The 576,716-nt window shown below is 45.0% G+C and overlaps 1 protein-coding gene and 1 non-coding gene across 3 annotated transcripts; both read left to right on the top strand.

Annotated features, from left to right (window-relative positions):
- Positions 1-101,187: 101,187 nt before the first annotated feature.
- pcdh17 (protocadherin 17) lies at positions 101,188-357,389 on the top strand. 2 transcript variants are annotated; one of them, XM_041199813.1, is made up of 4 exons: positions 101,188-104,655; positions 133,547-133,605; positions 133,724-133,896; positions 354,610-357,389. In XM_041199813.1, the coding sequence occupies exons 1-4, from the start codon at positions 102,184-102,186 to the stop codon at positions 355,299-355,301; spliced, it is 3,396 nt and encodes a 1,131-aa protein (XP_041055747.1). In that variant the 5' UTR covers positions 101,188-102,183; the 3' UTR covers positions 355,302-357,389. The 2 variants fall into 2 exon arrangements, with proteins under 2 accessions (XP_041055747.1, XP_041055748.1); XM_041199814.1 differs by lacking the exon at positions 354,610-357,389 and adding an exon at positions 347,155-347,214.
- On the top strand, positions 336,477-336,581 carry LOC121284545. Its single transcript, XR_005944511.1, has one exon. It is a non-coding gene; the product is annotated as a U6 spliceosomal RNA (small nuclear RNA).
- Positions 357,390-576,716: the final 219,327 nt, after the last annotated feature.

The following is a 576,716-nucleotide window of genomic DNA, read 5'->3' as shown; positions in this document are numbered from 1 at the left end:
CAGAACTTGAGTGTGCTGAAAAAAGAGACATTTTTTGTTGAAGCTTTTCATCTTGCACTCATCAGGACAATTTGTAAGAAAACACCAATATCAGGGGAAACAACATATTTATACTGCATGAGAAGAGAGTGCTGATTGGTTGGCAGGTGGACTCTTATTGATAGAGGCATTGCCATGGAGAATGCACCAGTTGATGGTGACTGACAATTAACTGCCAAGCATTGTTTGAAATTTTAAACCAGGCAGCTTGACTCTGATTGGTCAAGACATTGCCCTGGGAAGTGAACCAGCGAATGGCTGTCACTTACTTTGTTAAGTTGAAACAGGCACAATGTATACACATGTTCTTCCTATTTGCAAAGAACAGCGCCCTGTGTATTAATATGTGTAGCTTCTAGTTCATGTAAATGTGCCACACTGCAAGAACTATTGACAATCTTAAATTGGTTATCAGCATAGTTCTTCTCATATTGAGGATTACTTAGCAAATATGTTGAGTCCAACTGCAGAATCACAACTAATATTGGACACTGCGTTTTGAGATTTACAAGCACAGGCTGGTTGGGTATGTTCCGTACCTTGCCCATTGCAAACAGCAGAAGGGGCATATTGTTTGATACAATCCATCAGTCTTTGGGACATCTGGCCTACATATCTAGCATCACACTGGCACTGAAATTCATACACAACATGACTCTTTTGTGTGATAGGCAGAAAGTCTTTTTGGCTTAACGGCAGCATCCATTTAGTGACAAATACCATTCATGCTGCTCCTGCATAGTAGCAATGTGAAACAGCTAGCTTCACCTGTTGCTCAAAATTTTGAGATATTTTGCACTTCCAGGGTAATCTGAGGTAGGCTGGGCACTTTTCAGGGTGCAAAATTTTGCCCTTGGACCCGTTCATGAGTTTGCACAATATACAGCACAAAATGATCTGATCAGTGCAGCCATTAGCCTGCAGGATGTCTTTGATGTGCCCTATTTCAGCATCAAGCTTGCACGGTCAGCTAATGGCTCGGGCCATATTTACGAGTTGCCGATAAGGCCAATCTTATAGCACGTGGAACTGTAAGAGTCCCAACATGTATATTGACCAGTGAAGGTAGGCTTGCAGTAGACCATGGTAGAGAATCCCCTAGCAGATTTCTCAACTAGTACATCAAGGAAGGGCAGCTCATTTGACGGCTCCATTTCAAAGGTGAATTTGAGCGCAGGATAGACCCATTAAGACACGCAAGGAAATTATTACCTGCAGCTGTAGATTTAAATATAGCAACCTTTTCATCCACACATCGGAAATATGCAAGGAGCAGGAGGTTGGGTGTCATTCCATTCCTTAGAAGATGCGTTTCCCATGGAACCCAACTAAGACATTTGCAAGAGCTGGGCCTAGAGAGGATCCCATGGCAACACCATCCATTTGGGCATACATGGTGTCATTAAAGCTGAACTCAACAGCATGAGTTGCTGAGTTCATAAGATCAATGAATACTGATTAATGCAATGGTGGCGTGTCCAGATTGCCATGATGTATGTAGTGCTGCAGCGCAAATCTCTATGGCTTCCTTAAGTGGAGCATTGGTGAAAAGGCTAGCAATGTCAAATTAACAATACTGTGTCCCTGTGCTCTCGATATGCAAATCCTGCATGGTCTTTGCAAATTTGAAGGAATCCTTCACCGGGTGTCCTGATGACTGCTAGACAAAAAGCTTTGACAAATAATGTCTCTTTTTTCAGCAATATTAAAACTTTGCTTGGTTGAATTTCTATATTAAGTAGTAATATTACATTTGCTAGACTAATTTTACTTCTGATTTGTTAGAATTAGTGAAGTGAATCCGAATTAAGTTAGGATTTCCTTACGGTTCAAATTGTCATCAGTTTCAAGGCCTCCATTAATTGCGAACAAAGGGAGTTGCAGAGATACTAAAATCATAGATAAGAGTTTACAAGACAGTGAGCCTGGACATGTACACACCAGCCCCATGATTGGGTCGGATGGGGGTATCGAGAATCAAAATTTTGATCAGCTCAAAATTTTCTGTGAGCTTAGTGTTTTTGCCCTTAATCATAGATTCCAAAAAATCCCCACAGCACACATAAGGCTAATAGGTCTATAATTATCTGGGGCAAAGGTTTCTGCCTGTTGGGCAGGTGGAGCTGGCGTGGGTGCAGGCGGGTACGGACCTGATCGCCACCCATGATCGGGTCCGTGCCGTCATTGAATTATGGCCAGTGGAAGGGCTTCCCAGAGCGCTGCTGGTGAGCAGGCCGGGCAGGGGGACACCATGCCCCTCATTTTTCGGATGATTGCCTTGCTGCCCTCCTCGAGGAGGTGGCAGCACGGCGAAAGGTCCTGGCTCCCCAGAACGGGAGGAAGAGGCCCCCCCACACGACCAGATGTGCCTGGGAGGAGGTGGCAGAGGTGGTGAGCTCCTGCGACGTGGTGTGGCGCACCTGGATCCAGTGTCACAAGCGCTTCAATGACCTGTTGCACTCAGGAAGGGTGAGGAGCATGGACCATGTTGGCATTGCTCACTTAACCCAGCAGGTAGGCTTTCCCCCCCTGGTGACCCCCCTCAGGTCTGAGTGTAGTGACTGCATTGTATCATTGACGGCATGTGTCCTTCGCTGGGTGGGCCAGCAGATATTGCCCATGCCAAGGTCACCCTGAGGGGGTGGTGAAGAGATGGGTTCTGTCCCCGTAGCATCTGACCCACGTTACTGTTTTGCAGGAGTTGCACCTAGGCGCAGTGCTGGAACTACAGGACATGTCAAAGTCAGGGTGATGACATGCTGGGAGGAGAGATTCAAGGTGGCGTGGCACTGATCGATCTGCTATGGTGTGGTGCTTAATCTGATGTAGGCAGCATTTGGCCAAGGGGGAGGGTGGGTGTGGACAGGCCTAGCATATTTGTGTGTATGTTCGGCAGCAGTGGAGTGAGGAGACACTGCAGCCCTGCAATGTCCCACTCTGGTTGTAGTGGGCCATCCGCGAAGAGAATCCAGGTACAAATAGCTCTAATCAAGGCTCTTCTCTCCTTTTCAGCAGAAGAATGCACATAATGCCGCCAAGCGGGTGAGGACTGGTGGCAGCACGGCACAGTTGACGATTCTCAGCTACTTCAAGCAGAAGGCCCTAGGTTTGGAGAGGCGCCATGTGCCCACGTCTACCAGTGTCATTGAGGTTGGGATGCCACGGGCAGGTATGTCTGTCCAGCAGTGAGGTCACCATTATTCTCCAAATAGCTGTGGCAGTACTAAATGTTCAGTGATTGAAGTTTGCAAGATGGCTTAACCATTGCATATGGAAGGATGAGCGCATAATGATCCGGGGGACGGGGATACACATTGACATTGTCTCCATGTTAACTGATCCAATGTCCTTGTTCTTCCTTTCAGCATCAGCAGAGTAGGGCCGGGAGGAGGAGCAGCAGCGGCCCTTCTCACACCTGAGGGCCCTGAAGTCTCACCAGCGTCACACCATCTCTGCCAGGCAGACACCAGCACAGATACTTGCACCTCGGTGGGAATTAGAACATTGGTTAGTGTCCTGGGGCACAGTGGTGAGGGCACTTCACAGTTACTGGAGGAGCTGGCAGTGACAGAGAGCGCCCATGGTGCCAGCAGTCGGAGGATGGCAGGGGACCAGGCACATGCTCAGTCAGTGCCTGATGATGTGCCTCTGGAATCGTCCGCGACGCAGCAGGCGCAGAAAATGAGGCCGGGTGTGCGGGAACATCTGGCCGAGATACATGAGGCTATGCTTGGCTTGGTCTCCATGGTGGAGGAGTCTACGGGGACTATAGTGAAGCAATGAATCTCATGGCTGAGTGCCATGCATCCTCCATGGAGAGAGTGGTGACTCTCGTGGAGAGGCTCCTCCAGGAGACCCATCTGGGCTTCCTGGGGATGCGCTCAGACCAGCAAGTCCTCACATCAGCATTGACCTCAGCTGGTCAGTGCCAGTGTGGGAGGTGGTCTGGGCACTAGGTTTCCCGGCTCAGTGCCCATCCATCCATGGTGAGCAGGGAGGTCCGAAGCGACCTCATGTTGGTGCAGCAGCTGCCTGTTGTCTCTGTGGGCTCCTCTCAGGGCACTCTGGATGAGGGCAGCAGCTCCTCTACTACTCTGCCTGTAACCATTACATCCAGTGAGGCTGCAACAACTGGGAGATGCCAGCTGTGGAACTGGCAGCTCCCTCCCAGGCGGTGCCAGCACAGGCTCCACGGGCCAGAGGACGACCGCCAAGGTCATCGAGGCCAACAGGACAGCGGAGTGAGCAGGCTGTCTCAGATGCCATTCCCAGCAAGGGGGCAGCACCAAGACGTAGCACCCTGGTTTATTACTGGTGCTTTTGTGTTGGCCCGCAATGAGGTCTTTATGAGTTGGTGTGATTTTTAACACATTTGTCCTTTTGTTTCACTAAGTTCCTTTGGTTGTAATATTAAATTCAGACACGTCCCCATGGCTGAGGGTGACTCTTTTCTTCTGCAGGTGGATGGCTTCCAACAATGTTATGAGTGTTTTGTGGGACATTCAGCTTTATTAACAAGGACCTTAGTTACTGTTCCTAACCTGGCAGATTTTGCACTTGGGTATTGAGTTTGGAGCCTATAGCCCAGGCTTGTCTTGGAGGTCCATATGTGGTGTGGTAGCTGAAGGTTCATTGGATTAAAGCCTCCTGGGTGTCCCTGCCTCCCTGCAGTATGCCCGGATCAGCTTCTATCCCCTCAGAATTTCCCTGTACATGCTCATCCTCGGACTCACTGCTGAACTTATCATGTGCAGCCACAGCCACTGCATCAATGTCTTCATCTTCCACAGCGTTGCCCTTTTTCCAGTGCAAGACTGTGGAGAGCGCAGCATGCTACCACTATCACCAACACATGGGGCAGTATTTTGCCCTTAATGGGCGGGTGGACACCACCAACTTGGCGGTGGGCAGGCAGCTGATCGCCACCACCGAAAGGGGCCCTGCCGCCATTTTAAGTGGGCGGGCCAATTAAGGCCCACCCAGTGGGCTGCCCAACAGGAAGTGCTATGCGCTTCCGGTGTGAGGGGAAGGGATTCCCCAAATGCCAGAGTGTATTCTTTCCCGCATGCGCACAAAAGAGCGCACATCTCCCTGAGGCTAAGTGCTGCCTCAGGGAGATCGCTGAAAGTTTTTGAAAGTTTAAAAATAGAAAAATAAAATAATTATTAATATGTCCCCTTGTTGTGACAATGTCACACGAGATGGGACATGTTAATAAATATCACAGAAATTTTATGAAACTTTTTTAAAACTGACATGAAACCTCATCCTGCCAGTGGAAGCGGTTTTATGTTTTTTCAGAAGCCCGCCGAGGCTCCTGGCCTGCCCGCCTACCTTAAGGTTGGATGGACAGGGCTTTTAATTGATTTAATTACCCTGTCAGTGGCCTTAATTGGCCATTGACAGGTCGGGGGGGTGGAAAATTGATCACGCTGTCCCCACCACCTTCCTGAAAGCTTAAATGGTTCCCCCCGACGTCATCCTGCATCATTTTTACATCAGCGAGCGGGCCATAATCCAAGCTCACCAACGGAAAAATTCTGCTTATGATCTGGGGGGTACTGGAGTGTGCCCCCTGAGCGGTCCAGGCACCGGAAGCGCATCTTAAGAAGACCAATGGCTGTCTCCAACACTACCCTTGTGGAGGTGTGGTTCCTATTGTACTGGTGCTCGGCCTCTGTTCTTGGATGGCGGAGAGGCGTCATGAGCCACCTCCTGAGGGGATAGCCCTTGTCACCCAGCAGCCAACCATCCAGCCGGGCTGGAGCACTAAAGACCCTCGGCACCTGGGAGTGTCTGAGGATGTAGGCGTCGTTGGAGCTGCCTGGGTACCTTGCACAGACTTGTAGAATCACCATCCTGTGATCACACATTATCTGCACATTCATGGAGTGGAAGCCCTTCCTGTTGACGAAGGCACCGGGCTCACCTGCTGGCACCTTGATGGCCACATGTGTACAGTCTATAGCACCCTGGACGTAGGGGAAGCCAGCAACGGCCGCGAAGCCTCTGACTTGCTGTGTCTGGCTTGCCTGGTCACAGCGGAAGTGGATGAAGGTCAATGCCCATCTGACCAGCGTGTCTGTAACCTGCTTGACACAAGTGTGGACAGCTGATTGGTAGACACCGCAAAGTTCACTCACCGACCCCTGGAAGGAGTCAGAGGCATAGAAGTTGAGGGCAGCTGTGACCTTCAGAGCCGCTGGCATGGGGTGTCCACCCACACAGTTAGCGGAGATCTCAGGCCCAATCATCTGACAGATATAGTTGATTGTCTCCCTTGACAGATGGAGCCTCCTTCGGCACTGTACCTCAGACATATTGAGGTAGCTGCTTTGCTGCCTGTATACCCTGGCAGCAGGATAGTGGCATCTTCTATGGTCCCTTCTGCCTTGGACTACCTCTTGGCCATACGTTCCTTGTGCCTGTGCCTGTCCTCCCAAAAGTGGCACCCCTGGAGGCTGAATATGCACTCCTGATCTCCTCCCCCTTCTAGCCCTCCCTCCCTCCTCAGAGGAGGTGCCTCCAGTGGAGAGTTCAGCTCCCATTCCCAAGCTAAGGGAAGGATTCCAAAAGCCCGCAGGCCCAAAAAATATTCCTCACTGCAGAGTGCCGACCTGAAGGTTGTGAGTCCAGACCATACAGCTGGAATGCATATTGAAGTATTGCAGATCACCCAGGCAAGCATCAGTAACTTTGAAACCTCAATATTTGAAGAGCACACTTGCGACTCCACTGAGCCCTCTTATCCCGCCCGTGTATGTGGCTTGTACAGATGTGTCCTACCTGCCTGCCCATTGCGCCTGTGCGCTGACTAGAAGATTGCAAGGGCGCTGAAAACTCGCCGTTGATTGGTGCCTCAAGGGGCTTAAGTTGCCGGTTAATTAATGGCAGGCGCGCAGCGGAGATCAACACATGCCCGCCCAGCGAAATATCACGATGGCTCACGGTAACGTCAGGACACTCGCCCGATGTCACCACGCATCATTTTACATGTGGGCCAGCGGGTCCCACCCCCGCATGCCAACAGGAAAATTTTGCCCCTAATTTCTCTCTGTCACCTTTCTTTAGTAATGGAATTACAATTTTCCAATCTAAATGGATGATTGTAAAATCAAGAGGGCTTTGTAAGATTCTGGCTATAGCATCTGTAATTTGCTACCCTTTAAATCCTGAGGTGAAAATCATCAGGTGCTGGTGATTTGGCAGGTTTCAGTGCCATTATTTATTCTAATACTCTTTTCTTGCTTATATTAACTTTAATATGTTCCAGTTCTTACCTCACCATTAATTTCCCTAGAATGTCAGGTGCATTTTCCTCTTCCTCCACTGTGAAGATTGACACAAAAGGCCAGATTTTTGTGAGCAAGTGGGAAGTGTGAGTCGGTACAGGTCCTGACCCTGCAAGTCTGTCTCTATTAAGGAGGCCACTGGCAGCTATAGTTTCACTCGGGAGGTAGAGGAAGGATGGAGTCAAGCCCACTGCTTCTGGAGGCAGGCCTGAGATGGGCCTTCTAGCCTGCCAGCTTTGCCATCTGCCCCCCTCCTTTTTGCTGGGATATCACCTCAGTTGTAATCATCTCTCAGGCTTTCAAGCCTTCAACCCTCAACTGCCAAACACACCCTCCTCCCCACCCAGCCCCAATGCCACCTCTTATATCATGCATGACCCCTCCATGCCCCATATCTCTCCTGATATCTCCCATGCCTTTTTCAGGCTCTGCATAACTCCGATCTCCCAAGGCTCCCTTCATCTCCCCCTCATATCCCCCATGCATCCTCCATGCCCACTCTCCCAATATTCATTATGTACAGAACCAATGAGTCATTGGCAAACCTGGCAAGTCTTTGAAATGATCTGGAACCTGCTGCAATAAACAAAGAGGCATCATTGATGTCCCATCAAAAGCAGCTTCATGCTGCCCATTAATTCTGATGAATATTTCTGCAGTGCCAAACAAAAGTAGGTGTGATAATACCAGTCGGAGTTTTGCAGTGTCTTTTACACCACCTCAGTGGTCCATGGACATAAAGGTTTGAGAACCACTGCTGTAGCAGCTCACCTTTTTAATTGAGCTCCAACCTCCTGGTGTTCCCTCAGGAGAACTTCCTCCCTTTTGTTTTCTAAGCAACAACAACCTGATCTTCCCTTGCCAAATTCCTTTCCAACTGCACTGACCCTAGGTAGGCAACACGTACTTTGGGATTCTTGATTGTGACAGCAGAGGATGCCGCCTATCACACTAACTATTGAATCCCTTATAACTAGTAAATTTCTAATCTGCTCCTCCCCACTTTGGATAGCCACCTGCTCCATGGATGGCGTTTTTACAAACACAGTATTGAGGTTTGATGCAAATTTCTGCATTCTGGCAAAAAGAAGCCTGGAGGAAAGTGAACTTATTGTGCGCAAATTCAAAAGGGTTTTCTATGGTTCTGTTGAACATGCAAAGAATAAACAAAGGCCGGAATTTTCCAAACCCTCCCCACCCGCCCCTGTGGCAGGATCGCTGCAGTGGGGCTGGCGAGCCGCTGAAATCTCCATTCACATCGGCGGGACCAGAATATCCCCCCGACGTGAGGAGCTGGAAAATCCCGGCCAAGGGCTTTATCGGGTGAGATCTTTTATATTGTGGCTGAAAGAGTAGCGTGGGTTTAACCCATTTTGAGAAAAATCCATGGACTGAAATTTGTTCCTGTCAACCAAAAAAAAATTCAGGATTTGCTAGGAAAATGACATCCTTAAATACCAGAAGTGAGTCACTTGACCTAATCAAATATTTTGTTTTTTTTCTCATTGCTGTTAGTGGAACCTTACTGTGCATAAATTGGCTCCTGCATTTCCTACATTCACAGATGCAGCAGTTGGTGCAACAACACAGGGGCATTAAGTTACTGGAAGACATAATATTTGTTACAAAAACTACAATCCACCTTCTTTCACATCTTCCAGTACAAAATTAATTTAATATCTCCAGCCTCAATCGCACTGGCCAGGACTTTCCTATTGTATAATGGTGAAACTGTCACTGTTATTCCACTGAAACTGACAGCAATTTCATGAGTTCAGGCATGTACAGAACAGCATAGAAATCCAGAAGCTGCTGTCTGTAAGTCTATGCTGCTCCACAGGGTGCTGAGTAAAAGTTTCTGCAGACAACTGACTCCATTGAAAACATGAATTGATGAGAACTTCAACTCCAGCACTGTTAGTCTCACTGTAAAAACACTAGAAAAAGTTACAGTTTGTTGAATGAGGTGTATAAACAATCCCTTTTGAGTTAAAGTCATTATTGGCATTTGGAACTCAGCCATGCATTCATAACAAGATTCTGTTGCACAACTGAATAAATAAACCCTACAGAGCTCAATACAATGGAGTCTGTGACATTACTTGACCAGATGTCCAGCCATATTTTTTTTTTGTTGCAAAGGCTAACCAAGTGGAATTTCAAGCAAAGAAGTATGGCATGCATCTGTGCATGTGCCTGCTTATATGTGCAGTTGTCTCTGTGTGTTTGCATGTTCCTGCACATGTATGTGTCTGTGTGTGTGTGTGTGCATATGTTTGTCAGTGTTAATTTTTGAGACAGGGGTTAGAAATAACTATTGTTGATATTAGAGAGGTGGATATTTAATGTTTCCATATGACATACCTTTTCCATTACTTTAGCAGAAGTGTTAACCAGCTTAAAACAAATAGGTTAATGCCTGCATTAAAATTGTAGATAGAGTGACATCATGTAAAGATGTTGAATGTGTGGGCTGGATTTTATGCTCCTCTGCCAGCGGGTTTGTAGACGGGGTGTCACGTAAAATCCAGCAGGTGGACTTCCCGCCCCAACTCTGCCCGAAAATTTACAGGCGGCGGGTGGGCATTGAGTCACTTAAGCAGCTCATCCCAGTGCTGCTGGTATTTAACCCACAGCAGGGGAGCCATGTGGGAAGTCTGACAGATTTAACTGTGCACGCTGGTGTCGGCAAGGTGATGGCTGGGGGTGGGGGACATGGGGGGGAATGGAGGGAGGTGGGGAGAGGACCTGCTTTGCAGCTCCCCTGGCTCCATTGGAGGCACCAACCCATAAAGTCCCTTTACCCTTTCCCCTGGCCTCTTGAACTTGGCTAATCCCCATTCCTCTCACCACCTTCGCTGAGACCTCCGACAGGCCAGCAGCTCTCTAAGGTGGACTTCCTCCTGAGATAGGGGCAGAAGTCTTGCCTCAAAGCAATTAATGTTGCTCCCAGCATTAAGTTGCTGTAGTGCAGCCATCAGGATCATAACTGCGACACCCTGTAAAATGCAACCCATTAATGCAAATACAAACACAAAGATTTAGATTTTCTTCCTGCATTGATGGTAGAAAATCCATCTATTAGTCTTTCAAAGAGAACATCAAGCATCAACTGAATTGAGTATCCAAGAAACTGATAATGGCAAATGATAGGCATTACAATGCAAAACTGCTTTCTATGATCGACATATATTTTTCTCATAGTATAAGGAGCATTGATGTATCGTCTATACACGCAATTTATTAAGGGGAGGTGGTGGCATAGTGGTAATGTTGGCGAAGTATTCCAGAGTCCCATGAGGACATGGATTCCAATCCAACCATGGCAGCTGGTGAAGTTTAAATTCAATTAATAAATCTGACATTTAAAAAAAAACTAGTCTCAGTAATCGTGACCATGAAACCATTGTCAACTGCTGTAAAAACCCATCTGGTTCACTAATGTCCTTTAGAGAAGGAAATCTGCCATCCTTTCTTGGCCTGGCCTACATGTGACTCCAGGTCCACAGCAATGTGGTTGACTCTTAAGTGCTGTCCGAAATAGTATAACAAGCCACTCAGTTGTATCAAGTCACCACAGAACGCTAAAAAAAGGAGTGATGATGAATGGACCACCCAACATTTACCTAGGCACCAGAAACAGCAAACTCAGCTCTGTTGATCCTGCAAAGTCCTCCTTACTAATGTCTGGCACCTTGTGCCAAAACTGGGAGAGCTGTCTCACAGACTATTCAAGCAACAGCCTGACATCACTATGGTCACGGCCGGAATTTTAAGGCCCTGTCATGGCGGGGACGTGACCATAAAATGTGGTGAGCCATTCTAAACCCCATTGACTTCAACAAGACCATAAAATCCCGCTGTTGTAAAATTCCGCACACCAAATCATACCTGACAGACAATGCCCCAGACACTACCAGGGCCTGGATTTTCAGGAACACATCGCCGCTGACTCCAGCAGCCCAATGCTATTTTACACTCTAATGAGTGTTGATTGGCATAAGACAGGACTTCTGCCCTCACTCGGAAGTCCCGCCATCACTGAATCCCTCACTACCACAGCTTGGGTGTTACCATTGACCAGAAACTGAACTGCACCATCCAGGAAAAAGCAACCCCCTTGATTGGCACCCTCTCTAGCACCACTAACATTCACTCCCTCCACCACCGACACACAATGGCAGCAGTGTGTAACATCTACAAGATGAACTGCAGCAACTCACCAAGGCACCTTTGACAGCACCTTCCAAACCCATGACTCTACCACCTAGAAGGATAGGGCCACAGATGCAATGGAACACCACAAACTGCATGTTCCCATCCAAGCCACACCCCATCCTGACTTGGAATATATCGCCATTCCTTCACTGTCTCTGGGTCAAAACCCTGGAACTCCCTCCCTAACAGCACTGTGGGTGTACGTACTCCGCATGGACTGTAGCGGATCAAGAAGGCAGCTCACCACCACCTTCTCAAAGGCAAGTTAGGGTGGGCAATAAAAACTCTGGCCTAGAAGTGACGCCCACGTCACATGAAAGATTAACAAAAAATTAAATATGCTGTTTGAGTGGGATTGATTGCAAGGAGCTGCCAGAGCACTCTGTGTTGTATTAATGCAATCTCTACCTCCTCCACAAATTCATTTTAGAACAGATTACCAGCCGATCATTATTCTCTATGCAAGCTTGTATATATTTAAGGGCTAATTTTGTTTATGATATTATGATATTCTATTTTCATTCTTAAGGATAATATTTTAATAAAGTATTAATCTGGTGCAATCTTAACATAGTTACTCAGATTTCTCCCAAATTAAAAGTGCTGACAGAAGTGAACTGAGACTTACCTTACTTTGCAACCTGTCATCTACGCAACAAACTCGATTCAAATCCATAAAAACATAGGGTGAAATTTTAAGGTCCTCCACGGGAGTGAGCTGGGAGGTAGAGGATGAGGGTGTAAAACCAAGTACCATGAAGGTGAAGCTGTTCCTGTCACCTATCCACCCCTGCTGGTTGTTTACCAGCAGTGAGGGAGGTGGCAGGCGGCCTGCCCACCCTTGGGCCAATTGAGGCCCTTAAATGACCAATTAGTGGCCATGTGAGGGCCTCTTCCCACTGCCTCTGGTGGGGGTGCCCTCACCACATGGCGAGGCTGCCAGGTGAACCTTGATGGCCTGGCTGAGGGTTGGGGTGGTGTAGCTTTGCCTCCTGTTCAGGCACACTGTGCCCAACAGAGGCCCCACTCTCACGGTACAGTACTTCTCACCCTCACATGCTCCCCCAAGTCTCCCAGACCTGGTCACCCAGCCCCCTTATTGGGGACTGTCGCACTGTCCCTGACAAAATCTTTGACTTACCTCCTTATCCTGCTCCATGGCTCTTTGGCATTGGGGACATAGTGACCTCTGCTCTTGGTGGTACTGCTGGGTCACAAGCTGGTAGCCATTGATTGGCTGCACTGTCAGAGGCAGGACTTCCTCCCAGATGAGGCTGTGAGTCCCACTGCTGGCCAATTAATGGCCAAAAAATTCTAAGGGCTTTGCGACCATGCTGAGGCAGGCTTGTCCCTGACTTTTCAGCCAGGGGACGGGACCACTACCTCTGTGGCTCAGTGGGAGAACTCACACCTCTGAGTCAGATAGTTATAGGCTCAGGGTCCCGCTCCAGAGGCTTGAGCATAAAAATCCAGGCTGATATTTCAGTGCCGTACAGAGGGAGCCCCACACTTTTGGAAGTGCCATATTTTGGTTTGGGTATTAAACTGAAGTCCCATCTGCCCTCTCAGGATTGCGTGAAAGATCTTGGCATTGTTTGAAGAGGAGCAGCAGTGGTTCTGTTGGTGTCCAGGTCCAACATTTATATTGGGGTGCCAATATCTAAAACAGATACCGGATTATTTATTTTCTTTATGTTTGTAGGAGGTTGCCTGGCGCAAAATAGCTGCTGCATTTCCCACATTATCAAAATGACTGAACTGCAAAAGTGCTTCACTGGCTATAAAGTGTTTTGGGTGTCATGAAAGGCGCTATACAAATGTAAGTTTATTCTTCTTTCTTTTGCTGCTTAAAATACAAATAAGAACAGGTGTAAATACCCAGTCATAAACTGAGACCTCAATACCCAAACCTTGTCCCAAATGGGATTGTGTGGCAGGAGTGCACTCTCCAAATATTCACCAGAAATCTATCTCCACCAAGTGGCACCAGTGAGCAGATATTCAAGACTTCCACAAGCCCTGTATTTCACTATTCCTTTCCCTGCCATATGTTGAGGGTTTTGCTCTGTCATTCGACATCAAATGGTTTATGGATGCAGTTGAATTTCCAGTGTTTTTTTTTTATGTGGATATAGAAAGTGAATCACTTTGCAATTTACAACAAATCTTTTGTGGCTAATAAAAGAAATTGCTTATTTGACTTTCATATTTCCCACTGGTATAACTTTTCCCGCTATTTTTTCACAATTAAATTTTTCACTTTACTGCCTGGCAAAATAAATCACAATGGCAGCAAGTGAAGTCACCTAGCTTATCCTGGAAGCTTGTACCATGAACATTATGCTACACTATTGGAGCATTTTTAAAATATAAAAATGAGTAAGCAGTGATTTTAAAATATGCATGACGTTAAATAAGAATGCCCACCAATATTAACAATAAATTTTGTTTAAATATTCACATAAGTAAGGTACACAATTTCTGTTTGTGCATCTGTGGTACATTTGGGTGTATATTCTTTACTGCTTTGCTCCCAGTACATTAAGAACATAAGAAATAGGAGCAGGAGTAGGCCATTCAGCCCCTCAAGCCTGCCCCGCCATTCTCTTCTTGTTATTTTCATCCATATTTCCACCCATCAATGTCCTGTATCTATCTCTCCATAATAACTGCAGTGTTCATTTGTTTCTTCCCTTGAAAATGTAACAACTTAAGCAGTTGGAAAGAAGAGCCACCAGTGAGTGAACTGAACATACAAAATAGGAGTACAAGTGCCAATATTTCAGGATGAGCTCTTTTTGTACAACTTGTTGTAAGTGAGTCAAATTAAATTCAGGAGCCCAGAAGGAATCATGGATATTCATTAACTTTACAACTTCCAAATTTCCTTTTCAGATGAAGAAGCACGAGGCAGCATCATATTGAAATAATGTAGTCATGTCACAGTGCCTCCTGCGGTTTTGCCATATGTGGAATAGATTGGAAAAGGGAATACTGCATGCACCAAATTAATCGCCATCACCAGATTAATTGCTATCACCGGCTTCTGAGACTCTCGAGCTCATAAATGGTATCCAGGCCTCAGGATATACTTGAATCCAATTCAAATATGTCATTTGTAACTTACTGGGAATATATTGTAAACTGAAGCCAAACATTCCATGAAAGGTGAAAAGAAAGGTACTTATTTAATTTAGTGTTTGCTCCTGCCCATTTTGGTATCTTGTTGGGCTGCTGCCTATCTAAACTGATGGATTGTTATTTAACCTGGAACATCAAAGCGCCACTGTAAAATATTGACTGGGAATATTCACTACATACAAATAGGTCATGGTGCCCCAAATTTTGGAGGGAACCAGCACCACTGTTTCACCCAACTGCACATGCTTTAAATGCTTAATTTTAAGAAGCCTACAATCCAAAGGAGGGTCAGATTCACACCTGTCAGTAACAAGTGTTACTTCTGTGCTTATCATGACAGCACGATATGAACTAGATATCTGGAACATTGTGCTGGTTCCAGCTGCTACATTGAACATTCAGATGCCTGCTGATCAGAAAAGCTGCAGGAGTGCGACTTACAAATGAAGCAGTTTAATGTGGAGTATGCTACTCATATGATGCTGAAGCTACACCAACAGCAGTGTGTATTCAGCAATCAATTAGCAATGCGACCATAACATCAATATTTGAGGGGAGAGGAACTCACAGGCACAATAGAATCATTTTTAAAGGGGAATCACTGGATGCAGACTGAAAGATAAGTTGAGGAAGCAGAGAGTTGCAAATAAGATAAAACTGGTTGGTGGGAGTGGGGTGGTGGGGGTTGCTGTGGGGTGGATGGTGGGGTTGGATGTCTTTGAAACAAGTAAGAAGGCTTATAGAGCATGCCAGTTCTCCCAAGGCAAATTCTCCAAGTAAAATAGTAATAACAACGGGAAAGAAACTAAGGGGTGGACTTTTCCATAAATGAGACTAAGTGCTGTGGTGGGCAGTTTCAGCAGAGCCCACCCGCTGTCTGGAATGGCAGGAGCTCACACCCGATTCTGCATTTGGAGCCTCATTGATTATGCAAAGGTGCCTATCCATCCGAATCATCTGGTGGGTTGGGGGTTGATTCGTGCGGCTGTCGACAGCTGGTGGGTTCGCAAGTCTGGGTGCCATTTTTAAACACCAGTCCAACAGACAATCTCACTCTCTCCAGCCCAGCAAAGATGTCTGGCAGCCAGAAGAGGAAGGCCGAGAGCCTGAAGGAGAAGGCAGCATCCTGTTTCACCCACCAGGCCCTCCAGGCATTGATCAGAGGGGTACAGGCACAAAGGCCTGTGCTCTATCCCAGGGATGGCTACAGGAAGCATAGCAACCTCACCTTTCAGGCTTGGGAAACCATCACGGAGAAGGCCAGCACAGCTGACAACCACGCCAAAAATGTCACCCAGTGCAGGAAGAGGATGAATGATCTCATCCTCTCCACCAGGGTAAGTCAGCCTTCAGCTCCCTCCAGTATCAAACTCTTATCATGGCATCATGCAGTCAAACAGCTACTCTCTTCAGGGATCTCACACAACCACTAGCGGGGGACACATATCAACAGTCGTTCTCTCACTGAGACTTTCACATTATCACCATCCCATCTATCATGCTGTTCACGCTCCATCTCCTTCTGGGCCAGGCTCACCACACACAGGGAACATGTATCTCACCCAAACTCTGCTCCATCCTTTCTCATCACATGCCTTTCTTTCTTCTTCAAATAGGCCAAGCTGGTGCACCTGTTGAGAGGTTGCAGCCCGGGGGAGGGGGCGCCGACATCATCGTCCTCACTGAGTTTGAGGAGGCTGCAGCTGAGCTGGCAGGGGACGACACGAATTGCTCCTGTGGGGAAGGGGAGATCAGCCTCTCCCACTAACCCAGTGCGGATCACAGCTCCAAGTCACATGCAGTCTTATCTAGCTCATGCTCATTAACAGAATATCTATTTCTTATTGTCTAGGCACCGGCACGTCGAGGCCCCAAAGCCAGTCCAGCACCACAAGCTCGAGCCCCCAGGCCTCATCTGAGGTGGAAGCTCTGGGAGAAGCATCGCAGCACTGACTCGCACCCTCCACCAGCTCAGAGACATACACACGTCGGTGAGACACAGCTGTAGATTAAGCTCGGGCTCACTTTCTGGGGAACACCTCACTGACATGTCCCTGCATGAAGTCTGAGGCAGGGTCATCCCAGGTGGGCTGTCGGAGACCAGCCACCTGCTCAGTCTGAGTCAGGTGATGAGCCCCTGGAACCTACAGGAGTCAGGGCGGGGCCCTCGGGCACCCACAGGGAGGATAAGTGTCAGCTGGACACCCTGGGACCCTCCTCTCTGGACTCAGGACACTCCAAGGGTGTGCAACCACTCATAGCCCCCTCTGCCTATGACCCCATTCACTCCAGCTGCTCAGGCCACTGAGGGTGATTCTGCCCCTGAGCAGGTGAGTCTTATCAGGCCAGGGCTCTCCAGGCCATGAGCCACCAGAGGATGCCGGCCAAAGTTACTGCAGACACCAGGACATAGCAGTCAACAGGCTGCCTCCACCTCTGTTGCAGATGTCAGGGCAGCACCCAGGTGTAGTGATAGAGTTATGAAAAATTGATATAACTTTTGGGTGACAGATGTGCTGGACATGTAAATAAATTGCACTTTTGTTAATAAATTTGATGGTTATGTGAATGTTCATGTCAACTGAAGGCATTGCCATGTTGTACTTTGGAGTTCTCTTATTTTGAGGTTTAGCCTTCCTCCCACTTAGTGATAGTGCCTCACTGTGAGATTAACATTCCTGTGATGTCAACTTCAGTTAAACTAGTAACCGCACCCCTTGTGTGATGTCAGGGAGATGTGTTTAAATCTTTATTGGAAGTGTGTAATGTAAGCGTTTCTAATTCTTCTTCCTCAAAGAAAACCATTGAGCAAGGGCAGCTCATTGGCATTGATAATCTAGCGGTGTAGTAATTGTAGTTTTGATGAACGATGGACTGTAGCTTTAAGAATAATCCTGGTTGTAAGATCACATGATCTGTGTAAACCTATTAGTTAGCAGTGCAGGGAACCTCTAGGGGAAGAGTTCTTCTTTAGTTATAGAGTTAGATGCACATACGTAGCTGCTGTCTTGTAAATAAAGTTCAATGTTTCCACCAAGAAAGATTGCCTGGAAAATCAACTCTATAACAAACTGGTGACAAGGATAAATCAGATCTGGTGCTGTCCCTTGCCCAGCGATTGCTAATATCTAAAAAAGTTAAAAAGAAAGGAAGGTATACTCATCTGAGTTGCCACACTTTGGCAGAATAGATCCCTTTGAACCAGCCACAGATAATTGGTCTCAATATATAGAACATTTTGCGTTCTACTTTCAAACCAACAAAATCACGGGGGAAGAAAAGAGGAGAGTGATTTTCCAGAGTATTTGCGGGAGGAAGACCTACATTTTAACTCAAAGCTCGATAACCCCCAGTGGCCCAGATTCAAAGACCTTCGGTGAATTAGTAGACCTCGTTAAGTGATATTTTAAACCCAAGTCACAGGTTCAATTCACGGAATAGAGCCCCGGGGGAGACCATTGCTACCTATGTGATGAAATTAAAACAACTAACAGAATATTGTGATTTTGGTGAAACCCTGAATGACATGTTCAGGGACTGTTTGGTCTTTGGTGTATAAGAGGATGCTATTCAGCGAAGATTGCTGGCTGAAGTGGATCTTGGTTTTATAAAAGCATTAGGAATGGTGCTTGTGATGGAAAGCGCTGTAAGGGATTCACCATTTTCCTATTTGGGTGGCAATGGTCAGCTGAAAGTGATGCGTAAAGCCGGGACTCCATCGCAAAGCGGGAAACTGCTCCCGCTAACCAAAAATTTAGAGGAAACAGCTTAGCAGTAAATTCGAAAAATAATTTTTATCATACTCCTAATGATTGGCAATTTAAAAAGGTGGAGTGTTGCTTTAGTCACAAAAGTGGTCACATTGAAATATTGCAAAATGTGATTAAAACAGGCTTCCAGGCAACAAATGAAGTCCAATGAAGTATACAGTGTGGAAGAGCCGGAAACAATGAATTCTGACATTTATTCCTTATTCAGCATGAAAGTTGGGAAGACAGAGCCAATTATTGTCACATTACAAGTGATTGGTAAACCCTTAAAAATGGGAGTAGACACTTCTACCACTGTAGTAGGAGAACACACTTTCAGATATTTAAGTAAAGGTGCTCAACAATTAAATTTGGAACAAACCTCTGCCAAGTTGAGGACACACACAGGCTAAGAAATCCACATAAAAGGTATCGCCAGAGTTCCTGCTTATTTTAAACACCAAACAGCACAATTATCAGTGCTGGTATTAGAAGGTAGAGGACCAAGCCTTCTAGGTCATAATTGGTTGAGGGAAATTAGCCTTGATTGGCCAGTGAGATTTCAAAAGGAAGCTGGAATAGTTTTTGAGTTGGAAAAGGGAACAAGGCAAGGTGCTTCAGAAAGAGCCGGGAGAGTCCAAGGGCTGCAATGGGATGAAAAAGGAATGTGCAAGCATTCAGCAACCTGAAGAAGTGAAGACTGTCTTAAACAACAACATTGAAGATCAGCAGAAGAAACTCAAGGAGACTCTGCTGAATTATAGGTTTCAAGATGAAGCGAATGAGTTTCAAATAGAAAAGGAAAACCTGTTGAAAGACACACTACAAGGATCCCTCAGATCAAAGTTTGTGCCTCTGAAAACTTACGAAGCGAAATAGGAAGAATTTAACGTCACTCTGAATAAACTGAAGAACCACTTGGCAGAGAAGACACAGCAATGTTCAAGTTTCCAGGAGGAAGCCAATGGATATAAGAAGGAGACAGGGGAGCTGAAGAATCAGCTAAATGAAGCTAAAGATACCTTTAAAGCAAAAGTTGTAGAATTTTCCAAGATGCGGGTAGATAATGGGCAGAACTTTCCCAAATTTTCACTAAGTGTTGTAGTGGGCAGGCGGGCAAAGTGGCATTCCACCCATGATGGCAATGGTGGGTTTTCACGCTGTATCGTCCCGGGTCCGCCACATTACTTATACATTCCCAGGAAACATGGCTCTCATTCACCCACCTGCCATCACCCTGCCATTGCATCATGCTGGCTGCCATGTTTAAAAAGCAAGCGCCAGCACACCGCTCATCACCACTGACTCACCAATGTTGCACAGGAGACATGGACACTTCTTCCATCTCTATGCAACTAGTACAGAAGAGAGAGAGGTCGCAGACTGATAGCAGAATGTCGGAAATCAAGGTCCTCATGGACTTTGAAAACAGAGCCATCCAGCTGGCTGGCACAATCTGTACCGGTCCTGTGCTCCCAGTGAGGTCAGCGGTGCTCAAACAAGTGAGGATCCAGCAGTGCAGCATTCATCAGACATAAGTGATGCACCATCTTTCACAGGCCACTGCCATGCACTAATTATCTCTCCTTGCTTTCGCAGGCAAATCTGCCAAATAGCCGATAGAGTCCATGACCCAGGGCCTCCAATCAAGCCCCAAAGAAACCTTCAAAGGGGAATCTGAAGGCACTTTCCCTGAAGTCACATCACAGTGCTCACCCACACCCTCCATCAACACAGGGACACACACCTCGTTGGACCAAGCTTTAGAATAGCCCCAGAATCACAATCTGGTAAGCACATCACACTGCCTGATCCACAGCAGGCGGGGCAGGGACTTCCCAGCTGCCCAGCACTCAGAGGACTGCTGGAGGCCAGTATGGTGCTGAGTCCGAGTCAGATGATGAGCCTCTGGACTCGGTCATGTCACAGTTGCTGGAGCTGCAAAGGCAAACTCAGGAACATCAGGAAGGGATGTCCGCTTCACTCCTCAGATTGCAAGGCACGATGGAGGATCCGTCCATCTTCAGGCTGAGATGGTAGTGCCGGCATACCAACACACCGAGGTCAACACTGGTAGGATGGTGGCTGCCATGGAGACCTTGGTCCAGGACTTCGCCCCTGCACTGCTGCGCGGGCTCAACTCCATCGCAGATGCCATAGTTGGCCTCCAGCAGTGTGTATGCGAGAGGGGTGCGGGGAAGCTCAATCTCTCTCCAGCTACCTCTGCTACTCAAGGAGTCAGCCTGGGGCCCTCAGGCCCCCATAGGGAGGAGGATTAGCAGGTGCACATTCTGGGCCCATCCATCCAGGTGACTCCAAGAGTGTCCAGCCCATTCAACTCTCCTCTTCCTCTGACCTTCGCAGCTCCAGCTTCACAGGCCAAGGAGGGTGCCACTGCCACACAGCAGGACCCCGAACGCAGGCTGGGGCTTTCTAAATAACGCCCACCAAAGTCATCACAGACAGGGAATTGCAGTCAGCAGGCTGCCTCTGCCTTGGATATGGATGTTCGAGGAGCAACAAGGTGTAAGGGCAGGGTTAGGAAAGTTAAGGAGAATTACTTGCACAGCCTGGGCACGGGTGTTAATCACCTGTATATACTGTTCATTGTTGTCAATAAACTCCCAAGAATGTTTCCCTGCCTCTGGCTCCTTGTTCTGATGAGCAGTGTTCTTGTCACTCAAATGTGAAACCTTTCTGCACAAGGTAAAAGCAGGTGTCTCAGTGCAGGGTCTCTTCCCTGTGCTCTGTACAGCCTTCAGACCAAAGTGATGGTCCAGCCTCACACTCCCTGGAAACATTACTGATGCCTGCACCCCGGCAGTGCTGGTCATTGCTGCCAGAATGTAGTGAGCTAACGCGACAGAGTTCCCTCATTCTCTCGATGTGCTCTCAGCACCTGTAAGAAGGGGCTGGCCCCATATCTACCAGTATTTGTGACCACCGATTATATGCTTCAGCTCCTTAAGGGCTCAGGTGCTAAAGGCGGACAAAGCATCAGATGCTCCTAAAGTTTCATGGCTGTGTCTATGATATGACCCTGATCACAGAGCGCAAGCGAGATGCCCTCAGCCAGACAGGAGTCAGACATTCTTAGGGGCTATGTGAAGATTTATGGAGTGTCCTCATTGCATGTCATCATCATCCTCCTATAATCAAGAGATTATTAGGGTCACCACTGCCCCTCCATGACAGGAGCATTCTCACAGAGGGTATTCATGCTGCCATCAGCGAGACTGGAGTCAAACGTTCACAAATGCAATGTGAAGATCTTTGGGGTCACCTCACTGCATGTCGTCATCATCCCCCACAAATCTAGCAGCTATGAAGGCCTCCTGAGTGCGCCTGCCTTGTCTAGCCAGTGCAAGGGCCTCATCCCTATCGTCATCACCACTGAGGACCTCCTCAACCTCATCCCCATCAGCATCCTTCTCAACCGGGGAGATGTGTAGCTCCGCCATCTCCTCCTCAGCCAACACCTCACCCTGTTGCAGCACTAGGTTGTATAGGGTGCAGCAGATGATGACAATGTATGACCCTTCTTTACAGACTTTATTGCAGGGCTTCACCAGACCAGTCCAGGCACTAGAACATCATTTTCAACATCCCGCTGGTCTGCTCCACTAAGTTGTGAGCTGCAGCACGAGCATCATTATAGCATCGCTCTGCTGCAGTCACAGGCCGCCACACGGTTGTCATCAGCCACATCCTCTGCGGGTAATCCTTGTCCCTGAGGAGCCATCCCTGCAGCTGCTGTGGACCCTGGTGGACTCCAGGGATCTGTGGCCAGCTCAGGATGTAGGCATCACGCACACTCCCTGGAAAGAGTGTGCACACCTGCAGAATGTGTTTCTGGTGGTCGCACACCAGCTGCACATTCAGTGAGTGAAATCCCTTGCAGTTGATGAAGTCCATTGTGTGTAGTGATGGGGATCTGAGCGCCACATGGGTGCAGCCAATTGCACCCCACAGCTGTGGGAATCCCAAGATCCAGGAGAATCCAATGGCCTTTGCTGTCCCGGTCCCGGCCGAAATGCACAAAGTTGTGTGCCATGGGGAAGGTGGCATCCGTGATGCATTTGTGAGTGGATGATTGTGAAGTCCCACAGAGGTTACCTGTGGAGCCATGAAAGGGGCCACTGGCATAGAAATTGAGCGCCGCAGTCACTTTCACAGCCACTGGCAACAGATGTCCTCTATGTCCCCTTGGCGCCAAGCCCTGCAGTAATTGGCAGATGTGGGCACCAGGTCCCTAGACATGTGCAGTCGTTGGCGGCTCTGGTTCTTGGTCAACTGCAGGAATGACTGGTGGCGTCTATAGACCCTGGGTTGTACCAACCAGCCATAGCTCGCTGTCGCTCCTGGGCAGTGTGTGCGGGAGACCCAGCAGCCCCTTCTGCCTGAGGTTGCTGCTCCTGCCTTTGCCCAGCCAGGAGCCTCAGTCGCTCTCTCTTCCGTCTTCTTCGCTCTCTTTCGGCCATCAATCATGCAGCTAGATCACCAGTCTCCATGCTCCTGATGTGGCCCTCCTGCGGCATGAAAGAGAGAGAGACACGGTTATTATGGCCATACTTAGCACCTTTCGAAGCCCTGTGTGACCACCCCCTCCGCTTCCCGAAGAGTGCTGGCCACCCCTCGGATGGCCAGGGATGAGTGCGCTGCATGGCTGCCCTGTCAACCTGCGACATGGGGGAGACAGTTCCTAACCAGGATGCTGAGACTGCAAGGGGCTGTGAACACTGCCAGCAGTGACTGCTACATAGCCAGCATTAGCGAGGAGATTGTACAATGTGTGCAGTCCAACTGCTCCGCAGTCCAATAAAGCGGTCGCAGACTCGCAGTCTGTGCCAGGCTGGGGGTGGGGGGGGGTGGGGGGGGGGGGGGGGGGGGAGCGGTAAGTTCTGGAATGCTTGGTGGCATTTTGGTGCCTCTGCATTGCTTGCGTGGGTGGGCAGGTGAGAAGCCTGACCCCAATCATATCACTGCGGCTGCGCCTGAACTGTCTCAGTTGCAGAGGAATGGCCAGTTTACACACACGCATGGCCATTCCCTTGCTTATCCTGCCCCCCACCTCGATTTCTTGTGTGCGGGATACAACGTCAGAGCAGTACTTGCCCCCCCCCCCACAACAACAGTCATCTCCAAGGCAGGGTGGCACTTCACCCCAGCCCCCCAGAGCCCTTGAAGGCATGGCAACAGATGACCCTGGCAAGCTCTGCAGAATGATGTTGTTCACTCACCTCCAATTCCCCAAAATGAAGGCTGCCAAGTGCATGTTGCTTGCGTGCCATTGGGAAACACGTTGACGTGCTTTCCTGCCGACATGGGCGGATAATCCGGCAGGGGTTCAAGACCCTGGTGGGATGGCCTTTTAATGATATGCTGATGTATTACAATGAGCTCCCCGACAACCATTGGCGGGAAATGCAGCTCGCTGTCAACGGGCTGAGCAGACGCTCGCGACCTGCCTTCCGGCCATTGTGAAACAGATCGCGGTATATTGTCCATGCACGCCATCAATCAGGTCCATCACCAGCGGGCAGGGAAAACTCCATCCAATGAAATCATGGGTAGCTCAACTACTGAACTAAGACAAGTTGAGATTTCACCTGAGAGAAGTCTGGCCGACAGTGAAGTCAAGAAGAAGGCTGAGACTAAACTCTGTGATAGAAAGAGGAAGACAAAAAGGAAGAAGGTTCCGAAAAGACAATAAAATGTCGGAATGATAAAGTGAACAGGCAAATCATTGGAAACTATACTTGCTTGTTTCCTAATTCACCACAGAACAACCCCCACCTCCATCCTCCACCCCCCTCCGCCAACCCCATACTACAACAGGCGTAACACCTGCAGAATTACTGATGTGGTGCCGTCTTTTAACAAGGCTAAGTCTGATACTTACCAATTTGGAGGCGAGGGTGGAGAAAAGTCAAGGGAACCAAAAAGGTACTCATGATTTGCATAGTCATGAGTGACAAATCACAGTTGGAGGAGCAGTAGATGTAGAGGACCAAAGTGGTTACCTGGTGAAGTAAGCTCTGTGACCGGACCATTGCCATACCACATCGAAGTGGAGGACCAGATCACCCGTAACCATGTGGATCATTTAAGGAGAAGGGAGATACCCCAAACAAAATGATGTTCCACCTGTAACCATAGCTGAACCTGTGGTTCCTGTTGAAGTTGCTCAACTAAGGACAGACATGCCCAATATCTCTGTCAGAGTGGAATACACTGAACTGCCTGTGCCTAATGAGGTACCTGATGTTAATGTAGTTCCAGAGAATGTCGATCCTGTCAAAGAATCCAAAGTCATGGAGCTGCGACATTCCACACGGATCTGGAAAACACCTGAAAGACTGAACTTGTAATTTCATGACCCGTGTAAATATTGTAATGTCATGAGATAAATATCCTTCTTAGTACAAATTGTACAGAAAAGATAAAGGGGAGGAATATAATAATTATATTTTTGATAAACAAAGGACTGTAGCTAGTTATAAGATCACATGATCTGTGTAAACCAATGAGTTAACAGTGTTGGTAACCTCTGGGGGAGAGTTCTTCTTTAGTTAGAGTTAGATGCACACATGGAGCTGCTGCTGCTGTCTTTTAAATAAAGTTCAATGTTTCCACTAAGAGAGTTGCTTGGAAAATCAACTCTATAACAAGCAGCATTTGTGTCTCCTCAGTGCTAATGGCAGAAAAAAAGACACGCACGAGAGATGGAGATCCCTAGGCAAGTCCACATTTCAGTTGCAGCAGTGTTTGCATCAGTAGATCAAGGCAAAGGCTTCAAGAACTCTCTTGCATTGTTCTTGTTCCCAAGTGGACTCTCAGTTCCCAGAGTGAGCTCACTCACAGTGCCCCATAGACCAAAGCAAAGATCATGGCCTGGTGATTCATGGGGCAAGTGTGAATGCAGGACTCATTCTCGCTGCAAGTGGGTAGACATCCCCTGAGTTGAAAGAAAATGGCATTGAGGTTGAGGAGAAATGTAGCCAAATTCCCTCACTTGACTTTACTCTTCCTGGAACCTTTCAGCAATTAACATATCACGGGCAAGTCCCCCATGTCTTCCTTCCCCCATGGTGTGATTGCACTCGTATTGACCCTCAGTAGCCTCCTGAGGTTCTTGGGCCTCCAGATCTTCATTCTCCGATGAGCTCTCATGCTCCTCCAGGTCATCCTCTGGCAGAGGTTCACCTCTTTGCATGGCCAGATTGTGAAGAGCACAACACACTGCGATGATGCAGGAAACCCTGTAGGGGGTGTATTGGATTGAGCCACCTGAGCAGTCCAAGCATCCGAAATGCATCTTCAGAAGCCCTTTGTTCTACTCTATAATGGAACATGTGGAGCTGTGAGCAGTATTGTAACTCTCCTTGGAAAAACTCTGAGTAAGATGCACCAATGTCATCAGCCAGTGTTTCAGTGGGTACCCTTTATCCCCAAGAAATCACCCCTGCAGACATAATAGCCCCTCATAAATCTCAGGCACCTGAGAGTGACTCAGGATGTAGGAGTGATGGCAACTCCCAGGGTACTGCGCACAAATGTGTAGCATGTGCTTCTGATGATCACACACCAGTTGTACATTGATGGAATGATAGCCCTTGCAGTTTATAAACATTAGGGCTGCTGCCATGGAGCCCACATAGCCACTTGGTTGCAGTCCATTGCACCCGACACTCTGGGGAAGCCTGAGATGGTGGCGAAGCTGGTGAATCTCTCAGCCTGGCTATCTTCGTCCAGAGCAAACCTGACATAATGTTGGGCCTTCCTGTAATGGCATCTGGGACATTCTTTATGCATCGACGTGTTGCAGACTGAGAGATGCCGCACAGGTCACCTATTGATCCTTGGAAAGCATCAGAGGCCAAGAAATTTAGTGCTGCAGCCTCCTTCAAAGCCAGTGTCAGGGGATACCCTCCAACTCCAAATGGCTTCAGGTCTTCACAAAGAGTGTGACATATGTGATGTACCAGAGCTCGGGATAAGCGCAGATGTGCACAGCATTGCCTCTCACTCATTTGTAAATAAGAGACTCTTCCATAATAAACTCAAGCCTGCAGAGTTGCATCCACTTTCTGGGTCTCTCCTTCGGTTCATGCTCTGGCTCCGCTTGACCATCTCCCTGCTGTGGAGCTCTGAGCAGAGTCGCCTCTCCCTCTTTCACCTCCTCCATTGCATTAGGACTCTGATAAAGGCAACATTGATCCTTGTATCCATTTCTGCTTTTGCCTTCTCTCTGAAGGGAAACACTGAAGACATTAGTGATTCAAGGGGCAAGAAAGTGAAGCTTAGAAGACGACACGTTTGGAAACTGTAAGGGTCCATAGTTTTTCCTGCCCTACTTGCATGGTGGCTGATTCCACCTTGTCCCTGAGACACTAGCACACACATCAAGGTGACCAAGATGGTGTTGCAGATATGTAACATCATGAACCCTGCTTGGCATGTTAACATTTATGTGAGATGAGTAACCCAACCTATCGATGTTCTCCAATCTCTGATGTGGCATATTAATGACCAATCAGCTGCTCATCGTCAATGAGTGGATGCCCTTTGGCCCATTAAGAGTGTCAATTCTGGTGAACACATAACAGGCCTTCATTGATAGAATGCCATAAATGATACAGTTATGCCTCCTTCACTATTGTCTGCATTCCCAAATTCTAAATTCCTATTTGTTATTCTTGAGATGCAGCAACTGTTGTGTAAAGCCACTGAATTCTGAGTAGCCCTTTAACAGTGCTAATGAAGCCATTGGCTTTCAGTGGCTTTCATCGCAAGGAGGTCTTCCTCCTTTCTTTCTAAGCAGATTCCTGTTCAATCCTGCAGCAACAAGAGGTTAGTGGGCAGCCCCAGAGAGGCACCCATAGTGTTCGCCCTTCCCTCTCACTGCTTTCCACAGCCTTCCCTCCCCATTGCCCCCATATTGTTCACCCCTCCCTCCCACTGTCATCCCACAGCCTTCCCTCCCCGTTGCCCTTATTGTGTTCGTCAACGCGCCTCACAACCCATCCCCTGTTGAAGTGCTGGTTTCTGAAAGTGGAGGCCTGCATGAGTACCACAGCACAGTGGTGTTCCTTGGGACAATGAAAGCAAAGAGAAAAAACAGTCCAACCCTACAGCCCCAACAGAATGGTGTTCATTGGAACAAGACCGGTGCAGAGCTTTGGCAGGTATGTTCCACTCACCTCGAAGTTACCAACGAACTGAGGTCCGACTTATGCAGGCCACCCCTTCTCAAACGGGTTTGAGGCTAACGTAATTTCCTGCTGGTGTGACGCAAGATTGGAAAGTGTGGCAAGATTCCAGCAAACAGCTGGTTTCATGAGCATTCATGACATCCTAATGAACGCAAACGGTGTTTACACCACTATTCGGCGGGGTAACCGACCCGCCATGGACAGCACCGTTGGGAGAATTGCGTCTTGTTTTTACGGCAGTGGATTTGCGACTTCTTGCCCGCCGCTGGATTCCCTGCTCCATGTCCGCCACGGAACCCACCATGCGCAGGCTGGGAGTATTTCAACCTAAGAAAGAGGTTCAAATAAAATAGCAGAATAGATATCCCAGTATAATAATGGGTTCATAGACTGAATAGAATATTGGCTCAGTAGCAGCACTTCTTACTGTTGGTGTGGGTTCAAGACCAACTTCAGAAACCTGAGCACATAATCTAGATTATGACTGAGGCATTACTGCAATGTTATAGGTGCCATCTTTCGGATGAGATGGGCCCCATCTGCCCACTCAGTTTGCCTTAAAAGATTCCATGTCATTATTGGGAGGAGAGCAGGTAAGTTATTCCAGTTAGCCCTCAAGCAATGCCTAAAAAGCAGGTGCTATGATCATTTACTTTGTGGGACCTTGCTGTGCACAAATTAGCTGCCATATTTCCCCACTCTAAAACATTAACTACACTTCAAAAATATTTCATTGGCTGCAAGGTGCTTTATGATATCCTGAGGTCATGATAGGCACTATAGATATGCAAGTCTTTCCTTCATTTCTTTAGGTGTAGCCTATGAAGATGTAATTGTTTCCATTAGAAGCTAAGGGCATGGAGGATAAAAATCTTGAACAAGAAGCTTATGGAAATGAACTGAGAGCAAGCATAATTGGCATAACCTAGACATGATTGAAATCAGATCATGGCCAGAAAAATAAAGTTATTAGAATTTAAATTGCTGGCTTTAAAATGTTTGGAAGGGAAAGGGACATATGGTATAAGGCTGAGTAGATTTATTCCACAGGATGGATTTAATAGTCACTGAAATAATAGCCACATATGACAAGAGATCTGTGAGAAATAATTTTGGTTGACATTTGTGGCAACAGAGGGAAGATGTTTGGAACCAACCAGTGGAAAAATCAGGAGAGAGCTCTATTCCTGGGATGGACTCCACCTGAAATGAAATGGCAAAGGTCTTAGCAGAAAGAATAAATAAGGTTGTTGATAAGATTTTAAACTTATAGCACAAGCAGAGAGATCTGAAGATAATAGGAATAGGAGATGGGAGTAAAGATCAGACTAAGGTAAGGAGTAAAGGTGACATAAATAGTCGGAGAATAGATCAAGTTACAGAATATAAGTATAAAATAACTTAAAAATAAAGTGAGGAACAATTAATAAAAACAAATTAGATTGCCTGCACAACAATATACAAAGCATTTGAAACCAAACGGGAGACCTGAAGGCAATAATTCATAGCGAGGAATCAGATGTAAACAGGATAAGTGAAAAACTGCTACAACTAGAAGAGGACTGGTAGTTAAAATTTGCAGGACGTAAAGTATTTAAAAAGGATAAGAAAAGATGAAAGGCATAGGATAGCTGTATTAATTGAAGATAACATAATGATAATAGTAAACAGACATAACTAAGATTAAGCTGTCAACAGAACCCTCATGAATTGAGATAAAAGACCATGCTAATTGACCATGCTAATAGGGATATTCTACAGACAGCCTAATAGAGGACAGGAAGTGGAAGAAGAAATGTGTAGGCAAATCTATTGGATGAGTAAAAAACATAGAATAATAATCATTAGCGATTTCAACTATTCCCAAATAAGTTGACAAGCGGCAATGAAAAGAGAAAAAGGGAACGGAGATTTGTACTCAGTACGTAAGATGAGAGGAACTTATTATGGATATGGTGGTGGGAAGCAAGCCAGAGCACAGAAGGAATCACAGAATCACAGGATTGTTACGGTGTAGAAGGAGGCCATTTGACCCATCTTATCTGAACCGGCTGTCTGAGCATTTTAACTCAGTGCCAATCTCCTGCCTTTTCCCTGAAACCCTGCACATTGTTTCTATTTAGTAATCATCCATTGCCCTCTTGAATGCCTCAGCTGAACCTGCCTCCACCACACTTCCAGGCAGTGATTTCCAAACCCTAACTACTAGCTGTGTGAAAAAGTTTTTTCTCAACTCACATTTGCTTCTCTTGCAAAACATTTTAAAACTATGCCCTCTGGTTCTCAATCCATTTACAAGTGGGAACAGTTTCTCCCTACCTACCTTGTCCAGTCCCCTCAGAAGTTTTGAAAACTTCTATCAAGTCTCCTCTTAGCCTTCTCCTCTCTAAGGAAAACAGTCCCAACTTCTCCAATCTTTCCTCATAACTGAAGTGTCTCATTCTCGTAAGCCTCTTCTGCACTCTCTCCAATGCATCCATCCTGTAGTGTGGTGCCCAGAACTGTACACAATATTCCAGCTGAGGTCTAACCACGGCCTCATATAAGTTCATCAAAACACCCCTGCTCTTGTACTCTATGCCCCTATTAATGAAGCCTAGAATACTGTGTGCTTTAGAAACAGCTCTCTCTAACTGTTCTGCCACCTTAAGTGACCAATGTATATACACATCCAGGCCTCTCTGCTCCTGCATACCCTTTAGAGTAGTATCCTTTATTTTATACTGTCTCTCCATGTCCTTTGTACCAAAGTGTATCACCTCACACTTCTCTGCATTGAACTTCATCTGCCACCTATCTGCCCACTCCACCAATGTGTCAATGTCCTTCTGAAGCTCTACACTGTCCTCCTCACAGCTTATAATTCTCCCAAGTTTTGTGCCATCCACAAACTTTGAAATTATGGGATGTACAGGAAAATCTCACAGATAATGAGAGTGAAATGGCAGAAATGTTGAAGTTAATTTGCCTGTCTTCACCAAAGAGACTAACAAGGTAGGGATGAATTAGGAAAATATCTCACAAAAGATATTAAAGCACTTAAGATAGAAATGGCAGGTGATAAAATAGACAAACCTAGAGAGAATCATACCCCTGGTCAAGATGGTTTATATTATTGAGAAAGCAACAGATGAAAATAGAATAAAATTAGGGGCAGAAGTTTTCCCGTTGGGGGCGGGCCTCACACGTCCACGCATAAAATGATACGCGGTGACCTAGAGTGAGTGTCCAGATGTCACTGCGCGCCATCGCGATATTTCATTGGGCGGGCACACAATGATGTCCAATGTGCTCCAGCCATTAATTAACAGGTCACTTAAAGCCCTTGACTCAGCAATCAACACTGATTTTTCGGCGCCCGTGCAATCTTAGGGTCGGCGCATGGGAGCAACCGGCAGGCGGGTAGAATGCATTTTTATTAACCTCAACCACGAGTGGGATAAGAAGGCTAACTGGGGCTGTGAGTGTGCACAGTCAAGTATTTATTTTTCAAAGTTATTGAAACTTGCCTGTGTGATCTGCAATACTTCAAAATGCATTCAAGCTGCTTTGTCTGGACTCTTAACTTTCAGGTTAGGACTCTGCAGTGAGGGATCTTTTCTGGGCCTGCAGGTTTCAATAAGCTTCCCCTTAGCCTGGGAATGGGAGCTGAAATGTCCACAGGAGGCACCTTCTCTGAGGAGGAAGGGAGGGCTAGAAGGGGGAGGAGGTCAGAGTGCACATTCAGCCTCCAGGGGAGCCACCTTTGTGAGGACAGGCGCAAGCATAAGGGGTGCAGGGCCAAGGCGGAAGGGGCCATAGAAGATGCCACTATCCTGTTGCCAGGGTATACAAGCAGCAAAGCAGCTACCTCAATATGTCTGAGGTGCAGTGCTGAAGGAGGCTCCATCTGTCAAGGGAGACAGTCAACTATATCTGTCAGATGATTGGGCCTGAGATCCCCACTAACTGTGTGGGTGGACACCCCATGCCAGTCACTCTGAAGGTCACAGCTGCCCTCAAACTCTATGCCTCTGGCTCTTTCCAGGAGTCGGTGGGTGGTCTTTGCGGTGTCTCCCAATCAGCTGTCCACACTTGTGTCAAGCAGGTTACAGATGTTCTGTTCAGTCATGTATTGACTTTCATCCACTTCCACTGTGACCAGACAAGCCAGACACAGTGAGCCAGAGGCTTTGCGGCCATTGCTGGCTTTACCTGTGTCCAGGGTGCAATAGACTGTACACATGTGGCCATCAAGGCGCCAGCAGGTGAGCCCAGTGCTTTCGTCAACAGGAAGGGTTTCCACTCCATGGACGTGCAGATAGTGTGGGACCACAGGATGCTGATTCTACAAGTCTGTGCAAGGTACCCAGACAGCTCCTACAGTGCTCCAGCCCCGCTGGATGGATGGCTGCTGGGTGACAAGAGCTATCCCCTCAGAAAATGGCTCTTGATGCCTCTCTGCCATCCAAGAACAGAAGCTGAGCAGCGGTACAATAGGAGCCACGCCTCCACAAGGGCTGTGGTGGAGAGAGCCATCGGTCTTCTCAAGATGGGCTTCCGATGCCTGCACCGCTCAGGAGGCAAACTCCAGTACCCCGAGATCGTGTGTCACTGAGAGTGGTTGCATGCTGCGCTCTCCACAATCTTGCGCTGGAAAGAGGGGATGCAGCGGGTGATGAAGATGCTGACGCAGCGGCTGCAGCTGCACACAATGAGCCCAGCAGTGAGTCCGAGGATGACCACACACAGGGAAATGCTGAGGGGGTAGATGCTGACCCAGGCATACTCCAGAGAGGCAGGGACACCTGGGAGGCTTTAATCCAGTGAACCTTCATCTAGCACACCACAAATGGACCTCCAGGACAAGCCTGGGCTGTAGGCTCCATACTCGATACCTAAGTGCAAAATCTGCCAGGTTTGGAACAGTAACTAGGGGCCTTGTTAATAAAGCTGAATTTCCCACAAAGCACTCAACATTTTTGGAAACTTTATACATGCAGAAGAGGCACCTTCAGCCTTGGTCACATGTCTGAATTTAATATCACAAGCAAAGACACTTAAGCCAACAAAATGACAATGGTGTTCCAATTTAATTCAAATCATAAAGACCTCATCTTGGGCCAACACAAAAGCACTAATGATAAACACGTGGTGTGCCTAAGGTGCCTTATGTTTACATTTTCGGGTGCTACGTCTTGGTGCTGACCCATCACTCAGAGTGGCATCTGAGACAGCCTGCTGACCTGTTGGCCTCAATGACCTTGGCAATTGTTCTCTGGCCTGTGGAGCCTGTGCTGGCCCTGCTTGGGAGGGAGCTGCCAGTTCCACAGCTGGTGTCTCCCCAGTTATCGCAGCCTCATCGGATGCTATGGTCACTGGGAGAGGGCTAGAGGAGCTGGCGCCCTCACCCTGAGAGGTGCCCGCAGAGATGACAGGCAGCTGCTGCGCCGACGTGAGGTCGCTTCAGATCTCCCTACTCACCGCGGATGGATGGGCACCGAGCTGAGAAACTTGCTACACTGGATCCAAATGGGCCGCACCATGTCGCGGGAGCTCACCACCTCCGCCACCTCCTCCCAGGCAGGTTTCATCATGTCGGGGGCCTCCTCCTCCCATCCTGGGGAACCAGCACCTCCCACCGTGCTGCCACCTCCTCAAGGAGGGCAGCAAGGCAATCATCCGAAAAACGCCCCAGCCTGGCCTGCCCTGATGACCTACCCTCCGGACTTGTATGAACATCATTGCCCCTCTGCACAGCCCTTCACCCAGCCATTGAGAGCAGCAGTTCTGAGGTTGCCAGGCCTTCCTCCATGCAGGCCATTGGGTTGACATTGGACCCGGTGGGCTAAGCGCACCTGCCACTGCCTGCTCACTCCCGCTGTGCATGGGAGTTGTGAAGTAAGCTGGGCAGGCCTTAATTGGCGGCGGGGACCCGATCGCCGGCGGTGATCAGATCCGCGCCTGCCCGTTCCCACTCCGCCTCCCCCCCCCACCCCCGCCAACCAGAAAATTCAGCCCCATAAGGCTGGTGGACAGCCAATGTTATTTGCATATTCAAAGAGAGAGATAGAACACAAATCCAGGAAAATATAGATTAGTTAGCTTAAAATTTGTGGTAGGAAAGATTTTGGAATTTTTACTCAAAAATATAACAGAATATCATCTGGGAACTGGAAATATAATAAAGAATAGTCAGCATGGTTTTCAAAAGAGAAGGTTGGCCAAACTTAATGAATACTGTCAAGAAACAATGGAAAAAAGTAGTTAAGGGTAATAATGGTGGATGTAATTTACATGGACCTGAATTTTTCCTTCGTCAGCCGCACCTGATTGGTGGGCCCAGAAGTGGACGGGAAATGGGCCTCCGGCCGTGATCAGCCCCCAACCACGATTTCACACTGGCTGGCCAGTATGAAACGTATGCTGAAATGCTCAGCGTTGCTGGGGCAGGGGCAGGAAGCAGGCAGTGCTGACCTAACTGAGAGTGTGGTTAGATTTTCTAGTGAGTTCCCTGAAAGCAGACAGTTGCCCCAGGGAGCTGCAGGCCTCTACAAAATAAAGGAAACGACAAAAACATGGAAAAAATATGTCCATGCAGCACAATCAAGCACCTGAAAGCATACCTCATCAAAAAAACAGTTCCCAGATACCCCTTTTTATTTCATTTCCCCACCGAGATTTCATCCCGCCTTGAGCAAAAATGTGAATGCCGCCTGGGAGAATGGCCCATCTGCCAACAGTAAATGTGGACGGGCTGCATAAAATCACTTTTCATTGCACTGTTAATGAGCTTAATTGCCCGCTTAATTGTCAGTGGGTGTTCTCCTGACTGCCGTGCCTGCCTGCCGAGCGAAATATCGCGTGAGTGCATGATGACGTCGGGATGTTCACCCTTCTTCACCTCACGCTATTTCACATCTGGTCAGGTTGGGCACACACCTGCCCATGCAACGTAAAATTCTGGTCCATGGACTTTCAAAAGACCTTTGAAAAAGTACTGCTTGGTAGACTCATGAACAAGGTCAGAGCATATGGAATCAGGTGTCAAGCAGCAGAATGGATATCAAACTGGACAGAACAAAACAAAAACAGAGAATAAGGGTTAAAGGTATTTACTCAGACTGGCAGTCGGTGGGGAGTAGTGTTCCACATGGATTGGCGCTGTTCACAAGTTACAGAAATGATTTTGATTCATGAATCAGAAATCCAATACAAAAATTTACAGATGACACCAAATTGGTATTTGGTTAATAGTGAGGAAGATTGTGACAAAATACAGGACAACATTAACATTCTTGTAGAATGGGTGTGTAATAGCAAATGGATTTAAATACAGATAAACGTGAAATAATGCATTTTGGTACAAAGAATAATGATGCCACCTACTCCTTGGAAAATAAGTGTCGACATGCAGTGAAGGTGTAAAAGGGTCTAGAGGTCTAAATCTAGATCAAAAAGGATAATTATAAGCAATGCAGATTAGGAAAGCCATATGAATGCAAAGTAGTGAAGTTGGTTTCTAGAGGAATAGCATTCAAAAGCAGAAAAGTTATGTCAAACCTATGTAGAACCCTGATTAGGCCGCACTTCCATTTCTGTGTACAGTTCCGCTCTCCACATTGCAAAAGAAATCTAGGAGCACTCATGAAATTATGGAGCATAGGCACCAACGTAGACGTGCTGCACTGAATGGTTGCTTTATGTGCTGCAAATTCTATGTAAAAGGAGCCTACAGAAAGAAAATACTTCGAACAGCTGATGGCATTTTAATTTTAGGGAGTGGTTTTTAAACATTGTAAAATAAAATTGGCAACTATTTGGTTTATTGCCATATGAAGGAAATATATTTAAAACTAGTGCAGTATTACTCTTAACACAAGATGTAAAAGGAGAGGTGTATTTTTATAAACAGTTCACAGTGCCTCAGAATCTGTATATGGGCAAATATTCAAGTGATCATAATTTTATTAAATTTCATCTTCCAAATCAGCTGAAGTGAAAAGATTTTACTGATGCATTGGAGACATTAGGAAAGATTAATCAGAAATTGAAGTCACTAGGGAGTATGACAGAACACAAAAATGAATTTAGGGAAAGGTTTTGCGCACTACAATCAGCATATGATATAATGATGCGCTGCAATTTAACAGTATACATTCAAGTGAGTAAAGGGGACATCAAAAATTCATGGGGAAATGGAGTATTTTGGAATGGATAGAGGAAAAGAAGAATGCTGAAATCATTGAATCAGACTGCATGAAAATACTGTCATGCTTGTGCTGGCTTCTTTGAAAAAGCTATCCAATTAACCCCATTCTCTTGGTTTTTCCCCCATAGCCCTGCAAATGTTTCCTTTTCAAATATATGTCTGATTCCCTTTTGAAACAAACTATTGGGCCTGTTTTCACCCTTTCAGGGAAAATATTCGGGATCCCAACAACTTGTTTAATTTCTCCTCATCTCCCATCTGATTCTTTTGCCAATTATCTTAATTTTGTGTTCTCTGGCTACCAGCCCTCCATCAGTGGAAACAGTTTCTCTCTGTTTACTCTAGCACAGCCCCTCAGTATTTTGAACAACTCTACTGAATCTCCCCTTAGTTCTTTGTTCTAAAGCGAACAACAGCAGAATACAGAAAAATCCAGGGTCCAACATCCCTTCATCACAAAAAATGGAAAAAAGTAATGATTTCATTGGTGTGTTTTTTTATTTTCTGAATCAAGAAACTGTATTGTTATGGTTTTGTTAAATGTTGGACTGTACCTTTAAGAATAGTCCTGTGATGTAAGACCATATGATCTGTGTAAACCAACGTGTTAGCAGTGTAGTCTACCTCCACAGTCAGTGTAGAGATAGAGATGGAGTTGAAAGCACACATATAGTTGCTGCTGGCTGTATTGTAAATAAACCTAATGTTTCTATTTAGGAAGTTGACTGCAAAACTTTATTACAAATTGGCGACTCAGCCAAATTACAACAGAAACCATTATCAAAATTGCAGAATGTCATAACTCTGAAACTTGTGATTTCTCATGATGCAATTTAATGAATGCTAATGAAGGAATAAAAGCCAACCATGATGCTGCAATAATGATATTTCAATCTTCTGAAGCAAATAATCTGACAATGAACATGAGAACGCAATAAATAAGAGCAGGACTATACGGCCCATCAAGCCTCCTCCATCACTCAATACGATCGTGGCTGATCTTGGGCTTCGAGTCCACTGTCCCGCCCACTCCCCATATCCCATGATTCCCTGAGAGACCAAAAGTCTGAACATCCTAGCCTTAAATATACTCAATGATGGAGCAACCACAACCCTATGGGGTAGAGAATTTCAAAGATTCACAACCCTTTGAGTGAAGTAATTTCTCCTCATCTCTGTCATAAATGATTGGCCCCTTATCCTGAGACTGTGCCCCCGTGTTTTAACTTTCCCAACCAGTGGTAACAATCCCTCAACATCTGTCCTGTCAAACCCTTTCAGAATTTTGTACATTTCAATGAGATCGCCATCATCATTCTAAACTCCAGAGAAAATAGGCTCAGTTTACTCAGCCTCTCATCACTGGACAACCCCCTCATCCCAGGAACCTATTTAGTGAACCTTTGCTGTACCGCCTCTAATGCCAATATGTCTTTCCTTAATTATGGAGAACAAAACTGCACAGGGTACTCCAACATTTTGTACAATTGTGAGTATAAATGTGAACAAGTCATTCGATTAGCTGTGGAATGATACAATATTTGGTGAAAATGACTGGGCTGCAACTGTGAAAAAAACAATTTAACAATAATGATGCTAATGCAGCATCAGTGTGAAGCAAGCACATTTTTAATGAAATGTTAGCCAGTACATACAAAGTAATATATTAGAAAGTGAAGACAGCATATTTATGCAAATTACACTGTGTCTGCCATAATAAGAAGAAAAAATCACTACAGGGAAATAGGCCAAACATCTTGGCAAAAAAAAATCTGCTAGGAGCTGTTCCTTCTCAGCCTCTGAAACCTCACCAGATGTACAACGAAAATCCCCTACAGGCAAGTTGCTTCTATCGCACACTCGTTGAAGTTACACTAGCCCTTCAGGAGAATCTCTGATGGAATTTCTCAGCCCCTAGTCTCAGTCCCTATGCGTTCAAAAATAACACATAAAAAGAATGCAGAGCAGGCAGTTTCTGGCAGAGGTCCATAGATTAGGGGACTTACTTCAGAAACTATGGCTGGAAAGAATGTTTAGAAAATGTTGTGCTGTGGAGATTACAGAGGAGAAAAAACTAAGAGTACATACCACATTAATCATGGTGGGTGTTACTAATAAAGTTAGAACATTCTTTATGAATGATCTTACGGCTACTGGAAAGGCCTAACAATCCAACTTTCTTTCAGCTGTGGCTCAGTGGTAGCATTTTGGTTTCTTAGTTAGAAGATCATGGGTTCAAACCCCACTCCAATGTCTTCAGCACATAGTTCAGCCTGACACTTCACTGCAGTACTGAGACAGTGCTGCACTGTTGAAGGTGCCATCTTTTGGATGAGGTGTTAAACCAATCTGCCATGTCAAGTGAACGTAAAACATCCCATGGCACTATATGAAGAACAGAAGAGTTCTCCTGGTGTCTTTATCCCTTTATCCCTTAACTAAAACAGATGACCTATAATTAGTTATTTCATTGCTGTGTCCAAATTGGCTGCTGAATTTCCTATTTTATAACAGTAAATACACTTCAAAGTATTGACTGTAAAGGAATTTGGAAGGTCTTGAGGCCATGAAAGGCATTAAGTAATTTTAAGTCTTCCTTTACTGTTCAAGTCTAAGATTCAATCATGACTGGCTTCAACTCACTTGAAGGACAGTGCTCTATGAGAGAAACTCCAAATCCTCATAAATAACCATTGTTCTATCCCAAAGAGATTAGTAGGCAGTGTCAAAAGATGAAGTCCACCTGTGGCATAGGGAATTGCACAAGCACAGCTGGCCAACAGTTCTGTCAGTGGTAATTCTGAAGCAAATACTGGTCTTGAGTAGATGACAATAAATACCACCTCTGAAAACACTGAACCCGCAGTGACTGCAGCAACAAAATCTTCTGTAATAGATTTTTAAGGCAGATTTAAAAGGCAGTGTGGTCATAGATACATATTTGGAGTCATCCACTGGTGCTGCTCCCTTAAAAAGAACAATTTCAGTAAGACACAGCCAGGGAGAACTTTGTGACACACTGAGGGCAGAAATAGCAGCAAAACACATCAAACATGTACATTACTAGCATTGAAAATGAATTCGCTTTTATTACATCTTCCAGTCTATCATTCAGCAGAAAATGAAATGTCAATTGTTTACAAGGCAAACAAATAAAAGTGGTAGATTCCTTGTCTGTTCTCTGTGGGTGCCTTGAAGGTCATTAAGGTTGAGGGCAGTGGTGATCTTCAATACACAATAGTGCATTCCCAAATGGCTGACTGCCCCTACAGAGCTTGGGAAGCCAAATAGCACAATTCTATCGCAGTCTCCCTGGTGAGCCTGAGTCTTTTTTATCATACATAGCTAACCAACCTTGTTTTGTTACACAGTAGTACTAATTGATACAGGTCTTGTGTCTCCTGTGACCTCTGCACTTTCTAATTACTCTTTCCTCTGCCACTCCGATGTATCTACCACTGACATCCTTGTCCATTGTCTTAGACAGCAAACTTCTTTATACCATTATTTTCTATGGTGATATTTTGAAATCTGCCCTTCACTCAAACATTCATCTGGAGTAAAATAAGAACAAAAGGAAGCTATATTTATAGAGCACCATGCAGAACCTCAGGATGTTCCAAACCACTTTACAGCCAATGAAGTACTTCTGAAGTATGGTCGCTATTCTAATATTGGAAATGCATCAGCCAATTTTCACATAGAAATTTTCCATAGATAGCAATGAAAGAAATTACCAGATTTTTGTTTTTTAGATGTCGGCTTAGGGTAAAATATTGGCTAGCACACTAAGAAGAAACCCACCATCACAATTCCACCCCACCCCCCAACCAACTCCCGCCCCATTACCACCACTACTTTTCATCAAAATAGTGCTATGGGACCTTGAACATCCATCTTAGATCGCAGATGGGGTATTGGTTTAATGTCCCAACGAAAAGGCAGCCATTCCAACAGTACACTCTGAGTACCACATTGAAGAATCTGTCTGATGTTTTTAAGTCGCCAGAGTGGAGCTTGAACCCACGGCCTGTTGAGCCAAGTTTGGTGCCATATTCACTTGAATCCACAGCTCTAGAATGCATTGTGAATTATTTATTACTGAATCAAATGACCTTTAACAAGTATGTTGTTTTCTCATTTTTACTTTGTCTATGTAGTCCTTATTGGAGGGATATAAATTTCATAGCAATGGCAACATGGCATATCATCCAATAGCACATCAAGCAACAATGACGCATTAAAAAAAATCATAACTATCTCTTTGTTAGAATTGGCAACACTAGAATATGTAAATCTTACAGATCCTTGAAAATACATTTGGGAAACCAAAAGAAAACTGGCGAACAAAAATATCTTTTGAAGTAGTGATGCCAAGAAGGCATCATATCCTCTCTCAGTTACAGTTATAATAAACAGTTATGAAAAATATCTATAAGGTAGTCCAGAGTTAAATGACAAGCATGTAGCTGAGATTCTTAGACTGTTTTCCCATGAGTATTTATAAGCAGATAATTGTAAAAATATTCAGAAACCTGAAGCTGCATTTTACTCGAAGCCCAGTAGGGTATGCAGTTCAAGTATACAAGGAAATGTAATTAGGAAAAGCTAAAAGTACTTGTCCAATATGTCAGGGAAGCATGGATCTGAAAATATTAAAGCAACTGAAGGAAGATGCAGTGGGAAATTTTGGAAAGGACCTTATGTAGTTCATTAAAAATAGGGGCAGTTCCAATAAGCTACAAGATAGTTCATGTAATGCTGCTATTCAAGAAAGGCCAGAAGCATGTGTTTTATGGACTGAAGGCCAGTGAGCTTGACTTCGATCCTATGCAAAACATTATAGGGGAAACAATTCAAGGGCCATTTATCTAAATTGAACATGATCAATGACAGGCAGCGTGGATTTAGAAAGGGGAGGTCATGCAATATGACTCACGCTTTACAAACTCATTATGTTGTTTTTCACAGATGTCACAGCCACAGCAGACATGCAGGTACAATTGTCAAGATATATCTGGATTCTCTAAAAGCATTTGGTAACGTCCTCTCAAGAGCTGTTTAGAGAAAGTGATGCTTCTACACCAAAGAAGGGGATTTGGAAATTGTGTAAAAAGCTAGTTTATGATAATAGAGTGCTTATACATGATACATTTATATACTTTGAAGGGAAATGCCATTGTCTTTGAGTCCCCACTTCAAACTCATTAACTTGCCATCAAATCCATTCCGCTTCCTTGTTCACTGTCCGAGACTGTTCACAACATTGGCAATCTATTTATCCCTGAACTGAGCTTCTGACATCATAATCTCTCCATCATCAGTCTCTGCCCTGTCTCAGCTCATTTGCTGCTGAAATTCTCATCCAAGCCTTTGTTACCTGCAGATACAACCTTTCCAATGTTTTCCTTCCTGGCTTCTTACCTTGCACTCTCCATAAACTTGAGTACGTCCAAACCTCTGTTGTTTGTATCTTAACGTGCATCAAGTTCCACTCACTCATCACCATTGTGATTTGCACCTCATCCAGTAAATGTATCAAATATAAAATTCTTATCCTTATTTTCAAATCCATCCAAGGCCTTGCCCCTCCCTATCTCTGTAATCTCCTCCAGTCTCACAACACCCTGAGATATCCATGCTCCTCTAATTCTGGTCTCTTCCATATCCCCCATTTTAATGCTCCACCATTGGTGGCTATACTTTCAATGACCTATGCCGAAGCATTAGAACTCCCTCCCTAAACACTCTGCCACTCAATGTCTCTCTGTCGTCCTTTAAGGCACTCCTTAAAGCCTACCTTTTCGACCAAGCTTTTGGTTACTTGCCCCAATATTTCCTTATGTGACTCTGTTGAATTTTTGTCAGAAAACGTTCCTGTGAAGCACCTTGGGATGTTTTATTATGTTACAGGTAGTATACAAATAAAGTTGTTGTTATTATCTTAAATTCAAATATTCAATAGATTTCTGAAGAGCTGTGGCTTAATGCAGTGTCTTTCTTTCTCCCTTGTGGTTGTCTTATTATAAATACAATACACATTTGATGATGGTACTTTAGAAAGCAATACAAAAATGCAACAACTCAAAAAAAATCAAGTGGAAAGCTGAATATGATATATTTAAACTTGTGAAGGGAGACTGGATGATACAATGTATTATAGACTGGTCTTTCAGTTGTAAGACATGGAATCAACCCAGTCCAAAATGCTGGCTTAAGGGCCCTTTGCAAACTTAGTTTGGACTGTTCTAATCAATTTCCTAATGGGCATACACTGTAAAACTGACCCTCCTGCTTCTCCATTCTGTGCTGAGCATTTCTTAAAACAATCAATTTCTTCCACTGCTTTACATCCAGCAGATCTGGCCTGGAGTTTTTCTCCAATGAATACCCTTTCCAGGTGGACAAGTTGACATTCTGAGTCACAACCCCTGTCTGATGAACCATGATGTAATGGCACAGGGAGAGGATTGCCACTAACCCCCTGTCAGACACAAGTGCCCAGCAATACCAACTCAGTGTTCAAACGCAGGAGTTCCACCTCCAACCGCTGGGACTATTCAGGCCTGAATTTTATGCTCCGTGAATAGGAGCATTTCCCGCTATGCGGAGTATATTATATGGTGGGATGACATCAGGCGCCATTCCCAACATCATTACGCTGGTTCTGAATAATACCATGTGCGCTGGGGTCAAAAGGTCGAGAGCCCGGCCACATTACGCAAATGTACATTTAAATGCCTATTGAGGCAATTAACAAGCACTCAGAGGGCAATAATACAGGCAGAAGGCAATAAAACACCTTCAAGGTCAGAATCACGTGTGGCGTGAAATTGGTTTCTTTAAGAGCAGGTTTTTAAACTGCAGCTGAAAGCAGAGTCTCAGCCCTGCAGTTCAGAAAGCTCTGGCGGCAGGGAGGGCTCAGTTGACTGGGCCTTGCAGAATTTCAGATTTTCTATATATGTAGAAGGACTCACCTCTCATTGCGTGCGGCCTTCTTAAATCTCCTTTCTCTCCATCAGCTAGGAGCGAGTGGTGTAAACTCTCCTACAAAGATGAGGACTGTGGTCTCTCTAGGAGGCACAATCTCCAGTGAGGAGGAGAAGAGGATTAGGAGGAAAAGGAGGAGGAGAAGGGTCAGAGGAGTTAGCGATTGTAGGGAAGCCCTGGAACCAGTGAGTCCTCAGGATGGGACAGACTAGTGCCAGGTCCTAACGGTGAGGCAGAGCCTGGAGAGCTTCCACCCAGGCGCCGAAGTCTTTACGCTGCACCAAGGATGTACAAGCAGCGCCCCAGCTACCTCAAAATGACTGAAACTCAGTGCCAAAGAAGACTCAGGCTCTCAAGGGGAACTGTCACATCCTTTTGTAAGATGTTGGCTGGAGAGATTGTGTCAAACTGCCTTGTGGGCCACCCGATGCCTGGTGCCCTGAAGATTACAGTGGCTCTCCACTTTTTTGCTACAGGCTCCTTCCAGGCAGCAACCAGGGTCCTGGCACAGATAACCCAGTCAGCTGCACTTCACTGCATCAAGGTGTTCACTGATACAATGTTCCGAAGGACCGATAATCACATTGCTTTCATCACTGATGTGCAAAGCCAGATGGAGAGGGCCCAAGGATTTGCAGCAATTGCTGGTTTCCCCAGGGTGCAGGGAGCCATGGATTGCACCCATGTAGCCATCAAGACCGCCCTGTGCATTCATAAACAGAAAGGGTTTCCACTCAATCAATGTTCAGCTGATCTGCGACCACAAACGGCGGGTCATGCAGATGTGTGCCAGATATTCAGGCAGCAGCCGTGATGTTTATATACTCAGGAATTTGCAAGTGCCAGCTCTTTTCATCAGCCCTGATGCATTGGGGGGTTGGCTTTTGGAAAGTAAGAGTTATCTGAAGAGATGCCTGATGACGCCTGTGAGGGTCCCAAGATCAAAGGGAAAGCAAGGTTTTAATGAGAGTCACACCAGCATCAGGGCCATAATCAAGCAGACAATCAGCCTTCTAAAAATGTGTTTCAGATGTCTGGACTGATCAGGAGATGCACTGCAGTACTCCCCCTCATGGGTCTCCCTGCTGTGTCCTCCACAACATAACTGTATGAAGAGGAGAAACTTTGGAGGATGATGAGAGGCCAGAGGGCTCCAGTCATCTGAGGACGATGACGTGGATGAGGCAAGGGAAAATGGCAATGCCGCAGTGAATGTTCCTGGCCGCATGTGGGCAGGTGGCCATGACACTAGGGATGCCTTAATACAGCAGTGGTTTGTGTAGAGCCTTGCAATACAACAACATCACATATGTGACGAAATAGATATCTCCATTTCGTAATTACAATGAGCAACTCCTGAAGCCCCCACAAGCCACACTTTTTCACTGACCCACAGGAGTATAGATGTACTTCAGCCCTCCCTCAAATTTGGAAATCCTATCTTCACCCACAGACATTTGTCAAACATCTCACAGCTATGAAAAATAACACAAGGGTGAGGAAATGTGACTTTGGAGGTTAATGAAAAGGATTTACAAACAATGCACATTGTCAATGATAGTTCTCATCTGTGTGCCCCTCTTCGTGAATACTGTGAATATGGACAAAAATGTTGATGCATGTTCCGGTGCAGTGCTCCCCTCTCTCTTGCGGCTGCACTGGAGAGAAGCGCCTGAGCTGCCACCTCCCTTGCTCTGGATGACTTAAGCAGGCATCCTCTGTGTGGCTTAGGCCTTGAGGTGCCGGCCACTTCAGGAGATTCTTGCATAGATGCGTGCGAGTCTTCAGTCACCATGGCAAAGGTCAATACCTGTGCCAATGGCTGATGAATGGAGAAAATGCTGGCCCCCTCACAAGTGCCATGAAAATAACTCACGGATAGAGGTAGCAGCTGCTCATCCCTCGCCACTAGGGCTGGTTGGTCCTCCCTGCCAACTGGTGAGTTTCCAGGAGCTGGGTGGTCGACCAAGCTCCCAGATCACCTTTCACCCTGGGCCTGAGCCTTTGAGCTCAGAGCCAGGGTAATGGTGTGGAGGTCAGAGCACACCCAACAATTGCATCTACAATGTGCTTGGTTTGCCTCTCCAGGGCAGTCGCCTTATAGACAACTCCAGAGGCTCATCATCCAACTTGGATTCAGACTCAGGATCACTCCGGACACTCCTCCAACTGCCTGGTGCCTGCTCCACAACACTTTCCGGCAGTCACACTTGCGATTGTGAAGTGCCGCACCAGTGCATACATCACCTCTGTCCGACGTGCTGCACCCTGCTGAAGTGCCAGTATCTGCTATGTTGCTGGGTGCCTAGAAAGGGTGTGACTGTACACCCTCCAAGGGCTCATCCTCAGAGGAGGATGGAGGTTGGTGAATGGTCTCCAATGGAGGCAGCACTGAAGAGGCTTCTCCTGCAATGAACATAATTCACTTTGGGGATCATCGGTTAACATATTACTAAACATGTGAGGTCTAATTGGTGACTCACCTACGTCTTCTCAAGGCCAGACATGCGGAAACAAAGAGTCAATGAACAAAGATGTGAACCCTATCATGATAACGGTTGCCCAGGATCTTGTGAGTGCAGCAGGCAGCAAAGAAGGCAAATGGTATGTTGGCCTTCATAGCCAGAGGATTTGAGTACAGGAACAGGGATGTCTTGCTGCAACTGTACAGGGCCTTGGTGAGACCATACCTGGAATATTGTGTGCAGTTTTAATCTCCTTATCTGAAGAAAGATGTACTTGCTATAGAGGGAGTGCAGCGAAGGTTTACCCAACTGATTCCTGGGATGGCAGGACTGACCTATGAGGAGAGATTGAGTTGATTAGAATTACATTTGCTGGAGTTCAGAAGAATGAGGGGGGATCTCATAGAAACCTACAAAATTCTAACAGGACTAGACAGGGTAGATGCAGGAAGGATGTTCTCGATGGTGGGGGAGTCCAGAGCCAGGGGTCACAGTCTGAGGATATGGAGTAGACCATTTAAGACTGAGATGAGGAGAAATTTCAGTGGTGAGCCTGTGGAATTCGTTACTACAGAAAGTAGTTGAGACCAAAACTTTGCAAATGCTTTCAAGAAGGAGTTAGATATAGCTCTTGGGGCGAGAGGGATCAAAGGGTATGGGGAGAAAGCGGGAGCATGCTATTGAGTTGGATGATCATTCATGATCATAATGAATGGCAGAGCAGGCTCGAAGGGCTGAATGGCCTACTCCTGCTCCTAGTTTCTATGTTTCAATCCCAGCACCAAACACTGTGCATTTATTCATTCCACCTTTAAACCACACTGACCATTTTACCTTATCATCCAGTATGATACTTTTACCATCTCACCAGAACCAGCCCTCCCTCCAATCTTGCCACAGTCTACACTCCTTGAACTCTCATTATCTATGAGGGGTAGCACTTGTTCCTCAAATGGGGTGAGGATCTCTACTTTGCAATTCTGCTCACGGGCGTTCGTCTGTTCGCTTCTCCTGTAAAAATTTGACATGGTGGTGGCATCAGCAATCACAACTGGTCACATGTCATGTCTCAGCACCATTATCACATGAGCACATGGCCGGCTGAAGCCTACGATCAGGTCTCAGAATGTTATCACGCAAACCACCACCATCCAAAATAATTTTTTGCATTAAACACAGAGAATGCTGGTAGAAATCAGTAGGTCTGGCATCATTGTGGAGAGAAAAGCAGAGTTAACCTTCCAGGCATGTGTGACTCTTCTTCAGAGCTCTGAAGGGGTCATCTGCACTGGAAACATGTCTCTGTTTCCCTTTCCACAGATGGTGCCAGACCTGCTGACTTGTACCGGCACTCTCTCCTTTTCTTTCAGATTTCCAGCTTCCATATTTTTATGCTTCATACTTATTAACTGGTTGGAATGATCCATGGCATGGTTCAGGACAGCTGTGCATCTGTGCAAAGATGCAGCTGCAGATGATCTGATAACCCTGGTATACCTGCTGCATTTGATTTTTACGCCTGACCCACATTGGGCATATCTTGTTCATACTGGTGCCATACTCACCCTTGCCAACATCACAAGGTTATTGTATCTTTTCTGGCACTGAGTCCAGCTCCTCCTGACCACGTCAACACTCGAGGCATCCACGGCCATCTCCTCCCTTGCAGCACACGTCACACGTCTGCCCGTGGACCTTCCTCTTACCACTGCTCAGAATGAGATGCTCACTTTTAGTCTCCACTGCATGGAAGAGTGCACCGAGCACCTTCTCTGTGAACCTGGGGCAGCCTTGCTCCTTCTCTCCCCTTGCTCTGATGGTGCAGACATCTACGCATGGAAAGATAAAATAATTGTACAAACCCTCAATTTGTACAGCTGGTAGACTTTCTGAATTATTAAAATATGGGTTATTGTGTGATTGCAGATGGCTGGCAGACATAAGCAATAATTAGCATTTACTTGCCTTGATACACTGCAAAGCACTATAATCCTCACTGGTCACCAGTTTGTTTCTCTCCAGGGTTATTATAGGGCTCACCGGAAAGTGAACGCTGAAAGGGGGCCCTTTAAAGGGCTAGCTGTGACTTGGTTCCAGGTCACAGCAGTGAGCTTCCAAGCCTAACTCCCACCTTCCTGAATGTATTGGGTGGGATGGATGTATGTCACCAGCCCTTTCTGCTAACTGGCGGCACTTTCAGGTGCAGGACATGCCATTGGCACACCATCGTAAAATTCAGCCCCTAAAATGGAACTTGAACCCATAACTTTCCAACTCAGAATTGAGAATGCTTCAACTGAGCCCCCATTCACTCCACTTTGGCACTAATTGTACTAAATTAACAACTTCAGTTAGAGAAGCGAGCGGTTACATGGTGTGGTAATGGATAAATATAGGAATAAATAATTTATGTAGTGCATTTCACAACTTCGGGATGTCTAAAACGCTTTACAATTAATGAAATATGTTTGAAGTGCATTCACTGCCCAGAATTTTTCAGTCCCACCGTGATGGGGCCCACCATGGGGGATGTGGCTAGCCAGCCAAAAGTTCATTGACCTTTTTTGACTGCGGCGGGCAGGGCCAGAAAATCCCGGTCACTGTTGTAAATCAGGGAAATGCAGCAGCTATTTTGCACACAGCAAGGTCCCACAAAGAGCAGAGAGATAATAACCAACCAATCTGCTTTGGTCCAAAAGCAAAAAACTGCAAATGTTGGAAACCTGAGGTAAAAACAGAAGGTGCTGGAAATACTCAGTGCCAGACACTCTGTTTCAGTGATGTTTGTTGAGAGATAAACATCAACCATGGTGCATGGAGATCTCCCAAATCTTCTTTGAATTAGTGGCAGGGCCCTCTCCCTAGGAAGACCTCTCCCTAGGTTTAATGTCTCATCCAAAAGATGGGGCCTACTACAGTGCAGAGCTACGTTACCAGCATAGGTTAAGTGTTCAAACCTCAGGAGTGGGTCTCAAACCCATGGTGTTCTGATTCAGGAGCATGAGCCACTGCCAATGAACCAAGGCTGGCACATGACATTGATGTAATAAGGGGACAATTATGTAAAGTCAGACTGAAGCATGTTGTTAATTCAAAATAATGGAAGCTTTGTTTGTTTGATACTGACAAAGGGCTTCAAAATTTCCACGTCCCAGCTCTTACAACCATCACTTTGATATGTATAAAATTCAGGCAAAAAAAATATATTTAACAGAAGTCAGTACGATATTTCTAATGTATCTCAAGTCTATTGAACCCTGGCAAAGAACAGTGAAATGAAACCTGATGTTGCTGTCACAGAACATTAAAACCCTTCTGTCATTACACATCAAGGACATGGTCCACTCAGAACAAACCACCTAAAAATGGAACATAACTTCACAAACAAAAGCATGTCTGTTACATAATGTAAATATTGATCTGAATTGGGTTCTGCTTGTCAATTACACTTGATCAATCATTCACTTGTCATCTGGTATTGTTATAAAAATGTGATTATTATTGGTCTAGTAGGCTTTGTTGTGTACTGTACAAATGAATAAATGAGTAGTGAGACGCGCCACGGGTAAACTACCAAGAAATGCAATGGGACTAGTCAGATGGATTGCAGTAGCCTTTTCAAGCTTCGATCTTCCTATGTACCTGGAATCATATAATCATACAGCAGAAAAAGAGGTCATTCAGTCCATCATGCTTATAGCAGCTCTTTAAAGAGCTATCCAATTAGTCCCACTCCTCTACTCTTTCACCAGAGCTCTTTTTTTTCTCTTTTTCAACTATGTATCCAGTTCTCTTTTGTCATATAGGGAGGTTTAAAATGTATCTGAGTTCATAAGACATTTACAACCCAGTCCTAAATCCTCTATTAAATTACAGCTTTCCACCTCATGTGCACTACTGTATTTTATTTGCCACAGAACTCTGTAGCTTAGCTGGTTTAGGATTTGGAGAATGCAAGTTATCAAATACTTGATCAGAAATCTCTTACAGAATGTAACTGACACATGAAACAAGCTGGTATCAGCTAGACGAAAAGGTAAAAGCACAGCTTCACTAAAAATTCATTAAAAAAGAAATGTGAAATATTTTTGACTCATGTCTAGGCCTATAAAAAAAGCTTACATTTATATAGCACTTTCCACGAACAGCAGAAATCTCAAAGCACAGCCAATGTATTAATTTTGAAGTGTAGTCACTGTAATACTGTAAAAAATACAACAGTCAATTTGCACACAGCAAACTTGCACAACCACCAATTTGAGAAGGACCAGATAATCTAATTTTTGTGATGTGGATTGAGGGTTAAGTATTGGTCAGGACTGTAGGGATAACTCCCCAGTTCTATTCTGAATAGTGCCATGGGATCTTTTACACCCACCCAAGCAAGCAGATAGGTACTAAATTTAACATCTAATCCAAAACATTGCACCTCCAACAGTGCAGCACTCCCTGAGAACAGCACTGGAGTGTCAGCATAGATTTTTGTGCTTAAGTCCTGAGGTGAGACTTGAACCTTATGACACAGAGGCAAGAGTGCTACCAATTGATACTGACAGATAAGAACAACCAGATTTATAGATGTTTGTATTTGAAGTGGAACTTTAACAGGGACAGTCCATTTCATTAGTCAGAGAAGTGTGGATCATAATGGAGACAGCTACATTGTTAAAATAGGCTTGTCCTTGCTCCTGATTTCTTGCAAGTGATTACTTGAAATTACATCCACATTAACTGCCACCTCAATATTTCAGAATCTAAATGTTCAAAATGACTTGCACTTGATAACAATTGGCTGCCATAAATTCAATATTTTGGCAAGATGTCTTTTGCAGCCAATTTTTCAAATTGTTTGTTAGTAAACAGTTGCAGTGATGTTCTTAATAAGATATTATCACAAGGGGTTTTAGTGACTAATTTCATAAGGAAGGCAGAACCTTATTCATTTAGAGGCACATGTGCAAAGAACACAAAACCCTGAACTAATAATTACAAGGACAACAGTCACATTGTGAAATCTACAACTATTCCACTTGAAGAACAATTTAATTTCACAACTCTGCCTGTTTGGATTGTAGGCATCTGTTGTGTGCTGTAAGTATCTCCAACTATCAAGGTGTCAAATGCCAGGGTAGAAAATCCAGATTTGCACATTTAAACTTCACAAAGCCATAAATGTGTTTAACTTCCCTGTGAATATTTAGCAGAAATGTAGAACTTTCTATATAGGTTATATAGCATAAATATATTAGTCATAATATTGACTGGTACATAACGTACTAAAACAATTAATATTCAGGTGCATATATTTTTTTAACAAATCTGTGCAACCTCTGTGTTCTTAATTCATTTAAAATTTACAAATTAAATGTATAGAAGCATCTTGGTTCAGTAGTTCACTTGCCTAAGTGATGAAAGTGGTGAGTATAAGTCCCATAGCTGTCTATCATTGGCACACATTTGTTTCAGTTGAGGAGTTGGGAAAAAGTCGCTTCTGGGCTGACAAAGGACTGGAATGCAAGGTCCATGTCACTTGTATGAAGCTTGACACAAACAAGAAAACAGACTCTAGATCAAACACAAGGGATTAGTTCCTGAGTGGATTTAACTGTAGTTACATTGAACATAGTGCAGCAACAGAGATGTTTTGATTTAGGGTTAGAAATACTGTGAAACATGAAGAATCCTAGTAACTAAAGTTGTCAAATACTCAAGCTGCTGAGCTGAAATCTCAGGCTTTCTGGACTCTTACATGGATCAGACAAAACTCACTCAATCATTTAATGGCTCCAATGCAGGCTTACCAATCCTTCCCAAATTGAATTCTTGGACAATAGCAAACCCCTCCACCTTGACAGACATCTCATGCTTACCTCTCCCTCTTGTATTCTGCAGCAACCAGTAAACCTCCTCTGTACATATCTTTTGCTTCTATAGTTGTCCCATTAAGATCCTCTTTTGCCTTGCACCATCATCCCTTTTAACACTGAGTCATTTCTGCTCTCTAGCCTTTCACAGATGTCTCATATCCCCCATTCCCTGGCTCTGTATTTCCTGAAAAGTTGTTTGCCTCTAAATCTTCTAGTTCTGATGGAAGGTCATCAACCTGAAACCTTAATTCTGTTTCTCTCTCAAAAGATGCTCCCTGTACATGCTGAGTGTGTTTTCAATGTTTTCATTTTTTATTTCAGATGTCTAGCATCCACAGTATTTTGCTTTTGTCTGACTGGTGCACCCTGCTGGATAATTGACAAACAGCTTCAAGAAAATCCTGCTGGAACTCTGACATTGCTGGTATGGGAGAATATTCTCGTTGAGAAAGTGGCATCATCAGAGAGAAAAATAGTTGATTAAATAAAAACCGTAACACTACTTTCCTGAATCTTCTTGAAGTGTAAACTTAATATTTTGCTGAAAAGCAAATGTCTGTCATGTAATGCTTCACAAATGTACTTTCCTTCATTCAAAGTCCTTCGATTTGAATAATCTAATCATAACATTTTTAAAAACTAAGGGCGGAACCATTCTAGATTGATTCTATATGTGGTAGTGGACGTGAAAAAGGATGTTTTACCCTCTGGCCGCAATGGCGGCTTTTCACGCCATGTTGTCCCATTCCCACCTCATTAATTATCCAACCACAGGCAGCACGGCATCTTGCTGGTGGGCAGCCTCTGATTTGTCGACTATGCCATTACCTCGTCGTTTCCTCAAGCAGGGTGCAATACTCAAACTACAGCTACACACACACTTCTCAATGTTCGCAACCTAAGAGGTCACCAGTGAAGACATTGCCCCAAAGACAAGAGTAGTGCACCTCCCCACCTGCCCCACCGATTCAGCGGTGCCTCCCTGGGACACCTTCTGAACACCATGGAGGCCCGCCGCAATGTCCTCTACCCCGAATCTGGCCCAGGAGGCCTATCATCTCACCACTGTAGCTTGGGAGATGATGACAGGGATGGTCATTAGCGCCAGGCTTCACAGGCAGCACCACATCGCTTTTAAGGGGGCTCACAGGCAGGTCTCTACCTACCAGACTAGCGATAAAGGAGGGGATGGCTTTTCAATGGCTTCAGGGCTAGGGCTTGCTTGGGGAAGGGGGGAAGTGACCTCAGGCATGGGAAGAGGCTGCAGGGCAAGGGCTGTGCTTGTGAAGGGGGATATCCCAGGGTGTGTGTGGGGGCACATGTTAATCTGTGCAAGTGGCCTCAAGATGGTGAGGGCTGAGGAGGCAGTCTCCAGAGGAGATAAGGGGCCAGTTGGAGATGTGAGAGTGAGTGATGCCATACACAGGTCAGACATCCAGTGCAGAAAACAAATGAATGATTTCATCTGTACCACCAGGGTAAGGCAGCCATCTTATCATTCTAAACTCTCACATTCACAAGGCCACCACACATTCACTAGCTTTTCACTCACTGCCAGCTCAAGGGACATCATCACTCACTCTCACATCTCCAACTGGCCCCTTATCTCCTCTGGAGACTGCCTCCTCAGCCCTCACCATCTTGAGGCCACTTGCACAGATTAACATGTGCCCCCACACACACCCTGGGATATCCCCCTTCACAAGCACAGCCCTTGCCCTGCAGCCTCTTCCCATGCCTGAGGTCACTTCCCCCTTCCCCAAGCAAGCCCTAGCCCTGAAGCCATTGAAAAGCCATCCCCTCCTTTATCGCTAGTCTGGTAGGTAGAGACCTGCCTGTGAGCCCCCTTAAAAGCGATGTGGTGCTGCCTGTGAAGCCTGGCGCTAATGACCACGAGTACTGCCTGAAGAAAGGTAGGCAAACAAACCTCGAAGTACACATCGCTTATGTGTAGTTGTGAAGGCACATCGACACACCTGGATGATCCAGCATTGTGGAATGATTGTGGCGAGCAGGGCTTATAATGATATGCAGAAGCATGAAAATGACATTCTCAACATCCGGCCGCAGGAAACACAGCCCATCTTTGAGGGGCGGAGCGATCGCAAACTGGTTTCACGATGTCAGGAAACCGATTTTGGCCTTCCTGCCATACTGTCCGCTCACACCCGCCATGACGCCTGATGCCAATGAGACCGGAAAATCCCAGCCCAACCTACAATTTTTCTGAGTTCTTTACTTTGCCTAATTTGAGTTATTGGATCATTTAAAATTTTCAGTGCAAGGAATTACTTTAAATTATCAGGGGTATCCTGTATTGATTTTGCTATGGCTATCTGATTTGCATCCACATTTATGTTACTGCCATGCAATTGACAAGTAGGTTCATAGATAAAAGACAACATTATGTCAATCTCAATGTTCCTGTGTTTATTAGAATTTTAATGTTCTTTTCCCTCCTTAACTTTTATGTCTGTTGCCAAGTTTTTCAGAATCACACATACCTCAGGCCTTTATTGGAATTTCAAGGATCATATCTCTTTTCTAAAATGGTCATTGACTCCAATCAAAATGGCTGCCAGTAGCCAAAATGCTCCAAATTTTCAAGATCCACTATATCTAAAGCTACAAGATTATAGGCTGAGCAGAAACCCTGTATTCTGCCAGATCTTTTCTGTCTCTTTGGTTGCTGTGCTAAGCTTACAACACATAGCAACCAGTTTCTCCTCTCTGTCTGCATAATTTTCAGTGAACTAACCGTTGACATGATTTCTGGCTAAGCTACACAGCACAAGAAAGCATTGAGATGCTGATCAGACTACTATAAAACTAAGCAGAAGAGAAATTACGGAGAGAAAAAAATCAGTTTGAAGAACAGAGGAAGGGCTTGGAAAAGTAAAGGGAAAAGAAGGAAGTCACTAGAAGAGAAGGAAACAGAAAGAAAGAAAGCAAGAAAAAAGGAAAGAAAGACTTGCATTAATAATGTGCCCTGGGATGTCTTAAATTGGTTACTTTTAAAGTATAGTCACTGCTGTAATGTAGGAAAATGCAGCAATCAGATTATGCAATATCCCACAAACAGCAATACAATAGATGATCAGATTATCTGTTAAGGAGTTGGTTGAGAGATAAATGTTAGTCAGATCACGCAACTCTTCTTTCAATGCTGTTGTCTGATCCTTTATGCCCACCTGAGATAGCAGACAGGACCCGAGTTTAATATCTCATCCAAATAACAGCACCTCAGCCATACAGCATCCTTAATACCAGTGTCAGCCTAGAATATGTGCTCCTGTCTCTAAAAAGGCTTGCACCTATGACCTTCTAAATCTCAGCATGGGACTACCACTACTGAGCCAAGGCTGAATGAAGGACTAGACAAACATTCTAGAGAAAATCTGCAGCAAAAACATTAAAAATATCAAAAATATAATTGCAAGTCTTCCATACAGATAAGCATTAATACATATAGACTACTTATTACTGTATTTAGCTATCTTCCTTATTTACGCTTCCTCTTCCATGATCTTCCTTTGTCTCTAGACCAAAATTGATTGATGCTTAATGCTTTTTCCCAAGGTAGAGCTTTTCAGACCTGGAACTAACTTGTGCAGATCTTGACTTTGCACAACAGACAAAAACAGGTGATAGTGAGTCAGTAACCTATTTTACATCTACTTGAACTCAACAGAAATAAAAACAGGGAGAGATGTAAAATGGTCGACCAACTTGCTATCATCCATTTTACAATATCGGACAAAGTTATTAACATTAAAATAAGCAAAATGAGAGCAATGAAGATAATAATGGGCAGAATTTTCCACATCACTGCACGCCATTGCGATATTTTGTTGGGCGGGCCCGCAATGATGTCTGATACATGCCCGCCATTAATTAATGGGCCACTTAAGGCCTTTGATTCACCAATTGATGCTGATTTTTCAGTGCCCATGCAACCTTCAGGTCGGCGCACGGGCAACAGGCAGACAGGTAGGATACATTTGTATAAACCTCATCCACGGGCGGGATAAGAGGGCTCACTGGGGTTGTGAGTGTGCACAGTCAAGTATTTATTTTTCAAAGTTATTGAAACTTGCCTGTGTGATCTGCAATACTTCAAAACACATTCAAGCTGCTTCGGCTGGACTCACAACCTTCATGTCAGCACCCTGCACTGAGGAATCTTTTCTGGGCCTGCAGGTTTCAGGAAGCCTTCCCTTGGCCTGTGTATGGGAGCTGAACTATTCACTGGAGGCACCTCCTCTGAGAAGGAAGGGAGGGCTAGAAGGGGGAGGAGACCAGGAGAGCACATTCAGCCTCCAGGGGGGCCACCTTTGGGAAGACAGGCGCAGGCACAAAGGATGCAGGGCCAAGAGGTAATCCAAGGTGGAAGGGGCCGCTGATGATGCCACTATCCTGCTGCCAGGGTATACAGGCAGCGAAGCAGCTACCTCAATATGTCTGAGGTGCAGTGCCGAAGGAGGCTCCAACTGTCAAGGGACACAGCCAACTATATCTGTCAGATGATTGGGCCTGAGATCTCCGCTAACTGTGTGGGTGGACAGCCCATGCCAGTGGCTCTGAAGGTTACAGCTGCCCTCAACCTCTATGCCTCTGGCTCCTTCCAGGGCTCGGCGGGTGATCTTTGCAGTGTCTACCAATTAGCTGTTCACACTTGTGTCAAGTAGGCTATAGGCGGTCTGTTCAACCATGCATTGACTTTCATCCACTACTGTTGGGACCAGGCAAGTCAGACAGAGCGAGTTAGAGGCTTCCCTGCAATTGCAGCCTTCCCCCGCATCCAGAGTGCAATAGTCTGCACACATGTGAGTCCAAGGATGAGCATGCACAGGGAAATGCTGAGGGGGTGGACACTGACCCAGGCATACTCCAGGAGGCAGGGACTCGTGGGAGGCTCTACTCCAATGAGCCTTCAGCTAGCAAACCACAGATGGACCTCCAGGACAAGCCTGGGCTGCAGGCTCCATACTCGACACCTAAGTACAAAATCTACCGGGTTAGGAACAGTCATTAAGGACCTTGTTAATAAAGTAAGTCCAGCAAAGCTCTCATTGCATTTTTGGAAACCATCCACATGCAGAAGAAAGGAAGCACCCTCAGCCATGGTTACATATCTGAATTTAATATGTCAAGCAAACAAATTTTTGAAAAAAAAAGACAGTGGTTTTACAAATCAGAACAAATCATAAGGACCTCATCTCAAGCCAACACAAAAGCACCAGCAAAAAACCCATGGTGTGCCTAAGGTACCTTATGTTTTCACTTCCATGTGCTGCGTCTTGGTGCTGCCCCCTCACTGGCACTGGCATCTGAGCCAGCTTGCTGACTCTGCTGTCCTGTTGGCCTCGATGACCTTGGCGGCCGTCCTCTGGCCCGTTGAGCCTGTGCTGGCCCCGCCTGGGAGGGAGCTGCCAGTTCCACAGCTGGCAGCGGGCAGCGGGGCAGCTGGGGGGTAAACTGGCTTGTTATGTTAAATGACAAATGCCAACATGGTTCTCACCCTGCCAGAGCGCAACAAGTCGTTGAAACGCTTGTGACACTGGATCCAGGTACGCTGCACCACTTCGCAGGAGCTCATCACCTCCGCCACCTCCTCCCAGGCACATTTCGTCATGTGTGGGGGCCTCCTCTTCCTGTCCTGGGGAACCAGCAGCCCCCTCCTTGCTGCCACAGCCCCAGCCCCCTCCTTGCTCCCCTTGAGGGGAGTGGCAAGGCAGTCATCCAAAAAATGAAGTACACACTGGACCCCCACCCTACATTCTGGCCTGGCCAGCCCCGATGGCCTACCCTCCAGACTTGTGTGAACTTCATTGCCCCTCTGCACAACCTTTCATCCAGCCATTGAGAGCAGACTTTCTGAGGCTGCCAGGGCCGCCGGGTCGCCATTGGACCCAGTGACCTGAGCGGGCCCATTGCCACCTGCCCACTCGTGCTTTCACGGGAGTCATGATGTACGCTGGACGGGTCTTAATTAGCCCGCCCGCGTAAAATGGCACAGCGGACCTGATCACAAGCGGCAATCGGGTTTGCGCCCACCCACGCCCGCTCCAGCTCTGCCCCCATACCCCCTCCCCCCTGCCCCCCACCCCACCGCCGCCCCCCCCCTCCCCCGCCAACCAGAAAATTCAGCCCAATGCCATTAAAGAGTGGCAAATCCCCATACCAGCTGATTTCCATCCCGGGGTTTAAGGAAAGTGTGTGAGAAGAATGCAGATGACTTAACTATAAAGTTTTTTCAATTTAGGAACCATTCCTTTAGATTGGAAAATTGCACACCATTCTGCTATTTAAGAAAGATGAGTGAGGGAAACCAAGGCATTATAGACCCTTTAGCTAACATCTGTCACCAAAACAGAAAATGCTGGAAAAACTCAGCAGTTCTGGCAGCATCTGTGGAGAAACAGTTAATATTTCGAGTCCATATGACTCTTCTGAAGATTTCCAGCATCCACATTATTTTGCTTCCAGCTAATGTCTGTTGTCAGGAAATTACTGAAGTCTATACTTAAGGATAGAGTGACTAAACATCTTAATTTGTTTCTGGTGATCAAAGAGCCTGTATGGATTTGTGAAGGATAGTTCATGCCTGACAAACCTGATCGAAGTTTTAGGAGAGGTGACTAAGGCAGCGGACTGGCGAATCCCTATGGATGATGTTTATACAGACTTGCAAAAAGCCTTTCAAATAGTCCTTCATCAGAGACTGTTAACTACAATTGAAGCCCAGTAAATTGAAGACAATTTATTGACTTGGTCAGGATATTGGCTGGGCGGCGAGAGTCCGAGAGTAGGAATATGGGCTCAAATTGGCAGGATGTGACTCGTGGGACCGTAACTTCCGAGCTCCAGGGCTGTGTAACTGGAGGGGTACCCCAAAGATGCACTGGGGAATCCCCACCCTCCCTGAAGTTCCCAGGTAAGGGTTGCATGGCAATCGCCTGAGAAGTTTAAACTTACCTTGAGCAAATGTGCTGCACTGGGAACCATCCAAAAATGCAATTTAAATCACAAATTTCAGAGGGTTCCAACTGTGTTACATCAATAGTTGCCCAGAAAAAATTAGAAGGATTAAAGGGCTAAAAACACCTATGGGTAACTAGACCCAGACTGACTACCCCCGCCGCACCGCACACAACCGCCCCCCCCGCCACATGGGACTATGGGACACCCCCCAAAATCCTGGAACTCCATTCCTAACAGCACTGTGGGTGTACCTACACCACATGGACTGCAGCAGTTCAAGAAAGCAGCTCACTGCCATCTTCTCCAGGGCAACTAGGAATGGGCAATAAATGCTGGCCCAGCCAGCAAAGTTCACATTCCGTGAATGAATAAGAAAAACATCCCCGAACCCCACTGGACTCCCCCAGCCCTTGGGGGCACCCACCCCCATGAAGACTCCGTACCTCCATGGGATCCCCTCACACGGTATTCCCCCGCCCCATAGAACTCCCATCCCAACGGAACAACCCTCCCCCCGATCCAGGATTCCATCCTCCCATCAGGACATTCCCCTGAAGGCCCGGCGCCTGATTTTCATCCCACCCCCACCGAGGCCTGACCTGACACCCCTCCACCTCTCCCCAAGACCCAACCTGACGCCTCCTAGCAATACAGACCCACTCTTCTAGGCCAGACTCAACTAGACCCTAACCCCTCTACCCCCACAAAGCCCAAGCTGACCACACCCGCCCAAGGCTCAACCTGACCTGACCCCTCTGACAAAGCTCAAACCCACTCAACTCATCCTCGACCAACGTACATTCTGACCTGACACACCCTCCCAAGGCTCGACCCAATACCCCCTCCCCCAAGGCCCAACCTGCACCCCCGGCCCGAACTTTCCGACCCAACCTAAACCAATAACTCCCAAGGCCCAACCCAATCTGACCACCCCCAAGGCCCGACCCAGCTCCCCCCCCCGCCCACCCAGACCACCCCAACCCAACATGACCCGACCACCCTGCAACCCAAACACCCTACCTTATCCAAACCCCACCGACCCAACCCAAACCCCCTCCAAATCCTACCCATTTACCTTTTACCTTGTCAAGGGTAAGAATTTTTGGGTCGGTGAGCAGGGTCGGGGCCTGTTCGCTGACACGTAAAATGATGCGTGGTGAAGTCGGGCGTGCGTCCCGATGTCACCACTTGTCATTCAGACTTTCCGTTCTGTGGGTGCGTGCCCGGCGAACCATCAAGGGCCTATTAAAGACCATTTAAATATCAATTAAAGTTATTAACTGAGCTGCGTCCAATCTTAAGGTTGGCGGCAGGCGAAGAGCCCAGGCGGCCTTCGCATTTATCATGGAACCTCATCCACGTGCGGGATGAGGATTCATGACAGGTTTATAAATTAAATAAAGTTTTTCATTAATGTTCCTTGACATGTCCCAACTCATGTGACACTGTCACATGAGGGGACATGTCTTAAAATATTTTCTTTTCTGTATTTAAACTTTTAAACCTTAAACTAATCTCCCTGAGGCCCCTCTGTGCCTCAAGGAGATTTCTGCGTTCTTTTGCACACATGTGCAAAACAGCGCAGGCCCCGACTCAGGGATCCCCCCCTCCCCCACCCACACAGGGAGTGCTCAGCGCTTCCAGGCACATGTCACACTGCTCCACGTAAAATGGCAGCACGAACCCAATCAGGGGTGCCAATTGGGTTCGTGCCCAATCCTGCCCACCACCCCCCCAAAATTGTCCCAAGATCTTGAAAGGGCCTTGAAACTTGCTTGGTTTATGGCAACTGGTGTTGTAAAAAAGGCAGCGGGGTTTACTTATCTTCGACTCTACAGCCATTCGACACTAGGCCCTGGGGAAGCTGCACTACCCAGATCTCACCCGGCATGAATCAGGAGGTTGGGTCAGATAGGATTGCCTAGATTCCAGGTAAGAGCTTTTGAGTGGAGTGGCAATCCACCTCAATTGCCACTCCATCGGAATTTATGGCCCATGTGTCCCACATGGACCTGTGTTGGTGCCTTAAATATTCACCACATTTATTAACAACTTAGATGATGAAATAGAGCGCCACATATTTAAGTTTGACAATGACACAAAGATAGACAACATTATATGCAGTTTTAATTAAAGCACAAAATTACAAAGAGATATTAATAGATGGAGAGAATGGACCAAATGGTGGCAAATGGTTTTCAATGTCAGCAAATGTGGGCACATTGAACCTAATAGAGTCTGGAACAGGGTGGGCCATCTGCAAAGAGAGTCCAGGTACAAGCAGCACTAATCAATGCTCTTCTCTCCTTTTCAGGAGAAGAATGTATATAATGTCGCCGAGCGGGTGAGGACTGGCAGCAGCCTGGCACAGTTAGCAATTCTCAGCCTTCAAGCAGGAGGCCCTAGATTTGGAGAGGCACCATACACCCAGGTCCAGCAGTGTCATTGAAGCTGGGATGCCACGGGCAGGTATGTCTGTCCAGCAGTGAGGTCATTATTGTTCTCCTATCAGCCATGGCAGTGCTAAATGTTCAGTGATTGAAGTTTGCAACATGGCTTGACCATTGCTTATGGAAGGATGAGCGCATAATGATCCAGGGGACAGGGATGCACATTGACATTGTCTCCATGTTAACTGATCCAATGTCCTTGTCCTTCCTTTCAACATCAGTGGAGCAGCGGGGCCCCGTCTCACACCTGAGGGCCCTGTAGTCTCACCAGCGTCACACCAGCTCTGCCAGGCAGGCACCAGCGCAGATGCTAGCGCCTCGATGGGAATTAAAATATTGGCTAATGTCCCGGGGCACAGCAGTGAGGGAACATCACTGGAGGAGCTGGCAGAGACCAGAGAGTGCCCATGGCACCAGCAGTCGGAGGACTGCAGGGGACCAGGCACATGCTCAGTCAATGCCTGATGATGTGCCTCTGGAGTCGTCCTCAAAGCAGTAAGCACAGGAAATGCGGCCGGATGTGCGGGAGCATCTGGGAGAGATACATAAGGCAATGCTTGGCTTGGTCTGTGGCTACGCAAACCATCGCCAAAGCAATCAGCCTCATGTCCGAGCACCATGCATCCTCCATGGAGAGAGTGGCGATTCTCGTGGAGAGGCTTCCTGGGGATGTGCTCGGACCAGCAAGCCCTCACATCGGCATTGAAATCAACTGGTCAGTGCCAGTGTGGGCGATAGTTTGGGCATCAACTTTCCCAGCTCAGTGCCCATCCATCCACGGTGAGCAGGGAGGTCTGAACGACCTCACATTGGCGCAGCAGCTGTCTATCGCCTCTGCGGTCTCCTCTCAGGGCACTCCAGATGAGGGCGGCAGCTCCTCCACCCCTCTGCCAATGACAGTTGCATCCGGTGAGGATGTGATGACTGGGGTGATGCCAGCTGTGGAACTGGCCGCTCCCTCCCAGGCGGCGCCAGCACAGGCTCCATGGGCCAGAGAATGATCGCCAAGGTTATCAAGGCCAACAGGACAGCAGAGTCAGCAGGCTGTCTCAGATGCCACTCCCAGCAAGAGGGCAGCACCAGGACGTAGCACTCGAAAATGTAAACATAAGGCGCCTTAGGCACACCACGGGTTTATCACTGGTGTTTTTGTGTTGGCCCACAATAAGGTCTTCATGAGTTGGTGTGATTTTTAACACCTTTGTCATTTTGTTTCATTAAGTTTCTTCAGTTGTAATATTAAATTCAGACATGTCACCATGACTGAGGGTGCCCCTCTTGTTTTGCAGGTGGGTGGTTTCTAATAAAGTAATGAGTGTTTTGTGGGACATTCAGCTTTATTAACAAGGACCCTTAACTAATGTTCCTAAGCAGGCAGATTGTGCACTTAGGTCTTGAATATGGAGCCTACAGCCCAGGCTTGTCCTGGAAGCCCATCTGTGGTGTGCTAGCTGAAGGTTCATTGGATTAAAAACCTCCCAGCTGTCCCTGCCTCCCTGCAGTATGCCCAGGTCTACCCCCCTCAGCATTTCCCTGTGCGCTGCTCACCCTCGGCTCACTGCTGGACTCATCGTGTGCAGCCGCATCCACTGCGTCAACGTCTTCATCGTCCACTGCATCCCCCCTTGCCAGCGCAAGATTGTGGAGAGCGCAGCATGCAACCACTATCACCAACACACAATCTGTGGGGTACTGGAGCATGCCCCTGAGTGATCCAGGCATCGGAAGCACATCTTGAGAAGACCAATCGGTCTCTCCACTACAGCCCTTGTAGAGGTGTGGCTCCTATTGTACCGCTGCTCAGCTTCTGCTCTTGGATGGTGGAGGGGCATCATGAGCCACCTTCTAAGGGGATAGCCCTTGCCACCCAGCAGCCAACCATCCAGCCGAGCTGGAGCACTGAAGAGCCCCGGCACCTGAGATTGTCTGAGGATGTAGGCGTCGTGGGAGCTGCCTGGGTACCATGCACAGACTTGTAGTATCAGCATCCTGTGATCACACACTATCTGCACGTTCACGGAGTGGAAGCCCTTCCTGTGTACAAAGGCACCAGGCTCACCTGCTGGCGTCTTGATGGCCACATGTGTGCAGTCTATAACACCCTGGATGCGGGGGCAATGGCTGCGAAGCCTCTGGCTCGCTGTGTCTGGCTTGCCTGGTCCCAACGGTAGAGGATGAAGGTCAATGCATGCCTGAACAGAGCGTCTGTAACCTACTTGACACAAGTGTGGACAGCTGATTGGGAGACACCACAAAGATCACCCACCGACCTGTGGAAAGAGCCAGGGGCAAGGAAGTTGAGGGCAGCTGTGATCTTCAGAGCCACTGGCATGGGGTGCCCACCCACACAGTTCGCGGAGATCTCAGGCCCAATCATCTGACAGATATAGTTAACTCTCTCCCTTGAGAGATGGAGCCTCCTTCGGCACTGCACCTCAGACGTACTGAGGTAGCTGCTTCGCCGCCTGTATACCCTGGCAGCAGGATAGTGGCATCTTCTGCAGCCCCTTCCACCTTGCATTACCCCTTGGCCCTGCACTCCTTGTGCCTGCACCTGTCCTCCCAAAGGTGGTTCCCCTGAAGGCTGAATGTGCACTCCTGGCTTCCTCCCCCTTCCAGCCCCCCCTTCCTTCTCAGAGGAGGTGCCTCCAGTGGAGAGTTCAGCTCCCATTCCCAGGCTAAGGGAAGGCTTCCTGAAATCTGCAGGCCCAAAAACGATTCCTCACTGCAGAGTGCCGAACTGTAGGTTGTGAGTCCAGACCAAGCAACTTGAATGTGTTTTGAAGTATTGCAGATCACACAAGCAAGTATCAGTAACTTTGAAACATCAATATTTGACAGAGCACACTCGCGACCCCACTGAGCCCTCTTATCCGGTCCATGGATGAGGTTTTTACAAATGTATTCTACCCACCATGTGCCGAAAAATCACCGTCAATTAGTGCCTCAAGAGCCTTAAGTGGCCCATTAATTAATGGTGGGCGTGCATTGGAGATCATTGCGCAGCCGCCCAACGAAATATCATGATGGCGCACAGTGACATTGGGACACTTGCCCGACGTCACCGCACATCATTTTATGCACGTGCATGCAGGTCCCACCCCCGTAAGCCAACGGGAAAATTCTGCCCATGATCAGCCATAGCTGAATCAAGGGGATACATAGCCTGAAATAAAAACAGAAAACACTCAGCAGATCTGGAAACATTTATGAAAGATAAACAAGGGTTAATGTCTTAGGTCAATCATCTTTCATCAGATGGGCTATGATGAATGGTAACAACCTAAAGCTTGGGGCCAGATTTTCATCAAGGAGGTGGGTATCTAGAGTCAGGAATTTGGCCAAGTTGTGTTCATAGTTAGACCTTCCAGACCTCACTCCTCACTGCTCACCTCCACTCTCCCCCCATTGTGCCTCTATGCCCATAATGCTCCATCTATAGCCTCTACCTCCTATGCCCCGCCGTATCCCAACATCTCGCCCATATCCTCTTATATCTACCTGATCCCTCCATACCCCCTAGCTCCCATGCCCCCTCATGCCCCATCATATCTCCCATGCCCCCTCTATGCCCACTTACCCAGTATCCACTAGGTATAGAACTCATGAGCCATATAATAACACAGGCAGTCTTTCAAATGCTCATGAAATTTAAAAAAAACAGAGTCACCATTCACTTTGGAAAAAATCCCCCTTTTATCTTCTCATAAAACTCAAACACAGCCAGTGGAAGTCCCATTGAAGAAACCTTTAATCCTGTCCAAATAAACATATCGATATTGAAAAACTAATTCAAAAATCAAGTTATTACAAGCTTTTAAAACTATCAATCAAACAATTTTTGCAGTCCCCGACAGGAAATGAGTTGAATAGTCATCCTTGGAGCTCAGCCAAGGATACATAATGAGGCCATCTGGCAAAACAGACATCTGTCCATCTGTTCAGCCTGTTTCTGTTGATGCAGTTGCCAGATGGCCTCATTATAAATGCTTGGTTGAACTTCAAGAATGAAAATGGGCTCTCACAGTTGTTAGGACCTTTATCAGTACTTTGGGAGATCAAGTATACATTTTAACAAATTGTTGTACATAGGACCATTGTTAGATGATAAGAGATCAATTCCACAATTCTGGAATTCATATGATACAATGATAACTGAGTTGTTGATTAATCATAGCTTTCAATCTCTGGCAATTAATCAACAAGAGAGATAGACATGAGGGGAAGAGAACCCTAGTGGTAGAGAGTTTTGGAAGCAATAGGTCTAAAGTCATCTATTGCTCCCAAGAAAGTTATTTTGACCATGGCATGTCTCAAATTACTCATATGTTGTATCCCAAAATATTATTTCCTGAAGGAAATCTGATTTGCATTTGAATGATTCAATACTAACTGCTTCCACCATCTCCCCTAGAGAATGTGTTCCATTGATCAACCACTCACGTACTGAAATATTAATGTGGGCAATTTTAACCTAGACCATATATCAGGAAATTGACAGGATCAAGTGCATCGCTGGTTTTCCACCCTGCCCAATTTTACTCTCTATTGAAGTCAATAGAGAACAATATTAAGAGGGGTGTAAAACTGGTGTTCCACCCAAACCTGGGGAATTCATACCCAGGTAGTGAGATTAAAATTATCTGGATTGTTTCTGCAGACTCGTTTTGAATTTTGCTCCGTCAAGTGCAAGCTGTACCCTCTCGTTCCATTGTTCTGAAAGGCTGAAAGACCTTATCATGATATGCGTTATCTAATCTCTGTAGAATCCTAAAAGCAGAAATCTACTTGTCTCTCAACCTTCCCTTTTCTGGCAAGAACAAGCCCAATTTTCATAATCTCTCCTCTTAATCCAATTCCTCCACCTACTCAATAATTCTGGTTTCTCTTTTCTGTATCCCTTCAACAGCTGCAAAATTCTTATTTCTTACCTTTATTATACAAAATGTAATCAGAATGCTTCTGCCAAGTTTAAGATCAACTGGGGATAAGAAAGGGGCAGGCAAAGGGTGGGGATGTTAGCTTGAATTGCTATGTTTTCATTGTTAGTCATTGAAAGTTAGCTGAATACCTTAATAACTAATATTCCTACATCATACAACACAGAAGCAAAAGTTCAAAGCAATTTTAATAATCAGGAAATTGTGGACAGCATGCATTAAAATTGGAAAAATATACTGTTGGCTCTTCATCAGCAGCAGAGACTTGTAAAATGATGCCTTAAATGTTAAGAGGATCTAACCTTCTTATGCTCTCACAAGCACGCCTGAGGATACACAGACATTCTATATACAGAATTGATCAGATTACATTTGGAGTATTGTCTACAAGACATAGTACATACAAAAAGACACTGTTGGAAAGTGTTCAAATGTGCAACAAGGAATAGTACATTTTCAAATCAATGAGCAATAGAAGAGGCTGATCAATCCAAATCTGTTTTTATTGAGGGAAAAAAAACTTTGGCAAACATAATCCAAATTTTTAAAAGCATGAAAGGAATGGGTGGGATGTAAAGAGTTGAATTTTATAGTGAAACAGGAAATAAGAAAGAGCCAAATTCTAAACTAAGAAATGAGGGAACCAAACTTCAGTTTTTGAATAATAAATACTTCACTTTCAGTTTGAGGAATAAACTGTCACCTTGCTCAGTAATTGTGGACTTGAGTGAACACAAATAAACTGAACAGCTCCTTAGTTCAAAGCTGTTGTGTTCTGGGATGAAAAAGGTAAACTGGCTAAATATAGGGAATCAATTGACAAAACTGTTGGATAACTGAATAGTCTTTTCTTACCCTTACCAAATTAGGTTGATAAAATGGTTACCTCTTTATCATTTCTGCAACAAGTGTAAAGCAATCCTTTTAATTTAGGTTAATGATACAGAAATAATTAGTATAAAGCGCATATGTACACACTCACACGACTATTTTAAACCATTTAAACAATGGTGTCTCAGTATAGCACTTACCTCCAGTCAATTAATGAAATTACACCCATAATCTGGCATCTTAATCATGTAAAACTACTTCTTCCTGTCTTTTGATATCAAGTCATACGGCAAAATAATGCTGTCTTAATGACATTGATAAGGAAAAAGCTGGTTTCAGTTAAATGAAGGAGAAAGAATACCCATGATTAAATGGGGCTATATAATACAGACCAAATATTGTCTGGTTTTCAAGGATATAACTAGGCTTTCCAATTTCTGCTATTTTATCTCAGGGGAGGGGTGTTTAATTTAAAATAGTTTTTAATTAGTCCTACTAAATTTCCATCTTTTTCTATGTTTGTTTTGTTTTAAAAAGTCAAAAATTGGTATAAAAGCTCAGTCTTTTCAACCGTATGGTACTCCACAAGTGTAGGGGTTAGTGTAAGTCAAAAAATTGCTTTGTATCAACAAAAAACTTGGGAGTGCAAATTGGATATGAAGCAATTAGCTGACTCCAAAGTGAAGCAAATAAGCATCCTCCTTCCAAGGAGCTTCAATCCAATTGATTCCAATCTCAATTTAATCCCTGAAGTCGAACCCAGGTCAAATGAACACTATGGGCAGAGTTTTGCTGTCAGTGAGCAGGGGCGGGGCCCGCTCGCCGACACGTAAAATGGCGTGGGATGACATCGGGCAGAACCCCTGACATCATCCCACCCCATTTAAATTTTCAGGTAGGCAGGGGCGCAGCAAAATCAGTTGCGGGCCTGCCAACCTGTCAATGGCCAATTGAGGCCATTGACAGGATCATTTAAACAATTAAAGGATCTGCCTGTCTAACCTTAAAGTTGGCGGGCAGGCCAGGAGCCCCGGCAGGGAATAGAAAAAACATGAAACCTCATCCAGCAGCAGTAATTTATGAACATGTCCCATCTCATGTGACATTGTCACATGAGGGGGACATGTGAAGGATTTTTTTTATTTCTATTTTTAATCTTTTTAAAAGTGTAAGCGACCTCCCTGAGACAGCATTTAGCCTCAGGGAGATGTGCACTCTTTCAGGCGCATGCACGAAAGAGCACACTCTCGCTTTTGGAGAATCCCCCCCGCCTGCACAGGAAGCGCATAGCGCTTCCTACTGGACGTCACGCTGGGCGGGCCTTAATTGGCCCGCCCACGTAAAATGGCGGAAGGCCCGCTTCTCCAGCGGGGATCGGCTCCCCATTCACCAGAGATTGGATTGGGCCCGCCTGCCCAACAGGCAGAAAATTCTGTCCTATATGTTCAGTATTGATGCAAAGTGAAAGCAGTTTGCTTTGCTCTACAACTGCAGTATAAATGTACTCTTAAGCACTACTACAGGACAGTTCAGGAATTATGCTCTGAATTTGCCTTGCCCACACAGTTTGTGGCATGCAGCCTGGAATATCCCAGCCAACCTTCCCTCCAATGCAGTTTGCCCTCATAGATCCCAGAGAATCTTAACACCTGTCTAAATATAGTGATTCAAAACTCTGAGTCAGATCTCACTCAGTAGGTTATTTATTTTTGATTTGTTTATCAATTAGTCTTACAGTAACATATTTTGCTTGTAGAAAGTGTCCAAGTTAATCAGAGAATTTAATGAAGAACTTGGGTGTCCTAGTTAGATTCAACTACTTGAGAGCATAATGGTTCCAGGTGCCTGTCTGTCTGCTAATTGTATCAATATCATAATATCTCATTCTTTTTCAAAAAAGAAGCAAAGCATTAAAGTATTCAGTTGATTTCCTTTAAACAGCTCTTTTAGAGTCCTTTGGTAATTATTCATTTATAAAGTTCAGTCCTTCAGCTTCAGTGGAGGTTTAATCTGTCTTCCTCTATTTGTCCCTTTTGATGACCTTCCCTCAGAAATGTGTTGGTTCTGCACTGAGTTTTCTTGACTTCAGGACTTGATTTTCAGACTTCTGTGTTTCTGATTCTGTTTTCATTACATGACCTCCTGCCTCCAATCATTCCGCCCCCCTCCCCCCAACATATCCACCTTTGCTCACGTGACATGTCTTGCTTCATTGTGGTCTGCTTTCCTGTGCCAACTGTAAAGCGAACAGATTTTTTGTTACGTGATTGGATAATTCTTGATTGCCAATTAGATTTTTAACCACCTCTAATATATTTATAATCAATAAACAAGTGTTCAAAGAAAATTAGAATAAACAAACATTTGATGATGTTCCAATGCGTTTTCTCCAGAGTTAGTTGCAGCATTGTCCAGGTCATTAATCTTTAATTACTAGAGACTACAGAACAATCCAGGAGAGTTGCCAACTCAATTTGGGATAGGATTTACAAATTTCACCACAGAGTCCAGGCTTTGGTTTCAAAAGTCATGCCAGTCCAGGTTATCAAGCATCCTTCAATTTAAGTGTATTTCCTTAATCATTTTTGTCCTAATGTTTTGTGGGACAATAAACTGTCCTTTAATCTAGGTCTCACCTTGAGCAAAAATTTCATTGTAGCAATGTTAATCCTAGAAAAGAAAGAATGGCAATTATATAGCGCCATTCACAACATAGAGATGTCCCAGAGCACATCCAGTCAAGTGTAGTCACTGTTACAATGTAGGAAGCTCTGCAGCCAAGTCCAGCAAGTTGTCACAAACGGCAACCTGATTATGACCAGATAATGGGCCTGAACTTCTGCAGAGTTGGAAATAACTTTCCTCTCCTTCTCAAATAGCACAATGGGATCTTTATCTTCTAAGAGAACATACCGTGCTTTAAGACGCCCTCAGGCTTGCTCAGTAAAGCGCTGAAGTGCCAGCCTAGATTATGAGCTGAATCTTACGGGTGGGATGTAAAATCATACGAGAAGACCTCGGGTGAGCATTCCGATGTCATCGCACATTTGTGCGATATTTCGTTCAGCGGGCACGTGCAAAAGTCAGAAGCGTGCCCACCAGCAATTAAGAGGGTACTTAAGCCCATTAACGGCGCATTTGTCTCTGATTTTTCCTGGCCCATCCAACCTTACGGTTGGCGGATGGGCGAATCGGCCTTTGCGTTTTTCATCAAACCTCATCCAAGAGCAGGATGAAATTCCCATTATGAAATAAAATAAAAATAAATTTCTGTGGACAGCATTTTTATCAGCTGTATTTTCAGGTGATTGATTGTGAGGCATGGATTTTTTTTGCAGCTTTTTAAACCTTTATTTTAGCATTTTCAGGTCTGCAGCTCCCTGAGGCAGCTTTATCGCAGCGCTCACCCGCGCCCAGGGAAACATCATCGCCCACCCTCTTCCCACACCCAGCCCGGCAGCGCTGAGCTTTTCAGAGCGTTTCACGCTGGCTGGTTGTTAATTGGCCAGCCAGTGTGAAATGGCGGTCAGGGCCGATCGCGGTCGGGGGCCCATTTCTCTACTGCATCCAGACCCACTGATCGCGTGCGCTCACCAACTGTAAAATTCCGGCCTATGTGTTCAAATCCTGGACTCACAACTTCTGATTCAGAGGCAAGAGTGATACCAACTGAACCACAGCTGACACCACTTCAATGTCCCAGTGCATTTTTGCACAATTGCCATTCAAACTGTAAGCTTCAACTTTTGAAGGGCTTGCTTTTTCTGACTTTTCTACTAGACTTCAGTTAGACGTTGTTCTGAGTTAGAAAGAGACTGCTGTCAGTTGATGTTTTCAATTTCTTCAATGAATTCAGCTTCAACTCAAAACTATTTACAATCACTGCCATTAGCTTTAAATATCTAAGCAAGTAAATCTTATTCAAAATTTCAGCAATATACATATCCTTCCCTTCCATTTTAAGAGTGTCTTGCAAATATAACAACATTCTTTGTAGTTAATTTGTTACAATTAGGAAGCAGTAGGCCATTTCAGCCTCTCAAGCCTGTTCCGCCATTCAATTAGGTCAATGCTGATCTGTATTTCAAGCCTATTAACCCACCTTGATTCCTCATTTCTTAAAACCCTTGCCTAACAAAAATCTATCAATCTAATTTTTACGATGTCCTGAGGTAATGAAAAGCCTTATATAAATGCAAGTTCTTTCTTTTCTGCTTCTTTATCCTCTCCCACTACTTTGAAGACCACTGCAAAGTAATCAGTTTAACAAGTCTGTCACTTCAATATTCTAAATTACAATGTCATCTGCATCTATCTTCAAGGGACCTAAACCAGTTAATGGGCCTGAACTTCTGCGGAGTGGGAAAGAACTTTCCTCTTCTTCTCAAATAGCGCAATGGGATTTTTATCTTCTAAGAGAACATACCGTGCTTTAAGACGCCCTCGGGCTTGCTCAGTAAAGTGTTGAAGTGCCAGCCTAGATTATGGGCTGAATTTTATGTCCCGTGGGTGGGATGTAAAATCAAGCATGGGTGAGCATTCCGATGTCATCGTACATTCATGCGATATTTTGCTCGGCGGGCACGTGCAAAAGTCGGAAGCGTGCCCACCAGCAATTAAAAGGGCACTTAAGCTACCTTCTTTCTCGCAATATATTTGTAAAAACTTTTAGTGTTGCTGTTGATACCCTTCACAATTTTTCTTTCTCATATTCCCTTTCTGCACTAATTATTATTTATTTGTAATAATTTGTTGATCTTCATATCTCATCAAATACATGGGATTTCCACTATACTTTACATCTATTTTTATACTATCTCTCACCTTTTATTGGCCAAGATTGTTTAATTGCTCAAGTAGAACTCTTGCACTTTACGGATTTATAAGATGTTCTAATGTATAGGAGAAGTATGGAGCAGTCAAATGAAATCCTTTTCCTTGATTTACTAGTTGAGAAATCTGCCAGTCTTTACCACAGTCTACTGCAAGCCTACCTTCACTGGTCAATATATGTATTTGGATTCTTACAGTTCCACACGCTTTAAAGATTGACCTTACCAGCAACCTTGTAAATAGGCCCAAGCCATTTGCTTACCATGGAAGCTTTATGCAGAAATAGAGTGCATCAAAGGCATTCTGCAGGACAATGGCTACCCTGATCAGATCATTTTACTCTGTATATCACACAAACTTATGAACTGGCCTAAAGCTGTCACTTTTGGCCCTGAAAAGTGCCCAGTTTACAACAGATTACCCTGGAAGGGCAAGGATTCTGAAAACTTTGAGCAACAGGTAAAGCTAGTTGTTTCGCGCTGTTACTAAGCAATAGCAACACGAGTGAAATTCACCACTAACAGGATGCTGCCATCAAGCCTATCAAACAAATGAGTAAAGTGGTACATGAATTTCAATGCCAGTGTGATGCGAGCTATATATAAGCTGTACATCCCAAAGACTGGCGGATCGTATCAAACAGCATGTCCCAGCCACTATTCGCAACTGGCAAGGAACAGACCGTACCCAACCAGCCCGTGCTTGCAAAACTCAAAACAGTGTGATTCCATAATTGGACATTTGCTAAATATATTAATGACAGACTTAAATGTGGGATGCATGATTGAGAAATTTGCAGATGATACAAAATTTGGCCGTGTAGTTGATACTGAAGAGTATAGCTGTCGATTCCAGAATGATGTCAATGGTTTGGTTGAGTAGGTGGAAAAGTGGCAAATGGAATTCAATCTGGAAAAATGTGAGGTAATGCTTTTAGGGAGGGAAAACAAAGCAAGGAAACAAACACTCAATAAATGGGAAACTATTGAGAGGGGTTGAGAAAGTGAGGTCTTGGAGTCTTGAGGTCCTTGAAGGTGGCAGGACAGGTGGACAAGGTGGTCAAGAAAGCATATGGAATGCTTTCCTTTATTGGGTGAGGTATTGAATACAAAAGCAGTGACGTAAGATGGAACTGTATGAAACGCTGGTTAGGCAACTGCTGGAATTTTTTGTACAGTTCTGGTCACCACATTACAGGAAGGACATAGTTGCTCTGGAGACAGTGCAGAGGATATTTGCAAGAATGTTGCCAGGGCTTGAAACCTGCAGCTATGAGGAGAGATTGGATAGGCTAGGGTTGTTTTCCATAGAACAAAGAAAGCTAAGGCTAATTAAAGTGTACAAGAGTATGAGGGGCCTAGACAGAAAGATCTGTTTCTCCTAGCTGAGGGGTCAATTACCAGGGGGCTATGACTTAAGGTGACTGGTAGAAGGGTTAGACGGGCAATGAGGAAAAGTTTTTTCACCCAGAGGGTGGTGGGGGTCTGGAATTCACTGCCTAAGTTGGTGTTTGAGACTGAAATGTTCAACTCATTTAAAAGGTACCTAGATCTACATCTGAAGTGCTGTAGCTGCAAAGCTACGGACCAGGTGCTCGAAAATGGGATTAAAATGTGCGGCTAGTTTCTTGGCGGTTGCAGGCATGATGGGCGGAATTTTCTGTGCCCACTAGCGTTGGACGTGCTTGGTGGCATGAGTGGACAATATGGCGAGAAGTCCAAAAATCAGTTTCACGACGTCATGAAACCAGTTTGCGATCATCCGCTCAGCCCGTCGATGGCAGGCCACATTTCCCACCATCAGATGTCGGAAACCTCATTGTAATATATCTGCATATCATTACAAGCCTAGCCTGCCAGACTCATCTCCCCAGCTTAATTGTCCGAACACATTGGCGTGATTGCACATCGACATGTTTCACAACAGTGTATAAATGGTGTGCACTTGGTGGGCTGCTCTTTGAGGGGAACTCAGAGGTGACTGCACAGTAAAGTTGCAGAGTGCTTGCGAAGGATGCCTGTTGGACTTCAAGGGTGAGGTGCGTTGCGGGGGTGGGGGGGGGCAAAGGCTGCCCTGTGGTTGAGGCAACTTTGGGGAGGAAGTGGGGGCAAAGACTGCCCTGCTGTTTAAGGTAGATCACAAGCATGTGCAGGGAGAGGAGGGGATGGGCAAGGGAAGTGGCCACACATTAGGGAAATCTTATATAAAGTAACCTTTCCTCTGCAGCTGAGACAATTCAGGCATAGCCACATCAAAATGATTGGAGTTGGGCTTCTAGCCCCCTTAAGCAATGCAGAGGCAGCAAAGTGCCACCAAGTGCTCCAGATCTTTTCACCCCTCGGGCACACACTGCAAACTAATGAGCATTCTGGTGGACTGCAGAACAGTTGGATGACTGAGCACGTTGTACAATCTCCTTATTGAAGCTGGTCATGGAGCAGTCACTGGCGGACGTGCTCACAACCCCTTGCAATGTCATTATCTCAGTTTGGACCAGTCTTCCCCATGGCTCAAGCTAACAGTGCAGCCTTGCAGTGTGTGTTAGGAGAATACCTGTGCCTGAGCTGAGAGCACAGCATGCAGTCCGATGAGCAAAGCTGCTGCCAATTATCAGGTGGGGTGGGGCAGAGGAAGGTGGGGTTTCAAGTAGCCATGCAGCGGACTAATCTCTGGTCATCCAAGTGGTGGAGCACTCTTTGGGATGCATTAAGGGGCCTTCAGACTTAATCAAGAGAGATTCTTAGTACGCGCAAGCTGACCCAAATGTCTCTCTTTCTTTCATCCTGCAGGAGAAGTATATAAGGAGCATGGAGCCTGGTGAACTAGCTATATGCCTTGTGATATAAAAAGAGCAAAGGTGATGAAGTAGAGAACGACTGAGGTGCCTGCCTGCACACAGGGAGGAGCAGTATTCTCTGGAAGAATGGACAGCTGAGGCTCCCGCACACACCGCTGAAGAGCTACAGCGAGCCGTTGCTGGTCTGCATTTAGCTAGACCCAGGGTCTATAGATGCTTTCTTTCATTCCTGCAGATGGCCGAAAACCAGTGTTGCTGAAAGCTGCGCATGTCCAGGGAGCAGTCTCAGTCACATCTGTCAGTTACTGCAGGATTTGGTGTCACATGGACATGGAGGGCATCCACAGCTAGTGGCCATGAAAGTGACGATCAGTGCTCAATTTCTATGCCAGTGGCTCCTTTTAGGGCTCCACCTTTGCAGGATATCACAAGTCCCCACACGTAAATGTATCCATGAGGCCATGGATGCCATCTTCGTAAAGGCACACAACTTTGTGCATTTTGCCTGGGATCAGGAGAGCGAGGAGGCAAGAGCAATTGGATTCGCCCAAATCTCTGGTCTTGCACAGGTTCAGGGTTCCATCGATGGTGCTCACATAGTGCTCAGATCTCTGTCACAACACATGGTCAACAATGCTGACTGCAAGGGATTCCATTCGCTGAATATGTAGCTGGTGTGCAACCACCACAAATGCATCCTGCAGGTCTGCGCACAGTTTCCAGGGAGTGTGCACAACTCCTACATTCTCAGTCGGTCACAGATCCCGGATATCTTCCAGGGTCCACAGAAGCTGCAGGGATGGCTCCTCGGGGACAAGGGCTATCCATGGGGAACACGTCTGATGACTTCAGACTGCAGCAGAATGAAGGTGTAACAAGGCTCATGCTGTACCTAGCAACTTGGTGGAGCAAACCATTGGGTTGCTGAAAATGAGGTTCTGGTGCCTGGACCGTTTTGTAGAGCCCTGCAATATAGTCCACAGAGGGTGTAACACAGCCTCATTGCCTGCTCCCCCCTTTACAACCTGGCACTGCAATGAACAGAGGAGCTGGCTGAGGAGGAGATGCAGGAGCTGGGGGTCATCGACGGAGATGAAGGTGAGGAGGTCCTTGAAAGTGAAGATGACGGCGATGAGGCCCTTGCACTAGCCAGATGAGGCAGGCACACTCGGGAGGCCCTCATAGCTGCTAGCTTTGTGGAGGATGATGACGACATGAAGTGAGGAGGTATCATAGACTTTCACATCAGTAATGTGTCCAGGGTGTGTGAGACCGGACCATCATTTTGGTCTGAAGGCTGCACAGAGCACAGGGAAGAGGCCCTGGACTGAGGCACCTGCCTTTATCTTGTGCAGAAAAGTTTGACTTCAGCCTGGCTAATGGCAATGCACATACCCTCTGTGAGAATGCTCCTGTCATAGAGACACAGTGGAGGCCCTAACAGTCGCTCAATTGCAGGAGGATGATGATGACACGCAGTGAAGACACTCCATAGATCTTCACATCGGCTCTGAGAATGTCTGACTCCTGTCTGGCCGAGGGCAACTCATGGCAATCTGTGATCAGGGTCATATCATAGAAACGCAGACTTGAAACTTTAAAAGCATCTGATCCTTTGTCCACCTTCAGAACCTGAACCCTCTAGGAACACAGCATCACTGGTCACAGATGCTGAAGAGATGGGGGCCAGCACTACTTTAAAGGTGCTGAGAGCACACAGAGAGAATGACAAAACTCTGTGATACCTGCCCACGGCATTCTGGCAGCAATGGACAAGCACCGTTAAGCTGCAGGCATCAGTAATGTATCCAGGGAGTGTGAGGCCGGACCATCACTTTGGTCTGAAGGCTGCACAGAACACAGGGAAGAGGCCCTGAACTGAGGCCCCTACCTTTATCTTGTGCAGAAAGGTTTCACATCTGAGTGACAAGAACACTGTTCATCAGAACAAGGAGCTACAAGGCAGGGTGACATTCTTGGGAGTTTATTGACAATTGTGAACATTATGTACAAGTGATTAACACACATGCCCAGACTATACGACTGCATCTTCTAAACCTTCCTAACGCTGCCGCTATGTCTTGGTGCTCCCTGGGCATCCACAATGGAGGCCGAAGCAGCCTGCTGACTGCTATGCCCTGTCTGTGATATCCTTGACGGGTGTCTTTTGGAGGGCTGAGACCTGGAAGGCCCAAGTCTTCTTTTGGGGCCCTGCTGTGTGGCAGTGGCACCCTCCTCAAGCTGTGGAACTGAAGCTGTTGGGGTCACAGGAAGAGGCGATTCGGATGGGCTGGACATACCTAGAGTCAACTGGATGGATGGCCATCTGCTGATCCTCCACCCTCTGGGTGCCCAAGGGCCCCTGGCTGACTCCTTGAAGAGCAATGTCGCTGGAATGAAAACGAGCTGCCCCACACCCCTCTTGCATATACACTGTTGGAGGCCAACTATGGTGTTAGTGATGGAGTTCGGCCTGTGCAGCAGTGCAGGAGTGATATACTGGACCAAGGTCTCCCTGGTGGCTGCCATCCTACCAGTGTTGACCTCGGTGTGTTGGCTTGCTGGCACTATCACCTCGGCCTGAAGGTGGACGGACTCCTCCATCGTGCCATGCAACCTAAGGAGTGCAGCGCACATCCCTTCCTGATGTTCCCAAACTTGCTTTTGTAGCTCCAGCAACTGTGACATGACCAAGTCCAGAGGCTCGTCATCTGACTTGGACTCAGCAAATGTCCTGCCTCTTGTAGTCCTCCGAGTGTCGAACACCTGGGAAATCCCTGCCGCCGCCTGTGGATTAAAAAGTGTGATGTGCTCACCAGATCATGATCCCTAGGCTATTCTAAAGCTTGGTCCCACCAAGGTGTGTGTCTCTGCACTGGTGGGGAGTGTGGGTGAGCGCTGTGACAGTACTTCAAGGAGGGTGCATTCTGATTCCTCTTCAGAGGTTTCTTTGGGGCTTGATTGGAGGCCCTGGAACTTGGGCTCTGTTGGCTGTTTCCCATTTGTGCCTGTGAAAGCAAGGAGGGATACTTAATGCATGGCAGTGGCCTGTGAAACAGGGCATATCACTCACAGCATGGTTGTCTGATGGATGTTGCACTGCTGGATCCTCACTTGGTAGAGCAGCACCGACCTCACCATCAGCAGATCCTCACTAGCCATCTGGATGGCTCCATTTTCAAAATCTGTGAGGATCTTGATTTCAGGCATTCCTCCTCCAGCAAGTGACCTCTTCCTCTTGTTGTGTGCTGACTTGTCCTGCTTAAATAGAGATGGAGAGAGTGTAAGCAGGCACCTGCCAAGCCAGATGATAAGTGTGCTTGGCATGTGTGGGTGGTGAGTGGTGCCATGGGTGGGATCAGAACAATGAAGGTATATGTGAGAGAGTGAATGGTGATGTCCCTTGAACTAGCAGTTATTGAGGGCCCTGGGTTTGTGTGATGGGTTTGTGTGTGTGAGTGGAGAGTGATGAGAAGAGTGTATCCTGGCGGAATGAAGGAGATCATTCATCCTGTAGCAGCACTGGGTGGCTCTCCTCTTTTGAAGGGCGTTGACACTGACCACTTTTGCCACCACCTCCCAAGCCAGATTAGTGATGTTGCTGCTCATCCTGCGGCCAGAGTGGGGGTAGAGGATATCATGGTGAGCCTCCACTACGTCCAAAAGGTGCTAGAGGGACGCGTCGTTGAACCTGGGGTCTGCACTCATTTTGACTTTCAGAGCCCTGCTTTCTTTGCAGCAGCCTTGGCCTGGAAGTATTGAGAAGTATGCGCATGGCTGCATTTTAAACATGGTGCCCGGCGTGATGAATATGCAAGATGATGGCATAGCGGGTGAATGAAAGACCACCTGCCATGGAAATGGCATGTTTCCCAGGAATGCGTACTTAATGCGGCAGGTTTGGGATGACACAGTGTGAAAAGCTGCCATTGTGGCTGGTGGATAGTGTAAATGTGGGACGATTCTGCCCGTTGGGCAGGTTTTTCCGTGCCCGCTGGCGTCAGGCATACTCGGCGGCATGAGCAGACAATATGGCAAGAAGGCCAGAAATCGGATTCCCAACATTGTGAAACCAGTTTGCAATTGTCCACTCAGTCCCTCGATGGTGGGCCATGTTTCCCACCATCGGATGTCAGGGACCTCATTGTAATACGTCTGCATATCATTATAAAGCTAGCCTACCAGACTCATCTCCCCATGCTGGATTGTCTGTCCAATCACGCCAACGTTTGCAGCACCTGGGGAGCTGCACTTTAGTCAGGATTTTGAGGTTTGTTTGCCCACCTTGCTTCAGGCAACACTCACAGTCATCAGTGCCAGGCTTCGCAGACAGCACCACATCACTTTTAAGGGGGCTCACAGGCAGTTCTCTACCTACCAGACCAGCTGCAAGGTGGGGGTGGCTTTGTACAGCTGCAGGGCTAGGGCTTACTTGGGGAAGGGGGAGAAGTGGTCTCAGGCAAGGGAAGATGCTGAGCTGTACTGGGGAATAAGGGTATCTCAGGGTTTGTGTGGGGGCACAAGTTAATGTTTGCACGTGGCCTCAAGATGGTGAGGGCTGAGGAGGCAGCCTCCAGTGCAGATGAGGCCAGATGGAGATGTAAGAGTGTGTGTGAAAGACTGAGTGGTGATGTCCCTTGAGCTGGCAGTGAGTGAGATGCTAGCGAATGTATGATGAGCTTGAGTGTGTGAGTTTAGAGTAATAAGGTGGTTGCCTTACCCTGTTGGCACGGATGAGATCATTCCTCCTCTGTCTGCATTGGATGGTCGACCTTTTCTGTGCAGCACTGGCACTGATCACCACTGCCATCACCTACTATGCCGAAGTGTTAATGTTGCTGCTCCTCCTGCAGTAGAGGACATCACAGCGGGCCTCCACAGCATCCAAAAGACGCTTGAGGGATGCATCGCTAAACCTGGGGGCTGCAGACTTATTGCCTTTCGGGGCCATGTCCAGTGTGTAGCAGTCCTGGGCTGGAAGCACTGAGAGGTGTGTGCATGGCTGTACTTTAAATGTGGGGCCCAGCATGATAAAGCAGTGAGGTGACAGCATGGTAGGTGAACTGGAGCCCGCCCATCATCAAAACAGCATTCTTTCTGGGAATCCTTAATTAATGAGGTGGGTTTGGGACATTATGGCATGAAAAGCCATCATTGTGGCCGGCGGCTAAAACGTCATTTTACCCACCCACTACCACACTTAGTGCAAACCTGGGATGATTTTCTTCACCATAACTTTTCTATGATTCTAATCCTCAGTGTGCTAAGAATTATGCTGACAACCAATTTAAGATTGCCAGTCGGGTTCGCAGTGTTGTGCATGTGCATGTACTGGAAGCTACATATACTAATACACAGGGCCCTGTCCTTCACAGACAGAAAGAACATGTACATACGTTGAGCTTGTTTCAGCTGAACAAAATAAGTGACAGCCATTCAGTGACTCATTTTTCAGCATAATGCCTTGACCAGTCAGGGTCAAGCTATCTGGTTTAAATTTCAAACCATGCTTGACATTTAACTGTCAGTCTCCATCACTGGTGCATCCTCCATGGCAACGCCTCTACCAATCAGAGTCTACTTTCCAACCAATCAGCACTCTTTTCACATACAGTATAAATTGTTGTTTCCCCCTTGTATTGGTATTCTTGCAAAGTATCCTGATGAGTACAAGATGAAAAGCTTTGACATGTCTCTTTTTTCAGCAACACTTAGGAGAATTTTCTTAACAACTCTCTCCAAGAGCTTATGATCAGCCTCCATCATAACATATAGCTCAGCTGCTCGAATGCAACAGAAAACACTTCTTTCTCAGTGTGTGCATTTCTGTTGCAGTGTAGATTCTCAAAGTTGAAATGACCTGATTATCTTGCATCACATTCTAATATACTATCCAAATCTGTATGTAAGAACTGGATGTTCCGTGCTTAGGTTTTTGACTTCAGTCATATCTTGGTCCTGGGTTTCTGACTATTATACATATATACTATGTATATATATATATATATGTATATGTATATCAGTAGTTGGTAGCACACTTGCCTCTGAATCAGAAAGTCATGGGTTTAAGCCCCATTTCAGAGAATTGAGCACAAAATAGAAGCTGACTCCCCAGTACAGTACAGAGGGAGTATTGCCTTTTTGGGTGTTCTGTCTTTTGAATGAAACATCCAACATCTTCCAGTTTTGATGAAAGGTCATTGACTTGAATTGTACCTGAAATGTCAACTGCTTCTCTCTCTATAAATGCTGCCTGATCTGCTGAGTGTTTACATCATTTTTTGTTATTTCACAATTTTTGGACATTGGTGATGCATCAGTTGTCTTGTTTTTAACAATTTTGATATGAATGAATTGGTTTTCCAGTTATCACAACTTTCAGCAAATTCACTTTCAGATGCAGGCAATTTTTCTTACAATTTAAAACAGAAAACTGTGTCCACTTCTACTATGTCTGTCTGCAATTGAAACAGCCAAAAAGTGGGACTAATTGGATAGCTCTTTCAAAGAGGTGGCACAGGCACAATGAGCTGAATGGCCTCCCTCTAGTCTACATAATTCTATGATTCTAAGGACCATTATACAATTATAATTTAGCTTCATGTTTCTGAAGTTCGAGATCACCTGGATTTCCTATTGCATTGTGTACTGTTTAAGTGGGAGTAAAATACACACAGCTGCATTATTTGTTGAAATTTGGTATCTACATATTGTTGACGCTCATTGTGGCAAAAAAAATGTAAATTGTTTTATTCCACATCATTATCTGCTTCAATTCTGTATAAATTTCTATGATTTTGTTCATGTCCCCATACAAAGTCCAATTCTTTCCCTGTCCCTTTCTTTTACAATTCAAGTAAAATTAGTTCTAAACCATCTTCTTTTAGCCCTGTCTGAAGGCTGAATATTCATAAACTCAACTAGTTCATTAAAGTGTTTTAGGGAAGAAAACTTGCCACCCCTACTCAAATTGGGTTATATGTGACTCTTGCCCCACGCCAATGAGGTCGATTCTTAACTACCCTTGAAATGAACCAGCAAGCTACTCAGTTGTATAAAACTTAGGGAAACTAGGGATGGGAAATAATTGGCCAGTCACATTGACACCCTGAGTGTGAATTATAGAAAAAATACTCTTAGGATATGTCGTCTCATAAAATTGCTATTTAAATCACTTCCACCTAACTTGGGCTTCTTTTTGCAGGATTTCATCTCAGCTAGTTTATTCCTGACATTCCATTTTTGCTTAATTGTATGGACAGTTTATTCACTGCTGAACTGCTTCATCTGAAACTGTGTAATACATACTTCAGTTCAATAACCTTACGAGTATATGCAAGGTTCTTCAACAGTGATATAGTGATCAATCAGTTCCCCCACTGTTCATTTCTTCAGCTGAAAACATAATTCTCATGCATAATATGATTTCTTGTCTGGCAAAACCTCTCAAATTTCTCAATAACTTTCCATAATTGACTTCATCAGTTACTACATCTCATGTTAACAATCAAACCGATTCTTTGATATGTAGGGTGAGGAAAATTGTGACCTTTTCCCTGCAATATCTGCAACTGACTCAATATCTCCAACTGACACCTTTGCCTTGATTTCTCCCTATTCTACTTTAATTTCTAGTTAAAGGTTGAGATTGTTAAGCTATTCATTCAACAGTTTTAGACACTTCTGACAGCATGTAATAATTTTCCATTCGTTGAGCAGGCATGGCGGGCGGGCCCGGGAACAGCCAGGAAATGGTCCCACACTCGGGCCCCGACCAGCTAGCGTGAAAGGTGCGTCGAGAACCTCAGCGCTGCTGCGGTGGGGATGAGAGGAGAGTGAGTGCTAAAATCCTCAGTCACATGAACAGGAACATATTAATAATCATGTTTAAAATTTTTTTCTTTAATTATCGTTAGGAACCTCATCCCGCCCGCAGGTGAGGTTTCCTAAAAAATCCAAAGGCCGTCTGGCCGATTCGCCCAACTGCCAACGCAAGGTTAGATGGGCAGGGAAAAATACTGCTTAATTAATTGATTAATGGGTTTAAAAGTCCTCTTAATTGTCTGCAACCGCATTGCCGACTCTCACGCGTGCCCACCAACCGCGAGTGCGTGATAATGTCGGGACACTCGCCCGACGTCATTGCACATTATTTTGTGCCTGATTGGGTCGAGTGCACGCCCGCCCGATGAACGTAAAATTCTGCCCTATGTCTCTGATTCTATACTATTAGCATGACTGCTGTCGTCCTGTTTAACTGTGTTCACGTCAAGTCATGGACAAGACAAAATACTTTGCAGTTCAACATTGATGAGATCAAAGCCATTCTGTTCGGCCTTCACCAAAAACCCATGCCTACTTATATTCCAGCTAATATTGTGTGCCTTTACAGCCACACTCAACTCTGAACTTAGTTTCAAGCCCACATCAAGTCTATCACAAAGACTGCCCACTTTTAAATCTGAAGTATAACCTATTTTCATCTCTTACACATTGCGACTGAAACCCTCATCCATGGCATTTTTACCCTCCTCATCATCCTTCACAACCTCCATGGTACAAAAATTCCATCTCATCCTGAGTTGTGACACTGCAATCCATACCATACAAGATCCTGTTCATTGGCACCGCATCCCTCCATGACTAATTCCTACCTCTGTAACCTGACATGCTATAAATACGTTTCTGTTCACTCAGCTCCAAAGAATGGATTCTCTGCTGCTTTTTGTGTCTTCCTCTCTAATGGTGACAAATATCCAGTTCATGGTTCATGTTAATATTTTATGAGGTAATGTTTAGTTCTGGGAAGATTATACTTTAACTGTCGAAAAGAGGATAAATGCAACTAAAGAGGCCTGGAGTGTATTACGCTTAAAAGGTTGGGGCGATATTGACTTAAGGGTTAATAGTGAGAAAGGTAAGATCCTAAAACAGCAGGTGAGGTTACTTGGAGACAAAGTGCGGTGAAGGGCGGGTTTTTTGGCATTTTTCCTGCTGGGCAGCATGGCGGGAATTTGCGCCAATTTCACGCTCGGAAGCTCATTAATTATGCACCTGCGAGTAACTCTCCGAATCACATGGTGGGGCAAGAACTGATTCGTCCACCCTGCCATCACCTAATGGGGTCAAAGGTCCAGGTGCTATACTAATATGCTACCCGAAGATACACATTACTCTCAGCAGGCCATCTATGTGTAAGAAACTATGTGCAGCACCGGGATGTCCTATATCCAAGGGATGGCTCCAGGAGGCCCACCAGCCTATCCTCGCCAGCCTGGGAGGTAGTTGTGAGGGAGGTCAGCTCATTGGGCACTTGCCCGAGAATTGCCATTCGGTGCAGGCGGAGGATGAATGATCTCATCCATTCCGCCAGAAGTAAGTCAACCTTCAGCTCACTCCAATAATCACATCATGTACTCAAAGAGTTGCATTGCTCAGGGGGAGACATCAGCACTGATTGTCCCACCAGCATCTCATCAAGAATGCATACAATCTCCATCGTCAGCCCTTAATGGGGAGGGCTCAGCACACACAGCAGGCATACATACTTCCCAAACTCTCCTCCAACTCTTCTCATCGCATTCCACTCCATTTCTCTTCATGAAGGCCAAGCTCGCCCACAACCACAGGGTGATAGCCTAGACGGAAGGAGGGATGACAGACATCCAAGAGCTGTCCCATTTTGAGGAGGATGTCACCAAGCTGGCAGGTGAAGACAAAAATCGCTCCTGTGGGGAAGGTGAGATCAGCCTCTCCCAGCAAGCCAATACGGATGAGTCCTCCCTGAGTTGATCACGCCCTGATAATCACAGTGAATGACATGCAATGTTGTATTCTGCCTGCTTATGAACGAAATCTATCCTCTCTCTCCTACAGGCACCAGTAGGACCAGACTGAGCTCTAGATCAACCATAAGCTCCAGCCCCCAGTCTGCCTCAGAGGAGGATGCGGAGGATGCAGTGACATCACTGCTTTCATCTGCACCCTCCACCAGCACAGAGACATGCATTCTGGTGATTAATAGATCTAGATTGGGCTTGGGCTCATCTTCTGGGGATCACCTCACTGACACGTCTCTGCAGCAGTTGGAGGCAATGACTGCCCAGGACTCTCACAGGACTGCTGGAGATCAGGCACCTGCTGAGTTTGAGACAGATGGTGAAAGCGGCCATCTCCAACATGCTAGAGATGCAATGAAAGGTGGTGGAATATCAGGTAGAGTTGTGAGAGTCAGTCAACAGACTAGAGTGAAGGATGGAGAAGTCTGTCCACATTCTGTCTAATGTTGTGGCTCCGACATGCAAGTATATGAGGTCTCCATGAGAAGGATAGAAGTTGCCTTGGAGACCTTGGTCCAGCAGATCCTGCCGGGTTTGTGCTCGGACTTGCACTCCATCACTTTAGGCATTGGTGGGATCAATCAGTGACTGGGTGAGAGGGGGGTGGGGCACTTTGACCTCCCTCCAGGAGCCCCTTCTCCCCAGTGAGTCAGGCAGGGGCCCTCAGGCACTTATAGGGAAGATGATCAGCAGCTGGAGATCGAGGGGCCATCCACCCATGGGACTACCGAGCGTGTCCAGCTGATCCAAATCCCTTCTGCCTGTGCCCCCATCACCTCCAACTGTATAGGCCAAGGAGGTGCATCTGCCTGACAGCAGGAGACCCAAAGCAGGCCAGGGCCCTTCAGGTCTTGGCCCTCTAGAGGGCGCCTGCCAAAATCATCAAAGACAACAGGACATAGCAGTCAGCAGGCTGCCTCCACTTCTACTGTGGATGTCAGGGATGCACCAAGATGTAATGTTAGGGTTAGAAAAATTAAGAAACATTGACATCACTTCTGGGTCATGGGTGTTCAATCACTGTATATATCATGCATCTTTATAAATACATTTGCTCTTCATGGGAATTATCTCATAATTTGAAAGCATTGTGCATATTCATCTGTTCATCCTCTTATTGCGAGGGTGAGCCATGTTCCCACTTGGTGATCACCTCCCCTTGTGAGCCTCACTTTTCTGGAAGTGTTTGCAAAATGCGTTATTGACTCTACTTACAAGACAACATGGAGATAAGCATGCCCAATAGCCTTGGAGGAAAGTCAGGGTGGCCCTTAGCTCTAATTGTTTCTCAAAATAAGAAGGCTGTCTTCACTGGTAGTACCAAAGTACAAGACTTGCAGGCATGATGGTCTCTCCAACCTTGCGCACATCTCAGTGTCCACTAAAAGTTTCTCATTAAGGTGGCAATGACAGCATCTTTGACGCAGTGTTTATGTTGTTGCGCTGACTTCCACTTCCCAGAGCACATGGGTACAGGGTTCGCTGCTGACCTTTCCAAAGATTAGGGCCTGGTGAATCATGAGGGTTGAAGGTGCAAGCCCAAATGCTGAACCTGCTGTCAATGTTTCTGGTTGTAAAGGCCTTTCAGTTCACTGGCATGGCACTAAGGGACAGAAGGAATGTGGCCATGTTCTGTTGCTAGCACCTTACTCCTCCTGGAAGCTTGTGGTTATCAGTGTGGCATGGGCAAGTCTTCTACATTGTGCTTCTTCGATGGCATCTTCACGTGGAATCTGACCCTCATGTCCCTCTTCAGGTTTCTTCCCTTCCTGCTCTTCATTGTCTGAGGAGCTCTCAGCCTCCTACATGTCTCCCTTTGGCAAGGGATTCCCCCTTTGGAGTGCCAAGTTGTGAAGGGTGTAACAGACCACAACTAGGCAGGATACCCTCTGTGCAGAGCCCCACCTAACTGGCCCAAACATCAGAAGTGCATCTTCTGGATGCCAATGGTCTGCTTGATGATGGATCATGTTGAGCTACGTGCTGCATTGTATCTCTCCATCGACACACTCTGAGGATGACACATAGATGTCATGAGCCATTGTTTGAGCTGATACCCCTTATCCTGAAGTAGCCAGCCCTGTAATTGCTGAGGCCCTTCACATATTTGAGGCACCTGGGAGTAATTCAAGATATATCAGTCATGGCAACTCCCAGGGTACCTGGCACAAACGTGCAAGATGTGCTTCTGATAATCGCACACCAGTTGAATATTCAGGGAGTGGAAGCCTTTCCTGCCAGTTAACATCAGGGGCTGTTACCATGGAGCTCTCAAAGCCACATGTGTGCAGCTGATTGCACCCTGTACTCTAGGGAAGTCTGAGAAAGCTGCAAACTCCAGAAATTTAGCAGCCTGGCTAGCTTCATTGAGTGTGAACTTCACATAATGATGAGCCTTACTGTAGAAGACATCTGCCACCTCCTTGATACATTTATGTGTTGAGGACTGTGAGATGCCATATAGGTCCCCTGTGGATCCCTGGAATGATCCACAGATAAAAAAAATTGAGATGGCGGTGAGCTTCAGGAACACTGGCAGGGGTGTCCCCCCAGTCCATGGAGCATTAGATCCTCCCACAGAAAGTAGCAGATATGATCCTCTACATCTCTTGACAAGCACAGATATGCATGGCATTGTCTTCTGCTCATCTCCAGATAGGAAAGTCTTCTTCTGTAGATCCTTTGTCATGTGAGTTGCTTCTGTGGGTGGGTCTAACCTCCTCATCTTCTGGGTCTTGCTGGGGCTCCCCTGGAACATGGACCTCAGGTTGGGTCTCCTTTCAAGGTGGCACTGGGCCCTTCTTCTCCTCCTCAATCAGATCACTGCCATCAAGAAGGCAACATTGAGCACAGGCTCCGTTATTCAATCCCCCTTCTCTCTGTGAACTGATAGGTGCAATAGATTACTAAATGCTTAGCAAATAATGTAGATCTCCCACTCACAAACAGAAAGCCACTGTCAAGCTCTATAGCTGTCTCTGTGCTACTAGCTTTTTGCTGATACAACCTTGTAGCTGAGGCGCAAACTCACAGATCTAGGTGACCAAGATGCCAATACTGAAACTTGACATCTCAATCCCACAGAGGCTGGAAGAGGTTTGGATGCATTCAGAAACAGTGCCACCTTACCAAAGGCACCCCTGTAATCTCTGATCTGGTACACTGATTAAGCTCAACTTGCACTTCAGCAATGACTGGATGCCCTTTGGTCCATTATCCATGCCAATTGGAGAAAGCACATTAGAGGCTTTCATTGATGACCTGGCAATTATGCAGCAGCTGTGCTTCCTTAACAGTTGCCCTGCATTTTCCATTCTCACATACCTCTCTGTTAATGCTCAAATGAAGCAATTGTATTGTGAGGTTAATGACACCTGCAGTCTCTCGTTAAAACACACCAAAAAACAATGGCTCAATTGCACCTTCTCAAAGAAATCTTCCTCTTTTCTCTCAGCTCTGACACTATTTCAATGCTGTGACTCTAAGCAGTTTGAAAGTGCCCCCTGAAAGGGCCCCTTAGGCCAGCCGTGGGCTCCACCCACACTGCTTCAGACCTCTCCATGCAGATTTTTTTTCAGTTTCGATTTTAAACTGTGAATAATGCTATGGTTTCAAGATGGTGGTGCTGCATTTTTATTTTGAGACCAGCTTCTCATCCACCCCCTTGTGTGTCTGCGTTCTAGTCTTCCATGTCAGGCTTCATCTTCCCCAACCTCGGTCTCCCCTCTGCCTGCCATCATACCCCCCCACAGCGCCACTAAACCCCACTGTCCTCCAGGTCACTACCATTTTTCCCCCCACCAACCCCTCAATTCCCCATTGTCCCCCATGTCTCTGTCATCCTGCCGCCACAATCCCACCATCCCCCATTGACCATCATGACGCTGTCTTCTTTCTCCCCCCTGCCCTCACCCCCAATCACAATTCTGGTCTCTGTTTCCCCGTGCAGCCCTGCCTGAGACCCACAGCGCACACTGCGTGCTTTCCTCCCAGAGTATGGAGGCACCCACCATGAGCAGAGCAACCCTACACCCCCACCAGCGTGGTGTCATATTGCCATTGCTGAGAAACTGGAGCAGCGCTGTTGTAGGTAGGCTTTGAATGTTGTACTCACCTCAAAGTTGAGGGCAGACAGTTGAACACCATTTATATCAATCATGATTTAGACTGGTCTAATTTCCTGCTGGCATGGTACAAAATAGGGAGGGAGAATGTGATTCCAGCAAGTAGCATTTTCATTCACGACATGGTAATGAATGCAAATGGCATTGCCAACATTGATCAGTGGGAAACCCGACTCACCATCAGCCCGCCATGGAAGTGGGGAAAAAATTCCAAACTGATTTCCCAACAGCAGAAAGCCAATTTCTGGCCTCTCTCTGAATTTTCTGCTCCCACCCGTCATGAAACCCACCCCTGGCAGGACTGGAAAATTCCACCTGTATTATCTACCCAGCTTGAAAACAAGTGCAGTCCAGAGAGATGTTTTATTTTGAGAGTGCGAGTTAGATTAGTTTAAAAGCATTCAGGAAGCCCCAAAAACCTATGTTGTCATGGAGATGGAAGGAGTTTAAGAAGGTTCTCTGGTTTCAATTTATCTGTCTGTATGCTGGGAGAGGGGGTTGGTTGCTGTTTGGATCTTGTGCAGTTTGCAGCTCACAGAGAAGTTCTGGGAGTTGTTTAGTGCATTTAAGGTTCGGGAAAAGTCCTGGGGAGCTGTAAAGGTGGCATAAGGTCGCTGGTTCCATGCTGGAGACAGTTAGGGCTCAGAGAAGCCCTTGGATTCATTCATCGCTCGATGCAGCTGGGAGACTGGGTTTTAAAGAAACCTGGGGCAGCGCCAGATTAGTGAAGCTAGGAGTCTGCAAAATAGTTGCAATTGTGCTGGTAATTAGAGGCATGAATGCAGCTTTCTGAATCCCATGGAACTCAGCCTCAAGAGATTGAAGAAGAGATTGAACCATCAGGAGGTGAGGCAGACCAAGTCATTTCAAGGGAGTTCAGAGGTTAGATCTTCAAAAGTGAACAATTGAAATCCCTCATGAGGAAGACAGAGTCTTAATGAGATTTTGTGGCTCACAGTCACTGATGTATGGGTGTGTTTTCGAGAAATCCCATGGGATTTGTCTTGGTTGCACCTTCCATTTAATGTGCAGTGTGGTGCTTGGCCACAGTTCGCCTGTTAATTCATATTTACCTTGTTAATTCTGAATAAAAAATGTGTAAATTGTTTTACTTTTCTGACTTTGTATAATAAAGCTTATTTTGTTTGTTAAAACTGTGGAATCTTGTGGCTTTATTCTCCTAGAGTGTAACTGTGATTTCAAACTTTGTCTACTTTAAACAATAAGGTATTGGTCCCTAACTGGATCATAGCATAATAAAGGTATATAGAATACCTTCCTTTCTTTCTTTTTTGGTTTTTCCCATGTCACATGAGTTGTCACAATGTTGGCTGATCAGATTCATATCAAACTTAATGTTTTTTTGGATGTGCTGGGTGATTTTACAGCCAGATGCCCTTCCTGCCACAAGCCCTCCCTATTTATCCGGACTGGACACCATCACCTGTGGTTGGGTTAAAGCTTTATAACATACAAAACCTACTATATGTTGTGCTGCAGAGCAGGGACCAGAAATCAGGAAAAGAAAAAAACTCTCCACTGTCTGGAGTCATAACTAGAATAAAACAAGGTGATTGTAGTCATTCGAGGTCAAGCATTTCAGCCCCAAGACATAATTGCGGGAGTTCCTCAGTATAACGTCCTAGGCCCAACCATCTTCAGCTGCTTCCCTCCATCATAAGGTCAGAAGTGGGGATGTTTACTGATGATTGAAGTGTTCAGTTCCTCAAATAATGGTGCAGTCCGTGCCTACATGCAGCAAGATCTGGACAACATTCACCCTTGGGTTGAGAAATGGCAAATAATATTCACATCAAACAAGCGCCCGGCAATGACCATCTCCAACAAGAGAGAATCTAATTACATCCCCTTGACATTCAAGGCATTACCATCGCTGAATTCCTCAGCATCAATATCCTGGGGTCAATACAGATGAGAAACTTAACTGGACCAGCCACATAAATGTCACAAATGCAGGTCCAAGGCTGGATATGCTGTCATAAGTGATTCACCTCCTTTCCACCATCTACAAGATGCAAGTTAGGTGTGTGATAGAATACTCTTCACTTGCCCAGATGAGTGAAGCTCCAACAATACTCAGGAACCTCAACACTATCCACACAAAGCTGTCCTCCTGACTGGTAACCTATCCACCACCCGAAACATTCATTCCCTCCACCAATGACACAATGTGGCTACAGTGTTTGCCATTTATAAGGTGCAATACAACAGTTCTCCAAGGAATTTTCAGCAGTACCTTCCAAACCTGCAATTTCCACCACTTAAAAGAACAAGTGCAGAAGGCATAAGGATACAATCACCACCTTCAACTTCTCCTCCAAATCACACACCATCCTGACTTAAGTATATTTTGCTGTTCCTTCATCATCACTAGGTCAAATTGCTGGAACGCCCTACTTAGCAGCATTGTGGGAGTACACTTACCATACCGAATGCAAGCAATTTAAGAATGCAGCTCACCACCACCTTCTTGGGCAATTGAGGGTGCACAATGAACGTTGGCCTTGTCAGCAATGCCCACATCCAGTGACTGAATAAATTTAAAAACAGGTTTGAATTAATTTAGTTTTTTTTACAAAGTATGTAACTGACCTCTTTACATTCAGATTTCTTAGGACACAATCACATCCTTGGTAGGTGTCTCTCTACTAATTACACCAATATCAGACTGTGTACCACAAAAAAAATCACTTCCCAATCTGACACAGTAGGATTCTCCCAGATATATCAATTATTTTGAATTCTGTGCCTTTCTTGAGAAAGATAACACTAGGTTAGGACAATTGTTTCACAGGGGTTAGATCATCCCATACACCAGTTTTTAAATAAACTTTACTAGACTTGGGCAGCAGATACTGTGATCTGTAGGACCTAGCTATCAGTCAGACTCTCTTGGCTTGGGTTGACTCCCTGAAACTGTCTACTTCCTATATCTACTTCCTTTGTATCTTTATCCTTTGTATTAAGTTTATCAACAGATCAGCAGACAAGCAAAAAAAATCACAAGTCTGGAGAAGGATTAAGCTGCCAGACAACAGAAGAGGAAATGAAGAGGAATGTGGAAGTAGGTATTTACAATTAGCAAAATTAGGAGTGAGTGCCAGTTCAAGATAACACAGCGAACGTTTTTCATCCATTGAATTCCATTCCTTGTTGGGAAATGACTATTGGAGAAGCTATAGCCAAAATGGCTCTGATGGATGTGATACACTGCTGTGCATGTTCTTGTCATTCCTCGACATTCAAGCATTTTGGATGGCAGTGCAGGAGGCAGCAAAGAACGTGGCAGTCCTCACGATTCCTACGGATCCAGACTTCCTATTAAATTTTGCTGATCCTCCATTGCTGATGCACTCCTGTTTAAAATTAGAGTATTACGAAATGATGGGACTGCTGAGTGGCCCCAAGTGTTCTTACAGCAACAGTTTTAGTTGCATGTATTAATTGCAGTAGAAAGTACCCTAAATACAATGGGTATGTTTACTTGATACTTACTATCATTCTGTAACCAAGAAAGTTAAGTACGCAAAGATTGGAAAAAAACTTGCATATTTTACTTTTCATTTTACCATTTTACCAACAAACATATACAAATGTTAAAGCAAATTTGCATTTTTCAGCAAATATGAGTATTGAGATCATAAACCTAATGATGACATCTAATACTATTTTTTTATTAACTGATCATAAATACAATTAGCCATATCTGGATTTACAAGTAGCCACATGTGGCCAGTGTGCACTGCTGTGTCAGGCAGTAACTTTATCCAAGGTCAAGCATGTACAGAAAGAAAGCTTGCACATTACAATAAAAAACATTTGCATTTATATAACAGTTTTCACAACCTCAGGACCTCCCAAAGCATTTTACAGCCCATGAAGTACCTTTGAATTATTGCCACTATTATAATGTAGGAAACACAGCAGCCACTATGGGCATAACAAGGTGCCACAAACAACACGAGATACAGACCAGAAAATCTCTTTTAGTAATGTAACTGAAATTATAAATATTGGCCGAAAAACCATGGAGGGCACCCTTGTTCTTCCTTGAATACTGCCATGAGGTGTTTTATTTTACCTGAAATGGGGTCTCAGTTTAACACCACACAAAATGGCAGCATTCAAGTGTCATCCTAGATTTTGTGCTCATGTCTCTGGAGTGGGGCTTGAATCCCCAGCCTTATGGAACAGAACAACAGCTGATGCTGCAAAGATCACCATGGGCTGATTCCATGACCAAGTGCTCCCTGCTTACTGTCCACTCTATTATATTTGACCCCAAGTAGAGCTTCTGATCACATATCCATGACATCACTAAAACTGCTTATTTCTACCTCTGTAACTTCCATTGAAATTCACCCTTCAAATCCACCCTTGCTTCAGTTTATCTGTTGCTGAAATCCTAGTCCATGTCTTTGTTACCTGTAGTGCTGACTAGTCCATTGCTGTCTCCTACATTCTACCCTACACAAACATTAGGTCATCCAAAACTCTGCTGTTTATGTCCTTTCTCACACCAAGTCCCATTCACTCATCACCCCTTTGCTTGCTGACCTTTACTGGTTCCTGATTAAGAAATACCTTGATTTTTAAAATGCTTATCCTTGTTTTCAAATCCCTTCATGGCCTCACCCCTATCTCTGTAAGCTCCTTCAGCCCCACAATCTTCCAAGATATTTAAGGATGTAAATGCATTGGAGGCGATTTAGAGGTGGTTTATTAGACTGATACCTGGAATAACTGGGTTGTCTTATGAGAATAGGTTGGACAGGCTGGGCTTGTTTCCACTGGAGTTTAGAAGAGCAAGGGATGACTTGATTGAAGAATATAAAATCTTGAAAGGCCTTGACAAGGTGGTTGTGGAAAAGATGTTCCTCTTGTGGCTGAGTCCAGAACTAGGAGACACTGTTTTAAAATTAAGGATCATCTTATAGGACAGAGGTGAAGAGAAATTGTTTCTCTCAGAGGGCTGTGTGACTTTGGAACTCTCTGCCTCAGAAGGCAGTGGAGGTAGAGTGACTGGATATTTTTAATGCAGAGGTGGATGGATTAGAGTCATTGAGTTTTACAGAACAGAAAGAGGCCCTTCGGCCCATGGTGTGTGTGTCGATCATCAAGCCCCTGTTTATTCTAATCCCATTTTCTAGTGCTAGGCCCATAGCCTTGTATGCCATGGTGTTTCAAGTGTGCATCTAAATACTTCTCAAATATTGTGAGGGCTCCCGCCTTTACCATCCTTTCAGGCAGCGAATTCCAGATACTCCCCACCCTCTGGGTGAAATGATTTTTTCCTCAAATCCCCTCTAAACTTCCTGCTCCTTACCTTAAATCTATGCCTCCTGGTTATTGACCCCTCCGCTAAAGGGAAAAGTTTCTTCCCATCTATCTTAACTATGCCCTTCATAATTTTGTACACCTCAATCAGGTCCCCCCCACAGCCTTCTCTGCTCTAAGGAAAACAACCCTAGCCTATCTAGCCTCTCCTTATTGCTGAAATGCTCCAGCCTAGGCAATGTCCTGGTGAATCTCCTCTGCACCCTCTCCAGTGCAATCACATCCTTCCGATAGTGTGGTGACCAGAACTGCACACAGTACTCCAGATATGGCCTAACTAATGTTTCATACAGCTCCATCATAACGTCCCTGTTCTTGTATTCAATACTTTGGCTAATAAAGGCCAGTATCCCATATGCCTTCTTAAGCACTTTATCTACCTGTCCTGCTGCCTTCAAGGATCTATAGGCATACACACCAAGGTCCCTCTGATCTTCTGTACTTCCTAGGGTACTACTATTCATTGTGTACTCCCTTGCCTTGTTAGTCCTCCATTTTCCACTGTTCTGCCCATCTGACCAACTCATCTATATTGTCCTATGGTCTAAGGCTTTCCTCCTCGCTATTTACCACACCACCAATTTTTGTTTCATCTGTGAACTTACTGATCATACTTCCTACATTCATTTCTAGGTCATTAATGCACACTACAAACAGCAAAGAACCCAGCACCAAACCCTGTGGTACGCCTCTGGACACAGGCTTCCAGTCACAAAAATAAACCTCAACCATTACCCTCTGCATCCTGCCACTAAGCCAATTTTGGATCCAATTTGCCAAATTGTCCTGGATCCCATGGGCTCTTACCTTCTTGACCAGTCTCCCATGTGAGACCTTGTCAAAACCCTTACTGAAATCCAGGTAAACGACATCAACTGTACTACCCTCATCTATACGCCTGGTCACCTCCTCGAAAATTCAATCAAATTTGTTAGATATGATCTCCTCGTGACAAAGCCATGCTAAATATCCTTGATTAATCCTTGCCTCTCCAAGTGGAGATTAATTCTGTTCCTTAGAATTTTTTCCAAAAGTTTCCCTACTGCTGATGTTGGACTCACTGGCCTATAGTTCCCTGGTTTATCCCTACTACCATTCTTTAATAATGGCACCACATTAGCTGTCCTCTGTCTAATCCTCTGGCACCTCTCCTGTGGCCAGAGAGGATCTGAAAATTAATGTCAGGGTCCTGCAATCTCCTTCCTTCCCTCCCATAGCAGCCTGGGCGTGGTGATTTATCCACCTTTAAGCTCGCTAAAACCGCTAATACCTCCTCCCTCTCAATGTTAATTTGTTCAAGTATATCACATTCCCCATCTCTGATTTCCTACTTACATCGTCCTTCTCTATAGTGAACAGAGATGCAAAGTACTCATTTTAAACCTCACCTATGTCTTCTACCTCCACACACAGCTTGCTACTTTGGTCCCTAATGTGTCCTACTCTTTCCCTGGTTATCCTCCTACCTCTAATATACTTATAAAACACTTTTCAATTTTCCCTTATTTTACCCGCCAGTCTTTTCATGCCCCTCCCCCCCCTTCGTTCTCCTAATTTCTTTTTTAAGTAACCCCCTTTACATACTCCGCTAGGGCTTCTGCTGTTTTGAGCTCTCGGTATCTACCATAAGCTTCCCTTTTTTCCCTTATCCAATCCTGTACATTCCTCAACATCCAAGGTTCTCTGGACTTGTTGGTCCCACTCTTCACCTTTACGGGAACATGTCAGTCCTGCACTGTCACTATTTCCTTTTTGAATGACTCCCACTGCCCTGATGTAGATTTTCCTATAAGTAGCTGCTCCCAGTCCACTTTGGCTGGGTCCTGTCTTATCATATTAAAATCAGTCTTCTCCCAATTCAGAACCTTTATTTCCAGTCCATCTTTGTCCTTTTCCATAACTACGTTAAATCTTACTGAGTTATGGTCACTATCAATGAAATGCTCCCCCACTGACACTTCTACCATTTGCCTGGCTTCATTCCCTAAAACTAGGTCCAGCACCTCTTTTGTAGGACTTTCCATGTGCTGGCTTACAAGGCTCTCTTGGATACATTTTAAGAATTTTGCCCCCTCTAAACCTTTCACACTTTGTCTAGCCCAGTTAATATTGGGGAAGTTGAAATCCCCTACTGTTATTACCCTATTATTTTTACACTTCTCTGAGATTTGCCTACATACCTGCCCTTCTATCTTTCCCTGACTGTTTGGTCTAAAGTATGCTCCCAGCAATAGGATTGCCCCCTTTTTGTTTTTAAATTCTACCCATATGATCTCATTTGAGGATGTCACCCCTTCCTTATTGCAGTAATTGACTTCTTGATCAATATTGAGACAACACCTCTTCTTTGACACCCTCGCTGCCCACCACCCCCCCCCCCCCCAAGCCCCCACACCCCCCCCCCCACCCCCCACCATCCCCCACCGTCTTGCCAGGAAACTCTACACCCTGGAATATTGAGCTGCCATTCCTGCCCTTTCCTCAACCATGTCTCTATGATAGCAATGATATCATATCCACGTGTTAATCAACACCCTCAACTCATCTGCCTTACTCGCAAGATTCCTTGCAGTAAAATAACTGCCACCCAGCTCCCTTATGCCATGACTATGTACGCTCTGCCTTCCAGGCTGACTTGAGTTTTCTTCTATACTTGGCTGTACATCATCCCCTACTATACCTCCACTCCATATCCCATTCCTCCTGCCAAATTAGCTTAAGCCCCCATGAACAACAGTAGCAATCCGCACCCCCCCCACCCCCCCCCCCCCCAACCCCTCCAAAGATGTTGGTCTCATTCCGGTTCAGGTGCAACCCATCAGACTTGTACAGGTCTCACCTTCCCCAGAAACAGACCCAGTGATCTAGATTCTTGTTAGACAAAAGAATTGAAGGTTATCAGGGGTAGGTGGGAATGTGGAATTCGAAACACAAGCAGATCAGCCATGATCTTATTGAATGGTAGAGCAGGCTCGAGGGGCCGAATGGCATACTTCTCCTATTTCATATATCTGCGCTCATCTAATTCTGGCCTCTTGGGTATCCCCAATTTTGATTGCTACACTATTTATGGCTCTGCTTTCAGCTGCCTAAACCCTAAGCTCTGGAATTTTCCCCCTAAATCTTTTTGCCTATCTTTTTTTTCCTTCTTTAAGATGCTCCTTTAAACCTGCCTCTTTGACTACCTACTTTAATATTGTCTTACATGGCTCAGTGTCAAATTTTGCTCTGTAATGCTCCTGTAAAGCATTTTGGGACATTTTATTACAGTTAAGGTGTGGTATAAATACAAGTTGTTGTTACTGGGATTCAGCATCAAGATTTAGCTGCAGCACATGACTTTCCATCCATGCACATTAGCAAGGCATCCTCGAAGTTTTTTTATGCTAGATCAGCATTTACTGCTATCCCTAATTACCCTTGTTCAGGGGGCATTTCAGAGTCCATAAGGGCAGATTTCCTTCCCTAAAGGGCATTAGTTGGCAGCGATTAGTGAGACAGGTGGGTTTTTACAAAATGGTTCCATTTTTTATTGAAATTGCCATGGTCGGATTTCAAAACAAAAATAGAATTACCTGGAAAAACTCAGCAGGTCTGGCAGCATCGGCGGAGAAGAAAAGAGTTGACATTTTGAGTCCTCATGACCCTTCAACAGAACTGATCTTTCTTTACAAGGAGAGGGAAATATAAGCTGGTTTAAGGTGGGGGGGTGGGGGGGGGGGGGGGGGGGGGGAGAGAAGTGGAGGGCGGCGGGGGGTGTTAGGATAGGAGCAGATCATCAAAAGATGTCACAGACAAAAGAACAAAAGAACGCAGAGGTGTTAAAGTTGGTGATATTATCTAAATGAATGTGCTAATTAAGAATGGATGGTAGGGCACTCAAGGTACAGCTCCAGTGGGGGTGGGGGGAACATAAAAGATTTAAAAATAATGGAAATAGGTGGGAAAAGAAAAATCTATATAAATTATTGGGGAAAAAAAGAAGAAAAAAAAACAAAAGGAAGGGGGAAGAAACAGAAAGGGGGTGGGGATGGAGGAGGGAGCTCAAGACCTAAAGTTATTGAATTCAATATTCAGTCCGGAAGGCTGTAAAGTCCCTAGTCGGAAGATGAGGTGCTGTTCCTCCAGTTTGCATTGGGCTTCACTGGAACAATGCAGCTGGCCAAGGACAGACATGTGGGCAAGAGAGCAGGGTGGAGTGTTAAAATGGCAAGCGACAGGGAGGTTTGGGTCATTCTTGCGGACAGACCGCAGGTGTTCTGCAAAGCGGTCGCCCAGTTTACGTTTGGTGTCTCCAATGTAGAGGAGACCACATTGGGAGCAATGAATGCAGTAGACTAAGTTGGGGGAAATGCAAGTGAAATGCTGCTTCACTTGAAAGGAGTGTTTGGGCCCTTGGACGGTGAGGAGAGAGGAAGTGAAGGGGCAGGTGTTACATCTTTTGTGTGGTTGCATGGGGAGGTGCCATAGGTGGGGGTTGAGGAGTAGGGGGTGATGGAGGAGTGGACCAGGGTGTCCTGGAGGGAATGATCCCTGTGGAATCCCGACGGGGGGGGGGGTGGGGGGGGGTGGTGGGAGTGGGGGGAAGATATGTTTGGTGGTGGTATCATGCTGGAGTTGATGGAAATGGCGGAGGATGATCCTTTGAATGTGGAGGCGGGTGGGGTGATAAGTGAGGACAAGGGGGACCCTATCATGTTTCTGGGAGGGAGGAGAATAGGTGAGGGCGGATGCGCGGGAGATGGGCTGGACACAGTTGAGGGCCCTGTCAATGACCGTGGGTGGAAAACCTTGGTTAAGGAAGAAGGAAGACATGTCAGAGGAACTGTTTTTGAAGGTAGCATCATCGGAACAAATGCGACGGAGGCGAAGGAACTGAATGGGATGGAGTCCTTACAGGAAGCAGGGTGTGAGGAGTTGTAGTTGAGGTAGCTGTAGGAGTCAGTAGGCTTGTAATGGATAGTGGTGGACAGTCTATCACCAGAGATTGAGACAGAGGTCAAGGAAGGGAAGGGAAGTGTCAGAGATGGACCACGTGAAAATGATGGAGGGGTGGAGATTCCACAACTCTTTCTCTGGTACATCGATGATTACTTCGGTGCTGCTTCATGCTCTCGTCGGGACTTGGAAAAATTTATTAATTAGTGTTTGCCATGGTGGGATTTCAACCTACATCCCCAAAGCATTACCCTGGGTCTCTGGAGTACTAGCAGCGACAATACCACTATGCCACCACCTCCTCCTTGCTGGGAGTGTATGGAGGGAATGCTCACAAGTTAATAATCTTAAAAGTAAAGTACTATGCCATCCTCACTTAAGTACTTATCTAGCTTCCCTATAAAGCCAGTCATAATTCATTTCAACCACTCTGTGAAGCAAGTTCCACATCTTCACTATGCTCTGATTACATGTTTGCTGATTTTTTCTGTTGGGATTTATTTGTGACTACCTTATATTTATGGACTTGTAATTATGGACTCTCCAACAAGTGGAAACATCCCCTCCATGTCTACCCTGTTGAAACCCTTCATAATTTTCATGGCCTGGAACAGGTCACCTCTCAGTCCTATTCCTGTGGCGTAGAACTCCACCCTGTTCTTTCCTGTTAGCTGTACCCTCTCAGTTCTGGTATCACCCTTGCAGATCTGGTATTAATTTTATAAATCTAAAATTAATTGATTATGTGGTTCAAAATTGTGGGCCTGTTAAAGTACAAAGAGTAAAAACAAACAACTTTGCGACATTGCAAGCTTTTATTTTCAGAAGCATAAAACGTTAGAAAAAGATGAGTGAAATCCCTTGGACACAAACTCCTCGAAGGATTGTGCAGGAAGACTTTAAACAGATGGATTTATGCAGAATTCCTGCTGAGGGTGTTCACTCACATTTAATCTTGTTTTATTTTATTGTTGTGTTATCGAGGTTTTCAAAATAAACGCTGTTTTCAGAATTCCGGGTAACGGTGTGTTGAGTTCTGAGTTAAATTGGGGAATTTGAACTCTTAGCATAACATGCTGGCTGGGTTTAGCTAGTTTGTAAACAATCAAGTCACACTCATAGTCCATCAAGATGTATCAGAAACATTACCTCAACATTTTATCTGTCTCTCTCTGTCATCTGCTATTTTCTTACACCAATACGTAAGCTAGTGTTTCCTTGTAATATGAAATAAAAACCAATATTTCAGCAGTTCGAATTACATGGTACAATAGTCCTTCTGCTCAGAATATTGTGTGATTTAATCATAGCAGATACGCCGCTCTCCGCTGTACCTGTCAGTAGCGAAGCATAAACTGTTACAAGTGGAATAAAGCCGCTGTCTCGATGTAAGCTTGTCATTGGAGCCGCTCCACTCGCTGCTGCCTTGTAGAAGGTTTGTCAGTAAACAATTTCATATTCAGCCTTTCCCAAAAAGTTAAATCTTTCAAATACTGCACGGCGTTACCTCATATAAAGGAAGTCCTACGGTTCTTTTCAAGTTAACTTGCGCTAGCATTAGTGCCACTCAATTGTCTGTAAAATCGCATTATATACACGCCCCGCATTTCGGCCTTCCATCGTTTTACTGAATAGACTGCAATTAAACATTTTCACCGACATCTGAATGGATAAAGATTTACAAAACCCGCAACTTTTAATTCAGTTGCAACATCGAAAAGCAGAATACCGGAATACGAAATACTGGCGGCTGTTAGCACACTATTTTTGTTTCATTTTGATATGCTTTGTATTTTACCATTTCGTCTGGAGGGAAATTTAAGATGATATTTGTTACCGACTATTCTTCCAATAAAACTCGTGATTGCATATTCTTTTTGAATTTGTGATCTCGTTGTGAAGATCCAGCAAAGCTGCGCACTCATTGCTCAGCTTCTCGAATGCACGGAGTAAACCCTTTCATTGCAACAAATGAACTTCGTGTGCTTGGGTTAAAGCTAGCTATAATTCAGTTATTTACACTCAGCTCCCCGTTATTTACACTAACGCCAGCTAAGTGGCAATTTCCCATACAGAGTGACATGGGATGCAAACTTCTGTCTTTGATCACGATGTTGAAATCTGTCTTAAAACTGCTAAACTCACATTCCCTCTAAACTGTGCACTGACTGCTAAAAGTACGTAAAGGACCGATGACAGATGAGACATTTACTTTCGCCATTGCTATCACTCTCCAGTCTGCAGTCACACGTTCTCTCCCCTACCTGTTTGCGCCATCGCTTTCCATCAGTATATTCATTTTTAAAGTGAACAAACTGTGGCAGTTTTCTGACGATCTTTTCTGGGGGGGAATTACAATATTTCTTCGTAACCTGTATCTAGTTCCCCCACACCCCAGTCGTCAGCACTGACGTACCTTAAACGCTGTTGTGACTTAACATTCATTTGTTATAACCAGTTGTGCTGCCGCTTCCGAACGGCTGCGCTGCCATCCTTCAAAGAACTTTTTTGCCATGAATATTTTGGTTTAAAAAAAATTAACTCAAATAAAGCTTCTAAGGGCACTTCTTTTTTGGACCCCACTCACGCAACTGGAGGCAGATTCATTCATAAAGAATTGCGGGTGTAATTGCAGGAGCACGTTCCCGCGGTCCGAGAGCGAGCACTCGGGGTCGCGTTTTGCAACGCTCGCTCCCTGGCGGAGACCTCCCCCCACCCCCCCACCCCACTTCTCGGCTCCTACTCCCCACCGCCAACCCCTCGCCTCCGACGCCAGATTTGCCCGCTCCATTGGCCGAACCCGGTGTGCTTGGATTGGGCGGTGCCAGAGGACGCGGGCACTCCATTGGCCGGAGAGGCTTTGGGTTTTGTGCAGCCCTTATATGTTTTAACGAAGCTTGCAGGAGGGGGAGGCAGAGACCTGGAGCGTGTTGGCGAGAGGTTCATGTCCAAAAAGCACACCGAACCGAGGGAGTGCAAGCAACAGAACGAGCAAAGAGCCAGAGAGAAAAAAAAAAACACATACACACACCAAAAACAGAGGGAGAGAGAGCACATCTCTGAATGTTAACCACGTCCTGCTCTTCTGCAGCACAGGCTGGACCTAAGACTGTCGCTCATCACAAGTGGAGAGAATCAACAGGGAAAGTAACGTGTGTGTCACCGAGAGCTTGGGGCTGCCGCAGATAGCGAGAGAGGAAGAGAGAGAGAGGCACAGATGTGATTGTTTTTGCCTTCACTAAGTGTCACTGAAGGTTTGTGTTGCTTCTGATCGTTTGATGGGAGACTTTCACGGGAATCCTCGCGGTGCCAATGAAAGCTTTTAAAATTAAAACTGCTGCTCTTCGACTGCAGGGAGGAAAAGCAAAATAAGAGTTTTTTTTTCTCTCTCTCCCTTGCGGTCTTGTTCGAGTCACAGAGAAGCAGCTGCCGCCGCTTATTTTTAGTGAAGATAGGCGCGCACACACACAGATAGATATTCATCCAGTCGGTGTGTGTGTGTGTGTGCAGCATGCAAAATTCTCGGCAGCTGCATTTCGTGAAATCGGAAGGAACACATCGCAAGCCTTGAAACTGGAACATCGCCTGCGTCGCATTTTGCAAACGCTTGGATTTCATTTGGAGGAAAAACAGGAAGGCAGATTTCGCATGTAGTGCCGCGAGCCGTGCAAACATCTTTTGGGTGGTTAAGGGGAAAAGGGGAGAAAAGTGTTCGGTACGATTGCTAGTTTTCCCCCATTAAGGATTTATAATGCAAGATGGTGACGAGAGACTTCTGTCGTCAAACTCAATCACGATTTGAAATGATTACTGTAAGGTGTATCGATGCTCACTCACTGCTGTAGGCTCGTCTGTTTTCCGAGCTGTAAATCAACAGGTTTAACACCAAAAAAAAGGGGGAAGAAAATAGCAAGTTTTGGTAATGTACCTGCATATTGTGATTTTTCTCTTACTCTGGACTGGAGCTCTGACCTTGAAGAATTTGAAATACACCATCCTGGAAGAACAGGGACCCGGGACCGTAATCGGGAACATTGCAAAAGATGCTCGCTTGGCGACCAGTCTCGAGCAGAGGAAGCCTAACTTTCGGGTTTTGGAAAATTCCGCCCCACATTTGTTGGATGTCGACCGGGAAAGCGGTTTACTTTACACCAAGCAACGCATCGACCGGGAGACTGTGTGCAAAAGGGCTGCCAAGTGTGTCGTCTCGCTGGAAGTGTTCGCCAACGACAAGGAGCTCTGCATGATCAAAGTGGAGATCCTGGACATCAATGATAATGCGCCAAGTTTTTCCACCGAGCAGATCGAGGTCGAGATCCCCGAGAACGCGGCACCGGGGACGCGCATTCCCCTGACGAGCGCGCACGACCCCGACACCGGCCAATTCGGCCTCCAGACCTACGAGCTGAACAGCCCGAACCGGCTATTCGGCCTGGAGGTGAAGTCCCGGGGAGACGGCACCAAGTTCCCTGAGCTGATCATCCAGAGGCCGCTGGACAGGGAGGAGCAGCCTCGCCATGTGCTGCTGGTGACGGCGCTGGACGGCGGCGACCCCCCCAAGTCCAGCTCGGTGCAGGTGAAGCTGGAGGTGGTGGACACGAACGACAACAGCCCGTCCTTCGAGGAGCCCAGCCTGACGGTGGAGATCAGCGAGAACACGCCGGTCGGCACCTTCCTGATCGACGTGAACGCCACGGACCCAGACGAAGGCACGAACGGAGAGGTGGTTTACTCCTTCAGCCCGTATGTGACCGAGCGGATCCGCCAGCTTTTCGCCATTGATCCGCACTCCGGGGTGATCAAACTCCGCGGGAAGATTGACTACGAGGAGAGCAGCATTTACGACATCGATGTGCAGGCGAAGGATTTGGGTCCGAACTCCATCCCGGCTCACTGTAAAGTGTCGGTGCGGGTCATCGACGTTAACGACAACGCTCCCGCCGTTAACTTTGTGTCGGTTCACCAGGGCTCCATCAGCGAGGCGGCTCCCCCCGGCACCGTCATCGCCCTGGTCAAAGTTACCGACCGGGATTTCGGCCGCAATGGTCAGCTGCAGTGCCGGGTACTTGGTAACGTGCCCTTCAAACTGGAGGAAAACTACGACAACTTCTACACGGTGCTGACCGAGCGGCCCCTGGACCGGGAGCTGACCGATGAGTATAACCTGACCATCGTGGCCCGCGACAACGGCTCGCCCCCCCTCAACGCCACCCGCTCGTTCACGGTGAAGGTGGCGGATGAGAACGACAACCCTCCCCGCTTCACCAAGCCGGTGTACGTGCTGCAAGTGCACGAGAACAACATCCCGGGGGAGTACCTGGGCTCGGTGCTGGCCCACGACCCTGACCTGGGGCAGAACGGCACCGTCTCCTACTCCATCTTGCCGTCCCGGGTGGGCGATGTCTCCATCTACACCTACGTGTCGGTCAACCCGTCCAACGGCGCCATCTACGCCCTCCGCTCCTTCAACTATGAGCAGACCAAATCCTTCGAGTTCAAAGTGTTGGCCAAAGACTCGGGGACCCCCCACCTGGAGAGTAACTCCACGGTCAGGGTCACCGTGCTGGATGTGAACGACAATGCGCCGGTCATCGTGCTGCCGGTGCTGCAGAACGACACGGCCGAGATCCACGTGCCCCGGAACGCCGGCCTGGGCTACATCGTGGCCACGGTGCGGGCCGTGGACAGCGACTACGGCGACAGCGGCCGCCTCTCCTACGAGATCGCCGAGGGCAACGAGCAGCACCTCTTCGACATGGACCCGAGCAGCGGCGAGATCCGCACGGCGCAGCCTTTCTGGGAGGAGGTGTCCCCCAGCGCCGAGCTGGTGGTCAGGGTGTCTGACCACGGCAAGCCGTCCCTGTCGGCCGTGGCCCGCCTGGTCATCGTGGCCTACCTGGGGGTGGCCCCCAAGGACGAGCACCGGGTCAACCAGGAGCAGCGGCACTGGGACATGTCGCTGCCCCTCATCGTCACCCTGAGCTCCATCTCGGTCATCCTGCTGACCTCCATGGTCACCATCGCCGTCAAATGCAGGAGAGAGAACAAGGAGATCAGGACGTACAACTGCAGGATCGCCGAGTACTCGCACCCCCACCTGGGCAAGAGCAGCAAGAAGAAGAAGATCAACAAGAACGACATCATGTTGGTCCAGAGTGAAGTGGAGGAGAGAGATGTCATGAACGTGGTGAGCAGTCCCTCCCTGGCCTCTTCTCCCGTTTATTTCGATTACCAGACGCGCCTGCCGCTCAGCTCCCCCAGGTCAGAAGTCATGTACCTGAAGCCCACCTCCAACAACCTGACCGTCCCCCAGGGCCATGTGGTCTGTCACACTTTCTCCGGACAGGGTTCAAATCCGACCGACGTAACGTCAACAAGAATGTCACTGATTCAGGTAAAACACACACACACACATACACAAATGCACCATCGTGTCATTAATGATTTCATTGGGTGGGACCTGTTGCTTTCAGAAAGTTATTGACAAATTGTGCCATGCGTCTTTAAGAGTTGGGTAATGTGCTCTGTGCACTTAATATCTATGATAAGTCAATATTTCTATAATATAACGTGTTCCCTCGCGTGAAGTGTATTGACTCCGTTATTGATCTGCATAGAGATTTATGACTAAAGTCGTATTGTACAGGGCATAAATGGGATCCTTGACTATTGGACCAGGGATCATAAGCCCCTCAGAAAAGCACCAGTGTAATGCTTAGCCAAAATACGTCATTATTTTGCCCTGTAAAACCACTTTTTATTATATCCTTGTTTTCTAAATGCAACCGGTTATGCCTGATTTACTGTTACTAAAAAAGCACTTCCACAAGCCAGTTTGAAACTGAACAGACTTTGGATTTATTGTCTGGCTTTGAATCACATTGATTTTCAGAGGAAATGTATCTGTAGATGTAACAGTTTTATAGATCGACAGAAGACGTCATGGTTTCATTGATAGAGTGCAAGGTAGCAATGCATAATAATGATAGATGCACATATTGTAAAAGTTCTTGCTAAAATTCTGTCAGATTCTTAAGAGACAGTTAATTTTATCTGCATCCAAAGAGGTGATATTTGCTTCTACTAAAATAAAAGGCTTTATTTGCATCAGACAAATTTACCTTTAAGAATGCTTAAACCATAGTTACTGGTGAGGAAATGTTTTCAATTATCATAAAATAGTATTCACAATTGGCAGGGGAAAAATGAAAACAATTTTAAATATGGGGAAAATACTTAAATAAATGATTTGACATTTTTGACATTTTACTGCATTTTGATTAATTTAGCTTTATTCATTTAGAAATATTAATCCAATAGAAAAAAACTTTGATTCTAAAAGATGTCTAGTGGGTAGAAGGAAATGTTTGAGGCAATTTTAACTGAAAGCACTACAAATAAATGAGCGAATTTAATTCATGTTGCTATATTTATCATGGCATATTTTTGCTGCAATAAGCACATGCACATACATTAAGTATTTCCATTAGTGATTTATTACTGTATCTGGTTCATATGGGGAAGGGAAATTTCAAAGGCTATGTGTAGTACATAACATTTGAAAGCACTGCCTTTTTAAAAATTACCTCTTGGGGCATGGACATTACTAGCAAGGGGATGTTTATTGCCCATGCCTATTTGGCTTGGTAGGGTGGTAGTATTTACTAATAACTGGCTGTTATGCCACTTCAAAGGGCAGTTAAGAGTCAGTCTCGTTGGTGTAGGACTGGAGTCACAAACCAGCAGCGGATAAACACGGCTGCTTTCCTTCTTTAAACAGTTGTGTTTTTACATCATTCCAGCAGCTTTGTTGTCACTTTTTACTGATATCCATGGTTAAATTTATAATTTCAAATAGTTTGCATTTGTAAACTGACAAAAGAAATGTGACTGCAAATAGTTTTTTTTAGTGTAAAGGTGAAAGATACTGGCATGTAAATAGCATGGTTGTTTGGAGGCAAATGCCTGTTTGGAAGTACTAACTGATTATGTCTGATCCTACTTTAATCACTGAAATATTCTCATTTGGTGCGATATGAATTATTATGAGTGAGAATAAGCCATTAAGATTACTGTTTTAATAGATTAATAGATCAATTTTCCAATATAATCTCAAAATGTCTTGTTTATTGTTGCACAGTAAGCCTCTGTTGCTTTTCTCTGAATGGATAAAATGGTCATGAAATGCCCCTTTACTACCACATGCCAACAAGTTGTTTCAAGCACTCTGCAATATTTAGAAGATAAGAGTTGCCAGTAGCATAAATCATTATTGCATGAATAAATTCACATTCACATTAATAGCTTTTGGATTCACTTGTGGGACACTTGATACATTGAAAATATACTTTCACCTACCCTTGTGATTGAATTGGACTGTTTTAAAAAGTTCAACTCTCCCAATGATAATTTAGTTTGTTATATCTGGCTTGAAGCATAAGACTTTTTCAGTAATGACACGAGGAATGAAAATTGCGTAGCAAGCCATTATTTTTAGCCACATATTACATTTATATAGTGCCTCCCACAAACTCAGGATGCTTCAAAGCACTTTAGAGCCAATTAAGTACTTTTTCAAATATAGTTCCTTTTATAATGTAGGGAAAGCAGCAGCCAATTTGTACGGAACCAAAGTCCCACAAGCAGCAGTGAGACAATGACTAGGTAATATAGTGAAGAATCAGCTATTTAAAGAAGTTAGTAAATTCAGTGAACAGTTTTACAAATAATCATTACTCCAAAACCACATATCCATGCAAATAGATGATGAATATTGCCACAAGCATTTGAGTTTACAATTAATTACTGAGGTTACAGACAGTTAGTAAATATGGCAGATTGTGGGACTGTTGCAGTGCCAGTAGCTGGTTGTTGCAATTTAAAATGATGAAAAGTGACTTCCACCCACATTAATGAAATTTCTATTTTTTCATTATTTCTTCATAAGCCCATGGTCATACAAAGTGCAATTCTGCCAAATCAACATCATGTTTCTACAGTATATTCAATATACCCACGGGTAACTGGAATAGTACTCTTGTCAGGATTCATTGGAATATTTTCAATATCAGTTTGGGTATAGAGACAGCAGAATGAACATCATGGTATCTTATTGTAACTTCTACAAGATCTTTTGAGCATGCAGACATATTTTCTGTTATAGACAAATTCAGTGCAACACGGCACCAGATAAGAAAAGCACGGGCACATGATCTCCTTCAGCCAAAAAACAAGCTCAGGTTAAAACTGTTAATTTCCTCTTGTGGGAAGCGTGTAATTGAAAAAACTGAATACATATGGACAAGAGAACACCTGGAGTATAGTAAAATCATGTGTATCAAGAATAGATAAATAAGGAATCAGATAAATCCAGCACAGCAGTCATTTGCTAAGCCTTTCATATTATACTTTATAATATAGGTGAGATACAAAAAGTTATTTCATATTTACATTTTCAAATAAAACTTCAGTGCTTAAAACCTGAAAAATACTGTTGTCAGCAAAGCAGCATTTATTTGTGGTGTATTTACTGTGTTTGGTAGAAAACTGACATGTGACAATATAATTTGTGTCTCTTTACCTTGTTCAATGTGCAGACATTGAAATCATGTGATCTGAATATGGAATGCTAACCCTCTCTCCTTTCCCAAGCCAAGGTGAATGTATTATGCATAACATAACATTGCCCATCTGTGCCATGGTGATCTTTGACACATCACAAACATCAATATTATAATTAATCAAAAGCATTCAATAGATTTCAACTAATCTTTACATAGGATTCCATAACTAGGTGTAGAATTCAGTTATATTGCCATGTATGCATTAACATAAAGTATTTCCTTTGTGCAGAGAACAAAAGTCGTCAGGTTAACTCAGGAATCTAATCCACAGTGCAGTAGAGCGAAGCAGTGTGAAACACCCTCCCCACTGTCGGTGTGAAACTCTCTCCCCACTGTCAATCATTTCCACTCAAGTCACTGAACCCCCAAAGTCAGTGGAGACCTCCTCAGTCAGTGACCTCCCCCCAGTCAGTTTGAGGCCCCATCAAGTCAAGTTAGGTTGAGACACTGACTGTTAGTTAGTTTCAGACCCTCACAGTCAATTTGAGACCTCCCATCAATCGGAGACCTTTGAGTCTGCATGTGAACCCGCCCCCAAAGTTATTGTGAGGCCTGTCCAGAGTATGAGACCCTGTCATCAGTGTGAGGCCCCACAGTGAGTGTGAAACTCCCCTTTCATTGTGAGTCCCCCATCAGAGAGAGGTTGGTGTACACCCCGCCCTCTAATCAATGAGAGGCCCGCCAGTCACAGTGGGCCCATGAGCCATTGTGAAACATACTCAGTGTTAGATCCCTGTAAGTGAGTGACTCCCTAGTAAAAGTAAGACCTGGCCCTACACACCCCCATCCCCCTCCCTTAGTGTGAGACTCCCCAGTCAAGGTGGAATCTCCATATCATTATGAGACCTCCCAATAGTGAGAGACCCTGCCCTCCCAGTCAATGTGATGTGTTCCAGCCCTCACTCACTAGGAAGCCTCCACAGCCCCAGGCATGCGAAACATTCCCCTCAAGTTGCCACCCCCTCCAGGGTTGTGATATCACCCTCATTCCAAAACAGCGTGAAACCCTCTCTACAATCAATGAGACGCCACCCCTGCCCCGCCCTTCTCCCTGCTCTAGGCAGTTAGAACCCACCCCAGGCAGTATGATCGCCCTCCCAGGTGTGGTGTGATCTTTTAAGCAGTGGCAATACCCAGCAGTATGACCAGCACCAGCACCCTCACCATCTCTCCCCCCCCCACCCCCCCCACAAACTCCCTGGCAGGGGAAAACCCACTAAGCTCCCCAACAGCATGCAATTGATTAATCTCCCAAGTCAGTGTGAGATCCCATTCCTGCAAGGTCAGTATGAGCCCCCATGCAGAGATTCCAACACACACCCCCTCCCCGATGAAGCAAGATTCCATGGCCGACCCGAGGCTCTTAGCTGTATGTCTATTGTTAACACCATGAGAGTTTGAATACAGCTGTATGTTAACTGGTTGCATTTAAACATATACCAAGTGAGCAGAACTCTACAGGTATGGTTAAAAGATTGAGGGGATGATTTGATTGAGGCATTTAAAATGTTAAAATGATTTGATTGGATAACAACAGAGAAAGTATTTCCTGTAATGTGTGAATCAAGACGATACACAATCTTAAAATTGGATTCTGTCATTTAGGAAGGAAATCAGGAGGAACATTTTCATGCAGGGTGGTAGAAATCAGGAACTCTCACCCCCAGGAGGCTGTGGATGCTGGATCAATTGGAGCTTTCAAGACTGAGATTGATAGGTTTTTATTAGATAAGGGTATCAAAGGATGTGGAGCAAAAGTAGGTATATGGAGTTAGGTACGGATCAGCCATGATCTAACTGAATTGCGGAGCAGACTTGAGAGGCTGAATAGTCTATTCCTGTTCATGTTCAAAGTTCTATTCTAGCAGGCACAGTACACTTTGCAGCCAGGTATAATCTACAGTATAACTAGAACTTGCAGGCTAAACTTCACATGCTACACTTAATGAAGTCAGACCCCTAATTTAATATTTTCTAGCCCTGGATGTTGTCTAGTACCTTTTCGGCCCATTGTTGCTTGGCTTATTTTCAGTGCTCTAAGCTGGAGTCTCTGGAATTCCCTCCCTAAACCTCTCTGGCCTCTCACCTCCTTTGAGGCATTTCTTAAAACCTACCTCTGTTGTCTGAATGTCTGTTTGTTTGACTTGGTGCCAATTTTTGTTCAATTATGTTTTTTGTGAAGTGTCTTGGGACTTTATTTAACTACCTTATTGGTGCTATATAAATACACGTTCTTATTGTCACATTTCAACTTGCTGATTTTATCTAATTGAAAACTATGATATCCTTTCACGAACCGGTGTACTAAGAGGTGCAGTTGCTCACATTTGTTTGGGCACACTGACCTAACAGTTCCTTGATTTCAGTTAACATTTAAATTGTTTTTGTTTTAGTAGCAAGTGTTGATGGTATTAATATGTGGATTAGTTGGTAGGGTTACACAAAATATCTTAGTAGCTCATACAATTTGGTGCTATCAAGGAATAACCTGCTCACTGATGCTTAGTTTGGGTTCAACCGGGGTCACTTGGCAATAGATCTCACTACAGTCTTGGTCCAAACATGGATAAAAGAGCTGAACTGGTGAGATGAGGGTGACTGCTCTTGACATCAAGGCAGCATTTGACTGAGCGTGGTACCAAAGAGTCCCCTCACAACTGAAGTCAATGGGAATCAGGGGAAAACCTTCCACTGGTTGGAATCATAACTAGTGCAAAGGAAAATGGTTGTTGTTGTAAGCCAATCATCTCAGCCCAGGATATTGCTGCATGCATTCCTCAGGGTAGTGTCCTAGGCACAAACATCTTCAGCTGCATCATCAATGACTGTCCCTTCATCATAAGATCAGAAGTGGGGATATTTGCTGATGATTGCACAGTGTTCAGTGCCATTCACAACGCCTCAGATACTGAAGCATTCCATCTCCATATGGAGCAAGACTTGGACAACATTCAGGCTTGGGATGATAAATGTCAAGGGACATTTGCTTCAGACAAATTTCAGACCAACTCCAATAACATAGAATCTAACCATCTTCCCACGACATTCAACAGCATTGAATCCCGCAATATCAACATCCTGGGGTTATCATTGACCAGAAACTTAACTGGACTAGCCATATCAATACTGTGGCTACAAGAGCAGGTCAGAGGTTGGGAATTCTGCAGTGAATAACTCACTGCCTGACTTCCCAAGTCTGACCACCATCTACAATGCACAAGGCTAGAGTGTAATGGAATACTCTCCACTTGCTTGGATGACTGCAGTTCCAACAACACTCAAGAAGCTCGAGACCCTCCAGGATAAAGTAGCCCATTGGACTGGCAACCCATCCACCACCTTAAACATTGGCCAGGATGTGGAAGTCTCGCCCCTGAACCTGGCCCCCAGCATTTTCATCAGGTGGATTGGGGTGGGGGGGAGAATACCTGTTTGGAGAGCTGTAAGGACCCCTTTGGTAAGTGCAGAAAAGTTGCTGCAGAAGCCACAGAAGTGGCAAAAAAAATCATTTGTAAGTGTCCCAATAGGAGTGGGGCAACTGCACTTGACAGGGCAAAATTTTTTGCCCCTGCTGACTCAGACCCCAGGTTACAGGAACAAGAGAGTGACAGTGAAGAAACAACGGAGGATCTAGGACCTTCACACATTGGCACGAGAGAGGAAAATGAGTGTGACCCCGCCAGAAGTCAGGAGAGCACCAGGACACGAGTTAGCGGCTGTGCTGCATGCAACAGGAAGGAGGAGAAGGAGAAGGACAACAGCCAGGTTTTACCCTCTGGGAAGGCTGTACCGAACTCGGAGCTCATACCTCAATATGACAAAAAAGCAATGTCAAAGGTGGTTGAGGTTAAGCCGAGAACTTATCACTAACATATAAATACTGTGGCTACAAGAGCAGGTCAAAGGCTAGGAACTCTGCGGCGAGTAACTCACCTCCTGACCCCCCCCAAAGCCTGTCCATGATCTACAAGGCACAAGTCAGGAGTGTAATGGAATAACCCCACTTGCCTGGATGAGTGCAGCTCCAACAACATACAAGCAGTTTGACACTATCCAGGACAAAGCAGCTTGGCACCCCATCCACAAACATTCACTCCCTCCACCACTGACACACAATGGCAGCAGTCTGTACCATCTACAAGATGCACTGCAGGAACTCACCAAGCCTCCTTAGGCAGGACCTTCCAAACCCATGACCGCTGCCATCTAGAAGGACAAGGGCAGCAGATAGATGGGAACACCACCGCCTGGAAGTTCACCTCCAAGTCACTCACCATCCTGACTTGGAAATATATCGCTGCAGCTTTACTGTCGCTGGGTCAAAATCCTGGAACACCCTCCCTAACAGCAATGTAGGTGTATCTACACAAAATGGACTGCAGTGATTCAAGAAGGCAGCTCACCACCATCTTCTCCAGGGCAATTAGGGCTGGACAATAAACGCTGGCCCAGCCAGCGAGGCCCGCATCCCGTAAATGAATAAAACAAAAATGTGGTATGGTGTAGCAATATCTTGAACCTCAGCCTGCCAACCCCCATGCCTTGCCAGTGACTGTAAAGGTTACTGTGGCTCTCAATTTTTATGCACCAGACTCTTTCTAGGGCTCAGCAGGAGACCTGTCAGGAATCAGTCTGCCGCACATAGCTGCATCAAAGCACTAACTGATGCTCTGTTTGCTCATGTGAGTAAGTATATTAATTTCCCCATTGATCTGGTGCCTCAGAAACAGAGAGCCATGGCTTTTGTACAATTAGCAGGCTCGCCTCAGTGTATATGGCAATCATTTGCACCTATGTCACCATAAAGGCTCCAACTTAGCAACTGGCCACCTTTGTCAACCGAAAGTCCTTTCACTCCTTCAATGTCCAGGCAGTTTGTGACCACAGCAACTCCATCAGATTGATCTCATCTTTTTCATCTACCTGGGCAGGTTCGTAGTTGCCTTCCGGGGGTGACAAAGGTTAGAATTGCCTAATGACCCACTCTAGGCGGCCCGAATGTAAATATAACTGCAGCCATGTGGTCACACAGAGTACAATAAAGCAAGCTATTGGCATTCTCAATTGCGCTTCCAGTGTCTTGGCCGCTCAGGTAGAACTCTGCAGTATCCCCCTGTAAGAGTATCCAGAATTGCAGTAGCATGCTGTATGTTGCACAACATTGCGCAGAGGAAGGGCTACAACCTGAAGACGAAGATGCCATTGCCAGAGCCCCAGCATCTGAGGAGGAGGATGCTGATGAGGAGGAGGGATCCTCTGTCTTGTCAGGAACATGATATGGAGGAGGATGAGGGGCGGGGGGGGGGGGGGGGGGTGGGGGGGGGGGGGGGTGGGGGTGGGTGGGTGGGAGGTGGTGGGGCGGGTGGGGGGAGGTGTGTGGCAGTGGCAGAGCAGTTGAGAGGCATGGCCATATAGTCAGGGCTGATTCTGTGCAGGTGGAGCTCATCATCAAATGTGCCCTAGTAAAAAAAACAGATTTCCTTGATTTGTTCATTTAGTTTATTTGTTTTGTAACAAAGTGTTACAAAACAGATTCACATCGGGTGAAATCGCCCCAGATTTGCATTAGGTGTGGGAGCGAGCAGGTAAAACGATGTTTAACCTGCCAATTGCAATGGCGGTTTCTCACGACGTATTATCTCAAACTCGCCGTAATAATTATACATTCCAGGGAAACACGCCATTTCCATGGCGGGTGGGCTCTCATTTGACCGTCACACCATCACCTCGCCACTTCATTACACCGGGCGCCATATTTAAAGTGCAGCCGCACGCACACCTCTCAGTGCTTCCAGCTCACGACTGCTGCACGGAAGACATGGCCCCAAAAGGCAAGAAGACTGCAGCCCCAGGTTCAATGGCATGACCCTCGAGTGCCTTTTGGATGCAGAGGAAGAGCGCTGTGATGTCCTCTACCCTTGCTCTGGCTGCAGGATTGGCAGCAACATCACTATTCCGGCTTGGGAGGCAGTGGCAGTGGTGGTCAGTGCCAACGCTCTGTAAAAGAGGACAGTCAACCAGTGCCGCAAGAGGATGAATGATTTCCTCTTATCCGCCAGGGTAAGTCGCTCTTTTCATCACTCTCAACTCACACAATCATAAACCCATCACACAACCACAGGGCCCTCACTCACGGCCAGTTCAAGCGACCACCATTCACTCTCATACACACAGTCATTTTTCTCAGTCTGTCCAGGGACCACTCACCACCCACACATGTCAGGCATACTTATCAACTGGCCTGGCAGGCATCCTGCTTACAACCTCTTCATCTCTATTCATGCAGGACAAGCTGGTACACAACAATAAGGAGAGGTCGCAGACCGGTGGAGGAATGTCTGAAATCAAGGTCCTCATGGACTTTGAACACAGAGCCATCCAGCTGGCCGGTGAGCATCTGGACCGTTCCTGCACTGATGGTGAGGTCAGCGTTGCTCTACCAAGTGAGGATCCAGCAGTGCAACATCCATCAGACAGCCATGCCGTGAGTGATGTGCCCTGTTTCACAGGCCACTGCCATGCATTGATTATCTCTTCCCCGTCAGGAGTAGCGGCTATCGTCAGCTGCTGCTCAGGAATCCACCCCCCCGTCCTTTTCACTGGCTGGTGGAGAGGAGGGCTGTGGCTGCTGGGGTGACCAGGATTGGGGAAGTGCTGGGTGACAGAGGAATGGGCTGGATGATTCTCCAGCAGTTGGCACAACGTGTGTCAGTGGACACCTGGCTCATGGCCAATGCCACCCAAGACCTTAGGAGGTTGTGTTCGGCCTCGATGCCTTTCTAGGTCTTCAGGTGCGCGGTGGTCTTCTATCCGAGCACACTCTAGGTTGAGCACCTCCTTCTCCAACTCTTCGACCCTGTATTTCCGCCTCTTTGTTGACCCCCTCGTAAATTCCTGAGAGGAGACGTAGATGTGAGCCTTGCCCATGTCCCACCATAGCCTCAAGAAGGGGAAGCCTCTCCGCTTCCTTCTCCAGCCGGCCCAGAAATGACAGAATGAGTCCAGGAACCGCTCGTCCTCTAGCAGCAGGTTGTTAAAGTGTCAGTACGCACACCCCGTCCGAGCGCAGAATGGAATGAGCTCCGCCCACACCAGGCGGTGGTCCATGCATGGCACCTGCTGCACTGAAGCCAACGGAACACAGGACACATACGCCCTCGAAACGTAAAGGTGGTTGAGTCCAGGTGACATGAGCGTAAAAACACTGGAGTCAGGATGGAGATGTCGCCAGACATCCAACAAGTCGAAGGATCTGACCAGGTCCCTCAATTTACTCACACCTAGAGTGCGGTGCTGGGCACTGTGACAGTCCCGGGCCTCGAGGGTACAGTTGAAATCCCCCCCACCGAGGACGATGCACTCGCTCACGTGGATGGAGCTGAGATGAGCAGACACTTCCTCAAAGAAGCTCGCTTGCTGCTGCGCGCCCAGGGGTGCGTACACATTCACAAAGTGAAGCGCTGCACCCTCCTAGGTGCACAGTAAGGTGCAGCAACTGGCCTGGCACCGGCTCCTTGACCCCCAAGATCTCCGGCTGAAAATGTGGGGCCAACAAGATAGCCACCCCACCAGAATTGGAGGCCAGGTGACTTATGTAGACCCCCCTCGCCACTCCAGGAGCCACGTAGCTTTGTCTCCCGGAATGGTATGGGTTTCCTGGAGGAAGCACAGCGCATACTTCCCATCCCTGAGGACTGAGAAGCTCTGAAACCTGCGCTGTGTGTCCCTGCTGCCGTGGATGTTGAGGCTGGCTAGGGTAGTCTTCATTGTAAGAAGCATGTGCTACCATCACCATGCCTAGTGTAAGAAGGAGAGAACTATTTTAATCCTTTCTCTCCTTCAGGAGCCCAGTGAGAAACGTATGGACCCTCCTCTTAGCATTCCGGTCCAGCCCAGGGGCTTTTAGGGCCTCGCAGACAGGCCAGAACACAAGAGGAAAAAAAATCCATCGGTCCAGGGCCGACTGGACCCTGGCTCGGCGACTGCGATTACTCGCTAATAAATTCTGGAGCTCCCATTAAGGGATGAGGGGAGAATCGATGGGGGCCACCAGGGGATCCACTGCCTCACCCGACAATGACTTTAAGTCGTTCCCAGTGCTCACCACTGAAATCACATCCTCCTCCAGGTTATTGCCTCCAGCTTCCAACCCCTCCCCCGTATTGAGTACAAGGGCTGGTTTGCAGCTGCCAGTTGGCTCCACCTCCACCTCCACGATCCCATCCCCAGGATCAAGACCAGAGGGGCCCTCTCTGGGCTGCGCTCAGGACTCTGGGTCAGAGGGTGGCAGCGACTCAGAGACCTGCTCCGTCTCAGGCACCGGGTCGGCAGGTGAATCTGGAAAAAGTTCCAGGCCCAAAACAGTAGCGCCCGGTGCCAAAGGCTGAGAGGGAGTGGGGAGGCCCTCCTCATCACCGCCACCCAATGACCCAGCAACTGGAGAATCACCGTGGTCCCTGGCGGGCTGGACGACATCTCGGGGGGTATAGGGCTGGTCAGGGTGGGACCTCGTCTCAAGGGCGATACCTTCACTGACCCCCGAGGGGCCCAGCTCAGGGGACCGCAGCAAAGGATCAAGGAATTGGGCTCCTCCCAGAGGGCAGAGCAAGGACTTAAGGGGCGGGAACGCCACCGCCTCTTCATCGGGGGAGGAAACGCAATATACCTCACGAGTCGTGAGATCCTCCTCCTCCGAGAGGTGACGCCTCTTCTGGGGTAGGCTGGGGGCAGAGGAGATCTCCATTTGCGAGGCCTCCTCCACCTCATCCATCTGCTCCAGATGCTCCACCCTCTGGATCTTTGGCAGGTTTACGCTTTCCAGTAAGACCACCGGCTTGGGGTCGTGCGCCCCACCGCCACCTGACCTGGGAACCCGCGCGGGGATGACGCCAGGCCCAGCGCATGGCACTGAGACAAACACGGGCCCGGGAGGCTGCGCGTCCACAATGCCGGAGCCAGATGATTTTTATCCCTCTGACCAGGTGTTTTCAGGGATTTGGAGTTCAGGATGGGTTTGGGGGGTCTTCGGGGTCTGGGTGGTGAGTCTTCCTCCACGCCTTCTTCTGGTGTGGGGTCTCTCCCCCTGCCTCGCTGGCAGCCAAGATGGCAGTGGTTGTCGGCAGCACCTCACCTTGCGGGGAGGAAGATGGAATGGTAACAGGGGGAGGAGCGGTGGTGCCAGCCGCAGCTGCCTGGTTGGTGCTGGCAGCTTTGGAGGCGAGGAAGTTCTTCCTCACATGCCTCACCCCCTTTCAGGCATGGCACCACACGCCATCCACCAACCAAAAGATGTGGTAGGCGGCCCTCTCAAGGGTAATATCAAAGCCCCCCCTCTGTGCACTCTTCCCGTGCCAGGGAAACAAAAACCTGGAGCCGGAAGGAGTCCACATGATGAAGGCTCAAGTCCTTTAGGCTGAGCGGGATTGGCAACACTCCCGACCTCACTTTTTACCAGATGACACAGATGGGGAAGGAGGTGCTCATCGGGGACGAAGGCCGGGACATTAAGTAGTATGAGCCTCTAGGCTATGGCCTCCAGAGGGTCCATCACCAGGAACGTCCCGCCCACTGTGAGCCCCTTTTCAAGGGCAAGGTGCACCGCTCACTCAGCCTTTAAAAAGAACACGGCCTTCCCGCACATATTTGAGGCCGCGACTATGGGTGAGGGGCCGACAGCCCCAGCCAGAGCCTTCATGCAGGCCTCAATGGTCATTGTGGGGTGGGTGTAGCACTTCACCTCAAGCTGACAGATCAGCAAGTTAAATAGTGACAGGGCCGCGGGAGATGCAGGGGCTGAAGAGGCCAATACCCCCGCATACATGGCCCGGGCAGCCTCGCCAACGGCAAAGATGGTGCTGCCATCGGGGGGGGTGCTACACCCACCCGAATAAAGGCAAAATACACAGAACAGATAGAGCGAGCGGGGAGTGGGAGGAGGACGGGGAGACAGAGGGTAAAAAGGCAAGCAGTTCCAATGTTCTGCTGCAGGGCACTGCCCAGGCACAGTTCAGGAACGATGGTAGATGTCCTTGGATTCAGCTGGTCCTGGGGAGCACCAGCTAGCCCAGGCGAGGCAAGGGAGGGCAGAGTAAGGTGCAGGTTTTCTTTTCCCCTTTTAAAGTTCAGTCAGTCACTGCCCTCTCTTCTGAAGAGGTCTTCCATCCCTCCCCCTGCAGGTAATTAATCAGTTGCAGTTCTTTTTTTCTCCCCCAGGCACCCACTTCTGGCACAGCAAAAGTCCTCCCCCTCCGGCTGAAGTTGTGTCTTCTCCCCTCCAGCTCTCCCCAGACCCCCACTCCCAGGCTCTTCAGGCCTTGCATCTCCTCAACCAGCTCCTCTCTCCATTGCAGTGCCAGGTTGTAAAGGACCCAGCACGCGATAATGATGCATGACACACACTGTGGACTATATTCTGGGCTGCACCAGACCAGTCGAGGCACTGGGGCCTCATTTCCAACATCCCAATGGTTTGCTCCACCCAAGTTGCGAGCTGCAGCATGAGCCTCGTTATACATTCTCTCAGCCACATCTTCTGCGGGTGGCCCTTGTCCCTGGGGAGCCAGTCCTGCAGCCTCTGTGGACCCTGAAAGACATCCGGGATCTGTGACCAACTAAGAATGCAGACACCCTGGAAAAAGACAAGCAGTTCCAATGTTCTGCAGGATGCGTTTGTGGTGGTCACACACCAGCTGCACATCCAGCGAGCGGAAGCCCTTGCAGTTAACACAGTTGACCACATATTGCGATGGAGATCTGAGCGCTATGTGAGTCCAGTCAATGGCACCCTGCACCTGTGGGAAACACGAGATACGGCTGAATCCAATTGCTCTTGCATGCTGGCTGTCCTGGTCTGGGTGAAATGCATAAAGTTGTTGCCCTGGTGAAGATGGTGCCCATTACCTCATGGGTGCATTTGTGGGTGGAGGCTTGTGATATCCCAGAGTTCACCTGTGGAGCTCTAAAAGGAGCCACTGGCATAAAAGTTGAGCTTTGTGGTCACTTTCATGGCCACTGGCAGTGTTGCCCTCCCTGTCCCTGTGGCGCTAAAGCCTGCAGTAGCTGGCAGATGTGACCAATCAGTTCCCTTGACATGCAGACATGTCGGTGACACTGGTTCTCGGTCATCTGAAGGAATGAAAGGCAGCATCTGTAGACCCTGTGTGTATCTTGGTGCCGACCGATGACAGCTCACTGTGGCTTTTCAGCACTGTGTGGGAGCCCCAGCTGCCCCTTCTTCCTGAGGGTGCTGCTCCTCCCTCTGTGCAGCCAGGCACCTCCATTGCTCTTTTCACCATCTTCTATGCTCTCTGTACGCCACGAGGCATACAGCTAGTTTATCAGGCTCCATGATCATAATGTACTCCTCCTGCAGGATGAAAGAGAGAGACACGTGCATTAGCTTGGGTGTATTAAGAACCTGTCCTGGTTAAGTGTGAAGGCCCCTTAATGCATCCCAGAGAGTGCTGATCACCAATTGGGTGACCAGAGGTTAGTGCGCTGTATGGTTGCCCGAAACACCACCCACCTCCGCCTCACTCCACCTGAGCGATTGGCAGCAGCTTTGCCAATTGGACTGCATGCTGTGCTCTCGGTTCACGTGCAAGCGTTCTCCTAACCCGCATTGCAAGGCTGCGCTGTTAGCTTGAACCATGGGGAAGACTGGTCCAAACCGGTATGATGACATTGCAAGAAGCTGTGAGCACCTCCACCAGTGACTGCTCCATGGCCAGCTTTAGCAGGGAGATTGTATAATGTGCACAGTCGAGCAACTGTTCTGCAGTCCACTAAAACCCTCATTAGTTTGCAGTCTGTGCCCGAAGGGTGATAAACTCTTAAGCACTTGGTGGCACTTGCATGCCTCTGTGTTGCTTGAGTAGGAAGATAAGCTAAAGGCCCAACTCCACGCATGTCTGCATCTGACTGTCTCAACTGTGGAGGAATTGTCACTTTATACAAAGCTTCCCTAATGTGGGGCTGCTTCCCTCTCCACCACCGCGCATGTGCATATGCACTGCCATCAACTGCAGGGCAACCCTTGTCCCTACCCACGATGTGCCTCAACCTTGAAGTCTGTCAGGCGACCTGGACGAGCACTGCGCAACGTTACTGTGCACTCACCTCCAAGCTCTCCTCAAAGTGCAGTCTGCCAAGTGCATGCCTTATATATGCTGTTGTGAAACACACTGGTATGCAATCAAACTCACGTGGGCGGATGAACCAGCAGGGGGAGATGATTCGGGTGAGCTGGCCTTATAATGACATGTAGATGTATTACAATGAGGTTCCCAACAACCGATGGCGGGAAACATGGCCTGTCATCGATGGGCTGAGCAGATGATTGCAATCTGGTTTCACGACACTGTGAAGCCAATTTCTGCCCTTCTCGCCATATTGTCCACCCACGCCGCCGAACACGCCCGGTGCCAACGGGCACAGATGATTCTGCCTATAGGCTCCTTACATCTAACACTTGCCTGCTGAGTAACTTCCTCATAATGAACCTTTTGCATGGAGCCCACAGTAACTCAGGGACATCTTTGACAAGAGAGAAAAGCAACATCGATGAGTTTGACTCAGTTACATAAATAAGGCAGAAACCATCGCCATCATAACCATTGGCCTCAACAGATTGCAAACACAAAATGTGAAATGCCCTTCACAACTGGACCCTTCACATTATTGCCAGTAGCTGTCAGTGAGGTGCCAGAGCCGCCATTTTGTGCTTACTCAAACTGTGCCCACAATGTGGAGAATTCCAGTAGGAATTATGATTTCACACCTAATGCAAGTTGCTATGATTGTATTTGCCAAGCTACTTGCAGAAGGTGCAAATCGCGAAGCGTGAGGCCATAACTGTGCTGCACCAGCTCTTTGAATTACCTTGCACATCATCCATTCACCCCCATGGCCCAGCTTCAGGAGTGGGCAACATATGCAGCATGAATTCCTACCATAAATCTCAGCTCCCTTACAAACCACAGTCTGTCACCTGGAATGCAAAGACATCCACAGTATTGGGGACAGCAGACACGCGATCTTCCCTGCAGCATACGTGGCATCTCGACCTGAGTTGTCTGCACTTGGGTCACTGCGTAACACTTAGGTGCAGATAACTGCATTGCACCCAGTACTCCTGCTTGAGATGCACCTGATGAACTTCATCTGACCAATCTGACCACTAAGCCTCCTTTAAATGCAAGCCTGGATGGACAATGAATGATGCAAGGAGCATCTCAGTGTTTGACCCATTGTTCACTGCTACCTTATGTGAAAGACCAGAGAAGGAACAAGCCTTCTTCTGCCTGACAAATATGGTCACACCCTTACTCCTGATAACATCACTGTGAGATGGACCTCACCATGCTGCCTTCATTGTCGCTGGTAAGAACGTCCTTCATAATGGTCGCAAAGCCAATGGGATTTATATTGTACAAACAGACACCCGAGACATCTAAAAGTATATGTACATGTAATCAAAAAAGTGCTTAATTGTGATATGCACAACGTGAAACGTGTAACTATGCTGAACCCATTAGTTCCTGAGGCAAGACTGAGCCCTGTGCTCATGCACACTCCTACAAAGTGGCCACCATGTTGTCTTGGAGGAGGTGGAGCCAGGCTGCTCACTTCATGTTCTGTATGGCATCGAGGAGTGTGTGACCTGCCTTGTCATGCAGGCATCCATTAGGAACCTCCTTACGACTGCAGCCTCTATATCTCATGCATAGGCAGCCATGGTCACTGGCACTTGTGGAGCAGATGAGGGCCCTGGCAGAGGGGCTGGGGAGATGGAGGAAGATGAGGGTGCTGAGAAACTCTCAGCCTTCGCCCTCCCCAGTTACATCCACTGTCCTAGATTGGCCTTCAGGTTAGGTTGATGGGGCTGGGTGCTGGTGTGCAGCAGTCATCCATTCCAACAACTGCTGTCCCAACAGTATGACTGTTCAGGGTGCAGCTCCTCATGTATTCCATGGATGTCAAAGCTGATACTCTGAGCAGACTGATCCAGGTTAGTGAGGGAGGCTTACACCTTTTCCTGGCCGAGATGCTGCTCTTGCATCTATTCCGAGTGCTGCTGCATGTGTCTCTCCGTGAGATTGGCCAATCCCTCATGGCTGGAACTCAAGTGGTTGAGCCTGTGGGACAATGTGGAGCTCTATCACTGCCATGGACACCTCCACTTGCAGTGCGTGAGCTCGCATTGCCTCAGGGAACATCTGCATCTGATTGTTCAAATGCTGTGCCCCAAAAGGTGACTCCTAAGACTCCATGTTCCTACCCACTGGAGCATCACCGTGACTTTCCTCCCTCCTCCGAGAGGGACCGTGAACAGATGTCTCTGACTCTGTTGCAGTGCCATTCACCCTGTCCCATTGACTCTACACATGCACTACATCTGTCCGATCTGCTGGTATTTGAGTTGGCGGAGTCTGGGACAGTATGATGTGATATGGCCTCCTCGGACATTTCTTCCTTCTAATGTCCGAGGGATGAGGTAGCCCTGGGAGGGTGGAGTTGGGGGAGGTTGAGGGAGCAGTGTGCTCTGTGTGAGACATGAAAGGAGTTATTTAGGTATAGCCTTTCTCATTGTGAAAGCACGCTCTAATGCATGCCACTGCCTTAACCATGCTCATGCTGCCCACATGATGCAACCCCATCCTTGCATCTCTTCTCATGCCAATGTCCTCTTGTGCTCAGTGAACTGACAATATTATCTCCACTGTTATGACACAGCAGTTGGTAAAGACTAAACTGTTTAAATCCCAGAGGAAATATTGAAACAACTGTCATTACCTATATTTTCAATTGGTTTGTTTGACGTGCAGGTCTGAATTCAGGAGTAAGACCACCGAGCCTCGAGGTTTTTTTTATATAAAACTAAATTAAACATTTATTAAGTTACAACAAATTAAACACATACACACGTCTACAAATTACTACCACAATAACTTTTAAACAAATCCCCAAATTAATCACTCCCAGGTAAATCTCCATCAAGGCAACAGTAAACTATAGACTTTAAACAGACACCGGCAAAGCATGTTTGACCGTACGAATTCAAAATGAGGTTCCTTGCAATTTGGTTCCTTTGCAGACACAGTTGGAGGCTTACAGGCTGGTTAAATCTTAAATGCCTTTACCTTACACACAATCTCCTTTCCCTCTTTATACCTTGCTTCCCCTTTGAATGTAAATTTTCCAAGGTATCACTAGGCTTTTAACTTCGTATCTTCTAACAATAATATTTTCATCCCACTAATTTTATTAGTAACATAAAAACATTGCTTGGCGTCTCCCAGTTAGGTGCAAGATTTTACAGCCACTCTTGAATACTTTATTCAACAAATGCAAATGTACAGTTAACCTTTTTAACTTCCTTAATGTTTACCCAGTTAACATCTCAAACTACTATACATCAAAGCACCCAGATCAGCTGGCTTTAATCAAATTAAGACACATGCAGTCAAACACATAAACACAGACCCCATTACAACTCCGTTTTAAAAATAATTTCCAATAACATGATAGACATTAATATCTCTTCGTGACATCCACCATTACCACCATGTTCCAAAATGCTTTAACTACCTCCTTTATCACCTGCTATCAGCAATTTGCCATTACCGACAGCCAACTAGACAGGCACCCTGGTTACTTCCATAGCTGACTGCTTGACTGAACAAATTGCCTGCAGCCTCACTGGGCCATCTCCCTGGTGTTATGTGCCCTCTTAGACTGCAAGGACAACATAAATTGATGTTAGCCTGAGGGCTGCTGGGAGAATTCTCTTTACTGTGTCTGTACTTCACAGTGTTTATTCACATCTGGACTGTGCACATCTACATGAGCAGTTTGGACATACAAGCCTCAATGTTATAGCAGAGGCATGAGACAGGTCTCACACCTTAGCTGCAGCATGAAGATGTGACCCCTCACTTGGACCTTTGTGTGGATGTGCCAAAAAACTCATCTTGTTGGAATGCCGCAGTCATGGAACCTCTTCCATCACTGAATCCAGGACCTTCTGGGTTCCCCCTAAGTGCTTTCCGCAGAGATATTTTGACCCATGTCTTTTTCGCTATAGTGAGATAGTTGCATCTGCAAGCAGGGGAAATAATTAGCCTTCTCTTCTGTACCCCTCTCACCAAAATATGAAGATCCTGGTCACTGAACTTTGGCGCTGGAGGACCAACTCCATCACCAGTATTTCCTCTGAATGACATCCTGACAATACAAACACAAAAGGACAAGTGTCATGAGCCATGCATTTTACAATGCTCGCAATCACGTTTGTGTGCCTACATGCACTAACCATTTTCTCCATATCATTAATGAGTATTGTAGAGGGATGGGGGAGCAAATAGCTCTACACAAATGCATGGTGCCACGGATGTTGTAGCTTTTACTCCCAGATAGCATGCTGTGCTCCTGACTGCTCATTACCTGACTATCTTACTCTCTCTTAGTCACATTGCTGTGCCATGCCAGTGTGCAACTGTGTGGGATCTAGCCAAGGGTCAGCTGTGTCAGTGCTTCATGATAAATGGGTGGCAAGATGGCAAGAGAGCAGGTGGATGGACTAAAGGTCCTTGGCACTGTTCACCATACATCTACTGAGGCATAATATTTAACTACATTACTGCAGACTATTTTTAGCTGGTAGTGGTGCCAAGATGCTGTCATTCCATAGCTGTGTCTTGTGAAGCCACTCGATGCTTCAAGTGGTTCAGTGCACTCCTTCAGTATAATATGAGTAGGCAGCAACAATGAGAATTTTTCCTGTGAAAAGTCCATGATGGGCCACCCTTCTCAGGGTCAGCAACCAGTTGGTCACCATTTAAAGAGCTTACACTCACCTGAGTGGTCAGTGATGTCTTCTCCAACGAACGGATACTGAACCATCGATTTTCATGCTTAGAAAAGGGCCTGTGTAACTTTTTATACCCGAACGAGTTACCCAACCCACGCTTGTCTTCCCTCCATCTCCATACTACTTCTGGGGTTACCTGCCACGACTCTCATTACACCCTGCAAAAACCTCCCCCCCCCCCACCCCCAACCACCATCACCAGATTGAAAATTGGAAATTCTGAGGCACTTTTATGGAGATTGGGTTCATGGAGCCAGGAAACCTCCTGACTCTGTGGTCTCAACCTGGGAGCGAAAATTCAGGCCATTCACTCTCTCTACTGATGCACAGTGGCAGCAGTGTGTACAATATACAGGATGTTTTGCAGTAACTCACCAAGGCTCCTTCCACAACATTTCCAAACTCATGGATGCTTCTTTGACAGCACCTTCCAAACCTGCTACGTCTGCTGCCTGGAAGGTCCAGGGAATGCATGGGAACACCACCACCTGCAAATTCCCCTCCAAGCCACACATCATCCTATCTTGGAACAATATCGCCGTTCACAATGCTCATGTCCCATGAAAGAAAATAAAAATCTGCTATTAAAACAATAAATTTTTGCAAAAAGAAAAGTAATTGCCATTGCCATACTATTTATAATTTTAGTTTCAAAAAGGTCCTAAAAATGTGTCTTCTTTTAAATTGCACATTTTGGGGAACAGTAGAAAATGTTGTGCTCCTTAGGGTGAGGGATATTAGTCCAGGAATAAAATTGCTTTTCCCCCCAATTACTTATAGAGCATGCATATCCCAGCTTGATACAGAACAAAGATCCCTGTGCTCTGTTCCAACAATGCACCTTAACCCCAATCTCAGAAGATTTGGCCCGACTGCACCAAGGTAACTTGTCTAATTTCTCACACAAACTGCCCTCAGGATTTCTCCAAGTCAGATTACCAATTTAATGCAGACTCATTGGCAGTTTTGCGCTTTTCAGCTGTTCCCACTAGGAGGTGAGTTCTGACTGCTGAAATTGGTTTCATATTGGCCTGTTAAAATCAACCGAGAAAAGGATAGCTTTTATTTCTCTCAGGTCCAACAAACCAACTGACAAGGGCAGGGCTGTTGTTGTCTGGCGCACTGACCTCTACCTCACAGAGGCTGAGTGTCAACTCGCAGACACTTCCTCCTACCTCTTCCTGGACCATGACCCCACCACTGAACATCAAGCCATTGTTTCCAGGACTGTCACTGACCTCATCTCCTCTGGAGATCTTCCTTGCACAGCTTCCAACCTGATAGTCGCCCAACCTTGGATGGCCCGCTTCTACCTCCTACCCAAAATCCACAAACAGGACTGTCCCGGCAGACCGATCGTGTCAGCCTGTTCCTGCCCCATGGAACTCATTTCTCGCTATCTTGACTCCCTTCTCTCTCCCCTTGTCCAGTCCCTTCCCACCTACATCTGTGATTCCTCTGACACCCTACGTCACATCAACAATTTCCAGTTCCCTGGCCCCAACCACTTCCTCTTCACCATGGACGTCCAATCCCTCTACACCTCCATCCCCCACCGGGATGGTCTGGTGGCTCTCCGCTTCTTCCTCAAACAGAGGCCTGAACAATCCCCATCCACCACTATTCTCCTCCGTCTGGCTGAACTTGTTCTCACACTGAACAATTTCTCCTTTAACTCCTCTCACTTCCTCCAAACAAAAGGTGTGGCTATGGGTACCTGTGTGGGCCCCAGCTATGCCTGTCTCTTTATGGGGTATGTGGAACCTACAGTCCTACTTCAGCCCCCTCCCACAACTCTTTCTCCGGTACATCGATGATTACTTCGGTGCTGCTTCATGCTCTCGTCGGGACCTGGAAAAATTTATTAATTTTGCTTCCAATTTCCACCCCTCCATCATTTTCATATGGTCCATCTCTGACACTTCCCTTCCTTGACACCTCTGTCTCAATTTCTGGTGATAGACTGTCCACCAATATCCATTACAAGCCTACTGACTCCCACAACTACTTTGACTACAGCTCCTCACACCCCGTTTCCTGTAGGGACTCCATCCCATTCTCTCAGTTCCTTCGCCTCCGTCGCATCTGTTCAGATGATGCCACTTTCAAAAACAGTTGCCCTGACATGTCCTCCTTCTTCCTTAACCGAGGTTTTCCACCCACGGTGGTTGACAGGGCCCTCAACCGTGTCTGGCCCATCTCTCGCGCATCCGCCCTCACACCTTCTCCACCTTCCCAGAAACATGATAGGGTCCCACCTTGTTCTCACTTATCACCCCACCAGCCTCCGCATTCAAAGATCATCCTCCGCCATTTCCGCCAACTCCAGCATGATGCCACCACCAAACACATCTTCCCTTCAACCCCCGGCGGCATTCCGTAGGGATCGTTCCCTCCGTGACACCCTGGTCCATTCCTCCATCTCCCCCTACTCCTCAACCCCCTCCCACGGCACCTTCCCATGCAACCGCAGAAGGTGCAACACCTGCCCCTTCACTTCACCTCTCCTCACTGTCCAACAGCCCAAACATTCTTTTCAAGTGAAGCAGCATTTCACTTGCACTTCCCTCAACTTAGTCTACTGCATTTGTTGCTCCCAATGCGGTTTCTGTACATTGGAGAGACCAATTGCAGACTGGGTGACCGCTTTGCGGAACACCTTCGGTCTTTCCGCAAACATTACCCAGATCTCCCTGTCGCTTGCCACTTCAACACTCCACCCTGCTCTCATGCCCACATGTCCGTCCTTGGCTTGCTGCATTGATTCAGTGAAGCTCAATGCAAACTGGAGGAACAGCACCTCATCTTCTGACTAGGCACTTTACAGGTTACGGACTGAATATTGAGTTCAACAATTTTAGATCATGAAATGTCTCCTCCATCCCCACCCACTTTCCGTTTTTCCCCCCTCTTTGTTTTTTTTCAATAATTTATATAGGGTTTTCTTTTCCCACTTATTTCCATTATTTTTAAATGTATTTCCACCCATTGTTTATCTCTACCTTTTAGCCTTTTTATTATTCCTTCACCCTATCCCACCCCCACTAGAGCTATCTGTACCTTGTTTGTCCTGCATTCTACCCTTAATTAGCACATTCCTTTAGATAATATCACCACCTTCAACACCTATTTGTCCATTTGTCTGTGACATCTTTTGGTTATCTCCAACTATCACTGGCCCTTTACTTAGCTCTTCTTGTCCCAACTGCAACCCCCCCCCCCCCCAAACCAGTTTATATTTCACCCCTTTCCTAATTTTACTTAGTTCTGTTGAAGGGTCATGAGGACTCGAAACGTCAACTGTGCTCTTCTCCACCGATGCTGCCAGACCTGCTGAGTTTTTCCAGGCATTTCTGTTTTTGTTTTTGTTTTAGCTTTTATTTCATTGGCCAGGGCTTAGATTCAGATCCAGATCTCAGTGGTGATATTACACTGTGGTAATTCACTGCACCAGGCAGCCTCACTATGAAAATTTAAAAATATTCTCTCCCTACTGTTAATGCCTTTGTATGTGTTAATTTTATTTAAAATTCCCACAAGTAAATTTAAGGGTGTTTATTATGGCATCCTGGCTAATGCCAGCTGGCATGTCTGTTCTTTATGGTTTCAGCTTTCAAATGCTTGTAAGAAAGGGGAATTGGATTTTCCATCAGATTCAACATTGTAGTTTAGTGCTGAAGGAAACATTTGAATGCTGGCATTTTAGAGAAAATTTTTCCTTCAGCTAGCTAAATGTGGTTAATACCCAATAAAACAAATATTTATACAATTTGGCAGCTCTTCCATTTCAAACTACATTGATATGTCTGTGTCTGCTTTCTTACACATTTTGATTTACTCCTGAAGAATCTCCAAAAGCTTCTCCATCATTCATTTCAGAGGGAGTTCTTTTCGATCGTGGCTCATCTTTCTAATTTTTAGTATAATATCAGGTAGGGAAGGATTACTATATCGATGTAACAACACACCAACAAATTAGTTTCCCACTGTTTATAAAAAGTGCCAGACAGCAGCCATCTTAGTGAAATAATTTTCCAACAGCAAATGTAAGTGGGATTTTGATATTTCAATGAGATGATGGCTAGTGATTATATTTCAATGTTGACAAGGCCATTACATCTAAACATAATTTATCTATCAGAGGCATACATTTTTTTAGACTGATGAAAGTGCGTACTGAACTATATGCAAATACAGTTCTTGTAACATGCAAGTGAGCTATTTGAAACCGATTACTTTTATCTTGTTTTGCTCTCATGCAAATGTATTTAATGTTTAAGAGTTAGTCATTCAGCTCATTCATAAAGGTAGCATTTACAATTATTTTGCTGCGTAAAGCATACTTTTCTCAAAACCATAAAGAACTGATGAAGCAGAAAATCTGTTCTTATTGAATATGATTCAGCCTTGTTTTGGCAATGTTAGGATTTAATGTTTTCTTGTATTTCTGTAATGGGCAAGCTGGTTTGGCAGCCTAGTGTAGGGTAGTGATGCCTGGCTCTAAATGTACTGAGATCTCAGCCTCAGCTAAGTGGGTAGCCCCTGAGCTAGAAGATGTGGCTCCATGGTCCCCATCCATGAAATCTGAACATATAAATTAATATAGTATTGGGAGAGTGCCAAACTGTCAGAGGTGCAGTCTTTCAGACGTGATTTTAAACCAGGGTGTCTCAGGTGTCTAAAAAAGAAAAAAAATCTCATAGTACTATTTGCTTCTCTCCAATGTCTTGGTCAATATTTATCTCTCAACCTGCACCACTAAAACAGATTATCTGATAATTTTATTATCTCATTGCTGGAACCTTGCTGTGTGCAAATTACCATGTGTCTTGCATCAAAACACTTCAAAAGTTTGGCTTTAAAATGCTTTGGGACATTGAGGTTTTGAAAGATGTTACGTTGATGCAATTTTTACCATATCTTTCCATCTTTGTGTTTTAGCTTTCCAGTGTGTACAGCCTTGAATGCACCCCTTTCTCTTGGCTCATACCTACCAAAACCATTTTGTTTGCTATCAGATGCATGATGTATGCCACCATTGCGATGTCATATTAAAAATCAGCTGCCAGTCACCTATTGCTCCTTATAAATTAAACGCTTTGTTACAATATTTTAATAAAATAATGTGTATACCAGAGTTACCCTATTCATTACCTGCATTCAGGATGATTCCAAGACAGTTCTTCATTTGCTATGCATGTTACTTAACACTTATTACAAGCATACTCATATACACATAAATTGAGAGGACCCACACAGCTTAACAGTTAGATCTCAGATAAAGTATCATATTTCTGGTAAATCTATATGCAGTGCGTCAGATAGACACAGAGTAACCCTATAATCCCATTCTGTGGATACTGGAGAGGCTGAGAAATAAGAAATCAGATGATATTGACAGGTTAGCACCATTAATAGGATTCAGAACTGTTTTATTGACAAGACAGTGCTGTTAATATGACCTACTGTATTAAATTGACAGGAGAAATCTGGCAATAGAATCCTTTCTGTGCTGTAATTGACAGGGAAACCCTTTCAATAGGGTCTTAATGCGCTTTTTATTGACAGTGTACCTACTGCTAAGTACATATCTTTACTGAATGATGTAAATATGCTGAATGCCATCGTACAGCCACGCTAGCAGTCTTGTTACTGGTGTTGTTGGATTGCGTAATAGAAGAATGAACTAATGTGTAAAAAAAATCACGTCATGTAATATACCCATCAAAAATAAACATTAATAAAATTGTCAACAACCACTCCAGTGTCCTAATACAATGTGACATATTCCATGTTTTTCAAAATGGATGAAGTCAAAACAAAGTGATTTTTCAGCACTGAGGGTATTTATTGACAACTGTTTTCTACTCTGTAGATTTTTAAGTGCTTTGGACCTTATTGCCTGAAATTAATTTAACTCGACTAATCTTGGATTATCTTAACAATATTGCACACAAAACAAACAAAAAACTGAGAGTTCTCACTAGAATGTAATTGTTTAGAAAAGGTTTCAATAATTCCAGTTTTTTCTTCAAATGTGAGTTCACATTTAGCTGGATTTTCAAACTAGCTCATACAGACTTCAGTACCTGATATACTGGATGAATTTACAGTGTGGCACGGATCTTTATTAGTCCATAGCTTTCAGTAGATTTTCTAAAGCTGTGGGTGGACTTGCAAAGAATTCTGATTTCTGGATCGCTACTGAGAAAGCATGTTGCCAAAATATCTATTGTTTAACTGAGAAAAGGAAATTACTGAACAGGAGAATTGATGTACAAATAATATGTGTTTCAAACTGGGTGGTTTATGTGCACTGTTGAAGCTTCTGTTGCAAAGCTTGCAAAAGGAAAGATGAGACATTGAACTGAGGAGATTTACCTCTTTGCGTATCTGTTAGTTTGTTCCGTCGCCCTCTTTAAATAGGGTATTTTGAATGGTGAACAAGATCATGTCCTGGCTCATTACAGCTAGTTTAGAACAGGACCATTTTTGCATGTCGCAAACAAGAAACCTAAAAAACTAGTACAATATAAACAATTAATGGATCAGCTCAGGAGAAAAAAAGCTGGAAAATTGGATATGGTACATTTATGAGATCTCTCAGGACTATTTTCTCTGTTGTGCCTAGAAACATAGGAACATCAGGAATAGGAGGAAGCCATTCAGCTCCTCAACTGCTCTACTATGCAGTAAGATCATGGCTGATTTGCATAGCAACTGCATTTGTTCCATACCCTATGATATCCTGTCCTAACAAAACGCATAGCTCGGTGTTGAAAGTTCCAATAGTCTGAGCATTTTGTGCAGCGGAGAGTTCCAGTTTTCAGATGCCTACTTTAAATTATCCCCAGGAAAGAGAAGATTTGGTAAAAAAATTTCCCTGACTGGTGAATTTGAGGTTAAGCATTGACACTTAATAATTGTGGCAAGATAAAGGTATGACGCTGCACCATTTTAGTGCAGCCTAACAAAGAAATTATCATCTGCCCAGCAAGAGCTGAAACACTATTAGGCATAAAGTTCGATTGGAGCTATAATTTTACACATGGCACTGCAGATTCCACCACAGATTACCTGCAATCTCTTGGCTCATTCTAGGAAGAAGAGATCGCTGTTATGTGATAAATAAAGTTTGGAACAATTGGAAAGACTACTATTTACTAAAGCTCCTGTTTGACTTCTTGTTGTCACAAGGATCTCATGGCATGGGAATCTAATACCTGAGAACACAATATGATATTGATGGATAACTAGTGTCAGAAGATTCCCTCCATCTGTGATGAACACAAGGCAAAAGCTAGCTAATACTAGTATGGCCTTCACATGTACAGGCAGAGCATGACTCATGGCATTCCTGGACTTCAGATGCACCTAAGATTCACTAGGCCAGTGGTGTGCTATAAACTGATTAACTGTGCATCTGATAGTTAATTTTTGTGCACCTTCCTTCCTGGAAAGTTAGCCCAGAGGATAACATTTACAAGTGGAAAGAAAATAACCATGTGTCAAATGCAGTACCGTGATTAGTACTGTGTCTGTAGAAATAACAAGATTTGTATACGCTTTGTTGTCCAGCAATCAGTATAACTAAGATTTAGTGACAGAGATTAGAATGTTAATTTGTGTGAACATGCATTACTTAAATGCTTAATGGTTAAATTCAGCATTGTTTACATATAGGGTGGTTGGTACTGACCTGCAAATCCAAATTGTGCTTGTAGTGCACTTATATAAATGTCCAATAACCTGATTATTACTCAGTGTACATAGGCTTAGACCAAAAACAAGTGTCCAAATGTCATAGTATTGTATGAATAATTTCTTAATTCCATAAATAAACCAGCTATTTGAGATATCTAATTATAGCGTATTTAAAAACTCATATTTTTTCACTTGGTAAAAATCGTTCCTTAGAATAATCTGCCGAAGAACAAATATCTATTAATGTTGAAAACAAATAAAATGGTATGTTTTATTAACCTTTGCATTGGTATTTTACTCTAAAAGATATGCAACCTCTTAATCTTTTCTAACACTACATTAGAGGCAAGAATTTTGCATGGTTATTTAGTCCCTTGCAATTCTGTTTTAAGAGTTTTCTACTTCTAAAATTGACTGGGGGATTTTACACTTGTTTAACATAAAACATGACGTCTTTGAAAGTTCAAAGATTACCTAGTGAGCTGAACCTCCTCTCAGCACTGCCTAACATATTCATACTTCATTCTTTGTGTGTTATTCTAAACACAGTCATTCATCTAATTATTTTATATACCCTGAAATAATTCACAGGGAAACTTGACACAAGCATGTTAGCCAGAATTCTACCAGGGAAATTAAACCCTTCTTTGTTTAGAAGGAAAAGCTGTCATTGCAATTCTGTGAATTATATAACAGCTTATGAAACTAATCTAATGCAACAATGAACGTAAGGTGATAAAAATGATGAACTGAAAACCACACCCAGAATTGCTTGATGCTGAGGGAGAACTAAGGTCTCTCCTTCATTTCATCTGCGCTTGAATTCAAATTCAACAGAATAAAGAGATATTTTATTTTTAATAGTTTCACTGTTTAAACCAGCAAAATTCTTGCCCTATAGTAATCTATTTGTTTTGGATAATCAATTATAGATGTTGGGGCTTTTTCAAGGAAATTGTAGTGGACAATTCTAAAGATAAAAAGAAATGTATGAATTATTAGTCATCTTCCTCTAGGAAATTTTGTTTCACTCTAGGAGATTTTAATATGTTCCAATGTACTTAAATTTCTTCATCTATTCTTCACAGACAGACAATTTTCCCACAGAGCCCAATTACATGGGCAGCAGGCAGCAGTTTGTTCAAAGGTAAGTCCTGTTAAATGTCTTGCTCAGCCATTGCATTTGCATTCCTGTCTGCATTGCTCAGTCAGACCAAATTACTCAAAATTGATGTGGTGATGAACAGTGGTGTCTTTTGTTTCAGTAATTCCACGTTCAAAGATCCAGAGAGAGTTAGTTTGAGGGACAGTGGACACGGAGACAGTGACCAAGCTGACAGCGATCAGGACACTAATAAAGGCTCCTGCTGTGACATGTCTGCCAAGGACGCACTCAAGATAAAATCTGCAACAACCAAACCCCCAGTCCCTGAACAAGGTTAGTTAAAGCTGTAATGACTTGAGCAAAAAACTCCAAGCCGTACTGAACATTTTTGAAGAGGATTTTTGATGTTTCATTCCCTATTAAAAATGTGGCAGAGACAGATTACTTTTATTGTGGGCAGTGGAGAAAGGATCCACTGAAAATAGTAATGCTGAGCAGATGACTTTTCTTTATCATTCCTGCTTCAAAAATTGCTCGCTTTGTTCCATTGGAACCTATTTTAAGTTTGCAATTAAAAGAGCTGGCAGGTAGATTTTGCAAATTCGCACTTCGATTGTGGAGCTTTGTGGACCCAGAGCACAATTAGGAATTTGGGCACAGAAATTAGCGGGATTTCCTGCGGGTAACAGTTTGGAATTCCTGCCAGATGTGCAGACCCCCGTTGGTTGGTACCTAATGCACACTCTTGTTTTCCAAAGCAGTGAAGTGTAATTTTTTTGTATATACCCTTGGATGTTACATTGATACATGAATTTTTAAATAAAAATAACTCTTCTCCAGTATATGGCATGTAACTAAATGGTGGAGTAGAAATTAGGCAATGTTGCACAACAACTTTTTGTCAGAATAGGGGCAGAAATATCCAACTTTGCAAGACCATGTCTTGCATGATGAGTGCCTGAATTACATCCAGGGCCATATTAGCATTGGCAATATTCAGACATTCCTGGAGGCTGCCTGAAACAGGTGACAGGTCCCTTGCATATGTTAATAAGGGGCCAGCTGTTCGTTTCAAGATTCCTCTCAGAAGTTTGCACATTTTTTTCATGTACAAACAAACTAATGGTCCATAAAAAGCTGCCAACAAAAGAAATTTCCCTTGTGTAACTCACTGCTCCACAACAGTACTATGGGATACTACAGTACCTGCTTGAGCTCGCCCACCTCCCTTTCATCTCTCCGCCTTCTTCCAGCCCCCAACTGGAAATAACTGACGGTCATTGCTTGTGTTCCAGCCAGCTGACTCTGGTTGCCCAATCAGCATCTGTGGCTCACCAGAATTATTCAGATGAAGCCTGAGGCCCAATTTGGGGCGAGTCTTAGGTCTCCAGCCTCTGGTGCTTGCATGCCTAACTCAGGCCTGAAAAACAACATAAATTAATTCCTACTGTGCTAAGACATCATTGTGAAGCCATTTTGTTGAGCAGAGTAATGTCGCCAGTATTAAACAAAAACAGAATTACCTGGAAAAACTCAGCAGGTCTGGCAGCATCGGCGGAGAAGAAAAGAGTTGACGTTTCGAGTCCTGTTGAAGGGTCATGAGGACTTGAAACGTCAACTTTTTTCTTCTCCGCCGATGCTGCCAGACCTGCTGAGTTTTTCCAGGTAATTCTGTTTTTGTTTTGGATTTCCAGCATCCGCAGTTTTTTGTTTTTGCCAGTATTAAATTGCTTGGACAGAACAAAGATGTAATTTTACTTTTTCTCAACTGTGCCTAGAAATTGACTTGGCATTCTTGCTTTTTCAAATAGGCAACAAAAAATAAGTTTTTTGTGCAACTATAATTGAACATTGTTAAAAAAAAAACACCTGAGGCAGTGGGACTGTTGAAAAAGCAACATGAAAATGTAACATTTGGAAAGAGAAATTGTGTCTCCCATCAAGTCTAAGATAGAGCAGTTACCTTTTGATATTTAATGGGTCACTGTGAGGATTTTTTCACCCAATGTTTTAAGGTAGACAGACTTCCCAAAGGAGAAAGTAGGTGGTATCCTCAAGGGCAAGTTGAACAGAATTTCCAATAATAAACAGCTTTCATAAGAGTATGGCAGGTATTCTACACAGAGTAACTGAAGAACGCAGCTAGCTCTGACTTCTAGGAAAACCCTTGGGCTGTGTAACTCAGTGAGATTTTTTTATTAAAGACACTACGAGTGAAGGAATTGTGAGCTATTCACAAACTAAAATATCTTTTCCCTCTTACATATATTGAGATGTGCAGGATAAAGGCTGATAGAGTACATTTTGATACTTGAGACCTGCCAGTACATGGGCTTTGTATTCTGGCTTATCATCTTTAGAGATTTGCTAAAATTTTCAATATTCTGTCGGAAACAAATTGAAGGATGCATACGCCTGACTACAAAATTTGGGAGTGCAGGCGTAGAGATAACTATCGGTATGCACAACAGATGCCTTTTCTATTCTGGCTTCTTTGTCATTGTTGTTTATGATATTGCTGCAACTCGAGTTCAGTAGAGATCTTTAATTTAGTATAAATATGTCAATCTGTCCGAACTCTCTAGAATTTTGTGTCTTTTTAAAAACAAGCTCTTTCCTGTCCAGCGAGCCAGCAAAGTTGCTCAGTAATAGCTCCTTAAAGACGTAAGAAACAGACAAAATACAAAGAAAACACAATTTAAAAAAGGTGGGTGGCGGGGGGGTGGGTGGTGAGTTTAGATGGATACCTAATGTAATTTGACTGGTACAGGTTAGGAATTATACAAAAACTCTATTTCAGAGAAGCGACTTTAAAGATTACTTAACGAGAAAGCATGTTTTTAAGCTGTGGAAATGCATTCCAAAATGAACCACCACTATACAATAATGAAAATTAAAAAATAATTTTTTTTTAGCTGAGACAAATAAAAATTCAAATACAGTGTACTTTGAATTCCCTTTTGATATATATATAATCTTAACTCTTACCTTGTCTCATCAGCTGATTGGTAATATAAAGCAGTGCATTAGATAAAAACATAAGAAATAGGAGCAGGAGGCCATTCAGCCCCTCAAGCCTGGCCCACCATTCAATAAGATCATGGTTGATCTGCCCCAGGCCTCAACTCTTCTTTCGTGCCAGCTCCTCATAGCCCTCAACTCCCTGATATTTCAAAAATCTATCTACTTCCTCTTTAAATACTTTCAGCGATCTAGCCTCCACAACTCTCTGGGGTAGAGAACTCCAGACATTTACTACCCCCTGAGAGAAGAAATTCCTTCGCATCTCAGTTTTAAATGTGTGTCCCCTTATTCTGTAACTATGTCCCCTAGTTTGAGATTCCCCCACTAGTGGAAACATCTTCTCAACGTCTACCCTGTCAAGCCCCCTTTTACATTTCAATAAGACCAACTCTCATTCTTCTAAACTCTAATGAATAAAGGCCTAACCTGTTCAGCTGTTTTTTATAAGCCACCGTCTTTATCCCAGGAATCAGCTGAATGAATCTCTTTTGAACTGCCTCCAATGCCAGTATATCCTTTCTTAAATATGGGGACCAAAACTGTATACAGTACTCCAGGTGCAGCCTCACCAATACCCTGTACAATTGTAACAAGATTTCCCCATTTTTAAACTCAAACCCTTAGCAACACAGGCCAAAATTCCATTTGCCTTCTTAATTACTTGCTGCACCTGCATGTTAACTTTTTGTGTTTCATGCGAAAGAACACCCAGATCCCTTTGTGCTGCACTTTTTTGGAGTCTCTCTCCATTTAAATAATAGTCTGTCTTTTGATTTTTCCTACCAAAGTGCATGACCCCACACTTCCCTGCATTAAACTCCATCTGCCAAGTTTGTGCCCGCTCACTCAACCTATCTATATCCCCTTGCAGATTTCTTATGGCACCATCATAACATGCCCTCCTACCTATTTTCATATCGTCAGCAAATTTGGATATGTTACACTCTGCCCGCAACTACAAGTCATTAATATACATAGGGCAGGATCTTTGGGTTGGTGAGCGGGGCCTGCTTGCCGACACGTAACATGATGTGGGATGATATTGGGTGGAACGCCTGACGTCACCCCGCCTCATTTCCATTTTCAGGTCGGCGGGGGCGCAGCTGAGTCAGCTGTGCGCCCGCCGACCTGGCAATGGCCTATTGAGGCCATTAATAAAACAATTTAGGTAATTGACAGGGCTGCCCAGCCAACTTAAGGTTGGCGGGCAGGCTGGGAGCCCTGGCAGGCTTAAGAAAAAGCATGAAACCTCATCCACGGGTGGGACGAGGGTTTTTAAGTATTTAATGAAGGTTTGAGACATGTCCCAACTCATGTAACAATATCACATGAGGGGACATGTCAGGGAAATTTTTTAAGCGTTTACTTTAAAGTTTTAATTCTGAGCCAATCTCCCTGAGGCAGCACTTAGCCTCAAGGAGATCAGTGCGCTCTCCTGCATGTATTCGTGAAAAAGCGCACTCCTGGCTGAGGGAATCCCCCCGCACCTGCCCGCACAGGGAGTGCATAGCGCTTCCTGGCGGATGTCATGAAGGCCCCTGGCTCTGATCGGGGGCACCGATTGGAGGCGCGCCTGCCTGTGCCCGCTCCTGCACTTCCCCCCGACACGGGAAAATTCTTCCCATAGTAAATAATTGAGGCTCTAGGATCCTTGTGGCACTCCACTAGTTCTGTCATAGCACCCTGGTAAAGACTCATTAATCTTGACTGTCTTATGTGTGTTAACCAATCCTCAATCCATGCTAATAGATTACCCCTATTACTGTGAGTTCCTATCTTGTGCAATTACCTTTTATGTGGCAACTTATCGAATGCCTCCTGGAAATCGAAATACACTACAACTACCCGACCCCTTTGTCAATTTTGCTTGTTATATCCTCAAAGAACTCTCGCAAATTTGTCAAACACGATTTCCCTTTCACAAAACCATGTTGACTCTGTTTGATTGCGTTAAGCTTTTTTAAATGTCCTGCTATTTCTTCCTTAATACTGGAGTCTAGCATTTTCCCAGTGACAGATGTTAGGCTGACTGGCCTATAGTTTCCTGCTTTCTGTCTCCCTCCCTTCTTGAACAGGGGCATCAAATTAGCGGTTTTCCAATCCGCTGGGAGCCTCCTGGAATCCAGTGAGTCTTAAATTATTTCGATCAATGACTCCACTATCTCTGCAGCCACTTCCTTTAAAACCCTTGGATGGAGGCCATCAGGCCCTGGCGACTTGAATGTCTTTAGTCCCATTAGTTTGTCAAATACTTTGTCCCTCTTGATAGAGACTGTTACAAGATCTTTCCTCCCATTAGCTCCTTGCTTATCTGATATCTTTGGGATGTTTATATTGTCCTCCACCATGAAGACTGATGCAAAATATTGGTTTAAATTATTTGCCATTTCCCTGTTCCCCAGTCACATCCTCCAAGGGCCTCACGCTCACTTTAGCCACTCTTTTTCTTTATATATACACGTGGAAGCTCTTGCTGATTGTTTTCATATTTCTTGCCAATTTACTTTCATAATCAATTTTCTCCCTCTTTATTTGCTCTTTAGTCATCCACTGCTGGTTCCTAAAAAAAAAATCCCAATCCTCTGGCCTACCACTCGTTTTCGCCGATTTGTTTGCCTTACTTTTTGATTGGATACTCTCCTTGACCGCCTTTGTTAACCACGGGTGGTTCATCCTTCTCATCGAGTCCTTTTTGATGGGATAAATTTTTGCTGAGCGTTATGAAATATCTGCGTAAATGTCTGCCGCTGCTCATCCACTGACATTTCCCTTAGTTTATTTTCCAAGCCCGCTTTAGGCAACTCTTTCTTCATACCCCTGGGTAATTGACCTTAGTTAAGATGAGGACACTGGTTTGAGATCCAAGTTGCTCGCCCTCAAACTGAATTTGAAATTGTACCATGTTGTGATCGCTACCCCCTTAACTACAATATCTCCTATTAATCCCACCTCATTACACATTACTAGATCTAAAATAGCCTGTTCTCAGGTAGGTTCTGCAATGTATTGCTCTAAGAAACAATCCCTAATGCACTCTACAAATTCATCTTCCAAGTTACCCTTGTCAATTTGATGTGTCCAGTCAATATGCAGATTAAAATCACCTATGACAATTGTAGTGCTTTTCTTACATGCCTCAATTATTTCCTGATTTATACTTTATCCTACAGTGAGGCAACTCTACTCGTGACTTCTTCCCCTTGCTATACCTTATGTCCACCCAAACTGATTCCACATCACGATCTATTGCACCTATATCACTACTCACCACCGCACTGATACCTTCCTGCAAAGCTACCCCAACTCCTTTTCCTTTTTGCCTATTTTTCTGGAATGTCGAATACCCTTGAATATTCAGTTTCCAGTCTTGGTCACCCTGCAACCACATCTCTGTAATAGCTGTCAAGTCATACTCATTTATTTTTATTTGTGCTGTCAACTCATCTATCTTGCTGCAAATGCTTCGTACATTCAGATAAAGAGCCTTTAACTTTGGCTTTTTACCATGATTACTTATTCTGGTTCTAATTTCTGCTTCCTGTCACAGTCTGATTATTGTTCACCTCTTCACTACCCTGCACCTCTGCTGTCTTGTTTCTTTTTGATTTTTTAAACTCCCCTTCAATTGAACTCTCCCCCCGCTAATTAGTTTAAAATCCTATCTACAAGCCTAATGAATCGATTCGCCAGGACACTGGTCCCAGCATGGTTCAAATGAAGCCCGTCCCAATGGAACAGCTCTCTCCTTCCCGTGTACTGGTGCCAGTGCCCCATGAATCAGAGCCCATTTCTCTCACACCAATCTTTAAGCCTCGAATTTACCTCTCTAATCTTATCTACCCTACCCCAATTTGCACATGGCACAGGTAGTAATCCAGAGATTATTACCCTTGCGGTTCTGCTTTTTAATTTAGCCCTGAGCTACTCATAGCAGAACCATTTTCCTAGTCCTACCTATGTCGTTGGTACCTATGTGGACCATGACAACTGGATCCTTCCCCTCCCACTCCAAGTTCTTTTCCAGCCCAGAAGTGCTGTCCTTAACCTTGGCACCAGGAAGGCAACACAGCCTTTGGGAATCTCTGTCTTTGCTGCAGAAACAGTATCTATTCCCCTAACTATGCTACCCCTATTACTACGTCATTTCTCTTTTCTCCCCAATTTGAATGGTGCTGTGTACCATGGTGCTGTAGGCAGTTGACTCATCCTCCCTCGTCCACATCGGGAGCAAGAACCTCGTACCTACCAGACAAGGGAACTGGCTGAGGCTCCTCCACAGCTAAATTCTGGATCCATACCTGCCTCACAGACACGCCCTCTTGTCCCTGTTCACCTCCAAATTTAATCTAAGGGCTGTGACTGTCTCCTGAAACAGTGTCCAGGTAACTCTCCCCTTCCCTGATGTGTTGCACTGTCCGCAGCTAGGAGTGCAGCTCATCAACTCCGAACCGAAGGTCCTCAGGCAGCCAACACTTGCTGCAGATGTGGTCACCATGGATTGCACCAACGTCCACCCACATATTACAGCTGCAACACATCTTTTGCCCAGCCATCTCTATTCTATTCAATTAATTAATTTGGATGTTAACTATTTTAAAAATGAACTCCTTAACTGTACTCTTCAGCTGTAATAACATCTCCTGATTTAAACCACTTGGCCAATTAAAAGAGACACTTAAGAGATACCGAGGCTCTCCTCACTGTTTTAAACTCATCTCCCGGCCTTCATCGCTGTTTTAAACTGATCTCCCGGCTCTCCTCGCTATTTTAAGCTGAACTCCTGGCTCTCCTCACTGTTTCAAACTGATCTCCTGCCTCTCCTCGCTATTTTAAATTGACTTCCCGGCTTTCCTCGCTATTTTAAACTGACACCCGGTTATCCTCGCTGTTTTAAACTGATCTCCCGGCACTCGTCGCTGTTTTGAACAGAACTCCTGCCTCTCCTCGCTGTTTTAAACAGATTTCCCGGCTCTCCTCCTTGTCTTAAACTGATCTCCCGGCTCTCCTCGTTTTAAACTGATCTCCTGGCTCTCCTCGCTGTTTTAAATTGATCCCCCAGCTCTCTTCCCTGTTTTAAACTGACCTCCCGGCACTCCTCGCTGATTCAATCAGATCTCCCGGCTCTCCTCACTGATTCAAACTGATCTCCCGGCTCTCCTCTCTTTTTAAACTGAACAACCGGCTCTCCTCCCTGTTTTAAAGGCGCTTGTCGCTGTTTTGAACAGAACTCCTGCCTCTCCTCGCTGTTTTAAACAGATTTCCCCACTCTCTTTGTTGTTTTAAACTGATCCCCTGGCTCTCCTTGCTGTTCTAAACTGATCTCCTGGCTCCCCTCGCTGTTTTAAACTTACCTCCCGGCTGTCCTCACTATTTTAAATTGATCGCCCGGCTCTCCTCGTTGTTATAAACTGATCTCCCGCTCTTTCCTCGCTGTTTCAAACAGATCTCCCAGCTCTCCTTGCTGTTTTAAACTGACGTCCTGGCTCTCCAGACTGTTTTAAAGTGACCTCCCGCTCTCTCCTTGCTGTTTTAAACTGAACTCCTGGCTCTCCTCGCTGTTTTAACTTGATCTCCCGGCTCTCATCTCTGTTTTAAAGTGATCTGCCAGCTCTCCTCTATGGTTTGAACTGAACTCCCACTCTCTCTTCACTGTTTCAAACTGATCTCCCGGCTCTCTTAGCTGTTTTAAACTGATCTCCTGGCTCTCCTCGCTGTTTTAAAGTGACCTCCTGCTCTCTCCTTGCTGTTTTAAACTGATCTCCCAGCTCTTCTCCCTGTTTTAAACTGAACAACCGGCACTCTTCCCTGCTTTAAACTGAACACCCGGCTTTCCTCGCTGTTTCAAATTGATCTCCTGGCTCTCCTCGCTATTTTAAACTGATCTCCCGGCTCTCCTTGCTGTTTTAAATTGACCCCCCAGCTCTTTCCTCGCTTTTTTAAACTGACCTCCCACTCTCTCCTCACTGTTTTAAACTGATCTCCTGGCTCTCCTCGCTGTTTTAAACTGACCCCCGCTCTCTCCTCGCTTTTGTAAACTGACTTTCTCTCCTCAATGTTTCTCCCGGACCGCCTTGCTGTTTTAAAGTGATCTCCTGGCTGTCAGCACTGTTGCAGACAGACCCTCCAACTCTCCTTGCTGTTTCAAACTGATCTCCCAGCTCTCCTCCCTGTTTTAAACTGATCTGCCAGCTCTCCCCTCTGTTTCAAACTGATCTCACGTCTCTTCTCCCTGTTTTAGACTGAGCAACTGGCTCTCTTCCCTGTTTTAAACTAATCTCCCCACTCATCGCTCTTTTAAACTGATCTCCTGGCTCTCTAGACTGTTTTAAAGTTACCTCCCGCTCTGTGCAGGCTGTTATAAACTGAACTCCTGGCTCTCCTCTCTGTTTTAAGGTGATCTCCGGGCTCTCCTCGCTGTCTTAAAGTGATCTCCTGGCTCTCCTTTCTGTTTTAAACCAGTCTGCAGGCTCTCCTCCCTGTTTTAAACTGAACAACCGGCTCTCCTCCCTGCTTTGAACTGAACTCCCGGCTCTCCTCCCTGCTTTAAATGGACCTCCCGGCTCTCCTCGCTGTTTTAAACTGACCTCCCGGCTGTCCTCTGTGTTTTAAATTGATCGCCCGGCTCTCCTCAATGTTTTAAACTGATCCCTTGCTCTCTCCTCGCTTTTTTAAACTGACTCTCTGTCCTCAATATTTAAAACTGATCTCCCGGCCCTCCTCGCTGTTTTAAAGTGAGCACCTGGTTTTCAGCACTGTTGTAAAGTGACCCCCCAACTCTCCTCACTGTTTTCAGCTGATCTCCCGGCTCTCCTCTCTGTTTTAAACTGAACTCCCGGCTCTGCTTGCTGTTTTAAATTAAACTCCCAGCCCTCCTTGCTGTTTTAAACTGATCTCCCACTCTCTCCTTGCTGTTATGAACTGAACTCCCAGCTCTCCTCACTGTTTTAAGCTGAACTCCCGGCTCTCCTCTCTGTTTTAAACTGATCTCCTGTCTCTCCTCACTGTTTGAACTGAACTCCCACTCTCTCCTCACTGTTTCAAACTGATCTCCCGGCTCTCTTCGCTGTGTTAAACTGATCATCTGACTTTTCTCCGTGTTTTAAACTGAGCAACCGGCTCTCCCCTCTAAAACTGATCTCCTGACTCTTCTCGCTGTTTTAAACTTATATCCAGGCTCTCCTCACTGTTTTAAACTGAGCAACCGACTCTCCTTGCTGTTTTGAACTGATCTACTGGCTCTTCTCGCTGTTTTAAACTGACCTCCTGGCTCTTCTCCCAGCTTTAATTTGAACAACCGGCTCTCCCCTCTGCTTTAAACTGATCTGCTCTGCTCGCTGTTTTAAATTTATATCCAGGCTCTCCTCGCTGTTTTAAACTAAACAACCGACTCTCCCCCCCGTCTTTAAACTGAACTCCCTGCTCTCCTCGTTGTTTTACACTAATCTCCCACTCTCTCCTCATGGTTTCAAACTGATCTCCCGGCTTTCTTCGCTGTTTCAAACTGATCTCCCGGCTCTCCTCCCTGCTTTAAATGGACCTCCTGGCTGTCTTCTGTGTTTTAAATTGATAGCCCGGCTCTCCACGCTGTTTTAAACTAACCCCCCGCTCTCTCCTCGCTTTTTTAAACTGACTGTCTCTCCTCAATATTTAAAACTGATCTCCCGGTCCTCCTCGCTGTTTTAAAGTGAGCACCTGGTTTTCAGCACTGTTGTAAACTGACCCCCCAACTCTCCTCACTGTTTTGAACTGATCTCCTGGCTCTCCTTGTTTTAAACTGATCTGCCGGCTCTCCTCGCTGTTTGAACTGAACTCCCTCTCTCTCCTCACTGTTTCAAACTGATCTCCCGGCTCTCCTCGTTGTTTCAAACTGATCTCCTGGCTCTCCTTGCTGTTTTAATCTGATCTCCCGGCTCTCCTCCCTGTCTCAAACTGATCTCCCACTATCACCTCGTTGTTTCGAACTAATCTCCTGGCTCTCCTCGCTGATTCAAACTGATCCTCCGACTCTTCTCGCTGTTTCAAACTGATCTCCCGGCTCTCCTTGCTGTTTTAAACTGAACAAGTGGCTCTCTGCTCTATTTTAAATTAAACTCCTGGCAATCCTTGCTGTTTTAAACTGATCACCCAGCTGTCATCACGGTTTTAAACTGATCTTCCACTCTCTTCTCTCTGTTTTGAAATGAACTCCCAGCTCTCCTTGCTGTTTTAAACTGATCCCCCATTGTCTCCTCGTTTTTTTAAGATGATCTCCCGGCTCTCCTCACTGTATTAAACTGAACCACCGGCTCTCCTCCCAATTTAAACTGATCTCCCGGCTCTCCTCACTGTATTAAACTGAACCACCGGCTCTCCTCCCAATTTAAACTGATCTCCCGGCTCTCCTTGCTGTTTTAAACTGAACCGCTGGCTCTGTTTGCTGTTTTAAAGTGAACTCCCGGCTCTCCTACCTGTTTTAAATTCAACAACCGCTCTCCTCGCTGTTTTACACTGTCCTCCCGGCTCTCCTCGCTGTTTTAAGCTGATCTCCCGGCTCTCCTCCCTGTTTTAAATTGAACAACTGGCTCACCTCGCTGTTTCAAACTGATTTCCCGGCTCTCCTCGCTGTGTTAAACTGATCTCCCGTCTCTTCTCGCTGTTTTAAAGTAAACTCACGACCATCCTTGCTGTTTTAAACTGATCTCCCGCTCTCCTCGCTTTCTAAACTGATCTCCCACTCTCCTCGCTGTTTTAAACTGATCTCCCGTCTCTTCTCGCTGTTTTAAAGTAAACTCACGGCCCTCCTTGCTGTTTTAAACTGATCTCCCGGCTCTCCTCGCTGTTTTGAACTGAACTCCCTGCTCTCCTCCCTGTTTTAAACTGAAGTCCAGGCTTTCCTCGCTGTTTTAAACTGAACTCCCACTCTCTCCTCGCTGTTTCAAACTGATCTCTCTCTCTCACCTCTCTGTTTTGAACTGAACTCCCACTCTCTCCTCGCAGTTGTCAGCTGATCTACCACTATTTCCTCGTTGTTTTAAGCTGATCTCCCGGCTCTGCTCGCAGTTTTAAACTAATCTCCCACTACCTCCTCGCTATTTCGAAAGGATCTCCCTGCTCTCTTCGCTTTTTTAACCTGACCTCCTGCCTCTCCTCGCTGTTTTAAACTGAACAACTGGCTCTCCTCCCTGCTTTAAACTGAAGTCCTGGCACTCCTCGCTGTGGTAAACTGATCTCCGGGCTCTCCTCCCTGTCTTAAGCTGATCTCCCACTATCACCTCGTTATTTCTATCTAATCTCCCAGCTCTCCTTCCTGTTTTAAATTGAACAACCGACTCTCCTCGTTGTTTTAAACAGGTCTCCCGGCTCTCCTTGCTGTTTTAAACTGATCTCCCCGCTCTCCTTGCTGTTTTAAACTGATCTCCCCGCTTTCCTCGCAGTTTTAAACTGATCTCCCACTACTTCCTTGATATTTCGAAAGGATGTCCCGGCTGTCTTCGCTGTTTTAAACTGATCTCCCAACTCTCCTCCCTGTCTTAAACTGATCTCCAACTATCACCTCGTTGTTTCTATCTCATCTCCCAGCTCTCCTCCCTGTTTTAAATTGAACAACCGACTCTCCTCGTTGTTTTGAACTGGTCTCCCGGCTCACCTTGCTGTTTTAAACTGATCTCCCACTCTCTCCTCGTTGTTTTAAGCTGATCTCCCGGCTCTGCTCACTTTTTAAAGTGATCTCCCAGCTCTCCTCGCTGTTTTAAACTGATCTCCCGGCTCTCCTCGCTGTTTTAAAGTGATCTCCCGGCTCTCCTCGCTGTTTTAAACTGATCTCCCGGCTCTCCTCGCTGTTTTAAACTGATCTCCCGGCTCTCCTCGCTGTTTTAAACTGATCTCCTGGCTCTGCTCACTTTTTAAAGTGATCTCCCAGCTCTCCTCGCTGTTTTAAACTGATCTCCCAGCTCTCCTCGCTGTTTTAAACAGAACTGCCGGCTCTGTTCGCTGTTTAAAAGTGATCTCGTGGCTCCCTTCGCTGTTCTACACTGACCTCCCGGCTCTCCTCGCTGTTTTACACTGACCTCCCGGCTCTCCTCCCTGTTAAAAACTCAAGAACCGGCTCTCCTCCCTGCTTTAAGTTGATCTCCTGCCTCCACTCGCTGGTTTAAAGTGAACCGCCGGTTCTGTTCGCTGTTTTAAAGTGATCTCCTGGCTCCTTTCGCAGTTTTAAACTGATCTCCCGGCTCTCCTCGCTGTTTTAAACAGAATCGCCGGCTCTCCTCCTTGTTTTAAACTGAGCTCCCTGCTCTCCTCGCTGTGTTACACTGATCTCCCACTCTGTCCTCGCGGTTTCAGAATGATCTCCCGGCTCTCCTTGTTGTTTTAAACTGAACAACTGGCTCTCCGCTGTGTTTTAAATCAAACTCCTGGCTGTCCTCGCTGTTTTAAACTGATCACGCAGCTGTCATCACTGTTTTAAACTGATCTCCAACTCTCTCTCTCTCTTTTGAACTGAACTCCCAGCTCTCCTCGCTGTTTTAAACTGATCTCCAACTCTCTCCTCGTTGTTTTAAGCTGATCTCCCGGCTCTCCTCATATTTTTAAGCTGATGTCCTGGCTCTCCTCGCAGTTTAAGCTGATCTCCCACTACTTCCCCGCTATTTTGAAAGGATCTCCCGGCTCTCTTTGCTGTTTTAAACTGATCTCCCAGCTCTCCTCCCTGTCTCAAACTGATCTCTCACTATCACCTCGTTGTTTCGAACTAATCTCCTGGCTCTCCTTGCTGATTCAAACTGATCCCCCGGCTCTCCTCGTTGTTTTAAACTGATCCCCCGTCTCTCCTCGCTGTTTTAAACTGATCTCCCATTCTCCTCGCTTTCTAAACTGATCTCCCGTCTCTTTTTGCTGTTTTAAACTGATCTCCCGGCTCTGCCCGTTATAACCTCAGCAACTGGCTCTCCTCCCTGATTTAATCTGAACTCCCGGCTCTCCTCGCTGTTTTAAACTGAACTTCTGTCTATCTTCGCTGCTTTAACTTGATCTCCCGGCTCTCCTCTTTGTTTTAAACTGATCTCCCGGCTCTCCTCCTTGTTTTAAACTGAACAACTGGCTCTGTTCGCTGTTTTAAAATGATCTCTTGGCTCCCTTCGCTGTTTTACACTGATCTCCCGGCTCTCCTTGCTGTTTTGAACTGGTCTCCTGGCTCTGCTCACTTTTTAAAGTGATCTCCCAGCTCTCCTCGCTGTTTTAAACTGATCTCCCGGCTCTCCTCGCTGTTTTAAACAGAACCGCCGGCTCTGTTCGCTGTTTAAAAGTGATCTCCTGGCTCCCTTCACTGTTTTACACTGAACTCCCGGCTTTCCTCCCTCTTATAAACTCAAGAACTGGCTCTCCTCCCTGCTTTAAGTTGATCTCCTGGCTCTACTCGCTGGTTTAAAGTGAACCGCTGGTTCTGTTCGCTGTTTTAAAGTGATCTCCTGGCTCCCTTCGCAGTTTTAAACTGATCTCCCGGCTCACTTCGCTGTTTTAAACAGAATCGCCGGCTCTCCTCCCTGTTTTAAAGTGAACTCCTTGCTCTCCTCGCTGTGTTACACTGATCTCCCACTCTGTCCTCGCGGTTTTAAACTGATCTCCCGGCTCTCCTATTTGTTTTAAACTGAACAACTGACTCTCTGCTGTGTTTTAAATGAAACTGCTGGCTGTCATCACTGTTTTAAAGTGATCTCCCACTCTCTCTGGTTTGAGCTGAACTCCCAGCTCTCCTCGCTGTTTTACACTGATCTCCAACTCTCTCCTCATTTTAAGCTCATCTCCCAGCTCTGCTTGTTGTTTTAAACTGATCTCCTGGCTCTCCTCCCTGCTTTAAACTGAAATCCCAGCACTCCTCGCTGTTTTAAACTGATATTGCACTTTCTCCCCGCGGTTTCAGACTGATCTCCCGGCCCTCCTTGCTGTTTTAAACTGAACTTCTGTCTCTCTTCGCTGCTTTAACTTGATCTCCCAGCTCTCCTCATTGTGTTAAACTGACTTCCCGGCACTCCTTGTTTTAAACTGAACAACTGGCTCTCCTCGCTGTTTCAAACTGTTCTCCCGGCTCTTCTCCCTGTTTTAAACTGAACTCCCTGTTCTCCTCGCTGTGTTACACTGATCTCCCACTCTGTCCTCGCTGTTTCGAAAGGATCTCCTGGCTCTCCTTGCTGTTTTAAACTGATCTCCTGGCTCTCCTCGCTGATTTAAACTGATCTCCTGGCTCTCCTCGCTGTTTTAAACTGATCTCCCACTCTCTCCTCGTTGTTTTAAGCTGATCTCCCGGCTCTCCTCGCTGTTTTAAACTGATCTCCTGGCTCTGCTCACTTTTTAAAGTGATCTCCCGGCTCTCTTCGCTGTTTTAAACTGCTCTCCCGGCTCTCCTCCCTGTCTCAAACTGATCTCCCACTATCACCTCGTTCTTTCGAACTAATCTCCTGGCTCTCCTCACTGATTCAAACTGATCCCCTGACTCTTCTCGCTGTTTCAAACTGATCTCCCGGCTTCCTCGCTGTTTCAAACTGATCTCCCGGCTCTCCTTAACAAAAACAGAATTACCTGGAAAAACTCAGCAGGTCCGGCAGCATCGGTGGAGAAGAAAAGAGTTGACGTTTCGAGTCCTCATGACCCTTCGACAGAACTAGGTGAATCCCAGGAAGGGTTGAAATATAAGCTGGTTTAAGGTGGTGGGGCGGGGGGGTTTTGAGTGGGGGGAGAGGGAGAGAAGTGGAGGGGGGTGGTGTGGTTGTAGGCAAAAGCAGTGATACAAGCAGATCATCAAAAGATGTCACAGACGGCAGAACAAAAGCCTTTTGTTCTGCCGTCTGTGACATCTTTTGATGATCTGCTTCTATCACTGCTTTTGCCTACAACCACACCACCCCCCTCCACTTCTCTCCCTCTTCTCCACCCAAAACCACCCCCCCCACCTTAAACCAGCTTATATTTCAACCCTTCCTGGGATTCACCTAGTTCTGTCGAAGGGTCATGAGGACTCGAAACGTCAACTTTTTTCTTCTCCGCCGATGCTGCCCGACCTGCTGAGTTTTTCCAGGTAATTCTGTTTTTGTTTTGGATTTCCAGCATCCGCTGTTTTTTGTTCTTGTTTTTATCCCGGCTCTCCTTGCTGTTTTAAACTGAACAACCGACTCTCCTCGTTGTTTTAAACTGGTCTCCCGGCTCTCCTTGCTGTTTTAAACTGATCTCCCGGCTCTCCTCGCTGTTTTAAACTGATCTCCCCGCTCTCCTCGCTGTTTTAAACAGAATCGCTGGCTCTCCTCGCTGTTTTAAAGTGAACTCCCGGCTCTCCTCGCTGTTTTAAACTGATCTCCCGGCTCTCCTTGCTGTTTTAAACTGAACTTCCACTCTCTCCTGCAGTTTTAAGCTTATCTCCTGGCTCTCCTCGCAGTTTTAAACTGATCTCCCACTACTTACTCGCTATTTCGAAAGGGTCTCCCGGCTCTCTTCGCTGTTTTAAACTGATCTCCCGGCTCTCCTCGCTGATTTAAACTGATCTCCTGGCTCCCTTCACTGTTTTACACTGACCTTCCGGCTCTCCTCCCTGTTATAAACTCAAGAACTGGCTCTCCTCCCTGCTTTAAGTTGATCTCCTGGCTCTACTTGCTGGTTTAAAGTGAGCCGCCAGTTCTGTTCACTGTTTTAAACTGATCTCCTGGCTCCCTTCGCAGTTTTAAACTGATCTCCCGGCTCTCCTCGCTGTTTTAAACAGAATCGCCGGCTCTCCTCCCTGTTTTAAAGTGAACTCCCTGCTCTCCTCGCTGTGTTACACTGATCTCCCACTCTGTCCTTGCAATTTCAAACTGATCTCCCAGCTCTCCTTGCTGTTTTAAACTGAACAACTGGCTCTCCGCTCTGTTTTAAATGAAACTCCTGGCTGTCCTTGCTGTTTAAAACAGTGATGACAGCCGGGTAATCAGTTTAAAAATGATCTCCCACTCTCTCCTCATTTTAAGCTGATCTCCCAGCTCTCCTCGTTGTTTTAAGCTGATCTCCCGGCTCTTCTCGTTGTTTTAAGCTGATCTCCTGGCTCTCCTCGCAGTTTTAAACTGATCTCCCACTACTTCCTCGCTATTTCGAAAGGATCTCACGGCTCTCTTCGCTGTTTTAAACTGCTCTCCCGGCTCTCTTCGCTGTTTTGAACTGATCTCCCGGCTCTCCTCGCTGTTTTAAACTGATCTCCCGGTCTCCTCGCTTTTTAAACCGATCTCCCGTCTCTTTTTGCTGTTTTAAACTGATCTCCCGGTCTCCTCGCTTTTTAAACCGATCTCCCGTCTCTTTTTGCTGTTTTAAACTGATCTCCCGGCTCTCCTCGTTATAAACTCAACAACTGGCTCTCCTCCCTGATTTAATCTGAACTCCCGGCTCTCCTCGCTGTTTTAAGCTGAACTTCTGTCTTTCCTCGCTGCTTTAACTTGATCTCCCGGCTCTCCTCTTTGTTTTAAACTGATCCCCCGGCTCTCCTCCTTGTTTTAAACTGAACAACTGGCTCTGTTCGCTGTTTTGAAGTGATCTCCTGGCTCCCTTTGCTGTTTTACATTGACCTCCCGGCTCTCCTTGCTGTTTTAAACTGGTCTCCTGGCTCTCCTCACTGTTATAAACTAATTTTCCGGCTCTCCTCGCTGTTTTAAACTGATCTCCCGGCTCTCCTCCCTGCTTTAAACTGAACTCCCAGCACTCCTCACTGTTTTAAACTGATATCGCACTATCTCCCAGCGGTTTCAGACTGATCTCCCGGCCCTCCTTGCTGTTTTAAACTGGACTTCTGTCTCTCTTCGCTGCTTTAACTTGATCTCCCGGCTCTCTTCATTGTGTTAAACTGACCTACCAGCACTCCTTCTTGTTTTAAACTGAACATCTGGCTCTCCTCGCTGTTTTAAACTGATCACCCGGCTGTCATCACTGTTTTAAACTGATCTCCATCTCTCTCTCTCTGTTTTGAACTGAACTCCCAGCTCTCCTCACTGTATTAAACTGATCTCCAACTCTATCCTCGTTGTTTTAAGCTGATCTCCTGGCTTTCCTCGCAGCTTAAACTGAACTCCCACTACTTCCCCGCTATTTTGAAAGGATCTCCTGGCTCTCTTCGTTTTTTAAACTGATCTCCCGGCTCTCCTCCCTCTCTCCCACTATTACCTCGTTGTTTCGAACTAATCTCCTGGCTCTCCTCGCTGATTCAGACTGATCCCCCAACTCTTCTCGCTGTTTCAAACTGATCTCCCGGCTCTCCTTGCTGTTTTAAACTGAACAACTGGCTCTCTGCTCTGTTTTAAATTAAACTCCTGACTATCCTCGCTTTTTAAACTGATCACCCAGCTGTCATCACTGTTTTAAACTGATCTCCCACTCTCTTCTCTCTGTTTTGAAATGAACTCCCAGCTCTCCTTGCTTTTTAAAACTGATCCCCCATTCTCTCCTCCTTTTTTTAAGATGATCTCCCAGCTCTCCTCACTGTTTTAAATTGAACCGCTGGCTCTGTTCGCTGTTTTAAAGTGAACTCCCAGCTCTTCTCGCAGTTGTAAGCTGATCTCCCGGCTCTCCTCGCAGTTTTAAACTGATCACCCACTATCACCTCGCTATTTCAAAAGGATCTCCCAGCTCTCTTCGCTGTTTTAAACTGATCTCCCAGTTCTCCTCCCTGTCTTAACCTGATCTCCCACTATCACTCGTTGTTTCTATCTAATCTCCCGGCTCTCCTCCCTGTTTTAAACTGAACAACTGGCTCTCCTCGCTGTTTCAAACTGATCTCCCGGCTCTTCTCCCTGTTTAAAACTGAACTCCCAGTTCTCCTCGCTGTGTTACACTGATCTCCCACTTTGTCCTCGTTGTTTTAAGCTGATCTCCCGGCTCTGCTCACCTTTTAAAGTGATCTCCTGGCTCACTTCGCTGTTTTAAACTCATCTCCCGGCTCTCCTCGCTGTTCTAAACAGAACCGCCGGCTCTGTTCGCTGTTTAAAAGTGATCTCCTGGCTCCCTTCACTGTTTTACACTGACCTCCCGGCTCCCTTCACTATTTTACACTGACCTCCCGGCTCTCCTCGCTGTTTTACACTGACCTCCCGGCTCTCCTCGCTGTTTTACACTGACCTCCCGGCTCTCCTCGCTGTTTTACATTGACCTCCCGGCTCTCCTCATTGTTTTACACTGACCTCCCGGCTCTCCTCGCTGTTATAAACTCAAGAACTGGCTCTCCTCCATGTTTTAAGTTGATCTCCTGGCTCTCCTCGCTGTTTTAAAGTGAACCGCTGGTTCTGTTCACTGTTTTAAAGTGATCTCCTGGCTCCCTTCGCAGTTTTAAACTGATCTCCCGGCTCTCCTCGCTGTTTTAAACAGAATCGCCGGCTCTCCTCCTTGTTTTAAACTGAACTCCCTGCTCTCCTCGCTGTGTTACACTGATCTCCCACTCTGTCCTCGCAGTTTCAAACTGATCTCCCGGCTCTCCTTGCTGTTTTAAACTGAACAACTGGCTCTCCGCTCTGTTTTAAATGAAACTCCTGGCTGTCCTCGCTGTTTTAAACTGATCACGCAGCTGTCATCACTGTTTTAAACTGATCTCCAACTCTCTCTCTCTGTTTTGAACTGAACTCCCAGCTCTCCTCGCTGTTTTAAACTAATCTTTAACTCTCTCCTCGTTTTAAGCTGATCTCCCAGCTCTCGTTGTTTTAAGCTGATCTCCCGGATCTCTTTGCAGTTTTAAACTGATCTCCCACTACTTCCTCGCTATTTCGAAAGGATCTCCCGGCTCTCCTCACTGTATTAAACTGAACCACTGGCTCTCCTCCCAATTTAAACTGATCTCCCGGCTCTTCTCGCTGTTTCAAACTGAACCGCTGGCTCTGCTCGTTGTTTTAAAGTGAACTCCCGGCTCTCCTCGCTGTTTTAAACTGATCTCCTGGCTCTCCTCGCTGTTTTAAACTGATCTCCTGGCTCTCCTCGCTGTTTTAAACTGATGTCCTGGCTCTCCTCGCTGTTTTAAACTGATCTCCTGGCTCTCCTTGTTGTTTTAAGCTGATCTCCCGCTCTCCTCGCTGTTTTGAACTGATCTCCCATTCTCCTCGCTTTCTAAACTGATCTCCCGTCTCTTTTTGCTGTTTTAAACTGAACTCCCGGCTCTCCTCGTTATAAACTCAACAACTGGCTCTCCTCCCTGATTTAATCTGAACTTCCGGCTCTCCACGCTGTTTTAAACTGAACTTCCACTCTCTCCTCGCTGTTTCAAACTGAGCTCTTGGCTCTCCTCGCTGTTTCAAACTGAGCTCCCGGCTCTCCTTGCTGTTTTAAACTGAACAACTGGCTCGCTGCTTTGTTTTAAATTAAACTCCTGGCTATCCTCGCTGTTTTAAATTGATCACCCACTCTCTTCTCTCTGTTTTGAAATTAACTCCCAGCTCTCCTTGCTGTTTTAAACTGATCCCCCATTCTTTCCTCGATTTTTTAAGATGATCTCCTGGCTCTCCTCACTGTATTAAACTGAACCAGTGGCTCTCCCAATTTAAACTGATCTCCCAGCTCTCCTCGCTGTTTTAAACTGAACCGCTGGCTCTGTTCGCTGTTTTAAAGTGAACTCCCGGCTCTCCTCCCTGTTTTAAATTGAAGAACCGGCTCTCCTCTCTGTTTTACACTGTCCTCCCAGCTCTCCTCCCTGTTTTAAACTGATCACCCAGCTGTCACCACTGTATTAAACTGATCTCCCGGCTCTCCTCCCTGTTTTAAACTGGTCTCCCGGCTCTCCTCGCTGTTTTAAACTGATCTCCCGGCTCTCCTCGCAGTTTTAAACTGATCTTCCACTCTCTCCTCGCAATTTTAAGCTGATCTCCCAGCTGTCATCACTGTTTTAAACTGATCTCCAACTCTCTCTCTCTGTTTTGAACTGAACTCCCTGCTCTCCTCGCTGCATTACACTGATCTCCAACTCTCTCCTCGCTGTTTTAAACTGATCTCCTGGCTTTCCTCGCTGTTTTAAATTGATCACCCAGCTGTCATCACTGTTTTAAACTGATCTCCCACTCTCTTCTCTCTGTTTTGAAATGAACTCCTAGCTCTCCTTGCTGTTTTAAACTGATCCCCCATTCTCTCCTCGTTTTTTTAAGATGATCTCCCGGCTCTCCTCACTGTATTAAACTAACCTCCCGGGTCTCCTCCCAATTTAAACTGATCTCCCAGCTCTCCTCGCTGTTTTAAACTGAACCGCTGGCTCTGTTCGCTGTTTTAAACTGATCTCCCGGCTCTTCTCCCTGTTTTAAACTGAACTCCCTGCTCTCCTCACTGTGTTACACTGATCTCCCACTCTGTCCTCGCGGTTTCAATCTGATCTCCTGGTTTTCGTCGCTGTTTTAAACTGAACAACTGGCTCTCCGCTCTGTTTTAAATGAAATTCCTGGCTGTCCTCGCTGTTTTAAACTGATCACCTGGCTGTCATCACTGTTTTAAACTGATCTGCAACTCTCTCTCTCTGTTTTGAACTGAACTCCCTGCTCTCCTCGCTGCATTACACTGATCTCCAACTCTCTCCTCGCTATTTTAAACTGATCTCCTGGCTCTCCTCTTTGTTTTAAGCTGATCACCCTGCTCTCCTAGCAGTTCTAAACTGATCTCCCACTTCTTCCTCGCTATTTCGAAAGGATTTCCCGGCTCGCTTCGCTGTTTTAAACTGATCTCCCGGCTCTCTTCCCTGTCTTAAACTGATCTCCCACTATCACCTTGTTGTTTCTATCTAATCTCCAGGCTCTCCTCCCTGTTTTAAATTGAACAACCGACTCTCCTCGTTGTTTTAAACTGGTCTCCCGGCTCTCCTTGCTGTTTTAAACTGATCTCCCGGCTCTCCTCGCTGTTTTAAACTGAACTCCTGGCTCTCCTCGCAGTTTAAACCGATCTCCCACTACTTCCCCGCTACTTTGAAAGGATCTCCCAGCTGTCATCACTGTATTAAACTGATCTCCAACTCTCTTCCTCTGTTTTGAACTGAACTCCCTGCTCTCCTCGCTGCATTACACCGATCTCCAACTCTCTCCTCCCTGTTTTAAACTGAAGTCCCGCCTCTCCTCGTTGTTTTAAACAGAACTTCCACTCTCTCCTCGCTGTTTCAATCTGTTCTCCCTCTCTCTCCTCTCTGTTTTGAACTGAACTCCCAGCTCTCCTCACAGTGGTAACCTCATCTCCCACTATTTCCTCGTTGCTTTAAGGTGATCTCCCGGATCTGCTCGCAGTTTTAAACTAATCTCCCACTACTCCCTGCTGTCTTCACTTTTTTATCCTGATCTCCCAGATTTCCTCGCTGTTTTGAACTGAACTCCGACTCTGTCCTCATTGTTTTAAACTGATTTCCTGGTTTTCCTCGCTGTTTTAAACTGATCTCCCAGCGCTCCTCCCTGTCTTAAACACTATCACCTCGTTGTTTCTATCTAATCTCCCGGCTCTCCTCCCTGTTTTAAATTGAACAACCGGCTCTCCTCGTTGTTTTAAACTGGTCTCCCGGCTCTCCTTGCTGCTTTAAACTGATCTCCTGGCTCTCCATGCTGTTTTAAACTGATCTCCCACTCTCTCCTCGTTGTTTTAAGCTGATCTCCAGGCTCTCCTCGCAGTTTAAACTGATCTCCCACTACTTCCCCGCTATTTCGAAAGGATCTCCCGGCTCTCCTACCTGTTTTAAACTGAAGTCCCAGCTCTCCTCGCTGTTTTACACTGTCCTCTCGGCTCTCCTCGTTGTTTTAAACTGAACTTCCACTCTCCTCGCTGTTTTAAACTGATCTCCTGGCTCTGCTCACTTTTTAAACTGATCTCCCGGCTCTCCTCGCTGTTTTAAACAGAACCGCCGGCTCTGTTCGCTGTTTAAAAGTGATCTCCTGGCTCCCTTCACTGTTTTACACTGACCTCCCAGGTCTCCTCGCAGTTTTACACTGACCTCCTGGCTCTCCTCGCTGTTTTACACTGACCTCCCGGGTCTCCACCCTGTTATAAACTCAAGAACTGGCTCTCCTCCCTGATTTAACTTGATCTCCTGGTTCTACTCGCTGTTTTAAAGTGATCTCCTGGCTCCCTTCGCAGTTTTAAACTGATCTCCCGGCTCTCCTTGCTGTTTTAAACAGAATTGCCGGCTCTCCTCCCTGTTTTGAACTGAACTCCCTGCTCTCCTCGCTGTGTTACACTGATCTCCCACTCTGTCCCCGCAGTTTCAAACTGATCTCCCGGCTCTCCTTGTTGTTTTAAACTTAACAATTGGCTCTCCGCTCTGTTTTAAATGAAACTCCTGGCTGTCCTCGCTGTATTAAACTGATCACCCAGCTGTCATCACTGTTTTAAAGTGATCTCCCACTCTCTCTGTTTTGAACTGAACTCCCAGCTCTCCTCGCTGTTTTAAACTGATCTCCAACTCTGTCCTCGTTTTAAGCTGATCTCCCAGCTCTCCTCGTTGTTTTAAGCTGATCTCCCGGATCTCCTCTCAGTTTTAAACTGATCTCCCACTACTTCCTCGCTATTTTGAAAGGATCTCGCGGCTCTCCTCACTGTTTTAAACTGACCTCCCGGCTCTCATCGCTTTTTAAACTGACCTCCTGCTTCTCCTCGCTGTTTTGAGCTAATCTCACGGCTCTCATCGCTGTTTTAAATGACCTCCCGGATCTCGCTGTTTTAAACTGAACTCCCTGCTCTCCTCGCTGTGTTACACTGATCTCCCACTCTGTCCTCACGGATTCAATCTGATCTCCTGGCTCTCGTCGCTGTTTTAAACTGAACGATTGGCTCTCCGCTCTGTTTTAAATGAAACTCCTGGCTGTCCTCGCTGTTTTAAACTGATCTCCAACTCTCTCCTCGCAGTTTAAACTGATCTCCCACTACTTGCCCGCTATTTTGAAAGGATCTCCCGGCTCTCTTCCCTGTTTTAAACTGATCTCCCGGCTCTCCTCCCTGTCTCAAACTGATCTCCCACTATCACCTCGTTGTTTCGAACTAATCTCCTGGCTCTCTTCGCTGATTCAAACTGATCCCCCAACTCTTCTCGCTGTTTCAAACTGATCTCCCGGCTCTCCATGCTGTTTTAAACTGAACAACTGGCTCTCTGCTCTGTTTTAAATTGAACTCCTGGCTATCCTCGCTTTTTAAACTGATCACCCAGCTGTCATCACTGTTCTAAACTGATCTCCCACTATCTTCTCTCTGTTTTGAAATGAACTCCCAGCTCTCCTTGCTTTTTAAAACTGATCCCCCATTCTCTCCTTTTTTTAAGATGATCTCCTGGCTCTCCTCACTGTATTAAACTGAACCACCGGCTCTCCCAATTTAAACTGATCTCCCGGCTCTCCTCGCTGTTTTAAACTGAACCACCGGCTCCCCTCCCAATTTAAACTGATCTCCCGGCTCTCCTCGCTGTTTCAAACTGATCTCCCACTCTCTCCTTGTTGTTTTAAAGTAATCTCCAGGCTCTCCTCGCATGTTTTAAACTGATCTCCTGGCTCTGCTCACTTTTTAAAGTGATCTCCCGTCTCTCCTCGGTGTTTTGAACTGATCTCCCGCTCTCCTCGCTTTTTAAACTGATCTCCCGGCTCTCCTCGCTTTCTAAACTGATCTCCCGTCTCTTTTTGCTGTTTTAAACTGATCTCCCGGCTCTCCTCGTTATAAACTCAACAACTGGCTCTCCTCCCTGATTTAATCTGAACTCCCAGCTCTCCTCGCTGTTTTAAACTGATCTTCCACTCTCTCCTCGCTGTTTCTAAACTGATCTCCCATCTCTTTTTGCTGTTTTAACTGATCTCCCGACTCTCCTCGTTATAAACTCAGCAACTGCCTCTCCTCCCTGTTTTAAACTGATCTCCTGGCTCTCCTCGCTGTTTTAAACTGATCTCCCACTCTCTCCTTGTTGTTTTAAGCTGATCTCCCGGCTCTCCTCGCTGTTTCAAACTGATCTCCCGGCTCTCCTTGCTGTTTTAAACTGAACAACTGGCTCTCTGCTCTGTTTTAAATTGAACTCCTGGCTATCCTCGCTGTTTTAAACTGATCACCCAGCTGTCATCACTGTTCTAAACTGATTTCCCACTCTCTTCTCTCTGTTTTGAAATGAACTCCCAGCTCTCCTTGCTTTTTAAAACTGATCCCCCATTCTCTCCTTGTTTTTTTAAGATGATCTCCCGGCTCTCCTCACTGTATTAAACTGAACCACCGGCTCTCCCAATTTAAACTGATCTCCCAGCTCTCCTCGCTGTTTTAAACTGAACCGCTGGCTCTGTTCGCTGTTTTAAACTGATCTCCCGGCTCTTCTCCCTGTTTTAAACTGAACTCCCTGCTCTCCTCGCTGTGTTACACTGATCTCCCACTCTGTCCTCGCGGTTTCAATCTGATCTCCTGGTTTTCGTCGCTGTTTTAAACTGAACCGCTGGCTCTGTTCGCTGTTTTAAAGTGAACTCCCGGCTCTCCTCCCTGTTTAAAACTGATGTCCCAGCTCTCCTTCCTGCTTTAATCTGAACAAGCGGCTCTCCTCGCTGAACAACCGACTTTCCTCACTGTTGTTAACTGATCTCCCGGCTCTCCTCTCTGTTTTAAGCTGATCTCCCAGCTCTTCTGGCTGTTTTAAACTGATCTTCAGTCTCTCCTCGCTGTTTTAAACTGATCTCCTGGCACTCCTTCCTGCTTTAAATTGAACAACTGGCTCTACCCTCTGTTTCAAACTGAGCTCCCGGCTCTCCTCCCTGTTTTAAATTGAAGAACCGGCTCTCCTCTCTGTTTTACACTGTCCTCCCGGCTCTCCTCCCTGTTTTAAACTGATCTCCCGGCTCTCCTCGCTGTTTTAAACTGATCTCCCGGCTCTCCTCGCTGTTTTAAACTGATCTCCCGGCTCTCCTTGCTGTTTTAAACTGATCTCCCGGCTCTCCTCGCTGTTTTAAACTGATCTCCCGGCTCTCCTCGCTGTTTTAAACTGATCTTCCACTCTCTCCTCGCAGTTTTAAGCTGATCTCCTGGCTGTCATCACTGTTTTAAACTGATCTCCAACTCCTCTCTCTCTCTGTTTTGAACTGAACTCCCTGCTCTCCTCGCTGCATTACACTGATCTCCAACTCTCTCCTCGCTGTTTTAAACTGATCACCCAGCTGTCATCACGGTTTTAAACTGATCTCCCACTCTCTTCTCTCTGTTTTGAAATGAACTCCCAGCTCTCCTTGCTATTCTAAACTGATCCCCCATTCTCTCCTCGTTTTTTTACGATGATCTCCCGGCTCTCCTCACTGTATTAAACTGAACCACCGGCTCTCCCAATTTAAACTGATCTCCCAGCTCTCCTCGCTGTTTTAAACTGAACCGCTGGCTCTGTTCGCTGTTTTAAACTGATCTCCCGGCTCTTCTCCCTGTTTTAAACTGAACTCCCTGCTCTCCTCGCTGTGTTACACTGATCTCCCACTCTGTCCTCGCGGTTTCAATCTGATCTCCTGGTTTTCGTCGCTATTTTAAACTGAACCGCTGGCTCTGTTCGCTGTTTTAAAGTGAACTCCCAGCTCTCCTCCCTGTTTTAAATTGAAGAACCGGCTCTCCTCTCTGTTTTACACTGTTCTCCCGGCTCTCCTCCCTGTTTTAAACTGATCTCCCAGCTCTCCTCGCTGTTTTAAACTGATCTCCCGGCTCTCCTCGCTATTTTAAACTGATCTCCTGGCTCTCCTTGCTGTTTTAAACTGATCTCCCGGCTCTCCTCCCTGTTTTAAACTGATCTCCCGGCTCTCCTCGCTGTTTTAAACTGATCTCCCGGCTATCCTCGCAGTTTTAAACTGATCTTCCACTCTCTCCTCGCTGTTTTAAGCTGATCTCCCGGCTGTCATCACTGTTTTAAACTGATCTCCAACTCTCTCTCTCTGTTTTGAACTGAACTCCCTGCTCTCCTCGCTGCATTACACTGATCTCCAACTCTCTCCTCGCTGTTTTAAACTGATCACCCAGCTGTCATCACGGTTTTAAACTGATCTCCCACTCTCTTCTCTCTGTTTTGAAATGAACTCCCAGCTCTCCTTGCTATTCTAAACTGATCCCCCATTCTCTCCTCGTTTTTTTAAGATGATCTCCCGGCTCTCCTCACTGTATTAAACTGAACCACCGGCTCTCCTCATTGTTTTAAACTGATCTCCCAGCTCTCCTCGCTGTTTTAAACTGAACCGCTGGCTCTGTTCGCTGTTTTAAAGTGAACTCCCGGCTCTCCTCCCTGTTTTAAATTGAACAACCGGCTCTCCTCTCTGCTTTACACTGTCCTCCCAGCTCTCCTCGCTGTTTTAAACTGATCTCCCGGCTCTCCTTCTTGTTTTAAACTGAACTCCCACTCCCTCCTCACTGTTTCAAACTGATCTCCCTCGCCTCTCTGTTTTGAACTGAACTCCCAGCTCTCCTCAAAGTGGTAACCTGATCTCCCACTATTTTCTCGTTGTTTTAAGCTGATCTCCCACTACTCCCTGCTTTCTTCATTTTTTTATCTTGTCCTCCCAGCTTTTCTCGCTGTTTTGAACTGATCTCCTGTCTCTCTTCACTCTCTTCACTACCAGCCCTCCTTGCTGTTTTACACTGACCTCCCGGTACTCCTCCTTGTTTTAAACTGAACAACCGGCTCACCTCGCTGTTTCAAACTGATCTCCCGGCTCTCCTCACTGTTTTAAACTGATCTCCCACTCTCTCCTTGCTGTTTCAAACTGATCTTCCGGTACTCCTCACTGTTTTAAACTGAACCACCGGCTCCCCTCCCAATTTAAACTGATCTCCCGGCTCTCCTCACTGTTTTAAACTGAACCGCTGGCTCTGTTTGCTGTTTTAAAGTGATCTCCTGGCTCTCTTCGCAGTTTTAAACTGATCTCCCGGCTCTCCTCCCGGTCTTAAATTGAACAACTGGCTCACCTCACTTTTTCAAACTGACCTCTCGGCTCACCTTCCTTATTTAAACTGAACTTCCGTCTCATCTCACTGTTTTAATTAAACTCCCGGCCCTTCTTGCAGTTTTAAACTGATCTTCCACACTCTCCTCGCAGTTTTAAACTGATCTCCCGGCTCTCCTCCCGGTCTTAAATTGAACAACTGGCTCACCTCGCTGTTTCAAACTGACCTCTCGGCTCTCCTTTTTTAAACTGAACTCCCGTCTCATCTCACTGTTTTAAAGTAAACTCCCGGCCCTTCTTGCAGTTTTAAACTGATCTTCCACACTCTCCTCGCAGTTTTAAGCTGATCTCCCGGCTCTGGTCACTGTTTTAAACTGATCTCCCAGCTCTCCTCGCTGTTTTAAACTGATCTTCCACTCTCTCCTCACAGTTTTAAGCTGATCTCCTGGCTCTCCTCGCAGTTTTAAACTGATCTCCCACTACTTCCTCGCTATTTCGAAAGGATCTCCCGGCTCTCTTCGCTGTTTTAAACTGATCTCCCAGCTCTCCTCCCTGTCTTAAACTGATCTCCAACTATCACCTCGTTGTTTCTATCTAATCCCCCGGCTCTCCTCCTTGTTTTAAATTGAACAACTGACTCTCCTCGTCGTTTTAAACTGGTCTCCCGGCTCTCCTTGCTGTTTTAAACTGATCTCCCACTCTCTCCTCGCTGTTTTAAACTGATCTCCCAGCTCTCCTCGCTGTTTTAAACTGATCTCCCACTCTCTCCTCGCTGTTTTAAACTGATCTCCCACTCTCTCCTCGCTGTTTTAAAGTGATCTCCCACTCTCTCCTCATTGTTTTAAACTGATCTCCCAGCTCTCCTCCCTATCTTAAACTGATCTCCAACTATCACCTCGTTGTTTCTATCGCATCTCCCGGCTCTCCTCCCTGTTTTAAATTGAACAACTGACTCTCCTCATTGTTTTAAACTGGTCTCCCGGCTCTCCTTGCAGTTTTAAACTGATCTCCCACTCTCTCCTCGTTGTTTTAAACTGATCTCCCGGCTCTCCTCGCTGTTTTAATCAGAACCGCCGGCTCTGTTCGCTGTTTGAAAGTGATCTCCTGGCTCCCTTCACAGTTTTACATTGACCTCCCGGCTCTCCTCGCTGTTATAAACTCAAGAACTGGCTCTCCTCCCTGATTTAACTTGATCTCCTGGTTTTACTCACTGTTTTAAAGTGAACCGCTGGTTCTGTTCGCTGTTTTAAAGTGATCTCCTGGCTCCCTTCACAGTTTTAAACTGATCTCCCGGCTCTCCTTGCTGTTTTAAACAGAATCGCCGGCTCTCCTCCCTGTTTTAAAGTGAACTCCCTGCTCTCCTCGCTGTGTTACACTGATCTCCCACTCTGTCCTCGCAGTTTCAAACTGATCTCCCAGCTCTCCTTGTTGTTTTAAACTTAACAATTGGCTCTCCGCTCTGTTTTAAATGAAACTCCTGGCTGTCCTTGCTGTTTAAAACAGTGATGACAGCCGGGTAATCAGTTTAAAAGTGATCTCCCACTCTCTCCTCATTTTAAGCTGATCTCCCAGCTCTCCTCGTTGTTTTAAGCTGATCTCCCGGCTCTTCTCGTTGTTTTCAGCTGATCTCCTGGCTCTCCTCACTGTTTTAAACTGATCTCCCACTCTCTCCTTGCTGTTTCAAACTGATCTCCCGGTACTCCTCACTGTTTTAAACTGAACCACCGGCTCCCCTCCCAATTTAAACTGATCTCCCGGCTCTCCTCACTGTTTTAAACTGAACCTCTGGCTCTGTTTGCTGTTTTAAAGTGATCTCCTGGCTCTCTTCGCAGTTTTAAACTAATCTCCCGGTTCTCCTCCCGGTCTTAAATTGAACAACTGGCTCACCTCGCTTTTTCAAACTGACCTCTCGGCTCACCTTCCTTATTTAAACTGAACTCCCGTCTCATCTCACTGTTTTAATTAAACTCCCGGCCCTTCTTGCAGTTTTAAACTGATCTTCCACACTCTCCTCGCAGTTTTAAACTGATCTCCCGGCTCTCCTCCCGGTCTTAAATTGAACAACTGGCTCACCTCGCTGTTTCAAACTGACCTCTCGGCTCTCCTTTCTTTTTTAAACTGAACTCCCGTCTCATCTCACTGTTTTAAAGTTAACTCCCGGCCCTTCTTGCAGTTTTAAACTGATCTTCCACACTCTCCTCGCAGTTTTAAGCTGATCTCCCGGCTCTGGTCACTGTTTTAAACTGATCTCCCAGCTCTCCTCGCTGTTTTAAACTGATCTTCCACTCTCTCCTCACAGTTTTAAGCTGATCTCCTGGCTCTCCTCGCAGTTTTAAACTGATCTCCCACTACTTCCTCGCTATTTCGAAAGGATCTCCCGGCTCTCTTCGCTGTTTTAAACTGATCTCCCAGCTCTCCTCCCTGTCTTAAACTGATCTCCAACTATCACCTCGTTGTTTCTATCTAATCCCCCGGCTCTCCTCCCTGTTTTAAATTGAACCACTGACTCTCCTCGTCGTTTTAAACTGGTCTCCCGGCTCTCCTTGCTGTTTTAAACTGATCTCCCACTCTCTCCTCGCTGTTTTAAACTGATCTCCTGGCTCTCCTCGCTGTTTTAAACTGATCTCCCACTCTCTCCTCGCTGTTTTAAACTGATCTCCCACTCTCTCCTCGCTGTTTTAAAGTGATCTCCCACTCTCTCCTCATTGTTTTAAACTGATCTCCCAGCTCTCCTCCCTATCTTAAACTGATCTCCAACTATCACCTCGTTGTTTCTATCTCATCTCCCGGCTCTCCTCCCTGTTTTAAATTGAACAACTGACTCTCCTCGTTGTTTTAAACTGGTCTCCCGGCTCTCCTTGCTGTTTTAAACTGATCTCCCACTCTCTCCTCGTTGTTTTAAACTGATCTCCCGGCTCTCCTCGCTGTTTTAATCAGAACCGCCGGCTCTGTTCGCTGTTTGAAAGTGATCTCCTGGCTCCCTTCACAGTTTTACATTGACCTCCCGGCTCTCCTCGCTGTTATAAACTCAAGAACTGGCTCTCCTCCCTGATTTAACTTGATCTCCTGGTTTTACTCACTGTTTTAAAGTGAACCGCTGGTTCTGTTCGCTGTTTTAAAGTGATCTCCTGGCTCCCTTCACAGTTTTAAACCGATCTCCCGGCTCTCCTTGCTGTTTTAAACAGAATCGCCGGCTCTCCTCCCTGTTTTAAAGTGAACTCCCTGCTCTCCTCGCTGTGTTACACTGATCTCCCACTCTGTCCTCGCAGTTTCAAACTGATCTCCCAGCTCTCCTTGTTGTTTTAAACTTAACAATTGGCTCTCCGCTCTGTTTTAAATGAAACTCCTGGCTGTCCTCGCTGTTTTAAACTGATCACCCAGCTGTCATCACTGTTTTAAAGTGATCTCCCACTCTCTCTGTTTTGAACTGAACTCCCAGCTCTCCTCGCAGTTTTAAACTGATCTCCCACTACTTTCTCGCTATTTCGGAAGGATCTCACGGTTCTCTTTGCTGTTTTAAACTGACCTCCCGGCTCTCATCGTTTTTTAAACTGACCTCCTGCTTCTCCTCGCTGTTTTGAGCTAATCTCACGGCTCTCATCGCTGTTTTAAATGACCTCCCGGCTCTCGCTGTTTTAAACTGAACTCCCTGCTTTCCTCGCTGTGTTACACTGATCTCCCACTCTGTCCTCACGGATTCAATCTGATCTCCTGGCTCTCTTCGCTGTTTTAAACTGAACTCCCTGCTCTCCGCTCTGTTTTAAATGAAACTCCTGGCTGTCCTCGCTGTTTTAAACAGATCACCCAGCTGTCATCACTGTTTTAAACTGATCTCCAACTCTCACTCTCTGTTTTGAACTGAACTCCCTGCTCTCCGCACTGTGTTACACTGATCTCCAACTCTCTCCTCGCTGTTTTAAACTGATCACCCAGCTGTCATCACGGTTTTAAACTGATCTCCCACTCTCTTCTCTCTGTTTTGAAATGAACTCCCAGCTCTCCTTGCTTTTTAAAACTGATCCCCCATTCTCTCCTCGTTTTTTTAAGATGATCTCCCGGCTCTCCTCACTGTATTCAACTGAACCACCGGCTCTCCCAATTTAAACTGATCTCCCAGCTCTCCTCGCTGTTTTAAACTGAACCGCTGGCTCTGTTCGCTGTTTTAAAGTGAACTCCCGGCTCTCCTCCCTGTTTTAAACTGATCTCCCGGCTCTTCTCGCTGTTTTAAACTGATCTCCCGGCTCTCCTCGCTGTTTTAAACTGATCTTCCACTCTCTCCTCGCAGTTTTAAGCTGATCTCCCGGCTGTCATCACTGTTTTAAACTGATCTCCAACTCTCTCTCTCTGTTTTGAACTGAACTCCCTGCTCTCCTCGCTGCGTTACACTGATCTCCAACTCTCTCCTCGCTGTTTTAAACTGATCACCCAGCTGTCATCACGGTTTTAAACTGATCTCCCACTCTCTTCTCTCTGTTTTGAAATGAACTCCCAGCTCTCCTTGCTGTTTTAAACTGATCCCCCATTCTCTCCTCGTTTTTTTAAGATGATCTCCCGGCTCTCCTCACTGTAGTAAACTAACCTCCCGGGTCTCCTCCCAATTTAAACTGATCTCCCAGCTCTCCTCGCTGTTTTAAACTGAACCGCTGGCTCTGTTCACTGTTTTAAAGTGAACTCCCGGCTCTCCTCCCTGTTTTAAATTGAACAACCGGCTCTCCTCTCTGCTTTACACTGTTCTCCCGGCTCTCCTCGCTGTTTTAAACTGAACTTCCACTCTCCTCGCTGTTTTAAACTGATCTCCCGACTCTCCTTCTTGTTTTAAATTGAACTCCCACTCCCTCCTCACTGTTTCAAACTGATCTCCCTCACCTCTCTGTTTTGAACTGAACTCCCAGCTCTCCTCAAAGTGGTAACCTGATCTCCCACTATTTCCTCGTTGTTTTAAGCTGATCTCCTGGCTCTGCTCGCAGTTTTAAACTAATCTCCCACTACTCCCTGCTTTCTTCACTTTTTTATCCTGACCTCCCAGCTTTTCTCGCTGTTTTGAACTGATCTCCTGTCTCTCTTCACTGTTTTAAAGTGAGCAGCTGGCTCTCCTCCCTGCTTTAAACTGAACTCCCGGCCCTCCTCGCTGTGTTAAACTGATCTCCCAGCTTTCCTCGCTGTTTTGAACTGAACTCCCACTCTCTCCTCATTGTTTTAAACTGATTTCCTGGTTCTCCTCGCTGTTTTAAACTGATCTCCCAGCGCTCCTCCTTGTTTTAAATTGAACAACCAGCTCACCTTGCTGTTTCAAACTGATCTCCCGGCACTCCTCACTGTTTTAAACTGAACCACCAGCTCCCCTCCCAATTTAAACTGATCTCCCGGCTCTCCTCGCTGTTTTAAACTGAACCGCTGGCTCTGTTTGCTGTTTTAAAGTGATCTCCTGGCTCTCTTCGCAGTTTTAAACTGATCTCCCGGCTCTCTACCCGGTCTTAAATTGAACAACTGGCTCACCTCGCTGTTCCACTCTCTCCTCGCAGTTTTAAACTGATCTCCCACTACTTCCTCGCTATTTCGAAAGTATCTCCCGGCTGTCTTCCCTGTTTTAAACTGATCTCCCAGCTCTCCTCCCTGTCTTAAACTGATCTCCAACTATCACCTCGTTGTTTCTATCTAATCTCCCGGCTCTCCTCCCTGTTTTAAATTGAACAACTGACTCTCCTCGTTTTAAACTGGTCTCCCGGCTCTCCTTGCTGTTTTAAACTGATCTCCTGGCTCTCCTCGCTGTTTTAAACTGATCTCCCACTCTCTCCTCATTGTTTTAAGCTGATCTCCCGGCTCGCTTCTCTGTTTTCAACTGATCTCCCACTCTCTCGTCGCTATTTTAAAGTGATCTCCCGGCTCTCCTCCCTGTTTTAAACCGATCTTCTGGCTCACCTCCCTGTTTTAAACTGGTCTCCCGGCTCTCCTCGCTGTTTTAAGCTGATCTCCCGGCTCTCCTTGCTGTTTTACACTGATCTCCCACTACTTCCTCGCTATTTCGGAAGGACCTCGCGGCTCTCTTTGCTGTTTTAAACTGACCTCCCGGCTCTCATCGCTTTTTAAACTGACCTCCTGCTTCTCCTCGCTGTTTTGAGCTAATCTCACGGCTCTCATCGCTGTTTTAAATGACCTCCCGGCTCTCGCTGTTTTAAACTGAACTCCCTGCTCTCCTCGCTGTGTTACACTGATCTCCCACTCTGTCCTCACGGATTCAATCTGATCTCCTGGCTCTCGTCGCTGTTTTAAACTGAACAACTGGCTCTCTGCTGTGTTTTAAATGAAACTCCTGGCTGTCCTCGCTGTTTTAAACTGATCACCCAGCTGTCATCACTGTTCTAAACTGATCTCCCACTATCTTCTCTCTGTTTTGAAATGAACTCCCAGCTCTCCTTGCTGTTTTAAACTCATCCCCCATTCTTTCCTCGATTTTTTAAGAAGATCTCCCGGCTCTCCTCACTGTATTAAACTGAACCACCGGCTCTCCCAATTTAAACTGATCTCCCAGCTCTCCTCGCTGTTTTAAACTGAACCACTGGCTCTGTTCGTTGTTTTAAAGTGAACTCCCGGCTCTCCTCCCTGTTTTAAATTGAACAACTGGCTCTCCTCTCTGTTTTACACTGTCCTCCCGGCTCTCCTCCCTGTTTTAAACTGATCTCCCAGCTCTCCTTGCTGTTTTAAACTGATCTCCCGGCTCTCCTCCCTGTTTTAAACTGATCTCCCGGCTCTCCTTGCTGTTTTAAACTGATCTTCCACTCTCTCCTCGCAGTTTTAAACTGATCTCCCGGCTGTCTTCACTGTTTTAAACTGATCTCCAACTCTCTCTCTCTGTTTTGAACTGAACTCCCTGCTCTCCTCACTGCGTTACACTGATCTCCAACTCTCTCCTCGCTGTTTTAAACTGATCACCCAGCTGTCATCGCGGTTTTAAACTGATCTACCACTCTCTTCTCTCTGTTTTGAAATGAACTCCCAGCTCTCCTTGCTGTTTTAAACTGATCCCCCATTCTCTCCTCATTTTTTAAGATGATCTCCCGGCTCTCCTCACTGTATTAAACTGAGCCACCGGCTCTCCCAATTTAAACTGATCTCCCAGCTCTCCTCGCTGTTTTAAACTGAACCGCTGGCTCTGTTAGCTGTTTTAAAGTGAACTCCCGGCTCTCCTCCCTGTTTTAAATTGAACAACCGGCTCTCCTCTCTTTTACACTGTCCTCCCGGCTCTTCTCACTGTTTGAAACTGATCTCCCGGCTCTCCTCACTGTTTTAACCTGATCTTCCACTCTCTCCTCGCAGTTTTAAGCTGATCTCCCAGCTGTCATCACAGTTTTAAACTGATCTCCAACTCCCTCTCTATGTTTTGAACTGAACTCCCTGCTCTCCTCGCTGTTTTGAACTGAACTCCCACTCTCTCCTCATTGTTTTAAACTGATTTCCTGGTTCTCCTCGCTGTTTTAAACTGATCTCCCAGCGTTGCCCCTTGCTTTGGATTAAACTACCAGCTCTCCTTGCTGTTTTAAACTGATCTCCCAGCTCTCCTCGCTGTTTTAAACTGATCTCCCACTCTCTCCTCATTGTTTTAAGCTGATCTCCCGGCTCGCTTCTCTGTTTTCAACTGATCTCCCACTCTCTCGTCGCTATTTTGAAGTGATCTCCCGGCTCTCCTCCCTGTTTTAAACTGATCTTCTGGCTCACCTCCCTGTTTTAAACTGATCTCCCACTCTCCCTTGCTGTTTCAAACTGATCTCCCGGTACTCCTCACTGTTTTAAACTAAACCACCGGCTCCCCTCCCAATTTAAACTGATCTCCCGGCTCTCCTCACTGTTTTAAACTGAACCGCTGGCTCTGTTTGCTGTTTTAAAGTGATCTCCTGGCTCTCTTCGCAGTTTTAAACTGATCTCCCGGCTCTCCTCCCGGTCTTAAATTGAACAACTGGCTCACCTCGCTTTTTCAAACTGACCTCTCGGCTCACCTTACTTTTTTAAACTGAACTCCCGTCTCATCTCACTGTTTTAAAGTAAACTCCCGGCCCTTCTTGCATTTTTAAACTGATCTTCCACACTCTCCTCGCAGTTTTAAACTGATCCCCCGGCTCTCCTCCCTGTTTTAAATTGAACCACTGACTCTCCTCGAGTTTTAAACTGGTCTCCCGGCTCTCCTTGCTGTTTTAAACTGATCTCCCACTCTCTCCTCGCTGTTTTAAACTGATCTCCCGGCTCTCCTCGCTGTTTTAAACTGATCTCCCACTCTCTCCTCGCTGTTTTAAACTGATCTCCCACTCTCTCCTCGCTGTTTTAAAATGATCTCCCACTCTCTCCTCATTGTTTTAAACTGATCTCCCAGCTCTCCTCCCTATCTTAAACAGATCTCCAACTATCACCTCGTAGTTTCTATCTCATCTCCCGGCTCTCCTCCCTGTTTTAAATTGAACAACTGACTCTCCTCGTTGTTTTAAACTGGTCTCCCGGCTCTCCTTGCTGTTTTAAACTGATCTCCCACTCTCTCCTCGTTGTTTTAAACTGATCTCCCGGCTCTCCTCGCTGTTTTAATAAGAACCGCCGGCTCTGTTCGCTGTTTGAAAGTGATCTCCTGGCTCCCTTCACAGTTTTACATTGACCTCCCGGCTCTCCTCGCTGTTATAAACTCAAGAACTGGCTCTCCTCCCTGATTTAACTTGATCTCCTGGTTTTACTCACTGTTTTAAAGTGAACCGCTGGTTCTGTTCGCTGTTTTAAAGTGATCTCCTGGCTCCCTTCGCAGTTTTAAACTGATCTCCCGGCTCTCCTTGCTGTTTTAAACAGAATTGCCGGCTCTCCTCCCTGTTTTAAAGTGAACTCCCTGCTCTCCTCGCTGTGTTACACTGATCTCCCACTCTGTCCTCGCAGTTTCAAACTGATCTCCCAGCTCTCCTTGTTGTTTTAAACTTAACAATTGGCTCTCCGCTCTGTTTTAAATGAAACTCCTGGCTGTCCTCGCTGTTTTAAACTGATCACCCAGCTGTCATCACTGTTTTAAAGTGATCTCCCACTCTCTCTGTTTTGAACTGAACTCCCAGCTCTCCTCGCAGTTTTAAACTGATCTCCCACTACTTTCTCGCTATTTCGGAAGGATCTCACGGTTCTCTTTGCTGTTTTAAACTGACCTCCCGGCTCTCATCGTTTTTTAAACTGACCTCCTGCTTCTCCTCGCTGTTTTGAGCTAATCTCACGGCTCTCATCGCTGTTTTAAATGACCTCCCGGCTCTCGCTGTTTTAAACTGAACTCCCTGCTTTCCTCGCTGTGTTACACTGATCTCCCACTCTGTCCTCGCGGATTCAATCTGATCTCCTGGCTCTCTTCGCTGTTTTAAACTGAACAACTGGCTCTCCGCTCTGTTTTAAATGAAACTCCTGGCTGTCCTCGCTGTTTTAAACTGATCAACCAGCTGTCATCACTGTTTTAAACTGATCTCCAACTCTCACTCTCTGTTTTGAACTGAACTCCCTGCTCTCCGCGCTGTGTTACACTGATCTCCAACTCTCTCCTCGCTGTTTTAAACCGATCACCCAGCTGTCATCACGGTTTTAAACTGATCTCCCACTCTCTTCTCTCTGTTTTGAAATGAACTCCCAGCTCTCCTTGCTTTTTAAAACTGATCCCCCATTCTCTCCTCGTTTTTTTAAGATGATCTCCCGGCTCTCCCCACTGTATTAAACTGAACCACCGGCTCTCCCAATTTAAACTGATCTCCCAGCTCTCCTCGCTGTTTTAAACTGAACCGCTGGCTCTGTTCGCTGTTTTAAAGTGAACTCCCGGCTCTCCTCCCTGTTTTAAACTGATCTCCCGGCTCTTCTCGCTGTTTTAAACTGATCTCCCGGCTCTCCTCGCTGTTTTAAACTGAACTTCCACTCTCCTCGCTGTTTTAAACTGATCTCCCGACTCTCCTTCTTGTTTTAAACTGAACTCCCACTCCCTCCTCACTGTTTCAAACTGATCTCCCTCACCTCTCTGTTTTGAACTGAACTCCCAGCTCTCCTCAAAGTGGTAACCTGATCTCCCACTATTTCCTCGTTGTTTTAAGCTGATCTCCTGGCTCTGCTCGCAGTTTTAAACTAATCTCCCACTACTCCCTGCTTTCTTCACTTTTTTATCCTGACCTCCCAGCTTTTCTCGCTGTTTTGAACTGATCTCCTGTCTCTCTTCACTGTTTTAAAGTGAGCAGCTGGCTCTCCTCCCTGCTTTAAACTGAACTCCCGGCCCTCCTCGCTGTGTTAAACTGATCTCCCAGCTTTCCTCGCTGTTTTGAACTGAACTCCCACTCTCTCCTCATTGTTTTAAACTGATTTCCTGGTTCTCCTCGCTGTTTTAAACCGATCTCCCAGCGCTCCTCCTTGTTTTAAATTGAACAACCAGCTCACCTTGCTGTTTCAAACTGATCTCCCGGCACTCCTCACTGTTTTAAACTGAACCACCAGCTCCCCTCCCAATTTAAACTGATCTCCCGGCTCTCCTCGCTGTTTTAAACTGAACCGCTGGCTCTGTTTGCTGTTTTAAAGTGATCTCCTGGCTCTCTTCGCAGTTTTAAACTGATCTCCCGGCTCTCTACCCGGTCTTAAATTGAACAACTGGCTCACCTCGCTGTTCCACTCTCTCCTCGCAGTTTTAAACTGATCTCCCACTACTTCCTCGCTATTTCGAAAGTATCTCCCGGCTGTCTTCCCTGTTTTAAACTGATCTCCCAGCTCTCCTCCCTGTCTTAAACTGATCTCCAACTATCACCTCGTTGTTTCTATCTAATCTCCCGGCTCTCCTCCCTGTTTTAAATTGAACAACTGACTCTCCTCGTTTTAAACTGGTCTCCCGGCTCTCCTTGCTGTTTTAAACTGATCTCCTGGCTCTCCTCGCTGTTTTAAACTGATCTCCCACTCTCTCCTCATTGTTTTAAGCTGATCTCCCGGCTCGCTTCTCTGTTTTCAACTGATCTCCCACTCTCTCGTCGCTATTTTAAAGTGATCTCCCGGCTCTCCTCCCTGTTTTAAACCGATCTTCTGGCTCACCTCCCTGTTTTAAACTGGTCTCCCGGCTCTCCTCGCTGTTTTAAGCTGATCTCCCGGCTCTCCTTGCTGTTTTACACTGATCTCCCACTACTTCCTCGCTATTTCGGAAGGACCTCGCGGCTCTCTTTGCTGTTTTAAACTGACCTCCCGGCTCTCATCGCTTTTTAAACTGACCTCCTGCTTCTCCTCGCTGTTTTGAGCTAATCTCACGGCTCTCATCGCTGTTTTAAATGACCTCCCGGCTCTCGCTGTTTTAAACTGAACTCCCTGCTCTCCTCGCTGTGTTACACTGATCTCCCACTCTGTCCTCACTGATTCAATCTGATCTCCTGGCTCTCGTCGCTGTTTTAAACTGAACAACTGGCTCTCTGCTGTGTTTTAAATGAAACTCCTGGCTGTCCTCGCTGTTTTAAACTAATCACCCAGCTGTCATCACTGTTCTAAACTGATCTCCAACTCTCACTCTCTGTTTTGAACTGAACTCCCTGCTCTCCTCGCCGCGTTACACTGATCTCCAACTCTCTCCTCGCTGTTATAAACTGATCACCCAGCTGTCATCACTGTTCTAAACCGATCTCCCACTATCTTCTCTCTGTTTTGAAATGAACTCCCAGCTCTCCTTGCTGTTTTAAGCTGATCCCCCATTCTTTCCTCGATTTTTTAAGAAGATCTCCCGGCTCTCCTCACTGTATTAAACTGAACCACCGGCTCTCCCAATTTAAACTGATCTCCCAGCTCTCCTCGCTGTTTTAAACTGAACCACTGGCTCTGTTCGCAGTTTTAAAGTGAACTCCCGGCTCTCCTCCCTGTTTTAAATTGAACAACTGGCTCTCCTCTCTGCTTTACACTGTCCTCCCTGCTCTCTTCACTGTTTTAAACTGATCTCCCAGCTCTCCTTGCTGTTTTAAGCTGATCTCCCGGCTCTCCTCCCTGTTTTAAACTGATCTCCCGGCTCTCCTTGCTGTTTTAAACTGATCTTCCACTCTCTCCTCGCAGTTTTAAACTGATCTCCCGGCTGTCTTCACTGTTTTAAACTGATCTCCAACTCTCTCTCTCTGTTTTGAACTGAACTCCCTGCTCTCCTCACTGCGTTACACTGATCTCCAACTCTCTCCTCGCTGTTTTAAACTGATCACCCAGCTGTCATCGTGGTTTTAAACTGATCTACCTCTCTCTTCTCTCTGTTTTGAAATGAACTCCCAGCTCTCCTTGCTGTTTTAAACTGAACCACTGGCTCTGTTCGCTGTTTTAAAGTGAACTCCCGGCTCTCCTCCCTGTTTTAAATTGAACAACTGGCTCTCCTCTCTGCTTTACACTGTCCTCCCGGCTCTCCTCCCTGTTTTAAACTGATCTCCCAGCTCTCCTTGCTGTTTTAAACTGATCTCCCGGCTCTCCTCCCTGTTTTAAACTGATCTCCCGGCTCTCCTTGCTGTTTTAAACTGATCTTCCACTCTCTCCTCGCAGTTTTAAACTGATCTCCCGGCTGTCTTCACTGTTTTAAACTGATCTCCAACTCTCTCTCTCTGTTTTGAACTGAACTCCCTGCTCTCCTCACTGCGTTACACTGATCTCCAACTCTCTCCTCGCTGTTTTAAACTGATCACCCAGCTGTCATCGCGGTTTTAAACTGATCTCCCACTCTCTTCTCTCTGTTTTGAAATGAACTCCCAGCTCTCCTTGCTGTTTTAAACTGATCCCCCATTCTCTCCTCATTTTTTAAGATGATCTCCCGGCTCTCCTCACTGTATTAAACTGAGCCACCGGCTCTCCCAATTTAAACTGATCTCCCAGCTCTCCTCGCTGTTTTAAACTGAACCGCTGGCTCTGTTAGCTGTTTTAAAGTGAACTCCCGGCTCTCCTCCCTGTTTTAAATTGAACAACCGGCTCTCCTCTCTGTTTTACACTGATCTTCCACTCTCTCCTCGCAGTTTTAAGCTGATCTCCCAGCTGTCATCACAGTTTTAAACTGATCTCCAACTCCCTCTCTCTGTTTTGAACTGAACTCCCTGCTCTCCTCGCTGTTTTGAACTGAACTCCCACCTTCTCCTCATTGTTTTAAACCAATTTCCTGGTTCTCCTCGCTGTTTTAAACTGATCTCCCAGCGTTGCCCCTTGCTTTAGATTAAACTACCAGCCCTCCTTGCTGTTTTACACTGACCTCCCGGTACTCCTCCTTGTATTAAACTGAACAAACGGCTCACCTCGCTGTTTCAAACTGATCGCCTGGCTCTCCTCCCTGTTTTAAACTGAACTCCCTGCTCTTCTCGCTGTTTCAAACAGATCTCCCAGCTCTCCTCGCTGTTTTGAACTGATCTCCCCACTCCTCGCTGTTTCAAACAGATCTCCCAGCTCTCCTCGCTGTTTTGAACTGCTCTCCCCACTCCTCGCTGTTTCAAACTGATCTCCCAGCACTCCACCCTGCTTTAAAGTGAACAACCGGCTCTACCCTCTGTTTTAAACTCATCTCCCTGCTCATCGCTTTTTTAAACTGATCTCCCGGCTCTCCTCACTGTTTTAAAGTGATCTTTCACTCTCCTCGCTGTTTCAAACTGAACAACTGACTCTCCTTGCTGTTTTTAACAGATCTCCCGGCTTTCCTCGCTGTTTTAATCTGATCTCCTTGCTCCCCTCACTGTTTTAAATTGATCTCCCGGCTCTCTAGACTATGTTAAAGTGACCTCCCGATCTCTACTTGCTGTTTTGAACTGAACTCCCACTCTCTCCTCCCCGTTTTAAATTGATCTCCCGGCTCTCTTCCCCATTTTAAACTGAACAACTGGCTCTTCTGCCTGCTTTAAACTGAACTGCAGGCTCTCCTTGCTGTTTTAAATTGATCTCCCAGCTCTTCTTCCTGTTTTAAATTGAACAACCGGCTCTCCTCCCTGTTTTAAACTGATCTCCCCGCTCATCACTCTTTAATTTGATCTCCTGGCTTTCCTCACTGTTTTAAACTGAACAACTGGCTCTCCTCCCAATTTAAACAGATCTCCCGGCTCTCCTCGCTGTTTCAAACAGATCTCCCGGCTCTCCTCGCTGTTTCAAACTGATCTCCCGGCTCTCCTCGCTGTTTCAAACTGATCTCCCGGCTCTCCTCGCTGTTTCAAACTGATCTCCTGGTTCTCCTCGCTGTTTCAAACTGATCTCCCGGCTCTCCTCGCTGTTTCAAACTGATCTCCTGGTTCTCCTCGCTGTTTCAAACTGATCTCCTGGTTCTCCTCCCCGTTTTAAAAAAACAACCGGCTCTTCTACCTGCTTTAAACTGAACTCCAGGCTTTCCTCACTGTTTTAAACAGATCTCCCGGCTCTCCAAACTATGTTAAAGTGACCTCCTGCTCTCTGCTTGCTGTTTTGAACTGAACTCCCACTCTCTCCTCCCTGTTTTAAATTGATCTCCCGGCTCTCTTCCCCGTTTTAAACTGGACAACTGGCTCTTCTGCCTGCTTTAAACTGAACTCCAGGCTCTCCTCACTGTTTTAAACTGATCTCCCGGCTCTGCTTCCTGTTTTAAATTGAACAACCGACTCTCCTCCCTGTTTTCAACTGATCTCCCCGCTCATCACTCTTTTAAATTGATCTCCTGGCTTTCCTCACTGTTTAAAACTGATTTCCCGGCTCTCCACACTGTTTTAAACTGATCTCCCAGCTCTCCTCCCTGTTTTAAACTGAACTTGCGGCTCTCCTCGCTGTTTTAAACCGATCTCCCGGCTCTCCTCGCTGTTTTGAACTGATCTCCCCGCTCATCGCTGTTTTAAACTGATCTCCTGGCTCCCCTCACTGTTTTAAACTGAGCTCCCGGCTCTCCAGACTGTGTTAAAGTGACCTCCCGCTCTCTCCTTGCTGTTTTGAACTGAACTCCCACTCTTGCCTCACTGTTTCAAACTGATCTCCCGGCTCTCCTCCCCGTTTTAAACTGATCTCCCGGCTCTCCATGCTGTTTTAAACTGAACTCCCGGCTCCTCTCGCTGTTTTAAACTGATCTCCCGGCTCTCCACCCTGCTTTAAAGTGAACAACCGGCTCTACCCTCTATGTTAAACTCATCTCCCCACTCATTGCTTTTTTAAACTGATCTCCCGGATCTCCTCGCTGTATTAGACTGATCTTTCACTCTCCTCGCTGTTTCAAACTGAACACCTGGCTCTCCTCCCCGTTTTAAACTGATCTCCTGACTCTCCAGGCTGCTTTAAACAGAACTCCCGGCTCTTCTCGCTGTTTTAAATTTACCTCCTGGATCTCTTCGCTGTATAAAACTGATCTCCCCGTTCGTTGCGCTGTTTTAAACTGAACCGTCGGCTCTGTTTGCTGTTTTAAGGTGTTCTCCTGGCTCTCTTTGCAGTTTTAATCTGATCTCCTGGCTCTCCTCCCTCTTTTAACCAGACTGTGTTAAAGTGACCTCCGGCTCTCTCCTTGCTGTTTTGAACTGAACTCCCACTCTCGCCTCACTGTTTGAAGTTGATCTTCCACTCTCTCCTTGCTGTTTCAAACTGATCTGCCGGCCCTCCTCGCTGTCTTAAACTGATCTCCCTGCTCTCCAGACTGTGTTAAAGTGACCTCCTGTTCTTCTCTTGCTGTTTTGAACTGAACTCCCACTCTCTCCTCACTGTTTTAAACTGATCTCCCAGCTCTCCTTGCTGTTTTAAACTGATCTTCCACCTTTCATCCCTCTTTTAAACTGAACAATCGTCTCTCCTTCCTGTTTTAAACTGAACTCTCGGCTCCCCTCGCTGTTCAAACTGATCTCCCGGCTCCCTTCGCTGTTTTGAACTAAACTCCCACTCTCTCCTCGCTGTTTCAAACTGATCTCCCAGCTCTCCTCCCCGTTTTAAACTGAACAACTGGCTCTTCTACCTGTTTTAAACTGAACACCAGGCTCTCCACGCTGATCTCCCGGCTCTTCTTCCTGTTATAAATTGAACAACCGGCTCTCCTCCCTTCTTTAATCTGATCTCCCTGCTCACCACTCTTTTAAATTGATCTCCTGGCTTTCCTTACTGTTTAAAACTGATTTCCCGGCTCTCCTCCCCATTTTAAACTGAACAACTGGCTCACCTCGCTGTTTTAAACTGATCTCCCAGCTCTCCTCCCTGTTTTAAATTGAACAACCGGTACTCCTTGCTGTTTTACACTGACCTCCCGGCACTCCTTGTTTTAAAGTGAACATCTGTATCACCTCGCTGTTTCAAACAGATCTTCCGGCTCTCCTCACTGTTTTAAACTGAACAACTGGCTCTCCTCCCAATTTAAACTGATCTCCCAGCTCTCCTCGCTGTTTTAAACTGAACTCCAGGATCTCCTCGCTGTTTTAAACTGAACTCCCAGCTCTTCTTCCTGTTTTAAATGGAACAACCGGCTCTCCTCCCTGTTTTAAACTGATCTCCCCTCTCATCACTCTTTTAAATTGATCTCCTGGCTTTCCTCACTGTTTAAAACTGATTTCCCGGCTCTCCACACTGTTTTAAACTAATCTCCCAGCTCTCCTCCCTGTTTTAAATTGAACAATCGGCACTCCTTGCTGTTTTACATGGACCTCCCGGCACTCCTTGTTTTAAACTGAACATCTGTATCACCTCGCTGTTTCAGACTGATCTCCCGGCTCTCCTTGCTGCTTTAAACAGATGTCCTGGCTCTCCTCCCCGTTTTAAACTGAACAACTGGCACCTCGACCTGCTTTAAACTGAACAACCGGCTCTCCTCCCTGCTTTAAACTGAACTCCCGGCTCTACCCTCTGTTTTAAAATGATCTCCTGACTCTCCTCACTGTTTCAAACTGAACAACTGGTTCTCCTTGCTGTTTTAAACAGAGCTCCCGGCTCTCCTCGCTGTTCAAACTGATCTCCCAGCTCTCCTCACTGTTTTGAACTGAACTCCCACTCTCTCCTCGCTGTTTCAAACTGATCTCCCGGCTCTTCTCGCTGTTTCAAGCTTATTTCCCTGCTCTCCTCGCTGTCTTAAGCTGATCTTCTGGCTCACCTCCCCGTTTTAAATTGAACACCGGGCTCTCCTATGTCTGCTTTACACTGAACTCCAGGCTGCCCTAGCTGTTTTAAACTGATCTCCCCGCTCTCGCTCTTTTAAATTGATCTCCTGGCTTTTCTCACTGTTTTAAACTGATTTCCCGGCTCACCTTGCTGTTTTAAACTGATCTCCGGGCTCTCCTCGCTCTTTTAAACTGATCTCCCACTTTCTCCTCGCGCTTTCAAACTGATCTGGTGGCTCTCCTCACTTTTTCAAAATGATCTTCTACTCTCCTCGCTGTTTCAAACTGATCTCTTTGCTCTCCGCTCTGTTTCAAATTGAACAAACGGCACTCCTTGCTGTTTTACACTGACCTCGCGGTGCTCCTCGTTTTAAACTGAACATTCGGCTAACCTCGCTATTTCAAATTGATTTTCCTGCTCTCCTCACTGTTTGAAACTGAACATCCGGCTCTCCTCCCAAATTAAACTGATCTCCCGGCTCTCCTCCCCGTTTTAAACTGAACAACCAGCTCTAAACTGATCTCCCTGCTCATCGCTGTTTTAAACTGATCTCCCCGTTCGTTGCGCTGTTTTAAACTGAATCGCTGGCTCTGTTCGCTGTTTTAAACTGATCTCCCTGGTCTCCTCGCTGTTTTAAATTGACCTCCTATCTCTCCTCCCTGCTTTAAACTGAACAACTGGCTATCCCCTCTGTTTCAAAGTGATCTGCTGGCTCTCCTCCTGTTTCAACCTGATTTCCCAGCTTTCCTCGCAGTTTCAATCTGACCTCCCGGCTCTCCTCGCTGTTTCAACCTAATCTCCCGGCGCTCCTCCTTGTTTTAAACTGAACATCCGGCTCACCTCGCTGTTTCAAACTGATCTTCCGGCTCTCTTCACTCTTTTACACTGAACAACTGGCTCTCCTCCCAATTTAGACTGATCTCCCAGCCCTCCTCGCTGTTTTAAGCTGAACTTCCTGCTCTCCTCGCCGCTTTAAACTGAAATCCCTGCTTTCCTCGCTGTTTTACACTGATCTCCCACTCTCTCCTCGCTGTTTCAAACTGATCTCCTGGCTCGCCTCTCTGTTTTAAACTGAACAACTGGCTCACCTCTCTGTTTTAAACTGAACAACTGGCTCACCTCTCTGTTTTAAAGTAAACTACCGGCTGTCCTCGCTGTTTTAAACTGATCTCCCACTATCTGCTCATTGTTTTGAACTGAACTCCAGGCTCTCCTCACAGTTTTAAACTGAACTCACCCTACTTCCTTGCTATTTCGAAAGGATCTCCCAGGACTCTTCGCTGTTTTAAACTGATCTCCCGGCTCTCCTCGCTGATTTAAACTGTTATCCCGGCTCTCCTCCCTGTTTCAAATTGAACAACTGGCTCTCCTCGCTGTTTTAAACTGATCTCCTCGCTCATCGCTGTTTTAAACTGATCTCCTGGCTCTCCAGACTGTGTTAAAGTGACCTCCCGCTCTCTGCTTGCTGTTTTAAACTGAATCGCATGCTCTGTTTGCTGTGTTAAAGTGTTCGCCTGGCTCTCCTCGCTGTTTTAAACTGATCTCCCGGCTCTCCTCGCTGTTTTAAACTAATCTGCCGGCTCTCCTGGCTGTCTTAAATGATTGCCGGCTCTCCTCAATATTCTATACTGATTTCCTGGCTCTCCTCCCCTTTTTAAACTGAAAAACCGGCTCTTCTACCTGTTTTAAACTGAACCCTAGGCTCTCCTCGCTGTTTTAAACTGATCTCCCGGCTCTTCTTGCTGTTTTAAACTGACCTTCCGGCTCCCCTCGCTGTTTTAAACTGATCTCCCGGCTCTCCTCGCTGTTTTGAACTGAACTTCCACTCTCTCCTCGCTGTTTCAAACTGATCTCCCGGCTCTCCTCGCTGTTTTAAACTAATCACCCGGCTCTCCTCGCTGTCTTAAACTGATCTTCCGGCTCTCCTCCCCGTTTTAAATTGAACAACCGGCTCTTCTACCTGCTTTAAACAGAACTCCCCGCTGTCACTCTTTTAAACTAATCTCCTGGCTTTCCTCACTGTTTTAAACTGATCTCCCACTCTCTCCTCGCAGTTTCAAACTGACCTCCTGGCTCTCCGCTCTGTTTCAAATTGAACAACCGGCACTCTTTGCTGTTTTACACTGACCTCCCGGTGCTCCTCACTGTTTGAAACTGAACATCCGGCACTCCTCCCAATTTAAACTGATCTTCCGGCTCTCCTCCCCGTTTTAAACTGAACAACTGGCTCTTATTCCTGCTTTGAACTGAACTCCAGGCTCTCCTCGCTGTTTTAAACTGATCTCCCACTCCCTCCTCGCTGTTTCAAACTGATCTCCCACTCTCTCCTCGCTGTTTTATACTGATCGCCCAGCTATCCTCGCTGTTTTATACTGATCGCCCAGCTATCCTCGCTGTTTTAAACTGATCTCCCCACTCATCGCTGTTTTAAACTGATCTCCTGGCTCCCCTCACTGTTTTAACCTGATCTCCTTTTCTTTTTAATCTGAACTCTCACTCTCTCCTCACTGTTTCAATCTGATCTCTCAGCTCTCCTTGCTGTTTTATACTGATCTCCCGGCTTTCCTCGCTGTTTTAAACTGGTCTCCCGGCTCTCCTTGCTGTTTTAAACTGATCACCCAGCTCTCCTCCCTGTTTTAAACTGAACAACCGTCTCTCCTCCCTGCTTTAAACGGAACTTCCGGCTCTCCTCTCTGTTTTATACTGACATCCCGGCTGTCCTCTGTGTTTTAAATTGATTGCCCGACTCTCCTCACTGTTTTAAACTGATCCCCGCTCTCTCCTCACTGTTTTAAACTGATCCCCGCTCTCTCCTCACTTTTTAAACTGACTCTCTCTCCTCAGTGTTTCTCCCAGACCTCCTCGCTGTATTAATGTGATCTCCTGCCTGTCAGCACTGTTGTAAACTGACCCCCCAACTCTCCCCACTGTTTTAAACTGAACTAAGGGTTCTCCTCGCTGTTTTAAACTGATCTTCCAGCTCTCCTCCCTGTTTTAAACTGAGCCCCCAACTCTCCTCGCTGTTTTAAACTGTACTAATGGCTCTCCTCGCTGTTTTAAACTGATCACTCGGCTCTTCTCGCTGTTTTGAACTGATCTCCAGGCTCTCCTCGCTGTTTTAAACTTATCACTCGGCTCTTCTCGCTGTTTTAAACTGATCTCCCGGCACTTCTCCCTGCATTAAATTCTCTCCCCACTGTTTTAAGCTGATCTCTTGGCTCTCCTCGCTGTTTTAAACAGATCTCCCGGCTCTCCTCGCTGCTTTAAACTGAACAACCAGCTCGCCACGCTGTTTTAAACTGAACTCCTGGCTCTCCTCGCTAATTTAAACTGAGCTCCCAGCTCTACTCGCTGTTTCAAACTGATATCCCGGCTCTAATCGCTGTTTCAAACTGAGCTCCCCTTCAGCTCGCTGTTCCTAACTGAACAACTGTCTCTCCTCGCTGTTTTAAACTGATCTCCCGGCTCTCCTCCCTGTTTTAAATTGAACAACCAGCTCGCCACGCTGTTTTAAACTGATCTCCTGGCTCTCCTCCCTATTTTAAACTGATCTCCCAGCTCTACTCGCTGTTTCAAACTGATATCCTGGCTCTAATCGCTGTTTCAAACTGAGCTCCCCTTCTCCTCGCTGTTTCAAACTGAACAACTGTCTCTCCTCGCTGTTTTAAACTGATCTCCTGGCTCTCCTCCCTGTTTTAAATTGAAGAACCAACTCTCCTTGCTGTTTTAAACTGATCTCCCGACACTCCTCCCTGTTTTAAATTGAACAACCGGCTCTCCTCGCTGTTTTAAATTGATCATCCGACTTTCCTCGTGGTTTTAAACTGATCTCCCAGCTATCCTCCCTGTTTTAAAGTGATCTCCTGGTTCTCCTCGCTGTTTTGAACTGAACAACTGGCTCTCCTTGCTGTTTTAAACTTAACTCCCGGCTCTCCTCTCTGTATTAAACTAAACTCTCGGCTGTCCTCGCTGTTTTAAACAGGTCACCTGGTCTCATCACTTTTAAACTAATCTCCCAGTCTCTCCTCTCAGTTTCAAACTGATCTCCCAGTCTCTCCTTGCAGTATCAAACTGATTTCCTGGCTCTCCTCGCTGTTTTAAACTGATCCCCCGACTTTCCTTGTGGTTTTAAACTGTTCTCCCGGCTCTCTTCCCTGTTTTAAACGGAATGACCGGCTCTCCTCTCTGTTTTAAACTGATTCCTGGCTCTCCTCCCTGTTTTGAACTGATCACTCGGCTCTCCTCCCCGCTTTAAATTGAACAACTGGCTCTACCCTCTGTTTTAAACTGAGCTCCCGGCTCTCCTCCCTGTTTTAAATTGAAGAACCAGCTCTCCTCACTGTTTTAAACTGATCTCCCGGCTCTCCTCTCTGTTTTAAGCTGATCACTCGGCTCTTCTCGCTGTTTTAAACTGATCTCCAGTCTCTCCTCGCTGCTTTAAGCTGATCACTCAGCTCTTCTCGCTGTTTTAAGCTGATCACTCAGCTCTTCTCGCTGTTTTAAACTGATCTCCAGGCTCCCCTCACTGTTTTAAACTGATCACTCGGCTCTTCTCACTGTTTTAATCTGATCTCCCGGCTCTCCTCGCTGTTTTAAGCTGTTCTTCCGGCTATTCTCGCTGTTTTATACAGATCTCCAGGCTCTCTTCACTGTTTTAAACTGACTTTTGGCCCTCCTCACTGTTTTAAACTGATCACTTGGCTCTTCCCCCTGTTTTAAACTGATCTCCCAGCTCCCCTCGCTGTTTCAAACTGATATGCCGGCACTGCTCGCTGTTTCAAACTGAGCTCCTGGTTCTCCTCACTGTTATAACCTGACCTCCTGGCTCTCCTCCCTGTTTAAAACTGATGTCCCAGCTCTCCTTCCTGCTTTAATCTGATCAAGCGGCTCTCCCCCCCAGCTTTAACCTGAACTCCCTGCTCTCCTCGCTGAACAACCGACTTTCCTCAATGTTATTAACTGATCTCCCGTCTCTCCTCTCTGTTTTAAGCTGATCTCCCAGCACTTCTGGCTGTTTTAAACTGATCTCCAGTCTCTCCTCGCTGTTTTAAACTGATCTCCCGGGTCTCCTCTCTGTTTTAAGCTGATCACTCGGCTCTTCTCACTGTTTTAAACTGATCTCCAGGATCTCCTCACTGTTTTAAACTGATCACTCGGTTCTTCTCTCTGTTTTAAACTGATCTCCAGTCTCTCCTCGCTGTTTTAAACTGATCTTGCACCTCTCCAGATGTTTTTACAGTGACCTCCTGCTCTCTCCTTGCTGTTTTGAACTGAACTCCCACTCACTCCTCGCAGTTTTAAACTGATCTCATGGCTCTCCTCGCTGTTTTAAACTGATCCCCCGACTTTCCTCGTGGTTTTAAATTGATCTCCCGGCTCTCTTCCCTGTTTTAAACTGAACGACCGGCTCTCCTCTCTGTTTTGAACTGATCTCCCAGCTTTCGTCACTGTTTTGAACTGATCTCCCGGCTCTCCTCCCTGTCTTAAACAGATCTCCCGGCTCTCCTCGCTGTTTTAAACTGATCACTTGGCTCTTCCCCCTGTTTTAAACTTATCTGCCAGCTCCCCTCGCTGTTTCAAACTGATATGCCGGCACTGCTCGCTGTTTCAAACTGAGCTCCTGGTTCTCCTCACTGTTATAACCTGACCTCCCGGCTCTCCTCCCTGTTTAAAACTGATGTCCCAGCTCTCCTTCCTGCTTTAATCTGAACAAGCGGCTCTCCTCTCTGAACAACCGACTTTCCTCACTGTTGTTAACTGATCTCCCGGCTCTCCTCTCTGTTTTAAGCTGATCTCCCAGCTCTTCTGGCTGTTTTAAACTGATCTTCAGTCTCTCCTCGCTGTTTTAAACTGATCTCCCGGGTCTCCTCTCTGTTTTAAGCTGATCACTCGGCTCTCCTCGCTGTTTTAAACTGATCTCCTGGCACTCCTTCCTGCTTTAAATTGAACAACTGGCTCTACCCTCTGTTTTAAACTGAGCTCCCGGCTCTCCTCCCTGTTTTAAATTGAATAACCAGTTCTCCTTGCTGTTTTAAACTGATCTCCTGGCACTCCTACCTGTTTCAAATTGAACAACCGGCTCACCTCGCTGTTTGAAACTGAACAACTGGTTCTCCTCCGAATTTAAACTGATCCCCAAGCTCTCCTCGCTGTTTTAAACAGATCTCCCGGCACTACTCGCTGTTTCAAACTGAGCTCCTGGTTCTCCTCGGTGTTTCAATCTGATCTCCTGGCTCTCCTCGCTGTTTTAAACTGATCTCGCCGCTCTCCTTCCTGTTTAAAATGGAACAACCGCTTTCCTCACTGATTTAAACTGAACTCCTGCGCTCTCCTTGCTGTTTTAAACTGATCTCCCGGCTCTCGTCCCAGTGTTTAACGGAACAACCGGCTCACCTCACTGTTATAAACTGAATTCTTGCTGTCTCCTCGCTGTTTTAAACTGATCTCCCACTCTCTCCTCCCTGTTTTAAGCTGAACTCCCAGGTCTCCCCGCTGTTTTAAATTGATCTCCCACTCACTTCTGGTTGTTTTAAACTTATCTCCCGGCTCTCCTCCCTGTTTTAAACCGAACAACCAGCTCTCCTTGCTGTTTTAAACTGATTTCCCGGCTCTCCTAGATATTTCAAACTTATTTCCCGGCTCTCCTCCCTGTTTTAAACTGAACAACCGGCACTCCTTGCTATTATAAACAAACCTCCCACTTTCTCCTTGTTGTTTTAAATTGATCTCCCACTATCTTCTGGTTGTTTTAGTCTTATCTGCCGGCTCTCCTAGATATTTTAAACTGATTTCCTGGCTCTCCTCCCTGTTTTAAACTGAACAACCAGCTCTCCTCCCTGTTTTAAACTGATCTGCTGGCTCTCCTCGCTGTTTCAAACAGATCTCCCAGTTCTCCTCACTGTTTAAAACTGAGCTGCCAGCTCTCCTCCCTGTTTTGAACTAATCTCCCGGTTCTCCTCGCTGATTCAAACTGATCACCCGGCTCTCCTCGCTGCTTTAAACTGACCTCCCGGCTCTCCTCGTTGTCTTAAATTGAACAACCAGCTCTCCTCGCTGTTTTAAACTGATCCCCCGACTTTCCTCGTGGTTTTAAACTGACATCCCAGCTCTCTTCCCTGTTTTAAATTGACCTCCCTGGCACTCCTCCTTATTTTAAACTGAATAACCGGCTCACCTTGCTGTTTGAAACTGAACAACCGGTTCTCCTCCGAATTTAAACTGATCTCCAACCTCTCTTCGCTGTTTTAAACAGATCTCCCAGCTTTCCTCACTGTTTTGAACTGATCTCCCAGCTTTCCTCACTGTTTTAAACAGATCTCCTGGCTCTCCTCGCTGTTTTAAACAGATCTCCTGGCTCTCCACGCTGTTTTAAACAGATCTCCTGGCTCTTGTCCCAGTGTTTAACGGAACAACCGGCTCACCTCACTGTTATAAACTGAATTCTTGCTCTCTCCTCGCTGTTTTAAACTGATCTCCCAGTCTCTCCTCCCTGTTTGAAACTGAACAACCGGTTCTCCTCCCAATTTAAACTGATCTCCCAGCTCTCCTCGCTGTTTTGAACTGAACAACTGGCTCTCCTTGCGTTTTAAACTTTATTCCTGCCTCTCCCTCTCTGTATTAAACTAAACTCTCGGCTGTCCTCGCTGTTTTAAGCAGGTCAACCGACATTTCTCCCCGTTTTAAACTGAACAACTGGCTTTTCTCACTGTTTTAAACTGATCTCCTGACTCTCCTCACCATTTTAAACTGATCTCTCAGCTCTCCACGCTGTTTTAAGCTGATCTCCTGGCTCTCCTCGCTAATTTAAACTGAGCTCCCCTTCTCCTCGCTGTTTCAAACTGATCCCCCGACTTTCCTCGTGGTTTTAAACTGACATCCCGGCTCTCTTCCCTGTTTTAAACTGAACGACCGGCTCTCCTCTCTGTTTTAAACTGATTCCCGGCTTTCCTCACTGTTTTGAACTGATCTCCAGGCTCTCCTCTCTGTTTTAAGCTGATCTCCTGGCTCTCCTCGCTGTTTTAAACAGATCTCCTGTCTCTCCTCGCTGTTTTAAACAGATCTCCTGTCTCTCCTCGCTGTTTTAAACTGATTTCCCTGCTCTCCTCCCTGTTTTAAATTGAACAACCAGCTCGCCACGCTGTTTTAAACTGATCTCCTGGCTCTCCTCGCTATTTTAAACTGATCTCCCAGCTCTACCCGCTGTTTCAAACTGATATCCCGGCTCTAATCGCTGTTTCAAACTGAGCTCCCCTTCAGCTCGCTGTTCCTAACTGAACAACTGTCTCTCCTCGCTACTGATCTCCCGGCTTTCCTCGCTGTTTTAAACTGGTCTCCCGGCTCTCCTTGCTGTTTTAAACTGATCACCCAGCTCTCCTCCCTGTTTTAAACTGAACAACCGTCTCTCCTCCCTGCTTTAAACGGAACTTCCGGCTCTTCTCTCTGTTTTATACTGACATCCCGGCTGTCCTCTGTGATTTAAATTGATTGCCCGACTCTCCTCACTGTTTTAAACTGATCCCCGCTCTCTCCTCACTGTTTTAAACTGATCCCCGCTCTCTCCTCACTTTTTAAACTGACTCTCTCTCCTCAGTGTTTCTCCCAGACCTCCTCGCTGTATTAATGTGATCTCCTGCCTGTCAGCACTGTTGTAAACTGACCCCCCAACTCTCCCCACTGTTTTAAACTGAACTAAGGGTTCTCCTCGCTGTTTTAAACTGATCTTCCAGCTCTCCTCCCTGTTTTAAACTGAGCCCCCAACTCTCCTCGCTGTTTTAAACTGTACTAATGGCTCTCCTCGCTGTTTTAAACTGATCACTCGGCTCTTCTCGCTGTTTTGAACTGATCTCCAGGCTCTCCTCGCTGTTTTAAACTTATCACTCGGCTGTTCTCGCTGTTTTAAACTGATCTCCCGGCACTTCTCCCTGCATTAAATTGAACAACTGGCTCTCCCCACTGTTTTAAGCTGATCTCTTGGCTCTCCTCGCTGTTTTAAACAGATCTCCCGGCTCTCCTCGCTGCTTTAAACTGAACAACCAGCTCGCCACGCTGTTTTAAACTGAACTCCTGGCTCTCCTCGCTAATTTAAACTGAGCTCCCAGCTCTACTCGCTGTTTCAAACTGATATCCCGGCTCTAATCGCTGTTTCAAACTGAGCTCCCCTTCAGCTCGCTGTTCCTAACTGAACAACTGTCTCTCCTCGCTGTTTTAAACTGATCTCCCGGCTCTCCTCCCTGTTTTAAATTGAACAACCAGCTCGCCACGCTGTTTTAAACTGATCTCCTGGCTCTCCTCCCTATTTTAAACTGATCTCCCAGCTCTACTCGCTGTTTCAAACTGATATCCTGGCTCTAATCGCTGTTTCAAACTGAGCTCCCCTTCTCCTCGCTGTTTCAAACTGAACAACTGTCTCTCCTCGCTGTTTTAAACTGATCTCCTGGCTCTCCTCCCTGTTTTAAATTGAAGAACCAACTCTCCTTGCTGTTTTAAACTGATCTCCCGACACTCCTCCCTGTTTTAAATTGAACAACCGGCTCTCCTCGCTGTTTTAAATTGATCATCCGACTTTCCTCGTGGTTTTAAACTGATCTCCCAGCTATCCTCCCTGTTTTAAAGTGATCTCCTGGTTCTCCTCGCTGTTTTGAACTGAACAACTGGCTCTCCTTGCTGTTTTAAACTTAACTCCCGGCTCTCCTCTCTGTATTAAACTAAACTCTCGGCTCTCCTCGCTGTTTTAAATTGATCATCCGACTTTCCTCGTGGTTTTAAACTGATCTCCCAGCTATCCTCCCTGTTTTAAAGTGATCTCCTGGTTCTCCTCGCTGTTTTGAACTGAACAACTGGCTCTCCTTGCTGTTTTAAACTTAACTCCCGGCTCTCCTCTCTGTATTAAACTAAACTCTCGGCTGTCCTCGCTGTTTTAAACAGGTCACCTGGTCTCATCACTTTTAAACTAATCTCCCAGTCTCTCCTCTCAGTTTCAAACTGATCTCCCAGTCTCTCCTTGCAGTATCAAACTGATTTCCTGGCTCTCCTCGCTGTTTTAAACTGATCCCCCGACTTTCCTTGTGGTTTTAAACTGTTCTCCCGGCTCTCTTCCCTGTTTTAAACGGAATGACCGGCTCTCCTCTCTGTTTTAAACTGATTCCTGGCTCTCCTCCCTGTTTTGAACTGATCACTCGGCTCTCCTCCCCGCTTTAAATTGAACAACTGGCTCTACCCTCTGTTTTAAACTGAGCTCCCGGCTCTCCTCCCTGTTTTAAATTGAAGAACCAGCTCTCCTCACTGTTTTAAACTGATCTCCCGGCTCTCCTCTCTGTTTTAAGCTGATCACTCGGCTCTTCTCGCTGTTTTAAACTGATCTCCAGTCTCTCCTCGCTGCTTTAAGCTGATCACTCAGCTCTTCTCGCTGTTTTAAGCTGATCACTCAGCTCTTCTCGCTGTTTTAAACTGATCTCCAGGCTCCCCTCACTGTTTTAAACTGATCACTCGGCTCTTCTCGCTGTTTTTAACTGATTTCCCAGCTCTCCTCGCTGTTTTAAGCTGTTCTTCCGGCTATTCTCGCTGTTTTATACAGATCTCCAGGCTCTCTTCACTGTTTTAAACTGACTTTTGGCCCTCCTCACTGTTTTAAACTGATCACTTGGCTCTTCCCCCTGTTTTAAACTGATCTCCCAGCTCCCCTCGCTGTTTCAAACTGATATGCCGGCACTGCTCGCTGTTTCAAACTGAGCTCCTGGTTCTCCTCACTGTTATAACCTGACCTCCTGGCTCTCCTCCCTGTTTAAAACTGATGTCCCAGCTCTCCTTCCTGCTTTAATCTGATCAAGCGGCTCTCCCCCCCAGCTTTAACCTGAACTCCCTGCTCTCCTCGCTGAACAACCGACTTTCCTCAATGTTATTAACTGATCTCCCGTCTCTCCTCTCTGTTTTAAGCTGATCTCCCAGCACTTCTGGCTGTTTTAAACTGATCTCCAGTCTCACCTCGCTGTTTTAAACTGATCTCCCGGGTCTCCTCTCTGTTTTAAGCTGATCACTCGGCTCTTCTCACTGTTTTAAACTGATCTCCAGGATCTCCTCACTGTTTTAAACTGATCACTCGGTTCTTCTCTCTGTTTTAAACTGATCTCCAGTCTCTCCTCGCTGTTTTAAACTGATCTCGCACCTCTCCAGATGTTTTTACAGTGACCTCCTGCTCTCTCCTTGCTGTTTTGAACTGAACTCCCACTCACTCCTCGCAGTTTTAAACTGATCTCATGGCTCTCCTCGCTGTTTTAAACTGATACCCCGACTTTCCTCGTGGTTTTAAATTGATCTCCCGGCTCTCTTCCCTGTTTTAAACTGAACGACTGGCTCTCCTCTCTGTTTTGAACTGATCTCCCAGCTTTCGTCACTGTTTTGAACTGATCTCCCGGCTCTCCTCCCTGTCTTAAACAGATCTCCCGGCTCTCCTCGCTGTTTTAAACTGATCACTTGGCTCTTCCCCCTGTTTTAAACTTATCTGCCAGCTCCCCTCGCTGTTTCAAACTGATATGCCGGCACTGCTCGCTGTTTCAAACTGAGCTGTTATAACCTGACCTCCCGGCTCTCCTCCCTGTTTAAAACTGATGTCCCAGCTCTCCTTCCTGCTTTAATCTGAACAAACGGCTCTCCTCGCTGAACAACCGACTTTCCTCACTGTTGTTAACTGATCTCCCGGCTCTCCTCTCTGTTTTAAGCTGATCTCCCAGCTCTTCTGGCTGTTTTAAACTGATCTTCAGTCTCTCCTCGCTGTTTTAAACTGATCTCCCGGGTCTCCTCTCTGTTTTAAGCTGATCACTCGGCTCTCCTCGCTGTTTTAAACTGATCTCCTGGCACTCCTTCCTGCTTTAAATTGAACAACTGGCTCTACCCTCTGTTTTAAACTGAGCTCCCGGCTCTCCTCCCTGTTTTAAATTGAATAACCAGTTCTCCTTGCTGTTTTAAACTGATCTCCTGGCACTCCTACCTGTTTCAAATTGAACAACCGGCTCACCTCGCTGTTTGAAACTGAACAACTGGTTCTCCTCCGAATTTAAACTGATCCCCAAGCTCTCCTCGCTGTTTTAAACAGATCTCCCGGCACTACTCGCTGTTTCAAACTGAGCTCCTGGTTCTCCTCGGTGTTTCAATCTGATCTCCTGGCTCTCCTCGCTGTTTTAAACTGATCTCGCCGCTCTCCTTCCTGTTTAAAATGGAACAACCGCTTTCCTCACTGATTTAAACTGAACTCCTGCGCTCTCCTTGCTGTTTTAAACTGATCTCCCGGCTCTCGTCCCAGTGTTTAACGGAACAACCGGCTCACCTCACTGTTATAAACTGAATTCTTGCTGTCTCCTCGCTGTTTTAAACTGATCTCCCACTCTCTCCTCCCTGTTTTAAGCTGAACTCCCAGGTCTCCCCGCTGTTTTAAATTGATCTCCCACTCACTTCTGGTTGTTTTAAACTTATCTCCCGGCTCTCCTCCCTGTTTTAAACCGAACAACCAGCTCTCCTTGCTGTTTTAAACTGATTTCCCGGCTCTCCTAGATATTTCAAACTTATTTCCCGGCTCTCCTCCCTGTTTTAAACTGAACAACCGGCACTCCTTGCTATTATAAACAAACCTCCCACTTTCTCCTTGTTGTTTTAAATTGATCTCCCACTATCTTCTGGTTGTTTTAGTCTTATCTGCCGGCTCTCCTAGATATTTTAAACTGATCTCCTGGCTCTCCTCGCTATTTTAAACTGATTTCCTGGCTCTCCTCCCTGTTTTAAACTGATCTGCTGGCTCTCCTCGCTGTTTTAAACTGATCTCCTGGCTCTCCTCGCTGTTTCAAACAGATCTCCCAGCTCTCCTCACTGTTTAAAACTGAGCTGCCAGCTCTCCTCCCTGTTTTGAACTAATCTCCCGGTTCTCCTCGCTGATTCAAACTGATCACCCGGCTCTCCTCGCTGCTTTTAACTGACCTCCCGGCTCTCCTCGTTGTTTTAAATTGAACAACCAGCTCTCCTCGCTGTTTTAAACTGATCCCCCGACTTTCCTCGTGGTTTTAAACTGACATCCCAGCTCTCTTCCCTGTTTTAAACTGGCCTCCTGGCACTCCTCCTTATTTTAAACTGAATAACCGGCTCACCTTGCTGTTTGAAATTGAACAACCGGTTCTCCTCCGAATTTAAACTGATCTCCAACCTCTCTTCGCTGTTTTAAACAGATCTCCCAGCTTTCCTCACTGTTTTGAACTGATCTCCCAGCTTTCCTCACTGTTTTAAACAGATTTCCTGGCTCTCCAGGCTGTTTTAAACAAATCTCCTGGCTCTCCACGCTGTTTTAAACAGATCTCCTGGCTCTTGTCCCAGTGTTTAACGGAACAACCGGCTCACCTCACTGTTATAAACTGAATTCTTGCTCTCTCCTCGCTGTTTTAAACTGATCTCCCACTCTCTCCTCCCTGTTTGAAACTGAACAACCGGTTCTCCTCCCAATTTAAACTGATCTCCCAGCTCTCCTCGCTGTTTTGAACTGAACAACTGGCTCTCCTTGCGTTTTAAACTTTATTCCTGCCTCTCCCTCTCTGTATTAAACTAAACTCTCGGCTGTCCTTGCTGTTTTAAGCAGGTCACCCGACATTTCTCCCCGTTTTAAACTGAACAACTGGCTCTTCTCACTGTTTTAAACTAATCTCCTGACTCTCCTCACCATTTTAAACTGATCTCTCAGCTCTCCACGCTGTTTTAAGCTGATCTCCTGGCTCTCCTCGCTAAGTTAAACTGAGCTCCCTTTCTCCTTGCTGTTTCAAACTGAACAACTGTCTCTCCTCACTGTTTTAAACTGATCCCCCGACTTTCCTCGTGGTTTTAAACTGACATCCCGGCTCTCTTCCCTGTTTTAAACTGAACAACCAGCTCTGCTTGCTGTTTTAAACTGATTTCCCGGCTCTCCTAGATATTTTAAACTGATTTCCCGGCTCTCCTCCCTGTTTTAAACTGAACAACCGGCACTCCTTGCTATTATAAACAAACCTCCCACTTTCTCCTTGTTGTTTTAAATTGATCTCCCACTATTTTCTGGTTGTTTTAGTCTTATCTGCTGGCTCTCCTCGTTATTTTAAACTGATCTCCTGGCTCTCCTCGCTATTTTAAACTGATTTCCTGGCTCTCCTCCCTGTTTTAAACTGAACAACCAGCTCTCCTCGCTGTTTTAAACTGATCTCCTGGCTCTCCTCGCTGTTTCAAACAGATCTCCCAGCTCTCCTCACTGTTTAAAACTGAGCTGCCAGTTCTCCTCCCTGTTTTGAACTAATCTCCCGGTTCTCCTCGCTGATTCAAACTGATCACCCGGCTCTCCTCGCTGCTTTAAACTGACCTCCCGGCTCTCCTCGTTGTTTTAAATTGAACAACCAGCTCTCCTCGCTGTTTTAAACTGATCCCCCGACTTTCCTCGCTATTTTAAACTGACCTCCCGGCTCTCTTCCCTGTTTTAAACTGACCTCCCGGCTCTCTTCCTTGTTTTAAACTGAATGACCGGCTCTCCTCGCTGTGTTAAACTGATCACTCGGCTCTCCTCGTTGTTTTAAATTGAACAACCAGCTCTCCTCGCTGTTTTAAACTGATCCCCCGACTTTCCTCGTGGTTTTAAACTGACATCCCGGCTCTCTTCCCTGTTTTAAACTGACCTCCCGGCACTCCTCCTTATTTTAAACTGAATAACCGGCTCACCTTGCTGTTTGAAACTGAACAACCGGTTCTCCTCCCAATTTAAACTGATCTCCCGGCTCTCCTCGCTGTTTTGAACTGAACAACTGGCTCTCCTTGCGTTTTAAACTTTATTCCTGCCTCTCCCTCTCTGTATTAAACTAAACTCTCGGCTGTCCTCGCTGTTTTAAACAGGTCACTCGACATTTCTCCCCGTTTTAAACTGAACAACTGGCTCTTCTCACTGTTTTAAACTGATCTCCTGACTCTCCTCACCATTTTAAACTGATCTCTCAGCTCTCCTCGCTGTTTCAAACTGATATCCCGGCACTACTCGCTGTTTCAAACTGAGCTGCTGGTTCTCCTTGCTGTTTTAAACTGAACAACTGTATATCCTCGCAGTTTTATACTGATCTCCCGACTTTCTTCACTGTTTTGAACTGATCTCCATGCTCTCCTCGCTGTTTTAAGCTGATCTCCCGGCTCTTCTCGCTGTTTTGAACTGATCTCCAGGCTCTCCTCGCTATTTTAAACTGATCTCCCGGCACTCCACCCTGTTTCAAGTTGAACAACCGGCTCACCTCGCTGTTTGAAACTGAACAACCGGTTCTCCTCCGAATTTAAACTGATCTCCAACCTCTCTTCCCTGTTTTAAACAGATCTCCTGGCACTACTCGCTGTTTCAAACTGAGCTCCTGGTTCTCCTCGGTGTTTCAATCTGATCTCCAGACTCTCCTCGCTGTTTTTAACTGATCACTCGGCTCTTCTCGCTGTTTTAAACTGATCTCCTGGCACTCCTTCCTGCTTTAAATTGAACAACTGGCTCTACCCTCTGTTTTAAACTGAGCTCCCAGCTCTCCTCCCTGTTTTAAATTGAATAACCAGTTCTCCTTGCTGTTTTAAACTGATCTCCTGGCACTCCTACCTGTTTCAAATTGAACAACCGGCTCACCTCGCTGTTTGAAACTGAACAACTGGTTCTCCTCCGAATTTAAACTGATCTCCAAGCTCTCCTCGCTGTTTTAAACAGATCTCCCAGCACTACTCGCTGTTTCAAACTGAGCTCCTGGTTCTCCTCGGTGTTTCAATCTGATCTCCTGGCTCTCCTCGCTGTTTTAAACTGATCTCGCCGCTCTCCTTCCTGTTTAAAATGGAACAACCGCTTTCCTCACTGATTTAAACTGAACTCCTGCGCTCTCCTTGCTGTTTTAAACTGATCTCCTGGCTCTCATCCCAGTGTTTAACGGAACAACCGGCTCACCTCACTGTTATAAACTGAATTCTTGCTGTCTCCTCGCTGTTTTAAACTGATCTCCCACTCTCTCCTCCCTGTTTTAAGCTGAACTCCCAGGTCTCCTCGCTGTTTTAAATTGATCTCCCACTCACTTCTGGTTGTTTTAAACTTATCTCCCGGCTCTCCTCCCTGTCTTAAACTGAACAACCAGCTCTCCTTGCTGTTTTAAACTGATTTCCCGGCTCTCCTAGATATTTTAAACTGATTTCCCGACTCTCCTCCCTGTTTTAAACTGAACAACCGGCACTCCTTGCTTTTCTAAACTGACCTCCCGGCTCTCTTCGCTGTGTTAAACTGATCTCCAGGATCTCCTCACTGTTTTAAACTGATCACTCGGTTCTTCTCGCTGTTTTTAACTGATCTCTCGACTCTCCTCTCTGTTTTAAGCTGATCACTCGGCTCTTCTCGCTGTTTTAAACTGATCTCACACCTCTCTAGACGTTTTTAAAGTGACCTCCTGCTCTTTCCTTGCTGTTTTGAACTGAACTCCCACTCAATCCTCGCAGTTTTAAACTGATCTCATGGCTCTCCTCTCTGTTTTAAGCTGATCCCCCGACTTTCCTCGTGGTTTTAAATTGATTTCCCGGCTCTCTTCCCTGTATTAAACTGAACGAGCGGCTCTCCTCTCTGTTTTAAACTGATCTCCCAGCTTTCCTCGCTGTTTTAAACAGATCTCCTGGCTCTCCTCTCTGTTTTAAACTGATCTCCCAGCTTTCCTCACTGTTTTAAACTGATCTCCCGGCACTTCTCCCTGCATTAAATTGAACAACTGGCTCTCCACGCTGTTTTAAACAGATCTCCTGGCTCTCCTCGCTGTTTTAAACAGATCTCCTGGCTCTCCGCGCTGTTTTAAACAGATCTCCTTCCTCTCCACACTGTTTTAAACAGATCTCCTGGCTCTCCTCGCTGTTTTAAACAGATCTCCTGGCTCTCCACGCTGTTTTAAACAGATCTCCTGGCTCTCCACGCTGTTTTAAACTGATCTCCTGGCTCTCCTCGCTGTTTTAAACAGATCTCCCGGCTCTCCACGCCGTTTTAAACTGATCTCCTGGCTCTCCACGCTGTTTTAAACAGATCTCCCGGCTCTCCACTCTGTTTTAAACAGATCTCCTGGCTCTCCTTGCTGTTTTAAGGAAAACTCCCGGCACTCCTAGATATTTTAAACTGATTTCCCGGCTCTCCTCCCTGTTTTAAACTGAACAACCGGCACTTCTTGCTAGTATAAACAAACCTCCCACTTTCTCCTTGTTGTTTTAAATTGATCTCCCACTATCTTCTGGTTGTTTTAGTCTTATCTGCTGGCTCTCCTCGCTATTTTAAACTGATCTCCTGGCTCTCCTCGCTATTTTAAACTGATTTCCTGGCTCTCCTCCCTGTTTTAAACTGAACAACCAGCTCTCCTCGCTGTTTTAAACTGATCTCCTGGCTCTCCTCGTTGTTTCAAACAGATCTCCCAGCTCTCCTCACTGTTTAAAACTGAGCTGCCAGCTCTCCTCCCTGTTTTGAACTAATCTCCCGGTTCTCCTCGCTGATTCAAACTGATCACCCGGTTCTCCTCGCTGCTTTAAACTGATCACTCGGCTCTCCTCGTTGTTTTAAATTGAACAACCAGCTCTCCTCGCTGTTTTAAACTGATCCCCCGACTTTCCTCGTGGTTTTAAACTGACATCCCAGCTCTCTTCCCTGTTTTAAACTGACTTCCCGGCACTCCTCCTTATTTTAAACTGAATAACCGGCTCACCTTGCTGTTTGAAACTGAACAACCGGTTCTCCTCCGAATTTAAAATGATCTCCAACCTCTCTTCGCTGTTTTAAACAGATCTCCCAGCTTTCCTCACTGTTTTGAACTGATCTCCTGGCTCTCCTCGCTGTTTTAAGCAGATCTCCTGGCTCTCCACGCTGTTTTAAACAGATCTCCCGGCTCTCCACGCTGTTTTAAACAGATCTCCCGGCTCTCCTCGCTGTTTTAAGGAAAACTCACGGCACTCCTAGATATTTTAAACTGATTTCCCGGCTCTCCTCCCTGTTTTAAACTGAACAACCGGCACTCCTTGCTATTATAAACAAACCTCCCACTTTCTCCTTGTTGTTTTAAATTGATCTCCCACTATCTTCTGGTTGTTTTAGTCTTATCTGCTGGCTCTCCTCGCTATTTTAAACTGATCTCCTGGCTCTCCTCGCTATTTTAAACTGATTTCCTGGCTCTCCTCCCTGTTTTAAACTGAACAACCAGCTCTACTCGCTGTTTTAAACTGATCTCCTGGCTCTCCTCGTTGTTTCAAACAGATCTCCCAGCTCTCCTCACTGTTTAAAACTGAGCTGCCAGCTCTCCTCGTTGTTTTGAACTAATCTCCCGGTTCTCCTCGCTGATTCAAACTGATCACCCGGTTCTCCTCGCTGCTTTAAACTGATCACTCGGCTCTCCTCGTTGTTTTAAATTGAACAACCAGCTCTCCTCGCTGTTTTAAACTGATCCCCCGACTTTCCTCATGGTTTTAAACTGACATCCCAGCTCTCTTCCCTGTTTTAAACTGACTTCCCGGCACTCCTCCTTATGTTAAACTGAATAACCGGCTCACCTTGCTGTTTGAAACTGAACAACCGGTTCTCCTCCGAATTTAAAATGATCTCCAACCTCTCTTCGCTGTTTTAAACAGATCTCCCAGCTTTCCTCACTGTTTTGAACTGATCTCCTGGCTCTCCTCGCTGTTTTAAACTGAAGTCCCGGCTCTCCTCGCTGTTTTAAACAGATCTCCTGGCTCTCCTTGCTGTTTTAAACAGATCTCCTGGCTCTCCTTGCTGTTTTAAACAGATCTCCTGGCTCTCCTTGCTGTTTTAAACAGATCTCCTGGCTCTCGTCCCTGTGTGTAACGGAACAACCGGCTCACCTCACTGTTATAAACTGAATTCTTTCTCTCTCCTCGCTGTTTTAAACTGATCTCTCACTCTCTCCTCCCTGTTTGAAACTGAACAACCGGTTCTCCTCCCAATTTAAACTGATCTCCCAGCTCTCCTCGCTGTTTTGAACTGAACAACTGGCTCCCCTTGCGTTTTAAACTTTATTCCTGCCTCTCCCTCTCTGTATTAAACTAAACTCTCGGCTGTCCTCGCTGTTTTAAGCAGGTCACCCGACATTTCTCCCCGTTTTAAACTGAACAACTGGCTCTTCTCACTGTTTTAAACTGATCTCCTGACTCTCCTCACCATTTTAAACTGATCTCTCAGCTCTCCTCGCTGTTTCAAACTGATATCCCGGCACTACTCGCTGTTTTAAACTGATCACCCGGCTCTCCTTGCTGTTTTAAACTGATCATTCGGCTCTCCTCGCTGTTTTAAGCTGATCTCCCGGCACTTCTCCCTGCTTTAAATTGAACAACTGGTTCTCCCCACTGTTTTAAGCTGATCTCCTGGCTCTCCTCACCATTTTAAACTGATCTCCCAGCTCTACTCGCTGTTTCAAACTGATATCCCGGCTCTAATCGCTGTTTCAAACTGAGCTCCCGTTCTGCTCGCTGTTTCTAACTGAACAACTGTCTCTCCTCGCTGTTTCAAACTGAACAACTGTCTCTCCTCGCTGTTTTAAACTGATCCTCCGACTTTCCTCGTGGTTTTAAACTGACATCCCAGCTCTCTTCCCTGTTTTAAACCGAACGACCGGCTCTCCTCTCTGTTTTAAACTGATTCCCGGCTTTCCTCTCTGTTTTAAGCTGATCTCCCGGCTCTTCTCGCTGTTTTAAACAGATCTCCCGGCACTCCTCACTGCTTTAAACTGAACAACCAGCTCGCCACGCTGTTTTAAACTGATCTCCCGGCACTTCTCCCTGCATTAAATTGAACAATTGGCTCTCCCCACTGTTTTTAGCTGATCTCCTGGCTCTCCTCGCTGTTTTAAACAGATCTCCCGGCTCTCCTCACTGCTTTAAACTGAACAACCAGCTCACCACGCTGTTTTAAACTGATCTCCTGGCTCTCCTCGCTAATTTAAACTGAGCTCCCAGCTCTACTCGCTGTTTCAAACTGATATCCCGGCTCTAATCGCTGTTTCAAACTGATCTCCCAGCTCTACTCGCTGTTTCAAACTGATATCCTGGCTCTAATCGCTGTTTCAAACTGAGCTCCCCTTCTCCTCGCTGTTTCAAACTGAACAACTGTCTCTCCTCGCTGTTTTAAACTGATCTCCTGGCTCTCCTCCCTGTTTTAAATTGAAGAACCAACTCTCCTTGCTGTTTTAAACTGATCTCCCGACACTCCTCCCTGTTTTAAATTGAACAACCGGCTCTCCTCGCTGTTTTAAATTGATCATCCGACTTTCCTCGTGGTTTTAAACTGATCTCCCAGCTATCCTCCCTGTTTTAAAGTGATCTCCTGGTTCTCCTCGCTGTTTTGAACTGAACAACTGGCTCTCCTTGCTGTTTTAAACTTAACTCCCGGCTCTCCTCTGTGTATTAAACTAAACTCTCGGCTGTCCTCGCTGTTTTAAACAGGTCACCCGGTCTCATCACTTTTAAACTAATCTCCCAGTCTCTCCTCTCAGTTTCAAACTGATTTCCCAGTCTCTCCTTGCAGTTTCAAACTGATTTCCTGGCTCTCCTCGCTGTTTTAAACTGATCCCCCGACTTTCCTTGTGGTTTTAAACTGTTCTCTCGGCTCTCTTCCCTGTTTTAAATGGAATGACCGGCTCTCCTCTCTGTTTTAAACTGATTCCTGGCTCTCCTCCCTGTTTTGAACTGATCACTCGGCTCTCCTCCCCGCTTTAAATTGAACAACTGGCTCTACCCTCTGTTTTAAACTGAGCTCCCGGCTCTCCTCCCTGTTTTAAATTGAAGAACCAGCTCTCCTCACTGTTTTAAACTGATCTCCCGGCTCTCCTCTCTGTTTTAAGCTGATCACTCGGCTCTTCTCGCTGTTTTAAACTGATCTCCAGTCTCTCCTCGCTGTTTTAAACTGATCTCCTGGTTCTCCTCACTGTTATAACCTGACCTCCTGGCACTCCTCCCTGTTTAAAACTGATGTCCCAGCTCTCCTTCCTGCTTTAATCTGAACAAGCGGCTCTCCCCCCCAGCTTTAACCTGAACTCCCTGCTCTCCTCGCTGAACAACCGTCTTTCCTCACTGTTGTTAACTGATCTCCCGGCTCTCCTCTCTGTTTTAAGCTGATCTCCCGGCTCTTCTGGCTGTTTTAAGCTGATCTCCAGTTGCTCCTCGCTGTTTTAAACTGATCTCCAGTCTCTCCTCGCTGTTTTAAACTGATCTCCCGGCTCTCCTCTCTGTTTTAAACTGATCACTCGGCTCTTCTCGCTGTTTTAAGCTGATCTCCCGGCTCTCCTCTCTGTTTTAAATTGAAGAACCGACTCTCCTCGCTGTTTTAAACTGAACAACTGACTTTCCTCACTGTTTTTAACTGATCTCCCGGCTCTCCTCGCTGTTTCAAACTGAACAACCGGCCCCCCTCACTGTTCTAAACTGATCTCCTGGCTCTCCAGACTGTGTTAAACTGATCACCTGACATTTCTCCCCTTTTTAAACTGAACAACTGGCTCTCCTCGCTGTTTTGAACTGATCTTCCACTCTCTCCTCACTGTTTCAAACTGTTCTCCTGGCTCTCCTCGCTGTTTTAAACTGATCCCCTGACTTTCCTCGTGGTTTTAAACAGATCTCCCGGCTCTCCTCCCTGTTTTAAATTGAAGAACCAGCTCTCCTTGCTGTTTTAAACTGATCTCCCGACACTCCTCACTGTTTTAAATTGATCATCCGACTTTCCTCGTGGTTTTAAACTGATCTCCCAGCTATCCTCGCTGTTTTAAACTGATCTCCCGGCTCTCCTCGTTGTATTAAACTGATCTCCCACTCTCTCCTCACTGTTTCAAACTCATCTCCTGGCTCTCCTCGCTGTTTTAAACTGATCCCCCAACCTTCCTCGTGGTTTTAAACAGATCTCCCGGCTCTCTTCCCTGTTTAAACTGAACGACCGCCTCTCCTCACTATTTTAAACTGACCTCCTGGCTCTCCTCACTATTTTAAACTGATCTCCCAGCTCTCCTCGCTGTTTCAAACTGATATCCCGGCACTACTCGCTGTTTCAAACTGAGCTCCTCGTTCTCCTCGCTGTTTCAAACTGAACAACTGTCTCTCCTCGCTGTTTTAAACTGATCTCCCGGCTCTCCTCCCTGTTTTAAATTGAAGAACCGGCTCTCCAGACTATTTTAAACTGATCTCCCGGCTCTCCTCGCCATTTGAAACTGAGCTCCCGGCTCTCCAGACTGTGTTAAACTGATCTCCCACTCTGTACTTGGGGTTTCAAACTGATCTCCCGGCTCTCCTCGTTGTTTTAAATGGGACAACCGCTTTCCTCGCTGATTTAAACTGAACTCCCTCTCTCTCCTCGCTGTTTTAAACTGATATCCCGGTTCTCTCCTTGCTGTTTTAAATTGATCTCCCACTCTCTTCTGGTTGTTTTCAACTTATCTCCCGGCTCTCCTTGCTGTTTTAAACTGATTTCCTGGCTCTCCTCTCTGCTTTAAACTGAACAACCGGCTCTCCTCACTGTTCTAAACTGATCTCCCGGCTCTCTCCTCGCTGATTTAAACTGATCTCCCGGCTCTCTCCTCGCTGTTTTAAGCTGAACTCCTGGCTCTCCTCACTATTTTAAACTGAATTCTCGACTCTCCTCCCTGTTTTAAACTGAACAACCAGCCCCCCCTCACTGTTCTAAACTGATCTCCCGGCTCTCTTAGCTGTGTTAAACTGATCACCCGACTTTTCTCCCCATTTTAAACTGAACAACTGGCTCTCCTCGCTGTTTTAAACTGATCTCCCACTCTCTCCTCGCTGTTTCAAGCAGATTTTCCTGCTCTCCTCGCTGTTACAACCTGACCTCCTGGCTCTCCTCCCTGTTTAAAACTGATGTCCCAGCTCTCCTTCCTGCTTTAATCTGAACAACCGGCTCTCCCCCCCACTTTAAACTGAACTCCCTGATCTCCTCGCTGAACAGCCGACTTTCCTCACTGTTTTTAACTGATCTCCCGGCTCTCCTCTCTGTTTTAAGCTGATCTCCTGGCTCTTCTGTAATATCACAAACTTCAACACCTATGTGTTCTTTTGTTCTGTTGTCTGTGACATCTTTTGATGATCTGCTTCTATCACTGCTTGTTTGTCCCTACAACCACACCACCCCCCTCCACTTCTCTCCCCCCACCACCACCCCCACCGCCCCCCCCCCCCCACCCCACACACCTTAAACCAGCTTATATTTCACCCCTTCCTTGGATTCACCTGGTCCTGTTGAAGGGTCATGAGGACTCGAAACGTCAACTCTTTTCTTCTCCGCCAATGCTGCCAGACCTGCTGAGTTTTTCCAGGTAATTCTGTTTTTGTTCCAGTCTGTCCTCGCTGTTTTATACTGATCTCCCGGCTCTCCTCTCTGTTTTAAACTGAAATCCCTGCTCTCCTTGCTGAACAACCGACTTTCCTCACTGTTTTTAACTGATCTCCTGGCTCTCCTCGCTGTTTCAAACTGATCGCTCGGCACTCCTCGCAGATTCAAACGGACCTCCCGGCTCTCCTCACTGTTTCAAACTGAACAACCGGCTCTCCCCCCGGCTTTCCCCACTGTTTTGAACTGATCTCCCGGCTCTCCTCTCTTTTTAATCTGATCTCCCAGCTTTTCTTGCTGTTTTAAACTGACTTTCAGCCTTCCTCACTGTTTTAAACTGATCACTCGGCTCTTCTTGCTGTATTAAACTGTTCTCCTGGCTCCCCTCACTGTTTTAAGCTGATCTCCTGGCTCTCCTCACTATTTTAAACTGACCTCCTGGCTCTCCTTGCTGTTTAAACTGATCCCCCAGCTCTCCTCACTGTTTCAGACTGATATCCCGGCACTACTCGCTGTTTCAAACTGAGCTTCTGGTTTTCCTCGATGTTTTAAACTGAATAACTGTCTCTCCTCGCTGTTTTAAACTGATCTCCCGGCTCTCCAGACTGTGTTAAACTGATCTCCCACTCTCTGTTTGCGAATTCAAACTGATCTCGCGGCTCTCCTCACTTTTTCAAACTGATGTTCCACTCTCTCCCCGCTGTTTTAAATTGACCTCCCGGCTCTCCTCCCTGTTTTAAACTGAACGACCGGCTCTCCTCACTGTTCTAAACTGATCTCCCAGCTCTCTCCTCGCTGATTCAAACTGATCTCCCAGCTCTCCTCGCTGTTTTAAACTGATCTCCCGGCTCTCTCCTCGCTGTTTTAAGCTGAACTCCCAGCTCTCCTCGCTATTTTAATTCCCAGCTCTCCTCCCTGTTTTAAACTGAACAACCGGCTCTCACCCCGCCGACTTTAAACTGAACTCCCAGCTCTCCTCGCTATTTTCAATGGAACAACTGGCCTTTCTCACTGTTTCAATCTGAACTCCTGTGCTCTCTTCGCTGTTTTAATCTGATCTCCCACTATCTCCTCGCTGTTTTAAACTGATCCCCTTACTTTCCTTGTGGTTTTAAACTGTTCTCCCGGCTCTTTCCCTGTTTCAAACTGAACGACCGGCTCTCCTCTCTGTTTTAAACTGATTCCCGGCTTTCCTCACTGTTTTGAACTGATCTCCCGGCTCTCCTCTCTTTTTAAGCTGATCTACCAGCTCTTCTCGTTGTTTTAAACTGACTTTCGGCCTTCCTAACTGTTTTAAACTGATCACTCAGCTCTTCTCGCTGTTTTAAACTGTTCTCCTGGCTCCCCTCACTGTTTTAAGCTGATCTCCTGGCTCTCCTCACTATTTTAAACTGACCTCCTGGCTCTCCTTGCTGTTTAAACTGATCTCCCAGCTCTCCTCGCTGTTTCAAATTGATATCCCGGCACTCCTCGCTGTTTTAAACTGATCTCCTGGCTCTCCTCGCTGTTTCAAACAGATCTCCCAACTCTCCTCACTCTTTTAAACTGACCTTCCAGCTCTCCTCCCTGTTTTGAACTAATCTCCCGGCTCTCCTCGCTGATTCAAACTGATCACCCAGCTTTCCTTGCTGCTTTAAACTGACCTCCTGGTCAGCGAAGAGAGCACAGGAGTTCAGATTGAAACAGCGAGAAAGGCCAGTTGTTCCTGTTTTGAAATAATCTCCCGGCTCTCCTCGCTGATTTAAACTGATCTCCCAGCTCTCCTCGCTGTTTCAAATTGATATCCCGGCACTAATCGCTGTTTCAAACTGAGCTTCTGGTTCTCCTCACTGTTTCAAACTGAACAACTGTCTCTCCTTGCTGTTTTAAACTGATCTCCCGGCTCTCCTCCCTGTTTTAAATTGAACAACCGGCTCTCCTTGCTGTTTTACACAGACCTCCCGGCACTCCTCCTTGTTTTAAACCGAATAACTGGCTCACCTCGCTGTTTGAAACTGAACAACCGGTTCTCCTCCCAATTTAAACTGATCTCCCGGTTCTCCTCGCTGTTTCAAACAGATCTCCCAGCTCTCCTCGCTGTTTTAAACTGAGCTGCCAGCTCTCCTCCCTGTTTTGAACTAATCTCCCGGTTCTCCTCGCTGATTCAAACTGATCACCAGGCTCTCCTCGCTGCTTTAAACTGATCCCCTCCCTGTTTTAAATGGAACAACTGCTTTCCTCGCTGATTTAAACTGAACTCCCGCTCTCTCCTCCCTGTTTTAAACCGATCTCCCGGCTCTCGTCCCAGTGTTTAACGGAACAACCAGCTTTCCTCACTGTTTTAAACTGAATTCTTGCTCTCTCCTCGCTGTTGTAAACCGATCTCCCACTCTCTCCTCGCTGTTTTAAGCTGAAATCCCGGCTCTCCTCGCTGATTTAACCTGATATCCCGGCTCTCCTCGCTGTTTTAAATTGATCTCCCACTCTCTTCTGGTTGTTTTAAACTTATCTCCCGGCTCTCCTTGCTGTTTTGAACTGATTTCCCACTCTCTCCTCGCTGTTTTAAACTGATCTCCCGGCTCTCGTCCCAGTGTTTAACGGAACAACCGCCTCTCCTCACTGTCTTAAACTGAATGCTTGCTCTCTCCTTGCTGTTTTAAGCTGAACTCCCAGCTGTCCTCGCTGATGTAAACTGATCTCCTGGCTCTCCTCGTTGTTTTAAACTGATCTCCCACTCTCTCCTCGATGTTTTAAGCTGAACTCCCAGGTCTCCTCACTACTTTAAACTGATCTCCCGGCTCTCCTCCCTGTTTTAAACTGAACACCCGGCCCCCCTCACTGTTCTAAACTGATCTCCCGGCACTCCTATCTGTGTTAAACTGCTCACCCATCTTTTCTCCCCATTTTAAACTGAACAACTGGCTCTCCTCGCTGTTTTAAACTGATCTCCCACTCTCTCCTCACTGTTTCAAACTCATCTCCCGGCTCTCCTCGCTGTTTTCAGCTAATCTCCCGGCACTTCTCGCTGTTTTAAACTGATCTCCAGTCTCTCCTCACTGTTTTAAACTGATCTCCCACTCTCTCCTCACTGTTTCAAACTCATCTCCTGGCTCTCCTCGCTGTTTTAAACTGATCCCCCCGACTTTCCTCGTGGTTTTAAACAGATCTCCCGGCTCTCTTCCTTGTTTAAACTGAATGACCGCCTTTCCTCACCATTTTAAACTGATCTCCCAGCTCTCCTCGCTGTTTCAAACTGATATCCCGGCACTACTCGCTGTTTGAGACTGAGCTCCTGGTTCTCCTCGCTGTTTCAAACTGAACAACTGTCTCTCCTCGCTGTTTTAAACTGGTCTCCCAGCTCTCCTCGCTGTTTCAAACTGATATCCCGGCACTACTCGCTGTTTCAGACTGAGCTCCTGGTTCTCCTCGCTGTTTCAAACTGAACAACTGTCTCTCCTCGCTGTTTTAAACTGGTCTCCCGGCTCTCCTCCCTGTTTTAAATTGAAGAACCGGCTCTCCAGACTATTTTAAACTGATCTCCCTGCTCCTCGCCGTTTGAAACTGAGCTCCCAGCTCTCCAGACTGTGTTAAACTGAGCTCCCACTCTGTACTTGCGGTTTCAAACTGATCTCCCGGCTCTCCTCGTTGTTTTAAACTGATCTCCCACTCTCTCCTCACTGTTTCAAACTCATCTCCTGGCTCTCCTCGCTGTTTTAAACTGATCCCCCGACTTTCCTCGTGGTTTTAAACAGATCTCCCGGCTCTCTTCCCTGTTTAAACTGAACGACCGGCTCTCCTCTCTGTTTTAAACAGATTCCCGGCTTTCCTCGTGGTTTTAAACAGATCTCCTGGCTCTCTTCCCTGTTTAAACTGACCTCCTGGCTCTCCTCACTATTTTAAACTATCTCCCGGCACTCCTCGCTGTTTCAAACTGATATCCCGGCACTACTCGCTGTTTTAAACTGATCACCCGGCTCTCCTTGCTGTTTTAAACTGATCATTCGGCTCTCCTCGCTGTTTTAAGCTGATCTCCCGGCACTTCTCCCTGCTTTAAATTGAACAACTGGTTCTCCCCACTGTTTTAAGCTGATCTCCTGGCTCTCTTCACCATTTTAAACTGATCTCCCAGCTCTACTCGCTGTTTCAAACTGATATCCCGGCTCTAATCGCTGTTTCAAACTGAGCTCCCGTTCTGCTCGCTGTTTCTAACTGAACAACTGTCTCTCCTCGCTGTTTCAAACTGAACAACTGTCTCTCCTCGCTGTTTTAAACTGATCCTCCGACTTTCCTCGTGGTTTTAAACTGACATCCCAGCTCTCTTCCCTGTTTTAAACCGAACGACCGGCTCTCCTCTCTGTTTTAAACTGATTCCCGGCTTTCCTCTCTGTTTTAAGCTGATCTCCCGGCTCTTCTCGCTGTTTTAAACAGATCTCCCGGCACTCCTCACTGCTTTAAACTGAACAACCAGCTCGCCACGCTGTTTTAAACTGATCTCCCGGCACTTCTCCCTGCATTAAATTGAACAATTGGCTCTCCCCACTGTTTTTAGCTGATCTCCTGGCTCTCCTCGCTGTTTTAAACAGATCTCCCGGCTCTCCTCACTGCTTTAAACTGAACAACCAGCTCACCACGCTGTTTTAAACTGATCTCCTGGCTCTCCTCGCTAATTTAAACTGAGCTCCCAGCTCTACTCGCTGTTTCAAACTGATATCCCGGCTCTAATCGCTGTTTCAAACTGATCTCCCAGCTCTACTCGCTGTTTCAAACTGATATCCTGGCTCTAATCGCTGTTTCAAACTGAGCTCCCCTTCTCCTCGCTGTTTCAAACTGAACAACTGTCTCTCCTCGCTGTTTTAAACTGATCTCCTGGCTCTCCTCCCTGTTTTAAATTGAAGAACCAACTCTCCTTGCTGTTTTAAACTGATCTCCCGACACTCCTCCCTGTTTTAAATTGAACAACCGGCTCTCCTCGCTGTTTTAAATTGATCATCCGACTTTCCTCGTGGTTTTAAACTGATCTCCCAGCTATCCTCCCTGTTTTAAAGTGATCTCCTGGTTCTCCTCGCTGTTTTGAACTGAACAACTGGCTCTCCTTGCTGTTTTAAACTTAACTCCCGGCTCTCCTCTGTGTATTAAACTAAACTCTCGGCTGTCCTCGCTGTTTTAAACAGGTCACCCGGTCTCATCACTTTTAAACTAATCTCCCAGTCTCTCCTCTCAGTTTCAAACTGATTTCCCAGTCTCTCCTTGCAGTTTCAAACTGATTTCCTGGCTCTCCTCGCTGTTTTAAACTGATCCCCCGACTTTCCTTGTGGTTTTAAACTGTTCTCTCGGCTCTCTTCCCTGTTTTAAATGGAATGACCGGCTCTCCTCTCTGTTTTAAACTGATTCCTGGCTCTCCTCCCTGTTTTGAACTGATCACTCGGCTCTCCTCCCCGCTTTAAATTGAACAACTGGCTCTACCCTCTGTTTTAAACTGAGCTCCCGGCTCTCCTCCCTGTTTTAAATTGAAGAACCAGCTCTCCTCACTGTTTTAAACTGATCTCCCGGCTCTCCTCTCTGTTTTAAGCTGATCACTCGGCTCTTCTCGCTGTTTTAAACTGATCTCCAGTCTCTCCTCGCTGTTTTAAACTGATCTCCTGGTTCTCCTCACTATTATAACCTGACCTCCTGGCACTCCTCCCTGTTTAAAACTGATGTCCCAGCTCTCCTTCCTGCTTTAATCTGAACAAGCAGCTCTCCCCCCCAGCTTTAACCTGAACTCCCTGCTCTCCTCGCTGAACAACCGTCTTTCCTCACTGTTGTTAACTGATCTCCCGGCTCTCCTCTCTGTTTTAAGCTGATCTCCCGGCTCTTCTGGCTGTTTTAAGCTGATCTCCAGTTGCTCCTCGCTGTTTTAAACTGATCTCCAGTCTCTCCTCGCTGTTTTAAACTGATCTCCCGGCTCTCCTCTCTGTTTTAAACTGATCACTCGGCTCTTCTCGCTGTTTTAAGCTGATCTCCCGGCTCTCCTCTCTGTTTTAAATTGAAGAACCGACTCTCCTCGCTGTTTTAAACTGAACAACTGACTTTCCTCACTGTTTTTAACTGATCTCCCGGCTCTCCTCGCTGTTTCAAACTGAACAACCGGCCCCCCTCACTGTTCTAAACTGATCTCCTGGCTCTCCAGACTGTGTTAAACTGATCACCTGACATTTCTCCCCTTTTTAAACTGAACAACTGGCTCTCCTCGCTGTTTTGAACTGATCTTCCACTCTCTCCTCACTGTTTCAAACTGTTCTCCTGGCTCTCCTCGCTGTTTTAAACTGATCCTCTGACTTTCCTCGTGGTTTTAAACAGATCTCCCGGCTCTCCTCCCTGTTTTAAATTGAAGAACCAGCTCTCCTTGCTGTTTTAAACTGATCTCCCGACACTCCTCACTGTTTTAAATTGATCATCCGACTTTCCTCGTGGTTTTAAACTGATCTCCCAGCTATCCTCGCTGTTTTAAACTGATCTCCCGGCTCTCCTCGTTGTATTAAACTGATCTCCCACTCTCTCCTCACTGTTTCAAACTCATCTCCTGGCTCTCCTCGCTGTTTTAAACTGATCCCCCAACTTTCCTCGTGGTTTTAAACAGATCTCCCGGCTCTCTTCCCTGTTTAAACTGAACGACCGCCTCTCCTCACTATTTTAAACTGACCTCCTGGCTCTCCTCACTATTTTAAACTGATCTCCCAGCTCTCCTCGCTGTTTCAAACTGATATCCCGGCACTACTCGCTGTTTCAAACTGAGCTCCTCGTTCTCCTCGCTGTTTCAAACTGAACAACTGTCTCTCCTCGCTGTTTTAAACTGATCTCCCGGCTCTCCTCCCTGTTTTAAATTGAAGAACCGGCTCTCCAGACTATTTTAAACTGATCTCCCGGCTCTCCTCGCCATTTGAAACTGAGCTCCCGGCTCTCCAGACTGTGTTAAACTGATCTCCCACTCTGTACTTGGGGTTTCAAACTGATCTCCCGGCTCTCCTCGTTGTTTTAAATGGGACAACCGCTTTCCTCGCTGATTTAAACTGAACTCCCTCTCTCTCCTCGCTGTTTTAAACTGATATCCCGGTTCTCTCCTTGCTGTTTTAAATTGATCTCCCACTCTCTTCTGGTTGTTTTCAACTTATCTCCCGGCTCTCCTTGCTGTTTTAAACTGATTTCCTGGCTCTCCTCTCTGCTTTAAACTGAACAACCGGCTCTCCTCACTGTTCTAAACTGATCTCCCGGCTCTCTCCTCGCTGATTTAAACTGATCTCCCGGCTCTCTCCTCGCTGTTTTAAGCTGAACTCCTGGCTCTCCTCACTATTTTAAACTGAATTCTCGACTCTCCTCCCTGTTTTAAACTGAACAACCAGCCCCCCCTCACTGTTCTAAACTGATCTCCCGGCTCTCTTAGCTGTGTTAAACTGATCACCCGACTTTTCTCCCCATTTTAAACTGAACAACTGGCTCTCCTCGCTGTTTTAAACTGATCTCCCACTCTCTCCTCGCTGTTTCAAGCAGATTTTCCTGCTCTCCTCGCTGTTACAACCTGACCTCCTGGCTCTCCTCCCTGTTTAAAACTGATGTCCCAGCTCTCCTTCCTGCTTTAATCTGAACAACCGGCTCTCCCCCCCACTTTAAACTGAACTCCCTGATCTCCTCGCTGAACAGCCGACTTTCCTCACTGTTTTTAACTGATCTCCCGGCTCTCCTCTCTGTTTTAAGCTGATCTCCTGGCTCTTCTGTAATATCACAAACTTCAACACCTATGTGTTCTTTTGTTCTGTTGTCTGTGACATCTTTTGATGATCTGCTTCTATCACTGCTTGTTTGTCCCTACAACCACACCACCCCCCTCCACTTCTCTCCCCCCACCACCACCCCCACCGCCCCCCCCCCCCCCCCCCACCCCACACACCTTAAACCAGCTTATATTTCACCCCTTCCTTGGATTCACCTGGTCCTGTTGAAGGGTCATGAGGACTCGAAACGTCAACTCTTTTCTTCTCCGCCAATGCTGCCAGACCTGCTGAGTTTTTCCAGGTAATTCTGTTTTTGTTCCAGTCTGTCCTCGCTGTTTTATACTGATCTCCCGGCTCTCCTCTCTGTTTTAAACTGAAATCCCTGCTCTCCTTGCTGAACAACCGACTTTCCTCACTGTTTTTAACTGATCTCCTGGCTCTCCTCGCTGTTTCAAACTGATCGCTCGGCACTCCTCGCAGATTCAAACGGACCTCCCGGCTCTCCTCACTGTTTCAAACTGAACAACCGGCTCTCCCCCCGGCTTTCCCCACTGTTTTGAACTGATCTCCCGGCTCTCCTCTCTTTTTAATCTGATCTCCCAGCTTTTCTTGCTGTTTTAAACTGACTTTCAGCCTTCCTCACTGTTTTAAACTGATCACTCGGCTCTTCTTGCTGTATTAAACTGTTCTCCTGGCTCCCCTCACTGTTTTAAGCTGATCTCCTGGCTCTCCTCACTATTTTAAACTGACCTCCTGGCTCTCCTTGCTGTTTAAACTGATCCCCCAGCTCTCCTCACTGTTTCAGACTGATATCCCGGCACTACTCGCTGTTTCAAACTGAGCTTCTGGTTTTCCTCGATGTTTTAAACTGAATAACTGTCTCTCCTCGCTGTTTTAAACTGATCTCCCGGCTCTCCAGACTGTGTTAAACTGATCTCCCACTCTCTGTTTGCGAATTCAAACTGATCTCGCGGCTCTCCTCACTTTTTCAAACTGATGTTCCACTCTCTCCCCGCTGTTTTAAATTGACCTCCCGGCTCTCCTCCCTGTTTTAAACTGAACGACCGGCTCTCCTCACTGTTCTAAACTGATCTCCCAGCTCTCTCCTCGCTGATTCAAACTGATCTCCCAGCTCTCCTCGCTGTTTTAAACTGATCTCCCGGCTCTCTCCTCGCTGTTTTAAGCTGAACTCCCAGCTCTCCTCGCTATTTTAATTCCCAGCTCTCCTCCCTGTTTTAAACTGAACAACCGGCTCTCACCCCGCCGACTTTAAACTGAACTCCCAGCTCTCCTCGCTATTTTCAATGGAACAACTGGCCTTTCTCACTGTTTCAATCTGAACTCCTGTGCTCTCTTCGCTGTTTTAATCTGATCTCCCACTATCTCCTCGCTGTTTTAAACTGATCCCCTTACTTTCCTTGTGGTTTTAAACTGTTCTCCCGGCTCTTTCCCTGTTTCAAACTGAACGACCGGCTCTCCTCTCTGTTTTAAACTGATTCCCGGCTTTCCTCACTGTTTTGAACTGATCTCCCGGCTCTCCTCTCTTTTTAAGCTGATCTACCAGCTCTTCTCGTTGTTTTAAACTGACTTTCGGCCTTCCTAACTGTTTTAAACTGATCACTCAGCTCTTCTCGCTGTTTTAAACTGTTCTCCTGGCTCCCCTCACTGTTTTAAGCTGATCTCCTGGCTCTCCTCACTATTTTAAACTGACCTCCTGGCTCTCCTTGCTGTTTAAACTGATCTCCCAGCTCTCCTCGCTGTTTCAAATTGATATCCCGGCACTCCTCGCTGTTTTAAACTGATCTCCTGGCTCTCCTCGCTGTTTCAAACAGATCTCCCAACTCTCCTCACTCTTTTAAACTGACCTTCCAGCTCTCCTCCCTGTTTTGAACTAATCTCCCGGCTCTCCTCGCTGATTCAAACTGATCACCCAGCTTTCCTTGCTGCTTTAAACTGACCTCCTGGTCAGCGAAGAGAGCACAGGAGTTCAGATTGAAACAGCGAGAAAGGCCAGTTGTTCCTGTTTTGAAATAATCTCCCGGCTCTCCTCGCTGATTTAAACTGATCTCCCAGCTCTCCTCGCTGTTTCAAATTGATATCCCGGCACTAATCGCTGTTTCAAACTGAGCTTCTGGTTCTCCTCACTGTTTCAAACTGAACAACTGTCTCTCCTTGCTGTTTTAAACTGATCTCCCGGCTCTCCTCCCTGTTTTAAATTGAACAACCGGCTCTCCTTGCTGTTTTACACAGACCTCCCGGCACTCCTCCTTGTTTTAAACCGAATAACTGGCTCACCTCGCTGTTTGAAACTGAACAACCGGTTCTCCTCCCAATTTAAACTGATCTCCCGGTTCTCCTCGCTGTTTCAAACAGATCTCCCAGCTCTCCTCGCTGTTTTAAACTGAGCTGCCAGCTCTCCTCCCTGTTTTGAACTAATCTCCCGGTTCTCCTCGCTGATTCAAACTGATCACCAGGCTCTCCTCGCTGCTTTAAACTGATCCCCTCCCTGTTTTAAATGGAACAACTGCTTTCCTCGCTGATTTAAACTGAACTCCCGCTCTCTCCTCCCTGTTTTAAACCGATCTCCCGGCTCTCGTCCCAGTGTTTAACGGAACAACCAGCTTTCCTCACTGTTTTAAACTGAATTCTTGCTCTCTCCTCGCTGTTGTAAACCGATCTCCCACTCTCTCCTCGCTGTTTTAAGCTGAAATCCCGGCTCTCCTCGCTGATTTAACCTGATATCCCGGCTCTCCTCGCTGTTTTAAATTGATCTCCCACTCTCTTCTGGTTGTTTTAAACTTATCTCCCGGCTCTCCTTGCTGTTTTGAACTGATTTCCCACTCTCTCCTCGCTGTTTTAAACTGATCTCCCGGCTCTCGTCCCAGTGTTTAACGGAACAACCGCCTCTCCTCACTGTCTTAAACTGAATGCTTGCTCTCTCCTTGCTGTTTTAAGCTGAACTCCCAGCTGTCCTCGCTGATGTAAACTGATCTCCTGGCTCTCTTCGTTGTTTTAAACTGATCTCCCACTCTCTCCTCGATGTTTTAAGCTGAACTCCCAGGTCTCCTCACTACTTTAAACTGATCTCCCGGCTCTCCTCCCTGTTTTAAACTGAACACCCGGCCCCCCTCACTGTTCTAAACTGATCTCCCGGCACTCCTATCTGTGTTAAACTGCTCACCCGTCTTTTCTCCCCATTTTAAACTGAACAACTGGCTCTCCTCGCTGTTTTAAACTGATCTCCCACTCTCTCCTCACTGTTTCAAACTCATCTCCCGGCTCTCCTCGCTGTTTTCAGCTAATCTCCCGGCACTTCTCGCTGTTTTAAACTGATCTCCAGTCTCTCCTCACTGTTTTAAACTGATCTCCCACTCTCTCCTCACTGTTTCAAACTCATCTCCCGGCTCTCCTCGCTGTTTTCAGCTAATCTCCCGACACTTCTCGCTGTTTTAAACTGATCTCCAGTCTCTCCTCACTGTTTTAAACTGATCTCCCACTCTCTCCTCACTGTTTCAAACTCATCTCCTGGCTCTCCTCGCTGTTTTAAACTGATCCCCCCGACTTTCCTCGTGGTTTTAAACAGATCTCCCGGCTCTCTTCCTTGTTTAAACTGAATGACCGCCTTTCCTCACCATTTTAAACTGATCTCCCAGCTCTCCTCGCTGTTTCAAACTGATATCCCGGCACTACTCGCTGTTTCAGACTGAGCTCCTGGTTCTCCTCGCTGTTTCAAACTGAACAACTGTCTCTCCTCGCTGTTTTAAACTGGTCTCCCGGCTCTCCTCCCTGTTTTAAATTGAAGAACCGGCTCTCCAGACTATTTTAAACTGATCTCCCTGCTCCTCGCCGTTTGAAACTGAGCTCCCAGCTCTCCAGACTGTGTTAAACTGAGCTCCCACTCTGTACTTGCGGTTTCAAACTGATCTCCCGGCTCTCCTCGTTGTTTTAAACTGATCTCCCACTCTCTCCTCACTGTTTCAAACTCATCTCCTGGCTCTCCTCGCTGTTTTAAACTGATCCCCCGACTTTCCTCGTGGTTTTAAACAGATCTCCCGGCTCTCTTCCCTGTTTAAACTGAACGACCGGCTCTCCTCTCTGTTTTAAACAGATTCCCGGCTTTCCTCGTGGTTTTAAACAGATCTCCTGGCTCTCTTCCCTGTTTAAACTGACCTCCTGGCTCTCCTCACTATTTTAAACTATCTCCCGGCACTCCTCGCTGTTTCAAACTGATATCCCGGCACTACTCGCTGTTTCAAACTGAGCTCCTGGTTCTCCTCGCTGTTTCAAACTGAACAACCGTCTCTCCTCGCTGTTTTAAACTGATCTCCCGGATCTCCTCACTGTTTTAAACTGAACAACCGGCTCTCCTCCCTGTTTCAAACTCATCTCCTGGTTCTATTCTTCTCCGCCGATGCTGCCAGACCTGCTGAGTTTTTCCAGGTAATTCTGTTTTTGTTCCAGTCTCTCCTCGCTGTTTTATACTGAACTCCCTGCACTCCTCGTTGAACAACCGACTTACCTCACTGTTTTTAACTGATCTCCTGGCTCTCCTCGCTGTTTCAAACTGATCGCTCGGCACTCCTCGCAGATTCAAATGGACCTCCCGGCTCTCCTCACTGTTTCAAACTGAACAACCGGCTCTCCCCCAGCTGGCTTTAAACTGAACTCCCGGTTCTCCTCGCTGTTTTCAATGGAACAACTGGTCTTTCTCGCTGTTTCAATCTGAACTCCTGCGCTCTCTTCGCTGTTTTAATCTGATCTCCTACTCTCTCCTCGCTGTTTTAAACTGATTCCCGGCTTTCCCCACTGTCTTGAACTGATCTCCTGGCTCTCCTCTCTTTTTAAGCTGATCTCCCAGCTCTTCTTGCTGTTTTAAACTGACTTTCAGCCTTCCTCACTGTTTTAAACTGATCACTCGGCTCTTCTTGCTGTTTTAAACTGTTCTCCTGGCTCCCCTCACTGTTTTAAGCTGATCTCCTGGCTCTCCTCACTATTTTAAACTGACCTCCTGGCTCTCCTTGCTGTTTAAACTGATCTCCCAGCTCTCCTCACTGTTTCAGACTGATATCCCGGCACTACTCGCTGTTTCAAACTGAGCTCCTGATTTTCCTCGATGTTTTAACTGAATAACTGTCTCTCCTCGCTGTTTTAAACTGATCTCCCGGCTCTCCAGACTGTGTTAAACTGATCTCCCACTCTCTGCTTGTGTATTCAAACTGATCTCGCGGCTCTCCTCACTTTTTCAAACTGATGTTCCACTCTCTCCCCGCTGTTTTAAATTGACCTCCCGGCTCTCCTCCCTGTTTTAAACTGAACGACCGGCTCTACTCACTGTTCTAAATTGATCTCCCAGCTCTCTCCTCGCTGATTCAAACTGATCTCCCAGCTCTCTCCTCGCTGTTTTAAACTGATCTCCCGGCTCTCTCCTCGCTGTTTTAAGCTGAACTCCCAGCTCTCCTCGCTATTTTAATTTCCAGCTCTCCTCCCTGTTTTAAACTGAACAACTGGCTCTCCCCCCGCCGGCTTTAAACTGAACTCCCGGCTCTCCTCGCTATTTTCAATGGAACAACTGGCCTTTCTCTCTGTTTCAATCTGTACTCCTGCGCTCTCTTCACTATTTTAATCTGATCTCCCACTATCTCCTCGCTGTTTTAAACTGATCCCCTTACTTTCCTTGTGGTTTTAAACTGTTCTCCTGGCTCTTTCCCTGTTTCAAACTGAACGACCGGCTCTCCTCTCTGTTTTAAACTGATTCCCGGCTTTCCTCACTGTTTTGAACTGATCTCCCGGCTCTCCTTTCTTTTTAAGCTGATCTCCCAGCTCTTCTAGCTGTTTTAAACTGGCCTTCGGCCTTCCTAACTGTTTTAAACTGATCACTCAGCTCTTCTCGCTGTTTTAAACTGTTCTCCTGGCTCCCCTCACTGTTTTAAGCTGACCTCCTGGCTCTCCTCACTATTTTAAACTGACCTCCTGGCTCTCCTTGCTGTTTAAACTGATCTCCCAGCTCTCCTCGCTGTTTCAAACTGATATCCTGGCACTACTCGCTGTTTCTGACTGAGCTCCTGGTTTTCCTCGATGTTTCAAACTGAATAACTGTCTCTCCTCGCTGTTTTAAACTGATCTCCTGGCTCTCCTCGCTGTTTCAAACTGATCTCCCAGCTCTCCTCACTCTTTTAAACTGACCTTCCAGCTCTCCTCCCTGTTTTGAACTAATCTCCCGGTTCTCCTCCCTGTTTCAAACTGATCACCCGGCTCTCCTCGCTGCTTTAAACTGACCTCCCGGCTCTCCTCGTTGTTTTAAACTGATCTCCCACTCTCTCCTCACTGTTTCAAACTCATCTCCTGGCTCTCCTCGCTGATTCAAACTGATCACCCGGCTCTCCTCGCTGCTTTAAACTGACCTCCCGGCTCTCCTCGTTGTTTTAAACTGATCTCCCACTCTCTCCTCACTGTTTCAAACTCACCTCCTGGCTCTCGCTGATTCAAACTGATCACCCGGCTCTCCTCGCTGCTTTAAACTGACCTCCCGTATCTCCTCGCTGTTTTAAACTGAACAACCGGCTCTCCTCCCTGTTTCAAATTCATCTCCTGGCTCTATTTGCTGTTTTAAACTGATCTCCTGGCTCTCCTCACTGTTTCAAACTGATCTCCCGGCTCTCCTCGCTGTTTTAAACTGATCACCCGGCTCTCCTCCCTGTTTTAAATGGGACAACCGCTTTCCTCGCTGTTTTAAACTGATATCCCGGCTCTCGTCCCAGTGTTTAACGGAACAACCAGCTCTCCTCACTGTTTTAAACTGAATTCCTGCTCTCTCCTCGCTGTTTTAAGCTGATCTCCCACTTACTCCTCGCTGTTTAAGCTGAACTCCCGGCTCTCCTTGCTGATTTATCCTGATCTTCCGGCTCTCCTCGCTGTTTTAAATCGATCTCCCACTCTCTTCTGGTTGTTTAAACTTATCTCCCGGCTCTCCTTGCTGTTTTAAACTGATTTCCCAGCTCCCCTCGCTATTTTAAACTGATTTCCCGGCTCTCCTCCGTGTTTTAAACTGATCTCGCGGCTCTCTTCGCTGTGTTAAACTGATCACCTGACTTTTCTCCCCGTTTTAAACTGAACAACTGGCTCTCTTCGCTGTTTTAAACTGCTCTCCCACTCTCTCCTCGCTGTTTCGAACAGATTTCCCGGCTCTCTTCGCTGTTATAACCTGACCTCCCGGCTTTCCTCCCTGTTTTAAACTGAACAACCGGCTCTCCTCGCTGTTTCAAATGCATCTCCTGGCTCTATTTGCTGTTTTAAACTGATGTCCCGGCTCTCCTCGCTATTTCAAACTGATCTCCCGGCTCTCCTAGCTGTTTCAATCTGATCTCCTGGCTCTCCTCACTGTTTTAAACTGATCTCGCCGCTCTCCTCCCTGTTTTAAATGGAGCAACCGCTTTCCTCGCTGATTTAAACTGAACTCCCGCTCTCTCCTCGCTGCTTTAAACTGATGTCCCGGCTCTCATCCCAGTGTTTAATGGAACATCCGGCTCTCCTCATTGTTTTAAACTGAATTCCTGCTCTCTCCTCGCTGTTTAAACTGATCTCCTACTCTCTCCTTCCAGTTTCAAACTGAACTCCCGTTCTCTCCTTGCTGTTTTAAACTGATCTCCTAGCTTTCTTCACTGTTTTGAACTTATCTCCCAGCTCTCTTCGCTGTCTCAAACTGACGTCCCAGCTCTCCTCGCTGTTTTGAACTGATGTCCTGGCTCTCCTCGCTGTTTTAAACTGATCTCTAGGCTCTCCTCCCTGTTTTAAACGGAACAACCGGCTATCCTCGCTGTTTTAAACTGATCTCCCAGCTCTCGTTCCAGTGTTTAACGGAACAACTGGTTCTCCTCGCTGTTTTAAACTGAATTCCTGCTCTCTCCTCGCTATTTTAAACTGATCTCCCACTCTCTCCTCACTGTTTCAATCTGAACTCCCGCTCACTCCTCGCTGTTTTAAACTGATCTCCTAGCTCTCCTCACTGTTTCGAAATTATCTCCCGGCTCTCTTCGCTGTTTTAAACTGATCTCCCGTCTCTCCTCACTGCTTTAATCTGACCTCCCTGCTCTTCTCACTGTTTTAAACTAGCCTCCCGGCTCTCCTCACTGTTTCGAACTGATCGCCGGCCCTCCTCCCTATTTTAAATTGATCTCCCAGCTCTCCTCCCTGTTTCAAACTGATCTCCCGGCTCTCCTCACTCTTTTAAACTGAACTTCCAGCTCTCTTCCCTGTTTTGAACTAATCTCCCGGCTCTCCTCGCTGTTTCAAACTGATCACCCGGCTCTCCTCGCTGCTTTAAACTGACCTCCCGGATCTCCTCACTGTTTTAAACTGAACAACCGGCTCTCCTCCCTGTTTCAAACTCATCTCCCGGCTCTGCTCGCTGTTATTGATCTGATCTCCCGGCTTTCCTCGCTTTTTCAATCTGATCTGCTGGCTCTCCTCGCTGTTTTAAACTGATCTTGCGGCTCTCCTCCCTGTTTTAAATGGAACAACCGGTGCTCCTCACTGTTTTAAACTGAATTCCTGCTCTCTCCTTGCTGTTTTAAGCTGATCTCCCACTCTCTCCTCGCTGTTTAAGCTGAACTCCCGGCTCTCCTCGCTGATTTATCCTGATCTCCTGGCTCTCCTCACTGTTTTAAATTGATCCCCCACTCTCTTCTGGTTGTTTTAAACTTATCTCCCAGCTCTCCTTGCTGTTTTAAACTGATTTCCCGGCTCCCCTCGCTATTTTAAACTGATTTCCCGGCTCTCCTCCTCTCCAGCGCCTTCTCCTCCCTCCCAGAAACATGATAGGGTCCCCCTTGTCCTCACTTATCACCCCACCAGCCTCCACATTCAAAGAATCATCCTCCACCATTTCCGCCAACACCAGCATGTTGCCACTACGAAACACATCTTCCCTTCACCCCCCCCCCGGCGGCATTCTGTAGGGATCGTTCCCTCCGGGACGCCCTGGTCCACTCCTCCATCAGCCCCTACTCCTCAACCCCCACCTATGGCACCTCCCCATGCCCACGCAAAAGATGCAACACCTGCCCCTTCACTTCCTCTCTCCTCACCGTCCAAGGGCCAAAACACTCCTTTCAAGTGAAGCAGCATTTCACTTGCATTTCCCCCAACTTAGTTTACTGTATTCGTTGCTCCCAATGCAGTCTCCTCTACATTGGAGAGGCCAAACGTAAACTGGGTGACCGCTTTGCAGAACACCTGCGGTCTGTCCGCAAGAATGACCCAAACCTCCCTGTCGTTTGCCATTTTAACACTCCACCCTGCTCTCTTGCCACATGTCTGTGCTTGGCTTGCTGCATTGTTCCAGTGAAGCCCAACACAAACTGGAGGAACAGCACCTCATCTTCCGACTAGGCACTTTACAGCCTTCCGGACTGAATATAGAATTCAACAACTTTAGATCTTGAGCTCCCTCCTCCATCCCCACCCCCTTTCTGTTTCTTCCCCCTTCCTTTTGTTTTTTTTCCAATAATTTATATAGATTTTTCTTTTCCCACCTATTTCCATTATTTTTAAATCTTTTATGCTCCCCTACCCCCACTAGAGCTATACCTTGAGTGCCTTACCATCCATTCTTAATTAGCACATTCGTTCAGATAATATCACCAACTTCAACACCTCTGTGTTCTTTTGTTATTTTGTCTGTGACATCTTCTGATTATCTGCTCCTATCACTGATTGCTTGTCCCTACAACCACACCACCCCCCCCTCCACTTCTCTCCAAACCCCTCCCCCCCGCCAACCTTAAACCAGCTTATATTTCACCCCTCTCCTTGGATTCACCTAGTTCTGTTGAAGGGTCATGAGGACTCGAAATGTCAACTCTTTTCTTCTCCGCCGATGCTCCCAGACCTGCTGAGTTTTTCCAGGTAATTCTGTTTTTGTTTTGGATTTCCAGCATCCGCAATTTTTTGTTTTTGTTTTTATCCCGTTTCTCCATGTTGTTTTAAACTGATTTCCCGGCTCTTCTTGCTATTTTAAGCTGACTCCTGGCTCTTCTTGCTGTTTTAAGAAATATATGGGTATTTTACCGCTTGCCATACAGATACCGAAGAGCCTTAATACAGATTGCAATAAAGTAATTTAATGAAGAAGCTTTTGAAAAGATCTTGTTTTCACTACTTTCAAGACATTGCCAGGTACCAATGCAGTTTTAGTGGACAGCGTTTCATAACCAATTCTGTTCAATTTAAGATCTTATTGTTGTCTCATTGGGCTGAATTATATGCTGAAGGCAAGCTCCCTGCACTCCGTCATAAATTTCAGGGGCGAGCCCACCTCTGCTTGGCTTGCTTACTTCGCTTTAACTTTCTTTGGGCTACAGCCCTTTGATTACTCTGAGGTGGGACTTCCGACCTTTTCCGTAGAACTGCCAGCCAATCGCAGGCCAGTGCCTAGCACCACCTCAGGATCAGTGGCTACTGCCAGTATTGCAGGAGGCCAGGGAGGAAGAGGAACCATGGATGCCCCCAAACCTAGATATGTCTGGGATCTCACTGGGTTGGAAGGTTCCAGCAAAGGGGGTGAGAGGGCATGGTTGACAGAGCACGGGGGAGGGTGGATGCAGAGAGGCAAAACTGTGGAGCGGGGAGGCTCCAACAATCACAGATGGCCTGGGAAAGAGGCACACCCCCTCCTCCCACTGACTAGCAGCTCACAGGGTTAAACCTGCTGTTGCGCTCAGGCCTCCCCCACCGCCTGTTAAATTGGAATTGCGCGGGATGAGTACCTTAATTGGACATACTGCCAATGGCATGGTGCCCTAATTTACGGGTCCAACTTTCTGTTTTCCTGCCCACGAGTGGCCTGTAAAATTCCGCCCATAAAGTTTGAACATCAGAATCAGAAAAACACAATACAAAGTGATTTTACTTCATTAATAGAGCTATGAATGTCTTCATGTGTCTATTAAATTTAACTTGCTTACCCTGCTTCAAGTTTGAATTCACTTGAATTACAAATTTATTTAAAATCTAGAACTGATGTTAATTGTTGGCAATTAATGAGGACTGAAAACAAATCGTGTTTCACAACTTTATGAGCCAAGCAACACTGAATAGGATTTACAAACATTTTTACACCTGTTTATTCCTTCCCAACCAATTACCATTGCTGTCAGATCATAATTATGATTGTCCCGGATGCGATCTCCATTATCACCTTGCATGTGGAGAACAACATCATTAACATATACTCTAGGCCTCACTGATTAATTGAATTCATAGAATAATCAAGTAAAATTTGTACTGGACAGTATGAATAATGGTGAAGTGTAGGTATATTTCATCAGATCATCCCACATTACAATCACCGTCTCAGCATAGAGCCCATTGTGAGATATCCTGCATGTCTGAGCTTTGATTTATCAGGATTAGCATCAAAGTTCAACTCCAAATAACCCAGAATGCCAGAGAGGGCACTGCTTGTTTATGATGTTGTTCATTTCAATAACTGGTGGAAGTTTCAATTAAGCAAAAAAAAGAAGAGATAGATGCTGCTCTTAACCAAAGAATCAACAATTTTAGCCCAGTATTTTTTAAATTCAGTCTCAGGATATGGGAATGGCTGGCATTTGTTGCCTATCCCTAGTTGCCTTGGAGAAGGTGGAAGTGCGTTTTCTTGATTCACTGAGGCTATATAGTGAAGGATTTTCCACAGTGCTATTAGGTTGGGACTTCCAGGATTTTGACCCAGTTGTAGATTGTTATCAAGTTAATAGCTTGAGCAATCAGTGGACTTGATAAAATATTCCAAAATAACAAAAGGCACTGCAAGACTGTAATGTTAAAACATAACAAAATGAGATAGAATTGTATTAATTACATACTGCACAGATCTCTACCAAGTTTCCTGTCAACAACAGCATTGCAAAGCCACTTTTCACAGCTGAAGTGGATTACTCCCTCCATGAGGAATTAAGCCTGAATGAATGATTGCAATTACTTTCTAATGGAGTCCTCCTAAAGGTACATGTTGTTTAACATATGCACTTGAGGATTCTGTTGCTGAGCTCTTTGCATGTTAGTCGTTGTATCCTGTATCTGCCTGTTCTTAACAAGTTCCCACCCCAGCACTGTTTCTCTGTAATCTGATTGATCCATCCATAGATGATAAGAACCAATATTTAGGCAAAGCTTTATAAGACTGGTTAAAAAGTCTGAAACAGAAAGTACCAAATGGTCAAGCTGGTAAAAAATAATTTTAACAGCTAGTGGCTTATTTTGCAGGTTTGGGGTGGGGGAGGGTTTCATAAATAGTTGAGAGGCTAATTTTCAACTTAACTGCTGAAGTATAAAATTGGCATTGCTAGATAGGCAACTGTTGCAGAAACTGCCCAATTTTTCTTTCTATTCATCAATTTGAAAATTACCCCATGGCATCAATAGAAACTTTACTGAGTATGGTCTTTCAAAATGTTATTTAAAATCAGACACACACAAAAAGTACACAACGGTCTTTTCAACAGTACTGTTTTTATGAAGCATTTAAACATGAAAAATAAAAAAAATCAGTAAGGGACTACAGGAGGGAGCTCTTCAAAAATAATTTAAGTCAGAGATTCAGCAACCTGCTGGGAAAAGAATAAATATAAATAAAATTGGGCTGCACGAATTTGGCACATTGTAACCTCAGCTGAAGTGCCCCATGGTTCCCACCTGATGTTATTGCCATTCTATATGAGGGGAAGGAAATCCCTTACAAATGCTTTCAGCACACTATCTTTGCAATGACACAGAGGATAAGCAGGAAAGAGATGTCAAGTGAGAGGGGAGACAGTGTGCAGAAAATTGTAGGGACCACTCAGATGCTGGCTGGACACAGGGAAACCGCTTTTTTGCAGGGAGCTGGTGGTTAGAAAGACATGTAGCTGAGATATGCCTTAGTTCTGTGCCAGTTTAAAGGTGTAAAAAACAGCATTAAACAGACCAGTATGGCGGGCACCGTACTTGTGGACAATTTAAGCCAGAAATGCATTACCCTCCATATTGATGCAGGCATCAAAAAAGGCACACAGGGCCTTGCCTGAAACAGATGGAAGGTCCTTCACATATGCCTCGTCTACATGTGGCCTAAAACTTAAAATAATCAATGCAGACTGACATGAAAAGACACTAATAGCATTCCAAAAATACTAAATAATCAAGAATCAAAAGGCAGGGGGAGGAAATACAATAACTATCACTAGAGAAAAAGTACTAGGGAAACTAATGGGGCTAAAGGCTGATAAGTCCCGTGGACCTAATGGGTTGCATCCATATTAAAGGAAGTAGCTACAGAGATAGTGGATGCACTGGTAGTAATCTTCCAAGAATCCTTAGATTCTGGAAAAGTCTCAGAGGATAGGAAAACTGCTAATTATTTAAAGAAGAGGGAGACAAAAACAGGTAACTATAGGCCAGCAAGCTTAACATCCATCATTGGAAAAATGTTAGAGTCTATTGTAAAGTATGTAATAACAGAGCATTTAGAAATGCATAATATAATCAAGCAGAATCAGCATGGCTTCATGAAGGGGAAACCATGCCTGACAAATTTATTAGAATTCTTTGAGGAGTTAATAAGCAGAATCAATAAAGGGGAACCTGTAGATGTAATATTCTTTCTCTCAGAGGGCAGTGAATCTGTGGTATTCTTTACCGCAGAGGGCTGTAGGGCTGGGTCCTTAAGTATATTCAAGGTTGAGATAGACAGATTATTAATCAGTAAAGGGATCAAGGGTTATGAGGAAAAGGCAGGAAAGTGGAGTTGAGGATTATCAGATCAACCATGATCTCATTGGATGGCGGAGCAGACTCAATGGGCCCAATGGCTTACTTCTGCTCCTATGTCTTATGGTCAAAATAATAAGATCTTATAAAATATTTTCCTGATTGTGAAGTGGGAAGGTGCAGGAGTGTTCATCCTGAACTCATGTTAAAACCTTGGTTTTGATGGCACTTGAACCCCTCCTTCCAGATCGCTACCGTGACCACCCCTCCTCCTACCGATCTCTTCTGCCTCTCCACAGTTGCCTCATCCCTCTTCCCCCACCACTTCCTGTCCTTTCATTTTCTCCCCTCTCCTGGTCACCTCCTCTCATGTCAGCTCTTCTTTCTCAGAAGACCTACCTGCAGGCCAATGCCAACTAATGCAGTGGCCCAAAATTCCTATAGTTTTTGCTTTTGAACTGTTGGACAATGCTCATCAGGCATCTTCAGCTTGCTAGTTTGATGTGGATGAATCTCGAGGCCCAATATCGGTGTGCTTCGGTTCTATCATTCCAATAGAACGACCGCTACTCTCTTATTGACTGCTTCCTCTGGCTTCTGATCTCTTAGACCCCCTGTCCCTCCTCTTCAGTTCCATTTGTGACCTGGTGCTGAAAGCCTACTCGCCCAAATGATAGGTAGCCTCTCAATCCGGTTACTGTGGCTGCACAGTAGTGTGTAAAAATGATAATCAGGCCTGTTAATCTCATTCTCCCTGGATTCTCAACTCTAAATCTTCACTGCTGCTCCATCCTTGCCTCCTTATTAGTATTTGGGTCAACATTTTAGGTCGATGAATTTTCATCAGCACTGGACTTTCTATACCGTGCACTCTTCAGAAGAAGCATTGAAGGGGCTCAAGAAATGCATTCATTTTTTTTACATTATTATTCTTCGAGCTTATGGAATTCTCCTGCTTCTATTTTTTAGGTTCTTATGAGGCACTGGTACATTGGGTCATCCAACAAGAAGAGGGCAGGACACTGGCATATGGCTAGATAGAGGGCCTGGAGTAGGGATAAACTGGCAGCATTAGGGTAGAGGTGGGTGTTGCAGATGTATTTGGAGGCATCATCCCTGAAATCAGCAGATGAGAGACTCGCTAAGGTTCAGAGCAATGCTGCATGAAACAAACACAGTGTAGGCGAGGGTTCACAAGATAAGCACTGGTGAAGGTGTTTTAAAAGGGAATTCTATATATACTCAAAAAGGAAACAGGGTATTGGGGAACGAGTGGGGAGTGGGAGAATTTGTTGGCCCTTTCAAAGAGTCGGCACAGACACAATGGGTCGAATGGCTTCCTCCTTTGCTGTAAGATTCTGTTATTCTATGAACTAGAGTCACAGGGTTGAATTTTATGAGGGAAGCCAGGATCCCATTGTCAAGTTAGATGTGAGTTCCGAGCCTGCGCTTGCCGGCAGTGAGATCTGCTCGGCCATTTTTTTATTCATTGGTGGGATGGGGGTATCACTGGCTAGGCCGGCATTTATTGCCCATCCTTAATTGCCTTTGAGAGCTGAGTGGCTTGCTAGGCCATTTAATGTTAGAGTCAACCACGTTGCTGTGGGTCTGGAGTCACATGTAGGCCAGACCAGGTAAAGATGGCAGATTACCTTCCCTAAAGGACATTAGTGAACCAGATGGGTTTTTTTAACAAGTGACAATGATTTCATGGTAAAACAAAAATAGAATTACCTGGAAAAACTCAGCAGGTCTGGCAGCATCAGCGGAGAAGAGTTGACGTTTCGAGTCCTCATGACCCTTCAACAGAACTAGGTGAATCCAAGGAAGGGGTGAAATATAAGCTGGTTTAAGGTGTGTGTGTGTGTGTGTGTGTGTTGGGGGGGTGCTGGGTTGGGTGGGGGGAGAGAAGTGGAGGGGGGTGGTGTGCTTGTAGGGACAAACAAGCAGTGATAGAAGCAGATCATCAAAAGATGTCTCAAACAAAAGAACACAGAGGTGTTGAAGTTGGTGATATATATCTAAATGAATGTGCTAATTAAGAATGGATGGTAGGGCACTCAAGGTATAGCTCACGTGGGGGTGGGGGGAGCAGAAAAGATTTTAAAATATTTAAAAATAATGGAAATAGGTGGGAAAAGAAAAATCTATATAAATTATTGGAAAAAACAAAAGGGAGAAGAAACAGAAAGTGGGTGGGGATGGAGGAGGGAGTTCAGGACCTAAAGTTTTTGAATTCAATATTCAGTCCAGAAGGCTGTAAAGTGCCTAGTCGGAAGATGAGGTGTTGATCCTCCAGTTTGCGTTGGGCTTCACTGGAACAATGCAGCAAGCCAAGGACAGACATGTGGGCAAGAGAGCAGGGTGGAGTGTTAAAATGGCAAGCGACAGGGAGGTTTGGGTCATTCTTGCGGACAGACCGCAGGTGTTCTGCAAAGCGGTCGTCCAGTTTGCGTTTGGTCTCTCCAATGTAGAGGAGACCACATTGGGAGCAACGAATACAGTAGACTAAGTTGGGGGAAATGCAAGTGAAATGCTGCTTCACTTGAAAGGAGTGTTTGGGCCCTTGGACGGTGAGGAGAGAGAAAGTGAAGGGGCAGGTGTTACATCTTTTGCGTGGGCATGGGGTGGTGCCATAGGTGGGGGTTGAGGAGTAGGGAGTGATGGAGGAGTGGACCAGGGTGTCCCGGAGGGAACGATACCTACGGAATGCCGACAGGGGTGGGGGGGTGAAGGGAAGATGTGTTTGATGGTGGCATCATGCTGGAGTTGGCGGAAATGGCGGAGGATGATCCTTTGAATGAGGAGGCTGGTGGGGTGATAAATGAGGACAAGGGGAATCCTATTATGTTTCTGGGAGGGAGGAGAAGGCGTGAGGGCGGATGCGCGGGAGATGTGCCGGACACGGTTGAGGGCCCTGTCAACGACCGTGGGTGGAAAACCTCGGTTAAGGAAGAAGGAGGACATGTCAGAGGAACTGTTTTTGAAGGTAGCATCATCAGAACAGATGCGACGGAGGCGAAGGAACTGAGAGAATGGGATGGAGTCCTTACAGGAAGCGGGGTGTGAGGAGCTGTAGTCAAGGTAGCTGTGGGAGCCGGTAGGCTTGTGATGGATATTGGTGGACAGTCTGTCACCAGAGATTGAGACAGAGAGGTCAAGGAAGGGAAGGGAAGTGTCAGAGATGGACCACGTGAAAATGATGGAGGGGTGGAGATTGGAAGCAAAATTAATAAATTTTTCCAAGTCCCGATGAGAGCATGAAGCAGCACCGAAGTAATCATCGATGTACCGGAGAAAGAGTTGTGGAAGGGTGCCAGAGTAGGACTGGAACAAGGAATGTTCCACATACCCCATAAAGAGACAGGCATTGCTGGGGCCCATGCGGGTTCCCATAGCCGCACCTTTTATTTGGAGGAAGTGAGAGGAGTTGAAGGAGAAATTGTTCAGTGTGAGAACAAGTTCAGACAGACGGAGGAGAGTAGTGGTGAATGGGGATTGTTCGGGCCTCTGTTCGAGGAAGAAGCTAAGGGCCCTCAGACCATCCTCGTGGGGGATGGAGGTGTAGAGGGATTGGACGTCCATGGTGAAGAGGAAGCGGTTGGGGCCAGGCAACTGGAAATTGTTGATGTGACATAAGGTGTCAGAGGAATCACGGATGTAGGTGGGAAGGGACTGGACAAGGGGAGAGAGAAGGGAGTCAAGATAACGAGAAATGAGTTCTGTGGGGCAGGAGCAAGCTGACACAATCGGTCTACCGGGACAGTTCTGTTTGTGGATTTTGGGTAGGAGGTAGAAGCGGGCCATCCGAGGTTGGGTGACTATCAGGTTGGAAGCTGTGGGAGGAAGATCCCCAGAGGAGATGAGGTCAGTGACAGTCCTGGGAACAATGGTTTGATGTTCAGTGGTGGGGTCGTGGTCCGGGGAGAGGTAGGAGGAAGTGTCTGCAAGTTCTTTGTGTTCTTTTGTCTGTGACATCTTTTGATGATCTGCTTCTATCACTGCTTGATTGTCCCTACAACCACACCACCCCCCTCCACTTCTCTCCACCTCCCCCCCCCCGGCCCCCCAACGCCCCCCCAAACCCCCCCCACACACACACACCTTAAACCAACTTATATTTCACCCCTTCCTTGGATTCACCTAGTTCTGTTGAAGGGTCATGAGGACCCGAAACGTCAACTCTTTTCTTCTCCACCGATGCTGCCAGACCTGCTGAGTTTTTCCAGGTAATTCTGTTTTTGTTTTGGATTTCTAGCATCCGCAGTTTTTTGTTTTTATCAATGATTTCATGGTCATCATCAGAGTTTTAATTCCAGATTTTTAATTGAATTTAAATTTCACTATCTGCCATGATGGGATTCGAACCCAGGTCCCCAGAGCATTACCCCAGGCTGCCTCTTCCCCCTAATTTCACTCTAGATGGCCTCCTAATTGGTTTTCTGCATTTTGCACCCTCATCTTTAACAACCTGGGATGCAAGGCACCTGGACCAGATGACTTATTCGCTCAAGGCATAGCCAGCCTTTCCAGTACTTCCTGCCTCCCAATTTCATCCCATCCATTACCTGTATATGATATTTTGTCAGCCTCCTTTTCCTTAGTAAACGCCAATATAAAGTACTCCTTAAATATTCTAACCTTGCCCTGCACCTCTAAGCATATTTTCACTTTCTTTGTCCCTTTGGATAGGGTAGGGAGAGGATGGATCCGGGGAGGGAAAACTATGGGGGTGGTTGTTCCAATTGGCAGCGGGAGCCCGGAAGGAGGCACCCCTTTCACCGTTCAGCAACACAAAGGATTAAACCTGCCAGGCTGCACATTGGATGCAGGCCTCTCATGTCCTCTTTAAGGCCTCAGTTGGGCTACAGGAGGGCAGCCCACCTGACACCTCCACCGCTTCTTGTAAAATCTCAGCAGGGGTGGGCCGGCAATGCACACAGTACCAGTAACACGGCGCTATATTTTACAGGTCCACCTGCTTGCTTTCCCATTCATGGGTGGCCTGTAAAATCCAGCCCAATATTTGAGTAATTAAAATCCCCCAATATCATCATTCTATAGTTCTTTCATATCTCTGTGATTTCCCTACTAATTTAATCTTCTAGCTCTTTCTCTTTGGAGCCCTATAGAATATCCCCAGTGGCATGATCATACCCTTTTTGCTTATCAGCTCTAACCAAGTGGATTCTTGTCCTTTTCCTTTCAAGGACAGCCTCTCTTTCCAACACTACACTGTCTTCCTTAAACTGTAGTGCCATCCTGGCACCACACCTCCCACCCAATTTCCTTTCCTGTCTTTTCCGAACATTTTATATTCTTGAATATTAAGTGCCCAGTCCTCACCATTTTTAAGCCACATTTCTGTTATTGCCACTGCATCATATTCTCACACAGCTATTTATTCTTGTAGATTACCAAACTTATTCAACACACTTTGTGTGTTTACATACATGTATTGTAAACTTGTCCTTGTATTCCTTGTAGTCCTTCTTAGTCAGCTCCTAATATGGTACTACTCCCTTCTCTAGCGCTGTCTGACACTCTCACTTTATGCATCTTATTCCCCTTTTCTGTTCCCCATTCCTCTGCCAATTTATTTTAATCCTTCTCCAACCACACCAGTGAACCTCGCGTGAGGACGTTGGTCCCAGTTCCGTTGAGGTGCAACCCAGGCCTTTTGAATAGGTGCCCCCTGCCCCAGAACAGGTTCCACTGTCACAAGAATCTGAAGGTCTTCCTCCTGCACCATGCCTCAAGCTGCACATTGACCCTCCCTATCTTAATGTTTCTATTCTAACTATCATGTGGGAGTAATCCAGAGATTATTAACTTTGAGATCATACTTTTTATCTTTCTCCCTAGTTCCTGACAATCTGAACTCAGTGATAGTGTCGTGGACCACAACTTCAGGCTCACTCCCTTCCCATACAGAATATTCTAGACCCTCTACGTGATGTCCTTTACCCTGGCACCAGGGAAGCAACAACAGCTTGTGAGGCTCATGATGATGGTTACAGAAATGCTTGTTTGTCCACCTGACTATGGAATCTCCTATAATGGCCACATTTCTACTTTTTGTTGTTCCCTCCTGTGCAGTCCCTTGCCCATTAGTGCCATGGTCTGGACTGGACTCCTTCAAGGTGTTGTCACTCCCAGCAGCCTCTAATGCTGAGTACCTGTTTGAGAATGACACACATCCTGATGACGCCTATACTTCTTGCCTCTAAGTACTCTATTTACCCATCTACTATCTTGAACTTTTACCCCCTGTGTGGTGGCCATCTCCTGGAATGTACATCCTGAAAACACTCTTTCTTCCTGATGCTCTGCACTGACTCCAATTGCCCCTCAACCTCAAAAACCCTGAGCTCAACCTGAAGCAGCTGGAGATACTTATTTATGAATAGCAATTGAGTTCGACATACAGAGTCACAGGCACAATAATGAGAGAAAGTGTATCGGAATTATAGACAGAGAGAGACAGAAAGTGAGGGAATCAGGAAGAATAATGGAATGAGAGAGGAGCAGAGACATCTACAAAAGAGAAACGTATTTTAAAATGAGTTTACAGAGACTTGTTCTGGCAATGTTCTGGAGAGATTAAAGGATTTGAGCCTCATTTGAGATAGGAAAAAAATAGAAAGTCTGTTAGATGAAAGCAGGAAATGAATGCTGTGAGGGTCTTGGATAGAGGAAGGGAGAGAGCATGTTATTACGAAAACAAATATTTACCTTAATCTGAAGTCGGAGGCTGGGAACTCCAGTTTCCAGCGGGTCTCAGGGCTTCTGCCCATGTGCCGGCCGGGAAATGGCTGCACATGCGCTGCTCGTATTTTTTTTACGCGTTGTTGTGATCCCAGCTGATGTTACAATTGGACAAGTCAGAGCCTTGGGTGGAATCTGGCTTAATAGATCCTCACTTTTATTTTTTGTTTAAAAACATGGAGGGCAGCTACTGAACAGAGATACAGAGTCTGCTGATGTACTTTTAACAAAAGAATAAAACATTTATTAAACAAGAAAAAGATGAACTATATTATACCACTCATTCACCCACAACCACACCTTTACAGATATATATGTAGATTGGTAAGAATAACACAAGTTACAAAAAAATCTATTTTACACTCTAATGTTCACAGTAGGTATACAGTCCATGTAAACCAATAGGCGACCTGTGGTCAGACAGACCACACTCCAAGATCAAGTGACAGGTGCCACCCAAAGCAGATAATATGGATTTCTTATCAAGTCCCCCCCCCAGACGCTCGTCACACTGTGAGCCAACTCTGTCTTTCACATGGGGGTTTCCAATCTCCACTTTCGAAGAACTCATCTTGGAATCTTCTCCCAAACGATGCTTTCTACTGGACGTCTTCAACAAGGATCTACCTCCAGGATTTCGACCTCCCCTACCAATGTTCCACCCGCCTCGATCACCTTGTGCAGCCAAGCTTCGCCTTCCACACATTCTCTCAGAGATTCAGCTGCGCCAACAGAACACCACTGCTTCACAAGTCCGCAGCAAAGAATCATCCACCTTTGGCTGCGCCCTCAGATCTTCTGGCCTTTCGCAATCCCACTTTGCCTTGTTTCTGCTCCTTGCAGCTCTCTCTCTTTAATTTGGAGTCTTTTCCTCTGTTCCTTTCTTTAACTTCACTGAACAGGACCTTTTTTCAGATTCCTGCCCTTGCTCCTTAAAGGTCTTCTTGGGACCTGCTTCCTCCAGTTCCCTCTCCCAGTAGACAGCTGCCAAACTGATATCTCCCTTGAGGTCCAGCACTCACTCCACATTCACTGTTACTTTAACTTAAAAGCAGCTCATTTAAGATTCTTAGACTTACTGTCCTCAGTAATCAGCCAATATGTCCAGCTAGAGAGAGACTTAAACTGTTCCCTTTGCCTTAGAGTATAATCACCAACTGATCTTAAACTGCTTTCTGTTTCTTTGTCTCTGTGTAGGTCTCCTTTTGCTAGGCAACAGCACAGTTTTCCCTACTTTGTTTTAACTTCCCTAAACCACATCAAGGGCCTTAAAACCTCATTTAAATGCAGATATACAAACAAACCCACAGACTTGCATGCAACATTCTAAAGTGACCAAAACCCAGGTTTCCTTTTTTAACCCATCAATAGAAAAAATATAAATTAAACTTAAACTTAAAGCCACAGACTATTCGTAACACACGAATACACATATGACTTACATAAAACTATCTCTAGTTCCTAACAGCATGCGCTGGCCAGGAAAGGGACACAAATACGCAGTTAGTCCTCTTGTGTTCTTTAGGCCGGTAACTGGCTGTGTACACATGTGCAGAAGGGAAAGAAGTAAAGAAGGGAAATTGTGTGAAGCTGCAGATCAAGTGACCTGAACCAGAGCGTCATTTGAGAGAAGGTGACCCAGGGAGCAGGACATGGCGAGGGAGATGGAGAAGGTCCTAAACCAAGGAGGAGGTCCCAAACCAGGGAGTGGTTCAGAACTAGGCCCAAGAAGAAAGTCCCAGGCAAGGAAAAAGACAGGGATCATGGAGAGATCCTGTTGAGTAAAGATAAATGACAGAAGCAGAGAAAAAGGCTCCAAATTAAAGAAAGAGCTGTGGGCAGCAGACTTGAAGCAAAGTAGGCTTGAGAGAAGCCCCGAAGATCCAAGAAGGCAGCCGAAGGTTGGTGATTCTGCACTGTAGGCCGAAGGGCAAAAGTACCCTTTTGGAGCAATAGTGTTCTGCTTGGCACAGCCAAAGATCTGAAAGTGTGCCTGGAAGATGAAGCTTGAGTGCACTCTGAGATCCAGGGGAAATGGAGTCTCAGAAGGTGAGATTGAAACCCTGGAGGTGGATCCTTGTTGAAGCTGTCTGAGTGGGAGCGACATTTGGAAAGCATTCCCAAGAGAGATCTTCAAATATGAAGATTGGAAACCTTCATGAGAAAGATAGAGTTTCAGTGAGACCGGTTGGCTCATGGTGTGAAAAGCATCTGGGTGGGCTGTTGTGAAATCTATAGAATCTGCTTTGGTCGTACCTGGCATTTATTTTGGAGTGTGGTGTGTCTGACCACAGTTCACATGTTAGTTCACATGTCCTCATACTTACCCTGAATAATAGAATATAAGATACATATTGAAAATTGATTTATCTTTCTGAATTTGTTTGTGCCTGTAAAGATATAGCTGAAGGGATAGTGAATATTTGAATCATTTTGTATTGAGATCTTTCCAACCTTTTTGCCTGGCGTAATATAGTTTATTTTTTCTTGTTTAATAACTGTTTTATTCTTTGTGTTAAAAGCTCACCAGCAGACTCCTGTGAACATGTCCAGTAATTTTCCTCCATGGTTTCAAAAAAAAAAGTTAGGGTCTATCAAGCTAGGTTTCCCTCTGGGATCTGACTTGTCCAATAGTAACATCAGCTGGGATCGTAACAATGTGATCATTTTGGTTAAGGATAGTCTCACTGACATATGACACCTGCTGCAGCCACAACTGGAACCTTGGAGCTCTGTCTTTCCAGGCTGGAGCTGGAGACATTTGCAACATCTCAGAGTTTGCTGTTCACTGTTGTGTAAGGGATGCCAGTGTGTTCTCTGTTCAAAGAGAACTGACTACATTTCATTCAGTCTTGCCCGAGAGCAGCAAGCAGTGAGCATGTGTCTTTGTGAGGATTGCAGGTTCCCCTTGGTACAGGATTCTATTGACAGCACACACATCGCTTTGCAGCTGCTGCATGTCAACTCTGAGCTGTACCAGAACTGAAAGGGATCTTACTCCCCCAGCGTATAGTTGGTGTGTAACCATGTGCAGAGAATCATAAGAACATACATGTAAGAGCATAAAAAATAGGAGCAGGAGTAAGCCATTCAGCCCTTCAAACTGGCTCTGCTATTTACTACGATTATAGCTGATCTTCTACCTCAATTCTACCTATTATCACTATATCCCTAATTCCCTTAATATCCAAAAATGTATTGATCCCTAGATTGAGTATAAGATCTCTATCTTAAATATAGGTCATCAAGATCAATGCTCAGTATCCTGGCAACATTCATGATGCCTTTGTTCTGTGATAGTCCACTGTGCATTTGCATTTGAGCCACCGCAGCAAATTAAAAGGTGGCTAATGAAGGATTTTTTGCTGACACGCTAGTGACATGCTGATATGGCTTATGATTCCGAAGCACAACCCATATGCACGTGGGCAGCGTTCAAACCATGAAAACCACGCTGCCACAAGAAATATCATAGAGTCCACTGGTGCACTTAAACAGCTCATCTGCTGTCTGGACTGCTCTGAGGAGCCCTGCAATACTCAACAGGGCGGATGTCAAGACCTGTGATGGTCTGCTATTTCATATTGCTCAGAAGGCACAGCCCTTGCTACTAACTATATAGTGCATGGCTGAGGACCAGGAGGAGGAGGTGATGGAGGAAGAGAAGAAAGGAGGCAACCTTTCCTGACAGTGGCATTGTAGATTTGTGCTCCTGAACTAGCTGTGTCCTTAGCCAACCTGCTTCAGTATAGCTACAATATTGGCATTAACCTAACATGTGGAAAATTGCCCAGGTATGTCCAGGCCACAAAAGCAGGCCAAATCCAATCTGGCCAATTACTGTGAGACCAGTCCACTCTCAAGCATCAGCAGAGTGATGGAAGATGTCGTTGACTCTGCAATCAAGCGACACTTACACAGCAATTACCTGTTCACTGATGCTCAGTTAAGTTCCACCAGGGCCATTTGGCTCCTGACCTCATTTGAGCCTTGGTCAACATGGACAAAAGAGCTGAATGCAAGCGGTGAGGTCAGAGGGATTGCCCTTGACATTAAGGCAGCATTTCACTGTGTGGCATCAAGGAACCCTAGCAAAGCTGAAGTCAGTGGAAATCAGGGGAAAAACTCTCCACTGGTTAGAATCATACCTAGCAAAAAGGAAGACAGTTGTGGTTGTTGGAGTCCAATCATCTCAGCATTGCAGGAGATCCTCAGGATAGTGTCCTAGGTCCAACCATCTTCACCTGCTTCATCAATGACCTTCCGTCCATCGTAAGGTCAGAAGTGGGAATGTTCGCAGATGATTGCACAATTTTCAGCACCATTTGTGACTCCTCAGATACTGAAGCAATCTATATACAAATGCAGCAAGACAACATTCATACTTGGGGCTATTAAATGGCAGGTAACATTCACGCCACAGTGACCACCTCCAACATGAGAGAATCTTAACTATCTTGTCTTGACATTCCATTGTATTACCATCGCTGAAACTCACACCATCAAAATCCTGGGGTTACTATTGACCAGAGACTGAACTGGACCAGCTATATAAGTAGTATGGCTACAAGAGCAGGTCAGAGGCTGGGAATTCTGTGATGAGTAACTCACATCCTGACTCCCCAAAATCTCTCTGCCATCTACAAGGCATAATGCAGGATACTCCCCACTTGCCTGGATGAGGGAATTCCAACAACACTCAAGAAGCTCAAAGTCATTCAGTAAAAAGCAGCCTGCTTGTTCGCCGCCCATCCGACACCTTAAACATTCACTCTTTCTACCACCAACGCAGAGTGGCAGTAGTGTGCACCATTTACGAGATGCATTGCAGCAGCTTGCCAAGCCTCCTTTGACAGCATTTCCAAACCTGCAATCTCTACCACCTAGAAGGACAAGGGCAGCAAAACATCAGAACAGTCCTACCTGCAAATTTCCCTCCAACTCATTCACCATCCTGACTTGGAAATATATTGCCATTCCTTCACTGTCCCTGGGTCAAAATCCTGGAACTCCTTTCCTAACAGCACTGTGGAGGTACCTAATCAAGAATATTGAAGAAGGTGGCTCACCAATGCTTTCTCAGGGGCAATTAGAGATTGTCAATAAATTATAGCCTGCCGACACTGCTCACATCTCATGAACAAATAAAAAATGCATTTCTGGCTGGGCTGTCTGTGAACAACTCATCCACCTGCCATACTGGTAAATGCAACCCCAATGCTCCATCCTACAACAGTTACACACCTTACATTCCCTCTGTCTCTGACTATCACAGAGTCCTTCTGGCCAAATTGCAAAAGTAAAGACAACACAAAATAAATATTCCAAACCAAATTTATAAATCAAACCATGACATATTGTACGCAAGCATAAACTTTTCTCATTCCCTTATGTGTCTACATTCTATGTGCCATTTCCTGTTCCAGTGCTCTTACACTGTGCTATCCCAGTGGCTGCAGGATGAATGGTGGAAGGCTGATGATTTTCAATGGAGGAGACTGCAGATAGCCTCGGAGAACGAACTAGAGAAACTATGGGCCTATAAGCACCGGCTGTAAGCTGAACCATCTTGGCCTGGTTGATAGCAGTTTGGACTGACAGACTGCAAGCGTACTGGGGGAGAGGCAGAGGAGGAAGGATGAATGCTGTCTACCTGAGTGAGGAAGGATGAATTCTGTCTTCCTGAATGAGGATCGATGAATGCTGTGTTCCTGAGTGAGGATCAATGAATGCTGTCTTCCTGAGTGAGGAAGGATGAATGTTAACTTCCTGAGTGAGGAAGGATGAATGCTGGTTCCTGAGTGAGGATCGATGAATGCTGTGTTCCTGAGTGAGGATCAATGAATGCTGTCTTCCTGAGTGAGGAAGGATGAATGTTAACTTCCTGAGTGAGGAAGGATGAATGTTAACTTCCTGAGTGAGGAAGAATGATTGCTGTGTTCCTGAGTGAGGAAGGATGAATGTTAACTTCCTGAGTGAGGAAGGATGAATGTTAACTTCCTGAGTGAGGAAGGATGAATGTTAACTTCCTGAGTGAGGAAGGATGAATGTTAACTTCCTGAGTGAGGAAGGATGAATGTTAACTTCCTGAGTGAGGAAGGATGAGTGCTGTGCTCCTGAGTGAGGAAGGATGAATGCTGTGCTCCTGAGTGAGAAAGGATGAATGCTGTTTTCCTGATTGAGGAACACAGGTTCATGTTCCGTGGAGCCACTGCCATTCCCCGGGGTGGTATCTCAGCAATCCCAATAATGTTTTGGAGGACAGATTGCAGAATTGCAAGCCCCTTTAAAGACTGGCAAGAGGCCAGCAATCTAAGCTTGTATGGTTGCAATCTGAACTTGCACGATGGAAGTCTGAGCTTTCACAGCAGCACCCAGATGTTAGGATTCTTCTGCTTGTACTGCAGTGGAAGCTGAGACGTTGGTCATCAGATGTTGTCTCATGTTTGGGTCTGTAAGTGTGCAAATTTAGTTGGCTACCGCTTCCATGCTGGAAAGGATAGGCTCCAAGCTTTGCACGAAGCCCTGTGCAGAGTCAGCGCTATACTCCTTCATGCTCTTTGGCTTGCCAATGCATCAGGAATTGAATTGTTAACTGCTGCCAGTCTTATTCTAGAGTCCTCCCCATCAAGACATTTATCTGGGTCATCTGCAGCAGAATTCATGTGTAACCTCACCACTGGTGAGCTGGCACCTCCACTGCCCTTGCCCATTGTAGGCTACTTATGTTCTCATTCTCACCACATGTAGGTGCTGCCTTAATGCTGTCCTCTGAATTATGCACGCCAGTATCTGATTTGGTGGCTTTGGGTGTTAAATCGAGTGATCGGGATTCTTCAACATTAGTGTCTTTTTGCTCTTCCGCCTGTTGCTTTTTCACCATTGCCTCCACTGTACTCAGTATGTTTAACTGCTTCTGCTTCTTCCCCCACGTCATCTCCCCATGGTCCCCACCATTCCCTTTGCTCACCAAGCCAAATCACCCCTTGCCTTGCTCAGTTTCCTCTCAGTTTATCCCTTATGCCTTCTCAGAGGTCATCTTGTTCATGAGACCTCCTCTTGTTTCCTTGATACCATTCCCACTATACTGTCAACTACCCAACTTGCCATCCTGGCCCTAGTACTAGCTATTCCTTTCAAAATTTCCATGATCACACCCTCTTCAAAAAAAAAACTTTGACTTTTCTCTGTCTTGAAAACTGCTGCCTCATTTGCAACCTCCCTTTTCTCTCCAAAGTCCTTGATCATGTTATGTCCTCAAAAATCCCCCCTACCTTTCTTACAACTCCATTGCTGAATCTCACCAATCAGGTTTCCATCCCTACTACAGCACTGAAATGACCCCAATCGAAGTTTCAAATGATATTCTCTTTAATTGTGACTTTTATGCAGTATTCCTACTTCTACTTCTTGACCTCTGCAGTTTCTGAAATGGTTGACCAACCATCCTCTACATCTTCCAGCTGAATGGAATTGTCCTCAAATGTCCTCACCAAAATAGGTAGGAAAGTAAGTTGCAATGAAGAAATAAGAAATTTACAAATGGATATGGACAAGTTAGGTGAACGGGCCAAAATTTGTCAGATGGAGTTTACTGTGGATAAAGTGTGAGGTTATCCATTTTGGTCGGAAGAATAAAAAGGCAACATATTATTTAAATGGAGAGAAACTTCAGAATGCTCCAGTGCAGAGGGATCTGGGTGTCCTCGTGCATGAATCACTAAAAGCTAGAATGCAGATACAGCAGGTAATAAGGAAGGCAAATGGAATTTTGGCATTTATTGCTGAAGGAATAGAGTATAAAAATAGGGAAGTGTTGTTTCAATTGTACAAGGCATTGGTGAGACTACACCTGGAGTACTGTGCACAGTTTTGGTCCCCTTACTTGAGGAAGGATGTAGTTACATTGGAGGCGGTTCAGAGGAAGTTCACTAGATTGATTCCAGAGATGCAGGGCTTGTCTTATGAGAGATTGAGCAGTTTAGGCCTACACTCGCTAGAGTTTAGAAGGATGAGAGGAGATCTAACGAAGGTATATAAGATGCTAAAGGGGATAGACAAAGTAGACGTGGAGCGGATGTTTCACCTTCTGGGGCATTCTAGAATGAGAGGCCATAGTTTTAGGCTGTGGGGTGGTAGATTTAAATCAGAGATGAGGAGGAATTACTTTTCTCAAAGGGTCGTGAATCTGTGGAATTCACTACATCAGAGTACAATGGATGCCAGGATGCTGAATAAATTGAAGGAGGAGATAGACAGATTTTTAATTAGAAATGAGTTGAAAGGTTATGGGAGGAGGGCAGGAAATTGGAGTTGAGACTGAAATGAGATCAGCCATGATCGTAATGAATGGCGGGGCAGGCTCGAGGGGCTGAATTGCCTACTCCTGCTCCTAGTTCTTATGTTCTTATGTCCTGCTCTTCCCTTTCCAGTGGTAGCCCGAAAATCTCCAGGAATTGTTTCTCTAACCATCCCTGCTTCATTACCTCTGAAATTTGTCAAGGATCATCCCTAGCACAACCCCACCCCTGCCCACCCTCCCCTCTTCCCACATGCTTCCCTTTGGAAACCTTGGCTCCGATATTTAAAGAGAGGTGAGGTGGGAGTGGTGGGGAGGAGTTTTGGACTGGAAAATTGGATGCTTGCACATTCTGAATATCCTGCAGAAATTAACTGCTAGACCTATTTTTAATTTTTCATCAGGTTTCCTGCCTAATAGCCAGCCTTATCCGTTTCACGATGGTGGGCCGCATTCCCTACCATGGGAGGCGATGGCATGATGGTATTGTTGCTGGACTAATAATCCAGAGACCCAGGGTTAATCTGGGAACCTGAGTTTGAATCCCGCCACAGCAGATGGTAGAATTTGAATTCAATAAACATCTGGAATTAAAAGTCTAATGATGACCATGAAACCCTTGCCAATTGTCATAAAAACCCATCTGGTTCACTAATGTCCTTTAGGGAAGGTAATCTGCCATTCTTACCTGGCCTACATGTGATTCCAGACCCTCAACAGCAATGTGGTTGATTCTTAAATGCCCTCAGAAATGGCCTAGCAAGCCACTCTGTATCAAACCGCTACAAAGCCTCAAAAAAGGAATGAAACCAGATGGAGCTCCCTCCCTAGCAGCACTGTTAGGTGTACCCACTGGTGTACCTACACCACATGGATTGCAGTGGCTCAAGAAGGCTGCGGACCACCAATCTCAAGGGCAACTAGAGATGGGTAATAAATGCTGACCCAGCCAATGAAGCCCACACCCTGTGAATGAATGAAGAATAAATCAACATATTGTTAATCACCACCTTCAACACCCCTTTGTTCTTTTGTTTGTGACATCTTTTGGTTATCTCCTCCTATCACTGGCTGCTTGTCCCAACAATGCCACCGACCACCCCCCACCCCCCACCCCACCCCCCTCCCCACCAAACCAGCTTATATTTCACCCCTTTCCTACTTTTACTTAGTTCTGTTGAAGGCTCATGAGGACTCAAAACATCAGTGCTCTTCTCTGCCGATGCTGCCAGACCTGCTGAGTTTTTCCAGGTATTTCTGTTTCTGTTTTTGTATTGTTAATCATCCCCTTGCCCCCCCATCCTGTTTAGGTTGTCTGCCCACATCAGCAGGAAAACATGGCGATGTGTTTCACTACATGCCTGTGCTTGGCATGGTTGCACTTCACTCGGGGCTTCACGGTTTGTTTGCCTACTTTGCTTTGGTTAGCACTCGCAGTCATCAGTGCCAGGCTTCACAGACAGCACCACATCACTTTTATGGAGGGCTCATGGGAAGGTCACTACCTACCAGATCAGCCATATTTCAGTGGCTGCAAGGAAAGATCTTGCTTGGGGAAAGGGAAGAAGTGGCCTCAGGCAAGGGAAGAGGCTGCAGGGTGAGAGTGGTGCTGGGGAAAGAGAGTATCCCAGGGTGCATGTGGGAGCACATGTCGATTTGTGCAAGTGGTCTCAAGATGGTGAGGGCTGAGGAGGCAGTCTACAGAGAAGATGCGGCCAGATGGAAATGTGAGGTTATGTGTGTGAGAATGGGTGGTGATGTCCCTTGGGCTGGCAGTAAGAGAGTGAGATGCCAGTGATTGTGTTATGGGCTTGAGTATATGAGCTTAGAGTGATGAGCTGGTTACCATGCCCTTGCTACACGGATGAGATCATTCATCCCCTGTCTCCATTGGATGGCCAATCTCTACTGTGCAGCATTGGCACTGACCACTGCTGCCACGCCTGCCATACTGGATTTGTGATGCCACTGCCTGTCCTGCAGCCAGGGCAGAGATAGAGGACATCACAGTGGGCTTCCACTGTGCCCAAAAGGCGCTTGAGGGCTGCAGCCTTCTTGCTTTTCGGAGCCATGTCTTCTTTGCTGCAGTCCTGGACAGGAAGCACTGAGCATGGCTGTACTTTAAATATCGCGCCCAGTGTGATAAAGTGGCGAGGTGATGGCATGGCGGTCAAATGAGAGCCCGTCTGCCATGGAAACGGCGCATTTCCCAGGAATGCATAAGTAATGTGGCGGCTTTGAGACGATACAGCGTGAAAACCGCTATCGGAGCCGGCGGGTAAAACGTCATTTCACCTGCCCGCTACTGCGCATGGTGCAAATCTGGGACGATTCCAACCCCTGTTTCTTCATCTAACTCATGAGCATAGAATGTAACTAACTGAGGTCCCAGCACTGATCCTTGCGGCACTCCATTATTCACTGCCTGCCAACTTGAAAAAGCTGCATTTATGCCCATTCTCTGCTTTCTATCCATTAACTAATCCTCTATTCATTCATTCATATATTAACCTCAACTCCATGAGTCCTTATCGTGCCTATTAACCTTTTGGGTGGCACCTTATCGACTGCCTATTGGAAATATAGGTACACAACATCTATTGGTTCCCCTTTATCCACCCCACTAGTTACATCCTCAAAAAACCCTGATAAATTTGTCATACAGGATTTCCCTTTAGAAAAGCCATGTTTACTTGTTCTTATCATACTATGCTTCTCTAAGTGCATCATTAAGACTTCCTTAATAATAGGTTACAGCATTTTTCCAACAACTGATTCTAGGCTAACTGGTCTGTCGTCCACTGTTTTTTCTCTCCCTCCGTTCTTGGAAAGCGGTGTAACATTTGCCAATTTCCAGTCTGATGGGACCGTTCCCAAATCTAAGGATTTTAGAAATTCAATTCAAACCCACCCATTCTTGTGGATTAAAATTACTCCCATTATCTGATGACATGACATCATGTTCCACAATACGCTGATGATACCCAGCTCTACCTGTTCACCATCTCAAATGGTCTTTCCACTGCCCCTGTGTAGATTGACTACTTGTCTGATATGCAGTACAGGATGAACTGCATTATATTCCAGTCAAAATTCGGTAAACTAAGGCTATTCGCTGCACCTCCTTCCACACACACACACACACCCCCCCCCCCTCCCCCCCAACACGCAACCCCACCTCAACCCCACCACAATCACTGTACCCTAGCCATCACTTTCATCCTCCTCCACAGGCTTCACCTCAGGGTGAATTTCTGGCCCCATGTCCTCTCCATCACACAGGATGCTTCCTTCCAGAACTGTAACATCATCTGTTGCCATGTCTGCCTCAGTTCATCTACTGTTGAAATCCACATTCCTGAGTTTGTCATGACCAGACTTGACTATTCTTACGCTCAGCTGATTGGCCTCCCAACTTCCACTCTCCATAAATGAGGTGACCTTTTCCCTGTATCCTACCTGCACCAAGTTCCTGCTCACCCATCACCTCATATGAGTGCTGGCTGACATTGCTTCCTAATGCCTGACATTTACAATTCCCAATCTGGTCTTTAAATACCTTCATGGCTTTGCTCTTTCCAACCTTCTTCCGTGCCCATGATTGTCCAGGACTCTTCATTGCTCCAACTTTGGTCTTACCCCCTACTCTTGTCCCACCATTAATCGTTGTGCCTTTAGCCATCCCATCCATAAGCTCTGAAATTCCCTTCATAAACATCTCTGTCTCTCCAGCTCCCTCTCCTGCTTTAAGACTGTCTCTAAAATCTGCTTCTTCAGCCAAGATTTTAGTCACCTTTCTTAATATGTCCTTTTGCTCGATGTTGATATCTTTGTCTGAATGCACTGAATACACAAGTCCCAGTGCCTTGGGACTTTTTTTCTGCATCAAAGGCGATATAAACATTAATAAATTGTTAATTTCTTGAGGTCACTGTGTGCTCCGAGGGACAACTTAATGAAAATCTGACCTCATTAGGATTGCTTCCAGATGAACCCTATTATGCATTACAAAGAAAAACCTGAAACTTGACTTGTCTTTAAAGCTATTTTACAAAGATTTAATTCAATGGCACTGCTTTGTAAGGGATGTAAGTGTGTGTGATTTATTTTCTTAAAACTGATACTTGAGAAAGGGTACAAATTGCCAGGAAAACATAATATGGACCCAGTTCATCCATCCAATTCAATTTTTAAATTGAGAATGCTGTTTACGATATAACAGTACAATTTTAGATTTAATAATAAATAAATTAGATAATGCAAAGCATGGCCTCTAACTATTAAATACCATGAATCCCCATGATAAAGTTTACGAAACATGGGTCTCAATGTTCTGCTGTCAGAGTATGTTAAAGTGTTACTGCTTCAGAAAAACCACAATTTGCATTTATATAGTGCCTTTACTCTAGTAAAGTATCCCCAAGGCACTTCTTCTCTCTCAAGAAGAGATAACTGAAGAGTGGTCTAATGTTTCATGGGAGATCAAACTGAGGTGCCAACAATATAAGGCAGTCGCCAATAAATCCAGCTAAGAATTCAGGAGAAACCTTTTCACCCATTGAGTGGTTAAAATGTGGAACTTGCTACCACATGGAGCAGTTAAGTCAAATAACATACACACCTTTAAAGGTAAGCTAGATAAGTACATGAAGACAAAAGGAAGAGAAAGATTTTCAGGAAGGGTTAGATTAAGTAGGTGGGAGGAGGCTTGTGTGCAGTACACACAACGTAGACCAGTAGGACCAAATGGCCAGTTTCTGTGCTATATTTTCTATGTCTTAAAGGAGAGAGATAAAGAGGCAAAAAGATTTAGGGAGGGAATTCCAGTGCTTAAGCTGCTGGGAAATAGAACCACCAATTGTAGAGTAAAAGAAGTGAGAGATGGACAAGAGGCCAGAGTTGGACGAATACAGAATTTTCAGAGACTTGTAGGGCTGGAGGAGGTTACACAGAATTATGCAGAATTTACAGCGGAGCCACAAGCCATTCAGCCCAACTGGTCTATACTGCTGCTTATGCCCTTCATGAGCCTCATCTCACTCTACTTTATCTCATCATATCAGTATAGTCTTCTAGTCCTTAGTGGCTATGGTAAAGAGGGGCTCAAAGCCACTGAAAGTGAAAATGAAATGAAGAGTGATGATAATGACAGAAGGGAGGCTGGCAAAAATAAAATGATCTAAAATGTAGTGTAACAATAACGAGAACAAGAAAGGCAAGGAAGAAGCTGTGCAAAGTGTTACATTATGTTTATTATCTTTACAATGGAGTAGATAAGCTTTATATGTTTTCTCAATGGTTAGGAACATGGTGTGTAAGTATTCAAACGTAGTTTTGGGCAGAAGAACAATCTATCCAAAAATGTATGTACAGAGGTTTCCAGTTCACTTTCATGGCATAAATTTCTATTTAATATGTTTGAAAATTTAGGGCATTGAATATGTGGGATTTCGCATTAAAATATGCCATGGTAGCTTTAAAATTATTTGCTGCTTTTCTCTTGTTAAATGGTTTCAATATCATTATCCTCAGAACAGCTATTGATAGCAGCACTGATGTGTGTTGCCAGAATGAGCGCTGCCTTGATTGAGGAATATTCTATTTTCATTATTGCTTAGAATTTTTCTTGCCTGGGAGAATGAAAGGATATTAACAAGCTGTTAAATAGACGCATTGTGCATTCATTTATGTAATTAAGGAAATGTGGGTTTTTCAGATTTGAAAATTGATTAATAAAATAAGATGCTGTTTATTATCAGACATTTGACTTCCTTTTTCTGTTTAATCAAGTAAAGTAATGCCAACTACCGTATGATAGCCATTGCCTCCTTGGGTTTAATTTATATGACAACTGCATCAGTTCTATGTGAAAAGGTTTGATGATATAGTTGTAGTGAGGACACTCTTGGATTTCTTTTTCTTTACACACTGTTAAATTTAGTAGCTTCATTGCAACATGCAACTGGATTAGAGCCAGGCTCACAATTTCCATGCATACTTGAGTGCTGATATACGACAGCAGTTACAAAATGTATCCTCTTTGGTATTGTCTTTTTACATGTAGACACTTCTGTAATAGCTCAACAACTAACACAAATGCTTTTCCTCTTCTGAGTAAAACAAAGCAGATATAAACACAGGTCTGTGCTGTCTACAATATTTATGACTAGAAATGTAAAGACTGCTTCAAGGCAATAATGGACTCTAGCTGAAAACTAAATCTATGTGCTTTCAATTTGACAAGTTTTTATCAGTTGTGACAAAAAAACTTCAGAAAAATGAAATAACAATTATAAAATTAAGACAGAAGGCAAAAGTGCATGTCATTGAATGATATATCAATATGTAAATAAAATATAATAAATACCAGTTTTAACTATGCAGGAGATAGAATAGTACAAAGCTATTACTGCATTATTGTACCAATGACCTGGCATTTGTAAACCAAGGGCTTTATTATTCAAACATCTACAATTGAGTTTAATAAGTGAAATTTCCAGTGAGTTAAGTATAGAATTTGCATTGCCTTTCACTTTATAGATGGAGCAGAAGAGGGAAAGTTATTCATATATCTTCTGCATTATCCAGAACCTGGCATAGGTGTCAAGCTTGAGACCCAATTGGCTCAATTTTCTGTCGGAGCAGGGAAATCTCAAGGGGAAGCATAAGTGGGAAAGGTCCAAATGACTTCTGCCATTTCTCAGCAGTTGACTCTAAGGACGCGTTGATAACAGCTGCAAGCAAGTTGTAAGGGAGAAATTGATGTTGCTGCCTATTATATGGCCTGCCTTATATTTATTCCTATTGAAATCAGTGGAATTGAATATCAGATGAGATATGTAACAGACAACCAATACCTGTTTTGCATTTCCACTAGTCCATTTTCACCTTTCCCATGTCTACTATATTAAAGATGCCAGGCTAAGGAAAATAAAAAGAAATGAGATAAATATACTAAAAGACACAAAATGGTGCATAAATAAGAACAATTAAAATCAGACTCATGCAATTTGATATAAAATAAGATTTACAGAAATCTCATTGTATAAATGAGACACTGTAGCTGTGAACAGTTAGCCCAAGGAGAGCTAAGAAACTCTCCTCCAAGTTCAGAACCATGTAGAAAATGCTCTGTTTTTACACCAGTTATACAGACAGATAACCGGATTCCTTCTGGCCAAAGAAGAAGGGAATTAAATTAATTTATAAATTAAACCAGAGTCCATAGGCCCACAAGCAAAATCTATTGAGATTAGGGCCTGGCGTTGTTTGTGCCAAACCCAAGAAAAAATATTGTTGAGGCTTGCAGTGAAAATTAAAGGCACAGAACTTAGGCGCAAATCTTTTTAAGCAGAAGCAAAATACTGTGAATGTTGGAAACCTGAAATAAAAATAGAAAATGCTGGAAACACACTGGCAGGTCCAGTAGCATCTATAGAGAGGGAAGCAAAATTACATTTGAATTTGATATCTTTCATCAAAATTGGGGAAAAAAACTTGAGATTTAGGCAAGTATAGAGGCAGGGGAAGAGGAATGAATAAAAAGGGAAGGTCTGCAATTAGGTAGGAGGCAGGAGAGATTGTAATGGGACAAGTAAAGAAACAAAAGATTGGTCTAAAGGAAATGGGAAAGCAGCATCAAAGCAAAACAAACAAAAATGCAGGGTGATCTCAATGATCTGAAATCAAAATGGTCTGAAACTGTTGAACTCATTAGTGTTTAGTCCAGAAGGCTGTAAAGTGCCCAATTGAAAGATGTGCTGTTCCTCGAGCTTCACTGAAACAGTGTAGGGATCTGTGGACAGAGAGGTCAGAGTAGGAGTGAGATGGAAAATATAAATGGTAAGCAACCAAAAGCTTGGGGTTATGCTTGTGGACTGAATAGAGCTGTTTCACAAAGTGACTACCCAATCTGTGTTTGGCCTGCTCAGTGTAGAGGAGACTGCAGTGTGAGCAGCGAATATAACGTGATAAATTGAAAAAGTACAAGTTATTACACCTGGATGGATTGTTTGGGCCCTTGGATGGTGGGAAGGAACGAGCTAATAGGGTAGCCATTGCACCTGCCCAGGATGGCATCATAGGAAGGAGAGAGAATGTTGCAGGTAAATGAGGAGTAGACCAGAGTGTCACAGAGGGAATGGTTCATTTGGAAAGCTGAAAGGGGAGGGGAGGGTAAGATGTGTTTGCTGGTGGCATCATGCTGGAGCTGGTGGAAATAGCAGAGGATGATCCACTGAATCTGGGGACTGGTGGGGTTGAAGGTGAGGCCAACAGGAGCTATCATGGTCTGGGAGGAAGAGGAAGCATAAACAACAGAACAGCGGGAAATGGGACTAACATGGCCTAGGCCAGAGCCTTATCAACACAAAAGTAGGAAATCCTCAGTTGACGAAAAGGAAAGACATATAGGAAGCATTGTCAAAACAGATTCAAAGTAGATAAAGAAACTGGGAGAATGAAAGTGGGATGGGTGCAAGTATAGTCAAGGTATCTATGTAAGCCAGTCTACTTATAATGAACATTGATCAATAGCCCACCCCCAGAAATGGAAACAGGGAAGTTGAGGAAGCAAAGGGCAAATACAGGGATGAGCCAAGTGAAGATGGGCGGAACAGTGGGAATTGGAAGCAAAGTTGATCATTTTTTCAGTTTTGGGTGAGAGCAGGAATCAATATCAATACACTTATCGCTGTACTGAAGAAAAAGATGAAGAAGGGGACCTGAATAGGACTGTAACAAAGAATGTTCCACATATTCGAAAAGAGGGCAACATTGATAGAACTCTTGTTACTAGTACATTCCCACCTAAAAAACGGGGGCCTCGATCGATTGACTCAGTGTTAGAATATATATACCTTGTGGTTTGCCTGTATGATTTGCTTAAAGCGAGATGTATCACTCTGTCTTGTCTGTAAATACATAATCATCCCAGCACATGGGGAACATCAGAAGTGAAACTGCATACACTTTATACCAATTGTTTGAAGCAAACACTTATAATTATAAGATAATTATTATCTTATTAATAATTAGAAGTAAGTTATGATTATACCTGTTTGATTAGTATTTTGTTACCTATAGGTTTTCCGGTGAATGTTCATGTGGAGCTGCGGATTCCTTTGTTAATCTTACTTATGAAATATAGCAGAAGTGCAATCATAGGAGGAAATAAAAGCTTTTCATGTTTCAATTGAAACTGTTTTGTAATTTTCCTCTAGTCACTGTGGATTCCTCTCAAATGTGTATTTGTGAGAGGTGAATCCATTTTTATTATAGAGTTGTCACTTAACTGGAACTGGTGGTTGTATTAATCAGTTAGTTTATTATTTATAACAGCAAATTAAAGTTGGGGAGTGAACTGAAATGTGCCATACAGAGTATTTGAACCAAGGATTTTTTAAATTATTATTATTTTTCATGCCAGAAACCAAACTAATAACATTTTCTGTTTTGGATATGGATTTTAAGTGTTATCCCATCAGTGCAAGAAGTGAGAGCTGAGAAGAATGTCAGCTTTGGTATTGGAGCATTTCTCTGCTGAGCTGCACAACTGTTATGTCTGCAGCATAAAGCATGGGGCTTGTAATATGGTTGAAGCTTAAATTATGAATGCTGTATCTAAAACAGTGCAGCTAAGCATTTTAATCTTTATTATTACAATTATGTTCAAAATGAGGTTTTGAACCAGGTTAGTGTGTTAATTGGCTTTGGAAATTCTAACAACATTGCACCCGATGATATCATGTGCACAATTGTACCTAGCTATTGCAGATTAAATAGCACAAAACAATTAGGTATATCTGTATTAGTTTCTGTGCCCAGTTCCAAACCCAACCAGTCATCTGATAATCTGATATCTCGACTGAAACCTGATTCTCTAATCGCACAGACCATCATTTATTTAGTATTGCGCTATGATGTACTTGTACTCACCAGTATTTTGCTCTCTGGGCAGCAATTTCCCGTCGTTGACATGTAAAACGACACGCGGTGAGGTCGGGAGGGTGTCCCGACGTCACCGCATGTCATTCTGATCCTCAGTTCGGCGGGGGCGCAGCAGAGTCGGCTGCGTGCCCGCCAAACTGTCAAAGGCCTGTTAAGGCCTCTTAAAAACTAATCGAAGTACCGAACTGAGCTGCCCATCCAAACTTAAGGTTGGTGGCCAGGCGACAAGCCCAAGCGGCCTTTGCATTTTTCATGAAATCTCATCCACAGGTGGGATGAGATTTCATGAAGGATTTATTAATTAAATAAACATTATTGAAAAAATTCATCAACATGTCCCAGCTCATGTGACACTGTCACATGAGGGGACATGTTTTAAAAGTTTTTTTTCCTTTATTTAAATTTTTAAACCTTAAACTGACCACCCTCCGTGCGTCAGGGAGATCTCCGCACTCCTGCACACATGCGCGAAAGAGCACAGGGAACTACTCAGGGAAGACCCCCCCGCCTGCAGAGGGAGCGCTCAGCGCTTCCGGTGTGCATCACAATGGGCGGGCCTTAATTGGCCCACCCACATAAAATGGCGGCATGTCCCGATCGGAGGCATCGATCGGGGTTGTGCCCGCCCCAGCACAACTCTCCCGATAGGGGGAAATTTCTGCGCTCTGTGTTATACCTGTATAATCATGTACTTGTACAGGAGTATTATGCACTGGCCAGGATTTTCCCCTTGGCGATTTGGGGGCAGGGCCCGGTCACAGAGGGGAAAATGACACAGGATGACATCAGGAGGAATCTCCGATGTCATCCCAGTCCCTTTAAATTTTCAGGAAGGCGGGCGGACAGCGAAATCAGCTGCCCAACCGCCGACCTGTCAATGTCCAATAGTTAAAGTAATTAAAGACCTGCCCGTCCAACCTTAAGGCTGGCGGGCAGGCCAGGAGCCCCAGCTCCAGATTATTGATGAAACTTCATCTACTGGCGGGATGAAGTTTCATGTCCGTATGGTAAAAAATTAATAAAGTTTATGTGTTCTTTATTAACATGCCCCACCTCGTGTGACATTGTCACATGAGGGGGACATGTTAATAATTTTTAGATTTTTGTATTTTTAAAGTTTTTCGGACTGTCACTGGTCTCCCTGAGATAGGACTTTGTCTCGGGGAGCAGTGTGCTCTTTCATGCGCAAGCACGAAACAGTGCACTTTGACAGTTGGGGAATCCCTCCCCCCCCCCCACCCCAGGACAGGAAGCACATAGCGCTTCCTGTCCGGGATGCCGCTGGGCGGGCCTTAATTGGCCCACCCATTTAAAATGGCGGCGGGCCCCGTTTCGGTGGCGGGGGTCGACAGCCCACCCACCACCAAGCTGGTGGGGCCCGCCCGCCATCCAAGGGCAAGATTCTGCTCACTGTATTACAGTGACAGATCTGCATCTATGGAACTATTTCAGGAAGAGCAGAGGAATTCTTCCTAGTGAACTGGTCAATATTTATTCACCGACATCATTAAAACAGATTATCTGGTCATTATCAAATTGCTGTTAGTAGGACCTTGCTGTGGTGCAGATTTGTTGTTGTGTTTTATTGAGTTACTACAGTAACTACACTTCAAAATACTTTATTGGCTGTGAAGCGCTTTGGAACGTTTTGAGATTACAAAAGCACCATATAAGTGCAAGATCATTTGTTATATTTGGCCAGCTGGTATTCATGATTTGTCTCCGTTATTTAGACATGAAAATGTTGTAGTGATTTGCAAAGATGTCAGGTTTTCTCCATGCGTTCAATGGCTATTGGGAGTCGCCTTTTTACTGTACATTATTTAAAAAAGGGAACATATTGTGCATTACTAACATCACAAAGTGCATCAGAGATATTGGTAAGAAAAAAATTACATCCCTTGGGATACAGTGTACTTTCAACAGTTTTAAATTTGCAGCTTTTTCTTTAGGCAAATATCCTGACTCATCTCTGATAATTGCTGAAATAACAGTGCAGTGAATTTTTTCTCAGCTCATTCATGCTGCAAAATTAGCTTTTGTTCAAAAATTGTTTGATTTCTTTCTTTTAAAAGTAGCACTTTATTTCTTCACTGAATGGAACAAAACAATAGCATTTTAATTTAGAAAATTCAGTTTGTCCTTGAGGTGCACACTGGCAGGTTAGAATTTGCAGCTGGGATTTTGTTGAGTTATCGGTTTCAGCGGCACCACCTTGGGGAAGCTCCGGGGAGAGATTAAATGTTCCCTAGGAAACTCCTAGGAAGATTGTCTGAGCAACAGCTTACTAGCATAGCCCTCTTTACTTGTCCTCCCATTTCAGAGGATGATGATTGGCACAAGGCAGTTGAAGGTAGGAATATGGCTGAACGTTGTCTAAGTAACTTCCTATTTGGAATAATGTTTGAAGAAAATTACATTAAAAGGTGCCAGAATAATGCAATATTTGCCTCTCTCTGGCAAACCAGCGTGCCTGGATGCAGATCAAGGAACATTTTAGCTATTATGCCCTGAACCCTCACTCCATCCTGCATTTTGCTTTTCTAGTACATAAAGATTAAATTGGCAGGACAATATCTTAATTTTTGGCAGCAGTTGTCATGGCTGACAGCAAATTCCTGTGACCAAACAAATTTTGTGATTTGAACTGTGTTAATACTGGGTTTTGTTTCACTATTTGAGGTAGATTTTGACTTTCTGTAGCGGTATAAAATAGGTGATAGTAAATCAGAAGCTCCTTAGGCATGTCTCTTTTTTCTGTGGTTTTAGGCATCATTCAGTGGTAGCATTCTTGTGTCTGAATCAGAAGCTTTGGAATTCAAGCCTCATTCCATAGAATTGAACACCTCTTCCAAACACCTCTTCCAAAGTACTGCACTGTTGTAGGTGCTGTTTTTTCTTTTCCTTTTACTTTTCTTTTTCTTCTTTGGAATGAGTGCAGTGTCTCCCTCAACTCCCCAAATCTTCCAGGCTTCCATTGCCAATCTGGTTTGCTCAATCTATATGTAGATTGCGAAAGGGAAATTGTGCTTGACTAATTTATTAGAATTATTTGAAGAAGTAACAAGCAATGTGGATAAAAGGGAATCTGTAGATATGGTGTACTTAGATTTCCAAAAAGCATTTGACAAGATGCAACATCAAATGTAACTACACAAAAGAAGAGCTCATGGGGTAGGAGTTAACATTTTTACATGGATAGAGGATTGGTTAGCTGACAGAAAACAGAGAGAAGGCATTAATGCATCATTTTTGGGTTGGCAAAATGTAACCAGTGGAGTTCCACAGGGACCAGTTCTGGGGCCTTAACTATTTATAATTTATATGAATGATTTGGACTGACTGCATGGTTGCTAAATTTGCTGATAACACAAAGATAGGTAGGAGAGTAAGTTGTGGAGAGCAAATAATGAGCCTACAAAGGAATATAGATACGTTAAATGAATGAGCAAAAATTTGGCAGATAGAATGTAATGTGGGAAAATGTGAACTTCTCCACTTTGGCAGGAAGAATTGAAATATTATTTAAATGGAGAGAGATTGCAGAACTCTGCGGTATAGAGGGATCTTTATGTCTTGGTATCTGAATCACAAGAAGTTAGTACAAAGAACAAAGAAAAGTACAGCACAGGGACAGGCCCCTCGGCCCTCCAAGCCTGCGGCAGTCATATTGCCTGTCAAACTAAAACATTTTGCACTTCTGAGTATGCAGATACAATAAGTGATTAGGAAGGCAAATTGGATGTTGTCATTTATTGCAAGGGGAATGGAGTATAAAACTAGGGAAGGTTTGATACAGCTGTACAGGACATTGGTGAGACTAGATCTGGAATGTTGTCTACAGTTCTGGTCTCCATATTTAAAAAAGGATAAAATTGGATTTGAAGCAGTTCAGGAAAGGTTGGTACGGGCTGGGTCTATATCCATTGGACTTCAGAAGAATGAGAGGTGATCTTATTGAAACATTTAAGATCCTGAGGGTACTCGACAGGATGGATGCTGAAAGGATGTTTCCCCTTGTAGGAGAAACTAGAACCAGGGGACACATTTAAAAATAAGGTGACTCCCATTTAAGACAAATGACGAGAAATGTTTTTCTCATAGCGTCTTTAGTCTGTAGATTTTTCTTCCTCTGGGAGCAGTGGAGGCAGTGTTCTCATTGAAAATGTTTAACACTGAGTTTGATAGATTCTTGACTGACAAGGGAGTCTAAAGGGTTTAGGGTATGGACAGGAAAGTAGAGGCCACAATCAGATCAACCATGATCTTATCAAAAAGAGGAGCAGGCTTAAGTGGCCTAATGGCCCACTGCTGCTCCTAATTTGTATGCTCATATGTTTGTAGATTAAAATCATCCATGATTATTGCAGCACCTTCCTTATAAGCCCCATTAATTCTTCCTGTATACTCTATCCTACTAGCGAATGGTAGGAGGCCCATAAACTACTCCATAAGTAACTTATTACCTTTGCTATTTCTTATCTCTACCCAAAATGATTCTATGTCTTGACCTTTTGAACTAAATTGATTTCTCACTTTACTAATGTCACCCTTAATTAACATAGCCACCCCACCGCCTTTCCCTAGCTTCTTGTCCTTCCAAAATGTCAAAAACTCTTGAATATTCAGGTGCCAGCCGTGGTCTCCTTGCAGCCATGGCCAGGATTTTCCCCTCAGCGATTTGGGGGCGGGGCCCAGTTGCAATGGGGAAAATAACACAGGATGATGTCGGGAGGAATCCCTGACGTCATCCCGAACCTTTAAATTTTTAGAAAGGTGGGCGGACAGCGAAATCAGCTGTCCGCCCGCCAACCTGTCAATGGCCAATTGAGGCCATTGACAGGCTAGTTAAAGTACTTAAAGACCTGCCCGGCCAACCTTAAGGCTGGTGGGCAGGCCAGGAGCCCCAGCAGGCTTCTGATTATTCATGAAACTTCATCCACTGGTGGGATGAAGTTTCATGTCCGTTTTGAACAAAAATAATAAAGTTTATGTGTTCTTTATTAACATGTCCCGTCTCGTGTAACATTGTCATATGAGGGGGACAGGTTAATAATTTTTTAATGTTTCTATTTTTAAAGTTTTTACCACTGTCAGTGATTTACCTGAGACATCACTTTGCCTCAGGGAGAAGTGCGCTCTTTAACAGATGGGAATTCCCTCCTCTCCCCCCCCCCCCCCCCACCCCAACAGGAAGCACATAGCGCTTCCCGTTGGGAATGCCGCTGGGTGGGCCTTAATTGGCCCACCCACTTAAAATGGCGGCGGGCCCCATTTCGGTGGCAGGGGTCGGCTGCCCGCCCGTGACCGAGCCGGTGGGGCCCACATGCCATCCGAGGGCAAGATTCTGCCCCATGTCTCTGTAATGGCTATTAGGTCATACCTATTTATTTCTGTTTGTGCTAACAATTTGTTTGTTTTGTAATGAATGCTGCGTGCACTCAGATACAAAGCCTTTAATTCTGTCTTTTTACTACTTTTGCAAACTCTGGCTTTATCTGCTGGTGCACTGTTTAAGTTTGTATGTTCTATCCCTTCCTGCTATACTCTGGTTATCATTACCTATGTCATTGCGCTACATTATTTTCTTGTCCTTTCATTTAATTTACTTAATCCGCCCCCTCCCCATTATTTAGTTTAAAGCCCTCTCTAAAAAAGAAGCTTGTATTGACACATTTCTGAAAAAATATTTTTGAAAAATCAATATATCATCAACTATCTGAAAACCAGAACAGGCTTTTAAGTACTAAGCATCAAAGGAGCTATTCTAGCAGATTTCTGTCTGCAGTGTGCTTTCTGTCATGTTTACATTAATGATTGAATTGCTGATAGCTGATTGAATTCCTGGTATCTACTAACAAAATTACATTTTGATAACTACAATTCCCGCCATGAGGAAATAAAGAGGTGCTGTTAGCAACTCTGAAGATAGTTTTTGGAGAATGGCTGTATAGGATTTAGATATTTCTGATGTTGCGGAGGTATTATTGATGATTAATTATTTTCTAGCCATTGTAATTGTTCTGAATGAAGATAAATATAGATCCTTCTCAGTGTAAGACTTAATAGACTTAAACTCTCAAATATGGGAATTATTGGGTGATGTTGGCCAGTGAGCCCAGTGAGCTGCATGCAAGATGTTTTTTCCAGCTCCAGTTTTTATTTGGCTTATGCTGTGCAGTAAAATCACTGCTAGATGAGCAGTTCCAGCATTTCAATTTGTTATGTGAATCCTGGTCAACTGTGGGCTAGGTTGATATTATTTATTTAGTATAGGATGCTTGCAACCAGTACAAGAGCAGTCTGAGCTGTATTGAAAACCAGGTGCCTGAGGTAAAATGCCAATGTCTATCCCACTGTGACCATCTGTCCTACAGGACTGATGCTGCAAAACAACTTGGAGCTTGTTTCCTACCAGTTTTCTCCTCCCTCTCCTCTCTTAAATTGCCTCCTTTCCAGGGAATGGTTCCACTGGCACAAAGAACTCTACATTTCTCACCCAAGTGTCACACCTCATGCAGTATAGTTCTTTAAACACAGGAGCACATTGCAAGCCTATCCAATCACATCAATAAATGCGCTTCCAGTAGGAATTGCTGGGTCAGAATCCGGGCTCTGAGGCCAATTGCAGTGTCCTTGCAACTACTCAGGCTGAAGTCAGGTTACTGTGTATACGTGAGCTATGGAGAGAGGTATTTTAATTGGACTAGGTCTACCACAAGAGTGGGGCAATATATTTTGTAGTTAATTTCATTGTTATTCACCAGTTCTGGACGATGCTAGATTCACATATTGTCCTCATTCCACTAATTATTTTTCTGAGATCCAAATTTCTTTCAAAGTAGACCCACTTAACATTTTATATACAGTGTCATGTTTTATTGTTAGGTTTTCTCTGTTCTTACCTACTCTCATTTTTGCTGATACGAAACCTGTAGGCATGCAGTTATGTATTATAATTTTCTTGTCAACCTAGTCAGGTGCAAGTGTTTAAAGCTCTCTATGAAAGGAAACTGTGATCAAAAATCTGCACAAAATTTACTACTGAAAGGGAATCAGCTGGGTTTTTATTGCTACGCGGACACCATTGCATATTGTCTGAGGAAAAACACAACAGACTGGAGAGAAATGGTATTATTGTCACTTTATTATTATTATCATTTTACAGGTGGTAATTGAGAGTGACAGTAACAAGAATCCACTGAAGCCACTTATTGTTAACAACTTTTAACAATTTTCTTCACATACTTATTCTTATTGCTGAATTTTCTTATTTTACCTCTTGCGCTGCAGCAGAGGCAGGAACATCATGTTTAAAACATACGAACTTCTCAAATGAAAGTGGCCCATTTGGCTCTATTTCATGTAGTGAATTGGTACTTCAGCACAATCCTTTCCATTGACCTTTTTCTATCTCATCTAAAAGTGCATCTGTCCTGTACTCGTTTGCGTTCTTTAAACTAAGTGAGGTTTTTGACACAAGACAGGCTTTGCATTGGTTCGTGAGAAATTTGTTTTGAATTCTCGGTCAGCTATTGGCTTTTAAACTGTGAGCGCTTGTCCTATAACTCCTGATTCATTTAAAAGAATTTTTGACTGCTTTCACTGTACCTACTTGTCTCAAAAAGGACCATGACTTCCTTTACACCTTGTTTTGATACAAAGGGTTGTTATCAACCTGTTACAAGAACCGGCGCTCCAGGTGTGAGAAACTTCTTTGCTACTCTTCTCTACATCATTTGCGATCAATCACCATTTCTTTGGACTGCAGCATTCTAGAAGTGACCTCACTGGTGTCACTGGAGGAGGAGTTTCATCATTCAGAGGGTAATGAATCTTGGGAATTCTCTGACCCAGAGGGCTGTGGAGGCTTAATCATTGAGTATAGTCAAGTCAGATATTGATGGATTTCTAGCTATTAAGGATATTAAGGGATATAGGAAAATGTTATTGATGTGAATATCAGCCATGATCTAGTTGAATAGTGAAGCAGGCTCATGGGGCTGAATGGCCTATTCCTGCTCCTATTTCCTATGTTTCTATATTCCTATACCTACTTATGAATCTTTTCTTTTGTTGTGCTGTCTTCAAAAACTATTTATCAAGTAAACAAAATGAATGTTATTTGAGTTTTCGTGCATCACTTTGCATTAGTCCCATTAGAAACACCATTGACCAGCTTTCAACCCAGCTACTAAGGCAGTACATTTACCAAACCTGTACAAATGTTACATCCTTAGCTAACTCAGTAATTCTATTTGTAGATCCATTATTAGATTGTGATAGACATTTTGATAATGGAAGAATGAGGAAGAAAGTTTGAAAACCATACATTCATACAGCTATGAATTTTGACTCTGCAACTATGTAAATCAAACCAACCAAAGGAGCAGTTCCCGGGCAAGTTCCTATGGGAATGCATGTGTGTGCTGGTTTAAATTTGTGGCCCAAAGCTTTTCAGACTAGCCAAGATGGCCCTCCTTCTCTTCCTGTTATTGTCTTCTGCAGTGCTATCCTATTCTCTGCCATTCCCTTAAACCAATTGCCAATTGGTGAACAACTACTCAAGTTGAACAATGAAAAATATGTACTCAATATCTAATCTGCACACGTACTGTTCCGAATATGGGACTTTATAAGATTGGTATGTTTTAAATTTACTCCTTTAATTTAAGGTAAAGTGAATGTTCAAGAGAGCGGGATTGATGATCATCCTAGCTCTGCCCGGAGACAGGCCCGTGTGATTTGTAACCAAAACCTATTGAAAATCAAATGACACGATTCACACCTGGTACAGCTGCTTTATGAAACACAGATGCATCGACTCAGGAGGCGGAATTTTCCCTTCTGGTACTAAGTCCCCAGGTGTGGGCAGGATCAGGGAGAGATTCCCTCCGCAGAGGCTGCCGGGATTTTGTGCAGTATCACGTGACCCCAGCCTCATTAATTATGCAGTCAGGGGTTTCCCGACGCTTTGCACGGTGGGACTAGCTGGATGGCGCGTGCCTCGCTGCAATATCCAGGCACCATATTTAAAATGTACCCAGACAGCAACCCACAGAATGTTGAGGGGGAAGATGACCCAAAGAGGACAAGGACCTCCGGCACTCAAATTGAGCGACACCTCCCTGGGCATCATGCTCGATCAAGTGGAGGGCAGGCGGGATGTCCTGTATCCGCAGGATGGGAGGAGGAGGCCGAACAGGGAGACAAATCTGATATAGGAGAAGTCTGCAGAGCAATCAGGGCCCTTGGCCTCCAGCAAAGGACTACTCTGCAATGATGCAAAAGGACGAATGTCCTATTCCGTTCCTCCAGGGTAATGAACCCTCAACTGCTCGCACTCGCAACACTGAATGGTACAGGGGACATGGGCCTCAGTGGCAATGTGATAAGGTGATGCCTCCTAGCCCCACTGCAGTCCATCCAGCCTGCAAGTGGAGAGGCCAATGTGGGTCCCTCACTCTTCCACACAGAGAGCTCACATGTTATCTGGGAGGGATGGGGAAGGGACTCAGTAGATCAGGGCACCAGCAAGCACCACTAATGACATGCCTCTCTCAGCTTTATCCTTGTATTCAAGATAGGAGGGAGACAGAAAAAATAAAACTTAAAGTTAGCTTATTATCTGTCATAGAGAAAATACATGAATCTAGTTTTAAGGAGGTTATAGCGGGGCACTTAGAAAATCTCAATGCAATCAGGCAGAGTCAACATAGTTTTGTGAAAGAGAAATCATGTTCGACTAATTTATTAGTGTTCTTTGAGAGAGTAACAAACAAGATGGATAAAGGGGAATCTTAGATGTGGTGTGCTTGGATTTCCAGAAGGCATTTGACAAGGTGCCACATCAAAGGTCACTACAGAAGAAGAGTTCATGATGTTGGGGATGACCTGTTTGTTTGGATAGAGAATTGATTAGCTAAGAGGAAACAGACATAAATGGGTCATTTTCAGGTTGGTAAGATGTAACAAGTGGAGTGCCACAGGGATCAGTGCTGGGGCCTCAACATTTTACAATCTATATCAATGACTTGAATGAAGAGCCAAATGTACGGTTGCTAAATTTGCTGACGATACAAAGATATGTAGGAGAGTAGGTTGTGAAGAAGCCATAAGGAGTCTGCAAAGGAACATAGATAAGTTAAGTGAGTGGGCAAAAATTTGGCATATGGAATATAATGTGAGAAAATGTGAACCTCTTTGCTTTGGCAGGAAGAACTGAAAAGCAGCATATTATTTAAATGAGTGAGATTGCAGAACTCTGAGGTACAGAGGGACTTGGGTGTCCTGGTACATGAATTACAACATGTTGGTATACAGATGTAGCAAGTGCTTAAGAAGGCAAATGGGATGTTGTTGCTTATTGCAAGGGAAATAGAATATAAAAATGGGGAAGTTTTTCTACAATTGTACAGGGCATTGATGAGACCACATCTGCGGTACTGTGTATAGTTTTGGTCTCCTTATTTAAGAAATGATATAATTATGTTAGAAACAGTACAGAGAATGTTCATTCGACTGATTCCTGGAATGAAGGTGTTATCTTATAAGGAAAGGTTGGACAGGTTGGTCCTGTATCCATTGGAGTTTAGAATAATGAGAGATGATCTTATTAAAACATATAAGATCCTGAGAAGTCTCGACAGGGTGGATGCTGAGAGGATGTTTGCCCTTATGGGAGAAAGTAGAGCTAGGGAATACAGTTTGAAAATAAAGGGTCTCCCATTTAAGACAGAGATAAGGAGAATTTTTTCTCACAGAGGGTCGTGAGTCTGTGGAATTCTCTAACCCCAGAGGGCGGTGGAGACAGGGTCACTGAGTATTCCTAAGATAGAGGTAGATAGATTTTTGACTAGCAGTCAAAGGATATTGGGTGTAGGCAGGAAAGTGGAGTGGAGGCCACAATCAGAACAGCTATGACCTTATCAAATAGTGGAGCAAGCTCGAGGGGCTGAATGTGCTACTCCTGCTCCTAATTTGTATGTTCTTACATTCATATGTAGAAGTCACCGAGGTGGGCCTTGGTGGTGAAAGTGGGTGCTGGGACAGCCCACCTGAGTGGAATGATTTTTGAAGGACATTAGAAAATTCAAACTAGCATAGTAGGGAGAAGGAGCCTGCTGAAAACTAGGGCCAGAATTTTCTGCTTGACATGCAGGGGGCAGGCCCAACGTCACCCCAAGTCATTTAGATTTTAAGTTCGGCGGGCGCGCAGCCGAGTCGGCTGTGCACCCGCCGAACTGTCAACGGCCACTTAAGGCCTTTAAAAAACTAATTAAGCCAATTAATGGACCTGCCCATCCAACCTTAAGGTTGGTGGGCAGGCCGGGAACCCAGGCGGGCTTCTGAAAAAACATGAAATCTTATCCACGGGTGGGATGAGATTTCATGAGGGATTTAAAAATTTCAGAACATTTTATAATAAAAGTTATGGACAATGTCCCAACTGATGTGACAGTGTCACATGAGGGGACATTTGAGTAAAATTATTTCTATTCTCTAAACTGCTTTTCACATTTGAGCCAATCTCCCTGAGGCAGCACTTTGCCTCAGGGAGACCAGTGCACTCTTCCGTGTGCATGCGTGAAAGAGCGCACTCCCAGCTCAGGGAATCCCTTCCTCCACCTCCCCCACCCCCCCCCACCGCCCCCCCACACAGGGAGTGCATAGCGCTTCCGAGCAGATGTCACACTTGGGCGGGCCTTAATTGGCCCGCGCACATAAAATGACGGTGCGCCTCCAACTGGGGGCACTAATTGGGAACTCGCCTGCCCGCACCCACGCCCGCACATCCCCCCCAGCAGGGGGAAAATGTCGCCCTTAATCTTGCATTGTTACCCATCTGCCAGAAGTGTGGCGTAAAGTAAAATTGTGCCATATTTCAATTGAGTTAATTAATTGATGCAAAGGTACCTTTTCCTTAAATTGGTGTATTATTTGCCTGTTAAGTAATGTTCGATATATGCTGATTTACATTTGTTTGTCACAGTAAAAGTCTTAAAACCTGAAATCTTGTCCTGCAGTTCTTTCCGCCAGTTGTTGGGAAACCCATCTCTTTCTTTTGAAAGTCATTGGCCTCTAAGGGGATCGTAACAACGTCCAGGCAAAGAGATTTATTTATCCTGCATTGCAAGAAGTTCCATGTTGGAAAAGTAGTCATATCCTAGTACAGCTCCAAACATTATAATGGAACAGACCAACTTGTATAGATCTACATCACTGAACCCAGTTTACAATGCTGGATTTTGGCATAAGCAAAGCCATGGTAGTCCAATAATTAAACCAAGAGAATCTTATGGCTCATTTCTCTCCAACTAGTCATTTAAAGTCACATTATGTTTTATCCTAGTGAACCAATTTTTGATGAAGGGAGTAATTCAAACCTAACTCTGCAGGTGAGAAACTGACAGGATTGGATTATTCCTCATCACCCACTGCCTCCCACCACCACTGTTCTATACCCCATCTAATTTTACTGCCCAATGACTTCGGTTTAATGTAAAATTGGGTGGGATGAAAAATGAATTGCTGATCTTATCCCATTAGTTCCCCATTGCTTGAAGAAGATTATAATGAATTCCTACATTTACCACTTCTTCTTTCACCATGAGTTGATTCTTTGCAACAGATTTCTTTTGTATAATTTAATCTGTCACTTCCAAAGAATCAAGGTTGACTTAACCGATCTGCAATTATTGACAATCAATCCTAATAACCAGACCTACATTTGGTATTTGTCACATTCATTTCTTTCTGTACATTACCACTAGCTTCTGTGTAGCCTTTTCCCAGCCAGATGCATACTATCAATGACTAACCTTCAGCAAAATGAAACACATGTCCTGCTCCTCTTCTTGTTATAATACATTCCGTTAAAGCATGTAGGTCATTCATTATTAACTTTGTTCCAATACTGAGCAGGTGCAGTAAATCTGTACAGTATTAATTCATACTGACTCTTACTGATCATTTTTCTTTGACAGAACATACTTAGTTGTGTTCCTAGAGATAAAAGCAAAGAACTGCGGATGCTGGAAATCCAAAACTAAAACAAAAATACCTGGAAAAACTCAGCAGGTCTGGCAGCATCGGTGGAGAGGAGCACAGTTGACGTTGTGAGTCCTCATGACCCTTCAACAGAACTAAGTAAAAATAGAAAAGGGGTGAAATATAAGCTGGTTTAAGGGGGGGTGGGGTGGGACAAGAAGAGCTAGGTAGAGGGCCAGTGATAGGTGGAGATAACCAAAGGATGTCACAGACGAAAGGACAAAGAGGTGTTGAAGGTGGTGATATTATCTAAAGGAATGTGCTAATTAAGGGTGGAAAGCAGGACAAGCAAGTTACAGATAGCCCTAGTGGGGGTGGGGTGAAGGAATCTAAAAACGCTAAAGGGTGGAGATAAAACAATGGATGGAAATACATTTAAAAATAATGGAAATTGGTAGGAAAAGAAAAATCTATATAAATTATTGGAAAAAACAAAAAGGAGGTGGAAAAATGGAAAGGGGGCAGGGATGGAGGGGAGAGCTCATGATCTAAAATTGTTGAACTCAATATTCAGTCCGGAAGGCTGTAAAGTACCTAATCGGAAGATGAAGTGCTGTTCCTCCAGTTTGCGTTGAGCTTCACTGGAACAATGCAGCAGGCCAAGGACGGACATGTGGGCATGACAGCAGGGTGGAGTGTTAAAATGGCAAGCGACAGGGAGGTCTGGGTAATGCTTGCGGACAGACCGAAGGTGTTCTTCAAAGCGGTCACCCAGGCTGCGTTTGGTCTCTCCAATGTAGAGGAAACCGCATTGGGAGCAACGAATGCAGTAGAATAATATGAGGGAAGTGCAAGTGAAATGCTGTTTCACTTGAAAAGAATGTTTGGGCCCTTGGACGGTGAGGAGAGGGGAGGTGAAGGAGCAGGTGTTGCATCTTCTGCGGTTGCATGGGAAGGTGCTGTGGGAGGGGCTTGAGGAGTAGGGGGTGATGGAGGAGTGGAGCAGGGTGTCACAGAGGGAACGATCCCTACGGAATGCCGCCGGGGTGGGGGTAAAGGGAAGATGTGTTTGGTGGTGGCATCATGCTGGAGTTGGCGGAAATGGCGGAGGATGATCCTTTGAATGCGGAGGCTGGTGGGGTGATAAGTGAGGACAAGGGGGACCCTATCGTGTTTCTGGGAGGGAGGAGAAGGTGTGAGGGCGGATGCGCGGGAGATGGGCCTGATACGGTTGAGGGCCCTGTCAACCACTGTGGGTGGAAAACCTCGGTTAAGGAAGAAGGAGGACATGTCAGAGGAACTGTTTTTGAAAGTGGCATCATCAGAACAGATGCGACGGAGGCGAAGGAACTGAGAGAATGGGATGGAGTCCTTACAGGAAGCGGGGTGTGAGGAGCTGTAGTCAAGGTAGCTGTGGGAGTCAGTAGGCTTGTAATGGATATTGGTGGACAGTCTATCACCAGAAATTGAGACAGAGAGGTCAAGGAAGGGAAGGGAAGTGTCAGAGATGGACCATGTGAAAATGTTGGAGGGGTAGAAATTGGAAGCAAAATTAATAAATTTTTCCAGGTCCCGACGAGAGCATGAAGCAGCACCAAAGTAATCATCGATGTACTGGAGAAAGAGTTGTGGGAGGGGGCCGGAGTAGGACTGGAACAAGGAACGTTCCACATACCCCATAAAGAGACAAGCTTGGCTGGGGCCCATGCGGGTACCCATAGCCACACCTTTTATTTGGAGGAAGTGAGAGGAGTTAAAGGAGAAATTATTCAGTGTGAGAACAAGTTCAGCCAGATGGAGGAGAGTAGTGGTGAATGGGGATTGTGCCCCCTCCCACCCAATTAAATATTTCTCCCATGCCAATCTCAGTCTTCATGGCAGTCTTCTGACACTGTTCAAACCTTTCAAAAATAGATGAACCATTTAAAAATTCATCCTTTCCCTAATCTTCTGTGACTAATCTGCCAGTTTTGTCTTTTAGAGGCCCAATTTATTTCTGCCCATTATGAATAGAGCTGAAAAATTTCATCCTATTAATTCTTTCCCCTCATTTGGATTCCTGAAGGCAAGGGGTGCTAGTGTGGTGGAATGGAACACTTTAATATTTTGGGAAGGCAAGTATCAGATGCTGTCAACCGGCCAGAGGTGGACAGATGTAATTTTATCGACACAAGAGGGTGTAGCTCAGCAGCAATACCATCTCTAAATGCAGTTTAAACCTACATTTGCTCTTGGCTTACTCATGCAACATCTTCATACTTGAAAATAAATTAATTCCTATAAAAAACCATCTTCCACAAGGACCACTTTCTGATGCTTTAAATCTAATAAAACTCATCATAGATTTAAGATTGCAAATTACAATTGATAACACTTGAGGAGGGCTCAATACATTTCTGTCATCCCTCCATTTATTGTTCCAGTGCAGGCGCATGCCCATTTGTAGTAGCTGATCGCCCTTGGCAGTGAAATCAAGACTAAGTGCAGTATTAGAGCAGAAGGCGATAATTGGTCTCAAGTGGGGATGGAGAAAGAGGAGGGTATTGTAGGAATGACGGGAGGAAGATGTGATAAGGCAGACAATTAGAAGGGGAAGAGGGAATGAAGTAAGAATAATAGCATAACACATAATAGCAGAATGGCATAAGCAGGAGGGAATAGAGGAGAAGAGGCTACAGAAGGGAGAAAGGACAGAGGAAAAAGCAGTGGGCAGCTGACTCTCAATGGGGAGGAAGATTGAGTTATTGGTTAATGTCATACCCAACTTTTAGCTTCAGTGGGGTGGGGTCAGAGAGGGAGTTCACTTCAATCTCTTCCAAGGGTTTGGAAGGTTGACAGCAAGGAGCAAGATCACTGTACCCACAGGTCCTTAATTTCTGCTCCTCATAGGGGGCAAAGTTCATTCCACTCCTTGGACCTGAGTTCTTGCTTAATTAAGAGGGGCAGACAGCATGCTCTGTTGTTCTCCTCATACTGGGCAGGTGGAAAAATGGCTCTGTGGTCTATGGGGGAATGGTAATGCTGCAAGATAGTAGTCAATTATAATAGTCAATTATGAGAAGGCTCGCTCTACATTCAGAAGGCATTGAAGACAAATTTTCTAGGGTTTGATTGGAACAGAATAGATTTCAAAATGATTTATGTGGCACAACATAATCTCAAATCCAGTGACTTGGTGCTGGGGCTGAATGCCAAGTCACACTACCAAATCTTATTAACAATGGACTTAATATTTTATCACAAAGCTGCTTCGAGCTGGTTTGCTCCACCACCATAACTTCACCATAAGTGTGGCAGAATTGGCACCTATGTGTGTAAATGGGGTTTCCAATGACATTACAGCAGTGGAATGTCAGCCCTTGACATTTTTAATAATGAAATTGCCCAATGAGAAAGCCTGACATTGAAATTTTCGATGTGTGTTTAGATTAATATACTACAGATGGTTAACACATCTCCTAAAGTATCTGCCAAAAGAATATCATATTAGCATGTTAAATATATGGCCAGTAATATTATCAACCGTAATTTCCAGCATTTGGAATGGTTATAGTTCAAACTAATAATATTTTAAAAAGTGTATTTAGAACATGGATAAGCACTGTTTCTTTAATACTTAAACCAGTGGTTCCCAAACTGTGGGTTGCGACCACAATTGTGTTTGTAGAACCAGTGAATGGGTCGTGAGCCCCCTCCTCTGAGACTACATCCCACACCAAGGCTCAGGCAGAAACCAGCCATGCTCTTGCCCTGGTTGTCTCTCGGTCTCTCTCCAAGTTGGCGAGGAGAGTCCTGCCCAGTGCCAATACTATTAACAGCAAGTTTGATGTGTAAGTCATTGATTTGCTCTTCCCCCACTTCATCCTTCTGCCATTGAATATTTCTACTTGATCCAATCTCAACACCAGGAGCCTGGTCCTCAGGATTTTTTTTCTTCTTCATGAGACTATTTGAAAATGTCGCCTGCAAGGCCACAGCGGCAGATCAGCTCAGGCTTGAGCTAGAACTTGAGCTGTCAGAGTTATTGTGCCTTCTCGATGGCTGACTGACCTGTGTGTGTGGGGGAGGGGGGCGTGGGTAGAGGGGCTATGTTGATCTATAACATGTGGATTTTAATAATTATACGCTGAATGGTGCTATGCTGCTTTACTATTGTTTTCCATTAGAATTTTTCTTATGAACATCACTGGTGAGGCCAGCATTTATTGCTCACCCCTAACTGCCCAGAGAGCATTTAAGAGTCAAACACATTGCTGTGGGTCTGGGCTCACATGTAGGCCAGACCAGGTAAGGACAGCAGATTTCCTTCCCTAAAGGAAAGGAAATTACTAAAGGACATTCGTGAACCAGATGGGTTTTTACAACAAAGGTTTCATGGTCATCATCACACTTATTTTTAATTCCAGATTTTTATTAAATTCAAATTACACTATCTCCCATGGTGGGGTTCAAACAGAGGTCGCCAGAACACTACCCTGGGTCTCTAAAATACCAGTTTAATGATAATACCACTATGTCACCACCTCTCCGAGCTGGGTAGACATTTGGCGTCACATTCATTTTCAAGTGTTAACATAGGATCACATTGGAAAATAATTTGGTAAGTGCTGTCTTTACCAATCCTTGACATTTGACAATAAAGATATTTGGTGAGACAGAATGTTGAATACAGCCAGAAGTGCAAGTAGGTTATCTCAATATCCAGATCATTTTCCTTGATTACTGCTTATAACTATACTTTGTCACTTGAATGTAAATAGTACTAATCTGGTTTAGCCTCTTAATTAGTTTTGAAAGAAAGAAAAACATTCTTATAGCATATTTCAGATCTCATTATGTCCCAAGAGTGCTTCACAGCTAATGGAGTAGCTTTGAATGCATTATTGTACTTGCTAACTTTCAGGTGTCAGCTGGAGTCAATTGTAGCAGTCTTGCTGCTGAATCAACGGTTGATGGACTCAAGTTTCACTACAGAGACTTGAGAATGGAATCTAGATCAATAATTTTGGGGGTGCTGTCTTTCAAATGAAACGCTAAGCCATCCTAATTGCAGGCCCAGTGACTTGGTTCCAACAACAACAACTTGCATTTATATTTATTATAGTCTACCATCAGGGGGATGTAAAATATTCCATTTTGCTATTTGAAAAACTGCAGCATTTGGTGGGGGGGGGGTGCGGTGGTGGCGGGGGGAGTAGGGGGCATCTGGGAGTGGTGGGGCGTCTTGTAGTGATCTGAGCGATATTTATCCCACAACTAATACCTAAATAAGATGATCTGGTCATCCTCTTGTTGCTGCTTGTGGGATCTCACAAGTTGGCTGTAAAGCACTTTAGGACGCAACTGAGGCTATATAAATGTGAGTTATTTCTTTTATTGGTTATCATCTTCTTGCTGGTTCAGTTGTAGTTACCATTCTAGCACTTTAACTCCTTGAATTCAAAAGAATCATTTGCATTCTAGATTTGCAAATTCAGGGAAAAATTCTTCAGACTTGTGAAAGGAGGTCTCCTTTACTAGCTAACCATTAAAGTCCCTTATTCCCTGTTCTAACAATCTGCCTTAATCCCAAAGTCAAAAGTGCATTGACCCACAAAGCCAATATTGTATCTCCATTTGCTACATCAGGCCACTAATTGAAATAGCCAATTTGGTGCCAATATAAATAATTAGTGCCAAATTAGGACCACTTCAGGGATGTTGGCTCACACCCATTATCAATGTAGTTGACATTCACAGCCACCAGAGAAAGTAGACTTTGATTCCGTCAGAGTGGATTTGTTTTCAGCTCAGTTCCCAAAGATAAAGGAGGCCGATCCTGGTAAAGTCTATGCCATCTGCTTTTCAACTTTTCTTTTCTTATTCTATTTTCAATAATCCACAGCTGTTTTTTTTATGGCTGATATCACGAATTACCAATGGTGAAACCTCATTGAAAATCTGGAAATCTGAGGTTCATTGCTCAAAATTTCCCACCATTAATTTCCTGGGCCTGAATTTTTAGCATGGCGGGCGAGCATAATCGGTGGGCCCAGGACCGGGCAAGAAATGGACCACTGACTGTGATTGGCCCCTGATTGCGATTTCACACTGGGTGACCAACTAACAACCATGTGAAATGCGCACTGAAAAGCTCAACGCTGCCGGGGTGGGGAGAGGGCGGGCAATGATGTCAACACAGGCGAGCGCTGAGAGAAAGCTCCCTGAAGGCAGAGAGCTGCCTCAGGGAGCTGCAGGCCTGAAAACCATCAAATTAGGTTTCAAAAAGCTGGAAAAAAATGTCCAAGCATCAGAATCAGGCACCTGAAAATACAGATGATAAAAATGCTGCCCACAGATTTTTATTTTATTTCATAACGAGAACCTCATCTCGCCCTTGGATAAGGCTTGATGAAAAATGTAAAGGCCGCTTGGCCGATTCACCAGCCTGCCAACCGTAAGTTGGACAGACCACAAAAATTGGAGTCAATTGCTCTGTTAATGGTCTTAATTCCCCTCTTAATTGTTGGCAGGCGCACTTGCGACGTTTTCGCGTGCCCACCATCCAAAATATCACACGAGCGCGGGATGATGTCGGGACGTTTGCCCAACGTTGCCTCATGCGATTTCACGTCCGATCGAATCTGTCACCCGCCTGCCTGATCAGTGTAAAATTCTGCCTCTGGTGTGCAAAGCTGACAGGCTATGCTCAGTGCTCGTAACAAGTGTTTCAAGTATTTGCAAAATGGTCCCTTGTGTTTTTAGTGCCCTTGACTTTGTGGTAGCCCTCATGCCTGAGTCACAAGTTCATGGATTCAGACCCCACTAGAAACTTCAGCAAAGAATTGAGTAATGACACTTCAGTGTAATACTGAGAGAGCACTCCACTTTCAGGAGTACCATTTTCAGATGAGATGGTAAACCAAGGTCCCAACTGCCCTCTCTGGTGGATATCAAAGATTCCATGGTCTATTTGGAAAAGAGCAGGGAGCTTTCCTGTGTCCTGACTAATAATTAACCCCTAACCAACTCCGTCAGGAACAGATTATCCTCTTATTTATCTGAATGCTGTTTGTGGGAGATTGCTGTGCACAAGTTGTCTGCCATATTTCCTATATTACATCAGCAACTACACTTCAAGTACTTATGGGACTGTGAAACGCTCTGTGTTAATTGTGTATTAATTGTGTTTAATAGTATGCAGGTGATGAGCATTAACTGGGCATTCATTTATGCTCCTAAATATAGGGACAGACTGAAATTGTTGGGGTTAGGAGATGCATATTTCTAATGTGTATCTCTGCAAAACAAAAGATTCGAAAAGCGTATAAAGATTGGCTCCAGTTCTATCCTTCACCAGCTGGCTTGCTGGTTTACCACACATTGGGGTGTCTTGAGCTCATGATAGGCTATATAAATGCAGTCTCTCTTATGTCAGTCTCTGTACTTTTGACCAAATATTGTGTATTTTATGAGCCTTTCTGAATTGCACACCCTCACTGTCAGGTACTTTTAGTGTTGTTGATTTCCGTTACAGTTCATTATTCCTTTTCTAATTTCAGCAGGTCTGCAACTTACTGCTCTGAGGTCAGCTGTTTTCATTTTGTTATGAACATTAATCTGCGTTATTATATCAATAATAATATTTGCTGTACCTAATGTTCCTTAATATATAATGCTAGTAGTCTTTTGATTTGCTACTAAACACTCAATGTATAATGTGACACCTGCTCTGATACGCTAATACACACAGAGAGAAAAACAGTTGGGGGCTTCTAGTTCATGGATTTCTCGCTCCCAGATGTGACCCCTCTTCTTCCCAATGAATGGAAGTTATTCATAATCACAGCTGTAATTGATTCTTAGCTTCCCTTTTTGTCTACCCTGATCCAATTGACTTGATTATAGTCATTACCCAGAATAAGTTTTCAATGCTTGTCATGCCTGAGTTGCACCCAAACTGAATGTGACAGTTTCCCTTCCAGGATAAGCCTTTTCTCTTGCACGCTTAAATCCCCCCTGACTAGCAATGGCCCCTTTCCTCTGTTCTATTACTCTTTTCTGAACTTTCTAACTATACCTGCAGTCTGTCTGTAGACGCAAACAAACCTCAGGCCAATTTTCCCTTTCTTCCCTTTCATTCCTTGTATAAGGAACATAGGAATGAGAGAAGGCCATTTAGCCCCTATGTTCCGCCATTCAATGAGATCACAGTTGATCTGCAACCTAAATCCACATACCTGACTTTGCCCCAAATCCCTTAATAGCTTTGGCTGACAAAAATCTATAAATCTTAGTTTTAAAGTTAACAATTGCCATTTGTAGAAGATTGTTCCAAACTTCTACTAGCTTTGCATGAAGTGATGTTTCCTAATTTCACTCATAAAAAGGTGGTCTAATTTTTCATTTGTGCTCCCTAGTCCAAGATTCCCCAAATCATGGAAATAGTTTTTTCCCAATTATCTTGAAAATTTTGATCAAATTACTCCTTAATCTTTTGAATTCCATCGAGTACAACCCTAGTTTGCGTCGGGTTTCCTTGCAATTTCACTTTGGAGTCTAGGTGTCGTACTTGTAAATCTACACAGCACTCCCATTCCAGTGTATCCCTCCTAAGGTGTGGTGCCCAGAATTGCTCAAAGTATTCCAGGTGTGGTCTCACCAGTCCTCTGTATATCTGAAATGTGACTTCTACTCCTTTGAATTCTATTCTTCTCAATATAAAGGCCAACATTTCATTAGCCTTTTTAATTATTTTCTGTACCTGTTCATGAAATATTACTCATCTCTATACCTGGACCCCCAAGATTCTTTTAGGCCTGTACTGTTTCTAGCTTCCAGGTCCTGCATTTTACTCCTGATGTTTCTTGTTTTCTCATGGACCTTTCTTCTGTTTCAGATCATTAACCATGTCATCCAATAGTTTTAGTGTATTTGATCTCAATTTCTTTTTCCTCCTGTTCTACATTACACTGACAGTAAATGACAGGATGATATACATTATCCACTTTCATGATCTGAAAAATATAACAATCATTTTGGCAAACCTGTGTTCCACTCCAGTTGTAGTGATCATTGCTCACTATCTGCTTCCCAGTTTTGAAATATATTTTAAATGAATGGTGTATGTCTTGGAGGGGAACTTCCAAGTGGTATTTTTCTCATGTGTCCGCTGCCCTTGACCCACTACCATTTGAAGGACAAGGGCAGTGGACACATGGGAACACCACCATCTGGAAGTTCCCCTCCAAGTCATTCACCATCTGACTTGGAACTATATTGCCATTCCTTGACTGTTGGCTGGGTCAAAATCCTGGAACTCCCTTCCTTGCAGCACTGTGGGTGTACCTACACCATATGGGCTGCAGTGGTTCAAGAAGGCGGCTCACCATCACCTTCTCAAGGACAATTAGGGATGGGCAATAAATGCTGGCCTGGCCAGTGACACCCAGATTCCATGAATGAATAAAAGCAAGTACTGTCAAATAGGGGACACAGTTTACAAATAAGGGGTCTACAATTTAAGACAGAAGTGTGGAGAGTTTATTTTTCCCAAAGAGCCATTAGTATGTGGAATTCTCTTCCCCAGAGAGCAGTGGAGGCAAAATTATGGAATATTTTTACGGCTGAGTTAGATAGATTCTTGATTAACAAAGGAGTCAAAGAGAATAGGGAGGAAAGTAGAGTTGAGGTCACAGTCAGATCAGCCATAATGTCAAAATGCCATCAGCAGGCTCAAGAGGTCGAATGGCCTACTCCTGTTCCTAACTCGTTTGTTCCTCTGTAGGTATGTGATATACTTCGTGAAGTTATCAAACTTTTCATTTTCACTTAAGGTTGACCATCACTTAAGAAGAAAGAATTCAGGTTTTCTGTAGATATTTTCTCATATCCAGTAGTGCCAGTTACTCTCTTAAGTGAGCTAAACGGTCTTACGAGTAGAGCCAGGCTATTCAGAAGTGGAATCAGGGTGCACTAGAGGGCAATGGAAATCTGAATCTTTGCCCTCAGTAGGCAGTGAATGCTGGATCAATTGAAACTTGCAAGACTAACGGCTGAATTGTTCCAGATTTGCACTAAATGCAGTAGCTGGCGGGATAAAGGACATTTTACCCGCCAGCTGCAATGGCGGCTTTTCACACCATATCATCCCATTCCTTCCTCATTAATCATGCAACCACAGAAAACATGCCATCTCGCTGGTGAGCAGCCTCCGATTTGCCTGCCCCACCATTACCTCACTGCTTCCTCACGCAGGGTGTCATACTTAAACTGCAGCTGTGCGCACACTTCTCAATGCCTGCAGCCCAAGAGGGCACTGGTGAAGACATGGCCCCAAAAACCAAGAGGAGTGCAGCCCCCTGTTCAGTGACGCATCCCTGGGACACCTTCTGGACATCGTGGATGCCTTCTGTAATGTTCTCTACCTCCGCTGTGGCTGCAGGAGGCCCATCAGTCTTACCACTCTGGCTTGGGAGATGGTGACAAAAGCAGTCAGTGCCAATGCTGCACACAAGAGGTTGGCCATCCAGTGCAGAAAACGGATGAATGATCTCATCCATGCCAACAGGGTAAGGCAACCATCTCATCACTCTAAACTCACGCCCTCACAAGACCGTCACACATTCACTGCCATCTCACTCACTGCCAGCTCAAAGGATATCACAGCTCACTCTCTGACACAAACCTTCACATCACCACCTGGCCTCATCTCCTCTGGAGAATGCCTCCTCAGCCCTCACCATCTTGAGGTCACTTGCACAGATCAACATGTGCCCCCACATGCACCCTGGGATACCCCCCCACCCCCCCCTTCCCCAGTGCAGTCCTCGCTCTGCAACATTTTCCCTTGCCTGAGGCCACCTCTCCCTCTTCCCCAAACAAGCCTTAGCCTTGCAGCCATTGAAAAGCCATCCTCACCTTATGAATAGCCTGGTAGGTAGAGACCTGCCCATGAGCCCCCCCTAAAAGTGATGTGGTGCTGCCTACGAAGCCTGGCGCTAATGACCACAAGTGCTGCCCGAAGCAAGGTAGGCAACCAAACCTTGAAGTCCAGAGTGAAGTGCAGCTCGCCAGGTACACATTGCTTATGTACAGTTATGAAGCACGTCAGCATGATGATCCAGTGTGGGGGATGATTCCGGTAAACAGGGCTTATAATTAGATGCAAATGTATGAAAATGGTGTTCCCAACATCCAGCAGCGGGAAATGTGGCCTGCCATTGACGTCAGAGTGGGTGATCGCAAACTGCTTTCATGACAGCATAAAACCAATTTTTGGCCTTGTTTCCATATTGTCCACTCATGCCCGACGCCAACAGAGGCAGAAAATTTCGGTCTAAGACTGAGATTTTTCTTAGTAAGTATGTCAACGGATAAGAGCAAAGGTGAGTAAATGAAGCCAAGGTGCAGATCAGTGATAATCTATTGAATGTTGAAACAGGTTCAAAGGACTGAATGGCCTACTCCCGTAGCTATGAATTTCTTTCTTTTATGGAAGTGGATTCTTACTGTCCTACATTTACTTTGTTCAATCTTTCCAAAGGAGGATCAAGTTAACACTAGATGGGGCCATACTTGTTCAGATCGTTAAACTATTTTATTCCACAGCAAGGTAAGCATATAGTGCAGTAGTTAAGATTAGATTCATTTGGCTCATTCGATATGACTTGGCTCCATGTAGGAACATGAAAATAATGTACATGTTATGCTGATCTACTTCAGTAGGTCATCTTTCCTGGCTTAGAACAAAAACACTTCTCCACATTCTATCTTTCTGAGCCTGCCTCTTTTGCCTTTCTATCTCAGCTGCAGCTTCTGTTGTAGACGGACTTTTGATACCCGTGTCTCTTTTTAATCCCCATTTGACAGATCCGGTAGCACTGCTGGAATCTTCAATATAGTAAGTGAAAGGTGTTTTGTGAAATACGCAGACAAGCTAATGAATAATTTATTGTTAATGTATGGGAGAGCAAGTTCTACTTAGCTTATTCTCACCTTTGTCAGGGTGCCCTTTTGTTTCAAGTGTGAGAATTTTTTTTAAAATTTAGCATTAAAAATAAATCCAACCATAGTATTTCTTTTGCCAAAAAAATTTAGGTGAAATAAATGGTCAAAGCATTGATACATGACTAAAACAGAAGGATGAAAAAGAGCATTAGACCCATGGAAATAATCGAGTACATTCGCTCTCCTGTTATAGCATTTAATTGTATTTTGGATTGCCTCAGTGTTTTTGCCCCATAACTTTGCTTGGCAGAATATTCCAAATGTTAGCAGTTCTATAGGATAAGTGTAGCCAGGCTATTCTCATCCTGGGGAGCCTCGCTCAGTGGAGGCAGGAACTTCAGCATTAAGTATGCAGACCTAGGGGACTCAACTCACAGACCAGAATTTTGCCCTCGTCAGGCAGGTTCGAGGGGTAGGAGGGCAAGCACGCAACTTCACAGATGCATGTGAGTGCGTGCTGGAAAAGCTCCCTGAGTGTGCCTCAGGGAGTTGAACAGTTTTGAAAATGAAAAATAAAGCACTGTCAGACGTTACAGATGAGCAGGGTCATGTTAAAAATTAGTATGAAACTTAAAATTTTTTTTAATGACGGATCGAAATCCCATCCCGGCCGTGGATGAGGTTTCGCAAAAAATGCAAAGGCATCTGACCTTTTCGCCTGCCAACCAACCGGCCAAGCTGCCAACTCCCATGTGTGCCTGCCAACCGAAATATCACACGAGTGCGCGATGGCGTCGGGTTTACCTGACATCATTTGCCTGACATCATTTTACGCTCGGTCGGGACGGGTGCATACCCGCCCAACGAGCGAAAATTTCTGCCCACAGTCTGTCACATTTTCAGAAAACCACTGATCTCCATGTTTGATTCACCATTTCACAAACCGTTGAATTGAAGCTCCAACAACAACAAGTTTCGCTTATATAATACCTTCAACATTCAAAAACGACCTAAGGCACTGCACAGGAGCAAAATCTGATTTTTACAAAAATGACTCCAAGCCAAAGGAGGAGATATTCAGACAGGGAACTAAAAACATGGTCAAAGCGGTAGATTTTAAGGCAATGTTAAAGGGCAAAGCGAAGCGAAGAAGTGAAGAAGTTTAGGGAGGGAATTACAGAGCTTAGGGCCGAGGCTGCTGAAGGCCTGGCTGACAGTGATGGAGCGAAGGAACTGCAGAGTGCACAAGACACCTGGGTTGGAGAAATGCAGAATTCTCAAAGGGAATGTAGCTTTGCAGAATTTGCTTGTTTAAACAGTTTTGCTGATAACTCTTCTAATTCCACCATTTACTGTTTACTTCCACTGGTTCTAATCTCTTGCAAAGCAGCAATCTTAATTTACATTATCCAAGCCATTTACTATTTTATGTCCAGCAATAATGCCACCCTCCTTCCTCCCCAATTGTTTTATTTTGGGACACCATGGGCTGAATAACTGCTTTCCTCCTGTTTTCAGACATGGGCGTTATGATTCACAAAATTGCCCACACCTGGCCCCATTGAGGTAAAGTCTATGCTGCCTCCTCATTTACCTGATTGTAATATTCAGTCGAGCACAACTCACACTGCTGGCTGGCTGAAAACCCAATATGAGGCCTAGTGGTGCATGTGGTTAGCATACGTTAAACCTAGCCTGCAGCCCTTAAAGGCAGCCTGCCCGGCATAAAGGGGAACTGCACCCATTAGAAGGAAGGTTAAACTGACAGCCAGTAGTGAATTGGCGCAAGCACCAGCTAAACATATGGAGCACCAGAGAAGAGAGAGGGCTCCATGTTCACAGATATGCACTAGAACCCTTAGTGATGGAGTTGATGGAAGAGAGCAACAATGTTTTCTAAGACACAAACCCTGAAGGCAATGGGAGCAGATGCTCAGGGAGGTCAACTCCCTGGGCCTGGTTCAATGATCTTAGGCGGGAAGTCAATGTCAGTGAATGCAACTTCAAAAGACCTCATACCCACTGCACCACTAACCTCATGCTCCTCAATACATCGCACTCCCAACACTTCCTATCAGCAGTCTCTAGTTGTCAAGATTCTGGCCTAACATTCAGATGCTTCACCTCACCCTCCTACACTTTGCAATTATGCAAACCTCAAACCCACCTCTCGCAGCCTCTACCTCTTCAGTTATTCAGCTATGGCAGGAACATCATGAAAACATTGCAACACAATTACTAACATTCTTTCCTCTCTCTTGCAGTACAAACTGACACTTGGAGCCATCAGCTTAGCTACTGGCATTTTGCAAACTTCAGAGGGTAGTGTATAGTCAGATTCTGCACATGGTGAGTTACTGGGTATGAGTGGGCTGCAGCCAGGCCAGGAGAAAAGACAGTTCATGAGCTAGCTCACCAGAGGGAGAGGGATGGGGAAGCATGGACATGCACATGATACATTTGGTACACTGGCAGGACTGCCATTCAGCTCCCAGTCACTATTGAGGATTATGTAGGAGTCCTATTTTCTGTGGCACATTGTGAACCTAATCGTGATCCACAGACTGATTGCTGCTGCTTCAGATCCCACTGCAGCACAAGTGGGAGGCACCCAATAGTGTTGCAATGGAAGATTGAACAGAGGTCATTCAAAGCCCAACTTGCTGCCATGCAGAATCAGTCTGAAGCCATCCTGGATATGGATCTCAGAGCTCAAAGGTGAATGTAGGCTGTCGGAGCTTTCTGCAATCTGTCTACCAGCAGACTACTAGGATTCCTGAAATACTGCCCCAAAGAAGCAACCATGGCTCCACCAAGCACAAACCTGCTATCCTCTGTCAGGATGACAGCATTTGTCCTCCCACCACTGCCACTGCACCAGTGCCCTTGTGGATGTCTCTCAGCCAACCAGCCCAGACCCCTGCCGCCTGTGCGAAGGTGGTGCAATCCAAAGCCTGGCCCACAAGGTTGGCAATCAAGGCTCATAGATTCATTGATTTTTACAGCACAAAAGGAGGCCATTTGGCCTATCGTGTCCATGCCGGTCAAAGATCTGACTACATTAATCCCATTTTACAACACTTGGCCCATAGCCCTGGAGGCTGTGGCAACATTAATGAATATCTAACGCTATCTGCAACCTTCCTGAGTGAAAAGCAGCAGCATTCCACCAACCATGTTGAAATCTCTGTAGTATCTTGTAGGAGTACTGGATCAGGCAAAGGTATTCACAAAATTAAAGGAGTGCACAAGGGTTAATTTTTGTTTGTACAATTGAATGGGTTGTTGAATAAAGTTGCTATTTCTGGAAAGCAATTCTGGATTTTGGAATAATGTTAGAATGCCTAAGCACAAGTGTGTGAACCAGATATAATATGTATTTGAGACATAAAACGGTGGCAAAAGATTATATCATTATCATTATAATGCGCATGCATCAATGCAGAAAATGCAGCAGCATTGTTACGAAAGTCCTTCTTGCTGCTTTTATCTCTCTGTGCATTTCAGCCACAGTACAACTAGGAATAACTATGATACTCCCTGATCTCATTGCTAAAAGATGACATTGTGCACCAAAATGCTGGTACAGAGCTATGCTTATTATCCACTGGATGGAAGCAATTCCTTCTGTTTGGCAAAACCGCAAACAACTTACTATCAGTTTAAAAATCAAAATGGCATTTGTCGTGGACACAACTTCAAGATGCCTCAAAGTGCTTCACAACCAAAGTACTTTTTTTTAAAAAAAGTGTAGTCACTGCTGTGAGATTGGGCAGAATCTTTGGCTTGGCAAGTGGGGGCGGGGCCCGCTTGCCGGGCATAAAGTGACGCACGATGACGTCACTCTGTGCTTCAGATAGATTTCTGCACTCTTTGGCGCACATTCACAAGTAAGCGCAGGCCCCGACTCAGGCAACCACCACCACACTGCCAATTGAGACCATTGACAGAGTAATTAAGATAATTAAAGGCCCTGCCTGTCCAACCTTAAGGCTGGCGGGCAGGCCAGGAGCCCCAGCGGGCTCCAGATTATTCATGAAACTTCATCCACTGGTGAGATGAGGTTTCATGTCAGTTTTTAAAAACTTTAGTACATTTTATGTAATATTTATTAACATGTCCCATCTCGTGTGACATTGTCACATGAGGGGAACATGTTAATAATTTTTTAATTTTTTAATTTTTAAAGTTTTCTGGACTGTCACTAATCTCCACTTAGTCTCAGGGAGCATTGCGCTCTTTCAAGCACCTGCGTGAAAGTGTGCACTTTGACAGCTGGGGATTCCCTCATCACCACCGCCCCCCCCCCCCCCCCACACACACACGCATAGCGCTTCCTATCGGGAAGGCTGCTGGCGGGCCTTAATTGGCCCACCCACTGGCGGCGGGGTCCGTTTTGGTGGCGAGGGTCGGCTGTCCGCCCGCCGCCGAGCCAGTGGGGCCCGCTGGCCATTTCTGCCTTCAAAGTGTGCTCTTTCGTGCATGCGCGTGACAGAGTGCACTGCTCCCTGTGCTGTCTCAGGGAAATTAGTGACTGTCCAAAAAACTTTAAAAATAGAAAAATTTAAAAATTATTAACATGTCCCCCTCATGTTCCAATGTCACACAAGATGGGACATGTTAATAAATATCACATAAAATGTATTAAAGTTTTTAAAAACTGACATGAAACCTCATCCTGCCAGTGGATGAGGTTTCATGTATTATCAGAAGCCCACTGGGGCTCCTGGCCTGCCCGCCAGCCTTAAGCTTGGAAGGGCAGGTCTTTAATTATCTTAATTACTCTGTCAATGGCCTCAATTGATTTCGCTGTCCACCAGCCTTCCTAAAAATTTAAAGGGACTGGGATGACATCAGGGTTTCCTCCCGACGTCATCCTGCATCATTTTTCCGTCGGTGAGCGGACCCCGCCTCCAAATCGCCAAGGGGAAAATTCAGGCCAAGGTCCCACAAAAAGCAATACGATAACGACCAGACAGTCTTGTTGATTGAAGGATAAGTATTGGCTAGGACACTGTGGCTAACTCTCTTGCTGTTTGTTCTTCAAAATAGTTCCCGGGGATCTACTCCATCCTCATGAGGAAGCGACGCGGTCTTTAATTTAATGTCTCGTCCAAATGAACTGTCCTAGTGCAGAGCCTCACTCTCCTGAAGGACATATCAGGAAATTATGAGCATGATCAATTTTCCATCAATTAACAAGAAGAAAAATCATGAAAATCTGGTGACTGCATTCTGTGTGCTGACAAAGCATATCCATAAAACTGGCCCTTGTGTCTTAGCGTTTCATGTAGTCCTCATTAGAGTTCTCAGCAGCCTGCATCAGCAGTCCTCTTACAGTCCTGACACCAGACAGGAACTAACACACATTTTAAAAGCAGGAGCAGAAAAGTGAAAAAAACTCAGAACACGGCATATGTGTGCACAGTTCTCTGCTTTTCCAGCCACTTCTCAATATCATTAGCAAATGATTAAGAGAATCAAACAGTTGAAATCGATTTCACCTGATGTTAATTGACATCGACTTTGCCTGCAAGCTGTTTAGACTGCAAGGTGTTTCACACCTGTTTAGCCCCAAATTTATTGAATTGCCAGCTGACTCAGACTTAATTCAGCATGAAGTAGATCCATGTGTGTATCAAGAACAAAACGCACCAACCAGTCCCCCCTCCTCAGACATCTGGAGTCAGATACTATCTCAATGCATCAATGCATTGCATGGAGATGAGACACAGCTGGGATACAGCAGTTTTTATAGATTCAAATATTCATGTGAAGGCAGTGTAAAGAACGGCAGAATTGTTGGTATTTTACTCTCTAGCTTCAGTCCTCTCTTCTGAGGGTGATGACTTCTGGCTAGGTTACATTAGCAATTATCTCAACCAGCCTGGAGAAAGAGAAAGCACTAGTATTTATATAGACCCTTTCACTGCTTGAAGATGTTCCAAAGTGTGTATAGCTATTTAAATATTTTTGAAGCGTAGTCACTGCTGCAATGAAGAGAAACGTGATATCTAATTTCTGCACTGTAAATCCCACAGAAGTGTGACAATAACTATATATTTTATTTGAGTGGGGTTGGTTGAGGGCTAAATGGTGGCCAGAATTCCGACAGGAAGCACCTGCTCTTTTTAAAATAGAACCAAAGGATCTTTTATGCCCACCTGAGAGGGCAGACAGGAACTTGGTTTAACGTCTCATCCAGAAGACATCTTGCATGCAGTACTGCACTGAAGTGTCAACCGATTATGGTGCTCAAGTCTCAGAGCTGAAACTTGAATCCACATCCTGGAGGTGAGGATGTTAGTCCTGAGCCACTGCTGATACCTGCATGGCATCCACATGTTCTACATGTGTGAATCCAGAAAGTCATTGTCAGCAGACAATTCCAGTGCAGGAATTGGCATATCTGACCTCACCTCATCCAACATCGTACCTGTGCAGTTTCCCGCAGAAGAAACCACATTGCGATCAGGATCTGGAGCCCTCGCTGATTTTTGCCCTCACCACCCTAGGGATGATAACACTAGTTCCAGCACTTGAATTGTCACCCCAGATCAGATCAGTTAACTCAGTACAAAAAAAGAATTGAGCATGGGATCATTTGTGGCTTATGCAACCCAGTTACATTCTTGTTTATACCAAGTGTCAGCTGTGGCACAGTGACAACCTTTCTTACCTCCAAGTCAGAAAGCTCTGGGTTCACATTCCACCACAGAGTCTTGAGCACAGAATCTAATTTGGCAGTGGCACATCATTGCAGCATGAAAGGAGTGCTGCACTATTGGAGGTGCTGTCTTTTGATGAGATGTTGAAACAAAGCCCTCTCATATGGATGTAAAAGATCATATGGCACTATTTCAAAGAAGAGCAACAGAGTTTTCCCTGGTGCCATGACCAATAATTATTCCTCACTAAATCCCTAAAAAAGTGATCTGGTCATTATCACTCTGCTGCTTGTGGAACCTTGCTCTGCTCAAATTGCCTGCTCCGTTCTTTATATTACAACAATGACCACACTTTCAAAGTACTTTGGAATGTCCTGAAACTTATTCAAAACTCTGCTGCACATGTCTTAACTCACACCAAGCACCATTCCCATAACACCCCTGTACTCACTGACCTGCATTGACTCCTGGCCAAGCAATATCTTGTTTTTAAAATTGTCATCTATATTTCCAAATCACTCCATGGCCTTACCCCTCTCTATCTTTCTAATCTCCTCCAGCCTCACAATCCTTTAAGTTATCAGCTCTCCTATAATTCTGGCCTCTTGGACATCCAAGATTATAATTGCTCCACCGTTGCTGGCTTTGTCTTCAGCTACCTAGACCTCAAGCTTTATAATAACCTCCCCGCATCTTTCTGCCCCTCTACTTCACTTTTTCCTTTAAGAAACTACTTAAAACCTACCTCTTTGACCAAGTTTTTGATCATCTGACCTAACTAAATCTTCTTTTCTGTGGCTCAGTGTCATACTGTTTTTTATAATACTCCTGTAAACACCTTGGGACATTTTATTATGTTAAATGGGCTATCTAAATATTAGTTGTTATTGTTACTGTTATATTTGCAGCATGTTGACCCCCTAATTGTAACTACACAGGAAGGCAGAGTATAAAAGAGAAGATAATGGGAGCTTGCCAGAAAGGTACAGCAATAATCATGGAGGATTTTTAATCTACATATAGACTGGAAAAATCAGATGGGCAAAGGTAACGTAGATGAGGAGTTTCTTAGAACAGCACATCCTAGAGCCACCAGAGAGCAGGCTATACTGGACCTGGTATTGAGCAACAAGATAGGAGTAATTGATAACCTCCTAGTGAAGGCACCCCTTGGTAGCAGCACTCTGAAGATGATTGCATTTTATATTCATTTTGAGAGAGAAACGAGTGCATCCAAGGCTATTATTTTCAACTTAAATAAGGGCAATTATGAGGGCATGAAAGCAGAGCTAGCGAAAGTGAACTGGCAAATGAGTCTAAGGGATACGTCAATAGAGGTTCAGTGGCAGACATTAAAAGAGATATTTCAGAATATATCCATTCCAAGAGAAAGAAAAATCCCAAGGGGAGGGCCCACCATAAGTGGTTAACTAAAAAAGTTAAAGACAGTGTCAAACTTAAAGAAAAAGCATGTAGTTACGCAAAGACGGGTGGCAGGTCAGAAGATTAGAAAGAATATAAAGAACAGCAAAGAATAACACAAAGATTAATAAGGATGGAAAAGTTAGAGTATAAGACAAAGCTAGCTAGTAATATAAAGACGGATAGTAAGAGTTTCTGTAGACATTTAAATAAGAAAAGAGTTAACAAAGTGAGCGTTGGTCCTATAATAGAAAGTAGGGAGATGGCAGATGAATTAAACAGGTATTTTGCTTCAGTCTTCACTACAAAGGACACAAGTAACATCCCTGAAATAGCTGTCAATCAGGAAATGGAAGGGAGGGAGGAACTCAGGAAAATTACAATCATCAGGGAAGTAATATTAAGCAAATGGTTGGGGCTGCGGGCTAATAAATCTCCAGGTCCAGATGGACTTCAACCTAAGGTCTTGAAAAAAGTGGTTAGCGAGATCGTTGATGCACTGGTTTTAATTTTACAAAATTCCCTAGATTCTGGGAACGTTCCATTAGAATGGAGAATAGCAAATATAACTCCTTCATTCAAAAAGTGGGACAGAAAGCAGGAAACTATAGGCCAGTTAGCCTAACATCTATCAGAGGGAAAATGTTAGAAGCTATTATTAAAGATGCTATAGCAGGGCACTTGGAAAAATTCAAGGCAATCAGGCAGAGACCACATGGTTTTGTAAAAGGGAAATCATGTTTAACCAATTTATTGGAGCTCGTTGAAGGTACCACATGTGCTGTGGATAAAGAGGAACCAGTGGATGTACTATACTTAGATTTCCAGAAGGCATTTGATAAAGTGCAGCATCAAAGGTTATTGCAAAAAATAAAAGCTCATGGTGTAGGGGCTAACATGTTGGCATGGGTAGAATCATGGGCCAGGATTTTATGGCCCCTCCCACCAGGCGAGATATTACATTCCCGCCAAACCGAATGGAGATTAAAATGGCTCACCCTATCTGCCGGCAGGGAGACATGCCATGACAGGGCCATAAAATCCTGTCCATAGAAACATAGAAAATATGAACAGGAGTAGGCAATTCGGCCCTTCAAGCCTGCTCTGCCATTCCATATAATTATGGCTGATTCTATCTCAATGCTGTACTATTGCACTCTCCCCATATCCCTTGACACCTTTAGAGTCCAGAAATCAATCTGTTTCCCTTTTAAGTCTATTCAGTGACTTGGCCTCTACAGCCTTCTGTGGTAGAGAATTCCATTGGTTCATCACCCTCAGAGTGAAGAAGTTTCGCCTCAGCTCAGTCCTAAATGGTCTACCCCGTATCCTGAGACTGTGACCCCTTGTTCTAGACACCCCACCTGCCAGACGAAATATCCTCCCTGCATCCAGCCTGTCCATCCCTGTCAGAATTTTGTATGTTTCAATGAGGCCTATAAGGGGTTGCTCATTTAAGACAGATGAGAATTTTTTTTCACTCAGAGGATTGTGAGCCTTTGGAACTCTCTTCTTCAAAAGGCAGTGGAAACAGGTTTGAATATTTTTAAGGCAGAGCTAGTTAGATCCTTGCTTAACAGGGGGGTGAAAGGTTATCGGGAGTAGGCAGGAATGGGGAGCTGAGGTTACATTCAGATCAGCCATGATCTTATTGAATGATGGAGCAGGCTCGAGTGGCCTACTCCTGTTCTTAATTTGTATGTTTAAGTCAGGCAGCATATAAGTGTATTTCAGCATGCTATCTTTATTGATGTTTGTTGCTCTCAAATATAACACAGAATATAATTTATTTGCCTCAGCAATTCAATATACTTTGGTGCCAATCAAATCACTTACTGCATGGCAGGATGGTGGATTGATGGTATGTGTAGTCTGTACCATGTCATGTTAAGGGGGAACTGAATAGACCAGTTGGTCTCTTCTTGACCTTTTTTGAATGTTCATACAATTTAGATCAGTTTTCCTTTTCTAGTGTGTGACTAATGAGGAAGAAGTGCTGTGTGTTCCTTCGGTGTGCCAGAACAGGAGCAAAAGTTTAGCAGAAGTAAAGGCGGAGGTGTGATTTTAGGAACTATGTGAAGTAGGATGAAATTAAGCACCTGATTGAAATTCTAGCTTTATGGGAACTGCAAATAGTTTAGCCGTTTTTAAAGGTGATAATAGAGAGAATTGCATCACTGAAAGGCTTTCTTAGTGCAGATGAGATGAGACAGCCAAAGCAAGAACAGTCAGAAAGTGAGAATTTAGCAGGAAGTGTTGGGGAAAAAGCTGTGATAATCATAGAAGTTGCTGCAGACAGTAACACAGGTGAAGACTCCAGCACAAAGGGTGATAGATAGTATGTGTTGTACAGACACGCAGTCAGTATTTACAATGCTCAACCAGAATTGTGTAATACTAGAGCACAATTAAGGGTAATAATTTAACCAATAACAGCACTTCAGTGCCAGTACTCTCACCTGTTCAAAGAAGAGTAAGGGAATTCTCCTGGCCAATAACATATTAAGTGCTCATTTATCAATGACTTGTGCTTGGAAAGTACCTTGGAATGTTTTATGTCAAAGGCACTATGGAAATCCAAGTTGTTGCTTAGTCGCAGCATTTGTTGATATAACAACCGTGACTATATTCAAAATAATTCATTCACTATGAAGTGCTTTGTATGTCTTAAAAGAGTGAAAGGTACTACATAAATTCAGGCTCCTCTTGTTTAAAGAGTATGAGTTTTCTGAGTTGATAGTTTAGCAGAAAGAAAACAAATTTAACTGTCATTTCTTTGGAAGCGCACAATGAAAGCTTTATAATGTTAACGGTAATTTCCTCCTGCCTATAATCCTATTCATTGCTTACACTGCTAGAAACATTAATTTAGTTGTTTTAATCTTTGATATAAATATACTGTCATTAATATGTGCGCACCCCAATCTTGAAAACAAAATAAGTTGTTACAAAGAGCAATGACTAACACACTTAAACAATATACATTAAGATCATTGCTAGTTCAATTTCACTTGGTGTGCAACTGAATCATATGGACAAGGATATGAGTTTCAACACCTAATCTGTGTTGAATTAGCTGAACTCAACTGAGGCAGCAACACAAGTGAAAGTATCTCCAAAAACACTTTCCATGGGAAGTCGATGCTGTTTGAGAAAATTGAGGGTTTGAGCTCATGGTGCTTCAAAGAACTCTTACTTTTGGATGAAATGGCAGCACAAAGCCATTAATTATGGTGTTAAAGATGATTTTTTTTGTATAATAGATGGAAAAAACATGAACAGCTTTTGAAAAATTTTGATGACAATAGGAGAAAATGACTGTTCAACACTCATGGTGATAAGTTTTGTATTATGGGGAGCACATGGAAGAAATTCAGATATGTAACCCAAATGATTTTCTATCCATTAATTTTAATGGAAAGCGAAACATGGGAGAATGTACCAAATTCCCAACATGTACCTCGGGTGAACAAAATTATGTACTGGAAGTGTTGAAGATGCCAATGCAAATAATTTATTAAGGAAGGCCTATTTATTTATTATTCCAAAGACTTATTCCTCAAATGCCATCCCAGCCCAATTACCTAGAAGTATAGAGTGGTTACAGCAAAGAAGAAGGCCATTCACCCCATCATGCCTGTGCTGGCCCTCTGAAGGAGCAATTTGCTTAATACCAATCCTCTGCCTTTTTCCAAAGCCCTGCAGCTTTTTTCCTTTCCAGAGAATGATCCAATTCCCTTTTGAAAGCTTCAGTTGACTTTGCCTCCTCCACACTCTCAGGCAGTGCATTCCAGATCCTAACCTCTCACTAATTTAAACACAGTTTTTCCTCATGTTGCCATTGCTTCTTTTGCCAATAACCTTAAATCTGTGCCATCTGGTTCTCGATTCTTCCAACAATGGGTACAATTTCTCCCTCTCTACATTGTCTAGACCCTTCATGATTTTGAATTTTTTTTTATTCATTCACGAGACGTGGGCTTCGCTGGCTGGGCCAGCATTTATTGCCCATCCTAGTTGGCCTTGAGAAGATGGTGGCGAGCTGCCTTCTTGAATCACTGCAGTCCACGTGGTGTAGATATACCTGCAGTGCTGTTAGGTAGGGATTCCCAGGATTTTGACCCAGTGACAGTGAAGGAACGGCGATATATTTCCAAGTCAGGATGGTGAGTGACTTGGAGGGGAACTTCCAGGTGGTGGTGTTCCCATCTATCTGCTGCTCTTGTCCTTCTAGATAGTAGTGGTCATGGATTTGGAAGGTGCTGTCAAAAGAGCCTTGGTGAATTCCTGCAATGCATCTTGTAGATGGTACACACTGCTGCTACTGTGTGTCAGTGGTGGAGGGAGTGAATGTTTGTGGATGTGGTGCCAATCAAGTAGGCTGCTTTGTCCTGGATGGTGACAAGCATCTTGAGTTTTGTAGGACTGCACTCATCTAGGCAAGTGAGGAGTATTCCATTGAACTCCTGACTTGTGCCTTATAGATGGTGGACAGGCTTTGGGGAGTCAGGAGGTAAGTTACTCATCACAGGATTCCTAGCTTCTGACCTGCTCTTGTAGCCACAGTATTTATATGGCTGGTCCAGTTCAGTTTCTGGTCAATGGTAACCCCCAGGATGTTGATAATGGGGAATTCAGTGATGGTAATGCCATTGAATGTCAAGGAGCGATGGTTAGATTTTCTCTTGTTGGAGATGGTCATTGCCTGGCATTTATGTGGCATAAATGTTCCTTGCCACTTGTCAGCTCAAGCCTGGATATTGTTCAGGTCTTGCTGCATTTGGACATGGACTACTTCAGTATCTAAAGAGTCGCGAATGTTGCTGAACATTGTGCAATCATCAATGAAGATCCCCGCTGCTGACTTTATGATGGAAGGCAGGTCATTGCTGGAGCAGCTGAAGATGGTTGGGCCAAGGGCACTACCCTGAGGAACTCCTGCAATGATGTCCTGGAGCTGAGATGACTGACCTGCAACAGCCACAATCACCTTCCTTTCTTCTAGGTATGACTCTAGCCAGCAGAGAGCTTTCCCCTGATTCCCATTGACTCCAGTTTTGCTAGGGCTCCTTGATGCCACACTCGGTCAAACGCTGCCTTGATGTCAAGGGCAGTCACTCTCACCTCACCCCTGAAGTTCAGCTCTTTTGTCCATGTTTGAACCAAGGCTGTAATGAGGTCACGAGCTGAGTGGCTCTGGCAAAACCCAAACTGGGCATCAATGAGCAGTTTATTTCTAAGCAAGTGCTACTTGATAGCACTGTTCATGACCCCTTGCATTACTACACTGATGATCGAGAGTAGACTGATGAGGCATAATTGGCCAGGTTGGATTTGCCCTGTTTTTTGTGTATAGGACATGCCTGGGCAATTTTACACATTGCTGTTGATGCCACTGTTGTAGCTGTACTGGAACAGCTTGGCTAGGGGCACGGAAAGTGTTGGAGCACAGGTCTTCGGTACTATTGCCGGAATATTGTTAGGGTCCATAGCCTTTGCACTATCTAGTGCTTTTAGCTGTTTCTTGATATCACGTGGAGTGAATCGAATTGGCTGAAGACTGGCATCTGTGATGCTGGGGACTTCCGGAGGGGGCCGAGTTGGATCATCCACTCGGGCACTTCTGGCTGAAGATTGTTGCAAATACTTCAGCCTTATCTTTTGCACCAATGTTCTGAGCTCCTCCATCATTGAGGATGGGGATATTTGTGGAGGCTCCTCCAGTGAGTTGTTTAATTGTCCACCACCATTCACAACTGGATGTGGCAGGACTGCAGAGCTTAGACCTGATCTGTTGGTTGTGGGATTGCTTAGCTTTGTCTATCATTTGCTCTTTATGCTGTTTGGCATGCAAGTAGTCCTGTGTTATAGCTTCACCAGGTTGACACCTCATTTTTAGGTATGCCTGCTGCTGCTCCTGGCATGCCCTCCTGCAATTTTCATTGAACCAGGGTTGATCCCTTGGCTTGATAGCAATAGTAGACTGGGGGATATGCCTGGCCATGAGGTTACAGATTGTGTTCTGCTGCTGCTGATGGTCCACAGCGCCTCATGGATGCCCAATCTTGAGTTGCTCGATCTGTTCGAAATCTATCCCATTTGGCACAATGCAGTGCCACACAACACAATGGAGGGTAGAAGGGTGTCCTCGATATGAAGATGGGACTTCATCTCCAAGGGCTGTGCGGTGGTCACACCTACTGACTGATACTGTCATGGACAGATGCATCTGTGGCAGGCAGTTTGGTGAGGATGAGGTCGAGTATGTTTTTTCCTCTTGTTAGTTCCCTTACCACCTGCCGCAGACCTGGTCTAGCAGCTGTGTCCTTTAGGACTCGGCCAGCTCGGTCAGTAGTGGTGCTGTCGAGCCACTCTTGGTGATCGATATTGAAGTCCCCCACCCAGAGTACATTCTGCGCCCTTGCCACCCTCAATGCTTCCCCCAAGTGGTCAACATGTAGGAGCACCGTTTCATCAGCTGAGGGAGGGCGATACGTGGTAATCAGCAGGAGGTTTCCTTGCCCATGTTTCACCTGATGCCATGAGACTTCATGGGCAAGGATACCTCTATCCAATCTCCTATCGACTTTCTCTTCTTCAAGGAGAACGGTCAGAACTTCTCTAAACTGTTTGTATAACTGAAGTTCCTCATCCCTGGAACCATTCTTGTGATTTTTTTTCTGCATTCTCTCTAATGGCTTTACATCTTTCCTAAAATATCTGGTGCCCAGAACTGGGTCCAATTGTCCTTTGAGACTGAACCAGTGTTTTATACATGTTTAACATAACTTCTTTGCTTTAATATGCTCTGCCCCCATTGGTAAAGCCTATGATGCCGTACATTTTATTACCGCTTTCTGAACCTGAGCTCCTGCTTTCAATAATTTATGCATATATACACCCAGCTCCCTCTGCTTCTGCACTCCCTTTAGAATAGTTCCCTTCATTTCATATTGTCTCTCTGTACATTCTTCCGACCAAAACTAATCACTTCGCATTTCTCTGCATCAAAATTTCATCTGCCACTTGTATGCCCATCCCCCAACATGTCTATGTCCTTTTGAAGTTCTACACTATCCTCTCCATGTTTCACAATACTCCCAAGTTTCATATTAACTGCATTTTTTCAAATTATGTACTATACATTAAGGTCTAGGTCATTAATATATATCAGGATGAGCAGGGGTCCTAACACCAATCCCTGGGGAACTCCACTATAAACCTTCCCCCACCTGAAAAACAGCCGCTCACCACTACTCTTTGTTTCCTGTCACTCAGCCAATTTTGTATCCATATAGCTATTGTTCCTTTTTTTCCATGAGCTCTAGTTTTGCTCACTGATCTGTTGTTTCAAATACCTTTTGGAAGTCCATGTACACCACATCAACAGCATTACCCTCATCAGCCCTCTCTGTTATCTCATGAAAAATTTCAAGCAAGTTAGTAAAGCACAACTTGCCCTTAACAAATCCATGCTGTCTTTCCTTAACTAACCGACATTTTCCCCAGTGACTATTAATTTTGTCCTGAATTATCGTTTCCATTAGTTCCCCCTTCACCAATATTAAACTGACTGTCCTGCTGTTGCTGGGCTTATCTTTAAACTCTTTCTTGAACAAGGGTGTAACATTTGCTATTCTCCAGTGCACTGGCACCACCCCTGAGTCTAAATGAGATTGGAAATTTATGACCAGTGCCTCCGCAATTTCCAGTCTCATTCCCTTCACTTTCCTTGGATGTGCCTCATCTGGTCCTGGTGCCTTATCAAACAGCCTATCCATTACCAACTCCTTATCAACTTTAAAGCTTTCATGTGTCTGAAGTGCCTCCTCTTTCACCATGGCCTGAGCAGCATCTTCTTCCTTGGTAACGATAGATGCAAAGTATTCATTTAATACCTCAGCCTTTCCCCATTCCTCCATGTATAAATCCCCTTTTTGACCCCTAATTGTACCCCCTCCTCCAACCAACGGTTTACTATTCATATGCCTAAAGTAGACTTGGGTTCCTTTTTATATTAGTTGCCAGTCTTTTCTCATACTTATTCTTTGTTTCTGTTTTTTGTATCTGCTTTTTCATTTCCCCTCTGAACCTTCTATATTTGGCCTGGTTCTCAAGTGTATTATCCACCTGATATCTGTCAGAAATACACTATTACTTCTTCATTTTAATCTCTATCTCTTTCGTCATCCAGGGAGCTCTAGATTTGTTTGCCCTGCCTTTCCCCTTCATGGGAATATACCATGACTGTGCTTGAACTACCTCTTTAAAGGCAGACCAGAGTTCAATTGCAGTTTTGCCTGCTAATCTTTGATTCCAATTTATCTGGGCTAGATAAATTCTTACCCCATTGAAGTTGGCTTTCCCTCAGTTACTCTGAGTTTTCCTTGTCCTTTTTCATAGCCAACCTAAACCTTATGATACAATGGTCACCATCCTCTAAATGTTCCACTACTGACACTTGATCCAGTTGGGTTATTTCATTCCCAAGAACCAAGTCCAGCAATGCCTCCTTTCTTGTTGGACTGGAAACATATTGATGTAGAAAATTCTCCTGAACACACTCTATGAATGTTCGCTCCTCTCTGCCCTTTAAACTATCCCCAGCGTATATTCAAACGATTAAAGTCCCCCAGTATAACTGCTCTATAATTTTTGCACATCTCTGTAATTTTCTTGCAAATCTGTCCTCTACATCTTTCCCACTAGTTGGTGGCCTAAAGACTGCACTGAGAAATATAATTGCACCATTTTTTTCCTTACCTCTAGCCAAATAGATTCTGTCCTTGACTCCTCTGGCACATTCTCTCTCTCCAGCACTGTGATGTACTCCTTAATCAATACGGCCATGCCTCCCCGTTTGCTTCCTTTCTTAACTTTCCTGAACACCTGTATCCAGGAATATTTAATATGCAGTCTTGTCCTTTCTTTGAGCCATATCATCAAATTTCCACGTGGCTATCTGTGCCTGTAACTCACCAATCTTATATATCATACTCTGTGCATTCACATACATGCACTGTAATTGTAATTTTGACTTTAATCTAATTTCCCCTCCAATTTCCCTCTTACACTAAATCAGTCTAATACATTATTATTTACTACTCCTGTACTGTCTATCTTTGCCAATATTCTTTGCACCTAGTATTACCACTTGGTTCCCACACCCCTGCCAAGTTAGCTTAAACCGTCCCCAACCAATAACACTAGCAAATCGCCTTGCAAAGAAATTGGTCCAAGCTCTGATTAGGTGCAACCCATCCAGCCTGTACCATCTCCCCAGAAGTGGTCTCAATGCCCAAGGAATCTAAAGTCCTCCTTCCGAAACCATCTCTCCAGCCACAGTTTTGTCCACTCTATCCTCCTATTTCTATCCTCACTATGGGGAGTAATCTGGAGACTCCAACTTTTGAGGTCCTGCTTGCCAATTTCCTACCTGGCTCCCAAATTCTGACTGCAGACCACATCCCTCTTTTTACCCATGTCATTTGAACCAATTGTGGACCACAACTGCCCTCAGGGTACTCTGTAGCTTTTCAGTGACATTCCTTGACCTTGGCACCAGGAAGGTAACATTTCATCCTGGATTTACATCTGCAGCCTGTCTGCTCCCCTAGCTATTGAATCTCTTATCACTATTGCTTTTCCAATCTTCTTCATGCCCCCCTGTACAGCTGAGCTAGTCACGATGCCATGGACTTGGCTCTGGCTGCACTCCCCGATGAACCATGTGTTTCATCAGAACTGAATACTGGTTGGAGAATGAGATGCACTACCTGCCTATTTCTTCTTGGTTGCCTGGTAGTCATCTATTCCTTTTCTTCCTTGTATACTCTTAAGTTGCGGGGTGAGAACATCTATCAGCATACCTTCACCCCCTCTCAGGGATACTCAAGAACACTGGGCTTCATTTTATGAGGCATCATAGCCCCCGTGCCTGCAGCTGAAAAGTTGAGGGGTGGGGAGGGAGCCTGCCCAGGAGATAAAAGGCTTCTCCCCAGTTATTTAACAGCCCATTGGCTTAAAAGACTGGAGGCAGGATTCCACTCCTCAGGGACAGGAGGTCCTGCCTCAGAGAGCTAATGGCCAATCCGAGGCTGTCAGCTCTCCAGTACCAGCAGCACTAATGCGAAGAGTGGCTGCTGCGGGTATTGCACTCAGGCTTCAGGAGGCACACAGCATTGGAGTGAAACTTGAGAAGGGTTTGTGGGTCTTGCCAGGGCTGACAAGGAAGTGGGAGATTGGCTTTTGAGAGGCCATTGTGGGAGGGCAACCTGGCGGGGGGGGTGGGGGGCGAGGTATTATCTGGAGGGTCTTAGTGCACCCAGGGGCCGTTTAAAGAGGGGTTATCCCAGTCCAGCATTAGCCCTGCGCAGGGAAACCTGCTAGGCTGGAAGCTTGGCGTGGACCTCTCCCACTGCCAATTAAATCCTGGTGGTGGTGGGATAAGGCCTTTAAGGGGGCAGTAATTGCTTTCTCAACGGCCTCAATTGGTCCACTGGCTGACAGACTGCCCGACACCAGCCCAGCCGCTAGTCAAATTGTGGTGGGAGCAGGGTGGGCAGTGGGAAGGTCACTGGCTGGATTTTAAGTGCCACCATGCTTTCAAACCCGCTGGTGGGAGAGTGTAAAACCCAACCGATTGTTCCCATTACTCTCCTCTGATGTGCCCGAGGATGTTTCACACCACTAGATAAATGGAAGTCGTTGTTATTTTCCAGAAACTCCTAAAAGCAACCACTTACTGTTTCTGGACCAACTTCTTATAAAATCTTTTACATATTTTGTTCAGAGTAACTGTGTATCCTTCACACTCTCCAGCATAACCTTCCCCACCTCCTCATACCTTGTATCAGCTCAGCAGAAATAACATCTGATGAGCTCTATTGGTAGTTAAAAAGATGCAATGAAAAATACTATTTAACTAGATTGATGAGCAGAAAGGATTTTTTATTCAGTTTTGCAATATGGATGTCACTAGCAAAGCCAGCATTTATTATCCATCCCTTGTTGCCCTTGAGAAGGTAGTGGTGAGCTGCCTTCTTGAACCCCTGCAGTCCATGTGGTGAAAGTACCCTCAGAATACTGTTAGGTAAGGAGCTCCAGGATTTTGACCCAGCAATGATGAAGAAACAACCTTATAGTTCCAAATCAGGATGGTGTGTGACTAGGAGGGGAAGTTGCAGGAGGTGGTGTTCTCATGCACATGCTGCCTCTATTCTTGTAGGTAGTAGAGATCACATGTTTGGAATGCACTGTTGAGGAAGTCTTGGCGAGTTTCTGCAGTGCATCCTCTAGATAGTACGCACTGCAGCTATGGTCCATCACTAGTAAAGGAAAGGGTGGATAGACTTCAGATCAAGCAGACCGCCTTGTCCTGGATGATGTTAAGCCTCTTGAGTGTTATCGCAGCTGCACTCATCCAAACAGTGGAAAGTATTCCATCACATTCTTGACTTCTGCCTTGTGGGTGGTGGAGAGGCTTTGAGGAGTCAAGAGATGTATCACTTACTGCAAAATACCCAGATTCTAGGGGAGAATTTCCCCTCGTCAGGGGTGTTGTGCGGGGGCGGGCATGGACCCAATCAGTGCCCACAGCCGGGTCCGAACCGCCACTGTACATGGGCGGGACAATTAAGGCCCGCGCCCAGCATGACGTGCGCCCAGAAGCGCTGAGCGCTCCCTGTGCTGGCAGGGTGGGGGGTGGGGGGGGGGGGGTGGTCCCTGAGTCAGGGCCTGCGCTCTTTCGTGCATGCATGCCAAAGAGCGCAGAAATCTCCCTGAGGCACAAAGATGCCTCAAGGAGATTAATTTAAGTTTTAAAAATCTAAATAAAGAGAAGAAAAAATTTTAAGATATGTCCCCCTCATGTAACAGTGTCACATGAGCTGGGACATGTTCATGAATTTTTATAAAATTTTTAATTCAATTTGTAAACACTTCATGAAACCTCATCCCGCCCATGGATGAAGTTCCATGAAAAATGCAAAGGCCGCCTGGGCTCTTCGCCTGCCCACCAACCTTAAAGTTGGACGGGCAGCTCAGTTTATTTGTTTAATTAGTTTTTAAATGGCCTTAGTAGGCTTTTGACAGTTCAGCGGACACGTAGCTGATTCTGCTGCGCACCTGCTGAACTGAAAATCTAAATGACGCACTGTAATGTCGGGACGCACGCCCGACTTCACCCGCGTCATCTTACTACTCGCCGATCAGGCCCCGCTCGCCGAGCCGAAAATTCTGGCCCTGACATTTCTACTGCAATATTTGGCAAAGGAAATAAAAACATTTGTTGATGATGGTGTGCAAAGTTGTCATAATCCCAACAGCCCCACCAGGACTAAGGTCATATGGGCTTTTGATACCCAGCAAGTGAAATAGTTTCAGCACTACCAGAGATTAATCCCTTCTTTAAATCAGTTATATTACAATGGTACAAAACTTTTCTCTCAACCATATAAGAACTCCCAATAGGAATTGTTAGCAGAAAACAAGTGTAAACATGTCAGTTATAGAAAGCATACACCTCTTACCAGTGTTCTTTGTGTATATGGATAGTCTGTACAGTGTTGACAAATCAATACGTTTTGAGGAGAAATAACTTGCACTGCTTGTGGCAGACCCCTGATGGATTTGTGTGATTGGAAACAAAGGGAAATTTTCAATTCTAACTTATTTTGACTGAGAGAGGTCATGTTGCCCACATTCCCCAGCAATGGATTTGCCTCATGTATTTGAAGTGCATAAGCTTAGAGATCGTGTTGATCCTTGGGTAAGTAGGCTTTAAGGGATTATTATCTAACTCCAACTGCCTGGCTACTGCCAATAAGAGTACCATGACAAAAATGCAGCTCTATTTCACATTTATAATGCAAAGAGGTTTACTTACCAATGTCCTGATTTTCCTAAGGATGATTTCCTTAAATACCTGTGAGTATATCTTGAGTAACGCCAGGATTAGAATCAGCTGTGCCAGTACTCAATGTCTCATACCAGAAATGAGAAACAGCCAACAAATGATCAATATATTAGGATGCTGGTAATGTTTGTAAACTGTATCTTCTACACTTTCAGGAGAACAGGAGATGGACTTGAAAAAGATAAGTTTGTAAGGAGTAGCAAAATTAAAAAAAAAAATGAGGCAAATTAATATATCATTGGTAAAAATTTGAATGGAAAATCTCTGTTTTGAACCTAATGATGTTTTACAAATAAAATGAAGTCACCTGATTGTCAATGTCAATTTTTAAGTTCATCTTATATTAATCAGGATTTAATGTTAAGCAGGCTTGCACAGATCTCAAGCATTTTGGGTTCATGTCCCTCTCGAGAGAACTGAGTACAAAATGTAGTTTGATATTTCAATATTACACTACAATCTTGACTGAGGGTGCCATACTGGTAGAAGTCCATCTTTCAAATGAGTCACTAAAACAGCAGCACTGCCCCCCTCCCCACCGCCGCCACCATGTCTGTCCACTCAGGTAGACATAAAAGATTCCATGGCACTATTCTGAAGAAGAGCAAGGGAATTCTCCCCAGTGTCCTTGATAATACTTGTCCCTTACCCAACATCACTAAAACATCTGGTCTTTTATCTCATTGCTGTTTTTTAAGGTTTTTTAAACACAAAATGGCTGACAAGTTTCCCTACATTACAACAGTGACAGCTCTTCAAATTACTTCATTGGCTTTGATTCATGTTAGGAGGTCCTAAGGTTGTGAAGAATGCTACATAAATGGAAGTCTTTCTTTTTTATATCTATAAATTAGGTTCAATTAAGTAAGAAAGTTAAAAATCATAACTGAGAAGGAGAGGTAGTATAACTACTACACGATTGCAGGTTTGCTAAACAAGCATGACAGTGCTAATGTATTCAAGGAATTAATAATAGGTCCAGGTAATATTCATCTTTCAATAGGAAGGTATGAGTTTCGGTAATTAATTATCCAGCTAAGTTACAGAAAGATGTTACCCAGAAATGTGTGATTTCTGAGAATGAGGTTTGTTGGAAAGTCATTAATTACTTAAAAAAAAACTGGCATTCTTCCATTTTTCATTAGAAGCAAAATTTCACCCCCAGGCCAATTTATACCAAGGCGAGGTGTGAATCGCTTTAGGTGTGCACACACATGAAGTGTGACGAATCAATGTTTTACACCTTAGAAAGGGGTTCGGTAAGGACCTAAAATATATGACGGGGTTAGAAATAAAAAATAATCTGATTTAAATAGGAATGGCTCAGTGGTAATTAGGATCTGCTGTAATTTGCAAAGTGTGTTTTTGAAATTTAAATTATGTACATATGTCTTTAAAGAGTAAGAAATATTAACAATTGTATCACTGTCCTCAATTTTTTCAGCAATATTGAAGCAAGCCTAAGTAATCTAAATAACCTTTATATTTAAGTTAATCAGGTGACAGCATAACATTTTGTTGTTCTTGTTGGACAGGTAAAATGATGAAAATATTGAGAACTTCAGTGCGAATGGTTAGTTCAAATGTTATTGTACCTGTTCACAGATCAGATCTTGTGATCATAATTCATGTCATTTGTGGCTCAGTTTGTAGCATTCCCATCTCCCTGAGTCATAAGTTTCAGGGTTGAGTCCCACTTGAAAACTTGGACATAAAAAAAAAATCAAGCAAGGCTGAGACTCAGTGCAGTACTGAGGGATGAGACATTAAAATCAAGGCCCTCTCAGGAGGAGGTAAAAGATTCCATGGCCAGTATTTTTCCCTCGTCGGTCAGGTTCGGTGGGAGTGGGTGGGGATGGTCGGGAAGCTGACCGCCACCCACGATTGGCTCTGCACCCCAATTTCACGCAGGCGGGCAAATTAAGGCCCGCCCTGCGTGGATCGAGAGCAGCAGTGTGAGCGCTACCTGTGCGGGCAGGGAGAGGAGGGAGAGCCAGAAAAAGAGCCCTTCAATCTGCCTGAGGCATGGAGCTGCCTCAGGGAGATTGAAGCGCTTTTTAAAAAAAAATAAAGGCAATAAAAATTAAATGAAACATGTCCCCTCATGTGACCATGTCACATGAGATGGGACATGTTTTTAATGTCAAAGGAAAGTTTTTATTTAATTTGTATTAGCTTTAGGAAACCTCATCCCACTCATGGATGAGGTTTCCTAAGAAATGTAAAGACCTTTTCGCCTGCCCAAACTTTGAAGTTAATTAGCTCGTCAGTGGCCTCAATAGGCCTTTTAGCTATCGGTGATCAGCTGACTCTGGTGTGCACCCACCGAACGAAATATCGCGCGAGTGCACGTAAAATTCTGGCCCATGGTATTATTTTGAAGAAGATCCAGGAGAATTATGTCTTAGTCAAGATTACAAGAACAGATTTTCTAGTCATGGCTTTTGCATTTGGAAAGGTCTTCATTGGTTGCAAAACACTTGGAGATTCCTGATGGTTGTGGGAACTGCTACATAAATGCAAGTCTTTTATTTCCTTTTAACGTGCACACTGCCGGAAGAGACAAGAGAGGCTGGAGTTGTTCTCCTTAAACCAGAAGCTAATTGGAAGATTCTGTAGAGGTGATCAAAGTTAAGAGGGGTCTTGAAATAAAGAGAAACTTTCTGCACTGGCAGTTGGATTGGTTTGCAAAGGACACAGATTTAAAGTAATTGGCAAAAGAACTGAAGGAAGATGAGGAGTCATTTGTTTTATGTAGTGAGTTGTTATTTCTGGAATATGCTGCCTGAAAAGGTGGTGGAAGTAGATTCAATATTCAAAATAGAATTGGGTATTTATTTGAAAAGGAAGCATTTTCCAGGGAAGAACAAGAGAGTGGGACTTATTAGCTCTTTCAGAGAGCTGCTAAGGTACTGACCTTAGGCTTTCATTGTTAGCTACTTTAAACCTTTTAACACGTTGTAGCATTTATAAAAATCTATAGTGCAGTTTTATTTTCTATAGCACAGTGCACAAAAGAGAAAAGTTTTTTTTTAATATTGCTTCTAGCAGCAGTTGAGAATGAGTTTGTTGTGCTGTGTGTCAAGTTGATTGAGCTGAATATAAATTCCTCAGTAGCAATTATTTTTCACCATAAACTAGTTAAGGACGTGTACTGTCCTTTGTATGGCCACAAATGTTTGCTAAAGAGACTTATTTTGAAAAATTGCTCTATTGTTAAAGAGGAACGGGGGAGATTCCTTGTTTGGTTTTAGATTATATAAGGCCTGAATTAACTGCAGGCACTTCTTCTCTCAGTGAAGGCAGGTTGATTCTCTTTATGCAGTAAACTTTGGAAATAAAAAGTGCCTGCTCCCCGAGCAATTGAAGTTTATGAGATATTCATTCCTCTATAGTTTGCAAGCTTTTAATTCTATCTTTGCATGAACTATTGATTCATTTTAGAATGGAATATCCTATTGAGTTGACAAATTGACTTAACAAAAGAAAACTGAAACTGCTAGAACTTGAAACAAGCATAAGAAAATGCTGGGGGCATTCAGCAAATTGAACAGCATCAGTGGCGAGAATAGATAGATTATAACCACACTCGACACATTGACTTGTCCAATTTGATGCCTGATTGGTTGAATGTTTTCATCATCTGTTTCTGTTTCACAAATTGATTAGCTTCCTTTACAAATAAAAACTAATAAATTGTTATCTTAACACACAAATGCTCAGTACATCTATAAGATGTGGCTTTGCTTAATATGTCAGTGGAGATGTTAAGCAATTTATTTTAAGCCATCTGAAATTCTTATCGACAATCATAAATCCTTTAGTAAGAGGAGGTGGGAATGATACTTTATTCTTTATCATAACGTCTCTCTGGTTAATGCATATTGAATTGACAGGAAGGACCGCACATTTCATACCTACGGGGAAGGCAGCATGCTTGTACTGATCATATTCTAGAAGTAGGTTGGTTTTCTTGCAGAGTTCAAAAAACCTGCGAGGCACTCTTTTTATCTGTTTTGCTTAAATGTGATATACTGTTGAGGGGATAACTGGTAAATTATCACTCATTAAACTGAGAAACTGACTTAAACCTGTGGAATGTTACAGATTATCCACAAAATCTTCCAAAACAGCTTTCTAATACATCAGTGCACACATTTTGTTTTATCATGCTTCAGTTTTCAGTGGCAAATATTTTCCCAGCAGAAGTGTTATGAATACTGACGTGACAAGAAATCTAAAGAAGCAGTAACAATAGGAAAAAATACACAATAATACTTAAAAATGAAAGCAGACTTGGCACACATACAGACATCAACTAGACTGATGAGATACTGAGCGTGCCAAGATGTCAGTTTACCAAGATGTTCCAAATTCTCATAATCTGCTAATCCATGTTGAGCTAATCCTGCTTTTATCACATTACTGTGCTAAAACTCATGTTTAGATATGTGCACCATGTATCGGCTTTTTTTCTCTCAGAGGGATTGTTTCTAGTTGACTTAATTGCCAGTTGATTCTGAAACAAATGGTGGATATATAGCCTTTCAGATTTTATTAGATGACCTAGTCAAATAATTGGTTTTGGGTATTTGAGTGCAGCTTTAAGTAGATTTGCATTGTAAAAATGTGTAAAAGGATGTCACCTAGGGCTGCATCTTCTGGTCAGCGAGCGGGGGTGGAGGGGCTCGCTCACCGATGCGTAAAATGATGCAGGATGATGTCGGGCGGGCGTCCCGACATCACCCAGCGTCATTTACATTCTCAGGTCGGCAGGGGGGCCACCAACCTGTCAACAGTCTATTAAAGCCATTTAAAAAAGTAATTGAAATCATTAATGGATCTGCCCGTCCAACCTTAAGGTTGGTGGACAGGCCGGGGCTTCTGAAAAAACATGAAACCTCATCCACGGACGGGATGAGGTTTCTTAAGGGATTTAAAAATTTCAGAGTATTTTAAAATAAAAGTTACGGACATGTCCCAACTCATGTGACAGTATCCCCCCCGCACTCTCAGCTGAGGGAATCTCCCCCCACCCACCCAGGCAGCGCATAGCACTTCCTGGTGGATGTCATGCGGGTGGGCCTTAATTGGCCCGCCCACGTAACATGGTGGCATGGGGGCGCCAATCGGGAACCCCCCTGCCCGTGCACGCTCCCGCACATCCCCCCTAGCTTTAAATGGAATCACATTAGCTTCTGGAATTGAATCATTAGTCAAAACTTAACAATCACAATGAAAATATTTGGGGCTGGATTTTAGCCATAGGGTTGGGGGGTGTGATCAAGTCGAGCCTGCTGCTTCCAGAGGCTGTTTGGAGGCAACCATGGAAGAACATAATTGCTGAGGCAGCCTGGTGAGAAGGCCTGCCTCAATGCCCTGAGACTTTGGTTCAGTTTTATGAAAGGCTTTTAAGATCTCCATCCCTCACCCCAGTCACCCCCCTGCTCCTTCACACTCCCATGCCACTTCCATGGCCATTCATTGCTCCCATGCCACCTCATACACCAGCTCCCCCTCATACTACCTCCATAATCACTCACCCAGTATCCGCTATGGGCAGACCTCAGGAACCATGTGGAGATGAAAAAAAAACTTTTAACAAACTAAGGAAGCTCTCACTCGTACTGATACTGAGAAAAAATTTTCATCCGTGAAACTCATTCAAATAATTGATATCCTCTTGGTTAACCTGTTTTCAAACCAAACAAATTTTTATTCACTAACCACATCAAAGACACCTAAACCTTTAATAGCCTCTTAAACATGTCAATCAAAATGTGAACGTAGCCCACCGCCCCCCCACCCCCCCGCCCCCCGTACTGAGATAACTGATTTTGGGGTTTATGAAACTTAGTCAAGCACTCATAATGGGGTCAGCTATAATAAAAGCCCCTTGGGAAATTTCAATAATGAAGTCTATTGAAACTGCAGAAATAGATAGTATATTTTTTTCTAAGCTACACCAGATCACCTGTGAATCAATGCACTGCCACTGCGGGTGTTTGTTTTTCCACTCCAACTGACAGTTGCAGCAAGTTTTTTATTCATATTTAAAGGACTGGTAATTTAAATAATTTCAGATCATGACACTTGAACAGATTTTATCCCCCTTCAAAAGTATCTACACCTCCTCCATAAATTTATGACTCCCACACTGCAAGTTAAGGCCCTTGGTACAATAAAAATGAAGTTTGAACTAAGCACTAATTTCAAATGGCCCTGCTGAGTTCAGGCCCTGCCTGTGTGATTCACATCCCACTCCCTTCCCCCATCAGCAAAAATAAGATCTGCCGGAAATGGGGCCAGGATTTCCGCATCCGGGTCCCGCCCACCTTTTTTAAATGCCTCTGGAATAGGTCTGACTTCATGAATATCTCGCCCTAGAGCGTTGGGCAACAAGGTTTGATCATCAATGCATTAAATCAAAGAGTTAGTTCCAAGCATCTTCATAAATATGACCCAAGAAGTAATGAGACTTTTGTGGCTTATGCTAAGATGGGGGATACATTGTTTTGTCATGAAAGGAGCAATATATTATGTAAATGCAATAGCCTATCTATTCACCTGAACATCACACATTTTTGGGCCCTCAGAAAGCACTTGGCTCTCAGAAGCCATACATTTACAGCTAGGATTGTGCCATGCGCCATATTGGAAAAAGGAGAAAATTGTCATCCAGTGCTTATAGTTGACGCAGCCATCAGGTCCTTTGCATGTGAGCCATCACGAACTGCATGATGGTTTTCCCTGAGGTTCTTCACAGAATTTCCTTCCCCTACCAATGTACTGCCCCAGAACATCACCATTGTCAGATTGCTCTCTGGCCCTTGTTTCCCATCTTGGTTTCCTCCTCACAGGCTGGCTGTTCAAAGCGCGTCCTTCCTGCCATCATAAGGTCAGAAGTGGGGATGTTGGCTGATGATTGCACAATGTTCAACACCACAATTCCTCAGATACTGAAGCAGTCCACGTGCAAATGCAGCAAGACTTGGACAGTATCCAGGCTTGGGTTGAGAAGTGGCAAGTAACATTCGTGCCACACAAGTGCCAGGCAATGACTATCTCCAACAAGACAGAATCTAACCATCACCCCTTGACATTCAATGGCATTACCATTGCTAAATCCCCGCTATCAATATCCTGGAGGTTTCCATTGACCAGGAACAGAACTGGACTAACATTATAAATACTGTGGCTACAAAAACAGGTCAGGGGCTAGGAATCCTACAGTGAGTAACTCATCTCCTGACTCTCCATATCCTGTCCACCATCTACAAGGCACAATTCAGGTGTGTGATGGAATACTCTGCACCTCGCAGGATGAGTGCAGCTTTGACAACACTCAAGAAGCTTGATATCATCCAGGACAAAGCAGCCCATTTGATTGTCACCCCATCTACAAACATTCACTCACTCCACCACTGACGCACAGTTGCATGTGTACCATCTACAAGGTGCACTGCCAGGACTCACCAAGGCTCCTTCGACAGCACCTCCCAAACCCACAACCACTACCATCTAGAAGGACAAGGGCAGCAGACAAATGGGAACACCAGCACCTGGAAGTTCCTCTCCAAGCCACTCACCATCCTGACTTGGAAATATACCTTCACTGTGACTGGGACAATATCCTGTAACTCCCTCCTTAACTGTGCTATGGATAGCACCCATGCCACATGAAATGCAGCAGTTCAAGAAGGTAGCTCACCACCACCTTCTCAAGGACAGTTAGGGATAGGCAGTAAATGCTGGCCCAGCCAGCAAAGTCCACATTCCATGAATGAATAATAAAGCCATTGAAATGAGGCCAATGCCTCAATATCAGGGATGCCTCGGAACTGATCACACAGGCTTAGGCCGCACCCAAAATTGACACACCTGAATTTCTAAACATTGTATTAAATAACATAAGGACCATTGTCCTTTAGATATTATGAAGCCTTCTTAAGTCTTTCTATATCATACACTTTCCCAGGCCTTCGCCAGTGGTGCTCAACAAGTAGACAGCAACCCAAGACTCTCCAATTTTATGTTAGAATGCTCTTGTGATAATTTCATGTAATATGCCAGAGAATGTCTGAATCCCTGAATGGGTGGAAGTAAGAAAAGGATAGTGCTCTGGAACGTCAACTTAGCAAGCCCAAGGACAATGGAGGTGCACTCATTTTAGAAATCTCATATAAGAAAATCCAGAAGCTCAGTGAATGAAAGGATTTATTGGAATGTAGTTTGCAAAAGCGTTTACTTTCCCCTTTCAAGAAGCATGATCTACAAAGTTTGGTCTGGTAGTAATGTACATCATAAGAAAGTTTCATAGCTGGATTCGATGTGATCTGGCTATTCAGGCAATAACTGTCAACAGACCTTGTGCCATCTTTCTTGTTTAGTGAAGAAAAATGATCAGTCATTGTGGTGAACTGAGGATAGCAAGCGTCCTGAATATTATCGGTAGTGTCTACTGATTGACATAGACTGTCCTCACCTCATGACAGCAAGAGGGGTCAATCTTAATGGGAAAGGACAGAATAGGAGCAGAAAGAATTAAACAAGGAATGATTTAATTTGAGTTCTCCACTTATTAAGAAAGCATCTCTTTTGTTCCCCCCTTCATGAGGATAAACCATTTGGATTTGCATTTTCTATCAAATAGCTTTTATTTTAGACATTTAGGGCTGGAATTTAATTTTCCGAAGCATTGACAGTGGTGGAGGCTGGCAGCGCGTGGGGAACCCAGAAGTTTCAGCAGGGCATGTCCATGACTTCTCCTCCTGTTGCTTCTGTCCTCATTGTTGTGCAATGCTGTGCAAGGCAGAGCAGACCACTGCCATTCTAGAAACCCTGGCTGGTACATACTGAAGGATGCCTCCTGATCTGTCCAAGCACCCTGTCGCATCTTCAGCATCCCGATTACCTGATCAGTTACAACTCTTCTGCTTCTGTAGCTTCTGTTGTACCTTTCATGAGCGTCCTTGGCAGAGCTTCTCAGAGGTGTCAGCAGCCACATCCTTAGCTATCCGCTAAATCTGCTTTGAAGTGTTCATGTCTCCCACCGGTATTCACACATCGCAGCAGCATTCTGGGTACCTTGCACAGACATGCATGATAGCCTTTCAGTGGCTGCAGACCGGATCATTGATAGAGTGGAATCCTTTTCGTTTGATGATAACGCCTGAGTGATCTGGGGATGCCTTGATTGCCACACATGTGCAATCTCTGACTCCCTAGACCTGTGGGAGCCCAGCCAGTGTAGCAAATACAAGTGTCCTCTCATTCTGACTGGCTTCATCAGTAAGGAAGTACTGGCCTTGGCAAATATGGCACCTGTAAGATGCCCTTGGCAGCAGCAAATTTTGAAGTTAATCACCAGCAAACTCCTGGGAGGAACCTTAGGCAAAGAAATTCAGGGCTGTCATTGGTAACCCCCACCTGATACACCTCATAGCAGATTTTCTTCCAGGAGGCCAAAAATGTCAGTGACCAGCTGACAAAAAGGTTTGAGCCTCCTGAGGCACTGGTGCTGAGTCACCTCCAGGAAGCTAATCCTCTATCGGGTTTCCCCTGTGATGCTGTATGACCTCCTGTGAGACGGAGCTCTGTGCTCACTCCCTTTGTCCTATGCTGGTAAAGAAACTAAGAGATTTAGTTTGGGAATTCCAGAGGATAAAGGCAATGCAGCTGAAGACACAGCCATTATGATTAAAACTCAGGATACTCACACTCAAAATTTGAGGAGTGCTGATATTTAGGAGGGTTGTGGGGCTGGAGATGATGACAAAGATAAGGGTTAGAATTCTCCCATCACCACCCCCCCCCCCACCCACCCCCGGGGGAGAAGATCCCGCCGGCGTGAGGGATCCGAAAATTCCAGCCAAAGTTAGTTGGGGGGGCGGGGGTGGCTGCTGAGGCTATGGAGGGATTTGAAAACAAGAATGAGAATTGTAAAATTGAGGCATTGCTTAACGTGGAGCCATTGTAGATCAGCAAGCATAGGGGTACTGAGTGAATAGAGTTGATATGAGTTAAGACATGGGTAGCAGAGTTTTGAATGATCACGAGTTTATGAAGTGTTGAATGTGGGAGGTCAGCTAGACTGTGTTGTAATAGTCAAATTTAGAGGTAACAAAGGCATGGATGAGGGATTCAGCAGCAGATGAGCTGAGGCAGCAGTGTAATATGGCTGGTAACCTCAGATCCACTTTACACGGTAAGATTTTGTACCAGCTTCCCACACTTGTCTCTGAAAACCATTAGGGTAATTCTGCAGAACTCAGAAGAAACTGCAGGAACCAAACAGATTATTGTGAAGTCTGACAAGCCTATGACTGATTATCCTCAAAACCGAGGATGAAAGCAGATAAAAGAGGACAATGGCAAAAGGAGATTGTTTCCAGAGAGTCAGCTGTCAACAAGATCTTGACGGGTAGAAGTGGAAACTGGGTCTTTGCAAGAGAACATCCATTTACAGTTCTCAGGAACACGATAAAAGTGTTGAAGGCCATTAACAATGTCTACTTATCCAAAACTCTTCACATCAAATACAAAAATATCTTGAATTCCTTGTCAGTAAAAAAATTGAGAAAAAGATGTTCGAGTACACTCAACCAGCCAGAAAATGTTCATAACTGAAACATGCAGAAATTCAGTTTAGAAGGATTGAATCATTACAGACCAACATCAAGAGGTATCATATTGAGAACAGACATGACACCATCTGAAATCTTTTCAAAAATTAGGCGGAGTATTTGGCTGATGCTCAGCAAGAGGGTCAATAAGCAGAGGCTTGCAACAGGAAAAATTCAAAGATAATCCATCATCAGATCGCTGTCTGAGGAGCTAGGTCAAGAGCACCACAGTTGCAGATCAGAGATAATGTTGGCTTCAAGAGGTTACTGGCAATGGAAGAGCAAAACCACAGAAGTATAGGAGAGATCAACTTGTAATTTTCTAGCCATTCCACAAAAAATCTCATATGTAAAAAGCAAGAGCTATGGCAAATATTTGAGCCACAAAATTGAGCCCTGTAGCATTGTTAGTGAAGGCTCTACAGAAGCCCTGAGATCAGCAAAATGTGTGTGCAGTGCTTCCATCCACTTCCTGCATGGCTCGCATGACCCTGCTATGCTGGAAAGGGTGTTAGCATGGGCATGCCATGCATGTGCCAGAACTGTCAGGAGTACTCAGATCCTGACATCTGCCCTTCCAACTGATTTGTTACCCACTTTTTAAATCTGAACTGTGGGTCCAGTGAATGACTATGCTAACCACTCACAGCTGAACTTTTTTTCAGCTGCATGAGGAAACCCCTATCCTCCCACCACATCAATGCTATTTAAAATACCAGATTTCCAAACTGCAGGTGAGGTGACTTTGACTTACTTCTGCTATAGCAAAATGTGTGGACGTGCTGCAGACTGCTTTTGGGGGGTGTTGTGATGAGTTAGTACATCCATATAGAGAAGGTAGAGAATTTGGTCACCTGCCCACACTAATGTGTAGGGGTGGGGGGCATTAATTACAATGTCTACCGCACAAATGTTTTCCAGAAAAAGGGCTCCACGTCTTAGCTAAAATGGTGCCAGAGGCCCAAATCCAAAATTCCACTTCTCATCCTGATATCCACCATTTTCCCTGGGGTGGGGGTTGGGCGTGGGGAAATGGGGCGAAACTTATTTTACACAGCTCATGGAGATAGCGGCACATTTAGAAGTGCAGCTGCCTTCACTCAGAAGCAATGAAACACGACTAATGAGATTTAAAATTTTAAGGAAAATGTCTAAACCTACCAGAGTTCTTTGGACAGGTCAGGTACCCTTTTAGAGTGGTCCAAGTACTCCTTTGGGATTATTAAGAGTAGACATGAATACCTGTGGAACTATCAAGCAGTCAAGTAATTTAAATCCCCTGCTTTTTAAATTTTGCAAAGAAAAGCCTGCAGTTGGAAAAATCAATGCTTACAATTTCAATATATGTTTATTGACATAAGCTTGAGGGCTATCCTTATATTATTCACGCTGTTAGACTGCTTCTGCAACTTATTATTATCAGTGAGGGGTCTGTAAAGTTCAGAGTTTGATTGGTTATAAGGGGATTTGCTGTCTTTGATGTGGGCCTATGAATACAAATGTTTGTTTTCATAAGGGATTACGTACTTGAATGGGATTAAGTACTTGAAGGGATTCAAGTATATTGAATGGGCTTTTATCAATGAGATGTTTTGTTTTTTATTGATATAGTGAAGTCTGTAATAGATACTTAGAACTTTATTTAATCTCAGCATGGCTTTTAAGGTCTACCCATGGTGAATACTGGTTAAGATGGCAAGTAGGGTATAATGGCAAAGGGTGGTGGGTGGGGGAAGGGTCATGTATTGGTATATATTGGCACTAAACTAGCATAAGGAAAATGAGTGGAGGATCATAGGTTGGTATGGGAGGGTATGAGGGGCCATGGAAAGGCTATTGAGGGGCATGAGGTGGCATGGATGGAGCATGGGGAGTGTGTGGGATGCGAGGGGTGAGGGCTAGAGGACCTTATACCTGGGACGAAGTCCTGGATCACCAAGGCGGCCCTTTTAACAGTCTGCTCCAATACCCAACGCCTCTGTGGCTGCCTCTAACATTGTTTCCGGGGGTGGCGGGCCCGAGACCAGTTAACACCCGCCCTCCTCAGAATGAAAATCCAGCTGAGTCGGGTATGGGGAGTCTGGAATTTTCCCAATCCTGTGCATGCAACTCAGGCAAGAAAATTCAGCCCACAGCATATACAACATGACAAACAAATGGGGCAGAGGCTGCAGGGAAGCAAAGTTCTACACTCAGGACAGAGGAGGGGGGCGCTCCTCAGAAGGCCCTGTCCACCACCGATTTTCAGAGAGCACTTCTCATAGCTCCAACTCAAACAGGAGCAAAGCCTGTGACAAAAGCAAAATACTGCAAATGCTAATATCTGGAATAAAAATAGAAAATGCTGGTAATACTCAACAAGATAGGCAGCTAACTCTATTTGGAGAGAAATAGAGTTAATGGCTGGGATTTTCCTTCCCACCGACATCGGGTGTGTTCGATGGCATGAGCGGACAATATGGTGAGAAGGCCAAAAATCGGTTAATGACATCATGAAACCAGTTTACAATCGTCAGCTCAGCCGGCTGATGGTGGGCCGCATCTCCCACCATCGGACATCGGGAACCTCATTGTAATACATCAGCAAATCATTATAAGGCCAGCTCACTGGACTCATTCCACCCCCCCCCCACCCCCACACTGCGCTGGATCATCCACCCACGTCGGTGGGAAAACACGCCGATGTGTTTCACAACGGCATATATAAAGTATGCACTTGGCCGGCTGCACTTCATTCGGGACTTCAAGCTTTGTTTGCCTACCTTGCTTCAGTCAGCACTCACAGTCATCAGTGCCAGGCTTCACAGACAGCACCACATCACTTTTAGGGATGCTCATGGCAGATCTCTAGCTATCTGAACAGCCATATATGAGTGGCTTTTCAACATTGCAAAGTAAGGTCTTGCTTGGGGAAGGTGGTGAAGTGGCCTCAGACAAGGGAAGGGGCTGCAGGACGAGAACTGTACTGGGGAAGGATGGTATCCCATTGGTGAGTATGGGGGCACATTTTGATCTGTGCAAGTGGCTTCAAGGTGGTGAGGGCTGAGGAGGCAGTCTCCAGAGGAGATGAGGCCAAATGGACATGTGAGGGTATGTGTGAGAGTGGATGGTGATGTCCTTTAAACTGGCAGTAAGTGCGATGGCAGAGAATGTGTGTTGGCCTTGTGAGTGTGGGAGTTTAGAGTGATGAGATGGTTGCCTTACCCTGAGCATTCATCCTCAATCTGCATTGGATGGCCAACCTCTTCTGTGCAGCATTGGCACTGATCATCACTGCCTTTGCCTGCCAAGCCAGAGTGGTAATGTCACTGCCCCTCCTGCGGCCAGAGCAGGGGTAGAGGACATCACGGCGGGCCTCCACAGCGTCCAAAAGGTGCTCGAGGGCTGCAGTCTTCTTGCCTTTCACGGCCATGGGCAAAATTTTTCCATCGCAAGACCGCACGCCAATGTGTAAAATGACACGCAGTGATGTCGCGCATGCGTCCTGTCGTCACCACGTGTCATCGCGATATTTCGCTGGGCGGGCGCGTGACAATGGCCATTGTGTACCCACCGTAATTTCTGGGCCAATTAAGGTAGTTGAGGCTCCAATTGGCATGGATTTTAAGATACCGGTGCGATATTCAGCTCGTCGCGTGGGCACATTGAGCAGGCGACTATCCAAAACTTTAATGAAGCTCATCCAGGGGCGGGAAAGAGGGATCAGTGTTTTGCGAATCCAGACATTTAATATTTAGTGCTCAGAAGTTATTGAAAGTTGTGTGTGTGAGGTGGAGAAGTCTCAAATGCATAGCAGCTGCTTGGACACCACTCATAACCTTCAGGTCAGCACTTTTCAGTGAGGATTTGTTTTGGGGCCGGTAGGTTTCAGCAAGCCTCCCTGAGCCTGGGAATGGGAGGTGATCTCTCCACTGGAGGCACCTCATCTGAGGAGGAAGGGAGGGCTAGAAGGGGGAAGAGGCCAGCAGTGCACATTCAACCTCCAGTGGAGCCACCTTTGGGAGGTCAGACGCAGGCACAAGGGGTGCAGGGCCAAGAGGGCCTGCAAGGGGCCACAGAAGACGCCACTATCCTGCTGCCAGGGTATACAGGCGGTGAAGCAGCTACCTCAATATGTCTGAGGTGCAGTGCCGAAGGAGGCTCTGTCTCTCAAGGGAGACAGTCAACACTATCTGTCAGATGATTGGTCCAGAGATCTCAGCTAACTATGTGGGTGGGCACCCATGCCAATGGCTCTAAAGTCACAGCTGCCCTCCACTTCTATGCCTCCGGCTCTTTCCAGGGCTCAGTGGGTGATCTCTGCAGTGTCTCCCAATTAGCTGTCCATACTTGTGTCAAGCAGATCACAAACACTCTGTTCAGTCATGCATTGACCTTCATCCACTACCACTGGGACAAGGCCAGCCAGACAGAATGAGCCAGAGGCTTCACAGCGATTGCTGGCTTCCCCTGCATCCAGGGTGCAATAGACTGTACACATGTGGCCATCAAGGCGCCAGCAGGTGAGCCCAGTGCCTTTGTCAACAGGAAGGGCTTCCACTCCATGAACGTGCAGATAGTGTGTGATCACAGGATGGTGATTTTACAAGTCTGTGCAAGGTACCCAGGCAGCCCCATGACGCTTACATCCTCAGATGGGGCTCTTCAGTGCTCCAGCCTGACTGGGTGGATGGCTGCTGGGAAACAAGGGCTATCTCCTCAGAAGGTGGCTCATTCTGCCTCTCCGCCATCCAAGAACAGAAGCTGAGCAGCGGTACAATAGGAGCCACGGTTCCACAAGGGCTGTAGTGGAAAGAACCATCGGTCATCTCAAAATACGCTTCAGATGCCTGGACTGTTCCGGGGGCTCACTCCAGTACTCCCAAATCGAGTTTCGCTGATAATGGTTGCATGCTGTGCTCTGCACAATCTAGTTCTGCAAAGTGGGGACGCTATGGACAAAGAAGATGTAATTGGAGTGGCTGGGACTGAGCATGATGAATCTGGCAGTGAGTCCGAGGATCAGAATGCACGTGGACCCAGGCATGCTCCAGGGAGGCAGGGACACCCGGGACACTCTAATCCAAGGAACCTTTAGCTAGCACAGCACATGTAGATGTGCAACACAAGCCTGGCATGTATCCTCCATCCTGGAGACCTTATCTGTCTGGATAGGACGACTGACAATGGGCTCAGTGAATAAATCTAAAAGATACACAAATCACTCATCAAATCTCAGGAATCCATGCACCTTCCCAAAAAAAGAGGCACCCACAGCCATTTGAGACAACATTAATTTAATACTGTAACCAAAGTCTCTTCACATAACAGAAATAAAATGATGTTGCACTTCACACAAAGCTGGATACAGCTCATTGAGTTGGGGGGTGGGGGAACAACAGAAAAGCGCCAGTGATGAACCTGGGGTGTGCCTAAGGGGCCTTCATCTTTCATTTGTGGGTGCTTCGTCTTTGTGGTGCCCCGTCGCTTGCACTGGCATCTGAGACAGCCTGCTCACTCTGATGTCCTGTTGGCCTCGATGACCTTGGCGGACGTCCTCTGGCCCATCGAGCCTGTGATGGACCCACCTGGGAGGGAGCTGCCAGCTCCACAGCTGCATCTCCCCTGTCATCGCAGTCTCTTTGGGTGCCGCAGTCACTGGCAGAGAGGCAGAGGAGCTGCCACCCTCATCCGGAGCGCCTTGAGAGGCACCAGCAGAGACGACAGGCAGCTGCTCCGCTAACATGAGGTCCATTCAGCCCTCCCTGCTCAACGTAGATGGACGGGCACCGAGGTGGGATACCTGGTGGCCAAACCACTGCCCACACGGCCACTGACTAGATGAGGTCAATGCCCCTGTGAGGGCTTGCAGGTCTGAGCGCAACCCCAGGAACCCCTGATCCTGTCCCTGGAGCTGCCTCTCCATGAGAGTCGCCAATCTCTCCATGGAGGAAGCTTAGCACTCAATGATGCTCAATGCATCGGCAACAGCCCGGGTAGACTCCTCCACCACTGACACCAAGCCAAGCAGAACCTCATGTATCTCCACCAGATGCTCCCGCACACGTGGCCATATGTTAGCAGTTTGCTGCATCGCCCACGACTCCAGAGTCTCATCATCTCCCACGGACTGAGCATGTGCCTGGGCCCCGTCAATCCTCCAACTGCTGGCGCCATCGGCAATCTCTGTCTCCGCCAGCTGCTCCAGCGACTGTGAAGTGCCTTCGCCGCTGTGACCCGGGACACTAGCCGGAGATACAATGCCCACCGAGGTGCCAGTATCTACGCTGGTCCCTGCCTGGCAGAGATGGTGTGACACTACTAAAGGTGCAGCTTCATGCCCCTCAGGTGTCAGAGGGGGCTCCTGCTGCTCCTGCTCCCGGCTGTGCGCCGATGATGCTGAAAAGAAGAGTAAAGAAACTCAATTAGTTAGCCTGCTGGCAAAGTCAATGTACTTGTCTGTCTCCCGCCTCATCAAGGGCTCATCATTCCACACGCACTGGGCAAGCCATGTTGGTAGCATCACTCACTGACCAATCAGCAATGGCATGGATGTTGGGAGACGACTGGTGACATGAGTGCTGGCCATACGTACCTGCCCGTGGAGCCCCAAACTGTCCGGTTCCAGTAGACCTAGGCACATGTCGCCTCTCCAGGTTGAGGATCTCCTGCTCAAAGCAGCTCAGCATCAATATCTGACCTGGCCCACCGCCAGTCCTCAGCCACTCGGCGCTGTTATGAGAATTCCTCTCCTGGAAATGAAAAAATTGCATTGATAAGTGACACTTGTACCGTCAATCTCCTCGCAGCCAGAACACCCCAAGCCGAGTTGGCCATTGCAGGTCTGCAGTGCATCCTTATCCCGCTGGTGGCTGGAATTACTACTATGCCTGGTGTGTACATTCCCCCGCCCCCCCCGCCCACATGCTGCCTTCACCGCAGTTGGGAACACACAGTTGGCTCTGCCACTGCAAGGAGGCACAATGACATGGAGCGCAGAGGGTTGCACATCCATCTGTGCCACAGGACCTTGAAGATCCTCTCACACCATGTCATCACCCTGACTTCCCCATATCTTGGAGTTCGACTAATGCACCTGGGTGTAGCTCCTCCAGGTTGACCCCACCACAGTCATGTGGGTGTCAGTCCACCACATGCTGCGGGTGCAGAACCCATCTCATCACAACCCTCTCATGCTGCCGAACGCATAGGGAATATCTGGTGGGCCGCCCAGCTAAGGGCACATGCTGTCACTGACTCATTGCCCTCAGGCCACTAGACATAGATGGTCCGCCAGCCGGGGAGAAGGTTACATGATGGGTGCAGTGAAAGATGCCAACATGGTACTCACCCTTCCCGTGCGTAGCAGGTCATTGAAGAGCTTGCAGCACTGGGTGCATGAGTGCCGCACCACATCGTGGGAGCTCATGACCTCCGCAACCTCCTCCCACGCACGTTTTGTTCAAGTGGGGTGGCCTCTTCCTCCTCCCTTCCTCGGCGACAAGCACATCCCGCCGTGCTGCCGCCTCCTTGAGGAGGGCAGCAAGGCACTTATGAGAAAACCTGAGCGCACAGTGGTCACCAGCCCTACCCTCCTGCATGGCTGTATTAGATGTGCCTTGCCCCCAACCTCTGGCCATGTACAGCGGCCTTGGTGCGGCTGCAGCTTGGCCTTTAACCAAGCTGCCGGGTCACCATCGGGCCTGGCGGCAATTGCCAATCCGCCTGCACCCGCCCACTCCCGCTGTCCCCGGGAGTTGCCAGAAACACTGGGCGGGCCTTAATTGGCCCAATCCTGCAAAATGGTGGCGCAGTCCCAATCACCGCCATGACAGCCAGCACTCCCACACGCCCTGCACAGTATGGGGAAAATTCTCCCCCATGTCTTCTTTGCTGCAGTCCCGGGCTGGAAACACTGACTTTGGTTTACTTTAAAAGCGGTGTCTAGCATGATGAAGTGGCGAGGTGACAGCTTGGCAGGCAAATTGGAGCCCATCCGGCATCAAAACAGCACGTATCCCAGGATGCATAATTATTGCGGCGGGTTTGGGATGATACGGCATGGACATTTTACCCTCCCGCTACCGCACTTAGTGCAAATCTGGGTCGATTCCACCCAGTGTTTGCGTCAATGATGACCCTTCATCTCAACTGAGGAAAGATATCAATGTTATAAGCTTTGAGGAAGTGAAAGTGGGGAGGGTTTGCAGAAAGAACAAAGGAGAGGTCTGTGATAGGATGAGGGCAGAAGGGAATAAATGACAGAAGGTTTTGCGGTAATGAGTAAAGAAACATAAGGTATACCCAGGTAAGCTCTGAATGGCAATACGTGATACACCTCAGATTCAAAAAGGAGGTGGTCACAGAACTGTGCCACCCTCTTCATTAGGACCTGCAGCCTCACACCAGAGTGAGGATGGTACTGCCAGTGGCCACCAAGGTCACTGTTGTTTTAAATTTCAATATAATTGGATCCGTCCAGATGACAGCTGTCAACATAGTGAATTTCTCCTTGTACACCATTCATTGCTGCATCTGGGAGGTGATGGAAGCCCAGTTCAAGGGGAAATGAATTCACCGTTTTCAATTTGCTAGAATTCCCAGTGGTGCAGGGAGCCATCAACTGTACGTACATGGTTCTGTGGGCCCCACAATGACCACAATGCAACCCCTGCACCAGAAAATTGGAGCAAATGAATTTTTAGCACAGTGTTTACTGATACATGTAATGAAATGAAAGTAATCCATCAGTGTGCATAAAACTAGCAAAGTTGACATTAAAATGTTTTTGAATATACCCGATATAAATATAAAAAAGCAGGTGTGAATAATTTCCCAATATCTTTGCTACATTAAGCAGCCTACCAACCGGAATTCTCTGCTGACCAAAATTTCTGATGTTCCTCTAATACGAATTGTCATTTTACCAACTGGAAGCAATTACAAAGTTATCTGGAACCCATGCCTGTATACTGTATTATTTTAGACTTTAATTTATGTTTTAATCTACTGTTGAAGGTTAGAAGTAAAAAGAATACTGTTCTTTATTTCCTAAGCACTTGTATATTAGCTCATGCTACAGCCAATGTACTGTATTTTATTAGTAAATGAAACTGTCCATTAACCAGCATTTTTGATTAACTGGCAGCACCCATTCCCCATGCATGCTGGGTAATAAAGATTTTACCGTAGTTTGATTTTATTCCTTACAACTAATATGGTGGATTTGTTTTAAAGAGCAACTGGATAGATGGTTCCGCTTTTAAATTATCCGATTGTGTTCTTACTGGAAAAAAGGTGGAGAAGCGATATGAATGTTTTACTTAGGATTCCAAAAATCCTAGATAATATTGATCATGGCAAGCTACTTCGGTCTTTTCAGTTCATTATAAAGGAGGGAAAAATTAAAACTAATCTATGGGAATAATTTCAGTAAGTGGATGGTCAGTCAGTGAAACAGGTGATGGAAGCAACTAGCATTGATTCGTTCATATGAAAATTAGATAGATTCCTTTCAGGGTATTTGGGATATAGGACAAGTAAGTGTAGCATTCTGTCCTTCGTAGTAATGCTAAGGCATCCTTCCAGCTGCGAGGGCAGACAAGATCTTGGTTTAACATCTCATCTGAAAGACAGAACCTCTGACTGTTGTACTGCACTTTAGTATCAACCTAGAGTTTTGTGCTCAAGTCTCTGGATTGGAACCCAACCTACTGCATGAAAGATGTGGGTGTTGCATTTCCAGGTCTATCTTTTCCACTATGAGTAGCTCCTGCTCAATAGCGAGGATTTACCCTGTGTATATTCCTCTATATCTTTATCCCACCCAGAGCAACCATTTCTCTGCTGGTGTTTGAAAAGGATGATGTGAGTAACTGATGGTGAAACTTCACGAGGTTGGCCCCTTCCTCTCTTGTATAGGAGGCTGTAAATCAGGAGATGAATCTGAGAAAAGAGAAGAGGGATGAGAGTTAGTGAATAGTGGGAAACTTGGACAGTTGCTGATAATTAACTGCCAGGTTGTAATGCTGCCTGTTGTTTGATTGCTTGCAAAGAGAGATAAGATATATAAGCAGATACCACTACTTCACTGCCCCGCCACCAGATTTTCCATTGTCATTTCTCCCACTGCTGCCCATCCCAGTGATTTCCAAGGCTCCCCCATCTAGCTGAGTGTTCATTGACCTCCTCCAGTTCTGCTCCTCACCCAGTTGCTCCTTACCAGTTTGTTCTGCGGGTAGAGCTGAGTGTCTGGTTCTTAGAAAGGGGTACACAGATGTTGTGAGGCAACTTTATAGAGTGTGCGCATTTAGAGAGAGAAGCAGGAAGCTGTGAGTAAGTAGCTGGAGGTGGGAATGTGCAAGAAAGCATCTCCAGTGTGAAAGTGAATGAAGTTAGTGGATAAATGAAAAACGGTTACTGTTCTTACTACTTAAACCATCAACATTTACATCGGGCAAATGTTTTAAATCTGGTGAATTGTGCAAACCATTTTCCATTATGATTATTGTTAATTACAAAGTTAGCATTTCTAGCATGTTAAGCTTGCCAGCTGTTTCAGATAGAAACAGGTGTTCAGTGAGTAGTTTGCACTTCATTAAGGTGCAATTATCAATTATAATGAATCACCTCTAAATGGTGTCGGATACAAGTTAGCACCTTAGCAGTAGTTTTTCCATACATTTGGTAGTGAATTAGGAGTTACCTGATAAATAAAACAGCAGCATTTCCACAAGTGTTCTTTTTTAGCCATGGAGCCAATTCAGGAATGTGGAATCCCACCAATGCTTCATTCCAATGAAGTCCATTTGGACACATCTTTGATTTAGAGGATAAGTAATCTGGAATGAGTAATCATTTCATTTTGGATGAATTGTTGAGGTTTGGGGTTTTCAACACAAGGGTCATTTCAACAACAACTTGCATTTATATAGTACCTTTAACATAGTAAAACAGGTGCTTTACAAGAGCTTGACCAGACACCAAATCAAAGGAAATATTAGAACTGATCATTAAAAGCTTTGTCAAATAGGTAGGGTTTAAGTTAGACTTAAAGGAGGAAAGATAGGTCGAATGACAGATTTTGGGGAAGGAATTCCAGAGTTTAGGGTCAAGGCAACTGAAGGCATAGCCACCAATGATGGAGCAAAAGAAGTGGGGAATGCATAAGATCCCAGAGTTTGATGAATGCAGAGATCTCAGAGGTTTGTAGGATTGGGGGAAGTTACAGAAAAAGGGAAAGGCAAGGCCATGGAAGGATTTGCAAACAAGGATGAAAATTTAAATCTTGAGGCTTTAGCAGACCAGGAACCAACTTGGACAAGTACATCTCATTGAGAAATCGAAGATTGTGATACGGATTTCATTAACTATGCTGCTTAATACAAGGCACAGAGCCACCATAACAAAATTCATTGAAGTCCTCCAATACATGTAGCAGGCAAATTGTATTAGCAGCAACGTGCCTGCAGTCATCGGGTGGAGACTGTACCAGGGAAATGCAGAATGTTTGTGGCTATTCTGAGGGCAGCAACCACAGGTCAGTGTAATTGGAGTGAGAAGGAGGGTTGATGCCGTGTCCCATTTTGATTGGAGGAGATGTATGTGGAGTGAGGGAATTATTGAGGGATTAGGAGGATTTGTTGAGGGGTTGTTAGGGGGGATTGTAGAGCAGTTGGAAGGATTGTTGAGAGGTTGGGGGATTGTTGACGTTTTGAGGGTTGAGGATTTGGGAGGATTGATGAAAGATTAGAATCACAGAAAGTTTAAAGAAAAAGGCCATTTGGCCCATTCTGTCTGTGCCAGCCAAAAAATGAGCCACCCAGTCTTATCCCACTTTCCAGCATTTGGTCCATAGCCTTGCAGGTTACGGCACTTGAGGTGCGCATCCAGATATCTTTTAAATGAGTTGAGGGTTTCTGCTTCTATTACCCTTTCAGGCAGTGAGTTCCAGACCCTCACAACCGTTTGGGTGAAAATGTTTCCCTCATTCCCCCTGTAATCCTTCTACTAATTGCTTTAAATCTATGCCCCTAGTCACTGATCTCTCTGCTAAAGTGAATAAACCTTTCCCATCCACTGTATCCAGGCCCTTCACAATTGTGTACATCTCAATCAAATCTCCCGTCATCTCTTTTGTTCCAAGGAGAACAACCCCAGCCTATCCAATCTTTCCCAATTGCTGCAATTGTCCAGGATTGTTGGGAGATTGCGGGATCGTTGGGAGATTGCGGGATCATTGGGAGATTGCGGGATCGTTGGGAGATTGCGGGATCGTTGGGGGATTGGGAGATCGTTGGGGGATTGCGGGATGGTTGGGGGTTTGGGGGATCGTTGGGGGTTTGGGGGATCGCTGAGGGTTTGGGGGGATCGCTGAGGGTTTGGGGGGATCGCTGAGAGTTTGGAGGGATAGTTGAGAGGGATTGTGGCGCACTTGGAAGGATCGTTGAAGGTTTGGAGTGATTGTCAAGGGTTTGTATGTATTATTGAGTTTGGATGGATTGTTTCAGGATTGGCGGGGGACATTGTTGGGAGAGCGGACAGTTGGATTTTTAGGGAGTCAGGTGGATTGTTCGGAGGTCAGAAGGATTGTTTAGAAGTGGGGTAGTGTTGGGTAATTGCTGGGGATTGGATTACTTTTTTCAATTGGGGTAAGTTTGTGGAGTTAGTGGAGGGAGGGCTGTGGCCTAGTCTTACTCTGAGGAAAAACAGATAGCAAGGCCTAATTCTCACTTATACTGTTCATGTAAAGACATTCTTCTGGTACTTCACCTATGTCTTGGGCATGATGGTGTTGACGTTCTCAGCCACCTCCTCCTGTTGCAGCATCTATCTGAGCACCTATCTGCCACTCAAAAAGACAGCACAGGCACGCTGGGCTGATTGGCTTCCTCCAGTGTTGTAAGATATGAGTCTATGAAATTGACAAATGCATAGTTGTTAACAAACTTGTTCTCCTAGTCTGACAATTGCTGGGTATTCAGCCATTGAAAATCAGAATTCAGAAGTATTTACTTTTAAAATGTTATCATCACCAAAACAGAATTTGTCCTGCAGCAGGAACAGGATTGTAAGTTGTCTGTTTTAATAGTAGATGCAGCTATTGTACTTGTCAGTGGAATATACTAGTTGTGCTTTAAATTCCGAATGCTTGTATGCCTGAAGCAATGCAAATAACCTATACCGTGCATAACAATAATTCCACACCAGCCTCGGGGCATGTTTTAAATAGAAAAAGGATGTTGCTTCTGCCTGGCAAGATTTCCATTTGATCTCTGGTTTATTCAGCGAGATAGCTGTTGGAATATAGTTGAAAAACGGCAAAAAAGAAAGCCTTTGTGGCAAAAAAATTCACCCAGCTGAAAGTGCCAAAATGTAGATACAATTAGACACATGTAAGAAACGCTTCAGTGTTTCAGCACATCTTATTTTCTCTCTAAGAACACCAAAATAGGAAAGGTTCTGTCATTGAGGTTTACTTTAACAAGGCACACGGCATGGAATATTACCTATCTAAAGACAAACCTGTAGGAGGTGCTTCCCTCAGAGAAGAGGGGATTTGTGTTCTAATGGGTTGAGCAATATTGGCAGGTGCTTGGAAGAAGGTAACCAGTTCACTTCCTTTAACATAGTGATAATGTGTAGGGTGTGCAAGTGGCAACTAAAAGCAGATGGAAAAGAAAACTTTCAAAACAGAGTGAACAAAAAATCAAAAGCCCTCTGAGAGCCATTCCCCTTCCTTTCCTTCTGATACACTCAACCCCATCCGAACCAGCGACCTCCTCCTCACAACCCCCATCCCACCCTAATTCATCTGTGATCTGGGTCCCTTGTCAATCCTAGGCCTCTACCACGTACATTGCCGTCACCAGCCACAACTCCTGATAGCGCAGGTGGGCGATGGAGAGCTGCCAGCCTCTGGCCACATACTTTCAGGAGACGAGATTTCCATCCCCAGGGTTTTAAATTCTGGGGAAGGACTGATGATGGCCAATTAGGTGCTTGATGGGCACTTAATTTTTTTTATTCATTCAAGGGATGTAGGTTTCATTGGCTAGGCCAACATTTATTGCCCATCCTTAATTGCCCTTGCAAAGGTGGTGGTGAGCTGCCTTCTTGAACCGCTGTAGTCCATGTGGTGTCGGTGTACCCACATTGCTGTTAGGGAGGGAGTTCCAGAATTTTGACCCAGCGACAGTGAAAGAACAGTGATATATTTGCAAGTCAGGATGGTGAGTGGCTTGGAGAGGAACTTCCAGGTGTTGGTGTTCCCATGTATCTGCTGCCCTTGTCCTTCTAGATGGTAGCAGTCATGGGCTTGGAAGGTGCTGTTTAAGGAGCCTTGGTAAGTTTCTGCAGTGCATTTTGTAGATGGTACACACTGCTGTCACTGTGCATCGTTGGTGGTGGAGGGATTAAATATTTGTGGATGGGGTACCAATCAAGCAGGCTGCTTCATCCTGGATAGCTTCAACCTTCCTGAGCATTGTTGGAGCTGCACTCATCCAGGCCAGGGGAGAGTATTCCATCACACTCCTGACTGTAGTTGGTGGACAGTATTTGGGGAGTCAGGAGGTGAGTTACTCGCCACAGAATTCCTAGCTTCTGACTTGCTGTTGTAACCACAGTATTTATATGGCTAGTCCAGTTCAGTTTCTGGTCAATGGCAACCCCAGGATGTTGATAATGGGGGATTCAGTGATGGTAATGCCATTGAATGACAAGGGGCGATGGTTGGATTCTCTCTTGTTGGAGATGGTCATTGCCTGGCATTTGTGTGGCACACATGTTACTTGCTACTTGTCAGCCCAAGCCTGGATGTTGTCCAGGTCTTGCTGCACTTAGACATGGACTGCTTCAGCATCTGAGGAGTTGCGAATAATGCTGAACAATTTGCCATCATCAGCAAACATCCCCACTTCTGACCTTATGATAGAAGGAAGGTCATTGATGAAGCAGCTGAAGATGGTTGCACTTATGACACTACCCTGAGGAACTCCTGCAATGATGTCCTAGAGCTGAGATGACTGACCTCCAACAACCACAACCATCTTCCTTTCTGCTAGGTATGACTCCAGCCAGCGGAGAGCTTTCCCCCTGATTCACATTGACTCTAGTTTTGCTTCATGCCACACTTGGTCAAATGCTGCCTTGATGTCAAGGGCAATCACTCTCACCTAACCTCGGGAGTTCAGCTCTTTTGTCTATGTTTGAACAAAGGCTGTAACGAGGTCAGAAGCTGAGTGACCCTGGCAGAACCCAAACTGAGCATTAGTGAGCAGGTTATTGCTAAGCAAATGCTGCTTAATAGCACTGTTGATGACTCCTTCCATCACTTTACTGATGAGTTAGGTACTTGTTTGACTGGCACAGACTCAATGGGACGATGGGCCTTTTTCTGCACTGTAGAACCCTATGACTCTGTGATCGAGAATAGACTGATGGGGTGGTAATTGGCCAGATTGGATTTGTCCAGCTTTTTGTGTATAGGACATGCCTGGGCAATGTTCCACATTGCTGGGTTAATGCCAATATTGTAGCTGTATTGGAACAGCTTGGCTAGAGGCGCGGAGCACAAGTGCTGGAGCACAAGTCTTAAGTACTATTGCCAGAATATTGTCACCGCTCATAGCCTTTGCAGTGTCCAGTGCATTCAGCCATTTTTTGATATCACGTGGAGTAAATGAATTGGCTGAAAATTGGCCTTTGTGATGCTGGGGACCTCTGGACAAGGCCAAGATAGATCCTCCACTCAGGACTTCTGGCTGAAGATTGTAGCAAATACTTCAACCATATCTTTTGCACTGATGTGCTGAGCTCCCCCATCATTGAGGACGGGGATGTTTGTGGAGCCTCCTCTGCCAGTGAATTGCTTAATCTTACACCACCATTCACGACTGGACCAGCCACGTCTGCAGAGCTTAGATGTGATCTGTTGGTTGTGGAATTGCTTAGTTCTGTCCACCGCTTGCAGCTTAGGCTGTTTGGCACGCAAGTAGTCCTGTGTTGTAGCTTCACCAGGTTGACACCTCATTTTGAGGTAGCCTGATACTGCTCCTGGCATGCCCTCCTGCACCTGTCATTGAACCAAGGTTGATCCCCTGGCTTGATGGTAATGGTAGAGTGCTGGATATACTGGGCAATGAGGTTAAATATTGTGGTTGAGTACAATTTTGTTGCTGATGATGGCCCACAGCACCTCATGGTTGCCCAGTCTTCAGTTGCTAAATTTGTTCGAAATCTATCCTATTTAGTACGGTGATAGTGCTACACAATGTGATGGAAGGTATTCCCAATGTAATAACAGGACTTCGTCCCCACAAGGACTGTGCTGTGGTCACTCCTACCGATACTGTCATGGACAGATGCATCTGCCAGAGCAGGGTGATGAGGATGAGGTCAAGTATGTGTTTCCCTCTTGTTCATTCCCTCACCACCTGCCATAGGCCCAGTCTAGCAGCTGTGTCCTTTAGGACTCGACCAGCTCGGCCTGTAGTGGTGCTACCGAGCCACTCTTCGTGTTTTCATTAAAGTACCCTACCCAGAGTACATTCTGAGCTCTTGCCACCTTCAGTGTTTCCTCTGATTGGTGTTCAACATGAAGGAGTTCTGATTCATCCACTGACCTTTCCCAATGTGGGGCACCCACCAGTTCTCTAGCTGGTGGGCGAGGCCCCCATCGCCAACATTAAATTATGCCCAATGTGTGTCAGTGTTAAGCACTCACAGGCCAAATTAGATGTAGATTTTTCTGTACTGTGGTGTAATTGTTCCCTTTTCCATTCTTAGGGAATAGGCCTCCTAATGCTCAACATGAATTTTCATCTTTGTTAATTGCTCTTGGTTTCTGCCTGAGGGAGATTGCAAATTTGGTGTCAGGTTATAGCAGTTACAGGCTGGGACTCATGATCACTTCAAACTGAGCTGACCCTGTCCAAATCATTTGATGTAGCTTTAGAAATATAGTAGAATGTGAAGTCATGGAAATTCAAGCCCAGCATTACAAGTTGGAAGAAGTAACTTTTCTTCGTTAAAAACAAAAAAACTGCTGATGCTGGAAATCCAAAACAAAAACAAAAACAGAATTACCTGGAAAAACTCAGCAGGTCTGGCAGCATCGGCGGAGAAGAAAAGAGTTGACGTTTCGAGTCCTCATGACCCTTCGACAGAACTTGAAGTTCTGTCGAAGGGTCATGAGGACTCGAAACGTCAACTTTTCATGGTGATTGTTTGGACTTTCCATTTTCTATGCACAGTCAAGGTATGTGTGGTCATAGTTTTATTCAGTCACTACTGATGAGGTACCAAATCCCAGAAATAGTGTTCCTCATGCCATGCTTTCAACCCAGATTCTAAAGCATTCTTATATTTTCATTAAATTTGGTGACTGCTACCTCTTGGATGTTTGTGATAAAGGTGAAGAAATACATTAATTTTTAACAGCATTGTAATAGTTATCAGAAGTGACAGTTTCTTGTTCGGACTTTTCATTGAATATGTACCATCATTTTCAACGCCAAGGGCAGAATGGAGTTCTACTTCCTTAAATTTTCAAGGAAACAGTTAACTGAAAGTAGAAAACGCAGGGAGAGAATGAACAAACTCAGTCATTATTTATAGAATGTACAATGGAATTTGACGGTATAAGTTAAGCCACCAGGGCTCAGGTGACAGTGCACACATGAATGATAATCAGCAATAAAAGTTAAATTTGCCATTTTCAGTGATTAAGTTTGTGCTCTTTGAGGGTTTGTAGATTCTGTTTGGTGTGAATCATAAAAGACTTGTCATACCATAACCAATAAACTGCTGGTTACTTACTTACCTGGCAGCCTCTGTCTCATCAGACGAAGTTTACATCGTGATGGTCAAGTCTGTGTTAAGCTTTGCCTGGTGAAAAATGAGCCCACTCTGCCATGACAATCCCTGCTGATCTGCTGCAGATGAAGAGTTTGGGCTGAGAAGGTAGAGCATTTACCAGCCTCTGTTTTCTCTGGGCCCTCTTCTCAGCGATCTAAGCTTTCCGTTTCTGCTCGGCTCTTCCAGTGGTCCTCCAAATAGCCTCCAGAGGTCATTGCTATTAGCAACTGTCCCTGAGTTGTCATTGTCAATATCCGCCATCTTCATATCTGTTGCTGTCTCTGACATATCCTAGGCATCTCTGGACAGGACAAGTCAAGCCAAAAGATCCTGAAACTTGCTAATTCCATCAGCATACACTCATTGCTAAGCTAATGCCGTTTACACTACCTCAGCCATGTTCATTGGATGGATGACAGCTGTATACCCAAAGAACTTATATATGGTGAACTGGCCACTGGATCATGCTGGACATCCATACCTCTGCTACTATGATGCCTGCAAATGAGAATTGAAGATGGCAAACATTGACACTGACAACCAACAAACTGTTGCACTTTACTGGTGCTTGATGGGATGATCGAAGCATGTTAACTGCCTTGTTTATTCCACAAAGTTTCAGGACATCTATTTATATTAAAAGAAGCAAATTAAGTGGATTGAGGAAAGTGCTTGACCTATTACTGTGCCAGCAGTTTCAGAGATGCAATTTGTTATAGATCAATGGGGCATCAGATCTCAGTCTGTGCTTGTGCAGCCAGAAAGTAACATTGCTGGAGACAGATATTGTCATTTCAGAGATAGTGTTTGCAGGGAGAGTTGGAAAATTGAAAAAGTAAGTGAGTTACAAACCCTGAGACAGATAGAGGAGAAATTAGCAAGTCAGAACAAGATGCAGTACAGTTGATATGGGATCAACTTGAATATATTATGACCCTATTTCCATAACAGTATTTGTTGCAAGGATAAATAACATATTACAAAGCTGCAAGAGAACTGCACTGCATGATACCAGGGACGAGGGACTTCAGTTAGGTGGAGAGACAAGAAAAGCTGGGATTGTTCTCCCTGGAGCAAGGAAGATTAAGAGAATGTTTAATAGAGGTGTTTAAAATTCTGAGGGGTTTTGATAATGTAAATAAGGAGAAATCGTTTAAAGTGGCAGTAGGGTAGGTAACTAGAGGACACTGATTCAAGGTAATTGACAGAAGAACCAGAGGGAAGATGGGAATTTTTTGAAGCAGCACGTTATGATCTGTCATGTACTACCTGAAAGGCTTGTGAAGGGAGATTCAGTAGTAACCTTCAAAGGGAATTTGGATATCTACTTGAAAAGAAGAACTTTTAGGGTAGAATTTTTCACTCAGCGGGTGTGTGCCCAACACGCTGGAGCGTGAAATAGCGCACGATGACATCAGGCAAGCGCTTTGACATTGTCATGCACTCGTATGATATTTTGGTTAGCAGGCACATGCTAGAGTCGGCAACACGCCTGCCAACAATTAAGAGGTCTATAAAGCCATTAAAGTAGCAATTGACGGCGATTTTCCACTGCCCGTCCAACGTTACGGTTGGCAGGCGGACGAATCAGCCAGGCGGCCTTTGCCTTTTTGAGTAAACCTCATCCAAGGGCAGGATGAGGTTTCTGAGGTTAATTAATAAAAACGATTAAAATGTTGGGACAGAACTTTCAGCATCCATATATTGAGGTGACTCATTCTGATGCGTGGACATTTTTACCACATTTTAAATTCTGTTTTTATTGATTTTAAATTTGTCAGCTCCCTAGGCAGCTCTCTGCCTTCAAGGAGCTTTCATTCAGCGCTCCCCCGTGCCCACCTCGGCAGCGCTGAGCCTTTAAGCGTGTCTTTCGCGCTGGCTGGCTGTTAATTGGCCAGCCAGCGTGAAATCGCGGTCGGGGGCCAATCACAGTCGGCGGTCCGTTCCCCAGCCGCTCCTGGGCCCACCAATCTTGCCACCCACCAACCCAAAAATTCTATCCTTATGGGGAAAGAGTGGAGGAGTGGGACCAATTAATTAGCTGTTTCTAAGACCCAGCGCAATCACAGTGGAATCAAATAGCCGCTTCCTCTGCTCGTTGCAGAGAGAAGCAAACAGAGTGACCGTGTGCCTCCCCCAAGAATAACAGAGTTTCTGGTAATGCAGGATGCCACTAACTACATACACATTGTTTGTAGGTGCTGCACCTAATTTCAGAGATGTACCTCAGCTGCAATGGTTTTCACTCCCTCCGTGATCAGCTGATGTGACCATACTCAGAGCATCATACAGGTCAATTCTCAGTATTCTTGCAGCAGTCATGATGCCTTTATTCTGTGTCAGTCCACTGTACAATCAGCTTTTGAGCCACCCCGAGAAATAAAGGGTGGCTAGTGAGTAACAAGAGCCAACAGCTGACCACCTGGATTATGACTCTGGTCTCAATCCATGCACATGTGGAAAGCATGCATATAATGAAAGCTGTGCTACCACACAAAAAATGTCACGAGCAGACCATTTGGGGTGCTTAAGCCATGCTTCCACTGGGGGGTCCTGTACTACTTCAGAGTATGTCTCAGAATTTGTCATGGTTCGCTGCATCCTGCATAGTCTCACTATCGTCAGGGCACAGCAGTTGCCACCTGATATGCAACAAGCAGCTGACAAGGGAGAAGGCAACCAACACAGCCACTTTCTGTAATATAAGCGTCTGGCACATATAAGGTTAACGTGGGACTGAGTACAGCACCACCTGCACAGTGATGTAAGGGAATACATGATCCACGCCTAGGGGTCAGTCTAGTGTTAGATACAGCCATGTGCACAAGCAAGCATGGAGACAGCTCTTAGCTTGAACCCTTCAGTGTATATATGTACATATTTCTTGTAATTGATAAATACATACAGTTAACACACTTAAGACAATGAAAACTTCATTAGGACCTACTGAACAGTATCCAAAACTCGACAGCATGGTGGAGGTGAATGGAAAAACCCAAAACCTTTCAAAAAACGCAGAGTAAAACTAAAATCCTCTAAGACTAAAGTAAAACTTGAAGACGCGTTCTGACCTGAAGAAAGTCGAAGTGGATGCGTAGAGGAAAATCGCCAGGGAAAACCTCCAAAGAAAGGCTTGGAAGTTGAAGGCAGAAATTTAAAAATCCTCACTGCAGCAGAAGACTCCATAGGAGTCCTGGAAGTCCAACTTCAATTCCCAGAGGGCAGAGTCAGCAGACCTCACAGGGGTGAACTAAAACTTTTAAATTCCAGGATGAAACAAGTCCTGAGAAACTTCTGAATAGTTCACTGGTCAGAAATTGCCTTTTAAAAACTCAGTCGGAAAGCCAGATTCCCAAGTTGGCACCTGAACAAATGTGAGCTTGACTTCAAGGGGAAAAAAGAATTTAATTAATTTGGACAAATCGCGACTAAAGAAACAGCTTTAAAGACTAGCAAAGGCCGGGATTCGACACTCTCGTGACCCTAAAGCATAGTGCCGAAACAGAGAAGTCTGCAGCTGGTATGCAGCCATTGTTTAAAAATCGGCACCAAAATCGGCAAGGGCGGGTAATCCCTTTGTCTTCAAACAGATGATGGCGCCATCTTGAATTTCAGCAGCTTCTTAAAGCTGAAACTCCACTTAAAATTTTTAACCATGGATCAGAAAACCATTCTTTGGGGTCAGTTTGGATTTATCCAAGGCCCAGATCAATCATATAAATGGGGACTTTGGAGAAAAAGATTCCTTAGACACAGGATTGCTTCAGGTCTGAATAAAAAGACAGAAACTGAGCAAGTTAACACTGTTTAATTCGGTATGCCCAATAGCAGACAACATTACTGCTCGACAAGGAATCAATGAATTATTTGCCAAATTTGAAGCAATACTAAAATCATTCAATCTTAATTTTAACCTAAGAAGTAACAAAATCCTCGAAAGGGCTAAATTTAATAAGTGTGTCCAGCAACCAAGAGAACCTGTTGACTCATTCATTAATGATCTGTACAGGATGGTTAAAGACTGCAAATAAATCTGACCTTTTCAGGGATAGAATAGTCTTCAGAGTAGCAGACAATGCACTTTCAGACATGCTGCATGCAAAGGAAGATCTAACCCTCGAGAATGCTATCCGGATTGTTAGGCAGACTGAACTCCGTGTGCAGCACAGGTCCATTTTAAGAGGAGAAAGTAAACCATGGTACAAGGGAAACCCCACAGTCTAGTTAGTTAAACAACACAGAAACGGAGACACTCCAGGCCAAGGGAAGCAATACCCCGACTGAACAGTAGTGACCATGCCAGCGCTATGGAGCAAAGCGCCCCCACAGGTGAGATCAATGTCCTGCAATTTCAGCCCAATTGGACAGTTCAGCAAACACTGCAAGGGCCAAAACATCTAAATGCACAGAATATCCAAAGATGATTCATGAGGTTGAGACTGCACACCGAGGGGAGACACAGCCATGCTTCTTGGGTGAGGTCAAAGACCCTGGATTTTCATTTTGGAACATGGACATTTTGGTTAATGGCCATCTCACAAACTTTAAATTGGACATGGAGGCCTGTGTTACAGTCCTGTCGGACAGAGAACCATAGCTGGTGACTCAACGGTTGATGCCACCCACAACACACCTGTATAGAGAAGGCATCAAACTCCCAGTGAAAGGTACTCTGCAGGCGACACTGAGGTCGAAGGATAAAAGAATCCGAGACAGTTGTTCATGGCCCACAAGTAGGACTGTTCACTACTAAGCTGCAAAGCCTGTGTCAAAATTAGCCTTCTACAAAAAATTGATGAGGTCAACCAACAAGGCCCTTGCTCCAAGTATAAAAGTGAGTTCCTGAAGCTCTTTACATGACTTGGGTGATTGAAAAATGCATACACGGTCACTCTGAGGGAGGACGCTAAACCTGTGTGCCTATTTACGCCACAAAAGATCCCGAGATCCTGACGGGGATGGGATCCTGAGAGGAGGTTCAGCAAGGGGAGATGCGCAGCCAAAATTAGAAAAGAGAGCAAGTGAGTCTGGAAGGCATAGAAATTATAGGCCAGTTAAGGCACAAGGGAGTTTGGCAAGGTTGGATGGTATTTATTTTAATGCAGGGAGTCTGACGAATAAGGCAGATGAGTTGAGGGCACAAATTAACATTGCTGTCACAGAGATATGGTTGAGAGAGGGGCAGGAGTGGCAGCTCAATATTCCAGGATATAGGGTCTTCATGCGAGGCAGGGGAGGAGGTAAAAGAGGAGGCGGTATCGCAATATTGATCAAGGAATCAATTACAGCAGTAAGGGGAGATGACATCTTAGAAGGCTCCTCAAATGAAGCCATATGGATAGAACTGAAAAACAAAAACGGAGCAATCACATTGCTGGGAGTGCCCCCAAACGGTCAGAGAGAAATAGAAGAGCAGATACGTAGGCATATTTCATAGAACTGTAAAAATATTAGGGTAGTAGTAGTGGGGGATTTCAACTTCCCTAACATTAAAATGCATCCAGGAGAGCTTTGTAAGCCAGTACGTAGAAGGTCCTACAAGAGAGAGGGCAGTCCTGGACTTAATTTTAGGGAATGAAGCCAGGCAAGTGGTAAAGGTATCAGTGGGGGAGCATTTTGCAGATAGTGATCATAACTCCGTTGGATTCAAGGTTGTTATGGAAAAGGACAAGGATGGGCCAGAAATCAGAGTTATGAATTGGGGAACGCCGATTTTAATAAGATCAGATATGATTTGGCCAGAGTGGACTGAGAGCAGCTACTTTTAGGTAAATCAGAGCGTCAGAGCAGTGGGACTCATTCAAGAAGGAAATAGGGAGAGTACAGGGCCAACATATTCCAGTAAAGACAAAGGGTGGGACCAACAAATCCAGGGAATCCTGGATGTCAAGGGATATACAGGATTGGATAAAGAGAAAAAGGGAGGCTTATGGCAGATACCGAGGGCTCAAAACAGTGCAAGCCCTAGAGGAGTATAGAATGTGTAGTGGGGGAACTTAAAAAGGAAATTAGGAGGGCAAAAAAGGGCATGAAAAAACATTGGCAGATAAAATAAAGGAAAATTAAAAGTTATTTTACAAGTACGTTAAGAACAAGACGATAACTAGGGAAAGAGTAGGGCCCGGTAGTGGTAATTTGTGTGTGGAGCCAGAAGACATGGTAGGGTTCTAAATAAATACTTTGTGTTGGTGTTCACAAGTGAGAGGGATGACATGGGTATGGAAATCAGGCAGAAGGACTGTGATATAATTAAAGAAATTAGCGTAGAAAGGGAGGAGGTCCTAAGTGGTTTGGCAGGCTTAAAAGTAGATAAATCTCCAGGCCCAGATGAAATGTATCCTAGGCTGTTGAGTGAGTCAAGAGAGGAGATAGGGGTGCTGGCAATAATTTTCAATACCTCTCTGGCCACAGGAGAGGTGCCAGAGGTCTGGAGGACAGCCGATGTGGTACTGTTATTCAAGGAGGGAGGAAGGGATAAACCAAGGAACTACAGGCCAGTCAGTCTAACCTCAGTGGTGGGGAAACTATTGGAAGCAATTCTGAGGGACAGAATTAATCTACACTTGGAGAGGCAGGGATTAATCAAGGACAGTCAGCATGTTTTTGTTAAGGGGAGGTCACGTCTGATCAATTTGATTGAATTTTTCGAAGAGGTAACCAGGTGTGTAGATGAGGGCAATGCATTTGACGTAGTCTACTTGGACTTCAGCAAGGCTTTTGATAAGGTCCCACATGGGAGACTGATAAGGAAGGTAAGAGCCCATGGGATCCAAAGCAATTTGGCAAATTGGATCCAGAATTAGCTGAGTGGCAGGAAGCAGAGGGTGATGGTCGAGGGGTGCTTTTGTGACTGGATGTCTGTGTCCAGTGGCATTCCACAGAGATTGGTGTTGGGTCTCTTGCTGTTTGTGGTATATATAAACGATTTAGACTTGAACTTAGGAGGGTTGATCAGTAGGTTCGCAGATGACACAAAAATTGGTGGGGTGGTAAATATTGAGGAGGATAGCATTAGATTACAGGAGGATATAGACAGGCTGGTCAGATGGGCTGATCAGTGGCAAATGGAATTTAATCTGGATAAGTGTGAGGTGATGCACTTGGGCAGGACAAACAAGGCACGGGAGCACACGATGAATGGTAAGACCCTGGGAAGTACTGAGGATCAGAGGGACCTCGGTGTGCATGTCCAGCGGTCCCTTAAGGTACCAGGACAGGTAGATAAGGTGGTTAAAAAGGCATATGGGATACTTGCCTTTATTAGCCAAGGCATAGAATATAAGAGCAGTGAGGTTATGCTGGAACTGTATAAAATGCTGGTTAGGCCACAGCTAGAATATTATATGCAGTTCTGGAATCCGCATTATAGGAAGGATGTGATTGCACTAGAAAGAGTGCAGAGGAGATTTATCAGAATGTTGCCTGGGCTGAAGAATTTTAGTTATGAGGAGAGATTGGATAGACTGAGGTTATTTTCCCTGGAGCAGAGGAGATTGAGGAGGACGTTATTGAGATGTATAAAATTATGAGGGGCATAGATAGGGTAGATAGGAAAGAACTTTTCCCCTTGGTGGAGGGATCAATAACCAGGGGGCATAGATTTAAGGTAAGGGGCAGGAGGTTTAAGGAAGAATTTTTCACCCAGAGGGTGGTGGCAATCTGGAACTCACTGCCTGAAAGGGTGGTAGAGGCAGAAACCCTCATAACATTTAAGAAGTATTTGGATGTGTACTTGCAATGCCATGGCATACAAGGCTATGGGCCTAGTGCTGGGAAATGGGATTAGAATATTTAGGCCGGTGCAGAGTCGATGGGCGGAAGGGCCTTTTTCTGTGCTGTAGACCTCTATGACTCTTAAGATTCCCCACCCACTCATGAAACAAGCACAGCAGCAGCTGGACGAGATAACAAAGATGGAAGTCACGTCCCCAGTCACACAACCAATCACATGGTATTCCAGGATGGTCCCAGTCCCAAAACCAAATGGGTCCATCCGTATTTATGTCGACCTCACACAGCTGAATGAAGCTGTAGTCAGAGAAGCCCATCCTATGTCCTCAGTGGACAAAAGTCTGACTAAACTCAAAGAACACAGTATTTTCAAAGCTGAACACCAACAACGACTTTTGGCAACACTCTCTTGATGAAGGCTGCTAACCACATTCATTACCCTCTTCGGCACATTTTGTTTTAACCGCCTGCCATTTGGATTTACTTTGGCACCAGAAATATTTCAATGTACGATGTCGGCCATTTGCAGGGCCTACAGGGGGTTATTTGCCAAATGGACGATGTCTTGGTTCACATTACAAGGGTGGAGGAACATGACAAGACTCACAGCAGTCTCAGAACGCCTGCATGAAGCAGGGCTGACGGTGAATGAGAAATATGAGTTCTCCAAACCATCAGTACGGTTCCTGAGCCACATCATCAGCAATAAAGGCATCACGGCGGACCCACAGAAATCTAAAGCTATTAGTGAGTTCCCAACCCCATCCTCGATTCCAGACCTCCAGCAATTCTTGGGATTGGTGAACCACTGGCAAAATTTTTACCAAATTTGGCACAGGTCACAGAACCTTTGAGGCACCTGCATAAGAAAGACCAGGCATGGTGCTGGGACTCGCATTAAGAGCAAACATTCACTCGCATCCCAGTGATGCTGCTCTCCACTGACATTTTGTCCACTACAACCCATTCCTACCCACCACCATAGCAGTGAATACTTCACCTACAGGCCATGGAGCTGTCCTGTTCCAGGAACAACTGGATGGAAGTCACTGACAGGTGTGCTACTCCTCCAGAGGGCTAACGAACTCAGAAGAGATACGCAATCAAAGGAAAAGAAGCCCTCACAGGCATGTGGGCATGCAAAAGGTTTTCAGATTATATCATTAACCTCAAGGTCACAGTTGAAACAGACCATAAGGCACTAGTCTCATTACTGGATGAGGAGCTGGCAAAGATACCACCTAGAATCCAGAGGTTCCGCCTTTGCCTCTTGAGGTTTGCCTACGAGACAGTATGCATCCAAGGTAAAAACCAAATGTCAGCTATCACATTTCCCAGGGCCACAGTTGGCCTCCTGACAAAGCAGGACATCAATCTCATCGAAGAGCTGGAAGCGTACTCCCAATTAACAAGGAGACACCTGCCAGCGACTGCAAGTAAACTCCAACAGATTCACCAAGAACAAATGTGTGATGAGGAGTTTTCCCACATTCGCTGTGACCACCAACAAGGTGGCCATAAGAGACCATGAAAACTTTGTTCGAACAACAAAACACTTTATGGTCATAGACGATCTCCTGGTCTACAATGAGCAGCTGGTCATCCCCCAGTTTGCCTTCAGCCAGAAATTCTTCAAGAAATACACCAGGGCCATCTGGACATCACCAAGTGCCGGGCACAGGTCCAGCCCACTGTCTGGTGGCCTGGCACTTTCAGGGCGATTGAGGGCAACATAGCAAACTGTCAGGCATATGCGCTGAACAGGCAGAACCAAAGAGAGCCTCTCATGTCCACACAATTCCCTACCAGGCCGTGGAGAGGCTAGGTATTGACCCATTTGTCTTCAATAGCAAACCATTCCTAGACCACTGTTCCCACAGTAAAGTGGAGAGACATCGAGGAAGATACCGAAATGTCAGAACAGCCTCCAAATTAAGTGCTTATCAGCAACGACTGAGCCTACCACTCCTCTGACAGTAGTGCAAGCAAGATATGCAAGGGTAATAAGGCCTCCAGACCGCTTGAACCTATGAACTCAGAGACTTGAAGGGATGATGGGGGGGAGGTGAAGTAGTAATAATGATGTAACCACGTGGGGTAAATGACAATAGCTTAAAATATGTTGGGAGGAGTTGTTTTATAAGGGTCTGGCACATATAGGGTTAACGTGGGACTGAGTACAGTACTGCCCAGACAGTGATGTAAGAGAACACATGACCCACACCTAGGGCTCAGTCTAGTATTGGACAGAGCAGTGTGTACAAGCAAGCATGGAGACAGCTCCTGGCTTGAACCCTTTACTGTACATAGTTCTTGTGGTTAATACATACAGTTAACATACTTAAGACTACGAAGACTTCATTACGACCTACCGAAAGGTATCCAACACCACACCCTACAACACTTTCTGACCAGATTATCAGTGTTCAGCTCATCCAACAGTGGTTTCAGTGAATGTAAACCCAATTTCCCTATTCACCATAAGTCCTACACCTTTACCTTCCCTCTGTTACCTTCACAGAATCCATTTGGTTACAGTGCTGAAATAAAATAAAAGTTACCACAAAACAAGCATTTCAAACTAACTTTACCATTCAAACTTCTGTGCAAAAGTCAACTAATCACCCTCGTACATTCCCTTGTTGCTTGTCTTCCATTTGCCTTTGCCTGTCCTTGTGCGCCTGCACATACTCCCCCAGAGACTACAGCATGATGAGCAGTAGGTTGCTGATTTTCAGTGGGGGACACTGCAGATGGGCTTGCAGGATGCCTTGAGAGGAGTTCCACCCCTAGAAAGCCTGAGTTTAGACTGCACCACCCCGACATGGGCAGTCTGCACTAGCTGGCTGACTGGCTGACAAGGGAACTGGTGGAGTGGTAGTAGTGGAAAGATAAATCTTATGAGAGTACAACAGGTTTGTGCTCGGCAGCACCACTGTCACTCCCCTGGGATGGCATTCAGCAATTCTAGTAACCTGTGGAGGTTGCGAGTATCTGCAGCCATAATGGAATTAGTTTGTGACAGTAAGCTCAGCTTGCATGACTTCAGCCTGAGCTCCCACTGCAGCACTTAGGTGGTTCCTGCTTGTATTGCAAAAGAAGTCAAAACGTCAGCCATCAGATGTTGCTTCATGGTTGAGTCTACAAGTATGGTATTGTAATGGAGTTGGCCACTAATTCCATGTTGGACCTAATGGGCTCCAAATTCTGTACAAACCTCTGTTCAGGGTTGGTGCTGGGCTCCTCAATGCTCCTTGACAGTGAGTGCAGCTTTCTGGCATGCCTGGATGGGGAGGTCATTTTAAAAAAATAGGAAAAATTTCATCAGGCTGGTTTGATGGCATGATCCTGTCTCCAGCTGTTTTTCCCAGAGTCGAGTTGGTGAAGTGGAGAGGTCGGAAATCCCTGCAGTTTAGTTAGGAAAGCAATTGAAGTCATTAAGGAGGCAGTTAAGAGGGATTTTCCCAGTGGAATTCCTCTTTCTCAACAGTGGGCAGTCACACTGTGTCTGCAGCCTGGCAGGCTGAAGGCAGCAAGGGCACAGCAGGAGGGATTTCCTCAATGAACCTGACAAGCTGTGAAGGCTTTGATCAGTTACACTGAAGAGCTACAAAAATGGACAGGCTGAGAGGCTGCTTTTCGATGCACTCCTTCTGTCAGAGAGTGCTGTCACTGCTTGGCAGGTGTCTGCCAATTGTTTTGAAGGCTCTTCACTTGACCAGCGCTCTCCTCACTTCCAGCTTCACTTCCTGCTTGGCAGCCTTCAGAGCAGCACCGGAACAGCTTATCTAGCTCCACCATCCCCTTCTGTTGAGGGTCTCGGGCAGGGGGCTTTTCACTGCAACCTGCTTCAGCTGCAGCAACACCAGCTGCCTTCTCCACAGCCACAGGGCACAGAGAATGGCCTCCAAAATGCAGGCGGAAGGAGGTGAGACCCACAGCATTGAGCCGGCATGCAGATGACCATCTATCAGGACCTGTGGAAGCACCAGTGCCCAGGAAGCTCAACTTGTCATAGCAGGTCACTGCTAACACCTCCATACTCATGGAGTAAGACCACCTTCCCAGAGGCTGACAGGGTGCCTGTCAGGAAGCCCGCCCTCCCCCCTGCAACCACAAGCCTACGTCTCTGACTCTTGCCAATATGTGCGATCTGCCTACTTGTATGATGACACTCTTTTTTACCTCTTGCCCTTAGGAGACCTCACCTCACTGTAACACCTCAGCTCCCTTTGCTGGACCTCCAGGTAAGAGACTTGGAAAAAGAGGTGGGTTGGTGGAGGCAGCCTCCCAGGTCTCCTCACCATCCCTGTGGTTTGCTGCAGCCTTATAAACCCAAGTGCTGGTGAACCTCTCTGAAATCCTTCCTTTGACAAAGTGCCCTAATTGGTCGAGAAGCCCCAAGGTGGGCTCTTAATTGGTTTCCTCTGACAAAAAGCAACCACAAGACCTGCTGTTGCAGCGATCGGTCTCAGAGTTTACAACCTTAAAAGTGTCCCAACCTCCTAAAAAAAACATTTAAGTCAGAAAAATCCAGCTCCTAGTGTCAGCCACAAGAGTGAGCGATGATGTTTCTTTATCATCAGCCTCTTCCTCTTCCACATATTGCTGCTGCATTACAGCCTGACCAGGTGGCATCTCCAGGATGCCTGAAAGGAGAAAGCCATAAGGACTGGATTGCAGCATGGGGATGGTGGGTTAGGGTGGTGGGGGGAGCAGTGGTAGAGGGGGAACCAAGACATGCAAGCTCACACCATCTGCAGCTTGTACATCAGAAGAGATTGTAGGATGTAAGAAGGTGGATTAGTTCTGAGTATACCCTAAATTTCTGTGCTTTCAGCCCTGCTGTTGGTTGTGGCCTCAATCATACCCACTTCAGTGATGGCAAGCACCATCTCCTCCATCAGGGTGAGGAAATGCAGCCATTACCCCGCTGCCCCACCTGTTAGATGCTGCTGCTCGCTGTTGTACACCGCCTCGTCCTGCAAGAGAGAGGGAGATGTGTCACTGAGTATGGTGCATTGTGTTTGAGTGATGTGACTACCATGATGGAATAACCAGCAGTGTGTGCAAGCTGTGAGATAAGGGTGTAAGGTTTGTAGCAGATTGACTGTGTGAGGGTGATGTGAAGCAATGAATGTGAGGTGTGAGTTTTGGTTGATAGAGCTTGTTGGTAGGTAAATGATGAGAATTGTGATACAGAAGGTGCACTGATCAGTGGTGTGAATGTAAGAATGCAGCATTTAAGGGCATTCATTCACCTTGACCACTTGTGTGAGGTCTTTAACCTTTCATGGCACTGCATCCAGGCCCTTGAAGTTAGATTGCTGGAGCTGGTCGAGATGTCTATCTGATCCCATTGCTTTCGCAGTATATGTCTGGAGGGCCTTCTGCTGTGCCAGAGAATCTTGAAGTTCACTTCCTGCCATGTTGTGCCATTGTTGCCTCTTTCTCTGGGGAAACTGACTGCTAGAATGACTTCCAGCACCTGTTCAAGCCAAAATGTACCAGCCCTCTAGGAGGAGCAGGCTTTCTTTAAGTAGCACAGGTTAGCTTGAACTCATGTTAACTCCTTATGAGTGAATGCAGGCATCCAACAGCATGCTTAGTGTCTGTGTGCTTCCTACATCAGAGGGAACAGGCAGGGATTAATCATGAATCCTGCACCCATTTTTGAGCCTTATTGAACTTTGTGCCTCCAAATTATTACCTGCAAGAAAAAAGGCTCAAAATCATGTTGAATTTTATATGCTCATTATCACTAACAAGGTCAGTGTTGAAGCATTAAAAATGGACTATTTTAAGTACCTAGTTACCTTCAATTTCTAAAGTGTGCATCTAGTATCCAGCTGGGGAAAAATTGACATGCATTTAGTGTCAATGACATTGGTGGATATGCCATCAGCAATATGTCACTATCTTTTTATCCTACCATCCCTGACATACCACCTCTGTTGCATTTAGTATAGATACCATGGGCAGGATTTTATGTCCCGTGGGCGGGCGCGTGCCCGACCCGATCGGGCCTAAAATAGCGCGCAATATTTCAGTCGGCAGGCGCACGTGAGAGTCGGCAGCACATATACTAAAATTGGAACGATACAGAGAATATTAGCATGGCCCCTGTGCAAGGATGACACGCAAATTTGTGAAGCGTACCATATTTGCCCTCTACGGAGGCGTCCTCCCACTTTCTATCGGGGACCTGGGTTGGACAGTGTTGCATGCAGCAGTCCCCTACAATCGAAGAATGTGTAGGTTCGCGGACTCCCAGGACACCTGCTCTTTTTGTGGTCTTGTGGAGTCCGTGGACCATGCTTATATAGGGTGTGGTAGGCTGCACTCCCTTTTTAGTTATTTAAAAAACATTTTGTTACTGTTTTGTTTGCACTTTAGTCCCACGCTCCTGATCTACAGACACCCGGTGCGGAAGGGGGTCGGGAAGGAGGAGGACCTCCTCGTGAACCTGCTCCTGGGCCTGGCCAAGTTGGCCATTAACAGGTCCAGGCAGCGGGCGATCGACGGGGGAGTCCCGCCCGATTGTTTGTCCCTCTTCTGCAGCTATGTTCGCAGCCGGGTGTCCCTAGAGAGGGAGCACGCGGTGTCTGCCGGCACTCTTGACGCTTTCCGTGCTTGGTGGGCACCGTGGGGACTGGGGTGTTTTATTAACCCCTTCAATCACATTTTGGTTTAAAGTTTGTAAGTTTCCTTTAAACTTTGTCCTTGGTTTTACAGCTAACCTGACTTAGGGGCTATGCTTGATTTATCCTTTATTTTGTTAATTTAGTATAATTGGTTTAACTCCAAAAGAGTTATAAAACAGTTTCTAGTATCAAGCTGGGGAATAATTGACATGCATTTAGTGTCAATGACATTGGTGGATATGCCATCATCAATATGTCTCTATCTTTTTATCCTGCCATCCCTAACATACCACCTCTGTTGCATTTAGTATAGATACCATGGGCAGGATTTTATGTCCCGTGGGCAGGCGCGTGCCCGACCTGATCGGGCCTAAAATAGCGCGCAATATTTCAGTCGGCAGGCGCACACGAGAGTCGGCAGCACGCCCGGTGACAATTAAGAGGCCTATTGAGGCCCTTAAACAAATAATTAAAACCAATTTTTGCTTCCCAACCAACTTTACGGTTGGCGGGTGGGCAAATCAGCAAGGCAGCCCTTGGATTTTTTAGGAAACCTCATCCATGGGTGGGATGAGGTTTTCAACATTAATTTTTCTTTATAAATTTTGACAATTATAATAACGCTTATGTTCATGTCAGTGAGTCTTATGTGGGGACATGTTTTGTACATTTTCAGAATTTTAATTTGTGATTTTAATATTCTGCACCTCCCTGCCTTCAGAAGTCTTTCAGTGCGCACTCCCCCGCACATGCACATACTTTTGCACCTGCACTCCTCCCTTCCCCACCCTGGCAGCGCCGAGCTTCTCAGCGTGTCTTTCACGCTGGCTGGTCATTAATTGGCCAGCCAGTGTGAAATCACTGTCGGGAGCCACTGCCGGGCCCACCCACCACACCTGCCTGAAGATCCAAAAATTCTGTCCCATGTATCAGTTAAAAATGAGAAACTCTGCTCTACGCACAAAAGAAAATCTAGGCTATAACTACATATCAAATACTTAATGCCAGATATGTGGCAAGAAGGTGAAGCAGTAATCCAGTATCGGAGTTCTGCTCAAACTTTGCTCTTGCAGTTTTATGGCATTATCGAAAGTGCTTCATTGAATTATAGCCTTGTAATTCTTGACCAGGTTTTCAGGCATTATTATCTTAATTCGTTCTTTACAGCATGTAATACGCTTGATAAATGCATCAATAAAACACCGGTCCTCTGGGATCAAGGGCTTATACGAGGTGACAATTGACTATGCTTTCTCCACTAAGAATCACTGTTTCTCCAGTCGTGAAGTTACTTCACTACTTCAATAACTTACTGTGATGACGATTTCCCTCTTCCAGTATCATTGCAACTTTTTAAAGAGATCCTATAAAGCCCTGAAATCATGGGATCCAGCTCTGTCGCCAGCAAAATGGCAGATCTGGAACACCTGGCTGCTGACAATGGAGGATGTGCATCTCCATCTCAAATCATGGGGTTTGGGGGGGTTGGGGGAGCACTGTTGGGGGCCTTGAAGTTATCAGATACCATTCATGCCTGTGGAAGATCTCTGCCATGAAGAAGTGTCAGGAAACTGAAGCCTACCTCTGTGGCTCCAAAATGGACACCAGAGGCCCTTAAAGGCCCAAAAAGAAATATCATCTGGAAAATAGTTTCGCTCTGAAACTGGGAGAACTGTGACCATAGAAGGTGCTCAGTTCCTTTTGATGTTGGTTCACATTTTCCCTCTACTGTATGGACCTTTGGAAGATCCATAGAGGATGCTCCCAGCAAACATGACACCTATTGTACCCTAAAAGAGGGTGCTGGGTGCAATCCCTGGAGAAGCCCAGAAATGCCCCGGACTCGTCCCAATGTTTTTGGGAGACAGAGAGAATGAGGACTTGTCTGCAATCCCCAGCCAGAAACTTTGTTCACAGGCTGCAAGGGGCTAAAATCCAGCAAATCCACTTCCCACAACAAATTTTCCACCTCACATGATCTGTCCCATTTCCTTCCTTGTATGCTTCATATTTCATCCCAAAATGTTCAGCAGTATGAACCCACAATTTCTGAGGTTGAAGAGACTAAGCAAACAGATTATTTGATTACTTAACCCCAAAGCCATTACATCTTGGAATTCTTATTCTGCCGTGTGCATGTAGAAAGGGAGCCTTGACATGACAAAAATTTTAATGTGCAACTCATGATAAGGCCCCATCGGTTTCTCTCACTATCCCTAACCGCATTGCATCATCCCAGTTATGACAACTTAGTTGGATCAATATTATGAAAATGGAAAGTAACTAAAAACTTGTTTGCACCACATACCTAGACATATCAGTTGATGGGTTCTTGACCATTAAGAGCTGTCTTAACTCCAAAGCACAGAAGATTAACCCAATGGTAGGAGAGGAACCTAATCATTAAATACAGTCAAGGTGAGACAAATAAAAGACTAGCTTAAATTCAAGAAATGAAAATAACCTGAAAATTGGAAGCTAAGATAAATGTTTGAAACATAGGGACAAAATCTAAAGCTAGAATACCATAATAACTTTACAAATGTTGAAAAATAAAAACTGCATTTCTGTTCGGTACATAGTGCAAGGTGGGTTTTCCAATTTCTTCACCTCTCAGCTATGGAAGTAATGAACCACCATCACGACTTGGAGAAAGAACTGTATTTTACTTTTTTCCCCATTAAGTAATGGTGCACAAGTTCAGGTTGGTTTTAGCTCCCTTCACGGTATATATATATTTTATTTATATTTCCTGCTAACTGAATATCCTCAGGGAAAGCATTGTGCTTTTACTTTTACCTCAGCCATATCAGTGGTGACATTTTGCTTTTCTGTCAAACAGTTGTAGGTTCAAAAAAGTAAGCACATAATCTAGGCTGACACTTCAGTCTAGTACATGGGGAGCGCCGAACTTTTGAAGGTGTTGTTTCTCGGATGAACATAAATCATCCCACGGCATCATTTGTTTCCTATATTACAATAGTGACTACACTTCAGAAATACTTAATAGGTTCACCTACCCTATTGAGTGCCTATGGTGCACCTCAGCAGAGGAATGGTATTGACTGTAGGAAGTTTTGTTGGATCTTGGGGGACACCCAGAGATCAATGATGCAGTTTTGGTTAATCTGCCACCTCTAGCGTACTGCCTCTGTCAGGCAAAATAGAAGGACTTGCATTTATCAAGATATCCCAAAGCACTTTACAGACAAAACAATACTTTTGAAGTTTAGTAACTTGTAATGGAGGAAATGCCACAGCCAATTTGTACACAGCAAGGTTCCACAAACAGCACTGGGATAATGACCAGATAATCTGTTTTTTAGTAAGGAATAAATATTGGCCAGAATCCCACTGCCTTTCTTCACAATAACGCCAGTAGGATCTTTTACACCCACCCTCGAGGTTTTATGTCTTATTTGAAAGAAGGCACATCTAATAATGCAGCACCAATTCAGTACTGCACAGTCAGCCTAGATTTGGTGCTCAAGTCTCTGAAGTGGAATCTGAACCCACAATGCTCTAACTCAGAAATGAGAATGTTACCACTGAGCCAAGGTTGATACTGGACCCTATTGTACTGCAACAGCAACCCATGGAACAAAGTAAAGGCCCACATCTGGCACATAGATCACATGAAATCGGTCCACGTAACACGTAGGATGATCCAAACTGATGCTTATGAGCAGAATTTTGACCTCGTCAGGTGGGTGCGGTGGACAGGCTCGGGAGTGGCCGCGCAACGAATGGTCACCTGTGATTGGGCGCCGACTGTGACTTCACGTTGACTGACCAATTAACGGCCAGCCAGCATGAAACGTGTGCTAATGACCTCAGCATTGCCGGGCTAGTGGAGGAGGAGGGCAAGCGCAGAAGTCAGCGCATGTGCGGGGGTGCGCTCAGTGAAAGCTCCCTGAAGGCACAGATCTGCCTCAGGAGGCTGAAGATTTTTCGCATTAAAAATAGAGTTTTCAAATAAAAGGAAAACATGACCTCTCATGTGACTCTAACACATGGGCAGGGACATGTTGAAGATGAGCCCTAAAAATTTTTATTTTAGCTTTAATATCGGAAACCTCATCCTGCCCGTGGATGAGGTTTCCTGAAAAATCCAAAGATTCTATTTAATTAATTAATTAAAGGGCTTAGCCGCCTTCTTAATTGTCGGCGAGCACACTGCCGACTCCCGCTTGTGCCCGCCAACTGAAATATGCGAGGTTTTGGGACCCTCACCCGATGTTATTGTACCCTATTTCACGCTCATGCACATCCCCCGCATGCCGAGCTGAAAATCCTGGCCTATGTGTTTAAATTCTCTGGGTACTATGAAGGAAGAAAATAAAAGAAATGGGTGGCAGGAAAGTTTCATTTCAAAATCGCTTATAATGCAGCTACCAAGAAGTAATATATGTAAGTCCCCATCACTTGCACCATCAACATTTCCAAGGCCACCTTCTATATAAGCAAAAGGCACAGGCCATTTGCATTTTAAAAAATTAATTCACGGGATATATGCGTTGCTGGTAAGGTTAGCATTTATTGCCCACCCCTAATTGCTTTTGAGGGTGTGGCAGTGAGATACAACTGAGTGGCTCGCAAAGCCATCTCAGAGGGCATTTAAGAGTTAGCCACACTGCTGTGGAGCTGGATCACACATGGAGTAGGCCAAACCAGGTAAGGACAGCAGATTTCCTTCCCCACAGGACATTATCAGCAATTTTATGACAATCCAGTAGTTTTGTAGTCACCATTGCTGACACTGACTTTTTAATTCCAGATTTTATTTAATTAATTGCATTTAAATTCTCCAGCTATTGACAGTTAGACTTGCTATTTTGAGTTTGGTCATTTTTTTCATTTCTCCTTCGGGCGTTCTCCTTTAGCCGTCCTTATCGATTGGATGGTGATCTTTGCCTATCCCTCACAGAGTTCGGTCAGGGACCCTGCGAGCTTGCAGCGTCAGCCCTAACATGGGTGCCATTTCCATTCATATCAACCATCATTTAGATTTCATTTGACAGCCAGATGCCCTTCTTGCCGCTAACCCTCCCCGTTTATCGAGGAAACGTGATGAGGTGAGTAATGGAGATGGGACTGCCAGGAAGATGGAGAGGAGGAAGGCCTAAAACCAGATGGAACGATGTGGTTTTGAGAGACTGAAATACCATGGGACTGGAAGAGGAATGGGTGACTGGCAGGAGGAGTTGAAGGGTGATCAACCAGCATTGTGCTGACTCCAAGTAAAATGGGAGAAACCGAAAGAAGAAATTCTCCAGTTGCCATGGTGGGATTAGAACACATATTTCTGGATCATTGGTTCAGACTTCTGGATTACGGGTCCAATCCAGTCTATAGTCCAGTACCATTACCACTATGCTACTGTTCCAGAAGTATCAATTTCAAAGCCACCATTAAAAACATATTGAACCCAGGTTATTTTAGACAGTTCAATCATCTGTTCACACATCGTTGCAGTAAGATTACGGTAGTATCTATCTTATTATTTGTACATACATGCATGTTTTTTCTGCAATTTGGATCATCCACCACCTTAATCATTCACTTCCTCCACCACCAACATACAGTGGCAGCAGTGTGTACCATCTACAAGATGCACTGCAGCAAATCACTAAGGTTCCTTGAACAGTATCTTCTAAACCTGCGACCTACCCCACCCAGAAGAAAAAGAACAGCAGGCACATGGGAGCACTTCCACCTGCAAGTTTCCCTCCTAGTCACACGCCATCTTGACTTGACTTGGAATTACGGAACTATTCTATTCTGTTCACATCCTATGAATGAAAAAATATATGTAACTCTTTTTACATTTTGGTTACACCACAAAGGAACAAATTGCACTGAGATCAGCACACCTGCTATAATGTGTTGCCATTGCACGCAATAATTTCAGAGAGTATACAGACAAAGGGTTGGCTGTACATTACAGTGTATTGACACACAACAAAACCAGAAAGCATAAAATGGAACATTGCTCCTAGTTTGCAATCAACAAGTGAGAAAAAAAGAAGAATGTAATTCTGAGGTGCATGTTGTGAACATAATTGTCTTTCAATTTTTCTTTGAGCTATTTATTTTTTCTTAACTGTTACAAAATAATCCTATTATTCTCTATTTTCTAAGTGAAGCAGTGATATCAGGCAATTGGGAACCCTTTGGAAAGTCCATGTATCTTGCTGTTGGAACCCATCTACTTTCTGCATGGTTATATCACTATAGCTTCTTTGTTATGCTATTCACTGAGGGAATGGGAGACACAGGCCAGAATTTTCTGACCCCGTTGGCATCAGGCGTCATGGCAGGTGTGAGTGGACAATATAGCGAGAAGGCCAAAAATTGGTTTGACGCCGTCATGAAACCAGTTTCCGATCTTCCACTCCACCCGTCAATGGCGGCCGCCTTTCCTGCCGCCAGATGTCAATGATGTAATTTCAATACATTTGCATCTCATCATCTTGCCTGCTCACCAGAATCATTCCCCCGTGTCAAATTTACCACCCACGTTGGCAGGAAAACACGCCAGCCCGGAACACGCCTAATAAGTGTGACATCGCGGACCACCGAGGTGTAGAAGATGCTGGAGCCCTACAGCTACTGGACCCTGGAGGAACACGTGCATCGCATGCTGGGTGGATCCTCATGGTCATGGCTCTGCCACAAAGCAGCTCACGGAAGGTGGGACGTCTCAATCAATATCTGGGGTCTGCTTCACCGTCTTGGCCATGGGCTGCTAGGGATGATCTTCGAGGCGGGGGAGTGGAAGGTGTACCTGGGGAGGTGAAGTTGGGAGGGGGGAAACAAAGGAGTGGTTGGGGGGGGGTGAGGTTGGGAGGGAGGAAACAAAGGTGTCTGGGGAGGGTGAGGTTCAGAGTGGAGAAGGGTATACGGTGGGAGGAGGATGTGACAGGGGAGAATGTGGCAACTGGGGAGGTAGGTGTAAAGGGAGGAGGAAGTTGTAAGGGAAGGAGTTCAGAGTGGGGAGGGAATAAGAGTGGAGGTGGGAGTGGGGGGAGTTTGTCCAAGTGAACGTGCAAAGAGTCAATGTCTGTGGAATCAATGACTGCCTCCTGGGGAGCGAACTGAGGGTGAGCACTATAGGAGGGAATGGTGAAAATGACTGAGGGCAGAGTGTGCTGGAAGGGTGGGAAGGTGAGGGTGTGACGTAGCGGTAGAAGGGATGGATCAGAGAACACGCAGGCACACTCCTCTGACTCGCGTGCCACTCTGTTGAGGGCTTCCAAAAGATCTGTGTGATGTTTCCCCGCCTTCTGTTGACTCGCCATGATGAATTGGAAGGCTGAATCCAGAGACTCGTCATCTGACTCGGACCTCACAGATGCCTCTTCCCCATCAGTCCTCCAAGTGCTGGGGATCTCACGCAAACCTGCCTCCTGCTGCAGACATGTGATCGTGCAGCAACCACCAGATTGTGAAGCTGAGCCTGCTCTATATCTAGGTTTCACCGAGGTGAGGTGCGTGTCTCTGAGCTGGTGGGGGGTGTAGGTAAATGCTGTGATGGGTCTTCCAGGCTGCTAATTTCCAGCTCTTCAATGGACAGAGTGTCTCTTGGCTGTACGTGAGGACCTGATGCAGCTGAGGGACTGGCTGGCTGAGGGTGTCGGTCGCTTGGCAGAGCTCCCTGTGAACCAGAGATAATTAGTGCATAGCAGCAGAGTCAAAAGCAGGAGAGAGAGCACTCACAGTTGCATAGAGAGCAGGACGATGTGGTGCAGGATCCTCACGTGGGTGTTCACCGCCGACCTCACAGTCACCTCAGGTGCAGCCCATGTCCTCACCAGTCAGCACGATGGCACGCTCCTCAAAGTGAATAAGGGGTCTAATGTGGGCAACTCTACCCCCGGTCTGGGATCTCTCCCTGCTGTTGTGAGCCAGCTTCTCCTGCATGAAAACAGTTGGAGAGAGTATGAGCAGGATACATGGCACTGGTTGGAATGTTTGGTGAGCAGAGCCATAGACGGGATGAGGATGTGAGCTCCAGAGGATATGAGCCTGATGGAGATGTGAGGGTGTGTGTGATAGTTAGTGGTGATGTCGCTTGAGGTGTGAGACCCCTGTGGATGTGTGATGGGTTTGTGAATGTGTGAATTGAGAGTGATGAGAAGAGTGACTTACCCTTATGGAACGCATGGGATCATTCATCCTGTTGTGGCACTGGGTGGCTGTCCTCTTTTGCAGGGCGTTGGTGCTGACCACTGCTGCCACCGCCTCCCATGCTGGATTGGTGATCTTGCTTGGCCTCCATTGTGTCCAGTAGGTGCTTGAGGGAGACGTCGCTAAATTTGGGGTCTGCATGATTCCTCCCTTTGGCAGCCATCAGTTCCTGGTAGCTTCCTATCCCTTGAAGAGTGCTAGCTCTGTGCAGGGGTGGCCTTTAAATATGGCACCTGGTTTACTGAAGGCCTGAGGTGACAGCAGGGCTTGCGAATTAGAGGCTGCGCTGCCAGCGACCCAGCCTGTTTCCCGGGAATGCATAATTCATGAGACGGACCATGCCAGAAATGAGACGGTGTGGCACAAAAAGCTGCCATTGCAGCTGGCAGGTTAACTGTCCTTTTTCTCACCCACTACTGCACTTAGTGCAAATCTGGGACAATTCCACCCACAGTGTACAAGTTCTTTAATATGATTTTCAAAATAAATTAAAAAATAACAGGGGAGACATCAGGGTTTAACTTTTTATCCATAAGAGTTGCTTTCCTTTTTTGAAACATTGAAATTATTAGATTAAGGGGTAAATTTCATAAATTCTCACTCCCATCTTGCTGCATTGCACACCTATATTGGGATGTAAATACTGAGCTCAATGGTGCTGTGGGATTTTCTGTCATCCCCACTGGATGTGCAACATCATAAAATCTAACTTGAAATTCTTTCCTTACTTTTTGGGTGATAGCGGAGCCACAGATTAATAAGAGGCAGAGATTTCTAAAGTGTTAATGAGGGAGGCAGTGAACCTAGTGACTTGAACCAAGATGATGAGACTCGTTTATCACTCATGGATAATAGGCATCTGTGCTTGAACAGATGCCTTTCATTACGTACCAGAGATACTTACGTTGTTAAACGGGGAAGTTAAATGAAACCATGTCAAGGGTCTGTGAGTAAAGGAACTCAGTTGCTTAAATGAAGGAGCCTGCAAGACCAATTGTACAGCCTAGTTATCAGGCGAGAGCAGTGAATAAATTGTTTGAAAATTTTTCGACATCCTGCTGTAAATTTCTATCTAATCGCATATTGTGTCCTTTCTTTAAATGTGGTTTTCTTCCCTTTCATTCTCTAACCCTGCATCTGCTGCTGTTCCCTGGCTGATTAGTGTGTAGGAGACCTCTGCACTTTCTAACTAAATATTTCCAAATTCATGTCACAAACAACCTGGCATAAATCACTCACAGATTTTTACTTTCCTTCCAGTGGCGAAGCATCTGGCCTTTGCTCAGCATCACCACTTGGCAAATTAAATAAGACTTTCAAACAAATCTATGGTGAACAGAAGTGCACAGAAGAGGCTGCATCAGATCACAGCACTGTAGCAAAAGCCCTGCTGCCATTGTTATTATTTTGATATGTTAATACAAATTAATGTTAATATTTATGAAAAGAAAGAAAACTTGTATTTATATGGCTCCTTTCATGACCTCAGGAGAGCCCAAAGCACTTTACAGCCAATGAACTACTTTTGAAGTGTATTATCTATTGTAATGTAAGAAACGCAGTAGCCAATTTGCACACATCAAAGTCCCACATCAGTAATGCTATGAGGACCTGATAATCTATTTTAGTAACATTGGTTGAGTGATATATGTTGTATGGACAATGGGAAGATGTCTCTGTTCTTTGAGTAGTGCAGTTGTTTCTTTTCAACACTTCATTTTAACAGTCCATTCCAAAGAATGTATCTGTGCCAGTGCAGCAATACCTTTGCACTGCAGTAAAATGTCATTATGGGTTTTGTGTTCAAGTCTCTTGAGTTGGCTCAAAATCAGCCAATAGATTTGTCTGAGAGAGGCCACCACCAAGCCATAAATATGTTCATAACTTGATGTACTCTGTTCTTTTAGGATGTCCCTAACGATTTATCTGTCAGACCAAGCAGTTGATCATCGAACCAAATGGGCCAAAACTTCCAAGCTCCAGGGCGTCATATTGAGGGGATATCCCAAAGATGCCTGGGGAACCCCCTGGAAGTTCACAGGTAAAGTTTGCATGACAATTGCTCGGATGTGCAAACTTCCACTGGGCAATTGCCCTGCACTGGGAACCATCCAAAAATGGGATTTAAATCGGAAACTTCAGATGGTCCTGACTGGGTTACATCAAGAGTTACCCAGAAAAAGTTAGAACAATTAAAAGCACTTCTAGCTAAGTTTGGGTCTAACTATTGTGCAGACCCAAAGCGTTTCCCCCCACGCACAGGACTGCCCTCACACCCCTGAAACCTCCGGGGACCCTCCCCATTCACCCAACTACTCCCCCGACCCCCACAGGGCTCCCCCACCCACCCACCCCAACCCCCTCCCCACCGAGGCCCAACCTGAACCGCACCCCCCCCTCCACAACTGATGCCCAACCTGACCCCTTTCAAGACCCGACCCTGCCTCACCTCCGAGGCCTGACCCAATTCCCAACCAAAGACCCCTCCCACCCCCAAAATCCCTCCTCCCCCCTAATCCAACCCACTTACCTTATATATTTAGCTTCTCCCTGGCCTGTCAAGGACTTTTAAACTTAGCTGACCTTTAACTTACCTGGCTCACGGCAGCTAGTGCAGTAAAAAAGGTATGGTGTCTTTTCATCTGACAGAGCTGTCCTTGACACTAGGCCCCAGGAACGAACTGCACTTCCCGGATCTCACCCAGCCTGAGTCCGAAGGTCGGGTGAGATAAGATGAAAAGAAATTTGAGGTAAAAAACTAGGAGCCAAGTGGCAATCGACTCTGACTGCCACTCCAATGGAATTCAGATCCAATATCTCCTATGGCTAAGTGATATTGATATTGATGGCTAACCTTCTTGTAAAGTGCTTTGGAACTTTTTGCTACATTAAAAACACGATATAAGTACAAGTTGCTGTTGAACCAATTGAGAAATTGCCAAATCAGCTCATCCCTGATTTAATACATACTCCTCTGTAAGTCTGAGAATGCGGTCATGCTGGAATCGACCCTTTGCTTCTTTCATTCAATCTTATGCTCCATTCCCTGCAGATGGGTGTTTGGAAAGGTCAGCTATTAGTAATCCACATCTCAGCCCATCTCAGGGCCAGAAAATATGGTGGCCTCTGCTTCTGGCAGCAGTGACTGTGTTTGTTCTGCCAGCAAAGCCACCAGATCCTCTCAGTGGTTCTCAGCATCCTGAAGAATAGTGCTGCCCAATTCACTTCACAACACTGCAGGCTATGTCAAAGCTTACATAAAGCAATAGAAAGAAAGTGTTTTACCAGAGATAGTGAAGATAGGAAATCTTAGGATATTTATGATGATGCTACACGTACTGACTAGAGGAAGGCTTCTCCACTGCTATTTAACCTATAATTAAAACAGATTGTCTGGTCATTGATCCCCTTACTGTTTTTGGAACTTTGCTGTGTGCAAAATGGCTGCTGCATTTCCATACATTACAGCAGTAACTACACTTCAGAAGTACTGCATTGATTGTAAAGCACTTTAGCATGTCCTGATATGATGAAAGGTGCTACATAAATACAAATTAATTCTTATTAAAATGATAGGTCATAAAAACATCAAGGTATAATGACACATTTGCCCCCAACAGTTCCAAGGCTATGCTTAGAGTGTCAGCTGTCGTTCAGTTGGTTGCACTCTTGCCACTAAGTTGGAAGATTCTAGGTTCAAGTCCTATCCTAGGACTATAGCACAAAATCAAGACTGACACTCAGGAAGTGTGTTAAACCAAGGCCCATCTGCTTTTTTGGGTGGATATAAAAGACTACATGACACTATTTTGAAGAAGAGCTGGGGAATTGTCCTGGCCAATGTTTATCCTTCAATCAAGATCACAGAAACACATCCGGTCATTATCACATTTCTGTTTGTGAGAGTTTTCTGCATGCCAATTGGCTGTTGCATTTCCTCTTTTGAAATATAACTAATTCATTGGCTGTAAAACACTTGGAGATGTCTAGTGGTCATGCAAAGCATTATATAAATGAAATTTTTTTTTGCAAAGTCCTTGCATGTGCTTACAGTTAAAATGAAAAACATTACCCATGCCATAAATCGTACTGCTATAATGATCATTATGAGAAAATCCTGGTATCTATTATTATTCATTAGCAAGCATCAAATTACTAAGCCATGCAAAGCAGTGAGCTTACAAAGTTAAGGGAATATAATACTGCGGATGCTGGAAATCTGAAATAAAAACAGAAAATGCTGGAAGAACCCAGCAGGTCTGGCAGCATCTGTGGAGAGCGAAACAGTTAACATTTCAAGTCTGTATGATTCTTCTTCAGTTCTGAAGATTTTGAGGAAACATTTCTTCAGAATAAGGTTACAACCAAAGTGATTTTATTCTACTGTTACGAAACGGTGAGGAGGGCTGGGATGGCTTCCCTCTTTTTCCACTTCTCCTTTGCAGCAAGGTTTTTTTTTATAAAGGATGTGCTTGCTAATTCAATGAGTGTTTGACTGTTTATTTGCCATAACTATAAAAGACACAAACAAGTGGGTGTCCTTGAGTTTTTAAAAAGAAAAGAGGATAGTCTTTAATGTATTTAACCTGGTCTAAGTGAAATAGTAAAAATGCTCCAACAGGGACACACACACAAAAATAGATTACAGAGTGGGAAGTCAGATTAAACAATCGAAAGTCCAGTAAAGTTAAAGGGAATATGGCTCTTGAAGATTGGTTACTTGCTGGATTTAGTTAGAGTTGAAGTTAAAATCTGACCATTTGATTCTGCAGTGGGTAAATTCATAGTGATTTCATGTGTATTACCTTCCCTTTTCCCTTTACCTGGTGAATGGATTTTCCCCCAACCTGTCCCATGTCCTCTGGGACAACATTGCCTGCAGGTGGCTGTCCAGCTGCACTGCCCTGTGGCACTAGGTAAGGCGTCCCTCTCATTTTTCATTGGCCTGTTTGGGAACCTTCCTGATCCCTATTTAAATCTTGGAGAAAGGTCTCTACTAACCATACTTCTGCTGCATCCCCTTCATTCTCTGCCGCTTCTGTTCCACCCCTTTTGCTTTCCTGTGGCTCTATTTTGGCCTTTTTAAATTCTATGGGCTCTACCCTATCCTCTTTAAACTCTGTTGGCTTTCCTTTAGTTTCCTTAGTCTTGACTAGCACTATCACATTCTGAGGGATCTTCAGGACTCCCTCAGCCACCTGAGCTTGTGCAGAATTTTGCTTGTCCCCTTTAGCTTTCTCAGCCTCAGTGGACTGCCCTGGACTCATTGGGGATAATACCTCCCAACCTGCCAAGTCATTATCAAATAAAAGCCCTACCTCCTGCATGGGAAAGCTTGAGGTCATCCCCACCGTTATTAGCCCTGTAACCAGCTCACTCTGCAGATATATCTTTATTAAAGGAACCTCTACACATCCTTCAGTAAGTCTTGTAACTCTAACTTGCATGCTTTGATTTTGGACGGAAAATCTCCCTCTCCTGCCATGGACAAAGTTTGTAAACAACCATTTCTCTGAGAATGCTGATCTCCTTTTCTGGCTTTTTAGGCAAACTAGGGGTCATCTACCCTTTAAACACCCTGGTAGATATTCTGGCTCTCTGCCACATTGGAAAGTAAGTCTTTTATGACCTTCATGGCTGTGGAAACTGCCTTGACTGCAGCTCCCCCTGTTGGCCTTTTGGCATGCCAACGATTCTCCATCAGATGTTCCACAATAAAAACACACTAGGCGGGCCCCTACCATTTGCCATCTTGGTTCCCTCTTCTAAATATTGGGGACTGAATCTGCTTTTCCTTCACTATACCCCTTTTTCCTCTAGCCCATTTTGGCTTCCTTGAAATCCCTCTTATTTCTCCCTAGCTGTAAGAACTACCAGATCCCAGTTTACTTTGAGTTAAGAATCTGTGTGCCAATTCATAGTCATCTGCTATGAAGGCTGCCCAGCTAGCTTTGAAGACTCTTTCTTCCTCTATGTGGGTCTTTATGGAAATGGGAAGTAAGTTTTTGAACACCTCCAGGAGAGGTTCTCCTGAGCAGGATCTATTTTAAGCACCCAAATCCATCGGTCAAAAGTGAGCTGTTCAACCCTTTCAAATTCAATGTTTGGATTGTTTTCGGAAAGTTTTGTATTTTGGGTGGTACACCTCCGGTACCAGCTTGTATGCATTCAGGATAGCATTTTTGGTCATTCCATAGCCTGACAAACTCTCACTAGCCAAAAGGGAATAAAACTCATGTGCTTTTCCAGTCAATCTGATTTGCAGTAGAAGGGTACATTTCTCCACTGGCCACTTTAGCTTCTTCACAAGCTTTTCAAAAGAGATGAAAAATGCTTCCACATCACCCTCACCGGCCTTTAGTATCAGTTGTGAGTACTTGAAGAGCTCAAAACTCAGTCTTGAGCTGGGGTCAGTTATCTCACTAGTGGTGTCCTTACTGTACCAGTGGACTTTTCCCTACTCAAGCTGCCTAGATTCCTTTTCTTTCTTTTCCCTCTGGAAAGTTCATTCTTTCTCCTTTTCCTGGAATTATCTCCTCCTCCTTCTGTACCTGCCCATCTCTTTGCCCACTTTTTGCTTGGAATTCCAGCTTTAATCTCCACTGCTCCACTGGGATCTGAACCATCAAATTTCTGTTGCAATCAGGTAAGGAAAGGAAGAATGGATTCTCTCTTTTCCCCCTCATTGTTTCACCACAGTGGTGTTCTTTTTAAAGGATGTGCTTGCCATTTCAATGATTGCTTAATTTGACTATAAAAGAAATGAACCGGCAGGCTTCCTTGAGTATTTTGTAGGTTAAGTACAATACTATTTTCTATGTCATGCCCAGTAAGGATATCATATTCCTAACTTTCTAGATATGGACTTTACTCAATGTGGAATTTTTGAAATTAACTTTAGAAAATGGTCAAAACGCTGTCCAAGATGGCCACCAAGGGTCAGGTGACCTTTTGTGATTTCTGACAGAAAGGATTAACTCATGTTTGAACATGTTCCCGGAAAGTTCTTAAAATGTAAATGACCATGGGTAGAATGCCCTCCCATAAATACAAAACCACTTGTGAATTTACATCTCCTATTAATTGGGTATTTACCCAAAACCCAAGTCTAGACTTCATGCCTTCAAGTTCAAAGCTTAACAAAGGGTTACACAGAAACTAGTTCATCCTAAGTAGGTGCAAATAACCTTTCCATTTCCCCATTGTAGTAATGGTTTCTGACTTCCAAATCATTCTTGGTGGACAACAAAAGTACTGACCATGTGATCAAAACCATCTTCCGATAACAAAACTTTTATTCCAAGAACCAGAGAGAAATCAGTCCAGAAACCATCAGAACAAGAGGGACCATTCCTCCAACCAGAAAAACAGAACCCTGCCTAACAACCAGCCAACCTGGACAGTGCAAGGGGGACTAATTAATTTTCACCTGCAAAGATTCACCCCTACAGAAACTTGGCCATAACCTCTTCTGCAAACCCAGAGACTACCAGCTTGCATTCATTTCCAAACACCCACGATAGAGAACTCATCCAGGCCTTCACAAATACACCTTGAAGGACTCATTCTGAATGTGATTTTGCTTCTTGTGTTCTGTTATTCGTCTCGCTGCATGCTTCATTATCTAGAATCCATCTTTACTTGTGTGTGTTTGCCTCTGTGCATGAGGGAGTGAGCATTTTTGTTGTATTTACATCCTAGGGTGTTGTGTGAATAAATATATTTTCTTCTGATTTAAACTTTTCCTTCTGATTTAAACTTACCCAAAAGTCTGTTTCATGTCCATTACTGAAAGTCACAACACTGAAAAGGTAAAACGCTCTCCCTAAACACACAAGCACTCCCTCTAAATACACACCTTATTGCAGTCACCCGAGAAGTGAGGAGAATGGGGAAAAGGTATCCTGTCATCTCTCTCTCCATCCATAACACCCAGTCTAAGAACAATATTAAAAAATGCCCCAAATTTCACATACAAAAACACACTCAAGGTTCACGCACACAAAAATAGATTACAGAGTGAGAGGTCAGATTAAGCAATCTGAAGTCCAGTAAAGTTAAAAGGTTTATCTTCGTGAATGTTGACAACTTGCCTCAATGACCCTTCTGGGTTCATGTCGAGGCAGTTTAAAGATGTAGATAGGTGATTTATCCATTCTTCTGAAGATAGGTACAGGTTGCATTCTTCTTAAAATATCTGCCTGTGGCGCATGGAGGGTTAAAAAACAGCAAACAGGTTTTGAACTTTGCAAGTTTTATGGCAAGAAAGAGAAAGATACTTGTGTCTTGCCACTTGAGTATCTTTTCTGCTTCAGCTGGTCTGCAGCGAAAACAGGTGCTTAAGCACACAAAGAGTTAGCTGGTATGTCACATGACCGCTCCCCAACTGCCCAGTGACACAAATATGGTCATTGTTAGTGGATTCCAGTTGCTTGACTTATATGATTAGATTACTTTTTGGCACCTTCCTTTCATAACCAAAGTCACATGGTGAAGTGATTAGATCTAATGGTTTGTCTCAACCAAAGTACCCAGGTGATTTCTTAATGCTTTGCTAATGGGGAATTGTTCCTGGTGAGTTTTTGTAGGCAGGCTGTCTCCATTTCAAAGGTTTTGGCATGTGGAGAGTACAGTGATGCAAATATGCAGCCATTTTTGACAGTAGTTTCAGGTCCTTGGAATGTGGCTTTAGCCTTTTAAAAATTCAATTCGTGGTTTACAGCCAGTAAATTCATAAAGTCTTTTTTTAATAAAGTGTGGCTTCATAACACTAATATAAGTAAATAAAATGAAAATGTGGTCTCCAGTGCATTTCAGAGCTTGTTATATCTCAGCATTTTTTGTCACAGAAAGAATATTATAAAGTAATTTTAAGCTGGGAGCTATTCTCATATATATTCACTCACTTTGAGGATAGTTTTAATGTGTTTTAATAGTTGTATTTATAATATGGCATTTAAATTGACCTTTACTCAGCCAAAATACATATTGAGCATGAGGTATATGTTGAGTGTAGATGCTGCATGTAACTATTAAGGAAAATGTCACCTTTTGTTATTTAATATCATTTACATTTGAGCTATTTTAGCTTTTGAGACCTGACTGCTTGAGGTGACAGAAATGCCCCAACTTTCACACACAAACACGCTCAAGGTTCACACACACAAAAATAGATTACAGAGTGGGAAGTCAGATTAAGCAATCTGAAGTCCAGTAAAGTTAAAAGGTTTACCCTCTTGAATGTTGCTGCCAACTACTGATTTGGCTACCTAGGACAGTTGATTAAACTACTTTAATATGAGTGTTCCACTGACTAAAGCAGTTTTCTAAGGCATAATAGGTTTTGCTTGTTTTTTCTACAGAGAAGGAGGACTGTGTCAACTGTACAGATGAATGCCGTGTCTTGGGCCACTCAGATAAGTGTTGGATGCCTCAGTTCCCTGTTTCGAACCAAGCTGAATGTTCAGATTATCGCCGGAATCTTTTTGTACCAGCAGTAGAAGCCACAGTTGAATCAGAAACTCAAGAAAACACAACACCTGCTGGGAAAAAAACTTTCTGTACTTTTGGGAAGGACAAACGAGAGCACACCATTCTCGTTGCAAATGTAAAACCCTATTTAAAAGCTAAGCGCGCTCTAAGTCCTCTCTTGCAAGAGGTCTCATCAGCTGCAAGCAGTCCAGACAAGACTTCAGTTGCAGGCAGTAACAGCTCAAGTAAACGACCTCTGGTTGCATTTGAGGTGAAGCAGAAAATGGCTGACACATCAACAGAGTCAACCGCCCAATATTTAACATCTGATACCCACTACCCATCACCTGATAAACAACGTGACAGCCACTTCATTACACCTGAAGCAGTGGCAACGGTCTTTGCAGATGTACACTCCAGAGTTGGCCGGGAGTTCAATGATGTGGACACTGTCCTGGACCAGTACGAACCCTCTAGCCGGGAGCTAGGACGGGAAGATGTGGACGCTGAGCAGGTAGTTCGAGAAATCGACAAACTTTTACAAGATTGTCGAGGAAATGACCCTTCAACTGTGAGAAAGTGAACATTGTGTAATTAGTGACAGTTGACTACCTTTCTTCTAAAGGACAAATCACTCAAAAGTGTCAAAGCAGCATTTTTTTCAGATGGTGAAGCACCAATGGCAGAATACAAGGAAAGATGATGTTGGTTAGTGTCTGTGAGTTAGAATTCAAAGTGCCCATTTGTGCACTTTTCATTGTTTTTTTTCGTGTCAAAGGAAACAGAAAATACTTACGTTTTCACCAGAAAAGTTATGAAAAATGGCTATGTTTCATTCACTGAATTGAATTGACAATCTCAATATATGCCCTTCCTTGCAATGAAAAAGTGGAAAGTGCAGGTGTTGTCAAGCTAATCACCTCTGTATAAAAAAAAATACATTGTTTAACAGGAAACAATGAGGGGCAGAATTGATAAGAAGCAGGTATCAGCTTTCCAGTAAAACATTGCAAATCTTTAATTCAGAGTGTACAGTTATTGTCAGCTGATGTAGATGTCCTTATGAACTAGGTTTATCTGCAGTGAACATTGCATCATTGATTGTCACCTCATGGGATAGTTCATTCTGAATCATTAAGCAATGATGCACATCTAGATATTTTGTATAAACCCACTTTAAAATATTTCTGTAAAATGTGTTGTTTAAACAAAATACATTTGCCCCATGCTCTCAGACTGAATACAAAACAAGTACAAAATGGTTATTCTGGTTATTCTCTAAGCTGTACTACCAAAGAGTGACATTTTAGTGTCCAGTTGTTTAAATTCCTCCTCTACATTTTAGTCATCAAAATGTTGTCACCCTATTATTGTCCAATGGTAAAATATATTGTGTCCCAGATGAAGAAATACTGTTCCATATTTGTAGATGGACACTAAAATGACTCGTTAAGGGGAATACCTATTAAGTACTAGCAAAGCAAAACATATTGATGTGCAAATGTAAGAATCATGGAGTGTTTACACTGAATCTAGCTTTTTAATTGATTTATTGCAATATCAGTGCATATGAGCCAAACTTGTTAATTGTACTAAAAGCTATATTGTGTATTTTATTAAATTAATATATAGTTGTGTTGCAAAATATTTGGGCTTATATTGTATTTGGCAAATGTTGCCTTAGTAGCTGTCGAACTCTATGAGTTTAATTTCACTATTTTCCCCTTTTTCCCTTTGAAATGTGGGAAGCAGTGTACACAAGCAGATTCTGTTTAACAAGCCAGTAATGTATGCTTCAAAGTAACCCTTCAAGTATATCAACCATTCAAAGTATGGTGACTGAATTAGAAATGTGTATTTGTCAGTAATATCTTGGAATTGTCTCCATATTTTGAAACGTTTCTATATTGTTGAGTTTTTTATCGTGTGCGCTGCAGTTTATGTAGAATCGACCGAAGTCAGGTTAACTCAACTTGATAGCTAAAAAGGAGCAACACCCTGGCTTAATAATTGCTCACACAAGAGGTGATAACTAAGAAAAGCAACTTGAGTTGAAAATTCATCTGTGACACTATTTAGTCACATTACTGCCTCTTCATTATTTAGTCACGTTACTGTCCATTTTTGTGAAGTGTTTTCCATTAAGTCCATATCAGCTTAATAAAAACATAACCTCAAGATTTTAATTAACAACAAAATATAAAAAAGTAATGCTGAATAGCAATGAGGTCTTTGCACAGGCTCATTAAGCTGTACTTTCAGGCTATTTGTTTTCTAATTTGAGTAGAAGTCACCAAGGTCAACAGCTAGTCTTGATAGCCAGCATAATATACACCCACTCATTATTGCCTAATTACATTATTTTGGCATCAAGCACCATTAATCAGAGCAGTATTCAGGAGGGATTTTTGCTATCAAGGTTTGTTGACGTGAAATGTAATTGAATGAAGCCTGATTGAGGTCCTGACTTCCCCAGCTCCCCTTGGTCCTTGGGCCGGTGCTCTGCATTTATCAATCCCTGTCACCCCATAGGGCTCAGAGCTACACTGGGCAACTGGTGAGAACAGCATATGTTGTATGGAATAACTCAACTGCTATTGTTAAATGGCTGTGTTTTAATGTGATCTATCTGGAAAATGAGGACAAAGAATTAAAGCAATTACTAACATCAGTGATAAATGCTTTTGCATTCATTAAACCCACGGAAGTATTCTGAGCTGTCATCTCTCTGTGATTACTGATGTGCAGCTACAATGAGTAATGCAAGGTACTGTAACTGTCAAAACCAGTTATCTGGTTGCCAACAAATTGCATTCCTTGTTTAGTTGGTTAGACAAAAATATATTCTTACTACAAGAGTGTCTGTCTTAGCTGAAGAAAACTACTGACATTGATTAGATATTAAAACCTGCCATTGATGAAAACTAACAGCTTAAAATACCTTTTCCAAAAATATGAAATTTTACCCTGACTGATCCCATTGTGTATATTGCTGACAACTGATGTTACTTGGAGTCCTGCGTATGATGTAAATTGGTGAATAAACCCACACCTCACAAGAAATTAAGAATTTTGTAATGTCAGTCATACAATTGATTATATTACAGAACATGAGGATCAACAGTTTGCATTTGCTGATGGCAAAGCAGCATAAAAGTCCAATCAATAGAATTGAACAATTATTTTTCCAAGCTTTGAAAAGCAAAAAAATTAGTAAGTCATGATTTTGTAGCAGTGTTAATTCTGATTTACTGCCAGACTATAGTGTGACCTACTGAATACCTAATGGTGACCTAATAGTGTTTAAAAGATATAGGGCAGGATTTTTTGCTGAGCAAGCAGGCATGTGCTCAAGCGTAAAATGATGCGCGATGACAGCGGGTGAGCATCCCGATGTCTTCACGCGCTCGCGTGATACTTTGGTCAGCAGACGCGCATGGGAGTCTGTAGCATGCCTGTCAAGAATTAAAAGGCCTGTTAAGGCCATTTAAAGATTTAATTAAATGTTATTTTTCATTGGCGGGCAGGTGAACAGGCTAAGCGGCCTTTTCATTTCTTAGGAAGCCTCATCCACGGATGGGATGAGGTTTCAAACAGCAACTAAAAACGTATAAATTTTAACATTTCATAAAGAACATGTCCCTGCGCTTGTGATAGAGTCACATGAGGGGACATGTTTTTTAACAATTTAAAACATTTATTTTCAAAACTGTTCATCTCCCTGAGGGAGCTCTATGCCTCAGGGAGCCTTTCCAGCGTACACCTGCACACATGTGCGATATTTGCGCTCGCCCTCCCCCCTCCTCCACACAGGCAGTGCTGAGCGCTGCCACTCGCATTTCATGCTGGGAGGCCTTAATTGGCCACCAGAGTGGCAGTCCGGCCCGGATCGTGGTGGCAGTTGGCTTCCCGACTGCCCCCACCCGCCACCCCTGCCAAACCCACCCGATGAGGGCAAAATTCTTCCAATAATGTCATAAATTTAACTTTACAATAAATTAATAAAATTTTTATTTCATCTTTCATGAAAAAGTCAAACCAGTGACCATCATCATATGACAAGTTTTCAGTGTAGATACCATTATGTCAGAGATCATGATGTTCTACTTACCAGTCAGAAGAACACTAACCACATGATGTTGTTTTAGATCAATGTTTGTAATACAAGAACCTGCAAGAGGAGTACCTGGAAGCCCTTTTAAAAGTAAGCACAAACAAATGTACTGTACGAAAGTAGTAGCCAAAATGGAATACACGAGAGGAACATAAAAATGGATTCATGGGTGTTGAACAAACCACAACCTGTGAGTATAGAGACCTGGTTAGGCACGATAAGGAGAAAAGGAATCAGTTGACTGCTAATTGGTCCAGAAAAAAGAGTGATAATCAGCCTTTATAACAACCGGATGAGAAGCTATAAAAGAAGAATGTATAAAACATCATAAAACAAGAAAAATAAAGAACCAAATAGAAGAGATCTTTGAGCATAAACTTGGCAGAGCAGAGAACTAAAAACATTTTGAAAAATAAATGGATTTGAAATTGAAGATGATAAGGAAGAATCACATCTCATTTTGTATGTGTGGGAGGAGGGAGAGGTCAAGAGTGTCTGTACAGAAGTGCATAACTCCAGTTGAAAACAATTTAACTTGTTTATTTTGTTGAAATAGTTTCAGAAAAAAGATGGCCTGCTGCAAAGCAGAGAAAAGGCAAATTTATTTCACAGTATCTGAATCTCAAAAAAAGGAATATGGCCAATGGAGATCAAGGAAGCAAAGTGTGGCACATTTGGAAGGTAGCTTCTTCCTAGAGGATTTGAGTAGTCAGGAGCCCAACCAAGTTAATCATGAATTATGGCCCAAAGAAGTGTTCCCATAATCAAAGTGATAGGATTTTTAACTATATTCAACCTAAACTGATACAGAGGATGGCAGCTAAGGGAAATCCATATAGAGCAGTAAAGGGAATCAGAAGAGAAAAATTGTCTCAGAAAGACAAGAAATCCATTACTTGCCTGTCAGGAAATGACCATAGGAAAGGAACAATGCTGTAGAAAATCAACATCGAGAGTATGGGATCTAAATGATCTAAAACACCTGCCTGTTTTAAGAGATTGAAAGATAATGGTACATTGTTTCATAGTTCGCCATTGTGAGATTTGAATTCTTGATCTTGGGATTACAAACCCAGTACTATAACCACTTGGCTATTTAGGCCAAGCATAATGGTACATTGAAACTAAAAGCAGGAGTTCAGACAAACAACCTCATTAATACACCTAATAGCATTCACCCACTAACATCACATTATTTGTTAAGGCATAACTAAAATCTCAAGTGGGTGATGAATAAGCTGCTAAGGATGTTAAAGATCAAGAGGCTCTAGAGGCCAGTGACTAAACTTTAGAATTATGCAGTTTCTTCATGAAAAGACATTTATAACAAACTTCAAAAAGGACCAATATTAGTTTTGTTTTGTCAGCTTGGCATAGTACTCTCCAAACAAAACAAAGAAATCAACAAGTTTCTGTTTCACTAATGTGAAGAATACGCTGATTTCTCAAGGCCCAAAGAACTTAAGCATAAGTTGGCAAGAGCCAGGGCTTAGAAGCCACAACCTGTGCCTAAACTGTAGTCCACTAACATGGAACATGAAAAAGTGTCACACTGCTTTGTCAAACTAGGACTAATCAGCCTGTTTGAGCACTAGATTGGAGTTGTCAAAGAAGAATTCCAACCCTCAGTGGTGGATTTACCTTTCAAAGTTTCCATCAATGAGCCAGCACAAGTTTGAGCCCCTAACAGTGGACAGTAGCTAAGAGGAACTCATCCCAAGCCAGAGTGAGAACTTCAATCCCAGCCGGAGTGAAGACTTCAGCCCCAGCCCGAGTGAGGATTTCATCCCCAGCTCGAGTGAGGACTTCATCCCCAGCCTAAATGAGGACTTCATCCCCAGCCCGAGTGAAGACTTCATCCCCAGCCCGAGTGAGGACTTCATCCCCAGTCTGAGTAAGGATTTCATCCCCAGCCCGAGTGAGAACTACATCCCCAGTCCGAGTGAGGATTTCATCCCCAGCCCGATTGAGAACTATATCCCCAGTCCGAGTGAGGACTTCATCCCTAGCCCGAGTGAAGACTTCATCCCCAGCCCGAGTGAAGACTTCATCCCCAGCCCGAGTGAGGACTTCATCCCTAGCCCGAGTGAGAACTACATCCCCAGCCCGAGTGAGGACTTCATCCCTAGCCCGAGTGAGAACTACATCCCCAGCCCGAGTGAGAACTACATCCCCAGTCCGAGTAAGGATTTCATCCCCAGCCCGAGTGAGAACTACATCCCCAGCCCGAGTGAGGATTTCATCCCCAGCCCGAGTGAGGATTTCTTCCCCAGCCCGAGTGAGGATTTCATCCCCAGCCCGAGTGAGGATTTCTTCCCCAGCCCGATTGAGGATTTCATCCCCAGCCCGAGTGAGGATTTCTTCCCCAGCCCGAGTGAGGACTTCATCCCCAGCCCGAGTGAGGATTTCTTCCCCAGCCCGAGTGAGGATTTCATCCCCAGCCCGAGTGAGGATTTCTTCCCCAGCCCGAGTGAGGATTTCTTCCCCAGCCCGAGTGAGGATTTCTTCCCCAGCCCGAGTGAGGACTTCATCCTGAACCGGAGTGAGAATTTCATTCCGAGCCAGAGTAAGAACTTCATCCTCAGCAAAATGATGAGCAGAGTGACATACCATCAACTTTGCAAATGCATCGGTATTGTCACCTGACCACATCATAGACCCACACCATGCCTCAGTGAATGGTGATTCCATCAGTTGGAGGTGCAGAACTTAAGCCAAATGAGGCTTCCGTCCTCATCTTGGGATAGTCTGTGGGGGCTCTGCATCATTGCAGGGACAACCTCTGTCACAAGGCCTTGCTGCATGGATGGTTCCTCAGTTGGAGGGGCTGAGGAGGCTAGGGATGACATCAGCATCCCCTGAGGGGTGATCCTTTCAACAGCATCTTTGACTTTCCAAGCATTTTCATAGTGCCCTGGCATGCTGGATGAGGCCACAGCTGGGATACAGCTGGCATCAATTCCAGGCATCTCTATGCCATCAGCGACGCATGGTGAATGATACAGAGAATCACATTCTCCCTTGCATTTCAGTGAGCCGCTCAAGCATCTGCTCAGAGTGGTGCTTCACATGGCTCTCCAAGATATTGGCCATTTTCTCAATGGAGGAGCACATATGCTCAAAACCCAAAGTCATCGCAGAGCACATGCACTGCATGGACTGCTCCACTATCTTCCCATGGCTCAACAATGCCTCCGGGATCTCCTCACCTGCATCTGATGCTCCAGAAGGACCCACCTTACCCGAGGCCCAGAATTTTCATTCAGCAAAGCAAGGCTTTGTCTGTCTTCCATCATCCAAGAGATCTTCCCACAGCTGACTCCTCGATATATGGTTCACTCAGTGGTCCCCATTCTAAGCTAGATTGAGGCCAAACTGAGGTAAGTGTGTCTGCCCTGCTGGAAGGTGTAAAGGAATGATGTGATGATGCTGCCTCGAGGAGATCTCACCCTTGCGATGACTGGGCTGCAACATTTTGCTCCCCCTCTGCAACTGGCCTTGTGGGAAATACAAGAAGGTGGTACTGAGAACTCGAACTACTCAGCAGGTGCACCAGCACAGCGAACCCAATAGATGACGGTGGTTAACATAAGAACATAAGAAATAGGAACAGGAGTAGACTATTCAGCCCCTTGAGCCTGCTTTGCCATGGCTGATCTTCTTGTGTTTTGATTTCCTCATTCCCAACTAACCCCGATATCCTTTGATTCCCTTGCCTAACAAGAATCTATCTACCTCTGCCTTAAAAATATTCAATGACCCCGTTTCCACCACCTTCTGAGGCAGAGAGTTCCAAAGTCACACAACCCTCTCATCTCTGTCCTAAAAGGGCGACCCCTAATTTTAAAACAGTGCCCCCTAGTTCTGGACTCACCCATAAGAGGAAACATCCTTTTGATATCCACCTTGTCAAAACCGCTCAGGATCTTGTAAACTTCAATCAAATCACCCCTCACTCTGATAAACTCCAATGGAAACAAGCCCAGTCTGTCCAACATTTCCTCATAAGACAACCCACTCAGTCCAAGTATCAATCTAGTAAATCTCCTTTGAACTGCCATCAATACATTTACATCCTTCCTTAAATAAAGAGACCAAAACTGCACACAGTATTCAAGGTGCAGTTTCACCAATGCCCTGTAAACTGAAGCATAACATCCTTACTTTTATGTTCAATCCTTCTTGTAATAAAGGATAACATTCCATTAGCTTTCTTAATTACTTGCCGTATCTGCATACTAACTTTTTGTGACTCATACTAGAATACCCAGATACCTCTGCACCTCAGAATTATTCAGTTGTTCTCCACTTAAGTAATACTCTGCTTTTTTGTTCTTCCTGCCAAAGTGAACAACTTCACATTTTCTCACATTAAGCTCCATTTCCCAGATCTTTGCCCACTCAATCAACCTATCTATATCCATCTGCAATCTCCTCATGTCCTCTTCACAACAGACTTTTCTACCTATCTTTGTGTCATCTGCAAATTTAGCTACCATGTCTTCACTCCCTTCATCTAAGTCATTGAGGTAAATCATAAAAAGTTGAAACCCCAGTACTCTGGGGACCCCTATGGGACTCCACTCGTCACATCCTGCCAATCTGAAAAAGACCCATTTATGCATACTCTTTCTGCCAGCCAGCCAATTTTCTTTCCATGCTAATTTGTTACCCCCTACACCATGCACTTTTATTTTACATAATAATCTATGATGTGGCACCTTATCAAATGCCTTCTGGAAATCCAAGTACAGTACTCCTACAGGCTCCCCTTTATCTACTGCGCATGTTACTCCTTCAAAAAACTCCAATAAATTGGTTAAACATGATTTTCCTTTCACAAAACCATGCCGACACTCCCTATTGCTTTGAGCTTTTCTAAGCGTCCAGCTAAAACTTCCTTAACGATCGATTGTAAACATTCCCCATGACCGACGTCAAGCTAACTGGCCTATAGTTTCCTGTTTTCTGCCCCCTTCCCTTCTTAAATAGAGGGGTTATATTTGCTACTTTCCAATATGATGGAACCTCTCCAGAATCTAGAAAATTTTGGAAACTTACCACCAGTGCATCGACTACCTCATTAGCCACCTCTTTTAAGACTCTAGGATGTAGTCCATTGGGACCCGGAGACTTGCCAGCCTGCAGGTCCATTAATTTGCTCAGTACTGTTTCCCTAGTGTTTTTAATATCACCAAGTTCCTTTCTCCTGTTCAGCTCCTGATTTGCAGCAATTACTGGAATGTTTTTTGTATCCTCTAAAGTGAACACAGAAACAAAATATTTGTTAATTTCTTCTGCCATTTCCTTTTTATCTACTATTAATTCCCCACTGTCACTCTCTAGAGATCCAACATTTACTTTACTTACTTTTTTCCTTTTTAAATACCTTTAGAAACTCTTGCTATCCATTTTTATATTTCTAGCGAGCTTCCTCTCATACTCTAATTTCTTTCTCCTTTTATAGCCACACCATGCATTGGGCAAGAGTAATCTCTATGCCCTTCACCTATCAATCATGCTATCAAATGACCCTGCTCTTGATGACATCCAGCTTGCTACCACACACAACCCAACGCAATGGCATTCTTGCAATCTCCAGCACTGCTTCCTGTAGAAGAGTCAGAATGTGGAGCTGCAGCACACCACCACCAATCTGAGATACCTCTCTGGAATTATGCACTCTCTTCTCCTACAACATGAATGGAGACAGATGTATGACAAGTCTGTCCTTCACCCATTCCGGCAGGACATTCACTTGAGATGTTGCGGTCCTCAGTGATGCCCCTGCTCAGTTGCACTCCATGTATGAGGGATGCTGCCATATCAGTGATGCAACTGGCCTTTTGATCTGACAATGTTAAGAACTCTGGGCACTCTGTCTACTCAGTTCGTGCACATGTTGGTGTCCATACTCTTGCCTGCCTATCACCTTTCCAAACCTTCGCAGATCATTGAGCTGCTTACTGTATTGCACCCATATCCTCCAAATTACTCCCCATTAATTTCCACAAACATTCCCTCCCTCCACGACTGACGCACATAGCAGCAGTGTGTACCATCCACAAGATGCATCGCAGGAATTCACCAAGGCTCCTTCGATAGCATCTTCCAAACACAAAACCACTACCATTTAGAAGGACAAGGGCAGCAGATAGATGGGATCACCACTACCTGGAAGCTCCCCTACAAGCGACTCACCATCCTGATTTGGAAATATATCGCCACTCCTTCACTGTCACTGGGTCAAAATCCTGGAACTCCCTTCCTAACAGCACTGTGGGTGTACCTACACCACATGGACTGCAGTGGTTCAAGAAGGCAGCTCATCACCACCTTCTCAAGGGCAACTAGGGATGGGCAATAAATGCTGGCCCAGCCAGCAAAGCCCACATCCCATGAATGAATTAAAAAAAACTGTTAGCCAACTCCATCCATGCCCTCTTGTCTTGGCTTGGTGGATGTATTCTTCCAAAATGAGGGAAGAGCACATTTTTCCTTCCTGAGACAAAGCCCATCAAAGCCTCAAGGGAGGATAATCATGCGACCACTTGGGGCTCCCTGCTGAGCCAGAACTGGGTCTCTGAACGCCCTTCTGCTCCATAGCTTCAAGCAATGGCAATCCCAGTCATGGCTGCCATTTGCCTTTTCAGATCAGCCTCCAGGTCGCTCCCAGAGCCACAAGCTGAACACCAAGCTCATCTCCAGGCCAACTAGGGCCTTTGTATTTGAAAATGCTGACATGGTGTAGGGTCAGTGGAAAATATCTGGCCCTAGGGTTCTGGATCCTGGATTGAAAGTCCAGCCCAAAATGTTGGCCCCAGCTAGATAACTGGTCAGGAGTACTTGGGTGTCTTTTGGGTCAAGATATTCATAAAACAGATTAATTTGCAGGATGGAAGAACTTTGATGCAAGAGTTGTAATGATTTTTTTTAAGAGGCAAGTATGTGAACAGGCCAATAATTCCACCAGAACATCTGCAGGATGAGTAAGACGTTGATGAAGCAATGCTGATGACTCATAACTTGGATATAACGGGATACAGTACTCCATTTTGAGTCAAAAAAGCCTCTGGTGAAGGAGAATTGCACGAAGTGATAGAGATGGGGAGAGATGGATGTTCTGATAACAAGCTTGAGGTAGCATATAGCATATGGGCCATGAAACTAGAAGCATTTATGAACAAGGCACTAACTATAAATCACAATGCTAAGCAGTTGGTGACACCATGGAGGGAGCAGTGAGGGGGATACCTTGAGGCAATGTAAAGTGACGGAAGTGTCTATGGCAAAATTGGTGTAGCTGCTAGTAAAGTAGTTACTAGAATTAAAGTAATGCCACAAACTTCTCAGAAAATTTACAAACAATAGTCTCAATTTTAATTCCAGGTCAGTTTATGTTCAGTTCTCATAATAATTTCCCCGAATTGGTTATCCTGGCTGTAAACACATTCAGTTCCAGGGCACAATTTCCAACAGATCAGCTAGAGGACTATTTAAGTGGGAATACAGTCCCTTGTGACTTCTTTCATTTGCAATGTGTTGGAAGAAGCTCAACTTGAGATAAAATACACAAACAAGGTCCAATGAGGTACTTGTGGAAGAGGTGAAGCCAAGAAGGAAATTCCTGTTGGCAGTCAGACTGTCGACTAGGCACTGAGATTTCAGAGGTTGTTGCCTTCAGGAGTGTCACCTCCAGGAACTGCATACCATGCAGAAGGTCTCAGTTACTACATTGGAGTGTAAAGGGTGAGTACTGCTCTACAATTATCCCCCTTTATCTAGAATACATGAATCATGAGAGAAGCAAGTCATGAAGAGTAGCAGCTAACTTTGTGATCCTCAATGAGCTACAGCAGCAAGCCATAGGCCAGGATTTTCAGCTCGACGTGCGGGCACACGCCCGACATGTCTGAGCATGAAATAGCATGCGATGACATTGGGTGAGCATCCCGACATCGTGCACTCGCACGATATTTCAGTAGGTGGGTGCATACAAGAGTCGGCATTGTGCCCGCCAACAATTAAGACACCTATTAAGGCCCTTAAGCAGCTAATTAAGTAGAATTTTTCGCTGGCCATCCAAACTTACAGTTAGCGGGTGGGCAAATAGGTCAGGCAGCCTTTTGCATTTTTTGCAAAACCTCATTCATGGGTGGGATAGGTTTCCAACAATGAATTTAAAAAAGTAATTTTTTTTTAAACTCACTTTAACATGTCCCTTTTCGTGTGACTCAGTCACAAGTGGGGACATGTTTATGTTATTTGTGAAATCTTCATTTTTCATTTTAAAAATCTTTAGCATCCTGAGGCAGCTCTGTGCCTTCAGGGAGCTTTCAGCAAGCGCACCCCTGCGCATGTGCTGACTTCAGCACATTCGGTCCTCTTACCCTCACCCCAGCAGCGCTGAGGCTCCTAAAGCGCCAATTAACAGCCAGCCAGCGTGAAATCGCAGTCGTGGTCCAAGCGCGGGTGGCTCCCGGGCTGCCCACTGCGCCCATCCAGCGAAGGGAAAATCTTGCCCATAGAAACTTGGCCTGCCAAACCAAAGCATATTGGGCATTTTGAGAGGTCGTCAATAAACAGGATTCTTCTTTGTTAAACACTGGATAACACACATCATGCACATTTTCTGCAACTGTATAGCCTCCCTCACCCGTCCTAACTGTTGCCCCATTTGTTTTTCCTCTGGGTCCTTCTCAATAGCTGGAGCCCCCTGAAGAAGACAGCCCACAGATAGAGAATACTTTTAACTAAGTTCCACCACTCCCAAGCATGCAAACAGAGACTGGCATTTCAACAGGGTTATAAAGTGAGATAAATCAGTCTGCATATGATGAGCCACATAGTGCTGGTAAGCAACAGCAGATACCAGTGGCGGGGACAAGCCAGGAGACGTGTCATCAGGTGACAAGGTCCTTCTCCCAGCTCTGCTGAGGAAGGCAGAGATGCAGCCATCACAGGCAAGGATGCTGCAGTCAGACCCTCTCTGGAGTCCATGTTTTCACACACTGCAGCTTTGGTGGGAGTTCTGATAGCTGCCTTGCTCAAACCCATGCTTCACCTTAGTGCGGCCTTCCACCAGCTCTGCTGAAACAATTGTTGGAGCACTCATAGGCATGGTAGAATGAGGAAGCATTCTGTCAAGAAAAACATGAGAAGTTGTGCTCTTAGGCATCAAAAGAAGTGCTGGGAAAGCATAGACCCCTGTCCAGCCTGCTATCCATATTCATAACTGCTGGCCTGAGGAAGCACTACCTCCTGATGCACTGCTTCTCAGTGCTTTCCACAAAGCGCCTCCTAGCCTATAGACCTTGGGCTGAGTACATCTTTCCGTGAGCAGCCCCTGTCATCACCTGCTACATTCTTTCTGGTCCAGATGCTCCTGGTCCTCACTGCGGAGGATGTTGTTGCTGCTTTTCCTCTAATTGTTCGTCCACCTAGAATACAAAAAAGCAAATATAGCACCCATAATAACCTGGAAATGCTTTGTGAGGCTCACCAAACAAATAAAAAAGGCAATTTCCAATCTCTGAATGCATTGGGAATTCTATAATCAAGAAAATTCAGAGAGATCATAATAATCCAAATGGATACAGTTGAGTGCCACATTAAATAATTCTTGCAGTCAGATAAATTAAATGTTACAAAGGCAGGATCAGACTGATCTGGGGATTTACCTACACAAATATTTGAAGGTGGCAGAACAAGTTTGATAAAGCCGTTAAAAAAAAGCATGCAGGAAACCATGGTTTTATGAATAGAGATATGGGGTTGTATTTTATGGGAGGGTGGACTGCTCGCCCCTCCCAAGAAGTAAAGTTGGCCAGAAGCTAACTCACTCCATGCCAGCCCACCCTGCAGCCAGAACATGCTTTGGGTGAGCTAAATTGGGAGGAAGACCACTCCCCCCACCCCTCAGGAACTGCCAGCCAATCCGATTGGTCAGCAAATCCATCGATCCTGGCAGTGCCAGAGCTGAGTAGTGGGCACCACCAGACTACAGCAAGAAGGCCAACAAGAAATATGGTTACCCTAAGAAAGTAAGTCCTGGGGTTTTACAGCAGGGAGGGATCCCAGGGCCCAGGGAGGGGGAGAGGAGGTGGGAGGCCATGTTCTGTCGGGCATGCAGCATGGAAGAAAGGCGATATCTTGCGGGATGGTTGCCCCAATGCATGGTGGGAACCCCTTGAATGAGGTGGCCTGCCTGCCTGCCTACACTAACCGTGTTATGATGTGGGCAGTGTATTATTCAGGTCAATAGGCTTGTGAACAAGCCTAAATGACCCTTAATTATTTATTCACATGTGACGAGTGGGCTGCCGATTTCAGCATCTGCCCACTTAGCATATTGGGCATAGGTAGGATGGTGGTGGGATAGCCACCTAACCTATTTTAGTGCCAGCCCCCCCAATCCCCACTACTGAAAACATGCCTGGCGGGACCATGTAAAAACCAGCCCATGGAGTCCCAGAAGGAAATAACAGTTCGTACCAGTATTCTTATTTCCCAATTTTTACTGTTTTTTCCTTCTAGGGTACAAAAAGGAGGAAGCCATGGTAAATCTTTATTGCTCCTTTATAAATTACTGATTAGACCCAAGCTAGAATATTGTGTCTACCTCTGGGCACCACGTTGAGGAAGGATGACAAGACCATGGAGAGGGTGCAGAGGAGATTTACCAGAATTATGTCAGGGAAGAGGGCTTTCAGTTAGGTGGAGGAACACGAGAAACTGGGTGTCCTCCTTACAGCAGACAACGTCATGAGATCCAGCTTGTCTTCTTGTGGGGCGGGGACTGGGAACTCCAAGGGCAGGATTTTCAGTTCGGTATGCGGGTGCACACCCGACACGCATGAGCGTGAAATAGTGCGCAATGATGTCAGGCAAGCGGCCCGACATCATCACGCACTCACACGATATTTGGTCAGTGGGTGTGTGGGAGAGGTGATAGCATACACATCAAGAATTAAGAAGGCAACTAAGCCCCTGAGTCAATTAATTAAGTTTAATTTTTTTGTTGCACGTCCAACCTTACATTTGGTTGGCGGGCAGGCGAATAGGCCAGGCGGCCTTTGCATTTTTTATGAAGCCTCACCCACGGGTGAGATGAAGTTTCGAACAGTAACTAAAAAAATAAATAAATTTTTAAAACTCATATTTCACATGTCCCTGTTTATGTGCTGATATGCTTTCTTTATTTTTAAATAGGATGGTAACACAGGCTTTCATTTTCATGACTGGCTAAAGCTGGCGTGAAGCAACAAGGCGAGCCACTTTGCACTGTCACTACTGGGATAGTTGTCTGAAAGAGGAGAATCGCGGGACAGGTTGTGGGTGGCCAAGGGAACGTCAAGGATGACTGAGGGAAGGCCAACTGTGATTGAGGGAAGGTCAATGCTTCCTATTGTCCCACAAGCAATCCAATGAACTATTGGAATGTTAAAAATGAGGTTCTGTTGTCTTGATCTTTATGGAGCTCTCCAATATGTGCCTCAAATGATCTTGATTACAGTAGTCTGCTGTGTACTGCACAAACTCTTGCAGCAGATTGGGGAGGATGTGCCAACCACAAACATAGAGGAGCCACACCCCTCATTGGAAGAGGATGATGGGGAGGATGCATCTAAGCAAGAAGGCCTGCCTGTTGGAATTTCAGGATCAGATGTGGTGTCACGAAGAGATGCACGAGGGAGGCCCATGAGTCAGTCATTCTGAGCAGGTTTCAGCAAGCATGATGCCTCTGAAAACCAATCATCTCTAGGCTTAACACTTCACCTGATCCCAAATCACCAATACAGGCAGGCAAGCCACTCCATCCTTGTCACCCCAATCACTGAGATGTCAATACTTCTCATCTACCCATACAAGATTGTCGTTTATCAAGCAAGTTCTGCTAAGCAGATCCCACCAACAAAACCACCCAACACACATGATTAAATTTAACAAGGCTATTTAATCACATACTAACATATAAAGTGTTTCTATGTTATATGATTCTACTGTGAATTGTGCCAGTTGTCATCTTGATGAGAGTATTAGCATACACAGACAATGTCTGCCAGAAGTATGCAGAGCAAGCAGATAATGATGTCACTGATTTGATATCAGCTGTCCATTTTGGAGCTCAAAACTCCAGCTGATGCCCTCTCTTAACCTTGCATAGTTGAAAATCTGTTAAGAAGTGGGAAGGAGCCCCAGCCCACTTGGTTTAAAGGGATCATCAAATTCTCACAAGTGGGTTATTGGTTGATTTCTTCTGGCTGTTGCAATGAATCTGCAAGTGTTTGCAGTTTCCATAGTCCTTCCATGTTGCAAAGGTCTTTAGAGAGGGGTGTGACAGATGCTGAAGGACTTTTTGCTAACTTCATTGCTTTCTCACAGAGCAGCTGCTCGCAGACATCAGTACAGAAGCAGAGATTTCCCTTGAAATATAGCATGACTGTGAGAATAAGCAGAGACCACGCAGAACAGGACAAACTGCTAGAAGAGGAAGGAGTAGAAGAGGGAGAAGGACTCTCAGCAGGATGTCATATTTGCCCAGGGTGTTCAGGAACCAATTCTCCTACCTGAACCTCAGTGAGGAACAATGTGCATAGCATTTGCATGCAATAAGGACACCCTCATGGAAATTTGTGGCAATTACATCTGTAACCTCAGAGTAGGGCAGGGACCACATTGCCTGTGGCTGTGAAGGTGACTGTGACTATGAACTCTTATGTATCTAACCCTTTCCAAGCAAGACCTGGAGATATTTGCAACATCTTGCTGTTTGTTATCTACTGTTACATAAGTGAGGTCAGTGAGGTTCTCTATTTAAGAAATGGTAACTACATTTCATTCTCTCTTGCCAGAGGCCAACAGGCAGAGTGAACATGTGGCTTCCCTGTGGTGCATGGTGCCATTCACTGAATGCACAACACTTTGTGGGCAATGCACATCAATTCTGCACTGTACCAAAAATGACAGGGATTCCATTCACTTAGCATTGAACTATTGTGTGACCATAAGCAGCATCTCATGCAGGTCTTTGCCCAGTATCCCAGCAGTATCAAGATGCCTTCATTCCGTGGTAGTCTGCAGTGCCAGTTGCACTTAAGCCATCACAGTAAACCAAAGGATGGGTACTGGGCAACAAGAGAGGGTTCGGCCATCTCTCCTTGACATCCTTTGTCATTACCGTTGCTGAACCACTGACGATCAACACACTGGTGGTGCGAGGTCAGGTGGTGGGGTGGGGGTGGTGGTGGAGGGTGGGGTGGCGGGGTCTACCATTGACCAGAGCCTCAACTGGACTAGCCATATAAATACTGTGGCTACGAGAGCAGGTCAGAGGCTGGGGATTATGCAGCAACTCAGTCATCTCCTGACTCCCAAAGCCTGTCCACCATCTACAAGGTACAAATCAGGAGTGTGATGGAATACTCTTCATTTTCCTAGATGCGTGCAGCTCTGGCAACACACAAAAAGCTCAATAGAATCCAAGACAAAGCAGCCTGCTTCATCACCACCATCCGCAAGTTCCCCTCCAAATCACACACCACCTTGACTTGGAACTATATTGCCATTCCTTCATGGTCGCTGAGTCAAAACTCTGGAACTCTCTCCCTAACATTGTGGGTGTACCTATACCACATGGGCTGCAGTGGTTCAAGGAGGGCAATTAGAAATTGGCACCAACTGTTGACCTTGCCAGTGACACCCACATCCCATAAACAAATAGAATGTTTAGAATGGGATGTGAGAAGGGGGATTATGTATTAGCATGTTGTTGTCATCCATGGTTTCAGCCCCGCCACTGACCATGGGCTCTGCAATGGCCATTCCAATAATGGCCGGGAAAATCTCCTCATGGGGTTTAGTATGTGCAGCCATCCCTGTCACATTTGCTGCAACTGTTAACATCTGCTGCCTCTGGTTGTGTGCCTCCTTGTCCTGCATGAGAGAACGAAGTGGGTCAGTGATTGTCATGCTATCTGTTTAGGTGATATGGCTGTCATGGTTGAAGCTTGCAGTATGTGCAAGCAGTGAGATGTGGGTGTGAGGCTTGCAGCAGTGCTAAGTGTATGAGGGCAAGGAGAAGCAAATGAGTGTCAGATGTGAAGCCTGACTGATATAAATTGTTGGTCGGTGACTGTTTGAGGTATCGTGGTTTAACCTGTGGCTAAGGCTGTTTCTGAAGTTGGCATTATATGGTACTTGATGATGAATTCACTGACATTGACCACTCATGCAAAATCATTAAGCTTCATGTGGCACTGCATCCATCATGTCCTTGGGGCTTGACCCTTGATATTGACTCCCATGATTATCTATTCCCACTTCCTTTGACCATGCATCTGCAGGACCTCCTGCATAGCTATGATACAGGACATCACTTCTCTTTTCCACCTCCTCCTACAAGGCCTTCAGTGCAGCTTTTGAAAAAATTGAACTCTGCTCTCTCCCATGTTGTGCCATTCTTCAATGTTTCCCAGGTCAGATTCACTTTCTGAATGATTGTCACCATCAGCTCCAGCTACAATGTTCCTTCCCTTTTAGAGATGCAAATTACCTTTAAGCAGTGCATATGTCCTAGAGTTAAGTAGTGCTTGCAAGTTCTGATTGTGGGAATGAATAGCAAATTAGGCTCACGTGGAAATTTGGTGCATGGGGGAAAGAGGTGTGGTATATAGGAATTGTTCTATGTCAGGAACAGCAGCAGTTGAGCAGAAACGGATCTGGGTGTAAACCTCACTTTCAGAGCTGAGTTTGAAAAAAAATTGAACAATGGCATCACAGGAAAACCATAAGTTCATTGGTTGGTAGGAAACTTCAACCCCACATTCCTGCCTACCCCCAATAACCTGTCACCTCCTTATTAATCAAGAATCTATTTAGCTCTGCCTTAAAAATATTCAAAGACTCTGCTTCCACAGCCTTTTGAGGAAGAGAGTTCCAAAGACTCACGACCCTCTGAGAGAAAATATTTCTCCCCATCTGTGTCTTAAATGAGCAACACCTTATTTTTAAACAGTGACCCCCTAGCTTTAGATTCTCTCACAAAAGGAAACATCCACCCTGTTAAGACCCCTCAGGATCTTAAAGGTTTCACTAAAGTTGCCTCTTACTCTTCTAAACTCCAGTGGATACAAACCTAACCTGTCCAACCTTTCCTCATAAGACAACCTGCCTATTCCTGTTATTAGTCTATTAAACCTTCTCCAAACTGCTTCTGACATACTTACATCATTCCTTAAATAAGGAGACTAGTACTGTACACAGTACTCCAGACAGTCTCACCAGTGCCCTGTACAACTGAAGCATAACCTCCCTACTTTTGTAATCAATTCCCCTCACAATAAATGATAACACTCTATTAGCTTTCCTAATCACTTGCTGTACCTACACACTAGACTTTTGTCTAGGACACCCAGATCCCTCTGAACCTCAGAGCTCTGCAATCTCTCACCATTTAGATAATAAGCTTCTTTTTCATTCTTCCTGCCAAAATGGACAATTTCACATTTGCCCACATTATACTCCATTTGCCAAATCTTTGCCCACTCACTTAACCTATGCATCTCCCTTTGTAGCCTCCTTTTGTCCTCATCATAATTTATTTTCCTACCTATCTTTGTGTCATCAGCAAATTTAGCAACCATTCCTTTGGTCCCTTCATTCAAGTCATTTATATAAATTGTAGTAAGGTGAGGCCCTAGCACTGATCCCTGTGGCACACAACTTGTCAGTCACATCCTGCCATCTAGAAAAATACCCGTTTATGCCAACTTTTTGCTTCCTGTTAGCTAGCCAATCTTTTAACCATGCCAATATATTACCCCCTACACCATGAGCTTTTATTTTCTGCAATAACCTTTGATGCTGCACTTTATCAAATGCCTTCTGGAAATCTAAGTACAGTACATCCACTAGTTCCCCTTTATCTACAGCACATGTGACTCCTTCAAAGAACTCCAATATATTGTTTAAACATGATTTCCCTTTCACAAAATCATGTTGATTCTACATAATTGCCTTGAATTTTTCTAAGTGCCCTGCTATAATATGTTTAATAATAGCTTCTAACATTTTCCCTATGACAGATGTTAAGCTAACTGGCCTGTAGTTTCCTGCTTTCTGTCTCGCTCCCTTTTTGAATAAAGGAGTTACATTTGCAATTTTCCAATCTATTGAAACTTTTCCTGAATCTAGGAAATTTTGGAAATTTAAAACCAATGCATCAATTATCTCACTAGCCACTTCTTTCAAGGCCTTAGGGTGAAGTCCATCCAGACCTGGGGATTTGTCAGCCTGCAGCTCCAACAATTTACCACTTCCCTGGTGATTGTAATTTTCCTGAGTTCCTCCCTCCCTTCAATTTCCTGTTTTACAGCTGCTTCTGGGGTGTTACTTGTGTCCTCTATAGAGAGGACTGAAGCAAAATGCCTGTTTAATTCATCTTCCACCTCCCTCCTCTCCATTATCAATTCTCCAGAAGCATTTTCTATGGGACCAATACTCACTTTGTTAACCTTTCTTATTTAAATACCTATAGAAACTCTTATTATCCGTCTTCATATTACTAGCTAGCTTTCTCTCGTATTCTAATTTTCCCTTCTTATTAATTTTTTTGTCGTTGTTTGCTGTTCTTTATATTCTTTCCAATCTTTTGACCTGCCACCTGTCTTTGCATAATTATATGCTTTTTCTTTAACTTTGATACTGTGTTTAACTTTTTTAGTTAACCACAGATGGTGGGCCTCCCCTTAAAATTTTTATTTGTCATTGGAATGTATTTATTCTGTGTATTCTGAAATATCCCTTTAAATTTTTGCCACTGAACCTCTATTGACCTATCCCTTAACCTCATTGCCAGTTCACTTTAGCTAGCTCCGCTTTCACGCCCTCATAATTGTCCTTATTTAAGTTTAAGATACTAATCTTGGTCATGTGGAATGCGTGTCCTGTAATATATGGGAAGCCGTGGACAGCACTGGTGATCTAGATGACCACATGTGCAGGAAGTGCTGCCAGCTGCAGAAACATAAGCTCCGGGTTTTGGGGCCTGAGCGGCAGCTGGAGTCACTGTGGCACATCCGCGAGGCTGAGATAGCATGTTCAGAGACATGGTCACACCATAGGTTAGGAGCATGGAAGCAGGAATGGAATGGGTGACCATCAAGCAGTCCAAGAGAACTGGTCACAAAGTGCAGGAGTTCCTTGGGATCCCGCTCGCTAATCGGTTTTCCATTTTGAATACTAGTGAGGGCGTTGGTTCCTCAGGGGAGTGCAGTCAGAGCCAAGGTTGTGGCACCACAAGCTGCTTGGCTTTACAGGAGGGAGGAAGAAGAATGGAAGAGCAAAATATATGGGATTCATTAGTTAGGAGAACAGACAGGCGTTTCTGTGACCCTAGACGTGACTCAAGGATGGTATGTTGCCTCCCTCATGCCAGGGTCAAGGATGTCACCAAGCGGCTGCAGGACATTCTTCTGGGGGAGGGTGAACTGCCAACGGTCATGGTCTACCAATGATACCAATGACTTAGGTAGGAAGGCAGATGTGGGTGTTAAATATTCCTGGGTAAAAGGTGTTCAGGAAAGATAGGGCAGGAAGAAAAGGAGGAGGGGTGGTTGCATTGGTTAAGGAGAGCATTGTAGTGCTGGAGAAAGAGGATGTTCCAGAGGGTTCAAGGACAGAATCAATTTGGCTAGAGCCAAGGGACAAAAAGGGTACAATTACATTGCTCAGTGTAGTCTATAGGCCACCAACTAGTGGGAAGGATGTAAAAGAACAAATCTGCAGGGAAATTACAGAGGGGTGCAAACATTATAGACTAGTTATAATGGACGATTTTGATTACAAGAATATAGACTGGGATAGTGGTAATGTAAAGGGCAAAGAGGGCAAGAGTCCTAGATTATATTCAGGGGAATTTTCTACTGCAGTATGTGTCCAGTCCAACAAGAAAGGAGACACTGTTTGACCTGGTTCTTGGAAATGAGGTGGGCCAAGTAGATCAGGTGTTAGTTGAGAACTTTCAGGGGACAGTGATCATTGTATCATAAGGTTTAGGATGATGTTAGAAAAGAACAATAGGAAATCCAGTATAAGAATAATTAACTGGGGGAAAGCCAACTTCAATGGGGCAAGAATAGAGCAGGGCCCGACAGGCTGGAACCAAAGGTTGGCAGGAGAAACTATAGCTGAACAATGGGGTACCTTCAAAGAAGAAATGGTTCAGGCACAGTCAAGGTATATCCCCTCAAAAGGGAAATGTAGGACAAACAAATCCAGAACTGCCTGGATGAAAAAGGAGATAAAAATTAAGGTAAAGAAGAAAAAGAGTATTTATGGCAGGTGTCAAGTAGAAAATACAATTGGGAATCAAGCTGAATACAGAAGGATCAGAGGAGAGGTAAAGGAGCAAATAAGACAAGTATTTATGAGAAAAGACTGGCAGCCAACACAAAGGGGAATCCCAAAGTCTTCTATAGGCACAAAAATAGTAAAATGGTGATAAAAGAAGGAGTAGGGCAGATTAGGGACCAAACAGGGGATTTACACATGGAGGTGGGGGCATGGCTGATGTGTTAAATTAATACTTTGTGTCTGTTTTTACCAAGTAAATAGATGCTACCGAGGCCATGGTGACAGAGGGGGAAACTTTGTCACTGGATGATTCAAAATTGATAAGGAGGAGGTATTCGATAAACTGTCATTACTTAAAGTTGAGGTGCATCCAAGGATATTGAAGGAAGTGAGAGTGGAAATCGCAGGGGCACTGGACATACAATCTTTCAGTCTTTTCTAGACTCATGGGAAGTGCCAGAGGACTTGAGAATTGCAAACATAACCTTTTTTGAACAAGAATGTAGTAAGGATAAACCCAGCAATTACAGACCAGTCAGTTTAACTTCAGTGGTGGGGAAGTTTCTCGAAACAATTATTCAGTTTAGAATTAATAGTCATGTGGAAAAATGTGCATTGATTAAGAAAAGCCAGCATGGATTTCTAAAGGGGAAGTCATGGACAGAAATTTTCACATGGCAGGCAGGCTCGGCAGGTGCGGATGGGGGTGGGCAAGAAGCCAATTGCTAGCGGCCATTTTACATGGGCGGGCCAATTAAGGCCTGCCCAGCATATGACGCGACTGGTAACGCTCAGCGCTAACTGTGTGGGCGAGGGGAAGAGAGAGAGTCAGGGCCAGTGCTCTTCTGTGCATGCACATGAAAGAGCGCTTCAGTCTCCCTGAGGCATGGAGCTGGCTCTGGGAGATTGAATCGATGTTAAAATTATTAAATAAAAGGTGTAAAAATGTATTTCAACATGTCCCCTCATGTGACTATGGGACATATTTTTATATTGATGAAAAATTATTTATTTATTTAATAAAAGCTTTAGGAAACCTCATCGTGCTTGTCCTAAAAAACGCGAAGGCCACTTGGCTTTTCGCCTGCCCACCAACCTTGAGGTTGAACTGACAGCATTCACAAGTACTTCAATTAATTTCTTAATGGCCTTTATAAGCCATTTACATTTCGGCGGGCGCGCAGCCGACTCTGATGTATGCCTGCCGAATGAAATATTGCGGGACTGCACGATGACATTGGGACACCTGCGTAATTTTATGCATTGGTGTGTCGGGCCCGACCCCACATATCGACTGAAAATTTCTGCCCCATGTTTAACTAACTTGCTGGAATTTTTTGAAGGGGTAACATAGACCGTTGATGAGGGTAATGCTGTTGGTGTAGTGTACATGGACTTTCAAAAGGCATTTGATACAGTGCCATACAACAGACTTGTGAGAAAAGTTATAGTTTATGGAATAAAAGGGACAGTAGCAACATGGATACAAAATTGGCTGAGTAATAGGAAACAGCGAGTAATGGTTAATGGATAGTTTTCAGGCTGGAGGAAGGTTTGTAGTAGAGTTCCCCATGGGTCAGTATTAGGACCCTTGCTTTTCCTGATATATATTAATGATCTAGATCTTGATGTGCAGGGGACAACTTCAAAGTTTGTGTGTGAAACAAAACGTGGAAGCATTGTAAGCTATGAAGTGGACAGTGTAGAACTTCAAAAGGACATAGACAAGTTGGTGGAGTGGGCAGATAGGTGGCAGATGAAGTTCAATGCAGAGAAGTGTGAGGTGATGCATTTTGGTAGGAAGAACATGGACAGACATTATAAAATAAAAGGTACAACTCTAGAGAGTGTGCAGGAGCAGAGGGGCCTGCGTGTATATGTGCATAAGTCATTAAAGGTGGCAGGACAGATGGAGAGAGCAGTTAGTAAGGCATACAGCACCCCAGGCTTTATTAATAGGGACATAGAGTACAAGAGCAGGGAGGTTATGCTGAACTTGTACAGCTGAAAGTTTTAGAGCCAGCCAAGAGAGCAGATGGGGCCTCATTATAACTTTTCATCTGAAGATGACATTTCCAATGGTACAGCACTGTTTTAGCATTGAAGTGCCAGCCTAGATTATGTGCTCAAGTCTCTGCAGTGCAACTTGAACCTGCAACCTTCAGACTCTTAAGAACATAAGAGATAGGAGCAGGAGTAGGCCATTCTGCACCTCAAGCCTGCCCTGCCATTCAATAAGATCATGGCTGATCTGCCCCAGATTCCAACTCCTCTTTTATGCCAGCTCCTCATAGCCCTCAACTTCCTGACATTTCAAAAATCTACCTCCCCTTTAAATACTTTCAGTGTTTTAGCCTCCACAACTCTCTGGGGCAGAGAATTCCAGACTTTCCCTACCCTCTGAGAGAAGAAATTCCTTTGCATCTCAGCTTTAAATGAGTGACCCTTTATTCTGTAACTATGTCCCCTAGTTCGAGATTCCCCCACTAGTGAAAACATTTTCTCAACATCTACCGTGTCAAGCCCCCACAGAATCTTGTACGTTTCAATAAGATCATCCCTCATTCTTCTAAACTCTAATGAACAAAGGCCTAACCTGTTTAGCCATTCTTGATAAGTCAACCCTTTAACCCCAGGAATCAGCCTAGTGAATCTCTTTTGAACTGCCTCCAATGCCTTTCCTAAATATGGGGACCAAAACTGTACACAGTACTCCAGGTGCCGCCTCACCAATACCCTGTACAGTTGTAACAAGACTTGTCCATTTTTAAACTCCAACCCCCTAGCAATACAGGCCAAAATTCCATTTGCCTTCTTAATTACTTGCTGCACCTACATTCCAACTTTTTGTGTTTCATGCGTAAAAACACTCAGATCCCTTTGTGCTGCTTATTTTTGGAGTCTCTCTCCATTTAAATAATAGTCCGTCTTTGGATTCTTCCTACCAAAGTGCATGACCTCAAACTTTCTACAAAAAACTCCACCAGTCAAGTTTTTGCCCACTCACTCAACCTATCTATATCTCCTTGCAGGTTCCTTACATCCTCATCACAACATGCCGTCCCACCTACTTTTGTATCATAAGCAAATTTGGATACATTACACTCTGCCTGCTCCTCCAAGTCATTAATATAGATAGTAAATAATTGAGGCCCTAGGAATGATCTTTGTGGCACTCCACTAGTTACATCTTTCCAACCTGAAAAAGACCCATTAACCCCAACTCTCTGTTTTCTGTGTGTTAACCAATCCTCAATCCGTGCTAATACATTACCCCCAATACCATGTGCAATAACCTTTTATGTGGCACCTTATCGAAATCTTCTGGAAATCCAAATACATGACATCTACTGGTTCCCCTTTATCAACTCTGCTTGTTGTATCCTCAAAGAACTCTAGAAGCCACTCATAAGTGGGCATGCTACAAACTGAAGTAGGACTGACACCTAAAATTCTGTTATACATTAGGCAAATAGTTTCAATAGTTGAGGCTTGCAATTGCAAGCTATTAACCCAAGGATTGGCGAAGGATCCAAGAGTGTATTCAAAAGCCAGAGATTGAGGACATTTTATTTCACAGGCTATTATTAATGGGGACGCAGGAAAGAAGCAGTTATGGGCATAGTTTTGAGATCAGAAAACACAAAACAACAGTCTTTGTTCACGTTCTGCCCAATTTAATGGTTCGACCTTATTACCAGGTTTTAGATCAGTTTCCTGGCCACAACCAGCCAGATTGACCACTTACCACCATATCACCTCACCCACCTGCCACCTGACCCACCTGCCATCCTGCCCACCTCACCTACCAGGTTGAGGTTGGCTGGCTGTCAGGTGGCTTGGCCAGGGAATAGAGAGGAGGGAGAGGCCAATAGAAGGATGGGGACATAAATGGGGAGCTGGAAATATCGGGATGAGGAAGGGGCTGATGAGGGGCCCCAAGACATGGAGGGTCCGGAGGGAATATTAACAAAACTGCTGGAGGAATATGAATGCTGGGGCAGAGATCAATGCGGTGACGCCGAAAGATTGTGACGGGAGGTGCATAGAGATCGGGAAGGAGGGTAGAAAATCATGGAAGAGTCCGGAGCAATTTGGGGAGAAGGGGAGAAGACCGTGAAGACTGTGGGGAATGTTGGGAGGAGGTACAATAGCATTGGGCGATGTTACTGGAGTAATAATTCAGAGGCCTGGACAAATGAAACAGAGTCATGAATTCAAAACCCATCATGACAACTGGGGAGTTTAAATTCAGTTAGTTCAGCTAGTCCCCACAATGGTGACATTAAAACTACAAGATTGTCCTAAAAACCTATCCAGTTCACCAATGTCCTTTAGGAAAGGAAACTTGTCATCCTTACTTAATGAGGCCTAGATATGTCTCCAGAGCCCAAGTATTATGGTGGATTCTTAAATGTTGTCTGCCATTCAGTTGCATCGAATTGCTTCTCAAAGGTCAAATAAGATTAAAAGTGGATGGACCACTGGACCCATTCACCACACATGGCAAAGGCACACTCAGCCCATTCAACCCTGCAAAGGCCTCCTCACTAACATATGGAGAATTGTAACATTAGGAGAGCTGTCCCATGAATTGTCAAGGTACATAGTCATAGTCATTGAATCATACCTTATGGACAATGTCCCAGACTCCTCCATAACCATCATTGGATACATCCTGCCCCGAAAGCAGGACAATCCCCAGAGGCTATCTGCACAATGGTACAGGCTCCGAGGGAGTGGTCCTGGGAGTCCTCAACATGGACTCAGGACTCAAAGAATCCTACTGATTACTATCTATTGTCCTCCCTCAGTGGATGAATTAGGACTCCTTTATGTTGAACAGCACTAAGAAGCAGTCCTAAGAGTAACAATGTAACAGAATGTCCTCTGGGTGGAGGACTTTAATGTCCATCACCAAAACATGCTCATTAGCCCCACTCCTGACCTAGCTGGCCAAGTACTGAAGGATATAGCTTCAGACTGAGCAGCAGACGGGTGCTGAGATAACCAACAGAATGGAAAAACCTGCTTGACCAAACTTACACAAATGTACCTGTGGTAAGTGAGGTACCCTGTCCCTTTAAGAGAATGCAAGTGTACAGATTATGTGACAGCACTGACGAATCACTGTACAGCTTGGGAACTGTAAGTCTAGTTCTGGAGGTTCTTGAGTGAGCACATATAATCTGGTGCTCCGCCCTATGTCTTAATAATCCATCACTGTTTATTCTTACATCAGTCTCTCCCTGTTATTGATTACAAGCAGCAATTAATGAGAACATAGAAAGGTGTGCAGTTAGAGTTCAGTTGGCCAACGAGCTCATTTACCCAAGACACAAAAGTGGCGATGAGAATAACGAACAAAAGAAAATAAATTTCAAGACAGGTGAGCAAAGCATTGGAAAGAGCATCTGTACTTACTTGTAAAATAGGTGATAGCCGGCAATCAGAGCAGACAGCAACACTGCAGTTTAAAACGAAAGAAACCTTGCAGGATCATGATCGCGGGGTTCCCACCAAAACTTGAAAAGAGTGGGAGACCCAGCACAGAGAAAAGCTGACAGCTGCAGTGACAGAGTTAAAAAAAAGAATGGCTACTGCTCTTAAAGCAGCAATACATTTAAACATGAAAAATGGCAATGGACAGAAAATTATAAGACACCCCAGAGAGAGAGTGTAACTCTGCGGAAAGCAAAACATGAATCGATCGCCAGCAATCAAGAAAGCTGCGATAAGCCCAACACCTGAATTTGTCATTAACTGTGAAGCTATCAGAAGCGCAGTCCCCTTGCAGTCATTCACAATGCCACAGTTCGGCCGCATTGATCCATTCGATCCCATTTCAGATGACTATGGTCTCAGTATGTTGAACGCCTACCGTTCTTTTTTATCGCTAACAACATCGTTGGGGGAGGAGGAGAGGGCGATCTTTTTATCCTCACGCCTTATGTCACCTAGCGCCCCAGACTCAAACACTTTAGACGAGTTAATAAAAATTGTACAAAACCACCTGAGACCACAGCCCTCAGTCACTATGCAACACTTCAAGTTCAATTCAAGGAACAGGCTTCCAGAGGAGACAATAGCTGACTATTTAAAAGCATTAACTGAGCATTATGAATTTGGAAAGTCGATTAGTGATAAGTTGAGAGACCGGCTGATATACAGGATTGGAGATGATATTATCCAAAGGCATTTGCTGGCCAAACCTAGTCCAGACTTCAAATAGGCATTAGAATTAGCTACCGCAATGAAGAATGCTGTTCGAAATTCCAAAGTTATAAAAGATGCACAAATGGCGTCGTTCATCTGACCGAGTGAGACAATCCAGCAACAAAAGGCGCGAAAACCTCAGACTCCACGGAAAGGCGGGAAATGCTCTCTAGCTCCAGGCCATTGAAAGACAATGATACTGCAGTGAAAACCCACAAAATGAATGAGAGAGATACATCCAGTCCTCTAGTGCGTGAACAACAACTCAAACAAGTCAGATGCTTTCTCTGCCACTGCTATGGCCACATAAGGCAGCACTGCAGAGAAAGGCTAAAACACTATAAAGGCAGAAGGAAAAATCATGCAGTTTGCCTCATGGAAGAGCCAGAAGAAATAGAATCAGACATCCATTCATTATATAACCTCAAAGTGGGTAGAACCGAGCCAATCCAAGTCACCATTACAGTTAACAGGTAACCCATTAAGATGGAAGTTGATACGGGACCATCAATGTCTATCTTTGGAGAGCATACATTTCGATATCTGAGTAAAGGAACCCATCCTTTGAAGTTAGAAGCTTCGGACACAAAGCTGAGGATATAGACGGGTGAAGAAATGAGACTGAAAGGGCTTTGTCAAGTCTCAGCGACATATGGAGAACAATCTGAAAGTTTGCCCTTGTTAGTGGTAGCTGGAGAGGGCCCCAGCTTAATAGACTGCAACTGGCTCGACGGGATTAATTTGAAATGGGCTGAAATTTTTCAAATTACAAGAAAAGGCTTACAGGAATTGTTGCAAAAGTATGCTTCCATTTTCAATGACGAGTTTGGAAGGATTTGAGGGCTACAGGCCAGGATCCATGTAGACTCAAATGGAAGCCCCAGATTTATAAGGCCAGAATTTTCCGGCTGATGTGTGGGTGGTGAAGCCTGCACCTCAGCGCATTAAATGACGCATGCTGATGTCGTGTGAGCATCCCAATGTCAGCGCGTGCCATCACGATATTTTGGTAGGCAGGTGCGATCAGTTTGCCCGCCATTAATTGAAGGGCTCGTTAAGCCCCTTAACTTGCCAATTGTGTACGATTTTGAGGGGCCCGTGTGAACTTTGGGCTGGTGCACAGGCCCAACGGGAAGGCCGGTAGGAGGTTATTTAAGAAAACTTTTGCAATGTCGGGATATGTGGACTCAGAGGGGTTGTTCATGTTCTTGACGAAGTTATAATTGATGAAAGTGTTTAAAAGTTGCCTGTGTGATTGTTAGCAGTTCTCATCGATTTCCTAGAGCTTCTTGTGTACTTTGAAACCACTCTGCAGACAGTAATCTTTCTTAGGCCTGCAGCTTTTTGGAGGCCTCCATTTAGCCTGGGGATATGGGTTCTGACATCTCTACTGGAGGCAGCTCCCCTGAGGAAGGGAGGGATAGAATAAGGAGGAGGCCAGGAGCGGACAATCAGCCTCTAGTGGAGCCACTTTTGGAAGCCGGGGCAGGCACAAGGGACGCAGGGCCAAGAGGTTGTCCAAGGTGCAAGGGGCCGCAGAAGACGCCACTATCCTGCTGCCAGGGTATACAGGTGGTGAAGCAGCTACCTCAATATGACTGAGGTGCAGTGCTGAAGGAGGCTCTGTCTGTCAAGGGAGACAGTCAACTATATCTGTCAGATGATTGGCCCTGAGATCTCTGCTAACTGTGTGGGTGGACATCCCATGCCAGCAGCTCTGAAGCTCACAGTTGCCCTCCACTTCAATGCCTCTGGCTCCTTCCAGGGCTCAGTGGGTGATCTTGGTGGTGTCTCCCAATCAGCTGTCCACACTTGTGTCAAGTAGGTTACAGACGCTCTGTTCAGATGGGCATTGACCTTCATCCACTTCCACTGTGACCAGGCAAGTCAGAGACAGTGAGCCAGAGGCTTCGCAACCATTGCTGGCTTCTCCTGCGTCCAGGGTGCTATAGACTGTACACATGTGGCCATCAAGGCGCTAGTGGGTGAGCCCAGTGCCTTTGTCAACAGGAAAGGCTTCAACTCCATGAACGTGCAGATAGTGTGTGACCACAGGATGCAGATTTTAAGTATGTGCAAGGTACCCAGGCAGCTCCCACGACATCTATATCCTCAGACACTCCCAGGTGCCGGTGCTCTTCAGTGCTGCGGCCCGGCTGAATGGATGGCTGCTGGGTGACGAGGGTTATCCCCTCAGAAGGTGGCTCATGACGCCTGTCCACCATCCAAGGACAGAAGCTGAGCAGCGGTACAATAGGAGTCACAGCACCACAAAGGCTGTGATGGAGAGAGCCATCGGTCTTCTCAAAATGCCTTTCTGTTGCCTGGACCACTCAGGGGGTGCACTCCAGTACCCTCCAGATCGGGTCTCTGTGATAGTGGTAACATGCTGTGCTCTGCACAATCTTGCGCTGGAAAGGGGGGATGCAGTTGATGATGAAGACCTTGACGCCCTGGATGAGGCTGCACATGATCTTTCCAGCAGTGGCTCAGAGGATGAGGAAGCACAGGGCGATGATGAGGGCAGCACGCTGACCCCCTACTACACCAAGGAGGCAGGGACACCCGTGACAATTTAATCCAAAGAACCTTCAGCTAGCTCCACACACATAGATCAGCAGGAGCAGCATTGCCTGGTGCTTCCACACGTGGCATTTGGGTGCCATATCTTCCATCTGTTCAGCTGCAAATAAGGGCTTAGTACAGAAACATCAATGTCCACTCAAATACTCATGATAAATATGTGAAAAAGAAAATTGAACCACAAACAGAAGACCTTCAGCCATGGTAACAAAAGTGGACTTTATTTTGATCAAAACAAAAACACACACCAATTGTTAACGATCACAGAAATATGGATCCCTATTCTAGGGCCAACACAAAATCGCCAGTGACATGCCGTGGAGTGCCTAAGGTGCCTTATGCTTACGTTTTCGGGTGCTACGTCTAGGTGCTGCCCCATCGCTCGGAGTGGTTTGTGAGAGCCTGCTGACTCTGCTGTCCTGTTGGCCTCGATGACCTTGGCGGTCGTCCTCTGGCCCGTGGAGCCTGTGATGGCCCCGCCTGGGAGAGAGTGGCCAGTTCCAGAACTGGCACCTCCCCAGTTGTCACAGCCTCAACGGAAGAAACGTTGACTGGCAGAGGGGCAGAGGAGCTGCTGCCCTGCTCCGGAGAGCCCTGAGAGGAGCTCGCGGCACGACAGGCAGCTGCTGCGCCGACATGAGGTCCAAATCTACCTCCCTACTCACTGCAGATGAATGGGCACCGAGCGCCGGCGTTTGGTGTCCACAACATCTCCCACAATGGAAAACACCGCCCATGGCCAGAACCGCTGTGAGGGCTTGCCGGTCAGAGCGTAACCCAATCATATTTTGATCCATTTGGTGGAAGCCCCTCTCTATAAGAGTCGCCAGTCTCTCATTGAAGGAATCCTGATGCTCTGCCCTAAGGGCCAAACCTTCACGTGCATTCTGCCTAGACTCCTCCGTCGCAGAGAGCAACTGAATCATTCCCTCATGCAACCCTGCCAGATGCAAACGCACTTCCTGCCGCTTGTCCTGCAGCTGCTGCAATGGGGATAACTCCAGAGGCACATCATCAGTGCCGGACTCAGCATGTGCCTTGTCCCCTGCAGCCCTCCAGCTGCTGGTGCCATCGGCATTCTCTGCCCCTAGCATCTCCTCCAGCGATTGTGATATGCCCTCTCCACTGTGACCCGGGACACTCGCCGATGGTAAAGTCCCCACCGAGGTGTGTGTGTCTGCGCTGGTGCCTGGCTGGCTGAAATGATGTGCCGCAAGTTGCACTTGTTGGCCCTAAGGTGTGGAGGGGAGGGTGCTGCAGTGTCGAGGTGCGGGTCGATCTGGTGGTGATGCTGAAATTAACATCAAGGACAGTGCATCAGTTAGCGTACAGTCAGTTCAACCTTTCATCCCTTTCCCCCCCAGCCTCATAAGTCACTCACCCTTCAAGACCCTAAGGAGAAGAACATTGGTGAGGTGAAAAAGAGTCAAGACGAGCCCCAAACATTAAATGCACATGCAGACAGGCTGGTCAGATGACCTAAGGAATGCCACATGGCATGTTATGTACCGTTGGAGTGGGGAGAGTGCAGAGGTACCTGACCTGGATGCATTGTGGCCTGGATAGTTGTGGGGCTGAGGAAACATTGCAAACAGTAGCGACATTTGCCGTGGATCACAAGAGATTGAGAGGTCACATTATTGGCCTTCATTCCGTTAGGAGGGGCATAGACTGGGTGGGCAGAAGGCAACATTTCCCCTTGGCACAGGAGTAACATGGTGCCATTCATCTAAGTTGAGCGCCATGATGTTCACAGCTGAGGTGCTGAGGACCTTTTGGACAGAGTAATGTGGGGCGCACTGGCTGGAAGGGAGCTGGAGGTCCCAAACCCCCCAAGATGAAATAAGTTAGGTTTAAACATGGGCAAAAGAGCTGAATGCAAGATGTGAGTTGAGAGTGACTGTCCTTGACATCAAGGCAGTATTTGACAGAGTGTGGTTTTAAGGAGCTATTGCAAAATTAACATCAATGGGAATCACAAGGAAACATTCTCCACCAGTTGGAGTAGTATACCTAGCAGAAAGTAAGATGGTTGTGGTTGTTGGAGGCCAATCATCTCAGCCTCAGAACATCACTTCTAAAGCTCCTCAGAGCTATGCCTTAGGCCCAATGATCTTCAGCTGCTTCATCAATTACCTTCCCTCTATCTTAAAGTCAGAAGAAATTCCTCTGTTAACCATGCAGTCAATGCCTGCTCACAGCCAGACCTGCGCAGGCTTGGTCTGATAAATGGCAAGTAACATTTATGAGCATAAGTGCCAGGTAATGATTATCTCCAACAACAGAGATTCTAACCACCTCCCTTTGACACTTGATGGGATTACTATCACTGGAACACCCAGCATCAGCATGCTTGGGATCACCATTAACAAGAAACCTAACTGGACCAGCCATATGAATACGATGGCTTACAAGAGCAGGTCAGAGCTAGCAATTCTGTAGAGTAACTCACCTCCTGACTCTTCAAAGCCTGTCCACCATTTACAAGACACAAGTCAAGAGTGTGATGGAATACTCACCACTTTTCCAGAGGAGTACAGCTCCAACAACGCCCAGGAAGCTCAGCACCACAAGGACAAAGTAGCCTGCTTGATTGGGACCCCATCTACCACCTGAAGAATTCACTCCCTCCACCAGAGATGCATTGGAGCTGCAGTGCATACCATCTACACAATGTGCTGCAGCAACCTTCCAAGACTCCTTCTTCAACACTTTTCAATCCTGCAACCTCTATCACCCAGGACAAGAACAACAGATGCATGGGAACACCACCATCTGCAAGTTCCCCTCCAAGCCACAAAGCATTCTAACTTAAATATATTGTTGTTCCTTCACTGTTGCTGGGTCAAAATCCTGGAACTCCCTCCAGAACAGCACTGTAACTCTTTCGAGTCAAAACTAAATAAACTAAATTAACAATTCAAGGGACAAATTAAAAGGCAGCCCCTTAAAGAGAAATTGCTAAAACAGAAGACAAAATTTAAAGAAAACTTACAAACGTTAAACCAAAATGTGATCAAAGGGGTCAATAAAACATCCCAGTCCCCACAATGCCCACTGAGCATGGAAGGCCTCAGTGGTGCCAGCAGACACCACGTGCTCCCACTCCAGGGACATCCAACTGTGAATGTAGCCGCAGAAGAGGGGCAGACAGTCAGGCCAGATGACCCCGTCGATCGCCCGTTGCCTGGACCTGGCAATAGTCAACTTGGCCAGGCCCAGGAACAGGTTCATGAGAAGATCCTCCTCCCTCCCAGCCCCCCGCTGCACTGAGTGCCCAGGAGCATGGGACTGAAGTCCAAACAGCACTATAGGTGTACCTACACCACATATCCTGCAGAAGTTCAAGAGGGCAGCTCACCACCATCTTCTCAAGGGCAATTAGAGGTGGGCAATAAATGCTGGCCTTGCTAGTGACACCCACAATTGATTAACAAATAACAAAAGGTCATGGACTATGAAGGACATTGGGAGGGTATCAGATCATGGGGTAGTTGGGCACAATCTCTGGGGAAGTTTACAAGGTAGCTTGATCACCAGGGCGAAACACACTTGCATTTCCAGGCCAACAAGCAGTGCTGGAAAGACAATTAACTGTTTCATGCACCAGCCCTCACCTCCCTTTAAGTGCCAGGTTCTCCAAGGCTGGCCAGTGTTAAAGCTGGGTTGGGACAGAGAAAAAAGATGTGAGGCATGCAGCCTTTCTAAAATATTAAAGTATGCCATCTACCTCCTGGGAGCAGGTTGGTTGCATTCCACCTGTCCCGCCTGCCTTAAAACTGGAAACAGGCAGGTTCAAGGTACGTTGAGTTTGGATTTAAGATTTTTTGCAGTTTTACTTTACACTTGACCCAAATTCGCCAGTAAAGGGGATACATTTCTCTTAGTGTGACTCTTGTGGCCCAAAAGTCAATCACATAGGCCAGAAGGTTCTGCCCCTGCTGGCTTCGGGTGTCATGGTGGGAATGAGTGGACAAGATGGCAAGAAAGCCAAAAATTCGTTTTACATCATCGTGAAACCAGTTTGCGATTGTTCACTCCACCTGTCAATGGCGGGCCGCGTCTACCGCCGCCAGATGTTGGAAATGTCATTTTAATGTGTTTGCATCAAATTATAAGTCCTGCTTGGCGGAATCATTCCCCCATGCTGGATCATCCAGGCATGTTGGCATGATTGCACATCGACATGTTTCACAACAGCATTTAAAAGTAATGCACCTGGCGAGCTGAGCTTTGAAGGGAACTCAGAGGTGAGTGCACACTAATGTTGTGTAGTGTTCGTGAGGGTCGCCCGTTGGACTTCAAGGAAGAGGCGCTGCACCTTCAGGCAGGGGCAGAGGCGAGTCACATTTTCCTGACTGGCTGACAGTGCAGTGCTTGGGCAAGGGCTGCACTGGTTGGGGTGAGCTGCAGGGAGCGCAAGGCAGCAGGCTCTGGTGGTAGTGCACAAGCACATGCAGGGGGTGGTGGGGGGTGGTGCTAGGGAAGCAGCCACACATTAGGGAAACGTTATATAAAAAGAACATTCTTTGGCAGATAGAGAGTTCAGGCGCAACTACACTGACATGCTTAGAGTCGGGCCTCTAGCTTATTTGCCCACTTGAGCAACGCAGAGGCATGAAAGTGCCACCTGAACCTTGCTCCTGAACTTTTCACCCCTCAGGCACAGACTGCAAATTAGTGAACATTTTATTGGACTGCAAAACAATTGGATGACTGGGCACTTTGTACAATCTCCTTGCGAAAGCTGGCCAGGAGCAGTCAGTGGGAGGGGTGCTCAAAGTCCCTTGCAACGTTGTCATTAAGTTTTGGAGCAGTCTCCCCCATAGTTCAGGCTAACAGTGCAGCCTTGCAATGCAGCTTAGGGAAACGGTTGTGCCTGAGCTGAGAGCACAACATGCAGTCCAGTGGGCAAAGCTGCCGCCAATCGGTCAGGTGGAGTGGGGCGGTGGACGGCGGGGTTTTGGGCAGCCTTGCAATGTACTAAACTCTAGCCATCCAAGTGGTGGCCAGCAGTCTCCAGCATGCATAAAGGGGCTTTGAGACAGAGCTGGATCCGCACACATAACTATGAGAGGTCCCTAGGAGAGCAATGCAAACTCATGCATCTCTTTCAGTCTGCAGGAGTATATCAGGAGCATGCAGCCTGGTGACCTAGCTGTATGCCTCATGGCTTACAGAGAGCAAAGACAAAGGAGAAGAGAGCAACGGAGGTGCCTGGCTGGGCAGAGGGAGGAGTAGCACCCTCAAGAAGAAGGGGCGAATGGGGTTCCTGCGCATGCCACTGAAGAGCCACAGTGAGCCATCGCAGGTTGGCACCTAGCTACACCCAGGGTCTATAGATGGTGCTTGTCATTCCTGCAGATGACCGAGAACCAGTGTCGCTGAAGACTGCGCATGTCCAGGGAACTGGTCGATCACATCTGCCACCTGCTGCAGGATTTGGCCCCACAGGGCCTGTGAAAGTGACATGGTGCTCAATCTTTACACCAGTGACCTCTGTGGGATTTCACAAGCCTTCACGCACAAGTGCATCCAGGACATCACGGACACCATATTCGCGAAGGCACACAACTTTGTGCATTTCGCCTGGGATCAGGAAAGCTAGGATACAAGAGCACTGGGATTTGCCCAGATCTCAGGTTTCCCACAGGGACAGGGTGCCATCACTGCGCTCACGTGGCACTTAGATCTCTGTGGCAACAAGCAGTCAACTATGTCAACCATAAGGGCTTCACTCGCTGCGTGATCAGCTGGTGTGCGACCATCGCAAATGTATCCTACAGGCCTGCACATGGTTCCCAGGGTGTGCGCAAGACTCCTACATTCTCAGTAGGTCACAGATCCCTGACGTCTTCCAGGGTCCACAGAGAGATGACTCCTTGGGGACAAGTTCTCTCTGCAGAGGATGTGGCTGATGATGCCTGTGCAGAGGTCTCAGGGTGCAGCAGAGAGAAGATACAATGAAGCTCATGCCGCAACTCACACTTTGGTGGAGAAATCCATTGGCATCATCGTCACCTGCTGCACCCTTTACAACCTGGTGCTGCAACGGGCAGAGGAGCTGGTGGAGGAGGAGATGGAGGAGCGGCAGGTCTCCTCCAGTGGGGAGGAAGTTGAGAGAGATGAGGGCAAGGGTGATGGTGATGAGGCCGTCACGTTGTCCAGATGAGGTAGGTGTGCTCAGGAGGCCCTTATTGCCCCTGGATTCATGGAGGATGATGATGACATGCAGTGTGGAGGCATCATTGATCCTCACATTGTATTTGTGAACATCAACTCCTGTCTGGCTGATGGCAGTGTACATACCCTCTGTGATAAGGCTCCTGTCATGGAGATTCAGCGGATATCCATAGTCCCTATAATCCAGGAGGATGATGATGATGTGCAATGGGTACATTCCATAGATCTCACATAGTGTTTGTGAATGTCTGCCTCCTGTTTGGCTGATGGCTGGTTGCTTGTGCTCTGTGAACAGGGTCATATCATGGAGATGCAGTGGGGAAACTAACTTGTCCTGATCCTATGGCATCTTTCGTGAGCTGAAGCCTTCAGGACCACACTGTTATCAGGTGCTAAAGAGATGGGGGAGGGTGGAGAGAATGACGGAACTCTGTACTGCTGGCCCAGGACATTCTGGCTGCAATGATAAGCCCCATAGAGGTGCAGGCATAACTGATGTGTCTTGTGAAAGTGCACCATCAGTGCGCTGGGAAGGTTGCACAAGCGCAGGGCGGAGGCCCTGGACTGAGTCACCTGACTTTATCTTGAGCAGGAACCAAGCTTTCACTTCAGATTGACATGAATACTGCTCATCATAACAAGGAGCCATTGGCAAGGAGACATTTTTGGGAGTTTATTTATAATAGTGAACCTTATGTACAAGTGATTAACACCCATGCCCAGGCTACATCTTCTTAACCTTCCTAACCCTGCCGCTACATCTTGATGCTCCCCTGACATCCACAGCAGAGTTGGAAGCAGCCTGCTAACTGCTAAGCCCTGTCTGTGATGACATTAGTGGGCATCCTTTGGAGGGCCGAGACCTGAAGGGCCCCAGCCTGCTTTCTGGGTCCTGCTGTGTGACAGTGGCACCTTCCATGGACTTTGGAGCTGGAGCTGCTCAGGTCAGAAGGTCGGATGGGCCGGACACTCCTGGAGGCACCTAGGTGGATGACTCCAGGGCGTGCATCTACTACTCCTCCTCCCTATGGGTACCCAAGGGCCCCTGGATCACTGCTTGAAGAGAAGGAGAAGCTGGAGTGAGATCGAGCTACCCCACATCCCTCTCATGTACACACTATTGGAGGCCAACTATGGCATCAGCGATGGAGTTCAGCCCATGAACTGATGTCCTGGACAAAGGTCTCCATGGCGGCCGCCATCCTACCAGTGTTGACCTCGGTGAATCAGCATGCCAGCTCTATCACCTCAGACTAGAATCCTCATTGTGCCTTGCAATCTGAGGTGTACAGCGGACATCTCTTGATTTTCCCAAGCTTGTCTTTGCAGCTCCAGCAACTGAGGCATGACCGAGTCCAGAGGCTTTTCATCTGACTCGGACTCAACAGATTTCTGGCCTCCAGCAGTGCTCCGAGTGCTGGAAACCTGGAAGTCCCTGCCACCGCCTACTATGGATCAGACAGTGCGATATGCTCACCAGATTGTGACCCTGAGGTTACTCTAGAGCTAGGCCCCAGTGAGGTGTGTATCTCTGTGCTCGTGCAGGGTGTAGGTGAGCACTGTGACAGGTCTTCAATGAGGATGTCATCAGATTCTTCTTCCCAGGCATCTTCGGGGCTTGAGTCAAGGACCTGGGTTATGGACTCCCTCAGCTGTTTTCTAGATGTGGCTGCGAAAGCAAAGAGAGATAATTAGTGCATGGCAGTGGACTGCGGAACAGGGAACTGACTCACAGCATAGTTGTCTGATGGATGTTGCACTGCTGGATCCTCGCTTGGTTGAGCATTGCCAACCTCACCGTCAGCACAGGGCCAACCCAGATCATTGCCAGCTAGCTGGATGATTCTATTTCCAAAGGCTGTGAGGACTTTGATTTCTTGCATTCCTCCTCATTTTTGTTGTGTGCCAGCTTGTCCTGCGTGAAGACAGATGGAGAGAGTATAAGCAGGATGCCTACCAGGCCAGGTGATAAGAATGCCTGGCATGTGTGGGTGGTGTGTGGTGCCATGGACAGGATAAGGACATGACTCAAAGGGCAGATGATGGTGTGTATGAGAGAGTGCACAGTGATGTCCCTTGAACTGGCAGTGAATGAGATCCCTGTGGATGTGCGATGGGTTTGTGAGTGTGTGAGTTGATAGTGGAAAGAAGAGTGACTCACCTGGGGGGAACGGAGGAGATCATTCATTCTCTTTCGGCACGGGGTGGCTGTCCTCTTTTGCAGTGCATTGGCACTGACCACCACTGCCATCGTCTCTCATGCTGGATTTGTCACCTTGTTTGCTGGTCTTCAACCAGGCTAGGGGTAGACGACATTGCGCCGGGCCTCCACTGCGTCCAGGAGGTGTTCGAGGGAGGTGTCGCTAAATTTGGGGGCAGCATGTTTCATCCCTTTGGCTGCCATCAGATTCCTATCCCTTGGAGAATGATAGCTCTGTCCAGGGGCAGCCTTTAAATATGATGCCCAGTTTATTGAAAGTGTGAGGTGATGGTGATGCGGGCGAACCAAAGGCCACCCTGCTAGCAACCCGGTGTGTTTCCCGGGAATGCATAATTTATGAGGTGGGACAGCCAGGAATGGGATGATACAGTGCAATAAGCTGCCATTGTGGCTGATGGGCAAAAATCCTTGTTCCTGCCAGTTACCACACTTAGTGCAAATCTGGGACGATTCTGCCCATAGTTTTCCACATAGATCAAAGGTTACAGTCAATTTTTATTTCATTATAGCCTTACAGCTAGTTAATTACAAAATTAGGAAACACTTTCATCCCTGTAATTTTCTAGCAGCTATTTCAATATTATCTTTTTTTTAAACAATTATAACTCTAAATTAATAGTCAGAAAATTACCTGTTCATTTAACTGTAATTGTACAATAACTGCCTAGATGTCCAGTTATTATTAAATCAAACATATAAACCAGCACTGCACCAAATTGTTGATCAATAAAAAAAGAGTTGACATTAATTGTCTTCAATTCATTGTTAACAAGTTAGCCAATGAAAGTCTTAATCAAGTCAGAATTGGAAATTCTGTTCAAATATAAGGTCAGCAAAGTTTGCAGTGTCCTGTACTGCAATTGCTACACAAGTATCATTTATGTAGATAACTTGCAACAAGACCAATGGTTAGAGGCCCTAGTTAAAACTAATTGTGTACCTTCCCCGCAAACTTACCTGGGGTGTCTTCAAAAAGCAGCTACCATCAGTCTGCTCAGGTCAAGTAACTCAGTGCACAGCTAAAATAGTGCCACATGTAAAATATTATTCAAACACTGAAGGCACACATTGAACGTAACTAAAGTAATTCAGGATCATACACACTTCTGTAATTCACTTTTGGCTATGATCATCAGTTATTCTATATACCCATCATCTCTTTGACAATTACATCAACTGTGACGAACAAAGCTCTTCCAATTTCTATTTAGTTATTTTGAATATCTTGTAATTTTAGAATTGCTCTCTTTTTCATCCTCTGGTTTCAACTAAGTTTCACTAAAGTCTAATTATACCCCTCTTTTCAGTGGGTTGCTCATTCTAATGCCTTATTCTTCAGTCCTTGTGGTCTAATTATTTTTAATGTTTATATTTGTTCATTTTGCTCATAAATTCTTACTTCTCCTTGATCCCCTGTTTACAATTTTCACTTCTCATGTGCATTGCTTTTCCAAATTGCTTGTTCAGATGCCGACTTTTGATCTCCCTTCCCTGTCCCTCACCTAATTTAAATATAACTCAAGAGCAGTCTTCATGCTCAACATCAATAAGTTAACTCCAAATTAAATCAACAAAGCCTATTTTTCCTAAGGAATATTTTAAGAGTATACCAACAGTTTGCTTCTACTCATTGCTTTCGGAGTAATTTTGGACTTTATAATGGGTCTTATAATATATCAACCAGTGAAATGGTAAAGCTCTTTTTAATTCTGTGGCTCTGTAGCTTCTCCACCCTTGAGGTAAATGAAGCATCACTGCTGCATCTCAGTCATCTGGAAATGCGAATATTATTGAACCTCCTGAGGCAATGCACTTTCATCAAAAATTATAAATATTCTGTTTCATGGCCTTGGACACCAAAGGGAAAGTTGTACTGTGTTACAGTTCACTTCAAAGAGCAGTCCTGGATTGTAAATACTGCAGCTGGTTCACCTGTGCAGCATCTCCATTCTTGTACTCCATATTGAACATCATAAACAGAGCTGTTTGGGCTATAACAGGGTGGTTTGTCGGTGGCTGTGCTGGCATCATGCATATATTTACCTTTCTTGTGAAAAAGTGTCTTACTGTTACGAAAGTATAATAATTTTCAGAATATTTTTCTGGTTTGTTGTAAAATAGGTTTATGGGTGTGAGTGTAGATGGTTCTGTCTGTGTGATTTAATTACATTTGGAGCCAGGTAGACTGCAAGCTTGAAACTTTCAAAAGAAGCTAAGTGTAGAAATGTACTTAAAATGCTAATGAGTAGACATGGATGCTGTTTTAGCATCTAAGGTGTGAAGGGAATTTGCATCTTTAGATAAGAAAAGAGATTGTTTGGATTTCAAAGGGATGTTGGTATGTCTATAACTAGCCAGATTAGCAAGGCTAAGCAGTGTGTTTATTTTTCCCAAAGGCTACTGACAATATTGGCAACATGAAGTTTTTTTATATTATGGGAAAGGTACAGTTCCAAAAATATATGGAACAATGGAATTTACATATTAAAGAAAGGGAAACATATAAAGGAAAAAGAAAGGCTATGTTGGGGGCCATGTAAGATCTAACAAGAGTGTATGAAACAACCTTGAAGATGTCTGCAGCCATTTGTGCATAAGTCTCTTGTGTCCAGTAGCTAAAGTTAGAGAAAGCCATTTGGAGCTCCACTGTCAAGTGGGTACTGTATTAACTTGCTGTTTTTTTTAAATCGAAAATCTCTTTTGTACTGTTGCCTTAAAGGGGGTGTGTAACTGGGAGTCAGGCTAATTAGGAATTTTAGGATTTCTTATAGTAGAAAGTAATTGTAGTCTTCGGTATGTGCTTGAAATCTTTGCTTTTGTTAATAAATATTTTAATTTAATTTTTAAAATCTCTAAAGGTCTTAGTGGACTCATTGTTTCTGAATTGAGTACACAAACCTTCTCATAATAAATACAAATTGCAAAACCGTTGTGATAGTGTGGCCAAGTTTCCCTTGTGGATTTGGTCTGCTTGGCACAAATCATCTGCCACGTCATGACACTCACTCACACTGGATTTTGAATTACAAAGTTCCAAGGTAGTGCAGGAGATCAAATATTTTCAAGGAATTCAGCTTTGGTGATGCTGAAAAAAGATTCAAGGCCCTAGCCAATGAGGATTGATATACTACTTAAGTAGGACGAGTCAGTACAACAAGCCCAATCTGGTCCTCACTCAACAATGGCACCATGTAGTCGTTTGGTAGTACACAATTTGAGTATTGCTGAAAGAAGAGACATGTCTAAGCTAAGCTGTGTGTGAAGAGAGTGCTGATTGGTTGGCAAGTACCAACAAACAACACTCTCTTCACGTACAGCATAAATTGTTGTTTTCCCCTTATATTGATATTCTTTTGAAGTGTTCTGATGAGTGCAAAGCGAAAACGTTAGACATGTCTCTCTTTTCAACAATGACACCATGGGCAGAATCACCCCAGATTTGCATTCCGTGTGGGAAAAAGAATGTTTTTACCACCGGCTGCATAAGCGGGTTTTAGCGCCATATCGTCCCAATCATGCCTCATAATCATACATTTCCAGGAAACACACCAGTTCGATGGTAGGTGGAATCGCTCATTCGCCCGCCATGCCATTTCATCAAACCAGGCACCATATTTAAAGTGCAGCCACACGCACACACCTCTCAATGCTTCCAGCCCAGGACAGCTGCACAGAAGGCATGGCCCTGAAAGGCACCCCTGTTTAATAACACATCCCTCAAGTGCCTTTTGGATGCAATGGAAGCTTACCGTGATGCCCTCTACCCCCGTCTTGGCCGCAGCAGGGGCAGCTGCATCACCAATCCAGCATGGGAGGCGGTGGCAGCAGTGGTCAGCACCAATACCCTGCAAAAGAGGTCAGCCACCCTGTGCTGCAGCAGGATGAATGGTCTCATCCATTCTGCCAGGGTAAGCCACTCTTTTCATCGCGCTCAACTCAAGCATTCACAAACCCATCACACATCCACAGGGATCTCGCACCTCAAGGGACAACACAACTAGCTCTCCCACACATCCTCTCATCTCCATCAGGCTCATATTCTCATCAAGTCATCACGTCCATGTCTCTTCTCATCACACAAATACTCCATGCAGTGCCATGTGTCCTGTTCACACTCTCTCCACCTGTTTTCATGCAGGAGAAGTTGGCTCACAACAGCAGAGAGAGGTCCCAGATCAAGGGTTGAGTGGCCCACATTAGGCCGTTCACTCACCTTGAGGAGTGTGCCATCGCGTTGACTGGTAAGGACATGGACCATGCCTGCAACGATGGTGAGCTTGGCGAATTGACTAGGAAAGACCATCCTGAGGGACAGAGTCCAAGTCGAGGTGAACTACCTCCAGAAAAAAAGCCACCCGCATGAGGATCCTGCACCTTGTCATCCCTCTCTCAGCGCAAATGTATGTGCTCTCTCTCCCGCTTTTGACTCTGCTGCCATGTGCTAATTATCTATACTTTAGTTCACAGGGAGCTCTGACAAGTGACCGGCATTCTTAGCCAGCCAGTCTCTCAGCTCCATCCATGTCCTCACCTCCAACAGTTGACGTTGGTGACTTTACCTCATATATATTCATCCATTTTGAGTGGGCATCAACAATGAGCAGAAACATTGCTCCCAAGAAAGGTCCCACATAGTCAATGTGTAATTATACTCATGGTCTTCCTGGTCACTCCCAAGGGTGTAATGGAGCTGTTGAAGGTAGCTTTTGCAATTGTTTGACACTGTACACAAATCTTTACTAAGCTGTCTATTTCTCCATCCATTCAGTCAACCACAGGTGGCTGTGTTCTATGGTCTTCATTCATGAAATTCCTGGATGTGTACTATGAAGTTCAATTAACAATGGAGAGAATTTGCCCCCCAACCCTACCCCCCCACCCCATCAGGGGGTTGTACGGGGGTTTTAATAAAGAAAAAAAAAGTTAAGACATGTCCCTTCATGCGACAGTGTCACATGAGCTGGGACAAGTCAGTGAGCTTGAATGAAAATTATTTAATTTATAAACCCTTCTTGAAACCTCATCCCACCTGTGGATGAGGTTCCATGAAAAATGCAAAGGCCGCCTGGGCTCTTTGCCTGCCGCCAACCTTAAGGTTGGATGGGCAGCTTTCTCAATAGCCTTAATTAGTTAATTAATGGCCTTAACAAGCCTTTGACAGCTCAGAGGGTGCACAGCTGGTTATTTCGTATCTTTTGTTAAAGTACAGTTACATTTCATCAGATACAGGCTCTTGTGACCAACCATAAAGCACTTGGTCTCATAACTTGGGTAAGACTGGGTCTCGACTTGTCCAGTCACTGAGTTGTCAAGCACATACCGATGAGGATTCTAAGAAGTTTAACAACAAAACAAGTTCCTGTGGAACTGGGACATCCTCATCTTTTCCTTGAAAGGGCAAACAACTCAGTGCATCAGCATTTGCAATTTGACCACCAGGCCTATGTACAAAGGTATACTTGTATAACGCCATGAGCAACGATATTATTTGCGGTTCTGAGTCTTCTTTCCATGGACTTTTTTTTTTCTAACACTGACTTTATTTTCAGCCTTTTTTTCAACTTCCATATTAACCAGACTACTCTCAGATGCAAGCTCTTCTTGAGTGAACTCAGTGGTTGAGTTTCCTAGAATTTCTTTATTTGCCTGTTTCATGGAAAATTCTGCAACTTTCGTCTCCAAAGCCTCTTTAGCTTCAGGCAATTGCTTCTTCAGCTCTTTCATCTCATTTTTGCATTGGTGGACTGCAGCCTGGAAAATTAAGCATTGACATGTCTTCTCTGCCAATCCATCCTTCATTTTACTCAGAGAAGTGCAGAACTATTTCTGTTTATCTTCATAACTTTTACAGAGGTACATACTTAGACAGGAGGGAAACTGGTCATGTGTGAAGGTCTTTCAGAAGGTTTTGGCTTTTTTTCTGGAGTTTGTTCATCTCGACTCGGACTCTGTCCCTCTGGATGGTCTCTCCTAGTCTATTTTGCTGCCCTACTGTGCCTTTGCTTTTTTTTTATTCACTCACGGGATGTGGGCTTCGCTGGCTAGGCCAGCATTTGTTGCCCATCCCTAGTTGCCCTTGAGAAAGTGGTAGTAAGCTGCCTTCTTGAACTGCTGCAGTCTATGTGGTGTAGGTAAACCCACAGTGCTGTTAGGAAGGGTTTTGACCCAGCGACAGTGAAGGAATGGTGATATATTTCCAAGTCAGGATGGTGAGTGACTTGTAGGGGAACTTCCAGGTAATGGTGTTCCCATCCATCTGCTGCCCTTGTCCTTCTAGATGGTAGTGGTCGTGGATTTTGTAGGTGCTGTTGAAGGAGCCTTGGTGAATTCCTGCAGTGCATCTTGTAGATGGTACACGAAGCTGCTACTATGTGTAGGTGGTGGAAGGAGTGAATGTTTGTTGATGCGGTGCCAATCTAGCGGGTTGCTTTATGCTGGACCATGTCAAGCTTCTTTAGTGTTGTTGGAGCTGCACTCATCCAGGCAAATGGGGAATATTCCATCACAGTCCTGAACTTTACCTTGTAGATGGTGGACAGGTTTTGAGGAGTCAGGAGGTGAGTTACTAGTTGCATGATTCCTAGCCTCTGACCTGTTCTTGTAGCCACAGTATTTACATGGCTAGTCCAGTTCAGTTCCTGGTCAATTGTAACCCTGAGGATGTTGATAGTGGGGGATTGCTTGAAACATCCTGAATTTCTTTAGGTTGTTAGGTCTTTACACACTCCTTTTCCAAAACAGGGACATTTTTAGCTTCTTTTAGGAATCTCTGTGACAAATCAAGGTTGATTTCCCTAAACCAGTTTTGTCCTTGTAGGCTTGGTCCTCTGCGTCTCAATATAAAAACTGGTACCTTTGCTGATTGGCTTCTGTAATGGACAGTAGCTTTACTTAAGCCTCTGACCTGAATATCTTCTCCCATGTATGTTCTTAATTTGCCGTCAGTTTCTTCTAAATTTAGGTCATGTTCTTCATTCCTCAAATATCGCAAAGTATGCTCACCAATTGTTGTAGTGGAAGCTGCTGTGTCCACTTCCATATGAATAGGTCTGCCATTCACTTTTACTGTTACATAAATTGGTTCTGTTTTCCCTGCCTTCAAATTAAATATTGAATAAACATCTGAATTTGTTGTTTCAGGCTCTTCTGCACTGTAAATCTCACGGGGTTTTCTTCTTTGCTTGAATGTTTGCTTGCTTCTTCCCTTGCGCAGTCTCATTATGTGTCCATTTTTTGACAATAAAAACATTGGATTTTTAAAAATTGCCAATTGTTACTAGTCTGCCCGTTTTCCACCTCTGTTGCCATTATTCCATATTGTCGCTGCTAAGTCAATTCTTTTTATTTTTCTGCTAGCGGTGGCTTATTTCCTGCTTCTCTGCAGAGCATTGCATTTTTGCACCCTTTCTGGCTGAGGCTTCCCTCCTGATATGGAGGATGGCGCCATTTTGCACTCCCTGTATGGCCCTTATTGCACCTTCCATGGCACCTTCTTGTGCCTTCTTAAAATGCAAATTTGTTTCGGACAGTAATCTCTTCCACAATCTCTCAGCATATTGTTTAAAGATGTACCAAACTCGCAATATTCTGTTAATTGTTCCAAACTTGCCACATAACAAGCAACTGTCTCCACAGGGTTCTATTCCTTGAATTAAGTTTGAAACGTTGCATCATTACCGAGGGTTTTGTCTGGTAATGACCCTTCACGAGGTTCACCAATTCTTCAAAGTTCTTTGAATCTGGGGCACTGGGTGCCATCAAACTTCGAATTAAGCCATAGGCATTATTCCCACATGTCGATAAGAGGATTGTCTGCCCCTTCTCTTCACCTGTAAACTCACTTGCTTGAAAATAGAATTTAATATAATGAGCCCAATCATCTGTGGCTGGATCGACTGGATCGTGGCATACTTTGTGGGTATTGCTTCAACGATTTGAATGAAAACTTCTATTTATTCTGACTGTGCGAGGTACAGCCCGGTTTTGATTCTTTTGATTTCCTCTGTGATTTTATGTGCAACATCGTTTGGTCTATCTTCACTTTTCTCATCGCTTAATCTTCATTTTCCCTCTTTTTGTCCACATTTTCTCCCCGTTTACTCCTTGTCGTCAATTTGTTGTGGCTTGTGAATCACATTGCACGCTTGTTACGGGGTGACCAGGTTGGTATTTTAGATAGAACAGTCCTGCAGACGCTACTTAGGTGCAACACATACTGTTTATTTACATGATACTCAGCGGCTACAACTGTATGCTTCTACACCAAACCCTATCTACCTACTTCTGCTGCTCACTTGCAGACTATAGACTTCCAACTGACTACAGAGGAAGCCCATGCTACTGTACCATTGGTTATACAAGATCATGTGATCTTCTGATATACTTCATTCTTAAAGGTATAATGCATCTCAAATTTAACCATAGTTACCACACCTTCCCCGCTCCGAACTCCTTCCCTTACATCTTCCACCCCCCTTACACCTACTTCCCCAGTTGCTGTCTTCTTCCCCGTTACACCTTCCTCCCCTGTAGGTGCTCCTCCCTTCCCAACCTCACCCCCCCAACACCTCTTCCTCTTTCAGTCGATCCTAGATATTTCTCCCCCACCTCCCGGCGCATCACCCTCTCCACCTCCTTGACCATTATCCGTTATGAGCAAACCCTCAACGATGACTTTCCACCTTCTGTAAGAGATGACAGGAGAATAGTTGTTAGGGCAAGGATTTTTAGTTATTTTTCTCTTGTCAATTTACTGGGGACAATTTTTTCCAGCTACTAATGTGTTAAGTGAGCATTATTTGTTAGTAATTTTGTATTTCAGTTAGTATCCCAATTGTTTACTTTTTAATTTTCTTTAAATATTACTTTGTTCACCTTAATACTTAATGAACATTATTTACTGCAAACTTGAATTTCATCAGGATTTACTTCCTCTGCATTTCTCATTAGTAACCCTCCATTTGAAGCGTGAAAGTCAGCAAAGTGAGCAGAACAGGAGATAAGGCACAGCAAAAAAAATCTTGGCAGATCAATTCCTTGAAAACATCAGCATGAGTGCAACATGAAGTTTGTCAGTAATGGATCTCCTGAACCCTGATCCAGGGATTTTAGCACAAATATAGGCTGACACTCTGTGCTGAGAGAGTGCTTTACTGATGTGCCATTTTCTGGATGAGTCATTGAAACAAGGCCCCTTCCCCCGTGCCCCTCTCAGGGGACATGGTGGTGTAGTGGTAATGTCACTGGACTAGTAAATGTCCAGTGAACTAGGCATCCTCAAGGGGCATACATTCAAATTCCAATGCAGCAGCTGGTGGAAATTAAATTCAATTAATAAATCTGGAATATAAAGCTAACCTCAGTAATAGTAACCATGACAACTATCAGCAATTGTTGTAAACAGCCACCTTATTCCCAAATGCTATTTTAGGGAAGGAAATCTGCCACCCTTACCTGGTCAAGCTTTCATGTGCCTCCAGACCCACAGCAATGTGATTGATTCTTCAATGGCCTAGCCAGCTACTCAATTCAAGAGCAATTAGGGATGGGCAACAAATGCTGGGCTTGCCAGCACCACCCCCATCCCATGAAAGAAAAGAAATCCTCAATGGTATTATTTTGAAGAAGAGCTTGAGAGTTCTCACCAGTGTCCTGCTAAGTTTATCCCTCAATCAATATTGTGGAGAAATGATTATCTGGTCATTATCACATTGCTCCTGGCATAACTAGCTGTGTGTAAATTGGTTACCGAGTTTCCTGCATTACACCAGTGCCGACACTTAAAAAGTACTTAATTGGTTTTGAAGCACAGTGGGCTATCCTGAGGTGATGGAAGGCACAGCAGAAATGCATGTCTTTTTTATACCTCAGAGAAGAGGAGAAGCTGGAACAACGCAAAAGGGCAGGACAAGACTTTTGAGAGTTTAGCAGATGGACGATCAGAATTCTCCATCATTGAATGCAGCATGAATGCTGCAGGTATGCCAGGTACCTTGACCTCTGGAGGAAAGATGTGCATGGAAACTGCATCTCACCAGTGACACAATCAATAATCTATGTCATCAACTGAAACCAAATGTGCGTTCAAGGACCTTTATCTAAATGGCAGCAGCAGGCATCCTTGTGGACATAGTGATATGGCGTAAAATGAATCCATAAATAGAAACATAAGTATAAATAATGTGAATTTATAAAAAGCAAATCTTGCTTGATATATTTAATAGTTTTTTGAGGAAGTAACGTAGTGCATTGGTAACCAAAATGAAGCGGATGTCATGTACTGCCTTTAGTTTTCCAAAGAGCAACTACATGGGACACTTTAAGTGGATAAATGAAGGCACACAGCATTAAAGGTAGTGTGACGACATGAATAGAAGGTAAGGCAAAGGTCAGAAAATGAAGTGTAGCAGCGAATGAAAATTGTTTTTGGAATGAGGAGAAGTCAATTCTGGAGTGTCAGGGAATGTATCAGGACTATTTATCTCCTCAACACAATTAAATGACCTAGATGTAAGTATAGGGGGACAATATTAATATTCCCATAAGATATAAAATCATAAATAATTATGAGGTAATAAAAGCAAAATATTACAGATGCTGGAAATCTGAAATAAAAACAGAAAGTGCTGAAGGAACTCAAGGCAGCATCTGTGGAAAGAGAAACAAAGTTAACGTTTCGAGTCAAATATGACTCTTCTTCAGAACTAAGAGCCATATTCAATGCAAATAATTAAGAGGTGTTTTGATAAGATAAATCAAGAAAAACTATTTCCGTTAGTTGAAAAATTGGCAATTGGAGAACAAGGGCATGAAATAAGGATTCCCAATGCTGCCTCCGTACTACAGAAGCTGGAGGCCCTCTGCCAGGGCGTGCTATGCTTCCAGCCCCTTCAGGCATGTCCTGTGTGGTATCCCATTCTGGAAAGAACACTCAGGTGGGCATCTGTGTGCTGAAAGCCTCTGAACTGGTGCTGCCATGATGTTACATAAGACTATTCAACTTATCTGCTTGACACTCACCAAAATTTGTATAATAATTTAATGTTTTATTATATTCAGGTGCTGAGCATTAACTGGGGATTCACTTGTGCTTATGTACAATGGTACTGGGCTTGTAACCCCAAGATCAAGAGTTCAAATCTCACAATGGCAAACTATGAAACAATGTAATTTCATCTGAAACAGATAGAAACGTGTTTGTACTCGAAAGAGTTACAAACAGATTAAGTCTGTGATTAAAAACAAAAAAACTGCGGATGCTGGAAATCCAAAACAAAAACAGAATTACCTGGAAAAACTCAGCAGGCCTGGCAGCATCGGCGGAGAAGAAAAGAGTTGACGTTTCGAGTCCTCATGACCCTTCGACAGAACTTGAGTTCGAGTCCAGGAAAGAGCTGAAATATAAGCTGGTTTAAGGTGTGTGTGTGGGGGGCGGAGAGATAGAGAGACAGAGAGGTGGAGGGGGTTGGTGTGGTTGTAGCGACAAACAAGCAGTGATAGAAGCAGAATATCAAAAGATGTCAACAACAATAGTACAATAGAACACATAGGTGTTAAAGATAAAGTTGGTGATATTATCTAAACGAATGTGCTAATTAAGAATGGATGGTAGGGCACTCAAGGTATAGTTCTAGTGGGTTTTTTTTTTATTTTATATAATGGAAATAGGTGGGAAAAGGAAAATCTTTATAATTTATTGGGAAAAAAAAAAGAGAAGGGGGAAACAGAAAGGGGGTGAGGATGGGGGAGGGGACTCACGACCTAAAGTTGTTGAATTCAATATTCAGTCCGGAAGGCTGTAAAGTCCCTAGTCGGAAGATGAGGTGTTGTTCCTCCAGTTTGCGTTGGGCTTCACTGGAACAATGCAGCAAGCCAAGGACAGACATGTGGGCAAGAGAGCAGGGTGGAGTGTTAAAATGGCAAGCGACAGGGAGGTTTGGGGTCTGTCCGCAAGAATGACCCAAACCTCCCTGTCGCTTGCCATTTTAACACTCCACCCTGCTCTCTTGCCCACATGTCTGTCCTTGGCTTGCTGCATTGTTCCAGTGAAGCCCAACGCAAACTGGAGGAACAACACCTCATCTTCCGACTAGGGACTTTACAGCCTTCCGGACTGAATATTGAATTCAACAACTTTAGGTCGTGAGTCCCCTCCCCCATCCTCACCCCCTTTCTGTTTCCCCCTTCTCTTTTATTTTTTCCCAATAAATTATAAAGATTTTCCTTTTCCCACCTATTTCCATTATATAAAATAAAAAAAAAAACCCACTAGAACTATACCTTGAGTGCCCTACCATCCATTCTTAATTAGCACATTCGTTTAGATAATATCACCAACTTTATCTTTAACACCTATGTGTTCTATTGTACTATTGTTGTTGACATCTTTTGATATTCTGCTTCTATCACTGCTTGTTTGTCGCTACAACCACACCAACCCCCTCCACCTCTCTGTCTCTCTATCTCTCTGCCCCCCACACACACACCTTAAACCAGCTTATATTTCAGCTCTTTCCTGGACTCGAACTCAAGTTCTGTCGAAGGGTCATGAGGACTCGAAACGTCAACTCTTTTCTTCTCCGCCGATGCTGCCAGACCTGCTGAGTTTTTCCAGGTAATTCTGTTTTTGTTTTAAGTCTGTGATTGTTGGGCTTGGAGGTAGATGATTATAATCTGTGCCTCAGTAAATATATTTTTTGAGTGTGTAAAGGCACAGCTCCAGTTCTATCTTTTACCACCTGGCTGCCTGAAATAGGACACAAAGAAAGGTCATATGGAAGAAAGGTCATACGGACTTTAAACATTAACTCTGTTTCTCTCTCCACAAATACTGCTAGACCTGCTGAGTTTTCCTAGCATTTTCTGTTTTGACAAAGAAAGTGTATTGAGCTGCAAGAGAGGCCCAGCAGGGTGTTATTTAAAGGACCAGGTACCCAACTTGCAGCTAAGGTAATTTAGAATAGCTTCTGATATTGACAAATTTCTGCAAGTACGATGGAGTGGTTTTGGAGAGGTTGTGGTAATTTCTGGATTTGGTGAGATGTGTTAATGCATCCTCACAGGAATGGCAAAGATCCAGATGACCTATCCACACAAAGGCTGCAACAGGTAAGGGGCAGTAGTGCCAGTGCCTGCTAGTCAACAGCTCGACTGGGGAAATGGTGCAGAGGCGCAGAGAGAACAAGTTCTGCATGATGCCCTCTACCACGTTGGCTCTAGACTCTTCTAAGCTCCGTTTCAATGACAGGAAGCTGTCCACCCAATGCATCTTGGTGTGCATGGCCATCAGGTCTCTCCTGTATGCCACCTCATCAAGGTCTTCATATGAGTGCCCTGCAGCAGAACATTTTTTCAACTTGCTTTCCAGTGAGTTGGCACACAAACTACCCTTTCCCCCTGGCCAGAATGTAGCCCACTCATGCCCAGTGATTCACCGCATGATGATCCTGCTCCATGCTTGTCTCTAAGGTATGTGCAATGCTAATATTTAAGCTGGTAGCTGCAAGTGTCAGACCAAGTGATAGTGCCTCTCCATCAGTGGTATGGTGTTGGTCTCTCCCCTCCTCCTCCTCCTGGGGTTCCTGTGACTGGGCAGTCAGCAGCTCTTGGACGTCTGAAAACAGGAGTTCAGAAGAGGAAGGTTGTTTTGATGAAAGGGGGAGAGGGAGGAAAGCAAGATGTCGATGGTTGCACCATCAGCAGCTTGCTCATCTTGTCAAATAGCAAGATAAGCTGGGAGTTGAGAAGGGGTATAAGGCTGCATTATTCCATTATCCACAATATTCTCAGTAACGCTCAATGCTACAGTTTCTATTGCAGTCAGCTCCATGAAGCAGAGAACCATCTTTTTCATAGAACTCAAGATATGCAGGCATCCTTGTCCCCACAATTGCTTAATTCTATTTTGTGCTTCCTTGGCCTGCAAGAGAGAGGACAGAGTGTCAGTGATTGTAATGCACTATGTTTAGGTGAATACGTGGAGGTATGTGGAAGAAGTGGGAGCTGGGTGTGAAGCTGGCATCATTGGTATGTGTATGAGGGTGATGTAGAGGATCAGGTGTGACTCATGAGTACCAGGGGTTGTTAATGGATGAGTGATGGAGGTGAGATGCAAGGAGCAGTGTGAGAGGCTGGTGGTGTGATGGGTAGAATATGTCATGTGATGATGCATTCACTGACTTTGACCATTCACATGAGGTCATTAGACTTCTTGTGGCACTGATCCAGAAATTGACCTTCTTAGATACCTGCTTGCAATCCCTTCTGAGGGTAGTCCCTTTTAGCCTCCTGCCTGCCACATCTCATCATGAAACCATGATACCTCTTCTCCTGTCCACCTCCATGATGAAGACTTCTGGTACCACATCTGTGAACCTGGGAACCATCTGTGCACTGGTGTTCCACTTTTCTAGTTTTGAATTGAAGCTCTGATATTCAGCAACAGCCTTCTGTGATTCAGTATAGCTTCTCTTTAAGAGGAACAGGCTGTCTGCGCCACGTACTCTGCGAATGCTGCTTAGGCCCCTGCTCAGCACCCAGGCAGCCAGCAGCATGGACCCTGTCTGAACAACGTTACAATCAGGTAAATGAGGAGGCAACGCCAAATTTGTGACATTTGCAGGCAGTTTGCGAGTTGTGTGTCTTGTGCCCAAAAGATAGCATGGACAAATTTCTAAGCCAAAAAATTTAAGACCTTTACCAAAAGAATGAAGGGACAATTTAGGAGAATTTTTTTTAACATACAGAGTTGTTAGAACATAGAATTACTACAAGGTTCAGTAATTGAAGCATAATTAATGATGATTTTAAAGGAGCATTTTAAAAGAACATTAATAAAGTCAGGACTGAAAATAAGTAGATAGTCCGTTCAGAGAGCTCAATGTGCCTAATAGACTCCTCCTGCACTGTACACTTTTAGAATTCTACAAATCTAGAAACCTCTGCACCACTGAGTGACTCCAGACATCAATCAGGAGACATTTCAAGAGTTAGTCAGTATCAAGTTCATATCTGTACATATGAGCTCAGCACTAGGGTGCAGCAGCATCTGGAAAGATTGACAATTTTTTTGAGATGTCTGTTATTGATTCCACCTGTTTTAATGCTCATGCACCTCTGGGCAATGCCATTCCTTTATTTTACAGATAGAGTTAATGGGCAGAATTTTCCATGCACGCTGGCGTCGGGTGTCATGGCGGGTGAGGATGGACAATATGGCAGGAGGGACAAAATCGGTTTCATGCCATCATGAAACATGTTTGCAACCGTCTGTTCCGCCTGTCAACGGCAGGTTGCGTTTCCCACCGCCGGACATCGGGAACTTCATTGTAATACATCTACATGTCGTTATAAACTCAGCTTGCCAGAATTATCCCCGCATGCTGGATCATCTGAGCACGTCAGCATGATTGCACACTGACATTTTTCACAACAGTATTTATAAGGGCTGCAGCTGGTGAGCTGCACTTCAAGGGAAACTCAGAGGTGAGTGCACAGTGACATTGGGCTATGCTTGCGAGGGATGCCTGTTGGACCTCAATTTTGAGATGCCCCGCACTCAGACGAGGACACAACAAGTTGCTTTTTCCCAGTTGACTGATAGTGTGATGCTGGGGCAAGGGCGGCACGGCGGTTGGGGAGAGTTGGGGAATGGGGGGATGCCCAAGGGCTGCAGTGGGGTTGGGGTGAATTGGGGGGATGTGGGGGGCAAGGGCTGCACTCTGGTTCAGGCAAGTTGGGGTTGGTGAAGGGCAAGGGCTGTCCTGCGGTTGATGGTAGTGAACAAGCACATGCAGGGGGCAGGGTGGAAGGAAGTGGTCACACATTAGAGAAACCTTGTATAAAGTGACCATTCCGCTGCAGCTGAGACAGTCCAGGTGCAGACACATTGACATGCTTGGAGTCGGGCTTTTAACTTATCTGCTGACTCGAGCAATGCAGGGGCCTGACAGTGCGACCAAGCGCTCTAGAGTTTTCCACCCCTTGGGCACAAACTGCAAATTAATGAGCATTTTAGTGGACTGCAAAACAGTTGGATGACTGTGCACATTGTACAATCTGCTTGCTAAAGCTGGCCATGGAACAGTCACTGCGAGGTGCTCACAGCCTCTTGCAATGTCATCATCTAAGTTTGAACCAGTCTTCCCATGGTTCAAGCTAACAGTGCAGCCTTGCAGTGTGGGTTAGGAGAATGCCTGCACCTGAGTTGTTGGCACAACATGCAATCAAATGGGCAAAGCTGCAGTCAATCGGTCAGGTGGAGTGGGGTGGAGGTGGTTAGAGTTTTGGGCAGCCATGCAGCGCACTAAACTCAGGCCATCCAAGTGGTGACCAGCACTCTCTGGGATGCGTAAAGGGGTCTTTACACTTAACCAAGAGAGGTTCTTAGTACACACAATGCTAATCCACATGTCTCTCTCTCTCATTCTGCAGGAGGACTATATCAGGAGCATGGAGCCTGGTGACCCAGCTGTATGGCTTACAGATAGCGGAGGTGAAGAAGAAGAGAGTGATGGAGGCACCTAGCTAGGCAGAGGGAGGAGCAATACCTTCAGGAAGAAGGGGCTGCTGGGGCTCCAGCACACGCCGCCAAAGAGCCACAGTGAGTCATTGTTGGTCGGCACCTAGCTAAGAGCCAGGGTCTATAGACGCCGCCTTTCATTCCTGCAGATGACCAAGAACCAGTGTCATCGAAGACTGTGCATGTCCAGGGAACTGATCGGTCACATCTGCCACCTGCTGCAGGGTTTGGTGCCATGAGAACATGGAGGGCATTGACTGCCAGTGGCCGTGAAAGTGACCATGGTGCTCAATTTTTACGCCGGTGGCTCCTTTCAGGGCTCCACAGGTGACCTCAGCAAACCTCCACTCGCAAATGCATCCATGAGGTCACGGACGCCATCTTTGCATTTCGCCCTGGACCAGGGAAGCCAGGATGCAAGACTGTTGGGATTTTCCCAGATCTCAGGTTTCGCAAAGGTGCTAGGTGGCATTGACTGCACTACCGTGGTGCTCAGCTATCCGTGAGAACAAGTGGTCAACTACAATAACTGCAAGGCCTTCCATTCACTGAATGTGCAGCTGGTGTGCAGCTTCCACAAACGCATCCTGCAGGTCTGCACACAGTTCCCGGGGAGAGTCTACAACTCCTACATCCTTGGCAGGTGTCAGGTCCCTGATGTCTTCCAGGGTCCACAGAGACTGCAAAGTTGGCTCTTCAGGAACAAGGGCTACCCGCAGAGGCTGTGGCTGATGACAGCCATGCGGTGGCCTCAGACTGCAGCAGAGAGAAGGTCCAACAAGGTTCATGCTGCAGCTCGCACCTTGGTGGAGCAAACATCGGGATATTGAAAATGTGGTTCTGGTGTCTGGATTGGTCTGGTGTAGCCCTGCAATACAATCCACAGAGAGTGTCAGGCATTGTTCTTGTCTGTTGTGCCCTTTATAAGCTTGTGCTGCAACAGGGAGAGCAGCTGACTGAGGAGGAGGTGGATGAACTGCACGTCGGATGACATCGATGAAGATGAGGATGAGGAGGTCCTTGAAGGCGAGGATACCAGCGATGAGGCCATCACACTGGCCAGACGAGGCAGGTGCACTTGGGAGGCCCTCATGGCTTCAAGATTCATGGAGAATGATGACAACATGCAGTGAGGAGACACCATAGATCCTCACATTGCATTTGTGAATGTTTGACTCAGTTTGGCTGATAGAAATGCACGAACTCTCTGTGATAAGGCTGTCATGGAGATGCAGCGGCGGCCCTAAAGTCGCTTGTTCCAGGAAGCTGATGGTGACATGCAGTGAGGACACACCATAGATCTTCACATAGCCTCTCTGTGAATGTCTGACTCCTGTCTGGCTGAGGACAGTTCACTTGTGCTCTGTGATCAGGGTCATATTATGGAGACGCAGCCGTGAAACTCTAAATGCACTTGATCCTTTGTCCACCTTCAGCACCTGGCCCCTTCAGGAGCACAGCATCACCTTTACAGATGCTGAAGAGATGGGGGCCAGCTCCACCTTAAAGGTGCTGAGAGCACACAGAGAGAATGATGGAACTCTATGACGCCTGCCCACAACAAACTGGCAGCAATGATAAGCACCATTGAGATGCAGGCATCAGTAATGTGTCTAGTGAGTGTGAAGCCAGACCTTCACTTTGGTCTGCAGGTTAAATACTGCAGAGGGAAGAGGCCCTGGACTAGTCACCTGTCTTTATCTTGTGCAGGAACCAAGGTTTCACATCTGAGTGACACGAACACTGCTTATCATAACAAGGAGCCATTGGCAAGGAGACATTCTTGGGAGTTTATTTACAATAATGAACATTATGTACAAGTGATTAACACCCATGCCCAGGCTGTGCAATTACATCTTCTTAAGCTCCCTAATGCTGCCGCTATGTCTTGGTGCTCCCTGGACATCCACAATGGAGGTGGGGGCAGTCTGCTGACTGCTACACCCTATCTGTGTTGACCTTGATGGGCATCCTCTGGAGGGCCAAGACCTGGGGGATCCAGGCCTGCTTTTGGGGCTCTGCTGTGTGGCAAAAGATGCTCAAAGGACGTGACCCTGAATTGGGGGGCTGGAGTCTTCTTGTCTTTCGGGGCCATGTCTTCTGTGCAGCTGTCCTGGGCTGGAAGCACTGAGAGGTGTGCATGCGTCTGCCTGGCATGAGACCCTGTCCACCACTGAAACACCATGTTTCCTGGGAATGCATGGTTAATGAGGTGGGATTGGGATGATACAGCATGAAAAGCCGTCATTGCGGCAGGCAGGTAAAATGTTTTTTTTCTCCCGCGCTACCGCACTTAGTGCAAATCAGGGACGATTACGGCTAATGTTGTATAATCCAGGTTCTTATATGTCCAGGTGCTCATTCTGCATAGATTTATAATTGTTTTGGAAACAGATCAGGAAAATCAAAGCCGAAGATACAAAACTGAAAGAGTGTTAATTTCAGTGAATTGAAAATGGTCGATTGTGAACAAAGATTGGCAGATAAAACAGTAAGTGAGCAATGGAATGCCTTCAAAAAATAGATAGTTCAGATATAGACTAGACACATTTCAATGGGGGGGAAATGAAGGGCATCCAAAGGTAGAGCTCTATAGATAACTAAAGATATTGAGATTAAAATGAAACAGTAAGAGGAACCAGATGAATCATAATTTAGAAGAGAATCAAGCAGAATACAGAAAGTGCAGAAGAGTACTGAAAAGGGAACTAAGAGGGACAAAGAGACTGTATGAGAAATGATGAGCAGGTAACATAAAGGGAGCACTGATGTATTTTACAAACATACAAATAGTAAAAATTTAGTTAAAGGAATGGTGGGGCTGATTGGAGACTCCAAAGCAGATCTTCTTGTAAGGCAGAGCACATGGCTGAGGTACTAATTGAGTACTTTGCACCTTCCTTCAGAAAAGAAGAGTCTGCTGCCAATATCACAGTAAAAGTGGAGATAGTAGAAATATTGGTAAGGTTAAAAATAAGGAGGAGATACTTAAAAGGTTGGCAGCTTCAAAGTAGAAGCCTTACCCAGTCAGGATGGAATGTTCCCTTCAAATCCAATGTTCCCTTTCAAATTTTGATTTTGTGCATGGCTAGTTTTTTTTAATGGGTGTCTTTTAAATTTTGTACAGGGCTGTGCAGTGTTTAAATGGAATAAGGACTACACGGTACTGCCCAGGCTGCTACATGACCACGCAGCTTAATGGTTATGTTAGATGCATCTTAGGTAGTTGAGGGAAGCACGAGTAGCAGGAGCTCGAGCCAAATTTTACATTTTTCCTTTGATATGGGAGTGGTGCCAGACGATTGAAGGGTAGCAAATATTGCATGCCTGCTCCAAAAAGGGGAGAGGGATAAACCAAGGAAATAAACCAAGGCTGGCAACTTTACACCAGTGATGGGAAATGAAATATTAACCCAAGACAAAATGAATTGTCACTTGCAAAACATGGATTAACAAATTATAGCCAGCATAGATTTGACTAAGGCACCCTGTATCTGACAAATGTGATTGAATTTTTTGCTGAAGAAACAAAGAAGGTTCAGTATTTTTGATATTGTGTGTTTGGCCTCTCAAAAGTTGCTTGATAAAGTACCGTATATTAGACTTGTTAGCAAAATTGAAGCCCATGGGATTAATGAAGCAATGGCAACATGGATACAAAATTGTTGAAGAGTCAGAAAGCAGAGAATAGTGGCGCAGTTTTGCCAATGTTACTGTAGGGATGTTTACAGTAGTGTTCTCAAGAGGGCAGTACAAGAGCTACTGCGCTTGTTGATATATATTTACGGCTTGGGTAGACAGGGAATAGTTTCAAAGTTTGCTGATGATACAAAACTCAGAAATGTTGTAAACAGCGAAGAGGAGAGTAGCAGACTTCATGAGGACATAATGAAATGAGCAAACAAATGACTAATGAAAATTAATTCGGTGAAGTATGAAATGATGGGTTAGGGAAGAAGAATGAGGAGAAGCAATGAAAGCTAAGTGGTACAATTTTAAAGGAGATATAAGGACAGAGATATCTACAGGTTTACATACCCAAATCTTTGAAGGTGGCTGGACAAGTTGGAAATGTGTTCAAAAGGCATATGGGTTCCTTGGTTTTATAAACAGAGGCATAGGCCAAATTTTCATGGTCCCAATCAGGAGAAAATGGTGGTGGGTCCTCAAAAAAATGGCCGCTGAGCAAGGTGGCCAGAGGTTCTGCCTCCATTCCCACTCTCAGCCGTTTTCACAAGGGCAGGAGAGAGAGTGGGCCCCAGCACCCACCCGCTCCTATCAAGGATGCAACTGACAGCATTGTAGGCTCATTGAGATTGGCCCCAGGTAAGTTTTTTTTAATTCTTATGGAGGCAGCCAGACTTAATTTTCAGCAATATATAGATGAGCTGCCATTGCCTCTGAAGGATGCGGCTGAGGCATTTTGAGAATGAAGGCGGGTCTTTTAACCTGCTGGCTCCAGATTCAACCTGCCTCCACTCCCACCTTGGGCCTGCTACTAAAGAGCCTGGAGCCAGGAAGTTTCCCCCAGCTTGAGACAGAGTTAAGATCACTATGGCAGGATTAGCCCCATCTCCCCATTCCCACCTCCAAAAATCCAGCCTATAAGAATACAAACCAAAGAGATTACGCTAGACCACAGTTAGGATATTGTGAAAGTTCTGGGCTCTACAATTTAGGAAGGATGCCAAGGCTTTAGGGAGGATTTATTGGAGGGACTACTATGGTACCAGAGATGAGAGACTTTGGAATATGGAGACGTTAGAGCAACTGGATTGCTCTCCTTAGAGCAACCAAGTTTATGAAGATTCTTAATGGAGGTGTTCAAAATTATGAGCAGTTTTGAGGTAGCACATAAGAACATAAGAAAGAGGAACAGTCTGCTCTGCCATTCAATAAAATCATGGCTGATCTTGTGTTTCAATTTCCACATTCCATTCTAACCCTGATAACCTTTGATTTCCTTGCCTAACAAGGATCTATTTAGTTTTGCCTTAAAAATATTCAATGACCCTGCTTCCACCACCTTCTGAGGCCACACAACCCTCTGAGAGAAAAAAGTCCACTTCATCTCTGCCCTTAAAGGGTGACCCTAATTTTAAAACAGTGCCCCTTAGTTCTGGACTCATCCACAAGAGGAAACATACTTTTGATGTCCACCTTGTCAAGGCCATTCAGGATCTTGTATAACTCAATCAAATCATCCCTCACTCTTGTAAACTCCAGTGGAAACAAACCTAGTCTGTCCAACCTTTCCTTAATCCCTCAATCTTTCACCAATGCCCTGTATAACTAAAGCATAACATTCTTACTTTTATGTTCAATCCCTCTTATAATAAAGGATAGCATTCCATTAGCTTTCGTAATTTCATGCTGGACCTGCATACTAGCTTTTTGTGACTCATGCAATAGAACACCTAGATCCCTCTGCACTTCAGAATTTTGCAGTCGTTCTCCATTTAAATAATGCTCTGCTTTTTTCTTCTTCCTGCCGAAGTGAACAACTTCACATTTTCCCACACTAAACTCCATTTGCCAGATCTTTGCCCACTCACTCAACCTATTTATATCCATCTGCAACCTCCTCATGTCCTCTTCACAACATACTTTCCTACCTATCTTTGTGTGACCTGCAAATTTAACTACCATATCTTCACTCCCCTCACCTAAGTCATTGATGTAAATCATAAAAAGTTGAGGCCCCAGTACAGATCCCTGTGGGACTCTACTCGTCACAACCTGCCAATCCAAAAACGACCTTTTTATGTGTACTCTCTGCTTTCTGCCAGCCAGCCAATCTTTTATCCATGCTAGTATTTTACCTCCGTATTCTTTTATTTTCTGTAATAACCTTTGATGAGGCGCCTTATCAAATGCCTTCTGGAAATCCAAGTACAGTATGGAGAGAATTTTCCCCCCGTCATGCAGGGGTAGGTGCGGGCAGGCATGCAGGCGAAAGAGCGCAGAAATCTCCCTGAGGTGCAGAGGTGCCTCAAGGAGATAGGTTTAAGTTTTAAAAATTTTAATAAAGAAAAAAAATTTAAGATATGTCCCTCATGTGACAGTGTCACATGAGCTGGGACATGTCAATAAAAAAATGTATTTAATTTATGAACTCTTCATGAAACCTCATCTCACCCGTGGATGAGGTTCCATGAAAAATGTGCAGGCCGCCTGGGTTCTTTGCCTGCCCGCCAACCTTAAGGTTGGACAGGCAGCTTTCTCAATAGCCTTAATTAGTTAATTAATGGCCTTAACAGCCCTTAATGGCTGACTCAGCTGTGCACGCGCCGAACTGAAAATCTAAAGGATGCACAGTGGCGTCGGGACACACGCCCGATGTCATCCCATGTCATTTTACGCCTCGGGGAGTGGGCCCCGCCCCCGGTCACCAAGCCGAAAATTCTCCCGTACATCTACAGGCTCCCTTTTATCCACTGCACATGTTACTCCTTCAAAAAAACTCCAATAAATTGGTTAAACATGATTTTCCTTTCACAAAACCATGCTGACTCTTTCCAATTGCCTTGAGCTCTTCCAAGTGCCCATAGTGAGAAACTGTTTACACTGGCAGGAAGTTTGATATCTCGAGGGAACAGTTTTAAGATAATTGGCAAAAGAATCAGAGGGGTGTTCAGAAGAATTGTTTTATATATATACAAATACAGCAAGTTGTTATGAGAAGGAAAGCTATGCCTGAAAGGATGATGAAAGTAGATTCAATAATCTACTAACTGATCCTTCTCCCAGGAGCCAGCTTGACAACTTAAATATTTCAATGAAACTCGCAACTTCAGATATAATCCTGGCAGGTCAGGTTGTTCAGACCTCAGGGAAACCCAACGGCTCAAGGGAGGAGAGGAGAGCTCTCTGGAGAAGGTAAGTGCCTTTACAGCACAACTTGTGGGCCAGAAGGAGCAGCAGAGTTTCCCCCAACTCCCCGCTTTGTGCCCTATCAGGCCCCCTCCCATACAAAGACCGCTTCTGGGTTGAGGATTGGACCCTCCCCCTGCACCTTCTGGTCAGGTGTTGAATTCCCATGTACAACATTGTGGAGCGGACTCCCAAGGGTCAGAGATCAGACCTTCCCATCGCCCCAACCCCAGCTTCAGCCATCAGCACCCCATCCCACCATGGGGAAACACAGACTTCCACTCTACCTGAGTGAGGCTTCACTCTCCTCAAACCCCCAATCCCCCTGATGTAACTGAACTCTATGGGAGTCTATGATTGCTTTGAGGCTTGCATTCTTTCCTGTGATTTCCTATCATCTATGCAAAAGCATTTGCTTTGTCAAAGAACTGGTAACAGTTTGAGAACCACCAACCAGTTCCTATAGTTCAGCATGGATGTGACTGTGGTGGCAATGACTGGTCTCAATGAACAGAAAAGGTTACACTTCTCTCAGACTCTAAAACCCTTCCTAATGGTCCAAATTATTTCAAAATGTGCTAAAGCTGCCCTTAACTGGATCTTGGTCTTTGGATCCCAACATTTCAGCATCTTTAGTGGCAATATTTCAAACAGATGCTCCAACTGCTCACTGCCTGTGTGCCTTAGGTCTATTGCACAGATATCATTAATATTGCTTGCTGTTTATGACAGTTTGCACAACTGGGTGACAGAATTCAAAGCTCAATCCAAACCAACTTGCATCAAAGTTAGTTCCACATAGTAATAATCACTAAGTAGGCCAGAAAGCCAGTGGCCAGGCTAAACCTCCACTCAGCAGGTGCCTGCCCTTTCTGAGATCCCAATTCTACCCCCTTCCTGACATTTGAGCCTCATTTATACGAGGCTCATCTAAGGTCGTGCCTATTTCAAGCATTTGGAATTGTTGGGTTGGATTTTATGGGTCATCAATGGGCGGCAAAGCAAGCAGGTGGACCCGTAAAATAGGGCGCCATACTACTGGCAGCGTGCCTGCTGCCAGTCCATCCACTCCCGTCATTTTGCGATTAATGCCCACTCAAGGGCCTCAACCCCCCCAACTGCTCAAATTTAAAGGTGATGGGAGAAGCCTGTGCCCAACATGCAGCCCTGAACAGGTTTGACCCTCCTGGCTGCTGGCCAGTGAAGGGAGGATGCCTCCATTCTGGGCCCCTGGTGGAAATTGGAGGCCTGGTCAGGTTGGGTAGGGTCAAGACGGGATGATATTGGGTCAGGTGAGGGGTGGGGCTGAGGGTCAGATGGGTTTGTTGTGGGGCGGGGTGGGGGGGTGGGTTGCTGGGCTGGGTTAGGCCAGGGAACTGGGGTCAGATTGGATCGGACCAGGGGTGAGAGCGGGGTGCACTGCTTGGAAGAGGGGGAGGTGGGTCAGTGGCCAGGCCGCTGGGAGAGCCAGGTCAGGCTTGGTAGGGCGAGATGGCAGTGGTTGGGTCAAGCCAAGGCGAGGAGGGTAGTGGAGGGGAGTTATTGGGGGTTTGGGGGAGTCCAGTGGTGAGATGGGGCATAGTCTGGGTAACTATTATTATAAGTCAGGCAGAACCATCTAAAGTTTATGATTTAAATCAAATTGATGGATGGTTCCCAGTACAGGGCAATTGCCCAAAGGAATTTGAACTTCCTGGGCAATTGCCATGCAATCCTTACCTGGGAACTTCTGGTGGGAGAGGGGGTGCTTCCCCAGCCCATCTTTGGGGTACCCCAGACACACTGCCCCGGAGCTCAGAAGTTACAGCCACAGTGAGATTATAAAATTCATGTTGGAGAGAGTTGGGATGTAGATGGCCTCCAGTATAACACCTTAATGAAATCAAAGTCAAGCATTTAAATGACATTATAGAAATATAGTTCAGCATCATAATTAAGAATTCAATATAGTCCTGTTCACAGAATCCACAGCTGGTACAGCAGATTTTAGATACAATTTGGCATGCCAGTTTCATCAACTAGCCAGAGATAATGCAAACAGAAAACTGTTTATTTTTCTTTAGTATAAGCAAAGCAATTTTACCCCAATTCAAATAGAAGATGCAGCAATTTGGAATGAGCAACGGTCTGCTATTTCAGTTTTGTCATTGCAGGCAAGAGTTTAGAGCCTTGTAACCCATTTATACTGCAAAAACACTTCATTCCATAAAATAAATCAGCTGCAAATGCACCTCATCTATACTGGATTGTGATCTTATCCCTTTGCTATAGTAGTAAATCACAGCTTTGCAGAAATGCTTGGCATTCTTTCTGACAATATTTTTGCAATTGATGGCCTCCACAGGCTTTTTCCGTGATATTTTTTAGTCTTATTAATTTGCTGGATTATTAGTGCAGGCCTTTGGATTACTATAATAAAACCAGAAATGTTGCAGATGCTGGAAATCAGAAGTAAAAACGGAAAATGCTTGAAACCACGAGCAGTTCAGGCAGCATCTGTGGAGAGAGAAACAGCCTGGATTCAGGTGTAGAAATAATGGAGAGGCTTTCAAGACCAAACATTGCTTTGAAATAAATCAGGTAACAAAATCTGGCAACTACACATATACAGTTATATGCAGCAATCAGAAAGCTGCTGTTTGAGTTGCCAAGTCCACAACCTTCACTACAACAATACCACACCAATTAGTCCAACATTGAAAAAAGAATAAAAGCAAAATACTGTGGATGTTGGAATTCTGAAGCAAAAACAGAAAATGTTGGAAAAGCTCAGCAGATCTAACAGCATCTGTGAAGAGAAAAACAGAGTTAACGTTTCGAGTCTGTATGACTCTTCTCCAGACCGTTGTGAAGTTATTGTAATTAGTTACTGAATACACCAGGTAAAGTTAGGACAGGTGCATTCAAGTGTATGTGAAATTTTAATGACGTGATAAATCTTCATGATAATCAAACAGACACTGTAAATTTACTTTTACAAGTGTTGAGTCTTGTTCCTTCAAATTTTAGTTATTGTTGGAAATTTATAAAAAATATTTGTTTTACTTTTTCTTTCTGTATCATTAATCGCTCTCTTAATCTCATCTTTCTTTTCCTCTGTTGGTTCACTTTCTGTAGGTGCTGCATATAACGGTATATGTGTAGTTGCCATTCACTAGCGTGAGATGTTCAAGAAGAAAGGAAAAGTTATGGTCAAACGTTGTGGTGTTTTAACTCCAGAGAGTGTGTGTGCTCTTTTACAATTTGACAGGCTTGGCTCCCTGTTATAAGAGCATAAGAAATAGGGGGCAGAATTTTGCCGTCGGTGAGCAGGGGGCGGGGCCTGCTAGCTGACGCGTAAAATGATGCCGGGCAGAACCCCCGATGTCATCTCACCTCATTTAAATTTTCAGGAAGGCGGGGGCAGAGCAAAATCAGCTGTGGGCCCGCCGACCTGTCAATGGCCAATTGAGGCCATTGACAGGGTCATTTAAACAATTAAAGGACCTGCCTGTCCAACCTTAAGGTTGGCGGGCAGGCCAGGAGCTCTGGTGGCAACCAGGAAAAACATGAAACCTCATCCACAGGCAGGATGAGGTTTCATGCAGGGTGTTAAAAATTTTAATAAAGTTAATCTGTAAATTATGAACATGTCCCATCTCATGTGACATTGTCACATGAGGTGGACATGTTAGGGAATTTTTTTTCCTATCTTTAGTATTGTTCAAAGTGGAAACAATCTCTCTAAGGCTGCACTTAGCCTCAGTGAGATGTGTGCTCTTTCGTGCGAAAGAGCTCACTCTCGCTTTTAGGGAAACCTCCCCGCCCGCACAGGATTTCATGCTGGGCGGGCCTTAATTGGCCCGTCCACGTAAAATGGCAGTGCGGCCTGCTCCACTGGCGGGGATCGGCTCCCTGCCTGCCCGACAGGCAGAAAATTCTGCCTAGGAGCAGGAGTAGGCCATTTGGCTCCTCTAGCCTGTTCCACCATTCATTAAAATCATGGCTGATCTGATTGTTGCCTTAATTCCACTATCCTTCCTACCCCCTCACCACTCCACATAACCCTTGACTCTCTTGTAGATTAAAAATCTGTCTAACTCAGCCTTGAATATATTCAATAACCAAGCCTCCACTGCTCTTTGGGTTGGAGAATTCCAAAGATTAGCAACCCTCTGAAAGAAGAAATCCCTCCTCATCTCCATCTTAAACGAGAAACCCCTTATTGTGAAACTGTGTGACATGTGCCAGAGATCTGCAGTATCACATGCCAGTCTTCAGCCCATTCGATTCACTCCATGTTATATCAAGAAATGGCTTAAGGCACTGGATAGTACAAAGGCTATGGGCCCTGACAATATTCCGGCAATAGTACGGAAGACCCGTGCTCCAGAATTTGCTGCACCTCTAGCCAAACTATTCCAGTACAGCTACATACTGACATCTACCCGCTAATGTAGAGAATTGCCCAGTTATGTCCTATACACAAAAAGCAGGATGAATCCAACCTGACCAGTTACCACTCCATCAGTCTGCTCTTGATTATCAGTGAAGTGATGGAAGGGGTCGTCAACAGTGCTATCGAGCGGCACTTGCTTAACAATAAGCTGCTCATTGACGCTTAGTTTGAGTTCCGCCAGGGCCACTCAATTCCTGACCTCATTACAGCATTGGAACAAGCCTGGACAAAAGAGCTGAACTCCAGAGGTGAGATAGAGTGACTGCCCTTGACATCAAGGCAGCATTTGATTGAGTGTGGCTACAAGGAGCCCTAGCAAATCTGAAGTCAATGGGAATCGGGGGAAAACTCTCCACTGCTTGGAGTCATACATAGCACAAAGGAAGATGATTGTGATTGTTTGAAGTCAATCATCTCAATTCCAGGACATCACTGCAGGAGTTCTTCAGGGTAGTGTCCTAGGTCCAACCATCTTCAGCTGCTTCATCAATGACCTTTCTTCCATCTTAAGGCCAGAAGTGGAGATGTTTGCTGATGATTGCACAATGTTCAGCACCATTTGTGACTCCTCAGAAACTGAAGCAGTCCATGTCCAAATGCAGCAAGACCTGGGTTGACGAGTGGCAAGTAACATTTGTGTCACACATGTGCCAGGTAATGACCATCTCTAACAAGAGAGAATTTAACCCTTGCCCTTGATATTCAATGGCATTACTATTGTTGAAACCCTACTATCAACATCCTGGGCATTACCATTGACCAGAAACCGAACTGGACTTGCCATATAAATACTCTGGCTACAAGAACAGGTCAGCAGCTAGGAATCCTGAGGCGTGTAACTCACCTCCTGACTCCCTAAAGCCTGTCCACGTTCTACAAGGCACAAGTCAGAAGTGTGATGGAACACTCTCAACTGGTCTGGATGAGTGCAGCTTCAACAACACTCAAGAAGATTGGCACCATCCTGGACAAAGCAGCCTATTTGATTGACACCACATCCACAAACATTCATTCCTTACATCACTAACACATAGTGGCAGCAGTGTGTACCTACAAGAAACTCACCAAGGCTCCTTAGACAGTACCTTCTAAACCCATGATCACTACCATCTATACGGACAAGGGCAGTAGATAGATGGGAACATCACCAGCTGCAAGTTCCCCTCCAAGCCACTCATCATCCTGACTTGGAAATATATCGCCGTTCCTTCACTGTAGCTATCAAAATCCTGGAACTCCCTCCCTAACAGCACTGCAGGTGTACCTACATCACATGGACTGCAGCAGTTCAAGAAGACAGCTCACCACCACCTTCTCAAGGGCAATTACGAGTGGGTAATAAATGCTGGCCTAGCCAGCAACGCCACGCCCTATGAATGAAAAAATGTTCTACATTGCGCCAAGAGGGGAAACAACCTCTCAGCATCTACCCTGTCAAGTCCCCTTAAAATTATTTTTTTTCAATAAGGTCACCATTCATTTTATTAAACTCCAATTAATACAACCCAACCTGCTCAACGTTTATTTGTAAGACAGTCCCTTCATCCCAGGAATAAACTTAGTGACCCTCTCTGAACTGCCTCCAATGCAGCAAATCCTTCCTTAAGTAACAAGACTAAAACTGTATGCAGGTGTGGTCTCACAAACACCCTGTACTTCCCTACTTTTATATTCCCCCCACCTTGTAATAAAGGCTAACATTCCATTTGCCTTCCTAATTATTTGCTTTACCTGCAAGCTAACTTCTTGTAATTAATGTACCATACAATTCTGCAGTCTTTTTCTATTTAAATAATATTCTGCTTTTCTATTCGTCCAACCAAAGTGGACAACATCACATCTTCCCACATTATATTCCATCTGCCAAGTTTTTGCCCACTCACTTAACCAAACTATATCCCTTTGCTGACTTGTGGTATCCTCCTCACAACTTGCTATCCTACCTACCATTGTAACATTGCAAATTCTGCTGCAATAGACTTGGTTGCTTCATCCAAGTTATTAATATAGGTTCTAAATAGTTGAGGCCCCAGCATTGATCCCTGCAGCATTCCACTAGTTACTGTTTGCCATCCTGAAATTTACCCATTTATCCTGACTCTCTGTTTCCTGTTAGTTAGCCCATCCTTTTTCCATGCTAATAATCACCTCAACACCATGAGCTTTTATGTTGTGTAGTAACATTTTATGTGGCACCTTACTGAATGCCATTTGGAAATCCAAATCCACTACATCTATTGGTCCCCCTGTATCTACTCTGCTTGTTACATCCTCATAGAACTCAAATCAATTTGCCAAACACAATTTCCCTTTCAAAACCGTGTTGACTTTGCTTGATTGTATCTAATTTTCTTAAAATCTAATTATCTAATATTATATAAATATCTAATTGTTTATTATTGTCCTGCTACTACTTCCTTAATAATGGATTCCAACTTTATCCCCAGTGACAAATATTGGGCCAACTGACCTAAAGTTTCCAGCTTTTTGCCTCCCTCCTTTCTTGAACAGAAGTGTTATATTTGTGGTTTTCCAATTTGCTGGGACCTTTCTGGAATCCAGGGAATTTTGGAAAATTATAATCAATACATCCACTATCTCTGCAGTCATTTCTTTTAAGACCCTAGGATGCAAGTCATCAGGTCCAGGGGATTTTTAAAAAACTCATTTATGGAATGTGGGCTTCACTATCGAGGCCAGCATTTATTGCCCATCCCTAATTGCCCTTGAGAAGGTGGTGGTGAGCTGCCTTCTTGAACTGCTGCAGGCCCTATGGTGTAGGTACACCCAGAGTGCTGTTAGGGAGGGGGTTCAAGGATTTTGACCCAGCGACAGTGAAGGAATAGTGATATATTTCCAAGTCAGGATGGTGAGCGGTTTGGAGGGAAACCTCCAGATGGTTGTGTTCCCATGTATCGGCGCCCTTGTCGTTCTAGATGGTAGCCATTGTGGACTTGGAAATGGCTGCCTAAGGAGCCTTGATGAGTTCCTGCGGTGCATCTTGAAGATGGTACACACTGCTGCCACTGTGCATCAGTGGTGGAGGGAGTTAGTTTGTGGATGGGGTGCCAATCAAGCAGGCTGCTTTGTACTGGATGGTGTCAAGTTTCGTGAGTGTTGTGGGAGCTGCACTCATCCAGGCAAGTGGAGAGCATTCCATCACATGCCTGACTAGTACCTTGTAGATGGAAGACGGGGGTCTGTGTCTATGGGTCAGTGTGCATGCTTGCGTTTGTGTGTGTGTGTGTGTGACTTAAATGAATAAAAGGCAGCTGGTCTGAAGGCTTTGATGTATGAGAAGATAAGCTAGGTTTGAAATGTTAAGTGGGTAGGCATAGGTGTAAAGGGAACATTTGCACTTTTAAATAAACAAGGCTTGTTTGAAAGGGAGTGAAATGTTTCACCTAGCCAGTAGGCGTTAAAAAACAGTGGGCAGAATTTTGCCCTTGGCGGTGGGCTCGGCAGGGGCAGGCAGGGACGGTCGAGAAGCCCACCGGGGGCGGACCACGATTTCACGCAGGCGGGCCAATTAAGGCTCACCCAGCATGAAATGCATCTTGTCACTGGCCAGGAAGGGCCAAGCAGATCATTGAAGCAGGGGTGGGGGCCTGTCGGCTGCCAGGTCCAAAGCCGGTTCAGCAGCCTGTTTAAAAACAGCCCCAAACACCTGAAAGGCTGCTAGAGAAGAACATCTGTCCGCTGCTGCAAGGCTAGAGTCCAGACTGTCGGCAAAAGCCAGGTGGGAGGGCAGGTCGGGAGGGACATTCAGCCCCTTGTTTTTCCCAGTGCCTCGCTGCACTCTTGGAGGAGGTGGCTGCCAGAAGCGACACCCTTGTCCCCAGAGATGAGAGGAGGAGGCCTCACCAAGAGCGGTGGGAGGAAGTGGCAGCCCGGGTGAGCAGCCACGATGTGGTGCTGTGCACCCTGGGTGCGGTGCCGGAAGTGCTTCAATGATCTGCTGTGTTCAGGAACGGTGAGTGTTGTGTTGGCATGGGCCAATGTGGTCAATTGGTTTAGGCTGGCCATCCTCCCAAGGAGCTCAGCGGCGCCAGAGTGTGAGTGCCAACTGGTAATCACACCAGAGCTGGCCAAGGGGGTGAGCCTTGGCTGCTTGGAGTGAGTGCCTTGCAGCTCAAGGGCCATGACCTGGATGTGCCTTGGAAGGTGTCCCTCAGCTGGGGTTGGCCAGGCTGCAATGGTGCTGCAGGTGGAGAGTGGACTAATCAATGCTCCTCCGTCCTTTCAGGAGTAGACATTCCATAACAACATTGAGAGCTCGTGGGCCCCCATACCTCCTCATCCTCTCCCGCTATTAGTAGGATGCCTTGGAGCTTGAGAGGCACCATGCACCTCGGCCAAGTGGCCACGAAGGTAAGAGTGCAGTGCACTGAGGTGAGAATTTCAGCTTGTGCAAACATTCTAGTGTAGTCACCTCATTGATGTGAGCCTCGAACCTGGAGTCCCTGTTGATCATTCTAAGATGATGGCACCATGATGCAGACCTCCATTGTCTCACCAGGATGCCTGGCAGGCACAGTGACAGTGTGATGACTTTAACTAATGACATGTCCTTGTTCTCCTTGTATGTTCACCAGCAGACGTTTGCTCTCCGAACCCTGAAGGGTCACCCCTGACCTTGAGGACCACCATGCTCATCAAGCACCGTGTGTCACATCCACTCTCTGAAGCAGGCACCATCGTTGATACCAGCATATCGGTGGGCATTACATTACCATCTAGTATCTCGGTGCACATTGGTGAGGGCACTTCACACTCCCTTGAGGTGCAAGCAGAGGTAGAGTATGCCCAGGGCACCAGCAGTCGGAGGACTGCTGGGAACCAAGACGATGCTCAGTCGAAAGCTGATGATGCACCTCTGGAATTGTCCATTTGGCAGCAGATGCTGGACACCAGCAGTGTGTGCGGAAGGATCTGGCAGAGATCCAAGAGGATATGAGTGCCATGTTCTCCATTGGGAGGATTCCCTGTGGAGTGTGAGCACTGCATTGACCCTCATGGATGAGCTCAATGCCTCCTCCATGGTGACTCTCATGGAGAGACTGCTCCAGGAGCAGAATGAGGGGTTCCTGGTGTTGCACTCAGACTTGCAAGCCCTCACACAGGTACTGACCTCAGCTGAGATGGGTGGGGCACCCAGTATCCTAGCTTGATGCCAGTCCTTCAATGGCGAGCAGGGAGGTCCAGAGTGACCTCACATTGGCACACGAGATGTTTGTTGTCTCCACAGGCTCCTCTCAGGGCGCTCTGGATGATGGCAGTAGCTCCTCCACCCCTCCTCCAGTGACCGTCACACCTGATGAGGCTGCGGTGACTGGGGAGATGCCAGGTGTGGCACGGGCTGCTCCCTCCCAAGCAGAGCCAGCTAATGCTCTACGGGCCAGAGGACGGCCGCCAAGGTCATCAAGACCAACAGGACAGCAGGGTCAGCAGGCTGTCTCCAATGCTGGTGCTAGCGATGGGGACGCACTTAGACATAGCACCCGTAAATGTAAATTTAAAGCACCTTAAGCAGAAGAGGAACTGGTCATGGGTGATCTTTGTTCCCCCATTTTTTTTCTTTTTTAATGGCATGACTACCAACAGCAGCTTCTTTCTGTTCAAGACTACGTGAGTTCAAACGCACAATTAAATTTGCTTTTGTATTATCGGCCTGAGTAAGCTTAATTTATTTTGTAGGCGCAGGCTAGACATGGGTGGCCCGAACCTTTATTGCACAGGCACTGAGTGTATCTTGGAGGCCAAGGAAAGCGTCATTTCTGCGATACATTATGGATGGGGCAACTCTGGCATGAGGTGGTAGTTCTTATTTGGAAGCCTAGCAGAAGGAGTGTTGGATCAAGGCATCCCTGATGTTCCTGTCTCCCTGGAAGGTATGGAGGTTTGGCTCCATGCCCTCAGCGTTCTCCTCACCAGACTCCTCTTCTGATTCAGTACTGGATTCATCCTCTGTGGCCTGTGCAGCTGCGTCAACATCCTCTTCCTCCAGTAGGTCCCCCCCTTGCCAGTACCAGATTTTGGAGAGTGCAGCATGCAACCACTATCAGTGACACCCACTCTGGGAGGTATTGTGATGCTCCCCCTGAACAGTCCAGGCATCAGAAGCACATCTTGAGAAGAGCTATAGTTGTTTCTACCACCATCCTTGTGAAGCCATGGCTGCAGTTGTACTGCTGCTCAGCCTCTGTTCTTGGTTGCCAGAGAGACGTCATGAGCCACTTTTTCAACGGATAGCCCTTGTCACCCAGCAGCCATCCATCCAGCCAGGCTGCAGCACTGAAGAGCCTCGGCATCTTGGAGTGTCTGAGGGCATACATGTCATGGGAGCCGCCAGGATACCTTGCACAGACTTGCAGAATCAACATCCTGTGGTCAGACACTACCTGCAAGGTCATGGAGTGAAAGCCATTCCTGTTGACGAAGGCACCCGGCTGACCCGCTGGCGCCTTGATGGCCATGTGTGTGCAGTCGATTACACCTTGGGCATGCGGGGAGCCCAGCAATTGCTGCATAGCCTCTGACTCGTTCAGTCAAGCTGGCATCATCCATACGGTAATGAATAAATGTCAGTACCCGCCTGAACAGAGCTTCTGTCACCAGTTTGACACAACCGTGGACAGCTGATTGGGAGACTCCACACAGATCCCCCACTGAGCCCTAGAAAGAGCCGGAGGCATAAAACTTGAGGACTACTGTGACCTTCAGAGCCACTGACATAGGGTGTCCTCCCACACAGTTGGAGCTGGTCTCAGGCCCAATCATCTGACAAATGGGGGCCACTGTCTCCCTTGAGAGGCAAAGCCTCCTGCGGTATTGCATCTCGGATATATTGGGTTAGCTGCATCGCCAATTGAAATCCTGGAAGCAGGATAGTGGTGTCTTCTGTAGCCCCTTCTGCCTTGGACTTCCTGCTGGCCATGCACCCCTTGTGTCTGCGCCTCTCCTCCCACAGGTCACTCTCCTAAAGCTGCATTTGGACACCTGGCCTCCTCACCCTTCTACCCCTCTGTTGCTCCTCACAGGAGGTCCCTCCAACGGAGATCACAAATCCCATTACAAGGGTAAGGGAATGCTGCCTGACACCTGGAAGGGTCCACATTGTCCGAATCCTCAGGGGGTCTGGAAAACACCAATGAGTCCAGAAATGAAGCCTGGTAATGCTAACAATGAAGCCCCAATCAGAGAATAAGCTGTCAAGTCTCAATAAGCCACCAACAGCGAACTATCTCCAAAACTCCTCACTACCCACATTGACAATGCTGCTGACCCTTCTTATCCCACCCATGGATGAAGTTTTGCAAATTGTGGCCTACCCACCTGCCTGTTTTGTCAGTGTGATGAGCCAAAACCTGCACAGGCAATATTAAATCGCCTTCAGTTGGGTTGTTTAGGGCCTTAACTGGCTTCTTAATTAATGGTGGGCACTGCTTCGACTCTGTGCACATTCACTGAGTGAAATATCGCGCGAATGCACAATGACATTGGGATGCTCACCTGATGTCTTCACACATCATTTTATGCTCGAGCTGGTCAGGTGCGCGCCCACTCGCTCAGTGAAAAATTCTGCTCAGTGTGTTTATTTTTCCAAAAATTACTGGTAAAGTTTGTGCTATATATTATCAGAGAGGTAAATTCCAAAGACATAGTGAAACAATGGGAATTTGCATTCAATGGGGAAAATATGTATAAAGGAGTGAAGGCTCTGTTTAAGATAAGGAATTCTAAGATCTAACAAGTGTTAAAAAACCTCCAGCATCTAAGCCTCAAGCTGCTGCCTACAAAGAATTGAAGTTAAGAAAACTCACTTTGAATTGGATTGTTCAGGGTATCATGTTTCTTTGCCTGGGTCTTTTAAAATCCATGTGTCTTACTGTTGTCTTAATGAAAGTGTAACTAGGAGTTAGATTAACTAGTGGATTTAGAAGTTACCACAGTAGTAATTTGTAGATTTATGTATGTACTTGAAATTATTTCTTCTATTAATAAAGGTTTTATTTGTAAGAAACTTATAAGACTTGATGGTTTTATTACTACTGAATTCATGGCACACACCTCGAAATTTATACAAATTGCAAAACAAAAAAAGTTTTGGCAGTTGTTTCAAGCTTCCCTTTGGGATTTTAAAAGCTCAGGATTTACCATCGGCTGTGGCATAACAAAGTTGGGGGCTCGTCTGGGATATATTTGAAATTCCATGATTGCTTTGGAGTTGGTAAATCTTAAGGTTATGAGTATGAGAAACACTTGGAATTCAGGAGTTAGCGTGAGGTTTTTTTTTAAATGGTGAGACTGCAATATAGCTTTGGCAGTTGCTAAAAATTGTCTTGGAGTTGCAGTTATACCTTCGGCTAGTTTAGCTAAGGTAATAAAGTTAAGTTAATGGAATTGGTGGATAAGTTACATTTGGGATTACCTGCAGGGGCAAAGAAATCAGACATAAGTGAAGCTTTGGCATAGCATTTGAAATTGGAAGGAACATCTGAGAGAACCAGTTCTCCAAAGGGTGGGTCATTGGAATGGGCTCAGGTTCAGTTGCAACTTAAAAAATTGGAACTAGAGGCAACAGAAACAGAAAAAGAAAGAGTATTTCAAAGGTATCAGGCAGAAAGGCAGGAGAGAGAAAGAAAACACAAAAGGGAACTAGAAATGGTGAGGTTAGAAAAGGAGGAAAGAGAAAGAGATAGAGAGAGAATGCCAGTTTAAAATGCAGGCAGTTAAAAAAGAGATACCAGTAGATGACGAAGCACTTACTTCCAGATCAGAACGAAGTGAGGAGATGTTTAACTTTGTACAAGCTCTTCCAGTGCTGAGGAAAGAGATATTGAAGCATTATTTATTTCATTTGAGAAGATACCTAAACATGAAATGGCCACAGGAAATCTGGACATTGTAGTTACAATCCAGGTTGATGGGAAGAGGGCATAAGGTTTATGCTTTACAGTCATAAGAAATGGATGTGGATTATGATGTGGTAAAAAAAGTCTATTTTGAGTGCATATGAATTGGTTCCTGAGGCATCCAGGCAGAAATTTAGAAGTACAAGAAAACAGCCTGGGCAACTTAAATTAAGTTTGAGAGAGTAAAATAAAATAATTTTGACTGGTGGATAAGGGGATTAAAGATAGAGACAATGTACACAGCTCTTAGAGAAGAAATTATTTTGGAAGAATTCAAAGATTTAATTCCTTTGGCAGTGAGAACTCATGTGGAGGAACAGAGGGTTGAAATGGTAAGACAAGCAGCAGAGATAGCTGATGATTATCAGTTAGTTCATAGAGCTAAACCTTTCTTTTGTCACCCTTTTAAGTCAGAGGATAGAAAGTGGGAAGGTGAAAGGAAGATGGGTAGTCAGGGAAAAGAAGGAATAGATGAAAACTCGCAGGAAGGTTTTTCTCAGAAGATGCTGAGGGTAGAAGTGACATTCAAGAATTGAAGTGTTTTCATTGTAATAAAGTTGGACATATGAAATCTGTGTGCTGGAAATTACAGGGAAAATCTGTTGGAATTAGAGGGGTGCGGAAAGGTTCTGTAAGTAAAAGTACTGAGGTTTCTGAGGTTCAGGCACAAGAAAAACCAGTGGTTTGTGTACAGGTAAAACAGGAAGAATCAGTGATAGGTGAAAAAATGGGAATGTGCTCATGATTTACTCAATTCTGAGAGCAGGTTGCAGAAATGTTTGAAAATATTGTGTGTGAAGGGAAAGTCTTTCCATGTGTAGAGGGTGGAGTATGTAAAGATATTAAAATTTTAAGAGGCATAGGGGTGAGTTATACCTCAGGGCAGAATATTGCGCTCATTGGGCAGGTGCACGCCCAACCCGAATTAACATAAAATGATGCACAATGACGTTAGGCGAGCATCCCGATGTCATTGCGCACTCCCACGATATTTCAGTTTCCAGGCATACGTGGGAATCAGCAGTGCGCCCACTGACAGTTAACAGGCCTATTAAGGCCATTAAAGATCTGATCAAATGAAAATTTTCACTTCCCGTCCAATCTTACAGTTGGCGGGTAGGCAAAAAGGCCAAGCAGCCTTTGGATTTTTAATGAAACCTTATCCACAGGTGGGATGAGGTTTCAATGTCATTTAAAAAAAATTCAAAATTTTTCAAGTTAATTTCTAACATATCCCTGCTCATGAGGCACATGAGGGGACATGTTATTAACATCTTTGAAATCTTACTTTTCTATTTTTAAAAATCTTCACCTCCCTGAGGCAGCTCTGTGCCTCAGGGAGCTTTTCCTGTGCACACCCTTGTGCACATGTGAACTTCCAAGCTTGCCCTCCTCTCCCACCCACAAAGGCAGTGCTGCAGCATGCATTTCACGCTGGATGGGTCTTAATTAGCCTGCTATCATGAAATCGTGGTCCAGTCCTGATCGCGGGCGGGTAGTTGCTTTTGCGGCTGCTCCCAAGCCTGCCTGCTGCACCCACCCAATGAGGGCAAAAGTCTGCCCTTAACATTGTGAGATAGTGACATTTGTTGTTCAGAGGGAACAGATGATAATAAGTGAGGTTCATGGAGATACTAAACATATTCCATTGTGGAAGGCAAATTTAAAGAGTAATTGGAAAACAATTGAGGTGATTGTTGGAGTAGTAGAAAAATTGCCCATTGCAGGGGTTCAATTTATTCTGGGTAATGACATAGCTGGATCACAGATGTGGTTGATGCCAATGGTAGCTGAGCATGCTGTAGAATTGCTTTCAACAAAAGTGTTGCAGAAAGGGTATCTGGATTATTTCCAGATTGTGTGATAATGAGATCACATGCTCATAGGTTGAAACAAGAAGTACAGGAAGTTCAAAGGCAGAGGGAAGGATTGGAAGTCCAATTAGCTGACAGTGTGTTTGATAACAGTATTCAGGAGGAAAGAACAGAGTACAATTCAGCTGAAGTGTTTCACTCAAGGCAGTTGGTGGAGTTACAGAAAAAGGATTGGCAAATACAACATTTATATCAGACAGCTTATTCAGAAGCAGAGGCAAAATGTATTCTTGAATGTTATTACCTTAAGGGTAATATTTTAATGACAAAATGGAGGCATTATCATGCTTCAGCAAATGAAAGCTGGAGGCAGGTGCATCAGATTGTAATACCATTTGGATATAGAAATGAGATTCTGAGGATAGCTCATGAAATTCCAATGTGGGGGGTGAGGGGTGGGGTGGGGGAGGGGATGGGGGACATTTCGGAATTAGAAAGACACAGGTGAAGATACAAAAACATTTTTTTGGCTTGGATTGCACAGAGATGTAGTCAAATTTTGTAGAAAATGTCACATATGTCAGGTGATAGGAAAACCATAAGCAGTGATTAAGCTGATACCTTTAATTCCCATTCCAGCATTTGAAGAACCTTTTACTAGGGTCAAGATTGATTGCATAGAACCCCCCCCTCGCCAGACTAAAAGTGGAAATCAGTACTAACTGACAATAATGGATGTGTCTACCAGGTTACCTGGAGTATTACCTTTGAGAAACATTACAACAAAGAAAATTGTGGAAGAGTTAACTAAATGTTTTACACAATATGGTTTACCTAAAGAAATACAATCAGATCAGGGTTCAAATTTCATGTCACAGCTGTTTAAGAAAGTAATGAACAGTTGGGGATAAAACAGTTCAAGTCAAAAGCTTACCATCCTGAGTCACAAGGGGCTTTGGGAATATAGCATCAAACTTTAAAAACTATGATGAGGGCATATAGTTGGGATTATCCACAAGATTCAGGGTGGGGAATTCCATTCTTGTTATTTGTTATTAGGGACCCTCCTAATGCTAGTTTTAGTGCTTTTGAGTTAGCTTATGGTCATGTGGTAAGAAGACCACTGAAATTGATTCATGAGAAATTGGTGGGTTAAAATTCAGAAACTACTCTCCTGGAATATGTATCAAACTTCAGACAGAGATTGGACAGAGCATGTGAGTTGACTAGGGAACATTTAAAGATATCACAGCAAGTGATGAAAGTGAAGATGGACAGGAAAGCTACAGATTATAGTTTTGTTGCTGGGGAAAAAGTGTTAGTTCTGTTACGAGTACTGGGCGATTCGTTAAAAGAAAGGTTTAGTGGGCCATACAGGATTGAAAAGAAATTAAGTGAAGTGAATTATTTAATAAATATTTTAGTAGAAGAAAGAAACAGGGGGTGTGTCATGTGAATATGCTTAAAAAGTTCTTTGACATGAAAGAAGACCAAAAGGAGATGTTTGTGGTGGTAGATAATGAGAAAGAAATATAAAAGCAGGATTCTGAAATTGATTTTCTTCTAATCAAACTGGATAATGAGGGGGTATTTGAAAATTTAAATGTAATATTGAGTTACCTTCCAGACAAGTGTCAAAGTGAGTTGGAGAAGCTATTGCGGTCACACAAATCTATTTGTGGAAATAAGCTAGGAAGGACAAATTTAGCTATACATGAAGTTTGTGTAGAAGTTTAATCTTTGCCAAGGCAACATCCTTTTAGATTAAATCCAGAAAAGTTATCACAAGTACAGAAAGAAATTGAATTAATGCTTCAAAATGATATTATTAGGTCTAGTTGCAGTAACTGGAGTTCACCTATTGTGCTGGTACTGAGCCTATGTGTGGGCTATCGAAAGGTGAATGCAGTGACAAAAGTGCATTATATCCTATACCACGGTTGGGAGATTGTATTGAGAAAGTGGGACCATGAAAATTTATCACAAAGATTGACTTGCTAAAAGGATATTGGCAAGTACCGTTATCAGAGACAATGAAGGAGATATCGGCTTCTGTGATGCCAGACGGACTATATCAGTTTAAAGTCATGCCATCTGGTATGAAAAATGCAAAGACTGACAAATAAAGTAATTGCAGGTCCGAGCAATTGTGCTGTTTATATTGACAACTTGATAATTTTCAGTCAGGCTTGGGAGGAGCATTTAGAACATCTGGAAGAATTATTTACTCAGTTACAAGAAGCTAATTTTGTGGTGAACTTGGCAAAAAGTGAATTTGCAAAAGTGCAAGTAAAATTGGTACAATGAGAGATTTTTATTATGAGAGAGATAAAGTTCAAAGACATAGTGTAACAATGGGAATTTGCATTCAAAGGGGAAAATATATATAAAGGAGCAAAGTTTGTGTGTAAGGGTGGGAATTCTAAGATCTAACAAGTGTGAAACACGTCCAGCATCTAAGCCTCAAGCTGCTGTCTACAAAGAACTGAAGTTAAGAAAACCCACTTTGAGTTGGATTGTTCAGGGTATCGTGTTTCTTTGCCTGGGTCTTTTAAAATCTTAGTGTCTTACTGTTGCCTTAATGAAAGTGTAACTAGGAGTTAGATTAACAAGGGAATTTAAAAGTTATCATAGTAGTAATTTGTAGATTTATGTATGTATTTAAAATCATTTCTTCTATTAATAAAGGTTTAATTTAGTTTTGTAAGAAACCTATAAGACGTGGTGGTCTTATTAATACTGAATTCAAGGTACACATCTTGAAATTTATGCAAATTGCAAAACAAGTTGTCACAGCTGTTTCAAGTTTCCCTTTGCGATTTGAGCAACTCAGCATTTACCATTGGATGTGCCATAACAGATACTCATTACCTGGCACTTGTGTGGCCCGAATGTTTCTTGCCACTTGTCTGCCTGAGCCTTGATATTGTCCAGGTCTTGCTGCATTTGGAGCCTTTGGTCCCACTAGTTTTCCTAGTGCTTTTGTCCTAGTGATCATGATTAGTTAAGGTCCTACCTCCCTTTTGCCCCTTAGTTTTCTCCTTATATTATTGGGATTTTTTTGTGTCTTCCACAATGAAGACAGATGCAAGATATTTGTCCAACATCTCTGCTATTTCCTTACTTCATCATGTTAATTCCCCAGCCTCACCCTCTAAGGGAGCAATGATCTGTTTAGCTACTCTGTTCCATTTTTTATACTTTTAGAAGCTCTTGCTGTCTGTTTTTTTTTTGTATTTGTTGCTAGTTTTATTCACATTCTAATTGCTCCCTCTTTTTTTAATGTCATATTGTACTAGTTACTAAAATGTTCTCATTCTTTGGACTACTACCTTTCCTTTCAATTTGATACTATCCTTAACTTCCTTAGTTAGCCACAGATCATGTATTCTTCTCATAGAGTCTTTCTTTCTCTCTCAGGCAGAGAACATTGCAACTGAGGCCACAGCTCAGGAGCAGATAGGTTTCCTGCTCCTCAGAGGAGTTTGCATGGGATTGGAGGATACAGCAGGGCTTGGAAAGTCAGGGGTTGATTGTGAGGGTTTAGAGAGAGATTGGGCAAAAATTGGAGCCTGGTTATCATGGGTGATTTAGTGATCACGGGCAGATTTGATCATTGGTGGAAATGATCTTGGGGGAAAGCTTATTGGTTATTTGGGGGAGCAGGAAGAAGCACTCCTGCCTGTCTGAGCACAGCAGCAGTGCCCTTACCCCTTTAGCTGCTGGTCTTCCAGCAGTGTGGTAATGATCAATGAATATCGGTTGCCCGCCACTGTTCATAAAATCCAGCAGATTGACGACAGTTTCACATTCCTAACATTGCCTGACTCCATCCCTACCTCAGTTTATCTGCTGCTGAGACCCCCATCAATGCCTTTATTACCTCTAGTCTTTATCATTCCAATGTTCTCCTGGCTAGCTTCCCATGTTCCACCCACCATAGACTTCAGCCTATCCAAAACTCTGCTGCCTGTATCTTAGCCTACACCAAATTCTGATCACTCATCATTCCTGTGCTCACTGACCCAGATTGGCTCCTGGTTCGACAATGTCTCAGTTAAACTTTTACATCTTTGTTTCAATGCACTCCATGGTCATGTCCCTCCCTATCTCTGTAACTTCCTCAAGCCCTACAACCCTTTAAATTTTCATGTTCCATCGCAGAGCACAGCATAAAGAACATTTTAGAAAGTTACATTCAAGAAACCCTCTGAAGATTAAGCAACTGTAAATATCTACTACTTGCATCTTCTTCAATTCTGTAAGAGGGTCAGCTGGATTAGACAGAAGTAATTCATCCTGAGCTGTCTTATCCATGTTTCTGTTATCAATGCCCTGATTGGTTGGCAGCCTGGATGGATGGCAAGGATCAATGTGGCAGAAAATCTTGCATCATAATTTAGGAATGTGATCAAGATTACCTCAAAAGTCTCTCCAAGCCAGAAGTGACATAGGATGGAATTTGATCCTCTCTCTCAAGATGAGTTTGGTGGTGGAGCAATCAGGTAGGATGATGGCGGGTGGACATCCCACTGCCTCCCCTCCTTGGTCAAAATTAAGTCCAGGATGGGAAGGCTTGTGTGCAATCTTCCTGACTCTTGCCTCCCAGCTGCCAAATAATGCCCACTGAAGAGCCTCATCCTGTCATCACTGGTATTAAACCAATGGCAGGTGGGCGTGGAGCCCAATAGAAAACCCTGCCAGGTTGATTTTGGGCTCCTGGGGTTGGGGGGAATCTCCCTTGTTATTAAGAACTCAGTGTCTGGTTGAGGGACCTGGCATTGGGAAGCTGGGTCAGAGTCACTCCTCCCACCCTTGCTACTGACTCCCCTCATCCACCCAGCCAGTGAACACCATCTCCACTCCCCACCATACTCACCTGTTGGCTGGGCATCTAGCCCTGATCCTAGGCCTCTTCAGTGCAGTACCATTACCAGTACACCTCCTTGGTGGTGACGTGCACTGAGAGCTCCCGGCCTCTGATTGGCTGGCAGCTCTTGGAGGTGGGGCTTCTGCCCACCAAGGTCCTTGATCCCAGGTAAGGGCCACCGCTGGCCAGTCAAGTGCCTGATTGGCACTTAATTTCGTGGGTTTTGACTAATATGTGGGGCTTTCACTGGCTCTCCAGCCGGCGGGCAAGATCTCCATCACCTCCATTAAGTATGGCCCACAATTTTCAAATTACAGTCAGGACATTCAGCAGTGAAATCAGGAAACAGGCAAAGGGTAGTGCAAACCTGGAACATTCTCCCAGAAGGTTGCGGATATTAGCCTCATTGAAGCATTTAAAAATTATATGAATAATTTTTGTTAGGTAAACATATCAAGAGATATCAATCATAGGAAGATAAATGGGATTGAAGTACAGATTGCATATGATCTAACTGAATAGCAGAACCAGCTGAATGGGCTGAATGCTCTATTCCTATTCCTATGTAGACGTGATAGCCTCATGTGAATGGAGAGTCATGTCTCAATAGTTGCAGTCATGGCATTTGTGTGGGGAAATGCTTTTTCTGCCCTTGGACTTTTAACCCTTGGAGTTGCCCCCAGCTCTATGATGAACCATAACTTTCCCATTTCCTCTCACATTGTTGCATTGATGTTGAAGAAGCACTTTAACATAATTTCTAACATACCTTTTAGGAATTCTTGTACGTTTTCAAAGGATTGTGTAATAAACTTGAAGTAACGGACACGTTTCTTGCCAGAAACAGATAACTTTATTTACAGAACTTGTTGTAGAAGCTACATGCTTGAACCAGGTCCATGATTAGAAAGCTCCACCCTAAGATTATCCATGCTTTGGGCTGATTTGTCAGTACAATCACATGACCTCTAAAACAGTAAGAAAGGCTTTACCCACAAACATTACAGATTGCATAAGATGCTTCTTCTTATTAATGAATATCCCTCTATAGCCTCTGTATGGTAAGAATTCATGGCCATCCAGCAGAAAAACATTTGTGCCTAGCCCTCCTTTCAGGTTGTACCTTGTCATCTGTAAGCACCTGCATTTGCTTGTTTTCAGGTGTGTTATGTGGTTCACCAAATGTGTAATCCCTACCCTCACCATCTGATTCTGCAAATTTGCATTTGTGTAAGCTGGTACCTACATGCTCAGTATTGTATGATGGATGCTCATGAGATGTTCCAACTTGCTGCTCCTCTTGTGCTGGCAGCCATGTCATCTTGGGAAGCCCAAATATCAAGTGAAAGAGCACATGAGTTTTAATGAAATTGCTGAAGACCCAGTTTTTTAGTGTGAATACTTTTGTTTTTGTATAGGTGTAGCTATTAGCGAATGAGCGAGTTTGAAGGAGAAAGTAGGAAGAAATAAAAGGGGACATCTGTCTTGTTAGGTTACCAAGTTTTCCTGGTCCTTAGTTCCCTGCCTCAAGATTTGAAGGACTATCTCCTTAATTCAATTCAGAATTTTGGAGGCTACTACCAGTCTGTTTATTGCTCTCTCTCTTCCTCTGATTCTGTTCCTGTTTTCCCTTAACGATGAACAAAACATTGATCCTTCAGCGCAAAATGACATTTTGGAGCCCAGATTACGTCAGATCTTCTGTGAACGAATGATGATAGTGATTTAATGATATGCAACATTTTTAAGTACTGACTAGAAAGTTAAATTTGAAGACTATTTCTCTGAGCCACCGAGACAGCAGTTTCAACATTTCAGGACTTCAATCTTTTTAATGCAAAGGAAGCACCTCTGTTAAAATTTTAATTTTACCAGCTTTCAGATGTAAGCTTGCCTTGCTAAGCTCTATTTTTGCTGGCCAGAGAACGTTATGAAGTCCTGATTATAACTCAAGTTTGCCAATTGTTTCATATTGATCTTGAACAATAGCTGAAGTACAATAATGCCCATTGTGATTTGAACATACAAACTAAGAGCAGGGATAGGGCATTTGGCCCTTCGAGCCTGCTCAGCCAATCTTAAGATCATGGCTGGTCTGACTGTAACATCTCACCTACCCCCAGTAACCTTTCACCCCCTTGTTTATCAAGAATCTATCTAACTCTGCCTTGAAAATATTCAAAGACTCTGATTCCACTGCATTTTAAGGAAGGGAGTTCCAAAGACTCACATACTTTGATGCAACAACAGCTTATGAGCTAAGAAGCATGATTTTTCCAAAAACAGTTTACTTTAGAAAAAAAGTTCCAATTCAATTTTTCCTACAAGATACACAATAGAAATTCCACATAATCACTAAAATACTGTAGTTCCTTGCAAAACTAAATTTACAGGGATGCTTTGTGAAAAAGCCATAGATTAGACCCATTGAAATCAATAAATTACAGCAAAAACATGAATGAAAATTTACGCTCTTTATTTCACTTTTACTCAATACGTTGACATTTGGTAAATTACATTAAAGCCTCCAACAAGAATGCACGTTTTTAAAGACTTTCAGAAATAGCTGAAAAGCACATTATATGTCATTGGTTTTGCTATGACAGCAGGCAGACGAGGCTCATTTACTGTAGCCGTTGTCAACTTGTGATGAAGTAACAGCATTCATAAGCCTTAATGATTGAAGAGGAATGGCAAGCAGGGGAAACAAGCATAAGTGAAGAGGAATGAAAGAATTTGCATTTACATGGCGCCTTTCGCAACCTCAGCCATCCAAAGTGCTCCTCAGTCAATTAAGTATTTTTAAGATGTAATTGCTGTTCCAATGTACAGAAACATGACAGCCAGTTTTAGCACAGCAAAATCCTACAAACAGCAAAGAGATAAATGACTACTAGATCATTCGTTTTTTTCATTTGTTCATGAGAAGTAGCTGGGCCAGCATTTATTGCCAATTGCCCTTGAGAAGGTGGTGGTGAGCCGCCTTCTTGAACCACTGCAGTCCATGTGGTGTAGGTACACCCATAGTGCTGTTACAGAGGGAGTTCCAGGATTTTGACCCAGCAACAGTGAAGGAACGTGATATAGTTCCAAATCAGGATTGTCTGTGGCTTTAAGGGGACTTGCGAGTGGTGGTGTTCCCATGCACATGCTGCCCATATTGTTCTAGCTGGTAGAAGTCATGGGTTTGGAAGGTGCTGTAGAAGGAGCCTGAATTGGCAAGTTGCTGCCATGCATCGTGTATGTTGCCACTGTGCATCAGATGTTGAAGGTGGTGGATGGGGTGCCAACAGGTTGTTTTGTCTTGAATGGTCCCCATTACTCCTTCCAGGTGAAGAAGTGATTCACTTGCACTTCTTTAAATTTATTCTACTGCATTTGATGCTTACAATGCAACCTCCTCTACATTAGGAAAACTAAACGCAGACCGGGCTGCCGCTTTGCGGAAAGCCTTCGCTCAGTCCGCAAACATGACCCAGACCTTCCTGTCACTTGCCATTTCAATTCACCATCTTGCTCACTCCTTACATTTCCATCCTTGGCCTGCTGCAATGTTCCAATGTAGCCCACTGCAAACTGGAGGACCAGCACCTCATCTTCTGATTAGGCACTTTACAGCCTTCTAGAATTAACATTCAGTTCAACAATTTCAGACCATGAACTCTTTTGATTTTGTTTATCAAAAACATTTTGATAATTTTTTCCCCAACCCACTCCCCCCACAGGGTCACTCTGTAAATTGTTATTTTGTTTTGCTATCAGAGTGTGCTGACCTTTGTTCTTCTATTAACATATTCTGCGACCTGACCTTTATGTCACTTATAGTACCCACCTTAGTCTTCAACACTATCATTATTATTTCCTTTGTCTTGTGTCCATGACATCTTTGTCAAATCTCTCCTGAACTCCCACCTATTCCTGAGCTTCTATTTTGCTCCATCCACTCTACCCCCTCTCTTCAACAATATGTAACCCATCACCTTTCTACCTCTCTTCAGCTCTGAAGAAGAGTTATACGGACTCAAAATGTTAACTCTGTTTCTCTTTCCACAGACTCTGCCAGACCTGATGAGTTTTTCCAGCATTTTCTGTTTTTATTTCAGATTCCCAGCATCCACAGTATTTTGCTTTTATATTATTCTCCTGAATGGCTTTGAGCTTCTAGCATATCATTGGAAATGTACTCATCCAGGCAAGTGGGGAGTATTCCATCACCCTCCTCAGTTGTGCTTTGTAGATGGTGGAAAAGCTTTGGGAGTCAGTGGGTGAATCACTTCCCACAGAATTCCCAGCCTCTTACCTGCTGTTGTCACTACAGTACTTATATAGGCTGAACTTCCTGGTCAATGGTAACCCCAGGTTGTTGATAGTAAGGGTTTCAGCAATGGTAGTATCATTGCACATCATGGGGAACTGGTTAGATTCTCTTTTGTTGTAGGTGGTCCATGCCTGGCACTTGTGTGGCATGAGTGTTACTTGCTAGTTAGCAGCAGAGATCTGAGTGCAGCCCAGGCTTTGTCAGATGCTTCATTTTCTGAGGAGTTGAGAATGGTATTGAACATTATGCAGTCATCAGTGAACATCCCCACTCTGAACTTACATTGGAGGGAAGGTCATTTGTTACAACCATGTAAAGATGTTTCCTTAAAGTAGTCCATGAGTTAAGAATTTATGTATGTGTATGTAGCCCCCTTTCACTCTGTGAGTGAGTAAATAAAAAAAAACAGCTGACAAGCTTTAGCCTTAAACAGAATAAAGGTTAATTTATTACAAAGCTTCTGCTGGAAGTTATTTAAGAAAAGTGATGTTATTAATGAAAATACAGATAAAGGAAAAAGATACTTAAAGATGATATTTCAAATCAGTTTCTGTGAGATATCATTGCGGGCCCATTGCTTGAATATTTTCTTTCCAAATTAGGGGGTTGAAACTTGGGGTAAATTTCTCCATGGGTGGGGGGAAGGGCTGGAGCAGGTGGGTTCCCGATTAGTGCTCCCAGTTGGGGGTGCGCTGGCATTTTACGTGGGCGGGCCAATCAAGGCCTGTCCAGCATGAGGTCTGCCAGGAAACACTATGTGCTCCCTATGCGGGTGGGGGGTGATTCCCTCAGCCGGGAGTGTGCTCTTTTGTACATGCAGGTGAAAGAGCGCACAGAGCTCCCTGAGGCTAAGTGCTGCCACAGGGAGATCGGATCAGATTTTCAACTTTTAATAAAGGAGCCATTACCCTCCTGTGACACTATTACATGAGTTGGGTTATGTCCATAGCTTTCATTTAAACCTTTCATTAAAAATTAAACATCCTCATTAAACCTCATCCCGCCAGTGGATGAGGTTTCATGTTTTCTCACAGGTCTGCCTGAGCTCCTGGCCTGCTCATCAACCTTAAGGTTGGACGGGCAGGTCCATTAATGAGCTGAATTGGTTTCCTAATGGCCTTAATAGGTCAGCATCTGACTCGGCTGCGCCCCCGCCAACCTGAAAATGGAAATGACACAGCGTGACACCCGGTGTCACCCCGTGTCATTTTACGCATCGGTGAGCGGGCCCCACCCCCACTCGCCGACCGGAAGATCCTGCCCTTGAAGCTCTGCTTAGCAGCTGCAATGGCTTCTGTAGTTGAAGAGCTGGAGTTTGCCTTTGTAGGCTCAGCAGAACAGGTCCTGGGAGTGTGTGGAGGCTCCTGTTTTCACTTTTACGGTACTACATGTGGTAGCCCTTGGCAGCTTGATTTAGTACAGCTGTTTGATTAATGTTTCTGGAAACCTTCCCCAGTCTCTCCCTGTTGAGAAGCAGTTTCTGTTTCAAGGTGTCTCTCTCTCATGATGCTCAAGATGGTTCTCTCCTTGAGGCAGCTTCCAGCTGTATGAAACCCAAGGATCTTTCCTGCCAAACTGACAAATCATGCTTCCATAGTAGGTATTGGCCATTCAAACAAGCTTTCTTCCTGGAGTTCTTTTTTAGCTTTTCATCAAAGCCTTTATCAGTTAATTGTCTTTGTTCTGAAGGAAGATCAACAGTGAAAGGATCTCATTTATACTTGCGAAACGCTCATTGAGTAATGTCCTTTGTGATCTTTCTTGAGATAAGCAGTTCGATAAGGTTCTGGAACCAACACAGAAAGGTGCCAAATTGTCTGTACATACATCCCCTTTCTGAACAAATGTGTTTGAACTTTTTAAAAAATCAAACATGTGCTTTTCAAACAGCTGTCCTTAAAAATCTATATTATCGTAACCGCACACTCGTGGCACATTAATGAAGCAGCTGAAGATGGGCTGAGGATACTACCCTGTGGAACTCCTTGCAGCGATATGTTGGGGTTGAAGTGATTAGTATCCAACAACCGCAACCATCTTCCTTTGTACTAGGCGTAACTCCAACCAGTGAATAGATTGCCCTCTGATTCCCATTGATTTGAGTATCACACTCAATCAAATGTTGCCTTTATGTCAAAAGTTGTCACTCCTGCCTCATCTCTGGAATTCAGCTCTTTTTTCCACAAGTCCCCACCTTAGATTTTAGTAAGGAGGACTTTGAGGGGTTGTGTAGGCTGTGGTTGTGATGTTGGTCATGAGACTGGGCAGAAGTCCCCTGTTCTTCTTCAAATAGCAGCATGAAATCTTTTACGTCCATCTGAGAGGACAAGTGTGAAGTTTTCCATCACACTCCTGCCTTATGCCTTACAGATGGTGGGCAGGCTTTGTGGAGTGAGGAAACAAGTTACTCACCACAGAATTCCCCTCCTTTCACCTGCTTTTGTAGCCACAGTATTTATATGGTTGGTCTAGTTAAGTTTCTGGTCAATGGTAATCGATGGGATGTTGTCAGTGGGGGATTCAGCAATGGGAATGCTTTTGAAGCTCAGTTTAACATCCCATCCAAAAAATAAAGAATCTTACATTGATATAGTAGCTCTCGTGACCTCAGGATATCACAAAGCACCTTGCCATGAATGAAGTACCATTGAAGTGTAAAATACATCAAAAGGTATATCTTGGGAGTTAGCAGGTGATCTATGAATTCAGTCCAATGTGTCTGTAGTCATTGAAGGTATAACCTTTCCCAATGCCTATTAGGAGGGTCACATGATTGTTCTTGATGAATGGACATAAGCCCAGAGCTTTCTAGTCATGGACCTGGTTCAAGTGTATAGCTTCTAAAAGAACTCTGTAATAAAGTTATCCATTTCAAGTAAGAAACCATCAAGTTATTACATTTGGTGACGAGGGCAAAATAGCTCCGACGCTGCACCTTGCCTTGTGAATATAAGTACATTAGTTCTTAAAAAAGTAAAGAAAAGTGTACTCACCAGTCATGCCACTCTTCAGCAGAATCGACCCTTATGACACATCCATGGGAGACTGGAGCCAGTCTGTAGAGTGCCTAGGTTTTTATTTCATGGCGAATGAAATAACTGCAGAGGAGAAGCAGAAAGCAATTCTGTCGAGTGTCTGTGGTAGCAAGACATATAACCTCATCCACAGTCTGACAGCCCTGATGACCCAATTCTAAATCTTTTAACAAATTGGTAGACCTCGTGAAGATGCATTTTCAGCTGAAGCCATCGGTAATAATGCAGGGGTTTATGTTTAACTCCAGAGTAAGGGCCCCAGGAGAGTCCATTGCAACTTATATAATGAAGTTGAAGCAGTGGACTGAGCACTACAACTTCAGCGTTATACTAAATGACATGTTGCAGGACCGGTTGGTTTATGGCATTCATGACAACATCATTCAGCGCCATTTACTTGTAGAAGATAGCATCAATTTGAAGCTCACCATGGAAATGGCATTAGCCATGGAAAGAGCTGTGAGGGACTCACAGGTTTTAGAGTGTGCAACATGGTGCCGTTCTTCAGTTAGAGTGGGAACCTACCACCGGGCGTGGCACGTAAACCAGAGACACAGCAGCAAAGTGAGAGACACTCCGCTGCTCAAAGAATGAAAAGGCCTAGTGGAAGCATCTCAGTAATGACTCCGAAGCTAATCTGTTACAAATGTGGGGGTAACCACTTACTGGATACCTGCAGATTCAAGGAGGCAGAATGCTATTACTGCCACAAGAAAAGGCACATAAAAAAGGAGTAGAGGACAAAATCAAGACAGCCTATAAGACAGCATGCCAAAATGAATGAAGTGAATAATAGAACCAGAAGTTGCCGATACCAATATCTATTCACTGTACAATGTCAAAGAAGTAAAAACTGAACCAATAACTGTCACCTTTCAAGTGAAAGGGAAGCCACTAGAAATGGAGGTAGGTACAGGAGTCTCAACCACAGTGGTGGGAGAGCACACACTTAAATACCTAAATGAATGTACCCAGCCACTGAATCTGGAGCAAATCATGGCTCAATTGAAGACATACACTGGAGAGTCCATGCAGGTAAAGGGCATCACCACAGCACCTGTGTCATATAGGCAACAGACAGCCCAGCTTCTAGGCATCATAGTGATAGGTGAAAGACCTGGTCTTCTGGGGCGTGACTAGTTACAAAAAGTTAAGCTCAACTGGTCAGAAATATTTCCAGTGAGAACAGAAAGAATTCCTGAGCTGTTAAGGAAGCATGACAGTGTATTTTGTGACGAATTGGGAAAGATAAAAGGCTTACAAGCAAAAATATACATAGATTCGGTGGTGACACCCTGGTTCTTTAAGGCCAGATCTGTGCCTTATGCCCTAAAGGAGAAGGTGGATGCAGAATTGTGCCACTTAGAGAATCTAGGCATCATCCAGCCAGTCCAATTTTCCGAATGGGCAGCACCCATAGTGCCTGTGACGAAACCTAATCAAACTATTCGCACTTGTGGGGACTACAAATTGACTGTGAACAAAGCAGCTAAACTAGATAAATATCCTATCCCAAGGATGGATGACTTGTACGCAAAGCTAGCTGGAGGCAAATACTATACCAAACTGGACATGAGCCATGCATACCAGTAGCTAGAGCTGGACAGCACATCTAGAGGGTATTTAACCATCAACATGCACAAGGGCCTGTACCAATATACACGCCTACCCTCTGGAGTCTCATCTGCCTGTGCAATCTTCCATCTTCTGTGGAAAACCTATTGCAAGGACTTCCCCGCGTAATAGTATACCTAGATGGTGTCCTGATCACAGGGTTAGCTGAAGCCGAACATTTAGCCAACCCAGAAGAGGTTTTAAGTAGATTTTTTGAAGCCGGTGTATGATTAAAGAAAGAGAAATATGCATTCCAAGTGCCAGAAGCCCCTTACTTGGGTCACTGGGTGGATCTATGGGGTTGTTTCCAGTAGAGGAGAAAGTCAGGGCAATCAAAGAGGTGCCCTCTCAGTGACGAGTGTCACTGGACTCATCTTTTTTGGGCTTTATCAATTAATATAGCCGCTTCTACAAAACTTGTCAACAGTATTAGCAGCTTTACATGTAGAATTGAAAAAGAATCATCGTTGATCATGGAATTCGTAACAAGAAAAAACCTTTGTAAAAGCTAAGAAGCTATTACATTCATCATGTCTACTGGTACATTATGACCCATCAAAAAATTAATATTAACCTGTGATGCATCTCCCTACGGTCTGGGAGCTGTGTTGTCAAACAGGAAGGAAGATGTTTCCCAAGGGCCAAACAGCTTTGTCTTGTAACCCCTCTCTGTAGCTGAGAAGGGTTACTCACAACTAGAAAAGGTAGGTTTATCATTAATATTTGGAGTGAAGAAATTCCACCAGTATCTGCATGGAACACATTTCACCATTGTGTCAGACAATAAACTATTCAATGAGGATAAAGCCATTCCGCCAATAGCCCAGCAAGAATTCAACATTGGGCTTTGATAGTATCTGAGTATAAGTATACCTCTATGCACCGTACTGGTGTGCATATTGCAAATGCGGACACACTCAGTCATTTCCCGTTACTAGATAGCATTGTGCATGCTCTAGTGCCACAGGGAGTTGTGCTTGTGCTGAATTTTTTGGACTCTTCGCCTGTGTGTGCGAAGCAAATAAGGAATTGGACAAACAGAGATCCAGGTTTGTCAAAGTCCAAGACCTTGTACTGCAAGGATGGTCAAGTTCACCAGTGTCTGATGTGATAAGACAATTCCTTGCCCGTAAAACTGAGTTAAGTTGGCAAGATGGGATCTTGTTGCAGGGATCAAGAGCTGTCATCCCTTCACAAGGAAGAGAATCACTCTTGACAGAGCTTCACAGTGTGCATCCAGACATATTAAAGATGAAGATGCTTGCGTGTAGCTATGTCTAGTGGAGAGGCATAGACAGTGACATTGAAAGCATGGTCAAGCACTATCTCCACTGTCAGCAAGAACAGAAGTGCTTGTTTCAGCTCCATTGCATCTGTGGGAGTGGTCTGGTCAACCCTGGGTTAGACTATATATTGATTACATAGGTCTATTTTAGGGTACTATGTTTTTATTGATTATCAATGCGCATTCTAAGTGGATGGAGGTGTATGAGTTAGATCACCGACATCGAGTGCAACTATTGAAAAGCTGGGTCAATGTCTGAGAATACATGGCCTACCAGAAGTCATCCTTTTGGATTATGGTACAGTCTTCACTAGTACAGAATTCCAGAGATTCATGAGCTTAAATGGAATCAAACATATTAAAACAGCACCATATCATCCCTCATCAAATGGTTCAACTGAAAAAGTTGTGCAAACTTTCAAACCAGGAATGAAGAGATTGTCTGAAGGTACTCCAGAAAGTTGACTTTCCTGTTTACTTCGCAATTATCGTACGACTCCTCACTAAACTACAGGTTCAACACCATCTGACTTACTATGAAACTCTGCCTACATACAAAGTTAAGTCTGGTGTTTCCAAACTTAGAGGGGAAGGTAGAGAAGAATCAGAGTAATCCAAAATTCAATCAAGATATTCATAGCAAGGCTCGAAGATTTACTGTAGGTGATACATTTTTCATGTGGCCTTTTGCGAATGGACCTTGTTGGGTTCCTGGTATAATTATCTTAGAAACTGGACCCTTGTCATTCCAAGTGAAAGTGGAAGACCGGATTGTTCGAAAACATGTGGATCATCTAAGGAGTAGCTCTGGCCGCAGGATGGGCAGCAACATAACCAATCTGGCTTGGGAGACGATGGCAGCGATGGTCAATGCCAACACCCTTCAAATGAGGACAATCACCCAGTGCCATAAGAGAATGAATGATCTCCTCTGTTCCACCAGGGTTGGTCACCCTTCTCATCGCTCTTAATTCACATACTCACAAACCCATCACAAATCTACAGGGCCCCCACTCACTGCCGATTCAAGAGACATCACCATTCACTCTCTGACACACACCTTCATTGTCCTCATCCCATCCATGGGACCACTCACTACCCTCACATGCTAGGCATACTTATCATCTGGCCTGGCAAGGGCCCGACTTACATTTTCTTCCATGACCTCATGGATGCATTTGTGGATGGAGGCTTGTGAGATCCCACAGAGGTCAACGTGTGTAACCCTGAAAGGAGCCACTAGCATAGAAATTGAGAGCCATGGTCACTTTCACTGCCACTGGCAGTGGATGCCCTCCATGTCCCTGTGGCATCAAATCCTGTAGTAACTGGCAGAAGTGACTGACAAGTTCCCTAGGCATGTGCAGTCTTCGGCGACACTGGTTCTTGGTCATCTTCAGGAATAAAATATGCATCTATAGGCCCTGGATCTAGCTAGGCGCCGACCAGTGATGGCTCGCTGTGGCTCTTCGGCGTGAGCAGGAGTCCCAGCTGCTCCTTCTTCCAGAGGGTGCTGCTCCTCTCTTTGCGCAGCCAGGAGTCTCAGTCGCTCTCTCCTCCACCATCTTCACCCTCCGTATGCCATGAGGCACACAACTAGTTCATGAGGCTTCATGTTCCTGATGTACTCCTCCTGCAGGATGAAAGAGAGAGATGCGTGGGTTAGCATTGGTGTACTAAGGATCTTGGTTAAGTCTGAAGGTCCCTTAACACATCCTAGCCACCACTTGGATGGCTAGAGTTTAGTGTGCTGCATGACATGCTAGCGCCCTCCAACTACAGGGCAGCCCTTGCCCCCTACCCCACAAGTTTCCTCAACCACAGGGCTGCCCTTGCACCCACCCCCTCATTTCACCTCAACTGGCGGGCAGCCCTTGGCCCCTGCCCCACAGCCACCTCCACCCCCACCCCCACCAGTGTGCCTCAACCTCAGAGCAGTCCTTGACGCCCCCTCACAACGTGCCTCAACCTTGAAGTCCAACAGATGACCCGGGCAAGCACTCCACATTGTTAATGTGTACTTACCTCCGAGTTCCCCTCAAAGTGCAGCCCACCAAGTGCACACCTTTTATATGCTGTTGTAAAACACGTTAGCTTGCAATCACGTCGATGTGGGTGGACGATCCAGTGAGGAGGTTGGGGATTTGAGTCTGGCGGCCTAGGCTTCTTATGATATGCAGATGCCCAATGGGCAGGTAACGCGGCCCATCATCGGCAGGCATAGTGAATGATCGCAAATTGGTTTCATGACGTTGTGAAACTGATTTCTCACCATTTTGTCTGTTCATGCCACCGAATTTGCCCGACTCCAGTGGGCACGGACGATTCCGCCCTTAATCTTTAATCACCTGACTTGTGTACATAACTACATGTTGTGGATTAAAATATTCTTTGTGGGTAGAAATGCAAAAAAAACTAAAGCAGAAGGAAACTTAGCGATTGAAGGTGTAACCTTTCCTACTACTGATTAGGAGTCACATGATTGCTTTTGATGAAGCACAGGTAATCCTGAGGGTGGAGCTTTCTAGTTACCTGGTTCAAGCATGTAGCTTCAAAAAGAGCTCCATAATAAAGTTACCTGTTTCAAGTAAGAAACCTGTCTAGTACATCAAGTTCACTACAGTGTCCTTATAAAGCCTTGGGAAACTCATAAACAGAGATGGCATGAGGCACCAGGAAAGGCTTCAAACACTCAGTAACCAAAGGTAGCACAAGGGATAATCAATGAACTTAAGTAGATGTCCTAAAAGCCGCAATGGAAATTGAAGACAATAGGTCTCTTTGTTCAAACGTGCGCCAGCCTCCAAAAATCTCTTAGGAACCTCTTCTTGGTTGGCCATATGTTCTGTTTCCGTTGATCCTGTGATCAGAATGTCATCCAGGCACACTATAACTTGGGGAGGTCCTTGTCGTAGGCTTTCCATGGTTCTTTGAAAAATCGCACAGGCAGATGATAGATCAAAGGGTAAGTGTGTATATTGGTACAGGCCCTTGTGAATGTTTATGGTGACATACCCTCTATGTCTTCCTCCTGCAAGTTTAACGTACAGATCTCCAATCCTTGGGATTGGATATTTGTCTAATTTTGCAGTCTTGTTTACAGTTAATTTGTAATCTCTGCAGATGCGAATGGTTTGATCCAGTTTTATCACGCGCACTATGGGTGCTGCCCATTCTGAAAATTGGACTGGCTGGAGTATTCCTAACTTCTCCAAACGACACATTTCCACATCCTCCTTCTCCTTTAGGGCAAAAAGCACAGGTCTTGCCTTAAAAAACCAGGGTGTTGCTTCAGAATCCTTGTATATTTTAGCTTGTAGACCTTTTATCTTTCCCAACTCATCTTGGAATATTCTGTCATACCTTTTTACCAACTCAGGAATTTTTCCTGTTCTGACCTGAAAAATTTCTGACCAGTTGAGTTTAATTTCTTTCAACTAATCATAGCCCAGAAATCCAGGTCCTTCTCCTGTTACAACAATTACTGGCAGTTGGGCTGGGCTGGGCAGACAGGAAATTGTCTGTTTCCTGTAGGATACAGGTACAGAGGTGATGCCTTTCACCTGTATTGCCTGTTCAGTACACATTTTTAGCTGAGCCGTGATTTGCTCCAGACTCAATGTCTAGGTACCTTCATTGAGGTATTTAAAGATGTGTTCTCCCACCACTGTGGTTGATGCTCCTATATCAACCTCCATGATTAGAGGCTTCCCATTTACTTTAAGGCAAACAGTGACTGGTTGAGTTTTCCTGGCCTTGAGATTGTATAAGGAATAGATATGAGTATCAACAGCTTCCAGTTTATTTATATGGTGCACTTCATTCAATTCAGCCTGCTGTCTGAATGGCTGTCCTGATTTTGCCCTGCATTGTTTTATAACATGCCCTATTTTGTGACAGTGATGGCATTCTGCCTCTTTAAATCTGCAGGTTCCTGGTACATGATTACCCCCGGATTGGTAACACTTTAATTTATGAATTACTGGTGAGCTGCTTCCAGCATTTCTTTCTGTTTTTTGAGCAGTAGGGACTATGTCCTATTCAGTTATCTCCCTGGTTCCGCACCACGCACGGTGGTAGGTTCCTGCCCTAAGTGCAGAACGGCACCATGTTGTACACTCTGCAAAGCCTGCGAGTCCCTGTCATCACTCTCCACTGCTAGTGCTATCTCCATGGCACACTTCAGGTCAATATTAACTTCCGCAAGTAAATGTCAATGAATGGCGTCGTCACATATGCCACAAACCAAATGATCTTGCAATATGTTGTTTAGAGTATCACTGAAAGCCTCGCTGCTCCATTAACTGTTTTAACTTCATGATGTACATTGTGATCAGTTCACTGGGGGCCCTTACTCTAGAGTTGAACTTGAATCCTTGCATGGTCACCGATAGTTTAATTTGAAAATCTGCCTTCACGAGTCCACTACCTCATTGAAGGATCAGGAATTTGGCACATTTGGGACCGGCAGACCTCAGATTAGGTTATACATTTTACTCCCGCAGACACTTAGAAGAATTTTCTTCTGTTTCTCCTCTGCCATTATTTTGTTTGCCACAAAGTAGAAACCTAGACACTCTATGTACTGACTCCAGTCTTCGATGGATGAGTCATATGGGTCAATTCTGCCAAAGAGTGGCATAACTGGTGAGTATAATTTTCTTTCTTCCCTTGTAAATTGAAATACTCACATTCAAGAGGTGAGGTGCAGCATCAGAGCTACTTATCCTTATCGCAAATTGTAATAATCTTGGACTACCGGACAGGTTTCTTGTAAGAAACAGTATGCTCCATTTAGCGAGCTCCTGATGAAGCTACATTTTTGTACCAAGACCAAGGCTAGAAAGCTTCACCCCTAAGATTACCCATGTTTCGGGCTGATTTATCTGTACAATTACATGATCCCCATAACAGTATGAAAGGTTTTACCTACCATTACTACAGGGCTATTGGACAATTTTCATTTTCTTCTGCTGGTAGATCTTGTAGCAGTTGATTCCCTTATTGATTACTTGGTTCACATTGGCACTGTGCCCTCTGTTTGGGCCATCCTTGGTGAAGATTTCCATTGCTTCTCCGATGAGTTGGAAACTGTTGACAGTTGTTTTGTTTACAAAACCTGAGAGGGTGGTGTTTCAGTGCAATCTTCCTCTTCTCGAGCTCCATTTAATTTTGATTGCACAATTACTCTCCATGGGACTCAAGCAATTCCACCACGTCAGCCTCTTTTATTCCATCAGAGCCAACTTCCCTCGCCAAGGTGATGATTTCATGCTGATCTTTAGGGACAGTGTCGCGAAACCCTCTTTAGTCGGCGACATACTCGGGCCACATCTTCTGCTGCACTCCGTTCAAACATGATGACATAACCTCACCCCATGGATCAGCAAGAATGTCTATACCCTTGAGGACTTTGTAGGCATGCCAAAATTCCTTATCTATTGATGAATTCTCATTGTCTAGAGCCTAATGAGCTGGGAGAAGATGTGACATAGGTAGCAAGACTGAATGCTGCTATTGTCCCCTGATCCATGAACTGTAGCAATGAGGTCATGTTGGGTGGCAAGAAAATCATTTTCACATTTTTGGACAAGTCATCAAGGCTGATAGGATGACCAGGGCAATTATCCAAGAGGAGAAATACCTTGAGTGTGATATTTTCTCTGGCGCAATATTCCCTCCAGGGCAGGGTTGGCATGCAGAGAGAACCATTCTTGAAAGAGTACCCCTCCCATTCAGGCTTTCCTTTATGAACACCAAATGATGCACAAGTTTTCCTTGGAATAACCCCTCAAAGCCCTTCTCAGACCGGTACACCACTAAGTAGGTTTAGCTGCAGCATTAGGCCTCTCATTGGCTTTAAAATGGCCTCTCTGCCTCACCTGTTAAGCTCCACATCAGGCACACCTGAGGCTCCAAAATTAAAATAGGATTGCAGAATCAGGGACTGCACCTGCACTGCACAAAAGTCAGCAGTACCAGCTTCAACTTCATCCTTGAAGAACTGTGGCTATAGATATTCTTCACACAAAACTGTACTGCAGTGTTTTAAGAAAAAGTTGCTGTTGCTCTGAATGCGATCGAGCATCTCTCCTTGCACCTGCTCCAAAATGACGCAAATCAGGTCACACAACGTTACATAGGCCCGGCATGAAACAACACTAAAGCAAAACACTAAGTGTGCATATCGGCCCCATTATATCCACACCATTAAAGAAAAATGACCTGAATGAGGCAATTTACTGTACCAGCCTTCAGTATGTCTTTCTCATTCTTTGATGGATATTCATTATCCACATATAGCTGTCATCAGGAATGGAGGAACTGCCATCCTGCAGTTCCAAGTTCATTTTTGAAATCGAGCACTGAACAACCTGGATGGAGTTGCCATGGAGACCAAATCTACCCTGCCTGAGAGTGTACATCCTTTGAATCATTGAAAGTATTTTCTGACTTTATAAAACGTTGCTCCTGAGTGGTCAAGAGCGCATCTAAAATACATAAATTCCTTGTATTCTATATAGATTCAGAAAAAAAAAATCTTCAAAAATGTTTTAAGCTATCATCTTTAAGAAGGTGAATGCTATTAGATGGAGGATTGAATGACTTGTAATACAAGGACGTGATGGAAAAATTGGATCACAGCATCAGATATATTATAAAAATATCCGCATTTTCTGTTCAGGTTAAATATCATTTTTAAAAATTTCTGACTATACCTAGCCTACATTTATGCCTGTGTTCCCTACATGAACAATAAATATAATTTCACACCATTGAGGTATTAAGTAAATGCACTGGACAGAAAAACAAAACAAATTGTCAGGTAATTACTATGCTTCATGCATGGTTTTTGTCACCTGGGCCTGAATTTTTAATTTGGTGGGTGGGCAAGATTGGCGGGCCCGAGATTGGCCAGGAAACAGACCACCGACCGCGATCGGCCCCAACTGATTTCACGCTGGCTGGCCAGCTAGCATGAAGTGAGCCCTGAAAAGCTCAGCGCTGGCGGGGTGGGGGCAGAAGGAGGGTGGGTGATGTCGTCAATGCGGGCATGGGCAAGCACTGAGAGACAGCTCCCTGAAAGCAGAGAGCTGCCTTAGGGGGCTGCAGACCCGAAAGTGTTCCAATAAAGTTTTAAAAAGCAGAAAAAAATGTCTGAGCATCACAATCAGGCACCTGAAAATATAGATGATAAAAATGCTGCCCACAGAATTTTATTTTTATTTTATTTCATAACGGAAACCTCGTCCCACCCTTGGATGAGATTTCATGTAAAATGTAAAGGCTGCCTGGCCAATTTGCCCATCTGCCAGCCATAAGGTTGGGCAGGCCACGATAAATAGCAGACAATTGCGCCATTTGACTTAATTGCCCTCTTAATTGTTGGCAGGCGCGCTTCTGAATTTTGCAGCACATGTCGGTGAAATATCGCACAAGTGCACAATGACGTCGGGACCTTCACGTGATGTCATCTCACGTGATTTCACGCTCGATCAGGTCGGGTGCACACCCGCCCAATCATAGTAAAAATCAACCCCAGGGGTTTCTTTCTTGTGTTCTATTCTCCGCTAACTTATTTTCCGCTGTCTCACTTTCCTCACTCATAATCCTGATCAAAGACGTATGCAATTTCTAATTTCCCAAATTCACACCTATGGTAAGGGGTCTCCTCTGCCAGCCATGCATATTGGAAATTCATATGAAGCGTCAAATCAAAAAATCACCAATATATAGCAAGCCATACACCATTGTGGTCTCAAAGTCCATGGGCCTATTTATTTCCTCGATAAATGTTGAAGAAAATTGCAATTGCCAACACAGTAATAAGCTGGAACAGAAAATTAGAATGCTTTTCATATCATGTTTGACAGTCTCTTGACCTGTTTGACACCTAGTTCACTGTTACAAGAGCCTTTCATTCAAGCCTATTTTAATGTGTCTCAAAATGCTATGGGATTCATAAAATAATTATCCTTCACCATGTCAACCGAACAAGACTTTAGTCTAGGTCTAAGCACCAAACAGAGTGAGCAATGCATATAGACAAATTGCAGAATTTACACTGACAACAGCACACCAGCTTTTTAAGTACCATATAAGGTAGTGAACTCAGAATGTTATTAAACTATTTTTTAACTAACCATTTAACATCAAGTATACACTGTAGTTAATGTATGAGATAAATATTATCCACAATGAGGAGCAGTGAGTAATTTGGCCTCATATCATTAATTTATTTATGTTTAACTACTGCCCACTGTCATTTATTTTACATTTGAACCAGGTTTGAGACTTTATCCATGGGCAGGATTTTACTGTTGGTGAGCAGGGGCGGAGTCCGCTCGCTGACACGTAAAATGATGCGGGATGATGTCAGGCGGAACTCCTGAAGTCACCGCACCCCATTTAAATTTTCAGGAAGGCGGGGGCGCAGCAAAATCAGCTGCGTACCCACCGACCTGTCAGTGGCCAATTGAGGCCATTGACAGAGCAATTAAAGTAATTAGTGGACCTGCCCATTCAACCTTACAGTTGGTGGGCAGGCCAGGAGCCCTGGTGGCAAATAGAAAAAACATGAAACCTCATCCACAGGCGGGAAGAGGTTTCATGTAGGGTTTTAAAAATTTTTAATAAAGTTGTTATGGAAATTATGAAGTAAGGGCATTTTTTTCTTCTATTTTTAATATTGTTGACAGGAGAGGCGATCGCAATCTCCCTGAGGCAGCACTTAGCCTCAAGGAGATGAGTGAGCTCTTGCGTGCGCATGCGCAAAAGAGCGCACTCTTGATTTTAGGCATCCCCCCCCCCCCACCCTGCCGGCACAGGGAGCGAACAGCACTTCCCTGCAGACATCACGCTGGGTGGGCCTTAATTGGCCCGCCTACGTAAAATGGCACCGCGCCTCCAATCGGGGGTGCCGATCGGAAGCTCACCTGTACGTGGCCACCCATCAACATCACCCCCCCACCCCACCCGAAGGGGGGAAAATTCTGCCCCATGATTTATTTTCAGTATTCAGATCTTCATTAGGACTATTTGAGTTGAGAGCACAAACCTCTCATTCACTGGAAGATCAGCAGTGTCACGCATTGAGTATGTGACCTCTGCACCATTTCTCTGGTTTTCACTCCTGCAGAGCAAACCTTACAAAGGTTACCTTCTGTCATTTACATTGAGGCTGTTAATAAGATCTTCAGTGAATATAGCCCTGCTATCCATCTCAGCTACTCAGTGAGAGAATTGAATATCACATGGCATACAACGTTCACTCATGTTGACTTAATGTCAGCAGACAGTGAAATATCTGCACACATTTGCACAATGATGACTTTAAAAAGTCCTCATTCATGTCTCTCATCTTCCACAGGTCCTCCAAGTGTCCCTCAGAAAGTGATGTCAAAGGAAAATGAAGACTCCTCAGAAGGGGTAACTCATTCCAAGAGTGCACATCATACAACTCATGTGCTTGCTGCACCAGCTCAGATACACACGCCTCAGTGGGCCCTCCAAGCCTCTCAGCTGGGTTGTCACATGGTGAAGCTGACAAGAGTATATGCTGGAGACAGGAAGAGAAGAGAAGAGATTCCATTTGAAGGCATAGGTCTCTCCTAACTCTGTTCATGTAGCTCAATGGAGATGCTGAGCCTCAGGGGAGGGGGGGGTGGGGTGTCATCAATGAAGAGGACAATTCTGGAACAACAACAGAAAATTTGTGAGGTTCTGTCAGCATTTCCGGAGACACTGTACACCAGTGGAGAGAGACTGGAGGAGTCCATCTCAAACATGAGTGCCTTGACATATCAGAGTTCCATGTCTATGGTCATGGAAATAATGGCCATCTGCATGGAGCATCAGATGCAGCAGGCAATAGAGTGCAGGCTGGCCCTCACCAATGGCCTGCACACTCAGACAGTCACTTCAAGCAAAATTGAGGAAAACCTCATGTTGGCCGCTCCTCAGTGTTTCACTGAAGTGCAGAAAAACACTTTCCAGTTCTTTGCTTGCACGGAAGTGTGCATGAGCCTTGAGAGGGAAGATGGAGACAGGATACATGGAAATGGAGACTGGGCTCAATGCACTTCCACTTTTGACCCCTTCTCCTGCCACCCCATCAAGTCAGGGTCCCACATAATGTCCCCTGGTGCAGATGGGGCAGTCTTTGGGGGGACCCTCAGAGGCTCCAAAACCCAAAGGGCATTAGCCGAGAGCATCTGAACAGTCAGAGCAGGGAAATACCTCAAGCTCTGCTGGAGCCACAAGGCTTGTACCATTTTGGAGTAGTAAGAAGTCTTTAATTCAATACAACACAGAAGGAGGCCATTCAGCCCATCAGGTCTATGCCAGCTCTCTGTAGGGCAATACTATCAGTCCCATTCACTTGCTTTAAAAAGTCCTCATTCATGTCTTTCATCTCCCACAGGTCCTCCAAGTGTCCCTCAGGAAGTAATGTCGGAGGAAAATGAAGACTTCTCAGAAGGGGTAACTTACTCCCTGTAGCCCTCCAATTTTATTTCTCTCAGGTATCCATCCAATCTCATTTTGGAATCATTCATTGCTTCTGATTCCACCACCCTCGTAGGTGGTAAGTTCCAGGTCATTACCACTCACTGCATAAAAAAGTTCTTCCACACAACCCCTCTGTATTCTTGCTGAAAACCTTAAATCTGTGTCCCCTAGTCTTTGTGCCATCAGCTAATGGGAACAGCTTTTTTTTGTTGACTTTATCTAAACTTGTCATAATCTTGCACGCCTTTATCAAACTTCCCTTTTTTTCTCTTTTGCTCCAAGGAAAACACCCCAGCTTCTCTAACCTAGCCTTGCAGTTGAACACATTTCGAAAATTCCTCCACTTTCTAACCCTCTCCCGTAACATTATGGTCATTGATATTTGGACAATTAAAATCCCCCAATATCATCACCCTTTAGTTCTGCCACGTCTCTGATTTCCCTGTTGATTTGCTCCTCTATCTCTCTCTCTCTCACTACCAGGTGGTCTATAGAATACCCACTGGTGCTTCTCACTCTACCCAAATAGTTGCTGTCCTTTTCCCATCAAGCCCATCCTCTTTCCAACATTACAATTTCTTCCCTCATTCTTAGTCACCACACCTTCCTTTTCCTCCCTCCCTCTCTTTCTGAACACTTTTTATCCTTGAATATTAAGCACCCTGTTCTCACCACTTATTCACGAACCTTATTCACCACACTTTACATACATGCATTGTAAACATGTCTTTGTATTCCTTTTGTCCTACTTAGTCTGTACCTAACTAATATGGTACCGCTTCCTTCTCTAGCACTACCCAACACTCTTACTCCTTTATGCACTTTATTCAGCTTTTCCACTTCTATATGCTGGTCCCCTTCCAATTTATTTTATTCCTCCCCAAACACACTGGTGAACAATCCCTTGAGAATTTGATCCCAGTTCTGTTGAAGTGAAACCCATCCTTTTTGAATAGGTGCCACCTGCCATAGAACTGGTCCCAATGCCCTAAAAATCTGGAGCCCTCCCCTCTGCAGCGTGCCTCAAGCCATGCATTGATCTTCCTATTTGTATCCCCACTATTGCATGACACTGGGAGTGACCCAAAGATTACTACCTTCAAGATCCTACTTTTTAACTTCTTCCCTAGCTCCTGAAATCCTGACTGTCAAATCTCAATAACTATTCTGCCTATGTCATTAATACTGATATGTACCACAAGTTCAAACTCACTCCCTTTTTCCCGCAGAATATTCTGCATCCTCTCCATAATGTCCTTTACTCTGGAACTAGGGAGGCAACGCACAATGCGGGATTCACGATGACAGAAATGCCTGTCTGTCCCCCTGACTATGGAATCTCCTAGAATGACCACATTTCTACTCTTTGTTGTTTCCTCCTATGCATTCCCTTGTCCATTGGTGCCATGATCTGAACTGGATTCCTTCAAAGCTGTGAGAATGACACAAATCCTGAAATCTCCTGCACTTCCTGCCTGTACCTGATGGCCACCGATCAACTATCCTGAACTGTCTGTGGGGTGACCACCTCCTGGAATATACAATCCAAGAAAAGCTCATTCTTCCTGATGCTCCACCATGACTCCTGCTGCCCCTAAGCTAGGAAATCCTGAGCTTGGGTTCAAGCAACTGGAGACACTCACTACACGTGTAGACCTCCGAGACATTTGAAGCCTCCTCAACTTCCCACAGGGTGGTGTAATAGAAAGCAACAGGTCTCAGCTGTCCAAGAAAACACTTTTATTCCCTTCTTTACAAACTAGTTAATACCTCGTATAAACTATTAATTTTAATTAATGACTCTAGACTTGCTCTGTCATTGTACTGTTAATACTAATTCTCTTACTGTTATACTTACCTCAATTGAAATTTTATTAATTAGTTTAACTAGTTAAGTTATAAACTTAATACATTACTTTATAATTTCTTGGTCCTAGTTTAAACGACTGCCTTAGTTTTTTCTTAATATTCACCAACCAATCACCTACCTCTTGCTGTTTTGGGAATGTACTGATCAGGTCTGTGCTTCTCACCCGCTTTCTCTCTAACCCACTCTCCTTCTTCTTCTGCTGCTGCTGATGGCCCTGATCAGGTTTGTGTGTTCCCCAGTTTCCTCTCTTATTTTCTGCCACTGCTGCTGTTATCTCCAATCAGGCAGAGAAAGGATGTTTGGTTGCATAAGGGTCACTTGGGTGTTTACTGATAGGTTTACATTGTCACATTTCTGTTTGATATTTATGAATTATAGGGCAGAATCCTCGGCTCGGCGAGTGGGGGTGGGGCCCGTTTACCGAGGCTTAAAATGACGTGTGGTGACATCGGGCATGTGTCCCAGCGTCACTGCATGTCATTTAGGTTTTCAGTTTGGCAGGTGCGCAGCCCAGTCAGCTGTGCGCCTGCTGAACTGTCAAAGGCCTATTAAGGCCAGTTAGCTATCAACTGAAACAATAAACCGAGCTGCCTGTCCAACTTAAGGTTGGCCGGGCAGACTAAGAGCTCAGGCAGCCTTTGCATTTATCATGAAACCTCATCCACAGTGGGATGAGGTTTTATGAAACTTTTTAAAGCCTTGTAAAATTTTTTAATAAAATTAATAGACATGTCCCAGCTCATGTGACAATTTGACATGAGGGGACATCTCTTAAAATTTTTTTTCCTTTATTAAATTTTTTTCAACTTAAACTAATCCCCCTGAGGCAGCTCTGTACCTCAGGGATGTGAAAGAGTGCAGGCCCCGACTCAGGCAACTCCCCCCGCCCGCTCAACACTTCTGGGCATGCATCTCGTTGGGCAGACGCCCATGTAAAATGGTGGCGCCCAGCCGATCGCGGGTGCACACATGCCCATGCCCGCTCCCACCCAACCCCCCCAAACAGGGAAATTCTCCCCATAAACTTTATTTTAATTCTCCATTGTCCCATCCTCCCCAATTTTCCTGGCACCTGTTATGTTTCTTTCTGTCTTTTGAAGAATGGTATGATGAGAGTGAAAGAGGAGAATCTGTGAGAGGGATACATTTTTGACTGCAGGATTGCTTTACACTGTTGGCTGATGTGGGGGAGCCCGGTGCACTGAGTTCAGAATTGTTATGCCAGATGATTGCACTGCCTCAGATTAACTGAAGTGCCTGAATTATTCCATCTCAGGCATTCCTGGCAGACAAATGTGTGGCTAAAGGTACCCACACCACATCAGGCTCTTCCTCCTCCTGCTGCTCCTCCTCCTGCTCTTCCTCTTCCTCTGATGAAGGGTACTAATGGATCCAAGCCAGTTGGTGAAGCCAAAACCAAGACACAGAGCTTTTCTTAATTGTGAGAACTTACTGATTTGTTCAGTTTTACACTCTCCTCCCACACAACCCAGTATTCTCCTTTTAAATCCTCTATTTATATGTATTCACAGACAACTAGTTCCCATCAACTGTTTCTCTTTACCTTACCAATGTACTTGACAAGACATTAACAAAGAGTGCCAATCACCTTCCTCCTTCTCAAGCCCCAGACCTCACTGCTGTGCACTATTGTGCAAAACACAAAAGATCACTACCATCTTCGAAATCCTAACTTGGTGCAACTGAAGGGTGCCCCCAGACATGCCAAGACAACTGAATCACATCTTCAGCATCCTGATTGCTTGATAAATTACAATTCTTGTGCTCACCTGGCTTCTAAGTGTTAGTGGTAGGATTCTTCATAGATGCCATCAGCCATGTCTTTAGAGGGTAGCCCTTCTTTCCAAGAAGCCATCTGCTGCTCTGAGGCATGAATATCTGTGGTAGATTTGAATGGTGCAGAACAAACATATCATGGAAGCTTGCTTTGTAACTTACACAGACATGCATGATGATCTTTCTGTAGTTACAGACCAGTTTAATATTAGATGAATACTGCTGACTGATCTGAGTGTGCTTTGATTACCACATGGATGGAACCTATAATTTCCTGAGCGTGTGCAAATCCAGGCATATCAGCAAATTTGAGATCTCTCTCTTTCCAGCTGGATTCATCCATAGCAAAGTTCATGCAAGTGGCAGCCCTGGCAAACATGGCATCCGTTACCTGGGAGATGAACTTGTGGGCAGCAGATTGTGATATTCGAGAAATGTCATCAGCAGATCAATAAAGAGAACCTGAAGCAAATAAATTAAGGGGTCTAGTGACCTTGACCACCATTGGCAATGTGTGCCACACAAAGGAGGTCTTCTTCCAGGAGGCTACAAAGGTCGGTGAACACCTGACAGGAAAGTCTAAGCCTCCTGTTGCACTGGTGCTCAGTCATATCCAGGAACTGTACCTCTGCCTGTATACCATGTGTTCCGGGTACTGCCACCTGCAAACTGGAATGTTGTGCTCATCCCCTCTGTCCTATGAAGTGACAGGGAGTTCAGGAAAAAGCTGCTGTTCCTCCAGCTGGTGCTACTCCTGATGCTCTTGGAGTTGTTGCTACTGTTGCTCTTTTTCTTCATCTGAGGTTCAAAATAGGGCTGCATAATAGGCTCCCATGCTGCTGTGAAGGCTGTCAGCTGTGAAATGCATATCAAAGGCTAAAAAACCCCTCCAAATAACCAGACTGTAGTGGAAATGACCTTCAACATATTGGAAATCTCCTCAAAAGCAGTGAAAGCAGATGCTCAGAAGCCCTGGGAACAAAAACGTTTCACTTAGGTAAAGAAACAGCTATTATATTTCATTATTTAACATCTTTCTTGCCTGCCAATTGCTCAGCCCCATCAACTCCCATTGCTCTCTTTCATTGTTTTACCTGGTGAGTTCCAGAAGGCCCAGGATATCTGTGTAGACAGAGTTAATGTCAGAATTCCGAGTTAAAACTGCAGCTAAGGAACATTTAACATATTTAAATTGCACATATGTCTGTCCATTGGGGCTTCCCCCTTCACAAAATATCTCACTTAGCTTAAAGTCAGCAGGTTCCTGTCGACTTTCTGATTTGCAATCTCACATTATTGCCAATGACACTATTTGGCCATTCCATCATCTTAACAATATCACCTTACAAAGGTCTTTAGTTTTGAAAATAATTTATTATGTCTCCTATTTTAATATCTCCTACAAATTTGGGCACCACTATATCCAAAATCATTCCTGTACACAATGAACAGAATGGTCCCAGAATGGAACCCTGTAGGGTACGGCTACCCACTGAGAAACCATCTTTAAATCTTAGGCTTTTCCCTCTCTTCCAACCAGCTTATAATTCAATTTCCTATCTCTTTCTGAGTTTTATATAATCTTCTCCAATAGGCTCCTGTGTGATACCTTATCAAAGAATTTCTGAAAGCCATGTACACCACATCTGCATTATATTTCCCCAATCTGCCATATGTGTCACCTCAAATTTATCAAGCATGGTCTTTCTTTCTGAAGCCCATCTTCAATTTTTTTTTGTACCTATTGGGTAATTGCATTCCTAGTGCCTAATCTATAATTAAGAAATCCTGGGGCCACCAAAGTAATAGACCAATCCTTAGCTTGAAAGATAGGTCATGGAATAACTTTGGAAACTACCTACAAGATAAACAAGAAAGGTTTTAAGGAGCCATCCTTTTTCAGAATAATAGCCTCTGGTGAAGATGGATTGTTAAGGAGCTCTAAGATGTGTGAGCCTTGGAGTTCTACCTGTCATCAAAATGTAATCATAATTTCTGACATATGCCTATCAAAATTGACTGATGCATTGAAAAGGGTTTTCAAATGGCCTAGTTAACCCTCTGAACTGAACAACGAAATTGAATCACAGGAAAGAGTTCATTCTCAGGGATTGTTAAGATTTATTTTTTAAAAAGCCATTCTCTTTGTCTCTCCTCAGCCAGTCAAGCTGTCAAGCATTTCAATCATCAGATGTGACCAGCCAGGGAACACAAACTGAAGCAATCAAGTCAAAGGAATGAAAAGCAGTTTCAAGATCTCATGAGATATTAAGAAAAGCAGATGCAGGAATTTTTGGAGAGTTCCTGAAGTTAAATAGTTTTAATAAGTGTTCACAATAGTTCTGGAGAAATTTGAAGAGTTGAATTTGTAAGATTAAAAGGGATTAAAGTTTTAACTAACAGAACCACCTGTAGAGTGGAATACCCTGGTCATGGGCCTCATGTTTCCAAGTGTATAGTGAGAATTTGAATATTGCTGAAAAGAGAGGCGTGTTGCCAAAGCTTGCCCAGGACATTCTACCTACCACGCAATTGAGCAACATCACACATGAAGTTCAACGTCAGTGCAATGCCAAGCACATTAACAGGACACCTCAGTGATTGGCTGATTAAATCAAGCAGCATGTTCCTTTGTTCATGATAGGCGGAGTACAGACCATACTCAACTGGTCCTTGCAAAACACACTTGCAAAACCCAAAACAAAATGTCTACTATAAGATGTGACTCCACGATTGGGTAGCAATTGCTGAATAAGTCTGAGTGTGCTTATAGCTACACTAACAACTATTGTATGATAATTGGTTGAACTTGTTACATGTCTCATTTAAACTTGATAGAAGTGACATATACTCATACACAGGGACCTGTTCTCTGTAAACAAAAGGAATGTGTTCAAGCCTTAAGCCTTTAATTGAATTATCCAGGAGATGGGAGAGCCCATAGTTCCCCATTGCTTTCTCAGCAATGCCCCAGCCAATCGGAGTCGACTTGCCAACCAGTCAGCACTTTTCTCCAGCAGTGTAACTTGCGAACATTTGAAATTTAGCATTCTTGCATTTGTCTTGATGAGTGCAAGACCAAAAGCTTTGGCATCACACCTTTTATTGTGAGACTTCAGTATAATATAATGATGTGGAGAAAAGTGTACATGAAGGTTAGCTAAGCTTGAGAGAGAAGATGACAATGAAAGAAAGAAGTCAATGGTCACAGATGTCAACTCACTGCAGGCTTCCCAGAGATAGTAAACTGACAGGACTTTGAAGCCAATTACCCTGAAGGACTAGATTGGACCCAAGCTGTAAAAACATCAGAAATATTGAATATAAACTAAATTTAAAACTTGCTCAATTATATTGCAACCTTAGACTTTGAATATAACTTTGCTTTACTGTAATGAAGGGAACATGGCTAAGGCACTATGATACACTTAAGGTACTTTGGTGCTGGTAAAAATTTACAGTCTTTTATTATCTCCTGATCCAATATGCTTCAAATTTAAAACTGTCAAACTCATGCTCAAATCTTTCCACAATGTTGGCCCTCCTATTTATGTTGTTTCCTCTAGCCCTACAACCCTCTGAGAATTCTTCCAACTCAAGCCTCTGAGCTTTCCCAACTTTATTTTCCCCACTATTGACTGCTGTGTCATCAGTTGTCTAAGCCCCAATCTCTAGAATTTCCTTTTTAAACCTCTTCACATCTATCTCCTCCTTTAAGACATTGTCTAAAATTTACCTCTTTGATTAAGCATTTTGTCACCTGTCCTAATGTCTTCTTTTTTGCCTTGGTGTCGCTTTTTGGCTGATTACACTCCTATGAAGCCCATTGGGACATTTTACTCTGTAAAAATGTTATATAAATGCAAGATATTGTCGTAGTAACTTGTAGATAATTGTTCATTGTAACGGCACACCTCACCTAAATTCCGCTTGTAATTTAGTGTGCGACTTTCTGAAGGCATTGGTTACCCTAGTTTAGATGTTTGAAACAAATAGTCATCATTCCAACATCTCTGTCTGGCATCATCTTTGTTGACTTTGGAATGATGGGTTCATTCAATAAATTTTCTTGTTCTAAATTCTATTTGCTTGGTTCGGGTAGCATGATTATACTATGCTTCCCTCTTTAGTTAAAGGTTTTAGGCCCAAGATAAATTGGCAATTTATGGGGTAGATATTTGTCTTGGGTGTCAGCACAATACAGATGGAATCATATACATCTTGCTCAGATATCCAGCCTTGCTCAGATATCCAGCAATCAATGCAGTAGCATCCATACTACACTATTACCCAAAATGAATTTCTGTCTGATGACATTTTCAATATATTTGGTGGAAATTCAACCTAATCTATATATACATGAATGAAAGAAAGGGTAAAGATTATTCTAATCCCAGTTAAGGTGTTAAGACAGAATATCAGAATTCCAAGTGTCTGTGCCCTGTGCATTTGATGTCTCTAACATTTACACCATTATCTTAAATCTTGAATGAGAGCAACTGTGAATATATCTCTAGGCATCTCTCTCTGGTTTCAAGTTTTGGAGTAGGATAAAGATTACAAGATGTATGTCTCAAGAGATCAATGAGGATGCACCCTTACCCTGCCAGGCAGGTGCAATGGCCCAGACATTCACAACTGGTCATGTTGGATAAATCCTGTCTGCACATATTGTGCTTCTCCAAACGGATAGTCATTGAAATTTACTGCTGCCAGAACTGCAAATCACTTCAACAACTGAACAACTCTGTCAGTTGCAGTTAAGGTGATCATTGCCCTTAGCTTTTAAGTAATGGAGTTGTTTTGCAAGCAACAATGGGAGATAGCTGCAGAATCACTCAATTTACACCACATACTTGTATCATTCAGGTCAGAGATGCCTTGTGTGCTAGGGCACCTCAAATTGTCCACTTCTCCACAGAAAAAACACAGCAACAAATCTGGCTAGATTGCTCAAAATGCAAGGCATCACTGATGGCAAGCAAATGATCATATGGGGCCTTAAACTCCCATTTCACCAACCTAAAAATAGGCACCAATCTATTAAAAGCTGTATGCCTATGAGTACAGGTACCACATCATGTATGATGGTGCTTGCTACTCTGGGAGCTGTCATGAATAATTAACTTTATGACAAGCGACTGTTCCAGTAATACCTGAAGAACCAGAAATGTGAAGATCAACCTTTTGAGGAACCAAAGGATAAAGATGAAGAATGATATCAGAGTCTGAACTGATCCTATCGTTAGCATGATGAACATGGCAGGCGTGCCCTCCACTGCCTGTAGAATCCTGGCGGCCTCCCTCCAGGCTCAGTAGGGGTTGGGGTGGGGGTCCTGCTTATCAGGCATTTGATGCCCTAAAGGAAGGGTCTCCTAGCAACAGTAGCTACCCCACTGCAACAGCCTGCACTACCCTTGCTGGGGCTGCCTGACTGGTTGCAATGACCCCACCCTACTCACCTTGCTCTGAGGGTATCGTCCATCTCAGCTGAATACAATCTGAACAGTGCCCACCGCTCCCACCAATTAGCTGGCTCTAGCAGGTGGGCTCTCATTCCTTAAAGGGACAGGAGCCCCGATGGTGGCTCATTAACTGCTCAATAGGCCAGAGTCTCCCCCAAATGATGAGGCATAGCTCCCTCCAGCTTTCAGTTCCATCATCAGGGTACCCAACGAAATTCAGCCTAATCTGTTTTAGTGCTATTATTTAAAGGGTAACTATCTGCTAGGGTACTCAGGAAACCTCCCCTGCTTTTATTCAGTCTGGTGCCGTGGACAATGTTCCTTCTTAACTGATTATGGACATGGCTGTGCAGCAGCATGTGCAACTGTATCACACAGATCTGGTTTCATTGAAATACTGAACGTGCACAACCATCCATTTATAGGATTGTGAGTCACTGGCAAAGCTAACATTTAGTTTCCATCTCTAATTGCCCTTGAGAAGCTGGTGGTGAGCAGTCTACATGGTGTAGGGACACCAACAGTGTTAGGGAGAGAGTTCCTGGATTTTGACCCAGTCTCAGTGAAGGAATGATGATGTAGCTCTAAGTCAGCCGAGTATGTGACTTGGAGGGAAGCTTACAGGTAGTGGTGTTACTATGTCTGTCTAGTTGGTAAAGGTCACGGGTTTGGAAGATGAAAGCAAAGGAGCCTTGGCGAATTGCTGCAGTACATTTTGAAGAAGGTGCGCACTGCTGCCATTGTCCGCCAATGTTGGAGAGTGTTAATGGTTAAGATAGTGGATGAAGTTCCAATCAAACAGACTGCTTTGTCCTGGATGGTATGAAACTTCTTGAGTGTTGTTGGAGCTGCACTCATCCAGGTAATTGGGGACTATTCTATCACATTCCTGACTTGTGACTTTTAGATGGTGGACAGGAGTCAGGAAGTGAGTTACCCGGCTGCAGAATTCCCAGCTTCTGATCTGCTCTTGTAGCCACCATATTTATGCGACTGATTCAGTTCAGTTCCCAGTCAATGGTAACCCCCAGGATATTGATGGTGGGGGATTCAGTGAAGGTAATACCATTGAATGGAAAAAAGATGGTTAGCATCTCGCTTGTTGGAGACGATCATTGCCTGGCACTTGCGTGGAGCAAATGTTACTTGCCACTTAACAGCCAAAGCCTAATTTCTTTCCTTGCTGCATGCGGAGATGGACTGCTTTCTTTTCTGGGGACTTGCAAATGGAAGTGAACATGGCGATCATCTGTGAACATTCCCACTTATGACCTTATGATCAAGGGAAGGTCATAGAATCATAGAATAGTTACAGCACAGAAGGAGGCCATTCAGCCTCTTGTGTTCTTGCTGGCTCACTGCAACAACTCAGCTAGCCTCACTCATCTGCCTCTTCCCTGCGGCTCTGCAAATGTTTTCTCTTCAGGTAATTATAAAGTTCCCTTAAAGTCATGCCTCCAACACACTCTCAGGTAGTTCATTCCAGGTCCAAAGCATTTCCTGCATAAATAAGTTTTTTCTCATGCTGCCCTTTGTTCTTTTAGCATTCACCTTAAAACAGTGTCCTCCATTTCTCAACTCATACGCCGACTGGAACAGTTTTTCCCTATCTGCCTGGACCCCTCATGATTTTGAACAACTCTGCCTAATTTCCTCTCAAGCTTCATTTCTCCAGGAGAACAGTTCCAGCTTCATTGTTGAAGCAGCTGAAAATGGTTGGGCCTAGGACTACAGCAATATCCTGGGACTGAGGTGATTGATCTCTTAGAACCACCTTTCTTTCTGCTAGGGATGAATCCAGCAAGTGGACAGTTTTATCTGATTCCCATTGACTTCAGTTTCACCTGGGTTTCTTAAAGCTACATTTAGTAACATGCTGCCTTTATGTCATGGGCAGTCACTCTCACTTCACCTCTGGAATTCAACTCTTTCATCTGTCATGTTATAATGATATAGGCATCAATCACTCATAAGGGATTATGTAAACATGTTGTGGAGTCACTTATTTAGACGAGGCACATGAGAACATTTCTACATAGGTAGGGAGCTTGAAGACATCGAGAGCAGAGCTGTGTATGTGTGTCCTTTGCTCAAAAGCAAAAGTGAAACTAAATCTGGATCACATGACACACTTCCCTTGTAATGATGTCATACTGCTATCCCTGAAAGCAGGTGTGGGGAACCTGCAGGCCGTGGGCTGGATCCTATCTGGCCCATTGCTCAATTTCATCTGGCCCACAGCAAGATTGCTAAAAATATAAACCTTTCACAGTAGTACCTTCAAAATAGCATTTATTATCATTGTTACCAATATCGCTTTGGATAAAAGCATTAGCTAAATTACTATAGTAATATTTAACAATATAATATTCAAATTTAGCTATTGCATTAAAACAGCACGTGAGTTGAACGTTAATATGTCCGCTCTATAAAAATCTAAATTAAGTTGATTTTTATGTGTGTGAGGCCTGTGACTGATTTTGTCTATGTGTGAATGGCCTGTGATAAGAAAAAAGTTCCTCACACCTGCCTTAAAGGCATATTACAATATCATCTATGCTTGGACCAAGGCTGTAATGCAGTCTGGAGTCCGTGGTCCAGTGCCAGCCTGGATTATAGAATCAAGCCCCACAGTGGGACTTGTCTGCATGACCTTCTGATTCACAAGTAAGAGTATAACCGCTGAGTCAAACTGGCATGACTGGCGCTGTGAAGCTAAGGCTTGCCACTGCGCTCTGTCACCACCTCTTATTGGATGTTAGAAACAAAAGAACTTAATCATATGTCATTAAAGTTGATAACCTCAGCTCACCTCACAGCAATATGCCAGCTCAGTACAGCACTGGCAAATGTAGTGCCCAAAGAGAGTGGTCCTCTTTGTGCTCAAAGCGTACATTATCTACACAATGCACAATAACGTAAAGCTTTATTGTGCTAACCAATCTTGTGTCAGGTGCTCTGTAACACACTCATTCTCCTGTTAGGAGTGAATTAAAAGGCCCAACGTCATTCTTTGTAGTTTATTCCTGGTAGCATGCCGCAGGTTGATTATCAGCCTGTAAATCCTTCCAATACGCCTGATGGCCGGCGGTAAGAGTGGAAGAATTTCCTGGTCAGCTATATTGCAGGAAGGCAACAGCAAACAACTGCAGCACTTTGCCAAGTATAATCACGGACCAATCCAATGGAAGTCCATGGTCACCAATGCCCTCTTAGGGTGTGGTACCTGAAGGAGGAGGAGGAGCAGCAAGTAGCAGGCAAAAGCATGACTCAAAGCAAATAGTTAGGCTGTTGTGCCCTATTACTAATATAAGCTACAACTTATAAATGCTTATTTATTGTGCACCAGAGAAAGAAAGCATTATCTTCTTAATGGAAGGAGCTAAACATTGCCTTTGAGACCATTTTGTTGAACATCTCTGAGCTATAAAACAAATTACCCACAGAATATGAGGTCATACATTTTAAATTAATTCAGCAGTGTAGTGATAGCATCAGCATTTTTGGAGTCAATAGAGACATTGTGGGGAATGATTACCTCAGGCCATCATATTTTAGCGCTATCATAAACCTGACAGAAAGACTTCCTTTGATTGCTTCTTCAAAATACATTCTTTTGGGGATTTTCTTTTACAAACATAGGAAATGTTCCTGTAATTTTTTAATATATCATTAATATTTGGAGACTAGAGGGGATCACTTTCTCCTCTGCTCTAAAGACAACCATTGCAAAGAATCTAGAGGGAGTGTATCCTAGATGTCATAAAACAATGTCAGTTCTAACTAATCAGGAGCAAATTAAGAAACATGAGAAATCATCATTCAAATGTTGAGGGAAGCTTTGAAGTTGTGTTCTCAACAAGACTATAACCAATAGATGGATTTGATAGCTTAGAGGTTATGATAAAGGACAAAAAAAGAGGTCATGAGGTCGAATACTCCCATTGTAATTTGTAAATACTCCCATTGTAAAAAATAACCATGGAAGCTGCTAAGTTGTTGTAAATACCCAACAAGTTCATTGATTTCCCTCTGTTCCTATCTGGTGTAGCCTTCATGTGTCTCCAATTCCAAAGTATATAGTTTACCCTTCATGCTCTCAGGGGAGCTTGGGATGTGCCATCTTGCCATGTTTCCAAGATCAAATACAAAGTGAGATTCCCCTCCATTTTAAATGAAAAAAGTATCTAAGATTATTTAGGAATCAGCCACTATTGAAAAACAAGCACTCAGATGAAGTAACTGTATAATTAAAATTGCAATAGTTTGGAGGGTAACTTCACTTTGTATTTGTTCTGGGGAACGTGGCAAGACAGTATTTATTGACATCCCAAGTCACCCTGAGAACTTTAAGAGTGAACTACATAATAGGGATTGGAACTAAATTGAGTTTTATGGATTTTTTTTTTGTTGATACATCTTATTATACATTGTGAGGAAGGTGCAAAGAAAGAGTTTATTTTATCCACTGATGTTCTGTGAAGCCAACAGTTTTTAATATACTGAACTTCCAGTTCTTCCAACCTTTTGTGTGTGTCCTGTTGAAGAAGGAGTACATGTTTTAAGATAAATCGTAAGGAGGAATATAAAGTTTGTAGGGCAGGAAAATAAAATGACTAAAAGGAAAGGCGAACCAAATGGTCAATAATTGAACCTAGAGCAAATAAGAAACAAACAGGGCAGGAAACTGAGAAGAGAAAGATAAAGGGTCTGAGAACCAAATGTAACATTTATGAGGACAGGAATCAACACTACTCTCATTGTAAGTACCTCAATTTTATCACTTTACCAGAATGAATAAACCTTCTCTCATTTATTTTTAAATATAATTCTCTCGTATTAACCATGTGCTATCGTGCACAGCTTTGTACAACAGTCACAATGTCAAACCACTGCAAATGGTGCTATGATGACTGTGGATGTTACAAAGTTTAATTTACGCAATGTTCATTGAAAGTTTTGTGAAGTTGGTTCCCTGAATCTCCCTTTTAGCCATATAGAGTCATTATGGCACAGAAGGAGGCCATTCAGTCCATCAAGTCCATATATTGTATATCTACTGACCTCTATCTTTTCAGCTGACATTCAACAGTATCTTAACATTGAACGCAAACCAGACTCTCATCATCAGTTCTAACTGATTAAGAACCAGTGTAAATCACACCCAAAAGTCACCCACAGCTTCAGTGTAATCTCATTTACATAATTATTGACTGCACCAGATATGATCTCAGATGTGTCTATGGAGAGCATGAATGAAGGGAGAGTGAAATTGAGTGTAGGTCAAATTTAAATGCAATTAAAGTGGAACATTACAATTGAGAGAGAAAAATAGAGAGCCTTTGGGTAGCCTTAAAAACAATCTAAACCAATCAGTGGATTTGACAAATGGAAGGGACAGAGATTAAGGAGTGGTAGCAAACCAGAAGAGAAAGGCAACCTAAAATACTGCTATGAGCCCGAAAACTAGTCAGGATCCAATCACAAATCTCTAACTGTTGGCTGCTGGCCTCATTTTAAAAATCCTCATCCTCATGCTCAAATCCCTCCATGTCTTATCCCTCCCTATTTCTTTAATCTCCTTCACTGTACTACCCTCCATGGATTCTGTGTTTCTCTAATTCTGGCCTCTTGTGCATTCACCCCACAATTGGTAGCTGTTTAGGCCCTAACCTCTAGAATTCCCTCCCTAAACTTCTCCGCCTCTCTCACTTCCTTTGTGGCTCAGTTTGTGGCACTCTCATTTCTGAATCAAATGTTCAAATCCTACTCCAGAGGCCTGAGCACAAAATCTAGACCACACTCCATTGTAGCCCTGAGGGAGTACTGCACCGCCAGAGGCTCCTTCTTGTAGGTGAGATGTTAAACCATCTGCTCTCTCGGAGGAATGTAAAAGATATAGCAACAGTGCCAAAGTCTGTTGACACACTTCTTTTGGAAAGAAGAAATTAATCAGCAAAATCTGTGCCAAACTGTTATTTCACTCTTTCTGCAGTTATGATTGTTCAGTTGTTAGCAGGGGTGTATAAAGCATCTCTCGACAACCTATCCTCCGTGGCAGACCTCTGCAATCCTCCAATTCTCCATAGGCATCAGTTCAGAGAACTCCCATCGGAAAACCCATTGATGCCAGTAAAAAAAGATGGAGATAAAAACAGACAAGTTCACAAAAGCCTAGGTTCCAGCAGGGAAAAGAAAATCCAAAAAGGTGCCAAAAATGTAAACAAACTGTACCTTCATTTGTGCCTTTTCAGTGGCTTCCCAGGACAGAATCTAGCAACATTAAATGGCAGCTTTCTTGAGCTGAAGTTTAAAATTCTTCACAATGCAAAGTTGTAGTGTTTTCCTAAAATTAATGGTGACCACTTCAAAAGTAATTAATTGGCTTTAAAGCCAATTGGCAGGTGCTATACAAATACAAATTCTTTGTTTTGTTTATGGATTGTGTGCATATGAGTTCATTCACTGAGTTCACATGTCCGCTTTTTTTTAATTCATTCATGGGATGTGGGCTTCGCTGGCTGGGCCAGCATTTATTGCCCTTCCCTAGTTGTCCTTGAGAAGGTGGTAGCGAGCTTCCTTCTTGACCCGCTGCAGCCCATGTGGTGTAGGTACACCCACAGTGCTGTTAGGAAGAGAGTTCCAGGACTTTTACCCAGCGACAGTGAAGGAACGGCGATATATTTCCAAGTCAGGATGGTGAGTGACTTGAACAGGAACTTCCAGTTGGTGGTATTCTCATTTATTGGCTGCCCTTGTCCTTCTCGATGGTAGTGGTCATGGGTTTGAAATGTGCTGTCGAAGGAGCCTTGGTGAGTTCCTGCAGTGCATCTTGTAGATGGTACACACTGCTGCTACTATGTGTCAGGGTGGAGGAAGTGAATGTTTGTGGATGTGGTCCCAATAAAGCAGCTGCTTTGATCTGGATGGTGTCATGATTCTTGAGTGTTGTGGGAGCTGCACTCATCCAGGCAAGTGGGGAATATTCCATCACACTCCTGATTTGTGCCTTGTAGATGGTGGACAGGCTTTGGGGAGTCAGGAAGTGAGTTACTCGTTGCAGGATTCCTAGCCTCTGACCTGCTCTTGCAGTCATAGTGTTTACATGGCTAGTCTACTTCAGTTTCTGGTAAATGGTAACCCCCAGGATGTTGATAGTGGGGAATTCAGTGATGGTAATGCCATTGAACATCAAAGAGCGATGGTTGGATTCTCTCTTGTTGGAGATGCTCATTGCCTGACATTTGTGTGGCGCGAATGTTACTTGCCACTTGTCAGCACAAGCCTAGATATTGTCCGGGTTTTGCTGCATTTGGACATGGACTGCTTCAGTATCTCAGGAGTTGTGAATAGTCCTGAACGTTGTTCAATCATCTTCATCAGCCTAAATTTTGTGCTCAGGTGTCTGGTGGGGTTTGAATCTACAACCTTCAGACTCACAAGCACAAGTGCAGCCACTGAATCAAAGCTGACACTATTGGCATCAAACAGATTCTTAATTAGGCTGAAGCTGCAAACCAAGTTTTCTGAGCTTCATAGTATAATTGATCAGGAAATACTGACTGTAGCACAGGCACTGATCCAAAGCAGTTACAAAATCAACAATTATATTTGAGTAATATACTCCAGAAATGAACTTTTCAAGCAGGATTTGGGTGAGACCATCAACTTTTCCTGTTGCTTCAATCACTTCTGTTGCAAAATGAAATGTCGCCTTACTTTGATAGTGTAGCTGAGAAAAGCTGCATGAGCTGCTCATTAATGACCTTAACAAGATTTAACAAGCAAAACATGGGCCATAATTTTAAGCTCCCCACCCCAACCCCCAATCCAGCATGTTTTTAGGAGGGGGTGCATGAAATTGGAGGGACAGGATTCCCTCTGGGATCCCATCCACCCCAACTTCAAAGCAATTTTATGCTGGGGCGGGCAGGGCCTCGGACGGGTAGCCTGCCCTTGCCCCAGATAAGGCCCTTAAGTGGCCTCAACTTTTAGTCTGGCGGGGGAATTGAAACTCTGTGGGGGAAACCCGAAAATAAAGAAAGCTCAATCTTGGGCGAGAAGCGGGGAGGTGGCCGCCTCCATCAGAAGGCCCCTTCTGACTGGGGGTACCCTCCCCTTAAGGCCCAGTGAACTCAGGACCTTTCTCCCTACCCCACTTATCCCCTGAGACCTGGCAGCCCCATCATGGCTCCCCCAGGCTCTCCCTACCCTCTCAGCCCTGGGACCCTTTACACTTACCTGGGTCTCAGGTAACCAGGACTTAAGCCGGGATTTTCCACTCCCATTTGCGGCGGGCATCAGAGCGAGCGAGAATGGAAAATACCGGGAGATCGCAAATATAGGTTTCATGTCATCATAAAACGAGCTTGCAATCCTCCACTCCACCCGTCAATGGCGGGCCGCATTTCCTGGCACTGCACCTCGGGGAGCTAATTTCAATACATTAGAATCTCATTAAAAGCCCAGCTCACTGGGATTTTTAACAATTCATTCATGGGATGTGGGCATCGCTGGCTAGGCCAGCATTTATTGCCCATCCCTTATTGCTCTTGAGAAACATTCTCCACTCTGGATCATGAGCTCACGTTGATGTGATTGTGATGTGATGTGATGTGTCTTGGGGAGCTGCACTTCACTTGAAGTTTGTTTGCCTACCTTGCTTCGGGCAGCACCCACAGTCATTGCCCAGGCTTCACAGGCAGCACCACATCGCTTTTCAGGGGGCTCACAGGCAAGTGTCTACCTACCAGACCAGCTGTAAGGTGGGGGTGGCTTTTCAACAGTTGCAGGGCTAGAGCTTGGCTAGGGGAAAGGGGAGAAGTGGCCTCAGGCAGGGTAAGAGGCTGCACATGTTGATCTGTGCAAGTGGCCACAAGATGGTGAGGGCTGAGGAGGCAGACTCCAGAGGAGATGAGGCCAGATGGAGATGAGAGGGTGTGTGTGAGAGAGTGAGTGGTGATATCCCTTGAGCTGGCAGTGAGTGAGATGCCAGTGAATGTGTGATGGTCTTGTGAGTGTGCGAGTTTATAGTGATGAGATGGTTGACTTACCCTGGCAGCACGGGTGAGATCATTCAACCTCTTTCTGCACTGAATGACCAACCTCTTGTGTGCAGCGTTAGCGTTGACCATCACTGCCACTGCCTACCAAGCTAGAGTAGTGATATTGCTGGACCTCCTATGGTCAGAGTGGGGGTGGATGACATCACGGTGGGCCTCCAAAAAGCATTCCAGTGACCGGTCGCTGAACTATTTTTGGCTTTCAGGGCCATGTCTTCACTGCAGCAGCCCTGGGCTGCAAGCATTGAGAACTGTGTGCGCTGCTGTAGCTTAGGTATGGCACCTGGAGTGAGGAAACTATAAGGTAAAGGCGCGGCAGACGATTCAGAGGTCGCCTGCCAGTGATACTATGTGTTTCCTGTGGCTGCATAATTAGTGAAGTGTAAAGCAGATGATACGGAACAAAAAACCCACCCTTGCGGCTGGCGGGAAAAACATCTTTTTTCATTCCCACAACCGCACTTAGTGCAAGTCAGGAAAATTCTGGCCTTAGTCTCAGACAGTTCCTCTTCCAGCCACTGCAGGGAGCTGCCTGAGACTACAGGGACTGGAGAGCTTGACCGGCAGCTTTCCAAGGCGGGGCTTCCCCCCGAGTGAGGGGCAGAAGTCCTGCGAAATGACAATCAATGCTCATTAGAGCATAAATTTGCAGTGGAGTAGCCGGAGTCAGCAGGGATGCATCCCCCACCAAGTCTTCAGATGGTGGATAGCCAAACCCCCACCATCCTAAAAACTCAGGCCATGGACTTTTTAACTCACTTATCTCTAATGCTCATGTTCCATGCTTGGAAAGGGAAGGATGCTAGGAGCATTGTTAAACCCAGGTGGACAACTGAGGCGGAATTCTCCCATCCTGCCTGTGGCAGGATTCATGGCGGGTGGGAATGGAGAATCAGGAGAGAGGCAAAAAATCAAATTTCCATGGTGTGAAAGCAGTTTGCAATTCCCCTGATGGCAGGTTAATGGCAGCCCGGGTATCCTACCAACTAGTGACACCTACGCAATTTGCATTCATTACCATCTTATGAATGCTCATTAAATATGCTGCACAGCAGAATTATATGCCACCTTTCAATCTTGCTTCAAACCAGCGGGAAATCACTTGGTCTGAATCACGTTTGAAAAAGACTAGTGTGCAGCTCTCAGGCGTCAGTTCACTCGCAACATCGAGGTGCATGCAACATGCCACAGCACTGTGCCAGTCTCATTGCAATACCAGTGGAACACCACACTGCTGGGGCTGCAGGGCTGTTTTGCTCCTGGCGGGATGCCTCTGTAGTCCTGAAGGACATCACTGTGCAGCAGTACTCAGGCAATGTTCAACACTCAGACAGAGACCAGCACTGTGACTGGGGTGAGAAAAAACGAGCACACGAGAGGCAAAAGGGCAGGAAAGTGTTGCAAAGAGGTGGGGGGGTGGGGGGGAAACACATGAAAGGAAAAGGGTCAGGAAGGTGTTGTAAGGGGGTAGGGAAGGGGGGGGGATTGATGGCAGGCAGAGGGGAGAGCAAGGGAAGCTGGAGCCTAACAAAGGAAACTGAAACACTGACACACAAAATGGGTGGATGGGAGACCACATGTACAGATGGGAGGGGAATAGACTCTGGAATAGGAAAGGTGGGGTGTGTTAGTATGGCACAGGAAGGATGGATTCCATGGAGAGTCATGAAGGTGGTGGGGGGTGGTGAGACAGTGTAGTGAGCAGTCATTAAGGCAATGGGGAACTCATTGAAAGTCAAAGTCCTTGGTCTGGGGTCAGCAGGTCAGAGTCAGGGAGCAGAGATACTCCTCAGTGTCTGTGGACCTCATAGTCAGGGGTGAGGGAGTAGAAACAGTCCTGGGGTGAGGCAGGCCATGCTACAGGGCTATGCATGACAAGCACATTGTACTCCCACTCCAGGGAGGCGCAAATCCTGTGTGCTCAATTGGGATTATGCATAGCTTGGTGTGCAGGGCGTTTTCACAGTCGGTGTCCATGGGCTTGTCTGTCTCTGTACTGCTTTGCAGATGGAATATTAATGCTTCTGAGAGGCACTTGCAGCCTGAATTTTGGGAAAAAATAATAAAGTGGGGGTATGTGAAACTTTCTTTGTGGGTTTCTGAAGGTGACTGTGTACACAGCCTATAGATGTAGAGGACCACATGGGGCTTGGGCATGTCAACAGTGATGGGCTCATGGGGGAGGGTAGGAATGTCGACCGCAACAATATTGGGATCCAGTATTACCCGGGGAGGCTGGAGAATAACAGGAGGGAGCTCTACCTTCACACCATGAGGTTCCAGGCCAATGTGTGGGATGTGGAGAATGAAAAGGGGGAGTGTCGAAGCTGGTCTTGAAATAATAGTCCAGAACCACTATCTTGCACAGGTGAATAATGGCACAGTTTAAAATCCAAACTAGAAATAAATCTGCACGGAGAGGTCTGAGGCATTGTGGAAGGAGTGCTCTGCTGGTCCAAGGGGCCCTATCTGGGTCCGGCCTCTAACCTTTAGGTGCCATAAGATTAAAATTGATGCAGAGCTGAGAGAAAGTAAGAAGACTACCTTTGGAAGATAGTCATTGGAATCCATGCCTATTGCCACTCAGTAACAAGGAAATGTAGGAGTCATTGGGTCATTGGCCTAACATCACAGTCGCACATTAACACACAGGGATGTTAATGTTGGGAATGCAGGCCATCGTTAAGGAGGTGCAGGTGCTGCATATATGGCATCCCATCAATGAAAGGCTTTCATGTGCTTTCCACTATTGGTATGCATAACAGGCCAAAGGGCATGCAGTCATTAACCCTGAGCAACTTATTGGGGAGAATTTTCTCCCCGTTGGGCTTGGGTGTGGGGGGGCGGGGGCAGCGTTGGGCGGGAGCAGGCGCAGGCGGGCGTGCAGCCGATCACTGCACGTGATTGGCTGGACGTCGTTATTTAGCGTGGACGGGCCAATTAAGGCCGGCCCAGCATGACGCACACCCGGAACTGCTCCCTTTTTCATGAGGAAAAAGGGTTACAAATACGTTAAGCACATGTTCCTAATAAAGATTTCAATAAATCTCCATGATATCACACAAAAGTACAGAAACTATCTTCAGTGAGGTTGACATCACATGAGTGTGAATTTCACTAAGGGAGACTATGACTGAGTGGGAGGATGGCTAAACCTCAAAGTAAGATGATTCATATGTAAATAATCACACTTTCAGTTGACCAAGCCATTCACATCAACATTAAATATATTAACAAAAGTGCAATTTTATACAGTGGTTGCACACTTGTGACCCAAAAGTGATTTCAATATTTCTTAATTTTCCTAACCCTCCCACTATGCCTGGGTACAGCCCCGACATCCGCAGCAGAGGAGGGGGCAGCCTGCTGACTGCTACGTCCTGATGTCTGAGATTACCTTGGCCGACGTCCTCTGGTGGCCTGGAGAGCCCCGGCTTGATCAGGGTCACCTACTCAGGAGCAGGTGCACCCTCCTCGGCCCGACCAGCTGGAGTATATGGGTCACAGGCAGAGGAGATTCTGAGCTGCTGGACACCTGTTGAGTGTCCTGAGAGGAGGCCCCCAGGTATCCGGCTGATGCTTATATTTCTGTGGGTGCCCAGTGGCCCTTCCCTGACTCCTTGGGGGGAAGGGGAACCTGAAGGGAGGTCAAGGTGCCCCGACACCCCTCACGCCTAGACACTGATTGTGCCCACTAGGGTGTGTGGCCATGGAGTCCAGGCCAAGCGCAAATCTGGAAAACCTGCTGGATCTCGGTCTCCATGGTGGTCACAACCTTCCCATGGTGACCTTGAGATGCTCGCATGCCAGAGCCATGACATCAGACAGAACGCAGACAGGCTCCTCCATCCTTCACTCCAGCCTACTGAGTGACTGTCGCATTTCTGCCTGATGTTTGGAGTTGCCCGTCTTTGCATCTCCAACAGTGAGTTGGTGGCCACTTGCAGTGGTTCATCATCTGACCCGGACTCAGTGGGTGGCTGATCACTCACTGTGAATGTCAGGATGTGATGAAACCATGGAGATGAAGGATAGAGTAAAGGCTGGGAAACATGCAGACCCCTATGTGTGTAGTGAACCCCTCCCCCCATTCCCAGAAGAGGCTGAGGATGGCGTGTGAGCAGCATGACGGATGAGATGGTGGTGATGTGGAAGTATCCATTGGACAATTAGTGGTGATATGTGTTCCCTGCTAATGGTTCTTTGAGATCCTTGACAAGAGTAAGTCTTTGATTACATGATACCATGATGAGAGTTTGATATTGGAGGAAGTTGAATGATGAACAATCAGGGCTGTCCTTGCCACCGACTGCTGCGGGGAAATGTCAGTGAGGTGTTATCCAGTAGGTGACCCCGAACCTAATCTAGGGCTATGACCCACCGAGGTATGTGTCTCTGCTCTGGTGGAGGGTGTGAGTGAGTGCAGTGATGGTTGTTCCTCAGTGGCCTCCTCAGGTTTCTCCTCCGAGGTGGTTTGGGGGCTGGAGCTTATGTTGGCTCTCCATGTGTGCCTCACCCTGTGACTTACCCTGGCAAAGTGGATTAGATCATTCATCCTCTTCCTGCACTGGATCGCGTTGTGAATGCGGTGGCCAGCACGCTGACATCCTCTACGATGGCATCACAGGCCCGGAGAGGTGAGGCTTATATTCTTCTTGGAGCCATCCCTGGGTTAAAGAACATCCCTATGCAGCCCTATTCCTCTGATCAAGGCTGGAGGGCATTGTGGCAAAAGCGAGGTGCAGCCGTCTTCTGCTGCGCAGACATCTCTACTGGTCTCCTGGAGACAGCTGAGCTGGAGAGGGTAAAATGTGGTTGCTCGAGTGGCATTTAAATATGGCACCTGGCCCTTTGACCACATTAGGTAATGAGGTGGGGGCAGGCGAATCAGTTCCCAACCTGCCATGTGATTCGGAGGGATACTCGCCTGTACATAATTAATGATCTTCCGAGCGCAGAATTGGGCATGATATCCTGCCATTCCAACCAGCGGGAAACCTACCACGGAACCTGGCCGCCACCGCATTTAGCTTCAAAGGTGGAAAATTCAGCCCCTGGTTTGTGCTTTCAACCAGTCAGTTGTCAGCTTGTATTAATGTCTACTTTCTTAGTGGTATTATTCAACTGAGGAAAATACGTCCAATGCAGTTGAATTTCAAAGGGGCTTACTGATCTCACTTGGCCAGAGATTAGATTTAATGTATTGTCTCACTCATAAATCAATTGAATTTATGCAGATAATTTAATCATTTTCCGTTGATTAAACCCACAAAATTATTTAGTTTTTTATTTTTCTAAATCCAGACCTTAGACGTTGTGTTACAGAAAACTGTTCACATTCAGGACCATTTCACAGAGGGTGAGTTTTGAAAAACCTATTAAGACTATCAGATGTCCCTAAATGCTTTCCATTTTTTCACAGGAAACATGAAAATTATTTGATATAGAATATTAGAGCAATAGAATTTTACAGCACTGAAGGAGATCAATTAGCTAATTGTGCCAGGATGGATCCTGAATCTCCAAAAGCACTCTCTGTTTAGTCTCACTTACATGCTTAGTCTCACTCTTTAAAAGAAAAAGAAATATTTGCATTTATGTCGTGCCTTTTAAGACCTCAAGATGCCCTGAAGTGTCTTACACTATAATTAATTATTTTTGAAGTGTAGTCACTGTTGTAATGTTGGAAACATGGAGACAATTTGTGCACAGCAAAGTCCCACCCGCAGCAATGAAACAAATAATAAATGATCTGCTTCAGAGACCTTGATTGAGGGTTAAGTGTTGGGATGTATTTCTGATCTCCTCTACTGGGATCTTTTATCTCAAAGGACAAAGGGACCGTGCTTTAATATCTCAACCAAAAGACAGCACCTCTGACAGTGCATAAGAACATAAGAAATAGAAGCGAGAGTAGGTCATTCAACCCCTTGAGCCTGTTCCGCTAGTCAATAAGGTCATGGCTCATCTGATGTGGTCTTATCTTCACTTCATTGCCTGTCTCCCATAACCCTTGACTCCCTTCTCAATCAAAAATCTTCCAACTCAGCTTTGAACGTATTCAATGACCACCTCCACCACTTGCTGGGAGAGAGAATTCCAAACACTAATGATCCTGAGAGAAGAAATTCCTCCTCACCTCTGTCTTAAATGGAAAACCCTTTATTTTGAAACTGTGCTCCCTGGTTCTAAATTTCTACATGTGGGGAAACATTCTCTCAGCATCTACCGTGTCAAGCCCCCTCAGGATCTTATATGCTTCAATAAGATCACCTTTCATTCTTCAAAGCTCCAATAAGTATAGGTCCAACCCGTTCAATTTTTCTTCCTAAGACAACCCTTTCATCTTCAGAATCAGCTTAGTGGATCTTCTCTGAGCTGCCTCCACTGCATGTAAATCCTTCCTTAACTAAGGTGACCAAAACTGTACATGGTACTGCAGGTGCAGTTCCACGAATGTGCTGTACAGTTGTAACAAGACTTCCCTACTTTTATATTCCACCTCCATTGCAATAAAGGCCAATTCATAATTAACTGCTGCACCTGCGTGCTGACTTTTTGTGATTCATGTACAAGGACATCCATGGTCCTCTATACTGCAGCATTCTACAGTCTCTCTCCATTTAAATAGTACCTTGCTCTCCTATTCTTCCAGCTGAAGTGGACAACCACACATTATACTCCATGTGCCAAATTTTTGCCTACTCACTTAGCCTATCTATATCCTTTGAAGACTCTTTGTATCCTCCTTACCACTTGCTTTCCTACCACCTTCATATTGTCAGCAAATTTGGCTGCAATACAGTTGATCCCTTCATCCAAGTCATTGATACAGTTATTAAATATTTGAGGCCCCACCACTGATCCCTTCAGCACTCTACTAGTTACAGTTTGCCATCCTGAAAATGACCCACTTATCATGACACTCTGTTTCCTGTTAGTAGCCAGTCCTCTATCCATGCTAATTTATCATTCCCAACACCATACGTTCTTGTATAATGCTCTTTTATGTGGCACCTTATTAAATGTCTTTTGGAAATCCAAAAACGTTACATCTACTGGTTCCCCTTTATCCAACCTATTGTTACATTCTCAAAGTACTTTAATAAATTTATCAAACAATGTTTCTTTCACAAAACCATGTTGCTTCTGCCTGATTGTATTATGATTTTCTAAATTACCTCTTTAATAATGGATTTTAGCATTTTCATGTTTGCTTTCTCCCTCCTTTCTTGATCAGAAATATTACATTCACAGTTTTCCAATTGGTGGGATCTGTCTAGGGAATTTTGGAAAATTACAAGCAATGTATCCACTGTCTCTGCAAATACTTTTTTAAAGATCCTAGGATGCAGGCCGTCAGGTCCAGGGAACTTGTCAGCCATTAGTATTCCCATTCTTTTTCTCTAGTGATAGCAACTGTTCTCAGTTCCTCCCTCCATTCTGCCTCGTGATTTTCAACTATTTTTGGGATTTTTTTGTGACTTGTGCTGTGAAGATGGATACAAGATATTTGTGCAAAGCCTTTGCCATTTCCTTGTTTCCCATTATTAATTCCCATTCTCACTCTCTAAGGGGCCAATGCTCACTTTAGCTACACTTTCCCTTTTTATATACTTGTAGAGATGTTTACAGCCTATATTTATACTTCTTTCTAGCTTTCTTTTGCACTCTTTGTCCCTCTTCATTAACTTTTAGTCATCCTTTGCTGGTTTCTAAAATTTTCCCAACCTTCTGCCTACCATTAATCTTTGCAGCTTTGTATATCTTTTCGTTCAATTTCATACCGCCTTTAACTTCCTTAGTTAGCCACCAATCTTGTAGCGTCTTCCTGTGTCAATGGAATATATTTTTGTTGATGGTTATGAAATATCTACTGAGATAACAGCCACTACTTCTCTACTTTTTACCTTTTAACACATTTTCCCAGTCCATTTTAGCCAACTCTGTCTTCATACCTTTATAATTGCATTTATTTAAGTTTAAGGCACTAGTTATCGACCCACATTTCTCATTCTTAAACTATCATGTTATGATCACTCTTACTTAGAGATCTTTTACTATGAGATACTTAATTAATCCTGATTCATTAACATCACCAGATTTAAAATAGTCTGGTCCCTGGTGGGTTCCAGAATGTATGTTCTAAGAAACTGTCCCAAATACATCATATGGACTCATCCGCTAGGCTATCATTGCCATTTTAATTTTGTCCAATTGATGTGAAGATTTAAGTCGCCCATGATTATTGCAGCAGCTTTCCTGCCAGCCCCAATTATTTCTTAAAGTATACTCTGTCCTCCTGTGTAGCTACTGTTAGGGAGGCTATAAACTACTCCCACCAGTGTTAGGAAATATAATTAAGCTATATTTGTATTTGTGGGTCTTAGGAATGAGTTTTAGCTTTAAAATTTGAGTTTGATTTGTAGTTTTAAGAAAAGGTCAAGTTGAGTTTCAGTTTCAGTTTAAAACGTGCTGTATTTCTAATGAATTTTTTTACAACCATTGAAGAGAATTTAAAGCAAAGAGAAGAGTAGAAAAAATTGTATTGTTGCCTAGCAACAGGGGTCCAGAGAGGCAGGACCTGCCCATACACACATACACACACACACACACACACACACACACACACACACACAGAGTGAGAAAAACAGCGGCTTGAGTTCAGTTGGTAGGAGGTGTCAGGACAGACAGGACATGAAAATGGGCAGAGAGCAGGTTCCAAACTAAAGAACAAAGTCCCCAGATCCAGGGGAGTAGAACAGGAGAAAGCCCCAAGAAGACTTTCTAGCCCAAGGAAGGACAGGAACCTGGAAAACATCCTGATAAGTGAAGGTAAGAGTGAATAACAGAGGAAGGCTCCAAACGTCCAGCTCAAAAGAAGGAAAGCTGCAGGAAGTAGATTTAAAGCAAAAACTTGTGAGAAGTCTGAAGATCCAATGAGACAGCTGAAGCTCTATAACTCTTTATTATGGGCATGTGAAGCAGTGGTGTACTGTTGACATGGCTGAGCATTTGAGAGAGAGTGCGTGGAAGCAAGTTTGAATACACATGGTGATCCAGGGGAAAGGAACTTCGGATGGAGAGTTTGAAACCCTGGAGGTGGACCCTGCGGAAGGTGTCTGAGAAAAAGCATCGGTTTGGGAGAAAATTCCAAAGCGAGTTCTTGGAGAGTGGAGATTGGAAACCCTCATGTAAAAGATGGAGTTCAGTGAGGCTGCTTGGGTCACGGTGTGACAAGTGTCTGGCAGGGGCGGGGAGGGGACAAGCATCTGTTTGGAGTGGCATCTGTCACTTGTTCTCAGAGTGTGGTGTGCCTGACCACAGGTCACAAGTTGGTTACATGGACTGTGTATTACTGTGAACATTAGAATATAAGATAGTTTTTATAACTTGTGTTATCCTTACAAATCTGTATATATCTGTAAAGGTATAGTTGTGGGTAAAGGAGTACTATAATATAGTTAGTCTTTTCTTGTTTAATAGATGTTTTATTATAAAAGTTCATCAGCTCACCCCTGTGACTCTGTTCAGCAGCCACACTTCACATATCTAAACAAAAAATAAAAGTTAGGATCTAACAAACCGGGTTCCACCCTGGGATCAGGCTTGTCCAGTTGTTACATCAGCTGGGATCATAACACAACTAACTTCTTTCTTTTCCTATTTCTTATCTCCACTCAAATTGATTCCACATCTTAATCTTCTGAACCGAGATCATTTCTTACGATTGTATAATCTCATCCTTTATTAACAGAGGTACCCCACCGCTAGCTACCCTATCTCCTTTTCCTTTATTCATATCCTTCCAAAATATCAAATACCCTTGAAAATTCTGGTCCTAACCTTGGTCACTTTGCAACCATGGCCCATAACTTCCATGCTCTCCAGCGTTGGATTTTGGGAGTAGCCCAAAGATGCACTGGGGAATCTCTCTACCAAATTCCCAGTCAAGGGTTTGCACGGCAATTGCCAAGAAGTGCTAACTTCTTCTGGACAATTGTGTTGTGCTGGGAACGACCTGAAAATGCGATTTAAATCGCAAACTTTGAATGTTCCACTGGGGTTATGCCAATAGCTACCCAGAAAAAGTTAGAAGAATTAAAACCTCTTCTAAATTCTGGATAACAATTGTAAATACCCAGACTGACCCCACTGGTCTTCCCCACACTAATGCCATAACCCCCATCTGCGCTCCAACAACCCCACCTCCTCCCTAAAAATGACTTCAACCCACCCACTGACATTGGATTCCCTCCCGACCTCGGAGGCTGCCTCCCCAACCTCCAGACTGCCATGACCCCCAACTGACCTCTGTCACCCACAACCTCCACCCACCACACCTGACCTCCAGAACCCACTCCCTCAGTCTTGGACCCTCAAATCTCCAGACCTCCTGACAATCCCTCAACCTCAGACCGTCACCCCGGACTGTGGACCCCCCCCGGACCTCCACCCTCCCCCCACCTGACCTCTGAAAGCCTCCTGACCTCCGGACCCCTCCCCCGCCAATCTCCGAGCCTCTGATCTCTAGAACCCCACTGCCGATCTCGGATCCCGTGCCCAGATTTCGACTCCCCCCTGACCTCGGACCTCCCCCACTGACCTCGGACCAACAACCCCAGACCTCAGACTCCTCCCAAGATCTCAGACCCACCCTAGGCCTTGGACCCCAACCCTGATCTCAAATGCTCCGACCTCCAGACATCTCAACCACCCAATCTCCGGAAGACCCCCCCAACCTTGAAACACCCCCTACCGTGGAACGTGGACCGCCACCAAGATCTCAGAACCCCCCCAACTAGATCTCGGACTCACCCCCGACCTCAGACCACCCCTCCAGACCTCGATGTAACCCCCAACCCAGACCTCGGATCCCCCCCAGACCTTGGACCACCCCCCAGGCCTCAGACACCCTGATCTTGGACCCCAGACCTCTGGACACCCCCAATCCCCACTTACCTTTGACACTCACCCTCCCCGGCCTGCCAATTTCCCTGGCCCTTTAAACTTACCTGCTTTACAGCAGCAAGTGCTATAAAAAAGGGGGTGTCACCACCTTGAATACGCTGGATCTACACTTCCCTGGGGCCGGTAAGGAGTCTTTTGCCACAGGCCCCAAGCAGCTCCGGCGAACGGAAGTGGCAATGCAATTTTCAAGACCAGGTAAGTGAGCATTTATTTCTTCTAATTTCTGTGGGCCTGCACTTTCTGATGCCATTCGGAAGTTACGGCCCCATGTCTCCATCATGGCTATCATATCATACTCAGTTATTTCAATTCTTGCTATCAATTCATCCATCTTGTTACAAATGCTTTGAGCCTTCAGATAAAGCACCTTTAATTCAATCTTTTTACCACTTTTTCTCTCTCTGACCTTATTTGCCGGTGCACACTTTTGTTCGTGTGCTCTGTCCGTTCTTGTCACCATCTGGTTTTCATTACCTGTATCATCACCCTGCACTATTGCTTCATCTTTTCACTGTAGCTTTCTGAATTGTCCCTCATATAAACACTTCTCCCCCACATTATTTAGTTTAAAACCCTAGTTAAACAATTTGCCATGACATTGGTCCTAGCGCAGTTTAGATGAAGCTAGTTCCAATGGTTTAGCTCTTTCTTTCCCCAGTACTGGTGCCACTGCCCCATGAATTGAAAGCCATTACTCCCACATCAATCTTTAAGCCATGCATTCAGCTCTCTGATCTTATTTACCCTATGCCAATTTACTTGTGGCACAGGTGGTAATCCAGAGATCATTACCTTTGTGGTCCTGCTCTTTAATTTAGCACCTAGCTGCTCATACTCCCTCAACAGAACCTTCTTCTTAGTCCTATATATGTCGTGGTACCCACATGGACCATGACAACTTGTTCCTTCCCCTCCCACTCCAAATTTCTTTCCAGCCCTGAAATGTCCTTATCCCTGGCGTTGGGCAGGAAACACAGCTTGTGGGACTCATGCTCTCGGTTGCAAAGAACCATATTTATCCCTTAGCTATACTGTCCCATACAACAACTACATTCCCTTTAACTCCCCCCACTTGAATGGCTTCCTGTACCACAGTACCATTGTCAGTTTGCTCATCCTCCCTGCGGTCCCTGCTCTAATTAACACAAGCTGCAAGAACCTCGAATCTGTTGAATAACTGCAAGAGCTAGCTTCTGGATCCCCTGACCTGCCACATTCTCAATCATGCCCTCCTGTCCCTGACTGTGGGCCAAATTCAAAGTACCTAGTCTAAGGGATGTGACAGCCTCCTGGAACAAACTGTCCAATTAACTTCCCCCCTTCTTGATGTGTTGCAGTGTTCAAAGTTCAGATTTCAGCTCATCAACTCTAAGCCAAAGCTTCTCAAGCTGCAGACATTTACTGCAGGCGTGGATGATGTGGGTCACAAAGGTTTCCACCAGCTCCCACATGCTATAGCTGCAATATCACCTGCCCTGCCATCTAGTTAATTGTTAGCCTAGATTAGCTGCTCAAGCCTCTGGAGTGGACTTGAACCCACTACCTTCTTGACTCCGAGGCAAAACTGACACCTTAAACTTTTCAAAAATGTATCCACTTCACTTTGAAAAAAAAATAGATTCTGCTTTCATCAGTGCCGCTGGTTGTTCCATGTTCTAATAAACATCCACTTTGATGAACTTAAATTTATTCTCTCTAATATCAACTCACCAACTAATTTTTTGTTATTTACCCCTCATTGTTTTGAATCTCTCATAGGTCTCCTTTGAATCTTTTATTTTAATAAGATGAATTTCAATTTCCTTACCCTCTCCTCATAACTAAAGCCACTCATCCTAGATATAATCTTAATGAATCTTTTTTACACATTCTCCATGGCCTTTATATCCTTCCTAAACCAAGGTCCAAAGCTGAGCAAAATTATGTAGTTTCTTTCTACAAGATCTAAACAAGTGGATCAAACCTGAGGTGATTTGTATCTGTGAAGAAGCAACTACTCACACTTTTCCTAACAGGACCATTTGCATGGGCCAAGTAGACTCCAAAGGTTAATCCCATTGCCAATTTGCCTGGGTCATGCACCTAAAAATTAGGAGAAAATCAGAGTGCAGCTACAGAATTAACTGGTCTATTGTTAGCTGGCTTATGCCGTTTTACCTTCTTAAACAGAATATTAAATTGGAAGCCTGCCAGCCATCTGTCACAACTTCCACGTTTCAATCAGGGCTTTTATTTCCTCTTTGCCTTCTGTCGCATCCTATAATTCTTGTCAGCAAGATCTGGTGGCTTTTGTACTTTGAGTTCCATATTTTTTCCGCTATTACTTCCTTATCCATAGTTGTCCTATCTAATTGTTCTGTATCTTCCAGTTAAGTCTTTTAAATTCTTCTGTGAAAACTGAAGCAAAGTACTTATTTAGTATCTCTGCCATTCCTTTATTCCCTGTAAGAATGTCTAATTCAACGTATAAAATCCTTTCTTGTTTCCCTTTATTACTTGACAGTCCTTCTTCATACCCTAGCTTAGTCTTCATAATCATTTTTGCTTCCCATTTAGAGTTTTTATACTTGCTTTATTTTCTTTTATGTTGTTTTCTCCCTCAGGATAACCAGCAGCCTCAGTGATGGCTGCCACAGGTGTCGAAATGATTCCGACACTTCATCTGACCCCCTCTATTCCCGCCCCCATTGGTTGTAAGTGGGTAAGAAACCTCCATATCAAGCCCATGAAAATCTGAACATTAATTAGTTTGTCAGTTCCGTCCCATCCCACCTTTAGTTGGGTTTCTGACCCAAAAACAGATCCGGCTCCTGTTTCCCAGCTCCATGGTGAAAATTCAGCCCTTTGTTTCTGCCAGCTTTTTGAAAGAGCTATCCAATTAGTCCCACTCCACTGCATTCCTCATAGTCCAACAAATTTCTCCTCTGCAAGTATATAACTAATATTATTTTTAAAAGTTACTATCGAATCCCCTTCCACAAATTTGGTGCAGAAAACTAATTCTCCTCACTTCCCCCCTGGAATTTTTGCCAATTTTGACTAACCACTCTGTCAAAAATCCCTCATAATTATGAGCACTGCTATTAAAACATTACTTAACCTCCACTGCTCACCACATTACAGTGATCCCTCATACCTGGTAATATTCTGGTAAATCTCCTCTGCACCCTCTCTAAGGCCTTCATATCCTTCCTAAGTGTGGTGTCCAGAATCGGAGTATATACTCCACCTGAGGCTGAAACAGTGATTTATCAAGAATTATCACAAACTTTCTTGTTTTTCTATTTAAACCTCAATTTATAAAGGCAAGAATTCCATATACTTTAATAATAGTCTTATTGATTTGTATGTGAGACAGCCTTTTGCACTCTTTTTAAAATTGTATGGTAAAAGTTATATTTTTCTTCTAATTTTTCCTTCCAAAATGCATCACTTCACACTTCACTGCATTAAATTTAATCTGCCATGTTTCTTTCCATTTCACAACTCTATGCCCTCTTTAATTCTGTTACTATTCTCCGCATTGTTTATCATATTTCCAAGCTTGGCATCATCAGCAAGCTTTGAAATTACATCCATTCAAAACCTCGTCTATCATATGTCAGATTATTATCACATGGTTTTTATGGGACTTTGCTGTGTACAAAATTGGCTGCGGCATTTTCTTATATTTTAACGCTGGCAACTTGTCAAAATCATTTAATCCTCCCTGTAAAGTGCTTTGGGACATCCTGAGCTTGTGAAAAGCACTAAATGAATATAAGTTCATTCTGTCTTTAACTGCTACTCCCTTCCAAAGCAAATTATGTCTCCAGTTCACAAATCGTATTCATAACACTTTGTGTACGGACAACTCAAAGTTGTCCCCGTCTATTTGACAACTTCATTCATGGTTATATTTTTTGGATCTGCTCTAAATATTTTGCTCAGTGCAAATCATGTTTAACCAAATAAATTGCTTGAGTTTTTTTATGAGGTAACCAAGAGGGTAGACAAGGGTAATGAGGTTAATGCATTGTACATGAGCTTCCAAAAGGTATCTGATAAAGTGCCGCAAAAGAGACTAGCGAGCAAAGTTGGAGCTCACAGAATAAAAGGGATTCGAAATGCAGAGAACTGTGAAGTGATTCATTTTGGTAGGAAGAATGGGGAGAGGCAACATAAAATAAAGGGTACAAATCTAAAGAGTTGCAGGAACAGGGGGACTTGGAGGTATATATGAGCAAATCATTGAAGGTTGCAGGGTTAACAAACATAAGGGATCCTGGGCTTTTTAAATAGGGCATAGAGTACAAAAGCAAGGAAGTTATGATAAACCTGCATAAAACACTGGTTCAACATCAAATGGAGTATTGCTCCTAGTTCTGGGTACCAAACTTTAGGATGGATGTGAAGGCTTTAGAGAGGGTGCAGAAAATATTCATGAAAATAGTTCCAGGAATGAGGAACTTCAGTCATGTAGATTGGAGAAGTTGGGACTGTTCTCCTTGGAGAAGAGAAGGTTGAGAGGAGATTTGATAGAGGAGTCTGGACAAAGTAGATAGGGAGAAACTGTTCCCATTGGTGGAAGGATCAAGAATCGAGGATACCGATTTAAGGTGTTGGCAAAAGAAGCAAACGTTTCTTTTGAGGAAAACTTTCTTTACACAGCAAATGGTTAGGATTTGGAAAGCAATGACTGGAATGTGCAGGAGAGAGCGAGACTTCACCTCTAGAGTGGCAGGGAGGAGTGGGAACACAGCAGAGCATAAAGCAGTGCAGGAGAAAGCAAGTCTTCACTTCAAGAGTGGTGGGGCAGAGAGTGTACACAGCAAGGCATTATGCAATGCAGAAGAAAGCAAGTCTTCGCTTCAAGAGTGGTGGGCCAGAGAGTGAACACAGTGAGGCATAACACAGTGCAGGAGAGAGCAAGAGTTCGCTTCAAGAGTGACAAGGAAAATTGAAAACACAACATGGAATAAAGCAGTGCAGGAGAGAGTGAAACTTTGCTTCAAGAGCAGCAAGGAAGAGCGAAAACCGAGCAGGGTATAGACAGCAAGACTTCACTTTGAGATCAGTAGGGAGGAGTGAGAATACAGCAGGGCATAAAACAACGCAGAAAAGAGCAAGAGTTCACTTTAAGAGCTGTGGGAAGGGGTGAGAACACAGCAGGGCATAAAGCAGCTATTCCACCAGGAGCCAGTCTGTGGGTTCAGAGCCCGTGTTTGCTGAGAAAAACTGAGGTGTGATATCACAGGGAAGCAGGCAGGTAATTGACTTGTCAGTATTTCCTATTTATCGTACCTAAACTAAGGAATAAACTGGTTTTCTTTTTTTTTGAAGTCAGAATTATTACTACTACTAAAGCATATTAATAGGGTTTATCAGTATTAGTAAGATTTATTAGTATTGGCAAGGTTTATTTAATAGTAGAAAGGTTTATTAGTATTGGTAAAGGTTTATTGGCAGTAATAAGATTCATTTGCAGTAGTAAGGTTATTCAATAAAGGAATGGCATGGCTGCTCGAATCTCTAGGGTGCAAAACCTCTGCCATTTGGGAACTCCAGGACATTTCCCATGTCCAGGATAACCATTTATTAGTTGCAGTAGCTTGAGCTCTGGGTATTGAAACTTAAACAGCAGCTGGTATCATTGCAGTGCATCTGTGAGGTTGAGAGCCTCATCGATAGCACATTTCTAGGTGTGGTCACCTTGCAACTTAAGAGTAGGCAGGGAGAGAGGGAATGGGTGACCACAGACAGTCAAGTAGAAACAGGCAGGTAGTGCAGGAGATCCCTGAGTGCATCTCCCTCTTCAACCAGTTCTGAATACTCACAAGAGTGATGGTTCATCTGGGAAGTGGAACCAGAGCCATGGTCATGGCATCATGGATGGCTCAGCTGAACAGGGGAATACAAGGAAGACTGGAAGAGCAATAGTGATAGGGGATTCAATAGTTTGGGGAATTCATGTTTCTTCAGATGTGAATGTAGGATAATAAGGTCAAGGAAGCCACTGAATGGCTGCAGAACACCATGAGGGGGGAGGATGAACAGTCAGCAGTCATGGCCCACATTGGTACAAATGACATAGACAGAAAGAGGGATGTGGTTCTGCAGTCTGAATTTAGGGAGCTAGGTAGAAAATTAGCAAGCAGGGCCTCAAAAGTAGTAATCTCTGGATTACTCCCATTACTACGTGCAAGTAAGTATAAATTAAGGAGGATAAAGCAGATGAATGCATGGCTGTAAAGATGGTGCAAGAAGGAGGGCTTTAGATTTTTGGGATATTGGGAGTGGCTCCGGGTGAGATGGGACATGTTCAGGACATGCTGCATTTATAAATGGAGCCAGGAATAAGTTCCTTCAGACTGCAGGACCACATCCCTCTGTCTATGTCATTTGTACCAATGTGGACCATGACCACTGACTGTTCAACCACCTCCCCCATCCCCACCCTTCCCTACCCCCTCAGGGTGGTCTGCAGCCATTCAGTGGCTTCCTTGACCTTATTATCCTACATTCACATCTGAAGAAACATGAATTCCCCAAACCATTGAAACAATTGGGCAGGGTGTGAATTGACTTGGCAGATGTGTGGAAGCCAGAAAATAATATCAGAGAAGAATACCAAGGTGCACAGTGTGCTAGGAGATAGCACTAGAATAGAAAATAGTAGGTTAATAGGTGGGGTCAGAGTAAGGGAGAAAGTAATGAAGTCTAAATCAGGATTAGAATGCATGTATGTGAATACACAGAGTGTGGTTAATAAAATTGGTGAGTCACAGGTGTAGATGGACATGTGGAAATATGATGTTGTGGCTATAACAAAGACCTGGCTCAAAGAAGGGCAAGACAGGGTATTAAATATTCCTGGGTACAAGATGTTCAGGAAAGATAGGAAATTAAGAAAAAGGGGAGGATTGGCAGTATTGGTTAAGGAGACCTTTGCAGTGCTGGAGAGAGGATGTCCCAGAAGGGTCAAGGACAGAATCTGTTTGGCTAGAGATAAGGAACAAAAAAGGTACAATTACACTTCTTGATGTAGTCTATAGGCCATCAACCGGTGGAAAGGGTTCACAGGAACAAATTTGCAAGAGCATTACAGAGAGGTGCACAAATTATAGAGTAGCTATAATGGGGACTTTAGTTCTCTGAATATAGACTGGAATAGTGGTTGTGTAAAAGGCAAGGAGGGACAAGAGTTCCTAGAGCATGGTCAGGAAAGTTTTCTGCAGCAGCATGTTTCCAGTCCAAGGAGAGGCGAGGTCAGGAAAGTTTTCTGCAGCAGCATGTTTCCAGTCCAAGGAGAGGCGAGGTTCTGCTGGATCTGGTTCTTAGGAGTGAGGTGGGCCACGTGGATGAAATGTCAGTAGGAGAACATTTAGGCGGCAATGATCTTTGTGTCATAAGAGTTAGATTGGCTATGAAAAAGGACAAAGAACAATCTAGAGTAAGAATAATTAACTGTGGGAAAACCAACTTCAGTGGGCCAAATAAATTGGAATCAAAAGTTGGCAGGAAAAACAGTAGCTGAATAATGGGCTACCTTTAAAGAAGAGAAAGATTGGGCATATTCCCTCGAAGGGGATAAAGCTGGGGCAAACAAATCCAGAGCTCCCTGGATGACAAAAGAGATAGAGATTAAGATGAAGAAGAAGTATGCTTCTGACAGGTGTCAGATGGAGAATACAACAGAGAACCAGACTGAATACAGAAGGTTCAGAGGGGTGGTGAAAAAGCTCATTATAGAAGCAAAGAGGGAATATGAAAAGAAACTAGCAGCAACATAAAAGGGAATCCAAAAGTCTTCAATAGGCATATAAATAGTGAAAGTGTGGTAAAAGGAGGAACAAGGCTGATTAGGGACCAGAAAGGGGATTTATGCATGGAGGCAGGGGGACTAACTGAGACATTAAATGAATACTTTGCACCTGTTTTCATCAAGGAAGATGTTACTTAGGCCACGGTGAAAAATGAGGTAATTCAGACACTAGAAGGATTTAAAATTGATTAAAAGGAGGAATTAGATAGGTTGTATAGATGTCAAGTTGATAAAGATCAGATGAGATTTATTCAAGGATACTGAGGGAAGTGAGAATGGAAATTGTGGAGCCACTTGACATAATTTTCCATCCTCCCTTTGACTCAGGTGGTGCCAGAAGACTGGAGAATTATAAATGTTCAAAGAAAGGGGATATGCGTAAAGGTAGGCGTAGCAACTGCAGGTCAGTCAGTTTAACTTCATTATGGGGAAACCTCTAGACAGAATAATTTGGGACAAAATTAATAGTCATATGGACAAATGGGAGTTAACAAAGGAAAGCCAGCATGGATTTGTTAAGGGAAAATTGTTTAGCTAACTTGCTTGAGTTTTTTGATAAGGTAACAGAGACAGTTGATGGGTGCAATGCTGTTGATGTGTTTCAAAAAGGCATTTCAAAATTGGATTTCAAAAAGGTATTTGATGCAGTGCTGCACAACAGATTTGTAAGCAATGTTAAAGCTCATGGAATAAAAGGGACAGTGGCAAAATGGATACAAAATTGGCTAAGTGTCAGGAAACAGAGAGCAGTGGTTAATGGATGTTTTGTGAGCTGGAGGAAGGTTTGCAGTGGAGTTCCCCAGGGGTCAGTCTTGCTTTTCCTGATATATATAAATGACCTAGACCTTGGTGCACAATTTCAAAATTTGCAGATGATACGAAACTTGGAAACAATGAACTGTGAGGAGGGCAGTATAGAACTTCAAAAGGACATAGGCAAGTCGCTGGTATGGGCGGACAAGTGGCAGATGAGGTTCAGTTTGGGAAACTTGAAGTGATTCATTTTGGTAGGAAGAGCGTGGAGAGACAATATAAAATAAAGGGAACAATTCTAACTTGGGGGGGACTTGGGTGTACATGTACATAAATCATTGAATGTGGCAGGACATGTTGAAAGCGCAGTTAATGAAGCATGCAATATCCTAGGCTTTATTAATAGGAGCATAGAGTACAAGAGCAAGAAGGTTACATTGAAATTATATAAGACACTAGTTTAGCCTCAGCTGCAGTGTGCATCAGGTTCTGGTGCTGCACTTTCAGAAATAATTTAGGTATAGTGCAGAAAAGATTCAGGAGAATGGTTCCAGAGATGATGACCTTCAGTTCTGAAGGCAGATTGGAGAAGTTGGGACTGCATTCCTTGGAGCAGAGAAGGTTGAGAGGAAATTTGATACAGGTATTCAAAATCATGAGTGCTCCGGACAGAATTGAGAGGAAGAAACAGTTCCCACTAGTGAAAAGGATCAAGACTGCGAGGGAACAGATTTAAAGTAATTGGCAAAAGAAGCAAAAGTGACATGGCCCACTCCTGCTCCTAATTCATATATTCATATGTATGTATGTTGGTATGACACTTTTTCATGCAGCAAGTGGTTAGAGTTTGGATGCACAGCCTAAAAGTATGGTGGAGGCAGGTTCAATCCCGGCAATAGAACTAGACTGTTACCTGAAAAGAAAGAATGTGCAGGATTACAGGGAGAAGGTGGGAGAATGGCACTAGTTGAATTGCTCAATTGGAGAGCCGGTGCAGACACAATGGGCCGAATGGCCTTCTTCTGTTCTGTAACCATTCTCTGATTCTATGATTTTCTCATGTTCAACATTCCTGGACCCTCATGAAAGGTAGGCCTTATCAACAAGATTTTATTTTTACTGTCCAATCCCTAATCATATGATAGTGATCCAGAACATAATAATAAATCCCTTTGTTAAATAAATTGGATACTGTAACCCCGCAGGTTGCTCTACCTGAGTTTCCTCAATGTTCTGAAAGGCAGACCAATTCACACTTTAATGAGATTTAGTTGAATGCAAATCAATAAATGGGTTTACTTTGCAAAAGTTAATTGAACAAACAGAGAAACATATGTTGCTCATTTGTTGTTAGCTAGACAGGAGCTCAACAATTTGATCTCAAACTCTCTCTCTGACTGGGTGTTCATCAGTCGGGCTGCTAAATAAACTTGCCACCTTCCCGCTTTCCCTGAAATCCCACTAAAATTATATCTTGCTGTTTCTTAAATACAAAGGTCAAATTGTGGGCTGGAATATGAAAATTACACTGAAAGTATCCAAATTTTTGTAAAAAGCCAGGTTCCCTAATGTGTTTCAAGGAAGAGAACCTGCCGCCCCTACAAGGTCTGATCGATATATGACTCCAATCCCAAACAATATAGTTGATCAACAAAAAACAGTTTTCCAATGTCACCCACAACTCAAGAACAAATACAAAAATAGCTCATGGGATCCTCACCCTGGGATAGCCATTTGTTGCCCATCCCTAATGCCCTTGAGAAGGTGGTGGTGAGCTGCCTTCAAGAACCGCTGCAGCCCATTTGTGCAGATATACCCACAGTGCTGTTAGGAAGGAAGTTCCAGGATTTTGACCAGTAACAGTGAAGGAATGGTGATATAGTTCCAAGTCAGGATGGTGTGTGGCTGGGAGAGGAACTTCCAGGTGGTTATGTCCTTGTCGTTCTAGGCGGTAGAGGTTGCAAATTTGGAAGGTGCTTTTGAAGGAGCCTTGGTGAGTTGCTGCAGTACACCTTGTATACTGTACAGTATATGCAGCACCATGTGCTGGTGGTGGTGGGATTGAAAGTTTGAGATGGTGGATAGGGAGCTGATTAAGTGTATTGCTTTGTCCTGAATGATGTAGAGCTTTTTGAGTATTGTTGGATCTGTACTCAGACTAAGAAAATGGAGTCTATTCCATCACACTGCTAACTTGCAACTTGTAGATGGTTGACAGGCTTTGGAAAGTCAGGAAGTGAGTTACTGGCCCCAGTTCATATTAGATTCAAAACGTTAACTCTCTTTCTCTCTCCATAGATGCTGCCTGAAGTGCTGATTTTTTCCAGGATTTTCTGTTTCTATTTCAGTTTTCCAGCAAATGCAGTATTTTGCATTTTCCTCTGGATTACTAGTCCAATGACATTACCAGCACACCACCATCATCATTATTTTCTCCATAGAACTCTGCTTTTGAGTAATTCTCCTACAGAATTGCACTGATGTTGGAGGTGACATTGTGGCATATTCTCTAACATTTAATGCAGTCAGCTGATAATGAATTCAAAGGCTGTTCCAAAGACTTTTGCTCCAGCGCTAACTCCCTTATGGAGACATGACCAACAGGATACTAGTCACTTGCCCACACAACTGGCATATGATGTGGGTCCACAGCCGGCCAGAGGTTCTCCTCTCAGCTCCACGTGTCTTTGGTTAAGTACTATTTCCTCAAAGTTAGTCAGCAGCTGTAGCTATTTTCATTCACTTCCTTTGGTTGAGTGCAGTTTTGACCTGTAAACAGATCACATGATCTACATGTTAGTTTATGAATGAATCATGGAAACAGCTCTGTGCATTTAGTCCATTCCTCCTTGGTCTAGATACCCCCAAGTAATTTGCATGATGCTTTTTCTGCCAATTCTTGTTTGTGGCAGATGGTAAAAAGTGTGTTTCCGTCTCAATGTAGCTTCTGTGGGCAATGCTGTGTAGCAACAAGTAAACAATGGGCCTGAACACCTGCGGAGTGGCAGTCAGTGTCGGATTGCCACTCCAATCCTAGTTCCTTCCCTCAAAATCCTTTCGATCCTTTCTCGCCTAACCTTTTGACTCAGGCTGGGTGAGAACTGTGCAGTGCAGTGTGCCCCTGAGGTGTTCTGTCGTGGGCTGCAAAGTCAGGTGCAACGAAGCCAAGCCCCTTTTATTTACGGCATTAGCTGCTGTAAATTAGGTCAGTTTAAAAATACAGCCACTCCCACTTTCAAGCCGGGGAGGTGAGTTTGTAAGGTAAGTGGGTAGAATTTGTGGGGATTGGTTGGTTGTCCCAGTTTTGGGGGGTGGTGGTGGTTTGGTGGTCCAGTGAGAGGGGTGAGAGTCAGATAGTTTGGGCAGTCCAAGGGAGGATGTGTAGGGGTGGGAGTGAGGTGTGGGGGGGTGTTGAGGCAGTCAGGTAGCCAGTGGGGTTGTGCAGTCGGCGGAGGGGGGGTGGGTGGGGGCTGCAGTTGCGCGGGTGCTGTTGAAGAGGTGCAGTTGGGGAGTGGAAGACTAGTAGGGGATGGGGATTAGTCAGGGGGGCACTGTGGGGTTTGAGGCTTATGCAGAACTTTGGTCAGGCCATTCCTAGAGCACTGTGTACAGGTTTGGTCCCAATATTATAAAAAGCCACTGGAGAAGGTGCAAAAAGGAAATACAAGATGATAACAGAGCGGAGGGGCTATAACTTTCAGAAAAGATTCAACAGACTGGGGTCCTTTCCATAGAAAAGAGAAGACTGAGTGATGATCTAATAGATATCTTTTAAACTAAGAAAAGGTTTGATAGAGTATACATAGGCAAAATATTTAGCTCGGTGGGTGAGCACACGCCCGACCCGCTCAAGCGTAAAATGACATGTGCTAACGTCGGGCAAGTGCCCTGACGTCAATGCGCAGTTGCATGATATTTTGTTTGCCGGAGCCGGCAGCGCACCCCCCGACAATTTTAAGGCCCATTAAGGCCATTAAATTATCAATTAACTTGAATTTTTCATTGCAAGTCCAACCTTGTGGTTGGCAGGCAGGTGAAAAGGCCAAACGGCTTTTACACTTTTTAGGAAACCTCATCGAGCAGGATGAGGTTTCCTAAAGCAAGTAAAAATAAAGTAAACTTTTTAAATCTTAATTAATAACATGTGGTTGATCATGTGGCAGAGTCACATGGGGGGACATGTTTCATTACATTTTTAATTTCTTTCTTTTCTTTTATAACTCTCTATCTCACCGAGGCAGCTCTCTGTGCCTCAGGGGGATTATGAAGCACGCACTCGCGTGCATGTGCAAAGGTCACACTTGCCCCACTCGCCCTCCTCCCCCATCCCGCCTTAATTGGCCCGCCAGTGTGAAATTGCCTTCTGGCTCTGATCACGGGGGGCGGTCGGCATCCCGACAGTCCTTTCCAACGCCTGCCCACCCCTGCCAAGCCCACCTGACAAGGGTGAAATTCTGCCCATAAAGATGATGCTGGTGGCAAATCCAAAACTAGGGCACACAAATATAAATAGTTTCTAATAAATCCAATACAGAAGTCGGTGGATTTTTTTTTTTGCACAGAGCGGTGAAAACGTGGAACTCATATGGTTGATGAACAACATAAATGCCTTTAAAGGGAAGCTGGGCAAGTATATCAGGAAAAAAGAAATAGAAGGATATGCAGATAGCATTAGATGAAGTAGAGTGAGAGGAGGCTTATGCATAACATAAACACCAGTATAGATCAGTTGGGTAAATGCCCTCTTTCTGAGCTGTAAATTTCATGCAATTCAACATAAGTTGTATAGGGCCATGGTCAGACCTCATCTGAAGTACTGTATTCAGTTTTGGATGTCACATCTCAGGAACTATATATTGGCCTTGGAAAGCGTGGAACACAAATTTTCCAGAACGATGTTGGGTTACAGGGCTAAATTATAGGAACAGATTGCATAAGCTTGACTTGTGTTCCTTTGAGTAAAAAGGATTGAAGGATGATCTGATTGAGGTTGCATACTCATAAACAAACCTACTCGACTGTTTGCCCATTAATTTAAATAAACAGAAAATCAAGACAAGCTCCTTCATGGATATGTGTATTAATCTGAAACTCAACAAAATAAAAATTAAACAATCAGTATCCAGTCTCTGCTGAATGAACTGTGTCCCTTTCCCGATGTTTATATACAATCTGGGAGTTCTCTTTCAGGTACTTTGGTATTCTCAAGCAATCCGAGATTTTACTTCCCATCTTGTTTCTCAGAAAATTAAACATCTTCCTCAGGGAGAACTGAGGCCACGGAGGTTTCTCTATCTGCAAGAATTCACACAATAGCCTGAGGGGCAGGTAGTGTGCAATGCAAATACAGGGGTCTTTCTACAACCCTTTAATAAAGTAGCACAGAAATTTATTGAATTTTTCAAGGCATCTGGATGGAACTTTCATTTCAAGTTACTTGTACTTCACAAACTTTAATCAGTTCACTTCCAGGTACATGAGAACCATGCAGTATTAAAATCCATCTTAAGCGAATTGTCATTTGGTGAATAATTTTTAAAAATCCACCTAATATCTAATACCTAAAATCCACCAAATAACTTATTGCACATTTTAAATATTTAATCAAATTCAATAACTCTAAAAAAGTTTTTGGCACCTTTGCAATAATAAGCCAGTCAACAAGGTGAGCAAGATTTGCACAGACTGCAGTGGAACAGATGCAGAAATAAAGCAGAGAAATAAAGAATAAAGGAATAAGTACATAGATGTTATATACAACTTGCTGAATCAGGGTGCCAAAGCTGAACTGAGGATTTGCCTCAGGCGAGGTAGTAACAGAAACGTTCTAGCCTTGGGTCCCTGCTTACCTTATCCTGAGTAACATGATGATTGGAGCAACAGAGGCAATCTTTGAGATATTGCTCCTTCTGGTTAATTTGAAGAATTTTGAAGACAAGTGATTCATACCATGCGTCTTCCTAAAACTGCAAGCGGTTCTGATTCTACTAAACAGTTACTTTCTAGGCATTCAAACTTTACTGCCATCTTTCTTGTTGTGCCAAAGTGATTCAATATTTTTGGAGTAATGGGATGTAAATTACTCAGCTCCCTAAACTGGGTAAGATTCCTGCAACACACATTGATGGTCCAAACTCAGAACAGAGAGGCTCAAGAATTGAACTAAACTGATCCACAACCCTCATCAAAACAAATCAGATGAGCTGTGGTCACCAAACTAATGCCCCCATGCAGCTTTCCTGTCATAGCCTTACCAATTTTACCCGTGCTGAGGTTCAGAGGTAAGACTGAGGCAGTGAGCATGCGCTGAGGTGGGTTGAGTGAAAGTGGGGCCAGTGAGGGTGGGAGGGCAGTGGCCTGCAATTGCTCTGTGGAGCATAGAGGAGGGATTTCATCATGCAGCCTTCAGCAGTTCCTTTCAGGACCATGGCATAGGTTGTTCAAGATGAAATACAAGTTGGAGCTTGCACATTACAGCTTCCATTCATGGCATAACAATTTAGCCAGCTGAGTCTGAAATGAGCACAACATCCTTATTTTAATATTGATTCAAACATGCGTAAAGTAGGGCTGATGCCAATGCAGGATGGAGTTGAAAATCACCTACTGAATCAAAATGAAGAACTGAATCACAAAGGGATATAAACTGTCTTACTTAATCTCTGATTCCCTTTTTTATTTCATTGAAAGCTAGGAAAGGGAGCCAAATAAAGCATTCCATTTGTTTATTTGATCCCACTACAAGAAATAAATGATTCTCTCAGCTCCTAAATGGTCTTGGCCCCCAGATGCAGAAAGAACGATGTTCTTCCTCTAGTAAAAACAGACTTTCAGACCTATCAACAACTTGAAGATTTGGCCGTTTGATGAGTCAGAACAGAAGACCACAGTATATAGCATGAGTCAGATAGTGTTAGGCCTCCACAATGCTTTAGGCATTAGTTCCAGTAATTTGGGGATTTTTTTTTCTCTGTTATTACATTGAGTTACCTACCTAATGAGCCAGAGCTCAGTCTAAACTCAATCATGATACGTTTAATAAAAGTTTCAGTCTCCAAAAACTGCCAATGCAGCCTTAACCCTTGTGTTAATGTTGCCTGGATGTTGAAGATAATCAAATTTTCTCAAAAGACTCTCAGGGAAAGTGAATTAAGTTTGTTGTCAACTTAGCTCAGGTCTGGCACTCTCACCCGTAGGCATCTGAGCTGTACTGAGGGAGTCCTACAATATTGGAGGTGCCACATTTTGGAGGTGATGTTAAACCAAGGCCCCATCTGCCCTCTCAGATAGACATAAAAGACCCTATGGTGCTGTTTAAAGAAGAGCAGGGGAGGTGTTCCATCCGATGTTTATCCTTCTGCTGACTCTGAAAATAGATAAACTGATCGTTTATTTCTGTTTGTGGAAACTTGCTCTGTGTAAACTGACTGCTTTGTTCTCTACAGCAGTGCCTACAATTCAAAAGTATTTCATAGGTTGTAAAACACTTTGGATACCCTGAGGTTGTCAAAGGCACTGTGTAAATGCAAGTCCTTTCTTTCTTTAGGTGTTCTTCTTACCCAAGGTAGCCTCAGAATGTGTAGATTAAGGATTATTATTATAGTTGTCATGAAAAGCCGATTAGAGCCACAAATTACTTACAGGCATATTGAACTTTTTAAGGAAGATGTGTGCATTTTTAAAGAAATACAAGCAAAGACATGGAGTAAAAAATGGCTGATAATATAAAGTGACCGCTTTCTGAAAAATTCCTATGTGGATTATGCTGACAAACCTGTCCTGAGAGAACATAGAATGTCACATCTGAAAAGGAGTCATGGTTGCCTCCAAGCAAAGACACTTGAAAGAGAGATAGGGAAATTGCAAAAGACTGAACTTTAATCTCCTGTCGTTGCAGAGACAAAAGACTGATTACCACGTCTCAGTGGTCATTTAAATCCATTTCTTGTTGATTTATATCTCAGAATGTGTAAAATGCTTGGAGATCAAAGTAAGCAGACTCAGGGTGCAAGACGTGTTTATTTTTCCTTACAGGAATACACGTGGAAAAATGGGTTAAGAAGCTAGCTATAGAGCAGCACTAGCATGCTATAAGAGTGACAGGAAAAGAAGACCAACTAATCAACCCTGCAGTTGCAGGTGAAGTCTCTCTCTCTTTCTCTGTTGCTGGAAGCAAGGCTCAGCAAAGCCACAATCAAAAAGGAAATAGGACAGCCTCTTCAGCCAACCTGCAGAACCAAGTATCTCCAAACAAACTGCGAAACTGCCAAAGTCAGCTCTACCAAAATCACCCAACTTAACGGCAGCAATGTTTCACCTTCTATGCTAAAGACTGATCTGTATAGCTTTTATTTGGACTCTTAGCTTCTGATTTCTGATCTGTGTGTATGTGTGTTGCATTTTTATGATTTTTCTCAGGTTTTTAGTAACTAATAAACTTACTCTTTCTTTGACTCAAGAAAACCTGGTTAAATTGGCTCCTTCTAAAGTATAAATTGATTTGGACTGGGAGAAGATATCCACAGGGGAAGGAATCCCTTTTAAGTTAACCTTGTTGCAACCAACCAAGGGGAGCCAGCTCATTCCTCCTCACCAGGGAACATAACAAAATTGGGATTCCACTCGGGAAATTAGCAAATTAGGTGACCTTGCTAGGGATTGGTTGTAACACAGGGCAAAATCTTTCCGTCGGCGAGCTGGGGGCAGAGCGGGATGACACGGGGGGAACCTCTGACGTCATCCTGCCCCATTTAAATATTCAGGATAAGATAATTAAAGGCCCTGCACATCCAACCTTAATGTTGGCGGGCAGGCCAGGAGCCCCAGCGGGCTTCTGAAAAAACATGAAACCTCATCCACCGGCGGGATGAGGTTTCATGTCGGTTTTTAAAAATTTAGTAAAGTTTTTGTGATATTTATTAACATGTCCCATCTCATGTGACATTTTTAAAGTTTCAAACACTGTCAGCGATCTCCCTGAGGCAGCACTTAGCCTCAGGGAGATATGCGCTCTTTCGTGTGCATGCGCAAAAGAGCACACTCTTGCAGTTGGAGAATCTCACACACGCTACACCACCCCCCCCCCACCCCCCACCCCCCCCACCCGCACAGGAAGCGCATAGCGCTTCCCATTGGGCAGCCCACTCAGTGGGCCTTAATTGGCCTGCCCACTTAAAATGGCCAGGGGCGATCGGCTGCCCGCCCACCACCAAGCCGGTGGGGCCCGCCTGCCCATCAAGGGCAAAATTCTGCTCATAGCTTTCTTTCCAGGCTGTGCAAGTCAGGAATGAAAGAGAGGTTCTGCTACCCACAACACTTCAGACAATAATGTCAGGGCTAAATTTATTTTTCAGCAATCTCTGTTCTCATGCTTCACAAACCTCCTTCCCATTCCCTAAAAAATGGAATGTTTATTCAGTCAGTGCAGAGACATCTACCAGGGGAGGGTTACCTCACATGCTGAGCTTTTAATGGTTTATTGCAAAACATAACTAAAGATCACACAACACTAGCAACATCTACAGATGTACAAACACCTCTGTGACATCATCTATCCTTCAGCTTTCTACATTACACATTTCTCAGAGATAACCTTTATGCTAGGGTTCAAAGATAAATCTGTCTCATTAAATGGCTAAACAAGTTAGTATGCTTTCTGTGCTGATGCGGAATAAGAGCATTGGGGAAAGCACCTTTAGTGGGAACTACTTAACCCGGGATGAATTCCAGATACTGGGTTCTGAGCAGTTTGCCTTGCTAAATATCCTTTTCCTGAAGGAATGCAGTAAATACTCCATTTCAGCAGTCAGGTAGCGTGCACAAGGGGGTTCCATTAAAATGTGTTAGCACTTAAGGTGAGGATTAATATGATCTGAATGCTTTCACATGATTGCAGGCTCTGAGATTGGATTCCTCTGGCCACTGTATATTGACATTGTAAATGTGTTTATGAAGACCTTCTTTGGTATTTCTGGTGAATGATAAATACACAAGAAATATCAATCAGAACAAATCTTCACAAAAACCTTCCAATATTGCTCCACAGAGCAGGCACAGGAATTTTTAAATAAAAGTGGAAAATGCTGGAAATGTGCAGCAGGGTCAGATGACATCTGTGGAGAGAGAAACAAAGCCGCTATTTCTGGCCTGTGACCTTTCAGCAGAGCTGGGGAACCTTTGAAATGTAATAGGCTTTGAGCAGGTGAAAGGCCCGCGGGTGGGAAAAGGAACAAAAAGGAGGGTTTGTGATTGGGTGGAGGGCAAGAGAGGTTAAATGACAAAAGAGTTCATGGTGCAAGGTTAAAGGGAGTGATAATGGATAAAGTAAAGAAACAAAGATGTGTCTAGAGGAGGTTTGAATGGCGGGTTATGAATATCTGCCATCCAAAAACAAAGGAGGAAAAGAGAGAGAGCAATGTAAAAGGAAACAAAATTGGGCAGAGGTTATAATCTAAATTGTTGAAATCAACGTTGAATTGAGAAGGCTGTAAAGTGGTCAGTCAAAGTTTGAGGTGCTGTTACTTGAGCTTGCGTTGAACTTCTTTGTAACATAGTAGAAGGGTGAGGATAGAGAGGCCAGTGCGAGACCAAGCTGGAGGATTAAATAACAGATGACTAGAAGATTGGGATCATGCTTGCAGGCTGAGCAGAAGTGTTCTGCAAAGTGGTCACTCATTTCACATTTGTTCTTCCCAATGTAGAGGAGACCACATTGTGGTCAGGAAATACAGCATACTAAATGAAAAGAAGTATGGGGTGTTTGGGTGTTTTGGACAGTGAGAACGGAGGAGGTAAAAGGACCAGGATTGCATCTTCTGAACTTGCATTGAAAGATGTTATGAGAAGAGGTAGTGTTAGGGGTTTTTGAGCAGTGGATTCAGGTGTTGCAAAGGGAATGGTCCCTTCAGAATGCTGAAAGGGGAATGGTGGTGAGGGAAAGATGTGTTTTGTGATGACATTGCACTGAAAGTGGCAGAAATGGCAGAGGTTAATCTGTTGACTACGGTTGCTGGCAGGGTGGCAGGTGAGGACAAGGGGAACTTTTGTGGTTCTGGGACGGTGGGGAAGGAGTGAGAGCAAAAGTGCATGAAATGAACAGATACGATCAAGGGGCCCCGTCAACCACGGTGGACGGGAATCCTCTGTTGAGGCAGGAGGTAGGCTTATAGTGAATAATGATTCCACTTTATAGAACACCCTCTCACCCTGCCACCACCACCACTGCCCCCACCTACCTCCAGCAACCCCCTAACCCCACTTCCTTTACTTACTTAAAACCTATTCAATTTCTAACTTTTCCAGTTCTGATGCAAGATCACAGTACTGAAACATTGGGCAGAATATTCTGGCTGACGCTTAAAATGTTGTGTGCTGACGTTAGGCGAGCGTCCCGACGTCAGCATGCGGCATCGCGATATTTCGGTTGGCGGGCACGCTATGCAGTGCGACGCGCGCCCACCATTAATTCAAGGCTTCATTGAGGCCCTTAACTTGCCAATCGACGATGATTTTGAGAGGCCCATGTGAACTGGGCCCAAAGGGCAGGCAGGTTGATTTTTTATCAAAACTCATGCACTGGCGGGATATGTGGACTCAGAGGGGTTGTTCATGTTTTTCATGAAGTATTGATTGCAGAAAGTGTTTTAAACTTGTCTGTGTGATTGTTAGCAGTTCACATCGATTTCCAAGAGCTTTTTGTGTACATTGAAGCTTCAGCTCACCAGTCTGCAGACTTTATCGGGCCTGCAGCTTTCCGGGGGCCTCCATTTAGCCTGGGTATGGGTTCTGACATCTCCACTGGAGGCAGCTCCTCTGAGGAGGAAGGGAGGGATAGAATAAGGAGGAGGCCAGGAGTGGACAATCAGCCTCCAGGGGAGCCACCTTTGGGAGGCCAGGTGCAGGGACAAGGGGCGCCGGGCCGAGAGGTTGTCCAAGGTGGAAGGGGCCGCAGAAGACGCCACTATCCTGCTGCCAGGGTATACAGGTGGCAAAGCAGCTACCTCAATATGACTGAGGTGCAGTGCTGAAGGAGGCTCCGACTGTCAAGGGGGACAGTGAACTATATCTGTCAGGTGATTGACCCTGAAATGTCCCCTAACTGTGTGGGTGGACACCCCATGCCAGCGGCTCTGAAGCTCACAGTTGCCCTCCGCTTCTATGCCTCTGGCTCCTTCCAGGGCTCGTTGGGTGATCTGTGTTGTGTCTCCCAATCAGCTGTCCACACTTGTGTCAAGCAGGTTACAGACGCTCTGTTCATATGGGTATTGACCTTCATCCACTTCTGCTGCGACCAGGCAAATCAGGTACAGCGAGCCAGTGGCTGGGGCACTGGCTTCCCCCACGTCCAGGGTGCAATAGACTGCACACATGTGGCCATCAAGGCGCCAGCAGTTGAGCCAGGTGCCTTCGTCAACAGGAAGGGCTTCCACTCCATGAACGTGCAGATAGTGTGTGATCACAGGATGCTGATTCTACAAGTTTGTGCAAGGTACCCAGGCAGCTCTCTTGACACCTACATCCTCAGACACTCCCAGGTGCTGGGACTCTTCAGTTCTCCGGCTCAACTGGATGGTTGCCTACTGGATGACAAGGGTCTGAAGGTGGCTCATTATGCCTCTCCGCTGTCCAAGAACAGAAGCTGAGGAGCGGTACAATAGGAGCCACGGTGCCACAAGGGCTGTGGTGGAGAGAGCCATTGATCTTCTCAAGATGCGCTTCCGTTGCCTGGACCGCTCAAGGGGTGCACTCTAGTACCCCCCAGATTGCGTCTCTGTGATAGTGGTAGCATGCTGCGCTCTGCATAATCTTGCGCTGGAAAGGGGGGATGCAGTTGACGATGAAGCCCTTGACGCAGTGGCTGAGGCTGCACATGATGTATCCAGCAGTGGCTCAGAGGATGAGGAAGCACAAGGCAATGATGAAGGGCAGCACGCTGACCCCCACTACACCAAGGAAGGAGGGACACCCGGGACAATTTAATCCAGCGAAACTTCAGCTAGCTCCACACACATGGATCTGCAGGACCAGCATTGCCTGGCGCTTTCACATGTGGCACTTAGGTGCTACATCTTCCACCTCATCAGCTGCAACTAAGGGCTCAGTACAGAAACATCAATGCCCACTCAAACACTCATGAGATGTCTGTGAAACATACAAATGCAGCACAAGGGAAACACCCTCAGCCATGGTCAAAAAAGTGGACGTTATTCCGTCCAACAACAAAGAGAAACGTCTCTCTTACAAACATAACTATTTGTTCCCTAACCTAAGGCCAACACAAAATCACCAGCGACAAACCCATGGAGTGCCTAACATGCCTTATGCTTTCGTTTGCGGGTGCTACGTCTAGGTGCCACCCCATCATTCGGAGTGGCTTGTGAGACAGCCTGCTGACTCTGCTGTCCTGTTGGCCTTGATGACCTTGCTGGTCATCCTCTGGCCCGTGGAGCCTGTGCTGGACCCGCCAGTTCCAGAACTGGCACCGCCCCAGTTGTCGCAGCATCAATGAATGCAACGGTCACTGGCAGAGGGGTGGAGGAGCTGCTGCCCTCATCCAGAGCATCCTGAGAGGAGCTCGCAGCGATGACCTCCCTGCTCACCGCAGATTCATGGGCACCGAGCAATGACACTTGGTGCCCAGAACATCTCCCACATTGGAAATGACCACCCGTGGCCATTACCGCTGTGAGGGCTTGCAGGCCAGAGCGTAACCCAATCAGAAGAGTCTCAATCCGATCGAAGCCCCTCTCCATGACAGTCGCCAATCTCTCAGTGGAGGAAGCGTGAAGCTCTGCCTGAAGTTCATGTTTTCACTTGCACTCTGCCTGAACTCCTCCATCGCAGAGACCAACTGAAGCACACCCTCATGCAACCCTGCCAGATACAAACGCACTTCCTGCCACTTGTCCTGCAGCTGCTACATTGGTGACAACTCCAGAGGCACATCATCAGTGCTGGACTCAGCATGTGCCTGGTCCCCTGCAGCCCTCCGGCTGCTGGCGCCATCGATACTCTCTGCCCCTACCATCTCCTCCAGTGATTGTGAAGTGCCCTCTCCACTTTGCCCTGGGACACTAGCCAACATTACATTCCCCACCAAAGTGTTTGTCACTGCGCTGGTGCCTGACTGGCTGAAATGATGTGCTGCAAATTGCCCGTCTTGGCCCTCAGGTGTGGAGAGGGGGCTCCGGTCTTGTTGGCCACGGCCATGTGGTGGTGAGGCTGAAACTAACAACAAAGACAGTGCATCAGTTAGCTTTCAGTCAGTAACACCATTCATCCCTTTCCCCCCCAGCCTCATAAGTCACTCACTCTTCAAGACCCTAAGGAGATGAACTTTGGTGGGGTGGAAAAGAGTCAAGAGGAGGCCCACACATTAGATGCGCATTCAGACAGGCTGGTCAGATGGCCTAAGGAATGCCACATGGAATGTTATGTGGCATTGGAGTGGGGAGAGTGCAGAGGATTTATTGGGGCTGATTGCTCATGTACTCTGCACGAGCAGGCCACACCCCAACCACAGTGGCCCACCTGAGGCCTCCAGCGGCTCCTGTCCACACTACTGGTGATCAGTCCACAGAAGATAATATGGCTGGTCCCAGCCCCCTCCCCAAGGAGGCGCAACTATGTGTGGTGCCGAGGCCAGCAGATGGCTTTCGGCCATGGCACCTTGAGGATCCCTTTCCACCATTTAATCACCATCTATATGACCTGTGTTGGAGTTCTGAGTATGTGTCTAGCTGCCTCCCTGCAGGTTGTCCTCAGACTACTCAAACGCGACAAGCACCAACATATGCTGCGGAGAGAACCCATCTTCTCCTCAACCACTAAGGCTGATGTAAGCATGGTCACTATCTGTTTGCACACCCAGCGTGTGCCAAATGCCCAATACAGTAGCAACACTAAGACGTGGGGGGTGGTGGGGGGCTCAAAGGCTAAGGCTATCTGTTGGGTAAAATGGCCAAGGCCAACATAGTACTCACCCTTCCAGAGTGCAGAAAATCATTGAATCGTTTGCTGCACTGGATTCCTGTGCGCCGCACATCATTATGGGCGCTTATACTGTCACCCACCTCCTGCCACGCCTGCCTGGTGATGTGTGGGGCCCTCCTCCTCCCATTCTCTGGACACAAAATATCCTGACAGCTGGACACCTCTTGGAGGAGGACAGCAAAGCATTCCTCTGAGAAGTGAGGGGCACAGTGGCCCCCCCCGCTGGCCTCTCCTGCAGCCTGCCCCCCTCCTCTTCCTGCTCCTGCTCCTGCTCTAGTGCTCTGAGAACAGCCTGTCTCTCTGTCAGTGGCCATGGTGCACTGCCTCAACGAGGCTGCCTAGCCACTCTTTATACAGACTGCTGGTTCCCCATTGGAACCGACGGTCTGAGCACGCTCGCCTCCGCGACTATTTTCCCACATGGGAGTCGCTAACCCGCTGGACGGGCTTTAATTGGCCTGTTTCGGCGGCAGCAATTGGCTGCCCGCCTGCCGCAGAGTCGTCGGGCCCACCCGCCCGTCAAGGGCAAAATTCTGCCCATTAACTCTGTTTCTCTCTCTACAGATGCTCCCAGACCAGGATTTTCTGTTTTTATTTCAAATTTCTAAAATCCGCAGTATTTTGCATGGTAAAGGGATTCTTAATCCTTTCTTTTTGTTCTAAGCTCAGTGAACTATTGCCACTGTTTCGAATGGAAATTAGGTGCAATTAGTATAATTCATTGATTCATAATCCTTAATTAAACAACATTTATAATGCATGGGGTTGACATCATAAATCCCATTCATTTTTAATTATTTATTTTATACAGGATTAACACTATTTTTAAAATAGCTGGCAAAACAAATCTCATACAAATATAATTATTACTGATATTATACAACAGGATTTCAACTTACATTTCATAAATGAGGGATGAGGTCATTTTTTTATCGATGGCAGTCCCATTACATTTCTGATCGTACTTTCCCTTTTGTATCACCAGAAGTTCAATTTGCCTCTATTAAATCAAAGAAAACTTATTTTCAAGCTCATCTTTTTGTACAGGAAAATTATGTTGGAACAACACAATTCTTTAATACCACGAATTAATTCCAGGCTGCCTTCGGATAATTCTTCCAAATTTCCACAAGATAAGATCTGTGCTTTAAAACTAGGAGAAAGCCAGTCCTCTAATTAACTTCTTTGGTAGATGTAAATCAGCCCTCCTTTGCATAATTCATTAGTATTATCTCTAATAACATGACAATTACACTCCCTAACTATTGTATTACTCTAACTTGTACTGTTTGAGATATAGGAAACAGTTACTTAAATTTTCCTCTTAATTTTAGTGAACAAATAGTTGTCAGTAAAAGTACTTATAGAATGAGTGAATGAGGCAAGATACACTTTGATATGTGTTATAATCCTTAGCCACACTGTATGTTCTTTACTTTTGTTTGTTTTACTTATTAACTAGATTTCCCTCCAATTGACAGGTTAGTGGAAAGGCAGCCCTTTCCTCAACATGATGGTTTTCCCTCAGGGCCTTTGTTAGTTTTCTAGTGCAGGTTTGGAATGGGAACACCACTCCTCACAGGTTTACCGCAGCTGGGAGGAAAGGCTATTCAGTGCTGCAGCATTTAAAAGATTGTCACTATTTAAAGTAGTACATCTGCTTTTGGACAGTGGGAGGCAGGAGTGACCGATATGTCAGAGAGAACAGCAGCTTCAGGGATGTTAGCAGCTGGAAGAGTCTCACAGGTTCACCAATGGAGGTTATTTTGATGGAAGTGAAGACCAGGGACAGGACTTTGAGGTCGTCGAACGGGTGTGGTGGTGGGGGGTGGGGTGGGGGGGTAGTGGGGGGAGCCTGGGAGCAGCCGGGAAACGGTCCATCACCTGCGATTGGCCCCCAACAGTTATTTCACGCTGGTGGGCTAATTAAGGCCCAGCCAGCATGAAATGCGGGTTGTCACTGGTTGGGAAGGGCTGAATGGGGGCCTGTCGGCCACCAAATCCAGTGGCGACCTAGCGGCTGGTTTAAAAGTGGCACAGGCGGCCCTTGGAAGGCTGCTACGGAAGGATATGTGTTCAATATTCCCAATGGAGTTGAGTGCAGCTGGACACAGCAGGCCGGAGGGCAGAATGGGTGGGCAATTGGCCCCCCCCGGCTTTTCCGTTGAGTGCCTCACTGTCCTCCTGGAGGAGGCGGTTGCCAGGAGGGACACCCTGGTCCCCATAGGTGGGAGGAGGAGGCCACCTCATTTCACAAAGAGGGCATGGGAGAAGGTGGCAGCAATGGGGAGCAGTCATGACGCGGTGCGGCACACATGAGTGCAGTGCCGGAAATGCTTCAATGACCTGCTGCGTGCAGGAAGGAAGAGTATTGTAATGGCATGGGTTAGTGTGCAGAAGTGTTAAGGTGTGACCGTCCCCCTATGGACCTCAGGGGTGCTAGAGTCTGAGTGTCAAATCTCAATGATGCTGGAGCTGGCCAAGGGGGTGTGCCCTGGCTGCTTGGACTGAGTGCCTTGCGGCTCAAGGGTATGATTTGGATGTGCCCTGGGTGGCTGTTCCTCAGCTGAGGTTGGCCAGACTGCAATGGCGCTGCAGGTAGAGAGTGGACTAATCAATGCTCCTCTGTCCTTTCAGAGAAAACAAGCCAAAACCAGGCAGAGAGGGCACATACAGTCAGAGGCCCATCCAACCTGCTGCTGCTCAGCAGGTTCAAGCAAGACACTCTGGAGCTGGAGAGCAAGGACACTCCCTGTGCAACTGAGCATGGAGAGGTGAGGGTACCAGATGAAGGTAAGAGTTTAGCACACTGAGGTGAGAGTTTCGGCTTGTGCAACCATTCTAGTGTTGTCTCTTCATTTATGTGAGCTGGAAACTGGAGTCCCAATTGATCATTGGAAGATGATGGCACTGAGATGCAGATCTCCCTTGTCTCACCAGGGTGCCTGGCATGCACAGTTTCAGTGTAATGACTTAAATAAATGACATGTCGTTGTTCTCCCTTAGATTTGCCAGCAGGTCTCCAGACACCGAAGGGCCACTTCTGACACTGGAGGACCACTGGACGTCATTTTCACCTGCGTTACACCCGTTCTCTGAAGCAGGCACCCACCCAGATATGAGCGTCTTGGTGGGCATTAAAGCAGTGGCTTGTATCTCGGTGCACATTGGAGAGGGCACTTCACACTCGCTTGAGGTCCAGGTGGAGGCAGAGTGCCCAGGGCGCCAATAGGACTGCTGGGGACCAGGACGACACTCAGTCAAAGGCAGATGATGAGCCTCTGGAGTCATCCATTAGACGGCAGGTGCTGGATGTCCAGCAAGATGTGTAGGACGGTCTGGCGGAGATCCATGAGGGTATGCATGGCATGGTTGCCATTATGGAAGAGTCCATGCAAAGCATCAGCGCTGCGTTGACCCTCATGGCCAAGCGCACTGCTCCTCCATCAAGAGAGTGGCAACTCTCATGGAGAGGCAGCTCCAGCAACAGAATCAGGGGTTCCTGGGTTGCGCTCGGACCTGCAAGCCCTCACACAGACACAGAGCTCAGGTGGTCTGTGCCAGTGTGGGAGATGAATGAGGCACCCATTATCCCAGCTAGGTGCCCATCCGTCAGTGGAAAGCAGGAAGGTCCAGAGCAATCTCACAATGGTGGACGAGCTGCCTATCGTCTCTGCGGGCTCCTCTCAGGGTGTTCTGGATGATGGCAGCAGCTCCTCCGCCCCTCTGTCAGTAACTGTGGCATTTGTTGAGGTTGCGATGACTGGGGAGGTGCCAGCCGTGGCACTGGCTGCTCCCTCCCAGGTAGGGCCAGCACAGGCTCCACTGGCCAGAGGACAACCGCCAAGGTCATCAAGGCCAACAGGAAAGCAGCGCGGTGGTGGGGGGTGGGGGGGGGGGGGGGGGGGGGCGGTGGAGGTCAGGGGGGAGGTGGGGCATCAAGATGTAGCACTTTCAAGTTTAAGGTAAAGGCACCATGAGCACAAGAGGGACAGGTCATGGTTGATGTTATGTTCATTTATATTCACTTTATCTATACTGGTCTGGGAATGAAGACCAGAGGAGTTTATGTAAATAGTTCGGAATTGTCAAAATGTGATAAAAATTTTGTTTCCATGGCCTGAGTATGCTTCACCTTTTTATTTCATAGGTGCAGGGTACACAGTATGTAATGCTGGACATAAGTGGCTCTAAACTTTATTGCACAGGCACTTACTGTTCTTTGTGTTCAAGTGAAAGGATCCTTTCAGACATCTGAGATGGAGGAGGTAGACCTGGCAGGCGGTGAAGCTGATCTTTAATAGCCTAGCTGAAGGAATGTTAGATCAAGGTGTCCCTGCCTCCCTGGAGGTTAGAGAGGTCTGGCTCCACACCCTCAGCATTCTCCTCACTGTGCTTCCCTTCAGACTCACTACTGGATTCATCATCTGTGGCCTGTGCAGCTGCCTCAATGTCCCCTCCCTCCAGTGGGACCCCTTGCCAATGCCAGATTGTGGAGATCGCAGCATGCAACCACAATCAATGACACCCACTCTGGGGGGGACTGTAGTGCTCCCCCTGAACAGTCCAGGCATCGGAAGCACATCTTGTGAAGATCTATGGTCCTCTCTATCACTGCCCTTGTGGAGCCATGACTTGTATTGTAACACTTCTCTGCCTCTGTTCTTGGATGGCGGAGAGGCGTCATGAGCCACCTCTTCAACGGATAATCCTTGTCACCCAGCGGCCATCCATCCAGTCAGGCTGGAGCACTGAAGAGCTTCGGCACCTGGGAGTGTCTCAGGATATAAGCAATATAAGCATCACAGGAGCTGCCAGCGTACCTTGCACAGACTTGAAGAATTTGTATCCTGTGGTCACACACTATCTGCACGTTCATGGTGTGGAATCCCTTCCTGTTGATGAAGGCACTGGGCTCACCCGCTGGCACGTTAATGGCCACATGTGTGCAGTTGATGGCACCCTGGATGCGGGGGAAACCAGCAATTGCTGCAAAGTCTCTGCCTCGCTCAGCCTGGCTGGCCTCCTCTGACAGTAAAGAATATAGGTCAGTAACTGCCTGAACAGAACTTCTATCACCAGCTTGACGCAACTATGGACAGCTGATTGGGAGACTCCACACAGATCGCTCACTGAGCCCTAGAAAGAGCCAGAGGCATAGAAGTTGAGGGCAACTGTGACCTTCAGAGCCACTGGCATGGGGTGTCCACCCACAAAGTCGGTGATGATCTCAGGCCCAATCATCTGATGATTGGAGGTCACTGTCTCCCTTGAGAGGCAGAGCTTCCTTAGGCATTGTGCCTCGTATGTATTGAGGTAGCTGCATTGCTGCCTATAAATCCTGGCAGCAGGATAATGGTGTCTTCTGCAGCCCCTCCTGCCTTGGACTCCCAGCGCCCCTTTTGCCTGCACCTCTCCAGCCACAGGTCCCTCCTCTGGACATTGGGACATGGCCTCCTCCTCTTCTGCCCCCCTCTTCCTTCTCGAAGGAGGTTCCACCAGTGGAGACCACAATCCCCCTTACCACAGGTACAGAAGGCTGTCTGATAGCTGGAAGGGTCCTCATGGTCTGAATCATCCAGGGGCCTTGCAGACACCAAGGAGTCCTGAAATGAAGCCTGGAAATGCAAAGAATGAAGCCCTGAACAGAGATGAAGCTGCCATATACCAATAAGTCACCAGGACCAAACCATCTACCAAACTCCTCACTACTCACCCTGGCAATGCTGCCGGCCCTTTCCATTCCACCCTTTGATGAGGTTTTTGAAAATGTTGGCTGGCCACCTGCTCGTTTCACCCATGTGATGAGCATGAAATCACACAAGCAACGAAAAATCACCATCAGTTGGACTATTAGTGGCCTTAAGTTGTCTGTTAATTAATGGCACCCGCCGAGCGAAATATCGCGCGAGTGTCTGATGACGTTGGGGCGCTTGCCCGATGTCATTGCATGCTATTTTACTCCAGATTTGGTCGGCACGCACCTGGCCACGGGACATAAAATTCTGCCCCAGAAGAACAAAACTATTGGGAAATGAGGATGGTGGGTACATTACTCACTCACTCTGTTAACTCCTGGAACTTTTATGTTTATGTAATGGCGTACGCTATCGATCTGTCTTTACTACTTTGCAAGATTCTGGCTAATTCCAGCTCTTTGTCAATATTCAAGGTTAGACTGGGTTGGTGGACGAAAGAAAGGGGGATAAAAAGGCATGTGTTAAAACTGTTTTCTTGTGTGTAAGGTAAAAGCCAACACAAACTAGTTGGGCTAAGAGGCCTGTTTTTGTGTTGTAACTGCTATGTATTGTTCCTAGTATGAGGTTTTATAAGGTGATTATATTTTGGGCTGTCATTTTAAATTAAGGTAAAATGGAACAATGAAGAGGGTCATGTGATGTTCTAAAATAAAGCATCGTGGGATTGGCCAGCGTTGTCGAGGAGATTGTACAGTGTGTGCAGTTCAACCGGTTGCCCAACAACCAGCCTGTTGGTTACCATGGGGACTGAGGCCCAGGTCAAATGTTATTGAAATGCACATGCTAGGTTTAGCATCTGAAAACAAAAGCAGAAGCAGATGTTCTTGCTATTACAGACTTCCTATCTCAGACTTTGAACAGGAACAGAAGGAGAGAGAGAGAGAGAGACAAGGAACAGTGGCTGCTGTGATCTGCAGAGGGAAAAGGCTCTTTTCTCTGTTGGCTATTCTGACGAAACTTTGTCCACTGAGCAAAGAGGAGGAACCTGCAGAAATTTAAGGGCACTGGAAAATGCACCCAGCCAATCAGGCAATATATTCCAAATCCTTATCACTTGTTATTCCTTATGTCCCCTCTGCTAATCACTATCACTCTGTGTTCTCCAGTTCAGCCATTGGTAATAGTTTCTCTTTATTTACTTTGGTTAATCCTACATGATTTTATACACCTCTATCAAATCTCCTCTTAGTCTCCTCTGCCCTAAGGAGAACAACCCAGCTTCTTCCATCTATCGATGTAACTGTGACCCTTCATCTTGGAACTATTCTAGTAAATTTCTTCTGTACCCTCTCCAAGACATTAACATCCTTCCTAAAGTCTGGTGCCCAGAATTGGACACAATACACCAGTTGAGGCTAACCTTGTGCTTTTATGTAACTTTAGCTTAACATCTGGCTTTTATAATCTTAGTCTCTATTTATAAACCCCAGGATGCTTTATTATCTGCTTTGTTGACCCTTCCTGCCGCCTTCAAAGATATTTTTGAAGAGGTAACAGAATAGACAAGGGGAATGTAGTAAATGTAATTTAGCTGGATGTTCAACAGGCCTTTGATAACAGACAAATGAATAAGTTCAGAGAATGCACAACTGGACAAATACCAGAATAGATAACTAAAATAAAAGCATAATACAGTGGACGCTGGAAATCTGAAATAAAAATAAAGTGCTGGAAATACTCAATTGGAATGGATAGCTAGCCAGCTTCATGACATAAAGCAGAGAGTAGGGGTAAAGCGTAGTAATACAAAATGGCAGAAAGTGAGAAGTAGTGTTTCACAACGATCAGTGTTGGAAGACTGGATGGAATTTTCTGTGCCTGCTTGCAGCGGGCACATTAGGTGGCATGCGCGGACAATATGGCGCTATCAGTTTCACAACGGCGGGAAGGCAGGTTGCAATCATCTGCTCAGCTCGCCGATGGTGAGCCATGTTTCCCGCCAACGGTCGTCGGAGAACTCATTGTAAAACATCAGCATATCATTTAAAGGCTACCCTGCCAGACTCTTGCACCCCTGCTGGATCGTCTGTTCACGTCGGCAGGAAAGCATGTTGACATGTTTCACAACAGCACAGAGACGACTTGCACTTGGGGGTCTTCACCTTGGGGGAACTGAGGTGAGTGAACAGCAGCGTTTTCCACAGCTCACTAGGGTCACCTGTTGCTTTGCAGGCTTAAGGGGTGTGGGGGGGGGGTGGCCAGGGTGAAGTGCCACCCTACCTCAGAGGCAACTGTTTTTGGAAGGTGGGAGTTGTCCGGGGGAAACTGCTGCCCAGCCTCAGGGGCAACTATTGCTGTTGCTTGAGAGTGGGAGGGCAGCTGCTGCCCTGGCATTTGATTCTGCGCACAAGAAATCGAGGTGTGGGGCAGGGTAGGCTAAGGAAGTAGCCATGCAGGAGGGACACCTGTATAAACTGACCATTGCTCTGCAACTGAGAGAGTTCAGGCGCAGCCACAGTGATATGATTGGGGTCAGGCTCCTAGCCTGCATGCCTATGCAAGTAAAGCGGAGTACCAAAGTGCCTCCAAGCATTCTATACCTTACCCCCCTGCCCCCTTAACCTTCCCCCCAGCACAGACTGTGAGTCCACAACTACTTTACTAGACCACAGAGCAGTTGGACTGCACACGTTGTACAATCTCCTCAACAATGCTGGCCATGTAGCAGTCACTGCTAGATATGCTCACAACCTCTTGCAATCTCAGCATCCTGGTTGACAGGGCAGCCGTGCATTGCACTCATCTGTGAGCATCCGAGGGGTGACCAGCACCCTCCGGGAAGCATTAAGGGGCCGTCAAACAGAGCCAGGAAAGGTACTAAGTTCACCCATGCGAGCCTCGTCTCTCTATTTAATGCCGCAGGAGGACCACATCAGGAGCATGGAGTTTGGTGGTCACAGATTAGTCATAGTTGATCAGTTGGGCACAGATCTCTGAAGTATTTCAGGGCCCACAGAGGCTGCAGGGTTGGCTCCTTGGGGACAAGGGCTACTCACAGAGGCCGTGGCTGATGACACCCGTGCAGCGGCTTCAGACTGCAGCAGAGTGACGCTATAATGAGGCTCATGCAGCAACTCGCAACTTAGTAGAGCAGACCATCGGGATACTGAAGATGCAGCTCCGGTGTTTGGACTGGTCTGGTGCAGCTCTGCAATACAGTCAATTGAGGGTGTCACTCATCGCTGTTGTCTGCTGCGCCCTTTACAATCTGGTGCTGCAACGGGGAGAGCAGCTGGCTGAGGAGGAGATGGAGGAGCTGCATGCCTCCTCCAATGAGGAAGAAACCAATGGGGAAGGGGGTGAGGAGGTCCTCGGAGGCGGCGATGATGGGAATGAGGCCCTTGCGCTGGCTAGATGAGGCAGACACGCTCGGGAGGCCCTCATAGCTGCTACATTTGTGGAGGATGATGACCACATGCAATGAGGTGACCCCACAGATCCTCACATCGCAGTTGTGAATGTTTGACTCTAGTCTGGCTTATCGCAGCGCCTATACCCTCTGTGAGAATGCTCGTGTCATGGAGATAAAGTGGAGGCCCTAATTGTTGCTCGATAGCAGGAGGATGATGACAACATGCAGTCAGGACACTCCATAAATCTTCTCACTGCCTCTGAGAATGTCTGACTCCTGTCTGGCTGAGGGCAGCTCACTTGCGCTGTGTGGTCAGGGTCATATCATAGAGATGCAGTCATGAAATGTAACAAGCATCTGATCCTTTGTCCGCCTTCAGCACTTGAGCCCTTCAGGAGCTGGAGCACAGCATCAGTGATCACAGATGCGGGAGAGATGGGGGCCAGCCCCACCTTAAAGGTGCTGAGAGCACACAGAGAGAATGAGAGAACTCTGTGGTGCCTGCCCACAACATTCTGGCAGCAATGACCAGCACCGTCGAGGTGCAGGTATCAGTAACGTTTCCAGGGAGTGTGAGGCTGGACCATCACTGTGGTCTGAAGGCTGCATAAAGCACAGGGAAGAGGCCCTGGACTGAGACACCTGCCTTTTATCTTGTGCAGAAAGGTTTCCATCTGAGTGACAAGAACACTGCTCATCAGAACAAGGAGCCACAGGCAGGGAGACATTCTTGAGAGTTTATTGACAATAGTGAACTGTATGTACAAGTGATTAACACCCATACACAGGCTGAACAACTAACTAATTCTCCTTAACTTTCCTAACCCTGTCTCTATGTCTTGGTGCTCCCTGGAGGACATGGAGGTGGCCTGCCATTACTGTCTGTGGTGACTTTGGCGGGCGTCCTCTGGAGGGCCAAGACTTGAAGGGCCCTGGCCTGCTTTCGGGGTGCTGCTATGTGGCAGTGGCACCTTCATTGGCCTGTGGAGGTGGAGCTGCTGAGGTCACAGGACGAGGGGATTCGGATGGGCCAGTCACTCCCAGAGTCAGCTGAATAGATTGGCCCAGAGTGTGAACCTACTGACCTTCCTTCCTATGGTTGCCCACAGGCCCCTGGTTGACTTCTTGACTGGAAGGGGTAGCTGAAGTGAGACTGAGTTGCTCTGCACCCCTCTCACATACACACTGTTGTAGGCCAACTATGGTGTTAGCGATGGAGTTTAGCCCATGCAGCAGTGCAAAAATGATGTCCTGGACTAAGGAGTCCATGGCAGCTGCCATCCTACCAGTGTTGACCTTGGTGTGTTGTCATGCCAGTGCTATCACTTTAGTCTGAAGGCGGACAGACTCCTCCAATTTGCCTTACAATCTGAAGTGTGCAGTGGACATCACTTCCTGATGTTCCTGAGTTTGCCTTTGCAGCTCCAGCAACTGTGACATGACGGGGTCCAGGGGCTTATAATCTGCCACGGACTCAGCAAATTTCTGGCCTCCAGAAATCCTCCGAGTGCCGGGGACCTTAGAAATCCTTGCCACCGCCTGCTGTGGATCAGACAGTGTGATGTGATTGTGATCCCATGCCTATTCTAAAGCTAGGTCCCACTGATGTGTGTGTTTCTGCACTTGTGGAGGGTGTGGGTGAGCGCTGTGATGGGACTTCAGGGAGGGTGCCTTCAGATTTCCCCTCAAAGGTTTCTTTGGGGCTTGATTGAAGGCCCTGGGTCATGGACTCTGTCGGTTGTTTGGCAGATGTGCCTGTGAAAGCAAGGAGAGGTAATTAGTACATGGCAGTGGCCTGTCAAACAGGACACATCACTCACAGCATAGTTGTGTGATGGATGTTGCACTGCTGGATGCTCACCTGATAGAGCAGCGTTGACCTCACCGGCAGCATAAGACCGGTCCCAGTCATCGCCGGCCAGCTGGATGGCTCTGGTTTCGAAGTCCGTGAGGACCTTGATTTCGGGCATTCCACTAGTGGTCTGTGGCCTCTCTCTCTTGTGCGCCAACTTTTACTGCAAGGGTAGAGGTGGATAGAGTGTAAGCAGGATGCCTGCAGGGCCTGATGATAAGTATGACTGGCCTCAGCTGGTGGTGAGTGGTCCCATGGATGGCATGAGGACAATGAAGGTGTGTCTGAGAGTGTGAATGGTGACGTCCCTTGAACTGGCAGTGGGTGAGGGCCCTGTGGATGTGTGCTGGCTTTGTGAGTGTGAGTTGAGAGTGATGAGAAGAGTGACTTATCCTGGTGGAATGGAGGAGATCATTCATCCTCTTGCGGCACTGGGTGGCTGTCCTCTTCTGAAGGGCGTTGGCGTTGACCACCACTGCCACCGCCTCCCAAGCCAGATTGCTCATGTTGCTGCCCATCCTGCGGCCAGAGCAGAGGTACAGGACATCCTGGCGGGCCACCATGTCATCCAGCAGTCACTTGAGGGACCCATCATTAAACCAAAGGGCTGCAGTCCTTATTCCTTTGCTGGCCATGTCTCCTGGGCAGCGGTGGTGAGCCGGTAGCGATGAGCGGTGTACTGGCGGCTGCCTTTTAAACATGGCAGCCCGTGTAATGCAACGGCGGGCTGATGGCGGGAGGGCGAATGAGACCCCACCCGGCATGGAAATGGTGTGTTTCCCAGGAATGCATAAATAACGAAATGGGCTCGAGGCGATAGGACGTGTAAACCAGCCTTCGCTGTTGGAGGGTGGAACACCATTTTCCCCACTCGCCACCACACTTAATGCAAATTTGGGAAAATTCCGTCCACTGTTGTTCACAATTTATATTAATGCTTGTGAATTTGAAACCAAAAGCGAAATCTCAAAATTTGCAGATGACACCAAATTGGATAGTCAATTGGTGAGGAGGACTACAAGGAATTATAAGAAGATATTAACAAACTTACACAATGGGCAACCAATTGGCAAATGGATTTCAACATAAATAAATGTCAGGTATCACATTTCAGCATGAAAAATAAGCAAGCTGCACCTTATTTCGAAAATAAGAATCTAAATGGGCTTGAGGGACAAAGGGATCCAGGAGTATAACTACACAATTCATTGAAAGTAGTGACACAGGTTAACAAAGCCATTAGGGAAAAACAAGCACTCAGGTATATTTCTAGAGGGATAGAATTGAAAAGTGAAAAAAGTTATGCCACACTTGTATCAAACTGGTTAGACTACACCTGAAGTACTGGCTACAATTATGGTCACCATATTATAAAAAATGTATGGAGGTACTAAGGATTTTTTAAAAAATTACCAGGATGATATCAGAAATAAAGGGATATACCTTATCTGGAGAGGATGAATAGGCTGGATCTTTCTCTTGAAAAGAAATGACTAAAGAGTGACCTATTCTAAATTTTTAAAAGTATGGAAGGTTTGATTGAGTGTGGACACAGAAAAAATGTTTCCACAAGTGAGGAAGAGCACTAGAGCCATGAATATAAGATAGACACCAAGAAAACAAGTAAGGTAATCAGAACAAGCTTTCTTACCCAGAGAACGGTGAAAATGTGGCACTCGCTACCACAGGGCGTGGTTGAGCTGAACAGTATGGAGAAGCATATGATGGAGAAGGGAATAAAGGGTTATACCGATAGTTAGATGAAGAAAGATGGGAGGAGGCTTGAATGGAGCATATATGCTGGCATGGACTGGTTGGGCTGCACTATATATCCTATGTAATATAAGATTTGTGCACAGTTAAAATTGTACCATTTAGCATGCATTGGCTCGTCTCGTTCTTTTTGCCAAAATGTATCACCATATAATTTTCTGCATTGAATTTTATCTGCCATGTCGCCACCCATTCCTCTGGCCTATCGATGTCCTCTTGAAGTCTATTACTATCTTCCTTACTATAAAAGCAAAAAACTGCGGATGCTGGAAATCCAAAACAAAAACAAAAATACCTGGAAAAACTCAGCAGGTCTGACAGCTTCTGCGGAGAGCAACACACTTAACATTTCGAGTCAGTATGACTCTTCAACAGAACTTGTTGAAGAGTCATACAGACTTGAAACGTTAACTGTGTTGCTCTCCGCAGATGCTGTCAGACCTGCTAAGTTTTTCCAGGTATTTTTGTACTATCATTATTGTTTAGTGCATTTTCAGGTTTTGTGGCATCTTTAAATTTCGAAATTGTGTCCTTTCTCCCAAGCCCAAATTCAAGTCATTAATGTGTATCAAAAATAGCATTGGTCTGAACCTTGGGGAATTCTACTATATACTTCACTCCAGTCTGCTCCGTTCACCACCAATTCTGTTTTCCACCTCTTAGTCAATATTGTAACCTTTTATCCCATAAGCTTCAAATTTATTAACAAGACTAATAGTTGGACTTCACCAAATGCCCTTTGGAAGTCCATTACAAAACCGCATTGCTTTCATCCACCGTCTCTCTTACCTCATCAAAAACTCAATTAAGTTAGTAAAACGCAATTTGTCCTTAACAAATTTGTGCTGGATTTTCTTTACCAATCTGACATGAAGAGATATTCATGTCTATAATGTTATTGGAAATTATTTTTAAAATGGTTTTTAACAAGTAGTAAGGTCAGTGTCTGTGTGTTAGCCTGTGTGTGTTTTAATTGGACTAAAGACAGCTAGCCTGGGTGCTTTGATGTATTGTAGTTTGAAATGTTAATTGGGTAAACAGTAAGGAGGATAGAAGGTAAAGTGTAAATTCGCATTTGTTGAATAAAGCATTCAAGAGTGGGAGTGAAATATTGCACCTAACTGGGAAATGCCAAGCAATGTGTTTACATTACTAATAAAATTAGTGGGATAAAAATGTTATTGTTAGAAGATGTGATGTTAAAAGCCGAGGATACAATGGAAAATTTACATTCAAAGGGGAAGCTAGGTATAAACTGAAAGGAGTTTGTGTGTGTAAGTCAGGGGCATTTCAGATCTAACCCGCCTGTAAGCCTACAACTGTGTCTGCAAGGAATTGCATGGAATCTCATTTGGAATTCATAAGGTCAAAAGTGCTTCACCTGGTGTCTGTTTAAAGTCCATGGGCAGAATTTTGCCCTTGGCAGGGGTGCTCCACAGGGGCGATTGGGGGTAGTCGGGAAGCTGCCCACCACCTGCAATCGGCACTGGACCACGATTTCATCCTGCCGAGCCAATAAAGGCCCACCCAGCATGAAATGCAAGTGACAGTGCTCAGCACTGCCTGTGTGGGCGAGGGAGGAAGGCAAATGGGCCGAGTGTAAACTTCGCGCATGCCCACGAGTGAGCGCTTCATAATCTCCCTGAGGCACAGAGCTGCCTCAGGGAAATGAAGAGATATAAAAGAAAATAATTTAAAAAAATATAATGAAACATGTCCTCTCATGTGGCTCTGTCACATGAGCAGGGACATGTTATTAATGAAAAATTAAAGTTTTTATTTTATTTTTATTTGCTTTTGGAAACATCCCGCCTGTGGACGAGGTTTCCAAAAAAAATGCAAAGGCCACTGGGCCTTTTCGCCAGCCCGCCAACCATTAGGTTGGACAGGCAGCAAAAATATTAATTTAATTGATTAATTAATGGCCTTAAAAGGGCGCGCTGCCGGCTCCGAACTGAACTATCGCGCAACTGCGCGTTGATGTTGGCATGCTTGACTGATGTCAACGGTGTCATTTCACGCTTGAGTGGGTCAGGCACATGCCCGCCCTCCGAGCGAAAATTTCTGCAGACAGTAGTGGAGGAGCCTCAGGCTTTGCAATTGTCAAACAGGTTTGAGGCGCTCACACCTGTGTGGATGAAAGTGAAGCCTACAAGGTGGATGGGCTCGCTGGCCATGGCACTGTGGTACAGGAAGCTGTTCAAGCTGGGGAAGCAAAAAGGAATGTAGTGGTTAAAATAAAAGCAAAAAACTGCGGATGCTGGAAATCCAAAACAAAAATAAAAATACCTGGAAAAACTCAGCAGGTCTGGCAGAATCTGTGGAGAGGAACACAGTTAATGTTTCGAGTCCGCATGACTCTTCAACAGAACTAAGTGAAAATAGAAAAGAGGTGAAATATAAGCTGGTTTAAGGGGGAAGGGGTGTGACAGATTTGGATAGAGGGCCAGTGATAGGTGGAGATAGCCAAAATATGTCATAGACAAATGGACAAAGAGGTGAAGGTGGTGATATTATCTAAGGAATGTATTAATTAAGGGTAGAAAGCAGGACAAGCAAGGTACAGATAGCCCTGGTGGGGGTGGCGTGGGGTGAAGGGAAGGGAGCAAAATAGGCTAAAAAGTAGAGATAAAAAAATGGATGGAAATACATTTAAAAATAATGGAAATAGGAAAATCTAAATAAATTATTGGAAGAGAAAAAAAGGGGGGATCAGATGTGGGGTGGGGATGGAGGAGAGAGTTCATGATCTAAAATTGTTGAACTCAATATTCAGTCCGGAAAGCTATAAAGTGCCTAGTCAGAAGATGAGGTGCTGTTCCTCCAGTTTGCGTTGAGCTTCACTGGAACAATGCAGCAAGCCAAGGACATACATGTGGGCATGAGAGCAGGGTGGAGTGTTGAAATGGCAAGTGACAGGGAGCTCTGGGTCATACTTGCGGACAGACCGAAGGTGTTCTGCAAAGCAGTCACCCAGTCTGCATTTGGTCTCTCCAATGTAGAAGAAACCTCATTGGGAGCCATGAATGCAATAGACTAAATTGAGGGAAGTGCAAGTGAAATGCTGCTTCACTTGAAAGAAGTGTTTGGGCTCTTGGACGGTGAGGAGAGGGGAAGTAAAGGGGCAGGTGTTCCACCTTCTGTGGTTGCAAGGAAAGGTGCTGTGGGAGGGCGTTGAGGTGTAGAGGGTGATGGGGGAATGGACCAGGGTGCCCCAGAGGGAACAATACCTGTGGAATGCCGCTGGGGGGGTCAAGGGAAGATGTGTTTGGTGGTGGCATCATGCTGGAGTTGACAGAAATGGCGGAGGATGACCCTTTGAATGCGGAGGCTGGTGGGGTGATAAGTGAGGACAAGGGGGACCCTATCATGGCTCTGGGACGGAGAGGAAGGATGCGCGGGAGATGGGCCGGACACGGTAGAGGGCCCTGTCAACCACCGTGGGTGTAAAACCTCGGTGAAGGAAGAAGGACGACATGTCAGAGGAACTGTTTTTGAAAGTGGCATCATCAGAACAGATGTGACGGAGGCAAAGGAACTGAGAGAATGGGATGGCTTTGCAGAACACCTTCGGTCTGTCCGCAAGTATGACCCAGACCTCCCTGTCGCTTGCCATTTCAACAATCCACCCTGCTCTCATGCCCACATGTCTGTCCTTGGCCTGCTGCATTGTTCCAGTGAAGCTCAACGCAAACTGGAGGAACAGCACCTCTTATTCCGACTGGGTAGTTTACAGCCTTCCGGACTGAATATTGAGTTCAACAATTTTAGATCATGAACTTTTAGATCAGGAAGCGGGGTGTGAGGAGCTGTAGTCGAAGTAGCTGTGGGAGTCGGTAGGCTTGTAATGAACATTGGTAGACAGTTTATCACCAGAAATTGAGACAGAGAGGTCAAGGAAGGGAAGGGAAGTGTCAGATATGGACCATGTGAAAATGATGGAGGGGTGGAAATTGGAAGCAAAATTAATAAATTTTTCCAGGTCCAGATGAGAGCATGAAGCAGCACTGAAGCAATCATCGATGTACCGGAGAAAGAGTTGTGGAAGGGGGCAGGAGTAGGACTGGAACAAGAAATGTTCCACATATCCCATAAAGAGACAGGCATAGCTGGGGCCCATGCAGGTACCCATAGCCACACCTTTTATTTGGAGGAAGTGAGAGGAGTTTAAGGAGAAATTGTTCAGTGTGAGAACAAGTTCAGCCAGACGGAGGAGAGTAGTGGTGGATGGGGATTGTTCGGGCCTCTGTTCGAGGAAGAAGCTAAGGGCCCTCAGACCATCCCGGTGGGGGATGGAGATGTAGAGGGATTGGACGTCCATGGTGAAGAGAAGGCGGTTGGGGCCAGGGAACTGGAAATTGTTGATATGATGTAGGGTGTCAGAGGAATCACGGATGTAGCTGGGAAGGGACTGGACAAGGGGAGAGAGAAGGGAGTCAAGATAGTGAGAAATGAGTTCCATGGGACAGGAACAGGCTGACACCATCGGTCTACCGGGACAGTCCTGTTTGTGGATTTTGGGTAGGAGGTAGAAGGGGGCCGTCTGAGGTTGGGAGACTATGAGGTTGAAAGCTTGGGGGGTGGGGGGGGAGGTGGGACAGGTAGAGCTGGACTCCAGTACAGACCCCCATGGGACTCCATCGTCACATCCTGCCAATCAGAAATGCATACTCTCTTCTTTCTGCCAGCCAGCCAATCTTCTATCCATGCTAATATGTTACACACTACACCATGCACTTTTATTTTCCCTAATAATCTTTGATGTGGCACCTTATCAAATGCCTTTTGGAAATCCAAGTACAGTACATCTACAGGCTCCCCTTTATCCACTGTGCATGTTACTCCTTCAAAAAACTCCAATAAATTGGGTAACATGATTTTACTTTCACAAAACCATGCTGATTCTTCCCTATTGACTTGAGTTCTTCTAAGTGCCCAGCTATAGCCTCCTTAACAATTGATTCTAATAACTTCCCCATGACAGACGTCAAGCTAACCAGCCTATAGTTTTCTGCTTCCCTCCCTTCTTGAATAGAGGGGTTATATTTGCTACTTTCTAATGTGATGAAACCTTTCCAGAATCTAGCAAATTTTGGAAAATTAACGCCAGTGCATCGACTACCTCATTAGCCACCTCTTTTAAGACCCTAGAATGTAGTCCATCGGGACACGGAGACTTCCCAGCCTACAGCTCCATCAATTTGTTCAGTACCATTTCCCTTGTGGTTTCACTATCACCAAGTTCCTTTCTCCCGCTCACCTCCTGATTAGCAGCTATTACTGGAATGTTTTTTGTATCCACTATAGTGAACACAGAAGCAAAAATGTCTTCATTTCTTCCGCCATTTCCTTATTAATTACTATTAACTCCCCACTGTCACTCTCTGGGAGACCAACACTCACTTTACTTACTTGCTTCCTTTTTAAATCCCTGTAGAAACTCTTGCTATCTGTTTTTACATTTCTAGCGAGCTTCCTCTCATACTCTCATTTCTTTCTCCTGATTAACTTTTTAGTCATTCTCTACAGTTCTTTATATTCTGTCCTGCCACTCATCTTTGCGAAGATGTATACTTTTTCCTTAAGTTTGATGCTTTCCTTAACATCTTTAGTTAGCCACTGATGGTGGGTCCTCCTCTTAGAATTTTTCTTTATAGTAGGAATGCGCTTATTCTGAACACTGTGAAATATCCCCTTAAATGTCTGCCACTGCTTTTCTATTGATCTATCCTCTAGCCTAGTTTCCCAGCTCACTACAGCTAGCTCAGCTTTCATTCCCACATAGTTGCCATTATTTAAGTCTTAGACCCACTCTTCTCCCTTTCAAACTGGATGTAAGATTCAATCATATTGTGGTCGCTGCTACCTAGGGGTGCCTTTACTCTGAGGTCATTAAGTTATCCTGTCATGTTACACAATACTAAGTCTAACATAACCTGCTCTCTGATTGGTTCCAGAACATGTTGCTCTAAGAAACTTTCTTGAAAGCATTCTAAGAACTCCTTATCCAAGCTACTACTGTCAATCTAATCTTTCCAGTTTATGTGTAGATTAAAATCACCCATGATTATTGTCATCCTTTTATCACAAGCACACAATATTTTCTCTTGAATACTTTGTCCTACACTGTGGCTACTGTTAGGGAGCCTGTGGACCAGCCTCACTAATGACATTTCCCCCATTATTCCTCATCTCCACCCAAACCGATTCTACATCCTGATCTCCTGAACCAAGATCATCTCTAACTATTGCACCAATGCTCTCTTTGATTAACAGTGCTGCCCCTCCACTTTTACCAAGCTTCCTATTCTTCTTGTATGTCATGTACCCTTCAATATTAAGGACCCAATCTCTGTCATTCTGCAGCCACGCCTCTGTAATTGCTATCAGATCATATTTACTTACTTCAATGTGGGCCATCAATTCATTTACTTTATTATGAATGCTATGTACATTCAGATGGAGAGCCTTCAGTTTTGTCTGTTACCTGTGTAACATCTAGTCTTGACTGTTGATGTATTCTTAGGTTTTTTCTCTCTGTCCATTCCTGCCATTCTCGGACCCTCATTTCTCCTATTACTATTTTGCTCTCCTGTCTTGACTCGACACCTTGAATTGCTATTCCTCATCCCTCTTGTTTAGTTTAAAGCCCTCTCTACTTTCCTAGTTCTGTGATTTGTGAGGACACCCGTCCCTGCATGGTAAACTGTCCCAACGAAACATCCCCCACTTTCCCCAGTAACGATTGCAGTGCCTCACAAACCGGAGCCCACTTCTCCCACACTAGTCTTTGAGCCATGCATTTGTCCCTCTAATCTTATTTGCCCAATGCCAATTTGCATATGGCTCAGATAATAATCCAGGGGCTATTACCTTTGAGGTTATGCTTCTAATTTGGTACCTAGCTCCTCATGCTTTGCAGAACCTCTTTCCTAGCTTTACCTATGTCAATGGTACCTTTATGGACCATGACAACTGGATCCTCCCCCTCCCACTGCAAGTTCATCTACAGCTCCTGAGCAGGTGTCCTGAACCCTGACACCAGGCAGGCAACACAGCCGCCTGGACTCTCGCTCTTTGCTGCAGAGAACAGTGTTGATTCCCCTCACTATACTGTCCCCTACTACCACTACATTCCTGGAAAAACTCAGCAGGTCTGGCAGCATCTGCGGAGAGGAACACAGTTAATGTTTTGAGTCTGTATGACTCTTTAACAGAACTAAGTAAAAATAGAAAAGAGGTGAAATATAAGCTGGTTTTCACTACTTTCAAGTGAAGCAGCATTTCACTTGCACTTCCCTCAATTTAGTCTACTGCATTTGTTGCTCCTAATGCAGTTTCCTCTACATTGGAGAGACCAAATGCAGACTGGATGACCGCTTTGCAGAACACCTTCGCTCTGTCTGCAAGCATGACCCAGACCTCCCAGTCGCTTGCCATTTCAACACTCCACCCTGCTCTCATGCCCACATGTCTGTCCTTGGCCTGCTGCATTGTTCCAGTGAAGCTCAATGCAAACTGGAGGAATAGCACCTCATCTTCCGACTAGGCACTTTACAGCCTTCCGGACTGAATATTGAGTTCAACAATTTTAAATCATGAACGCTCTCCTCCATCCCCACCCACTTTCCGAACCCCCTTTTTTTCCTCTTCCAATAATTTATAGAGATTTTTCTTTTCCCACCTATTTCCATTATTTTTAAATGTATTTCCATCCATTCTTTTATCTCTACCTTTTAGCCTATTTTGATCCTTTCCCTTCACCCCACGCCACCCCCACTAGGGCTATCTGTACCTTGCTTGTCCTGCTTTCTACCCTTAATTAATACATTCCTTAGATAATATCACCACCTTCAACACCTCTTTATCCTTTTGTCTATGACATCTTTTGGCTATCTCCACCTATCACTGGCCCTCTATCCAGCTCTACCTGTCCCAAGGTTCAATGGTGCATCCCTCATTGGATGCATTAGAGGCTTGACGTGATGTCCTTTACCCCGCTCTGGCCACAGGATGGGCAGCAACATCACCAATCTGGATTGGGAATTGGTAGCAGTGGTGGTCAGCGCAATGCCCTGAAAAAGAGGGCAACCACCCAGAGCCGATAACAGGATAAATGGTTTCATCTGTTCCGCCAGGCTAAGTAATTCTTCTCATCACTCTCAACTCACACACTCACAAACCCATCACACATCCACAGGACCCTCAATCACTACCAGTTCAAGGGATATCACAATTCACTCTCTCATCCACCTTCATTGTCCTCATCCCGTCCATGGGACCACTCACCACCCACACATGGCAGGCATACTTAACATCTGGGATGGCAGGCAGGTATCCTGCTTGCACACTTTCCATCTCTATTCATGCAGGAAACATTGGCACCCAACAACAGGGAGAGTTTGCAGACTGATGGAGGAATGCCTGAAATCAAGGTCCTCATGGACTTTGTAAACAAAGCCATCTAGCTGGCCAGCCACAATCTGAACCAGTCCTGTGCTGATGGTAAGGTCGGCAGTTCTCTTCCAAGTGAGGATCCAGCAGTGCAACATCCATCAGACAACCATGCCGTGAGTAATGTGTCCTGCTTCACAGGCCACTGCCACACACTAATTATCTCTCCTTGCTTTAACAGGCACATCTGGGAAACAGCCAAAGGAGTCCCAGGGCCTCCAATCAAGCCCTGAAGAAACTCTTCAGAGTGTTGTGGTCAGGTGTCACAGAGCTCTGTCATTCTCTCTGAGTGCTCTCAGCACCTTTAAGGTGGGGCTGGCCCCCATCTCTTCAGCATCTGTGACCAGTGACGCTGTACTCCTGAAGGGCCCAGGTCCTGAAGGCGGACAAAAGATCAGATGCTTTTAATGTTTCATGGCTACATCTCTACAATATGACACTGATAACAGAGCGCTGGCGAGCTACCCTCCAACAGTGTCCTTTCTGCATGTCATCATCCTCGAGCAATCAAGCAACCAATAGGCCTCCACTGGGTTTCCATGACTGGTGCATTATCACGGAGGGTATGTGGACTGTCATTAGCTAGACTGGAGTCAAACATTCATAGATACAATGTAAGAATCTTATCCTCACTACATGTCGTTATCATCCTCCACAAATCTAGCAGTTATAAGGGCCTCCAGAGCCTTTTGTCTTTTTGTCTATGACATCTTTTGGCTATCTACACCTATCACTGGCCCTCTATCCAGCTCTACCTGTCCCAAGGTTCAATGGTGCATCCCTCATTGCCTCGTCTGGCCAGTGAGCGAGCCTCATTGCCATCATTGAGGACCTCCTCATCCTCATCATCTTCGACGTACTCCTCATTGGTAGAGACCTCCAGCTTCTGCATCTCCTCCTCAGCCAGCTCCTCTCCCCTTTGCAGCGCCAGATTGTAAAGGGTGCAGCAGGCAGCAATGATATGTAACATTCTCTGACTATATTGCAGGGCTCCACCAGACCGGCCCAGACACCGGAACCTCATGTTCAGATTCCCGAAAATTTGCTCCACCAGTTTGCTTTGTTGTATCTTCACTGTGCTGCAGTCTTAGGTCATCACATGCGTGTCATCAGCCATGTCCTCTGTGGATATCCCTCGTCCGCAAAGGGCCATCCCTGCAGCCTCTGTGGACCCTGGAGAGTGTCAGGGATCTGTGACTGACTGAGAATGTAGGAGCTGTGTACATTCCCTGGAAACCGTGCGCAGACCTGCAGGATATGTTTGTGGTGGTTGCACACCAGCTACATATTCAGCAAATAGAATTCTTTTCAGTTGACACAGTTGTAACAGAGATTTGCGCACCACATGAGTGTAGTTGATGGCACTCTGCACCTGTAAGAAACATGAATCTGGGCAAATCCAATCATTCTTGCATCCTGGCTCTCTTGATCCCAGGCAAAATGCACAAAGTGGGTGTCCTCTTGAAAATGGCACTCATGACCACATGGATGCATTTGTGGGTGGAGGCTTGTGATATCCCACAGAGATCACCGGTGGAGCCCTGAAAGGAGCCACTGGCACAAACATTGAGCGCCGCAGTCACTTTCACAGCCACTAGCAATGGATACCCTGCGTGTCCACGTGGTGCCAAATCCTGCAGGTGTGACCGACCAGTTCCTTGGACATGTGCAGTCTTCGGCGACACTGGCTCTTGGCCATCTGCAGGAATGAAAGGCAGCATCTATAGACCCTGGATCTAGCCAGGCGCTGATCAGTGATGGCTCGCTGTGGCCCTTCGGCAGCATGAGCAGGAGCCCCAGCCGCCCGTTCTTCCAGATAGTGCTGCTCCTTCCTCTGCGCAACAAGGTGCCTCAGTCCCTCTTTTCTCAGTCATCTTTGCTCTCTGTGTGCCACAAAACATGCAGCTAGTTCAGCAGACTTCATGATCCTGATGTACTCCTCCTGCAGGATGAAAGAGAGAGATGCATGGGTTAGCATGGGTGTACTAAGAACCTCACTTGGTTAAGTCTGAAGGTCCCACCACTCGGATGGCCAGAGGTTAGTGTGCTGCATGGCTGCCCGATACCCCACCTATCCCCGCCTCCATCCATTTGACCAATTGGCTGCAGTTTTGTCTATTGGACTGCATACTGTGCTCTCAGCTCAGGCGCAGGCATTCTCCTAACCCGCGCTACAAGGCTGCACTGTTAGCTTGAATCATGGGGGAGTCTGGTCCAAAGCAGGATGATGACATTGCAAGAGGCTGTGAGTGCCTCCACCAGTGACTGCTCCATGGCCAGCTTTAGCAAGGAGATTGTACAACGTACCCAGTCGTCCAACTATTCTGCAGTCCACTAAAATGCTCATTAGTTTGCAGTCTGTGCTCGAGAGGTGAAAGGTTCAGGGGCATTTGGTGGCACTTTGATTCCTCTGCGTTGCTTGAGTGGGCAGATAAGCTAGAGGCCCAATTCCAATCATGTCAATGTGGCTGCGTCTGAACTGTCTCAGCTGTAGAAGGATGGCACTTTATATAAGGTTTATCTAATGCCTGGATGCTTCCCTAGCATCCTATGCAACCCCACCACCACCTCCCCCAACCCACCTCCCACCACCCTACACATGCTTGTGCACTACCTTCAACTGCAGAGTAGCCTTTCCACCCGCCCCCCACCACCCCCACCCCCGCCACAAACTCCAAAGTTACCTCAACAGCATGGCAGCCTTTGCAAAATTACCTTAACTGCTGGGCAGCCTTTACCCCACCTCCAAAGTTGTTTCAACTGCAGGGCAGCCTTTACCACACCACACCACCTCCCCGCACCCACCGCCCCCCCCCCCCCCCCGCCAACTCCCGCAACGTGCCTCAATCTAGTCCAGTTGGTTAGTCTTATAATGATTTGCTGCTGTATTACAATGAGGTTCCAGAATTCCGATGGTGGGAAACGTGGCTCACCATCGACGGGCTCAGTGGACGATCGCAATCTGGTTTCACAACGTTGTGAAACCAACTTTTGGCCTTCTCGCCATATTGTCCACTCACGCCACCGAACATGCCTGACGCCAGCGGGCACAGATGATTCTGCCCACAGGCCTCCAAATCTAACTCAGGTTTCATTTTATTTTCTATGATCCTACCTAATTCTGTATTATTTCTGCTTTCAATTACCTCTTCCAGTCCTCTGTGCACCTTTTTCCTTTGACATCTTGACACCCCACCCCCTGCTGAATTAGTTCCTTCCTGAAGCACTAGTTAACTTGCTCATGAGGATATTGGTGCCAGCTATGTTCAGGTGCAACACATCCTCTTTGAACAGATTCCTTCTGCCACAGAACTGGTCCAGAGGAACTGAAGACCTCCCTCCTGCACCATGTCCCTAGCATGAAGGTATTGGATTGAAATGGGTAGTCTGGACCTGTACATGTGTTATGTCATTATTATTGGGACATAGCACCAGCAGCTTAAGGTGGTGCTTGCATTAGGCAACAGTGAGTGACCATTGAAAACATGCTGTTTGATGACTACTGGACTGCAGGAGATGCCTGTGTGGTTTTGGATTGTTGATGAAAACAGTGAAAGAGATGTGTGCATCGGAAGAGCACACTCCAGGACCTGCTGGCCTCAGGAAAAGCGAATTTATATCAGGTAATCACTGGCTTCCCTGTCCCCCTGAACAGTGTGTTTCCCTTTCTGTGTGAGCTCCAGATGGACAGGTAGAGCAGCTTGATTGTCCCCATCCTCCTCTAACGATATCTTTGATATGGTCCTCCTGCAGTTCCACCCATCACTGCAGGGAGATTTTGTCCAGAATGCAGCAAATCACTACAATGCCTGATGCGCTTGGAGAAGTGTAACTGACTGGTGCTGCTACTACCACTGACTATCATCCGTGAAAAGCCACCTCCAGAAAAATCACACGGAGATGGCAATGTCAGGCTATCAGCACAATATGTTCCTGCGTGACATTGCAGGTCTACTCATCTTTAAACCCACCTCTGCATTATGGCAAAATTCAGCCCATAGCGTCACAGGATGGTTGCAGCACAAAGAGGCTATTCAGCTCATCATATCCAAACTAGCTGTCTGCAAAAGCGATTCTACTAGTCCCATTCCAATGCCTTTTCTCTGTAGCAATTTTTTCCCCTTCGGGTGCTTATCCAGGTCCCTTTTGAAAACCATAATTGAATTTGTCTCCACCACACTCTCAGGCTGTGCCTCTAGATCCTAACCACTCACTGTATACTAAAATTTTATTTCATGTTGTCACGGATTCTTTTGCCAATCACCTTAAATCAGTGTTGTCTGCTCCTCAACTCTCCCACTAATGGGAACAGTTTCTCTCTATCTACACTATCTAGACCCTTCATTTTTTGAACACCTCTGTCAAACCTCCTCTCAACCATCTCTTCACCAAGGAGAGCAACACCAGCTTCTCTAATCTATCCACAAAACTGAAGTTCCTCATCCATAGAACCATAGAACCATAGAACACTACAACACAGAAAACAGACCATTCGGCCCTTCTAGTCTGTGCCGAAATATTATTCCGTTAATCCCATTGACCTGCACCTAGTCCATAACCCTCCAGACCTCTCCCATCCATGTATCTATCCAATTTATTCTTAAAACTTAAGAGTGAGCCTGTATTTACCACGTCAGATGGCAGCTCGTTCCACACTCCCACCACTCTCTGAGTGAAGAAGTTCCCCCTAATGTTCCCCCTAAACCTTTCCCCTTTCACTCTAAAGCCATGTCCTCTCGTGTTTATCTCTCCTAATCTAAGTGGAAAGAGCCTACTCATATTTACTCTGTCTATACCCCTCATAATTTTGTAAACTTCTATCAAATCTCCCCTCATCCTTCTATGCTCCAAGGAATAAAGTCCTAACCTGTTTAATCATTCCCTGTAACTCAACTCCTTAAGACCCAGCAACATCCTAGTAAATCTTCTCTTACTCTTTCAATCTTACTGATTTCCTTCCTGTAGTTAGGCAACCAGAACTGCACACAACACTCCAAAGTTGGCCTCACCAATGTCTTACACAACCTCACCATAACATCCCAACTCCTATACTCAATACTTTGATCTATGAAGGCCAGTATGCCAAAAGCTTTCTTTACAACCCTGTCTACCTGTGACGCCACTTTCAGGGAATTATGGATCTGAACTCCCAGATCCCTTTGTTCCTCCGCACTCCTCAGTGCCCTACCATTTACTGTGTATGTCCTACCTTGGTTTGTCCTTCCAAAATGCAACACCTCACACTTTTCTGCTTTAAATTCCACCTGCTATTTTCTGGCCCATTTTTCCAGTTGGTCCAGATCCCTTTGCAAGCTTTGAAAGCCTTCCTCGCTGTCCACAACGCCTCCAATCTTAGTGTCATCAGCAAACTTGCTGATCCAATTTACATTATCATCCAAATCATTGATATAGACAACAAACAACAATGGTCCCAGCACAGATCCCTGAGGCACACCACTAATCACAGACCTCCAGTCTGAGAAGCAATCATCCACTACCATTCTCTGTCTTCTCCCACACAGCCCATTTCGAATCCAGTTTACAACCTCTCCATGGATACCAAGTGTCTGAACCTTCTGAACTAACATCCCATGTGGGACCTTACTAAAGTCCATGTAGACAACATCCACAGCCTTTCCTTCATCTACTTTCTTGGTAACCTCCTTGAAAAACTCTACAAGTTTCGTTAAACACGACCTACCATGCACAAAGCCATGCTGACTATCCTTACTCAACCCTTGGCTGTCCAAATAATTGTATATCCGATCTCTCAGAACACCTTCCAATAATTTACCTACTACTGACATCAGGCTCACTGGCCTGTAATTACCTGGTTTATTTTTGGAGCCTTTTTTAAACAACGGAACAACATGAGCTACCCTCCAATCCTCCGGCATCTCACCCGTGGCTAAGGAGATTTTAAATATTTCGCCAGGGCCCCTGCAATTCTTACACTAGTCTCCCTCAAGGTCCAAGGGAATATCATGTCAGGCCCGGGGGATTTATCTACCTTTGTTCGTTGTAAGGCAGCAAGCACCTCCACCTCTTTAATCTCTATATGTTCCATGACACTACTGCTTGTTTCCCTTCCTTCCTTATACACTATGCCAGTTTCCTGAGTAAATACTGATGCAAAAAAACTGTTTAAGATCTCCCCCATCTTGTGAGGCTCCACACATAGATGACCACTCTGATCTTCAAGGGGACCAAATGTGTCCCTTACTATCCTTTTACTTTTACTATACTTGTAGAAACCCTTCGGGTTTACCTTCACATTATCCATGAATCTTTTCTGCACTCTCTCTAAAGCTTTCACATCCTTCATAAAGTGTGGTGCCCAGGATTAGACACAATACTAGTTGAGTTTGAAAGAGCATTTTATGAGGGTTCATCAATACTGTTTTGCTCTTGTACTCTATACCTCTATTTACAAAGCCCTGGATCTCATGTGCCTTTTTTAACCACTTTCTCAAGCTGCCCTGCCATCTTCAACTATTTGTGCACATATACCCCCAGGTCTCTCTTCTTGCACCCCATTTAGATTTGCACTTATTATTTTATGTTGCCCCTTCTTGTTTTTCCCATGAAAATGTATCACTTGCACTTCTCTGCATTAAATTTCATCTGCCACATGTCAGCCCATTCTATCAGCCTGTAAATGTCCTCATGGAGTTTATCAATATCTTCTTCCTATCTCAAAATACTAGTTTTGCACTATCTGCAGATTTTGAAATTGAGCCTTATAAACCGAAGTCCAGGTAATTAATATATATCAAGAAAAGCAGTGGTCCTAAATCCGACCCCAGGGAAACCCCACTGTAAACTTTCCTCTAGCCTGAAAAACAACCATTCTGTTTCCTGTCACTAAGTCATTTCATATCCACACAGCCATTGTCTTTTTTATTCCATGAGCTTCAATTTTTCTGGCAGGTCTATTATGTGGCACATAAACAAATGTGTTTTTGAAGCCCACATATATTATATCAACTGCGTAAGCCTCATGAACCCTCTCTGTTACCTCATATGAGAATGGATTTTTTTTAACATTTTGGGGAATATTGTGTTATTCTGTAAATAAGACTGGGTATCTGTGAATGAGTGTGTGAGGGAGGGATTTAATTAAACTGGGCAGATTTTGATAGGAGTCAGGTTGTCTGGGGGTTTGAAACATGAAAAGTGATAGAGGTGTTAAGTTTGAGGTACTAGCAAATAGGTTAGATCTAACATTTGCATTTTTAGATCAGTTGAGAGTTTGTTTGAATATCAAAGGGGAGTCAGAGGTACTAATAAACATGTTTTGCATCTTGCAGGAGTTCTATATATAAACAGTAGTGGGGCTATTATATTTTATTGACCTAAAAGCAAAGACAAGATGGAAACATGAAAGCTCTTATATTTGGAATGGTTTGAGTTTCAAAGAGGTGTGATAACAATGGAATGGAGATGAAAGGGAAAAAATGTGTATTAGAATTACTGTGGATAGCTGGATGTAGCTGTTCAGCTAGAGATGGCTGGAGATAGCTGGAGCTGTGTCAGCTGTTGAGCTATTGTTGGAACTCTGGGCTGGGTGAGGATGCAGTTTGAATCACCCATCCAGTAAAGGCAGAAAAACTTTGGGCTGCATTAAGCAGTTTTATTCTAAAATGGATTACACTGCATTGTGGAAGTGGTTAAAGATCATGTGGTACGCCTTGATTGAAGTTACAGCAGTTTGCCTTATGTAATATTACTGGATTTCATAGTAGACATCTATAAGGGAGTGCTGCTTGGAAGATGTGGGCTTGACCAAATAGAATGTTTTGGGGGAATGTTGTGTAAGACTAACTTCAATTGTGTAACTGCAATATTGTGAGCTTAATTTTTTTTATCTTTGTTAATAAAACTTTTTATTTTTAATTTTTTTAAATCCCAGAAGTGTTACTAGACACCTTACTGCTGAGATCGGTACGTCGTCTTCTCAGTTTCTGAATATAATAAAAAAAGATTATGGCCCAAAAGCCAAGTTTCCTCTCAACTATTTGGTTTGCACAGCAATTAATGGCAGCTGTGATCATAACACCTCATCAAAAAACTCAGTGAAATTAGGAAAACATGACATGTCTTTAATAAACCCCTGCTTGTTTTCCTTCATTGGTTTACACTTGTCCAAGTGACTGTTCATTTTGACCTAGGTTATCATTTCTAAAAGCTGACCCCTCCCCCCCGCCCCCCACCACCACCACCACCCACCCTCCTCTGCCATGGTTAAACTGACTGGCCTGTAGACACTGGCTTATACTTACAACCTTTTTTGAACAAGGGTGCAAGATTTACAATTCTTCAGTCCTCTGGCAGCACCCCCATATCTAAGGTCAAGGATTGGAAGATAATGGCTGGTATCTCCACCTTTTCTTCCCTTAGCATCTTCAGATGAATCCCATCCAGTCACAATGACTTATCATCTTTAAATAAAGCCAGTCTTTCAAGTAGCTTCACTTTATCAAGTTTAAGTCCACCCAGTATCTCAACTAGCTCTTCTTTCACTATGACTTGAGCAGCATCTTCTTTCTTGCTAATGACAGATGCAAAGTATTATCCTAACATAGACTGGGTGGTAATAGCGTAAGGGACAGAAAGGATGTAGATTCTCTGGTGTGGGTTCAAAAGAATTTTCCTGATCAGTATGTTACTGGCCCAACAAGGAATGAAACATTGTTGAATCTTATGCATGCCTTCTGCTTCCATGCATAGATCACCTTTTTGGTCACGAGTCAGCTTCACCCTTCCTCTTACTACCCTTCTATTATGCATATGGCTATCTAAAACTTATGGATTCCCTTTATACCAGTCTCTTATCAAGCCCTGTCTTTGCTTCTCTTATTTATTTATTATTTATTTCCTGTCTGAATTTCTATATTCCACCTAGTTCTCAATTGTATTATCAACCTGGTACCTTGCCAACGTTTCATTTTCTGCTTCATCTTAATCTCTTATCTTTTTTGTCATCCAGAGAGCCCTGGCATTGCTTATCCTTTCTTTCCCCCTCGTGGGAATAAACATTGACTGTACCTGAACCATCTTTTTAAAGCAGTCCAGTGCCCCATACAAATTTGCTTGCCAACTTTTATTCCAGTTTGCCTGTGTCAGATACCTTCTCAAACCAATAAAATTGGACCTGCTCTAATTAAGTATTCTTACCCTAGATGGCTCATTTTCCTGTTTCATAGCTAACCTAAAGCTTAGGATATTGTCATGTCAATAAGATGTGAAAAGAAATCAAAACTGTATGCATCAAAACTTAATTCATTTTTTGCTAATATAAAATTGGCTTCTGCTGAACCACAAAATGGCTGCAACAGTCACGTGCCTCAAGTTTGCCCATCTGTTCTGGAAGCTACCAACAGAAATTGCGAAAACAAAACAGTTCCACCCGCATCCTTGTGTATCCTGACATCCCATTCTAAGACCATTATAAGCATGAAAAAGATGACCAACAGATGAACTGTTGGCCCCCAGCCAGGATGATACAAATGACAGAGATATTGAAACTTGTTATACCTGAAGTAGTGTTAAAAGCCACCATTTTGCTCCAAAGGGAAACAATAGATTTTTGGCCAGAAGCACAGAAACTGCTTGTGAGGCTGAAATTAAAATATTCATGGACCATGTCACATGACCCTGTGCATCTAGCCTTTTGGGTCGTTTTTAATATTACATTTCTATCCTCACAATTCAGACTGCAGATTTAACGCCAACCGGGAAAAGCTCCAGCAGCTCCCGGCTGATCAAGCAGCCGGACACCATCTCTCAACTCCTCGAAGTATGTTTGATTTTAAAAGTGTCTGCTCATCGCCTGCCAAGTAGTCTAAGCACAGAAAGTCCATTATGCTGCACTGTCATTTTTTCTTTTTTTTCAAGGACTTTTGTGTTGTTATCTCCAATCAGAAACTCATTTGGATTGAACCCCATCACAAAGGAAACACCCTCTGGACTTTGACTTTTCGAACTCTGGAAATCATGTGAACTGATATTCATTTATGTGGCTATTTTACTGTTGTTTCCCATAGTTGTAAACCTAACTCTTTTCTTTCCCCCCCCCTCCCCTTACTGTATATATGTGCGTGTGTGAGAGGTTGCGAACACGTCCCCCCAGGTTTGGAATATAAATAAACTAACCCTTGGAATTAATCGTAACACAAGTTTTTAAATTGGATCACACAAGCTGAGTGTTTGGTGAAACATGCTGAAGCCTACTTTAAAAATAATTCAAAAGCACCTCTGCTTATAGACAGATGGGGAGAGGATAAAGAAGGTCAGTTCCTCTCTCTCCTGTCTATAACAGAAATTGGGGGCTGGAATTTTTCATGCCCACCTGCATGGGTGCATTCGGGGAATGGGCGGTCAATATGGCGTGATCGATTTCACGGATCTTTATAAGGCTAACCTGCTGGAATCGTCTCCCACCCACTAGACTGTCCGCCCACAACAGCTGGAAAGCATACCAGTGTAAAACACGTCTTGACAACTGTGATTTGCAGAAGTCGGGACTTATCCATCAGGGCCTTGCTCACATCATGGTCATCCGAGGAGCAGAAGGAGCCGGACAGCAATGACATGCTGGAGGAATGCCATGGCATTTTGGGTGGATTCTCATGGACATAGTTCTGCTGTGAAGCAGCTCAAGGAAGTTGGATGGCCACTGTTGATGCTCACAATGGATGATGGTCGAGAGGGTGGGAGAGGAAGGTCTAGGGTCAGCTGGGAGAGGAAGAGTTGTCAGGGTGTCGGGGTGGGGGGGGGGGGCGGAAGGAGTACAGGGGAGGATGGGGAGAAGATGGCAACTGAGGTGGTAGGTGTAAGGGGGACATGGAAGGTGTAAGGGAAGGAGTACAGAGAGAGGAGTGTGGGGAGGTGTGGAAGTTCAGGGGGAGGAAGGAGTACAGAGAGGGGAGGGAGTAAGGGTGGAGGAGGAAGTAAGAGTGAAGGAAGGAGTCAGGAAGGGGTAAAGCTGGAGGATCAAGTGAGCCTGGAGAAAGGAGTTGGGAGAGGGAAGGACCAAGGGTGGCGGAAGAAGGGAAGAAGTAAGGGTGGAGGAAGGAGTCAGGAAGGGGGAGGGACTAAGTGGGGGGGGGGCGAGAGTCCTGGGGACTTGGGGGGGAGGGGGAGCGGTGCAGGGGGGTGGGGTGTGGGGCATGGTGAAGTGCAGGTGAATGTACAAGGGAGGAGTATGATAGGTCCATGTCTGCCTCCTGGGGAGCAAACTGAGGGTGGTATGAAGGGATGGTGAGAATAACCAAGGGCAGAGTGAGGCAGTGGGATGGAAGGGTGAGGGTACGGCGGTCATGGTAGAAGGCACAGCTGGGGTGGTTGGGGGAGGTCCCAGAGACAGATTCGGACCCTGGGGGTGGGAAGCAGGAGGTCGGGGAGGTTAATGTGGATGGGGGTGGACTTTTTGGAAAGGAAGGGAACATTCACATTCACCTGAACATCCCCGAAGGAAAAGGGATGTGGCTGGTGGTCACGGGGAGGTGGAGGAAGGTGATACCAGGGGAGGTCAACTGTGATGGGGGAAAGGAAATGGGTGGTTGGGGGAGGGGAAAAGAGGGAGGAGCGCAAGGAAAAACAAATCCAGACCATACTGTTCAAATTGAAAGTGAAACAACAGTCGTGGTGGGTGAGGTCAGGGGCTGCGTGGGAGTGTGATCATTGGGTGGGCAGAGATGCAGGTCAGCTCAGGCGGACAATTAAAAGCAAACCCTAACAGGCAGCCTTGAAAATATTCAGGACATTGTGATGAGTGTGAAATGTGAAGGATCTGCGTGTGTGGGAGAGTGCTTGCACGAGGCTCCAAAAGGCCCTGCCACACACAAACCTTTCCCTCCAGAATCACTCATGGGCCGGCTGCGCCCTTTGCAGTGACAGAGGACAAGGTTGAGGGGGTCACGGGCAAAGGAGACTCAGAGGGAGAGGACAGCCTCGGAAAATGCTCAGTGGATGACCCAGGGTTATCCAGCTACCACCCCTCCTTCCTTTGGGTGCCTGAAGACCCAGCCTGACTCATTGGGGGAAGAAGCACCTGGAGGGGCTTTGAGGTGCCCTGTTTCCCTCTCACGTTGCCACTGCAGGAACTCACCCATGGCTGCTGCGATGGAATGCAGGTCTGCATATATCTCTGTGTTCTGCTGGACCAGGGTCTCCATGGAATCCGCCATCCTCCCAATGGAGATCTCCAAATGGGCACATGTGGGCACCACTGCATCAGAGAGCAGGCCGACGCGCTCCTCCAATTCATGTGCCATTCTGATGAGGGCTTTCAACAGCTCTGCATGATGTTCCCCCACCTTCTGCTAACTCTCCAGATGAGTTGGAAGGCCAAATCCAGAGGTTCATCATCTCACTCGGACCTCACAGTTGCCTCCTGCCCAGCAGCCCCCTGAGTGCCGGGGAACTCGGCTGAACCTGCCTCATCCTGCTGCAGATATGTTTCCATGTGGTGACCACCAGATTGTGAAGGTGAACCTGCTCTGTATCTAGGTTCCACTGAGGTGTGTGTCTCAGCGCTGGTGCAGGGTGTGGGTAAGTGTTGTGTCAGATCTTCCAGGCTGTTTGTTTCCAGCTCTTCAATGGAGGAGGTGTCCTCTTGGCTGGAGATGAGGCCATGCATAGGATTGAGGGACTGGCCAGCTGAGTGTCAGTTGTTTTGCAGAGCTCCCTATGAACCAAAGTAGAGATAATTAGTGCATGGCAGTAGAGTCAAAAGCAGGAAAGAGAGCACTCACAGTTGCTTTGAGAGAGGGATGATGTGGTGCAGGATCATCTGGTGGGTGTTCGCCACCGACCTCACCATTGCTGTAGGTACGGTCCACATCCTCAGCGTGATGGCACACTCCTCAAAATGAGTAAGGGGCCTAATGTGGGCCACTCCACCCCCTGGTCCAGGACCTCTTCCTGCTGATGTGAGCAGGCTTCTCCTGCATGCAAACAGATGGAGAGAATGTGAGAAGGACACATGACACTGCGTGGAAAATTTGTGTGGTGTGCGGAGCCATGGACAGGATGAGGATGTGAGCTCAAGATGGTATGAGCCTGATGGAGATGTGAGGGTGTGTGTGAGAGTGAATGGTGTTGTCCCTTGAGGTGTAAGATCCCTGTGAATGTGTGAGTTGAGAGAGATGAGAAGAGTGAGTTATCCTGGCAGAACAAACGAGACCATTCATCCTGTAGTGGCACTGGGTGGCTGTCCTCCTTTGCAGGGAATTGGCACTGACCACCGCTGCCACCACCTGCCATGCTGGATCGTGATGCCGCTACCCATCCTATGGCCAGAGCAGGAGGTAGCGGTCACTGCGGCAAGTCTCCGCTGCGTGCAAAAGGCATTTCAGTGATGCGTCATTAATCCTAGGGCCTGGAGTCATTTTGCCTTTCTTGGACATCTTCCCTGCAGTAGTCGTCGCCTAGAAGCACTGAAAGGTGTGCATGCACGGCTGGACTTTAAATATGGCGCCTGGCGTGATGGAGCAGTGCAGTGATGGCATGACAGGTAATGAGAGCTCACCCGCCATGGAAATGGGAATGTATAAATAATGCAGCTGGTTTGGGCTGATACTGCGTAAAAAGCCGCCACTGTGGCCAATGGGTAAAACATCGTTTGCCCCGCCCACTACCGCACTTAGGGGCTCATCTGGAATAGGCCCATTCCAAGCGAGCCACAAGTTGACCAAACAAGCAAAACCTGACCAAAAAGAGCCCAAATTTAAGAAACAAACCCAATCAGATATAAAAGAAATCAATTGGAAGCTAAGAGGAAAATTCAGTGGCTGAAGCAATCTTTAAAACACAATAAATCAACACAGAAATTTCCCTTCCCATAATACTAGAAAAATGGCAAATTTCAATGCAGAAATGTTACTAAAACAATGAGATTTAAATGGCGAGACACTAGCACCCCTCAGCACAGAACAATTGAAAGCTGTGACTAGGGAACTGCAAGTTAAAATACTCAGTAAGATTTAAAGAAGTGATCTACTCCAGTTGCTGGTAGAGCAATTGGACCCCACTTATCAAATAGAACAGGGAGATGAGGAGTTTGACCCTGACTTTGAACCCCTTCCCCTAGCCAAATGCCAGCTGGAAAAGCTCAGAATGTAGCTAGATTTTCAGGGAAGAGAGAGAGAGAAGCTCAGGATAGGGAAAGAGAGAAAGACAAAGGGAGAGAGAAGAATTCCAGCTCTGAAAATTGGAAATGGTGTTAGCTGCTCAAAGGAAGAGAGACATTAGACAAATGGAAGCTGCTCGAGAAATCTTCTCTCTCTACCTGGTAACTGTCCAAAGTGACGTGGAATCCTTTCTCGTCCCTTTTGAGGAAGTAGCAGGACAGCTAAAATGGCCATTGGATATCTGGACCTCTTTTATTCAAGGGCAGAGCCCAAGAGGTCTATTCCATGTTGACTTCTGCCATGTCCTCTAATTATGAACAGATGATCCTTAGTGCCTATGAGTTAGTCCCAGATTCACATCACCAGCAGTTCTGGAGCACTCATAAGAAACCCACACAGACCCTCAGAGTTCCAACGGCTGAAGCAAATTGTGTTCGACTGGTGGGTCAGCTCTTTAAAAATACAGTGCACTCACGAGGGATTGCGCAATTTGATATTACTGGAGGAATTTGAAAACTGCTTGCCCTCCAACCTAAGAATGCACTCACAGCCAGGGATACAGCTATCACAGCTGACAGCTATGATCTTACCCATAGGCCTGGCAACTCAGGCAGACCTTTTCCAAATTCTCCCCCAAAGCCATTGGAAAGATAAGAAGGACAACATGGATAGGAATGGGGCTACTCCCAGAAAGGAAGGTACATAAGAGGGGGGTGAGAAGCCCTCCTTAGGTTTGAAAACAGAAGACTCAGAGACTGGTGTGTTCCCATTGTAACAAATTAAGACACTCCAGACCTGAATGCTGGAGATTGAAAGGGAAGCCTATCAAAGAAAGGACCTTATCGGGCTCCATAAGAGTAATTCTCAGAAAGATGCCCCAATAGTGCAGCAGAACAGGAAGGGACACCCGCTGCAGAACCTAGCGCCTGAGGGCATGACTCTATGGATGGCTGAGCCGGGTAAACTCCCAGAGAGCTTTCGGAGTTTTGTCCTTCCAGGAAATGTGTCCCCGTATCCATCCCAGGATGTGAGCAAATCCGTGCTACTGCTCCAGGATACAGGGGCCACTTAGTCCTGAATGTTGGAGGGAAACGTAAGTCCAATCACCACACCTCCCCACCCCTGAAAGCCGAGGCACTGATAAGTGGAGTGGGAGGAGGATACATGTCCGTGCCCCTCCTTTGGGTCCACCTGCAATGTGACATAGCCTCAGGCCCAGTGTTGGTAGGAATTGTGCCTGAGCTGCCAATAGCTGGGATAGATTTCTTACTCGGAAGTGATTTGGCTGGCAGTAAAGTGTTAGCTAGCAAAAAAAATAGAGGCTGAGGAAGCTGGAGAAAGACAAAAGGAATCTTCAGGAGCGCAGGGAGCTGGAGAATGTTCAAAAGCTCTAAAGGGTGAGATAAAACCTGTAACAGTTGACATAGCTGGCAAAGAGCTGCTTGAATTTAACAAGGCCGAGGTTAGGCCAGTGGAATTAAAAGAGGCCCAGGAAGGATCAGTCCAATTTAAAACTGACCCAAAGAATGACACAGAAATTGGGTTGGCAAATACACTTTTCCCAGAATTAAACAGGGCCCCAGAAGTCCCAGAGCAGGAAAAGAGACTGAGGGAGATGCCACATTTAATTGAAGAGCCTGAGGGAAGGCAAATTGTTAAAACAGGAAATGTAAATGTTGAAGAATTGCCTGACATATGGCTTGTAGAAACCTTCTTTCCAGATTTAAATAGGGAGAAAGTGAGTTCCCAAACAGACAAGCAGAGATTGAGCCTTATCCAGTTGAGGAGGCACAAGGGAGTACAGCATAAGCTGAACATGCGCTTGAAGGCAGAAGTGTTCCAGGGGACATGGAACAAGTTAGGGGACTACCCATTCCCACACTAAATGAATGGGCTAATGAGCCAATGATCAGATAGCTTCCTGGCAGATTTAAACAGGGAGCAGGGAAGTTCTCAAATAGACCAAGAAGGCGGGAGGGTGAAGACCCACTTAGTTGAAGAGCAACAGGGAGTGCAGCAGGAGCTGAACATCCACCTGAGGGCAGTAGTGTTCCAGAGGGAATGGGACAGTTCAAGGGAAAACCCATTCTCAAAATAAAAGATGATGCAAGAAACAGTAAGGATGGATTGCAGGAAAGCGTGGGTGAGACCCATATTGACCCCCCTGCTTTCCGCTTAACAGACGCAGAACTTCTAGCAAAACTGAACTCCATATTCATCCAGCTGAAGAAAAAGTAGCAAAGACACCTGACAGGGCCTCCCTATGCATTTAAAAGTACCTGCAGAGACAAGCCAGAATGCACCACTATAGCTCTACATGATGTTGATGTGGGCGAGACCCCTCCCATAAGGCAACACCTCTATCATCTGGGTCCAGAAAAGCTGGCCCAGGTTCTGGAAGAGATTAACTGCATGTCGCAGCTCCAACTAATAAAACCTTGCAGCACAAACTGTAGCCCCCCAGGTGTGCTCATGCCCAAGTCAGATAATAAACCAGACTCCGTCCAGGAGGCAAAAATCAAATTACAGCCCACCAATCTCCTGGCTATTAGATTGTTGAGAGTGTCTGAGTTCAAGCAGATAAATTCACAGGTTTTGAAGATGGACAGTTAAGCTTGACAAGTGCAGCTCAGTCCTACAGTCACAGCCCTTTAGACAATACATAATCTGGATTTGAAGAGGCACTGAGTTCTGAAATCAATGTCTTCGCCTATGTTTGACCCCTAAAGGAGTAACAAAATTCAGAATTCTAATGCTTGAATAGTCCCAATTAGGACAGGTTTTGAATGTAACCAGTTCACCTAAAGATTATCCACACCGCAGGAAAGGACAATATCATTGCTGATGCCCTATTGCAGTTTAAACCTCAGAAATACAGCAGGGAACTGTCATTGCACCTGCTAGTTGTGTGTTTGACATACCAGTATGAATGAGAGAATAAATATATAACTCTTTGTTTCTTTCTTTTCCTTTGCAAAGCGGCATGAAACAAAATGAAACTGAATTCATTTTTTCCCAGGAGGCAAAAGGATTGTTATGTCAATAAGACATGAAAAGAAATCAAAACTGACTCCCCCAGCTGGGAAGGTAACAAAGACAGAGACATCGAAACTCATTATGCTTGAAGAGGTGTTAACAGCCACCATATTGCTCTGAAGAGAAACAATGGATTTTGGCCAGAAGCACAGAAACTGCCTGCGAGGCCTCAATTAACTCACTAATGGGCTATGTCATATGACCGCATGCTTCTAGCCTTTTGGGTCATTTTAATATTATATTTCTAGCGTCACAGCTCAGACTGCCGATTTAACACCAAGAGGAAAGAACTCCAGCAATTCTCGGCTGACCAAGCAGCTGGCCATCATCTTTCAACTCCTCGAAGCCTGTTTAATTTTAAAGGTCTCTGCTCATCACCTGCCAAGCAGTCTAAGGACAGAAACCTCAGCATGCTGCATCATCATTCATTTCAAGGGTTTTTGTCTTGCTGTCTCCAACCAGAAACTCATTTGGATTGAACTCTGCCCTGAAGGAAACAACCTCTGGACTTTGACTTCTTGAACTCTGAAAATCACTTGAACTAATATTCATTTCTGTGGTTCTTTTACTATTGTTGCCCTTGGTTGCAAATCTCCCTCTTTCCTTCCTTGATTATTGAATTTGTGTATGTGTGTGTGTGTGTATGTGTGGTTGCTGCCCCTCCTCTCCCCCCCATCACTGGTTTCAATATGAATAAATTCACCTTCTGAGTTAATTATAATGCAAGTTTGTTGCGAGTTATTTTTAAATTGGATCACAGAAACATGGTTTGGGGAAACACACACAGCATACTTTCAAAATAATTCAAAAACACCTCTGCTTACGGACAGATGGGAGAGGATAAAGAAGTTCAGTTTCTCTCTCTCTCCTGTCCATAACAATACTATGAAGTCTGACCCCTAAACATTTCCCTACTGACACTTGACCTGTTTGCCCAAACTCATTCTCTAAAACCACATTCATTATTACCATCCAGTCTATGTTAGGATAATTAAAGTCCTCCATTATCACTACTCTATAGTTTTTTGCATCTTGCTGCAATTTTCATGTAAATTTGCTCCTCTATATTTTTACCGCTGGTTGGTAGCCTATAGAATATACCCAGTAGTGTAATGAAATCCTTATTGTTTCTTAATTCTAACCAAATAGATTCAGTCCTTGTTACCGCCAGAACATTCTTACTCACCAGCAGTCATATTCTCCTTAATCAATTCTGCTAACCCTCCTCCTTTCTTTCTTTCCCTAACTTTCCTGAAACCTGGTATCTAGGAATATTTAGCACCCAGTCCTGCCCTATCTGGAATAAAAATAGAAAATTCTGGAAATACTCACAGGGTCTGGCAGCACCTGTGGAAAGAGAAACAGAGCTAATGGTTCAGTCTGTGACTTTTCATCTGTTTTTATTTCAGATTTCCAGCATCTGCAGGATTTTGCTTCTGGATTGCTGTCCTTTTTGGAACCAGGTGTCTTATCACCACAACCTGATGTTCCCATTTGCGCCTGCAGATTCCCAAACTTATTTACCATGCATTGTGTGTTTATATACATGCACTGATTTAAATCTTATTGCATTCTATCTTAGTTTGACCCCAAATGATACCTTACTATTTCTTACTCTAGTGCTCTCTCTCTCTTTTGCATTGATTCCCCTTTCTAATGCTACGTCCTGGTTCCCACCCCCTGCCAACTTAGCTTAAACCCTCCCAACAGCATTAATCAACTGCCCCATGAGAATATTGGACCTGACTCTGTTGAGGTGCAGCCTGTCAGGCCTGTATAGCCATAGCCACGGAAGCAACCATAGCACCAGGGGCTCTCTCTGTGGGCCGTGGAGTTCCAAAATAGAAGGCCCCACTCTCCAGTGCGTGCTGAGAGGTTGCCAGGTTTCACCAGATGGTCTCTCTACAAGACAATGGCCCTCCTGCCTCTGGTAAAATGCCTGCAGAACTGGCAAGAGGCCCATAATTAGCCACTTAAGTAGCTCAGTTGGGCTCCGGGCAGGTGTCATGCCTGCCAGCTTTCCTGCACCATAGAAACATCATGACAGAGAAGATATCAGACACACCCCCTCACACCTTCCCACACTCTCTTACTAGCCTTCCAGTCTCCCAGCCTGTCACCAAGGAGTGGGTAAAATTTTGGCCTATGGCTCTCCCATCATAGAATCTAACTGCCTTGCAAATTATTCCAGAAAAGTTTCTCTAATGTGTACAGCACTAAGAAGGTCATTCTATTTATTGATCTTTATTGTAAAAAGTAATGCTTCCCTCTTATCAGTCTTCAATTTGTCTTTTGCCAGTTTGTGCCTAGTTTCTGAAATAAAAACAAAAAATGCTGGAAAAACTCAGCAGGTCTGGCAGCATCTGTGGAGAGAGAAATACAGTTAAAGTTTTGAGTACCTATGAAGCTTCTTCAGCTCTGAATGAGAGTCATAAGGACTCGAGACATTAACTCTGTTTCTCTCGCCACAGATGTTGCCAGACCTGCTAAGTTTTTCCAGCATTTTCTGTTTTATTTCAAATTCCCAGTATCCGCAGTATTTTGCTTTCATCTTTGCGCCTAGTTTCTCTTGACCTGCATGTTTCAACTTGTAATAGTGTATCAAATTAACCCTTTCTATTCCACTTAGTGTCTTATGATTCCTTTTAATTTGTCTACTTTCAAAGTTGAAGGGTTTCATTACTCAGTTATCTGACAATGAAGGCATCAACTTCATGTTCCACCATCACACTGCTTACTAGGCTTTGATATTTTGCCCTTTGCTTGGATGACCAGACCTGAATTCAATCCTCACACTGAAGCTTGATGACAGCATTTAGCAACTTCACTATGCCAGTCTTAACCTTAAACTCTATTGATTTGCCAATATAACTCAGCAGCCTGTTTGCTATGCTGATTGCTGCTTTGCAATGGCTGAACATGATAAGGATTTGGTCTATTATTCCCAGGTTTCTCTTAGCCTCTCCCTTCAGTTGTTGACACCATTCATTACATATCTACATTGCCTTTCATGACCTCAGGATATACAAGTGCTTCACAACTAATGACTTACTTTTTCAAGTGTAGTCACAGTCGTAAACATCAGGATACACAGCAGCCAATTTAGATACAGCAAGATTACCTGGAAAAACTCAGCAGGTCTGGCAGCATCGGCGGAGAAGAAAAGAGTTGACGTTTCGAGTCCTCATGACCCTTCGACAGAACTGTGGAAGGGTCATGAGGACTCAAAACGTCAACTCTTTTCTTCTCCGCCGATGCTGCCAGACCTGCTGAGTTTTTCCAGGTAATTCTGTTTTTGTTTTGGATTTCCAGCATCTGCAGTTTTTTGTTTTTATCATTTTGTTTTTATCTTTTTGTTTTTATCTTAGATACAGCAAGGTTCCACAAACTACAGTTAGATACAGGAGCAGATAATCTGCTTTAGTGGTTTTTGGTCATAAATGCTTCCTAGGATACCAGAATTATAACAACAGTGGCAAGAATTTTCCACCCGTATTGGCATCGAGCATGATGGCAGGCGGTGGGGGGGGGAACGAAATATGGCAAGAAGACCAAAAATTGGTTTCACGGTGGTGCAAAAGCACAGTGGGATCATCCAATAGTGTCCGCCATGGCAGAAGTCCAATTCCGCTGGTGACTGGCAGGAACCCGCTTTGCATTCCGCTAATGGGATACAAAGTAAGGCCCGACTCCAATTGTCCCGTCGCGCCAGATTTACCGTTACACCAGCGGGAAAACACGCTGGTCCAGAACACGTCTGGACAAGTATGACGTGCAGAAGTCGGGACTTACTTTGTATCCCATTAGCGGAATGCTCAGATCGCGGACATCCGAGGAGAAGATGATGCTGGAGCCCCACATCTACTGGACCCTGGAGGAACACATGCGTCGCAGGCTGGTTGGATTCTCATGGATACAGCTCCACCACATAGCAGCTGATGGAGGTTGAGAGGTCTCTATTGAAATCTGCTTCAGGACTTCACATCTTAGCTATGGACTGCTCCAGATAATTGATGAGGTGAGAGGGAAGAGGGAGGTCCTGCTGTGACTGGGAGAGGAAGGTGCACCCCAGAGAAGGATAAGGTTGGGCTCGGGGGTGGTTGGGGGGGAACGAGGGTGTTGGGGGGATGAGGTTGGGAGGGGGGAGGAGGGAGAACAGGGAAGGAGGGTGTAACAGGGAGAATGTAGCAACTGGAGAGGTAGGTGCAAGGGGGGAGGAAGGTGCAAGGGGGGAGGAAGGTCTAAGGGCAGAGATTTGGAGTCGGGGGAAGGACTTCGGGGAGGGGAAGGAATTTGGAAGGGGGAGAGGAGTCCGGGAGAAGGAAGGAGTACACAGGGGAGAAGGAGTCCGGAGGGGGGCAGGACTTGGAGGGAGAGGACAGCCTCTGAGATTCCTGAGGGAATGACCCAGTGGTGTCCAGCTGCCTCCTCCCTTCGGGTGCCCGAGGGCCCTGGCCTGAATCTTTAAGGGGAAGGAGCTCCTGGAGGGACATCAAGGTGCCCTGTTTCCCTCTCACATTGCCACTGCAGGAACTCATCCATGGCTACATCTGCGCGCATTTCCGCATTCTGCTGGACCAGGGTCTCCATGGCATTCACCATCTTTCCTATGGAGATCTCCATACATGCACATGTGGGCACCACTTCAGAGAGCAGGCAGACATACTCCTCTGACTTGCATGCCACTCTGTTGAGGGCTTCCAACAGCTCTGCATGATGTTCCCCCGTCTTCTGCTGACTCTCCACAATGAGTTGGAAGGCCGACTCCTGAGGCTAGTCATCTGACTCAAACCTCATAGATGCCTCTTCCTCAGCAATCCTCTGAGTGCCGGGGAGTTCGGCCAAAGCTGCCTCCTACTGCTGCAGACATGAGTCCTTGCGGTGACCACCAGATTGTAAACCTGAGCCTACTCTAGATATAGGACCCACCGAGGTGCGTGTATCTGCTCTGGTGGAGTGTGTGGGCAAGCACTGTGATGGGTCTTCCAGGCAGCTTATTTCCAGCTCCTAAATGGAGGAGGTGTCCTCTTGGCTGGAGGTGATGACCTGGATGGAGCTGAGGGACTAGCTGGCTGAGGGTGTCAGTCGCTTGGCAGACCTCCCTGTGAACCAAAGTAGAGATAAGTAGTGCATGGCAGCAGAGTCAAAAGCAGGAGAAAGAGCACTCATGGTTGTGTTAAGAGAGGGATGATGTGGTGTAGGACCCTCACGTGAGTTGTCGCCGTCAAGCTCGCCATAGGCATGGTCCATGTCCTCACCAGTCAGCATGATGACACACTCCTCAAAGTGAGTGAATGGCCACTGTAACCACCATCTGGGACTTCATCCTGCTGTTGTGAGCCAGCTTCTCCTGCATGAAACCAGATGGAAAGTGTGTGAGCTGGATGCATGGCACTGCGTGGAATATTTGTGGGGTGAGTGGAGCCATGGACGGGATGAGGATGTGAGCTTGAGAGGAAATGAGCTAATGGAGATGTGAGGGTGTGTGTGAGAGTTAGTGATGTTGTCCCTTGAGGTGCAGGATCCCTGTGCATGTGAATGTAAGTGTGTGAGTTGAGAGTGATGAGGTGGTTGACTTACCCTGATGGAATGGATGAGAGCATTCATCCTCTTCCTGCACTGGGTGACTGACCTCCTCTGTGCTCTGGTGACACTGACCGCTGTTGCCACCACCTCCCAGGCTGGATGGGTGGCTCTGGTTGATCTCCTGTGGCCAGAGCTGGAGTAGAGGTCATCACAGTGGCTTTCCACTGCATCCAGCAGGTGCCCCAGAGAGGCAGCACTAAATTTGGGGGCTACCGTCTCCTTTGTTTTCGGTGCCACCTGTCTCCTGGCACAGTCGTGGTTTGAAGACATGATGAAGAAATGCTTTCTGGTGCACTTTAATTATGGTGCGTGGAGGGAGGAAGCACTGATGTCACAGCATGGCAGGCAAATACGAGCCCGCCCACCAGTGACCTGGCGTATTCCCTGTGAATGCATAATTAATGAGGTGGGACATGCCGGGAATGGGACAATACGGCTTGAAAAGCCATCATTGCGGTCGGCGGATAAAACATTCTTTTTCCTGCCCCCTACCGCACTTTGTGTGCATCTGGGACGATTCCATCCAGTGTTAATATTGTTGGCACATCAATGTAGTTGTCCCCTTATAACGTTGAGGCATTGATTTTGTGACAGTTGAAGTAATCAGTCACTGTTGCACATGATCAACAATTTATGCCTATTCAAAATATCTCTTCTATCCTCTATTCACAATGTAGAAACAAGCTTGCTGCATGACATTGCTATAACAAGGTCAGTAAACTTTAACAATGTCTAAATATTGTAATCAATATTAACTATTATGCCTGTATAATTTAAGGCTCAAGAAGTTACTTAGCAATACATATATCCCTTGACAATAGCACCAAGAACATAACATTTTCCTTGCTCCAGTGCCACAACAAGATGCAAAATTTAAGCTATCTCTAGAGCATTATCCTTGGTTATTTAATTATTTAAAGAGTAACAGAAAATATCATTGTATTATGCTTCACACTCAGAAGATTACTCTGCTGTAAATGATTCCATAATGTTTAATTCAGCACAAAATGAGGAAGACTCACAAAATCCACCCAAGTAGCTGGATTTTCCTTCAAAGTTGAGCTCGACGCTGAATTTAAAATTATCATCAAACCAGTATATGGTGGTCCCATTGTACAACACAATATACAACAAAATCCTGCATTTATATAGACCCTTTAGTGTAGTTCCAGGAACCATTATTAAACACAATTTGGCTCTGAGGTAACTTTTAAAGAGCATCACAAAGGAGGAGAGAGATGAAGAGAAGGGGAGAGGTTTAGGGAGAAAATTCCAGAGCTTAGGGCCTTGGCAGCTGGAAGTGTGGCAGTCCATGATGGACTGATTAAGATCAGGGATGGACAAGAGGATAGACTTGGAAAAGCGCAGAGACCTGAGTGAGTTGTGGGACTGGAGGAGGTTGGACAGCTAAAGGGGAGTGAGGGGGTGGTTTTGAAAAACAAGGATGAGAATTTCAAAAGCAGAGTATTGCCAGACCAGGAGCCAATGTAAGTCTGTGAGTACAGTGATGATGGGTGAGCAGAATTTGATGCAAGTTAGCAGGATTTTGGATGTGCTCAAGCTTATGGAAGGTGTAAGATGGGAGGCCAGCCAGGAGACCATTGGAATAAAATAATCTAGAGGTAACTATGCATGGATGAGGGTCTCAGCAGCCAAGGAGCTGAGGCAGAGTCAGAGTTCAGCGCTTCTATGGAGATGGATTTCCCGGAAGGAAAGTTGGTCCCAAACGGACCAACTTTGAAAAAGCCTGTCTGACAGCAATAACACAGTGCTGGTGGGCTAAACAGGTTGAGAGTCAGACTTTTTCCCCTCAGTGGACAGTAAGTCCCAATTTTGAGAGCTGCTGGCAGCTCTAGCGGTCCTGGCAGTGCCTGAGCTCAGCAGTGGGCACTGCTGGGACTGCAAGGAAGTCAGGGAAGAAGATCATGGTGCCTGGAAACAGATAAGTCTCAGGCTTTCAGGGCGAAGAGTGATTAGAGAGCCTAGGGAGTGGGATGAGGTTGACAGGGGGTGGTGCCCCAGTGCAGACAAGGCACCCCTGATTAATGAGGCCTCCCTTCCTTCCGGCCTTTTCACTAGCCAGCATTTTATGTCAGTGGAAACAGATTGAGGCTGTTAATTGCCATTTAATTGAGCTTCAATAGGACTAACGGTAGGCCATACCCACCCTCCATGTTATGAGGAGCAGTTTGGGGGTGGGCGAGAGGAGGGTGGCTGGGCACCTGAAATATTTTACCTTCCCTCCTGCTGAAAACATGCCTGGTGGAGGGGACTGTAAGATCCAGCCCTTTATGTACGAGTGGATGTGTGATTGGTAGGACACCAAAGCTGCAAACAATCTGGCCCCACCTCAGACAGTGGCCAAAGGCAGGGATGGAGACCGTGACTGATGACAATGGCTTTGCTCTTCCCAACATTTAGTTGTGGGAAATTTACATTCATCTATCACTGAAAGTCGGACAAGCAGCATAGCAAATTTGACATTGAAGATGTCAAGAGAGATGATGGTGAAGTACAGCTGAACATGGTCAGTCTACATGAGGAACCTGACATGTTTTTTGGATGATGCCATTGAGGAGAAGAATGCAGATGAGAAGGAGAAGCGGGCCAAGGTTAGATCCTGTGTGACTTCAGAGTTACTTGAGCGGGAGCAGCAAAAGAAGCCATTACAGGTGTTTCCCTGGATACAACCGGACAGATAAGAATGGAGCCAGGCAAAGAAAATCCTATTCATCTGGAAGACAGGTGTGAGACCTTGACAGAGGATGTTGTGGTTAACCAGGTCAAGAAGGATGAGGAGGGACAGTTTACCACAATCAAAATCACAAAAGATGCACTTTGTGACCTTGTAAAAGGCCATTTTAGTGCTACAGCAGGAACATAATCCTAACTGGAGGGTTTCAAACATGGACCTGGGAGAAAAGATAGCCATAGATTAGGGAGGTGACAACATGTTCAAGGATTTTGGAAAGGAAAATGGAGAATGTATACAAATTAGAGAGAGTTAGTTGAGAAAGTTGGAGTTGCTGCTCATAAGGCAGCACTGAGTGCCTCAACGAGCAGCTCAAAGGGTAGCATGCAAGTTGTAGTGGGGACCTTTAATTATCCTAATATAGACTGGGATGGTAATAGCGTAAAGCGCAGAAAGGAAGAATGGTTTCTGAAGTGCTTTCAGGAGAATTTTTTAGATCAGTAATATTTCAATCCAACAAGGAAGGAGGCATAGAAATATCTGTTTCTGGAGAATAATGTGCATCAAATGGGTCAAGTGTCAGTAGGGGAACATTTAGGGGATAGTGATCATAATCAAGGTTTAAGTTAACTATGGAAAAGGACAAGGAGCAACCAAGAGAAAAATAATTAATTGGGGGAGGGATAATTTCAATGAGGTGTGAAACCTCACTGTCCCACCTCCCCCCTCCTCCCACCCCCCCCAAACCCCAGGTTCTCCGAGCACTCCCCGCCCTGAAAGCCTGAGACCTACCTGTCTCCAGTCACCATGACCTTATTCCAGGCTTCCTTGCAGTCCCAGCAGCGCCCACTACTGAGCTCTGGCACTGCTGGGACTGCTGGAGCTGCCAGCAGCTCTCAAAATTGGGACTTACTGTCCACTGAAAGCCAGAGCTTCCTGGATGATGAAGAAATAGAGAGCAAGAAAAACAGAAAAAGTGGGGGGAGGCAGTGGCGCGGTGGTAATATCACGAGACTAGTAATCCAGAGGCCCAGATTAATGCCCTTGGGGCACGGGTTCAAATTGGTGGAATTTAAATTCACTTCAATTTATAAAATATGGAACTGAAAGCTAGTATCAGTAATGGTAACCACACAACCATTGTCATAAAAACCCATTTGGCTCACTAATGCCCTTTAATGCAAAAGTCCTCCTTACTAACACCCAGGGGCTTGTGCCAAAATTTGAAGAACTGTCCCACATATAGTTAAGCAACAGCCTGACATAGTCGTACTCACTGAATCATACTTTACAGACAATGTCCCAGACACCACCATCACCATCACTAGGTATATCCTGTCACTATCAGCAGATAGACTCAACAGAGGCAGTGGCACAGTGATATTCAGTCAGGAGGGAGTTGACCTGGGAGTCCTTAAAAATGATTTTGGACGCCATGAAGTTTAATGGCATTGGGTCAAACATTACTACCGAATGCGCCTCCCACCCCCCAGTCCCCTTAGCTGATGTCTCAGTACTCCCCCATTGAAAGAAGCACTGAAGGTGGCAAGAGCACAGAATGTACCCTTGCCTGGATGGTTGCAGCTCCAACAGCACAATAAGCTCGACACCATCCAGGACAAAGTGGTCTGCTTGATTGGCATCTCATTCATTACCTTAAACATTCAGTCCCTCCATCACCAATGCACAGTGACAGCAATGTGTACCATCTACAAGATACACTGCAGCAACTCACCAAGGCTTCTTCGACAGAACCTTTCAAACCTGCGACTTCTACCAGCTAGAACGACACAGCAGAAAGTCTATGGGAACGCTACCACCTGCAAGTTTCACCCCCACGTCATTCACGATCCTCACTTGGAATGCATCACCATTCCCCTTCACTGTCATTGGGTCAAAATCCTTGAACTCCCTTCTTAACAGCACTGGTACCTATACCACATAGACTGCAGTGGTTCTAGAAGATGGCTCACCACCAGCTTCTCAAGGGCATTTGGGATGGGCAATAAATGCTGACGATAGCCAGCAATGCCCACATGCGATGAATGAAATAATTTAAAAAATATATCAAATGTCAGATTGATAATACAACTGAAAAATAGGCTAAATATAGAAAGTTCAGAATGGAAGTGAAAAAAGAAATAAGTGAAAAAAAGAGTAGGAGAAGAGTCTGTCAGCTAACATAGAAATTAATTTAAAAATCTTCTACAGGCAGATAAATGATAGAAGTGTAGTAAATGGAAGGGTAACATCAATCTGGAACCAAAAATGTGTTTACTCACTGAGGCACAGGGCACTTTTGAGGTAGTAAATGAATACTTTTCATGTGTCTTTACCAAGGAAGAAAATGCTGTCAAAGTCACTGCTTCTTGTCCTTTTACATAGTTTCATAAAGTTTAGGTTAACTATAATCATTGTCCCCTAAGTGTTTTCTACTGATACTTGATCCATTTGACCACATCATTTTCCAGAACCAGATCCAGCACTGTTGCCTTCCTCATTGGGTTGAAAATGTACAAATCTAGAAAATTCTTCTGAACATGCCTGAATGAAGCTGACCATAGCCTACCCTTTGACCAAGTGCTACTCGATTACCAGCTTTAACTTCTTACAGTATATTTCATGGTGTCACAATCCTGTTAGAGGCCACTAATGTTTAAAGAAGAAATCTGAACATCCAGTAATTAATTGACAGAATTACACCACAAGATTTCACTTTTTTTAAACAAAATTGCACTTTATTGTATATCAACACAGAATTAAACAAAGTAGGCATTATTAATTTAACTTAATAACTTGTAAAGATTTATGCTAGAAGCTCAGTTCTACTTTTCATTTTGTTCTAAGGAAATTTAATTTGTTATCATACAAAATCTTTAAGGTTCATTCACTTTTCTTGGGAGCAATTCAAAAGTTCTCCACTCTCCATGAATCACTTGGATTTCTTTTCAGTGTTCCAGCTATGCTCCAAGGTACAAATATTTCATGGGGGTCCTTCCATTATCTTTTGGCTAAGCGACCCACCAATTTCTTTACAGACCTCATAACTCTGGCTTCCACAGCTCCAGCATGAATCTCCCTGTGACTTCTGCACAGTGGCTTAAAACATCGGAAAGCACCTTTGGTTTCCAATAGCCCTCAGCTGTGGTTTCAAACTTCAACCAAATTGATTACTTGCACAACTCCAACTGCAACAAAGTTAACTGCCTTTCACTGAGGATTACTGTAGATTTCTTCCTATAGCTTCCAGCTAAATAAATCTTCCAGTTGTTTTTCCCTTTTACGAACTTTTTCTTATACTGAATACCAGCCCCCAGTTGCAGACTGCATCATAGATGACAGATCCAGTATTTACTCGGCTTCAGGTGTAAGTCTGGCTTCATCTCTCAATTTCCAAAGAGCTTCAAACTATATAAGACCCAAAGCTGATGCAGTCTCTTGGCTGTTTTTCCAAACTTCAACCAGTCTTGCTTGCTTGCAATGACATAACTGAATTCACAGAGATGTGACATCACAGGGAAGTGGGTAAGTGATTGGTTGGTGAATATTTTCTTTTTTCTCTTATCTAAACCAGGGAATTTTAACTGGGGTATAACATTAATTAAAATAATAAGCATGTAAGCTCAAACAGGAATAGAGGCATTAATAAGAAAATAATTAATTAGTTAATTAAAACTCAATAAGCATGACAAGGCTGGTGATGTGTTGCAGCTGTAGATTGTGGGTGCTGTTGGATGCCTGTGTGATCCACAACAACCATACCTACAGTAAGTGTCTGCAGCCCAAGGAACTTTGATGCATATTTAATAAGCTGGAAGCCGAACTTCAGACATTGCCATGCATCAGGACAGGGGGAAAGTTACCTGGATACTTCCTTCCATAAGGCAGTCACACTCTTTAGATTAAGGCCCTTTGACCTGGCCCATAGTCAGGGACAAGCAGATGTGGCTGCGAGTAAGGCAGGTATGGGGATCAAGAAAGTAGATGTGGAGGAGCCCCAGCCTTTCAGTCCTTGCAATTGTCCAAAAGGTTCAAGGTTCTTGAAGTTTGTATGGATGAGAGCAGGGGCTGTAGGATGGCTGAGCAAACTGACCATGACACCTTGCTGCAGGGAACCATTCAAGTGGGAAGAATAAATAGGGACATAGTGGTAGTAAAGGACAGGATAGTCAGTGGGATAGATGCAGTTATCTGGAACTGAGAGCATGAGTCTAGAAGGCTGTTTTGCCTGCCCAGTGTCAGGGTTTGGGACATCTGGGCCTGAATATTTCAGATGGTGGGGTTTCCCTAACCACCATCTGAAGAGTTGGTAGGGAATGTATTCCCACCGACGCTGACTGCCCCACACCCATTTCACATTCAAATGAGTGCCAACTGTCTGCAGGTAGAACTTACGTCCCTCATTAGGAGGAAGTCCCACCTTAGAGATCTGCTGGCCAATCAGACTGGTCGGCAGCTCTCTTTGTCCCTGCAGTGATAGGAGCTGCAATGGACAGAAGAGGAAGTGCTTCAATTTGCCGGAGCCTAAGTCCTGGGATGAGACAGCAAGGTAAGTTTTGGGGGTCCCAGGGCAGGGAGGCTAGGGAAAGCCTGGGCTGGGGGATGGAAAGGGGCCGATTGGGGTGTTGAGGTACAGGCCAGTGGGGGGAGGGAGGTCCAACGGCCAACAGGCCTTAAGTGGTGGGGGGGAAGGTGGCCAATGTCAGAAGGGGGCTTCTGATGGAGCTACCAACTCCCGTTTCCAGTCCAAGGCTTAATCCCATTCATTTTCAGGCTACCCCCACGCCAGGTAAATTCTCTCCCTGCTTAGGAGTTGAGGCTGGGCAAAAAACAGCCCTTAAGAGGCCAATAATTGGCCACTTAAGGGCCTCTAATGGGCAAGGGAGGACAACCTGTCCAAGGCTTTGCCCACCCCAGCATATAATCACTGGGTGGTCAGGATGGATGTGAACCCAAAGGGAGGCCCATTGTCTCATTCCTTCAATTTCACGCTCCCTCCCCCTCCCCCCGACCTAAAAACCTGCCAACAGGGGAGCATACAATTCAGGCCCTGCTCGGGGCTCGAAAGGAACTTGCAGGAGGGAAAGGATCCAACTATTGTGGTTTGCGGGGTACAAATGACATAGGTGAGACTAGGAAAGAGGTTCTGAATAGGGATTATGGCGGCTAGAGGCTAAATTAAAAATCAGAACCTCAAATGTATTAATCTCTGATCCACGAGCAAATTGGTGTAGGGTAAATAATATTAGAGAGCTGAATGCATGGCTGAAAGAATGGTGTTGGAGAAATGGGTTTTGATTCATGAGGCATTGGTAGCAGTACTGGGAAAAGTGGGACCCTGAACCATGCTGTGACCCATGTTCTGCATAGCTAGGGCATAGGGCAATAGAGATTGCTTTAATCTGAATAGTGGTGCGGTGGAGGGGAGGGGAGATGTGGTAGATTAAAAATAAAGGACAAGGCAATAGAGAGAATAGCGATATGGGTAATGATAACCAGAGTTGGGAAGGGCAGAGCACACAAACTTAAGAATGTAGTAGCAAATAAGGCCAGAGTTTGGAAGAATGGTACAAAGACAGAATTAAAGGCTCTGTGTCTGAATGCAAGCACAGGTGACTTGACAGCACAAAGGGAAATAAATATGCATGACCTGATAGCAATTTTAAGAGACATGGTTGTAAGCTGACCAAGGCTGGAACCCAAATATTCAAGAGTATTTAACATTTCAGAAGGACAAGTGACGAGGGAAAGGTTGTGACTAGCTCTGTTAATTAAGGGTGACACTAGTACAGTAGTGAGGAATGATCCAAAGTCAGAAGATTGGGATGTAAAATCAGTTGGAGTGGAGATAAGAAATAGCAAAGGTAAGAAATTATTTGTGGGAACAGTTTATAAAATGCCTGACAGTAGTTATACTGTAGACCGGGGCATAAAAGAAAAAGTCAATGGGGCTTGGAAGAAAGGTGCTGCAATACTCATGAGTAAGTTTAATTTTCATAAAGATTGGATGAATCACATTGCTAAAGACAGCCTAGAAGATTAGTTCATGGAGTGTATTTGCGACAATTTCTTGGAACAGTACATTCTTGTGCCACCCAGGTAGCAAACTACTTTAGACCTGATAATGTGCAATGAAACAGGATTAATTAATGGCCTCATATTAAAAGAGCCTCTATGCAACAGTTGATCATAACATGATAGAATTTCACATTCAGTTTGAGGGTGAGAAGTGTGTGTCTAAGAGTAGTGTCTTAAACTTAAATAAAGGCAATTACAAGGCCATGAAGACAGAGTTGGCTACAATGAACTTGCAAAATAGGTTGAAAGGTAAGACTACAGAGGAGCAGTGGAAGATATTTAAGGAGATACTTCATAGCTCTCCGCAAAGAAATATTTCATTAAGAAATATAAATTCTAGGGGAAGAATGCACAATCTGTGTCTAACTAAGGAAGTTAAGGATTGTATCAAATTGAAAGAAAGTGTACAATACTGCAAAGGTTAGTGGAAAGTTTGAATATTTGATAGAATATATAAATCAGCAAAGAATTACCAAAAATATGAGGGAGAAATTAGGGTATGAGAGAAAATTAGCTAGAAATATAAAAACAGATAGTAAGAGTCTCTACAAGTATTTATCAAAGGAAAAGAGTAACTAAATTGAATGTTGATGCCTTAGAGGGTGAGACTGGGGATTAATAATGGGAAACGAGGAAATGGTACAAACATTGAACAGGTATTTGTATTTGTCTGTACTGTAGAAAACGAAAAAAATCCCAATAATCATTGGACACAAAGAGGTAAAAGGGAGGGAGGAAATTAAAGCAATCACAATCACAAGGTACAAGGAAAACATTTAGAACGAAAGGTTGAAAGGCACCTGAAGCTGATGGCCCACATCCTAGGGTCTTAAAAGTGGCAGCAGAGATAGTAGATGCATTGGTTGTGATCTTCCAAAATTCCCTAATTCTGGAAAATCACAAATGTAACACGTGAACTCAAGAGAGGAGGGAGACAGAAAACAGGAAACTGCTGACGAGTTAGCCTAACATCTGTCATTAGGAAAATGCTGGAATCCATTATTAAAGTGGTAATAACAGGTCACTTAGAAGATCACAATACAATAAGGCAGAATTAAATGGTTTTGTGGAGGGGAAATTGTGTTGGCTAATTTATTAGTTCTTTGAGGAAGTAACAAGTAAGGTGGATAAAGGGGAACATGTAGAATGAGGTACTTGGATTTCCAGAAATTATTTGATGAGGTGCTACAAAGGTTACTACACAAAATAAGGGCTCAAGGCAGAGGGGGTAACATATTAACATGAGTAAAGGATTGGTTAGCTAACAGAAATCAGAGAGTAGGTGTAAATAGGTCATCTGCAAGTTGGTGGGATGTGACTAATGGAGTGTCACAGGAATCAGTGCTAGGGCCTCAACTTTTTACAATCTATATCAATGACTTGGATGTGTGGAGTTTTGGTCTACTTACTGAAGAAAAGATATAATGGCATCAAAAGCAGTTTAGAGAAGGTTCATTCGACTGATTCCTGCGATGAAGGGGTTAGCTTCTGAGGAAAGATTGTGCAGTTTGAGTTGAAACTCATTGGAGTTTAGAAGAAAGAGAGGTGATATTATTAAAACATTTATAATTCTGAGGGTAGTTTACAGGGTGGATGCTGAGAGGATGCTTCCCCTTAGTTGGAGAGATTAAAACTAAGGGACACAGATAAAAATAATGGATCACCCATTTAAGACTGAGATGAGGGGAATTTTTTCTCTCAGCGGGTCATTAGTCTGTGGAGTTCTCCTTCCCAGGGGGTAGTGGATGCTGGTTCATTGAATATATTCTAGGCTGAGTTAGATAGATTTTTGATCAACAAGGGAGTCAAGGGTTGTGCAGAGCAGAGGGGAAAGTGGAGTTGAAATCACCCATCATCTTATTGAATGGTAGAGTATGCACGAGGTGCCAAATATCTTACTTCTCCTCCTAACACTTGTGTTCAGATCAAAGCTCTGAAGTCCTGCCACACCCAGTCGTGAAGGTGGAAGACAATTAAACCACTAACCAGATGAGGAGCCTCCAAAAATATCCTGATCCTCAATGCTGTGAGAGTCCTGCGCACCAGTGCAAAAGACAAGGATGAAGCATTTGCAACCATCGTCAGCTAGAAATGCCTTATGGATGATTCATCTCAGCCTCTTCCTCAGATCCCGACCATATTGATGCCTGTCTTATCACAATTCAATTCACTCCATGTGACATGAAGAAATAGCTGAAGACACTAGATACAGCCAAGGTTATAGGCCCTGACAACATCCTGGCTGTAGTACTGAAGACCTGGGATCCAGAACCAGCTGAGACCTTGATGGTTTGCCAAACCTGTTGTCAAATGTTTGAAATACTTTGCATTTCCAGGGTAATTTGGAGTAGATGGGCACTTTTCAGGTCTGAAAGTAATAGTCTCAGGCCCATTAATGAGTTTGCATGATATACAATGAATAATGATCTGATCAGGATAGGCATTGTTCCGCAGGATAGCTTTGATCTGTTCTATTTCTGCACCAAGCTACAGTTCCTTGTTGTTTTTTCCATACAGTGCCTCAGTCGATCAGAGTGGCATGCCAACCAATCAGCACTCTTTTCTCCTGTAGTATAAATTGTCATGATCATTTGAAATTTAGTATTCTTGCAATTGTCCAAATGAGTGCAAGATGAAAAGTTTCAGCAACATGTCTCTCTTTTCAGTAATATTCAAGTTCTGCACTAAAAAAGCTTTTCCTCACGTTGCTGTTACTTCTTTTACTAATTACCTTAACTTGGTGCCCTCTGGCCCTTGATCTGTCCACCAATTGGAGCAATTTCTCCTTTCTATTCTGTCAAGACCCCTCATGATTTTGAACATCTTTATCAAATCTCCTCTCAGCTTTCTCTTCTCCAAAGAGAACTGCCTCAGCTTCTCCAATCTATCCATATACTGGAGGCTTTTTATCTCTGGAACAATTCTCACAAATCTTTTCTGTACTTTCTCTAATGCCTTCACATCCTTCCTAACTGTGGTGCCCAGGACTGGATGAAATACTTCAGTGGAGGCGGAACCAATGTTTTCTTTCTTGCTTGTGTCCTCTGTGTCCCAATTTAAAAACCGCAGGGGCAGATTCCCACCCACGTCAGGTGGGCTCGGCAGGGGCGGGAAGCTGACCGCCACCCGCAATCGGGGCCTGAAGGCAATTTCACGCTGGTGAGCCAATTAAGGCCCACCCAGTGTGAAACGCAAGTGGCAGCACTTAGCGCTACCTGTGCGGGCGGGGTGGGGGAGTGTGAGCCAGGTGAGTACGACCTTCGCACATGCACGCAGGTGTGCGCTTCATAATCTCCCTGAGGCACAGAGCTACCTCAGGGAGATGAAGTGTTATAAAAAAATAGTAATAAAGAAAATAAAAATGTAATGAAACATATCCCCTCATGTGACTCTGTCACATGAGCAGGGACATGTTATTAATTAAGTTTTAAAATTTTTATTTTACTTTTATTTGCTTCAGGAAATTTCATCCCACCCGTGGATGAGGTTTCCTAAAAAGTGCAAAGGCTGCTTGGCCTTTTCGCTTGCCCACCAGCTGTAACGTTGGATGGGCAGTGAAAATCTCAAGTTAATTGATCATTTAATGGCCTTATCAGGCCGTTTAATTGTCAGTGGGTGAGCTGCCGACTTCAGCGTGCATCTGCCAAACGAAATATCGCATGACTGCGCATTGGCATTGGGGCACATGCCCGCCCGCTGAGCTAAAAATTTTACCCCAGGATTCTGTATGCTTCATGAACCGCGCTCTCAACCCATCCTGTCATCTTCAATGATTTGTGCATATATTTCCCAGGTCCCTTTGTCAATGGCAACGATTTTCCACAGATTCCTTGGGCACTAAACAGCAAACAAGGTGGCCAAAATCGGGCTTTGAGATGAAAGATTAATTTGCCACATGTTCAGTGCATGACACCATCTTGATAAGGTAGTTGAAGTTAGGGCTAGGAATGACGGCTGGAGAATTGTTAAGCAGCCGATCTGTACTCAAGTTGCCTGCTAGCGCTTGTTAAGGAGTTTGTAGCTAACACACTCTCCTAACATTGAAAAGGCGATTGAGAGTAAACTAGTCATTGCAGAATATTTCTAGCACTACTTAAAAGTATATTACCATTTCGTGTCAACCTGCAACTGGTTGTTCGAAGAGGACTTTTGATATTGCTCCACAAAAATTGCATCTAATCAGCACTTGAGTGCTAAACCTGTAGGTATCTGATTTAGCCAAGTTCAAATTATGGTAATCAGTAATTAGGCCTAAAATTGCATGTTAAAACTAGACTTTCAAACAAACATGCCTTATTAGGACAAGCATCCATTTAGTATCTGTTTTCACCTTTTCACAAAATAATTCCACTAACCCAATAAAAAGTTCAATGGGGCCTACTTGTGTTATTTTCTTATTGGAAGGGCTCTTAAGTTGTCTTTAGGATGTGATTCACTTTAATTATTACTCTATATATTTGGTTGCTATATGCAAACTACAGTGGCTTAACAAGTTGCACTGAGCTTAATTTTAATATGTAAATCAGTATACTTACTGAAAGATTAGAGGAATGCCTCACCTCCTCACACCTACCAATGCTGCCAGCTGCGTACCCATCTCACATTGCCTCCACATACTTGCAGCTATTCCGCTATGGCAGGCGCAAACCTAAACAGTGCCACACAACTACTGGCATTCTGCCCTCTCTCCTGTAGGAAAAAGGGCACATGTAAGGAACTGAGGGCTAGAAATTGGTTTACCCTTATTTTCGAGCATAGGAGTCGCAATTTGTACTGTTTCCACACCCATCATATTGAAGTAGGTAACATGCACCTGCCTCATCTGAATGTTTGTGCCACTAACTGATGCACCTCCAGCAATGCTCTTTGTCCATGAACACTATTGGTAAGGTCTGCACATAGCAGGAGGTCCTAGCAGTGTTGTTTACAGACTACATAGTACAGGTAGCCTGCTCTTATTAAAGAAAAGCTGGAAAAAAGATTACTGCAATGGAATTTTTTGCAAACTGCACACCAGATTAGGGGATCCAGACTCATGAATGTGGTACTGGATGCATTAGTGGTGCAGGTAGTCATGAGGATAGATGCCATGGTTTGCAGAGGGGAGGAGGTGTGGAAGTGAGGCTGGTGAACCTCAAGGGCTACCCTCAAGAGGGAATTATAGCAGGTGTCCAGGGCCCAGACCAGAAGACCAGGCAGCAGTACCACAAAATGACCTCATGTGGATAATGCATCTTCACATAGCATCTCCTACCCACCACACCACCAGCCTTACAAGCTGCTTAATGCACCACAACTCTATCACTCACCCAGCAGCAATCCCTCACACTGAAGATCATGTCTAACATTCAGATACTCCACCTCATCCTCTCATACCTATCAATGCTGCCAGCTGCATACCCATCTCAAGTTGCCTCCACATATCTCCAGCTATTCAGCTATGGGCAAGTACAAGCCCAAACAATGCCACACAGCTACTGGCATTCTGCCCTCTCTCCTGTAGGACAAAGTGGCAGACAATAGAAGAGAGCAGGATGAAACTGGCAGGGGTCAAGGACACCTGTGTCTCTTGACCGCTACAGAGGAAATGATTCTCAGCATGATGGGGCCTAGGCATCCAGCATTGCTGAGAATCTTGAGAATGTCAGCGTCTTCCTGTCTTATGCCTTTTCTCAACTCCCAGCTCACTCTCATCCTTCTATGTGCATGCACCCTCTAGCAATGCCAGAGGGGCTGTGCAGGAAGCAACCAATGGCATATTGAAACATAAGGCAGAATTTTACAGCCCCATTTCGGTGAGAACGGGGCCATAAAATGTGCTGGGCCATTATAAATCCCATTGACAACAGCAGGAACATAAAATCCGGCTGTCATAAAATTCTGCCCATAGGTGGGTATCAATAGCTGCCAGTGGTGCTACGCAAATGGATTTCTTGCCCACATTTCTTGCCCATATTACTAGGGGGCCTTATACCTACACCCCCAGGTTCCTCCGTTGCATCATTTGATATTGAACAATACAGGTGAACTTCTGAACTTAAGAGATATTGGGTCCACTTGTGGATGCAGCTGAGCCTAAGTGAATACCCATGGCAGACTCGAATCTTGTAACAATGCTTCATTATCAATAAACTTAATAAGAATTTAGCCCTATGCTGCAGCATGGAAGATTCCTTAATGGCTGTTTGCTTACTAATTTTAAGTACATTTTATGGAAATCTTGGTTTCATATCTGGCAGTGCTCTCAATATATTGCTTTGCTGTTATTGGCACACAGCGACGATAAAGTTTCCGTATAAACAAATAGTCATTCCACAATGAGGAGTACTGGGTGAACAGCTGAAGATTTAAAGCATTTTTGCATGCATAAAGTAAGTTATGGGGGTGTGTTGTTTGAAGTGCACTAAATATTAAATGATACATGTAGATTGAGCCAAGAATTATACTTCATGTTAGTCCAGAAAAACAGGTCTAGCAATCATAACTTTGAATTTGTGAAAAATTTCCAAACATAAACGAGGAAAAAACTATTTACTAAAAATGTAATTAATATTTGTAACAATATTCCACACAAGGTAGTGGGAGCAAAACCATTATACACATTACTCAGCTGGTAGCTATAATGAGAGCATGGGCTTTGATTGGCGAAGTGGCTTATTCTCATCTCGAATATTTTGAGTTCTTTTGAACAATTAAGCATGTTCAATGACACAGTATTTTCTTATCTAAATATCTATTGATGTGTAAAGAAGGAAGATGAATATTTATATTGTGCATTTATATATCTTTGAGAAATATTCCAAAGTGCCTTACATAAGTTAATAATTTGAAGTTCACTGCCTGATCAACAAGATCTCATAAAGGACAATGAGTTGAACGAACAGTTAATATATTTTTGGTGGCTTTGGTTGAGGGAAAATGTTGTCCAGAAAAATTCCCAGTTCTTCAAATAGTGCAGTGGATTAACTAACATTTTCTTGACATCTCAGCTGAAGTCCAACAGCTCAGAAAAAAACATTATCACTTCAGAAATTAAATGCCCATCCCAGATAATTAATTTAAATGCCAGTTTTGGGGCTTGATCATTCTGAGTCAGAGGCAAGTTTGCTCTCAACTAAGTCAAGATAACTCGATGTAACTCTGATAAGCTGACTTAATGCAAGGTACAAGCTGTTATAGTACAAGTGTACAAAGTAGCTTGGGTAGGAAATTTAAGTGAAAAAAAATTGGCATTGGATTTCCATTTATACTCAGTGATTTTTTTACTATCACCAACATGAGGAATCTCCCCCATGACTCCACAAAAATATAGAAACATAAAAAAATTTACAGCACAGCAGGAGGCCATTTGGCTCCTCATGTCTGTGGCAGCTGATAAAGTGCAATTCAGTCTAATCCCAGCTTTTGGTATGCAGTCGCATAGATACAGCACCTAAAGTCCATATCCAAGCACTTTTTAAAGGCAATGAGGATTCCTGCCTCTACGACCCCTCAAGCATTGAATTCCAGACCCTCACCACTCTCTGGATGAAATCATTTCTTCTCAACTCCTTCTAAACATTCTGTCAATTATGTTAAATCTATGCTCTCCGCTTATTGACTCTCTGCTAAGGGAGATAGATCCTTCCTAAACACTCAGTATAGGCCCCTCAAAACATTATATATCTCAATTAATCTCCCTTCAGTCTCTTCTGTTCTAAAGAAAACAACATGAGCCTATCCAATCTTTCCTTTTAGTTAAAATTTCCTTTCCTGATAACACCCTCGTAAATCTCCTGCATACTCTCTCTAACACAATCAAATCCTTCCTGTAATGTGGTGGCCAAAACTGTAACAGTACTCTAGCTTGGGCCTAACTAGTGCTTTATATAATCTAACATAACCTCCCTGCTCTTATATTCTATGCCTCAGCTAATGAAGGAAAACATCACTAAAATAAAATCAAAATACTGCGGATGCTGGAGATCTGAAATAAAAACAGTAAGTGCTGGAAAAACTCAGCAGTTCTGGTGGCATCTGTGGAGAGAGAAAAGGAAAACATCACTCCTTGCCTTCTTAACCACCTTAACTACTGTCCTGCTATCTTCAGGGAGCTAACAGACGTGAATTTCAAGGTCTCCCTGGCCGTCTATCCTTTTCAGTATTATACCATTAATAATATATCCTCTTGCCTTGTTTGCCCTCCCCAAATTCATTATTTCACTCTTATCTGGATTGAATTACATTTACCAGTTTTCTGCCCACCTGACCAGTCTATTGATATCTTCCTGCAGTCTACAACCTTCTTCAGTGTCAACAACGTGATCAATTTTCAGAGTATCTACAAACTAACTTCTGTGAAGCGGCAATCTCAGTTGGACTGCGACTCCACTCCTTGTTACTTACCCTAAGTGTAACTGCACCTTCTCGCCAGGCCTTCCAACTAAGACCGGTTGAGAATGGTGCAGTGCAGCGGGTTCCTGAGGCCTTTTGACAAGCTGAGGTGGGGGTAAGGAAGACAAACCACCTTTTTTATGGCACTAGCTGCCTTTAAGCAGGTAGGTTTAAAGGTCTAGCCACTTTGAGAAACCAGGGAGAATGTAAATATATAAGGTGAGTGGGCAGGATTAGGGGATAGGGTTGGAGGTGGAGAGGGTCAGGTGGTCAGGGGCTAGTAATAGGGGTGGTTAGGTAGTCAGTGGGGGTCAGGTAGTCACTGAGGAGGGATATTGGGCGGGGGGGGGGGTGTTGGGTGGTCGGTGGTGAGGGTGGCCAGTGGGAAGTTGGGGGGAATTGGTTGGTCATGGGGGTTAGTCAGTGGGGCGGGGTCGGGAGGGGGTGGGGCAGTCAGTGGGGTGGAGGTTTAGTCAGGAGTGGGGAGGTTAGTCAGACGTTGAGGAGGTTTTTGGTGGAGTGGTCAATGGGGAGTGTGGTCAATTGGGGCAGTCCCATGTAGCATTGGGGTGGGTCAGTACTGTAGTTGCTCAGAATTTAGAAGTGGTTTTAATTCTTCTAACTTTTTCTGGGGAACCATTACTGTAAGATAGTCAGAACCATCCGAAGCTTGTGATTTAAATCAAAGTTTCAGATGGTTCCTGTTGCAGGGCAATTGCCCAACAGAAGTTTGAACTTCTCGGGCAATTGCCATGCAATCTTTACATGGGGACATCCGGGGGTGTGACGTCCCCTGGCACATTTTAGCACAATGCCCGGAGCTTGGAAATTATGAGGCCCTTATTAATAACCCTATTTTTAAGCCTAAGTGAATTATATATGCCACAAAAAGCAGGGGACCCAATGCTGAACCCTGCAGAAGCCCATTGGAAACATTCTGCCAATCACAAAAACACCTTGCTGCCACTGATCGAATTTTGAATCCAACTTGCTCCTAGCCCTTGGATCTCATTGTTCTGACCATTCTACCATGAGGACCTTATCAAAAGCCTTGCTAAAATCCAGGTAAACATGTTACCTTCACCAACCCTCCTTGTTACCTTACCAAAAATTTCAATCAAGTTAGTCAGACATGACTTTCCCTAAATCCACGATAACTGTGCTTGATTAAACTGTTTCTTTCTAAATAACGATTTATACTGCCCCTCAGAATCTTTTTGAATAGTTTGTCCACTAGCGAGGTTAGGTCGTCTGGCTTCTAATTACTCAGTCTTTCAATTCCTTTCCTCTTAACAAGAGTATAACTTTAGCAGTCCTCCAGTCATCAGCACCATGCCTGTAGCCCAAGAGGATTGAAAAATAATGGTTAGTACCTCTATTATTTTCAACCTTTATTCCCTTACTTACCCTCAGGGCTTAACATTATGTCTGCTAAACCTCTTAATAGTTCCTCACTCACTATATTTATACTATTTAATATTTCACACTCCTTAACAACAATGTCCACATTGACGACAGACTCAAAATATTCATTAAGATCCATGCTCAGGTTTTCTGCCGCCACACATTACAGGGTAGATACTGTTTTAGACTTTAATCAACTCTATGTTTGTTTTCCTTAGCTAACCTCTTGCTTTTTATGTATTTATAAAACATCCTTAGGTTTTCTTTCATTTTACTTGCCAATATTTTTTCATACCCTGTCCTTTATTTTCCTAATTTTCTTTGTAATTTCAACCCAGTACTTTGTAAGCTCCTCCAAGCTTTAATCTGAATTGAGCTCTTGGCATCTGATAGAAGTTTTCCTTTAGTGCCTTTATCCCAATCTGAAGATTGGGGTGGTGGAGAGAGAGGGGATCTGGGGCTAGATTTGGGAGCCCCCTACTTTTTCTTTCGGGAACATATTTGTTCTGAACACCGGCTCTTGCTTGAGTACCTCCCATTGCTTTAATGCCTGATTTGCCTTCCGTAGCTGTTTCCAGTCCACTTTTGCTAAGTCACATCTAAGTCAAATTGACCTTTCCCCAGTTTAAAACTTTTGCCCTTGGTCGATCCTTATCCTTTCCATAACTTGGCTAAATCTAATTGAATTATGATTGCTATCAAAATGCTTTTTCAATGATACCCTTCCACTTGCCCAGCTTCATTGTCTGAAGATAAATCCAGAACGGTTCCTTCTCTTGTTGGACTTGCTATATGCTGGCAAAAAGGAAATTCTGCTGAATGCATTTTAATAATTCTGCACTCTCTGTGCTTTGACATTGATTTTATCCCAATTAATGTTAAGGCGGTTGAAATTTCCTACTATTACTATCCTTTTGGTGAGGATTTTACTGGTCCCCAGGAGGCAGGCTGGGAGGCAGAATGTCGGTAAAATTGCGGAGAGCCATGTCAGCGAAGCTCCCCAATGCGGTGCCACCGCCTGGGCATTTCTCAGTAGCAGGATCAGAAATAGAGAGGCTACCCATTCCAGTGGGACAACATCCCCCACCCCCTCCCCACCGCTGAATGGTCAGGCCAGCAGCTAAATGGAGATGTCTTCACTGCGGCAACGTGGAGTCCAGGCTCGCTGGCACAAGGAGGGGTTAAGGGCAGGGAAGGCAGCCCCAACAATCTCCTCAGAAGGGTTTCTCAACCCAGTGATTTTTGACATTCTCTTTTTTTACTTACCTGACTTGGCTCTTAAGGTCATCTCCATACCTCAACAGTGACTACTTCTTCCAGCAACGCTGCTGAGAATTCAGAGCTGCCGGCCCTCTAATTTGGCCGGTAGCACCAGGGGCCTATCCACTGTCTTTAGTTGGGTGGTGGGCTATTTAGGTAGCCAAGTAGGAGGCTGCCTGCACAAAAAATTTCAAGGCAGCCCAAACTCTCCCCACCAGTAGCAAATGGAGCTCAGGACCCACTTTTTAACCACAACTCTGAGGTCCTGCACCCGCAATAAAATTTGCTTTGCATTTATCCACAATTTGCCTACATATTTGCTCTTTTATCTTCCTCTGGCTGTTCAGGTGTCTCTAGTATATTCCCAGTAGTGTGGCTCCTCAGTTCAATCCATATGCCCTCATTTGATGATCTTTCTAACATACCATCCTTCCTCACAGCTGTGATTGCTTCCTTAATGAATATTGTAAGCCCCCTCCTTTTATATCACCCTCTTTAGTCTAAAGACCCAATAACAAGGGATGTTAAGATGTTATTCTTCTTTAAGCCATGTTTCAGTAAAAGCTATGATATCATGCTTCCAAATGTTTATCTGTGCTCTCAGCTGATCTGCCTTATTCACGAGATTCCATGCATTGGCATTTATACTACTCATCACTGAACAACTCTTTTGTTATTTACTTTCTATCCTTTGTTTTTAATGCCCTCCATAATTACTAAGTAATTTCTGTCTTCTATTTTCAGATTTGTTTCTCTCCATGCTGAATCAAAACTTAGGTTCCCATCTCCCTGCCAAATTAGCTTAAGCTCTCTCCACCAGCATTAGCAAACCTCCCCGCCAAGGAAGTACTCTGGGCGCTGTTGAGTTACAGCCTGTCCAGCTTGTACAGGTTCTACCGCCCCCAGAGCCGGTCCCAATATCCCAGAAATCTAAAGCCCTTCCTCCTGTGCCATCTCTCCAGTCATGCAACCATCTGTATTATTCGCCTATTTCTGCACATATTAGCTGGGCCATCATTTATTACCTATCCTTGAGAAGGTGGTGGTGAGCTGCCTTCTTGAATCGCTGCAGTCCATTTGATGTAGGTATACCCACAGTGCTGGTAGGAAGGGAGTTCCAGGATTTTGACCCAGAGGCAGTGAAGGAACAGCAATATATTTCCAAGTCAGGATGGTGAGTGGCTTGGAGATGAACTTCCAGGTGGGGTAGCATTCCCATCTATCTGCTGCCCTTGTCCTTCTAGATGGTAGTGGCCATGGATGCTGTCTAAGGAGCCTTGGTGAATTCCTGCAGTGCATCTTGTAGTGTGTGGTATACACTGCTGCTACTGTGCGTCGGTGGTAGAGGGAGTGAATGTTTGTGGATATGGTGCCAATCAAGCAGGCTGCTTTGTCCTGGATGGTGTCAAGCTTTTTGAATGTTGTGGGAGCTGCACTCATCCAGGCAAGTGGGAGGTGTTCCATCACACTCCTGACTTATGCCTTGTAGATGGTGGACAGATTTTTGGGAGTCAGGAGGTGAGTTACTTGTCACAGGATTCCAAACCTCTGACCTGCTCTTGTGGCCACAGTATTTATATGACTAGTCCAGTTCAGTTTCTGGTAAATGGTAACGCCCAGGATGTTTATACTGGAGGATTCAGTGATGGTAATGCCTTTGAATGTCAAGG

Source organism: Carcharodon carcharias, chromosome 11, assembly GCF_017639515.1.
Source record: "Carcharodon carcharias isolate sCarCar2 chromosome 11, sCarCar2.pri, whole genome shotgun sequence".
Taxonomy (NCBI): Eukaryota; Metazoa; Chordata; class Chondrichthyes; order Lamniformes; family Lamnidae; genus Carcharodon; species Carcharodon carcharias.
Note: the sequence above shows the minus strand (reverse complement) of the source record. Positions and strands in the feature narration are given on the sequence as shown.

What these genes read in the sequence shown, in the direction of transcription:
- pcdh17 (XM_041199813.1), top strand. Translation starts at nt 102,184, where the DNA reads ATGTACCTGCATATTGTGATTTTTCTCTTACTCTGGACTGGAGCTCTG. An exon ending in CAAGAATGTCACTGATTCAG is followed by an intron (nt 104,656 to 133,546) that starts GTAAAACACACA and finishes TATTCTTCACAG; the next exon opens with ACAGACAATTTTCCCACAGA. An exon ending in AGGCAGCAGTTTGTTCAAAG is followed by an intron (nt 133,606 to 133,723) that starts GTAAGTCCTGTT and finishes CTTTTGTTTCAG; the next exon opens with TAATTCCACGTTCAAAGATC.